Source organism: Anolis sagrei, chromosome 7 (assembly GCF_037176765.1).
Source record: "Anolis sagrei isolate rAnoSag1 chromosome 7, rAnoSag1.mat, whole genome shotgun sequence".
NCBI classification, from domain to species: Eukaryota; Metazoa; Chordata; class Lepidosauria; order Squamata; family Dactyloidae; genus Anolis; species Anolis sagrei.
The window spans coordinates 15,373,249-15,822,440 of NC_090027.1; the positions used below are offsets into that span (position 1 = coordinate 15,373,249).

The window sequence follows — 449,192 nt, forward strand, 5'->3', positions numbered from 1 at the left end:
GTTATTGCCTTTGTTTACTGATGTACCGTGGGCCTGGCCTCATGTAAGCCACACTGAGTACCTTCGGGAAATGGTGGCGGGGGAATAAATAAAGGTTATTATTATTAAGTGGCTGAGGGGGGAAAGTTAGTCTTTGTGGTGGCACAAGGCTGTTTGTGGTTTAAAGCTGGTATGGGCCAACTTGGGCCCTCCCTCCAGGTGTTTTGGACTTCAACTCCCACCATTCCTAACAGCCTCAGGCCCCTTCCTTTTCCCCCTCAGCCGCTTAAGCGGAAAAGGAAAGGGCCCGAGGCTGTTAGGAATGGTGGGAGTTGAAGTCCAAAACACCTGGAGGGAGGGCCCAAGTTGGCCCAGGCCTGATATGCAGCCTTAACTGCCATGTATGTGCTTTGAAGTGGTGCAGGGCCTTTTCGAGGCCTAACATCCGGGCCACTCCTTTGGCGTTTCCGGAGGGAAAAGGGTCCCTCCTCCCCTCACCGAATCCCATGTCGCTGTATGCACCTTACAGGACACCGAGGCCTTTTTCCCCGCCGCCATTCGGCCTCCTCCCTTTCTTCCCAAGGGAAACAGCCATTACAGACCTCTCCTTGCTTCCCGCCTCTTGTGGAGACAGCGCCCTGCTTTTCCTCAGGCGCGAATAGACTCTCCGCCTATGATTGGCTAGGTCGTCTATCACTCGCCGGCCGTCCCTCACCGCGATTGGAGGAAGCGTGCTCGGAGGCGGGGTCACCAGGGTGCTTTCCTCACAGAGGCCCGAGGCGCGAAGAATCAGCTCTCCACCTCTGATTGGTTGCAGGCCATTTCACTCACTGTGCATCCCTCGCTGCGATTGGTGAAACGGTGCTCAGAGGCGGGGTCACCGCCCTGCTTTTTTTCACAGAGGAACGAGGCGCGAAGAAGAGAGAGAAGGGAGAGCTCTCCACCTCTGATTGGCTGCGGCGCCTTTCACTCGCCGCCGTCCCTCGCTGCGATTGGCGGAAGCGTGCTCGGAGGCGGGGACACCACACTGCTTTTCCTCACAGAGGCGCGAAGGACAGACTCTCCGCCTCTGATTGGCTAGGTCCCCTTTCACTCGCCGGCTGTCCCTCACCGCGATTGGTGGAAGAGTGTTCAGAGGCGGGGTCACCGCCCTGCTTGCCCTCACAGAAAACGCTCCCTATTTCTGATTGGCTAAGTCACCTTTCACTCGCCGGCTGTCCCTGGCTGCGATTGGTGGAAGAGTGTTCGGAGGCGGGGTCACCGCCCTGCTTTTCCTCACAGAGGTGCGAGGCGCGAAGAAAACGCTCTCCACCTCTGATTGGCTAGATCCCCTTTCACTCGGAGGCGGGGGACACCGCCCTGCTTTTCCTCACAGAGGCGCGAGGCGCGAAGAAACCGCCCTCCACCTCTGATTGGCTAGGTCCCCTTTCACTCGCCGCGCTTTCCTAGCCGCGATTGGCGGAAGGGTGCGCGAAGGCGGGGACTCGTCTATATAAGGGCCGGCGAGCGCCCTCTTGCCTTTCTGCTGCGCCGCTCCCTCCGCAGGGCTGGTCGACGTTTCGAGTTCTCCCTTCTCTCTCTCTCTCTCTCTCTCTGCCTCTCCCTCTCTCTCTCTCTCTCCCCCGAGTCTTAACTTGAAGGCATTCCCATCATGGCGAACCCAGTGGTTTACTTTGATGTCGCTGCCGACGGCGAGCCGATGGGGCGCGTCACTTTCGAGGTGAGGAAAGCGGGAGCGACGGTTGAGGGGAGGGGGAAGGGGCCGCTGAGGAGGGAGGGGGAGAGAAAAGGCGCCTCTGCGTCGAGGAGGGAAAGAGAGGCCGCCATTTCCTTTCACGGAAGGAGGGAAGGAGCAGAGGGGCCATTTTGGGATTCCCCGATGGCATTGAGAGGGAAACAGGCGCGCGGCCTTCTCGGGGGGGGGGGCGGGGGGCGGGAGAGGAGGAGGGGGAAGGTGCGCGCGCACGCGCCTCACTGCGGCTCGGAAGGGGAAGGTGCGCGCGCAGCTTTCTCCTCCACGTGGCCCGCCCTCGAGCGGGGAGGGAAAGCGAGGCCCAAGCCTGCCCACCCGCCTCGCCTTCTCTTTCCTCCTGCTTCCTTTGTCTCCAGCCTGCGCCCTTCCCCGGTTTTTTCCCCAGGGCAGGAAGCAGCCAAGCTTTGAAGCTGCAAGGCTATTCAGCGCTAATTCAAGGCGGCCAATTGCAACATTCACACTTGCCTCCAACAGACAAGAGTTCTTTCTCCCACCCTGGACATTATTCCATAGATATGTAAACCCCATTTTCCTAGTTTCCAATAGACCTCGCAACTTCTCAGGATGCCTGCTATAGATGGATTCCCCAGGGCAGGAAGCAGCCAAGCTTTGAAGCTGCAAGGCTATTCAGTGCTAATTCAAGGCGGACGGTTGCCACATTCACACTTGCTTCAAACAGACAGGAAATCGTTCTCCCACCCTGGATATTATTCCACAGATATGTAAACCCAATTTTCCTAGTTTCCAACAGACCTCACGACCTCTGAGGATGCCTGCCATAGGTGCAGGCGAAATGTCAGGATAGAATGCTTCTAGAACATGGCCAGACAGCCCGGAAAACTCCCAGCAACCCAGTGATTACATCAGAGCCCCTCCCCCCAGTAACAATATAATCTATATTAAAAAATGTAATGTTCGTTTGTGGGTTTATCATAACTCAAAAACCACAGGACGAATTGACAACAAATTTGGACACAACACACCTATCAGGCCAATGAGTGACCATCACTCATAAAAACACAGCAGAAGAGACGTAAAAAGCAAAAAAAAAAACCCCGCAAAATACATTACAACACAAGCACAAAACCGCATATATATAGGCATTCACACATATATACACACAAAGCACATACACAGAGAATGGGCCCCAGCAACACGTGGCAGGGGACAGCTATTACATAATACTAATATGAATGATGTATTAATACTTTGCTAATAATATAGTATGTTGTATGTACATATGACTTGTAAGCCGCTCTGAGTACTCTTCAGGGTAAGAAGGGCAGCATATAAATGGTGTAAATAAATAAATTACAGCCACGAAATTGTACACCTGGGGGCAGATGGAGCCTCTCTTTGAGTGTCTTTGTGGCTGGAGAAGGGGGTAGAAGAAGGCCCCTCTGTTGACGCAGCGGGTTGAACTGCTGAACTTGTGAGTAGATCAATAGATACCACTTCTGTGGGAAGGTAATGGCACTCCAGTCAGTCATGCTGGCCACATGACTTAGGAGTTGTCTACAGACAACGCCGGCTCTTCGGCTTAGAAATGGAGATGAGCACCAACCCTCATAGTCAGACTAAACTAGACTTAATGGCAAGATGAAAGCATTACTAAGGGGGTAGAACATACCTAGATCAGGAATGGACAAACTCGGGCCCTCCCTCCAGGTGTTTTGGGCTCCAACTCCCACAATTCCTAACACCCTCAGGTCCCTTCTTTTTCCCTCTCAGCTGCTGAAGTTGCCTACTAGCTGAGAAAGGCTGTATACAAATACAGTAAATAAATAAGCATGCAAAGATACGTTGGAATGGAAGATGTAGACAAAAATGCACATACGACAAAAAAAATCATAAAGGATATAAATACTCTAAATAGATCAAAAAGATTTATAAGCGTTATATTTTGAAAACAGCTCACAAAATAAACTTTATACCCTGCCGCCATCTCCTTGAAGGGACTCTGGGCAGCTTACAAAAGCACTCAATGGTGCAAAGAAATGTGCATGTCATAAAACGGAGTACAAAAAGTTAGAAATGAGCACAAAACAAACATCATTTTAAAAACAAAGAAATTCCAGAGGTTGAAGGAAAGTAAAACTGCGATGGAAAATTCTCAGCCACATTTACATAAGATTTTAAAAACGAGAACAAACAGAAATGGCCAGTTCTTGCAGGGGTGCCGTTTGTGCTGGCGCAATCCACCAGGGAATAATGTTGACTTTTTATGGGCAGGGCAGCCATGATTCAGGCTCGATCTACACTGTCATGTAATGTGGTTCAAAGCAGAGACTCTGGATTTGGAAACTGGATTATATGGCAGTGTAGATGGAGACAGACAGAGTGAAGAAGCTGAGTAGTCAGCCAGGGGTCACAATCATGGCAATGGAGCCAGCATGATGACTGTGGAGTGGTTAGAGACATGTCATTCTAGTTACAGATATGTAAATATAGTCCAGGAGGCCAGCCTATGTTATTGCATTGTGATGGAATGAAACTCAAATTGTTGTCAATCAAAATTCCAAGAAAAGAGAGTTCCTACAAGTGTTCTGGAAAATTCAGTAGGCTTGAACCCAACTCTGAGGTTTTCTCCACAGTTTTACTGCTGGTCATGTATGTTAGAAGGCCTTGAGAACAATATCACGTCATGTCACACTTCAAAGTGTTCCAGAAAATGCAGCCGGTAGACAGTCGCATCACATTACTGCCAAGGCATTCTTAAAAAAAATAGACATTCTGGAAGATGCATTTTACAGCAATTTGTGAGTGAATCTAACACAGGCATGGGCAAACTTTGACACTCCAGTTGTTTTGGACTTCAACTCCCACAATTCCTAACAACCTCAGGCTCAAGCAGCTAAGGGGGAAAAGGAAAGGGCCTGAGGCTGTTAGTTAATCTAGATTATGTTGATGATAGAAGAGGAGGCCCTCTGCTGTGGATTTGCCCTGCTGCATCCCCCCTATAGCCTTGTGCCTGACCATTCAATGCAGTTAGAGCTAGTTTCAGACTTTGAACAGACAAGCGACCAGCTCCTGCCAAAGCGCACAAAGGGAAACCCTTCTTGCCCCTCTGGGGTTTATGCAATGGCCATCCAGGCCTCAAAGTAGTTCCAGCTTTTCCTGTGGAGTTAATCCTCTGCACAACAAAAGCACTTAATGCAACACTGGTTTAAAAATGCATTAAATGGTTTATCTGAGTGAAAGTGGGGTGCAGAGCCCAAGAAAGTGCCCCTGTTTTGACCCACAGTGAGATCAGGAAACCACAAATGTGGGATTCTTTGGGGCCATTTTGACGGGTTGCCTGCTGCTGCATGTCGGGTGACGCATTTCAGGGCGCAGTACATGGTGGCGCTCCAGAGGCTGCTAACAAGCATTCTCAAATTGCACAAGAATCTGTGGCATCCAGTTGATGGGAATTAAATGGGGAAGATGAGGTTTGGGTGGCGTAGAATCACCCCTTCTATTCTTTCAGTTCTGCAACGGAGCCAGCATGGTGTTTTCAGATGGTTTTAAACAACTGATTTTAGTGTTTGTGTATATTTATAGTTATTTTATGTTCTGGCATGGAATGCTTGTCGTATATATTGTGCTCCACGCTGAGTCCCCTTTGGGGTGAGAAGGACAGAATACAAATGTTTCAAATAAATAAATAAACAACAAAAAGGCATAATGTGATACTATATAGTCTTTATCTACACAAGCCATTTAATGTAATTTGAAGCTAGCTTTGAACTATCGTAGTCAGGCAACAAACTCGCAAAAGAAAGCCCTTAATGTGGATCAATGCTTTATGGTTTGTACAATTGCCATCCGGGCCTCAAATTGGTTCCAGGATTTCCTGTGTAAGCACCTAACATAGCAAAACCACTTTCTTGAATACCAGTTTGAAATTGCATTCAATGGTCAGCTTTGACGGAGTCATGGTTGTTAAGGACTTTTAGATATGCAGAGTAGCATATTTTCGACCAAATGTCAGGTGGCTTTTAAGGTTTTCCTTATAATGGTGTGTTACTTAGAGAGTACCAGATTGGCCCTGACCCTGGATTCTAAGCAGGGTCGGACTTGGTTAGTATTTCAATGGCAGGCTACCATGGCATGCCAAACTCTGTTTCAAAAGAGGAATTGGCAAAACCACCTCTTTATTCCTTGCCTAAGGAAATCCTGTGAAGTTGAAGAAGTGGAGGGCTACTATAAAGTGACAGGCATCGCGAGGTGTGCATGCCTCATTCAAGGATCCTATTTACTTAGAGCTCCTTCTAGACTGTCTTCAGCCTGAAGCTGCAAGAGTATTGTGCCAGTTGTCTTTTGTACCTTAAATCCATTGAATAGATTGTAGCTTGTCTAAATATTAACACCCTCAGATATCTGTAAGTTTAGTAGAGTTGACTAAATGGACTTTGAGAGTTGTTAGTTGCTATGAACAGAATTGGGAAGGCTGAGGTTGGAATACAAATATTAATTGTATATAAGCTCTTAACAATTTGAATAGCTGTGTTTCGATGTAGCAAAATTCAGAAATTAATGAATATTGGAACAGGTATGTGGAAATTAGCACTCTCAAGTTGAATATGGCATTAACAAATGTCTCACTTTTTTTTTGCCTCACAGCTGTTTGCAGACAAGGTTCCCCAGACAGCAGGTTTGTAATTGACAGCCTTCTTTTGTTGCCATGCTAGCTTAAAACTTGAATTGTCTGCCACCTAAGCAAATGTCTTGACTTATGTCTGCCTTCGATTTCAGAAAATTTCCGTGCTTTGAGCACTGGGGAAAAAGGCTTTGGATACAAAGGCTCCTGCTTTCATAGAATCATTCCTGGATTTATGTGCCAGGTACGTAGTATATATTTATTTTCAGTAACTTGTGGAGAATAAATGTATTTTAGGCCCTCTATTTTCGTGAAGGCTTCTTGCAAGAGGGGAAATTGCCAATTAAACTGGTTGTTTTGGGGGTTTTTTAACTTGAGAAAACACCTCTGTCGGACTCCCTAGGTCTTCCAGTGTGATTCCATGGCCATCATCCAAAATTGACAGTTGAATCACACTCGACGAGACTATATTAATCTCTGTAAAATAAATCCTGCAAAAGTGAAGACTCCGAAGTGTAGAGGGCCAATTGTACACTAATTTTTATCTTCAACCTTGCTAGCATTGTATCGTGTAATAACTAGAGTTAAACAATTTTTAAAAACTTGATGTTAAATTTTAGTGATCAGTTAACCCACCATCTAGTTTCAGCAGTATATATCTTGTATTATTATTTTTTTTGACAGGGTGGTGACTTTACCCGCCATAATGGAACAGGGGGCAAATCCATTTATGGTGAGAAATTCGCTGATGAGAACTTCCTCCTCAAGCACACAGGCCCTGGCATCTTGTCTATGGCAAATGCTGGACCCAATACAAATGGGTCTCAGTTCTTCATCTGCACTGCCAAAACTGATTGGTGAGTATTTTTGGCTTGAGGATTCATTTGCAAAAGAGGATTTGATTATAGGTGGCTTTCAATTTAAGGATCATAATGTATAGGCCTGAAATACCATATTATTCTCTGACCTGAAGTTTAAACCTTTGGCCTTCCAAGTGTTTTGGACTTCAGCTCCCAGAATTCCTGATCATTGAACATACTGGGAAGGGCTTCTGGGAGGTGGGGGCACAAACACCTGGAGGGGGCCATATTATTGACACCTCTGTCATAGACTATCTGAATCTTACAAGGGCAATTAGGGCTTGTTGCATCTGAGTTTCCCAAAATAGAAGCCCTTGAAAGTGAGTGTGAAACAGCTTGATGGAATCACAAGCTATTGTAGATTAAAAGTGGTGTTTCCAGGTGCCCTAATTTATCTGTCTTCTTAGGTTGGATGGGAAACATGTGGTTTTTGGCCATGTGAAGGATGGGATGAATATTGTGGAAGCCATGGAGCGCTTTGGATCAAGAAATGGCAAGACAAGCAAGAAGATCACCATCTCTGACTGTGGGCAGCTGTCATAAAATTCCTTTTGTCTTAACAATCAACCATTCCTTCTGTATCCGGGGTTAGCCCCCCCTGTAATCCTTGTGCTCCTGGTTTACTGCTGGTTTTCTATTGGGTTTCAATTTCTGCTTCCTCACAAGTCCTAATGGACTGAAGACAACGTTGTTTGCAAAACAAAATAAAACAAGTTAAATCACACATGCTAGTTTGTTGTTTTCTTCCCTCTGGTGAAGATTTTCCATGCTGTAATAGTCAGTTGTGTTCTAATTCTAAATAATGTGTGGCCAAGTATTGGGAATACAGGTGGAGACTTTAATTTCCAGTAAAAACTTTATAGCAGGCCTCTTCAACCCGTGGCCCTCCGGGTGTTTTTGACTGAATTCTTGACCATTGAACAAGCTGACTAGGGCTTCTGGGAGGTCATAGGCATATTTACATGAAATGACACTGTTTGTAAATATAGGTAACCATATAGGAAAGAAACTTGCATCAGTTGAGCAAGAATTACCAGTTTGGGGGGCTTCTTGAAAAGAATTCCTAAGTCTTTCTTAAGACTAATATGTAAAGATTTAAAGATACAAGTACAAGATACAAAGTCAAAAGATTGTACTCGCATAGCGGAAACAGTTAAGAATAAAAGGTAATTGCGGTTAAGAATAAAAGGTAAATGAAAGAGGAAGTCAAAAGTGAAGGTGTTGAAAACAATTTACAAAAGCTTCATGTATGCAGTAGAACAGGCATGGGCAAACGTTGGCCCTCAAGGTGTTTTGAACTTCAACTTCCACAATTCCTAACAGCCTATCTTTTTTGGATTTATAATCAAACTCTTGGTATGTTAGGCTAGCACTGCAGTTCAGTTACTTTAATTGGCAAAATAAAATACTAATGGTTGTGCTAATTAATATTTGAGATTGCCAAACTCCTTATACGTCATGAGCTAACCCCGGCTGTTTTTCTTCCTACCATGCAGCTGTAAATTCCCAAGGATTATCCAGAATCTGAATCAACAAGTGTTCTCTCATTTGTTAAGGGACATGCTTTCTCTGGCTAGTTGTGAATGTTGTGTTGTTGTGTTTCTTGAGCTATCCTTGGTCTCTTATAAGAGTTCTTTGTTGTAAATTGACATATTCTGATGTTACTCATTATGAGCCCCTGGTGGCACAGCAGGTTAAACCGCAGAGCTGCTGAACTTGTCAACCGAAAGGTCACAGGTTCGAATTCGGGGGGTGGGGTGAGCTCTTGCTGTCAGCCCCGGCTTCTGCCAACCTAGCAGTTCAAAAACATGCAAATGTGAGTAGATCAATAGGTAAGGTAAGGGCGCTCCATGCAGGCTGGCCACATTGCCTTGGAGGTGTCTACGGACAACGCCGGCTCTTCGGCTTAGAAATGAAGATGAGCACCAGCCCCCAGAGTCGGACACGACTGGACTTAATGTCAGGAGAAAACCTTTACCTAATGTTACTCATTGACCACATGTGAATAACTGCTTAGTAGGTTATTTACCTGTGGTCTACAGAACAATAGAAGTTAATCTGGTTTCTCAACTCCCTTAAGAGACCCCCCCCCCCCAAAAAAAAACCCCAGTGATAAGGTTGTCTCAAGGCAGAAATGACCAGAAGGCCTGCAACATTAGCTAAGGGTGGTTTTGTCTATCCATCCTTCAGTGGAGCAAACTATTAATAATGAGATACCTTCCCAGCAGGGTTGCTACCAGTTGCTCACTATTACAGGAAATAGAATTCCAAATGTGCTTCTTTGATTACAGTAGTAATTGACTAATACGACAACAAAAGCGTTGGAATTTGCTAAATGACAGTATCTCAAATGCATGCGAGCCCCTCATACCGGTTTTGTGACAGCTGTTGTCATACAACAGCCCCGAATTACAGAGATGCCTTTTTGCCTTCCAGTGAAATAATCATCCTGTCTCTCTGTCAATACCTTGTAAACATTGAGAGGAGATCCATTTTCACTGCAGTAGACTTGCATTAAGGTCTTTTGTGAGTGGTTAATGCTGGCTGTATTTCCTCAAAGTGCAGTAGTTAACCATAAGGGACAGTATATCAACTGATGGCTTGTTATTTATTTATTTATTCACGACATTTATATGCCGCCCTTCTCACCCCAAAGGAGACTCGGAGCGGCTTACAAGATATATATACATACAATATATTATTACCATAGTACAATATCAGTTGGAGCCCCCGGTGGCGCAGTGGGTAAAAGCACTGAGCTGCTGAGCTTGTTGATCGAAAGGTCGCAGGTTCGATTCCGGGGAGCGGCGTGAGCTTCCGCTGTCAGCCCTAGCTTCTGCCAACCTAGCAGTTCGAAAACATGCAAATGTGAGTAGATCAATAGGTACCGCTCCGGCGGGAAGGTAACGGCGCTCCATGCAGTCATGCCGGCCACATGACCTTGGAGGTGTCTACGGACAACGCTGGCTCTTCGGCTTAGAAATGGAGATGAGCACCACACCCCAGAGTCAGACATGACTGGACTTAATGTCAGGGGACTACCTTGCCTACAATATCAGTATTAAATATTATTATATTGTACTATACCATTATATTGTAATGTATTGTCGAAGGCTTTCATGGCTGGAATCACTGGGTAGTTGTAGGTTTTTTGGGGCTATATGGCCATGTTCTAGAGGCATTATCTCCTGATGTTTCGCCTCTGAGAATGCTTGCCATAGATGCAGGTGAAACAAGAGGAGAGAATGCCTCTAGAGCATGGCCATATAGCCCGAAAAAACCTACAACAACCCATATTGTAATATTATTAGTAATATTACATGTTATATACATATATAATTATAATTTATTAGTATTATATTGCATTACATATAATATAAATATATGGATATACAATATATTATGTTATATATATTATGTTATTTCTTAAGTCTACACACCTGATTTAAAGTCCAGGGTTTGGTTTTTTTTTAGATATACCTTTGCCCTTGTTTTTCCACAGATATTCCACACTGTTTCAGATCGGCGATCTGCTTTTGATGCACTTTAAAGTACTCAAAACTTTGTAATTTCTATACTCGGGGGGGGGGGGGGGGGTTCAGGTATACGAACACTATCTTTAGAGGAATGTTGCAATGAATTGGTAAATACAAAGGGGGTTAATGCAGAATCTGGTACTACACTGATCTACCAAAGATGGTTTTTGAAAGTAAGAGAGTGAGTGTTGCATGTGCTGGAAGGACAATTCTCATGAGCTCCAACATACAGAAGGATAGGGATGATAAAGTAGCTCTGTTTGGAGAAAAGTTGGTTTGACACACCTTGGACGAAGGGCTGTCTCATTCCCCACATAGCGAAGCTGATGAAGAAACACAACTTACAAACTTATCTACAGAAAATCCAACAAATGCTACGTTTAGGAAAGGAAAGAGGGATCCTCTTATCTCTGCAGGAGTCTACCGTATACCATATAGTTATGGACAAGACTCCATAGGGAGCACCAAATGCAACATTGCCCAAACACAAATCAAGGAACATGAAAAGCGTTGCAGACTCATTCAACCAGAGAAATCAGCCATAGCAGAGGACTTCAGGAACCAACCTGGACACATCATATTATTTGAGAACACAGAAATACTGGATCACTAACTACCATGTCAGGCTACACACAGAAACCATTGAAATCCACAAGCATGTGGACAATTTCAATAGAAAGGAAACCATTAACATTAATAAAATCTGGCTACCAGTATTTAAAAAACTAAAATCAGCAATAAACAAAGAACAACACTCAAAAGGGGAATTCCAGACAATAAACGATCAGGGACAGCTAATTGCCTCCTAACAAAGACCCCCCAAGCAGGAAGCAGCCATGCCTTGAAGCTGCAAGGCTATTCAATTGTAATCAAGGTGGCTAATTGCAACGTTCACACTTGCCTCAAACAGGCGAGAGTTCTTTCTCCTACCCTGGACATTCCACAGATATATAAACCCCCTTGCCTGCCTGGTTTCCAAAAGACCTTATAATCTCTTTATTTACTGTCCTGATTTTAGAGTTTTGTTTAATGCTAGTAGCCAGATTTAATTCCAGGCAGGATTCAGCCAGTCTTTGAAGCCGCAAAGTCATTCAATACTAATCAAGGTGGCCAAGTGCAACATTCACACTTGCTTCAAGCAGACAAGAGTTCTTTCTCCCTCCCTGTAAATTCCAGATATACAAACTCAATTTTCCTAGTCTCTAAGAGATCTCACAACCTCTGAGTATGGCTGCCATAGATGTGGGCAAACATCAGGAGAGAATGCTTCTGGAACATGGCCAGCCCAGAAAACCCACACCAACCCAGTGATTCCAGCCATGAAAGTACAAATGAAAACATTGTCTCTTTTGTACTTCTGTGTTGCTGTAGGTTTTCGGGGCTGTAAGGCCATGTTCCAGAAGTATTCTCTCCTGATGTTTCAACCACATCTATGGCAGGCATCCTCAGAGGTTGTGAGGCCTGTTGGAAACTAGTAAATTGGAGTTTATATATCTAGAATGTCCAGGGTGGGAGAAAAAATTCTTGTCTGCTTGAAGCAAGTGTGAATGTTGCACTTAGCCACCTTGATTAGCATTGAATGGCTTTGCAGCTTCAAAGACTGGCTGAATCCTGCCTAGAATTAAATCTGGCTACCAGTATTTAAAAAAAAAAACCTCTAAAGTCAGGACGGTAAATAAAGAGGTTGTGAGGTCTGTTGGAAATTAGGCAAGTGGGGTTGCAATATCTAGAATGTCCAGGGTGGGAGAAAAAACTCTTGTCTGCTTGAAGCAAGTATGTATGCTGCACTTGGCCACCTTGATTAGCATTGAATGGCTTTGCAGTTTCAAAGACTGACTGAATCCTGCCTGGAAGTTGTGAAATATTAATAAAGAGAGGGAGCAAAAATTACACAGTGGTATTCCGATAACGTTTGTAACAATTGTTAAAAAATCTCATTCATCTGATAATTCATAATCCACGAGTTCCCTTAACTAGGATACTGGAATTGGAATACTGCGCTAATGTTAATATTCTAATTGGATTGGATACATTAATAGCTTCCAGTGTGAATAATCTACAATCTGATTTGGTATGATCCCATTAATCTCCCGATTGATCTGGTTTTGTTGCCTTCTGCAGCAATTTGATGAGAAACGGGTTGGCTGCTTGATAATTTTCAAAACGTCCATCCGATTAGGGCTGGTGCGTGACATCTCCAGAGGGATTGGGAGGAGGCATCTAATCACAACATTCACGTTGGTCATGCATTGGAGATTCCTGTCTCCTGCCCATTGAACCGAAGGGTGACGTCACCTGCTTAGGCCTCTCCTCTCTTGCTGCAGGAGCCGGGCTTGCAGAGGGAAACAAGCAGAGCGGCACCTTCACAAAAGGCACTTCCCGTTCTTGGCTTGGTGTCAAAACAGAGACAAAGTGTGCCATTGCCATTAGGCGATACCTCGTTGTCTTCCAAGATCGGTGTCCTGGCGGTGGGTCTGTAGGTGACTGTGGAGCCCTATTCTTGATCTGCATCTTCTCCTACAGTGAGGGCATCGATTTCCAGGTGGAAGGCGGTCCCGGTTGGGGTTGGCTTGACGCGCCTTCCTCTTGGCACATTTCTCTCTTTCGCCCTCCATTCGTGGCTTTTCAAATTCTACAGCTCTGCTGGTCACAGCTGACCTCCAACTGGAGTGCTCAAGGGCCAGGGCGTCCCAGTTCTCAGTCTCTATACCAGAGTTTTTAATGTTGGCTTTTAAATAACTTTTCCTGCCCACCAACATTCTGTTTTCCATTCTTTAGTTCGGAGTAGAGCAACTGCTTTGGGAGACGGTGGCCGGGCATCCGGACAATGTGGCCGGTCCAGCGGAGTTGATGGTGGAGGACGATTGCTTCAGTGCTGGTGGTCTTTGCTTCTTTCAGCACGCTGACATTTGTCCGCTTGTCTTCCCAAGAGATTTGCAGGATTTTCCGGAGGCAGTGCTGATAGAATCGTTCCAAGAGTTGCATGTGACGTCTGTAGACAGTCCACGTCTCGCAGGCGTATAGCAGTTTTGGGAGGACAATAGCTTTATAAACAAGCACCTTGGTATCCCTATGGATGTCCTGGTCCTCAAACACTCTCTGCTTCATTTGGAAATAATCTGCACTCGCAGAGCTCAGGCAGTGTTGTATTTCGGTGTCGATGTTGACTTTGGTGGAGAGGTGGATGCCAAGGGAGTGGAAATGGTCAACATTTTCTAATGTTACACCATTGAGCTTTATTTCTGGCATTGGAGAGGGATTGGCTGGTGTCTGCTGGAACAGCACTTTGGTTTTCTCGATGTTCAATGACAGGCCAAGTTTCTCCTATGCTTCTGCGAAGATGTTTAGAGTGGCTTGTAGGTCTTATTCTGAATGCGCACAGACAACGTTGCCATCAGCATATTGTAGTTCTATAACAGATGTTGGTTTTGGCTTTCAATCTGCTTAGGTTAATAGCTTGCCATCTGTTCGATAGATTATTTCTACTCTGGTGGGAAGCTTCCCATCAACAAGATTAAGTATCATAACAATGAAGACGGAAAATAAGGTTGGGCAATAACACATCCACAATTCCTAACAGCCTACAGAAGGGATAGTGTATTGTCGAAGGCTTTCATGGCCAGAATCATTGGGTTGCTGTGAGTTTTCTGGGATGTATATCTATGTTCCAGCAGCATTCTCTCCTGATGTTTCACCTGCATCTATGGCAGGCACCCTCAGAGGTTGTGAGGTCTGCTGGAAACAAGGCAAGTGAGGTTTATATGTATGTGAAATGTCCAGAGTGTGAGAGAATTGACCGTCTGCAAGGACGTTGCCCAGGGGACGCCCGGATATTTTGATGTTTTGTCATCTTTGTGGGAGGCTTCTCTCATATTCCCTCATGGGGAGCTGGAGCTAAGAGAGGGAGCTCATCCGCACTCTCACCAGATTCTGACGGTCTTCAGTCTTGCCAGCACAAGGGTTTAACCCACTGCGCCACCGGTTAGAAGGTAGTGAGCTGGCCCTGATTGTATCTTGTCTGGATTTCCCATTTTTGAGTTACTGTCCTGATTTTAGAGTTTTTTCAAATACTGCTAGCCAGATTTTGATCATTTTCATGGCTTTCTCCTTTTTGTTGACATTGAAACGTGTGAATGTTGGAATTTGTCATTTAATGGCCTAGCAGTTTCAATGCCTAGCTGGTTGCTGCCCAGGGGAATCCTTTGTTGGGAGATGTTAGCAGGCCCTGATTGAGACTAGGAAAATGAGATTTATATATGTCCAGAGTGGGAGAAAGAACTATTGATTGTTGGAGGCAAGTGTGAATGTTGCAATTGGGACAGTGTTTTGCATTCAATGAGTGACAACATCCTGATTGCAGGAGAGGTTTGTGCTCCTTCCTCTCCCCCCCCCCCCCCCCCCCCCCCCCGCTTTCTGCAATGATGTAGCTTTCAGCCTCTGCAATGCTACATGCAGAGCGGGCCAAGGCTTGTCCCAGAGCGGCGCCCAGATGCAGAGGCTGCAAAAAGCAGCAGGAAGCCTCCCCCACCCACCCCACCCCACGAGCCCCGCCCGCTCCACGCCAGTGGAAATGTACTGCTCCCTGCTTCCCCCCTCCCTCCCTTCCCCTTCCCGTGAGGCGTTTCCCTTGTGAGCGTTGGAATGAAGGCATGCTGTGGAACAGCGCCACCGCGCGGCCAATGCAGGAACTGAGAGGAAATCCTTCTCGAGGTTGATGTAGGTTTTTTCGGGCTATATGGCCATGTTCTAGAGGCATTTCTCCTAACGTTTCGCCTGCATCTATGGCAAGCATCCTCAGAGGTAGTGAGGTCTGTTGGAACTAGGAAAAAGGGTTTATATATCTGTGCAATGACCAGGGTGAGACAAAGGACTCTTGTCTGCTGGAGCTAGGTGTGAATGTTTCAACTGCCCACCTTAATTAGCATTTGATTGCCTGGCAGTGCCTGGAGCAATCTTTTGTTGAGAGGTGATTAGATGTCCTTGTTTGTTTCCTCTCTGTTGTTGTGCTGTTCTAATTGTAGAGTTTTTTAATACTTGTAGCCAGATTTTGTTCATTTTTTGAGGATGCTTGCCATAGATGCAGGCGAAACGTCAGGAGAGAATGCCTCTAGACCATGGCCACAACAACCCAGTGATTCCGGCCATGAAAGCCTTTGACAATAAATCCTTCTCGACTTGTCACCTTAAGGGAGCATCTCCACTGCATCAATAATGCAGTTCAATAACACTCTATGTGAACATCCTGCGGCTCTTCCATGATGACATGATGGCAACAGTCTTGAACAGCAATGGCTCCCAAAGTGACCCATTTAAGGTGGAATCAGGTGTCAACAGGAGTGTGTTATTATTACCCCAACCTTATTTTCCATCTTCATCACTATGATACTTCATCTTGTTGGTGGGAATCTTCCCACCGGAGTGGAAATCAACAGATGGCAAGCTGTTTAACCTCAGAAGACTGAAAGCCAAAACCAAGGTTACAACAACATCTGTTATAGATGCTGATGACAACGTTATCTGAACGTATCTCCTTCTACGTCCCACCTCGGAGCTTAAGATCCTCTGAGGATGCCCTGATCTCGGTCCCACCGTTGTCTCAAACACGTTTGGCACACGAGGGACAGGGTATTCTCGGTGGTAGCCCTCCGCCTGTGGAATACGCTTCTCAGGGAAATTAGATCATCATCATCCCTCCTCACCTTCAGAAGGAAGGTAAAATCATGGTTGTGGGACCAGGCCTTCGGGCAATCAGGTTAAAGGACAATGGATAATATTTGACTATGGCTTGGAAGTGGATTCGGATAAGTGAAGCGGAGTTATCATTAGTATATGGCTAGATAAATAGCCACCAGACTGGCAATAGCTAAATGGATCATAAGTATACTGTTTAATTTTTATTTTAATGTTCATGGTTTTAATTGTTATTTTTGCTATTGTATTTTATGACGGCATTGAATTGTTGCCAATTGTAAGCTGCCCTGAGTCCTCCTAGGGCAGTGGTTCTCAACCTGGGGTCCCCAAATGTTTTTGGCTTTCAACTCCCATAAATTCTAACAGCTGGTAAACTGGCTGGGATTTCTGGGAGTTATAGGCCAAAAACCTCTGGGGACCCCAGGTTGAGAACCACTGCCCTAGGGGTTGAGAAGGGTGGGGTAAAAATGTTCGAAATAAAATAAAATAAAAAATAATCTGTGCGCATTCAGAAGAAGACCTACAAGCTACTTTAAACACCTTCACAGATGCATATGAGAAGCTCCTCCTGTCATTAAACATGGAGAAAACCAAAGTGCTATTCCAGGAGTCACCAGCCAATCCCTCTCCAATGCCAGCGATACAGCTCAATGGTGTAACATTAGAAAATGTTGACCATTTCTGCTACCTTGGCAGCCACCTCTCCACCAAAGTCAACATCGACACCGAAATACAACACCGTCTTGAGCTCTGCAAGTGCAGCATTTTTTTGAATGAAGCAGAGAGTGTTTGAGGACCAGGACATCTGCAGAGATACCAAGGTGGTTGTTTATAAAGCTATATGCCTGCGAGACGTGGACTGTCTACAGACATCACATGCAACTCCTGGAATGATTCCATCAGCGCTGCCTCCGGAAAATCCTGCAAATCTCTTGGGAAGATAGGCGGACAAACGTCAGTGTGCTGGAAGAAGCAAAGACCACCAGCATTGAAGCAATCGTCCTCCACCATCAACTCCACTGGACCGGCCACGTTGTCCGGATGCCCGACCACCATCTCCCAAAGCAGTTGCTCTACTCCGAACTCAAGAACGGAAAACAGAATGTTGGTGGACAGGAAAAGAGATTTAAAGATGGGCTCAAAGCCAACCTTAAAAACTCTGGCATAGACACTGTGAACTGGGAAGTTCTGGCCCTTGAGCACTCTAGCTGGAGGTCAGCTGTGACCAGCAGTGCTACAGAATTTGCAGAGGCACGAATTGTGGGTGAAAGAGGGAAACGTGCCAAGAGGAAGGCGCATCAAGCCAACCCCGACTGGGACCGCCTTCTACCTGGAAACCAGTGCCCTCACTGCGGGAGATGATGCAGATCAAGAATAGGGCTCCACAATCACCTACGGACCCACCGCCAGGACGCTACACTTGGAGGACCATCATCCTCGGACTACGAGGGATCGCCTAAGGAAGTAAAAGTATTAACTCCCCACAGCACAAGGTTCATATGCCACAGTTTTCCCTCCTTTGTGTTCAGAATTAGGTGTGCAACAAGCAACAGCAGAGTGTGTTCAAGAACGCAAAAGCTTGGCTTGGCTTCAGCAGTGTGCTTTTGCCCTGACCTACTAGCAATGGCAAGATCTTTTAAAAGTGGAACTAAATTGGATTGCTGTGAGTTTTCCTGGCTGTATGGCCAAGTGTTTTGATACTTAATGGTCAATATTTTAATGAGCTCCCCCCGGTTCAGCACTGAGCTGCTGAACATGCAAACCGAAAGGTTGCAGGGTCAAATCTAGGGAGTGGCGTGAACTCCAGATGTTAGCCCCAGCTTCTGCCAACCTAATAATAGTAATAAATAATAAAACTTTATTTATATACCGCTCTATCTCCCCAAGAGGGACTCAGGGCGGTTTCCAAGCAACATCACCAAAACATACAGAGTAAACAGCATAACATAAAATTAACAAAACAACATAGGCATAAAAATTATCACAATAAAAATTGCCTATTTAGAGCTATTAAAAGGCTGGGCCAAGGCTAATGCAAACTCAAAATATGAGCGGACCGGGAATTAAGTACAGTTCTATAACAGCAATTGTAGGTATGAGTTTGTGGCTGCTCATTTCCAGGGCCTATTCAAGGGATGACCGGGGAAATACGTAGGTCACATAACTAGTTATGCGACCCCCGAGCGGTCAGCGTCACACGGGAATGGAACAATGGATGACGAATCTGGAACATGTTTTTGATTATGAGACGACAGTGAATGGGTATTGTAGTAACTGTTTATTAATTGTGTAATGTGTTAGGTTGTTAACTGTTTTTATACTATAGCACTGAATTTTTGCTGTTCGTATTTGTTGTGAACCGCTGTGAGTCGCCTTCGGGCTGAGAACAGTGGTATATAAGTATTGTAAATAAATAAATAAATAAGTATAAGGCCATATTCAACAATGTTTGGGGCTGGGCAAGAACTGGTCATTCTCAAAGGCTTGTTGAAACCACCAGGTCTTCAAGCTCATACGAAAGGAGGGGAGGGATGGGGGCTGTCTTATTTCCCTTGGAAGGGCGTTCCAAAGATGGGGGGCACCACCAAGAAGGCCCTCTCTCTCGTCCCCACCAACCGTACTTGTGACGATGGTGGGAGCGAGAGATGCCTCCCCGGAAGATCTTAGAGTTCATGCCAGTTCGAAAAGCAGTTCAAAAACACGCAAATCTGAGTAGATCAATAGGAAGGTAACAGCGCTCCATGAAGTCATACTAGCCACATGACCTTGGAGGTGTTTACGGACAATGCTGGCTCTTCGGCTTTGAAATGGAGATGAGCACCACCACCCCAGAGTCGGACACGACTGGACTTAATGTCAGGGGATAACCTTTACCTTACGTTTACCTATTAAAAATAGGACTAAATGTGCTGTCGCACACTGGGCCTGTGCATATGACTGTAGACAGGACATAAATTCTGTGTGCCCAACGGGACACCGGGGCTGCCTCAGATTAAAGGCCCTTGGACCTCCCCACAAACAAAGTTCTGTAGAGGCTTAAAGTAAGTCCAACAAAGTTCTTTATTGATGAAAACAAACAGGTACTTTCAAGCTTTCTTAACAGTCTATTGGCTCTCTCTCAATCTTGTCCACAGGGAACAGGCACTATCTTCTTAACTGTAATTAGCTAATGGGGAAATCCTTAACTTCTAATCTGGGCAGTCTGTACTTGCCTCTGTTGGTGTGGAGCCCCTGCACCCGGTACCAACTGCGTCTGGCTTCCGCGGGAGACCCTTACCAGGCAGAGCTTTGTAGACTTCCAGGGGAAAAGGAGTTCAGGTTTCTGTGATGGCTGACTGAAGTCCCTCAGCGAAGGAGCTGTAAGGCTGTATATCTCCCCGGCCAAGCCGTAGGGCTGTATAACCCCGGCCAAGCTGTAGAAAACGAAGCTTTCTACAGGAGCTCTTCGTTTTATGTCCTATGCGAAAGGCTTCTCTGTGAGAACTGACTCAAAAAAAGGCTCCTATTCCCTCCAAAACTCAAAAAGGGGCGGGACCAGGGAACCTAACTATAATTTACAGGTGGCTTGCCCTATGATTGCAAACTATAACAGGAAGCCACCCTGCTGCAAAATCCCAAGCCTGGGATTGCAAACAAACATTTAATTCAAAGCAAACAGAATTGGAGCACACTAAATAATCCTATACCCCAGGCATGGTCAAACTTGGGCCCTCCCTCCAGGTGTTTTGGACTTCAACTCCCACCATTCCTAACATCCCCAGGTCCTTTCCTTTTCCCCCTCAGCCACTTAAGAAAGAGCCTGAGGCTGTTAGGAATGGTGGGAGTTGAAGTTCAAAACACCTGGAGGACCCAGGTTTGACCATACCTGTTATATCCTATACCATACCATAAAACTCTAAACTAACTTGGTATTGATATTTAAATACTGTAATTAAAATCAAATGAAAACAAATCAAGACAAACTTAACTATGGAACACAGTACTAGTGTTTTATACATGTATTTTAATTTTTATTTAAATGTTATTTTTTATTTTTTGCCAGTTGCTAGAGCAGTGGTTCTCAACCTGGGGTCCCCAGATGTTTTTGGCCTTCAACTCCCAGAAATCCTAACAGCTGGTAAACTGGCTGGGATTTCTGGGAGTTGTAGGCCAAAAACATCTGGGGACCCCAGGTTGAGAACCACTGTGCTAGAGTCTACTGTGTATGGATTGAGCTCTGGTAAGATAATATTGATCTCTCTCGTTGATGTTCCCTTCACAGCGAGACCTTATGTTTGATGATGGTAACTTTCCGGAGCAGTGCTTTGAAGCCTGACATTTTCCAGGCGTCTTCTTTGTATCTTTGACCTTTGTGTCTATTTCTGCCAAAAAGAATGGTAGGCCCTTATCATCGATTGCGAAGGTGTAGTGAAAACTAAGAAAAGAATGCAGTTTGACAACAGAGAGGAATCCAAAGACAAAGCTTTGGATCAAGTTGTTTGAGGAAAGCAAAGGACCAAACCTCACGTTTCATTGGAAGATTAATCTTCAGAAAGAGAGAGAAACATCTTAAATGCAGCATGGGAGATAGTCTATGGGTTCCACAGTGTTATGAAGGGAAAACAATGCCCTTTGGATATGATTCCACTCGTATCTGTTGGGCCCTCCTCATAAATGCACAGCAGAGTAACATTAGCAGCAGCATGACCCAACACCAGTAGCCCAAAGTGATAAAAAGAACAAAAACACACAGACCAATGTTACATCTTCCTTCTTTGCTTCCACGCTAGGCTTCTTTCTCATGCAGATAAACAGCTTCGCTCTCACAGAGCCTCTTCTCACGCCAAACTTACACAGGAGCTTCACACAGTAGCTCTACACGCAAGGCGTTCAAACTGGGGCTTCCTCTCACTGAAGCTTCTCACACTAGGCCTACTCACACTGAGGCCTACCTCACACTGAGGTCATTTTCCCATTGAGGCCTTCTCACACTGAAGGTTCTCTCAGACTAAGGCCTCTCACTGTTGCACCTCAGAGTAGATTCACCTTGCTGAAATCACCAAACTGCACATGGAATGAAGTCTTTGTAGTTTATTGAAAAATAAGAGTTGAAAAGTTCTTAAAAGCAAAAAAGTAATGTTCCAAAAGATCAATATAACATAGCACTGTAAAGCAGGATTTCAAGAGGCACCAACAGAACAAAATCTCATGAGAGCATGACAAAATCCCTAGATAGTCCAGGCAAACGAGCACAAGCTGTTTGGTTGAGCGAAAAGTTGCTCTGACAAAGGTTTGTTTTCAAACACGCTGCTTTGCCTTTTGCAATACATGAAAGCATGTCTTTAGCCTCTGACCTTCTTCTTGTGAGCTAATCTCACTCTCCTTCGAACTCTGAAATCCAAACGGTCAGCCCAATCTAAGATTCCCGTTTCATCAAGGTCAGGCTGCTTGTTAGTGTCAGTTTGGTTGCCTTCCTGCCTACTAAACAGTGTAATTGAACATAGGAATGGAATAACGGATGATGAGACTGGATTCTGATTTTATTGTTGAGGCGCTAATGATTGTTATTCTGATGTTTAATGATTTGTGTTACAATTGTTTTTAATTGCCCTATACTTGTCTCGTGATGTTTTGTATCAATGTTGTTCACCACTTTGAGTCTCCTGAGGGCTGAGAAAAGTGGTATATAAATAAAGTAAGTAAGTAAGTAAGTAAATAAATAAATAAATAAATAAATACTATCAGGCTGAGAACTGTCCTCCTTTTCTGAGTCAATTTGCACCTGGTTAGTTTCAGTATCAAAAACATCATTCCCTGCTGTGGGAAACTGAACTTGCACACCTTGTTCCTCATTGTCTACAACAGGAACCTGATTGTGAACCTGAATCCCATCATCTTCATCAGAGTAACTCTGAGACCCCGTCTGAGTCACAACATTATCAGTCTGTGGTTCCAGCTGAGTCACAACACTCACATACTGAGGCCTCTCACATACTGAGGCATTCTAACACTGAGGCCTTCTCACACTGTGGCCTACCTCACACTGAGGTCATTTTCCCACTGAGGCCTTCTAATACTGAAGGTTCTCTCAGACTGAGGCCTCTCACATACTGAAGCATTCTAATACTGAGGCCTACCTCACACTGAAGCCTTCTCACACTGAGAGCTCTCACATACTGAGGCATTCTAACACTGAGACCTACCTCACACTGAAGCCTCTCATAGACTGAGGGCTACTAAGCTATACCTGCTTATATTGAACTGCAGCTTTTGCTGTGTCATTACATCCATTTAACGCTTTCAGTGCTTGACTCATATTTTTGTAATTAAAAATACCTAGCTAATTTTTAATATTTCTGACAAGAACATACATACAAATCAGTAAGCAAACTGAATAATAAATTAGCAAATTACTAGAGGAGGCTTGAAGAAGGTAGTAATTTCCAGCACGATATCCTTGAATTGTGGTGGCCTGAACTATACACGGTAGTTCAGGTGAGGCAAGTGACAGACCCACTCTATTCTTACCTGGAACAACACTGGATCCAGTTCTGAGCATTACAATTCAATGAAGGTATGGACAAGCTGGAAGGGTGACCAAAACGATCAAAGGTTTGGAAGCCAAGCCCTGAGTATGTTTAGCCTGGGAAAAGGCTGAGGGGACATGACAGCCATGTTTACATATTTTAAAGGATGTCACTTTTGGAGTGGGGAGCTTGTTTTTTGCTGCTCTGGAGACTAGGAGCAATGGATTCAAACTGCAAGAAAAGAGATTCGAACTAAAGATTCGGAAGAAAAGTAAGAGCTCTTCAGCAGTGTGGAATATGCTGCCTGGGAGTGTGGAAGATTCTCCTTCTCTGGAGGTTTCCTCCTGTCCACATTGTTCTATTTAGCAACAAGACTAAAGAACTCTGCTCAAACATGAAGCAGTTGCTTCATGGAGCACGACAGCTCCAGGAAAAATGCAGGGAACAAAATCAACCTCTGTAAATGGCATTCATTGACCTTGCAAAGATATTCGACACAGTGAATCGCAGTGCTCTCTGGACCATCCTCCAAAAAATCAGGTGCCCAAACAAATTTGTGAACATCCTGCGGCTCCTCCATGATGGCAACAGTCTTGGACAGCAATGGCTCCCAAAGTGACCCATTTAAGGTGGAATCAGGGGTCAAACAGGGATGTGTTATTGCCCCAACTTTATTCTCCATCTTCATCGCTATGATACTTCATCTTGTTGACGGGAAGCTTCCCACTGGAGTGGAAATCATCTATTGGACAGATGGCAAGCTATTTAACTTCAGCAGACTGAAAGCCAAAACCAATGTTACAACAACATCTGTTATAGAACTCCAGTATGCTGATGACAACGTCGTCTGTGCGCATTCAGAAGAAGACCTACAAACCACTCTAAACACCTTCGCAGAATCATACGAGAAGCTCAGTCTGTCATTGAACATCAAGAAAACCAAAGTGCTCTTCCAGGAGTCACCAACCAATCATCATCATCATCATCATCATCATCATCATCATCATCATCATCATCTTTATTTATACTCCACCACCATCTACCCAACAGGAACTTGGAGCTGCTTACATACAAAAAATACAAAATTGCAATAAAATAAACAACATAGCATTAAAAAAATCAAAGCATACAAACAATATACACAGAACATAAAAACCAAACATAAAGACAAAGATTGGGAAGCATGTACATAAAATGATTTAAAAACTCAGGGTGAGATAAAGGGGTAAAACTAGTTGTAGGGAGAATTCATGGAGAGACAGGATAATAAACAAACCTACATATGGGGGGCTGGGGGGTGGGGGGTGGGGAGAAACTCCTGGGACAAGAACGCTGAGGGAGCAATAGCATGTAATTGTGTGACTACAACTACACTCTCTCTCCAATGCCAGAGATACAGCTTAACGGTGTAACATTAGAAAATGTTGACCATTTCCGCTACCTTGGCAGCCACCTCTCCACCAAAGTCAGCATTGACACTGAAATATAACACCACTTGAGCTCTGCGAGTGCAGCATTTTTCCAAATGATGCAGAAAGTGTTTGAGGACTGGGACATCCGTAGAGATACCAAGGTGCTTGTTTATAAAGCTGTTGTCCTCCCAACCCTGCTATATGTTTGTGAGACGTGGACTGTCTACAGATGTCACATGCAACTCCTGGAAGGATTCCATCAGCGTTGCCTCCGAAAAATCCTGCAAATCTCTTGAGAAGACAAGAGATTTGTCTTCGGACAAATGTCATTGTGTTGGAAGAAGCAAAGACCACCAGCACTGAAGCAATGGTCCTCCGCTATCAACTCTACTAGATCGGCCACGTCTGGATGCCCGACCACCGTCTCCCAAAGCAGTTGCTGTACTCCAAATTCAAGAATGGAAAATAGAATGTTGGAGGACAGGAACAGAGATTTAAAGATGGGCTCAAAGCCAGCCTTAAAAACTCTGGCATAGACACTGAGAACTGGGAAGCCCTGGCCCTTGAGCGCTCCAGCTGGAGGTCAGCTGTGACCAGCAGTGCTGTAGAATTTGAAGAGGCACGAATGGAGGGTGAAAGAGAGAAACATGCCTCAGATAGTAGACATGGGAAGTTTGGAGGATGCCATAACTCCCACTTACTCCTCCTATGCCCATCTTCAGCCTCCTGATGTTGCCTTGGCTGAGATATATGGAGAACCATATATCTCTGGAACTGAAGTGAAATTCAGCTGCTATTCAAGTGGGCTTCTTTGGGCGAAACATAGGCAGGAATGCACCTAGCCTGTCACCTTAGATAGCAGAACGCCTTAGGCTGAAGTTACAGATAATGCGAAAGTTAGCCCAAATCTCTCTGCTCGTGTATAATGAGCCCTGCTCTAGTTTCCCACCATCACCTTTGCTCTAATCCTGCAAGGTAATGCAAATTTCTCTCTCCGTATTTGGAGAGCTGGTTGGACAAAGGCCGCCTAGTCAGTTCAAGGCAGAGGCAAGGTTTATTTTTGCCATGCTTTGGCAACAACAAAGCGGCCAGAGCTGTTTCTGTAAAGTCAATGTATCTAAACAACAGTTATGTGGCTAAATCAAATAAGCACAGTAGTATTATATCTTGAACATTTTACAGCTTAAAAGTGGAACATCTCAGAGTGTCGCTCAGTGTTTCTCAACCTTCCTAATGCTGCGACCCCTTAATACAGTTCCTCATGTTGTGCTGACCCTCCAACCATAACATTATTTTCGTTGCTACTTCATAACTGTAATTTAGCTACTGTTGCGAATCGTAATGCAAATCTATATAAATAAAAATGTAATGTTCGTTTGTGGGATTAACAGGTTACTCGTTGGCCTGAGAGGTGTATTGTGTCCAAATTTGGTGTCAATTCGTCCAGTGGATTTCAAGTTATGTTAATCCCACAAATGAACATTACATTTTTATTTGTATAGACTAGCCGTCCCCTGCCACGTGCTGCTGTGGCCCAGTCTGGTGATCTGGAAAATGAAGTAATTAGAAAGTGTTGATTTCTAATATATGTAATGTCTTGATGTTTGTGGGTAAACAGTATTTCTTGCTGTTTCATTGTCAGTGTTGATGTGGAGAGTGTCTGGTTTGCCCACTATGGAACATACAACATAGAATTGTCCTTCTTTAGGGGTCCCTTTCAAATCCATGATACTATATCTATGTGTGTGTGAATCGTATATATCTATCTATATCAGGGGTCCTCATACTAAGGCCCAGGGCCCGGATACGGCTCTCCAAGGTCATTTACCCAGCCCTCGCTCAGGTCTGAAATGACTTGAAAGCACAAAACAACAACAACAACAACAATCCTATCTCATCAGCCAAAAGCAGGTCCACACTTCCCATTGAAATACTAATAATTTATATTTGTTAAAATTGTTCATTTTAATTATTGTATTGTTTTAAAGTGGGTTTTTTTTTTTGCACTACAAATAAGATATGTGCAGTGTGTATAGGAATTCGTTCATTTTTTTTTCAAACTATAATGCGGCCCTCCAACAGTTTGAGGGACTGTGACTAGGCCCTCTGTTTAAAATGTTTGAGGACCCCTGATCTATATCTATGGCTGGATGGCTCTTTGTCAGGAGGGCTTTGATTACGTTTTCTTGCCCTGGTGAAGGGAGTTGGACTGGATGGCCTTAAGTATTTCCTGTTGGTCATGGGGGTTCTGTGTGGGAAGTTTGCCCCAATTCTGTCATTGGTGAGGTTCAGAATGCTCTTTGATTGTAGGTGAACTATAAATCCCAGTAACTACAACTTCCAAATGTCAATGTCAAACTCCATCTGTGTTCATATATGGGCATATTGAGCATTTGTTCCTAGTTTGATCCGGATCTATCATTCTTTGAGTCCACAGTGCTCTCTGGATGTAGGTGAACTACAACTCCCAAACTCAAGGTCAATGCCCACCAAACCCTCCTAGTGTTTTCTGTTGGTCATGGGAGTCCTGTGTGCCACATTTGCTTCAATTCTATCATTGGTGGAGTTCAGAATGCTCTTTGATTGTAGGTGAACTATAAATCCCAGCAACTACAACCCCCAATGACAAAATCAATTTTCTTTTGAGTGATGGGCACCTCTTGGGTTAGTAGGTGCCTTGTGGCCAAGTTCGGTGGCAATTTTTCCAGTGGTTTTTGAGTTCTGTTAATACCACAAACAAACATTGCATTTTTATTTATATAGATTATCTGGCAGTAGGGACTCATATAATCCAGTTTCAAACAGAACACCTGGGATCACATCCTGGGATATAGGGCCTGTTTGGAAGGGTCTTAAGAGTTGTCTCCTTCCCGCGCAATATTTTCCCCTTTAGACACCTGATTCATAACATTGCATTAAATAAGACGTGAGCATTGAAAACTACAGCCTAGGCAGCCAAAGTGATTGTGCAAAGCGCCTGGCTGTCCCTGGATCTTTGTGATGGAATCTGATGGAGAAGGCAATTTGCTTCCGAATCCCAAGTCCCATGACCCAGTTCTGCTGCTCATTTGCATGCTGCAATATGATTGGATTAAAAAGCCAGCAGCAGACAGGGCTGAGCCACGGAACGAATATTCTTATTTTTCTTCTTCTTTTGCAAATAAATATGGAATGAATTAATGGTTGGCAGCTCCCGTCATCTCATCCCCGGATAGAATTGATATTGAGTCCAATATTGAGAGGACTTCATCTTCTGCCTCATGAGCAAACCTGCCTAATGCTGACATGCGAATGTCACAATTGTTATGCTCCCTGAGCTCAAGCAAGCCAAATATAGTCACAAACTACCAACTGTGACTCAGATGTCTTAGCATAGTGATTAGCAACCTTTATTTACTTAAGTCACCTTTATGTACTCTCTCTCCATTTCTCTCTCTCTCTCTTTAATTTCTTTTTAAAATGTTTTCCAAGGGTATTAATTGAGTTTTGTGACTTCACCGTGGACCAGTCTTGTAAGAGAAGTGAGTGAGCTAGCTACTGTTTCGATTTCTGTAAACATTTTTTAGGTACGGTTCCATTATCCAGGCAGAGGCCACAAGGGGGTGCTAGAGAGAGAAGAATAGTCCATTTTACAGGGGTGTAAGGTGGGTTGAAGGAGGAAAAACATTATTTTTATTTATTTATTTCGTGCATTTCTATCCCGCCCTTCTCCCCATAAGGCAGTGTTTCTCAACCTGGGGGGGGGTTACGAGGGGGTGTCAGCGGGGTCACCAGAGACCTTCAAAAAATGCAGTATTTTCTGTTGGACATGGGAGTTCTGTGTGGGAAGCTTGGGCCAATTTTATCAGTGATGGTGTTCAGAATGCTCTTTGATTGTAGGTGAACTATAAATCCCAGCAACTACAACTCCCAAATGTCAAGGTCTATTTTCCCCAAACTCCACCAGTGTTCACAGTTGGGCATATTGAATATTTGTGCCAGGTTTGGTCCAGATCTATCATTGTTTGAGTCTACAGTGCTTTCTGGATGTAGGGGAACTAAAACTCCAAAATGCAAGGTCATTGCCCAACAAACCCTTCAAGTATTTTCTGTTGGTCATGGGAGTTCTGTGTGCCAAGGTTCAATTTCATCATTTGTGGAGTTCAGAATGCTCTTTGATTGTAGGTGAACTATAAATCCCAGAAACTACAACTCGTAAATGACAAAATCAACCTCCCCCCCCAAAAACCCCCCCACCAGTATTCAAATTTGGGCACATCGGATATTTGTGCCAGATTTGATCCAGTGAATGAAAATACATCCTGCATATCAGATATTTACATTGCAATTAATAACAGGAGCTTTTGCCAATAACAACGACCAGCAAAAAAAAAAATCAATTTATTTTATTTATTATTCATTTATCTACAACATTTCTACCCCACCCTTCTCAACCCCCAAAAGGGGTGGTGGTGTTCAGAGCGGCTAACACTGGCAACAATTTCATGCCGCAATATCACAATATAACACAATATAAAACCATAAATACATAAAAGATTAAAACAATAACATTAATTGTACAGCCATATAGCCGTTTCCATTATTGTGAAGTCGGATTTGGCCATGGTGGTCCATGCCTTAGTTACTTCTAGATTGGACTATTGCAATGCGCTGAACGTGGGGCTGCCCTTGAAGATGGCTCAGAAATTCCAACTGGTCCAACGAGCGACAGCCAGACTACTAACTGGTGTGAATTACAGGGAGCGGTCTACCCCCCTGTTTAAGGAGCTCCATAGGGTGCCATTTATTTTCTGGTCCCAATTCAAGATGCAGGTACTTACCTACAAAGCCCTGAACAGTTTGGGATCCGCCTACCTTCGTAACCGCATTTCTTTTTAGGAACCTACACTTCCATAGAGGCCCTTCTCGCGCCCCGCCTCCATTGCAAGTGTGACTTGTGGGGATGTGGGAGAGGGCCTTCTCTGTGGTCGCCCCTCAACTCTGTAATTCACTCCCCAGAGAAATTAGGCAAGCCCCCACTTTGGCAGTCTTTAGGAAGAGCTTAAAAACATGGCTGTTGCAGAGTGCCTTCACGGAATTCTTAACTGAACTATAACTTCTGACCTGACCAAACCCTGCAAAATAATGTCCTCGGAAGCACTTTATTTTCTACCTACTAGTGCAATTAAACCCTACTTACCTCTTATCCGCTGTCCAGATTCAATACATTGCCTTCTCACCCAGTGTTTTTAAACTTTTAATCCTTGTTATAGGCCCTGCACACTGTGATTAATTTTTTGTATTTAAATTATTGTGATTTTATATTGTTGATGTTTATTTATATTGTTTCTTATTATTAATTTTTAATTTTTATATTTTACTGTCATTGTATGTTGTTTATTTGCATTGCTGTATTGTTGGGCTTGACCTCATGTAAACCACCCCGAGTCCCCTTGGGAAGATGGTGGTGGGGTATAAATAAAGTTTAATAATAATAATAATAATAATAATAATAATAATAATAATATAGTCCAGTTCAATGTCCAAAGTGTCGTTGTGCCTGCTATAGCCAAAAGCCTGGTTCCAAAACCACATTTTTTTTTATTTAAAACATTTATATTCTGCCCTTCTCACCCCGAAGGGGACTCAGGGCAGAGCACAGCATATACACGGCAAACATTCAACACAAATTCACATACAATACATAAACATTAAAAAACATTTATCAAAGGGAGTTCCATAGCCGGGGAGCAATCACTGAGAAGGCCCAGTTTCTTATCCCCACCAATTGCGCCTGTGACAATGGTGGGATGAAGAGCAGGGCCTCCCCTGGAGGATCTTAATCTCCACAATGGTTCATAGGGGGAGATGCGTTCGGACAGGTAAATTGGGCCGGGACCGTTGAGGGATTTATAGGCTAAAGCCAGCACTTTGAATTGTGCCCGGTAGCAAACTGGCAGCCAGTTGAGCTGGCGTAACATGGGAGTTGTATGCTCTGTGTATGCCACCCCAGTTATAAACCTGGCTGCCTCTCGTTGGACTGTTTGAAGCTTCCGGGCAGTCTTCAAAGGCAACCCTACGTAGAGTGCGTTGCAGTAGTCTATCCTAGATGTAACGAGAGTGTGGACCACCGATTTCAGTTTTTTTCCTAAAGGAAAGGAGGGAGGATGCCGATCTAATCTCACTAGGGAGTGAATTCCACAAGCAGGGGTCACCACCGACAAGGCCCTGTCCCTTGTCCCCACCAGACGTGTTTGCGAGGCCGGTGGGACCTTGTTTTCCTATTATTCCCCCCACCCATGTCCCTGTCATGGAAACAACTCTAGTTTGTGACATGGGAAGGAGGGGAGAGGGAGAATAACCAGCGAAAATAGGAAATTGTTTCCCTCCTTCAACTCCCACCCTGTAAAAATGAAATGCAAAGATACAGAATGGGGAATGCCTGGCTCAACAGCAGAATGCGTGAAAAAGATCTTTGAGTCCTTGTGGACAAGTTAAACATGAGTAAACAATGTGATGCGACAGCTAAAAAAAGCCAATGGGATTCTGGCCTGCATAAATAGGAGTTTGGTACCTAGATCCAGGGAAGTCAGGCTACCCCTCTATTCTGCCTTGGACAGACCAAACCTGGAATCACACTGTGTCCAGTTCTGGGCACCATAGTTGAAGGGAGATGTTGATAAGCTGGAATGTGCCCATAGGAAGGTGACTAAAATGATCAAACTACAAGAAAGGAGATTCCATCTAAACATTTGAAGAACTTCCTGACTGTAAGAGCCGTTCAGTAGTGGAATTCTCTGCCTCGGAGTGTGGTGGAGGCTCCAGAGAAGGGCGACTAAAATGATAAAGGATTTGGAGAACAAGCCCTATGAGGACTGGCTTAAAGAGCTGGCCATGTTTTCCTTGCAGAAGAGAAGGCTGAGAGGAGACATGATCACGGTCATGCATCAAGAGGTCAGAAGAAGTCATAGGGAGGAGGGAGCAAGCTTGTTTTCTGCTGTCCTGGAAATTAGGACGCGGAACAATGGCTTCAAGCTACAAGAAAGGAGATTCCACCTGAACATGAGAAAGAACTTTCTGACTGTGAGAACTGTTCAGCAGTGGAACTATCTGCCCCAGGGTGTGGTGGAGGGTCCTTCTTTGGAGGTTTTTAAACAGAGGCTGGATGGCCATCTGTCAGGGATGCTTCAAATGCGATTTTCCTGCTTCTTGGCAGGGCGTTGGACTGGATGGCCAACGAGGTCTTTTCCAACTCTATGATTCCGGCACCCTCTTGTGGCATCCACTTGGGTAATGGAATAGCACGCATTTTTATTATTGTTATTTTGTGTAACGCTGAATTTTTAACATTCTCGATTGTTGAACCAAAAAGGATAGAGAATGAGTTGTCTTTCCTTTGTTGTTATGGCCAGTCCCCAAGATTAAGAAATATATTATGACTGATCATTTCAACATATTAAATGTTACATGAAATAGAACTCTTTATTTTATTTTTATATTTTAGTGTCGTTGTATGTTGTTCATTTGTATTGCTGTATTGTTGGTCTTGGCCTCATGTAAACCGCCCAGAGTCCCCTTGGGGCCTATAGCAATTGTCTTTTAAAACAGGTTGTGCTCTTTGTGCCCAGCGGGAAGCTGGGGTGCCTCGGCTGAGAGGCCCTATGGATTTTCCTAAACAAAGTCTTTAGAAACTTGGAAAGTTTAACAAAGTTCTTTATTATTGCTTAGATCTTCAACAAAACACACAAATTCTTCTTAACTTGCCCACAAAGGACAGGCAGCTTGCTTCGTGAACTATTTCTTTCTTTTACAAGGAAAACCAACTCCTCCCTGGGCAATCTGTCTTTAGGCTGGCTGGTGTGGGGCCTTACTCCCAGTTCCAATTTGCTTTTTGGGTACCCGAGTAAACCTTACCGGCCAAAACTTTAGAGATTTTCCAGCTGGAGACTTTTGGATCTGTAAAACTGTTTTCTTCAGAAGCTTTAGGGCTGTCTTCCCCAGAGGCTTGTAGAGCTGTGGGGCTGTAAGTTCCCCAGCCAGAGCTTTGAGAACTGTCTTCCCCAGAAGCTTTGGGACTATTCTCCCCAGAGCTTTGTAAGAAACGGAGCTTCTCTACAGGTGGGAAAAGCTCTCACATCCTGTAGCTGAGCTTCCAAACTGTAAGACTGAACTAAAATATCTTTTCCCTCCCAGAACCCTGGGGAAAGGGGCGGAACTAAAGAAGTTAACGATGATAGGCAGGTGGCTGGCCCTATGGCTGCAGCCTGGAAGGGAACCACTCAACTGCAAAATGCATGGCCAAAACAAACACATGCATAGAAAGGAAATTTAGGCTTCTGGTACAGCTGTACCAGCACAGCGGGGTATAAATAAAGTTTAATAATAATAATAATAATCATCATCATCATCATTCAATGTCCAAAGTGCCGTTGTGCCTGCTAGCCAAAAACCTGGTGCCAAAACCACGATTTCAGTTTTTTTCAGTTTTATCATACACAGTAGACACTTTTCCTTTTTATGCGTTTTTCTCATTTTTACTATTCTATTTTTTGGAATATATCCAACTTTCTTTTCTTTTCTCCCCGATTTTAATATTGTAACAAAAACAGTATCTTATTCTTACAATAACATTCGTTAAAAAATAATTTCAGGCAATATACAGAAGCAAGGGTTACAAAGACCATCTAAGAAATGTTTTTTCCTATTTAGATAAGATATAAAAAAGATATTTAGAATCTGTTTTTCTCACTTTTTATGCAATACTTAAGGGGAAGGAAGGAAGGAAAGAATCCATAGTCACCTTCAGTCGGTATTCAATAAAATCAATAAATCCAGATGGTTTAAACAGAACAAAAAGTAAACTTAATTCTGTTCAAAATTAAATTTCAGTGAAAAGGCAGCTGCTCTCTGACTTGAATTTGAAGTTGACAAGTTTGCAAAGATGGAGATGTTCCTGTCATCTGCGGAAACCAGTAAATACCGGTTCTTTGTTATGAGCGCAACGAATGCTCCAAGGTACGTGGTGTGACACAAAATCATGGGGTGCCGCACTTCATTCATATGCTTCCTAAATCCTATGTTAAGAGTCTGCAGATCACAGGCAAAATGATTCTGGGTTGCTGTGCATTTTCCAGGCTGTATGGCCATATTCCAGAAGCATTCTCTCCTGACGTTTCACCCACATCTATGGCAGGCATCCTCAGAGGTTGTGAGGTCTATTGGAAACTAGGCAAGTGGGGTTTACATATCTGTGGAATGTCCATAGTGGGTGAAAGAAATCTTGTCTGTTTGGGGCAAGTGTGAATGCTGCAATTGATCGCCTTGATTGGCATTGAATAGCCAAGGCTTGGCTGCTTCTGCCTAGGGGAATCCCTTGTTGGGAGGTGATTAGCTGGCCCCGATTGTTTCTTGTCCAGAATTCCCCTGTTTTTGAGTGCTGCTCTTTATTTACTGTCCTGATTTTAGAGTTTTTAAAATACTGGCATCTAGGTTTTGTTAATTTTCATGGTATCCTCCTTTCTGACTAACACAAAGTGATGCTGGTTTGAACATAATTTAGAAATCCATGGCACTATCATGACTTGAGAACAAAGTAGTGTATATACTCAAGTCTAAGCCTAGTTTTTCAGCCCTTTTTAAAGGCTGAAAACGTTCCTCTCGGCTGATACTCGGGTCAAGGTTATTTATTATTTTACTCTGTTATCATTATTTTTATTACATGCATTATTTTACTCTACTTATTACTATTGTTATTATTACATTTATAATTTTACTCTATTACTATTATTACGTTATTATTTTACATAATTATTGTTATTATTACATGTATTATTTTACACTTTTTACTCTATTTATTGTGGTTATTATTACATTTATTATTTTAATCAATGTATTATAGTTACTATTGCATTTATTATTTTACTCTAGTATTATTGTTATTATTACATTTCCATTATTTTACTCTATTATTATTATCATTTATTATGTTACTCTATTATTATTAGAAGGATACATAAGCACATTTACATTGAAGAAGGTAAGAGTCAGAATTGGACAGTCTTAGCTTAAACTAGCCGTCCCCTGCCACGCGTTGCTGTGGCCCAGTCTGTGTATATGTGTTTTGTGTGTATATATATGCATATATGTGTGTGCATATATTTGTGTATATGTGTGTGTTTGTGTATATATGGGGTTTTGTGTATATATGGGGTTTTACATGCGTTGTAATGTTTTTTTTTTTGTTTTTTTAAGTCCCTTCTGCTGTGTTTTTCACTGTTTTTATGAGTGATGGTCACTTGTTGGCCTGATAGGTGTCTTGTGTCCAAATTTGGTGTCAATTCGTCCAATGGTTTTTGAGTTCTGATAATCCCACAAACGAACATTACATTTTTATTTATATAGAAGATTACAGTGTTATGTAAATATTCAAAAACATTTAATCTTCTGATGCCTAAATTAATGTAATTTTATTGGTTATTATTTTGAAATTGACCAGTAGCTGCTGCATTTCCCATGTTCAGCTTAGACTCGAGTCAATACGTTTTCCCAGTTTTTGTGGTAAAATTAGGTGCCTTGGTTTATATTCGGGTCGGCTTATACTCAAGCATATACGGCATGTATTCCAATTAATCATTTTTAACGGAACCATGCTAGAGCTGGCCATGATTATTAAGGGAAATAATCATGTGTGCATTCAGAGGAACACCTGCAAGCCACTCTAAACACCTTTGCAGAATCATACAAGAAGCTCGGCCTGTCACTGAACATCGAGAAAACCGAAGTGCTGTTCCAGCAGACGCCAGCCATCCCCTCCCCAATGCCAGAGATACAGCTTAATAGTGTAACATTAGAAAATGTTGACCATTTCCGCTACCTTGGCAGCCACCTCTCCACCAAAGTCAACATTGACACTGAAATACAACACCGCCTGAGCTCTGTGAGTGCAGCTTTTTCCCCGAATGAAGCAGAGAGTGTTTGAGGACCGGGACATCCGTAGGGATACCACGGTGCTTGTTTATAAAGCTATTGTCCTCCCAACCCTGCTATATGCCTGCGAGACGTGGACTGTCTACAGACGTCACATGCAACTCCTGGAACGATTCCATCAGCCTCTGAAAAATCCTGCAAATCTCTTGGGAAGATAAGCGGACAAATGTCAGCGTGCTGGGATAAGCAAAGACCACCAGCATTGAAGCGATGGTCCTCCGCTATCAACTCTGCTGGAGCGGCCACGTTGTCCGGATGCCTGACCACCGTCTCCCAAAGCAGTTGCTCTACTCCGAACTCAAGAACGGAAAATGGAATGTTGGTGGACAGGAAAAGAGATTTAAAGATGGGCTCAAAGCCAACCTTAGAAACTCTGGCATAGTCATCGAGAACTAGGAAGCCCTGGCCCTTGAGCGCTCCAGCTGGAGGTCAGCTGTGACCAGCAGTGCTGTAGAATTTGAAGAGGCACGAATGGAGGGTGAAAGAGAGAAATGTGCCAAGAGGAAGGTGCGTCAAGCCAGCCCCAATCAGGACTGCCTTCCACCTGGAAACCGATGCCCTTACTGTGGGAGAAGATGCAGATCAAGAATAGGGCTCCACAGTCACCCATGGATCCACCCTGGAGGATTATCCTACTCGGACAATGAGGGATCGCCTAAGTAATTAAAGTATTGAAGGAAAGCAGGCTCATGGGACCTGATTTCCAGCCTTCCAAAGTCACCAAGGTGCAAAGAGCAATCAGAGGAGGAGGAGTCTGTTCAGCAAGCCCTGCCTGTTGGCATAGCTGTTTTTGACAACACACACACACACACACACACACACACACACACACAGAAGGGAAGACGTTAATCCTCTGGTGAGTAATAGGCATGTGTTTATGCAGAATGTTTTTTTTTTATGAATAACTTGCAATGATTTGTTTTCGTTAGTAGATAATGCGGACATGTTGGCCTTGATTGGATAGGACAGAACTTGTTCAAAGTTCAAATGAGGGCAAACAAAGCTTTCAGTTCAGGAGCAAAAAAAAAAAATTGTTCTTGTATCTTTTAGCAGAAGGAAAGATAAAACTACTCCCATCATTTTTCATAGCATATGGACCTAACAAACCAAATAGCGATTTCTATTATAAAAGGAAAGGAAAACAGATAGTGTTCCTTTGGAATGAATATAACCTCATCATAGAGTTGTTGTAGGTTTTTTCGGGCTATATGGCCATGTTTTAAAGACATTTTCTCCTGACGTTTCGATACAGGTGAAACATCAGGAGAAAATGCCTATAGAACATGGCCATATGGCCCGAAAAAACCTACAACAACCCAGTGATTCCGGCCATGAAAGCCTGCGACAATATATTGAACCTCATCATAGTTTCCTGGTAAAAGCATGTGGAATTGTGCCACCTTGTGGCCCATGGCTAAGTGCTCCGACTGTTGTGTGGTGTATATATTATGTGTGTGTTATTGCAAGCTTTACCTTTACTACAGGGATGGGAATTGTGTAGCTATCCAAATGTGCTTAAATTACAAGACCCAGAGTCCATAATGTGATGCGGCAACAATGTGATGCGGTGGCAAAAAAAGCCAATGGGATTTTGGCCTGCATCAATAGGAGTCTAGTGTCTAGATCAGGGGTCCCCAAACTTTTTAAACAGAGGGCCAGGTCACAGTCCCTCAAACTGTTGGAGGGCCGGGTTATAATTTGAAAAAAAGCATGAATTCCTATGCACGCTGCACATATCTTATTTGTAGTGTAAAAAACACTTCAAAACAATGCAATAATTAAAATGAGGAACAATGTTAACAAATATAAACTTATTAGTATTTCAATGGGAAATGTGGGCCTGCTTTTGGCTGATGAGATAGGATTGTTGTTGTTATGTACTTTCAAGTCATTTAAGACTTAGGTTGACCCTGAGCGAGGGCCGGGTAAATGACCTTGGAGGGCCGCATTCGGCCCCCGGACCTTAGTTTGAGGACCCCTGGTCTAGATCCAGAGAAGTCATGCTCCCCATGCTCTATTCTGCCTTGGTTAGACCACACATGGAATATTGTGTCCAATTCTAGGCACCACAATTGAAGAGAGATATTGACAAGTTGGGATGTGTCCAGAGGAGGGCGACTAAAATGATCAGGGGTCTGGAGAACAAGCCCCATGAGGAGCGGCTTAGGGAACTGGGCATGTTTAGCCTGAAGAAGAGAAGGCTGAGAGGAGATATGATAGCCATGTATACATATGTGAGAGGAAGCCACAGTGAGGAGGGAGCAAGCTTGTTTTCTGCTTCCTTGGAGACTAGGACATGGAACAATGGCTTCAAACTACAAGAAAGGAGATTCCATCTGAACATCAGGAAGAACTTCCTGACTGTGAGAGCCGTTCAGCAGTGGAACTCTCTGCCCCAGAGTGTGGTGGAGGCCCCTTCTTTGGAAACTTTTAAACAGAAGCTGGATGGCCATCTGTCAGGGGTGATTTGAATGCAATATTCCTGCTTCTTGGCAGGGGGTTGGACTGGATGGCCCATGAGGTCTCTTCCAACTCTTTGATTCTATGATTCTATTAATCTTCTTCTTCGTGTATTTTTTTTATTTTTTGCCTTTTTAAGTCCCTTCTGCTGTGTTTTCCAGTATTTTTATAAGTGATGGTCACTCGTTGGCCTGAGAGGTGTCTTGTGTCCAAATTTGGTGTTATGTTAATCCCACAAACAAACATTACATTTTTATTTATATAGATTAAATATTTACAAATTACAAGGTTAAAATTTTCAAAGGGGGAAAAGAGGGGGGGGGGAAAGCTGGGGAAGAGAGGGGGGCTTGACGGAGAGAGAGGGGAGGAATATATATATATATATATATATATAATAAAAAATAAAAAAGTAGAAAATACTGTGATGTTGTAGGTTTCTTCAGGCTATATGGCCATGTTCTAGAGGCATTCCCTCCTGACGTTTTGCCTGCATCTATGGCAAGCATCCTCAGAGCTTGTGAGGATGCTTGCCATAGATGCAGGCGAAACGTCAGGAGAGAATGCCTCTAGAACATGGCCATATCGCCCGAAAAAAACTACAACAACCCAGTGATTCCAGCCATGAAAGCTTTTGACAATACAGAAAATATTGTGTTTTCTGATGGTCTTTGGTGACCCCTCTAACACCCCCTCAAGACCCCCCCAAGGGTCCGGACCCCCAGTTTGAGAAACACTGCTCTAGAGTCTATAAAGAAGGTGACTGGTGAAGGATGCTTTCAATGGGGCCCCTTGTTCTTTGCTGCTTCAGTACCTGCTCACTTGGCTGCAGGCTTTGACAGGTGGCCAACAATGTCAATCCCAAATATATCGTTACAATTGCTTCGTTGCATTTCTTTATGTATTTAGAAGCGTTGCATAATCTCAGTGATGAGGAGGATGAGTGGCCATCGGGATGCCATTGGGCAGAAATTCCTGCCAGCCCTGAAATCCCAGCCAATGGAGAGGGATTATGTGAACTGTTCTTTCCCAATAATGGCACATTTCCCAACTCTTCTGCTTTGAGAGTTGAATGGCCGATAAGATACTGTCGTGCTCTCACCCTGTTCCAACTTTTGCATTTCTCTAGCCTGGTGGGTGAGGGCTTGGAAAAAGTTACCTTTCTGAACTACAACTCCGAGTAGCCATGCTGGCTGAGGGATGCTGGGAGTAATGGTCTGAAAGGTAATGCTTCCAGGCTACCATCCGTCCAAGAGACAAACTGCAACGGCGGTAGCATGGTAATCCATTCCAAGGCTTTGCTTCGAGCCTGGGGCGGCGTATTGCCCGGAAGGTAAGTTGGAGTTGAACAACGTTCCTTCCCTTTGAGAGAGACCAGAGTATCTCTGTTTCTCATCCAGGCTGCTCAGAGAAAAGGTCACAGCCTTTCCAGCTATTTCTGGACTAAATGGGAGGGGAAGCCTCTTCATTTCTATCATATGCAAAATGGGATTTCAGCCAGAGTGGAAGATGTATGATCTCACTCTCCATGAATGGCTATCTGCTGCTGTCAGTCTTCTCCCAAATGGAGTAGATTGGTCCCAAAGGGTGAAGGTGGGACACTAAGGAGAGAGGAGTATAAATGGTCTGGGTGGTTCAGGGCCAAGGTTGTCTGTCTCTGACCGTTGAGGTTGCCACAGTCTTCCTCTCTACTAGAAAAATGCCAACCCACCGGCTTGTGATTGTGAGGCATGGGGAGAGCACCTGGAACCAGGAGAACCGATTCTGTGGCTGGTTTGATGCTGAGCTGAGCGAGAAAGGGACGGAGGAAGCCAAGCGTGGAGCTCAAGCTGTCAAGGATGCCGGCTACGAGTTCGACATCTGCTACACATCCGTGCTGAAAAGGGCCATCCGCACACTGTGGCACATCATGGATGGCATCGACCAGATGTGGCTGCCCGTGGTGCGCACCTGGCGCCTCAACGAGCGCCACTACGGGGGCCTGACCGGACTCAACAAGGCCGAGACGGCAGCCAAGCACGGGGAAGAGCAGGTCAAGATCTGGAGGCGTTCCTATGACATCCCACCGCCCCCCATGGATGAAAACCACCCTTACTATCAAATCATCAGCAAGGTGAGTGCACAAACTTGTATACAGGGTTGTTGTAGGTTTTTTCGTGCTATATGGCCATGGTCTAGAGGCATTCTCTCCTGACGTTTCACCCGCATCTATGGCAAGCATCCTCAGAGGTAGTGAGGTCTGCTAGAACTAGGAAAGAGGGTTTATATATCTGTGGAATGACAAGGGTGGGACAAAGGACTCTTGTCCGCTGGAGCTAGGTGTGAATGTTTCAACTGACCACCTTGATTAGCATTTGATAGCCTGGCAGTGCCTGGAGTAATCTTTTGTTGAGAGGTGATTAGATGTCATTGTTTGTTTCCTCTCTGTTGTTAAAAAACTCTAAAATTACAACAGCACAATAACAGAGAGGAAACAAACAAGGACATCTAATAACCTCTCAACAAAAGTTTGCTCCAGGCACTGTCAGGCCATTATATACTAATCAAGGTGGTCAGTTGAAACATTCACACCTAGCTCCAGCAGACAAGAGTCCTTTGTCCCACCCTGCTCATTCCACAGATATATAAACCCTTTTTCCTAGTTCTAACAGACTTCACTACCTCTAAGGATGCTTGCCATAGATGCAGGCGAAACGTCAGGAGAGAATGCCTCTAGACCATGGCCATATAGCCCGAAAAAACCTACAACACCCAGTGATTCCGGCCATGAAAGCCTTTGAAAGCCTCTCCCCAAGGGGACTCGGGGCAGCTTACATGAGGCCAAGCCCAATAAAACAACAATGCAAATAAACAACATACAACGACAGTAAAATATATATATAAAAAAATAAAATACAAAAAACAATATAAACAAACATGGATGAAAACCACCCTTACTATCAAATAAACAAATAAGCAAATAAACAACATACAACAACTGTAAAATATAAAATAAAAATAAAATACAAAAAACAATATAAATAAACATGGATGAAAACCACCCTTACTATCAAATCATCAGCAAGGTCAGTGCACAAACCTGTATACGCTTTGCAACCAAGCCTGGCTCTCCAAAACCTCTCTATCTTAGTTAAGATTAATAATAATAATAATTAATAATAATAATAAACTTTATTTATACCCCACCAGCATCTTCCCCAAAGGGCCTCGGGGCAGCTTACATGAGGCCAAGCCCAACGATACAACAATGCAAATAAACAACATACAATGACAGTAAGATATAAAATAAAAATGCAAAGAACAATATAAATAAACATCTACAGTATAAAATCACAATAATTTAAACACAAGAAAATAAACCACAGTGGGCTGGCAAATGGCAAAACATTTTGGGATAGCCCTGTTCCCAACAGTGAGTTTTCCAGCTCTTGTTTTTTTCTTTCATGTCAGGAGCGACTTGAGAAACTGCAAGTTGCTTCTGATGTGAGTAAACTGGCCGTCTGCAAGGACGTTGCCCAAGGGACGCCCGGATGTTTTTGATGTTTTACCATCCTTGTGGGATGCCTGCCATAGATGCAGGCAAAACGTCAGGAGAGAATGCTTCTGGAACATGGCCATACAACCCAGTGATTCTGGCCATGAAAGCCTTCAACAACACAAAGCTAGGTATATTAGGACTACATAGCTTTGGTTGATCCATGGTACTCATTCATTTACTTAATGTAAAAAAAAAGTCTATCCATCTGTAATGCAGTCTATTTTAAATCAGATTCTGTATATTATGTTTATTTGTCACATGCAATAATATTATTATACACAATTCATATGCCTTTCATTATCCACCATTGACTACGGTGATTTATAATGTGGAGAATGGAAACTGTGTTGCACCTGAGAACTAATTGCACCAGACGATAACAAATAGAATCTGCTTTTTATAAAGCTGTTGGGTTTTAGTAAAGGTAAAGGTTAGATATTAAGTCTAGACATGTACGAATCTGGGGGGTGGTGCTCATCTCTATTTCTAAGCCAAAGAACCGGCGTTGTCCATAGACATCTCCAAGGTCACGTGGCCAGCATGACTGCATGGAGCGCCATTACCTTCCCGCAGAAGCAGTACCTATTGATCTACTCATAATATTGCAATATAATGGTATAGTACAATATAGTAATATATAATAATGTTTACTACTCATAATATTACAATATAATGGTATAGTACAATATAGTGCTATATAATACTTATATTGTACTATGCTAATAATATAATATATTGTATGTATATATATCTTGTAAGCCGCTCCGAGTCCCTTTTGGGGTGAGAACGGCAGCATGTAAATGTCGTAAATAAATAAATAAATAAATAATACTCATATTTTCATGTTTTTGAACTGCTTGGTTGGCAGAAGCTGGGGCTAATCACGGGAGCTCATCCATCCCACGGATTTGAACCGCCGACTTTCTAGTCAGCAAGTTCTGCAGTTTATAGATTAAACCCTCTGCCCTTCCTTTAATTTCCTAAAATTATAAAGAGGATTATTCTAGATTGGTAGGTTTGGACTCCTATCCATAAGCTCTCGTCCTGATTATATTACTGTCAACTTCCATGTTTTCCCATGCCAGTGTGAAACTGGAAAAGCGTGATCACTTCTGTGATTCGCAATATTTATTTAGTCCACTATCACCATCTACACTGCCATGGAAAATTCAGATTATCTGCTTTGAACTGGAATATATGGTAATATAGACTCTTATAATGTGGATTATCTGCTTTGATAATTTGTATTATATAGCAGTGTAGATCCAGCCTTAGAGGTCTGACATTTTTAGGGTTGCAATGAGTCAAAATTGACTCATATAGGCTATAATCTTACACTAATGGAAATATATTTATTCTTGTTTCCTGTCCCCTTCCATCTGAAACTGGTATTTCCAGCCTGAGTCCAGAAGAGGAATATAAATAAAGTATTATTATTATTATTACTATTACTAGTCGTCCCCTGCCACGCATTGCTGTGGCCCACATGGGAGTTCTGTATGCCATGTTTGGTTCAGTTCCATCATTGGTGAAGTTCAGAATGCTCTGTGATTGTAGGTGAACTATAAATCCCAGTAACTACAAATGTCAAGGTCTATTTCCCCCAAACTCGCTGTGTTCATATTTGGGCACATGGAATATTTGTGCCAAGTTTGGTCCAGATCTATCATTGTTTCAGTCCACAGTGCTCTCTGGATGTAGGTGAACTACAACTCCAAAACCAAAGGACACTGCCCACCAAATCCTTCCAGTATTTTCTGTTGTTCATGAGAGAACTGTGTGCCAAATTTGGTTCAATTCCATCGTTGGTGGGGTTCAGAATGCTCTTTGATTGTAGGTGAACTATAAATCCCAGCAACTACAACTCCCAAATGACAAAATCGTTTTTTTGAGTGAAGGACATACATTGGGTTGTAAGGTGTCTTGTGTCCAAATTTGGTGTCAATTCGTCCAGTGGTTTTTGAGTTCTGTTAATCCCACAAATGAACATTACATAGTTCCAACAGACCTCACTACCTCTGAGGATGCTTGCCAAAGTGCAGGCAAAACGTCAGGAGAGAATGCCTCTAGACCATGGCCATACAGCCCGAAAAAACCTACAACAACCCAGAACATTACATTTTTATTTATATAGATATTTATTATTTTATTCTCAGATCCAACATCATCTACAACAGGTATGGGCAAACTTGGGCCCTCCAGGGTGTTAGGAATTGTGGGAGTTGAAGTCCAAAACACCTGGAGGGCCCAAGTTTGCCCATGCCTGCTCCAGAAGATTTAACCATGCCCTCTTTTCCTTTGCACCATCCAGGCCCGGCGTTACGCTGCTTTGAAATCTGGAGAACTGCCTTCTTGTGAGAGCCTCAAGGATACCATTGCCCGCGCCTTGCCCTTCTGGAATGATGAGATTGCTCCTCAGATCAAAGCTGGCAAGAGAGTACTCATTGCTGCCCATGGCAATAGCCTTCGAGGGATAGTCAAGCACTTGGAAGGTAAGGGTCAACCTGTGCAGCACCTTGAACATACAGCACCAGTATTCATCCATCCCATCTGTATTGAAACCTTCAGGGAGAGAAGCCACCAAGGAGAGATGGGACTAGGTTGCTGTGAGTTTTCCGGGCTGTATGACCATGTTCCGGAAGCATTATTTCCTGACGTTATTCCCACATCTATGGCAGGCATCCTCAGAGGTTGTGAGGTCTGTTGAAAACTAGGCAAGTGGGGAAACTAGGCAAGTGGGATGTCCAGGATGGAAGAAATAACTCTTGTCTGCTTGAGGCAGGTGGGAATGTTGCAGTTGGCTATCTTGATTTGCATTGAATTAGCATTGAATTATTATAAAAATAATAATATAAATAATAATTATTTATATTATATTATAATAAAAATAATAATATAAATAATAATAATAAATATAAAAATAATATAAATAATAATTATAAATAATACAAATAATAAAATAAAATATATAATTATTATAAAATTAGCATTGAATCCTGCCTGGAATTAAATCTGGCTACCAGTATTTTAAAAAAACCCCTCTAAAGTCAGGACAGTAAATAAAGAGGTTGTGAGGTCTGTTGGAAATTAGGCAAGTGGGGTTGCAATTGGCCACCTTGCTTAGTATCGAATGCTCTTGCAGCTTCAAAGCCTGGCTGCTTCTTGCCTGGATGCATCCTTTGTTGGGAGGTGTTAGCTGGCCCTGATTGTTTCCTGTCTGGATTTCCCCCTTGTTTTTTTAGTGTTGTTCTTTATTTACTGTTTTGATTTTAGAGTTTTTTAATGTTGCAGTTGGCCACCTTGACTAGCATTGAATGGCTTTGCAGCTTCGAATCCTGTCTGAATCCTGTTTGGAATTAAATCTGAATACCAGTAGTAAAAAAACCTTATAAATTCAGGACAGTAAATAAAGAGGAACACTGAAACAACAGGGAAATTCCTGACATTAAACAATCAGGGCCAGCTAACACCTCCCAACAAAGGATTCCCCTGGGCAAGAATCAGCCAGGCTTTGAAGCTGCAAGGCAATTCAGTGCTAATCAAGGCAGCCAAAGTCAGGAGAGTAAATAAAGAGGAACACTCAAACAACAGGGGAATTCCTGACATGAAACAATCAGGGCCTGCTAACACGTCCCAGCAAAGGATTCCCCCGGGCAAGAATCAGCCAGGCTTTGAAGCTGCAAGGCCATTCAGTGCTAATCAAGGCGGCCAAAGTCAGGACAGTAAATAAAGAGGAACACTCAAACAACAAGGAAATGCTGCATTCCCAGAGCTCAAGTGGTGTTGTATTTCAGTGTCAATGTTGACTTTTGTGGAGAGGTGGCTGCCAGGGAGTAGAAATGGTCAAAAATCTTGCCCCATTACCAGTGTTGTAATGTGATTGAATTACCAACCTGATGGGTTCCAGGGTGTGAAACCATAAGATGAGCACACCTTCAAAGACTGGTTTAGTTGGAGATGCTTGCGGAGCGTCGCTGAGGCCAGGGTATCAGAAAAGACGGCTGTGCCCACCATCATGAAAAGCTATATCACTTACAGGTGACCTTTAGTTAGGCTGATGGCCAGGGCTGTGGCTTCCCAGTTAAGCACCCAGACTCATTTTCACTCGGACCTTTATGGCTTCTGTCTTGCTGCAGGAAACACTTCTGAATAGCATAGGGCCTCTTCCCCTATGGAAGGGAAAGGTAGTCATGCTGACCATCAGAATCCCCCCCCCCCCCTATAATCCCTATTTGTGTAAGGCCAACCACAAGCACACAAAAAATAGTGCATACATTTCAGATCTTTGGGATCGCCATTCTCAAAAATTATTTATTTATTCTTTATTTATTTACTGTATTTGTATTCCGCCCTTCTCATCCCTCAGGCAACTCAGGGCAGTTTACAATGGCAACGATTCGATGCCCAAAACACCATAAAACATTGTAAAACATTAGCATATAATATGTGCTACATGCACAATGGAGGACCTTCTTGCAGCAACACCAGAAGCACTCCAAGTGGTCAGATACTGGTCAAAGGACATTTAATCAACTACCAAGCTTGCAAACTCTGTGTCTTTTGTATGTTTGTTTGTTTGTTCTGTCAAAAATGTAATACAGCTGTTCGGTTGCCTGACACGATAAATAAAAATAAATCTATATAAATAAAAATGTAATGTTCGTTTGTGGGATTAACAGAACTCAAAAACCACTGGACGAATTGACACCAAATTTGGACACAAGACACCTAACAACCCATGTATGTCCTTCACTCAAAAAAATTGATTTTGTCATTTGGGAGTTGTAGTTGCTGGGATTTATATTTCACCTACAATCAAAGAGCATTCTGAACCCCACCAACGATGGAATTGAACCAAACGTGGCACACAGTTCTCCCATGACCAACAGAAAACACTGGAAGGGTTTGGTGGGCAGTGTTCTTTGGTTTTGGAGTTGTAGTTCACCTACATCCAGAGATCACTGTGGACTCAAACAATGATGGATCTGGACCAAACTCTACAGGAATACTCAATATGACCAAATGTGAACACTGGTGGAGTTTGGGGAAAATAGAATCTTGAAATTTGGGAGTTGTAGTTGCTGGGATTTATAGTTCACCTACTATCACAGAGCATTCTGAACCCCACCAACGATAGAATTGGACCAAACCTCCCACACAGAACCCCCCATGTGGGCCACAGCAACGCGTGGCAGGGGACGGCTAGTATAATATAAAACCATAATAAGAATATTAAAAGATAGATCCTTTGCATCTCTTAATAAAAAAACATTGTCCCATCTCGTCGTCCAGTCGTTCCAATTCCTATGTCTTTTACCTTGCAACAACAACCATTTTTTATTGATTAGCCAGTTGGCCTTATCAAAAACAGACAGTGCAGACACAACATACAACATACATCTAGTCATCTTAAAATAAAATACAAATATACAGGTAGCCATAGATATATGCATCAACTATCCCCGTCTCCCCTACACTGCACCCCAATCTGATCTATGTACTCCAATGTGAGGGCGTTCTGGCTGCGACATCTGTCACCCTGTTGATCTCCAGGGTTGATTCGGCTGATCTGGCTAGCTAGGTGGGTGTCCCCTTCCTCCCTCACCGCTCCATGTGCATCCCTCCCAAAGCTGTGTGCTTGGTGGAAGAGGACGATGTCCCAGGTATAGAAGGAGTGTACTGAGGTCTCCAGTCTTTTACCTTGCATTTTCAAATGCTTGCTCAAACAACCAAGTCTTGACTCGCTTCTGAAATGTTAAGAGGGAGGGGGCCGATCTAATGTCCCCAGGAAGGGCGTTCCATAACTGAGGGGCCACCACTGAGAAGGCCTTGTCTCTCATCCCCACCAAGCGTGTTTGTGTGGAGGCGGGATCGAGAGTAGAGCCTCCCCAGACAATCTTAAAGTCCTACCAGGTTCATAAGGGAAGATGCATTCAGACAGGCAAGTTGGGCCAGAACTAAAATAGTGTTTCTCAACCTGGGGGTCAGGATTCCTGGGGAGGGTCGTGAGGGGGTTTCAAAGGGGTTGCCAAAGACCACCAGACCCCCAGGTTGAGAAACACGGACCACTGATGGTCTTCATAATCCATTTGGCAAAAAAGGCTGAAGATCTCTCAACCTGTCCTTATCTTCCTTTTTGGAAACAGACAGCAAATCCTCCCACCAAAAGCCTCTCTCAGCCAAGGGGAGGGCTGTTTCTGAGATTCCAAGCAGGGAGGGGAGAGCAGGTGTGCTCAGCACATGGTAGAGTGGTGCACATGTGTGGGCGAGGGAGAGCATATGAGGCTGGAGGGAGGATCATGCCTTTCTATGTGGGAAGTTTAACCCAATTCTGTCATTGGTGGGGTTCAGAATGGTTTTTGATTATAGGTGAACTATAAATCCCAGCAACTACAAATCCCAAATGTCAAGGTCTATTTTTCCCAAACCTCACCAATGTTCACATTTGGGCATGCAGGAGAGTCTTACTTGTCCAACACAAATGAGCTGGCAGAACATTGGATAAGCAAAATGGTTGGATAATAAGGAAGGAAGGAAGGAAAAGCCTATTAAACGTCAAATTATATTATGATTTTACAAATTAAGCACCAAAACACCATGTTTTACAACCAATTGACAGAAAAAAGCAGTTCAGTACACTGTAACATTGTGTAGTTAATTACTGTATTTACAAATTTAGCGTTAAAACATCGCAATGTATTGAAACATTGGATCCGAAGCAGACTACATTAGATAATACAGAACATTGGATGAGTGAAGATTGGATAAATGAGACTCTACTGTATTGAGTATTTGTGCCAAGTTTGATTGAGATCTATGATGGTTTGAGACCACAGTGCTCTCTGGATTTAAGGGTTATCAGAGAGGTCGTCAAAGACCATCAGAAAATACAGTATTTTCTATTGGTCATGCGGGTTCTGTGTGGGAAGTTTGGCCCAATTCTATCATTGGTGGGGCTCAGAATGCTCTTTGATTGTAGGTGAACTATAAATCCCAGCAACTACAACTCCCAAATGTCAAGTCTATTTTCCCCAAACTCCACCAGTGTTCACATTTGAGCATATTGAATATTTGTGACAGGTTTGGTCCAGATCTATCATTGTTTGAGTCCAGAGTGCTTGCTGGATGTAGATGAACTACAACTCCAAAACTTAAGGTCAATATCCACCAAATTTCTCCAGTCTTTTCTGTTAGTCATGGGAGTACTGTGAGCCAAGTTTGGTTCAATTCCATCATTGGTTGAGTTCAGAATGCTCTTTGATTGTAGGCAAACTATAAATCCCAGCAACTACAACTCCCAAATGACAAAAATCAATCCCTCCCCCAACCTCACCAGTATTCAAATTCAGGCGTATTGGGTATTTGTGCCAAATTTGGTCCAGTGAATGAACATATATCCTCCATATCAGATATTTACATGACGATTCGTAACAGTAGCAAAATTACAGTTACGAAGTAGCAACGGAAATAATATTGTGGTTGGGGGTCAGCACAACATGAGGAACTGTATTAAGGGGTCATGGCTCTAGGAAGGTTTAGAAACACTGCACTAAAAACATGATGATGAAATTATAGTATTGCTAGATGTTTTAAGATGGAATTAAAGAAGGAGGGTCTGCTCACACTCAAATTAGGGAACCCTATATGCAAGAAGAGCTGGGGAGTATGTTCTTGCTTGTGAAAATATAAAAAGACTAGTTTACTAGTGAAAAATCAATGGCTATAAGCAGACAGTGAATTTACATGGAGTCAGCAGCAGTGCGACAGACGACATGGGGTGCTCTGTGTCAAAGCAAAATCCTGAGCAGCTGATAAAAGAGCCCAGTGCTCTTTGACACGCAGGCTGCTGAAGGTTGTGTTGCTATTTCCAGTCTGGAGTTGCATTACAAGATTTAAGGGTAGGACGGCAGGGGAGGTCTCCTTCTCAGGCTTGGCAACTGTCTTCTTATTCTCAGGCCCGGGCGGTAGTCTTTCTCCCGGCTGCCTCCACCCTGAGATTTTGTTTCCCTGACCTCTGTGGATGGGCCTGTCCTAAAAGGTCACAGCCATTCCAAGAAGGCTTGAGAGGAAGAAAAGGCAGCAAACGGTAGAGGTCAGGCAAGGTGACCCACTTCTGCTTGTCTTCAATTCCCATCATGTCCTAGCCTAATGGCTTCCTGCGAGACTTCATCTCCTCCCACCAAGTTTGCAATATGCATTTATTTATTTATTTAGTGTCAAAAGCATTGCTGACCAAAAGGTTGGGAGTTGAATCTGTGAAAGGGGTGAGCTCCTGTTGTTAGCCCCAGCTTTGGCCAACCTAGCAGGTTGAAAACATACAAATGGGAGATCAGTAGGTCACACTTCAGCAGGAAGGTTATTTATTTTATTTATTTATTGTGTCAGGAGCAAACCAAAACAGTTGTATTGCATTAAAAACAAACAAACAAACAAAACACAAAGTTTGCACACTTGGCATTATACTAAATTATCTTTGACCAGTAGCTGGCCACTTGGGAGTGCCTCTGGTGTTGCTGCAAGAAGGTCCTCCATTGTGCTCAAATTGCATTGCAGTAGGTAGTCTGTGGTTTGCTCTCCTCCACACTCGCATGTCGTGGATTCCACTTTGTAGCCCCATTTCTTAAGGTTGGCTATGCATCTCGTGGTGCAGGAAGGTAACGGTGCTCTATGCAGTCATGCTGGCCACATGACCTTGGAGGTGTCTACAGACAACAGGGGCTCTTCGGCTTAGAAATGGAGGTGAGCACCCCCCCCCCCCCCCCCCAGAGTTAGACACGACTAGACTTAATGTCAGGGGAAACCTTTACTTTTACCTAGCTTGGTCAATGGCAGGGCTTCAGCAGAAGCTGTGTGTAAAAATTAACTACTTCCTTTGGTTTAACACAGTGGTCCTCATCCTGTGGATCCCCAGCTGTTTTGGTCTGCAACTCCCAGAAATCCCAGCTAGTTTATCAGCTGTTAGGATTTCTTGGCGTTGAAGGCCAAAACATCTGGGGACCCACAGGTTTGAAACCACTGGTTTAACAGAAAGGACATAACAACAACAACACTTTATTTATATTCTGCCCTTCTCACCCCAAAGGGGACTCAGGGTGGATCACAGTACACATACGTGGCAAACATTCAATGCCGCTTTGTATAGACAATACACAGACAGACAGAATAGAAGGAGGTGCCATGGAAAGTTGGGCTTGAGTCCAGGGGGTGCTGTTCCTCTATCCTCTTATGCCGAAGAGCCGTCAGGACTTCCTCCTTCCTTTTGGTTGCCCAGCATTTTCTGATCTTTTTTTCTTTATGGTGTCGTAAAATACCTCCCCTGTTTTTAGTGGTACCTAATTTCTCTAATCACAGCTAAAGCTGTTTTCAAATTGTTTAGGTAAACAATGAGGTAGGCTAACTCAAAAAGGTTGAACTTATAACCTTTTGGTTGATAGATCTTATAATTGCTGATGATTTACCAGCTTTGCTAAACCTCCGGCCCCAATCTCATATCTTTAATATTTTTACAGTAGTTCTGAACCACTTCAGGTGTACGTACACTTCAGGCTTCCGGGATCTAATTTGTATTTCACAAAAAACTATCACTAATAAAAACAGTGCATGCTAGTCAATTTTGTGAGCTTATTGCAAAATCTGGTTTTGAGAGAGAACAGGTGGAGGTGCTCCTGCAGGGCATTGTTTGTTTGACGTGTCTTATCCCCACCCCTCCCTTCTCAGGGATGTCTGATGCAGCCATCATGGAACTCAACCTCCCGACTGGGATTCCCATTGTGTATGAATTGGATGACAACCTGAAACCTACAAAGCCTATGCAGTTCCTGGGTGATGAAGAGACCGTGAGGAAGGCCATGGAAGCTGTGGCAGCCCAGGGCAAGGTCAAGAAGTGAGAAGACAAGGCATTGGTGAAATAAAACATCTGAAAAACTGACTTGTGTGATTGAGATCTGTCCAGCCAAGGGAGAGGGGTGGCTGACATTTTGCTATGTTGATTATAGCATCATGCTATATGTACATTAGTGGGAAAGAAATAAGAATGTGTCTTAGCTGAGGAAACTGAGTTTGCACATGGCAAGAAACATCAATGGCATCCTTGCTTCATTTGAAACATGCATGGTTCGTCCTCAGTGCCCAAAGAACTGCCTTCAGTTTTATGGGGTAGTTCGGGGGCATTTTTATAAATTGCATTCAAAGTACAAATATACATTGAATAATAGAATGCACTGCAGAATTTAGAACTGCTCCTATATTCCCCATCTTTAGGAGTGCTCCTGCAGTCCCCATTTTTAAATATGACAAAAGCGGATGGGAGTTGTGATATAGCAACACCTGGAAGGCTATAGTTTATTCTATTTAATCGGGGAATGAGGTTTGAAAGTGGATGCAAGGCTTGGGGAAAGGACTCATTACCTTAAAATGTAATTTCAACTTTCCCAATCTCAGAGCCACAATGGCTGCGAGATTGCAATTCCCATTATCCCTAGTCAGCACGGCAAATAATCCAAAGCAATGGGAAGTGTCATTCAATAACACCTGTGGATCCAAATTGGGCAAAAGCTAAAGCGCACCAACCACAATGTATGTCCATAAAGGTGCTGTTCGATTATCCGGGCAGACTCCAAAAGGAGGCCTAGACCAGGCATGGGCAAACTTGGGCCCTCCAGGTGTTTTGGACTCCCAATGCCCACAATACCTAGCAGCCTCAGGCCCTTTCCTTTCCCCCCTCAGCCACTGAGTTGGAGTCCAAAACACCTGGAGGGCCCAAGTTTGCCCATACCTGATGTATATGTGTGCGTGTATATGTATATATGTTTGTCTGTATATATATATGTGTGTGTATACATGTATGTATGTGTATATGGTATATGTGTATATATATGTATGTGTTCGTGTGTATATATATATAGTGTATATAGGGTAAAAGGTAAAGGTTTTCTCCTGACATTAAGTCCAGTCGTGTCCGACTCTGGGGTGTGGTGCTCATCTCTATTTCTACACCGAAGATCCGGCGTTGTCCATATACATCTTCAAGGTCATGTGGCCGGCGTGATTGCATGGAACACTGTTACCTTCCCACCGGAGCGGTATCTATTGATCTACTCACATTTGCATGTTTTCGAACTGCTCATGCCGCTCCCCAGAATCAAACCTGCGACCTTTCAGTCAACAAGCTCAGCAGCTCAGCGTTTTAACCGACTGTGCCACCGGGGTGCCATATATATATATGTGTGTGTGTGTGTATGCATTTCTACCCTGCCCTTCCCCCCCCCCCCCGACCTCACTCAAGCATCATATAATGCTATCAGCATATAAACAATTAAAAATTACATTTAAAACATTAAGAATAATTAGAAACACATACAATTCATTAAACAATAAATTAAACATGCCAATTAAAAGTAAATCCAAGTAAGGAGGATGACATTGTACATGTACATGTTACAACGGCTGTGAAGGCAGAAGAAGGCTGCAAAAGATTGAGAAGCCACGGTCATGTTGGTAAACTATGCCACCCAAGGAACCTCACTCTGTGAAGACTATGTGTTGATCAGTGTGCAATGACCTCCACGCGTTAAAAAAATTCACGCATAGGCGTCTTCCAAGTAAGGGTAATAAAAACATACGTGTATGTGTGTGTATATATGTGTGTGTGTATATATATATGTACGTGTTAGTGTATATATAGTGTGTGTATATATGTGTGTGTATGAGATATATATATATATCTCACACATGTATGTATGTGTGTATATAAAACATACACAGTATATATATATATACAGTGCATATATATATATATATATATATATATATATATACTTTGCTTATATACCGCTGTTCTCAGCCCAGAGGCGACTCACAGGGGTGTACAACATAGGAACAACAAAATTCAAGACATAGTATAAAAACAATTCTGGCCCCAGAGTGGCCGTTGGTGCTGGGGGAGGGGCGCCGATGTCACAGGGGACAAGATGGCAACGTCCTCCTGGCTCTATATATATATAGTTGTTACTATATAGTTGTCCCTTTGTATCCAGGGATTCTCCCTCCATGAATTCAACGGCCCTTTGAAGGTAATCGTGAGGCTGATGGAGTCCTCGATGGAAATCAGCCTGACGCCCATGAGTTCAACCACTGCAACTCTACACTTTCCACTTTTCTTTGAGCGGAACCATTCCATCGGTTGGCTCGAGCGGAAGTCACTCCGGACGTCTTTTCCCAGCGGACGCGGGGCCGGAAGTGCTCCGTCGGCGCCGCAGAGCCGAGGTTACCGTGGCAGCGGGAGGGAGGAGGGGCGGGCGTGGGGCCTTCTTCCGGTGCAGAGGCCGGGGCTGTCCGGCGGGGAGCCTCGCCTTCTCCCGAGGGGGCCATGGAGCGCGCCGGCGCCATGACGGACATGTACGACCAGGCCTTGCTGGGCATCCTGCAGCACGTGGGCGACGTCCAGGGCTTCCTGAACATCCTCTTCGGCTTCTTGTACCGCAAGACGGACTTCTACCGCCTCCTCCGCCAGCCCGAGGACCGGCTGGGCTTCCCTCCCGGGGTGGCGAGGAGCATGGCCCTCCGGGTGAGTCTCCTTCGGCCCAAGGCCCTGCCAAACCCAGCCTTTGCTTATTTATCATATTTTACCAATCAAGCTGTCTGTCTGTCTATCTATCTATCTATCTATCTATCTATCTATCTATCTAAATGCTCTGTGCATAATGAGTACCTTAAAAACAAAAGAACCAATGAACGAAATCACACCACATTTGGCAACAAAACGTCTCAAAACACAAGGAGTGACCATCACTCAAAAAATCATGATTTTGTCCTTTGGGAGTTGCTCTTGCTGGGATTTTTAGTTCATCTACAATCAAAGAGCATTCTGAACTCCATCAACGATGGAATTGAACCAAGCTTGGCACACAAAACTCCCATGAGTAACAGAAAATACTGGAAGGGTTTGGTGGGCATTGACCTTGAGAGTTGTAGTTCACCTACATCCAGAGAGCATTGTGGACTCAAACAATGATGGATCTGAACCAAACTTGGCACAAGCACTCAATGCACCCAAATATGAACACAGATGGCGTTTGGGGGAAATAGACCTTGACATTGGGGGTTGTAGTTACTGGGATTTATAGTTCACCTACAATCAAAGAGCATTCTGAACCCCACTAATGACACAATCGGGGCAAACTTTGCACACCAAACCCCCATGACCAACAGAAAATACTTAGGGCTATACGGTGCAACTCAAGTAAAAGTAATCAAAACCCTCCTGACAAAGAACCATCCAGCCATAGATATAGATAGATAGATATGGTTCACACACAGAGAGATATAGTATCATAGATTTGAAAGGGACCCCTGAAGAAGGACAATGATACGTTGCATGTTCCAGAGTAGGCAAACCAGACACTCTCCGCATCAACACTGACAAAGAAACAGCAAAAAATACTGTTTACCCACAAGCATAAAGAAATTACATTTATTCGAAACCAACACTTCCTCATTACTTTATTTTCCGGATCGCCAGACTGGGCCACGACAACGCGTGGCAGGGGACAGCTAGTTTACTATATTTCTACTCTGTTTTTCTCACCCCGAAGGGGACTCAGAGCGGCATACAGTTTGGCCACTTCAGTGCCTCATTGCAAATACACAGTGTATAAATAGAATACAATACAAATCAAAGCACAATGGACATAAAATACAAGACCAAAACCACACAAGGCATAATAACATTCAGAAATAAATTATAATAAATATTAAGCATTAAAAATATTTAAAACCAATTACAAATATTTGCTAACTTCACTCATCAGTGATAAACATGAGCCAGTGAGAAAATTAAGAAAAGTCTCCATAAAATAAAATCTATATAAATAAAAATGTAATGTTCATTTGTGAGCTTAACATAACTCAAAAACCATTGGACAAATTGACATCAAATTTGGACACAATACACCTATCAGGCCAACAAGTGACCATCACTCATAAAAACACTGAAAAACACAGCGGAAGGGACTTTAAAAGGCCCAAAAACCAAAAAGATGCTATAGCGGTTGCACAAAAATGACTCCCCTGGCAAATAAAACACACAATAGCAAATCCACACTCTCTTCCAGACTACAGCTCCCAGCATCCCCTAGACCAGGCCCTTTAGGAGAAGAGGATGATCTAAATGTACTGCTTTCAAGCTGCAAGATTTATTCTCCTTTGAGATCTTTGAGAGCATCCCAATTGCTGCGTATTTCCAATTTCCTATTCCTGGACTGAAACTCCCAGATTAGATAGATTTATATAGGAAGGTAGGTAGATCGATCAGGAGGACTGCTGGGAGTTGCAGTCCAAGAATAGGTAGAGAAGGAAGAAAGGGGAGAAAGAGGAAGGGAAAGAAAAGGGGGGAAGGGAAGAGGAAGAGAATGAAGGAAGGAATGAAAGGTAAAAAGGGAAGGAAGGAAGGAAGGAGAGAGAAGAAAGTTGGCCACAGCAAGGCGTGGTGGGTACAGCTAGTAAATAAAATAAAATCTGAAAACAAAACAAAAACAAAAGTCCCCACTCAAGCCCAGGAGGAACAGAGTCGAAAGATGAGTGTAGGCAGAGAAGTCAGTGGCCTCAAACCAAGCCAAGCCCAGTTTCAGTACTAAGTTGATGGTCAAAGGGGGGCTGGTTGGTAAAATTCAGGCTATGGATAGCTAGTGGTAAGGCCACAGCATGGTAGCAGGAAAAGGTGGCAATGGTAAAGGAATATACTTAGGAATATACTTCTGGCATGTGCGAACTTCAGCCCTCCCTACCGCCAGGTGTTTTGGACTTCATCTCCCACAGTTTAGGAATGATGGGGCTTGAAGCCCAAAACACCTAGAGGACCCAAGTTTGCCCATACCTGATATAATTATTCCCCCTGTCAACGCTGTCAGGTAGTAAAAGCTGAGAAAATGGTCTTATTCCTGGATCACATTGTATTTCTTTTTGTTATTATTATCAACTTTGGCCCCCTTGTGGCGCAGCAAGTTAAACTGCTGAGCTGCTGAACTTGCTGACCAAAAGGTTGGCGGGTTGAATCCTGGGAGTGGGGTGAGCTCCTGCTGTTAGCTGTAATGTGTTTATTAATAACATGTATTGTTTATACACCCACTACCCTGTTAGCCCCAGCTTCTGCCAACAATTGTTTTTAGATTGTATGATAAATATCTTAACTGCCCATTTTTGAAGCCATTATGGAATAAAGGTGGATATGAATTAAATCAATTAGTACTTAGCTTTGAAAGCCACTCGTAATACAAGCGTTTGACCATGTTTAGGGATTATGAATCACTATACTTTTAAACTTAGTGAGTGATCATTGTTGCGCTTTATGAGAATGAATATTGCTCATAGCCTCTATTTTATATCTTGTTGGTTCTTTTAGTATTTTTAATTGATAGGGGTTTTATTGTTTTTTTAAATGTGTAATGGGGTTAATATTATTGTTATTAATTTAACTTTTTATATTTTGTTGTATGTTTATTTTGTGGCACTGAGTTCGTCCTGTGAACCGTGCCACAAAATAAACATACAACGAGATGGTGGGAGGAAACAAAGATGATGATGATTATTATTACAGGAAGTATTGTCCTCTTCCTGAATTGATTGATCTATTTGCCAGGTCTCCTATGATTATAGGTTAACAATTAGCTTCCAATTTGATTTATCTAACACTTTCAGGCTTTCAAAAACTTTGACCATCTCGCTCGTCAAGATGATGAAAGAAGACAGCAAGAGCTGGAGGAAAAATTAAAGAAAAGAGAGGAAGACATGGCAGCTGCAGGAGAGAGAATGAAGGTCCCTGCTGTAGTGGAGGAAGTTGAGCTCAGTTCATCAGGAGAACATGACTCTACACTGGATGGTGCAAAGGCTGTGGGATCACAGGATCCCATGCCCATAGAGGAGAAAGTTGAAACAGAAGCCACGGTTGCAGCAGTGGAGCCTCCATTGGCTGTTGCTGCTCCCATAGAAGCCAAGCCAGCAGAAGTGCCCAGGTGAGTTGCTGTGATGATGCTTCAGCTATGTTGAATGTTTTGCCTAAGCTAAGGAACTGCAAAGGTTTAACCCTCTAATCTATTTAAATGTATTTTGATTGTTTTTAATGTGTTTTATAATAATAATAAAAAAACTTTATTTATATACCTCTCCATCTCCCCGAGGGGACCCAGAGCGGTTCCCAAGTAATATCACAAAACATACAGAGTAAAAACAACATAACTATAAGATTAACAAACAAAATATAAACATAAAAATTGTCGCCATAACACACATATATTAAAAGTAATCCTGCCTGTTCAAGGCAATAAAAAATTTAAAAGGCCGGGCCAAGATTTGTGCAAGCCCAAAAATTCTAGGAGCCCCTGGAATTAAGTGCAGTGCTATGGCAGGCAACAATAATATTAGGTACAGATCTGTGGCTGTTCATTCTGGGGCTGATTAGAGGAAAGAATCTAGGTAACTGGTAGGAAGAATAAGGCCGTATGTGTGGGGCTGAGTTAAAACTGGTCATTTTCAAAGGCTTGTTGAAACCACCAGGTCTTCAAGCTCTTACGAAAGGAGGGGAGGGATGGGGCCTTTCTTATTTCCTTTGGAAGGGCATTCCAGAGAAGGGAGGTCACCACTGAGAAGGCCCTCTCTCTGGTCTCCCCAGAAGAACTTTTAACGTGTATATTATAAATAATTATTTGTAACATTATTTGTATTAGTAGTTTTTTTAAAAAAATACTTTGTTTTAAATGGTTTTGACTCTTTAACCCTGTGTTGAGATGAAGATGGGACAGTCTGTATGCATATTTATGTAGAAGTAAGCTCCTTTGAGTTTTGTTTCTTTAATGGAGCCAACTTCTTGCAGCAGTCCAGTTGTTTGTGGGCTCTGGATCTACAGATTCAAACACAACAGAAAAAATTATATTCAGTTTTTATTTCACCCCTGCACTACCCAGTGGCCTTGCAAAAGAACAGTGACAGGAGCCAAACTCTGGTGCTCCTGTGCTGAATGTGAAGAAAGCACATTCAGCACAGGACAGGACAGAAGGAGGGTAGGCTGAGGCAACTGATGCTGGTGTGCATGCAAGTGAGCCCCAGTCCCCCACCTCACCCCGATAACGCCACCTCTCTGTAATCCATGCATATGCTAAAAACAGTCACTGCTATTGTGAGGCAGGGAGTGGGAAACTGTGAATGTGTTTACTTCTGTCTACAAGTTTGGCAAGTGAGTGTGTGATTCTGTGAGTTTTGCAAAGACTGTGAATCATTTGTCTCTGCAAATCTTGCAGAAAGAGGCAAATGTATTCATAGTCTTTGCAAAGATAGGGTAAATGCATTTGCCTCTTTTTATAAGCTTGGAGGGCGCACACTTTCACTCTGTGAGGTTTACAGGGACGCATTTGCCTCTCTTGCAGGCCTGGTGACTGCTGTCTTGGCTTAAAAGAGTGTATTTATACACTACCTTGAGGGGGGAAGAGTTTGATACAGTTAATACAGCAGTATCAACTACTACTGCAATTGATATCTACAGTGTTTGCCACTGGGTGGTGCTCGCATCCATTGAATGGATAATATAGGCTCAAAAGTATAGTGAAGAACTGGTGATCTCTCTGAGGCTCAAGTTCTGTGCTGAAAGCCGGGCCAAGAAGATGCTATGAATAATGTACATTTTTGGCAACAAATGGGTGCAAATTGAGATTATGCAGCGAAATTTCCGTCTCTCTTTGCCTGGAGACAAAAGACTTGTTCGCCTGGCTAATGTCCTAGTTCTTCCAAGTTTCAGCTACAGGGTAATCTGTCATCTTATAAACATTATCAATAACACGAATATTTTCCTTTATACTTTACATAGTCAGTGTTTTTAAATTCCATGATGGTGTGCGTTCTTCAGATTTGGGGCATTTTAAAGAAGTACAATGAAATAGTTGACTGAAATATATATTTTTAGGAATAGAGTAGCCTATAGGAATGTTCTGTATATGTGTAGAAGTAGGACACCCAGGCTTAAGATTATAGAGGAATACACATGTTGAAACTTCTGAGTAAGTATGCATACAGTTAACCACCTTGTTGCGAGATGTGCTGCTTCGTGACGTGATTTATAGTTCCCAAATCATAGTCTCCCTGAACTGCTGCAAGCTGAATAGCAAGAAGCAAGCAAAAATACAGCAGAGTCCTTTCACAGCAAAACATGTGCTTCAGCCTGTCTATCAGCAGAGTCCAATTGCTAGCATCTGACCTTACTTACACACTATTCATTAAACTCACGGATTCTTGTTTTCATCCAAAATATCTAGAGACTTTAATCTTCACTGTTGCAATATATACAAATGTACAAACGGGACACAGATCCACTTTCCTTATACTTGCAAACAATCAGAGTCATCAGATAGTCGTATCTTTTTTATATATAAATTTTATTAACAATTTTTTAAAACGGAAATATACTTTAAAAAGAAAAACAAGGGGGAGCCTTTGGAAAGAAGGGGAGGAACGAGGGAGAGGAAGGAGAGGAAGAGGGAAAGAGGAAAGAGAAAGGAAGAAAAGAAAAGAAGAAAAAAACGGGGGGGGGGGGGGGGATAGGGAAGATATGGGGTATGGGAAAGTTAGGGAAACTCCGGGGGGGAATCTTGGCTTCCCAATCTTCTTATCTGATGTGGTGTGTGCAGGGGAAGGCATGTAATTTCGTTATGCAATGGTCCATTAACAAAACTATTCTACGATCTACAGATACTCACAACCGAGTCACACAGGAGAGAGAAAGATGGATTCTTTCATCCTCCTTATATAGCCATCTGCAGATAGGTCACCAGTAAGGGACATTGGCTGATGCAACCCCTTTGCAATAACCCTTGAATGGTCATGATCCTGCCATTATCACATCCCCTTAGGTCAGTGATTCTCAACCTGTGGGTCCCCAGATGTTTTGGCCTACACCTTCCAGAAATCCCAGTTAGTTTACCAGCTGTTAGGATTTCTGGGAGTGGAAGGCCAAAACATCTGGGGACCTACAGGTTGAGAACCACTGCCTTATGTATTGCATCATGACATTCACAGTCATTACCCAGGTGCTATCAGTCAACCACATGTTCATCAAAAAGTATTTTCTCAATGACTAGAAATACTGTGCAATTTCTATGTAACATACTTAACAAGTGAGCATGCAGTCCCACCATCACAGAAATGTAATGAACTATCAAGTGAGCATTTAGCCTGGCATATGCGAACTTCGGTCCTTCCTCCTGCCAGGTGTTTTGGACTTCGTCTCCCACAGTTTAAGAATGATGGGACTTGAAGCCTAAAATACCTAGAGGACCCAAGTTTGCCCATGCCTGATATAATTATTCTCCCCTGTCAATGCTGTCAGGTAGGAAAGGCTGAGAAAATGGTCTTATTCCTGGATCCCGTTGTATTTCTTTTTGTTATTATTATCAACTTTGGGCCCCCTTGTGGTGCAGCAAGTTAAACTGCTGAGCTGCTGAACTTGCTGACTGAAAGTTTGGCAGGTTAAATCCCGGGAGTGGGTGAGCTCCTGCTGTTAGCTGTAATGTGTGTATTAATAACATGTATTGTTTATACACCCCACTACCTGATAAAGACTCTTGTGAGTCAAAACTCCCAGGAAAACTCCCAGCAATATGTCCCTAAACGCATTTTATTAATGATCTAAGATTGTCTGCACATTTCTTCCCTCTCCAAAATGTCTATCCCAGTTACATGTCAACTTGTCATGCCCAGCATGATTTTTATTTTTTTTTAATTATTACATTTGGCCCAGCCATAGGCTTTTTAAACACGTTGTGTTATTGTTAATGTTTTGCTTATTTTTGCTTATGAGTTTTTTTATTGTTTTGTATTATTGTTGTTATTGTTTATTGTTGTATTGTGGGCTCAGCCTCATGTAAGCCGCACCGAGTCCCTTGGGGATATGGTAGCGGGGTACAAATAAAGATTATTATTATTATTATTATTATTATAACCAGTTAATGTTGGAGTCTACTCTTGTGTAATAAAAAATAGGACATTTGCTGTGTAAGGATTTGGAGTCTACTCATCTGTAGTAAAGACATAAGTACTATTTCCACTCTCGTGAAGAATAATTTTTTCATCTTTTGAGAAAATAACTATTTATGTTAAATGTGAATGTAACAATCCAGTAGTTTTACTGACATTTATTTATTTATTATTTATTTACTTTGCTTATATACCGCTGTATCTCAAGCCCGAAGGCGACTCAGGGCGGTTCACAAACAGTAAAAACAGTAGAAACAGCAGTGGTTCCATACAACATATAACAATTGACTTAACACATTATCCATAAATTACCAATAAGCCATTACAATGCACAATTATTACAAAAAACAACAACCGTACCCAATCTTCTCATCATCCAAGCGTAGTCCAGGTTCGTCGTCAATTGTTCCATTCCTATGTTCCATTAACAGATTGCACTAAATTACTCAAACGCCTGCACAAACATCCAGGTCTTCACCTTTTTGCGGAATACCATTAGAGATGGTGCTAGTCTAATGTCCGTAGGAAGGGCGTTCCACAGCCGAGGAGCCACCACCGAGAAGGCCCTATCTCTCGTCCCCGCCTGCCGAGCTTGAGAAGCAGGCGGGATCGAGAGCAGGGTCTCCCCGGAAGATCTCAAACTCCTGGTGGGTTCATAGGCAGAGATGCGGTCAGATAGGTAGCTTGGGCCGGAACCGTTTAGGGCTTTAAAGGCCAACGCCAGCACTTTGAATTCAGCCCGGTAGCAGATCGGTAGCCAGTGGAGTTGTCGCAACAGGGGGGTTGTATGCTCCCTGCGCTCCGCTCCTGTTAAAATCATGGCTGCCGAGCGTTGGACTAGTTGGAGCTTCCGAGCTGTCTTCAAAGGCAACCCCACGTAGAGAGCGTTGCAGTAGTCTAAACGGGATGTAACCAGAGCGTGGAGTACCGTGGCCAAGTCAGACTTCCCAAGGTATGGGCGCAGCTGGCGCACAAGCTTTAGCTGTGCAAATGCTCCCCTGGTCACCGCCGAAACCTGGGGTTCCAGGCTCAGCGATGAGTCCAGGGTCACACCCAAGCTGCGAACCTGCATCTTCAGGGGGAGTGCGGCCCCATCCAACACAGGCTGTAACCCTATGCCCTGTTCGGCCTTGCGACTGACCAGGAGTACCTCTGTCTTGTCTGGATTCAATTTCAATTTGTTCGCCCTCATCCAGACCGTCACAGCGGCCAGGCACCGGTTCAGGACCTGGACAGCCTCCTTAGTAGCAGGTGGAAAGGAGTGACAGAGTTGGACATCATCCGCGTACAGATGACACCGTACCCCGAAACTCCGGATGATCTCCCCCAGCAGCTTCATGTAGATGTTAAACAACATGGGAGACAATATTGAGCCCTGAGGAACCCCACAAGACAATGGTTGTGGGGTTGAACAGGTGTCCCCCAACAACACCTTCTGAGATCGACCCTCCAGGAATGACTGGAGCCACTGCAAAACAGTACCTCCAAGACCCATCCCTGCGAGGCATCCCAGAAGGATACCGTGGTCGACGGTATCGAAGGCCGCTGAGAGGTCAAGCAGCACCAACAGGGACACACTCCCCCTGTCGAGCTCCCGGCGCAGATCATCCACTAAGGCGACCAAGGCTGTCTCGGTACCATGTCCCGGCCTAAAGCCAGACTGTGCCGGGTCTAGATAATCCGTGTCTACCAAGAATACCTGGAGTTGTGAGGCCACCACACGTTCCAAGACTTTGCCCAAGAAGGGGAGATTGGAAACTGGCCGATAATTGTCGAATTTAGTGGGGTCCAGTGATGGTTTCTTCAACAGCGGTTTTATTATAGCTTGTTTTAAGCTTGCTGGAATCTTGCCTTCCCGAAGGGAAGCATTAACCACCACCTTAACCCACTCAGCCAATCCCCCTCTGGCCTCCTTTAGAAGCCAGGATGGGCAGGGGTCCAGGATGCATGTGGTTGGCCTCATTCCTCCAAGTATCTTGTCCACATCCTCGGGTTTCACCAATTGAAATGAATCCATCAAAACTGGACAAGCAGGTGCTCGTGTTACATCCTCAGAGACTGCCATTAACATGGTATCCAGGCCAGAACGGATCAAAGCGACTTTGTCTGTAAAGAACTGAGCAAAAGCTTCACAGCGAGAAGTCAAATCGTCAGGGTTCCCACCTTGAGTGGTGGGATTTAAAAGGCCTCTGACAATTCGGAACAGCTTAGCCGGACGGTTCTTTGCAGACGCAATAGTGGCCGCAAAGAAGGCCTTCTTTGCGGCTTTTATTGCCGCGGCATATGCCCTTAAAAAGGACACAAACCGTGTTCGATTTGGCTCACTCGGATCTGAACGCCACACACTCTCTAGTTCCCTCTTCCTTCGCTTCATCGCTGCCAGCTCCTCGGTGAACCAGGGAGCTGGTTTAGCTCGGCTACTTGAGAGGGGACGTTCCGGAGCGATCGTGTCAATTGCCCTAGTCATCTCCCCATTCCAGAGAGTGACCAGGGCCTCGACAGGATCACCTACCGAGGCGGCGGGAAACTCCCCAAGAGCCATCAGGAATCCATCCGGATCCATAAGCCTCCTGGGGCGGACCAACTTAATGGGTCCTCCACCTCTGCAGAGGTTAGGGGGCGCAGTGAGCCTAAATCTGACCAGGAAGTGGTCGGTCCATGGCAACGGAGAGATGGTCAGCTCCTCGACCCCACCACCTTCCTCCCATCCCTGGCAGAAAACCAAGTCCAATGTATGTCCTGCACTATGAGTGGGGCCAGATACTTGCTGGGACAGCCCCATGGTTGCCATGGCAGACATGAAGTCCTGAGCCGCTCCTGAAAGGGCCGCCTCGGCATGGACATTGAAGTCCCCCAGCACAAGGAGCCGCTGGGATTCCAATGCCAGGCCTGAGACCACCTCCGCTAGCTCAGGTAAGGAGACTGTAGTGCAGCGAGGTGGGCAGTACACTAACAGAATCCCTATTCTGTCCCGGTCACCCAACCTCAAGTGGACACATTCAAAATTTGTTGACTGCAGGATGGGGCCCCTGGTCAGAGGGATGGAATCTCTATAGACAACTGCGACCCCGCCTCCCCGCCCTCCGGATCTCGGCTGGTGCTGCACGGAAAAACCTGGTGGGCAAAGCTGGGTCAAATTCACGCCTCCCGCTTCGTCCAACCAGGTCTCCGTGATGCACGCCAGATCTGCCCGCTCATCCAGGAGTAAGTCTTGGATGAAAGTTGTTTTTCCATTGACAGATCTGGCGTTCAACAGCACCACCTTCAATCCAGAGGGACCGCCATCCTGGTTACACATTTGTATTTGTATGTATACCTTGAGCTTCAGTGTGTTTGGATACATTTAAGCATTTAGTCTATGTTTGATGGCACGATAGAGAAAACATAATTTTCAAAATGTCATTAGACTCTGATTCTCATTATCCTTTTAAACTTTTTGGCTAGGCCTACTTGGTATTCAAGTTTTGACATCATTTAGAGAGCGATATGTACCTTACCCTTTACTTAATATCTTACATTATCTGCATAATCTCCATGCAAGAAAGTATTTGTAAAATATTGCTCTCCTGGAAGGGAAGTAAATGTGTGTGATATGTCACAGGATACTGTTATAATGAGGGTAAGTCTGTAGTTGGTTTGTTGTGCATGTCTTGTAAGGAGAAGGCTTACCCAGGGGACTGACACAGTAGCTTTCAAATCAAAGACCATTTGCCTTCACTGGTCTTCTCCCTTGTGAACTTGGCAAGCCTGAAACAGAAGCATGAGTTCAATTATAGTCAATATTAGCAGATATTTCTTACTTTCCATGCCAGCAAGTGTACTATAACTTGGCGGCTGCACAATAGCATCTCATAAACACAGAATCGATATGGCACAGTCTTTTCTCTTTCTCCTCTTACAGTTCCAATTAGTTTTGTAAATCCTGGCCATGTTTGCTTAATGTAAGGAGAAGGTGCTTCAATGCCCTTGGTAATATTTTCCAAGGCTTTTAGGTTTGGCTTGTATTTATAAAAGATCACTTGCAGGACCTGATTGCTACTTGATGTCTCCCAATCCTGAAGGACTGGAATAGAGGGAAGAGCTTTATTTTGTTGCCATCTGGTTAGTGCAGGGCTGTGAATTCCACCTATTTGTACCCAGACGTTCCCATCTGCCTTGACAAGCAGTTCCCCTCATCGTTCTTGATATCTGAGCTCAGCCTTCTTTTTATTTTGAGTGCTTGCTTTCACACTTGGCCCACTTATAGATTTTACTCTGCATACATTTGCCTCTCTGTCTTTAAAATAGTGTTGCATGTGCCATAGAGCAGTCTTCTTGGTTCTATTTACATTGCTGGACTCTAAATTCTGCCTTCATTTTTATTCTTCTGTGCATAATTGAATTTTGTTGCTGTCCTTTTTTGTCTGATGTGACACCTGATCTTTGGGATTTAAGTTCTCACTCCTCATAGCATGATCTGGTATGGCAGAGATGGACACTGGAGAAACTGGGTTGTTGTAGATTTTTCAGTCTATATGGCCATGTTCTAGAAGCATTCTCTTGTGACATTTTGCCTGCATCTGTGGCAAGCATCCTCAGAAGTTGTGAGGTTTGTTGGAAACTAGAAAAATTGGGTTTATCTGTGGAATGATGTCAAGGGTAGGAGAAAGAACTCTTGTCTGTTGGAGCTAGGTGTGAATGTTTCATTTGGCCATCTTGATTAGCATTTGATGGCCTGACAGTGGACAATTTCAACAAAAATGAAGAAACAATGAAAATCTGGCTACCAGTACTAAAAAATTATAACAGTAAATAATAAACAAAACTCAAACACAGGGGAACTTCAGACAAGAAACAATCAGGAACACCTAATCACCTCTCAACAAAGGAATTTCCCAGGCAGTAACAAGCCACACCTAAAAACTGTCAGGCCATCAAATGCTAATCAAGGTGGCCAGTTGAAACATTCACACTTGCCTCCAACAGACAAGAGTTCTTTCTCCCACCCTGGACCTTCTACAGATATATAAACTCAATTTTTCTAGTTTCCAACAAACCTCACAACCTCTGAGGATGCCTGCCACAGATGCAGGCGAAACATAGGAGGGAATGCTTCTGGAACAGTGTTTCTCAACCTGGGGGTTGGGACTCCTGAGAGGGTCACAAGGGGGTGTCAGAGGGGTCACCAAAGACCATCAGAAAACACAGTATTTTCTGTTGGTCATCAGAGTTCTGTGTGAGAAGTTTGTCCCAATTCTCTTGTTTGTGGGGTTCAGAATGCTCTTTTATTGTAGGTGAACTATAAATCCCAGCAACTACAACTCCCTAATGTTAAGGCTTGTTTCCCCCAAACTCCACAAATGTTCATATTTGGGCATATTGAGTATTTGTGCCAAGTTTGGTCCATATCCATCATTGTTTGAGTCCACAGTGCACTCTGGATGTAGGTGAACTACAACAAAACTCAAGGTCAAGGCCCACCAAACCCTTCCAGTATTTTCTGTTGGTCATGGGAGTCCTGTGTGTCAAGTTTGGTTCAATTCCATCATTGGTGGAGTTCTGAATGCTCTTTGATTGTAGGTGAACTATAAATCCCTGCAACTACAAATCCTAAATGACAAAACCAACCCCACCAGTATTCAAATTTGGGTTTATCGGGTATTTGTGCCAAATTTGGTCCAGTGAATGAAAATACATCCTGCATATCAGATATTTACATTAGGATTCATAACAATGGCAAAATTACAGTTATGAAGTAGCAACGAATATAATGTTATGGTTGGGGGTCACCACAACATGTGGAACTGTATTAAGGGGTCACGGCATTAGGAAGGTTGCAAAACACTGATCTAGAACATGGCCATACAGCCCCCCCACCCAAAAAAAACCCAAAAAACTACAACAGCCTAGTGATTCCGACCATGAAAGCCTTCGACAATACAGTGGAGAAACTCATTGTTCACAGAAGGCAGTTAGGATAAAACTAGATTTCTGGGTTGTTGTAGGTTATTTCGGGCTATATGGCCATGTTCTAGAGGCATTTTCTCCTGACGTTTCGTCTGCATCTATGGCAAGCGTCCTCAGAGGTAGTGAGATGGTCCATGTTTTGCAGATGCCTCTAGAACATGGCCATATAACCCGGAAAAAACTACAACAACCCAGTGATTCCGGCCATGAAAGCCTTTGACAATAAACTAGATTTCCTTTAAAAATCAATATATGTTTTTATGTGTCTTCATATCATTTTCTAAAGCAAAGCTATTGCAGGGCTTTCATGGTAGAATATGTTCAAAAGTGGCTTGTTTTTACCTTTTTCTGAGTTTGAGAGAGTGTGACTTGGCCAAGGTCATCCAGTGATTGCTCATGGTCAAGCAGGGATTTGAATCCTGGTCTCCAGAGTCATAATCCAACACTCAAACTACAACATGCTATATAAAAGCAAAAAGGAAGAAGAATTGCCTAAAAGAGAAGAATAGTGGCTCAGGTTTCTGGCCCTACTCAGCTAGTAATATCTTACCAGTAGAATCCGAAGTCTCTTTGTCTGATAGTACATCTTTTCCCCAGTGTAAAAGCCAAGATGAATTTTAAAAAGATAGGTTAAAAACGAATCAAACCCTCAAGGACAGTTTAACTGCCCTCAATATTAAATCAGAACAGTTTTAAACAATTAAAAAACACAGTGGGAGGAAAGGTACCATCATCATGGGGTCTCACTTGTGGCCAAGTATGATTGTCTTCCAAGAGCAGGGTCTTGGCAGTGGGTCTATAAGTGACTGTAGGGACCTATTCTCGGACCACATGTTCTTTCACAGTGCAGACGTTTCCATTTGTACACCTGTCTTCCCAAGAGATTTGCAGGATTTTGGGGGGACAACGCTGATGGAATCATTCCAGAAGTTGAGTGTGACATCTGTAGATGAGCCATGTTTTGCAGATGTATAACAGAGTTAGGCGGACAGTAACCTTATAAACAAGCATGACTGTGGAGTCCTATTCAACGGCCCCAGCTCAAATTACCAGTCCAAATTACCAGTCCAAACGCATCTCCCCCTATTAATCATTGCAGAAATTAAGATCCTCCAGGGAGGTCCTGCTTTCCATCCCACCATTGTCACAGGCACGATGGATGGGGACGAGAGACAGGGCCTTCTCGGTGATTGCTCCCCGGCTATGGAACTCCCTTCCTGGTGAGATCAGGCCGGCCCCCTCCCTCCTGTCCTTTAGAAGGATGCTAAAAACTTGGCTGTGGGACCAAGCGTTTGAGACAGGGCAATAAAGCAGCAATAGGAAAGATGACCAGGCCAATTAGATTTGATTCAGATGGCTAGGACGGTTTTAAATGGTGTATTTCAATATTTTGATAAATGTTTTTTAATGTTTATGGATTGTAAGTGAATTTGTGTCCCAGTATTGAATGTTTGCCGTGTATATGCTGAGTCCCCTTCGGGGTGAGAAGGGCGGAATATAAATGTTTTAAATAAATAAATAAATAATATTCTTGATCCACATGTTCTCCTGCAATGAGGACATTGGTTTCCAGGTGGAAGGCGATCCTGGTCAGGATTGGCTTGACACGCCTTCCTCTTGGCACGTTTATCCCTTTCGCCCTGCATTAATGCCTCTTTGAGTTCTGCAGCACTGCTGGTCACAGCTGACCTCCAGTTAGAGTGCTCAAAGGCTTCCCAGTTCTCAGTGTCTATGCCACAGTTTTTAAGGTTATATTTAAGCCCATCTTTAAATCTCTTTTCATGTCCACCAACATTACATATACTACTAGTGCCTAACCAATCTACAATTCCTTAGATTCCATAGCACTGAGCCATGACAGTTAAGGTGGTGTCAAACCGCATTCATTCATTCTACAGTGTAGATCGCCCTAAGCAGAAACTATTGGGTAAAGGGGAAATATTCCCACTTCACCCTTTCACAAGATTGAAAATGACTGGTTACGTTGAAATAGATTAATCAGTAAAGCGGGCCCTTAACACACATGACCTTTGAAGGAGAAGTGTGCAGATGTGGAGGTTACCTTTTAATTTGCTAATGCATGACTTCATCTGGTTGTGTGACCTATGAATCCCCTTGGCTTCCTGCCATCGACAAGGCTCTTCTATAAAAACTAGAGTGCAAGTTGACAAGCAGACACCCTCATGTGTGTGTGTATTTATAGAGAGAAGAGAGTTGGCACATTTTGGTCAAGCAGTATAGTTTTTAAAACCCAGTAAGCCTCCTTCATGAGGACATACTTGGGGATTGGACCAGTGTTGGAACAATGACTCTCTTGGGAGTCAGATATGACATTCAGGTGTAAGGTCTTTTAGGAGAAAAGTGGTACAGCAGCAAAGTACCAGATGCCCCTGAAGGAAACAAGGGGTCACAAGAGCATTTGTAATTAAAGCTACAAGGGATCGCTTTCAAGTAGAGCTCATCTGCTGCTGTCTTGATAGCAGGAGACAATGGTAGGATCTGTATTATTGAGCTCAATTAGGTTACATTAGAATAGCAGAATTAAAGCAACTGTGAGACCCATTTTTACAGGTTTGCCCTCTTTCCAAGTGTCGGATGCCCAGGAGTTTTCTCTGACCTAGAACTGGAGCTATGTGATTGTCATTGGGCAACAGCTACCTAGCATCGTGAGAAGAAAGGAAAGCTTAGACAAGACAATGATGCTGGGGAAAATGGAAGGAAAAAGGAAGAGGGGCCGACCAAGGGCAAAATGAATGGATGGCATCCTTGAAGTGACTGGATTGACCTTGAAGGAGCTGGGGGTGGCGATGGCTGACAGGGAGCTCTGGCGTGGGCTGGTCCATGAGGTCACGAAGAGTCGTAAATGACTGAATGAATAAACAACAAACACCTAGCACTGCTGTTCGGTGACATGAGCATGGCAGCTGCATGCTGTTAATTTACAAAAATTTAAGACTTTTACAAAAAAAAGTCTTCCGTTGGGTTCCACAATAAGATGTCTTTCTGATTCAGAAGAACTTTCTGTCAGAAGGTTATAATATGGAAGACTTCTGCAGGCTGGTCTTCTCCCTCTGGGCATGGTGTGGTATATTATAACCCCATCATTTTCAAACAGCTATCTCTTCTAGATCTCTTGGGAGCTTTTTAAGGTATCTTGTTCATTTACCAAATAACAGACATCAGTGTAGAACAGTGGTTCACAATCTCTAGATCCCCAGACGTTTTGGTTTTCAACGCCCAGAAATCCTAACACAGTGGTTCTCAACCTGTGGTGTTTTGGCCTACAACTCCCAGAAATGCCAGCCAGTTTACCAGCTGTTAGGATTTCTGGGAGTTGAAGGCCAAAACATCTTTGGACCCACAGGTTGAGAACCGCTGTCCTAACAGCTAGTAGTAAACTGGCTGGAATTTCTGGGAATTGTAGGCCAAAACACCTGGGGATCCGCAGGTTAAGAACCACTGATGTAAACGTATGGTTGTTGTAGGTTTTTTTGGGCTATATGGCCATGTTCTAGAGGCATTCTCTCCTGATGTTTTGCCTGCATCTATGGCAAGCATCCTCAGAGGTAGTGAGCTCTGTTGGAACTAGGAAAATGGGTTTATATATCTGTGGAATAATGGGTGGGACAAAGAACTCTTGTCTGTTGGAGTTAGGTGTGTATGTTTCAACTGACCACCTTGATTAGCATTTGATGGCCTCGCAGTGCCTGGGGCAATCTTTTGTTGAGAGATGATTAGATGTGCCTGATTGTTTCCCCTCTATTGTTTTGCTATTGTAATTTTAGAGTTTTTTAATACTGGTAGCCAGATTTTGTTCATTTTCATGGTTTCCTCCTTTCTATTGAAATTGTCCATATGCTTGTGGATTTTAATGGCTTCGCTGTGTAGTCTAACATGGTGGTTGTTAGAGTGGTCCAGTATTTCTGTGCTCTCAAATAATATGCTGTGCCCAGGTTGGTTCATCAGGCGCTCTGCTATGGCTGACTTCTCTGGTTGAAGTAGTCTGCAGTGCCTTTCATGTTCCTTGATTCATGTTTGGGCAATGCTGCTGCGTTTGGTGATCCCTATGTAGACTTGTCCACAGCTGCATGGTATACGGTAGACTCCTGCAGAAGTGAGTGGATCCCTCTTGTCCTTTGCTGAACGTAGCATTTGTTGGATTTTCTTGGTGGGTCTGTAAGTGGTTTGTATGTTGTGTTTCCTCATCAGCTTCTCTATGCGGTCAGTGGTTCCCTTGATGTATGGCAAGAACACTTTTCCTCTGGGTGGATCTTTGTCTTGACTCTCGTGGCTTGTTCTCGGTCTTGCAGCTCTTCTGATGTCTGAGGTGGAGTCTCCATTGGCCTGTAGAGCCCAGTTGAGTTGGTTCAGTTCATCTTGGAGGTGGTGTAAAACAGATGTAAAAGTATATTACTATTAATTCTAGTGATGTAACTGTCTTCCAATAATGGATAGATGCCATTCCTGTAACAACAGGGTTTTTTTCTTGTTCAACTGCAATTACATGTTTTAGGCTGGGAACTGAGACAGTTTAACATATATTTTATGTTAAACTAAAATAAGTGCTTCTCAGCATCTCTTTTATTCACTCAAGAGTTTTCCTCCAGTAAAAGTTATATTGGGAGAGTATGTATATAGATCAGGTTTTTCCAATAAGCATTAAAATTTTACCTTTTCATGAAGGCAGGACAAATCTATGACAGTATTCTTATGAGATAAAGGAGAAATGATAGCCATGTATAAATATGTGAAAGGAAGCCACAGGGAGGAGGGAGCAAGCTTGTTTTCTGCTTCCTTGGAGACTAGGATGCGGAACAATGGCTTCAAACTACAAGAGAGGAGATTCCATCTGAACATGAGGAAGAACTTCCTGACTGTGAGAGCCGTTCAGCAGTGGAACTCTCTGCCCCGGAGTGTGGTGGAGGCTCCTTCTTTGGAAGCTTTTAAGCAGAGGCTGGATGGCCATCTGTCGGGGTGATTTGAATGCAATATTCCTGCTTCTTGGCAGGGGGTTGGACTGGATGGCCCATGAGGTCTCTTCCAACTCTTTGATTCTATGATTCTATGATTCTAAGATCGGTACCTCACCCTGATGGGGACACCCATAAGAGTGATTATGGACAGAAGGAGATGCGGGGGTGGGGGTGGGGAATATGAGCAACGTCAACACCCCAGGGATCATGGGAGATTTTTTGCTGTCCTGAGATTGTCCCCCATAGATAGTTTAGGTAACCAAGCTGGTGCCTCCCCCTCAACCGGGTTGAAAATGCTACTGCTAAACACCAGGTCTGTGAATGGAAAGACAATTATCATCCAGAACGAGCATGCAGACCTGGCTGGGTGAATGTGGGGAAGTTAATATTACCCAGCTTTTTCCACCAGGTTTCTCAGTGTAGCAACATGCTGGACCCAGAGGGTGTCTACCTCAGGGTGGGTGATTGGGACAGAACAGAAATACTTTAGGTGTGGAAATAATATATCGGACAGATGGCAAGCTATTTAACCTCAGCAGACTGAAAGCCAAAACCAAAGTTTACAACAACATCTGTTATAGAACTCCAGTATGCTGATGACAACATTGTCTGTGTGCATTCAGAAGAAGACCTACCAGCCACTCTAAACACCTTCGCAGAATCATACGAGAAGCTCAGCCTGTCATTAAACATCGAGAAAGCCAAAGTGCCTTTCCAGCAGTCACCAACCAATCCCTCTCCAAATGCCAGAAATACAACTTAATGGTGTAACATTAGAAAATATTTACCATTTCTGTTACCATTTGGCAGCCACCTCTCCACAAAAGTCAACATTGACACTGAAATTCTACACCGCCTGAGCTCTGCGAGTGCAGCATTTTTCCAAATGAAGCAGAGAGTGTTTGAGGACTAGGACATCCGTAGGGATACCAAGGTGCTTGTCTATAAAGCTATTGTCCTCCCAACCCTGCTATATGCCTGCGAGACATGGACTGTCTACAGATGTCACATGCAACTCCTGGAAGGATTCCATCAGCGCTGCCTCAGAAAAATCCTGCAAATCTCTTGGGAAGACAAGCGGGCAAATGTCAGCATGCTGGAAGAAGCAAAGACCACCAGCAATGAAGGGATGGTCCTCCGCCATCAACTCCGCTGGACGAGCCATGTTGTCCGGATGCCCGACCATCGTCTCCCAAAGCAGTTGCTCTACTCCGAACTCAAGAATGGAAAATGGAATGTTGGTGGGCAGGAAAACAAATTTAAAGATGGGCTCAAAGCCAACCTTAGAAACTCTGGCATAGACACTGGGAACTGAGAAGCCCTGGCCCTTGAGCGCTTCAGCTGGAGGTCAGCTGTGACCAGCAGTGCTGTAGAATTTGAAGAGGCACGAATGGGGGGTGAAAGAGAGAAATGTACCAAGAGGAAGGTGCATCAAGCCAACCCTGACCGGGACCGTCTTCCACCTGGAAACTGATGACCTTACTGTGGAAGAACATGCAGATCAAAAATAGGGCTTCACATTCACCTATGGACCCACCGCCAGAACACCGACATTGGAGGACCATCATCCTCGGACTACGAGGGATCACCTAAGTAAGTAAGTAAGTAACTTTAGGTGTACTGTTTATCCACTTAAGCGGAATTTAGTCTGGTCCAATGCAAAAGACATAATCACTTTGTACAAAAGCAGGAGAAAAAAACCTCAGAAAACTTTATTCTTGTCAGCAGAGTCAAAACATAAACTTGCAGTGTTGCAAACAAAATAAACAGTTCAACAAACTTACATAGTCCTTGTAAGAAATACAGAATGCAAAGAGCTTGGCTTCTTTATCTCACTTTTAATGAGTAGTGCAAATGGTCGAGCCAAATGCTGTGAGCAAAAGACTCCTCAGAGCAAATGCTTCTGAGCATAGAGCTGAACTGTATTCTAAGCCACATACAGTTATACCCCGCCGGGTATAACTGTATGTGACCTAGATTAGCAGCTGCATATGATAATTAACAGTATAAGGTTTTCTTTAACACACACATATACTTGGTGCTGATCCTTTTACAACTCACTGTAACAAATCTTACCCAGCTTTTTTCCACCAGGTTTCTCAGTGCAGCAACATGCTGGACCCAGAGGGTGGGGAGGTGGGACAAAACACATTCATTTGAATGTGTCTACCTCAGGATGGGTGACTGGGACAGAACAGAGATATTTCTGGTGTACTGTTTACCCCACTACTCTACAGTATATCTGCCTGAGCTAAATGGGGTGATCTTGGGTCTGGCATTGGCGCCCCAGCGGCTAATAGTGCTGGGGGACTTCAGTGTTCATGTGGAGACCAACCTGTTGGAAGTGGCTCAGGACTTCATGGCCACCATGACAACCATGGGGCTGTCCTAAGTCGTTTCTGGCCCCACCTATATTTCTGGCCCCACATTAAACCTGGTATTTTGTACAGGCATTGCATGGTGCCACCCCAAACGCTTCTGTCCACAGAAAAGTTTTTACCTGCTTTCAAAAGGATCAACAGGCTTGGAAGGGGGGAATCATCATGCTATCCAGCCATTATCCTTGCCACCAGAAAGGAAAGAAGCTGAAAATGGAATGTAAATTGCCCCCTCTCCAACCCTGAGGATTGGGAAAAAGAATCCAGAAGGAGACGTGTTATTTTCAAATACCAAGTTTCAAGGAACTTTGTGTTACGAAATGAAAAGTTTGTCCTTATCTTCGGAAGCACAGTTCTTTAAAAAAAGCTGATATATATATAGCCTTGAAACATTTGGTGTGCCAACTGTGTCTATACAAAATTTAGTCAGTTCAAGAGTTCCAATCAGTAGTAGTAATCAGAGAATCTTCCTGATCTCGACTTGTATATTTTGGTCATTAGCATGTATATTTTAGAAAGGTTTGTGGTTTCTAATAAGCATGTGTTTCTAATAGTAGCAGGTAAATTCTGGATGTGACTAACTTGTCATGTTTTTATGTCATACTGGATAAAAATATTCACACATTCTGATTTTCCTGTAATAACGTACTTGTTTTGTTTAAGGCGCTACATCATTTAGCACAGTGTCTATTGAGATACAAGGCCTCTTCCTCTCACAATACTTTTAGGTAGATGTAAATGGGGCAATCATTCCTGATAGAGTTTACTGAATTTGGCTTTCCAGTAGATTTACATTGTCACCTCTCACTGTGGGGACCAGCGAAGTATGTTGTTTCCATATATGATGAGATTTGTAGTTTTTCTATAGTGTCCTGGAGGCCCTTTTTATGCCAACTATGTCCAAACCTTTCATGATGGTCTTCTTCGGACTTTGCAGTCTACTTCCACCTTCCACCTTCTTCCAGCAGTCACCAGCCAATCCCTTTTCAATGCCAGAGATACAGCTGAATGGTGTAACATTAGAAAATGTTGACCATTTCTGCTACCTTGGCAGCCACCTCTCTACAAAATACACTTGCCTGAGCTATGTGAGTGCAGCATTTTTCTGAATGAAGCAGAGAGTGTTTGACATCCATAGGGATACCAAGGTGCTTGTTTATAAAGCTATTGTCCTCCCAACCCTGCTATACGCCTCCAGCTGGAGGTCAGCTGTGACCAGCAGTGCTGTAGAATTTGAAGAGGCACAAATGGAGGGCGAAAGAGAGAAACGTGCCAAGAGGAAGGCGCGTCAAGCCAACCCCTACTGAGACCGCCTTCCACCTGGAAACCAATGCCCTCACTGCGGGAGAAGATCAAGAATAGGACTGCACAGTCACCAACGGACCCACCAGAACACTGATCCTGGAAGACAATCCTACTCGGCCAACGAGGGATCGCCTAAGTAAGTAAGCAACAGCACCAATCTGGGCATGTTGCCTTTTTGTAAGCCTTTGCAGAACCCCTCCTGCAGTTTGTTGCTGCCGACTACAGATGTGTTGCAGACTCTGAGATAAACTAAAGCAGAGGAAGATGACATTGAGATAGCATAGACTGGAAGAAATAATCTTTAGCTTCAAGCTGCAAAGATTTTGATTGGATTCTGTGATGAATACAAGGGAATTTTGGAAAGACCTTGCAGGAAGAAATAAGAGGGGAGGTGACTGTGAATCAAGAACAGGACAACAAGTGGAGAGAAAAAACGATTTGGTGGGGTCAGGTGCTGAGGAAATGAATCTGTGGCCTCATGATGGGTTATTATGAAGACCTTACGTGAAATATAAATGGACTAAATGGCCCACAGAAGAAAAGCCCCCCCCCCACCTTTTTATTTATTTATTTACCATATTTATATACCCCGAGGCAACTCAGGGCGGTTTACAATTGGCAAAATTCAATGCCCCCAATAACATAAAATATAATTAAAACATCAACGTATAATATAAACCATATAAAAACAATAGAGACAATAAAAACAATAAAACATAAGTCCTCAACGTCTCATTACTAAGATCATTTGTTTTGTTTTGGCTAAACCTAAACAAGTGATTTGCTTTGGGATCTAGGTGGCTACCTTTGGAATTGAGGACATGAAGCTCAGTTTTATATAATCGGAACCTATATTTATATATGTTCTGTGGCTTCATTTGAACAAGAAGGAAACTCTTTGTGCTGCTTGCAAGAAGGCAGTATTATGACAGGGTTTAATAAAATCTGATCTCTTTGCTTAAAATCAGTGCACCCTAAAATAGAAAATGTTCGGTAAATTTGGTAAACTCCATTCTTGTCAGTGGAGCATTGTGCTTTCAAATCAGGGCTGGTAGAAAATAAATGGGTTCTTCTTAGTTCCTGAAATTGATTTTGATTCCAGTGTATTTTGTAGAGTCTTTAGAAAGAAATTCTATGTGTAAGTGTTGTATGAACAGTGGATATTCCCAGGAACCATTTGCTGAAATCAGGCAGGTTCTGCTGCCTTTGGCCCATATTTCTTAATTAGAATGTAGCCCAACTTCCTGATGGTGAGATGGTCTATCTTTGTGAGCTCTTTTATGTGCCAGAGGCTGCATTTTAACTAGTGTCCATAAAGTTGAATCCTTGCTACTGTGCCCTAAATAGGATGAAATTAGGCACCCCCCATTCATATGTCTCAAACTGTTGTGTAACTGAGAAGTCTTATCTTCTCACCAGAAATCATATATTTTTATATATACGGCGACTCAGGGCAGATTTCGAATTGGCAAATTTGATGGACTGTGGCACAGTTGGCTGGGAGTCAGCTGCATTAAGATCACTACTGACCAAAAGGTCATGAGTTTGAAGCCAGCCTGGGTCGAAGTGAGTGTCTGACCAATTTATGTAGCTTTGCAGCCTGAAAGACCTTTGCAGCCTGAAAGACAGTTGCATCTGTCAAGTAGGAAATTTAGTTATCGCCTATGCAGGGAGGCTAATTTAACTTATTTTACAATGCCATAAAAATCTCCAGCAAGCCTGCAAAGAATGAGGAAGTACTTCAGCAGTGTCACAAATGGACGGTGAAGCAACAGCTCCCCTGGTGGCCAGAATGCCCTCATGAAAAGTTGGAATGTTAAATTGCCTCTGTGTCTGTCTATATTTAACCCCCGGTGGCGCAGTGGGTTAAAGCACTGAGCTGCTGAGCTTGTTGATCGAAAGGTCGCAGGTTCGATCCCGGGGAGCGGCGTGAGCTTCCGCTGTCAGTCCTAGCTTCTGCCAACCTAGCAGTTCGAAAACATGCAAATGTGAGTAGATCAATAGGTACCGCTCCGGTGGGAAGGTAACAGCGCTCCATGCAGTCATGCCGGCCACATGACCTTGGAGGCTCTTCGGCTTAGAAATGGAGTCATGCCGGCCACATGACCTTGGAGGCTCTTCGGCTTAGAAATGGAGATGAGCACCACACCCCAGAGTCAGACATGACTGGACTTAATGTCAGGGGACTACCTTTACCTTTACCTGTCTCTATATGTTGTATGTTTATGGCATTGAATGTTTGCCATGTATATGTACATTGTAATCCGCCCTGAATCCCCTGCGGGGTGAGAAGGGCGGAATATAAATACTTTAAGTAAGTAAGTAAGTAAGTAAATAAATAAATAAATAAAAGTGTAATTAAAAACAGTCAACATAACAATATAAAAACATATATAAAAAAAACATAAAAACATGTAGACACCAATCTCATCTTGTTAAAAGTTTTTTCCAGTAACATCGTCTGGCCATTCCATGTTCATCATTCATAGCTTCGTGTTATCTATTCCGCTGCATTCTCAAAAGCTTGCTCAAAGAGCCAAGTTTTTACCTTTGTTTGGAAAGTCAGGAGGGAGGGGGCATTGGAGGACAGAAAGGATATATTTTATCAGAAGGGGAGATTGGGGTTTGCTGTGCAAGAGATCTGCTGCTACAGACTCAATTCGTATGTGCGCTGGTATGAATCAGCGCATAACTACTGACTTTTAATAAAAATAAAAATACATGATTGTAGAAATGAGGGGTAAATCTCTGAGGGAGGATCCGTTGTTGTGGGTTTACTGCGGGGTTGCGGAAGTCTTGCAGAAAATGGAAAACATTTCATTTCTGTTTTGGCTTTGATGTCTCGGTGAACTACAAATCATTGGGTGGGGGATGCTGTGTTTGACAACAAAGGGATCTATTAAACTAGTCACTCTGAAACATGGTGCTTTCAGGTTTCAAAAGATTTAAAAGAGAAAAGTTTGAAAGGAAGACGCACCTATGCCTGTAGCATTGCAAATTGAATTTGGTCTGTCTAACCTTTGTTGGAGTTATATCCCATTCTCCTCTAATTTCTGTCAGCGTAAGCATCCCCTATAAAACCTTGCACATTCTACTGGGTTTGTTCCCTCTTCGTATTTCTGATCTCAGTGTTAATAATTCTGATGGGCCTTTTCTTTTGCTTTAGCTTCTGTGAAAGGGATAATTTGAATGCCTGGCCATTGAAATAAATGCACGTCTGTTTTTGTGAGCAGGGTGCCTTTCTGAGAAATGCCATGCTTGCTACGTGCTGATTTGGTAAAGGCATATGAAAGGGCCATAGCTGAACCTCATGGGGTTTTCACATTAGCTTGAAACATTATTTCTTAGCACAGTCATTTTGCAGATAATGCAACTCCATGTATTCAGTTTTATTTATAAAGACGCTGTGAGTAAGGGAGCCCTTTTCTTTACAAAGGATGTTTGCAATGCATGCTTACTTACTCAGAACTAAGCTAAAACAGGGCTTTTCTCATTATGTGTTTTTCTCAGATTGCAGCTTTAATATTGGAGATGTACACTTCTTGTTATTGTTCAAAGAAGTTTGAATCTGGAGATGATAAATTAGAAAGGTTAGAGGTGCATATCTTAGCAGTTTAATGAGAGCAATGCTTTCCTTAAGGGACCCACCTAACTTTGCGACCGTATCTCTCTCCACGTACCAACCCCGGGTCTTCGGGGGAGGCCCTCCTTTTGCCCCTACCAATCTCACAAGTTCATCTTGTGGGCACAGGGGAGAGAGCCTTCTCGTCTGTGGCTCCCCAACTCTGGAACTCATTACCTGGAGAGATCAGGAAAGCCCCTTCACTAGAAACGTTCAAAAAGAACCTTAAAACCTGGCTCTTCCGCTGCGCCTTTGGCGAGTAGGTGCACAGCATGACACTATTGTTCCCCTCAACGCTTCTGCCACTGGAGTACACGCCCTCCAAATGGGAAGTTTAGTTCCACAACCCTCTGTGTTTTTATGAGATCCCTGCAAATAACCTGCTCCTATTTTTATCTCATTAGAGTCTTTTAATCATTTTATCCTGTACATGTGGCTGTTATCCTGATTGTGTTTATTGGAATGTTATTTTGTTTTTGTGTTTATACTTTTTTCCTATGTAATTTTGATGATGTTGTTCGTTGTTTATGTTGTGGTGTTATTTTGCTGTAACATGTTGTCTGGGCTTGGCCCCATGTAAGCCGCTCCGAGTCCCCATTGGGGAGATGGTGGCGGGGTATAAATAAAGATTATTATGATTATTATAGCCATAGCAGAGCACTTGATGAACTAAGAACACAGAAATGCTGGACCACGCTAACAACTACCATGTCAAACTACACAGAGAAGCCATTGAAATCCACAAATGTATGAACAATTTAATCAGAAAGGAGAAAACCATGGAAATGAACAAAATCTGGCTACCAGTATTTAAAAAACTCTAGAATCTGGACAGTAAATAAAGAGCAACACTCAAAAAATAAGGGAATTCCAGACAGGAAACAATCGAGGCGAGCTAACACCTCTCAACAAAGGATTCCCCTAAGCAGAATTCAGGCAGTCTTTGAAGCTGCAATGCTAATGCTTCAAATGCTAATCAAAGTGGCCAGTTGCAACATTCTCACTTGCCTCAAGCAGACAAAAGTTCTTTCTCTCACCTTGGACATTCCACAGATATATAAACCCCACTTGCCTAGTTTCCAACAGACCGTACAACCTCTGAGGATGCCTGCCATAGATGCAGGCAAAATGTCAGGAGAGAATGCTTCTGGAACATGGCCATACAACCCAGAAAACTCACAGCAACTCAGGCTACAGGTTATTTGAAAGTTTTACTAACGTGTGGACAGGAGGTGAGCCACTTGGTGTATATTTAGGATGGTTCCTTCTTGGGCTTTTCCATTTTGTTTGTTTGTTTTGTTGTTTATTATACCATTTTTCTCAAAGTGCATAACCCCCAGGGATTAAGCAGCATTAATTACAACAAATCTGTTTATAACATGGAAGAAAAATTAAAAGCAACTATCATACTAAAACCAAATACGGAATTCAAACGGTTTAAAGACAAATGAAAATATAACAGAAAATAGGTGGAAAATACAACACACCATTTAAGGACTCCTCTGCAAATAACAGCCCAAAGGTCTTTCCCTGGCAATGGAAAGAGAGCAGACAGGGGCCAACCTAGTCTCCTGTGGAAGGGAATTCTCTGGCCTGGGAGCATCCACCAAGAAGGCCCCCTGTCACGTTACAAAAATCCATGTGACAGTAGGGAGACAGAAAGAAAGTCTTTCCCCCGAAAGCTGGGCAGGCTAATGTGAGAAGTAGGATCTTTTGGATACACACGGGATTCCAGAACAACATTAAGACATTTAGACAGCTATTTGGTTGTTTGCCATAGGGACCATCTGTCAGGAGTGCTTAATGTTTTCCTGCATGGCAGGGGACTGAACTGGATGGCCGCTGTGGTCTCTTCCAAATCCATGATTTTATGATTCTGGTATGCTTGAGGAAACTTCTTGAGAGGTCAAGTGAATCTCTGTTGTACCCTCTCATTTCTTTGAATAACAACAACAACAACAACAACTTTATTTTTATACCCAGCCAGCATCTTCTCAAGGGGACTCGGGACGGCTTACAAGGGGACAAGCCCGAATACAGATAAAAACAAAACACAATCAAATGAAAACAAACACAATACAAAACATCATCATAAAACAATCTTATGGATGAGATAAGTCGAACACTGAATATTCAATATTCAATTAATAAGATGTGTCTTTCAGAGGTTCCCATTCTTTAAGTGTGGGAGAGGTGTGGCAGCATTGCGTTCACCATGTTAACATGCTAATTCATCTGTATTGAGATGGCAATGTGTGCTCTTGGGTATGGAGTGGGAGGAGGGACATAGAAAAGAGACAAAGTCTTTGTGTTTTGAAAAAGATTATTGCATTACTGTAGTTAGCCCAGTGCCTTTGGTTTAGTAATATTGGATGGCCTTCTTCAGAAGCTCTTAAAAGATAAACAACAGAAAAGGTGCAACATTAACATAAAAAATACAACTGGAGACAAGTATGAATAGTGTGGTTTAACAGTGATGATATTGGTTTTGATGTTTTGATATATTTTATAATCTTACTAGCTGTCCCCTGCCACACGTTGCTATGGCCCAGTCTGTGTATATGTGTTTTGTGTGTGTATATATGTGTATGTGTATATCTATTTGTGTATATGTGTATATATGTGCATTTGTGTATATATGTGGTTTTGCGCATGCCTTGTAAAGTATTTTTTTGGCTTTCAAAGTCTCTTCTGCTGTGTTTTTCAGTGTTTTTATGAGTGATGGTCACTCGTTAGCCTGATAGGTGTATTGTGTCCAAATTTATGTGTCAATTCATCCAATGGTTTTTGGGTTATGTTAATTCTACAAACAAACATTACATTTTTATTTATATAGATTTTAAATGTTTATTTTAATTTTATATTGCTTTTAATGGAATCGAATAGCTGCCTATGTTGTAAAGCCACCTTGAGTCCCCTCTGGGGTTGAGAAAGGCGGGATAGAAAGATCGTAAATAAGTAAGTAAGTTAAAGTGTGCAATATCAATTTTAGGTACGTATAGAGGTGGGAAGGCCTGGAAAAAAAGTTTTTTTTCCAATGCCATTTTTCCACAAAAATTGAAATGTGTATAGAATATGTTCTTTTCCAATGGTAAATAATATAACTATGACATGACATTCAAACTATTCAAACATGAAAACCTCAATGAAAAATTTCTGAGACTTTTTGTTTTTACACCTTTTTTCAATTGTCCAGAAAAAAATTGTTTTGGGGAAAAAACCTATTTTCTCCCAATTTTTCTGGGTTTTTTTCCAGGCCTCCCCATCTCTAGGTATGTACACACCAACCACCTGGTTCCTGCGTTAGTTTGTGGACTGGAACTTAGGACACCCGTCCTCTTTGATTTTTGAATCTTGGTTATGAGCCGAAGAAATGTTAAGTATTGAAAACGAGTTCATCTTCATAGGAATACACATCAGATTTGTGGCTGCTTAAGAGTTTTAAAGATTCTGCCACCCTTTGCTGCACTTCATGACACATTGAAATAAAAATAGAACAAGACAGAACACCAAGACCCACCCATCATCCCCACTGCCATCATTTAAGTCTTAGCAGTGCTGAAGCCATTATTTAAAAGCTTGCGTTTCCCCACCCTCCTCCCACAGTTTCAGAGCTGTTGAGTTTGCAGCCACTGCCTCAGATCTTTGATTTGATTTATCTGACCAATATGGTAGCTGGATAGAATTGCTGTGATTTTTCTTCCTAGGGTCTGGTGCAGGTGTACTGCTAGGTGCTGTTAACAGTGCCTGAGTGGTTTGAGATTGCCCAAAGCGGAAATTACAGGTGGCACTGAGAAGTAATTCAAGGAAAAAAACTCAGTGACTCTGCTTCTGTGTACAGTGTGGCATGGCTAGCCATTTTTGTTTTTGTTTTTTGTTTTGTCGTGTCAGGAGTGACCTGAGAAACTGCAAGTCGCTTCTGGTGTGAGAGAATTGGCCGTCTGCAAGGACGTTGCCCAGGGGATGCCCGGATGAATTGATGTTTTTATCATCCTTGTGGGAGGCCTCTCTCATGTCCCTACATGAGGAGCTGGAGCTGATAGAGGGAGCTCATCCGCCTCTCCCCTGATTCGAACCTGCAACCTGTTGGTCTTCAGTCCTGCCGGCACATGGGTTTAACCCACTGTGCCACCGGGGGCTCCATGGCTAGCCGTGATTTGTTTTGACAATAATTTCTTGCTTGCTTAAACCATAAATTATATGGAAGATGACCAAACAATCATCCCCATTGGGTTATTGTAAGTTTTTTTCGGGGTATATGGCCATGTTCTAGAGGCATTCTCTCCTGACGTTTCGCCTGCATCTTTGGCAAGCATCCTCAGAAGTTGTGAGGTCTCACAACCTCTGAGGATGCTTGCCATAGATGCAGGCGAAACTTCAGGAGAGAATGCCTATAGAACATGGCCATATAGCCCGAAAAAAACCTATAACAACCCAGCGATTCCACCATGAAAGCCTTCGACAATACAAGCATCCCCATTTCTGGATTGAGCCCCCGGTGGTGCAGTGGGTTAAACCCCTGTGCCGGCAGGACTGAAGACTGACAGGTCGCAGGTTCGAATCCAGTGAGAGGCGGATGAGCTCCCTCTATCAGCTCCAGCTCTTCATGCGGGGACATGAGAGAAGCCTCCCACAAGGATGATAAAAACATCAAATCATCCAGGCGTCCCCTGGGCAACGTACTTGCAGATGGCCAATTCTCTCACACCAGAGCGACTTGCTACTGACACGACCAAAAAATATAGATATTTCTGGTTTGTTTCTTTCCTGTCCTTTTTTTGAGTTCCAGTTTTAGCATGGACTCATTCTTGTTGTCTTGGGAGATGGGTAGTCATGATAAAACCCCACCAGAGCATCCCTTGAACTTTCACAGGATGCAAGCAGAAACACATTCTTCTAAGGCAGCCCTTTCCAAATGGTACCCTTCAGATGGGGTCATCTACTGTTATTATTTGCAGTAGATTGGGTAAAATTGTTGATTCCTAATTGTATGATGAGCTCCCTGGTGGCACAGCGGGTTAAACCACTGAGCTGCTGAACTTGCTGACCGAAAGGTTGGTGGTTCAAATCCAGGGAGCGGAGTGAGTTCCCACTGTTAGCCCCAGCTTCTGCCAACCTAGCAGTTCAAAAGCATGCAGATGTGGGTAGATCAATAGGTACTGCTCTGCTAAAACTGCTAAATCATTTTGAATGTATATTCATGAAAAAATAGAAAAGATAAAATTGGAATTAAAGCCAGAATATTTTCTATTAGGAATAACAGATTTTGAAATGGACCTAAACAAGGACAAACTTTTCAATTACCTAGTGACAGCGGCCAGAATAAATTATGGTAGATTATGGAGAACAAAAGAAATTCCATCTCAAGAACAATAGTTGGTGAAAATTCTAGACATTATGAATATGGATAAATTAACTCAATGGATGAGTACAAAGCAGAATATAAAAATACCCAGGTTAGACTGGACACCAATAAATAATTTTATGATGCAAGAAAACCTGAAATGGTTAATAGATATGTCGGAACCCAGACGCCTTAAAGAGCCAGACTCAGGAGTATGTCCAAAAGAATAGTTTATTACTACAAAGCAAAAGAGACTCAGAGACACTTGCTTCAGTGCCTCTGGTCAAAACTCAAAAGTAGCAGCAACCTGATTGCCAATCCCCTCCACCATAAAACCCTGCAAACATGTCTAGAGACGTTGGTTGAGTACACACATCCCAAACCTCTTGTACCTTGGCCCAATCCAGTAATTCATCCTCATCCCCATCACTCCCAGACCCATCATTCCCAGAAAAACCCATGAAATCCTCCTCTTCTGTGGGAGCAGTAAGTATATCCCGGATCTTCTTTCTCTGTCGCTCCTCATCCGATTTCTGCTCCCGAGTAATCCTCTTAGTACCCCTATTCCCATCCACTGTATCTCTTTCCTCCTCCTCACTCATTTCACTCTCAGAAAACCCTTCGAAGGAATCTTCATCAGTGGGTGACATAAGTATCTCCCGGATCCTCTTCCTCTGCTGTTCCTAATCTAACTCCTGAGCACTCCTTTTCACTTCTCCTCTGACACCCTTACTACCAGTTGCAGTGTTGCTAACAGACTCTACTACAACAAGATACAAGATAAATTTTAAAAAGAATTGCTCTTAGGAGAGACTATGGAAAGAAACTTACCAAACAATCATGAAAGATTAAATGTTTAAAAAATGAAGAAACATCCAAGGTGAAGAAGATTGTAAGTCGAACCAAATACCCCACCCAAACCACATCTTCAAACCCTGGAGGTGATGTTTTTCCTCCCCCCTTTTTTTCTCCCTCCCCCCTTATCACCTTTTTTTTACCTTCTTTCCTTTATTCTTATATTTTCCTACTTTCCTATACTAAATATATGTTCCCCCTCTTTTATTGTTATCTGAAAAACCGAATAAAATATATTTAAAAAAAATAGGTACCACTCTGGCGGGAATGTAGCGGCGCTCCATGCAGTCATGCTGTCCACATGACCTTGGAGGTGTCTATGGACAGCGCCGGCTCTTTGGCTTAGATGATGACAAGCACTACCCCCCAAGAGTCGGACACGACTAGACTTAATGTCAGGGGAAACCTTTACCTTTACTAATTGTATGATTGGAGCCTCAGCAAAATGCCACCCTCCCTCACAGCAGAAATGGAGAAACCTCAACTAGATTTTTGTGTGAAAAGGACACAGAGTTCTTTTCAGTTCTATCACCCAGAATCAAATTGTTTTCATTCTAAACATGTGAGTTTTGATTGGCTTGTGGTGGATGGATCTCAGAGTTTTAGGGGGGTAGTTCCTCCAAACCCAATCATGAAGTACACCATGATTAGAAAAGAAAACGCTGGACACAGACCTCTTTGCACATTGCTGAGATGTTGTTACTTTTCTGCTGGATGCCAAGAATGCAACGTGCAACCTGTTTTGAAAGCACAACATCTGCCTGTTCCAATTATACTGGAGGAACAAAATGACCTGAAGTTGAAACTAATTGGCTGTAGGTTTTCTCAGAGATCTGGTTTCAAAGTTACCTCACTTGCAGCTCCTATAACCATAAATAAAAAGAGAGTGTCTGAGTTAACTTAGAGACATCTGTGTACTTTCCCTAGGATATGGCCAGACCCTGAACATGGTTTAGTGTGCAAATTTTAACAAGCTGCTCCGCCTGCTGCTCTCTTATTGTAATTTGACAGTGATTGGTGAATGTGTTCTTTAATAACACTCAACTTCCTTTTGTTTAGGTTATACATACATGGCCATATCTGAGGATTATAGTTCTTGTGGTGATTGCAGTTTTAATTCTTGTGATGTGTTGAGGTCTGTAACAGAGGCAGATCAACATTCATATTTGAGCATTTCATTTTGTGTATGTCAGAAATCAACCGCGTCCTGAAGGAAGGGGAAATTGGGTTCTGCAGTGATTTGTCTACCATAAAATGTTTGAGTTGCTTTCTTTTCATTTTTGCTGTTGCTTGATCCCAGAGGTGATAGTTGTTAGGTTATAAAGCATATTAGCAAACATCTTCACCTTTTGAAAGAAGGATCTCTCATGATTTGAATTCTCAGCTGTCTTGTTCAAAGTAGAAATGGTTGTCATAAAACACCCATCTCCAGTTTTAATGCATTCTTTCCCTACAGAACACTTTTGAAGTGAGCTGGCTAATATCTTAAGACTTAGTACTTAGGTGATTCCTCATTGTCTGAGTAGGACAAGATCAGTGTACTGGAGGGTCCGTAGGTGACTGCGGTGCCCTATTCTTGATCTGCATCTTCTCCCGCATTGAAGGCATTGGTTTCCGGGTGGAAGGCGGTCCTGGTCGGGGTTGGCTTGATGCACCTTCCTTTGGCACGTTTCTCTCTTCCGACCTCCATTCGTGCCTCTTCAAATTCTACAGCACTGCTGGTCACAGCTGACCTCCAGCTGAAGCGCTCAAGGGCCAGGGCCTCCTAGTTCTCCATGTCTATGCCACAGCTTTTAAGGTTGGCTTTGAGCCCATCTTCAGATCTCTTTTCCTGCCCACCACCATTCCATTTTCTGTTCTTGAGTTTGGAATAGAGCAACTGCTTTGGGAGACGGTGGTCTGGCATCCAGACAGTGTGGCCAGTCCAGCGGAGTTGATGGCGGAGGACCATCGCTTCAGTGCTGGTGATCTTTGCTTCTTCCAACACGCTGACATTTGTCCGCTTGTCTTCCCAAGAGATTTGCAGGATTTTTCGGAGGCAGCGCTGATGGAATCCTTCCAGGAGTTGCATGTGACGTCTGTAGATAGTCCACATCTCGCAGGCGTATAGCAGGGTTGGGAGGACAATAGCTTTATAACAAGCACCTTGGTATCCTTACGGATGTCCCGGTCCTTAAACACTCTCTGCTTCATTCTGAAAAAGCTGCACTCGCAGAGCTCAGGTGGTGTTGTATTTCAGTGTCAATGTTGACTTTTGTGGAGAGGTGGCTGTCAAGGTAGCTATCTTCTTATTGGGGTTGCTGTGAGTTTTCTGGACTGTATGGCCATGTCCTAGCAGCATTCTCTTCTGACGTTTCGCCTGTGTCTATGGAAGTCATCCTCAGAGGTTGCAACCTCACAACCTTCGAGCATGCCTGCCATAGGTGCAGGTGAAACATCAAGAGAGAATGCTGCTGGAACATGGTCATACAGCCTGGAAAACTCACAACAACCCAGTTATTCCGGCCATGAAAGCCTTCAATGAGCTTCTTATCTTTCTACCAAATTTGTAAAGAACCTTTTTGAAACAACAATTCTTAATCCAACATGTTCCTAAAATTCACCATAGCAATGGGCTTCTAATGGTCTGCCAGGAGGAAATGGTTGTGTTCATCACAAACAAATGCTTCTTGACTTTGAATGTTAGCCAATTTCTCATCTTCAGATCCATTAGTTATTGCATGGTAGAGGGGAAAATATCGTAAATCCAATATCTTCCTGCTTTTTTTCTTGTTTTGTCCATTCTCCAGTCCTTTTGACTCCGAAGTTTCCAGGCATTTTGGGAAGCTGGAAGGTTTGTTCTCTGATGCCATAACAACAGTCTCCATGGAAATGGAACCTTTGCAAAATCAGTTTCTGCACAGCTTTAAACAAAAAAAAAACCTGAAATGTTGGCATCCAGTAGCAGAATTTCCAGTCCAAGTCTTCAAGTTCTCTCCTGTCTTGTCCTCTCACTGATATTGCGTTGGAGAAATCAGACTTGCAGCCACATACTGCAGTGTATTCCCAAGCTTAGATAGTATTCCTGTGAGCCAGGAAGACAGTGGGGGAATCTGCACAACTTGGCACCCAGCCTTGAATATCCTTGAAAGGAAGGGGATTGACTCTCTGTCAGTTTATTTGCCTGTTTTGCAGTTAGTTCCATTTTGTATGAATACATTTGTCTATATATGTATATTGCTGTATTTATTAGCAATATTAATTGCTAATAAATATTAGTATTAGCAGTATTGCTGCATTTATTAGCAGGTCTATATGTGGATGTTAGGATGAAAAACTAAAGAGATTTCCAGGGTTGATTTAAAGCTTTTTAGGATCACAGAAATCTCATTCCCTTATCAAAAAATACCAGGGAGGCTAGCTATTCCCTCCTTTCCTGTAGTGTTTTGAATCACCCCTAATGATCGTGTAGGTGAAATATTCTCCTGCCACTGGGGAATATTTCTGGCTACAGAGTACATAACTGTGACATCCAGTCAAAAGCAATGAGCTGCAGAGAGGATAGATAGGGAGGCTGTATCTCAAAAGAAGAATGTTTATAATGACATACTGAAACTATCCACAACTAAACTGTTAATTTTTAATTTTTGTATGGAGGTATTTTATCTTTTATAATTTAGCTGTAAATCGCCTAGAGCATTCTCGGATGGAGGGCGATTAATAAGTTATTAGATGATGATGATGATGATGATGATGATGATGAACATGAACAGAGGGCTCAAAGTGCCATTCTATTGCTGCTCAGTCTTAGACTGATTCGGCATTGTGTTTATTGTTCAAAGTAACTTCCTTCGCACTACTCATGGCTTCCTTCCTGCCAGTTTATTGGATGAAAGGAGCTCAGAGACAAAAATCAAGTTCCAGAGATGCACACTTTCTATGTGATGGTCTTTGAACTTTCCTTGTGTTTCAAAGACACACAATAACCTTGACCAAGCATGTTCTCATCTCAATGGTATGGCTGAAGAGATCTGGGCATTCGTATCTTTGGGTTCTGTCACTTTATCCCAGTGGTTCCCAACCTTTTTTTGACCAGGGACCACTTGAACAGGGACCACTTTGACCAGGGACCACTCTCCAACATTAGTACCAAAAATGTTACGAATCAGTTCTTGGCCAACTTTAGATTCGGTTTGGTTATTTGGAGTGCTGATGCAGAAAATTGCATTGGATAGACCACATCAGTTCCAGTAGTCGCCATCTACTCGCCCACAGAAAACCATATTTATTAATCTAGAGCAGGGGTCCTCAAACTAAGGCCAAAGGGCCGAATACGGCCCTCCAAGGTCATTTACCTGGCCCTCGCTCAGAGTCAACACAACAACAACAACCCTATCTCATCAGCCAAAAGCAGGCCCACACTTCACACCGAAATACTAATAAGTTTATATTTGTAAAAATTGTTTTTTGTTTTAATTATTGTATTGTTTTTAAGTGTTTTTAGCACTACAAATCAGATATGTGCAGGAATTCATTCATGCTTTTTTCAAATTATAATCCAGCCCTCCAACAGTTTGAGGGACTGTGACCTGGCCCTCTGTTAAAAAGTTTGAGGAGCCCTGATCTAGAGCTAATGTGGTAGCAGTAATCTTTCGTGGGTAGTCAGCCTCTCCCCTTCCAACTTCCCAGTTGCCTTGGCACTATAAGAAGGTTTTGTGAGACTAGTTGCTCTTGTTGCTGCGTGATTTCGAGGCAACAGTAAGACCACGGACCATATTTTTGTTCTTGTGGACCACTGGTGGTCCATGGATCACCGGTTGGGAACCACTGCTCTAAAGGGAAGGAACAGGGTAAGTTGGTGGGAAATGAGGTTTCAAAGAGAAAAACAAAGAAGAGGGAATGAGAAAAAAGCTGTTGTGCTCAGGAAGGTGAGCCATGAAATAGATGAAAGAAAGATCCAATTGTTTTAGAAGTTGCGGTATGGACCAACAGAATTATTTCTTACATGGAGAGCTCTGTTGAACAATTTCAGGAGCCAAAGGGATATAGTATGTGTAGAACCCTCATATTATTTCTCCCAGAGCATCCAGAGGGTTAGGCCTCTCCCCTTACACCATCCCAGTTGCCTTGGCACTATAAGAGGGTTTCGTGAGACCAGTTGCTCTCATTGCTGCATGGTTTCAAGTCAATGGTGTAGTAATGGTTCTTGCGGACCACTGGTGGTCCGTGGACCACAGGTTGGGAACCCCTGCATTATCCTAACACCTTTTCAGTGGAGAAAGGATACTTCAGTCTCTACTTCCATAGGGATCAGGGATAAAACTTTTGATAAAACTTTTGACAACTTAATTGGCAAGCATGTCTTCTTGGGCCACAGAATAATAATAATAATAATAATAATAATAATAATACTTTATTTATATACCGCTCTATCTCCCCAACTCAGAGCGGTTCCCAGATAACATCACAAAAATATAAAGTAAAAAAAAAACATAACCGTAAGATTAATAAAACAATATAAGCATAAAAATTGTCGGCATAACACATATATATTAAAGGTAATCCTTTGCATTGTATGTAGTTAGACAAACAGTTTTTTTTAACCTTTTCCATGATATTTGTAATCGCCCTTGTAGCTGCCAACGCTTGGGTGATGATATTAGCCTTTGGTTCTCCAGATATTTTTGCATGTCAACTTCTAGAAGCATTGACCAATTTGATCCATGGCCAAGGATTCTTCAAGTTGAGGTCTAGAGTATTTGGAGGAAATCCTGGTGTTGATTTAGAACAGTGGTTCTCAACCTGTGGATCCCCAGATGTTTTGTCCTACAACTCCCAGAAATCTCAGCTAGTTTACCAGCTGTTAGGGTTTCTGGGAGTTGAAGGCCAAAACATCTGGGGGCCCACAGGCTGAGAATCACTGATTTAGAATTTGTACAATGATCTGTCTTGAATGGACTTCAGTTCTCACTATTAGAAACTTGGTTTGCATCTGTGTATCAAATTCATTCTGATAAATCATGAATTATTTGTTTAACATATCTATATACATAATAAATATTTATATACATAATAAAAGTGGAAATACGTATGTATGTGTGTGGCTGTGGTGCCCACTTCCACAGACAGACTCCTGCTTCCACAACAACTTTAACCCACAGTGCTGAAGAGCCACCAACGCACTCTCTCCAATGACATTTCAGGTTATAGTGAGTGCCGTGAACATGTAGCCCAACCCCTGCCAATGTCCTCCCCAAACACCATACTATCCACCACCCAAGGAATGCTTTCATTCAACATATACAATCTTAGATTTTACATGTTTCCTCCACAGAGACATCCTAGTGTTTCTTACTCTCTCCATTGGTGTAGAATTTGCATGATCCCGCCCACTGTCTCTCCCATAACCCTTTCCTACTCTTTTCAACTCTGTCTGCACAAAAAACAGAGCAGAACTAATCAACAACTAAGGATACTGGAGGTGTTTGGAGGATTGACTCCACTTGATGAAAGTTGTAGTTCACATCGCATCAAGTCAGAGCACTGTGACTCCCACTGACAATGTACCTGGATCACATTTGGCATACAGAACCCCCATGATCAAAGAAAAATACTGGAAAGGTTTGGGGGCAGGAATTCACCTTTATGTATAGCTATTGCAAATACTGGGATTTATAGCTCATCTGCAATCAAAGAGCACTTTGAACCCCACCAATGATGGTCCTAGCACACAGGACCCCCATTACCCACAAAAAATACAGGAGGGCTTTGGGGAAGATTCACCTTGATTTATAGGATCACTTACATCCAGAAAGCACTGTGAACACAAACATCGATGATCTGCACCAAATTTGGCACACATACCCGATATGCCAAAATTTGAATACTGGTGGGTTAGGGGTGGAATTCACCTTGACATATTTCAGTTGCAATACTGGTATGTATAGTTCACCTGCAATCAAAGAGCACTCCGAACCCCACCGATTATGGACCTGCACCTGGACCTAACTTGGCACACAGAACCCCCATGGCCAACTGAACGTACTGGAGGGATTTGATGGGACTGACCCATCTTGGTAGGAATTGTAATTCCTCCTGCAGCTGGAGAGCATGCTGAACCGCACCAATGATGCATCCAGAACAAACTTGCCCAACATGACAAACTTTAAGTATTGATGGATTTTGGGGGAGTTAATCAGGCATGATGTCAGTTGTAATACACCCAAAATCTTACGCATTTTGTAAAATTAAAAAAATAACTTCTAATAATCCAGGCAACACCAGGTACCCAAGTTAGTATAATTATAAAATGCATCAGGAGTTCCATATTTGTTTAATGTTTAAATGGCCCTCCTCCAATTAAATATCATGGGAAGGAAAATGTTTTTGCTCCAAACCATTCAGAATTTCTAAAAAAAACTTGTTAGGTGCACCCCTCCTCCATTTAGCTCACTTTTCCTTAAACTAAAAGGCCCCAATCTCTTTAGACTTTCCTCATGGGAAAGATGATTCACTCGTGTGATAATTTTAGTTGCCCTTTTCAAGCTCCAGTACCTTTTTTGAGAGAAGGATATCCAGATTTGTACACAGTATTCCAAATGTGTAATGACAAGAAACTTGCTTGTATTTTTGCCTCTGCTTCTGATTATTTCTGATGATTCCCAAAACTGCTGTTTTTACTGGCAAAGCACAGTGGGTGACATTTTTAGTGGACTTGATGAGGAAAAACTTTCTTGGCTATTTAAGTAATGGCTGTATAGGCGTTTGTACTTTACCTTGACTTCAGTTTGCTGTTTTACTGTGAATTATTTGATCTGAAGAACTGCTTAATCTGCATTTGCATTGTCTGTCTTTTGTTCAAAGTTTCTCTATTCCTTCTGAACTCAGCTGCAAATCTAAACAATTGCCGGGGGGTGGGAAGCCATCCCCAGATAACAGTATATTGTTCATTTGTGGGATTAACATAACTCAAAAACCACTGAACAAATTGACACCAAATGTGGAAATTTGGACACAATACACCTATAATTAAGCCAACAAGTGGCCATCACTCATAAAAACACTGGAAAACACAGAAGAGACTTTAAAAGCCAAAAAACAAAAATTACATTACAACGCATATGCAAAACCACATATATACACAAGTATATATATACACACACACAAACATATATACACACACAAACACATATATACAGACTGGGCCACAACAACCGGTTGCAGGGAATGGCTAGTAAAATATAAAACCATACAAAACTAATCTTCTATATAAATAAAAATGTAATGTTCGTTTTTGGGATTAACATAACTCAAAAACCACTGGACGAATTGACATCAAATTTCGACACAATACACTTATCAGGCCAACAAGTGACCGTCACTCATAAAAACACTAAAAAACACAAAATACAACGCATGGGCAAAACCACATATATACACAAACACACATATATACACAAATAGACACACACATATACACACACAAAACACATATACACAGACTGAGCCACAGTAACGCGTGGCATGGGACTGCTAGTTCATTATAAAGTTAGCCAATGCTAAGCAGGTGCTCCCAATTTGATTTGTGCCTAGGTCAAAGTTCTTTTGGGAAACCTATAAACTCTGCTTTGAGTTCCATTGAAAAAGGCGGTAGATCAGCATTTCTCAACCTGGGGGTCAGAACCTGGGTGGGGGGGTCGTGAGGGGGGTGTCAGAGGGGTCACCAAAGATTATTAGAAAACACAGTATTTTCTGTTGATCATAGGAGTTCTGTGTGGGAAGTTTGGCTCAATTCTATAGTTGGTGAGGTTCAGAATGTTATTTGATTGTAGGTGAACTATAAATCCCAATAACTACAACTCCCAAATATCAAGGTCTATTTTCTCCAAACTACACCAGTGTTCACATTTGGTAGCCAGGTTAATAAGTGGGGCGGTCTCTAGGGAGCATACAACTCACATATTACGCCAGCCCCACTGGCTGCCAGTTTGCTACCGGGCACAATTCAAAGTGCTGGCTTTGGCCTATAACGGCCCCGGCCCAAATTACCTGTCCGAATGCATCTCCCCCTATGTACCATCGCGGATATTAAGATCCTCTGGGGAGGCCCTACTTTCCGTCCCGCCATTGTCACAGGCACGATTGATGGGGATGAGAGACAGGGCCTTCTCGGTGATTGCTCCCCGGCTATGGAACTCCCTTCCTGGTGAGATCAGGTCGGCCCCCTCCCTCCTGCCCTTTAGAAGGATGGTAAAAACTTGGCTGTGGGACCAAGCTTTTAGGACAGGGCAATAAAGCAGCAATAGGAAAGATGACCAGGCCAATTAGATTTGACGCGGATGACTAGGACGGTTTTAAATGGTGTATTTTAATATTTTGATAAATGTTTTTTAATGTTTATGTATTGTATGTGAATTTGTGTCCCGGCATTGAATGTTTGCCATATATATGCTGTGCTCCGCCCTGAGTCCCCTTCGGGGTGAGAAGGGCGGAATATAAATGTTTTAAATAAATAAATAAATAAATATTGCGTATTTGAGCCAAGTTTGGTCCAGATCCATCATTGTTTGAGTCCACAGCGCTCTTTGTATGTAGGTGAACTACAACTCCAAATCTCAAGCTCAATGCCCACCAAACCCTTCCAGTATTTTCTGTTGGTCATGGGAGTTCTGTGTGCCAAGTTTGGTTCAATTCCATCGTCGGTGTTCAGAATGCTTTTTGATTGTAGGTGAACTATAAATCCCAAATGACAAAATGAACTCCCCCAACCCCACCAGTATTCAAATTTGGATGTATTGGGTATATATGCCAAATTTGGTCTGGTGAATGAAAAAAAAAAACCCTGCATATCAGATATTTACATTACTATTTATTAAAATAGCAAAATTACAGTTATGAAGTAGCAACAAAAATAATGTTATGGTTGGGGGTCATCATGACATGAGAAACTGTATTAAGGGGTCGCGGCATTAGGAAAGTTGAGAACCATTGCGGTAGATGTACAAGCATGTTTTACTAAATCAGAGTTTTAGACCTGTCGTGTGAACACTAACCTCTATGTAGCTGTACAGGAAGAGAGAAGGAAAGCCCCTGCTTTAAACATCTTGTTCATGTGTAATTTATATAAGTGGCTTGTTTGCCTCTGAGGGTCAACACTCACAGCTCTTCTGAATTAGCTATGCTAAATTCTTTTTAAAAAGTAGGTTACATGTTCAGGACCAAAATACTCTAATGTGAGAAGTTGTCCTGCTTTGTTAGCGTTGACTATCTTTCTTTTTCAGTAGAATCACTATGCTAAGCTGCTGTTGAAAATAACTTGATGTTAAATGATGGTGGGAGAGGGTGGAATAAACCAGACTAAAATTTCACCTTCTGGTTTAATATTTTTCACAGTGGTCTCTTGCATAAAGTCATTTTCAGGTTACATATTTCCTTGTTGTCTGAAAAGCATTGGGTTGGGGGTGGGATGGCAGTGAGGTTTCTGCTATGGAAATTGATCTGTATTTTGTAATTGAGTGACACCAGGCCAAGGATATTTTATTTATCGTGTTAGGAGCGAACCAGACAGTTGTATTGCATTGAAAACAAACAAACAAAACACAAAGTTTGCAAGCTTGGTATTTTATTAAATGTCCTTTGACCAGTAGCTGGCCACTTGGAGTGCCTCTGGTGTTGCTATAAGAAGGTCCTCCATTGTGCATGTGGCAGGGCTCAGGTTGCATTGCAGCAGGTGGTCTGTAGTTTGCTCTTCTCCACACTCGCATGTCGTGGTTTCCACTTTGTAGCCCCATTTCTTAAGGTTGGCTCTGCCTCTCGTGGTGACAGAGCGCAGTCTGTTTAGCGCCTTCCAAGTCTCCCAGTTTTCTGTGTGCCCAGGAGGGAGTCTTTCATTTGGTATCAGCCACTGATTGAGGTTCTGGGTTTTAGCCTGCCACTTTTGGATGCTCGCTTGCTGAGGTGTTCCAGCTAGTGTCTCTATAGATCTTAGAAAACTATTTCTTGATTTAAGTCGTTGATGTGCTGGCTGATACCCAATCAGAGGATGGGCTGGAGATGTCACTGCCTTGGTCCTTTCAGTATTGGTTGCTACTTCTTGGCGGATGTCAGGTGGTGCAATACTGGCTAAACAGTGTAATTTCTCCAGTGGTGTAGGGCGCAGACACCCCATGATAATGCGGCATGTCTCATTAAGAGCCACATCTACTGTTTTAGTGTGGGCGTGCATACTCAGCAGCAGAGTAGCATAGCGCAAGGGCAGATGTATCTGGTTGTGATCCCCAGGTTGTGCCAGTTAGCTTTCTAGCATCCACTTTTTGCTTGATATTCAGGCAGTGCTTCTTGTAGGTCAGATCATGGTCCAGAGTGACTCCCAGGTATTTGGGTGCGCTACAATGCTCCAAGGCCAAGGATAACGTACATCTTATTTCCAATGGTTTGGAAAGGGGTCTCCCATTCTGTTCCAGTCTTCTGAAGCTATGGTCAAATGTCATCCTCGTCAACAAATTCAGATAGTAGATGTAAATCCAAGATGTAATTTTCAAAAAGAAAATAAAGTTATCTGATTAGTTTGCTTCATTTTTCTGGTTTCACTGTGCTCTCTTATCCTTTGTTGTTGTTCATTCATTCAGTCATTTCCGACTCTTCGTGACCTCATGAACCAGTCCATGCCAGAGCTCCCTGTCGGCCGTCGCCACCCCCAGCTCCTTCACCGTCAATCCAGTCATTTCAAGCATCCCATCCATCCATCTTGCCCTTGGTCGGCCCCTCTTCCCTTTTCTTTCCATTTTCCCCAGCATAATTGTCTTCTCTAAGCTTTCCTGTCTTCTCATGATGTGGCCAAAGTACTTCAACTTTGCCTCTACTATCCTGTCTTATCTTTATTTTAAGTGTTCATTTTTTCCTCAGTTTCCCAGGACAGACTACAACTAATATTTTTGCTTGATCTGGTTTTAATTGTTTATTTTGTCTGGAGACGACTCAAAGCTAGACAAAATTGTGGGTTATTGAATTAAATGATAAGACACAACAAACTGTATACAGCGACATCTTTCTGGTATGGGAGTCTTCTCTGTTTTGTTGATTTCAGTCAGGAAAAAACAGCCACCAGTTTCGTGTTTAAATCCTACATGGTCCATGTTATTATAAGTGTAAATAAATGTCCTGAGAGATGGGTACTTTAGTTTAAGCTTGGAAACTATGAGCCTCATGGTCTCAGGTAAGCATTCGAGGTGCGTTAGAGAGAGGGAAACTAAAATAGTTTCCATATAGAAATAAGTATTGTACCCTCGAAAGGAGACCAATGATACTCTAAAACAGGGGTCCTCAAACTTTTTAAACAGAGGGCCAGGTCACAGTCCCTCAAACTGTTGGAGGACCGGATTATAATGTGAAAAAAAAAAGCACGAATGAATTCCTATGCACACTGCACACATCTTATTTGTAGTGCAAAAACCACTTTAAAACAATACAATAATTAAAGTGAAGAACAATTTTAACAAATATAAACTTATTGGTATTTCAATGGAAAGTGTGGGCCTGCTTTTGGCTGATGAGATAGGATTGTTGTTGTTATTGTTGTGTGCTTCCAAGTTGTTTTAGACTTAAGTTGACCCTAAACAAGGGCTGGGTAAATGACCTTGGAGGGCTGTATCCGGCCCCTGGGCCTTTGTTTGAGGACCCTGCTCTAAAACTCTGATTCCCAACCTTTTTTTTGACCAGGGACCACTTGACCTGGGACCACTTTGATCAGGGACCACTCTCCAAAAATAGTACCAACAGGGTTACGAATCAGTTTTTGGTCAACTTTAGATTTGGTTTGGTTATTTGGGGTGCTGATTCAGAAAATTGCATTGGATAGACCACATCCGCTCTAGTTTTTGATACAGAACATATGCCATCCAGTATTTGCCATCTGCTTTCCCACAGAAAGCCATATTTAATAAGCCTTGGCATTATAAGAGGGTTTTGTGAGACCAGTAGCTCTTGTTGCAACGGTGTAGTAACGGTGAGGCCGCGGACCATATTTTAGTTCTTGCAGACCACTGGTGGTTCACAGACCACTGCTCTAGAAGTATGTTGTTGTTCATTCGTTCAGTCGTCTCCGACCCTTCGTGACTTCATGGACCAGTCCACGCCAGAGCTCCCTGTTGGCCGTCGCCACCCCCAGCTCCTTCAAGGTCAGTCCAGTCACTTCAGGGATGCCATCCATCCATCTTGTCCTTCATCGACCCCTCTTCCTTTTGCCTCCCACTTTCCCCAGCATAATTGTCTTCTCTAGGCTTTGCTGTCTCCTCATGATGTGGCCAAAGTACTTCAACTTTGTCTCTAGTATCCTTCCCTCCAGTGAGCAGCCGGGCTTTATTTCCTGGAGGATGGACTGGTTGGATCTTCTCGCAGTCCAAGGCACTCTCAGCACTTTCCTCCAGCACCACAGCTCAAAAGCATCGATCTTCCTTCGCTCAGCCTTCCCTAAGGTCCAGCTCTCACATCCGTAGGTGACTACAGGGAATACCATGGCTTTGACTAGGCGGATCTTTGTTGCCAGTCTGATGTCTCTACTCTTTATTATTTTATCGAGACTGGACATTGCTCTCCTCCCAAGAAGTAAGCGTCTTCTGATTTCCTGGCCACAGTCTGCATCTGCAGTAATCTTTGCGCCTAGAAATACAAAGTCTGTCATGGCCTCCACGTTTTCTCCCTCTATTTCCCAGTTGTCAATCATTCTTGTTACCATAATCTTGGTTTTTTTGATGTTTAGCTGCAACCCAGCTTTTGCGCTTTCTTCTTTCACCTTGATTAGATGAAATTAGATGCTCTAGAAGTATCTTCAGGTAAAATATCCTAAGCCAGACACTGTTTGGTATGTTAGCTATGCAACTTTTCTTAGTTGTTTCATTTTCTTGTTTTGTTTTGTTTTTGTCTTTTGCTCTTCTTAAGGTAAGCTATTTGATCCTCAGCCCCTTCTTTTCTTTTCCCAGGAAACAGGAGCAGTTCCAAGCAGATCCTGACAGTTACAATGGAGCCGTGAGAGAGAACTATACCTGGTCCCAAGACTACAGTGACCTAGAGATTAAAGTCATGGTGCCCAAGCACATCCTGAAAGGCCGACAGGTAAATGAGCACCTGGGTGGTTTCTGCCCCTTTGATCAGCACCCTTTGTACCCAAGTATTTTACCCGAGTAGTGGACTTTGGTACTCTGCTGTCACCTGCTCAGTTGCTTGAAGACATAATGCTCCTGGCCTACGATAACACAAACAAGTGAGTTTAGAGCAGGGGTATCAAACTCATTTTCATGGAGGGCCACCTCAACCTTATGGTCGCTCCCAGAGGGCCATTGAATTCATGGATGGAGAATTCCTGGATACAGAGAGCCATTTATATTTTTTTACATAGTAGTTAGTGATCTTTAGTTTTCATCCAGTTTGGGTCCCCAGATCTTACTGCATGACAACTACCATTTCTTTTGATTATTTGCCATGTGGGATGGGGATACAGCCCAACAGTACTTGTGGCTCTGAGGTTGGGGAAAAGGTGAAAGGACATTTTAAAGCCATATCCACATATCTAAATCCCAGTCTCACTTTCCTGACTGAACAGAGCAAACTGCAGCTTTCCAGATGTTACTGCATGACAGCTCCCATTGGCTCTAGTCATGTCTCATGTAATCCAGGATTCAGAGATCAACATAAAATGACATGGTGGATTGGATTCAAATCATAGGCTCTGAGTCTGACATGAGTGGTTTAGATCCCATCAAACTCATCTAAATAAATAGAAATGTAATATTTGCTTGTGGGATTAACTTAACTCAAAAACTACTGGCGAATTGACACCAAATTTGGACACAATACACCTATCAGGCCAATGAGTGACCATCACTCATAAAAACACAGAAAAACCACAGTGGAAGGGACTTAAAAAGCAAAAAAAAAAAAAAAAGGCAAAAAGATGCTACACGCGAGTGCAAAAACAACTTCCCCCGGCAAACAAAACACACAATAATAATATAATTATAATAAAATAACAATAAACTTTATTTATACCCCGCCACCATCTCCCCCAATGAGGACTCAGGGCGGCGTACATGAGGCCATGCCCAAACAACAAAATACAATAAAATAAGATACAAATTGCAAATAAATAAACAACATAGCATTAAAATGTATAAGTATATAAACAATATACACAATAGCATATCCAAACTCTCTTCCGGACTACAGCTCCCAGCATCCCCTAGACAAGGCCCTTTAGGAGAGGAGGATGATCCAAATGCACTGCTTCCAATCTGCAAGCTTTCTTCTCCTTGGATTTCTTTGAGAGCATCCCAATCCCTGCATATTTCCAAATTCATATTCCTGGACTGCAACTCCCAGCAATCCTCCAGATAGATAAGATAGATAGATTAGATAGAGATAAATAGATAGGTAGGTAGATAGATTGATCAGGAAGACTGCTGGGAGTTGCATTCCAAGAATAGGTAGAGAAGGAAGGGGAGAAAGAGGAAGGGAAAAAAGGGGAGGGAAGGAAGGGAAGAGGAAGAGAAGGAAGAAAGGAAGGAGAGAAAGAAAGGAGAAGAGAAAGAGGGAGGGAAGGTTGGCCACAGCAACACGTGGCGGGTACAGCTAGTGTGAAAATAAAAACTTTTAGTCTTAAGGGTGCTGCTATGTGTCTTTCCCCCCTTTCCTTTCCTCTTTTGTTAATGCTTCATAATGTAGTTGGTTCAGATTGTCCACCAGAGGGCCACCTGTATTACTGCTCAATTCCAACAGAGGGCAGGGAGGGATGGCGTCTTCCTAACACATTTCCCCAATTCCATCACCTTCAGACGGAACCCAAATGCACATGCACTGACATTTCTACTTTCCTGTATTTTTATACCAGTTCTCCAATTTGGAAACATTGAAGAATGTGTATTGCTTTTAAGGCAGGAGAGAAATAAGCAAACAAATAATAACACAGCCTAACATTTTTCCCCCCTGGTTTGTAGGTTTGTTCCTGGGGTTATTTGGGGCGCTGGTTCAGAAAACTGCATTGGATGGACTGTATCAAGTCTAGTTTCTTAGATATGGGTATCCTGATTTTCTATGGGTGGGCAGATGAAGACTGGTGTATGGCATATAATAATGATGGTGGTGGTGGTGGAGGAAATACAATCAAGGCTATCAACACCTGGGCCATCCCCTTCATTAGATACATGGCTGGAATTGTGAACTGGACACAAGCAGAACTGGATGATCTGGACAGAAAAACAAGAAAACTGATGACAATCCACTACTCGTTACACCTGTGTAGTGATGTCAACAGACATTACCTGCCCAGAAAATCAGGAGGCAGAAAGAAGTGAAAGTGAAACAAATGGTAGAAGAAGAGAAACATGCGCTGGCAGATTATGTGAAAGGCAGCCAAGAACCAACATTGAGGGAAGTCAATAGGAGTAAACTGCTTAAAGTGCAAAAGACAAAGAGTGAAAACTGTAAAACAACAATCCAGAGCAGAAGAGAAAACTGGCAAAAGAAGGCACTCCATGGACAGTTTCTGGCTGTCGCTGCACAAGGCTGAAGACCTTGTGGGTGCCTCATCAAACTACAAATCCCACTCTGGCACTTAGGCTTTGTGTAATAATAATAATAATAATACTACACCAGACATCACGATTGTGGAAAAGAAAAAAGTGGATTATTGATGTCGCGATACCGGGTGACAGTCACACATTGAGGAAAAACTGCTATCAAGACCTCAAAATCGAACTGCAAAGGCTCTGGCATAAACCAGTACAGGTGGTCCCAGTGGTCATTGGCGCACTGGGTGCTGTGCCAAAAGATCTCAACCGGCATTTGGAAACAATAAACATTGACAAAATCATGATCTGTCAACTGCAAAAGGCCACCTGACTTGGATCTGCGTGCATCATTCGAAAATACACCACACAGTCCTAGACACTTGGGAAGTGTTTGACTTTGTGATACGAAATACGGATTTTGTGATCCGAAATCCAGCATATAGATCTTGTTTGCTGTGACATACTGTGCTTTTGTGTAAATAATAATAATAATAATAACCCAAGAACAAGCCATTAGAACCAATGCCATCAAAGCCAGAATTGAAAAGTCGACAACAGATTCCAAATGTAGACTCTGCAAGGAAGCAGATGAAACAATAGATCACATCCTCAGCAGCTGCAAGAAGACTACAGACAGACTACAAGCAGAGACATAACACAGTTGCTCAGTTGATTCATTGGAATTTGTGCCACAAATACCATCTGCCTGCGACAAAGAACTGGTGGGATCACAAGCCAGAAAAAGTTACAGAGAATGAACACGCCAAACTCCTCTGGGACTTTCGAATACAGACAAACAGAGTTCTGGAGCACAACACTCCTGACCTCACAATCATGTTAAAAAACAAAGTATGGATCGTCGATGTCACAATCCCAGGTGACAACAGGATTGCAGAGAAACAACAGGAAAAGCTGACATGATATTAGGATTTAAAGATCGAACTGCAAAGACTCTGGCACAAGCCAGTCAAGATGGTCCCAGTGGTGATCAGCACACTGGATGCAGTGCCTAAAGACCTTGGCCTGCACTTAAACACAATCGGCGCTGACAAAATTACCATCTGCTAGCTGCAGAAAGCCATCTTACTGGGATCTGCATGCATCATTCCCTGATACATCACACAGTCCTAGACACTTGGGAAGTGTCCAACGTGTGATCCAATACAACAACCAGCAGAGTGATCTTGTCTGCTGTGGACTCATCTTGCTGTGTTTCAAATAATAATAATAATAATAATAATAATAATAACAACAACAACAACAACAACACTTCCACAAGCCAGTAAAGCTGATGCCAGTGGTGATTGGCACACTAGGTGCAGTGCCTAAGACATTGGCCTGCACTTAAAAACAATCATTACTGACAAAATTATCATCTGTCAGCTGCAAAAGGCACCCTACTTTGATGTGCACACATTATTCGCTGATACATTATACAGTCCTAGACACTTGGGAAGTGTTTGACATGTGATCAAATACAAAAGCCAACATAGTGATCTTGTTTGCTGTGTACTAACCTTGTTGTGTATCAAATATAATAGTAGCAACAACAACAACAACAACAATAATAATAATAACCTTTATTTATGTTCTGGCCTATCTCCCCGAGTGGATTCAGGGTGGATTCTGACAAACAAAAAAGGCAAACATTCAGTACTCTGAGAATAATTCACCAATAGTGTATTTGGTTGTTAATTTGTTCATGCAGATCCATATTGCATAAAATGAGTTGAAAGTCATTCTCAGGCCAATTCCTGATTTACTGGGTTTTTTTAAAAAAAAAAAACAAACAAACTCTGCAACATAAAAATGAATTTGTCTTTTCTCATTCAAAACCAAATGTTCATGCTTATGAATGATCCAAAACAATGTTCCTTTTCCAGTGATCATACTCTTAGAGGACACACTCTGAATCATGGTTGTGTTAAGAACCTTGGTGGTTTTGAGCTTGGTTTTCTTGTGGAGGGGAGGCATTTACCAAGCTTACCTTTCTACGTTGTGCCTTGGGAGCCTGTTTTGTGGAGTGTGACGTATGTTTGATTGTGGGCTCCGGGAAGATCTTCTACAAGCCAAGGTTGCATGTGGGGTTTATTGAAGTTTGGATGGAGCCTGTTGCTAAAGCATGTATCAACCGTGGGCATCCATTTTGCTCTACATTGCTTTCCTGGATCTGTGACTCATAAAGAAAAAAAAGCGATAGACTTTGGTGAAATCATAAGTCAAGTGTGCCTCGTCATCTAATTTCCTTTGACTTTAGCTGAGGTGGGGGAGGAGGGGGCAGCATTTAAACCTATGTGAAATTTGCTTGCTGTAGGGAAGCTTGCCGTGTTTATTTCAATGGATGCAATGAATGAAATATTCCTGCTTCTTGGCAGGGGGTTGGACTGGATGGCCCATGAGGTCTCCTCCAACTCTTTGATTCTATGATGGATGATGGACTCTAAGGAAGAGACTTTCTCTCCCCCTGCTTATATTTTTGATAATTTATGTTTATAAAGGTCTCCTAGATGATGCTGTTCTCCCCCTCTTGCTTGTTCTTTTCCCTCAATCTTTGGATCCTTGGACTCCCCCCCCCCCCCCCCGAATGATGGAAGAATGATGCAATTTCTTTTGTCAATCTGAGATAGGCAGATCTCTACTGAAGACCTAGTAATGAGATTGGTTGAGAGTGGTTGAGGAGACATTGCATTGACTTAAGTACAATGGACATTTGTTTTGTTTTACTTCCTGCTCCCAGAAAAGCTGTTAAATGGGGGATCATGCTCTTGGTCTCTCTCTCTCTTGCTTGCTCACTTGCTTTTCTATCTGGAAAATGTCTTGTTTTTCTTCCCCTCTGTGTGTTCAGGGCAGTTAAAATGAGCACACTTAAGTTTCATATATCAGCATCAACCTACACAGCTCTGTGTCATGTGAGAATAGCTGTGCTGCTGCAGGAGCATTAATTGACACCGACAGTACAGACCTAGGGGCAAGGGTTGATTAGAACAGTTATCAGAGGCTGTGGAGGCAACCGAGGAAATAGAAAACACATTGTGACTGAGGAAGGAGAAGGAACACATTGCAAAATGAAGACATGGTGCTTGAATGCTGAAGTATTGGGTTGCGGGCAGAGCGGGGAAAGCATACTATTTAATTCATTTTGTTTATATGCTGCCTTTCTTCTTGCCCAGGTCCCAAGTATATAGTGACCCATAGCATGGACCTTAGACCAAACTCCTTCTGTTTCTATCCATCACTGCCCCTTTTCTTAATCTCATTTCATCTGTATTTATTTTAAATACAGACCTAGTTCATTCAGAAATCTGGACCAGGGGTATAGCACTATTTGCAAGAATAGCAGGAAGCCTAGGTTTGCACAGTTCACCTTCCATGCCTTCACAGCTCAGGGATGGAGATTGAAAGCTTTTGCTTCTGTTTTCAGCCGTGGGTTTTTGTTTTAGTATATCCAGATCTGGCCAAATCATGGTTTAGAGCAGTGGTTCGCAACCTTTTTTTTGACCAGGGACTACTTGGAACAGGGACTACATTGACCAGGAACCACTCTCCAACATTAGTACCAAAAGGGGCACAAATCAGTTTTTGGTCAACTTTAGATTCGGTTTGGTTATTTGTGGTGCTGATTCGGAAAATTGCATTAGATAGACTACATCAGCTCTAGTTTCTGATACAGAGCACATGCCATCCGTAACAACTCTTTGTGTTTGCCAATGGGAGCTAACAACAACAACAACAACTTGGGGAGGGGGGGGGGCTAAACAGGGTCTTACAAAAGCCTGCTTTTTTATTACAATTCTTATGTTTAGCAATGGGAGCTAATCATCACCATCATCATCATCATCATGGTGGTCCCAGTGGTGATTGGCACACTGAGTGCAGTCCCTAAAGACCTTGGCCTACACTTAAACACAATCGGCGCTGACAAGATTACCATCTGCCACCCTACTGGGATCTGCACGCATTATTCGCCGATACATCACACAGTTCTAGACACTTGGGAAGTGTCCGACGTGTGATCCAATATAACAGCCAGTAGAGTGTCTGCTGTGGACTCATCTTATTGTGTTTCTAATAATAATAATAATAATAATAATAACAACAACAACAACAACAACAACAACAACAATAACAATAATTACTTTGGGGGACTAAATAGAGTCTTACAAAGGGCTGCTTTCCCATTACAACTTGGTGTTTGGCAATGGGAGCTAACAACATCAACAACTTTTGGGGATTCTTCTCTCTCTCGCTCTCCTCAAATGGTGCCAGGGAAGCCGCAAGTGGATGAGGGCAACGTCGCTTCCTTCTTTCCTTCCTTCCTTCCTTCCTTCCTTCCTTCCTTCCTTCCTTTGGATCAGCAGTAATCTAAACTTAACCATAGTTTTCAATTTTAACATAACAAGGAATCATAGTTAGAAGCAGAATTGAAAATTCTTGAGTTGTGGCTGATCTAGAGGAAGAGAAGGAATGGAATAGTGCAACTTCAACTCAGGCAACACACATGTAAATATTTAATCCCTATGAGAAATCGGGCATAAGCCTAGCCAAGGAGTTTGCCTTTGCTATGAACAGTCTGGACATCCAGGACAACTAGACTGATGACAAGGGGAGACATGCCCTAATATCTTTAGACATCAGTGAGGACTATAACAACATAGTAGATGGGTGTCCAAAACCAAAGACAACCCCAACAACAGAAGTCCATAAAAATTCATTTATCACAGCCAATTTAACTCATCAGATAGCAAACATGAATACAGACATCCAAGCTATTAAGTCATACCTTACAGAAATTAACGCCCTCCTAACTACAATCACACAACACATGGTGACACATGTGGCAAATAAGGATAAAACACTGCTAGTTGCAAGCTTTAACACAGAGAGTGACAACTCCAATGTAAAAGGGAACCTAGAAAACAAATATAGATATGAGGATAACACAGAAGAAGCCTCCAAATCTAGCAAACCTGATAGAAAGGCAAAGACCAAGGGCAAGAGATTGAGAAAAACCAAAGAAGAGAAAAAGATTGCCATCCCTGCAACCAAAAGATCCAACATGAACTACCAAAAGGTATTTAAACTTATGGTCAGAAAGAAAAAGCGAACTACTAGTGTGAAGCCAACTAAAGTCAGGAAAGTTAAACTCAATCTCAACCCTGAACCCAAGAAGGAAGAGTCGCTAACTCTGGTCAACCCGGGAACAGCTTCAGAAGTAAACCAACAAAACATACTTCTGTCAAATCAATCTGTCAAATCAATCGGGAGGACTAGAAGACGTACCAGAGATACAAGTCCCCAGGGGAAGTGCCTGGTCAAAGGAAAAGGAAAGTAATGGAAGGATAGATTGATGGAATGGGGCCCAAATGGAACAGAATATCAGTATCACATCGCAGAACTATGTGTTAGTATTGGATATTTATCCCTTTAATGGAGTATGGCCCACTTGGGACTCAGTATATACAGTCAATATCTATCTAAGACAGATCTTGAACTGCAGAAATTCAACACTGATAGCTGTTAGGACCCTGATGGAGACTTGGGACTTCACAAGGGTGTCCCTCTGCTTTAAGAACCCCTTTTATACCTGGTCAATTGTTGAGAAAGAGGACACTCTTTGGGAATTTTTCCGGCACACTTCTACAAAGATGTCTCCTGTAGACCGCTGCTTCCAAGAAATCAACCGAATGCTAACATGGCAGTAGAGATACTGACTAACCAGCTCCCCCCAGGAAAGCTGTTGAATTTAGCGCCCCAAAATCAGCCCAGTATAGAGATACCCTTTGGTGAGTTACACATTGGTGAGGAAGGGGACTTTCTGGAATCATTCCAATGCCTGCCACAAACAAGCCAGAGAGAGTTACAAAATTGATATTTCTGGACATACTTTCAGCAAGATCCAGTTAGAAGGACCAGTGGTCAGAAACTATGGATAATGGTAATGTAAAACCACTGAAGAGCATCAGATTTCTTTCACATATAGGTAAACTAGTTTATTTGTTCATGGCCAGCATCCTGTAGCCAAGTAATGAAGAAAGCACAACATTTTTCAACCAATACTGATAAAGCAAGACAATTGAAATGCAACTACAGCTCCTAAAATTCTTACATTGGTATAGCTAAACCCTCTGCTTGCTTGTTAATTTTGAGAGGAATCAAAATAAACTTTCTCAGCTCTGCATTGATGTATTCTTCATAACAAAGCCAGTGACCACCACTATTCTGTGTAGCAGAAAATTCCATCCAAAAATAGACCTTATATGAAGAAGTTGTTTTTTACACAGTTCAGGGGAAGCTAGGCAAATACAAACCAGGTTTAGTTAGCTCATCGAAAAGTGTCCAGGAATAAATTGTGAATGATCTGTGCTTTTCTTTTTTGCCCGTGCTTCATTTTTTTAATGAGCAACCCAGCAATGAGTCCTGTCCCTGAAAGCCACAGTTTAATGATTATGGCAGTCACTTCATGTTATTTTGTCACATTTTACTTTCTGTTGCCCTGAATATAAATCCATCTGCCTGAGAGCAGTCTGGTTTCACTGAAGGGAGAGCTGATCTTTGTGATCAGAAAACAGAATTATTATTATTATTATTATTATTATTATTATTATTATTAACTTTATTTGTACCCCGCTAACATCTCCCGAAGGACTCGATGTGGCTTACAAAGGCCAAGGCCTCAAAACACAACATAACAATACAACACCTAAAGCAAATTAAAAACAGTTAAAGCAATATTAAACAACAAGCAATAAACAATACATCAAGACATTATAAAACTGGGCCAGGCCAGGGTAATGGGTACAAGATTAAAAATGCTGATGTGACAGGTGATATGTAAGGATTATAGGGTAAGTGCAGTGTGCAGATTGCAGCAATCTTAGTTCTAATAAAGTGCTTCTGGGACTTGTTATTGGAGATTCCTATTCTGGAAAGGCACATCGGAACAGCCAGGTCTTCAAGTTCTTTCTAAAGACTGCCAATGTAGGGGCCTTTCTAAGATCTTTTGGGAGGGTGTTCCAGAGTCGGGGGGCCACCAAAGAAAAGGCCCTGTCTCGTGTCCCCACCAAGCGTGCCTGCGACGCAGGCGGAATCACGAGCAGGGCCTCTCTGGATGAACGAAGTGAGCGCGTGGGTTCATAAATGGAGATGCGGTCACGCAGGTAGGATGGTCCCAAACCGTTTAGGGCTTTGTAGGTAAGCACCTGCACCTTAAATTGGGCTCGGAAAATAAACGGCAGCCAGTGGAGCTCCTTGAACAAGAGGGTTGACCTCTCTCTGTAAGGAGCACCAGTTAACATCCTGGCTGCTGCCCGTTGGACCAGTTGGAATTTCCGAGCCATTTTCAAGGGCAGCCCCATGTAGAGCACATTACAGTAGTCCAATCTAGAGGTGACCAGGGCATGGACCACCCCGGCCAGATCCTTTATGTAGAGTTTGGAAATGGATGGTGCCCAAGCCAAATGGTTTGTCTTAATATTTTTGAGGGACGCATAGCTTTAGAAAAACAAAGCACAAGTGATCCTGAATCTTTAACATATTCTGGTTTACTTGTTTTAATGTAAAAAATATATCTCTTTGTAGCCTGAAAAAATACTTTTAGGTCTGATAGTTTTCAGTATTTCTACCAGCATAGCCACTGGTCATGCTGACTAGTGGACTCCGGGAGCTGTAGTTGTATCTTGCTCACAGCAGGACAGTGTTGGACCTAATTCCAAGCTGTCCAGATCTACTGGGATATTATCTGTTGAAACTTTGACATGCAATCTTATATTGTTCCAACCACACAGTTTAAAGAAATCCTCAAAGTTGTCTAACTAGGTTACAGCTCTAGCAAGATGTATTCTGAAACTAGAATCTGAAAGATTTAGATATTTTTTCCCTTCTGTTTGAAACACATAAGTGTTTCCTTTCCACTCCAGATGTGTGTCATGAATGACATTAATTTGTGAGGGGGCTTGAAGGGACTGTTATTATAGTCTCTTTCACCTTCACAAATGTTCTACTGTTGATCAGCTGTGACCTGTGTGTCAAAGCAGTTTGTTTGCCCGTTTCGTCCCCTCCAATCTCATCTAGGTTGATTTTGCTGGGGCTTTTTAGAACTGGTCCTATCTTTAGATAAAGCGAGAAAACTGGCACAGGTGCTGAGGGTCCATACCTGCATACGTGATACAACTTTCCTGTACTTTCAAAGCTCAGGGGATGGCTCATTTCAGGGGTAGGGGAAGACAATAACCCATTATCAGTGGTGAAGCTGCAACTCTGATTTATCTTGTACATGAAATGGAGTCTGTCTTGTAAATTACTTATGACCCTACTGCCTTGAATTCTGCATAATGTTAGTATACATTATTTATTTATTTATTTATTTATTTACTATTCTTGTATACCGCTGTATCTCAAGCCCGAGGGCGACTCACAGCGGTTTCCAGACAGCAAACAAGACAATAAAAACAGCAATAATTAATATACCATAATAGTTAAATTACACATTTCCATTACTAGCTAATAAACAAACATCAATACACAGTTATCACAAAACCCACCCCCGATCGCCTCATCATCCAAGCGTGATCCAAATTCGACGTCCATTGTTCCGTTCCTATGTTCAAATTACCAAAATTGCACTGAATTACTCAAACGCCTGCACGAACATCCAGGTCTTCAACTTTCTACGGAATGTCATGAGAGATGGTGCCAGCCTAACATCTACAGGAAGGGCGTTCCACAGCCGGGGAGCCACCACCGAGAAGGCCCTATCTCTCGTCCCCACCAACCGTGCTTGAGAGGCTGGCGGGATCGAGAGCAGGGCCTCCCCGGAAGATCTCAAAGTCCGGGTGGGTTCATAGGCCGAGATGCGGTCAGCTAGGTATCTTGGGCCGGAACCGTTTAGGGCTTTATAGGCCAGTACCAACACCTTGAATTGGGCCCGGTAGCAAATCGGCAGCCAGTGGAGCTGGTGCAACAGGGGGGTTGTGTGCTCCCTGCGCTCCGCTCCTGTTAGAATCATGGCTGCCGCGCGTTGGACTAGTTGCAGCTTCCAGGCCGTCTTCAGGGGCAGCCCCACGTAGAGAGCGTTGCAGTAGTCTAGGCGGGATGTGACAAGAGCGTGTACCACTGTGGCCAAGTCAGACTTCCCAAGATACGGGCGCAGCTGGCGCACGAGCCTGAGCTGTGCAAATGCTCCCCTGGTTACCGCCGAGACCTGGGGCTCCAGGCTCAGCGACGAATCCAGGGTCACACCCAAGCTGCGAACCTGTGTCTTCAGAGGGAGTGCGACCCCATCCAACACAGGCTGTAACCCTATACCCTGTTCAGCCTTGCGACTGACCAGGAGTACCTCTGTCTTGTCTGGATTCAACTTCAATTTGTTCGCCCTCATCCAGACCGTCACAGCAGCCAGGCACCGGTTCAGGACCTCGACAGCCTCCTTAGTAGCAGGTGGAAAGGAGTGACAGAGTTGGACATCATCTGCGTACAGATGACACCGTACCCCGAAACTCCGGATGATCTCACCCAGCGGCTTCATGTAGATGTTAAACAGCATGGGAGACAGAATAGAACCCTGAGGAACTCCACAAGACAATGGTTGTGGGGAAGAACAGGTGTCCCCCAGTAACACCTTCTGGGAACGACCCTCCAGAAATGACCGGAGCCACTGCAAAACAGTGCCTCCGAGACCCATTTCCGCAAGGCGCCCCAGAAGGGAAGATTGGAAACTGGCCGAAAGTTGTCAAATTTAGTGGGGTCCCGTGATGGTTTCTTCAACAGCGGTTTTATTATAGCTTGTTTTAAGCTCGCTGGAATTTTGCCTTCCCGAAGGGAGGCATTAACCACCACCTCCACCCACTCAGCCAATCCCCCTCTGGCCTCTTTTAGAAGCCAGGATGGGCAGGGGTCTAGGATGGATGTGGTCGGCCTCATTCCTCCAAGCATCTTGTCCACATCCTCGGGCTTCACCAATTGAAATGAATCCATCAAAATAGGACAAGCAGGTGCTCTTGTTACATCCACAGAGACTGCATTTAACATGGTGTCCAGACTAGAACGGATCAAAGCGACTTTGTCTGTGAAGAACCGAGCAAAAGCTTCACAGCGAGAGGTCGAGTTGTCAGGGCTCCCACCTTGGGTGGTGGGATTCAAAAAGCCTTGGACAATCCGAAACAACTCAGCCGGACGGTTCTTTGCAGACGCAATAGTGGCCGCAAAGAACGCCTTCTTTGCGGCTTTTATTGCCGCGGCATATGCCCTCAGAAAGGACACAAACCGTGTTCGATTTGGCTCGCTCGGGTCCGAACGCCACACACTCTCTAGTTCCCTCTTCCTTCGCTTCATCACTGCCAGCTCCTCAGTGAACCAAGGCGCTGGTTTAGCTCGGCTACTTGAGAGGGGACGTTCCGGAGCGATCGTGTCAATCGCCCTAGTCATCTCCCCATTCCAGAGAGCAACCAGGGCGTCGACAGGGTCACCTACCGAGGCGGCGGGAAACTCCCCAAGAGCCATCAGGAATCCATCCGGATCCATAAGCCTCCTGGGGCGGACCATCCTAATAGGTCCTCCACCTCTGCCGAGGTTAGGGGGTGCAGTGAGCCTAAATCTGACCAAGTAGTGGTCGGTCCATGGCAACTCCTCAACACCGCCACCTTCCTCCCATCCCTGGCAGAAAACTAAGTCCAATGTATGTCCTGCACTGTGAGTGGGGCCAGTTACTTGTTGGGACAGCCCCATGGTTGCCATGGCAGACATGAAGTCCTGAGCTGCTCCAGAAAGGGCCGTCTCGGCGTGGACATTGAAGTCCCCCAGCACAAGGAGCTGCCGGGACTCCAACGCCAGGCTCGAGACCACCCCCGCTAGCTCAGGTAGGGAGACTGTAGTGCAGCGAGGTGGACGGTACACTACCAGAATCCCTATTCTGTCCCGGTCACCCACTCTCAGGTAGACGCCTTCAAAATTTGTAGACTGTGGGATGGGGCCCCTGGTCAGAGGGATGGAATCTCTATAGACCACTGCAACCCCGCCTCCCCGCCCTCCGGATCTTGGTTGGTGCTGCACGGAGAAGCCTGGTGGGCAGAGCTGGGTGAGATTCACCCCCCCAGCTTCGTCCAACCAGGTCTCCGTGATGCACGCCAGATCTGCCCGCTCATCCAAAATTAGGTCTTGGATGAAGGTGGTTTTTCCGTTGACAGATCTGGCGTTCAACAGCACCACCTTCAATCCAGAGGGACCGCCAACCTGGTTACACCCATTTACCGTATAAGGAGACCGGTTTGGAATTACTAATGTTGGTGCACGATCCCTAGGCCGAATTGTTGGTGTCCTTGTTCCACATCTCCCCTTCCCCACCACCACTTCTATGGAGGCCCCTCGGCTGATGGAACACCCTCCCCCCTCCATGCCACATTCCATCCCTGTAATCTCAGTTTGCGTTTCATTGTTAGTTGTATAGCTTGTTGAGATCTTAACCCAATTCGCGTTTCCATTCCCTTTGTTTCCCTCCCCCGTCCCATTGTTTCCTCCAGTCTCCAGCCCGCTGCGTCCCCTGACCTCCCCACACAAGATTAACAGTACAGATAGAAGGTACCAAGGGATAGGGGAGCACATGGATAACAGTTATCAATACACTTATTAACGCTTCACGATCTCAATATGTAGCGGATACTCTCTCTAGGTTCTTAAAGTGCAGTGTGCAATGTGCTATTGATATCTAACCAGAACTTGTTAAAGTGCAGCATGGAGGTAAAGTGCTAAGATGGATCAATAGCAGCATACAGTATGGGATTAGATTAGCAGCAATAGGAATAGGGAGGTTGACAAAGTGCTATACTAAGCGAACTTGCAGGCTGTTAAAGTGCAATGGATAGTGCAAAAATACACACAGTTGTTATTAACGGCGTTGTTATAGCATACAGTATGGAATAATATGGAACAATGGATATTGGATGGGCGTCAATAGTTGGTTGGTGTTAATCTCCGGGTTCGAAATTGATGGCCGCAATGGAGGGCGGCTTATGTACGACAGCGGGCAGCACACCCCTCCCCCCTCACAAGGATGAAAACACTCCACTGAGTTCAGATGAAGAATCTCAATGGTCGGTCAGCACAAAATTCGTTGTAGGTGGTCCTCCGGTAGTGGCCTGACGGCACAAAAGCTGGAATATGCCGTCAGTCAGCCTAGATGGCAAACGGCGTACTCGGTCAACACAGCAGCGTACTCGGTCAACACAATGTACTCGGTCAACACAACATACTGGTCAACATAGCTCACTCGGTCAACACAAAGGCTCCAATTGGGAGCGTCGAAGATGGCAGAAGAGCATCAAGGGGACGTCCCGTCGATCTCAAGGCAGCTGGGACGAGCCGGGAGCTGGAGGGCCGGTCGGATGGCAGGGGGTCGGCGCGATGGAAGGCCAGTCCCCTACCGGGCTGCGGGACGCCGAGAGTGTGTCAGATGGAAACGCCAGCGAACGAGGCCCCAGGCGGGGAAGAGCAACCGCCCCAGCAGGGAGCAGCAGCAGCAGCGCGGTGACCAGGCGGCAGCGAAGGAGCAACGGCCCCCCGGCAGGGAGCAGCAGCCGCGCGGCAGTCAGGCCCGCGACAGCGCGGTGTTAGCACAGAGGCTAAAGAAGACAAGGCCGCAAGGCAGCAAGGTCCAAACCGCTGAAGATGGAACAGCAGCAACGGGCGGCTCCGACGAGTGGCTTGGCTGCTAAGAGGGAACGCTCCTGCAAGGCCGTAGCTGGAGGCGGCCTTGGCGCTCTACCTCTCCTCTCCGCGTCCCACCTTGCTTCTTCTCTCCCTCCCCCAGCGGGAGGGAGGAGCGCACGGCGATGGGGCCTAGCCGGCTCAATGGATCGCCGGCGGGTCTTGTCTCTTCTCTCCCTCCCCGGATCTGCGGGAGGGAGGCACCCAGCGGGAGGGAGGCACCCTAGCAGGCCCGATGCCGTTGCCGTAGCTGGATGGCGGTGGCCAGGCGCAATGCCAGCTGGCCCGTCCCGGAGCCAAGAGCCGGGCTCAGCACTGGAGCGGCACAGCACTGGGGCGGCGTCGCTGAAGCCAGCCCCAGCAGGGATGAATCCGGCGTCAGCGCCGGCAGCGAGGAGCGCTAGCAGACACCAACACACTCACCAAGGTGAATTTGCAGTCTTAAGGTTGAGGGAGCCTGCCGCGTTGTCCGGCGGCACTCCACCTCGTCTTCCTTCTTCTCCCGAATCCCAGGTTTCCCCAGGCCACTCGGGCTATTACCAGACCCTTGATGGTCTCCGGGTCACTCTCCTTAGTTTGGAGGATTCCGGAGGGGGGGGGATCACCCTGGATTCCCTCGGATTAGGCTTTCCAGCGGTCGCAGCTCTGAATCTTGCTGCTGACCGCCATACCGGAACCGGAAACTATAAGGCATGTCTACACCGCAAAAAAAAAAAAATCCTGAATCATACCACATTTTCCCATTCCCAAAATGGATGGGAAAATATGTGTGGGTGTACACACCCACCCACACACACATATATATGCTGTCCCTTGCCACACATTGATGTGGTCCAGTCTGGTAATCTGGAAAATAATGAGAAAGTGTTGGTTTCTAATATATGTGATTTCTTTATGCTTGTGGGTAAACAGTATTTCTTGTTTATTTGTCAGCGTTGATGTGGAGATGGTCTGATTTGCCTACTCTGGAACATGCAACATATAATTGTCCTTCTTTAGGGGTCACTTTCAAATCTATGATACTATATCTGTCATATACATATATATGTGTGTGCGAATCTTATATATCTATAAATTTATTTATTTATTTATTTGGGGTTCTTGTACCCCGCCCTTCTCACCCCGAAGGGGACCCAGGGCGGCTTACAGCTGCAAGGCGCACTTAGACGCCTGCTACACAAACAATCATCACAAAAAAATATAACAGTACAAATTCCCACAATTCAACATTACCCAATAAAATCAGTAAAATGATAAAATCAGTAAAAACAATACAAACCTGGATCTTCCTCCTACCCATCAGTGTACAATTAACTCAAAGATCTGTTTTGGTTCCATTTCGACAATCCTGCCGATCTTACACATCTGATTGTCTTATTTGGTTGTCATTGTCTAATTGCCTGGTTGCCCAAAGGCCTGGTTCCACAGCCATGTCTTCACCCTCCTCCTGAAGGAGAGGAGGGTTGGTGCTGTTCTGATTTCCCCCGGGAGTGAATTCCACAGGTGGGGGGCCACCACTGAGAAGGCTCTGCTTCTCGTCCCCACCAGCCTCACTTGTGAGAGTGGTGGGGTCGAGAGCAGGGCCTCCCCAGATGATCTCAAACTCCGAGGTGGGACGTAGAGGGAGATACGTTCGGACAGATACACTGGACCAGAACCGTATAGGGTTTTGTAGGTTAAGACCAGCACCTTGAATTGTGCTCGGAATTGAACCGGCAGCCAGTGGAGCTGGCACAACAGGGGGGTGGTATGCTCCCTGTATGTCGCTCCGGTGAGCAATCTGGCTGCCGCACGCTGGACTAGTTGGAGTTTCCGAACAGTCTTCAAGGGCAACCCCACGTAGAGCACGTTGCAGTAGTCTATCCGGGATGTAACAAGAGCGTGGACCACCGTGGCCAGATCAGACTTCCCAAGGTACGGGCGCAACTGGTGCACAAGTTTTAATTGCGCAAAAGCTCTCCCGGCCACCGCCGAGACCTGGGGTTCCAGGCTCAGCGGCGAGTCCAGGATCACTCCCAAGCTGCGAACCTGCGTCTTCAGGGGGAGTGTAACCCCATCCAGCACAGGCTGTAACCCTATACCCTGTTCGGCCTTCCGACTGACCAGTAGGACCTCTGTCTTGTCTGGATTCAATTTCAATTTGTTAGCTCTCATCCAGTCCGACACAGCAGCTAGACACCGATTCAAGGTCTGGACAGCCTCCTTGGTGACAGGCGGAAAGGAGTGACAGATCTGGACATCATCTGCATAGAGATAACACCGCAGTCCGAAACTCCGAATGATCTCCCCCAGCGGCTTCATGTAGATGTTAAACAACATTGGGGACAGAATAGATCCCTGAGGGACTCCACACGACAATGGTTGTGGAGCCGAACAGGTGTCACCCAGTAACACCTTCTGGGACCGTCCCTCAAGAAATGACCGGAGCCACTGCAAAGCAGTACCCCCAAGTCCCATTTCTGTGAGTCGTCCCAGAAGGATACCGTGATCGACGGTATCGAAGGCCGCTGAGAGGTCCAGGAGAACTAACAGGGACACACTCCCCCTGTCCAGTTCCCTGCGCAGATCATCTACCAAGGCGACCAAGGCTGTTTCCGTTCCATGTCCCGGTCTAAAGCCAGACTGTGCCGGATCAAGATAATCAGTGTCTACCAGAAATCTATGGCTGGATGGCTCTTTGTCAGGAGGGCTTTGATTATGTTTTTGTTGCCCTGGTAAAGGGAGTTGGACTGGATGGCCTTAAGGCAGCATTTCTCAACCTGGGGGTCGGGACCCCTGAGGAGGTTACGAGGGAGTGTCAGAATGGTTGCCAAAGACCACCAGAAAACACAGTATTTTCTGTGGGTCATGGGGGTTCTGTGTGGGAAGTTTGGCCCAATTCTATCGTTGGTGGGGTTCAGAATGCCTTTTGATTGTAGGTGAACTATAAATCCCAGTAACTACTGCTCCCAAATGACAAAAATCATTTTTTTTTTTGAGTGATGGTCACTCCTTGGGTTTATAGGTGTCTTGTGGCAATTTGTCCAATGGATTTTGAGTTATGATGTCACTCAAAACAAACAGAGCATAGATAGATAGATAGATAGATAGATAGATAGATAGACAGACACACATATATACACACACATATGCGCACATGCACACACTCACACACATATATGTCAAAGCTTGTCTGTTTTCTGTTGCTAGGTGAAGTGGCCCACTGTGATGTCGCTAGGAAAGATAAGTGATGTGTGAAAATTTTACCTTGGAGTGGGTGTAATTTCCCTTTCCCCTCACATTTCACCTTCCCATGTTACCCCACTTGTAAATAGTCAAAGAGTACAATACAAAACTCTCTTGTTACTTCACAACTTGATGTTTGTGTTTACTTTGATTAATACGTAACAGGTATGAATGAGAACAGAACAATATGTGGGCAAGGTAGGAACCAAAATTTGCCCATAACGCACAGTGGCACTTGGGAAGTCTTAGGGAAGTAAATAGAGTCCCTAAAACACAGTGGTTAAATTTTGCATATTGCCATCCAAAAAAGTCATGGATAATATCATGGATGTTTCAAATGAGATATTAAAAACCAGAATTTGTGAAAACACGTCTGCTTTTAAATACTTCTCTTTGTTATCTTGAGTTGGAAGACCAGATCTGAGAAAGGGTGGATGTTTCAGCAGAGTCGATCTTTCTTTCCCACAGCTCCAATTTTAGGAATGGGAAAAACCAAATGTGTAGTATCTCTGCGAGAGTCATCTGTTTCATGGAGGTGGCTTTTCCCTTGACTCCCAAAGCACCTGCACCACACATTTGACTATCTGACATATGGTTAGTGCTGCACTTGTCTGCTAGGAAGCCTGCCTTCCCACAGGCAGCGGAAACCCCCAACACCTCCAGGAGGTGAAGTATCAAATGATATATCTCTGTTGACTTGCCTTGATTTTCCACTTAATTAAATTGAGAGTTGGCTGTGCTGTCTGCACCTGCAAAAATGGGAACCCTACATAGTTCAAACATAATGTCATTGTGCACCTCACTGAAATGAAGTGTGTACTTTTACCCACCTTACAGAGAATGGTTTTAATTTTATGCTTCTGTTTGCGTATATTTTATTGCTGCCTCCAGCTGTTTGTTCTATATTGTGTTTAGTTTTTTTGGGGGTACGACTATAATTTAGTAAAAGTATACTTTTTTACTTTCAACGAAGATCTGCATAGTTAAAGCAATGGTATTCCCCATAGTCACCTACGGATGTGAGGGCTGGGCCATAAGGAAGGCTGAGCAAAGGAACTGTAATGTTAGAGGAAAATTCTGAGAGTGCCTTGGACAGCGAGAAGATCCAACCAGTCCATACTTCAGGAAATAAAGCCCAAATACTCATTGGAGGGAAGGATAGTAGAGGCCAAGATGAAGTACTTTGGCCACATCATGAGAAGAAAGGAAAGCTTAGAGAAGACAATTATGCTGGGGAAAATGGAAGGAAAAAAGAAAGAGGGGCCGACCAAGGGCAAGATGGATGGATGATACCACTGGCTACCGATCAGCTTCCAAGCACAATTCAAAGTGCTGGTTTTAAGCTTTAAAGCCCTAAACCTTTTTTTTTAAAATTGTTTTAGGTTTTATTCTGTGCTTGTAAGCCGCTCCGAGCCCTAGGGGAATAGCGGCATATAAGTTTGAATAATAAATAAATAAATAAATAAATAAACAAACCAGTGGTTCTCAACCTGGGGTCCCCAGATGTTTTTGGCCTACAATTCCCAGAAATCTCAGCTGGTTTACCAGCTGTTAGGATTTCTGGGACTTGTAGGTCAAAAACATCGGGACCCCAGGTTGAGAACCACTGCCCCAAACGGTTCTGGCCCAGGCTACCTGTCCAAACGTATCTCCTGCCACGAACCATCACAAAGTTTAAGATCTTAAGGGGAGGCCCTGCTCTCGATCCCACTACTATCGCAAACATGTTTGAGGGGGATGAGAGACAGGGCTGTCCTGAGTCCCCTTTCGGGGGGGGGGGAGAAGGGTGGGGTATACATATAGGAAATAAATAAATAATAAATATCCTTGAAGTGACTGGTTTGACCTTGAAGGAGTTGGGGGTGGTGACGGCCGACAGGGAGCTCTGGCATGGGCTGGTCCATGAGGTCACAAAGAGTCGGAAAAAACTGAACAACTGAATAACAGCAACAATAATTTTAAAGGGAATTTCTGTAAATAACCTAAACTTAGAGAAGACAATGTTGCTGGGGAAAATGGAAGGGAAAAGGAAGCGGGGCCGACCAAGGGCAAGATGGATGGATGGCATCCTTGAAGTGACTGGCTTGACTTTGAAGGAGCTGAGGGTGGTGATGACCGACAGGGAGCTCTGGCGTGGGCTAGTCCATGAGGTCACGAAGAGTCGGGAACAAATGAACAACAACAACCTAAACTATCTTCAAGACAGTTTATTGTCTTTAATTTTCTGCCACATAAAGTAGGAGGCTTTTGGGTGTTTTTGTTCATTGTCTTAAGGGCACATCTATCCTGACCACTTCAAGTGGATTGAAGGCAACTTGAAAATGCAGCGCTTAAATGATGCAGGGCTTTCAACTGGAATCAATAAAATTGGGGATACTCTGAAATTGAACCCGTAAAGTTCATCACCATGTGTAGATGTAAACCACATTGTATGGCTACAACTAAACAAGGGATGGGTGTGCCAATGATTCAAATGTACTCACTGGGGCAGAGGTAGAAAAAAAGCCAAATTCTCAATGACTATGAAGTTGAGGATCCTGGAATTGGATCAGAGCCAACCTCTCTGGTGCATATAAGCACTGCCCAGTTACCGACCTGGTTCCAGGCCTTGATGTGTGCTGGGCTCTACTTTCGAATTGCTTTCCCCATTGCCGATTTCATCCTTAAGTTTTCATATAGATGTCTCTCCAGACTATCTTTCCAAACAATTTTACTTAGTTCTAGATTCTTATCTTTTCAGCACTGCTAAATGCCTTTTAAATTGTAACCTGGTTATATCATGTAATATGTAGTCTATTTTTATATGCACCTAATTATGTTTCCTGCTAAAATTATTTATACAGTTGGCCTTCCACATTTGAAGGGTTGACTTTTGCAGATTTGATTACAGTGTTCTCTCTAGGAATCTGTAGGTCCTCCAGTGCAATTGAGATCAACTTTTGCCAGATGTTAATCATATGCTTGTGCCGAAGAACTTAGACATTCCTAGAGAGGTGTTCTCTCAGATTAGAAAATAACATTTTATAATATTTTCACTTTTGCAAGGATCCTATACCCTAAACCCAGTGAATGCACAGTGCTGACTCTACTATTGATTGTTTTCCAAACTTTTGATTTCAAGTCAGAAAAGAGTTGTGAGTGATGAAATAGCATTGCTAACTTGCTTCTCTTTCTTTTTTCCAGGTTTCTGTGGACATTGGCAGTAGTTCAATTCGCGTTACAGTGCTGGAGGAAAGTGGGCCTCGTGTGCTTATGGAGGGCACCCTTCTTCACAAGATCAACACAGAAAACTCTGTTTGGAGTCTGGAACCAGGAAAATGTGTCCTAGTTAGTACCATCTCATCTTTTCATGGTGTCTATACAATTACAACTTAATGCATGTAGTGTATGGCATATGTATTTTTGAAAGGTGCTTGAGCTTTAACTTCCTCTGTTTCAGTATCTTTCTTGAAGACTATATGGAAGCATTGTAAGCCACCTGCTTTTGTAGGTTTAGATTTGGGAAATTTGAATATTTGCGGATTATTTGCCGCTGCTGTTGCTACACCATTTATAATACAGACCGCAAGCCCTAGTAGATTGAGGGAGAACACAGAGGTGCACCAAGACTTGTATGTTCCTATTAAACTTATATGGCAGCAGAGATGAGTGGAACCTCTCTTACCTGGCTTTTCCTTTCTGCCCTTGCCCGCTAACTGGGATGCCAGGGTCTCTATTTTGCAGTTTTGATTTGTTTTTCATATCAGGAGCAACTTGAAAAACTGCAAATCACTTCTGCTATGAGAGAATTGGCATCTTCAAGGATGTTGCTCAGGGCATGCCTGGATGTTTTGATGTTTTACCATCTTTGTGGGAGGCTTCTCTCATGTCCCTGCATGGAGAGCTGGAGCTGACAGAGGGAGCTCATCCACGCTCTCCCCAGATTCAAACCTTTGACCTGTTGGTCTTCAGTCCTGCCGGCACAAGGGTTTAACCCATTGCGCAGAGAGTTGCCTGAATATGGCTTCCCTCTTTGTTACTGCTTCCTTGCCGTTCCCTGTCCTTTTCCTCCATAGCTTTATTATTTTACATTTGATATTTTGCTTACCATGGAGCTGAAGACATTGTGGCCAGAATCTTGTTGTAGTGATGCTAAAAGAGATAATGATTCAAATATTTAAAAGGCCTTGGATGCAGTGGTTGTGAAGGAAGGAAACACTGGAGAAAAAGGCTGCTCAGAGATTATCAAGTTTGTCTTCTTTCTCTGGTGACTCTGGAAAAAAGTGCAAAGACTCACCTAGCATACTTACAGGAGTCTGGATAAAGTATGGATTTTCATATGATCTCATTAAAACAGGGGCCCTCAAACTAAGGCCCAGGGGCTGGATACGGCCCTCCAAGGTGATTTACCTGGCCCTTGCTCAGGGTCAACCTAAGTCTCAAATGACTTGAAAGCACATAACAACAACAACAATCCTATCTCATCAACCAAAAGCAGGCCCACACTACCCATTGAATACTAATAAGTTTATATTTGTTAAAATTATTCTTCATTTTAATTATTGTATTGTTTTAAAGTGTTTTTTGCACAACAAATAAGATATGTGCAGTGTGCATAGGAATTTGTTCATATTTTTTAAATTATAATCCGGCCCTCCAACAGTTTGAGGGACTGTGACCTGGCCCTCTCTTTAAAAAGTTTGAGGATCCCTGCATTAAAATATTCATGGGACTACAGCACAGTTTAATTTCAGCAGAATGACAAAAGCATGTGACTGTAGATTTTGTTCTTCCTTATGACTTATTTCAGTATTTTTCTTGCTGCTTAGCATGCCATTATCTTCCAGTCTTATTGCTGTGAGTTCTCTTCTGTTCAGTGTTTTCTCATCTTCTAAGGTCTTGTTATTTTGGACAATTTCAAGTGTTTGCGTGAATGTGTGTGTATGAGAGAGAAAGAGAGCTTTTGTGTGTGTGTGTGTGTGTTCTATGCTGTTGTTGTACGTATGCAGGGAAGGGGAGCAAGCTTGTAGGAAGAGGCCTCTGTGTATCCGTTTCTGAGGAACATTAGATACCGAGTGCAATTGCACTCATATCCTGTTTGTTGGCTTCCCATATATCCATTATGTCTAGAGAGTACTGGGCTGAATGAGTCTTTGATCTGATCCATCAGACCAAATCATGAAGGATCAGATAGAAATACGGTACGCAAACAGTAAAATAAATGACTTGAAGGGTAGGGTGAAAGAGGCAAAGAGAGATGAAAGGAAAAAAGACTGTTCTTTCCAAGGGATAAAAAGACTTTCTGTTTGGGTTTATGTAAACAAGACCACAGGAATAAGCTTCCTTATGCAAAGTCAGACTTTTGGCCCATCTAACCCAGTGGTTCTTAACCTGTGGGCTGCGGGCCACCAGTGAGCCATGAGGACGAATATCTGGTACGTGAGCCTCCTTCCTCTTTATTTATTTCTTTTATTTCCGATCCTTTCAGGCCGCCTGCCTCTCCTTCCCTGTCGCTGACCATGGCATATGTTCTGTATCAGAAACTAGAGCTGATGTGGTCTGTGTTGTTGTTGTTCATTCGTTCAGTCGCCTCCGACTCTTCGTGACCTCATGGACCAGCCCACGCCAGAGCTCCCTGTCGGCCGTCACCACCCCCAGCTCCTTCAAGATCAGTCCAGTCACTTCAAGGATGCCATCCATCCATCTTGCCCTTGGTCGGCCCCTCTTCCTTTTGCCTTCCACTTTCCCCAGCATAATTGTCTTCTCTAGGCTTTGCTGTCTCCTCATGATGTGGCCAAAGTACTTCAACTTTGCCTCTAGTATCCTTCCCTCCAATGAGCAGTCGGGCTTTATTTCCTGGAGGATGGATTGGTTGGATCTTCTCGCAGTCCAAGGCACTCTCAGCACTTTCCTCCAACACCACAGCTCAAAAGCATCGATCTTCCTTCGCTCAGCCTTCCCTAAGGTCCAGCTCTCACATCCGTAGGTGACTACAGGGAATACCATGGCTTTGACTAGGCGGATCTTTGTTGCCAGTCTGATGTCTCTACTCTGATGTCTCTCTATTGCATTGGATGTGGTTTATCCAATGCAATTTTCTGAATCAGCACCCCAAACAAACCTAAAGTTGACCAAAAACTGATTCGTAACTCTTTAGGTTCTAATGTTAGAGAGTGGTTCCTGGTCAAGTAGTCCCTGGTCAAAGTGGTCCCTGGTCAAAAAAAGGTTGGGAACCACTGATCTAACCTAATTTTAACTTTCATGACTTTTGGTTTGCTTGCTGGAACTAATGGGAATTGTAAGCTAGCTCCATTTGGATGGACAGATTTGTACCAGTAGGTGATGGCTATCCTAGATTTCAGGCAGTGGTCTTTCTTAACTATGGCCAAAAGGGCTGGAGATTTAACATGGAATCTTTTGTAGGCAAAACTTGTACTCTACCACTGAGCTAAAACTATTTCCTCCCACGATTTTTGTTTTCATATATGTATCCTGACAAATAACAGTTTGACTGTTATTTGTTAAATAGTTTAACTAATAAATCATAACTGTGATTTATTTTCTGTGTTTAAATTACTGTGATTTTACATTGTTTATGTTTATTTATATTGTTTTCTGTATTTTATTTTTATATTTTACTCTTGTCGTATGTTGTTTATTTGCATTGCTGTACTGTTGGGCTTGCCTCATGTAAGCTGCCCCGAGTCCCCTTGGGGAGATGATGGCGGGGTATAAATAAAGTTATTATTATTATTATTATTATTATTATTATTAATCACTCTTGTTCTGTAGACAGATTTTATCCTATGGTTGTAACACTTACAGCAGGCCATTGGTTTCCAAATCACAGCCAAGGCACTGTGTGCACATCTATACAGGCAGTCTCCAAGTTACAAACATCTGACTTAAAAATGGCTCATAGTTAACAACAGGACTGAGGTAATAGGAAGTGAGAGAAATCTACCTCTTCAGAAAGGAACACTTATCCTGAAACAGTTTTAATGGGGAAAAGGTGGCTCGACTGAAGCCTTTTCACCAATCCTTGTTTGCACAACAAGTTTTTTTCATAGAGACAGATAGGAAGATGAAATCCTCTAAACGGGTATGTCAGCATTTCTCAACCTGGGGGTCAGGACCCCCAGAGGGGTCGTGAGGGGGTGTCAGAGGGGTTCTGTGTGGGAAGATTGGCCCAATTCTATCATTGGTGGGGTTCAGAATGCTCTTTGATTGTAGATGAATTATAAATTTCAGCACCTACAACTCCCAAATGCCAATGTCTATTTTCACCAAACTCCACTAGTGTTCACATTTGAGCATATTGAGTATTCATGCTAAGTTTGGTCAAATCCATCATTGGTTGAGTCCACAGTGCTCTCTGGAACTGCAAGTCCAAAACTCAAGGTCAATGCCCACCAAACCTTACCAGTACTTTTTGTTGGTCATGGTAGTTCTGTGTGCCAAGTTTGGTTCAATTCCGTCATTGGTGGAGTTCAGAATGCTCTTTGATTGTAGGTTAACTATAAATCCCAGCAACTATAACTCCCAAATGACAATATCAATCCCTTCCAACCCCACCAGTATTCAAATTTGGCTGTATAGAGTATTTGTGCCAAATTTGGTTCAGTGAATGAAAATACATCCTGCATATCAGATATTTACATTACGATCCAAAACAGTAGCAAAACTACAGTTGTGAAATAGCAACAAAAATAATTTTATGATTGGGGGGTCACCACAACATGAGGAACTGTATTAAGGGGCCACGGCATTAGGAAGGCTGAGAACCACTGCCCTATGTGATCCAAAGCTTGTGTGTATATGTTTCACTTAAAAATGTACCAGTTCAAATTCAACTTAAGAACAAAGCTACAGATTCTGCCTTGTTCGCAACTTGGGTACTACCTGTATAGCATCTCAACCAGAGGCTTCACAAAAACATGGATATATGGGAAGGAATCTGAAATGAGAGAGAAGCAGGTAGTAACATGAAGGTTTTCTAGAGTTGCAGTAGTAAGTGACTGTAGAGTTCTGTGGTCCCCCCGCCCCTGAGATTTCTTGCACAAAGTTTTATGTGTGCTCCTAAATAGCGGATGAAAAAAGACCTCTGAGGTTACTTAGACATGGAGGTCACTCATTGCAAATTTTGCTGATTAAGAAAGCTTGCAAGGCTCTGCTAATAAATGTGCATTTTAATGAGCAAGAATTGATATTAGTGGCAGGTGCCGTAGTGCTTCTGCTTGACTGCTCTGAGTTCGGTGTGTGTGTGTGTGTGTGTTGTGTATATGTTTCCTGAGTGATAATTAGACAACAGCTAAAGCTTTCACCAACTGGCACTTGATTCCACATGCTTTTCAAATGGAGGTCTTTAAATGTTATCAGATTTTCAGTGCGATGCAAATTTTATGAAGACCCACCTATTGGTCCCCAAAGGCTATATCCACTTGGCAGTTGTTTTCGTCAACATCTGGAGGTGTAGATTTATGCTGCCATGCAAGGAGAACAGTTTTTCCAATTAATTTTTCTTGTGAGCCTTCTTAACGCAAGAATCTTGAAGCAGGAATCAAGAAGGTTCGCCAAATGCCCGCATCATCATTTCCTCTTTCCTCTTACTTAAAGGGCTTTTCCAAGAAAGGAAGAGAACAATTATAGAAGTGAATACCTGACTTTGCAGACGGTTCTGCCAGGAACGATTTGGTTTCCTGGACATGCCCTCTAGACCAGGGTTTCTCACCCTCGGGGTCGGGACCCCTAGGGGAGTCGCAAGGGGGAGTCAGAGGAGTCGCCAAAGACCATCAGAAAACACAGTATTTTCTGTTGGTCATGGGGGTTCTATGTGGGAAGTTTGGCCCAATTCTGTCGCTGGTGGGATTCAGAATGCTCTTTGATTGTAGATGAACTATAAATCCCAGCAACTACAACTCTCAAATGTCAAGGCCTATTTTCCACAAACTCCACCAGTGTTCACATTTAGGCATATTGATTATTCATGCCAAGTTTGGTCTGCATCTGAGTCCACAGTGCTCTCTGGATGCAGGTGAACTACAATTCCCAAACTCAATTCCCACCAAACCCTTCCAGTATTTTCAGTTGGTCATGGGAGTTTTGTGTCCCAAGTTTGGTTCAATTCCATCATTGGTAGAGTTCAGAATGCTCTTTGATTGTAGGCTAACTATAAATCCCAGCAACTACAACTCCCAAATGGCATATCGGGTATTTGTGCCAAATTTAGTCCAATGAATGAAAATACATCCTGCATATCAGATATTTCTACACTTGATCTTAGCCAAAAGGCCAAGAAGCGATATTCTGACATCCCTCTTGCAAGGGCAGGAAAGATCCAACATAATCAGAGTAAGCCTTTTTATTCTGAAAGCTATTAAGAAAAGAGCAGATTTCCTGAAAGAAGAACCAGGAAAATAAGATTCTGACTATAAATAGAAGGTCAGCTACTGTCCTCACCTTTTTGCCTGGTTTTTTACTCGTGTTCTATTTTTAAATGGTCATATGACTGGTCAAATAAATACATATTATTATTATTATTATTATTATTATTATTATTACATGAGGATTCATAACACTAGCAAAATTACAGTTCTGAAGTAGCAACTAAAATAATTTATGGTTGGGGGTCACCACAACATGAGGAACTGTATTAAGGGCTCGCAGCATTAGGAAGATTGAGAAACACTGCTCTAGACTGCAAGAAAGCTGACCAGTAAATTTAGGGGAACACTGAGCATGGTCCCATGGACAGGAATACTAAAAGAGAAAGGAGTTCATAGTAGATGGGAGTTTCCAAAAAATGAGATATTGGAGGCATAGCTTCTGATAGTTCTAATGAGAAGGAAAAACAGCAAGAAGAAACCAGAATGGATGTCTAAGTAACCTTTTAGTGAGCTGAGATTTAAAAGAGATATGTACAAGAAATGGAATAAGGGAGAGATCACCAAAGAGGAATTCAAACAAATAGCCAGTTTGTAGGGAGAAATTTAGAAAAGCCAAAGCACAGAAGAAGCACATGCTTGCTAGAGAAGTTAAAAACAATACAAACAATGGGTTGGTGTGAGTTTTCAGGGATGTATGGCCATGTCCCAGAAGCATTCTCTCCCGATGTTTCACCTACATCTATGGCAGACATCCTCAGAGGTTGATGTGTCTATTGGGAACTAGGCAGGTGAGGTTTATACATTTGTGGAATGTCCATGGTGACAATGTCTGTAGCCAAAGGAAGAACAGGAAATGGTAGAGCCACTGTGTACAGGTGATGGCTAAATGTTAAAAGGGTACAGAGAAAAGGTACAACTACTCAACATCTTCTTCCACAAGCTAGTTGTTCACAATTGTCCAAGGTGTTTATGTTGGCCAACAATGATGTGGATACTAGAATAGCAATGCCCCCCATAGCTCGGCCTTTTGAACTAATGCCGGCTGGCATTCAGGTAATAAGAGACAAACCCATTTAGAGCAGTGTTTCTCAACCTGGGGGTCGGGACCCCTGGGGGGGGGGTCGTGAGGGGGTGTCAGAGGGGTCACCAAAGACCATCAGAAAACACAGTATTTTCTGTTGGTTCTGAGGGTTCTGTGTGGAAAGTTTGGCCCAATTCTGTCGCTGGTGGGATTCAGAATGCTCTTTGATTGTAGATGAACTATAAATCCCAGCAACTACAACTCTCAAATGTCAAGGCCTATTTTCCACAAACTCCACCAGTGTTCACATTTAGGCATATTGATTATTCATGCCAAGTTTGGTCTGCATCTGAGTCCACAGTGCTCTCTGGATGCAGGTGAACTACAACACCCAGACTCAAGGTCAGTGGCCACCAAACCCTTCCAGTATTTTCTGTTGGTCATGGGAGTTCTGTGTGCCAAGTTTGGTTCAATTCCATCATTGGTGGAGTTCAGAATGCTCTTTGATTGTAGGTGAACTATAAATCCAAGTAACTACAACTCCCAAGCGACAAAATCACCCCCAACCCCTCCAGTATTCAAATTTGAGTGTATCCGGTATTTGTGTCGAACAGTGAGTGAGAATACATCCCTATATATCAGATATTTACATGACGATTCAGAACAGTAGCAAAATTACAGTTGTGAAGTAGCAATGAAAATAATTGTATGGTTGGGGCTCACCACAACATAAGGAACTGGATTAAGGGGTCGTGACATTAGGAACTTTGAGAACCTCTGATTTAGAGTAATGTTATCCATGGCCCAAGTTTCCTACAGAAGGATCAGATCGAAGGTAGTGATATAATTACTAAGGTCGACCCACTTATTTGCCCAGCCTCCAATATTCCAGGAGATAGCCTTCTTGTATTTTTTCCCTTGTTTTTAGCCAACATGTATTTTAAACAACTTTTATTGTTTGCAAATTTTTATCCACTGGATATTCTTAATCTCATTACCTGTATAACGTGTATGCTACAGTGTAATGAGGGTCTCCGGATCATAATAAAATTTATCTATCTATCTAACATCTTCTTAGCCTCAGTCTTCTCCCAAAAGATTAACCATTTTCAACTTGGGGAAGAGAGAATGCGGTATAAAATGCAGCACAAAATAGGTAAAGAAGCAGTACAGGAATATCTGGCTAATCTCAATGTATTCAATCATCCATGGCCAGATCCAAGGGTAATACATGGCGAGGCAGCATAACTTCCTTTTTTCAAAATTTAATAAAACCCATTGTATAAATCAGAAATGTTTATTTTTTTATAATGTAGGCGCATACCCAAAGTTTTTTTTACGTAGTTTTGAAGATCAAATTAGGTAGGTGACGTCCCCCATTCTCCATACACTGAGTAAACCGATTTCCCGTGTTTGTCATGACTCTTGCCAGCATAGGCGTTACATTGGCAATTTCTTCCTGGATGTTGGTCTTCAAATCTTGTAGGGTCCTTGGATGGTTCACATAAACACGGGATTTCAAAAAACCCCATAGAAAAAAATCACAAGGGGCCAAATCTGGAGGGGGGCCGGCCACTCCAAATCCGCTCGAAAAGTAGGCCTCAACGGCAAAAGCATGCTCCTCACTGTTCCAACACATGATGGCGACTGAACTGTGTCAGGACAAAACTTTATACTCCTGCCTCTCGAACGGGACCACGAGCGCTCCGCTACGTCTTCAACCGACTGAATGGCGTGCATTTTAAAAAAGGAAGTTATGCTGCCTCACCCTGTAGAAGAATTGGCAAAAGTAATTTCAGAACTAGTGAGGTCATCTCACTACTTCACTACCTCAGAGGTAGTATGACTTAACTACCTCTGAGGATGCTTGCCATAGAGGATGCTTGCAGGCGAAACGTCAGGAGAGAATGCCTCTAGAACATGGCCATATAGCCTGAAAAAAACCTACAATAACCCAGTGATTCCAGCCATGAAAGCCTTCGACAATAATTTCAGAAGTGATTTTGTGTAGGACATGTAAAGATCCTCCTATATAAGGTGAAAGAACTCCAGCAGAATTTTTGTGTGTTTGTGAGTGTAGTATGTCTGTGTACGTGTGTGAAAGAGAAATAGAGAGAGAGGAATATACCATAATAAGCTTGCAGCAATAGCAGTGCTTTGGCAAGATGCATTCTGGTGTTGCAGTGATGTCATAGATTTATTATTGGCTGCTGTTCAGATATTCTTGCAGTATTGAGCTTTGCCACCAGTAAGAGTCTACCTACCTACACGTTTAATTTGCAAATACTACCTTGGGGAAAGAGAGCAAGGACCCAGGGGTTGGCTTTCAGCATTGACGCTCCTGCATTTTGTGTGAAGACTGAAAGCTTGGGATTATGATAAAACCTTTGCAATTGTCTCAAGGTACACCTATATCTTTGCACTTCTATTGAAGCCATTAATGTCTGATAGAAAGAAATGTCATAAAGATAATGTAGATCTGGAATGCATGCCATGACAAAATGTCACTGGCAAAATGTCAGCTTTGCAACAGACACTCTAAAACAAGCACTTGTTGCTTGCTAGTTTCTTTTGGAATGGTTGCTAATGTCAGTCTGATAGTTTCTAGGAGTTTTAGAGGTGCAATGCATTTTAGTGGATGCATCCTACAGAAATTGGAAAGGTCATTTTGTAAGACCACGTCTAGTACCGCTAGAAACAGCTCCAGCTGCTATGCTAATTTGGGAATTCTGGGAGCCGTAGTCTAAAATGGAACTGTGCCAAATTCTGCCTGTTGTTTTTATTATACCCCAGTGTGCTTTAATGTCCTTTAATCCGGCCCTAGGGTTGTCCACGTCTTGGTTACATCCAGATTGGACTATTGCAATGCACTCTATGTGGGGCTGCCCTTGAAGACGGCCCCGAAGATCCAACTGCTACAATGGGCGGCAGCCAGGCTCCTTACTGGAGCAAACTATAGGGAGCATACAACGCCCCTTTTAAAACAGCTTAACTGGCTGCCGATAAATTGCTGAGCCAAATTCAAGGTGCAGGTTATGACCTATAAAGCCCTAAACGGTTAGGGTTAGGGTTAAGATCTTCCGGGGAAATTTAAGATCTTCCGGGGAGGCCCTCCTTTTACTCCCACCACCGTCGCAAGAGCGATTGGTGGGGACAAGAGAGAGGGCCTTCTCGGTGGTGGCCCTTCACCTTTGGAACGCCCTTCCAAAGGAAATAAGACAGGCCCCATCCCTCCCTTCCTTTCGTAAGAGCCTGAAGACCTGGTGGTTTAAACAAACCTTTGACTAGTTCTAGCTCTGCCCCAGATACTGTTGAAATTGGACATATCTTTTTCTACCAATTACCCAGGTCCCTTTCTTCTATTAGGCCCTGGAAATGTGCAGCCATAGACTCCACCTAATTTCCCGAGCCCTCTAAAATCACATTAGCCCGGCCTTTTAAACTGCCTTGAACATGCAGGATTATTTTAAACATATATGTGCTATTGTGGTTTTTAATGCTTATATTGTATTGTTAATTTTATGTTTCTGCTGTTTTCTTTGTATGTATAGATTATGTTACTTGGAAATTGCTCTGAATCCCTTTGGGGAGATAGAGTGGTATATAAATAAAGTTTTGTTGTTGTAGTAGTTGTTTTAGTGGGCTTCCGTGGTTGAGGTTGAGTCATGGGTACCTTGTATTCATTTGTTCTACTATTAAATAACCCACAAATATAGCTGGGCAATTTACTGTCTTGAAGTGCTTCAAAAGCTGGGAACTCAGTCTTATTCTCATTTTAGTTTTAATTTTCTCTTGGCACTTCATGCACTTTCAGAAATTTCCTCTCTGGCTACTCAGTGTTCTAAACCTAATTGCTTTCTTTTAATATTTTTAATGACTGATTTATTTTTCCTTTTTGCCTAAAGTATTCATAGCTATTCTTGGTAATGACCCTCAAAAACCAGAATAAAAGGGAAATTACTTGCTTCCTTTCCTTTCTTTCTTTCTTTTTCTTTCTGCCCTTTCCTTTCTTCCCCCTTTCCTTTTTTACCTTCTTTTTTTCTCCCTCTTTTCCCCTCCTTCTCCCTCATACACATGTCATTTAACAACAGTCAATTCACTTCTCTCCCCTTATTTAGCAGCAATTGGAAAGACGACCTAGGCAACCCATGACAATGAATTGGTCCAAACTCGGATTTGGTTTTTAACTGGCGTGTTTAATCAATTGTTTTTAATTTATTGTTTTAATGTATTTAATGTATTTGCTGAATGTATTTTTGATTGTTTATGATGGTAATGCATCTTATGATGCTTGTTGTGAGGCCACCTTGAGTCCCCGTCCCCCCCCCCAGGGGTGGGGTGGGGTGAGAAGGGTAGGGTATAAATAAAAATATAATGTTCGTTTGTGGGATTAACATAACTCAAAAACCACTGGACGAATTGACACAAAATTTGGACACAATACACCTATCAGGCCAACGAGTGACCATCACACATAAAACACTGAAAAACACAGCAGAAAACACTTAAAAAGCCAAAAAAATTACATTGTAATGCATGCACAAAACCACATATATACACATATACACAAATATATATACACATATACACACACAAAACACATCTACACAGACTGGGTCACAGCAACGCGTGGCAGGGGACAGCTAGTAGTATCATAAATTTGAAAGGGTCCCCTAAAGAATGACAATTATATGTTGCATGTTCCAGGGTGGGCAAACCAGACAATCTCCACATCAACGCTGACAAAGAAACAGCAAGAAATACTGTTTACCTACAAGCACATATTAGAAACCAACACTTTCTAATTACTTTATTTTCCAGATCACCAGACTAGGCCACAGCAACGCGTGGCAAGGGAACGGCCAGTGGGAAATAAATAAAATAAATAAAATAAATATTTCCCAGACATATGCAAGGGCCACCTCACTTAGTCACAGCCTTTGTTTTCCTTTGCTCTGGGCCTGAAAAGGGTACTTCTTAAAAAATACAAACCCCTCAATTGTTTGAAATTGGGCATGTGTCACAACTTGCGTTCAGATCCTTAAATCCACGTCGAAGCCTTTGTGGGACAAACCAACATACAGACATACTTTGACTTTTATATATAGAGATAATGACAAGTGGCTGAAACTTGAGAACCAGAATGGACGTCTAAGTAACTTTGTTATGTTGCCACACCAAATGGGAACTTTCCTGTTTTTTCCTCTCTGGTTCTTCACGTGTCTGGTTGGCATCGAGGTTTTACTATCAGTTTACTATCAGGAGCACTGCCATTGATTTCAGTGGAATCAAACCCTTTCTCTCACTGACTTCACTGCCAATTTTAGAATTCTGGCACTAATAGCAGGAGATACCTAAAACTACTTGCTATACTTGTAACAAAGCTTACTTTTATAAAGGACCCAAGGGATTCTAAGTGCTGTTTTCTGATACATTGAAAATCCTGTTAGACAGTGGTAATAAAAACCAAAAAGAACTCCCAAGAGGAAGGTTTCCATTTGGAGATGTTTAGAGTAGCATGACTCTTTGGAAAAGTGAAAGCCAAAGGGGCATGAGGACTTCTCCCAGCTCTTCCCCCTGTATATAATATTTTTGTATGTGACCCTTCTCTATTACACTAGTTAGTGTGTCAAAGGGATTAAAATAGATGTCCAGGAGCTGATTTTAGAACACTGCCCTGAGTGCTGGGCAGAACACTTTGCTTTCCCTTTCCGAAGCCCAGTTTGGTTCAGCTGTGATTATGTTTAGTTAGTGTGTAGTCAGGGATTAATTATCTGCCCTCTAGAAAAGAGTGGTGCTGTCCTTTTCTTTAAAAAAAAATAACAGAATTCATTATTGCAATAAGAAAAATAGAAAGATTAAGATCAGGAATCATTAATATTTATATTATGTGATCTAAGGATTTATACAAATGGAACTGTCTAGACCAGGCATTCTCAAACTGTGCTCCGGCAAATCTTTGGGGCGTTCCGGGTGATAGTGAGGGACTCCGTGGTGCCATACTGTTTCCTGCCTCCTCTTATTTCCTCCTCCTGAGAAATGCAAGGAAATTAAAGTTTTGAGCTGCTGGAAACAACTACAGTCGCAGTGTCCACCCAAGGCACAGACACTTTCTTCTCCATCTCCCTCGAGTTTCTGTTGTTGTTGTTATTCTTATTACAAAGACCTGGATGACCATCTGCTAGGGGTTCTTTGATTGTGTTTTCCTGCATGGTAGAAGGGGGTTGAAGTGGATGGACCCTGGGGTTTCTACCATTATTATTATTATTATTATTATTATTATTATTATTATTATTATAAACACAACAAGATGAGTTCACAGCAGACACTCTGCTGGCTGTTGTATTGGATCACACGTCAGACACTTCCCAAGTGTCTAGGACTGTGTGACGTATCGGCGAATGATGCATGTAGATCCCAGTAAGGTGGCCTTCTGCAGCTGGCAGATGGTAATTTTGTCAGTGCCGATTGTGTTTAAGTGCAGGCCAAGGTCTTTAGGCACTGCACCCAGTGTGCCGATCACTACTGGGATCACCTTTACTGGCTTGTGCCAAAGTCTTTGCAGTTCGATCTTTAAATCCTCATATCTTGTAAGCTTTTCCAGTTGTTTCTCTGCAATCCTGCTGTCACCTGGGATTGCGACTTCGACAATTCATACTTTGTTTTTTAACACGATTGTGAGGTCAGGAGTATTATGCTCCAAACCTCTGTCTGTCTGAATCCGGAAGTCCCAGAGGAGTTTGGCATGTTCATTCTCTGTAACTCTTTCTGGCATGTGATCCCACCAGTTCTTTGTCGCAGGCAGATGGTATTTGTGGCACAAGTTCCAATGAATCATCTGACCAATGGTGTTATGCCTCTGCTTGTAGTCTGTCTGTGCGCTCTTCTTGCAGCAGCTGAGGATGAGTTTTGCTTCCAATTGCCCTACAAGCCCATGCCCTGGTTGCACAGCAATGGGTCCTGGCTACTGCAGCCCACTTGTCGACGGGTGCCCAGGAGAAGCACTCGCTGCAGTCCTTATTATCCTGGGTGACGTCCGAGCCAGTATAGACTTCTTTAGAGTTTGTTTTATTATTATTATTATAACAAATGCTGGGTGGCCATCTGTTGGGAGTGTTTTGATTGTGCTTTTCCTGCATGGCAGAAGGGGGTTAAGACTGGATGGCCCCTGGGTTTTTCCACTGAAATACTGTTAAGTTTATGTTAGTTAAAATTGTTCTTCATTTTAAATATTGTATTGTTTTTCCTTTCATTCCCTTTCCTTTTTTTGCCCTGTGTGAATAGGTTCACACAAGCACTCTGCATCCATCTACTACTGGCCCACCCCATGCCATCCCCATACACACACACACACACACACACACACACAGATATATAAATGTAATGCTCGTTTGTGGGATTAAAATAACTCAAAATGCATGGGATGAATTGACACCAAATTTGGACACAATACACGTATCAGGCCAATCACTCATAAAAACACTGAAAAAAGCAGTGAAAGAGATGTAAAAAGCCAAAAAAATCCATTACAACGCATACGCAAAACCACATATATACACAAAAACACATATACACAGACTGGGCCACAGCAATGAGTGGCACGGGATGGCTAGTGTGTGTGTGTATATGTATGTATGTATAAACATTTCTTGATGCTGCACCAGAAACTTTTGCTTCAAAAAGTTTGAGACTCCCTGGTCTAGACATATATTTACTTTTTCCTTACATCTTTTCTATATAGAAACTGCTTATACATTCTCCCAAAATTTCAGATAATACATTTCGAAGACTGATACAAATGAAAGGAACAAAATCTTCTCAGAATTATCTCTATATCTCCCCTTTCATATGTACAGGGTTAGTCAAAATGCATAGGCCAATAAGCCATTCAATTGAATGGCTTATTGGCCTATGCATTTTGACTAACCCTGTATTTTAGTTTCCTTCCAGTTTTTCTGCTGTAACAACATTCTATTTAGCCAGTCGCACTCAGTCAGGGCCTTTAGTTTTCCATCACTGATTAATTTTAGCCCTGGTTGCAGCAAGGAGAAACCTAATCAGGTCTGGCCAGAGTGGTCCATGCCTTAGTCACCTCCAGATTGGATTACTGTAATGCACTCTACGTGGGGCTGCCCTTGAAGACGACCCGGAAATTCCAATTGGTACAACAGGCGGCAGCCAGGTCACTAACTGGTGCGACTTACAGGGAGTGGTCAACCCACCTGTTTAAGGAGCTACATTGGCTGCCGTTCATTTTCTGGTCCCAATTCAAGGTGCAGGTTCTTACCTAGAAAGCCCTGAACGGTTTGGGACCCACCTATCTGCGTGACCGCATTTCTGTGTACAAACACACACGATCTCTTTGATCATCTGGAGAGGCCCCGCTCCGGCTCCCTCCTCCTTTGCAGGTGCGGTTGGTGGGGATGAGGAGAGGACCTTCTCGGTGGTGGGCCCCCGACTCTAGAACTCACTTCCCAGGGATATTAGGCATGCCCCAACATTGGCAGTCTTTAGGAGGAGCCTGAAAATGTGGCTGTTCCAGTGTGCCTTCCTGGTATAAGGAAATAATTCCCAGCAAAATGTCCTCAGAATGCACTTTAACTATTTGTTGGGTTGTGCTCCCCTCACTTCTTTTAAAACCCTCTTACCAGATATATCCTACCTTGTTCATTCCCAGTGTTTATTTTTAATTTTAAACTATTACATTTGGCTAGGCCATAGGTTTTTAAATCTTTGTGTGTTATTGTTTATATGTGATTTATACTAATTGTATTGTTTTTGTTTATTGCTTTCTTATTTTATTGATGTGTTGTTGGCTTGGCCTCATGTAAGCCGCTCCGAGTCCCTTGGGGAGATGGTAGCGGGGTATAAATAAAGTATTATTATTATTATTATTATTATTATTATTATCTTTAAGATTTTCATGCTATCTGAAAAATATAGAAAATAGCAATCATTCTCCCTGAGGATGTACATGTTTGCCATTGTTGTACATGAAAGGAAAGAAACAATTTTACTCCTGGGTACTCAAGCCACATTGTGTTTTCACCATGTCTTTTCCACTGCAGGCATATTTTTTAAATCAGGACACTAGCATATATAACTAGTCATGTAAGGTCTCTACTCATGCTACTCCTCAGTTTAAGTTCCACCTTCCAGGTATAGTAAAGTCTCTTCTTTCCCTTGTAAGATCTCATTGCTGAATGGAATTAAAATGGTTAATTGAATCAAACCATGTGAGAGAAGACATGAGGAAGGTTTACAAGCATAAGGCTTGTTTGCGTAATGCTGAGGAACACTAAGCCATCTTGTGCCACAGATGGGATGGTGTGTTAGCTTGGAAGGATGACAGCACTCTAACTTTTGCACAAAGTCTGCATTGCCAACTTTTGCTTCTAACAATCCTCTTGACATTATTTGTGGTTTTGGCCATGGAGATGATTGAGGCAAAGTGGCCCTATCTGGAAAAAAATTGAAAAATAATAATTCAATGGAAGTTGACAGAGCATCTTTTTGCTAGAACTCTTTGTTACTTTATTTTTAAAATTTATTTCCATACTGTTTTTCACTCAGAAATGCTCCCAGACCCGGTTAAAAAATCATTATTTGGACAGTTCCTATGGCATGACACACCATTTCTACCTCTTGCTCATGGGATATATCTTCAGGAGGAATCTGAAAACCTGGTTATTCCAATGTGCCTTCAGTGCTTGAATGTAAGATACTCCCTGGCCAAATTTTGCACAAATGACCTCAGAAGCACTTTATTTTATAGTTCGTGCAATTAATTCCTTCCTTCCTCAATTTGGATCTCCCTCCTCAACAATTTCCAATTTCCATTGCCCAGTCTCCCAGTGTTTTAAAAAAATTAAATTGTATTTTTAAATTTGGTCTTGCCCCATGCAATTTCTTTGTTTAATGTCCGATTTTATACTGTTGTTACGCTTATTATTTAGGTTTTGCATTTTATGCTTTCTAGTTCTGTTATGCCTTGTGTTATATTGTGTTATGCTTTTGTGTAATATTGTATTTACTGTATTGATGGGCGTGGCCTCATGTAAGCCGCCCCGATTCCCCCTGGGGGAGATGGAGTACAGTATAAATAATTATTATTGTTACTATTATTATCATCATCATCATCATCTTTCAATGCTCTGTAAAGGTAAAGGTTTTCCCTTGACATTAAGTCTAGTCTTGTTCTACTCTGGAAGGTGAAGCTCACATCCATTTTTAAATCAAAGAGCTGGCATTATCCGTATACACCTTCAAGGTCATATGGCGAGCATGACTGCATGGAGCGCCATTATTTTCCTGCCAGAGCAGTACCTATTCATCTACTCACATTTGCATGTTTTCAAACTGCTATGTTGGCAGAAGCTGGGGCTAACAGCGGGAGCTCACCCTGCACCCCATAACTTTTGGTTAGCAAGTTCAGCAGCTCAGTGGTTCTGGAGATATCTAAAGTCATTATCTTAATAGTCAGTTTAAGAGACAATTATGTATGTGTATATGGACATCAGTTACATTCTCCTTTAGGAATTTCGCCAGAGTATCGCTTACCACTTATTAATTTTTGTTATTTTTTCAATGTATGCTTCATTTCACCTCAAAAGATGGGGCTCAGGGTGTTTGTAGTGATATAAAACAAACTAGCTGTACCCTGCCATGCGTTGCTGTGGCCTATAGTAAATCTTTTCAAAGTAGAGATATCTGGAGTATTATGAAATAGAGGTACCTACTAGGCTTGGGCGGTTTCGTTCGTTAATTTTGTAATTTGTTATTCATTCATATTTAAATTAGCTTACGATCCAATATTGAGCCATGCAGGACTACTTTGAGGAGTAATTAAAAATCGAAACAATTTTTCCAATTTATTTCGTATTGTTTCGTAAATGTTTCGTAATTGGTTCAAAATTGTTTCGAAATTATTTCGTAATTATTTCCGTATGCGGGGTTAGATGAAGGAGGGGGAGGAGGGATGGTTTTGACAGGGCGGGTTTGGAAGCGGCGTGAGTGGGGTTAGATGAAGGAGGGGGAGGAGGGATGGTTTTGACAGGGCGGGAAGGGGTGCTGCGGGGCTTGGAGTGGGCGGGGCGGGGCTTGGAGGCGGTGTGGGCGGGGTAAGATGAAGGAGGGGGAGGAGGGCGGGGGGAGGGAGGGGCCGTGGTGTGGGGTGATCGCGCGGGCGAGGCGACGGAGGATGGGGGCATGGGTTGCGCGGAGGGAGCGTTGGCCGGCAGGCCATGTGCGCGCGCCAGGGAACTTGCGGCTGGGTGCCATTGCTCATGCTCAGTTGTTTTGTCATTTTGTGAGTGTGTTGTTGTGTTGTTTTTTTATTTTGATTCGATTTGTTTGTACCTTGTGGGTTGTGGTAGGTGCATGGGAATTTTGGTTAATTTTCGTTGGGGTTTTTTTGAGTTTTGCTGTCCTGTTGGATGCCCCTTACAGATTTATATATATAGATGGAATTAAAACATAAAAGCCATAAGTATGAAAGTTTCAAAACACAATTGAAAATACCACCAAGAGAAGAAAATAAGGCACTCTCTGCCTAAAAACTCCTTCTGCAGCAAGCAATTTTAAATTTTAATCTTCACAATTGGCCCTGCCCACTGTGATTAATTCTTGTGTTTTGATTTAATATTGTTGCTCTGTTTATTTTACTGTTTATTTATTTATTTATTTATTTTTCATATTTTTTGTTCTGTTTTGTGTTGTATTGTTTTACTGTATTGCTGGGCTTGGCCTCATGTAAGCCACCCCAAGTCCCCTTGGGGAGGTGGTGGTGGGGTATAAATAAATTATTATTATTATTATTATTATTATTATTATTATTATTATTATTTGAAACACAACAAGATGAGTCCACAGCAAACACTCTCTGCCGGCTGTTGAATTGGATCACACTTCCCAAGTGTCTAGGACTGTGTGATGTATTGGCGAATAATGCGTGCAGATCCCAGTAAGGTGGCCTTCTGCAGCTGGCAGATGGTAATTTTGTCAGCACCTATTGTGTTTAAGTGCAGGCCAAGGTCTTTAGGCACTGCACCCAGTGTGCCGATCACCACTGGGACCACCTTTACTGGTTTGTGCCAGAGTCTTTACAGTTTGATTTTTAAATCCTCATATCGTGTGAGCTTCTCCGGTTGTTTCTCTGCAATCCTGCTGTCACCTAGGATTGCGACGATCCATACTTTGTTTTTTAGCACAATCATGAGGTCAGGAGTATTGTTCTCCAAAACTCTGTCTGTCTGAATCCAAAAGTCCCAGAGGAGTTTGGTATGTTCATTCTCTGTAACTCTTTCTGGCATGTGATCCCACCAGTTCTTTGTCGCAAGCAGATGGTATTTGTGGCACAAGTTCCAATTAATCATCTGAGCAACGGTGTTGTGCCTCTGCTTGTAGTCTGTCTGCGTGATCTTGCAGCAGCTGATGATGTGATCTATTGTTTCATCTGCTTCCTTGCAGAGTCTACATTTGGGATCTGTTGTCGACTTTTCAATTCTGGCTTTGATGGCATTGGTTCTAATGGCTTGTTCTTGGGCTGCCAGAATTATGCTTACTAAACGTCCATCTGAATGAAAAGGTTTTATTTACTGTCAAAAAGACAACAAGGAAAGAGCCAAATTAGCTTCTCAGTAAGGTATTTCAGGGCTCTGGGAGCCTTGTTCAGACCCCCTTTTAAGCTTTCCGACACCTTCATTTTGAGTTTCAATAGTTGTGATACATTATCTTTCTTTTAAAGCAAATAAATTGTTTTATGGATGCAAATGTCTACACTTGCCTCTTAATTTTCACCTTCCTCTTGCAACATATGGAACCCATGACTTTTAGCTTTCTCCCCTGCAGTCTCCTAAAGATCAGCTTCAGTCTTCTTGCCAGACTACTACCTCCGAAGTGAGCTTCTTTGTCACGGAACAGATTCCCCATCTCTGGGGTCACATGGGCCATGCAGCCCCGTCAAACAGCACTAGCAGCTCGGTGTGTCACCCATTTTCAGCCTCCTACTCTTGGGTGCCTCAGATGAGTCTTGCAGGAGTTTAATAAAAGCTTCTTTGGGAGTTTAATGACAACCACTTTGATCTATTTTTTTTTCATTGGGGAGATCTTGCCTTGTATGCCCTGTTTCCATTTGTGTCAGGGCCATAGGTGGTGCTGGAAAAAATATTGTTTATGTTTTGTGGCTTGCAATTGTAAGCAAATGTATGGGGAATTAAAACTAGCGGTATCTGCCAAGGTCATTTCTTTGAAAAACCCAGTACAAGGGGAAGAAATGGGAAAACTGAATGTTTTTTGGTTGTTGGCTAATGAAATGAAAGGCCACGTAAATGTTTGAACTGCTTTAATGCTTTAAGTATGGTGTGTAACTGAAAGCCTTCAGTCCTGACAACAATCGTGTACATTTCTCAAGTCTGTTTACTAAATAAAGCTATCAGAATCTGCTGAAAACCCAAGTTTCTGAACAAGAGGAAGCTAGTATATTGCAGCTTATCACCAACAAAGCTTCCTCAAGACAAAACAAACTGTGTTCTGATTACAATTATGTTGGCCCAGACAGCCCTGGTTTACTCTGTTTCTTTATTTGCCTCAAGAGGTATCCCTATAGCTACCAAACTGTATAGGGGTATCTTTATAGCTACCGAACCTACCGAGGTAGTTAAAGATAACCATGGGATTGTTGCAAGGCCTGATTGTTTTATAGTTTTATAATTGTAATGGTTTTCATCTATTTTTATTGTTTATTTATTTATTTCCAGTATTTCTACCCCATCCAGTATCTCAACCCCGGAAAAGGTACTCAGGAGGGTTTACATTTGACAACATAACAATATAACAGCAATTAAAAGAATAAATAAACATTCATTAAAACCATAAAACAGTGTTAACAGTATTAGCAGCCGTTTCACCATTCTAGTCGAATTCCAAATCCATATCCAGAGTGCTATTTATGCCAGTTGTCCAAAAGCCTGGTCCCAGAACCACTACTTCAATTTCTTTTTAAAAGACAGGAGGGATGAAGCTGATCTTACCTCGTTGGGGAGTTCCACAGGCAGGGAGCCACAACTGAGAAGGCCCCATCTCTAGTCCTCTCCAAACGTATTTGCAATGCTGGTGGGAGCGAGAGCAGGGCCTCCCTGGATGATCTTAAAACTATGAGGTGGGATGTAGAAAGAGATGCATTCAGACAAGTAGGCTGGGCCAGAACCGTATAGGGCTTTATAGGCCAAAACCAGCACTTTGAATTTTGTTCAGAAGTGGACCGGCAGCCAGTGGAGCTGACACAACAAGAGGATGGTATGCTCCCTATATGTCGCTTCAGTTAGTAACCTGGCTGCGGCCCATTGGACTAATTGGAGTTTCCGAACTGTCTTCAAAGACAGACCCACATAGAGTTCATTGCAGTAGTCTATTAGAGAGGTAAAAAGAGCATGGACCACCGTAGCTAGATCAGACTTCCCAAGGTATGGGCACAACTGGTGCGCAGCTAATGCACAACAATGATCTATTGTCATTGTTGTTTTGATGTGTGAGTTTTGTCCATGTAAGGCACTGAATTTTGTCATTGGTTATGTTGGGAACTGCTTTGAGTCCCCCCAGGGGTGAGAAAAGTGGTATATAAGTGCAATAAATGAATAATTTACCTTCTGATTCTGTATGGAGGAAAAGTCAGGCATCCAGACATGGACATTCTCAACCCCATGGGAGGGAAGGAGATTCCTTAGCTGCTCTGCCAGATACTGTTAAGAACATTACCTCTGCAACACGTAGACCTTCGAAAAGGCACTCATATGTATTGTCAGACTTCTTAGCTGGGTGTCAAGAAGGCAGAGCACCTACATGGCCACAGACTTTAGCTTTCATACCTCATAACAGATCCCAGGCTGATTCCGCTTTTGGAAATTCTGTTCTGTATTCTTGGAAAATTCGTAAATATACTTAAGTAAACACAGTTTGCATATAGTAGAGCCCGCAGTGGCACAATGATTTAAACCCTTGTGTTGGCAGGATTGAAGACCGACAGGTCGGAGGTACCAATCTGGGGAGAGCGGGTTGAGCTCCCTCTGCCAGCTCTAGCTCCCCATGTGGAGACATGAGAGAAGCCTCCCACATGGACGGTAAAACATCACAAACATCTGGGCATCCCCTGAGCAACGTCCTTGCAGATGGCCAACTCTGTCACACCAGAAGCGACCTGTAGTATCTCAAGTTGCTCCTGACGCACACACACACAATAGAATCTGGGAAAGGGGAAAAATATATGGGGATTTTGGTTCCCCTGGCAGGACCAACTATATGATGTAATATAATGTATTGTATATACATATAATATTTATAATATTATAATGTAATGAAATATAATACTAATACTAATAATATATTATAATTATATATCTGTATTACATGTAATATTACTAATAATATCACAATATAATTGCATAATACAATATAGTAGTAATTAATACTGATTTTGTACTATGCTAATAATGTAATATATTGTATGTATATATATCTTGTAAGCCGCTCTGAGTCCCCTTTGGGGTGAGAAGGGCGGCATATAAATGTCACAAATAAATAAATAAATAAATAATATTGTTCTCTGACACAGGTGATTCTATTTTGGGGCTTGCACAAATCTTGGCCCAGCCTTTTAAATTTTTTAATTGCCTTGAACAGGCAGGATTACTTTTAATATATGTGTGTTATGGCAACAATATTTATGCTTATATTTTGTTTTGTCAATCTTATGGTTATGTTGTTTTTACTTTGTATATTTTGTGATGTTACCTGGGAACCGTCTTGAGTCCTCTCAGGAAAATGAATAAATAAATAAATAAATAAATAAAATAATAATAATTATTATTATTATTATTATGATATGCTTCTGAAATACATGTTACAGTGTTGGATTGAATCAGATCCTATTCCCATTCATTTTGAGTGTCCTAGCACTGAAACAGCTTCAGGGTCTTAGTTCTTTGTTTGGATTTTCCCTTTATAAAAGTCATACCCAGCCTGATACATTTTAAGTGTATTGGACTCTAGTTTGCTAAGCTGATGGGAATGCTGGAAGTCATAATCCAGCGCCTCCGGGAGTTACCAAGCTGAGAAAGGCTGCTTTAATTGTTTCTATGGAGACAGCCATGTCTCCCAGAAAATTGTTCTCTGGGTCAAGTCTGGTTGCTGTTCATTGTTTAACCATGTGCTAACAGCGCTTCTCTTTTCTTCCCAGATTAACCTCAGTAAGGTCGGTGAATACTGGTGGAGTGCCATTTTGGATGGGGAAGAGCAGATCGACATTGGCAAAATTAATAAGGAACGCTCAATGGCCACAGTAGATGAAGAAGAGCATGCTGTGCTGGACAGACTGTCTTTTGACTACCACCAGAAGCTGCAAGGCAAGCCACAGAGCCACGAGATGGTACGTTTGTTGGTACAGTCCTAGGAAATAGTTTGGCTTGCAGGTCATTTCTTAAAAGGCATTTCACTTCAAGCATTCCCAATCTGATGCTATTTTATGATTTGCTATATATGAGGAACACTTTGGTTGTACCCTTCCTCAGGGATAGTTGGTGGGCTTAAACAAAACTGAGTGTCCTTGGTTATTGGAGGCATTTCTGAATGTAATTCCAGACTTCTTATGAGGGAAACATGCAATGAATAGATAGACTCCTACTTGGAATGATATGTGGACTCCCAATTACTGTCTTCATGATTCATGTTCTGGAGATATCCGATCCAGCTCTAGGGGAAGTTTTATTAAGAACAGACAGCATGGCAAGCAGAGCCAAAGCCCTAAGTAAGACATGGCGCTATTCACATCAGAGGCGGGTGAACCTGTGCCTCCAAAATGTAGTTGGATTTCACAACCCAGCAGTACCAGCTATCCAAGGGAAAAATGAAAGGGATAGTAGTTTGTGAGCACCTGGAGGGCCACAGACTCTTCAACCCTTGATATCTCTTAGACTTTTAGTCAAACATACAAAAAAAGATATTACACACTTGCATAAAACAAAAAAAGAAAATATGAAATTAGAAGTAGCAAAAAGTGCAAAGTAAAAACCCACTACCATAAAAAAAGAAACCTAAACAATTTTCCATACATATAAAACTAAAGCTAAGCAGTTTTCCGAATGAAGAGCAGAGTGTTTGAGGACCAGGACATCTGTAGTGAGACCAAGGTGCTTTTTTATAAAGCTATTGTCCTCCCAACCCCGCTATACGCCTGCGAGACGTGGACTATCTACAGACATCACATGCAACTCCTGGAACGATTCCATCAGCGTTGTCTCCAAAAAATCCTGCAAATCTCTTGGGAAGACAAGCGGACAAATGTCAATGTGCTGGAAGAAGCAAAGACCACAAGCATTGAAGCGATGGTTCTCCGCCATCAACTCCTCTGGACCGGCTTCTCCAGGGAAGCAGAAAACAAGCTTGCTCCCTCCTCCCTGTGGCTTCCTCTCACATATTTATACATGGCTATCATATCTCCTCTCAGCCTTCTCTTCTTCAGGCTAAACATGCCCAGCTCCTTAAGCCACTCCTCATAGGGCTTGTTCCCCAGGCCCTTGATCATTTTAGTCTCCCTCCTCTGGACACATTCCAGCTTGTCAATATCTCTCTTCAATTGTGGTGCCCAGAATTGGACACAATATTCCAGGTGTGGTCTAACCAAAGCAGAATGGAGGGGTAGCATTACTTCCCTAGATCTAGACACTATGCTCCTATTGATGCAGGCCAAAATTCCATTGGCTTTTTTTGCCGCCACATCACATTGTTGGCTCATGTTTAACTTGTTGGCTCATGTTTAACTTGTCATTTTGTTAGTTTTGGCCAATCATCTCTCTAATCTGTCAAGATCATTTTGAATTCTGCTCCTGTCCTCTGGAGTATTGGCTATCCCTCCCAATTTGGTGTCGTCTGCAAACTTGATGATCCTGCCTTCTATCCCTTCATCTAAGTCATTAATAAAGATGTTGAACAGGACCGGGCCCAGAACGGAACCCTGCGGCACTCCGCTCGTCACTTCTTTCCAAGATGAAGAGGAAGCCTTGGTGAGCACCCTCTAAGTTCGTCCATTTAACCAATTACTGATCCACCTCACTGTAGTTTTGCCTAGCCCACATTGGACTAGTTTCCTTGCCAGAAGGTCGTGGGGGACCTTGTCGAAGGCTTTACTGAAATCCAGGTACGCTACATCCACGGCATTCCCTGCATCTATCCAGCTTGTAACTCTATCGAAAAAAGAGATCAGATTAGTCTGCCATGACTTGTTTTTGATAAATCCATGTTGACTATTAGGGTTGATCGCATTTGTTTCTAAGTGTTTGCAGACCACTTCCTTAACAATCTTTTCTAGAATCTTGCCTGGTATCGACGTGAGGCTGACCAGACGGTAATTGTTTGGGTCATCTTTTTTTCCCTTCTTGAAGATTGGGACCACATTGGCCCTCCTTCAGTCTGCTGGAACTTCTCCCGTTCTCCAAGAACTCTCAAAGATAATTGCCAATGGTTCCGAAATGACTTCCGCTAGTTCCTTCAGTACTCTGGGGTGTAGTTGATCTGGCCCTGGGGACTTGAACTCATTTAGAGCGGCCAGGAAGAGACCTCTTGGGCCATCCAGTCCAACCACCTGTCAAGAATGGCTTCAAACTACAGGAAATGAGATTTTAAATTGGCTTCCTGTCCCTTGTATCCTGTGGGACTTAGTGCAGAACATTAGGATCCCATGGAAAGAAGTGGTTTTAAATTGGCTCCCTGTCCTTTGTATCCTATGGAGCTTTGTATCCTATGGAGCAGAACATTAGGATCCCATGGAAAGAGGTTTTAAGCTGGATGGGGATGGGGGCATTGTCTCCTGTGAAGGGGGGCTCCTCTGACCCCTCCCCCTCCCCTCTTTTTCCAGAGACGCTCCCCTCTGCAGCCCCCCCCCCCCCCCCCCCCGGCGTCACTTGCATCTCTCACTTGCAGCAACTTCCTTTGCCCAATGGCCAGGAACCCCCCCCCCCCCACACACACACACACACACACGCACTTCATCCATTGTTTATTTCTCCTCTTCCCTTCTCTCGAGCCTGCCTGCCCAGCATTGGCGGAGGCGGCTGGGGGCAATTGGAAGGGGCCTCTGAAAAGTCGCCGGTCTCAGGGAGGAGGAGCTGGGAGGCCAGAAGGTAGGCCTGTCGCCACCTTCTCTCTACTGACTTCCTTGTGGGCCATGGCTGCTGCTGTTTTTGTGAGGCTCCAAGCTTCCTTTGACTGGAAGCTCTAAAAAACCTCAGAAAAGCCAGAAAGCCATGGGGGGAGGGCGCTGAAGGAGGAATCGGCGACCCCTCAGAAATGGCTGAATGACCCCCCTGGAGGTCGCGACCCCCAGGTTGAGAAACACTGCTCTAGATTTAAAGAGATGTCAAATTTATTTATTTATTTAAAACATTTATATTCCGCCCTTCTCACCCCGAAGGGGACTCAGGGCGGAGCACAGCATATGCACGGCAAAGATTCAATACCGGGACACAAATTCACATACAATACATAAACATTAAAAAACATTTATCAAAATATTAAAAATACACCATTAAAATCGTCCTAGTCATCCGCGTCAAATCAATTGGTTTGGTCATCTTTCCTATTGCCACTTTATTGCCCTGTCCCGAAAGCTTGGTCCCACAGCCAAGTCTTTACCATCATTCTAAAGGACAGGAGGGAGGGGGCCTCCCTCCTGTCACCAGGAAGGGAGTTCCATAGCCAAGGAGCAATCACCGAGAAGGCCCTGTCTCTCGTCCCCACCAATCGCACCTGTGACAATGGCGGGACGGAAAGCAGGGCCTCTCCGGAGGATCTTAATCTCCACGATGGTTCATAGGGGGAGATGCATTCGGACAGGTAATTTGGGCCGAGGCCGTTTAGGGCTTTATAGGCCAAAGTCAGCACTTTGAATTGTGCCCAGTAGCAAACTAGCAGCCAGTGGAGCTGGCGCAACATGGGAGTTGTATGCTCCCTGTATGCAGTGCTTTTTGCTGCCATCTTGAATTCCACTTGTGGCTAGCACTTTCTTGTGAACTGTATGAAAAGCATCTTGTTCCACATTTTCAAACCTTGATAATGCCATTAGTGGGAGCACAGCGAGTGTGTATGAGAATCCTGGAGTTTACCAATTCTGGTTGTCAGTGCTGGACGCAGGGCAGATGTGTTCCTCGCAACACTTGCATTCACAAGGACATTATTGCACACATTTAAAAATGTATCTTCTGTTTTGATTGAATTTGGGGGAAAAAAGAATGAGGATGAGGATGCTTGCCATAGATGCAGGCGAAACGTCAGGAGAAAAATTGCCTCCAGAACATGGCCATATAGCCCGGGAAAAACCTACAACAAACCAATGTAAAAAGTATTCTTAAAACCTGCAAGTATAAATTAAAACATTCAGGCACAAATGCAAAATAAAACAACAGCATTATAGCGATATTTGGATGACTGAACTCAGCCAAACATGATTCCATCTTATTTGAAATGTTGCTTGAAAGGAAACATCTTAATAACCTTGTTAAAAGCTAAGCTTCCAGATCCGCTTTTATATTCCATAAAGGCAAGTTGGCAATAAAAATGTTTTATTAATTGTGAAAGACAATCTGTCTTCCGAAGGAAGGAATATACATAAAAATGATTCAGTGACCTCCAGTAATATAGGAAGTCTATATAGGAAAGCGGTTCTTCCTGAGCACACATATGCATGTTTTCTTGCATAAAGAGTTGGTCTGCAACTCAAAAAACAAAGTCTTCTTCGTGTAATATACTCCAGCTCTCAGATTCTGTGTCACCTCTTCCAGGTGTCTCAGTACAAAACATCAGCGTTTATATGCAGTAATAATTTGCTGTTGTTTTTAATGCAATTCAGAATGTCACAAGAACTTTCTATTTGAGTCTTGAGGACATGCGTGAGAGGAAAGATTTGGTACAAATTGATTTTTTTTTAAAAAAACCCTTTTCTGGGCATTAAAATTGCTGAGGCTTCCCTAAGGTACACTGTAGGTTTATGATTCAATAGTTTATGATTCTGTAGTCTTTTTTTAAGGAGGCCCTGGTAGTGCAGTGGGTTAAACCGCTGAGCTGCTGAACTTGCTGACCGAAAGGTTGCCAGTTCAAATTCGGGGTGAGCTTCCGCTGTTAGCCCAGCTTCTGCCAACCTAGCAGTTTGAAAACATGCAAATGCAAGTAGATCAACATTTATTTATTTGTTTATTTGTTTGTTTATGATATTTCTATCCTGCCTTTCTCAGCCAGGGGCGATTCAAGGCGGCTTAACAGTTGGCAGCGATTCAGTGCCATAACAATCACAGTGTACAATTTAAAACATATTAATAAACATTATAAAATCCATACAAAACTATTAAAAACATAAAAATATCTGATGTCTTACTGTTAATCACATTTTCCAGTAGCATCGTCTAAGCCGTTCCGTGTTTCAAACTTACATATTTCCATATTTGTCTTATTGCCCTGCATTTCCAAAAGCCAGGTTTTTACTTTTTCCGGAAGGTCAGGAGGGTGGGGGCCGATCTAATACCCCAAGGGAGGGAGTTCCATAGCTGAGGGGCCACCAATAGGTACTGCTCCGGCGGAAAGGTAACGGTGCTCCATGCAGTCATGCTGGCCACATGACCTTGGAGGTGTCAATGAACAATGCTGGCTCTTCAGCTTTGAAATGGAGATGAGCATCAACCCCCAGAGTCGGACACAACTGGACTTAATGTCAGGGAAAACCTTTACCTCGTATTCTTTTTTAAAAAACCTCTTCTCGAGTTGGTCTTGTGTTTAAGACTTAGCTGTTTCCGAAATTGTGAAGCGTGCATACTAATGCAATTACTTTTGGGTTAACATCTCCAATATAAACAGGCCAGCAGAACGTTGGATAAGTGAAAATGTTGGATAATAAGGAGCGATAAAAGAAAAGCCTATTAAACGTCAAATTACATTATGAATTTACAAATTAAGCACCAAAACATCATATTTTACAACAAATTGACAGAAAAAGAAGATCAATACACAGTAATGTTATGTAGTAATTACTGTATTTACAAAATTAGCACCAAAACATCGCAGTGAATTGAAACCGCTATGGATGCGGGTGAGAACAAGACTGCGTTGGATAATACAAAATGTTGGATGAGTGAAGATTGGATAAGCGAGAATCTACTGTATGTTAAAAAGGGAAGCAAAGGTGGAGGAAAGGAGAATATAGGACCCAGACAATATGATTATTTCTGTTGTCATAAACCAAGGTGACATCCAAATGCAATCTCTGTGATTCTTTGCTTCATTGAATATTCAAACTAGTCCAGTGTTGGCTAGGCAAAACTACGGTTAGGTGGATCTGTAATTGGTTAAGTGGACGAATCCAGAGGGTGTTCACCAATGCTTCCTCTTCATCCTGGAAAGAAGTGACGAGCGGAGTGCCGCAAGGTTCTGTCCTGGGTCCAGTCCTGTTCAAATCTTTATTAATGATTTAGATGAAGGGTTAGAAGGCAGGATCATCAAGTTTGCAGACGACACCAAATTGGGAGGGATAGCCAGTACTCCAGAGGACAGGAGCAGGATTCAAAACGATCTTCACAAATTAGAGAGATGATTGGCCAAAACTAACAAAATGAAGCTCAATAGTGACAAATGCAAGATACTCAATGTAGGCAGAAAAAATGAAATGCATCGAGGAGTAGCATGAGTAGAGATCTTACATGACTAGTTATATATGCTAGTGTCCTGATTTAAAAAATATGTCTGCAGTGGAAAGACATGGTGAAAACACAATGTGGCTTGAGTACCCAGGAGTAAAATTGTTTCTTTCCTTTCATGTACAACAATGGCAAACATGTACATCCTCAGGGAGAATGATTGCTATTTTCTATATTTTCCAGATAGCATGAAAATCTTAAAGATAATAATAATAATAATAATAATAATACTTTATTTATACCCCGCTACCATCTCCCCAAGGGACTCGGAGCAGCTTACATGAGGCCAATCCCAACAACACATCAATAAAACAAGAAAGCAATAAACAAAAACAATACAATTAGTATAAATCACATATAAACAATAACACACAAAGATTTAAAAACCTATGGCCGGGACAAATGTAATAATTTAAAATTAAAAATAAATGCTGGGCATGAACAAGGTAGGATATATCATCATCATCATCACCATCATCATCATATTTAATTACTTATTAATCGCCTTCCATCCGAGAATGCTCTAGGCGATTTACAGCTAAATTGTAAAAGATAAAATACATACATACAGAATTAAAAAATTAACAGAGATTGAATGCTCTAGTAAAAAGCCAGGTATATCTGGTAGGAGGGTTTTAAAAGAAGTGAGGGGAGCGCAATCCAACAAATAGTTAAAGTGCATTCTGAGGACATTTTGCTAGGAATTATTTCCTTATTCCGGGAAGCTGAAATGTGTCCAGAGGAGGGCAACTAAAATAATCAAGGGTCTGGAGAACATGCCCTATGAGGAGCAACTTAAAGAGCTGGGCATGTTTAGCCTGAAGAAGAGAAGGCTGAGAGGAGACATGATAGCCATGTATAAATATGTGAGAGGAAGTCATAGGGAGGAGGGAGCAAGCTTGTTTTCTGCTGCCCTGGAGACTAGGACGCAATGGAACAATGGCTTCAAACTGCAAGAAAGGAGAACATTAGTAAGAACTTCCTGACTGTGAGAGCTGTTCAACAGTGGAACTCTCTGCCCTGGAGTGTGGTGGAGGCTTCTTCTTTGGAGGCTTTTAAATGGAGGCTGGATGACCATCTGTTGGGGATGCTTTGAATGCAATTTTCCTGCTTCTTGGCAGAAGGGGATTGGACTGAATGGCCCATAAGGTCTCTTCCAACTCTATGATTCTGATTTTGATTACACTTCGCTGCAGTGTTTAGAAGTATTTTGCTGGGGTTGGTTAACTGGCATGGCAGTCTTAGAACTAATCCATCTGCGGGCCCCTTAGTACCACAGGACCCTAACTTGACTGTTTTGTCCTTTCAGAAAGTCCACGAGATGCTCAAGAAGGGCTGGGATGCTGAGGGGTCTCCCTTCCGAGGCCAGAAATTCGATCCTTCCATGTTCAATATCTCTCCTGGGGCTGTGCACTTTTGACGATGGCCACGAAGAGGAGAGAATCACCTCCGTGTTTGGGAACCAGGGGCGAAATCAGTGCCACGGCACAACTCCTTCCTCTTTCTCCACGCCAAGGAGCCCCTTGGTCCCTGTGCGATGTTCTATGGGCTCGTTTTGTAAAAAATGAGAGACTGTTTAAATGGCCAGAGTGTGAGCTTTGTTGTTGTTTTTTTTTTCCTGAGAAGGGGAGACGTCATGCGAGTGGGGAGGGTGGGTCCATCCTTTCTTCCAGCACCAGCTTGGTGCATTTGATATGTATGTGGGGGAAACCTAGCGCAAGCAGCATTACGTACTGTGTCACCAAGGCAACCGGTGGCTGCTGGTAGTGTTTCCTCTTCTCTCTTGTTAATGGATTCAATTGCTGTTGCAGGGAGGTAGGTTGGAGGCAGCTTTTTCTTCCCTCGCCAGATTTCAGAAACAGATGCAGTTGGGTGAAAATGGTGGCAGCTTCATTTGCGTGTTCATTATGTGGTGGCATCGTTAGGGCAACTCTACCTTCTTTATACAACCACAATCTTCAATTGGTGTCATTTCAGCAACATTTAGATCAGGCATGGGCAAACTTTGGCTCTCCAGGAGTTTTGGGCTTCAACTCCTACAATTCCTGGTCTCAGGCCTTTTCGTTTCCCCCCTCAGCCGCTTAAGGGCCTGAGACCAGGAATTGTGGGAGTTGAAGTCCAAAACACCTGAGAAGGCTGATCTAGATTCTTAAATGTGATCCTTGAGGCTCCCAGAGCAAAAGATCAATGTTGCAGGCTCAAAGGAATAGTAGAACACAGAACAGAAGTGCCGCGGCACAACTCCACAGCACAATCAGTGCCATGGCACAACTCCTTCCTCTTTCTCCACGCCAAGGAGCTATAGTGTGTAAAGCACAAGCATAGGATTTTCTCCAGAGTTCTTTCTCCTGATTTCTGATGCTGGATGACTTACGGATCTAGACCTCTGTCCCAATCTCTACGGATTCTATCCAGCTCCACTGTCACAAAGCTGTTGAGGTTAGACATCTTTTTTCTCTCTCTCCCTATCACATGTGTTTCAAGTTTATCAGACTTTAATGGATGCCATCCAGATAATGGGTTACAGATGTGTAATGGGTTACACCTGCCCGTTCGGTGCTGTGCTCTCTCTCCTCCATTATCGGTTGTTTGCCCCAGAAGAAAAGCCGTTCATGGCAGTTACCATTTTCACTGGGTAGGGTGTTATGTCAGGCCTGATTGCCTTCCTCTTCTGTGGCTACACAAAGATAACACAAAAAGGCAGCAGGTAGGTAAAAAGTATTTGCACATTTCTTTGGAATATGGTTTGCCTCTGAAATGCATGTAGTAAATGTAGATTTGGGCAGCCAATTTATGGCAGTGATTGAGCTGAAGAATAATTTTCCTGCTATGAGGGCCTTTTCTTTTGTGTCATTGTGTCAGGAGACAAAGAGTGGGGTTTAAACCCTTTCACATAATCATGTTTTTCCCAAGAGGAAGGAAGGTCTAATCTTACTCTTTGTGTAAGTATTCAAATAAAACTAAGTTGTTGTGTGTTTTCCAGGCTGTACGACCATGTTCCAAAAGCATCCTGTCCTGATGTTTCGCCTGCATCTATGGCAGGCATCCTCAGAGGTTGTGAGGCCTCACAACCTCTGAGAATGCCTGCCATAGATGCAGGCAAAACAATAGGAGAGAATGCTTCTGGAACATGACAATACAGCCCTGAAAATACACAACAACCCAGTAATTCTGGCCATGAAAGCCTTCGACAAATGAAGTGTTACCATGCCAAAAATAAAAAAATCACCAGACAGTGTCTTCGGATGGTTGTCTTTTTCACCATTTGGTTTGTATAAAGCTATTTCTGCTCATTCTAACATCAGCAGACAACATCAAGTGGGTTAAAGCAAAATATGCTGGAAATATCAAGAGCAGTGGAGTTTTCAAGATCATTCTAGGGCAGGAAGGGCAGCACCTGACCCTCCAAGTGTTGGACTGAAATTCCCATCACCCACCCACCCCCATTCAACAACAACTCAGCTGCTATCAAGACCTCAAAATTGAACTGCAAAGGCTCTGGCATAAACCAGTACAGGTGGTCCCAGTGGTCATTGGTGCACTGGGTGCCGTGCCAAAATATCTCAGCTGGCTTTTGGAGACACTAAACATCGACAAAATCACGATCTGTCAACTGCAAAAGGCCACTTGACTTGGATCTGCGCACATCATTTGAAAATACATCACACAGTCCTAGATGCTTGGGAAGTGTTCGACTTGTGATTTTGTGATACGAAATCCAGCATATAGATCTCGTTTGCTGTGACATTCTGTGCTTTTGTGTCAATAATAATAACAATAATAATATCTTTATACCCTACCACCATCTTCCCAAGGGGACTTGGAGCGGCTTACATGAGGCCAGGCCCAACAATACAACAGTATAACCAGCTCAGCAATAAAGTAAAACAAAAAATAAAATACAATACAAAAACCATTATAAATAACATATCAGCAATAAAACACAACATTTAAAAACAAGGATCCAACACTGTGGGCAGGGCCAAATTCTAATAGAATTTGGGATTGTAGGCTCAAAAAATCTGATGAGCCACAAGTTGCCAACTGCTAGCCTATGGTATGTATATCTTTGATCTTTGTTAGTTCCATCATCAATCTCCTGGTATAAAGTATTTTAATGTGACTTGGTTGTGATTGACAAATAAGGAAAATAGTTGTGCCAAATTCAATACACATCTAATTGTCAGTAAAAACTGGAATTAAAATCAGATGTTCAAGAACAGCTTTGACACAGCTTGAGTTTAATTGAGGAGGCCTTTCGGTAGGTGTGCCTTTGCTGTCAGACATTTGTAATCAGTTGGATGTTTACATATTGCTGCATCAGCTGTTCAGTGCCAAAAATGGGGCACATTGTTGATAAATCCTTTTGACTTTTGAATAAGTAAATGTGGCAATCCTTGCATTTTCGGAGAAGTAGGAAACAAGCTCGACAATGGAAGGCTCAAAGAGGTTTTAGTCTGACGTCTCCTGTCACTGCGAGCTTTGAAGAAGAGGGAAGATGGCTTATATCTGACTGCCATTTTAAAAATGAAGGCAATAGAAATTATCAATTCGGTTCTACACTACTGGGAAGCTTGTTGCCTTTCAGCAAAAGTTAACTTAAAGGTGTCATCTGCACCTGGCCTGAGCCATTTGGAGTCAGAAATATTGGAATCAGATTCTGGCAGAAATAGTTATGCATCTCAATGGTGTTTGTATTTTTAGCTTTGACTGTTTTCATAGCAGGCTCATCCCTTCATCGTCTGCTTAGCTTCATTTTGGAGGCATATCGTTCATTTCTTTTTTACTCTTCCTTGAATACGTAAATAATGCAATACTGATATTGTATATACTTCATTAGATTGGCCAGGAGGTGAATTTTGAGAACGTGCTGTAAAATGCAAGTAACAGCCATTGTCTTGGAAGGAAGCAGCCGCTCTGTTTTGTGCTTTCTCGCATACTCCAACCCATGCTAGGGCCATATTGGCTGTTGGAAGGGCAGAGAGTTTTAGTGGATGCTTTTGTGTGTGTTTTTTTCTTTAGAAGTCAAAGTATGCAGAGAGAGAAGCACCTGACATCATTGCCAGTCCCTGCCAAGATTCTGTTGGTTTCTCATTGGTTCCGCATCATGACACTTTGTCTTTTGAACAGGTTATTTCATGCTTGCTGTAGCCCACGTCCCAAACATCACGTTTTGGACTGATCTACTTCCTCTTTACAACTTGACCCTAAACGAAACACACACCCAGCAAGCAGTGTTGCATTTTCCTGGTGTGTGAGAAGGAGAGGAAAGGCAGCTAATAGTTCTCCTCAAAAGAAGGCAAGCAGGGGGCAACAGGGTTGAGCTGCCGATCAGCATGCCTCCTTTTAAAATAATAATTTATTGTTTCTAAAGCACCTACAAATCAACTAGGCAAGGGTTGTCAGGTTTGTCTAAAGAACTGTGGGTGGTTCTCTAGCAGCTCACTTGCTGTGAGGAGTTCGAGTTGGACTTGGCAAGACTTTAGCTCCCCTTCGGCTTTGTAACGCATTTGTATGTCAGCCTCCCCTCAGCTTTCAGTTGTTAAATGTGACCCTACATCTTGGAAATATGTTTGTGAGTATCCAACTGCAGCCGACTGGGTTTTGGCTCCTGTAGGAATGGAGCACCCTGCAGCTCCCGTGGGCTCTGAGTATAGCTGGGAAGCTGCCTTTGAGAAATCTCCCAAGTAGGAAGACCCACGTGGAAGCCTTCCTATAGGCATTCCACCCTCAACTTTAGGAATGAAAGAGCACAGCTTCACTCTTGTCCCAACATTTTTCCAACATTTTCCCATTTTTGTAGAAAAGGCAAGGGAGGACAAGGTACATCAGATCCCTTTAGCAGTTGTGTCTAGCCCAGTGTTTCTCAACCTGGGGGTCGGGACCCCTGGGGGGGGGGTCGCGAGGGGGTGTCAGAGGGGTCACCAACTACCATCAGAAAACACAGTATTTTCTGTTGGTCATGGGGGTTTTGTGTGGGAAGTTTGGCCCAATTTTATCATTAGTGGGGTCCAGAATGCTCTTGGGTTGTGGGTGAACTATAAATCCCATAACTACAACTCCCAAATGTCAAGGTCTGTTTTCCCCAAACTCCACCAATGTTCACATTTGGGCATATTGAGTATTCTTGCCAAGTTTGGTCCAGACCCATCATTGTTTGAGTCCCCAGTGCTCTCTGGATGTAGGTGAACTGCAACTCCAAAACTCAAGGTCAATGCCCACCAAACCCTTCCAGTGTTTTCGGTTAGTCATGAGGGTTCTGTGTGCCAAGTTTGGTTTAATTCCATCACTGGTGGAGTTCATAATGCTCTTTGATTGTTAGGTGAACTATAAATCCCAGCAACTGCAACTCCCAAATCTCAAGGTCTATTTTCTCCAAACTCCACCAGTGTTTGCAGTTGTGCAGGTTGAGTATTCGTGCCAGGTTTGGCCCATATCCATCATTGGGTGACTCCACAGTGCTCTCTGGATGTAGGCGAACTACAACTCCAAAATTCAAGGTCCATGCCCACCAAACCCTTCCAGTATTTTCTGTTGGTCATGGGAATTCTGTATGTTAAGTTTGGTTCAATTCCATCATTGGTGGAGTTGAGAATGCTCTTTGATTGTAGGTTAACTACAAATCCCAGCAACTACAACTCCCAAATGACAAAAACAATCCCTCTCAACCCCATTTGGGTGAATTGGGCATTTGTGCCAAATTTGGTTCAGTGAATGAAAATACATCCTGCATATCTGATATTTACATTACGATTCATAACAATAGCAAAATTACAGTTACGAATTAGCAATTAAAATAATTTTATGTTTGGGGGTCACCACAACATGGGGAACTGTATTAAGGGGTCGCAGCATTCGGAAGGTTGAGAACCACTGGTCTAGCCGGTTTAAGCTGTGCTAGATCCTAGGAAAAAAAATGGCTGACGCTTTCCCTAGAATACCACCAGGAGCCATGCATTGTACCAAAGCAGAGGTGGGAAAGGATGTGCTGAAGAACCTCAGTGTCAATAGCTACTGAAATTTTTCTTGGGTGAAGCTAGCATGTTGCCTTTCCCCAAATTTAAGTTCAAAGAGTTCATCATTCTTGTCATTTTTTAAAACTTAAAACAACAAAACAAAAATGAAATGTGGACAATGTCTTGTCGAAGGCTTTCATGGCTGGAATCACTGGGTTGTAGGTTTTTTCAGGCTATATGGCCATGTTCTAGAGGCATTCTCTCCTGACGTTTCGCCTGCATCTATGGCTTCACAACCTCTGAAGATGCTTGCCATAGGTGCAGGCGAAACGTCAGGAGAGAATAATAATAATAAAAAAACTTTATTTATACCCCGTTCCATCTCCCCCAGGGGGACTCAGTGTGGCTTACATGAGGCCATGCCCATCAGTACAGTACATACATTGTAATACAAAAACATACAAATACCAAAAAATAAAATACATAAAATGCAAAGAAATATAATAACCGACACAAACAATATAAAACAAGCAATTAAAAACAAGATTTCACTGGGCAGGACCACATTCAAGGCTAACATTTAAAAAACACTGGGAGATAGGATGATGTACATTATCAGGATGAGGATCAGAGAAGGAGGGAGGATTCAATTGCACAAACCATAAATAAAGTGCTTCTAAGGACATTTGGTGCAAAGTTTGGTCAAGGAGTTTCTTGCACTCAATCACTGAAGGCACACTGGAATAGCCAAGTTTTCAGATTCCTCCTGAAGATTGCTAGCATAGGGGCTTGCCTAATATCTCTAGGGAGTGAGTTCCAGAACCGGGGGGCCACCACAGAGAAAGCCCTCTCTCATCCCCGCAAGTTGCACTTGAGATGCGGGCGGGAGCGAGAGAAGAGCCTCTCCGGAAGATTGAAGAGATCGCGTGGGTTCATAGAGGGAGATATGGTCGCGCAGGTAGGGCTTGGGCTTGACCTACAAGGCCCAAATTGTTCAGGACTTTGTTGGCCAAGACCTGCACCTTGAATTGGGCCCGTAAAACAAACAGCAGCCACTGTAGCTCCTTAAACAGGAGGGAATGCCTTTAGAACATGGCCATGAAGCCCGAAAAAACCTACAACAACCCAGAAATGTGGACAGTTAGACCTAGCAATTGAAATTACCCCACAGAAGTAATTACATATGGAAAGATGCAGCTTGCTTTCAGGGTGTGATGTCCAGGTCAACCACTGTGTTGAGCCATTTTGTCAAACCTTGTATTGATACAAAACTGTGGCATGCAGAAACTTGTTTTGTTTTGAGCAGACTGTTCCCAGAATCAATGTGCACCCAGCATGTGCCTTTTGCAGGTCCTGCTTGTCTTGTATCACTTCTTAGTTCAGTTTGCGACGCTGCTATGAACCATGTATGTCTGGACAAATCTGCTATATTTGTGAGTCTCCAAGCCAAACACTGCCCTTCAGTTTTATTTGGGAGTTATTTAGGGGCTTGATTAACCTAAATCTAAGTTGGGTGGATGTGGTGTGGGTTTGTTAAGTATTTTGTCGAGTCCGAGTAAGCCAGGAGTTGTATAGGCTTGGGCTAAGTACTTAATATTTCCTTCTCCACTCAGCTTCTCCTTTGTGAAATGGATGCTTTTCAGCTGTTATGACGAATGCTACGCTTGTTCCATTTTGGTTATCTATATAAATAAAAATGTAATGTACGTTTGTGGGATTAGCAGAACTCAAAAACCACTGGGCAAATTGACACCAAATTTGGACACAAGAAACGTCTTAGGTCTTATGTCACTCATAAAAACACTGAAAAACACAGCAGAAGGGACTTTAAAAACCAAAACCAAAAAAATACATTACAAAACACACACAAAACCACATATATTTACACAAGCACACACATATATGCATATACACACACAAAACACATACACAGGAGGAAGGAAGGAAGGAAGGAAGGAAGGAAGGAAGGAAGGAAGGAAGGAAGGAAGGAAGGAGAGAAGGAGAGAAGGAAAGATGGGTAGAGAAGGAAGGAGGGAGAGACCTTGAGTGAATAGAATAAGATAAAGAAACATCAATGCAACAAAACATCGAATAGGCTGAAGGGAGAGAACATCATTACAATAAATAATACCACAGCCTCAAGGCAGAGGGAAGATAGCAATACCTAATGGCGGTGGCAGCAGTGGGCTCTACGAGCCTGGGCTTGGGCCTGGGTGGCTTTCTGGCCAAAGAGGCCAAAGAGTACAAAGGCCTTCCACCGGATGACCACGAGAGCCTAGAAGCTGAGACTGGGCTAAACAACTCAGAAAGAAACGGACAAAGGAAAAGGAGCAGGAGTAGGAGCAGGAAAGAAGGAGATGTGGGATTAATACATTTCCTACTTATGGAGTATGATAGCTGGTGTGGCGCTTTGGATGTTTTGGAAACGGAAAAAGGACAAAGGAAAAGGAGTAGGAGCAGGAAAGAAGAAGGAGATGTGGGATTAATACATTTCCTACTTATGGAGTATGATCAGCTGGTGTGGTGCTTTGGACGTTTTGGCGAATTGCTGAGTCGGCTAAGCAGTCTGCCATTGCTGCACCCTGATTGGCTACAGGAGATGATCCCTAGAGACACCCCAGACCTTGGCCAAGAGTGCGTGTTTGGTGATTGTCCCTTCAGCTCTGACTTGGCTGGTCCTTGCCCATGGTCTGTGCGGAGGGGCGGTGGGACTGCGGTGTGCGGGATCGCGGTGTGTGTCGATGAGCCGGGTGGTGATGCCTCTCCTGAGAGGGAGGTGTTAGACATCTCGGAGATCTTGGGTGGACGTCTTGATCGGCCTGGAGTCTCCCATGGTGGAGAGGATCGTAGACGGCGGCAATGTTTGTCCCTTTCTGGCCGACGGGCATTGGAAGGTATGCCCAAGATGGTGGCTGGCCTTGGGGACACTGCCATGGAGCCAGCTCCTTCCTTGTTTTCCCCAAGCTTCGAAGGGTCTAGTGCACAAGCACAGGCGCTGACGTCACAGGAATAAGAGGCGGAAGCGGCATTCGGTCGCTTCCTCTCCCGTGGAGGACCCGGATGATGTCACACGACCAAAAGACGACACTGCCGCTCCAGGAGAAGGAATCCCCAGAAAGGCCCTGCAAAGTGAGACAGCTGCAGAGCGAAGGACTAAGACTGGAAAAGGGTGATTTTTTTTTTTTGGAAGAGACGGAGCTGGAGAAGGTTTAAGACCAGAACCTTCTGGGGGGTGGGTTTGGCTGTCAGTCAAAATCTGAGGCATCAACACTCCCGAAAAGGCTTAGTCCTGAAGCCAAAAGGAGACTATCTCTGGAGAACAGGTCAGAGAGTGTCGTCCCCGTCCCCCCCCCCCCCCCGGTCAAGGGAAGGTAGGAGCCTTGAGATATTCCTCACTAAAGACATGACACATTTTCCTGAGGAGCGTCTAGTGAGATGCCTTGGCGAAGCAACATTTACATCTGCTACGCGACTGCTTGAAGGCCTTGTGCATGAAGGTCTGGCTCTGACATCCTCTAGTTCATCCTCCCACCCAAAATACTGGCCAGGTGCTCTGGCTTTTACACCTGCTCCTCACCACGCTGAGGGCTCCATCTATGACCACTCGTCAATTGGCCATGCCCCATCTTTTTTTCAGATGGCCAGTCGAACACTGGGCACAGTTTGTGTTGCAGAGCTCCCAAGAGAAGTAGGTCTGTGTATGGGGATTCCTACGATCTCTGGGAGGGGGAGGTATGATGGTAGGCGCAGGTCAAACACTAGAGGGAGATTGAGTCGGTGGGAGACTCGGCCCCCCTCTGACCTGCGGTCTATCCCCAGGCACACCTGTGACAGGCGACCAGTTTCCTCCCCTCCTACTCTGGTGTTGGTGAATACTAGGTCCATAAGGAACAAAAGTGCTACTATCAGGGATTTTCTTAATGATCAGGGAGCTGACCTAGTGTGTATCACAGAAACTTGGATCCAAGAGAGGGATGAGATCCTACTCCAGGAAATAACATCAGGTTATGTAATCACTCACCAGATGCGGACTGGGAGGCAGGGGGGTTGGGGTGGCTATGCTCTCCCGAGAAAGCTTCTCTCTTAGGGCAGTTCCTGCGCTGAACATTTCTGGCATTGAAAGTATTGGCCTGGTGTGGGATTCCTCTGAGAGTATAGCCTTTATGCTGGTGTACCGTGCGCCTAGTGCACCAGCAGACAGTCTATCCCAGCTGCTGGAGACTGTGTCGGAATGGTCCTTGAGGTTCCCCAGACTTATTGTCTTGGGGGATTTCAACGTCCACGCTGATGCAGACTCTTGTTCATCAGCAGTTATGGACCTAGTGTCTACCATGGAGACACTAGGACTCTCGCTCTGTATTACTGGGCCCACACATCAGGCGAGACACACGCTAGATCTGATTTTCAGCGCAGGAATTCAAGTGACCCAAGCCTCTACTATAGAGGTTCCATAGTCGGATCACTGTGCTCTGAGAATCCGGTTGGAGCACGCCTACCCACCCTGCAAGGGTGCCGAGCCAATTTGGGCTATCCAATGCATTCGACGAGATCACCCCTAGACACCCTCTGTGACCCCGCCGAAATCGGTCTTCTTGGTTCACCAAGGAACTTCGATTGATGAAGCGGGAAAAGATATGGCTACAGGGTGTGTGGTGAGAACTCCGTGACGGAGCATCAAGATCAGCTTATGAGGCATTTAGTGAGTCCTATGAGCATGCTATCACCGAGGCAAAGCGAGTATATTATGCTTCTTTGATAGCGTCTGCTAGCTCACACCTGGCAAAATTGTTCAAAATAATTCGATCTCTAACAATGGTTCCTACCGTCCCAAAAAGCGGTGATCAGGCCCCTTCAGCCGAGGTTTTTCAGAGCTATTTTGCAGACAAGATCCCGCTACTTTGCCGTGACCTCCCTGCCACAATTGATACAGTGAGAGAACTTGAGACTCCATGGCCACTTGCTGGGCCCGTCCTCGACCGGTTCATCCCGCTGGACCCAGAGGTTGTCGATAGGCTCATAGCTGCAGCTAGACCAACCACTTGCTCCCTCAATCCGTGTCCCACTTGGTTGGTTAAATCCTGCTTGGAGGGATTACGTGACCCTCTGTTGAAAATCATAAACAGCTCCCTTGAGCAAGGAGTTTTTCCAGAGGATTTAAAAGAGGTGGTGGTCTCTCCCCTGTTGAAGAAACCAGATTTAGATCCCTCGGTTCCCTCCAGTTACCACCCAGTTTCAAATCTCTCATTCCTGGGCAAGGTGATTGAGAGGGTGGCAGCAGAGCAGTTGCAACAATTCCTAGACGACACAGCCGGACTAGATCCCTTCCAGTCCAACTTCCGTTCGGGGCATGGGACAGAGACTGTGCTGGTCTCCCATCATGGATCGCCTTTGATGCCAGCTTGACCAGGGCGGGTCGGCGCTGCTTGTGTTATTGGGTCTCACAGCAGTATTTGGCACAGTCGATCACAATCTTTTGACCCACCGCCTTGCTGCTGTTGGAATCAGGGGGACAGCTTTAAATTGACTGTCCTCCTTTCTTCATAACCGTGGACAGTGAGTGGAGAGGGGAGGCCTGGTCTCTGAGAGGTCCCCTCTATCTTATGGGGTTCCTCAGGGGGCCATTCTCTCCCCTCTGTTGTTTAACATCTATATGCGACCACTTGTTCAGCTGGTTCGAGGTTTTGGGCTTGAGTGTTACCAGTACGCTGATGACACTCAGATGGAAGGCCGACCGGACTCTGTACCCGATTGTTTCCATCAGTGCCTCAAGGCCGTTACTGGATGGCTGCATGCCAGCAGGTTGAGGGTGAATCCAGCAAAGACAGAGATCCTATGGCTGGGTCAACCAGGCAGGGTAGGCAGATGCCTACCCTGGATGGCGAGGCGCTACGCCCGTCATCATTGGTAAAAAGTCTGGGAGTCCTTTTGGACCCTCGGCTGATGATGGAGGCCCAGCTCTCCGCCGTCAGCAGAACCGCCTTTTTTCATCTGCGGCAGGCTAGACGGCTGGCCCCCTCCCTGTCCAGGGACGACCTAGCTACAGTGATCCAGGCTATGGTCATCTCGGGACTGGACTACTGTAACGCCCTCTACATTGGCCTTCCTCTGTCGGTGATCCGGAAGCTCAAGTTGGCACAAAATGCAGCTGCTCGGCTTCTTGTGGGAATTCCGATGAGATGCTACATAACACCAATCTTACTGCAGCTGCACTGGTTACCAATTGAGCACCGGATCACTTTCAAAGTAATGTTACTCACCTTTAAGGCCTTGCATGGTCTGGGGCCGATGTACCTGAGGAACCGCCTCACCCCCTACCAACCCCAGTGATCTCTTCGTTCTGAAGACCAAGATTTGTTGGAAATTCCCAGTGTCAAGTCCTTGCGTCTAACAGCAACCAGACGCAGAGCCTTTACAGCAGTGGCACCATCACTCCGGAATAGTCTGCCACCTGAAGTCCGTGCCTTGCGGGACTTATCAGCTTTCCGCAGGGCATGTAAGACATATCCTTTGATCTTTGATTGCTGTTTTTAAATTGTTTTAAATTGTTTTTAAATTGTGTTCAATTTTAGCCTGTTCTTGTAAGCCACTCCAAGCCCCAGGGGAGTGGCGGCATATAAGTTCAAATAACAAATAAATAAATAAAATAAAAAGAAGGAGAGAAGGAAAGAAATGTAGAGAAGGAAGGAAGGAAGGAGAGAAAGGGAAGGAGAAAAGGAAGGAAAGAAGGAAGGGGAGAGAAGGGGAGAGACGGAAGAAATGAAGGTGAGAAGGAGGGAAAGAAGGAAAGAAAGAAGGGGAGAGAAAGAAGGAAGGAGAGAAGGTGGGGAAGAAAGAGGGAAAGAAGGAGAGAGGGAAAGAAAGAAAGGTAAAGAAGGAAGGAAGGAGATAAAGAGGGAAAGAAGAAGGGAAGGAGAGAAAAGGAAAGAAAGAAGGGTAGAGAAGTAAGGAAGGAGAGAAGAAGGGAGAGGATGAAATAAAAAAAGTGAAAGGGAAGGAAGGAGAGAAGGAAAGAAAGAACAGTAAAGCAGGAAGGAAGGAGAGGAAGAGGGAATGAAGGAGGGAAGGATAGAAGGAAAGGATAGAGAAGGAAGGAAGGAGAGAAGAAGGGAGAGAGTGAAATAAAGTTAAAGAGGGAAGGAAGGAGAGAAGGAAAGAAAGAAGGAAGGAAGGAGGATGGAACAAATGAAATGAGAAAAGAAACAAGGAAGAAAGAAGAAGGAAAAGAAAAAGAGGGAAGGAAGGAAGGAGAGAAAAAAAGATTGAGAGAAAGAGGGAGGGAAGGTTGGCCACAGCAATGCGTGGCGGATACAGCTAGTTTACAATAATAGGCTGCACATTGCACTTGAAATAGGACAGGACTGAGGTTCTCAGAGAGCTAAAACAGTGCTCTAGAACGGGCATTGTATCTGCTTACAATGATAATAAAAAGATTTTGAATTGTTTGTATGTGTATATATATATGTGTGTGTGAGAGAGAGAGAGATGAGGAGCAACCTATAATTTTCAGCTCTGTAGTGATTCGGTTTAGTTCTTTTGCCTTGGCACTTTAAGAAAAAGTTGCATTCAGTCCTTTATTAAAAGGCCAGCATTTGTTCAGTTTAAGCAGGTTGTACAAGTTCAAAGTGATCTGTTGAACAGAGTGCCTCAGAAAGTTCAAAGATGAGGCAAGCCAGTTGAATTCCTCTGTTTCTTTCTCTTTCTTACTCTCATACACAAATTCTGCTTTGTGACAAGAGATCCCACCCTGGAGCCTTGAATATAAGAGCTGCTTTTACGCTGCTTCAGACATTTGCTTTTATCTACACTGCATATTGTCACTGACCAGCAGGAACTTTCCAAGGGGCTCTTGGAGAAGTCTTTATTGTCATGTCCTTTATTGTCCTTTTAAACCAGCGTTTCTCGGGGGTTGCAGCATTTGGAAGGTTGAGAACCACTGGTGTAGATGCACTCAGCACAGTGGTTCTCAACCTGTGGGTCCCCAGGTGTTTTGGCCTACAACTCCCAGAAATTCCAGCCAATTTACCAGCTGTTAGGATTTCTGGGAGTTTAAGGCCAAAACATCTGGGGACCCACAGGTTGAGAACCACTGCCAGCTTATTTGAACATGGCTGTTTACTCTAACTGGGACTTTCTTGTAGTGCAAACCAATCCACAGGTAGACTAAAGACCAAGGGCAAGGTGGATGGATGGTATCCTTGAAGTGACTGGATTGACCTTGAAGGAGCTGGGGGATGGTGACGACAGGGAGCTCTGGGATGGACCGGTCCATGAAGTCACGAAGAGTCGGAAATGACTGAATGAATGAACAACAATGGCCATGTTCCAGAAGCATTCTCTCCTGATGTTTCGCCCACATCTAAGGCAGGCATTCTCAGAGGTTGTGAGGTCTGTTGGAAACTATGCAAGTAAGTTTTATGTATCTGGAATAATGTCCAGGGTGGGAGAAAGAACTCTTGTCTGTATGAGGCAGGTGTGAATGTTGCAATTAGCCACCTTGATTAGCATCAACGACTTAAATCAAGAAATAGTTTTCTAAGATCTAAAGAGACACTCACTGGAACACTTCAGCAAGCAAGAGTCCAAACATGGCAGGCTCAAACCCAGAACCTCAATCAATGACTGATACCAAATGAGAGACTCCCCCCTGGGCACACCGAAAACTGGACGACTTGGGAGGTGCTGAACAGATTGCGCTCTGGCACCACGAGATGCAGAGCCACCCTTAAGAAATGGGGCTACAAAGTGGAATCCATGACATGCGAGTGTGGAGAAGAGCAAACTACAGACCATCTGCTGCGATGCAACCTGAGCCCTGCTACATGCACAATGGAGGACCTTCTTATAGTAACACCAGAGGCACTCCAAGTGGCCAACTGTCCACACCAGAGGCACTCCAAGTGGACAGTTGATTAAATGTCAAAGGACATTTAATCAGCTATTAAGCTTGCAAAATTTGTGTTTTGTTTGTTTGTTTAAAAATGCAGTACAACTGTTTGGCTTGCTCCTGACACCATAAATAAAAATAAAGCATGTAATGGTCTTGTAGCTTCAAAGCCTGGCTGATTGCTGCCTGGGGAAATTCAGACAGTCAGGGCCAGCTAACACCTCCCAACAAAGGATCACGTTTCTGGAGACCAACACACTACATTGCACAAAAGGGGCCCTGTCATTCCTGAAAGTAAACAGGTCTTGGTAGTAGGCGACTCCCTCCTTAGAGGAACGGAAGCTGTCATTTCCAGACCGGATGGGATGGCTCGAGAAATATGCTGCCTACCGGGGGCAAAAATACACCATATCACTCAGAGGCTCATCAGGCTCCTCAAGCCCTATCACCGTCCTCCCCTCATGTTGATTCATGTAGGAACCAATGATACTGCAAGGCATACGTTTCAAAAGATCACAAATTATTTTCGAGCTCTAGGAGCAAAGCTAAAAGAATGTAATGTACAGGTGGTCTTTTCATCCCTCCTCCCTGTTGTAAGACACGGACCCACAAGAGCCAGAAAAATAGTACAGGTCAATGACTGGCTTAGAAAATGGTGTCAGGAGGAACGCTTTGGCTTCCTCGACCATGGCCTGCTTTTCCAGGAGGATGGCCTACTGGCAAGGGATGGGGTGCATCTCACACAAGTAGGAAAACACCTTTTTGCTCACAGACTCGCAAACCTCATTAGACGCACTTTAAACTAGGTCCACCGGGGGAGGGGGACAACAGCCTTGCGAACACTACTTTACCCATAATGTCTGGGAATCGCCAGAAGGCTAAACAGAGGGCTGCACATACACAACAAGGACCAAGTACCAAAAGCACAACAATCCCAATTAAACAGCTCAAGGGAAGATCCCAGGGGCTCACATGTCTTTACACTAATGCACAGAGCATGGGAAATAAACAAGACGAACTCCAACTTTTAGCACAACACCACAAATATGATATCATAGGGATCACTGAAACCTGGTGGGATGACTCCTATCGCTGGAATGTAGATATCGAGGGGTATAACCTCTTTCACAGAAACCGAACAAAGGGGAGAGGAGGCGGAGTAGCCTTATATGTCAAAAGCTCTTATGCTGCAGAAGAGATTCAAGACAGCAATCTGGGAAACCAGCTTGAAATCATCTGGATAAGAATCAAGGGAACTGGGACTCAAAAAGATGTCGTTGTAGGCGTCTACTACAGACCCCCCAAGCCAGGAGGAAGAACTTGATGAAGTCTTCTGCCAACAGTTGACCAAACAGGCACAGAAAAGAGATGTAGTAGTCATGGGCGATTTCAACTATCCCGATATTTGCTGGAAAACAAACTCGGCCAAGAGTACAAGGTCCAACAAATTCCTCGCTTGCCTTGCAGACAATTTCATGGTCCAGAAGGTAGAAGAGGCAACAAGGGGATTGGCTACTCTTGATCTCATCCTAACAAATGCGGAGGACCTGATCGATGCGGTTGAAGTGGTAGGATCCTTAGGGGCAAGTGACCATGTGCTCCTGCAATTTGAGGTACAAAGGAAGGCCGAAAATAAGACAAGTCAAACCCGCATTTTGGACTTTAGGAGAGCTGATTTCCAAAAAATGAAGGAAACGCTGAGCGGCATTCCGTGGACACAGATACTAAAAGACAAGGGAGTTACGGATGGATGGGAATTTCTCAAGAGTGAAATACTCAAGACGCAATTGCAAACCGTGCCAACAAAGAGAAAAAATAGGACAAGTGCAAAGAAGCCAGAATGGATGTCCAAAGAACTTCTAACTGTGCTAAGACACAAAAGACACATGCACAAGAAGTGGAAAAAGGGAGAAATCACCAAAGAAGAATTCAAACAATTAGCCAACACCTGTAGGGAAAAGGTCCGCAAGGCTAAAGCACAAAATGAGCTCAGGCTTGCCAGGGACATTAAAAACAATAAAAAGGGCTTCTATTCTTATGTCAGTAGAAAAAGGAAAAACAAGGAGGCGATAGGACCTCTTCGCGGAGAAGATGGGGCAATGCTGACAGGGGATAGGGAAAAGGCAGAACTACTTAATGCCTTCTTTGCCTCGGTCTTCTCACAAAAAGAGAGTCTTCAACCTCAGCGAGATGGAGTGGATGAGGGATTGGAGGACATCCAACCCCAAATTGGGAAAGAAGTCGTCCAGGAATACCTGGCCGCTCTTAATGAGTTCAAGTCCCCAGGGCCAGATCAACTACACCCCAGAGTATTGAAGGAACTAGCGGAAGTCATTTCGGAACCATTGGCAACCATCTTTGAGAGTTCTTGGAGAACGGGAGAAGTTCCAGCAGATTGGAGGAGGGCCAATGTGGTCCCAATCTTCAAGAAGGGAAAAAAGGATGACCCAAACAACTACCGTCCGGTCAGCCTCACGTCGATACCGGGCAAGATTTTGGAAAAGATTGTTAAGGAAGCGGTCTGCAAACACTTAGAAACAAATGCAGTCATCGCTAATAGTCAACATGGATTTATCAAAAACAAGTCATGCCAGACTAATCTGATCTCTTTCTTCGATAGAGTTACAAGCTGGGTAGATGCGGGGAATGCCGTGGATGTAGCGTACCTGGATTTCAGTAAGGCCTTCGACAAGGTCCCCCATGACCTTCTGGCAAGGAAACTAGTCCAATGTGGGCTAGGCAAAACTACGGTGAGGTGGATCTGTAATTGGTTAAGTGGACGAACACAGAGAGTGCTCACTAATGCTTCCTCCTCATCTTGGAAAGAAGTGACAAGTGGAGTGCCGCAGGGTTCCGTCCTGGGCCCGGTCCTGTTCAACATCTTTATTAATGACTTAGATGAAGGGCTAGAAGGCATGATCATCAAGTTTGCAGACGACACCAAATTGGGAGGGATAGCCAATAGTCCAGAGGACAGGAGCAGAATTCAAAACAATCTTGACAGACTAGAGAGATGGGCCAAAACTAACAAAATGAAGTTCAACAGTGACAAATGCAAGATACTCCACTTTGGCAGAAAAAATGAAATGCAAAGATACAGAATGGGGGACGCCTGGCTCGAGAGCAGTACGTGTGAAAAAGATCTTGGAGTCCTCGTGGACAACAAGTTAAACATGAGCCGACAATGTGATGTGGCGGCAAAAAAAGCCAATGGGATTTTGGCCTGCATCAATAGGAGCATAGTGTCTAGATCTAAGGAAGTAATGCTACCCCTCTATTCTGCTTTAGTTAGACCACATCTGGAATATTGTGTCCAATTCTGGGCACCACAGTTCAAGAGAGATATTGACAAGCTGGAATGTGTCCAGAGGAGGGCGACTAAAATGATCAAGGGTCTGGAGAACAAGCCCTATGAGGAGCGGCTTGGGGAACTGGGCATGTTTAGCCTGAAGAAGAGAAGGCTGAGAGGAGATATGATAGCCATGTATAAATATGTGAGAGGAAGCCACAGGGAGGAGGGAGGAAGCTTGTTTTCTGCTTCCTTGGAGACTAGGACGCGGAACAATGGCTTCAAACTACAAGAAAGGAGATTCCATCTGAACATTAGGAAGAACTTCCTGACTGTGAGAGCCGTTCAGCAGTGGAACTCTCTGCCCCGGAGTGTGGTGGAGGCTCCTTCTTTGGAAGCTTTTAAACAGAGGCTGGATGGCCATCTGTCAGGGGTGATTTGAATGCAATATTCCTGCTTCTTGGCAGGGGGTTGGACTGGATGGCCCATGAGGTCTCTTCCAACTCTTTGATTCTATGATTCTATGATTGCCCCAGGCAGCAATCAGCCAGGTTTTGACACTACAAGGCCATTCAGCGATAAACAATTGCAACATTCACACTTGCCTCAAGCAGACAAAAACTTCTTTCTCCCACCCTGGACATTCCATATATATATAAACCTCACTTGCCTAGTTTCCAACAGACCTCATAACCTCTGAGGATGCTTGCCAAAGATGTGGGTGAAACATCGGGAAAGAATGCTTCTGGCACATGGTCATACAACCCAGAAAACTCACAGCAACCCGGTAATTTTGGCCATTAAAATTACATTAAAGAACAACACATTAAAGAAATATGCTTCAGGAGCCATTTGTGCAACATAGTCAATTTATGTGTTTTAAATAAATCCTGATGCATTTGAGCCTCAGAGAAACATTGGCAAATGGCCCTGCCATCGTTTTGGATATGACTTGAGCACCTAACATATATTTAGTTAGTGCCAGGTAGGATGAAGAAGCTAGGAAGGAAAGGAGCTACATAGTTGCCAAGGAAAAGGTTCTGGTGTCTGGTTTCTGCTGATGGGGGCCCTTGATGAGCAGCTGAGGTGACATTGTCTAAGAGGCAGAGGGGCATTAAATTGTGGGTGTAATGTCACTACGTTCAATTAAGCTGTCAAGGAATAGTCACTGGAGCCCTTGCCTTTGGACCTTTGATAAGCAGGAGAAGGCGAGATGGAGATAGAACGGAGCTCGGGGAGTCTCAGCATCCGCCCAAGACAACGGCACCCTCCAAACCAGAGCAAGCCGCGTTCCCTCCTGCTCCCCCTTAGCATCCCTGCCAATGGCTGCCGGGTACCGCTGTTGCCATGGGCACCGTGGGCGTTTGTGGGGGCTGCATGTTGCTGACAGATATTTTTGTTCTCACCAGAAAAGAACGATGATCACTTGGTTTCTGGGGAGGTAACAGTGCAGCTGGGTTTAGCCAGATTAGTGCAGAAGGAACAAAGGCATTACATGAGAAATAATGCACTCACCCCCCCCCCCAACCTATCCCACCCCACTTTTCCGAATAGAAATAGTCAACAGACAGGGAAAGAGATTCCACTGGAACGTTAGGAAGAACTTCCTGAAAGTAAGAGCTGTCCAACAGTGGAATGCGTTGCCTTACAGTGTGGAGGAGTCCCCTTCTTTGGAGATTTTTTGACCTGAGGCCAACTAGCCATTGGTTAAAAGTGCTTTGTGTATAAAGTTGGTCTGATCCAGGAAGGTTTTTCTTACCTACTGTTTGAAGAAGCACACATGGTTAATCTCTTTCTTCACATCATCAGTGGGGACCAAATATGGCCAATGATGATGGGATGCTTTTTTTTTTTTGTCGTGTCAGGAGTGACTTGAGAAACTGCAAGTTGCTTCTGGTGTGAGAGAATTGGCCATCTGCAAGATCGTTGCCCAGGGGACACCCAGATGTTTTATCATCCTTGTAGGAGACTTCTCTCATGTCCCTGCATGAGGAGCTGGAGCTGATAGAGGCAGCTCATCCAAACTCTCATAGAATCATAGAGTTGGAAGAGACCTCATGGGCCATCCAGTCCAACCCCCTGCCAAGAAGCAGGAATATTGCATTCAAAGCTCCCCCGACAGATGGCCATCCAGCCTGCTTAAAAGCTTCCAAAGAAGGAGCCTCCACCACACTCTGGGGTAGAGAGTTCCACTGCTGAACGTCTCTCACAGTCAGGAAGTTCTTCCTCATGTTCAGATGGAATCTCCTTTCTTGTAGTTTGAAGCCATTGTTTCGCATCCTAGTCTCCAGGGAAGCAGAAAACAAGCTTGCTCCCTCCTCCCTGTGGCTTCCTCTCACATATTTATACATGGCTATCATATCTCCTCTCAGCCTTCTCTTCTTCAGGCTAAACATGCCCAACTCTTTAAGTCGCTCCTCATAGGGCTTGTTCTCCAGACCCTTGATCATTTTAGTCACCCTCCTCTGGACACATTCCAGCTTGTCAATATCTCCCTTGAATTGTGGTGTCCAGAATTGGACACAATATTCCAGGTATGGTCTAACCAAGGCAGAATAGAGGGATAGCATTACTTCCCTTGATCTAGACACTAGGCTCCTATCGATGCAGGCCAAAATCCTGGTCTTTGGTGACCCAAATCATTTATTTCAGTCATTGACCAGCACAGGAAATAGTCACATTTTCATACAAACTTTGGTGACCCCTCTGAGACACCCTCGTGACACCTCCCCCAGGGGTCCCAACCCCCAGGTTGAGAAATGATGATCTACACTGTTTCAGTTAAAGTAGTTTGTGGATTTCGTAGCCACCATTCAATGCTATGGAATCCTGGGATTTGTAGGAACAGAGGATGACAACTAAAACAAAATATCTGAGAATCAAAGGAAAAATTTAAACCAGGAATTCGGTCTGCACCCAGGAGTTCGGTCTGCACTGACATTACATGTCCAAGGGCACATAAAAAGGCAATGGAAACCATATAAACCAATGGAAACCATCTATGCAGATGACACACAACTCTACTACTCTTTTCCACCTAACTCCAAGGAAGCCCCTCGGGTGCTGGACGAGTGCCTGGCCACTGTGGCTGTCTGGATAAGGATGAACAAGCTGAAGATTAATCCCGACAAGACAGAGGTCCTTCTGGTCGATCGTAAACCAAATCAGGGTATAGGGTGGCAACTTGTGCTAGACGGGGTTACACTCACCCTGAGGTCACAGGTTCGCAGTTTGGGTGTCCTCTTGGACTCATCACTTACGCTTGAGGCTCAGGCGTTGGCGGTGTCCGGGAGGGCTTTTGCACAATTGAGACTTGTGCGCCAACTGCGACCATACATTGTGAAGGCTGATCTGGCCAGGGTGGTCCATGCCTTGGTCACCTCCAGATTGGACTACTGCAATGCGCTCTACGTGGGGCTGCCCTTGAAAACGGGCCGGAAATTCCAACTGGTCCAACGGGCGGTGGCCAGGTTGTTAACTGGTGCTCCTTACAGAGAGAGGTCAACCCTCCTGTTTAAGGAGCTCCATTGGCTGCCGTTCATTTTCCGGTCCCAATTCAAGGTGCAGGTGCTTACCTACAAAGCCCTAAACGGTTTGAGACCCGCCTACCTGCGTGAGCTCATCTCCGTATATGAACCCACACGATCCCTCCGATCATCTGGAGAGGCCCTGCTCACGATCCCACCTGCGTCGCAAGCACGGTTGGTGGGGACGAGGGACAGGGCCTTCTCTGTGGTAGCCCTCTGATTCTGGAACTCTCTCCCCAAGGACATCAGACAAGCCCCAACGTTGGCAGTCTTTAGGAAGAGCTTGAAGACGTGGCTGTTCCAGTGTGCCTTTCCAGAATAGGAAACTCCTAGCATCATGTCCCAAATGCACTTTACTAGAGATTTAAGATTGTCTGCACACCGCACCTACCTCTAAAAACCTATACATTCCACCTGTCATGTCCAACACTTTTAAATTTTATTCATTACATTTGGCCCGGCCTTAGTTTTAAATGCGTCGTGGTGTTATTGTTCTAATGTTTATTGTTATTGCTTTAATCTTTATTGTTTTGCTTTATGAGTTTTATTGTTGTATTTGTTATGCTGTTGTTTTATTGGGGGCCTTGGCCTTTTGTAAGCCGCACCGAGTCCTTCGGGGGATGTTAGCGGGGTATAAATAAAGTTAAATAATAAATAAATAATAAATACTGAAGAACACCTCAGCAAGAAAATATATATCAGTGATTGGTTTGGGGTGGGGGGAGCACCAAAATACTGCTTACTGTTGAAAATTACCTAGGGCCACTTCTGAGGGTGGGGGTCATTTTTATTTCTTAAGAGAGGGAGTTCCAGAGGTGGGGAGCAATCACGGAGAAGGCTGAATGGAAGAAAACTCACTTGAAATGGGGTGCTAGGAACTAGGTCTGTGGATTCCATGGATTCCTAAATAGACAATTGATGATGATGATGATGATGATGATGATGATGGGTTGTTGTAGGTTTTTTCGGGCTATATGGCCATGGTCTAGAGGCATTCTCTCCTGACATTTCGCCTGCATGTGTGGCAAGCATCCTTAGAGGTAGTGAGGTCTGTTGGAACTAGCAAAAGGGTTTATATATCTGTGGAATGACCAGGGTGAGGCAAAGGACTCTTGTCTGCTGGAGCTAGGTGTGAATGTTTCAACTGACTACCTTGATTAGCATACAATTAAAAAACTCTAAAATTGCAACAGCACGACAACAGAGAGGAAGCAGGCAGGGACATCTAATCACCTCTCAACAAAAGTTTGCCCCAGGCACAGTCAGGCCATTGTATGCTACCCAAGGTGGTCAGTTGAAACATTCACACCTAGCTCCAGCAGACAAGAGTCCTTTGTCTCACCCTGGTCATTCCACAGATATATAAACCCTTTTGCCTAGTTCCAACAGACCTCACTACCTCTGAGGATGCTTGCCACAGATGCAGGTGAAACGTCAGGAGAGAATGCCTCTAGACCATGGCCATATAGCCCGAAAAAACCTACAACAATCCAGTGATTCCGGCCATGAAAGCCTTCGACAATACAATAATGTTGATGATATTTATTTAATACCCCACCACCATCTCCCCAATGGGGACTCAGGGCGGCTTACATGAGGCCAAGCCCAACAGCATATTACAATAAAATAAAACCAAAACACAATAACAAGTAAAATACATACAACATATAAGTGCAAAGATGATAAAGCAAAATCATACACAGTAAAATAAAATAACATAACAATAAGTGAACTGCATGTGCAAGATAAAAACTAAGATACTAAATATACTAAAATCAGGATGAGATAGGGATGGAGCAGATTGTTTGTGGAGGAGCCCAATCCAAATAAGATCTGAATTCCCCCTAGAAATCACAATGTTGTGTGGTTTCTGGGCTTTATTTATTTATTTAATAATAATAATAATAATAATAAACTTTATTTGTACCCCGCTACCATCTCCCCAAGGGACTCGGTGCGGCTTACATGAGGCCAAGCCTGTAGTACATCAATAAACGAAGGCAATAACAAATAATCAATACAAAACAGTTAAATCTCATAAACAAAAAATACACAATAAACAATAAACAATAACATAACAAGCATTTAAAACCTATGGCTGGACCAAATGTAATAATTAAAATTTAAAAATATTACATTTGGTCCGGCCATAGGTTTTAAATGCTTGTTATGTTATTGTTTATTGTTTATTTACAATATTTCTATCCTGCCTTTCTCAGCTCGAAGGTGACTCAAGACGGTTTACAAATTGGCAGTAATTCAATGCCATAACAGTTCATAGTATACAATTAAAATTGATTAAAACAACATTATAAAGTCCATACAAAACCATTACAAATATATAAAAACCTATGCCTTCCTGTTAATCTCATTTTCCAATAGCACTATCTAGGCCGTTCCATGTTTTATATGGTCTTATTCCTTCTGGTAGTAAAGCAAGTGGAGTATATTTACTTGAGGAATGTCCAGGGTGGGGATTTGCTTTTAACACCATCAGATAATCATATTAATCACCACAATTGAAGAGAGAGATTGTCCAGAGGAGGGCGACTCAAATGATCAAGGGTCTGGAGGAGAAGCCCTATGAGGAGTGGCTTAAAGAGCTGGGCATGTTTAGCCTGAAGAAGAGAAGGCTGAGAGGAGACATGATAGCCATGTATAAATACATGAGAGGAAGTCACAGGGAGAAGGGAGCTTCCCTCGAGACTAGGACGCGGAACAATGGCTTCAAACTACAAGAAAGGAGATTCCATCTGAACATGAGGAAGAACTTCCTGACTGTGAGAGCTGTTCAACAGTGGAACTCTCTGCCCAGAGTGTGGTGGAAGCTCCTTCTTTGGAGACCTTTAAACAGGCCATCTGTCAGGGGTGCTTTGAATGCAATTTTCCTGCTTCTTGGCAGGGGGTTGGACTGGATGGCTCATGAGGTCTCTTCTAAGCATTCTCTCCTTACAACCTCAGATGTTGAGAGATCAGTTGGAAACTAGGCAAACAAGGTTTACATATCTGTGAAATGTCCAGGGTGGGAAAAAAGAACTCTTGTCTGCTTGAGGCAAGGTGGATGTTGCAATTGCTTAGCATGGAATGGCCTTGTAGCGTCAAGGCCTAGCCGATTGCTGCCTGAGGCGATCCTTTGTTGGGAGGTGCTAGCTGGGCCTAATTGATTGTCTGGACCCACACACAGCAATCAGCCAGGCTTTGAAGCTACAAACCCATTCAGTGCTAATCAAAGTGGCTAATTGCAACATTTACACTTGCCTCAAACAGACAAGAGTTCTTTCTCCCACCTTGGACATTATTCCACAGCATTGTCTCCTGACATTTCACCCGCATCTATGACAGGCAACCTCAGAGGTTGTGATGTCTGTTGGAAACTAGGAAAGTGGGGTTTATGTATCTGTGGAATGACATCTAGGGTGGGATAAAGAACTCTTGTCTGCTTGAGGCAAGGTGAATGCGGCAATTAGCCACCTTCATTAGCACTGAATGGCCTTGTAGCTTCAAAGCCTGGCTGATTGCTGCCTGAGGGGATTCAGACAATCAATCAGGGCCAGCTAACACCTCCCAACAAAGGATTGTCCTAGGCAGCAATCAGCCAGGCTTTGACACTACAAGGCCTTTCAATGATAAGCAATTGCAACATTCACACTTGAGAAAGAACTCTTTCCTGTTGGAGGCAAAAGTGAATGTTGCCATTGGTCACCTTGATGAGCATTGAATAGCCTTGCAGCTTCAAGGCCTGGCTGCTTGCTTGCTGCCTGATGGAGGCAAGGGTGAATGTTGCCATTGGTCACCTTGATGAGCATTGAATAGCCTTGCAGCTTCAAGGCCTGGCTGCTTGCTTGCTGCCTGATGGAGGCAAGGGTGAATGTTGCCATTGGTCACCTTGATGAGCATTGAATAGCCTTGCAGCTTCAAGGCCTGGCTGCTTGCTTGCTGCCTGATGGAGGCAAGGGTAAATGTTGCCATTGGTCACCTTGATGAGCATTGAATAGCCTTGCAGCTTCAAGGCCTGGCTGCTTGCTTGCTGCCTGATGGAGGCAAGGGTAAATGTTGCCATTGGTCACCTTGATGAGCATTGAATAGCCTTGCAGCTTCAAGGCCTGGCTGCTTGCTTGCTGCCTGATGGAGGCAAGTGTGAATGTTGCCATTGGTCACCTTGATGAGCATTGAATAGCCTTGCAGCTTCAAGGCCTGGCTGCTTGCTTGCTGCCTGATGGAGGCAAGTGTGAATGTTGCCATTGGTCACCTTGATGAGCACTGAATAGCCTTGCAGCTTCAAGGCCTGGCTGCTTGCTTGCTGCCTGATGGAGGCAAGTGTGAATGTTGCCATTGGTCACCTTGATGAGCATTGAATAGCCTTGCAGCTTCAAGGCCTGGCTGCTTGCTTGCTGTCTGGGGGAACCCTGGGAGCTGTAGTTTAGGGAGGCAAAGAAGGGGAGAGAAGACAGGGTCCACGCTAGGCACAACGACCCGGAGAGGCAGGCTTGTCGAGGGAGGAGGAGGAAGGGGGGGGGGGCGAGGAAGAGGGGCGTGTCCGGCGGCGCTGATTGGACAGCCGGGGCGAGGAAGGCGGGGCCGGGCGTCGCACGTGGGGAGCGGCCCCTCCCGCGCTGGGAACGGAGTAAGGAAGGAAAGAGGGAAAGAAGGAAGGCAGAAAGGGAGGAAGGAGGGCCCGATCCCACCCCCGGGAGATCCCCGCCTCTGCAGAGAGCCGGAGGGAGTCCTTGCCTGCTTGCTTGCCCGTCTACCTGCCTGCCTGCCTGCGTGCCTCCCTCCCGCGGTGCCCGGGGGCTTTGGCAGCGCCTCGTCCTCCTCCTCCTCATCTTCCTCCTCCTCCTCCTCCTCCTCCTCCCGCCCCGCCTTCCGGAGCCGAGCCCCGGCGGCTCATTGCGGAGCGTTGCAGCCTCCGCCGCTGCTGCCGCGATGGCGACCACCGTGACCTGCACCCGCTTCACCGACGAGTACCAGCTGTACGAGGAAATTGGCAAGTAAGGAGCGGAGCCAGAGAAGGAGGGAGGGAAGGAGGAGGAGGAGGAAGGGGGCTTCCTCGGGGGAAGAAGAAGCCCAAGAAGAAGAAGAAGTTGGGGCTTGGGGGCCTTTGCGCTGGGGTGGGAGACGGGGCCCCCATTGCGCTGCGCAGGCATGACGCACGTTGCAGAGCCGCGGATGGGGAGGGAGGAAGGGAAGGAAGGAAGGGAGGAAGGGAAAGGGAGGAGGAAGGAGAGGAAAGGAAAGGAGGAAGGGAAGGGAATGGGAGGTCAGGAGGAAGAGAAGAGGAGGAAAGGGAAAGGAAGGAGGATAGGAAGGGAGGAGGAAGGGAAGAGGAGGAAAGGAGGAAGGGGAAAGGAGGAAAGGAGGAACAGAAGAGGAGGAAAGGAAGGAAGGGAAGGAGGATGGGAAGGGGAGGAGGAAGGGAAGAGGAGGAAAGGAGGAAGGGGAGGAAAGAAGGAAGAGAAGAGGAGGAAAGGAAGGAAGGGAAGGAGGATAGGAAGGGGAGGAGGAAGGGAAGAGGAGGAAAGGAGGAAGGGGAGGAAAGAAGGAAGAGAAGAGGAGGAAAGGAAGGAAGGGAAGGAGGATGGGAAGGGGAGGAGGAAGGGAAGAGGAGGAAAGGAGGAAGGGAAGGAAAGAAGGAAGAGAAGAGAAGGAAAGGAGGAAGGGAAGGGACCGGCCTTCTCTTCCTCCCTCCCTATTTCTCTTTCCCTCTCCTCCATCGGAGATTGATTTATGAAGCTCCTTCCTCCTCCTCTTCCTCCTCTGCAATCTCAGGGCGGCGGCACCCAAAGTGGGAGGAAGAGAGGGGGGCATGACATTCTCTTCCCCCTCTTTTTTGGGGGGGGGCATGACATGCCCTCCCCGCTTCCTTCTCTCGGCAAGCACAGCATCCTTGCGCAGACCTCTGTCTCTCTGTGCCTCTCTCTTTGAGGGGGGGTCTACTTGGCGGCACGTAGAAGGCAAGGGGGGGGGGAGAGAAAGAGAGAGGGAAGGAAGGAAGGAGAGCGGTTGCGTAACGCTGGGGAGGGGTCGGGAGCCACGCGGCGATTGGTGCAGTGCTTCCTCTTGCCTTTTAAAGGAGAAGAGCCCCCCCTCCCCATCCTCCTCTCGCTCCTCCCGCCCTCCGTCGGGGGCTGTCTGCACATGCTCAGGGGCGCTCTTTCTCTCTCTCTTTCGACATGGTAGGTAGGAAGGAAACTGGGTTGCTGTGAGTTTTTAGGGCTGTGTGGCCATGTCCCAGTAGCATTCTCTCCTGACATTTCGCCTATATCTTTGGCGCAACAAAAGAGGGTTGCGACTATTACTTGAGGAAAAATTGCCTTTGATTCTCTCATTTCTAAAGTGGCTAAGGGGGAAAAGGAAAGGATCTCAGGCCGTTAGGAATGGTGAGAGTTGAAGTCCAAAACACCTGGAGGGCCCAAGTTTGCCCATGCCCGGACTACTGGCATTTTCAGAGGTTCTGTTGTTAGTGAGGCAAGTGGACTATGTCTGTCTATCTATCTATCTATCTATCTATCTATGGAATGTCCAGGGTGGGAGAAACAACTCTTGTCTGTGAGTGTTGCAATTGGCTACCTTGATTAGCGTTGAATGGCCTTGCAGCTTCAAAGCCTGGCTACTTCTTGCCGGGGGGGGGGGTCCTTTGCAGCTGGAAAAACTACAGACCAAGAAAACACACCACTCAGAGGAATTCCAGACAGCAAACAACCAAGCGCCAGTTAACACAAGATGCTTCCAAGCACAACAGTCCAGCTACCTCTGTGCAAATACCCTTACTGATTGACTTTCTAGCTACAAAGGCTACTCGATGCTTCTCAAACTGGCTAATTGCAACACTCACACTGGCAGTTGCAACACTCGCAGTGGGTTAAACCCTTGTGCCGGCAGGACTGAAGACCGACAGGTTGCAGGTTCAAATCTGGGGAGAGCGTGGATGAGCTCCCTCTGTCAGCTCCAGCTTCTCATGCAGGGACATGAGAGAAGGATGGTACCACAAGGATGGTAAAACATCAGGGTGTCCCCTGGGCAACGTCCTTGCAGACGTCCAATTCTCTCACACCAGAAGCGACTTGTAGTTTCTCAAGTAGTTCCTAAAACGGAAAAAAAACAAAAACAAAACAAAAAAATGGCTTCAAACAGACAAGGGTCCTTTCTCCTACCCTGGGCATTCCTCTCTCTCTCTCTACACACACACATATAAATGTAATGTTCATTTGTGGGATTAACATAACTCCAAAACAACTGGATTCAATTGACACCAAATTTGGACACAAGACACCTATCAGGCCAACAAGTGACCATCACTCATAAAGACACTGAAAAACACAAAGGAAGGGACTTAAAAAGCCAAAAAAAGCAAAAAGACGCTACAGCGCATGCTGGCAAACGACTCCCCTGGCAAACAAAACACACAATAACATATCTATCCACACTCTTTTCCAGACTACAACTCCCAGTATCCCCTGGATCAGGCCCTTTAGGAGAGGAGGATGATCCAAATGCATTGCTTCCAAGCTGCAAGCTTTCTTCTCCTTGGATTGCTTTTGAGAGCATCCCAATCCCTGCATATTTCCCATTTCCTATTCCTGGACTGCAACTCCCAGCAATCCTTCAGATAGATAGAGATAGGTAGGTAGATCGATCAGGAGGACTGCTGGGAGTTGGAGTCCAAGAATAGGTAGAGAAGGAAGAATGGGAAGAAAGCGGAAGGGAAAGAAAAGGGGGGAAGGAAGGGAAGAGGAGAAGGAAGGAAGGAAGGAAGGAGAGAGAGAGAGAAAGAGGGAGGGAAGGTTGGCCACAACAATGCGTGGCGGGTACAACTAGTATATATATATATATATATATATATATACTCCACATGTCTCACTAGCAACCAAACCTCTGAAGATGCCATTAGCCACAAATGCAGGCAAAAGTCAGGAGGAAATTCTACTAGAGCATGGCCACAGATATATAAACGTCACTTAGTTTCCAACAGACCCCACAACCTCTGAGGATGCCTGCCATAGATGTGGGTGAAACGTCAGGAGAGAATGCTACTGAAACATGGCCATACAGCTCGGAAAACTCACAGCAACCCAGTGATTCCGGACATGAAAGCCTTTAACAACATAAGGAAGGAAAACCTCCTCCACAGGGCTCATGAAGGAGCGAATGGGCAAACCTCTCCGCTCCCTTTGGCTTCCCTCCCACCTGTGACCTCTCCTACATAGGTTCCCGTCCCCAGTAGCAATTGAACATCTCTCCAAACCAGTCTTGGGAAAGGCATACCGTGGTGAAGGCCCAGATGGGGAAGACGCAACCCAGAGGACCCCAAAGAGGGCATTGGGTGTGCCCGCTTTCCTGGAAATCCGCTGCGTGAGCCTCCTCTTGGCTCTTCCTCGAGCGATGCGGGTTGGCTGTAGGAACGGTCTTCTGCTTGGCAGGATCAAGGAGCAACCTTCTCTTGCGGCTGTTTCCTTCCAAGCCTGCCTCTTGGCCATCCTCAAAAGCAACATCATCACCATCCCTGGTGGCACAATGGGTTAACCCAGTGGTTCTCAACCTGGGGTTCCCAGATGTTTTTGAACTCCCAGAAATCCCAGCCAGTTTATCAGATGTTAGGATTTCTGGGAGTTGAAGGCCAAAAACATCTGGGGACCGCAGGTTGAGAACCACTGGGTTAAACCCTTGTGCTGGCAGGACTGATGACCGATAGGTCGGAGGTTCGAACCTGGGGAGAGCGTGGATGAGCTCCCTCTGTCAGCTCCAACTCCTCATGTGGGGACATGAGAGAAGTCTCCCACAAGGGTGGTAAAACATCAAAACATCTACGCATCCCCTGGGCAACATCCTTGCAGAGCACCAATTCTTTCACACCAGAAGCGACTTGCAGTTTCTCAAGGAAAAAAAATCACCATTCCAACAATTCGGCCTGATTTCTCTCTTTAAGTGCAATGCATTCCAGATGTTGAGCTTTGCTTGCAAGGATAGTGGAAGAGCCACTGGCTTGTTGGCATCTAGGAGGACGTGATTCCAAGTCCTAGAGAGGGTCAAATGCACTCTCTCAGCTTTGGGAGGAGGCGATGGCCAACTCCCTTGTCAAGACAATCCTGTGACAGAGGGCCAGATTAGAAATCCCTATAGTTCAAAAGCTACTGGTCCTCACGTGTTACATCAGACATGGGCAAACCTGGACCCTCCAGGTGTTTTGGACTCCAACTCCCACAATTCCTAACAGCCTCAGGCCCCTTCCTTTTCCCCCTCAGCCGCTTAAGAAATGGGAGAATCAAAGGCATTTTTTCCTCAAGTAATAGTCGCAACCCTCTTTTGTCAATTGAAAAAGTTGATAAAAAGTGTGACTATTATGCAATGAAATACAGTACTTCCTTGGGTCATAACTTCCAAAGCAACAATTCCTAATTCAGTTCAGTCAAACAGGGTCTCACATTGTCCAAAGAGTAATAGTCACAGCCCTCTTTTGTCAATTTAAAAAGTGGATTAAAAACTGTGACTATTATGCGATGAAATACAGTACTCCCTGGATCATAACTCCCAAAGGAACAACTCCCAATTCAGCTCAGACAAACGGGTTTTTGCACTGTCCAAAACTTAAGTGGCTGAGGGGGAAAAGGAAAGTGCCTGAGGCTGTTAGGGATTGTGGGAGTTGGAGTCCAAAACACCTGGAAGGCCCAAGTTTGCCCATGCCTCTTATAGAACAATACAGTCTTATCCAGAGCCTTGAAAGTCACTTTTTCCAGAAATTATTGTTACAGGATTCCATAAAATGCAAGTCTCTGTGCCCTTGTCTGCGATGAATGTGTTTCTGGCAGGGCTACAACTTGGAATGCATTAATTTCAAGCTTTGGTTCTCGAGAGTATTAGTATCATACTATGAATAGTATGGGCCTGTTGTGGATATGGTATGAGTAGGATTGTGTGTTCGTGCAGTTTTTAAGGATCAGATTAATTTTTTAAAATTATATTAATATTTTTATTAATGCATTTGCTTACTTTTAATGCAGTGTTTGTTGTTAGCTGCCTTGAGTTCCTATATTGGCAGAAAAATGAGATACATAGAATCATAGAGTTGGAAGAGACCTCATGGGCCATCCAGTCCAAGCCCCTATCAAGAAGCAGGAAAATTTCATTCAAAGCACCCTTGAGAGATGGCCACCCAGCCTCTGTTTAAAAGCTTCCAAAGAAGGAGCCTCTACCACACTCCGGGGCAGAGAGTTCCATTGCTGAACGGCTCTCACAGTCAGGAAGTTCTTCCTGATGTTCAGATGGAATCTCCTTTCTTGTGGTTTGAAACCATTGTTCTGTATCCTAGTCGCCAAGGAAGCAGAAAACAAGTTCGCTCCCTCCTCCCTATGATGTCCCCTCACATCTTTATACATGGCCATCATGTCTCCTCTCAGCCTTCTCTTCTTCAGGCTAAACATGCCCAGCTCTTTAAGCCACTCCTCATAGGGCTTGTTCTCCAGACCCTTGATCATTTTAGTCGCTCTTCTTTGGACACATTCCAGCTTGTCAATATCTCTCTTCAATTGTGGTGCCCAGGATTGGAGACAATATTCCAGGTTTCAATTCCTATCAATACAAATAAGCGATAGACATATCTTCTTTATTTATCAGTATTCTGGTATCTCGCTTTGCTCCCAGTTCTGAAGGGCTGACCATGTAAATGCTTTAAACTCAAAGTTTATTTATTTATCGTGTGAGAAGTGAATGGAAGGCACAGTTATAATGTATTTAAAAACACAAAGTTTTAAAACTTGGATTATGCTAAATGTCCTTTGACCAGAAGCTGGCCACTTGGAGCGCCTCTGGTGTCGCTGTGAGAAGGTCCTCCAGTGGGTATGTGACAGGGCTCAGGTTGCATTGTAATAAGTGGTCTGTGGGTTGCTCTTCTCCACACTCGCATGTTGTGAACTCTACTTTATAGCCCCATTTGCTAAGATTAGCTCTGCAACCCGTGGTGCAGTCTGTCCAGCACCTTACAAGTTGCCCAGTTTTCTGTGTTTCTAGAAGGGAGTTTCTCATCTGGTATCAGCCAATGATTGAGGTTCCAGGTTTTTGCCTGCCACTTTTGGACTCTTGCTTGCTGAGGTGTTCCTGTGAGTGTCTCTGTAGATCGGGGGTCCTCAAACTTTTTAAACAGAGGGCCAGGTCACAGTCCCTCAAACTGTTGGGAGGGTCGGATTATAATTTGGGAAAAAAATGAATGAATTCCTATGCACATTGCACATATTTTATTTGTAGTTCAAAAAAACACTTAGAAACAATACATTAATTAAAAAGAAGAACAATTTTAACAAATATAAACTTATTAGTATTTCAATGGGATATGTGGGCCTGCTTTTGGCTGATGAGATAAGATTGTTGTTGTTGTGTGCTTTCAGGTCGTTTCAGACTTAAGTTGACCTTGAGTGAAGGTTGGGTAAATGACCTTGGAGGGCCATATCCGGTCCCTGGACCTTAGTTTGAGGACCCCTGCTGTAGATCTTAGGAAGCTATTTCTTGATTAAAGTCATTGGCTTGCTGGCTGATATCTGAACAGAGGATGGGCCGGAGTTGTCAATGCCTTGGCCCTTTCCTTAAAGGCTGCTACTTCCCGATGGATGCTGGCTAAACAGTGTAATTTCTCCAGTGGTGTTGGGCGTTGACATCCTGTGATAATGTGGCAAGTCTAATTAAGAGCCACGTGCACTGTTTTAACGTGGTAAAATGTATTCCACACTGGCTATGTATACTCAGCAGCAGAGTAGCAAAGTGCAAAGGCGGATGTCTTAACTGTGTCTGTTTGTGATCCTTAGGTTGTTCTAGTCAGCTTTTGTACAATATTATTTCTAGCACCCACTTTTTGCTTGCTATCCAAGCAGCACTTCTTATAAGTCAGAGCACAGTCCACAGTAATTCCCAGGTATTTTGGTGTGCTGCAATGCCCCAGTGCAATTCCTTCCCAGATAATCCTTAGAGATCGAGATGGGTCTCCCCTTAAGGTGAACAGCACATGTCTGCATTTTAGATGGATTAGGATTCAACTGGTTTTCTCTGTAATAGGCAGTAAGAGCATCTAAAGCTTCTGTTCAACCATTTCAAAGCTCCCTGCTTGGGTGGTGATGGCACAATCATCAGCATAGATGAAACTCTCTGTCCCTTCTGGCAGTGGCTGGTCATTTGTGTAAATATTAAACATTGATGGAGCAAGCACATGCCCCTGAGGCAGGCCAGTTTTCTGTTTTTGCCATCTGCTTTTCTGGCCCTGGAACTCAACAAAAAAGCTCCTTTTTGTAGCAGATTTCCTATGAAGCGGGTGAAACCTTAAGTATCTTAGAGTAATAGATATGTGGTGGGACAAGCTCTGTTGGACTGATGCCTATTTTGTTGGATACATCCTGCCAACTTCCTCCTTATGCAGGTGTTTGAGTTATTTGAGTCTTCTCCTGTCTCTTAAATCAGTCTCTAACTCTCCCTGAATATTTGGCAATAATGATCTTTGGTTCCCAACCAGGTCTTGCTTCTCTCTCTCTGTCACATTTTTGTTTGTGGTTGTGGTGCTGTTTGGCTGCATCTGTTACAGAATGAAACATCTTTGGTGACTTCCTCCAGAGTTACCTACTTTTGTCTTTTTGGTTGCTGTAATTCTTTCAAGCTGTATGGCCATGTTCCAGAAGCATTCTCTCCTGACGTTTCACCCACATCTATGGCAGGCAATTGGAAACTTGGCAAGTGAGGTTTATATATCTGTGGAATAATGTCCAGGGTGGGAGAAAGAACTCTTGTCTGCTTGAGGCAAATGTGAATCTAGCAATTGGCCACCTTGATTAGCATTGAATGGCTGCTTCCTACTTTGGGGAATCCTTTGTTGGAAGGACAGTAAATAAAGAGAAACACTAAAAGAAAAGAAAAAAAACCCAGGATAATTCCTGACATGAAACAATCAGGGCCAATTAACATCTTCCAACAAAGGATTCCCCCAGCCAGGCTTTGAAACTGCAAGGCAATTCAGTGCTAATCAAGGTGGCCAATTGCAACATTCACACTTGCCTCAAGCAGACAAGCGTTTTTTTCTCCCACCCTGGATATCATTTCACAAATATATTAATCTTACTTGCCTAGTTTCCAACATACCTCACAACCTCTGAGGATGCCTGCCATAGATGTGGATGAAATTTCAGGAGTGAATGCTTCTGGAACAAGGCCATATAACCTGGAAAACTCACAGCAACCCAGTGATTCCGGCATTTTGTCTTTTTCTCTTCACCTGGAAGAACTTGAATTCACCTGGAAGGTCTTGAATTTTCTCCAGGCTTGCGTATTCCCATGAAACCAATACATACAGATTCTGAGTCACAGCAGGGCAAGCTAGAGGCATTTTAGACAGTGGCAGCAGGTGGCCCCAATGGCAGTAGTGTGAGGAATGTACTTTGGGTTTCAGCTCCTTTTAAGGATTGCTCACAGGTGCTGAATGTATTTGTGGACATGATTCAGCACCTTGGATAGTTCCTACAAAGTAAACGATTTCTGAATTAACTGTCCCCCAGATGTGGAGTCAGTTACTTAATTAAGAGAAACATGACATCTTCTCAACCAGTGGTTCTCAACCTGTTGGTCCCCAGTTGTTTTTCTCTACAATTCCCAGAAATCCCAGCCCGTCTACCAGCTGTTAGGATTTCTGGGAGTTGAAGGCCAAAACATCTGGAGACCCATAGGATGAGAACCACTGCCAACTGTCTGAATTTCATGGTGTTCTTAAGGCAGCATTTCTCAACCTGGGGGTCGGGACCCCTGGAGGGGTTGAGGGGGGATGTCAGAGGAGTTGCCAAAGGCCATCAGAAAACACAGAAGTTTTGCCCAGTTCTATCATTAGTGGGATTCAGAATGTTCTTTGATTGTAGGTGAACTATAAATCCCAGTGACTACAACTCCCAAATGTCAAAGTCTATTTTCCCCAAACTCCACTAGTGTTCACATTTGGGTGTATTGAGTATTCATGCCAAGTTTGGTTCATATCCATCATTGTTTGAGTCTACCGTGCTCTCTGGTTGTAGGTGAACTACAACTCCGAAACCCTTCCAGTATTTTCTGTTGGTCATTAGGTGTTCTGTGTGCCAAGTTTCGTTCAATTCCATTGTTGGTGGAGTTCAGAATATTGAGTATTTGTGCCAAATTTGGTCCAGTGAATGAAAATCCATCCTGCATATCAGATATTTACATTATGATTCATAACAGTAGCAAAATTACAGTTATGAAGTAACAACAAAAATAATGTTATGGTTGAGGGTCATCACAAGATGAGGAACTGTATTAAGAGGCCACGGCATTAGGAAGGTTGAGAAGCACTGCCTTAAGGTATACTGCCACATAGCTATTTATGGCTAGGATGGCCCATTTTCAGAGGTCAAGGAACTGTATGCAGCCCCTTGTAAGTCTGCTCCCATTTACTTCCCCTCCTCCAGCTTTAGAGCATTTGAAATTGATCAGTACTTTCGGATGGGCTGACAACCAGTGAATTTATTTTGAGATTTTGCAGCCGCGTAGTGGTCTCTGACCACCTTGTTCTATGCCCACCTCCACAACATCTGCTGGCTCAAGTGTTTCGCTCTACCTTGTGGAGAGGCTACATCTGAACAACTATATTATCTACTAGCCGTCCCCTGCCATGCGTTGCTGTGGCCCAGTCTGGTGATCTGGAAAATAAAATAATGAGAAAGTGTTGGTTTCTAAAATATATAATGTCTTTATGCTTGTGGGTAAATAGTATTTCTTGCTGTTTCTTTGTCAGTGTTGATATGGAGATTGTCTGGTTTACCTACTCTGGAACATGCAAAATATGTTGGTTCCTCTTTAGGAGTCCCTTTCAAATCTATGATACTATATCTATGTGTGTGTGAATCATTTATAATTATCTATCTATATCTATGGCTGGATGGCGCTTTGTCAGGAAGGCTTTGATTACGTTTTCTTGCCCTGGTGAAGGGACTTGGACTGGATGGCCTTAGGTATTTTCTGTTGGTCATGGGGGTTCTGTGTGGGAAGTTTGGCCCAATTCTGTCATTGGTGGGGTTCAGAATGCTCTTTGATTGTAGGTGAACTATAAATCCCAGTAACCACAAATCCCGAATGTCAAGGTCTAGTTCCCCCAAACTCCATCTGTGTTCATATATGGGCATATGGAGTATTTGTGCCAAGTTTGGTCCTGATCCATCATTGTTTGAGTCCACAGTGCTGTCTGGATGTAGGTGAACTACAACTCTCAAACTCAAGGTCAATGCCCGCCAAACCCTTCCGGTGTTTTATGTTGATCATGGGAGTCCTGTGTGCGACGTTTGGTTCAATTTCATCATTGGTGGAGTTCAGAATGCTCTTTGATTGTAGGTGAACTATAAATCCCAGCAACTACAACTCCCAAATGACAAAATCATTTTTTTTTGAGTGATGATCACTCCTTGGGATAGTAGGTGTCTTGTGGCAAAACTTGGCGGCAATTTATCCAGTGGTTTTTGAGTTATGTTAATCCCACAAACGAACATTACATTTTTATTTATATAATTTTTTCAGTAAGATATATTGCTTTCAGTGCTTGGAATCTATGCCTCAAAGGGAAGAATATCAGGCCACTTAGCAGTTCAGAAGTTTCTAATTTAGTATGTGAACAACATTTCTCTTTGCCTTTGCGATCTAGATATTTTTAAAAAATTTTGCACTCAGAGAACTATTTCATAACTACTAGGGTGGAGAGTGCTATAATGAGAGCATCCTTGATCAAGGTATGGCCTACAAGTAGCTGAAATGTGACCTTGAGTTAAGTTTACCTCATTATGATTGAAACACACAGTTTCTTCCTCGCCACGTTTTGTCCCCAATTCTCTTTGGTTTGCCAGGTCATAAAGCTACAGTGACAGTATTCGTTGTGGATATTTTTACTCCAGTTTTTCACTCCAGATACTGTACATAGTTTTATTTTTAAAGGAAACAAAAGCTGGAATTATACTGGCCCTGGGAATTAGCACAGCAGTACTGCAAATCAATATACAAGAGGAGGACTAGATAAAAGAAAGCGGGGAGCTTTAACACAGTGTTCCTCAACCTGGGGGTCATGAGAGGGGTGTCAAAAGGGGTCGCTAAAGACCATCAGAAAACGCAGTATTTTCTGGGTTGTTGTCGGTTTTTTTGGGCTATGTGGCCATGTTCTAGAGGCATTCTCTCCTGACGTTTCACCCGCATCTGTGGCAAGCATCCTCAGAGGTACTACCTCCGAGGATGCTTGCCATAGATGCGGGCGAAACGTCAGGAGAGAATGCCTCTAGAACATGGCCATGTAGCCCAAAAAAACCCACAACAACCCAGTGATTCTGGTCATGAAAGCCTTGGACAATACAATATTTTCTCCTGCTCATGGGGGTTCTGTGTGGGAAATTTGGCCCAATTCTTTCGTTGGTGGGGTTCAGAATGTTCTTTGATTGTATGTGAACTATAAATCCCAGCAACTACGACTCCCAAATGTAAAGGTCTGTTTTCCCCAAATTCCACCAGTGTCCACATTTTGACATATTGAGTATTCTTGCCACATTTGCTCCAGATCCATTATTGTTTGAGTCCACAGTGCTCTGGATGTAGGTAAACTACAACTTCCAAACTCAAGGTTTTTAAACTGTTTTAAATTGCTTTTAAATTTTGTTAGATTTTAGCCTTTCTTGTAAGCTGCTCCAAGCCCCAGGGGAGTGGTGGCATATAAGTCCAAATAATAAATAAATAAATGCCCACCAAACTCTTCCAGTTTTTTCTGTTTGTCATGGGAGTTCTGTCTGCCAAGTTTAGTTCAATTCCATCATTGGTGGAGTTCAGAATGCTCCTTGATTGTAGGTAAACTATAAATTCCAGCAACTACAACTCCCAAATGACAAAATCAATCCCTGCCCAACCCCACCAGCAGCCCAATGTAGGTGTTTAGGGTATTTGTGCTAAATTCGGTCCAGTGAATGAAAATATTTATTGCATATGAGATATTTACATTACAATTCATAACAGTAGCAAAAGTATGGTTATGAAGTAGCAACGAAAATAATGTTATTGTTGGGGGTCGCCACAACATGAGGAACTGTATTAAGTGGTTGCGGCCTTAGGAAGGTTGAGAACCACTGCTTTAACAGAAATGTCTGTAATTGAACTCAAGAGTCATCAGTGGCACAACTAATTTCTAGCAAGGAGTCTAAACTCTTGATGTTGCCAACAGATAAAGCCCTTTCCCTTAATTCAATGAGATGGAACATTCAGAACGGTCTCGACTGGAAGTTTGGACAGAGAACCTTGTAGTAGGAAATGATTCTCATAGATCCTGACTTTTAATTGCTTATGGCCCTTGAAAGTAATAACTGAATCTTATGATGCTCCTTCTAAAGTGTATGTAACATTCATGGGCAAACTTTGACCCTCCAGGTATTTTGGACTTCAACTCCCACAATTCCTACCTGCCTACCAGTTGTTAGGAATTGTAGTAGTTGGAGTCCAAAACATCTGGAGGACCAAAGTTTGCCCATGCCTGCTATACAAGTATCATTGTTTGCAAATGGTGAAGTTTATACAATGGTTGTACTGAAATTTATACTTATTGGATTGTAATCCCTTTATTTACAAAATGAGATGTTGCAGCTATATGTGTGTGTGTGTAAAATAACTCTGCTTACAACATGGTACATGTGCTCCTGGTGGCGTAGTAGGTTAAACCCCTGTGCCGGCAGGATTAAAGACGGACAGGTTGCAGGTTCGAATCCGGGGAGCGCACGGGTGAGCTCCCTCTATCAGCTCTAGCTCCTCATGTGGGGACATGAAAGAAGCCTCGTGCAAGGATGGTAAAAACATCAAAACATCCAGACATTAAATAATTAAATAAAGGAGGAGGAGGTTTGCGGACCAGATTTTTGTTTTTGCGGCCCATTGGTGGTTCTCGGCCCATAGGTTAAGAACCACTGTGTTAAATACATTTTGGGGGAAAAACTTTTGGGCATTCCTAGGTCTAGTATCTGATGGTATCTTCGACATCACTGAACTGCATTCAGTTGTTTCTTTGGTCTGTTTTTTATGAAAGGGTCCCCAGTTGTTTTGTTGTGTTTACACTGGTAATAAGACGTGGACACAACTGTATGGCTCTAAGGCAGGCATGGGCAAACTTGGTCCCTCTGGGTGTTTTGGACTTCAGCTCCCACAATGGCTAAAGCCTCAGGCCCTTTCCTTAAGTGGCTGAAGGGAGAAAAGGAAGGGGCCTGAGGATGTTAGAAATTGTGGGAGTTGAAGTCCAAAACACGTGGAGGGAGGGCCCAAATTTGCCCACTCCTGCTCTAAGGTTAAGAATCAGTCTATGGAGTGACAGCACTTCACCTCCTTCAGACCAAAGTATGTGGTAGACACAATTTTCCTACAGACCTTTATGTAGTTGCATGTGTCTCATGTTGTAAATAATGTAGTTATGACTAGATGGGCATTACTTTTATTTGACCGTTGTATAAGAATATGTAACTCTCTAAAATGGTCTGTAGTCAATTTAAAGCTGTTGAACTTCTGAATGCTCTTACAAGGCATGTTTTTGACTGAGTATGTTCCAGTAGTCTCCATAAGTACCAATTTTTTTTGTCAAGGTCATGGCCTACCAACCCGCTGTTCCCTTGTCTTCATAACCTTTCATCCTTTATTCTCATTCTATTGCCTTACTCTCATTTCTCACAAGCTTCCTTATGGGCACCTTGTGTTAATGTTTGGCCCGCTCCTGCTTCCTCCTTGATTTTTCCTTCTTTGAACTTCTTCTAAACCCAGTTGCTCTTCCCAGCTGGACCCTCAACTGAATCCACAGCTGAACTTACATAAATCCTGTTGATTCAGTGGATTGAGGCCAGCGTTTGGATTCTGCTTCTAACAACCTATTTATTATTCATAATCATTATTATATATTAAACAGCCTAAGTCTGCGTACAGAGAAACACCAGGGAAAGAAAAAGGAAATTGAGAATCAGGGGAATGGGTTTTCATACGTCTACAATACCTGAAGACTCTGTAGAAGGAGGCTGAGGCTGGATCTGGACTACCATAGTTTCAGAATATAATTTGACTGCATTGAACTAGATTATAGAGCAATGTATATAATCATAGAATCATAGAATCAAAGAGTTGGAAGAGACCTCATGGTCCATCCAGTCCAATTCCCTGCCAAGAAGCAGGAATATTGCATTCAAATCACCCTTGACAGATGGCCATCCAGCCTCTGCTTAAAAGCTTCCAAAGAAGGAGCCTCCACCACACTCCGGGGCAGAGAGTTCCACTGCTGAACAGCTCTCACAGTCAGGAAGTTAAACTGCATTATTTGGAGTCTAGATCAAGCCTGATTCATCTTCCAGTTGCAGAGAGCATTGATATCTAAAGACACAGGTGAAGTCAGTGGCCATGGAAAGTACTACATGCTTGCAGAAAAGTCATCATCATTTATTTAATATATTTGTATACCGCCCTTCTCAGCCCGCAGGCAACTCAGGGTGGTTTACAGAGGCAACAATTCAATGCCCAACAACACCAAAAACATTTTAAAACATTAACATATAATATAAAACCATAACAAGATCAACAAAACATAAATCATTTGCATCTCTTCATTAAAAACGTTGTCCAAACTCATCATCCAGTCTTTCCATATTCCTGTGTCTTGTTACACTTCATTTTCAAATGTTTGCTCAAACAGCCAAGCCTTAACTTTTTTCTGGAATGTTAAAAGGGAGGAGACCGATCTAATATCCCTAGGAAGGACATTCCACAGCTGAGGGGCCACCATTGAGAAGGCCCTGCCTCTCGTCCCCGCCAAACGTATTTGTGATGCAGGCGGGATCGAGAGCATGGCCTCCCCAGGCGATCTTAAAGTCCCAGCAGGTTCATAAGGGGAGGTAAGTTGAGCCAGAACTGTTTAGGGCTTTATAGGCTCAAGCCAGCACTTTGAATTGTGCCCGGTAGCAAACTGGCGGCCAATAGAGCTGGCCCAACAGAGGAGTTGTATGCTCTCTGAGCACTGCTTCTGTTAATGATATGGCTGCCATTCGTTGGACCATTTGAAGCTTCCAGACAGTCTTCAAGGGCAGCCCCATGTAGTAAAAGACTCTTTGTGAATAATTCCCTCTGCACAAAAAACAACTTTGCCTATATTGACCTGCAACTCTGCCCTCAGACTCTGAGGGGCCTTCCAGATAGGCCTTATATCCCTGGATCTGATCCCAGGTTTTCTGCTTTAAACTGGATTATATGAGTCCGCGCTGCCAGATTGTATTTTTCCGTGTCAGGAGTGACTTGAGAAACTGCAAGTGGCTTCTGGTGTGAAAGAATTGGCCGTCTGCAAGGACTTCGCCCAGAGGACACCCAAATATTTTGATGTTTTACCATCCTTGTGGCAGGCTTCTCACATGTCCATGAACGGGAAGTTGGAGCTGACAGAGGGAGCTCATCCATGCACACCCCAGATTCTAACCTCCGACCTGTCCTGCCAGGACAGGGTTTAACTCATTGCACCACTGGGGGCTCCGCACTGCCACATAATCTGGGATAAACAGAAAACTTGGAGTTATAGGACCTGTCTGGAAGGGCCCTGAGAGAGTTACAAGACTCAATCTTAGACAACTACTGGATGCAAAGTGTATCTGTTCTACATGCAGTGTACTTTGTCCCTATCTGTCTGCTTTCTCCTCTACTCTCAGGCTTTCAAGAATAGTATCTGCAGGTTTTGTGCTGCTTGCAGATTTTGGTCTTGAATTTGTCCTTGCCTAGATAACTACTCCCTCTTTGTGTGCTTTTGGCCTACATCTTTGGACTCCCCTGACAGAGCCCATCCATCTTGGACTTGCCAGAAATAGGCCACAGCCAGTACGACAGGCTTCGCGTTTGCAAACGTGATACATTTCTTATTCCCATGCCTCTTGCCCAGGGATCCTCTGTAGGCTGTACAAACTGTCCCAAATGCCAACAATTCCTAAAAATAACAGGACTTTTGACTTTGGTAAGTCACATTTTCTCAGCCTGAGATGAAAGGCATGAGCAAATCCCCTCTGAATAAATCTTGCAAAGGAAACCTTGTGGTACCTTTAGGGGTTCCATAAGTCAGAAACAACTTGACAATACACAATCAACTATGGTAGATAATCTTTCCTGTGAGCAACATAGTATATTCAAAACAGTGGCAATTTCAGGTGACTGATCTAGGCTTTCATAAAACAAGGCATGAAACAATCAAGGCCAATTAACACCTCCTAACAAAGGATTCCCCCAGGCAGGAAGCAGCCAGTCTTTGGAGGTGCAAGGCCATTCAATGCTAATCAATATGGCCAATTGCAACATTCCCACTTGCCTCGAACAGACAAGAGTTATTTCTCCCACCCTGGACATTATTCCACAGATATATAAACCTCACTTTCCTAGTTTCCAACAGACCTCACAACTTCTGAGGATGCCTGTCATAGATGTAGGCAAAATTTCAGGAGAGAATGCTTCTGAAACATGGCCATATAACCTGGAAAATTCACAGCAATCCAAACAAGGCATTGTTTTTGTATATTGGATTATACAGTATGAGTCATGCTGGGGCCCATCATATGTCTGAAACTGCATTATATGGCACTGTAGACAGGGTCATTAGCTAATCATTGTTAATTGTCTTAATTGTCTCAGAAGCTGGGTGTGGAGACAGAATTGTGTGTCTTGCCTGTTTAAGCTCCTAGGAGGAGAAGTGGGTTGTGAATATGACATTGTTTCCCTTTTTTGTAAAGTGCTATGTACAAATGTATTTCGTGGTCATTGTCGTACGGCAGGATTGGACTTCAGATATTTGGGACTTCACCTTCGAAGCTCCAACCAGCTTTGCTAATGGCAAAGGGCTATGGCAGGTGTAACTCTAAAACTTGGAGGGGCAAAAGTTTCACATACTTGATATGTGAAAAATAGCAGAGCAGCAGAGTTGTGGGAGTTGAGGATATGGAGTTTCTGGTGAACTACAACTCTAAAACTCAAGGTCAATGCCCACCAAACCCTTCCTGTATTTTCCGTTGGTCATGGGAGTTCTGTATACCAAGTTTAGTTCAATTCCATTTTTGGTGGAGTTCAAAATGCTCTTTGATTGTAGGTAAACTATAAATCCCAGCAACTACAACTTCCAAATGACAAATCACCCCACACAACCTCACCAGTATTAAAATGTGGGTGTATTGGGTATTTGTTACGGTTGGGGGTCACCACAATATGTGGAACTGTATTAAGCGGTAAGGTTGAGAAACACTGCAGTAAGTTGTAACAGGATCAAGTATGTGTGTGTGTTAAAGAAAATCTTATGCTGTTAATTATTATATGCAGCTGCTAATGTAGGTCAACTAGTAAGTTTGGACCATACCTGGTGTGGTATAACTGTATGGTTTTTAGAATACAGTTCAGCTTTTGCTCTGAGGAGCCTTTGCTCAGGCATTTTGCTCAACCATTTCTACTTCTCGCTCATTTGGATGAAGATGAGGAAGCCTTATTCTGTATTGCTTACAAAGACTATGTAAGTTTGTTGCACTGTTTGTAACATTGCAAGTTTATGTTTTAACCCTATTGATAAGAGCAAAGTTTTTCTGTGTTTTCCTCATGCCTGGGAGCAATGTTATTGTGTCTTCTGTATTGGACTTGCCTGAAACCCACTTGAGCGCAACAAGTCCCCCTTGTTGAGTCAGTCCCCCAAACCCTCCAGTATGTTCAGTTGCTGATTAATTCTGATCTGTAGGTTGTACCCCATAGAAAATAGTAGGGAATGGTTATGGAAGTGGGTGAGGTCATGCAAATTCTACACCAATGGGGAAGTCAGAAACACTGAGATGTCTGTGGTGGAGGAAAAGCATAAAATCTAGGATGAAATTGTCCCTGTATGAAAGCCTTCACTTGGGTGGTGGGCAGTATGATGTTCGTGAAGGACACTGGCAGGGGTTGTACATGTGAAAGTGGTAATCTCTCTATGTAACTGGACACTCAGGGAGCATACAACTCCTCTGTTGCGCCAGCTCCACTGATTGCCAGTTTGCTACCGGGCACAATTCAAAGTGCTGGCTTTAGCCTATAAAGCCCTAAATCAGTGGTTCTCAACCTTCCTAATGCCGTGATCCCTAAATATAGTTCCTCATGTTGTGCTGACGCCCAACCATGGATGGGGCCTCCCGCTCGCCTCTTGCGTCCCCCGAAGCCGGGGGGGGGCACAGGAGGCGAGCGGCAAAGGCCCCCTCCATGGCTGCAGCCATGGATGGGGCCTCCTGCTCGCCTCTCGTGTCCCCCGAAGCCGGGGGGTGCAGGAGGCGAGCGGCAAAGCCCCCCTCCATGGCTGCAGCCATGGATGGGGCCTCCCGCTCGCCTCTCGCGTCCTCTGAAGCCGGAGGGCGCAGGAGGCGAGCGGAGAAGGCCCCCTCCATGGCCGCGGCTGTTTGGCTCACACAGGAGCCGGCAGCCACTTTGCGGGAGCAGGGCCAACCGAGGCGGCTTCGCGACCCCCGGAAAATGGCCCAGCGACCCCCTTGGGGGTCGCGACCCCCAGGTTGAGAACCACTGCCCTAAATGGTTCTGGTCCAACTTACATGTTCAAACACATTTCCCCTTATGAACCATCTAGGACCTTAAGATCATCTGGGGAGGCCCTGCTCTCATTACCGCCTTCGTCACAAGTACGTTTAGCGGAGACGAGAGACAGGGCCTTCTTGGTGGTGGCCCTTCGGCTGTGGAACACCCTCCCTATAGATATTAGATCGGCCACCTCCCTTTTAACATTCCGGAAAAAAGTCAAGACGTGGCTTTTTGAACAAGTGTTTGCAAATGCAGAATAACTGACACAGGAAAATGGAACAACTAGACAATGAGTCCGGACAACATTTTTAACAAACAGACACTATGAATTTATATTTTATTGATTTGTTTAGTTTTTATTATATGTTATGTTTTTAATTGGCTTTATGACATTGTAAGCATTTAATTTTGCCCTGTTAACCGCCTTGAGTCACCTACGGACTGAGAAAGGCGGTATACAAATACTGTAAATAAATAAATAAATACACGTTTTCACTCCTATCATGTGTTTAGATTAGAGCTCAACACTAACCTCCCCACAAAAATACCTCAGCATTAGAAGAGAGAATTCAGGTCAGTGGTGGTGCCAGACACAACACTAGTAAAACCAACAGAAATGCTGAAAGACAGAATGAGTTTACAGTATTTTCATTCGCCTTGAAATAAAGTAAATTTATTTACCAATCCAAAAACAAACAGATTTTGATAATTTAAAAAGTGCACTTTGAAATGAACTTGGAAGCAAACTCACAAGAAGAGAGGAAAGAACACGTTGGTATGATAGGACGCGAGATGTTGGCTCTAGGCAAAACTCTGTTGGGTACATTTTGTAGCACTTGAAGCTTCCGAATTGTTTTAGGCAGTGTTATACAAAGTAAATTACCTAGTCTACATCAGCGTTTTTCATCTTTTTAAATTTCAATCCTCCCAATCATTCTGTCAAACGATCTAGGCCATTTTTTTTTTTAAAAAAGGACTTCTGTATATTTACAGATATTCGTGTTATACTTGTCATTCATGGGCCTAACATTGCCGGGGAAATGGACAAACAATAATAATAATGAGATGATGATGATACCATAAATTGTAATTATGCTACTGAACTGCTCAAGCAAGAGTAAAGCACAAGCATATAAATTATTAATGTTTTGAAAATATAAACAAAGGCACTGGTGGAAACAACTTTACTGCTATGAGCTGCATCCCATTTACACTCTTGCCGTGTCTTAACACTTGGTCGATGGGTTAATGATTGAGAGCAACTGAACCAGATAATTGAGGCCCAGACTGGATTCTCCAAAACTGGGTTCAGATGTTATAGAAAGGGAAGATGAACAATTGAGATGCTCTCCTGCCAACAACTGTTAATTTGGTTGCTGGCCACATTGGCAATTTTTATTAAAAGGTGGGATCTAAATATTTTGAATAAATAAAATTCAACAGTGTTGAAAAGTGCTTAGGCTCTTGTTGCCGCCTTTACTGCTGTGTTGATTTACTGATGTATGTATTGTTGGGCTTGGCCTCACGTAAACCACCCCGAGTTCCCTTGGGGAGATTGTGGCGGGGTATAAATAAATAAATAAATAATACTAATAATAATAATTAGTATTATTATTATTATTGGCACGGTGTGGCTTTCTAATGAGGAAGGTGCACTGTGTTGTCTGTGGATCCAGTGATCTGGGAACTATTATTGTGTTGTTATTACTTGTCTCTAGTGCAGCGTTTCTCAAGCTGGAGGTTGGGACCCCTGGGGGGATTGTGAGGGGGTGTCAGAGGGGTTGCCAAAGACCATCAGAAAACACAGTATTTTCTGTTGTTCATGGGGATTCTGTGTGAGAAATTTGGCCTGATTCTATCATTGGTGGGGTTCAGAATGCACTTTGATTGTAGATGAACTATAAATCCCAGCAACTACAATTCCCAAATGTCAAGGTCTATTTTCCCCAAACTCCACCAGTGTTCACATGTGAGCATATTGAGTATCTGTGCCAAGTTTGGTCCAGATCCATCATTGCTTGAGTCCACAGTGCTCTCTGGATGTAGGTGAACTACAACTCCAAAACTCGAGGTCAGTGCCCACCAAATCCTTCCAGTATTTTCTGTTGGTCATGGAAGTTCTGTGTGCCTAGTGTGGTTCAATTCCATTGTTGGTGGAGTTCAGAATGCTCTTTGGTTGTAGGCAAACTCTAAATCCCATCAACTACAACTCCCAGATGACAAAATCAACTTTGCCCCCAAGCACACCAGCATGCAAATTTGGGCGTATTGGGTATTTGTGCCAAATTTGGTCCAGTGAATGAAAATACATCCTGCATATAAGATATTGACATTATGATCCTTAACAGTAGCAAAATTACAGTTATGAAGTAGCAATGAAAATAATGTTATGGTTGTGGGTCGCCACAACATGAGGAACTGTATTAAAGGGTTGTGACATTAACAATGTGGAGAACCAGTGCTCTAGTACTTGTTGCACCTATCTTTCTTTTGCTGTTGCTTTTTCTGTGTTCAGTGGCCTGCCTTTGGCATGCTTTATGGTGTATAAGGCCAGTAATTTGAGCCAGTTCTCAGTGATTCACTCTTTATTCTTGGAAGGGGTCATTCTCTGGGGTGTGAAAGCCTTTTCCTTTGGTGCTACTCATAAGGGCTGAAATAGATATTTAATTGCTTATTTACTATATAGGATTGTTGTAGGTTTTTTGGGCTATATGGCCATGTTCTAGAAGCTTTCTCTCCTGATGTTTCACCTGAATCTAAGGCAAGCATCCTCAGAGGTTGTGAGGTCTTATTTACTATATTTTACCCCACTTGCTCTCACCATGTAGAGGACTCACAGCGGCTTCCAAAGAGAAGGCCCTGTCTCTTGTACCCACCAATTGTACCTGCCAGGGAGGTGGGACTGAGAGCTGGGTCTCGCCAGAAGATCTTAACTTCTGAGGTGGTTCACAGAGGGAGATGCATTAGGATAGGTAAGCTGGGCCAGAACTGTTTAGGGCTTTATAGGCTAAAGCCAGCACTTTGAATTGTGCTCAGTAGCAGACTGGAAACCAGTGGAGCTGGCGTAACAGGGGGGTTGTGTGCTCCCTGTATGCTGCTCAGGTGAGAAATCTGGCTGCTGCCCTTTGGACTACTTGAAGCTTCCAAACAGTCTTCAAAGGAGCGGTCTACCCCCATGTTTAAGGAGTTTCGTCGGCTGCCGTTTGTCTTCCAGTCCCAATTCAAGGTGCAGGTTATCGCCTATAAAGCCCTGAACATTTGGGACCTGCCTACCTTTGTGACCGCATCTCCTACCATAAACCTGTGTGATCTATTCGATCCTTCTTTCGCCCCTTCCTTTATCACAAGGACGACTTGTGGGAATGAGGGAGAGAGCCTTCTCCGCTGTGGCCCCTCAGCTTTGGAACTTGCTATCTGGTGAGATTAGGCAAGCCCCCAACTTGGCTCTTCCAATGTGCCTTTGGAGAGTGACCATATATCCCATCTCTGTCTGTTCCATCTAAAGTGTCATCCTCATGATACGCTTTCCCCCGTCCTTAATGAAGGCATAACCCCACTGTTGGTCCCCTATGAGCTTCTCTTTCACAAATTCACTTTTTTCCACTGCTATCTCATCCAGGATTTTATCATTTTATCTTGTGCATTTGGGCCGCTCATTGTGTTCGACTTTTATTATGTTATTTTGCACTGTTTATTTTATCTTGTTGCTTTATATATTTTATTGTGATGTAATTTTTCGTTGTTTTGTTTTTCATTTTGCTGTATTGCATTTTCGGACTTGGACTCATGTTAGCTGCCCTGAGTCCCCTTTGGGGAGATAGTAGCGGGGTATAAATAAAGATGATGATGATGATGATTATTATTATTTGAAACACCACAAGATGAATCCACAGCAGACACTCTGCTGGCTGTTGTATCGGATCACACCTCAGACACTTCCCAAGTGTCTAGGACTGTGTGATGTATCGGCGAATGATGCGTGCAGATTCCAGTAAGGCCTTCTACAGCTGGCAGATGATAATTTTGTCAGCACCAATTGTGTTTAAGGTCTTTAGGCACTGCACCCAGTGTGCCGAACACCACTGGGACCACCTTTACTGGCTTGTGCCAGAGTCTTTGTAATTCGATTTTTAAATCCTCATATAGTGTCAGCTTTTCAGTAGTTTCTCTTCAATCCTGCTGTCACCTGGGATTGCAACATCGACTTCATTTTTTAACACGATTGGGAGGTCAGGAGTATTGTGCTCCAAAACTCTGTCTGTCTGAATTTGGAAGTACCCAGCATAGCTTGAGGTGTTCATTCTCTGTAACGTTTTCCGGCTTGTGATCCCACCAGTTCTTTGTTGCAGGCAGATGGTATTTGTGGCACAGGTTCCAGTGGATCATCTGAGCAATGGTGTTATGCTTCTGCTTGTAGTCTGTCTGCGTGATCTTCTTGCAGCAGCTGAGAATGTAATTTATTGTTTCATCTGCTTCCTTGCAGAGTCTACATTTGGGATTTGTCATCAACTTTTCAATTCTGGCTTTGATTGCATTGGTTCTAATTATTATTATTATTATTATTATTATTATTATTATTATTATTATTATAGACAGCCCCATGCAGAGTGCATTGCAGTAGTCTATTCAAGATGTAACAAGAGTGTGGACCACGGTGGCCAAGCCTGGATTTTCAAGTTATGGGCACAACTGAAACACAAGTTTTAATTGTGCAAAATCTCTCCTGGCCATCACCGAGACCTGGGTTTCCAGGCTCAGTGATGAATCCAGGAGAATTCCCAAGCTGCAAACCTGTGCCAGATATTTATCAAATGAAGATGTTTTAGAAATTGACAGCATTTTGTATTTTATAGCAAAGTCCAGAGTTTCTGGGGATTTGGAATTCATGGTGCCATCTTGCATACCAGTACAGAACTCTAAGAAGTATTTTTTAAGAAAAGGGTTTGTGCTCATGATGACATCTGGAAAGTGCCAGTTTTGTGGCCTCTATAGAGGCTGTTAGTAGCCTCTTTGGCCTTGAAGATTTTTGATCCACACACCCATTGCTCATTTTGCTCTTTATACTTTGCTTTCATCTTTAGGATGTATTCTGTTTTACAGAAACAAACCCAGTCTTAAATTATTCAACCAATTCATGAAAATACATCAAGATAACATAACATTTTTCAGAAATGGAAAACCTTTCACCCCCTCTATATAATTTGGACTACAAATGTATATGAAAAAATGTGCTACATTGTTTCTTTTGTTTATAAGCAATTCCATAAACATTTTATTAACATCTGGATCAACATTTGGTAAGTCCAGATACAGATGGGAAGAAACCGTAACTCAATGGCAAAGCAAATGCTATGCACGCAAAAAGTCCAGTATCAAATATCTGGGTAGCAGTTTTTTTGTGTGTGTTTCAGGAGCGACTTGAGAAACTGCAAGTAGCTTCTGGTGTGAGAGTATTGGCCGTCTGCAGGGGCGTCGCCCGGGGATTCCCAGATGTTTTACCGTTCTGTGGGAGACTTCTCTCATGTCCCCGCATGGGAAACTGGAGCTGACAGATGGGGCTCACCCCACTCCCTGGATTTGAACTGCTGACCTTTCAGTCAGCAGTCCTGCCGGCACAAGGGTTTAACCCATTGCATCATTGGGGTCTGTACTGGGTAGCAGATGAATAGAAGTGTTTTTGCATGTGAGCCTGGAAAGGTACTGTTTGTCAGAGTAACATAATAATAATAATAATAATAATAATAATAATAATAATAATAGGTGGCTGTAGGTTTTAGCTAAGGCTTTTGCTGCCTTAGAACAAACTTGGTACTAATATCTGCCTTCACTTCTTGTGTGTTCTTCATGATATGTGTAGGACACAATTCCAACCCTTTTTTGGGTGGGATCGTACTTAATTCCTTGGGCTAACACTTTTAAGAAGGAGTGTGAATTCTGTGATCATTGCCATCCCTGGCTCTGTGGTGATGCTGCCCTCGCTCCAGTGCTAGTAGGACCTGCTGCCAGGTGCTCACCCTCCTCTGTCACTGTTTTATGGCAGATGGCTGCTCCGTTAATCTCCTCCCTCTGGATTTCCTTTGCTTCTCTCTGAAAGGGGGCAGCTGTTGAGCAGAATGCCATCCTTTCTGAAAAGGGATCCCTAGATGTTTCTGGATACCCATTTCAGTTGTTGTTGAGAGATGCCCTAACTCCGTCTGGGGGTCAGGATCACTGGGGGGGGGGGTCACGAGAGAGGTTTCAAAGGGGTCACCAAAGACCACCAGAAAACACATATTTCCGATGCTCTTAGGAAACCCTTTGGCAAAGAAGGCTGAAGATCTCTTTGCCTGTCCTTCTTGTCCTTTTTGGAAACAGACAGTGAATCCTCCCACCAAAAGCCCTTCTCCTGCTCTCTGGATGTAGGTGTATTACAACTACAACTCCAAAACTCTTCCAATATTTTCTGTTGGTCATGGGAAATAATAAAGGTTTATTATTATTATGAGTTTATTTATTGTTGTATTTGTTATGCTGTTGTTTTATTGATGTGTTGGGCCTCGGCCCCTTGTAAGCCACACCGAGTCCTTTGGGAGATGTTAGTGGGGTATAAATAAAGGTTTATTATTATTATTATTATTATTAGCGTGCAAAGTTTGATTCAATTCCCTTGTTGGTGGAGTTCAGAATGCTTTTTGATTGTAGGTGAACTATAAATCCCAGCAACTATAACTCTCAAATGTCAAGGTCTATTTTCCCCAAACTCCATCAGTGTTCACATTCGGGAATATTGAGTGCCAAGTTTGGTCCAGATGCATCATTGTTTGAGTCCAGAGCACTCTCTGGATGTAGGTGAACTACAACTCACAAACTCAATGTAAATGCCCATCAACTCCTTCCAGTGTTTTCTGTTAGTCATGGGAGTTCTGTATGTCAAGTTCGGTTCAATTTCCATGTTGGTGGAGTTCAGAATGCTCTTTGACTGTAGGTGAACTATAAATCCCAGCAACGACGACTCCCAAATGTCGAGGTCTATTTTTCCCAAACTCCATCAGTGTTCACATTCGGGCATATTGAGTATCCATGCCAAGTTTGGTCCAGATCCATCATCGTTTGAGTCCACAGTGATCTCTAGATGTAAGTGATCTACAACTTCCAAACTCAAGATCGATGCCCACTAACCCTTCTTGGATATTCTGTTGGTCATGGGAGTTCTGTGTGCCAATTCCATCATTGGTAGAGTTCAGAATGCTCTTTGATTGTAGGCAAACTATAAATCCCAGCAACTACAACTCCCAAATGACAAATCAATCCTCTCGAACCTCACCAGTTTGCAAATTCGGGTGTATTGGGTATTTGTGTCAAATTTGGTCCAGTGAATGAAAATACATTCTGCATATCAGATATTTACATGACGATTCATAACAGTAGCAAAATTAGAGTTATGAAGTAGCAACGAAAATAATGTTATGGTTGGGGGTCACCACAACAGGAGAAACTGTATCAAGTGGTCGTGGCATTAGGAAGGTTGAGAACCATTGTGGTGAGTGGATAGGATTCAATACTCCTGTTAATTCTTTGGAGGGGGATATTGTCCTCCTTTTCCTGACCTTTTAAATACTTCTGCATTTCGAAAGAAGACTTGTTTATACTTTTTGCTCACGAAGCATGAACAAAAGGACCCCAGAATCACCTCTTCTGAAGACAGAATAATTCTAAATGCTCTAGGCAGTCAAAGAAGATTGACTCTGGCTGTAAGATTTAGGGAGAATTTTAAAGGAAAAGGAGATGCAAAGGCAGTTGAAAGCTGGGGATGGTTTCCCAGCCACTAGCTGGATTTTCAATACTTAGCACAATTTTGCAAGGGAATATTTTGCTGCTGCAGCATGCCGAACCGAGCTGCATTCAGAGCAACCCACTTTGGAATCTACTGCAGCAGTCTCCTAGGCTTGATGCTTGGAATTAAATATTCAAGTTGGGCTTTTTTCCCATCAAAATTCAACTATGGTGCATTTTGAGGTGGGTTGCTGACTTTTAAATGAGCCTCTTTTGTCTGAGGGGAGAGGTGGAAAGCCGTTCCAAATCCTAATGTATATAAAGCTGGTTTCCAAGGTGCTGTCATGGTCTTGAATGCCCAGGAACTAGAGACATTAAAGTTGTATGCAGAATGGCACTGTTTTCAGTGTTCTGTTTTTCTAATGTCCTCCAGATGTAGAAGGTGCCGCCTGAGGAATAAGGATTCAAAATGAATACAGGGATGGTCATGATTGAGAAAGTTACTCTCCAATTTCCAAATGCACTTTTATTTGGATACTGTATTTATGGAAGCTTGCAATTTATATTTTCATGTTTTTCTTGGAGCCCCTGGTGGCGCAGTGGGTTAAACCCCTGTGCTGGCAGGACTGAAGGTTCGAATGCGGGGAGAGGCAGATGAGCACCCTCTATCAGCTCCAGCTCTCCATGCGGGGACATGAGAGAAGCCTCCCACAAGGATGATAAAAAACATCAAAATCATCCAGGTGTCCCCTGGGCAACGTCCTTGCAGATGGCCAATTCTCTCACACCAGGAGTCACTCCAGACACGACAAAAAAAAAAAAAAAAGCAGGATTGAAGAGAAACAACTGGAAAAGCTGACACCATATGGGTATTTAAAGATTGAACTGCAAAGACTCTGGCATAAGCCAGTTAAGGTGGTCCCAGTGGTGATTGGCACACTGGGTGCAGTGCCTAAAGACCTTGGCCTGCACTTAAACACAATTGACACTGACAAAATTACCATCTGCCAGCTGCAAAAGGCCACCTTACTGGGATCTGCATGCATTATTTGCCGATACATCACACAGTCCTTGACACTTGGGAAGTGTCCGATGTGTGATCCAATGCAATAGTTGCTGTGGACTCATCTTGTTGTGTTTTTAATGATGATGATGATGATGATGATGATGATGATGGCAGAAATCCCAGAGGAGGTGGGGCACCAGTGGAGCCCCTGAACAGTTCTTGCAGAGCCCCAAGGGCTCCCCAGAGCACAGTTTGAGAACCACTGGTCTAAGGTCTGGGTGCAAGACCATGACTGGAGAACTCAAAAGCTGGATACATCCTCCCCATCACTCCCTATGTGAGAGTCCTTGTGTTCACAATCAAAGTTGTATGCAACTTCTATTGTTGGTGAGTCTTTCTTTGTAGAATAAAGTGTTCCTTACCATTCCTTGGTTTTCATAGAATCATAGAGTCAAAGAGTTGGAAGAGACCTCATGGGCCATCCAGTCCAACCCCCTGCCAAGAAGCAGGAATATTGCATTCAAATCACCCCTGACAAATGGCCATCCAGCCTCTGCTTAAAAGCTTCCAAAGAAGGAGCCTCCACCACACTCCGGGGCAGAGAGTTCCACTGCTGAACAGCTCTCACAGTCAGGAAGTTCTTCCTAATGTTCAGATGGAATCTCCTCTCTTGTAGTTTGAAGCCATTGTTCCGCGTCCTAGTCTCCAAGGAAGCAGAAAACAAGCTTGCTCCCTCCTCCCTGTGACTTCCTCTCACATATTTATACATGGCTATCATATCTCCTCTCAGTCTTCTCTTCTTCAGGCTAAACATGCCCAGTTCCCTAAGCCGCTCCTCATAGGACTTGTTCTCCAGACCCTTGATCATTTTAGTCGCCCTCCTCTGGACACATTCCAGCTTGTCAATATCTCTCTTGAATTGTGGTGCCCAGAATTGGACACAATATTCCAGATGTGGTCTAACCAAAGCAGAATAGAGGGGTAGCATTACTTCCCTAGATCTAGACACTATGCTCCTATTGATGCAGGCCAAAATCCCATTGGCTTTTTTTGCCGCCACATCACATTGTTGGCTCATGTTTAACTTGTTGTCCACGAGGACTCCAAGATCTTTTTCACACGTACTGCTCTCGAGCCAGGCACCCCCCATTCTGTATCTTTGCATTTCATTTTTTCTGCCAAAGTGGAGTATCTTGCATTTGTCACTGTTGAACTTCATTTTGTTAGTTTTGGCCCATCTCTCTAATCTGTCAAGATCGTTTTGAATTCTGCTCCTGTCCTCTGGACTATTGGCTATCCCTCCCAATTTGGTGTCGTCTGCAAACTTGATGATCATGCCTTCTAGCCCTTCATCTAAGTCGTTAATAAAGATGTTGAACAGGACCGGGCCCAGGACGGAATCCTGCGGCACTCCACTTGTCACTTCTTTCCAAGATGAAGAGGAAGCATTAGTGAGCACTCTCTGTGTTCGTCCACTTAACCAATTACAGATCCACCTCACCGTAGTTTTGCCTAGCCCACATTTGACTAGTTTCCTTGCCAGAAGGTCATGGGGGACCTTGTCGAAGGCCTTACTGAAATCCATGGCATTCCCCACATCTACCCAGTGTGTAGCTCTATCGAAGAAAGAGATCAGATTAGTCTGGCATGACTTGTTTTTGATAAATCCATGTTGACTATTAGCGATGACTGCATTTGTTTCTAAGTGTTTGCAGACCGCTTCCTTAACAATCTTTTCCAGAATCTTGCCCGGTATCGACGTGAGGCTGACCGGACGGTAGTTGTTTGGGTCATCCTTTTTTCCCTTCTTGAAGATTGGGACCACATTGGCCCTCCTCCAATCTGCTGGAACTTCTCCCGTTCTCCAAGAACTCTCAAAGATGGTTGCCAATGGTTCCGAAATGACTTCCGCTAGTTCCTTCAATACTCTGGGGTGTAGTTGATCTGGTCCTGGGGACTTGAACTCATTTAGAGCGGCCAGGTAATCCTGGACGACTTCTTTCCCAATTTGGGGTTGGATGTCCTCCAATCCCTCATCAACTCCATCTTGCTGAGGTTGAAGACTCTCTTTTTGTGAGAAGACAGAGGCAAAGAAGGCATTAAGTAGTTCTGCCTTTTCCCTATCCCCTGTCAGCATTGCCCCATCTTCTCCTCGAAGAGGTCCTATCGCCTCCTTGTTTTTCCTTTTTCTACTGACATAAGAATAGAAGCCCTTTTTATTGTTTTTAATGTCCCTGGCAAGTCTGAGCTCGTTTTTTGCTTTAGCCTTGCGGACCTTTTCCCTACAGGTGTTGGCTATTTGTTTGAATTCTTCTTTGGTGATTTCTCCCTTTTTCCACTTCTTGTGCATGTCTCTTTTTTTCTTAGCACAGTTAGAAGTTCTTTGGACATCCATTCTGGCTTCTTTGCACTTGTCCTATTTTTTCTCTTTGTTGGCACGGTTTGCAATTGCGCCTTGAGTGTTTCACTCTTGAGAAATTCCCATCCATCCGTAACTCCCTTGTCTTTTAGTATCTGTGTCCACGGAATGCTGCTCAGCGTTTCCTTCATTTTTTGGAAATCAGCTCTCCTAAAGTCCAAAATGCGGGTTTGACTTGTCTTAGTTTCGGCCTTCCTTTGTACCTCAAATTGCAGGAGCACATGGTCACTTGCCCCTAAGGATCCTACCACTTCGACCGCATTGATCAGGTCCTCCGCATTTGTTAGGATGAGATCAAGAGTAGCCAATCCCCTTGTTGCCTCTTCTACCTTCTGGACCATGAAATTGTCTGCAAGGCAAGCGAGGAATTTGTTGGACCTTGTACTCTTGGCCGAGTTTGTTTTCCAGCAAATATCGGGATAGTTGAAATCGCCCATGACTACTACATCTCTTTTCTGTGCCTGTTTGGTCAACTGTTGGCAGAAGACTTCATCAAGTTCTTCCTCCTGGCTTGGGGGTCTGTAGTAGACGCCTACAATGACATCTTTTTGAGTCCCAGTTCCCTTGATTCTTATCCAGATGATTTCAAGCTGGTTTCCCAGATTGCTGTCTTGAATCTCTTCTGCAGCATAAGAGTTTTTGACATATAAGGCTACTCCGCCTCCTCTCCCCTTTGTTCGGTTTCTGTGAAAGAGGTTATACCCCTCGATATCTACATTCCAGCGATAGGAGTCATCCCACCAGGTTTCAGTGATGGCTATGATATCATATTTGTGGTGTTGTGCTAAAAGTTGGAGTTCGTCTTGTTTATTTCCCATGCTCTGTGCATTAGTGTAAAGACATGTGAGCCCCTGGGATCTTCCCTTGCGCTGTTTAATTGGGATTATTGTGCTTTTGGTACTTGGTCCTTGTTGTGTTTGTGCAGCTCTCCGTTTAGCCTTCTGGCGATTCCCAGACATTATGGGTAAAGTAGTGTTCGCAAGGCTGTTGTCCCCCTCCCCCGGTGGACCTAGTTTAAAGTGCGTCTAATGAGGTTTGCGAGTCTGTGAGCAAAAAGGTGTTTTCCTACTTGTGTGAGATGCACCCCATCCCTTGCCAGTAGACCATCCTCCTGGAAAAGCAGGCCATGGTCGAGGAAGCCAAAGCGTTCCTCCTGACACCATTTTCTAAGCCAGTCATTGACCTGTACTATTTTTCTGGCTCTTGTGGGTCCGTGTCTTACAACAGGGAGGAAGGATGAAAAGACCACCTGTACATTACATTCTTTTAGCTTTGCTCAGGAAGCCCCTCCTCTCAAACAAAGCAGTTAATTTTTAAACTCAGGAAGCCCCTCCTCTCAAACAAAGCAGTTAATTTTTAAACTCAGGAAGCCCCTCCTCTCAAACAAAGCAGTTAATTTTTAAACTCAGGAAGCCCCTCCTCTCAAACAAAGCAGTTAATTTTTAAACTCAGGAAGCCCCTCCTCTCAAACAAAGCAGTTAATTTTTAAACTCAGGAAGCCCCTCCTCTCAAACAAAGCAGTTAATTTTTAAACTCAGGAAGCCCCTCCTCTCAAACAAAGCAGTTAATTTTTAAACTCAGGAAGCCCCTCCTCTCAAACAAAGCAGTTAATTTTTAAACTCAGGAAGTCCCTCCTCTCAAACAAAGCAGTTAATTTTTAAACTCAGGAAGCCCCTCCTCTCAAACAAAGCAGTCAATTTTTAAACTCAGGAAGCCCCTCCTCTCAAACAAAGCAGTTAATTTTTAAACTCAGGAAGCCCCTCCTCTCAAACAAAGCAGTTAATTTTTAAACTCAGGAAGCCCCTCCTCTCAAACAAAGCAGTTAATTTTTAAACTCAGGAAGCCCCGCCTCTCAAACAAAGCAGCGCTGAAAGCAGTTAAATTTAAACAAAGCTTATCCTGAAGCAGAAGGAAACAAAATGGGTTCCTGCTTCCTCAACTTCTGTGGAAAGCCCAGCCATCTCTGTTTACTTTATAGTTCTTCTTGGAGTTGCCCTCCCCTGTGTTTCTCAGTATACCTTCCTGTGATTTCCTAGTTTTGTGCTGCTTCTATATGGGATGACAGGAATCCCCCAGAACTTCCTCTACGGCATGATAGCAAACCACAAATTGAACATCTTGCAATCTCCCTAACCTCAATGTAACCGCTTGGATGGGCTGTGCCTGAAGAATCAGCAATTTTGTTATTCCAATTGCCTAGTGGACAAAAGCCAGGAGGAGCCATTTTGAATGTCTTGGCTAGATCCCTTTCCTTGTGGTTTTGTGGGCTGGGCATTGTCTCCAGTTGCAGGAAATGTTTTGTCTCTGGACTTAAAGGCCATTTGTCATCTCAGCAGCACCCAGGCCATGAGGTGGGCTGAGACAGCGGTGGGCCAGGACCATAGGTCTCTCCCTTCTTGTCTGTTGGTTTTGTGCTCTCCAGGAATCTTCCTGGCATAGGTTCCAGCTGAACTGGCAACTCCGGAGTTGTGCATTATTTCCCTTTTCTGTGTCCTCTGGCAAAGCCTGCTCTACTGAGTGTGCTGCATGCTTAAGCAACAATTCCTAGATGACAGGCTGCCAGTTTCAGATGTCGGGCGATGGTTTGTTTGAGTGCCACCCAAAGAGCCTCCTCCTCCTCCTCCTCTTCGGTGTCTGCGGGGTTTATTCCATGCTCCATGTCCTCCTCTTGTTTATCCCCTTGTAGTTCTCTTGCTCGCAGCTGCTTTGTCCTTTGATCCTGCCTGGCAATAAGCCACCCCATTATCAGTCCGGGACACCTATTGTTTCCATGGCAACGGCCTGTGATGTCACATTCCAGGACCATGGCTTTCCCATGTGCTTCTGAAGGAGGACCCTTCGCTGGAGGGGAGGGACACTGGCTCTCCTTCTGCATCATGTTTATAGCCGTGCTTACCTGCAGGATTTTTGATAGCAATGTGTTCAAATGCATTGTTGTAGGTTTTTTGGGCTATATGGTCATGATCTAGAACAGTGTTTATCAACCTGGGGGTCGGGACCCCTAGAGAGGTCACGAGGGGGTGTCAGAGGGGTCACCAAAGACCATCAGAAAGCACAGTATTTTCTGTTGGTCATAGGGGTTCTCTGTGGGAAGTTTGGCCCAATTCTATCATTGGTGGGGTTCAAAATGCTCTTTGATTGTAGGTGAACTATAAATCCCAGCAACTACAACTCCCAAATATCAAGGTCTATTTCCCCCCAACTCCACCAGTGTTTACATTTGGGCATATTCAGTATTTGTGCCAAGTTTGGTCCTGATCCATCATTGTTTGAGTCCACAGCGCTCTCTGGATGTAGGTGAACTACAACTCCAAAACTCAAGATCATTGCCCACCAAACCCTTTCAGTATTTTCTGTTGGTCATGGGAGTTTTGTGTGCCAAGATCACTTCAATTTCATTGTTGATGGAGTCCGGAATGCTCTTTGATTGTAGGTGAACTATAAATCCCAGCAACTACAACACCCAAATGACAAAATCAACCCCCCAACCTCATCAGTATTCAAATTTGGGCATATTTGGTATTTGTGCCAAATTTGGTCCAGTGAATGAAAATGCATCCTGCATATCAGGTATTTACATTACAATTCGTAACAGTAGCAAAATGACAATTATGAGGTGGCAAGAAAAATAATTCTATGGTTGGGGGTCACCACAACATGAGGAACTGTATTAAGGGGTTGAGGCATTAGGAAGGTTGAGAAAAACTGTTCTAGAAGCATTCTCTCCCTGATTATTTGGCAATAATGATCTTTGATTCCCTGCCAGGTCTTGCTTCTGTCTGTCTGTCTGTCTGTCTGTCTGTCTCTCTCTCATTTATGATTGTGGTGCTGTTTGGCTGCATCTGTTACAGAATGCAACATCTCTGGTAGCTTCCTCCAGAGTTGCCTACCTTTTGGGGTGCTGTGAGTTTTCCAAGCTGTATTTCCATGTTCCAGAAGCATTCTTTCCTGACATTTCACCCACATCTATGGCATACAATTGGAAACTAGGTTATTGAGGTTGATATATCTGTGGAATATTGTCCAGGGTGGGAGAAAGAAATCTTGTCTGCTTGAGGCAAGTGTGAATGTAGCAATTGGCTACTTTGATTAGCATTGAATGGCTGCTTCCTACCTTGCGGAATCCTTTGTTGGAAGGACAGTAAATAAAGAGGAACAGTAAAAAAAAAACCCAGGAGAATTCCTGACATGAAACAATCAGGGCCAACTAACATCTTCCAACAAAGCATTCCATTAGCCAGGCTTTGAAACTGCAAGGAAATTCAGTGCTAGTCAAGGTGGTCAATTGCAATATTCACACCTGCGTCAAGCAGACAAGAGTCCTTTGTCCCACCCTGGACATTCCACAGATATATAAACTCCACTTGCCTTGTTTCCAACAAACCTTACAACCTCTGAGGATGCAGGCGAAACGTCAGGAGAGAATGCGTCTAGAACATGGTCATACAGCCCGAAAACCCTACAACAACCCAGTGATTTCAGGCATGAAAGCCTTCGACAATACAATATGTTAAAGGCTGGGAGATGCCTTGCTATTCCCAATGTCTTCGCCTACTGCATGATACTTCATTACAGCAGGAAGAGAAGAGTGGTGGAAATAAAAGTACAACTGCCTATGGTGGGAGCTACTCATAGGATCAATGTCCCATGTGCATTTCTCATTCAAGCCCTACTACAAAACATATTTGCACTCTTTTTCAGGACTTTGGACAGGTAATTCAAAGTGTTTTTGAAGGCTTTTGTGACCAGAATCACTAGATTGCTGTGAGTTTTCTGGGCTGTATAGCCATGTTCCAGAAGCATTCTGTTTGAAGCAAGTGTGAATGTTGCAATTGGCCACCTTGATTAGCATTGAATAACCTTGCAGCTTCGCTTCTGGTGTGAGAGAATTGGCCGTCTGCAAGGACGTTGCTCAAGGGACGCCCCGATGTTTTAATGTTTTATCATCCTTGTGGGAGGCTTCTCTCATGTCCCTGCATGAGGAGCTGAAGCTGAGATAGGGAGCTCATCCGTGCTCTCCCCGGATTTGAACCTGTGACCTGTCGGTCTTCAGTCCTGCCGGCACAGGGGTTTAACCCACTGCGCCACCAGGGGCTCCATAAGCGACTTGCAGTTTTTCAAGTAACTTCTGACAACAACAACAACAACAACAACAACCTTGCAGCTTCAAAGTCTGGCTGTTCCCTGCCTGGGGGAATCCTTTATTGGGAGTTGTGAGTTGGCCCTGGTTGTTTTGTGAATTCCACAAGCATGTGGACAATATCAACAGAAAGGAGGAAACCATGAAAATGAACAAAATCTGGCTACCAGTATTTTTTTTTTAAAAAAAAAACTAAAATCAGGACAGTACATAAAAAGGAATGCTCAAAAAGCAGGGGAATTCCAGACAAGAATCAATCAGGGACAGCTAACCCCTCCCAATAATAATAATAATAATAATAATAATTATTATTATTATTATTATTATTTATACCCCACCACCATCTCCCCAAAGGGGACTCAGGGCGGCTCACATGAGGACAAGCCCAAAAATACAAAACAACAGAAAAATCACATCAGAACAAAATACATAAAATCACAAAATAAAATAACCAGTGCAAAATAACATACTAAAAGACAAACAAATAGGGTAGACCGAATGCACAAGATAGAATAATAAAGCCCTGGACGAGATAGGAATAGACTTTGAGAGGGAAGAGGAAAGAGCCCAAAAAGGATTCCCCCAGGCAGCAACGAACCAGGCCTTGAAACTGCAAGGCCATTAAATGTTAATCAAGGTGGCAAATTGCAACACTCACACTTGCCTCAAACAGACAAGAGTTCTTTCTCCCACCCTGGACATTATTCCACAGATATATAAACCTCGCTTTCCTAGTTCCCAACAGACCTCACGACCTCTGAGGATACCTGCCATAAATGTAGGTGAAACGTCAGGAGAGAATGCTTCTGGAACATGACCAGACAGACCAAAAAACACTCAGCAACCCAATTTCATATAATCTTGTTTTATTTTGGGAGGTGTGGGGTAGATTTTTAAAACGATTCATCTGATGTCTGTTTGGCACAGCTGCTCCTGGTTTTTGTTCAGGACCATCACAAATCAGGGTCTCAAAATGTAATGTATCATCAAGGTCTCCCAGTGCTCTACTTTATAACAGATGCCTCTAATTTCTCAAGGTTAATAATAGTCACAGGTGCAGTTCTGTGTGCCACATTCCAATAAGTTCTGATCTAGTCAGGATGGTTTGTGTGAGCCGTGCGAACCTGTTACTCTTTAAATAATGTTGCAGAATTGCATTTCCAAGTGCTTTTCACTTTAGCCTTTGCTGGACATGAACTTCTGGGAGGTGATGTTCAAAAACATCCGTAAGATTGCACTTTGCTGATGCCAGCTTTTAAATATATAATCCACTAAATCTGACCCAGTCCTTTTTTGAGCTTTATATCCAAAGCAATCCAGCATAGTTACTGAATGTAGCCATTAATTAATCACTTTTGCATTTTGTGGTTGTGATTATCCGGTTTCCGGATTTATTAGTTGGCTTTCAAATTTGCTGCTGTTACAGTATAAGAGGAAATGTTACCAGTTTGCATATCCTTGCGTTAATCTATCAGACCTGGTAAATGAGAGGAATGTTAACTCCTTATTTAACACTAGCTGTCCCCTGCCAGGCATTGTTGTGGCCCAGTCTGGTAATCTGGAAAATGAAGTAATGAGAAAGTGTTGGTTTCTAATATATGTAACGTCTTTCTGCTTGTGGGTAAACAGTATTTCTTGCTGTTTCTTTGTCAGTGTTGATGTAGAGATTGTCTGTTTTGCCTACTCTGGAACATGCAACATATAATTGCCATTCTTCAGGGGTCCCTTTCAAATCTTGGATGCTATATCTGTGTGTGTGTGAATCATATCTATCTATCTATATCTATGGCTGGATGGCTCTTTGTCAAGAGGGCTTTGATTATGTTTTCTTGCCCTGGTGAAGGGAGTTGGACTGGATGGCTGTAAGTATTTTCTGTTGGTCATGGGGGTTCTGTGTGGGAAGTTCTCCCCCAATTCAGTCGTTGGTGGGGTTCAGAATGCTCTTTGATTGTAGGTGAACTATAAATCCCACTAACTACAACTCCCAAATGTCAAAGTCTATTTCCCTCAAACTCCATCTGTGTTCATATTTGGGCATGTGGAATATTCGTGCCAAGTTTGGTCCAGATCCATCATTGTTTGAGTCCACACACAGAGATATAGTATCTTAGATTTGAAAGGGACCCCTAAAGAAGGGCAATTATATGTTGCCTGTTCCAAAGTAGACAAACCAGAGAATCTCCACATCAACACTGACAAAGAAACAGCAAGAAATACTGTTTACCCACAAGCACAAAGAAATTACATAGATTAGAAACCAACGCTTTCTCATTACTTTATTTTCCAGATCACCAGACTGGGCCACAGCAACGCGTGGCAGGGGGCAGCTAGTGGTATAATACAATATAGTAATATATCCTAATACTATAATATATTGTATGTATATATATCTTGTAAGCCGCTCTGAGTCCCCTTTGGGGTGAGAAGGGCGGCATATACATGTCGTAAATAAATAAATAAACATGTCTGGTATCTGTCTAATACTTGGGTTGGTTCTAAATTATAATGAGTCTGAGCTCAGCGGTACATAAAATATATAGTTACCCCATACCTTCTGCAAGCCCCCTGGTAGCACAGCGGGTTAAACTACTGAGGTGCTGAACTTGCTGTCCAAAAGGTTTGTGGTTCGAACCCGGGGAGTGGGGTGAGCTTTCGCTGTTAGCCCCAACTTCTGCCAACCTAGCAGTTTGAAAACATGCAAATGTGAGTAGATCAATAGGTACTGCTTCTGCGGGAAGGTAACGGCACTCCATGCAGTCATGCTGGCCACATGACCTAGGAGGCGTCTACGGACAACTCCTGCTCTTTGGCTTGGAAATTGAGATGAGGACCAATCTCCAGAGTAGGACATGACTAGACTTCATGTCAAGGGGAAACCTTTACCTTTACCATACATTCTGAACTATACCATGTGCTAAGTGAACTTTCCTTCTAATACTGGAGGATGCTTTACAGACAGGCATCATCTTCACTTAAGCCAGTGGTTCTCAACCTGTGGGTCTCCAGGTATTTTGGCCTACAACTCTCAAAAATCCCAGCCAGTTTACCAGCTGTTAGGATTTCTGGGAGTTGAAGGCCAAAACATCTGGCTCTGATTGTGTTTAAGTGCAGGCCAAGGTCTTTAGGCACTGTACCCAGTGTGCCGATCAACACTGGGACCCCCTTGACTGGCTTGTGCCAGAGTCTTTGCAGTTTGATCTTTAAATCCTCATATTGTGTCAGTTTTCCAGTTGTTTCTCTGCAATCCTGCTGTCACCTGGAATTGCGACATCGACAATCCATACTTTGTTTTTTAACATGATTGTGAGGTTAGGGGTGTTGTGCTCCAGAACTCTGTCTGTCTGAATTCGGAAGTCCCAGAGGAGTTTGGCATGTTCATTCTCTGTAACTTTTTCCGGCTTGTGATCCCACCAGTTCTTTGTGACAGGCAGATGGTATTTGTGGCACAAGTTCCAATGAATCATCTGAGCAATGGTATTATGCCTCTGCTTGTAGTCTGTCTGCACAATCTTCTTGCAGCAGCTGAGGATGTGATCTATTGTTTCATCTGCTTCCTTGCAGAGTCTACATTTGGGATGTGTTGTCGACTTTTCAATTCTGGCTTTGATGGCATTGGTTCTAATGGCTTGTTCTTGGGCTGCCAGAATCAGGCCCTTACTATTATTATTATTATTATTATTATTATGGACTATTCTGGATCACAAACCAGAAGTCAGCAAATAGGAGTTAAATGAAAGGTGATTGATCACCTCTCTCCCTATTGACATTCCAAAAAATGTAAAAGCCTGGCTTTTTGAACAAGTCTTTGGAAACGCATTGTAATGGATGAATATGGAACTCAGGAAAGAATTAACATGGAACGGCTTGACAGTGTCTTTTGAAAATGAGCTAATAGGAAGTTTTTATATGTTTGTAATGCTTTTTACATGGTTTTTATAATGTGCGTTAAATTTTAATTTGTGGCATCGAATTTTGCCAGTGTAAGCATCCTTGAGTTGCCTCTGGGCTGAGAAAGGCGGCATAGAAATGCAGAAAACAAACAAACAAATAAATAAACAATCATTTCAAGGGAAAGTGGTCATTGGAAATTGAGTGCTGACAAGGTGGCTGTTCTGGGGGAGTCTTAGCCATCCAGGAATCCAGGGGTAACAGGGCATGGCAGATTACTTGGCAGAAAGAGGCACTGCATGCTTTTAGACAGCAGAGGCAAAGCTAAAACACCAGGGTTAGGCCAATTTGACTACAATAATCCCCTTGCCCCCTGAATAAGGCACAATGAAATCAACTTGGGAAGTCTGACTTGGCCACGGTGATCCACGCTTTGGTTACATCCCGTATCGACTACTGCAACACACTCTATGTGGGGTTGCCTTTGAAAACTGCTCGGAAGCTTCAAATGGTCCAGCGTGCGGCAGCCAGTTTATTAATGGGAGCAGCGCTCAGAGAGCATACAAGTCCTCTGTTGCGCCAGCTACACTGGCTGCCAGCTTGCTACCAGGCACAATTCAAAGTGCTGGCTTTAGCTTATAAAGCGCTAAACGGTTCTGGCCCAGCTTATCTATCTGAACGCATCTCTCCCTATGAACCCTCTAGGAGGTTGAGATCATCTGAGGAGGCCCTGTTCTCGATTCCGCCTCCCTCACAAGCGTGTCTGATGGGAACGAGAGACAGGGCCTTCTCTGTGGTGGCCCCTCAGCTGTGGAATTCCCTGCTTAGGGATGTTAGATTAGCCCCCTCCCTCCTGACTGTTCAGAAAAGAGTGAAAATTGGCTCTTTGAGTAAGCGTTTGGAACTTCAGCATGACCAGATAAACACAAATTGGAATATTAACAAGGAATGGCTATGACATAGGAAATGGTTGAGGAATTGAACAAGAAGACATAAAGGTAAAGGTAAAGGTTTTCTCCTGACATTAAGTCTAGTCGTGTCCGACTCTGGGGTGTGGTGCTCATCTCCCTTTCTAAGCCAGAGAGCCAGTGTTGTCCATAGACACATCCAAGGTCATGTGGCCAGCATGACTGCATGGAGCGCAATAGCTTTATAATTTTTGTTTTTATTGTTTTTATGGTTTTTCAATGTATTATGATGAGATTTTGCTTGCTTTTAACCAATGTTTGTATTTTTATATGGCATCTAATTGTTGCTGATTGTACTCCGCTCTGAGTTGCCTTCGGGCTGAAATGAGCAGGATAAAAGTGCTGTAAATAAATAAATAAACCAACTGCAAGATAGATGGGCCAACTTTCTGCAGCGATAGCTATAACTGTGCGACAGGGATCAACATGAGCCCACTTGTCTTGGGATGGAAGAACAAATCAACAGATGGGAAACTTGGTTGTGTTGGATCCTTATGTTTGTTCACTCCTGTGAATCAGTAGGTGTTAAGAGTTATAATAAGAATGATTCAGAGCTACCGTGACAAGACTTCCTGCCCAGATAGGAACTTTCTCTTTCATTCTTCCTTTTGCTTGTAGGAATGTGAATGAATGTTACTTGGCTTCCTATTTCTAACTAGCTGTATCCGCCACGCGTTGCTATGGCCAACATTCCCTCTCTCTCTCCTCCTTTCTTTCTCTCTTTCCTTCCTTCCTTCCTTTTTTTCTTTCCCTTTTCCTTTCTTCCTTCTCTACCTATTATTTGACTGCAACTCCCAGCATTCCTCCTGATCAGTCTGCCCACCTACCTATCTATCTCTATCTAATCTATCTATCTTATCTATCTGGAGGATTGCTGGGAGTTACAGTCCAAGAATAGGAAATTGGAAATATGTACGGATTGGGATGCTCTCAAAGAAATCCAAGGAGAAGAAAGCTTGCAGCTTGGAAGCAGTGCATTTGGATCATCCTCCTCTCCTAAAGGGCCCGGTCTAGAGGATCCTGGGAGCTGTAGTCCCGAAGAGAGTGTGGATAGGCTAATGTGTGTTTTGTTTGCCAGGAGGAGTTGTTTTTGCGCATTCGCTGTAGTGTCTTTTTGCTTTTTTGGCCTTTTAAGTCCCTTCTGCTGTATTTTTCAGTGTTTTTATGAGTGATGATCACTCTTTGGCCTGGATAGGTGTATTGTGTTCAAGTTTGGTGTCAATTCACCCAGTGGTTTTTGAGTTATGTTAATCCCACAAACTTAACATTACATTTTTATTTATATAGACAAGAATATTTCCTATTTTGCTCTTTAACCGGTCTAGTTGTTTCTTTCCTCATTCCCCACCAGTTTTGATGCTCAGGAAGGCAGACCTTTCACTGTGCTCAAACTTGCATCCCTTCCTTTCTTGGCCACCAAGAACTGGCAAGATGTGCAGTTAAGCCCCTCTCCTCTCCTCAGTTTGCGTTTTCGGTTTTACTCTGTTGTAATTTGTTGTTTGGGTTTGACCTCATGTAAGCCTCTCCGAGTCCCCATCGGGGAGATGGTGACGGGGTATAAATAAAGATTATTATTATTATTATTATTATTATTATTATTATGTCACCAAAGACTGGGAGCCCCCAGTGGCGCAGTGGGTTTAACTCCTTTGCTGGCAGGACTGAAGACTGACAGGTCGCAGGTTCGAATTCGGGGAGAGCACGGATGAGCTCCCTCTGTCAGCTTCAGCTCATCATGTGGGGACATGAGAAAAACCTCCCACAAGGATGATAAAACATCAAAACATCCAGGCGTCCCCTGGACAACGTCCTTGCAGACGGCCAATTCTCTCACACCAGAAGCAACTAGCAGTTTCTCAAGTCACTCCTGACATGACAAAAAAAAAACAAACAAACAAAAAAACAAAGAGAAAGATAAACAACCTTCCTTTTTACTATGATTATGGCTAATTCTTTTTGACTTCTTAAAAGAGACACTTTATAGCAGGCATGGGCAAACTTCAGCCCTCCAGGTGTTTTGGACTTCAGTTCCCACAATTCCCAACAACCGATGGTGCACCTCTTTTGTAGTTTGAAAATCAGAGTTAAAGTTCAGAAATTCATTGTACAGGCAGTCCCCAAGTTACGAACAAGATAGGTTCTGCACCTGAAACTGTAGTTCTTCAAGTGGTCATCTTCAAGTGTTTTCATACTGACCTGTCCCCTGCCCCATTCTGCTTTCTTTGGTTCTTTGGATGCTGCTGTTGTGACGTCCATGGAATTGCAGGTTTATATAGGAAGGGCTCTGTGTATTGCCTCTGAGAATGCGCAGAGTTGCTGCCAAAAGGCTTGCATAACACTTGTAGAAAGTTCCAAATCGTGCACTGGACAGGTGCAGTCCCCGTTTGTGTAACTTCACATATGACTACTTGAAGAACTACATTTCCAGGTATGTGGCCTGTCTTTCCCTCTTTTAGGATACAGCCATGTACCAATTTACAGTATATGTATATGATTGTGCTGCTTTTGCCTACACGCAGGCTTTGGCTCCATCTAATTCCTCCCCTTTCATTTTTTTTCTTGAGTTTGGTTTGTGGTCTCTAGAAATGGAGTTTGAGGCAACTGAAACGGAAGATGATACATTTACTTGAAAGGTGTTAATTAAAACAGTTTTGGGTTCCCATACTATTTTTCAGCACATCTTATGAAAATGTGATGATTTCTCAGGGTATTCTAAGCTGAAACTGGTGGCAATTCCCAGCTTTTCCAACACTTCATTTGGTTATAAAAATAACACACATCACGGCTTTCAGATGCGCTCTACTAGTGGCGAAAGATCTGCTCTTTCCAATTCTTTCACTGCTGATTTTAAGCATCCTATAGAAATATGGATGCAGCAGTTTAAACAGCTGAGCTGCTGAACTTGCTGACTGAAAAGTTGGCAGTTCGAATCCGGGGAGTGAGGTGAGCTCCCACCATTAGCCCCAGCTTCTACCAACCTAGCAGTTCCAAAATATGCAAATATGAATAGATCAAAGTAATGGTGCTCTGTGCAGTCATGCTGGCCACATGACCTTGGAGGTGTCTATGGAGAACTCCGGCACTTTAGCTTAGAAATGGAGATAAGCACCCCCCTACCCCCCGAGTCAGACACAACTAGACTTAATGTCAGGGGAAAGTTTTCCCTTCACTTATAGAAATGTGGTAGAGTCAGGCCTATAAACAACGTAAACAAGGTTCATTGAGGGTGCACACTGCCATTCACACAACACACATACCAGCAAGTTGATAAAAGGTAAGATCTACAAAATGTGTCAGTTAATTTATAAGGGTAAGTCCAGCTCAAAGTAGTTTGCTGTTTTAGAGCCAATGTAAATTTTGTCCTTGACCCATCTCATGTGCTGAACAAAATTATATTGATCACTGAGAATATCCTTGAGCAGAGTTTCTTAAACTGTGCTGCTCCGGGTGTTTTGGACTTTAGCTCTCACAATTCCGAACAGCTGGTGAGCTGGCTGGGATTTCTGGAAGATGAAACCTGAAATTTATTTTATTTATTTATTTATTTACTGTCTTTGTATACTGCCTTTCTCAGTCCATAGGCTACTCAAGGTGGTTAACAGGGTAAAATTCAATGCTTACAATATCATACATACAATTAAAAACATAACATATAATAAAAACTAAACATATCAATAAAAAATAAATTCATAGTGTCTCCTCGTTAAAAAGAGCATTCTGAACTCCTCCGATGATGGAATTGAACTAATTTTGGCACACAGAACTCCAGTAACAAACAGAGAATAGTGGAAGGGTTTGGTGGGCATTTACCTTGGCAGTTGGGAGTTGTAAAATAAAGTAATGGGAAATAAAATAATGAGAAAGTGTTGGTTTCTAATACATGTAATTTATTTATGCCTGTGCGTAAACAGTATTTTTTGCTGTTTCTTTGTTAGTGTTGATGTGGAGATCATTTGGTTTACCTACTCTGGAACATGCAACATATAATTGTCCTTCTTCAGGGATCCCTTTCAAATCTATGATACTATATCTCTCTGTGTGTGAATCATATCTACAGTATCTATTTATATCTATGGCTGGATGGCTCTTTGTCAGGAGGGCTTTGATTACGTTTTCTTGCCCTGGTGAAGGGAGTTGGACTGGATGGCCTCAAGTATTTTCTGTTGGTCATGGGGGTTCTGTGTGGGAAGTTTGCCCCAATTTTCTTGTTTGTGGGGTTCAGAATGCTCTTTGATTATAGGTGAACTATAAATCCCAGTAACTACAACTCCCAAATGTCAAGGTCTATTTTCCCCAAACTCCACCAGTGTTCACATTTGAGCATATGGAATATTTGTGCCAAGTTTGGTCCAGACCCATCATTGTTTGAGTCCATAGTGCTCTCTGGATGTAGGTGAACTACAACTCCCAAACTCAAGGTCAATGCCAACCAAACCCTTCTAGTGTTTTCTGTTGGCCATGGGAGTCCTGTGTGCTTATGTTTGGTTCAATTCCATCATTGGTGGAGTTCAGAATGCTCTTTGATTGTAGGTTAAATATAAATCCCAGCAACTACAACTCCCAAATGACAAAATCAATTTTTCTGGAGTGATGGTCACTCCTTGGGTTAGTAGGTGTCTTGTGTCCAAATGCTGTGTCAGTTTGTCCAGTGGTTTTTAAGTTATGTTAATCCCACATACGAACATTACATTTTTATTTATATAGAAGAAGAAGCATTGCATTACCCTTTGAGTATATACAAGCCTGTGACAGATATTCAAATTGTATTACATTGGAATTAAGCTCATGTTTTACACATGTCTTCTTAAATTGCTTCTGATGTTTTGTTGATTTTTTTATTTATAACTGAGAGCCATCATAGTGTAGTGGTTTGAACATTGGACTACAACTCTGGAGACCAGGGTTTAAATCCTCACTCAGTTATGGAAAGTCACTGGAAGACCTTGGGTAAATCACACTCTCTCAGCCTAGGAAGACAAAAGCAAATTCTTCTAAACAAATCTTTCTAATAAATCTCTATTATATGTTTCCCATTGGTCAATTACAACTTGAATGCACATAACAGTAACAAAGGTTTATAATTATGTGGTGGAGGTGCCTTATTTGGAGGCTTTTAAACAGAGCCTGGATGGCCATCTCTTGAGGGTGCTTTGAATGTGATTTTCCTGCTTCTTGGCATAGGGTTAGACTGGATGGCCCATGAGGTCTCTTCCAACTCTATGATTCTATTGATTTTTACTGTATTTTATTATTTATTATTTATTTACTTACTATATTTGTATACCGTCCCTCTCAGCCCACAGGCGACACGGGGCGGTTCACAGTTGGTACCAAGACCATAAAATACAATTAAAAATATTAAAATATTATAAAACCATAGCAAAGTCAATAACAAACATATATCATTAGCGTCTCCTCGCTGAAAACATTGGCCAATCCCATCGACTAATCGTCCCATTTTCCTAAGTCAGTTACACTGTACTTGCAAACGCTGACTCAAAAAGCCAAGTCTTGACTTTTCTCCAGAATGTTAAAAGGAAGGAGGGCAATTGGATATCCCTAGGGAAGGCGTTGGTATGATGTTACTTTAAATCAGGGGTCCTCAAACTACGGTCCGGGGGCCAAATATGGCCCCCCAAGGTCATTTACCTGGCCCTCGCTCAGGGTAAACCTACGTCTGAAACGACTTGAAATCACACAACAACAACAATCCTATCTCATCAGCCAAAAGCAGGCCCACACTTCCCAATGAAATACTAATAAGTTTATATTTGTTAAAATTGTTCTTCATTTTAATTATTGTATTGTTCTAAAGTGTTTTTTGCACTACAAGTAAGATATGTGCACTGTGCATTCATGGTTTTTTTCAAATTATAATCTGGCCCTCCAACAATTTGAAGGACTGTGACCTGGCCCTCTGTTTAAAAAGTTTGTGGACCCCTTCTTTAAATAGTTTAATGAAGGTAAAATTTTTCCCTTGACATTAAGCCTAGTTGTGTCTGACTCTGGGTGGTGGTGCTCATCTCCATTTCTAAGCCGAAGAACCAGCATTGTCTGTAGACACCTCCAAGGTCATGTGGCCAGCATGACTGCATGGAGCACCATTACCCTCCCGCAGAAGCGGTACCTATTGATCTACTCACATTTGCATGTTTTCAAACTGCTAGGTTGGCAGAAGCTGGGGCTAACAGTGGGAGCTCACCCTGCTCCCTAGATTTGAACTGCTGACCTTTCAGTCAGCAAGTTCAGCAGCTCGGTGATTTAACCCACTGCGCCACCGGGGGCTCATATAAGAATTATTGTTATTATAATTATAATTGTAATATTATTACCCACATCCCCTCCTGTCTTGAAGTAGGGTACAACCTCATTAAAACAGAAAGATAAAGCAGAATATAATTGAAATACATAATTATATTCTGTATTATTATAAATATTTAAGATCTTTGCTGTGTTTTTAGCAATGAAATAGGTTCAAGCTTATTAAATTTAATTTAAAGTACTTTTTTTGGACTTCTGGTGAACTCTACACATTTTCAGTGTAGATGGGGCCTTTGTTGTGATCAGAACTGGAACTTACAAGACTGCTTCCTGAGCTTTTTTTGTGCCTCTTCCATTGCCACCTCTTCTATGTCTTCAGTTTTAAACCTTTTTGCATAAAGAATGGGATAAGAATACATGAGAACATGTTACATGTATAGGGTTACAGCCTGTGCTGGATGGGGTCGCACTCCCCTTGAAGGCGCAGGTTCGCAGCTTGGGTGTGATCCTGGATTCATCGTTGAGCCTGGATCCCCAGGTTTCAGCGGTGACCAGGGGAGCATTTGCACAGCTTCGGCTTGTGCGCCAGCTGCGCCCGTACCTTGGGAAGTCTGACTTGGCCACGGTGGTACACGCTCTGGTCACATCCCGTCTTGACTACTGCAACGCTCTCTACGTGGGGCTGCCCTTAAAGACGGCCCGGAAGCTTCAGCTCGTCCAGCGCGCGGCAGCCATGTTGTTAACAGGAGCAGGACGCAGGGAGCACACAACGCCCTTGTTGTTCCAGCTCCACTGGCTGCCGATTTGCTACCAGGCCCAATTTAAGGTGCTGGTGTTATCCTACAAAGCCCTAAACGGTTCCGGCCCAAAATACCTTACGGACCGCATCTCGGCCTACGAGCCCATGAGGACCTTGAGATCATCTGGGGAGGCCCTTCTCTCGATCCCGCCTGCCTCACAGGCACGTCTGGCGGGGACGAGAGAGAGGGCCTTCTTGGTGGTGGCCCCCCGGCTGTGGAACTCCCTCCCTGCTGACATCAGACAGGCGCCCTCCCTCATGGCCTTTCGTAAGGGCCTGAAGACGTGGCTCTTCGAGCAGGCTTTCAACTGAGTGCTATGTTACTGGAAATGACAACCGGAATGAATTTACGACTACGAGATTGATTATGATTCCATAATATGACGCAGCGGATTTTTAGTGTAATTTAAATGTTGTGTATTAGTGATGTTAGTTTGTTGTCCTGATTGCTTTGTAAAGTGTCTTTTTTGTATTGTACACCGCCACGAGTCGCCCTAGGGCTGAGAGCGGCGGTTAATAAATGCAATAAATAAATAAATAAATAAATAAATATCGATAACACATTTTTGTATATCTGTAATTTGTAAAAAGATAAGTTGTACTGCTGTGCTTCTGTTAACCAGTTTTCCCCCAAGTGCAAACATTAATCTCTCCTTTCTCCTTTTCTCTTTCTGATGCCCTTTCTTCAGAGGGGCTTTTTCCGTTGTGCGACGCTGTGTCAAACTCTGCACTGGACATGAATATGCAGCCAAGATTATCAATACCAAGAAGCTCTCAGCAAGAGGTAGGCTCCATTTTCTCTGTGTAGTAGACGTTAACATCTTCTATTACAGGCTAGTTCTCTAATAGCAACCTACTTGCTTATGACAGCCACTTGTAGGATCTATCAAGAGAAAGACATGATGTTGCACCCTTCAAATATCAAGAAGTATGGGATAATAAGTAGAATAACTATGTAACAACATTTGAAACATTTCCTGTTCCTGATTTAAAAGTGTTATTCCTGTTTAATTGTGTGGTACTTATTGTAAAAATAAGGAGCTGCGGTGGTGCAATGGGTTAAACCCTTGTGCTGGTGGAACTACTGACCTGAAGGTCAGTGGTTCAAATCCATGAGACCAGGTGAGCTCCCATCTGTCAGCTCCAGCTTTCCATGTTGGGACATGAGAGAAGCCTCCCACAGGATGGTAACACATCCGGGCGTTCCCTGGACAACATCTCTGCAGGCAGCCAATTCTCTCACACCAGATGTGACTTGCAGTTTCTCAAGTCACTTCTGACATGATTTTTAAAAAAATTGAAAATAGTTGTTATATTCCAGAAACTTCATTGTTGTCGCTGCCACAAACTAAATCGAATTGGTTTTAGACTCTATCGGATATTCATTGATAAAGTATGGCAAAATGTGCTGCAGGATGTCCCTCAAAAACAAAGTTTTTGCAGTTTAATAAACCTTTTCCATGTTTTTATGATAGAACCCAATTAAGAAGTGGCATTTATAACCCAGTAACAAAAAATGTGTCACATAGGGATTTATTGCAAAGGACACTAGGCAGCTATAAATCATGAATGCAGTAATCTGATGTAAGTTTTGGGCTTTTTGCATTCTGTATTTTGCTGTGATGCATTGTATTTTTGGGGCTTGGACTCATGTTAGCTGCCCCGAGTCCCCATGGTGGCAGGGTATAAATAAAGATTATTATTATTATTATTATTATTATTATTATTATTGCAGATTGAAAAAAAGGCAATTGAAAGGCTCTCCCTTCATTTCTTTTAAAACCCTCCTACCAGATACGTCCCACCTCGGTTCATGCCCAGCGTTTATTTTTTAAATTTTAAACTATTACATTTGGCCCGTCCATAAGTTTTATAAATCCTTGTGTATTATTGTTTATGTGTGAGTTATATTAATTGTATTGTTTTATTTGCTTATTGTTTTTGTTCTATTGATGTGTTGTCGGGCTTGGCCTCATGTAAGCCACTCCAAGTCCCCTTGGAGAGATGGTGGCAGAGTATAAATAAAGTTATTATTATTATTATTATTATTATTATTATTATTATTATAAATGCTTTAAGCAATACAGTAAAGTCTTGCTTATCCGACATAAACAGGCCAGCAGAACGTTGAATAAATGAAAGTGTTGGATATTACGGAGTCTTCTACTGTTACCTGTCCGACACGGCACTAGACACTTAGAATACTAACAACAATAACTCAAAGGGTTAAGGCAAGGCAACACCTCAGGGCTAGAGCGGCCCAGCAGGAAGTGCCCAGATGCAGAAGAGGAGCGTGGAAATCACAGAGGGAAGGAGGGAGGATGCTTCCACTTCCGGTCCTGCCACTTTCCCCCCCTTTCTCTCTCCGCCTCCGCCGCGCCGCCGCCTCCTCCTCCTCCTCCTCCTCCTCCTCCTCCTCCTCCTCCTCCTCCTCCTCCTCCCTGTCTTGCCTTTTTCACTTATTGGGAATGGGAAGAGAGTTGGGGAGCACTCTTTTAATTGAAGGGGAAATGCTGGAGGAAAAGGGGAGCATTGGATAAGAGCATCGGATAAGACGGAATGTCGGATAAGTGAAAGTCGGATAAGTCGGATAAGTCTACTGCACTTGTATTGTCGAAGGCTTTCATGGCTGGAATCACTGGGTTGTTATAGTTTTTTTGGGCTATATGGCCATGTTCTAGAGGCATTCTCTCCTCACGTTTTGCCTGCATCTATGGCAAGCATCCTCAGACCTCACAACCTCTGAGGATGCTTGCCATAGATGCAGGTGAAACGTCAGGAGAGAATGCCTCTAGAACATGGCCATATAGCCCGAAGAAACCTACAACAACCCATCTACTGCACTTGTTTTTTCCTTCATTCGCATTTGTGAGATAAGCTTCAAAACTTTCCTTATTGTTTGCAGAAGGGATGGGAGTGTTTCATCACTTTCCTGATGCCGACCCTACCATTAGGTACCGCAAGATGGCAAATGCTTTGGGTGAAAGTGAAAACAATATCTCGCCAATTGTCATACGTTTTCCAGCAGTGTCACCACTTTAAAAGCTATAGCAGTTTGTCACCACTTTAAAAGCTATAGCTCAGTGCTATGGAATCCTGTAGTTTGGTGAGGCATTGGGACTCTTTGGCATAGAAGGCGTGTTAAACGAATTGTTTTTAAATTATTGTTTTAATATGTTTTTCATTAAATTTTTATTGAAAGGTATGCGGTTACAAAAAAAAGTGGGGGAACAATGTGTGTAGTGTAGAAAAGTAGGAAAAAGAGAAGGACAAAGTGAGAGATCAAAAATAGACCAAAAAAAGACGGGGGGGGGGGGGGGGGGAAGAGGGAGAGGGAGAGAGAAAACCCCACTGTTTCTTGACTTCCATCTGTTTTAATGGTTTTTAATGTATTTGCTGAATGTGTTTTTGATTGTTTTATGATGATGCATCTAATGACGCTTGTTGCGAGGCCGCCCTAAGTGCCCCCCGGGGTGGGGGTGGGGGGTGAGAAGGGCGAGGTATAAGCATAATAAATAAATAAATAAATAAACTAGGCTGGGTAGGTAAAGGTTTTCCACAACATGAGGGGTTGTTTTCATCTCCATTTGTAAACTGCCCCGAGTTGCCTTTGGGCTGAGAAAGGTGGTATATAAATATGGTTAATAAATAAATAAACAAACAAAGAAATAAAAAATTTTCGAACTGCTTTTATAAGGTCTTTAGAAGCTGAAAAGTACAACTCCCAGGATTCCGTAGCATTTGAGTCATGGCAGTTACAGTGGAGTCAAACTGCATTAGTTCTACAGTGTAGATGCGCATTTGGAGGATTTATGCCCCTGCTTCTGTTATAGTAGAGAACACTGTTTCATCACCAGTGTTAAATAAGATTATGGGAATGGGGCACCACCTTTGTCTCAGGTGCCCAATGGTCTTCGGCTGGCCTTGAATTTCTCTGGTATTGCTTTTGTCCTTGGAGTCTTGAAATTTATAAAATGAAAGGATAGGATATTCATACTTTATAGACTGGAACGAGCAGGGTGGCAATGGGGATTTATATATGGAAGGACACATAATGAAGGCAAAGTGAGAGAAATTGAGTTTGCTGAAGCAGCATAACTGTGAGCATTTAACCCAGGCCTTTTGTGATTGTGGAGTTGGGCAAGAGGTGAGGCCGGCACTCAGTAAGCTATGAAAGTCTCAATTTTAGAAAGCCTCTAAAGCAGGCATGGGCAAACTTCGGCCCTCCTGGTGTTTTGGACTTCAACTCCCACAATTTCTAACAGCCGGTAGGCTGTTAGGAATTGTGGGAGTTGAAGTCCAAAACACCTGGAGGGGCGAAGGTTGACCATGCCTGCTCTAAAGCAAAGTGAAGCACATCCCAGTGAACCATTAGTAAAGCTGGTATACATCCTGCTTAAATAGAAGTTTGGCTATGAAGACGTAGATATAGCCACTTATAACTAGTCGAGTTAAAGCTTGTTTTGTGTTTCATTTTTGTTTGTTTGTAAACTTATAAGACCTATTTTGTTCTGAGTCTGACTATTGATCAATGCAGCTCACACTTTCTAGACTGACAGAAAGCATCTCAGATTTCCAGTATTTCAAAAAAAGATCTAGCTAGAGATGCTGGGAAACTAGATTATTTTGTTCATAAAGTTTGTCCTGCACCCAGCCTGTTATATGTATTGTATAGTCATGTGTTTTAATATATGTGTTTTGTTGTATGTATTTTATGTTAATGTGTTTGTGCTTTGAGGAGAGGCGGATTATGAATAAATGTATTATTATTATTATTATTATTATTATTATTATTATTATTATTTGAAACACAACAAGATGAGTTCACAGCAGACACTCTGCTGGTTGTTGTATTGGATCACATGTCTGACACTTCCCAAGTGTCTAGGACTGTGTGATGTATCGGTGAGTGATGCGTGCAGATCCCAGTAAGGTGGCCTTCTGCAGCTGGCAGATGGTAATTTTGTCAGCGCTAATTGTGTTTAAGTGCAGGCCAAGGTCTTTAGGCACTGCACCCAGTGTGCCGATCACTACTGGGATCACCTTTACTGGCTTGTGCCAGAGTCTTTGCAGTTCGATCTTTAAATCCTCATATCTTGTAAGCTTTATTATTATTATTATTATTATTATTATTATTATTATTATTTGATGATGATGATGATGATGATGATGATAATAATAATACGAAGTTACAGCTTCAATTTTATACACAACTATGCAGTTCCATTTGGTACTATGCACCCACAAATCTGGGAGTTTTCAGTTCTTGCAACTATACAATTAATGTATTATTGAACGCTTTCATGGCCGGAATCACTGGGTTGCTGTGAGTTTTCCGGGCTGTCTGGCCATATTCCAGAAGCATTCTCTCTTGACGTTTCACCTGCATCTATGACAGGCATCCTCAGAGGTTGTGAAGTACCAATTAATTCCTTGATTCACAAGAAATTGTTAGTATCATAGACCTTAAGGTACTGTTTCATTATCCGGGTGGAGGTCACAAGGGGGGCACTAAAGAGAGAAGGATAGTCCATTTTACAGGCGGGGAGTTTATTTATTTATTTATTTATTTATTTATTACTTGCACTTATTGACCGCCACTCTCAGCCCTAGGGCGACTCGTGGCGGTGAACAACAACATAGAAAAGACAATATACAGCTAATCACGACAATACATACCAAACTACTACTACATAACATATACTAAAAATCCGCTTCGTCAAAATCCTGGGGTCATAGTCAATTTCATAGTCATAATCCATTGAAGGCAGAAAACCATTCCCCCTCTCCACTTCCCAAGTCATGAATAAGGGTTGTTTCCATGATGGGGACGTGGGTGGGGGGAATAACAGGAGGAAATGGTTTCCTCCTTCAACCCACCCTTCACCCATATAAAATGGACTATCCTTCTCTCTTTAGCGCCCCCTTGTGGCCTCCACCCAGATAATGGAACAAAACCGATCTTCTTTACTGTATAGCAGTGGTTCCCAACCTGTGGTCCATGGACTACCAGTGGTCTGTCAGAACAAAAATATGGTCCATGGTCTCAACATTACTATACCATTGCCTCGAAACCATGTGGCAACGAGAGCAACCGGTCTCCCAAAACCCTCTTATAGTGCTGAGGCAATGGGGATGTTGGGAGGGGAGAGGCTGACTACTCAGAAAAGATTACTACTACCACATCAGTTCTAGATCAAACTACAAGAGAGGAGATTCCATCTGAACACGAGGAAGAACTTCCTGACTGTGAGAGCTGTTCAGCAGTGGAACTCTCTGCCCCGGAGTGTGGTGGAGGCTCCTTCTTTGGAAGCTTTTAAACAGAGGCTGGATGGCCATCTGTCAGGGGTGATTTGAATGCAATATTCCTGCTTCTTGGCAGGGGGTTGGACTGGATGGCCCATGAGGTCTCTTCCAACTCTTTGATTCTTTGATTCTATGATTCTATGATTATTAAATATGGTTTTCTGTGGGTAAGCAGATGTCAACTATTGGATGGGATATGTTCTGGATCTGAAACTAGAGCTGATGTATTCTATCCAATGCAATTTTCTGAATCAGTACCCCAAACCAAATCTAAAGTTGACCAAAAACTTTGGTACAAAAGTTGGAGAGTGGAATTTGTTCAAGTGGTCCCTGGTCAAAAAAGGGTTGGCAACCACTGCTGTATAGGGTACAATTCTCGGGGGGGGGGGGGGGGGGGTTGGCGCATAATTACTTATGTTACTGTTTGGGGGCCAAAATACCTATTGGTTTGGCCATTTCATATTTTAACTTCATCTATTTACTTCTTCTTTTTGACAATCTTAAGGGCAAAGAAACAGTCTGAATATCTACATGGCCCAAATAGATTGGTTTTTAGTAACCAATCTATTTGGGCCATGTAGATAGATTGGTTACTGATTGGTTTTCAGAAAGAGTCAGAAACACTGGGATATCTGTGGTGGAGGGAAACACATAAAATCTAGGATGAATTGGTCCCTGTATGAAAGCCTTCACTTGGGTGGTGGGCAGAATGCGCTCTACGTGGGGCTGCCCTTGAAAACAGCTCGGAAATTCCAACTGGCCCAATGGGTGGCGTCCAGGTTGTTAACTGGTGCTCCTTACAGAGAGAGGTCAACCCTCCTGTTTAAGGAGCTCCATTGGCTGCCGTTCATCTTCCGGTCCCAATTCGAGGTGCAGGTGCTCACCTCCAAAGCCCTAAACGGTTTGGGACCCGCCTACCTGCGTGACCGCATCTCCGTATATGAAACCACACGATCCCTCCGATCATCTGGAGAGGCCCTGCTCACGATCCCACCTGCGTCGCAAGCACGGTTGGTGGGGACGAGGGACAGGGCCTTCTCTGTGGTAGCCTCCCGACTCTGAAATTCTCTCCCCAAGGACATCAGACAAGCCCCAACATTGGCAGTCTTTAGGAAGAGCTTGAAGACCTGGCTGTTCCTGTGTGCCTTTCCAGAATAGGAAACTCCTAGCATCATGTCCCAAATGCACTTTGTTAGAGATTTAAGATTGTCTGCACACCGCACCTACCTCTAAAAACCTATACATTCCACCTGTCATGTCCAGCACTTTTAAATTTTATTCATTACATTTGGCCTGGCCTTAGTTTTAAATGTGTCATGGTGTTATTGTTTTATTGTTTTACTGTTATTGCTTTAATGTTTATTGTTTTGCTTTATGAGTTTTATTGTTGTATTTGTTATACTGTTGTTTTATTGAGGGCCTTGGCCTTTGTAAGCTGCACCGAGTCCTTCAGGAGATGTTAGCGGGGTATAAATAAAGTTAAATAATAATAATAATAATAATAATAATAATTGGTGTCTCCTGAGTAGTGGGAACTAAAGCTGTTTGGGGAGGCAGGGGCTTGTCTGTGTAAGTGGACACTCCAGCCACTTACACACATACATATTTTCACTTTTATTATGTGTATAGATCAGATATGGGCAAACACAGGCCTGGGGGCTGGATGTTGTTATTCTATCCTTCCTTCTCTCTGTCCTTCTTCCCTCCCTCTTTCTCCTTCCCTTCTACACTTTTCTCCTTTCCCTCTCTCCCGCTTTCTCCTTTCTTTCCTTTTGTCTTTCCTTCCTTCTCTTTCCTCCTTCCCCTCTTTCTCCCTCCATTCCCATCCTTTTGCCTTTCCTTCCTTCTCTCTTTCATTCCTCCCTTCCTTCCCATTGTTTTGTCCTTCCCTCCCTTTTGCCTTTCCTTCCTTCTCTCTTTCCTTCTTCCCTCCCTCTTTCTCCTCCCTTCGACCCTTTCATCCTTCCTTCCCTCTCTTTCTCCTTCCTTCCTTTCTTCCCTTTTGTCTTTCTTTCCTTCTCTCTTTCCTCACTCCCCTCTTTCGTTCCTCCCTTCTTTCCTTCCTTCCTTCCATCCATCCATTCTGCCCTTCCACCCTTTCGTCCTTCCCTCCCATTTGTCCTTCCTTCCTTCTCTCTTTCCTTCTTCCATCCCTCTTTCTCCTTCCCTTATACCTTTTCATCCTTCCTTCCCTCTCTCCCTCTTTCTCCTTCCTTTCTTCCCTTTTGTCTTCCCTTCTTTCTGTCTTACTCCCTCTTCCCCATTCTCCTTCCTTTCCTTTTGTCTTTCCTTCCTTCTCTCTTTCCTCCTTCCCCTCTTTCTCGCTCCATTCCCACCCTTTTGTCTTTCCTTCCTTCTCTCTTTCGTTCCTCCCTCCCCTTCCTTTCCTTTCCCTTCTCTTCCCTTCCCTCCCACCTTTTTATCCTTCCCTCCCTTTTGTCTTTCCCTCCTTCTCTCTTTCCTTCATCCCTCTCTCTTTCTCCTTCCTTTTGACCCTTTCATCCTTCCTTCCTTCTCTCTTTCTCCTTCCTTTCTTCCCTTTTGTCTTTCTTTCCTTCTATCTTTCCTCCTTCCCCTCTTTCGTTCCTCCCTCCCTCCCTTCATTCCTTCCTTCCATCAATCCATCCATCTTGCCCTTCCACCCTTTCGTCCTTCCCTCCCTTTTGTCTTTCCTTCCTTCTCCCTTTCCTTCTTCCCTCCCTCTTTCTCCCTCCCTTATACCCTTTCATCCTTCCTTCCCTCTCTTTCTCCTTCCTTTCTTCCCATTTGTCTTTCCTTCTTTCTCTCTTTCCTCCCTCTGCTCTTTCTCCCTCCCTTTTGTCTTTCCTTCCTTCTCTCTTTTGTTTCTCCTCTCCTCTCCTCTCCTTCCTTCCTTCCTTCCTTCCTTCCTTCCTTCCTTCCTTCCTTCCTCCCTCCCTCCCTCCCTCCCTCCCTCCCTCCCTCCCTTCCTTCCATGCATCCTTCCCTTCCACCCTATTGTCCTTCTCTTCCTTTTGTCTTTCCTTCCTTCTCTCTTTCCTCCCTCCCCTCTCTCTTTCTCCCTCCCTCCCTCTATTCCCTTCTACCCTTCCTTCCTTCCTTCCTTCCTTCCTTCTATCTTTCCTTCCTTCTTCCTTTTCTTCCTTCCATCACTGGGCAGCCAATCCTCCTAGCAAGGAGTGTTAGTATGCAGCCCCCAAGTTTGAAAGTTTGCCCGTGCCTGATATAGATATACCTGGGATCACGTATGAATTTTTCAGGCAAAAAGGGGTCACGAGTTGAAAAAGTGGACTAAGCCGTGGCCTAGAGCAGAGTCCTGCTTCCCCTGTGGTCTTTGGGAAACTTACTTCACTTTTTCGAGGACAAAGGCTGGGAGATAAATAGTAGGCTATGCGACTATGCAGAGTAACCTAATTGCTGATTGGATTAATGGGGTTTAGATGCAGGGGAGAGATTGTGATTGAAATTACTGACTTTAAAGAGGAGACAATTAGAAAGTGACAGGGGCTGAAGCGTTTAAAAGGATCGCAAGGTTATTATTGGGCTAAACTCTGTGTGAGACCCCAGAGGCTGGCAGGGGTGAAGGCAATGAGGCATGCCCTGCTTCTAAGTAGCATTTAAAGAAAGGTATTATAGCACGAGGAGAGATTCGCTCTAATAGGCTGACAAGATAAGGTGCTGGAGTCAAATAGTGTCAGTGCACTTAAAGCTAAAATGGGACAAGCATATTGGCAGTGGAATCTGTAAATGTAGTCAGAGTCACACAGCTTTGTTCGGGATTGTCATTTCCTTTTCCCCATCCTCCCTCCCTCCTGTCCTTCTTTCCTTGCTGGGAATACAGAAATAGTAAATCAGCAGCACACTGTGGCCTTGGGTAGAGATCAGCCTCCCGACTGGAGTCTCTTGACTCTTGGGTCATAAGATACTACTATGCAGCAGGCCTTGCTTGGAGTTCCTTCCAGGGAATTAGGTGTTGTGACCTGTTGTGTAATGCTGTTTTAGGTTGGAGCAGCATTTCTCAATTTGGTGTTCAGGACTCCTGGAGAGGGGTCGCGAGGGGGTGTCAGAGGGGTCGCCAAAGACCATCAGAAAACACAATTATTTTCTGTTGGTCATGGAGTTTCCATATTTTTATTTATTTACTAGCTGTCCCCTGCCACGTGTTGCTGTGGCCCAGTCTGTGTATATGTGTTTTGTGTGTATATATGTGTATATGTTTATATATGTGGTTTTGTGCATGCACTATAAGTCCTCCTGATCAATCGACCTACCTATCTATCTATCTATCTATCTATCTCTAATCTATCTATCTGGAGGATCGCTGGGAGCTGCAGTCCAGGAATAGGACATTGGAAATATGCAGGGATTGGGATGCTCTCAAATAAATCCAAGGAGAAGAAAGCTTGCAGCTTGGAAGCAGTGCATTTGGATCATTCTCCTCTCCTAAAGGACCTGGTCTAGGGGATGATGGGAGCTGTAGTCCAGAAGAGAGTGTGGATGTGTTTTGTTTGCCGGGGGAGTCATTTTTGTGCATGCGCTGTAGCATCTTTTTGTTTTTTGGGCTTTAAGTCCCTTCTCCTGTGTTATGAGTGATGGTCACTTGTTGGCCTGATAGGCGTATTATGTCCAAATTTGGTGTCAATTTGTCCAGTGATTTTTGAGTTATGTTAATCCCACAAACAAACATTACATTTTTATTTATATAGATTTCAATTATTTGTACCCCGCGCTTCTCAGCCCCTGCAGGGGGACTCAGGGCGGCTTATAGCCGGCAACGATTTGATGTCCCCTTGACATAAAAAATACAATAATTACATATAAGTAAAAAACATTACATTAGTTAAAATTAAATCTATCTAAAATAGTACTGGCTGGTTAGCCTTATCTAGAACCGACATTCTGCAACCAGTGACACCATCAGAAGCCTGTCCATAGTCCATTTTCCATAGTGTTGTCATCATTGTCAGCCTGATACCCGAAGGCCTGGTCCCACAATCACATTTTCAACTTCCTCCTGAAGGAAAGGAGGGATGTAGTTGACCTAATTTCACTGGGGAGTGAGTTCCACATGGGAATGGGAAGTTTGGCCCAATTCTGTCATTGGTGGGGTTCAGAATTATCTTTGATTGTAGGTGAACTATTAATCCCAGCAACTACAACTCCCAGATGTCTAGGTCTGTTTCCCCCGAACTCCACCAGTGTTCACATTTGGGCATATTGAGTATTTGTGCCAAGTTTGGTCCAGATTCATCATTGTTTGAGGCCACAGTGCTCTTTGAATGTAAATGAACTACAACTTCAAAATCAAGGTCAATGCCCATCAAACCCAGTGTTTTCTGTTGGTCATGGGAGTTTTGTGAGCCAAGTTTGGTTCACAAGTTTGGTTCACAAGTTTGGTTCACAAGTTTGGTTGTGAGCCATTGTTGGTGTAATCCATCCCAACTACCTCTCTTTAGACTGTGTTCGGATGATCTTCTGGGTTGAGTTAGGTTTTAATAACTATTTGTATTGGTTTTTAGCTTAGATTTTAACATTTGTTGAAGCTTGAAGTGTATAACCCCTTGGGTTTGATGTGAATGTACGGGACTGGGTCCCCATGTTGTGATCTGGTCATCGACCACAATACACTTTACTTTACAGCAAATACAAAATCAAACCCACCCCCAACCCCACCAGTATTCAAATTTGGGCATATTGGGTATTTGTGCCAAATTTGATCCAGTGAATGAAAATACATCCTGCATATTAGATTTACAATTTACATTACGATTCATAACAGTAGCAAAATTACAGTTATGCATTAGCAGCGAAAATAATTTTATGGTTTGGGTCACATACAACATGTATGAAAGGGTTGTGGCATCAGGAAGGCTGAGAAACACTGTTATAGTGTGTCTGTGCTACACGGTTTTGGCAGTTATTTATTTTATTATTTATTTATTTATTTATTTGACTTGTATACCGCCACTCCCAATTTGGCTTGGAGCTGTAGATTAAAACAATACAACCCACTTTAAAATACAATAAAAACGCGAAACAGACATAGTCCCGAGTTATTCACCCATCGAAAGCTTGTCGGAAAAGAAAGGTTTTACAGGCTTTCCGAAAAGCAAGTAGCTCTCGGATGGTTCGGGTTTCAACTGGCAAGGCAGTTAGATACTATTTTCACTGTCTTAATCTCTATCCTACAAATTCCTGGGGTTTAGAGACACTTGGAGTTTTCTGCTTGAGCGAAACTTGAGAGTTTTCATACAATTCTTAGGAACTATATATAGTGTTACAGCTTTGTTATAGAGAATTCCAAGTACTTCGGCAAACTACAAATTCCAGAATTTTCTGGGATTTAAGGGAAATAAGTGTGTAGAACAGGCAGTCCTTGTGTAACTTGTTCATTGGTGGTTTATTTTTGGTTTTTTTCAATTAGGAGCAGAATGTTCCCTCTATTTCCCCCATAGCACGTCAGTGCAAATATGCTTATGTAACCCTTAAAAGAAACAAAAATGAAAATGGCATGAATAGGAAAAGTATCCCTTTCCCTGCATTAGCAGCTTGTAGAGCATTTACACTGGGGAAATAATGCTGAGAGAGTGAGAGCATTAAACACCTTCACACTTTTTTTTCGTGTTTCCAGGACTCATATTTAGGTCCAGTATTTAAATGAAAGAGCAAGGTCTGGTTACCTCCACAATGTTCTGGTGGTGGTTGCCAGGTGCTTCTCCTGTTCTGCTGGCTTTTTGGAAGCATTGAAGGCCCTTATGACGTGGCTTTGGGGCTTTTTAGTATGTCTGAAGGGGTATGTCTGAAGCTTTTTATGCCCAAAAGCTTTTGTTTTTATCATGTCAGAAGTGACTTGAGAAGATGCAAGTCACTTCTGGTGTAAGAGAATTGGCCATCTGCAGAGACGTTGTCCAGGGGACATCCGGATGTGCTACCTTCCTGTGGGAAGCTTCTCTCATGTCCCAACATAGGAAGCTGGAGCTGACAGATGGGAGCTCACCCCGTTTCATTTGAACCACTACCCCCAGGTCAGCAGTGCAGCCAGCACAAGGGTTGAACCCATTGTGTCAACCCATTCCTGCCCCAAAAGCTCATCTGCAGGCATAAGGGATGCTTGTGTATTCGGATGCCTCTTCCTGACTTCCAGCCTCGGAAGAGCAAGTGACACAAATACATAAGTGGTCAGTGCTAAACAAGTGCATGGTGTACCAAGGCTTTTCTAAGACAAAGACACAACAATAATGTTCCCCTTTTGAAAATATAGAAATATCAGCTTTTGCTAGAGGCAGATCCAAGCATTTTATGCATGGACACTGTTATCAACCACATACCTAGAGTTTTCCAATACGTATAGGTTTTTTTTTTTGGGACATTTAAGCCTCCAACTTGAAAAAGAGATCTAGTGAACTCTATCACTATGTCATAGTTTTGGGCCACTCCATAAAAGTAAAGGTAAAGGCTTCCTCTGACATTAAATTTAGTCGTGTCTGACTGGGGGGTGGTGCTCATCTCCATTTCTAAGCTGAAGAGTTGGCGTTGTCCATAGACATCTCCAAGGTCAAGGACAATCACCCCTAAATTGGTTAGGGGTGGGCTTCAGAATGCTCTCTGGATGCAGTATGACCCACCGGGGTGGGTCAGTCCCCCAAACCCCTTCAGTATGTTCTGTTGGTCATCAGAGTTCTGTGTGCCAAGTTTGGTCCAGGTCCATCATTGGTGGGGTTTAGAATGCCCTCTAGATGCAGGGTGAACTATAAATCCCACTCCCACTGCTTGTGTCAGCCCCCCCCCCCCCCAGTATGTCATGTTGGTCACCAGGGTTCTATGTGCCATGTTGTTGTAGTCTGGCAAGCATCAGAGGATTTTTCTGAATGTTCAGAGGATGAGTCAGCTGGGGATGATGGGTTTCTAACTGAAGATACAGTGCATGATCGGAGGGAATTGCAGGCAGACGAGGCTGATGTTTTGGATTCTTCAGCTCGTTCCCAAGCAACAGGGGAAAATGAAAGTGCCAGTTCAGTTGAGAAAAGGGAATGTTTGCCTTACATGTTGGAAACTGTCCTGAGTCCCCTTTGGGAGATAGGACAGTATACAAATAAAGTTGCTGTTGTTGTTAATATTATTATTAAAAGGCCTTGGGAGATGGGGAGTTTACAAGGGAGAATAGATTAGACCTGAGAATGCAGGGTGTAAAAAGCCGACAAACTAGATTTTCTCAGAGGCTTCGAGATAAGGCCCAAAGATCCAGGTGTGTGAGGCATGATGTCATGGGTACTGGGAGGGCTTAAATTAAGTGGCTTAATCTCCTGTTTATGATCTCAAGTTCCTGGTTCATGTATTGTCAAGATTCCTGTTTTATCTGTCTATGCCTGTGTTTCTTTGGAGGTTTTACCTTGGGAAAGTTCCTGTTTTCATGTTCATGGATATATTTTTGGATTACTTCTGTGATTTTGGATTCCTTGGCTTTGTGTTCCCTGGCATTTTTGTATTACTGCTATTGAACTCTGGCTTCTTTTGAGAATTGCATTTACCATTCCACCGAGCCTTTTTGATTTGCCCTTTTCCCTTTTATGTACTCTCTTTAATAAACATTATTTTATTGGATTACTGGACTGTGGTGTGGTGTTGGGTGAAATAGTTTTCCGGGGCTAGAGTGCAATACATGTTTCATCCAGATCCATCATTAGTGGGCTTCAGAATGCTTCCGGATGCAGGGTAAACTACAACTCCCACCTGGGTGTGTCAGTCCCCAAACCCCTCCAGAGTGTTCTGTTGGTCATCAGGGTTCTGTGTGCCAAGGTTGGTCCAGATCCATCATTGGTGGGCTTCAGAATGCTCTCTGGATGCAGGGTGAACTACAACTCCCACCTGGGTGTGTCAGTCTCCGAACCCCTCCAGTATATTCAGTTGGTAATAAGGGTTCTGTGTGCCAAGTTTGGTCCAGATGGGTCATTGGTAGAGTGCTGTGAATGTAGGGTGAACTACAACTCCCATGCGGGTGGGTCACCCCCCCCCCCCCCACCAAACCACTCCAGTATGTTCTGTTGGTCATGCGGGATCTGTGTTCTAAGTTTGCTCCAGGTCTGTCATTTTTGGGGGTCGCAGAGGTCTGTGGAAGTGGGAGCCAATTGGGAAGCTGAGAGAAACATCGCTGCACTGCCTGCTGACCACAAATATACATACATACAAACATTGAGATATAGATATAGATACAATGGTATTTTCCGTAGTCACCTATGGATATGAGAGCTGGAACATAAGGAAAGCTGAGTGAATGAAGATAGATGCTTTTGAATTGTGGTTTAGGAAGAAAGTTCTGAGAGTGCCTTGGACCGCGGGAAGATCCAACCATTCCATACTTCAGGAAATAAAGCCCGGCTGCTCATTGGAGGGAAGGAGATTAGAGGCAAAGATGAAGTATTTTGGCCACCTTATGAGATGACAGGAAAGCTTAGAGAAGACAATGATGCTGGGAGAAATGGAAGGAAAAGGGAAGAGGGGCCAACCAAAGTCAAGGTGGATGGATGGCATCCTTGAAGTGATTGGCTTGACCTTGAAGGAGCTGGGGATGGTGACGGCCGACAGGGAGCTCTGGCGTGGGCTGGTCCATGAGGTCACAAAGAGTCGGAAATGAATGAACAAATGAACAACAACTGAACTCAAGTTAGAAAATATATACATTCTTCCTATCCTGTTACCTCAAAAGTAATGGTTAACTTTACAGAATTTTGGGGGAAAACCTATTTCCAGTAAATTAAAGTAAAGGCAAAAATGTAGAAAACATCACAGGTATTTTTAATGCAAAATATGCTTTCAAATGTAATATTTATTAAGTTTATAGAGAAGCAAAATTTTCAGTAAATTTCCAAAGTGTACACCACTGGTTTTTGATCTTTTCTCTAGCATGGACCCATTTAAATAGCCTTTGGTACCTAGGATGCCGCAATGGGTTAAACCCTTGTGCTGGCAGGACTGCTGACTGACAGGTGGTTCAAATCCGGGGAGGGCAGGTTGAGCTCCCTCTGTCAGCTCCAGCTCCCCATGCGAGGACACGAGAGAAGCCTCTACAGGATGGTAACACGCCAGACATCCAGACGTCCCCTGGGCAATGTCCTCGCTGATGGCCAATTCTCTCACACCAGAAGCGACTTGCAGTTTCTCAAGTCGCTCCTGACACAGAAAAGGTGCTGAGGACCTCTAAGATGTAACTCAAGATCTATATCATTAAACAAGTTTGTGTGGTTACAAAGACAGAAGCCATAAAATGTAAGAGAATAATTTGTTTCTGTATTTCTCTTTTGTCAATCCCTCCCTTTCTTTCATATTTGTTCGCTCTCCCTTGACAGTTTGTGAATGCAGAAACAGAGACACTTTTACATTGGCAGCATGGTTCTCGAAGTTCAATCCTCAGTTTTTCTTCAAGAACCATTCCCTTTGCAAATTCAATAAGATCTCTAAATGAGTGTTTTGATTTCCTCTCTGTTCTTCTACTTGTCATAGAACTTTAACATGAAATGTCAGTCTTTTCTGGAACTAACAGTTCAGATTTTATTTATTTTGGGCATTTTGAGATATTTATAAATCGGTTGATCCCAGATTGACAGATCTATACCTGCAAGCTGTGCAAAATCAGACGTGAGCTTTAAGTTGCATCGGTTCTGCTCCACAGTCACACAAGGTGGAGGATTCTATGTGGGGTTGCCTTTGAAGACTGTCCGGAAGCTTCAAATGGTCCAATGTTTGGCAGCCAGGTTACTAACAGGGGCGGCGCTCAGGGAGCATACAACTCCTCCGCTGAGCCAGCTCCACTGGTTGCCAGTCTGCTACCGGGCACAATTAAAAGTGCTGGCTTTTGTCTATAAAGCCCTAAATGGTTCTGGCCCAACTTACCTGTGCGTACGCTTCTCCTCCTATGAACCAACTAGGACGTTAAGATCGTCTGGGGAGGCCCTGCTCTCAGTCCTGCCTGCATCACAAGTACAAGAGACAGGGCCTTCTCAGTGGTGGCCCCTCGGCCGTGGAATGCACTTCCTACAGAAATTAGATTGGCCCGCTCCCTGTTAGCATTTCGGAGGAAAGTGAAGACCTGGTTGTTCAAGCAGGCATTTGAATAGGCAGTGTAACGAATATAGGAATATGGAACAATTGGATGATGAGACTGGATCTTGATTTTAACTATAAGACGATAATGAGATGTTATATGATGTTTAATTGATTGTTTATCATGCTATTGTTTTAATTGTTTTTAACTGTTTTATGATGTTTTAAGCATTGAATTTTACTATTGTGAACCGCTCTGAGTCGCCCAAGGGCTGAGAAAAGCGGTATACAAATATAGTAAATAAATAAATAAATAAATTCTTTTTGGTAGTGCCATTTTGCCAGGTTGCCTTTTGATCTGCCAACTCCAATACTGAATATGTTCAGGGACTTCCAAGTTGCCCATTCTTGGTTTGCCTCTGGAAGCAGACCCTTATGGAAGGAGGGGGCGAGCATCCAATTGGGATTTCCTGATTTAGCTGCCAAGAGGGATACCTTTGCTGTTGCTGGGAGAACATTAAGAGGAGTGGTGGTTCTCATGAAGCTTTCCCTTGATTTGAGTCTACTGGGAGGAGGCTGATAGCCATGCAGTGGTTGGCTTTCACAGTGTTCAAGCGTATTTCTCTCACAGTTAGTATCTAGTGTATTTCTCACTGTATCTAGTGCAAGCAGGCCACTTTTCTGTATAGAGTTCACCGTCATGTCCTTAAACACAAATGTGTTAGTACATGGGGGAAAGGGGAGATACATAACTGATCCAATTAAGTAACTCATGCTGCCATTAACTCTCTATTGACACTCTGAGTAACTAGAGATTTTGAACGAATTTAAAAGGAAAATTGTCTGAGACGCAGAATTATGCTGTTCCATTAAAGGCAAACTAGATCCTTGTAATCTCTGGAGATTTTACTTCTTAATCATGACATTATACAAAGTTCTGTTTCACAATAGTAGGGTATCTTGATGGCACTGTTGATTTTATATATATATATATATATATATATATATATATATATATATCATTTCCTGTATAATGCACGATAAACAGACAGATTTGGTGCTTTTAGACAACATGAAACTTTTTATATCTAGTTTTATGTAAAATATTTTATATCCTTCCTTCTGATACATTTATTTACAACGTAGCTCACTCAAAAAGAAAAATGGCTACTTTAAAACTTACATAAAAACCTGCCTTCTCTCAGTAATAGAAGGTATTTTTTACAGACATTTCCAAGTTTATCTCTAGCTAACAGAGACAGGTAGCATGCAAGAAAGAAGTGGGAAACACTTTGGTCCTTATTATCTAGGAGACCTACAGCCAATTTCTTGTGTGTTTTCACATTTCCATCTTATGGCTTCCTTAAATGGACTCTATCCAATGGTTTCCTTGGCAAGATGTGTTCAGTGAAAGTTTGCCATTGCCTTCCTATCAGGCTGAGACTTTTGGGGAAAACCTGCATTCATAACCTTTTTGAAAAGGCAAATGTGAATCTCCATGAATATCTGGAGAACACCTTTTGAAAACCACTAGTCAAGGAAAGGCATGACCTTGTTAGAAGTCAATCCTTTGAAAAAGTGATGTTGACAAGCATTCATGCAGTGGCACACAAGTAACTCAGCTGTTAAACTGATAAACCATGTCTTTGAACTGCCAGGGACATTACCTGGAGAGATCAGGAAAACCCCTTCACTAGAAACCTTCAAAAAGAACCTTAAAACCTGGCTCTTCCGCTGTGCCTTTGGCGAGTAGGTGCACAGCATGACACTAATGTTCCCCTCAACGCTTCTGCCATTGGAGTACACGCCCTCCAAATGGGAAGTTTAGTTCCACAACCCTGTGTGTTTTTATGAGCTCTCTGCAAATAACCTGCTCCTATTTTTTATCTCATTAGAGTTTTTAAATCATTTTATCCTGTACATGTGGCCCGCCCACTGTTATTGTGATTGTGTTTATTGGAATGTTATTTTGTTACTGTGTTTATACTTTTTTTTCTTTTTTCTATGTAATTTTGTTGATGTTGCTTGTTCTTTATGTTCTGGTTATATTTTGCTGTAACATGTTGTCTGGGCTTGGCCCCAAGTAAGCCGCTCCGAGTCCCCATTGGGGAGATGGTGCCAGTGTATAAATAAAGATTATTATTATTATTATTTTCTCTTTTTTTCTTTATTTCCTCACTTTCCTATACTTTATTGTTCTCACTCTTTCGTTGTAATTTATATAAAAATTAATAAAATTCTAATAAAAAAATAAAAAAGATTATTATTATTATTATTATTATTATTATTATTAAGGCATGCCACTGCACAAAATAACATATATTAGGCTAGCAGAGTTTTTAAAATGCTTCTTGGAGTTGAAGTTGAAATTGCAGTTGCCCAAAATATATACCCTCCCTTGAAACCTCTTAGTTTAAAATATGCTCTGAGAGACAAAAAACAAAACTTTCTTTAAAAAGTATCTTGTTTCCTCACAAACATCTTGTATTAATTTGCCATACAGACATGTTTCTTATTAAAGTTCAGTTATAGATAGGATGTAGTTTCTCTGTGTTGAGAACACAGGGCATCATTCTTAATCAATAATCCATAGTCCGAAGTCTTAAAGTATAAGTAGTCACAAACGTATAGTAAACTGTAACTGCATAAGTCCAAATGACATCTGCTTCCATTGAAGTCCAAAACATACTGATAACAAAATGGAGTTTTGAGTCTGAACATGCACAGTACAATCACATGCCTGCAGCCCCACCCACACTAAAGAGGTCAGTCAAACTGGCAAGTTGATATATACATACAATACAGGTTAGCAAAATAGATATCTTAACAAACAAATAGTGAAAGCTTGCTATTTCCAGCAAAGACAAGGTTCTCGGTCAGCCATGAAGTGTGGAGCCCCTGGTGACGCAATGGGTTAAACCCATGTGCCGGCAGGACTGCTGACCAAAAGGTCGGCAGTTTGAATCCGAGAAGCGGAGGTGAGCTCCCATCTGTGAGCTACAGCTTCCCATGAGAGAAGCCTCCCCCAGGATGGTAAAACATTTGGGCATTGCCTAGGCAACGTCCTTGTAGATGGCCAATTCTCTCACACCAGAAGCGACTTGCAGTTTTTCAAGTTGCTCCTGATGTGGAAAAAAAAAAGCCATAATGTGGACTGGGTATTAATTGAATCAGGGAAGATCTGGAAAGTTCAGCATATCTCAAGTTGAATGAAATTGAGTGACATTGAATTTATTGACTTGATTCTCCTTCTTTCGCGATAGTTCTTTTAAAGAAATCACATTGTCTGCCGTTATTTTAAAAAAACAAACCTGTTAGGCTTAGTATTCTTTATGGAGATTTCTATATTTTTGGATGTGCCAAACGAGAGTTATTGCTGCAGTTGGTCACAATAAGGGTTGTTCACCTCAAGGCATCACCTCATCTGCCTCTTTGCTTCACCTCCCTGCATTAAGCAGCTGCCTCTGTTTGAATGTGTGAACTTCCACAGTGTGTTTCCATGGAGATTTGTTCTAGTTGACTATGTGACCATTTCCTGCTGCTTCCCCCCATTAAACTGCATGCCCCCCCTTTTTGGGATTACATTTCTTCTACAGTGCTGCATTCCTTTTCAGCCCCCTTTCCTTTGCTTCAGGGTTCAAGGCCTGGCTGCTATATACATCCATCCATCCATCCATCCATCTGGTGGAAGACCTAAGTCCCAATCAATAACACAATACGGAAACCTTTAGACATGTCTTTGTTTTAGCCAGCAGAAATCCAATATTTTCGATTATATTTTATAAAGATGAAAAATAATATTGCTGCTAAGGGTGGGGAAAGACGCATGAAGCAGCATGGAAATGAATTATTCATGTAGTTTACTTCACTTCTAATTGTATTCCCAAATGCAAGAATTGATTTATTTGAATCAGGGGTGGGCAGCTACAAGGGACCAGGTTGGCTTTTTTGACTATCTAGATCAGTGCTTCTCAACCTTCCTAATGCCGCGACCCTTTAATACAATTCCTCATGTTGTGGTGACCATAACATTATTTTCGCAGCTACTTCATAACTGTAATTTTGCTACTGTTATGAATCATAACATGATATGCAGGATGTATTTTCATTCACTGGACCAAATTTGGCACAAATATCTGATATGCCCAAATTGGAATACTGGTGGGGTGGGAGGGGGATTGATTTTGTCATTTGGACATTGTATAGTTGCTGGGAGTTATAGTTAACCTACAATCAAAGAGCATTCTGAACTCCACCAATTATGGAATCATACCAAACTTGGCACACAGAACTCCCATGGCCAACAGAAAATACTGGAAGGGTTTGGTGGACATTGATCTTGAGTTTTGGACTTGTAGTTCACTCATACAATGTTAGATCTGGACCAAACTTGGTACGAATACTCAATATCCCCAAATGTGAACACTGGTTGAGTTTGGGGGAAATAGATCTTGACATTTGGGAGTTATAGTTACTGGGATTTATAGTTCACCTACAATCAAAGAGCATTCTGAACCCCACCAACGATAGAATTGGGCCAAACTTTCCACATAGAAGCCCCATGCTTTGAAGGGACTCGGTTGTGTGAGCCTCCCTCCACCCTCACATGTTCTCCCTTGCCCGCATATGTGCACCACACTGCCATGTGCCGAGCATGTCTGCTCTCTCTTCCCTTCTTGGAGTCTCAGAAACAGTCCTCATCTTGGATGAATGGCTGGCCAATCACAGCGCACAAGAGCTTTTGGTGGGAGGATTTGGTGTCTGTTTCCAAAAAGGAAGAGAAGGACAGGTGGAGAGATATTCAGCCTTCTCTGCCAAGACCTAAGACCATCAGAAATATATGTTTTCTGATCATCTTTGGTGACCCCTCTGAAACCCCCTTGCTACCCCCTCCTCAGGTGTCTCACCCCCAAGTTGAGAAACTGTGCCGTTTGGTTTTCCCTGGAAGAGGCCTGAATTCAACAAGAAACTACCGTATTTACTTGGTTCTAATGCACCATCAAATCTAATGTGCACCTCAGTTTTCAAAATCCTGAAATCTAAAAAAGTATTTACCATATTATGAGAATCTAATGTGCACCCTAATTTTGGGAAGGTAATTTAGTCAAAAAAGGTGAGCATTAGAATTGAATAAATACGGTAATGGTGGGAGCGTGTTTGATATTTTTTGATGTTTTGAATGTGATGGCTTGGCGCTAGTGGTCCCTTTTCTATGGCAGTTGTAATTTTCAAAACTTTGGGGGAAACACCATCTGAAATGGGAGGCAGAGAGAAAAAGTAACAAGACAGCTAATATTTATCATCTCAGAGGCAGACACAAGGGAAAAAAAAGATACATAGAAGGGAGAGGAAAACAATTGCATTTGGGCATCAGCTTCCGAGTTTACATGGCATCTCAAATGGAAGCTGGTTAAGGAAAGAGTCCAAATTGCTCTGTTTTCTTGGACAAAGTGAATGGACGGACCCCTTCTTGATATCCCTCCCTTGCCTGCAGCCTGAGGGAACAGTAGCTACCAAATGATGGTTGATGGAGGCCAGAACTGATGGAATGGCACTGTTTTCCATCTTTCCCTAGATTCTGGGATCACATTACCAATTGGTTTTGTGAGAATTTCAATCAGCATTTCTCAGCCTGGTGGTCGGGACCCCTGGGGGGGTCACGAGGGGGTGTCAGATGGGTCACCAAGGAACATCAGAAAACACAGTATTTTCTCTCAGTTCTTGTGGGTTTTTTCGGGCTATATGGCCATGTTCTAGAGGCATTTTCTGTTGGCCATGGGAGTTCTGTGTGGGAAGTTTGGCCCAATTCTACCATTGGTGGAGTTCAGAATGTTCTTTGATTGTATGTGAACTATAAATCCCAGCAATTACAACTCCCAAATGTCAAGGTCTATTTTCCCCCAAATCCACCAGTGTTCACATTTGGGCATATTGAGTATTTGTGCCAAGTTTGGTCCGGATACATTTATTTCTTTATTTTATTTACTTTACTTATATACCGCTGTTCTCAGCCCGAAGGCGACTCACAGCGGTTCACAACAAATATTCAATGCTACAGTGTAAAAACAATTAACAACCTAACATATTACATAATTAATAAACAATTACTACAATAACCATTCACTATTCACTATTGTCTCATCATAAAAAACATGATCCAGATTGTCATCCATTATTCTGTTCCAATGTTCATTAACCAATCATTGCACTAATTATTCAAATGCCTGCTCAAACAGCCAGGTCTTCACTTTCCTGCGGAATACCATTAGAGATGGTGCTAGTCTAATGTCCGTAGGAAGGGCGTTCCACAGCCAAGGAGCCACCACCGAGAAGGCCCTATCTCTCATCCCCGCCAGCCGAGCTTGAGAAGCAGGCGGGATCGAGAGCAGGGTCTCCCCAGAAGATCTCAAAGTCCTGGTAGGTTCATAGGCAGAGATGCGATCGGATAGGTAGCTTGGGCCGGAACTGTTTAGGGCTTTAAAGGCCAACGCCAGCACTTTGAATTGTGCCCGGAAGCAAATCGGTAGCCAGTTTATTAAACACCTGAAGTTAATGGCGCAACAGGGGGGTTGTATGCTCCCTGCGCTCCGCTCCTGTTAAAATCATGGCTGCCGAGCGTTGGACTAGTTGGATCATTGTTTGAGTCCACAGTGCTCTCTGGATGTAGGTGAACTACAACTCCACAACTCAAGATCAATGCCCACCAAATCATTCTAGTATTTTCTGTTGGTCATGGGATTTTTGTATGCCAAGTTTGGTTCAATTCCATCATTGGTGGAGTTCAGAATGCTCTTTGATTGCAGGTGAATTCTAAATCCCAGCAACTACAACTCCTAAATGGTAAAATCAATCCCTCTAACCCATCAGTATTCAAATTTGGGCATATTGGGTATTTGTGCCAAATTTGGTCCAGTGAATTAAAATACATCCTACAGATCAGATATTTACATTACAGTTCATAGCGGTAGCAAACTTGCAGTTATGACGTAGCAACAAAAATAATTTTATGGTTGAGGGTCACCACAACACGTGGAACTGTAGTATGAGGTCACAACATTAGGAAGGTTGAGAACCACTGATTTAAATAGACATTCGTGCAACTTTCCCCCAGTGTGATTGGTTACCTCAGTGTTTGAAAAAGACTAGTGTTCCCATTCTCCCAGACTCAAAAGCTATACGATGCCTGCCTGTACAATGACAGCTCTGGCACTGTGTTTCCATGAGACGTTCCAGGGTTCATATTTGTCCTCTGATTGCTGCTGTTTGGCAGGCCCAGGCTCTCTCTGTGAATGTCCAAGGGAAATGCTCAGATTATTAGAAAGAAAAACAGAATAATACTAAGGCTGCATTTTGTTTTGATATGTCGTAATGGATACCTGATTGCCTTACCCCTCGCTCTTCCTTGTGTGCATTTGCCCTTTTCCCCCCACCCCTCCCTCTCTGGCATTCAAATCACACTGTTCTTCCCCTGTGCTAATAAGTGTCCTGTATAGCATGATGGGATTAGCATACAGCTGGGTTAATAGAGGACACTCTCAGCCACTGCAATGCAGGTAGATTGGAGCATGCTCAGTTGCAGCACTCCGCTCCTCAGCCAGCGAGAACACGGCTCGGCATGTTTGACTGACAGCCCTGAGCCTTGGAAGAGTCGTCTGCTTTTGGCCTATATTCAGCAGCAATTGGCTCCAAAACCTGCCTGTCAGCTATCCAGCCTGTGTTTCACTGGACGTTTAATTTATGTGAGCCACATAGGATTTCCCTGGACTAGGCTCTCTCTTCCAAGGAATGCCAGGCAGTGGCGGTGGTGGGACAACAGCACGGGATTTGGGGATTTCTCTTTGATCCTGTGCTGCTCACTAGCCTTCATGAGAAGAAAATGAGTGACTGTTCAGTTCAGTTTCTTCTGCCGTGAACAGAATAGTGTTTGTAAAGGGTAGCAAGAATACAATGCCTTGGCAAATATTGACAGTGCAGAACATAGAGATTATTCTTGCTTTGATGTCAAATTACTGATCCCACTTCCTGACTCAAGATCCAATGAGCCATTTTATGGATGCAGCATTTATACCAGAGCACAGGAGTTGTAGAGTTTGTAAAATCAAGAAGATGAAACATATGTTAATGCAAGACTCTCTCCCTTCTCTGGAGAAAGAACAGAGGATTTATTTATTTATCATATCAGAAACAAACCAAGGATAGAGTTGCAATGTATTTTTAAAAACACACAGAATTTAAAAATCTGACATTATATTAAATATCCTTTGACAAGTAGCTGGCCACTTGGGGAGCTTCTGGTGTCACTGTAAGAAGGTCCTCCATTGTGCATGTGGCAGGGCTCACACCGCTTTGTAATAGGTGGTCTGTGGTTTGCTCTTCTCCACACTCGAATGTCATGGACTCCACTTTGTGGGCCCATTTCTTAAGGTTGGCTCTGTATCTGGTGGTGCCAGTGCACAGTCTGTTCAGCACCTTCCAAGTTGCCCAGTCTTCTGTGTGCCTAGGGGGGAGTCTCTCATTTGATATCAACCATGGATTGAGGTTCTGGGTTTTAGCCTGCCACATTTGAACTCTTGCTTGCTGACGTGTTCCTGCGAGTATCTCTATATATCTTAGAAAACTATTTATTGATTTAAGGCCTTGGTGTGTTGGCTGATATCTGAACAGGGGATGATACTGCCTTGGTCCTTTCAGTATTGGTCACTACTTCCCGGCAGATGTCAGGTGGTACATTACCAGCTAAACAGTATAATTTCTCCAGTGATGTAGGGAGTAGACATCCTGTGATAATATGGCATGTTTCATTAAGAGCCACATCCACTATTTTATCTTGGTGAGATGTGTTCCATACTGTGCATGCATACTCAGCATCAGAGTAGCAAGGGCAGATGTCTTCATGGTATCTGGATGGTATCCCCAGGTTGTGCCAGTCAACTTTTGTATGATATTGTTTCTAGCACCAACTTTTTGCTTGATCTTCAAGCAGTACTTCTTGTAGGTCAGAGCATGGTCCAGGGTAACTCCCAGGTATTTGGGTGTCCTGCAATGCTCCAGTGGTTGTCTGTTCTTAAGATGAAAAGCACACATGTTTTAGATGGATTAGGAATCAGCTAGTTTTCCCTGTGATAGACAGTAAGAGCACTTAAAGCTTTGGAGAGCTTCTGTTCAACCATTGCAAAGCTCCCTGCTTGGGCAGCGATGGCACAATCATCAGCATAGATGAAACTCTCTGTCCCTTCCGATAGTGGCTGATCAGTTGTGTAAATGTTAAACACTGATGGAGCAAGCACACTTCTCTGAGGCAGGCCGTTCTTCTGTTCTTGCCATCTGCTTCTCTGGCCCTGGAATTCAACAAAAAAAGCTCCTGTTTTGTAGCAGATTTCCTATTAAGCAGGTGAAGTTGTAGTCCTTTGTGATATTATACGTTTTTCTCAGGATAAGGTGATGATTTACAGTGTCATAAGCTGCTGACAGGTCTATGGAGACAGCTCCTGTGATCTGCTGCCTTTCAAAACCATCTTCTATTTGCTGAGTCAGGTTCAACAATTGTGATGTGCAGCTTTTGCCTTTCCTGAAGCTTGCTGTGGAATCATACATAGATCTATTCTTCCATAATTCTATGCAAAATAAGTATTTACAGAACTTTGTAAAGACGGCACAACAAGGAGATTGGTCTATAGCTTTTTGGACCATTACAGTCTTTGCCTGATTTCAAGATGGCTATAACTCTTGCTTTCCTCCAGATTTTGGGGATCTGATAGGATGCAATGCAGTTGTTCATCTGCTTCAGCAGCCATCCCTTTGCTTTTTGCCCAAAGTTCTTAATATAACCCCCCTGTTTTGATAATCTATTTTCCAAGATTCTGGATTAAAGTTGCCTTTTCCTCTTTGCTTTAGGCCCTCGTTTCTTGTTCTCCAATTATCTCTACAATTTCTTTTTTTACAAATGGCTTCCTTGAAGATCCTTCTAAGCAGAGATCATATTGCTTAAGCTGTCTGTTTTCATATTTAATAGACAGGTTGACAGACAGGTAGGGAAGCAGCTACACAAACTCTCTAGGCTGCCCAGGGGAGATATTAGCCCCAGTTCTTTGTATTGCGTGTTCAGTCCTGGTTGAAGTGATGCTGAAGAGTTTTCGGTCACCGAGCATTTGTCTACACCAGTGTTTCTCAACCTTCCTAATGCCGCAACCTCTTAATATAGTTTCTCATGTTGTGAGAACCCCAAACCATAAAATTATTTTCATTGCTACTTCATACTGTAATTTTACTATTGTTATTAATCGCAATGTAAATATCTGATATGCAGGATGTATTTTAATTCATTGGACCAAATTTGGCACATGCCTGATGTGCACAAATTGTAATACTGGTGGGGTTGGGAGGGATTCATTTTGTCATTTGGGAGTTGTAGTTGCTAGAATTTATAGTTAACCTACAATCAAAGAGCATTCTGAACTCCACCAATGATGGAATTGAAGCAAACCTCCCACACAGAACTTCCATGACCAACAGAAAATACCAAGGTCAAATACATTGACCTTGGGTTTTTGAGTTGTAGTTCACTTACATACAGAGAGCACTGTGAACACAAACAATGATAGATCTGGACCAAACTTGGCACGAATACTCAGTATGCTCAAATGTGAATACTGATGGATTTTGGGGAAAATAGACCTTGACATTTGAGAGTTGTAGTTACTGGGATTTATAGTTCACCTAGAATCAAAGAACATTCTGAATTCCACCAATAATGGAATTGAACCAACCCCCCCCCCCCCCCATACACACAGAACTCTCATGACCAACAGAAAATACTGGAAGGGTTTGGTGGGCATTGACCTTGTGTTTGGGAGTTGTAGTTCACCTACATCCAGAGAGCACTGTGGACTCAAGCAAGGATGGATGAGGACCAAACTTGGCACGAATACTCAATATACCCAAATATGAACACTGGTGGAGTTTGGGAAAAAGAGACCTTTGCATTTGGGAGTTGTAGTTGCTGGGATTTGTAGTTCACCAACAATCAAAGAGCATTCTGAACCCCACCAATGATAGAGTTGGAACAAACTTCCCACACAGAACCCCCATGACCAACAGAAAATACTGTGTTTTCTGATTATCTTTGGTGACCCCTCTGACACCGTCTTGCGACCTCCACAGGGGCCCCGACCTCCAGGTTGAAAAATGCTGGTCTACACAAGAGCATTTGTCAAGACCTTTCTGGTTATGTAGATTTCTCCAGCTACTGTGACAACCTCTAATGACATAATCTTACAAAAAGAACAAATGTCAGTTGTTTGCACAATTTAGAGCGACTGCTTATTCCACTCCTTATAGTAGTCAGTATCAGTCTTTTCCCCATAACCTGCTTCTCCCTTCTTTTCATCCTAGTTTAAATTTCTCTAGGGATAGAGTTTTCCCTTGTATGCAATTGCATAGCCCTTCCTCTCCCTTTAGCCTACTTTTCTGATCTTTTTCCAGTTTCATCTAATTACTCCAAATCTCATCCTTTTCTGTTAACCTCAAAAGTGCTGTCTCTCCCCTATTTTCTCATGCTGTCTCCTGAAAGCGATTGACCCTCTTTATGCTCCTACTCAGCTTGTTCTTGTGCTGCATGTAGAACATGACCTCAAAATAACCTTCAGCGTTCCACTGAACATCCTTATAACGACGTCACTACTTGTACTGGACTATTCCTGATCCCCTATTGGAGGTTATAATTCATCTATGCTATTTGAAAATATTCTGCCACAATCTTTCTTTTGCTCAGTACAGTTGCATTTTCTGAATGTGGAAGTTGCCAGGTCACGCGGAAGACCTAAAACACACTGGCTCGACCGTTGGAAAAGCAACATGGCTGGAGCAAGACTCATGAGAGACGGAACCAATAGGAAAAAGTGGAGAACAAGAAGCAAACAAGCGGACCTTGTAAATTCCTGGAACAAACGCTAGGAAGAAGAGTGCAGTTGTATTTTTTTGTTCAAGATTTATAGGGAAATGATAATCATCATGCTCAAGGTGCCAGATCGTTTATTCTATGCCAAGAGTATGGGGAATCAACTCTAGGATTATTCCAGGCCTCAAAGGAAGTTTCGAGGGTTCTGAATCCAACTGGAACATAGATTTCAGCACCTTGGAGAGCTCCTTCAGAATTTGTGATGAATTCATGACACCTCTGTGGAAGCCACTGGCTATAGTAGGTTCTTCCCCTTAATTCTTGGGAAGTCAGACTTGGACACAGTAGTCCACGCTCTGGTTACAACCCATATAGACTACTGCAACATGCTCTACATGGGGTGGCCTTTGAAGACTGTTGGGAAGCTTCAGTTGGTCCAACGGGCAGCTGCCAGATTACTCACTAGAGCACGGGGTACAGGGAGAATACAACCCCCCTGTTACCTCAGCTCCGCTAGCTGCCAGTCTCCTACAAGCACAATTCAAAGTGCTGGCTTTAACCTATAAAGCCCTAAACGGTTCTGGCCCTGATTATTTGTCTGAATGTATTTCCCTCTATGAACCATTTCAGAGATTAAGATCGTCTGGGGAGGCACTGCTCTCAGTCGCACCTCCTTCCCAGGTGCAGTTGGTGGGGATGAGAGACAGGGCCTTCTCAGTGCTGGCCCCTTGGCTATGGAACTCCCTCTCCAGTGAAATCAAGCTGGACCCTTCTCTCCTGAAATTGAAGACATGACTCTGGGACCAAGCCTTTGGGTAGAAGTGCAGTGCAATAAGAGAAGATGGAATATGTGCAACTATGACTGGAATGGCCTTGACTATGATTTCTGACTGTGTGGTTGGACTACTGTTGTGCACTGAAAAGTGCTCGGAAATTTCAGTTGGTCTAAAGAGCATCAGCCAGACTGCTAACTGGGACAGGCTACAGGGAGCATACAACTCCTCTGTTGCAACAGCTCCACTGGCTGCCAAAACATTTCCGAGCACAATTCAGAGTGCTGGTTTTGACCTACAAAGTCTTATATGGCTCTGGTCCAGGTTCTCTGAAGGACCGCATCTCTTTCTATGAACCTGGGAGACATCTACTTACTTAGTCCTAATCTTTTTTATACTGGTTTTAAACCACTTTGGATGTGTTGCAATAGCAGATTCCCAGATTAGTTTAGTGTTTACACCTTATTTTATTTAATATTTAATGTTCATTTTACTTAAGTGATATTTGATATCACTTAAGTAAAATCATACTACATATTTTTGACATTAATATTGAAAGTTTTTACTTTGCTGAGAGAAGGGGAGGCCCTTGGGGTCTCTTCAAACTGTATAATTAAAAATATTTAAAAGCAATGTTTTTGGGTTGACTATAGAGCAGAACAGACAACTCTGCATCTGTATGCTTGTCCACTATGCCCTGCCTCATGTACAGAGGAAGAATTGTTGGAGGCTACAGACAATGTGGTTGCTGTTGCCTGTTTTTGGTCAAAAGATATTTAGCCGCCTGCACTCCTTCTATTTTTATTGGTTTTACTAGCCGTCCCCTGCCACACATTGCTGTGGGCCAGTCTGTGTATATGTGTTTTGTGTGTGTATATATGTGTGTATATATTTGTATATATGTGTCTATGTGTGGTTTTGCGCATGCGTTGTAATGTAGTTTTTATTTTTTGGCTTTTTAACTCTCTTCCGCTGTGTTTTTCAGTGTTTTAATGAGTGGTGGTCACTTGTTGGCCTGATAGGTGTATTGTGTCCAAATTTGGTGTCAATTGGCCTAGTGGTTTTTGAGTTCTGTTAATCCCACAAACAAACATTACATTTTTATTTATATAGATATTAATTTATGCAATGCTTTTGATACAAAATAAGTAAATAAAACTCTGTGATTCTAAGACTGAGCTGGAACTTCTGACAGATGATGCCCAAAACATCAGGAGAATAAGTCATTGAGAATTATAAACCTATGTAATTTTATCCTTGACTAGCCGTCCCCTGCCACACATGGGGGTTCTGTGTGGGAGGTTTGGCCCACATGGGGGTTCTGTGCGGGAGGTTTGGCCCAATTCTATCATTGGTGGTGTTCAGAATGCTCTATGATTGTAGGTGAACTATAAATCCCAGCAAGTACAACTCCCAAATGCCAAGTCTATTTTCCCCAAATTCCACCAGTGTTCACATTTGGGCACATTGAGTCTTTGTGTAGAGTTTGGTCCAGATCCATCATTGTTTGAGTCCACAGTGATCTCTGGATGTAGGTGAACTACAACTCCAAAACCAATGGACACTGCCCACCAAACCCTTCCAGTATTTTCTGTTGGTCATGGAAGAACTGTGTGCCAAGTTTGGTTCAATTCCATCATTGGTAGGGTTCACAAAGCTCTGATTGTAGGTCAATTGTAAATCCCAGCAACTACAATTCCCAAATGACAAAAACATTTTTTTAGTAAAGGACATACAATGTGTTGTTAGGTGTCTTGTGTCCAAATTTGGTGTCAATTCATCCAGTGGTTTTTGAGTTCTGTTAATCCCACAAACAAACATTACATTTTTATTTATGTAGATGTCAGTGCTTGGAGGCAAAATAGAAACCAGTAAAAGCTGAAAGAATTGGTATTCAAAGGCAGACTGTTAAATATCATTAAGGCACACGTTGTCTCCCCATCACCTCCAAAGGAGGGGGGGGGGGGAATAAAAAAACACTGGAAACCAAAATGCCATTCAATTATTATTCAATTTCTTAGAGATTCCAAGCTGCCGTTCTTGCTTTGAGCAACACACAGCTTTTCTCCGAGGGCTGATTCAAAGTCAGTGCCAAGGAGGGGACTCTTTCGTGACCCCTGAGTGTGGAAGAAAGGGCACCGTTTGCCGCCTGAAAGTGTGGCTTCCCGCAATGTCAGTATGGCACACCAGCAGGATCCGCCCCCAGTGTTCAAAGGCAACACTTGCTTCCATGAACGAACACTCTGTTCAGGAGGAGTTGTTGCTGTGGAAATGCTCTTGACGTGTTGGATTGAGGGGGATCCCTGAGCATCAACAGAGACAAGGCTGTCTGCCTGCAAATGCCCCTCATTAGTAGGTAGCACCAGATAGCTGCAGAGAGGTCTGGCAGCAGCATTTGGCGGATGCCCCGTCAGCAAGGGATGAGGCGATTGCATGGCTCTCACAGGGTTTTATATGAGCTAGCATCACATGAAACCTAAGGAAACAATTCCCATTAGTATTATTAGTGTTACTCTTGGGACATGTGACAGGTCTGTATTTTATCATTTCTGAACTATGGGAACCAAAAACTATTATTTTCTTATTTCTTGCGGAAATCCTAAATGCAACTTGAAATCCATGAAACAGGTCTGGGGAATATCTATTCCCTTATATTTTGTGAAATTCTTGTTCTGATTTACCCTAAATGTCTTAGCCAGAGTGAAGCATGATGGGTTTAGTATGTTATCAACATCACCAGTGCCAAGTGTTACTCACCCTTCTCATAGAGTCATTGAGTTTGACGAGAGCTCATGGGACATCCAGTCCAACCCCCTGCCAAGAAGCAGGAAAATCGCATTCAAAGCACCCCCGACACAGGCTAACCAGCCTCTGTTGAAAAGCCTCCAAAGAAGGAGCCTCCATCACACTCCGAGGCAGAGAGTTCCACCGCTGAACAGCTCTCACAGTTAGGAAGTTCTGAAGAGAGAGCGGGGCAGAAGACAGCTCCATCTTGTCTTCTGCCTGTATCACCAGTTGGAAGCCCCCCCCCCCCCCCCAAACCAACTGCTGCTCTGGCCAGAGTGAAAAGAGAAGGGGCTACAGTTGAAGACAGTTTCATCTTGTCTCCTGTGCTTTAAGGTAAAGGTAAAGGTAGTCCCCTGACATTAAATCCAGTCATGTCTGACTCTGGGGTGTGGTGCTCATCTCCATTTCTAAGCCGAAGAGCCAGCGTTGTCCGTAGACACCTCCAAGGTCATGTGGCTGGCATGACTGCATGAAGCGCCGTTACCTTCCCGCCGGAGCGGTACCTATTGATCTACTCACATTTGCATGTTTTCGAACTACTAGGTTGGCAGAAGCTAGGGCTGGCAGCAGAAGCTTACGCCGCTCTCCGGAATCGAACCTGCGACCTTTCGATCAACAAGCTCAGCAGCTCAGTGCTTTAACCTACTGTGCCACCGGGGGCTCTTCCTGTGCTTTACTAATAATATAATATAATATATTGTATATACCTATAATATTTATAATATTATAATGTAATACAATATACACCGGAGCCCCCGGTGGCGCAGTAGGTTAAAGCACTGAGCTGCTAAGTTTGTTGATCAAAAGGCTGCAGGTTTGATTCTGGGGAGCGGCATGAGCTTCTGCTGTAAACCCCAGCTTCTGCTAACCTAGCAGTTCGAAAACATGCAAATATGTGTAGATCAATAGGTACTGCTCTGGTGGGAAGGTAACAGTGCTCCATGCAGTCATGCTGGCCACGTGACCTTGGAGGTGCCTACAGACAACACCAGCTCTTTGGCTTAGAAATGGAGATGAGCACCACCCCCCAGAGTCAGACATGACTGGACTTCATGTCAGGGGAAAACCTTTCCCTTTCCCTTTATCTAATACAATATAATACTAATAATACAATATTATAATGATACATTTTATATTACATGTAATATTACTAACAATATTATAATATAATGGTGTAGTACAATATAGTAATATATAATACTGATATTGTACTATGCTAATAATTTAATATATTGTATGTATTTATATTTTGTAAGCCACTCTGAGTCCCCTTCGGGGTGAGAAGGGTGGCATATGAATGTTGAAAATAAATAAATAAATAATGTTCAGATGGAATCTCCTTTCCTGTAGTTTGAAGCCATTGTTCCACGTCCTAGTCTCCAGGGCAGCAGAAAACAAGCTTGCTCCCTTCTCCCTATGACTTCCTCTCACATCTTGATACATGGTCCTCATCATGTCTCCTCTCGGCTTTCTATTCTGCAGGCTAAACATGCTCAGCTCTTTAAGCCACGCCTCATTGGGCTTGTTCTACAGACCCACTGTTATTTTAGCCTCCCCCCTCTGGATAGCTTATCAACATCTCCCTTCAATTGTGGTGCCCAGAATTGGACACTGTGATTCCAGGTGTGGTCTGATCAAGGCAGAATAGAGCATGGGGGTCATGATTTCCCTGGATCTAGACACTAGACTCCTTTTTATGCAGGCCAGAATTCCATTGGCTTTTTTACCTGCTGCATGACATTCCTGGCTCATGTTTAACTTCCTGTCCACAAGGACTCCAAGATCTTTTTCACACATTCCCCCAGGCAGTAAGAAGCCACACCTTGAAATTGTCAGGCTATCAAATGCTAATCAAGGTGGGCAAATTGAAACAGTCACACCTACCTCCAACAGACAAGAGTTCTTTCTCCCACCTGGACATTCCACAGATATATAAACCCTTTTTCCTAGTTCCAACAGACCTCACAACCTCTGAGGATGCCTGCCATAGATGTAGGCGAAACGTCAGAAGAGAATGCCTCTACAACATGGCCATACAGCCCAGAAAACCTACAACAACCTACTGTTATATAAACCGATAACATAAATAGATGTGATATCTTCAGCTTTTTGTGGTTTGTTTCTCCCACCAAATAATATTAAGCAAAAAGTGGGCGCTAGAAACAATATCATACGAAAGTGGACTGGCACAACTGGGGGATCATAACCAGATATAGTGAAGACATCTGCCCTTGCACTTTGCTACTCTACTGCTGAATACACATGCCCAGTGTGGAACATATCTCACTATGCTAAAACAGTGGATGTGTCTCTTAATGAGATGTGCCGTATTATCATGGGGTGTCTGTTCCCTACACCACTAGAAAAATTACACTGTTTAAGCAGTATTGCACCACCTGTCATCCACCGGGAAGTAGCAACCAATAGTGAAAGGACCAAGGCAGTGACATCTTTGGCCCATTCCCTGTTCGGATATCAGCTAGCACACCAACAAGTTAAATCAATAAATAGTTTTCTAAGATCTACAAAGAGACTCACTGGAACACCTCAGCAACCAAGAGTCCAAAAGTGGCAGGCTCAAACCCAGAACCTCAATCAATGGCTGGTAACAAATGAGAGACTCGACTCTGGGCACACAGAAAACTGGGTGACTTGGAAGGCGCTGAACAGACTGTGCTCTGGAACCATGAGATGCAGATCCAATCTTAAGAAATGGGGCCACAAAGTCCACGACATGTGAGTGTGGAGAAGAGCAAACCACAGACCACATACTACAATGCAACCTGAGCCCTGCCACATGCACAATGGAGGACCTTCTTATAGCAACCCCAGAGGCACTCCAAGTGGCCAGATACTGTTCACGGGACATTAATAAAATGCCAAGTTTGTGAACTTTTTTTTAAAAAAAATACAATACAACTGTTCAGTTCACTCTTGATACAATAAATAAATACCTAGGAAGTACCCTGCCACATCAGAGCTAAAAATTGTCCCAATTAAGTTATTGCCTGATTGTTCATTTTGGATTTCTTTCGTAGGCCAAAGTAGTTTCCTTTGTCTTTTGGATCTAACGGTCAGCTGTATTGTTAATGAGTTAAAATTAATAGTTCTAGCCTCGTGCTGCAGAGAGTGTGGGTTGAAAGTCACAAACCCTCCTCGCTATAATATACAGACACACAGCCCAGAAATCTACGTCTGATTCAAGCCTCCTCCTGCAGAGAATACAATTATGAATTTGAGTAATGTGAATTGTAGGTTTTTGTTATGTTCTGCTACAATTCATTTCTTTGTTTCTCTGCCCCCAGTGCGGTGCCATACAGGAGATGGTGAAATGCCAAAAGGGGATAAAGCTCCCCAGGATTGGTCTCTAGGCAGCATTGAAGTGTAGGGCCATTATAAAGCCATCCCCTTATGTCCCTGTTAATGATGCATAGTTGCTTTTAGTAGTCAGCTAGGGCTGCTTAGCTGTGGGAAATTATAGTCTGAGTCTTTCTTTACCAAAATGCTTGGAATCAGAGTGGTCCCCCCCTCCCAATTTTGGTAGGTTTTGGAATAGCTGCAATAGCATGAAGAATGGAGGGAAAGGGGGGGGGGAGGCTAGTTACACAATCAAGGAGCTCTCCTCCCATTGCTCTAAGGCATTTGGTGCAAGGAAAGGGAGCAGGGAGGGCAATAGATCATTTGGATTGGCTTACACCAGCGTTTCTCCTCTGAGGATGTCCAGGGTGGGAGAAAAAATTCTCGTCTGTTGGATGCAAGTGTCAATGTTGCAATTGGCTACCTTGGTTACTATTTAATGGCTTTGAAAAACACAAACATGTGGACAATTTCAATAGAAAGGAGAAAACCATGAAAATGAACAAAATCCGGCTACTGGAATTAAAAAACTCTAAAATCAGTAAATAAAGAGCCACACTCAAATAACAGTGGAATTCCAGACAAGAATAAATCAGGGCCAGCTAAACCTCCTAACAAAGGATCTCCCCAGGCAGGAATCAGCTAGACTTTGAAGCAGCAAGTCCATTAAATTCTAATCGAGGTGGCCAATTGCAACATTCACACTTGCCTCAACTCGACAAGAGTTCTTTCTCCTACCCTGGACATTCCACAGATATATAAACCTCACAGTGAAATGCACTCTTAATTTCTAGCCTTATGCAGTTTGCTCTTGAATAAGAGGCCCAGGACAGCTAGGAACTTGGCCCAACACAAAATCATAAACTTACTTAAAACATTATGAGATTTTCTTTTTGTAACTCAGTTGTGTGGTTCTCAAGCTCAAATTTTGTAGTTGACAATGGAACAGAATATAACAATCTGAGTATGCTACATATTATCCATAATTTGCATTATAATTGCATACAGTTTCTGCCAGAACAAATGACAGGGGTACTTTGATTGTGCTTTTCCTGCATGGCAGGGGGTTGGACTCAATGGCCCATGTGGTCTTTTCCAACTTTATAAATGTATGATTCTATGAAATGAAAAACCGTTAAAATACAGTAAGAAAATAAAGAGCAAGAGCTTGTTTTCTGCTGCCCTGGAGACTAGGACGCGGAACAATGGCTTCAAACTACAGGAAAGGAGATTTCACCTGAACATTAGGAAGAACTTCCTGACTGTGAGAGCTGTTTAGCAGTGGAACTCTCTGCTCCGGAGTGTGGTGGAAGCTCCTTCTTTGGAGACTTCTAAGCAGAGGCTGGATGGCCATCTGTCAGGGGTGCTTTGAATGCAATTTTCCTGCTTCTTAGAAGGGGGTTGAGCCCCCGGTGGCACAGTGGGTTAAACCCCTGTGCCGGCAGGACTGAAGACCAACAGGTCGCAGGTTCGAATCCGGGGAGAGGCGGATAAGCTCCCTCTATCAGCTCCAGCTCCTCATGTGGGGACATGAGAGAAGCCTCCCACAAGGAATTTTTTTTGTCATGTCAGGAGCGACTTGAGAGACTGCAAGTTGCTTCTGGTGTGAGAGAATTGGCCGTCTACAAGGACGTTGCCCAGGGGACGGCCGGATGATTTGATGTTTTTATCATCCTTCTGGGAGGCTTCTCTCATGTCCCCATATGAGAAGCTGGAGCTGATAGAGGGAGCTCATCCGCCTCTCCCCGGATTTGAACCTGCGACCTGTCGGTCTTCAGTCCTGCCAACACAGGGGTTTAACCCACTGCGCCACCGGGGGCTCCTTCCCACAAGGATGATAAAACATCAAATCACCCAGGCGTCCCCTGGGCAACGTCCTTGCAGACGGCCAATTCTCTCACACCAGAAGCGACTTGCAGTTTCTCAAGTCACTCCTGACACGACAAAAAAACAAACAACCCCCCCCCCCAAAAAAAACCAAAACCAAGGGGGTTGGACTGGATGGCCCACGAGGTCTCTTCCAACTCTATGATTCTATGATTCTGTTGCAATATTGCATAAAATGTGTATTTTTTACAGTTAGTCCCAAAGTTATGAACAATATAGGTTCTGTAGGCTTGTTCTTAATTTGAATTTGTTTGTAAGTCAGAACAGGTACATTTTTAAAGTGTAACTCCAGCCATATATACATATATATTCTATCCACTACTTAAGTAAGTAATGTCTGCTGGTCCTACCTTTCCTTATCTGACAGAAACAAAATTTGATCACCAGCAGAAAGGACCTTCTTCGCCCCATACAACTGGTGCCTCTTAAAGTAAGTTGTCAAAGAGGTTTACTAGGTTCTTGTGGGTTTTTTCGGGCTATAGAGCCATGTTCTAGAGGCATTTCTCCTGACGTTTCGCCTGCATCTATGGCAAGCATCCTCAGAGGTATGAGGTCTGTTGGAATTAGGACAATGGGTTTATATATCTGTGGAATGGCTGGGGTGGGACAAGGAGCTTTTCTCTGCTGGAGCTAGGTGTGAATGTTTGGCTGATCACCTTCATTAGCATTTGAAGGTCTGCCTGAGCCTGGGAAAATCTGTTCCTGGGAGGTGTTAATCTGTGCCTGGTTTTTTCCTCTCTGTTGTTTAGCTGTTATAATTTTAGAGTTTTTTAATACTGGTAGCCAGATTTTGTTCATTTTCATGGTCTCTTCCTTTCTGTTGAAATTGTCCACATGCTTGTGGATTTCAATGGCTTCTCTGTGTAGTCTGACATGGTGGTTGTTGGTGTGGTCCAGCATTTCTGTGTTCTCAAATAATATGCTGTGTCCAGCATATTATTTGAGAAAGAGGTTTACAATTGGGGCAACAATGCCACAGCCATGGCTATGCAACAGTTGTGAATGTTGCTTTCGAATGAATAAATATAAGTAACTTTCTGTATTGCAAAGCAATTGTTTCAATGTTTACAAACCTCAGTTAGTATTAGACCTTTGATATGTTTTATATGTTTTAATTGTTTGAAAGACTATTTTAATTGATATGTATATATTTTTTACAGTTTATAATATTGTGTTTTGCTGATATTGTCTGAATCTGGCATTGAATTATTGCCGACTTGTGGGAATTATTGCCATCTGAAATGCTTGGGACCAGATTCATTTTGCTTTTTGAAATACTTGCATTTACATACACACATATATTGAGATAGAAGATAGCTTGAAGATGTAGCCTAATGTCAACATGAACTTCACTTGTGTTTCATATAAGTATGTACATAGCTTGAATAATAATAATAATAATAATAATAATAATAATAATAATCTTTATTTATGTACCACTCCATCTCCCCAAGGGGACTCAGAGCGGTTCCCAGGTAACATCACAAAACATACAAAGTAAAAACAACATAACCATAAGATAAACAAAATATAAGCATAGAAATTGTCGCCATAACACAGATATGTTAAAATTCCAAGAACCAGCATTTTGAGAAAGACAGGTACAAGTTCGGAAGGTAATTGTATACAACATTTTCAATAATTTTGTGTACAAAACAAAATTTGTGTACCATCAGAAAGCAAAGGTATTACTATCTCAACCACCAATGTGGACAATTTTGGAATATTTTGGAATTCTTGAAAAGGAATGCTGACTTGTACCTGTCTTTCTCAAAATGTCAGTTCTTGGAATTTTTGTGGCCTGCCCTCTGTACTGGATAGAGTGTATTTGTGGTATATCCAGATCTTGTTATATGAAAGTGTGAATTATGAGAATGAAACCGCTAAATCGAAGGTGCTCCTCTCGTGTTATTCTATTTGTGTTATGTGCAGGCATCGTGTCGCTCTTCAGGGAGTCATCGAAAGAATATTGGAAGCAGCCTTATGTTAGATCAGACTAGATGTCCACCCACTCCAGTGGCATGTAAGGTCTAGGGGATTTCAAGCAAGGTTCTTTCATGCCATGAAGTTCTTTCACGAACTTCTGAAGATACTTTCCAGGCTGGAGAAGAGCTTAGAAATAGCTGATAGGAAGTTCTGGGAGTTGTAGTAGAACATGTATTTTCTCAAGCTCTGCAAAGAATATGCAAGATGGTGAAGCCTTCCTTATCTGCCATACCTCGTGAAGTCTGACTTGACCACGGTGGTCCACGCCTTAGTTACCTCTAGACTGGACTATTGCAATGCACTCTACGTGGGGCTTCCCTTGAAGATGGCCCAGAAACTCCAATTGGTCCAACGTTCGGCAGCCAGACTACTAACTAGGGCAAATTACAGGGAGCAATTAACTCCCCTGTTTAAGGAGCTCCATTGGTTGCCGTTCATATTCCGGCCCAATTCAAGGTGCAGGTTATCACTTATAAAGCCCTGAGTTGTTTGGGACCCACCTACCTTTGTGACCACATCTCCTACCATAAACCTGCACGATCCCATCGATCCTCTGGGGAGGCCCTCCTTTTTCCTCTTCCTCCATCACAAGTACGACTTGTGGGAACGAGGGAGAGAGCCTTCTCTACTGTGGCCCCCGGCTTTGGAACTTGCTACCTGGTGAGAATAGGCAAGCGTCTATCCTAGCAGCCTTTAAGAAAGATCTAAAAACTTAGCTCTTCCGATGTGCCTTTGGAGAGTGAGCATATAACCTATTTCTGTCTGTTCCATCTACAGTGTCATCCTCATGATGCACTTTCCCCCGTCCTTAATGAAGGCCTAACCCCACTGTTCCTCCTTCTTGGGCTCCTCCCTCACAAATACACTTTTTCCACTCCTATCTCATCCAGGGTTTTATCATTTTATCTTGTGCATTTTGTCCACCCATTGTGTTTGACTTTTACTATGTTATTTTACACTGTTTATTTTATCTTGTATTTTGTTGTGACGTAATTTTTTGTTATTTTGTATTTTATTTTGCTGTATTGTATTTTCGGGCTTAGCTTCTTGTTAGACACCCCGAGTCCCCGCCACTGGGACCACCTCTGGTTTGTGCCAGAGTCTTTGTAGTTCGATCTTTAAATCCTCATATTGTGTCAGCTTTTCCATTTGTTTCTTTTCAATCCTGCTGTCACCTGGGATTGCAACATCGACAATCCACACTCTATTTTTTAACACGATTGTGAGATCAGGAGTATAGTGCTCCAAAACAGTCTGAATTCGGAAGTCCCAGAGTAGTTTGATGCATTTTCTGTAACTTTTTCCAGCTTGTGATCCCACCAGTTCTTTGTCACAGGCAGATGGTATTTGTGGCACAAGTTCCAATGAATCATCTGAGCAACTGTGTTATGCCTCTGCTTATAGTCTGTCTGCGCAATCTTCTTGTAGCAGCCGAGGATATGATGTATTATTATTATTATTATTATTATTATTATTATTATTTGAGTTATAGTAGCATGTGGGGTCTAAAACTCCAATCTTCATAGTAAGCATAGAATACAAAACAGAGAACAATCTGGGGTCCGAACTCCTTTAACATCACACATAGCACCACTTGTCTGCAACAGGGGCAGATGAGACGTATTGTTTTCTGTGGAAATACCAGAGTGGAAGAGTGGATTGCTGTTGGACAGAGTGCATGGACTAAGAGTTTGAAGGCAGAAATTTTACATAATCTACTAACAGCCCTCTGCTAAGCACTCAGTTGGTCTCTCCATTTCCTTCAAAGCCTGGTAGTTTTCGCTTAAGCTCTGACTCAGAATGGAGGTCTGGCTTGTAAACAGTGTTAACGGCACTGATTGTACTTTTCATCAAGGAAGCTCAAATGCCCTGCTTGGAATAAATTATGCAAATGGACAAATCAACTCAAGTATTGCACTCATAATTGCGGAGGTTATCATAAAAATTTGGATGAATTTGGTGATTGGAGTTTAGCAGAGGAAACAGTAAGTAGGAATGTAAAGTTAGGAACAAAATACTCCCTGAGGGAGGCAGCCATGGAGTGTGTGATAGTTGCAATACACAGGTAGTTGTCCAGAGGTTTGTAGTAGCAATCTAAGAATGAACTGAAATTGTTCTGAAAGAGGGCACTTCCAGATAGCACCAAATTGTGGGTTTTTCATGAACAGCAAAAATTCCAGGACCTGAGAATGGACCCTTTGGTCCCAGGAATTCTGCCTGTGATGTCCAGACTTGCTGCTTCGTAATAATAATAATAATAATAATAATAATAATAATAATAATTTCTACCCTGCCAACATCTCCCCAAAGGGGACTCGGAGCGGCTTACATGAGGCCAAGCCCAGCAAAAAAGTACAACATAAAATATAAACAACAAAATAACATCACAGTATAAATATACCAATCAAATAAAATAAATAATACAATATAACATAATAGAAAATCAAACACAATAGAAAATCGAAGCCCGCAAGATGGCAACCACAGGACGTTCGTTGGAAATTTTAGCTTTTTAAAAACTCTAAATGCGCAGGTATGAATATGTGCATTGTTTGTACGAGTTTTGTTCCTGGGTCATACATATCTGTTCCCCATTGTTTTTGTCCTGCGAAGATGGCGAAAGTTGGCTAGAAGGCAAAAACTTTGTCCTCCCAAAAGAAACTTCATCCTCCACATGTTTAATGAAGTTTGTGGCACACAAACAAAGTTTGTGGTGTAGGACCACTACTTTCAAAGTCAGGACTACACTAAGAAACAGGAACGGACACTTTGAAGCCAGGAACAGAACTTCATCATCATCATCATCATCATCATCATCATCATCATCATTATTATAATTCAGAGGCTCAATGGCCATCTGTCCAGACAGGTTTGGTTGTATACTTGTGCCTGGGAACAACAGGCTGATGTTCCTGGGTTATACATGTCAGTTCCTCATTTCTTTTATCATAAAAACATGGGGAAAGTTGATTACATGGCAAACCCTTTGTTTGTATGTCACAGACTTCATTAAACGTGTGGAGGATAAAAAGACATTTAAAAAATTTATCTATACGGGTTAAAGAAAATTATTATAAGCTAATATGGAAGTGGTATCTGACACCAGTAAGAATAGCATATATGAATAAAAATAATTCAAAAAATTGTTGGAGAGGGTGTCAAGAACCGGGAACATATATACATATGTGGTGGCAATGTAAATATGTAAATAATTTTTGGGAGAAAGTATTTAGAGAAATAGAAGATATAATGAATATGAAAATTGTGAAAAGTCCTAGTATAGCCTTATTATCACTATATAATAACAAACAATTGAAAAAGGAGGATAAAGAAGCGATAACAAACTTATTAACAATAGCAAGACTGCTCATAGCAAGGAACTGGAAAAAAGAAATAAATATACAAATAGAGGAGTGGTACAAGGAAGCATGGAAATTAGCAATAAATGATAAGCTGACATGTATATTAAAAGTTAAAAAAGGTATATGGAAACAAAGCGATTTTGATGCTGTATGGGGTAAATTTGTTGTAAATGGTTTAAAAAACAAAGAAGGAAAGTTACCGTCACAAGAAGAAATGAGATTTTGGACAGACAATATGTAAAAGTTGTGGCTTGAGACGGGGGGAGGGGAGCACAGTGGTGGGGAAAAAGGGGGGGAAATGCTTAAGCAGAATAATAAGACTATATGTTAAAGAGTGTGTTGAATAATATGTAACTGCTATAACAAATGTATAACAAATGTAGTAACTATGATAAAACAATAGAAACACTTTAAAAATGTGTGGAGGATGAAGTCTCTCTTGCCAGGATAAAGTTTTTGCCCTCTAGTAAACTGTTGCCATATTATTAGGATACAACCAATCAGGAACTGACATGTATAACCTGGGAACAAACCAACATTTAAAAATCCTATATTTTTGGAGTGTAGGGACGTACAGAGATCCGGATTACCGTGTTTCCTGGCCAGAACCTGGATAGTCCTGCAACTGAAAATCTCACGTTTTTAGTACTTTGTAGTGATTCTCCCCATGTTTTCAGGAGATGTTGTTTGGCCACCTGCCATTTTGAACCAGGAACTCCTGAGATAAGGGTACTGTTTGGATGAGCCCCAAGAGGCTTCTAAAATGTATAAAAGTAGATCCAGTAACTATTGGAAATGTAAGAAAAATGTTGGGACATGTATAAAGGTCCAGAAGTTTTGGACTCAAATATATATGATGCTAGAAGATATTGTAAAGCTTAAAATGGCAAGGAAACCAGAACTGTATTTGTTGGGGGGTGATGGGGGACCAGTAAAAAATAAACACACACAGAATATTGCTATTATTTATGAGAATAATCTATGTTCAGAGATGGAAAGAGTGATACAAGAAGATATGTGTGAATTGAAGACTGGGACATATTTATTAATTTGATACAGCATTGATGAGGACAAACTTCAATTACTGTTTTTTATATAGAGAGGAGGGTTATTGAAAGTAGAAGGGTAGAAATAAAGTGGTAGTTAACAATAAGAAGTTAAAATCAACATGCAAAGAGCAGGAGGCATGTAGATTAGTTTAGTAGGTGTTGTAGTTACTTTTATATACAATAAAATAATGGGTTGTTGTAGATTTTTTTCAGGCTATATGGCCATGGTCTAGAGGCATTCTCTCCTGATGTTTTGCCTGCATCTATGGCAAGCATCCTCAGAGGTAGTGAGGATAAATAATGTTTTTTTTTCTTTTATAGTGGTTTATACTTTGTTTCTTTTATATTCTTAAGTTTGTTTTGTCTTTTTGTTGTTATATTTTATTATGGGGGGAGAGATCCCTTTGCTGGAAGGAGGGAGCTCCCTTCCCGGCCTTCCTTTGGTCCTCAGACAGCATTTCCTCTTGGTTAGCGATTAAAAACGCATCCAGAATTGAAATGCCATATCTAACATCTTTTTAAAAACTTGTTTCTAATACCAGTAGATAGTGTAATCTACACCAGGCGTGGGCAAACTTGGACCCTCCCTCCGGCTGTTTTGGACTTCAACTCCCTAACTAGGAATGGTGGGAGTTGGGATCCGGGGCACATGGAGGGAGGGCCCAGGTTTGCCCATGCCTGATCTACACTATAGAATGAATGCAGTTTAGCTGCTGGGAAATCCTGGGAGTTGGGTTGCTGTGAGTTTTCCGGGCTATAAGGCCATATTCCAGAAGCATTCTCTCCTGATGTTTCGTTTGCATCTATGGCAGGCAACCTCAGAGGTTGTGAGGTCAGAAAATAGGACAGTTCCACCTTGTCTCTGCACTGTGCTAGTAATATAATATATTGTGTATACATATAATATTGATAATATTATAATGTGATACAATATAATATGATACGATATTATAATTATATATTTTATATTACATGTAATATTACTAATAATATTACAGTATAATGGTATAGTACAATATAGTAATATATAATACTAATATTATGCTAAGAACAGTCAACTAAAACAATCTAGAACACGCCAATTAAAATCCAAATCCAGGTCTGGGTCAATTCATTATCGCGAGTTGCTTAAATCTTCTTCTCACATTGCTGCTATTCAATGGTCAAACGCTTGGTCCCATAGCCAAGTCTTGAGTTTCCTTCTAAAAGACAGAAGGGAGGTGGCCAGTCTGATGTCCCTGGGGCGGGAATTCCACAGACGGGAAGGCCCTGTTCCTCGTCCCCACCAATTGCGTTTGTGATGATGGTGGGATCGAGAGCAGGGCCTTTCCAGATGATCTTAGACTTCGTGATGGTTTGTAACAGAAGATACGTTTGGACAGGTAAAGCTGCAGGAAAAATGTCATTCATTCTTGGAAGGAAATACCTCTGATTTCACCTTATCTGTAATACCTCTTTCTACAGAACGCTTAAGAGTATCTCATAAATGGGAAAACTGCAGAAAGAGGGTAATATTTTACATTTCCAAGGCTTTTCATAAGAAATAGAAGCAACCTAACTAGCAGAAAGTCTTGTTATTTTCTCATGCGGAGAGTGAATCTTGTATCGTCAGAACTCAGTGTGCACAGAGATGAAGCCATGTTCGTCCTGAGAGAATTGAAGAAAATCAAAACAAAGCACAGTGACTTATAAGTAGAGCTTACACACCCTTTGCTTTAAAACTGACAGCGTTTGCTAGCATTTATTAGAACAAATATTAAATACAAGCACACTTAAATATTAAATACAAGCACACTTAACAGTCCAGCAGCTAGTTTGGATACAGTTGTGAAACAATGTTTACTCAAACTGTGATGCTCCAGACTTTGCTGTCCTGGTGTGTTTTTTTCACAGTACATAGCACCAGATGATGGTTGTATATTAGAAAAAGGCCTCACGAGTAAAACAGTCATAGTAGCTCCATTCCTTCTGTATGTATTGATTCCCCTCTAGTATTGGATACCTACAATAACTACATACAGTATAAATGGTTTTTTTAAAAGCCCTAGCAAGTCCTGTGTGCTTTTAATCTCAATACTGGTCTGCAGAGATGATTATTGAGTCGCCTAAGGGCTGAGAACAGCGGTATACAAATAAAGTAAAGTAAAGTAAATAAATAAATAAATAAATATTGTAGACTATTATGTTTTCTCAGTTGGCAGAGTCCGGGAAGTCAGATTTCTACGTAGAAAGGTAATATTCATGTTTCTGCCACAGGGAAGGTAGTCATCATTGCAACAGTCTGTGGAAGGAATACGGTTGAATTTTATCTGGAGTGTGTCCAGAGGAGGGTGACTAAAATGATCAAGAGTCTGGAGAACAAGCCCTATGAGGAGCGGCTTAAAGAGCTGGGCATGTTTAGCCTGAAGAAGAGAAGGCTGAGAGGAGACGTGACAGCCATGTATAAATATGTGAGAGGAAGTCATAGGGAGGAGGGAGCAAGCTTGTTTTCTGCTGACCTGAAGACTAGGACGCGGCACAACGGCATCAAACTACAAGAAAGGAGATTCCATCTGAACATTAGGAAGAACTTCCTGACTATGAGAGCCATTCAGCAATGGAACTCTCTGCCCTGGAGTGTGGTGGAGGCTCCTTCTTTGGAAGCTTTTAAATAGAGGTTGGATGGCCATCTGTCAGGGGTGCTTTGAATATTCCTGCTTCTTGGCAGGGTTTTGGACTGGATGGCCCATGAGGTCACTTCCAACTCTATGAATCTATGATTCTAAGTACTAATTTCATCGCTGTAATGATCCAGAATTAAACGGGACAATAGTTTCAGGCCAGTTCCACTCAGTAGAAAAGTCCACTCCGACCTGGGTTTAAAAAACCTAGGTAAAAAGCCCGGGTTGGGATGACTTCTGTTCCCACACTTACTAGAAAAACCCACATTTTTGGCAGGGGTGTCACCTATATCCCCTCCCCAAAACCCCGTAAAAACAATTTCCCCCAAATAAAAAACCACTTACCTAGCTGCCATTTCCGTGCTGGCAGCCCTCCCATGGTGTGTAGAAATTGCATGCTAGGAGAAGGGAGGTGGGAAGATATTTTTTGGGGTGTTTAAGGGGTTTTGGATACTTTTTTGGAGTTTCCAGACTCCAGGAGCTCAGAAATCCCGAGACTGCTGTATACATTGGGCCTGGAAGTTGCACAACACGATTCCTGGTCCCAATCCACACAGCGCCCACACCTCGAAAGACACAGGTCTTCTGAAAAACCCAGGTTTTTCCAGGTGTCAAATTAATTCAGGACAAAGCAGGGTTTTCCTGCTTTGTCCTGAATTGATTCGCTTTTACCTGAGCCATCGTTTGTACACGTCAGGTAAAAGTACGCCTGTTTTAGGTGCTGTGTGGATGCACCCTCGATTGGCTTTCTCAACACTGTTCATAATGTTTAAGTCTCTATCTCTCTATCACATATCTTTACCTGTATGTGTGTATATATATTATGAATGAATATGGTCTTAATACCTTAATTTAGCATAAAACAGCTTAAAGTTACAGCAGAAGTAAAGCATCAGCAGAAAATGGGTGACCCTCAGCTGTTATTGCACTGTAGGAACGATGGAGGATTTATTTGAACAACACCCAGAGAGCCATGTTTCTATCAAAATATAAGAGAAGTTTTTATTGAGATTTAGATTTGTAAGTTGTTAGTAGCTGTGATTTATGTTGCCCCTTTATCTTAAAATAGACTACTATTTTAATGTGCCCCCTCCCTGCCTTCTCCCTCCTTCCCTATCTATCTATATCTGTCATGTTGAAGCAAAGTCAGTAGTTGAATTCACTCTTTATAACATTTACACTGGGCTGCTAGATAATAACCAGGACACTAGTAATAATTTAAAATCTGTTTTGCCGAAATCTATAAAGAAATGTGTTCATTATTTGAGACTATAAGGTTTCACAGAAACTGAAGCCTCGCCTAAATATAAACAATCGGGTGGTGAAGTGAAACATACAAATTCTGATTGCCAATCAGGAGAAAAAGTCAAAATATAAAGGTTCAATTTTGGTAATAAAATATTTATAATTTTACTTGGACTTACTTAGGTGATCTCTCGTTGTCCGAGTAGGATTGTCTTCCGAGATCAGTGTAGTGGCATTGGGTCCGTAGGTGACTGTGGAGCCCTATTCTTGATCTGCATCTTCTCCCGCAGTGAGGACATTGGTTTCCAGGTGGACGGCGGTCCCGGTCAGGGTTGGCTTGACGCACCTTCCTCTTGGCACATTTCTCTCTTTTGCCCTCCATTCGTGCCTCTTCAAATTCTACAGTACTGCTGGTCATAGCTGACCTCCAGCTGGAACGCTCAAGGGCCAGGGCTTCCCAGTTCTCAGTGTCTATGCCAGAGTTTTTAAGGTTGGCTTTGAGTCCATCTTTAAATCTCTTTTTCTGTCCTCCAACTTTCCGTTTTCTGTTCTTGAGTTGGGAGTAGAGCAACTGCTTTGGGAGACCGTGATCGGGCATCTGGACAATGTGGCCAGTCCAGTGGAGTTGATGGTAGAGGACCATTGCCAATGCTGGTGGTCTTTGCTTCTTCCAGCACGCTGACATTTGCTCGCCTGTCTTCCCAAGAGATTTGCAGGATTTTTCAGAGGCAACGCTGATGGAATCGTTCTAGGAGTTGCATGTGACGTCTGTAGACAGTCCATGTCTCGCAGGCATAGAGCAGGGTTGGGAGGACAATAGCTTTATAAACAAGCACCTTGGTATCTCTATGGATGTCCCGGTCCTCAAACTCTCTGCTTCATTCGGAAAAATACTGCCGCACTCGCAGAGCTCAGGCGGTGTTGTATTTCAGTGTCAATGTTGACTTTTGTGGAGAGGTGGCTGCCAAGATAGCAGAATGATCAACATATATACTGTATTGATGTGTACTGTATGTTGTATTTATATTGTCTGTTTTGATAAGGCCAATTGGTTGATCAATAAAATTGTTTACTGTAAGAAAATACACTTGCTGCAACAAATTCATCAGGAAAGGAGACTGGACTAAAATACTTTTCTCTAAATGTTATTTTTTTTTAAAGTTCACATCATTCAAAAACATTAATCTGAGCCTGTTCATTCTACAGATGCTACTATCATACCTTATTATCTTCTAGAACTACCACAGAAATTGTAACATGTACGTTTGAGGTTCTAGAAAATATGGTGTACTAAGGCAGGAATATTCAGAATGAATTGTCTTTCACATGCTAATGGGAACTTGCTCTTTATTTTGTCTCTAGATCACCAGAAATTGGAGCGAGAAGCTCGAATTTGCCGTCTCCTGAAGCATTCCAATATTGGTAAGTGACTTTGTGTTTAGAACTGCAATGAGGAAAGTCTGACTTCCTTTAAATGATGGTTTGGGAGTATATTGAGGATTCTTCCATGCTGTGTATATTTTTCTTCATTGATGAGAAGGATGAGGGTGTCCTTGTTCATTCATAAGAAGCAATATTTTGATTGCCAGGCAGGCTAAGACAGTCATTTTCACACATCTGTTCTAACTCTTTTTAGGCTGTAGCTGTTTTCTGAAATCCAGAATATTTAATTTTTGTAACTAAATTACAAGCAAATTTTGCAAGGGAGATGAATAGATTCTGAGATTGGAATTAGTCCCTGGTCGGCAACTAATGATTTTGATATAAGGCAGTACATGTGTTGTATTCTCATTTTTTCGAAGTTGTGAATATTTTTGTCAGCTGCAGAACAGTAAAGAAGAAAGGGCACGATACTTGAAAGATGGGCAGAATGTTACTGATCTAGTGATAGGCTTCATGCCAATGGCCATGATGGCTGGGGGATTTTGTGAGTTCCAGTCCAAAAAAAGGATAGCGTTCTGGTGGAGACATTGACCTAAGATTGCTTTACATGTCTGTGGATAGGTCATAGAAGTGTTATGAATATTTTTTCAATAACTTTAAAGCATAGGTTCTTCTTATTGCCATTTTCTAGTAAGAGAAAGGGTATCAGAACTTTAACATTTTTACACAAAGAACAACATTGGACATACAGACATACAGATTCTATGTAACTACATTGGATTCACAAATAACCTACAATTACATTGGCTAACAAACAGACAAAGCAGACAAAGGGGAATTGCATTTATTTATTAGTTTGTTTATTTACGACATTTATATGCCGCCCCTCTCACCCCGAAGGGGACTCAGAGCGGCTTACAAGGTATATATTACATACAATATATTATATTATTAGCATAGTACAATATCAGCACTGCACACTGCTATATTGCACCATACCACTATATCGTAATATTATTAGTAATATTACATGTAATATAAATATATTATTACTATATCATATTATTATTATTATTATTATTATTATTATTATTATTATTATATTGCATTCCATCATAATATTATAGATATTATATGTATATACAATATATCATATTATATATATTTTTATTCAAATTTTTTTATTCAACACTAGTTGTATCCACCACGTGTTGCTGTGGCCAACCTTCCCTCCCTCTTTCTCTCCTTCCCTCCTTACTTCCTTTCTTCTCTTCCTGTTCCCTTCTTTCCGCCCTTTTTCTTTTCCTTCCTCTTTCTCCCCTTTCTTTCTTCCCTACCTATTCTTGGACTGCAATTCCCAGCAGTCTTCTGATCAATCTACCTACCTACCTACCTATCTATATGTAATCTATCTATCTTATCTGTCTGGAGGATTGCTGGGAGTTGCAGTCTAGGAATAGGAAATTGGAAATATGCAGGAATTGGGATGCTCTCAAAGAAATCCAAGAAGAAGAAAACTTGCATCTTGAAAGAAGTGCATTTGGATCCTCCTCCTCTCCTAAAGAGCTTGTCTAGGGAATGCTGGGAGCTGTCATCTGGAAGAGAGTGTGAATATGTTTTGTGTGTTTTGTTTGCCAGGGGGAGTCATTTTACGCATGCACTGTAGCTTCTTTTTGGCTTTTTAAGTCCCTTCTGCTGTGTTTTTCAGTGTTTTTATGAGTGATGGTCACTCATTGGCCTGATAGGTATATTGTGTCCAAATTTTGTATCAATATGTCCAGCGGTTTTTGAATTATGTTAATCCCACAAACATTACATTTTTATTTATATAGATTCACACACATTCATCCATCCTCATTCATACATCACCATTTCACCATTCTTCCTTCGTAAAGAACATCTCTTAGGCCAGACTACTTCATTGCAAATCTGCCAACGCACAGTTCCAAAACTTGTAAACTTCAAAATGCCAAAATGAATCCCCTTTCTCTAAGAACAATGTCAAGGATCAGATCCCTGTTTTCCATACAGCGGAACCTGACTCCCCGCAAAATCCAAAACTCCAAAATCACACTCCTTTCTTTTCCCTTGAGAAAAGGAGCCCAAGTGACCAAACTTCTGCTTTCCATTGCAGATCTGACACTCCAAGGTACACTATCTCTCTCCTTCCCAAGGAACAAAGCATAATGGTTCAACAGTGCTGCTGTCTGTCACACTTTCTGGATTGTAATAAGGTCTTTTATATAGCAATTTTTTTTTACTGATGTTGTTTCACAGTTGTAAATAAATGACAGGTTGTTTTCCAGCCGGAAGCATGTTGATTCCATCAATTCTTAGCAGATGTTGATTTTGTGTAATTGATTTTCCTTCTCAAGGAGCTTTGTTTGCTTTGTTTGTGTTGTAAGAAACTTTGTAAACATTTCCTTAATTTAAAGAGCCATTGTCTCTGATAAACAGATGTAAAAACTTTCCCCCCAAAAAAGTTCAACAGTTAATCATTTGTCACAGTTCTTATCACTGTCAGGAGTTCAGCAACTTTTAATTACAGTTCAGCAAGCAGACAGGAATGCTGTCTCCAAAATTATTAGCTCTCATTCATTCATTCCTTTCATACAATTCCATTCAAACCATATATCATATTTCATCATGACAGAACTATGACATCTTGGGGCACATCTACATTAACCCCTTATTGTGACAGAGAGGAACGACGCACAGAGCTGATCTGGCTTAATCCAGACTTAACTGCAGTAACCAAAATTGCAAGTTGCTCTGAATTCTTCCTAGTTTCTGAGCAACATGGTTAATGTAGTTCCAGTCCCTTGTCATGGCGATGAATGAATATAAATTTTCCAACTGATTCTTTTACACTCGTCACCATTACCCCTTCTTTCATCTTGTAATTTAATCCCATTTTACCAAATTTATTTATTTATTATTGATCAAGTTTTATTGTGTTTTAAATAACTATTACAGGAGTTTTAGGGTAATGATGAGTGTCTATTTGTGTATTTTTGGGTTTTTGTGTTTTATTGTTGATACGGTCAGTGGACTAATCAATAAATAGATCTTTCTCTCTTTTCTGCATAGAATGGGATAATGGTGATTGTAGTGTGGAGAAACTCTCTGCAGATCCATTGGCATTTTGCTGATAAAAGTCACTCAGGTCCACTCCAACTTGGATGCTGCTGCTGTTACAGTTCCAGCAGATGTAACCTATACCCCCCCCCCACCCCATTTTGCAGTAACTCCACCTGCAGCCAGTTTATTTCTAGGAAAATTTCCTGTACTGCCAATAAAAAGTGGAGGCCCTTAAATAGATAAGATTTAAATGCATAAAAGATTAAGGATGGATAAGGAGGAAGGGTATGCTAGGCCATCTAGATCAGAGGTTCCCAACCTGTGGTCTGTGGACTACCAGTGGTCCGCAGGAATGAACACATGGTCTGCGGCCACACCATTACTACACCGTTGCCTTGAAACCACACTGCAATGAGAGCAACTGGTCTGGCTAAACCCTCTTATAGTCCCAAGGCAATAGGGATGTCGGATTATTAAATATGGTTTTCTGTGGGTGAGCAGGTGACAACTACCGGATTGCATGTGCTCTGTATTGGAAACTAGAGCTGATGTGGTCTATCCAATGCAATTGTCTGAATCAGCACCCCAAATAACCAAACCGAATCTAAAATTGACCCTTTTGGTACTAATGTTGGAGAGTTGTCCCTAGTTAAAGTGTTCCCTGGTCAAAAAAAGGTTGGGAACCACTGAGTTAGATTAAAAATGGAGAGTGCTCCTTGTGCAGGAGTGGGAACTTAAGCAGGTCTTGCTTATCCAGGCAACTAATGCCTACTGAAATTTCTGGTAGATATATATCTCTATCTATCTATCTATCTATCTATCTATCTATCAGTAATGCCTACTGAAATTTCTGATAGATATATATCTCTATCTGTCTATCTGTCTATCTATCTATCTATCTATCTAAATAAATAAATAAATAAATAAATAAATAAAATGTAATGTTAGTTTGTGGGATTAACATAACTCAAAAACCACTGAACTAATTGACACGAAATTTGGACACTACACCCCTAACAGAGCAACGAGTGACCATCACTCATAAACCCTTCCCAAAAAACAGTGGGAAGGACTTAAAAACCCCAAAAAGCTAAATGACAATATATCGCATGCGGGAAAACGACAGCTCCCAGCATCCCTTAGATCAGGTCCTTTAGGATCCTCCTCCAAATGCACTGCTTCCAAGATGCAAGTTTTCTTCTCCTTGGATTTCTTTGAGAGCATCCCAATCCATACATATTTCCTATTTTCTATTCCTGGACTGCAACTCCCAGCAGTCCAGGAATAGATTGACTTATTTACCAACTATCTACCTCTATCTAATCTATCTATCTTATCTATCTGCAACTCCAGATTGAGAAGATAGCTAGATTAGATGTAGATAGTTGGTAAATAAATCAGCTAGGAGGGCTGCTGGGAGTTACAGTCCAAGAAAAGGTAGAGAAGGAAGAAAGGAGAGAAAGAAAAAGGGAGGGGAAGGAAGGAAGGAAGGAGAGAAGGAAAGAAAAAAGGGAAGGGAGGAAGGAGAGAAAGAAAGAAGGAGAGGGAAGGTTGGCCACAGCAATGTGTACAGCTAGTATCTATATAAATAAAAATGTAATGTTCGTTTGTGGGATTAACAACTCAAAAACCACTGGACAAATTGACACAAAATTTGGACACAATACACCTATCAGCTCAACAAGTGACCATCACTCATAAAAACACTGAAAAATACAGCAGAAGAGACTTAAAAAGCAAAAAAAAAAATTACAACGCATGCGCAAAACCAACATATATAACACAAACACACATATATACACATATACAGAAATATATACACACATATATGCACACATATATGCACACACAAAACACATACACAGAAAGGGGGAAGGAAGGAAGGAAGGAAGGAAGGAAGGAGGGAGGGAGGGAGGGAGGGAAAGAGAGAAGGAGGGAGAGAAAGAGGGAAAGAAGGAGAGAAGGAAAGAAAGGTAAAGAAGAAAGGAAGGAGAGAAGGAAATAAAAATGTGAAGGAAGGAAGGAGAGAAGGAACAAAAGAGAGAAAGAGGGAGAAAAGGAAGGGAGGGAAGTGACAAGGAAGGATGGAACCAAAGAGCAAAGGAACCGAGAAAAGAAACAGGTAGAGATGGAAGAAAGAAGAAGGGAAAGAAAAAGAGGAAAGGAAGGAAAGAGGGAGGGAAGGAAGGATACAAAGAAAGGAGAGAAAGAGGGAGGGAAGGTTGGCCACAGCAACGCGTGGTGGGTACAGCTAGTGTATATCCATCAAAACTATAGGAGGCTTCTTCAGTTTTCACCCTTAAAGCCCACCTACAGCTTATTATGTCTTAATGTGGCCTCTCTAGTAGTTTAACCAACTTAATAAGATTATTATGAAGACTGAGATGTAGTTACTCTATTCATATATCAAGTATATATCAGGCAAATGCTGTGAATGTAGTATATCCTATTTTCATTAAGGCTTTTGACAAGGTCCGGCATCGTATTCTGACAACTTATGTTCTGCTGCTTCAGAGACTAGAGCACGAATCAATGAATTCAAATTACAGGAAAGGCAGCTCCACTTTTTTTGCCTCAAAGGGTGATGACCTCTTGATCTTTGGAGGTCTTTAAACAGAGGTAGGATGAGCATCTTTAAGGAGTGCTTTTGAACTGTTGCATCAGATAGCACTTCTGCCCCTCAGCTCTGTGATTTTGTAATGCTCGGAGTTCTTTTCAGAAAAAGCGGAGTATAAATGTGAAAAGCAGACGGTATGTGATATGTACTCTGCCTGTTTGAGTGGCAGGTTTCTGAAGTCTCCGCCTTGGCATATATACACATTGTGGAGCCTTACAAACCTGCTTGAGGCTCTAATCATAGGCAGGGTGGCGCAATGTGAATTTCTAGTAAGCATCACTTTAGACACGTCTTTCCTTTTCAGATATGTGTCCAATTAAAACCACATGACACTTCTCCTGTCCACTCCCACGTGCTCAGTCTGTGCCAGCTATTCCTTTTTTGAAATCCTTTTTAGTTTTCTGAGTTTTTTTCTGTTTTGAAGTACATTAGTTTCTATGGAAACTATGTCGTCATGGGTACCTTCTAGGTAGGTTTAGAAACAGCCACAAGTGCAATAAAAAAGAAGGGGGGGGGGGGAGAGAGAGAGAGAGAGAGAGAGAGAGAGAGAGAGAGAGAGAGAGAGAAAAGAAAATCACAGCATTATATAATGGAGTTAAAACAGATGTCATGGCTTTGGAAATCCTAGCTAGGGATATGGGAGGCACAGAGGCACTGTGAAGAAGGCTGTTTGTTAGAGGATGCACACTCATGCACACTCTCTGTCCAGTGCGAGATGTGGCACCCTTTGCCTTGAAGCTGAGATATTTATATATATCCCGATGGAGCAGTGGGTTAAACCGCTGAGCTGCTGAACTTGCGGAATGAAGGGTTGCAGGTTTGAATCCGGGGAGCGGGGTGAACTCCTGCTGTTAGCCCCAGCTTTCTGCCAACCTAGCAGTTGGAAGATAATGGTGCTCCATGTAGTCATGACCTTAGAGGTGTCTATGGACAACGCTGGCTCTTCAGCTTAGAAATGGAGATGAGCGCCAACCCCCAGAGTCAGATACGACTGGACTTGATGTCAAGAGAAAACCTTTACCTTTACCTTCTGTCCTGGTTAACAAAGACACTCATTTTACAAAGTCTCTTTAAGGTTGCCCAGCTTCTCCTTTCCTTCTGCTTTTGTGTCTAGTGGGAAGCATTATTAGTGGCATGGGTGATGGGAGGAAATTATTTATTATTATTTATTTATTTTGGATCATAGAATCATAGAATCAAAGAGTTGGAAGAGACCTCATGGGCCATCCAGTCCAACCCCCTGCCAAGAAGCAGGAATATTGCATTCAAATCACCCCTGACAGATGGCCATCCAGCCTCTGTTTAAAAGCTTCCAAAGAAGTAGCCTCCACCACACTCCGGGGCAGAGGGTTCCACTGCTGAACAGCTCTCACAGTCATGTTCAGATGGAATCTCCTTTCTTGTAGTTTGAAGCCATTGTTTCGTGTCCTAGTCTCCAGGGAAGCAGAAAACAAGCTTGCTCCCTCCTCCCTGTGGCTTCCTCTCACATATTTATACATGGCTATCATGTCTCCTCTCAGCCTTCTCTTCTTCAGGCTAAACATGCCCAGCTCCTTAAGCCGCTCCTCATAGGGCTTGTTCTCCAGACCCTTGATCATTTTAGTCACCCTCCTCTGGACACATTCCAGCTTGTCAATATCTCTCTTGAATTGTGGTGCCCAGAATTGGACACAATATTCCAGGTGTGGTCTAACCAAAGCAGAATAGAGGGGTAGCATGACTTCCCTAGATCTAGACACTATGCTCCTATTGATGCAGGCCAAAATCCCATTGGCTTTTTTGCTGCCACATCACATTGTTGGGTCATGTTTAACTTGTTGTCCATGAGGACTCCAAGATCTTTTTCACACGTACTGCTCTCAAGCGAGGCGTCCCCCATTTTGTATCTTTGCATTTCGTTTTTCATGCCAAAGTGGAGTATCTTGCATTTGTCACTATTTGTACCCCACCCTTCTCAACCCCCGGGGGGTGGGGACTCAGGGCGGCTTCCAGCTGGCCCATATTTGATGCCTACAAATAAACACAATAAATATATACCAAAACTAATAATTAAATCGTTAAAAACATTAAGTTAATACAATAAAATCTACAAAAATAAAACAACCTGGTGGCTATTGTCTAGCCGAATGCTGTAGATTGGAGAGTCCATCAAGCTTGCCCATAGTCCGTTTCCATAGCGATTGTCGTCATAGTCAAAGTCTGCATAGATTACCCAAAGGCCTGTCCCACATCCATGTTTTTAACTTCTTTCTGAAGGAGAGGAGGAATGAAGATGACCTAATTTCCCTGGGGAGTGAATTCTACAGGCAGGAGGCCACCACCACGAAGGCCATGTCCCTTGTCCCCGCCAAGTGTGTTAGTGACAGAGGCGGGGCCGAGTGCAGGGTGTAATGAATCCCTTACCTTGGCAAGCTAGTTTAGGTCTAAGGAAGTGGGCCTGGCGAAGCCACAGCATCCATTTTAGCAAAGGGAGACAGGGAGATGCCATCTTAGGTTAGGTTTGCTTTAAGGGGGCATGTTGTAGTCTTGGAGGGAAAATCAGAAGGCTAAGATTGGTTAAAAAGATGGGGGCGGGGCTTAAGTGATCTGAGGGGGGAAAAAGTGACTTTTAAACTGAGGCTTGAGTTCCCAGATTGCCAGTTGGGAGTTGGAGCTTGGATAGAGTGAAGACGTTGGGTGTTAGTGAGAGCAGTTTGGGGTTTTGAAGAAGAACTTTGGGTCAGTCTTTGGTTTAGTATTCAGGATAGCTATAGAGAAATATAGCTAGAATACTGTGGGGAGCAGCACCCTGGTAGTGGTCTGTTCTTTTCCTTAAGGAAGGCTAGTTCAGGTTTTGGCTAGATTCCTAAGGGGGATTTTTGTGGGAGTTACTTTCAGAGATTTATTTCCTGAAGTAATTTTCTGTGTGGAAACTTTAAGACTTGTAACCCAGAAGTTTTTAAGATCTCTTCTCAAGCATAACCACAAGCTTTGTATGCCTGATTTTTACTGAAACCATCAAGCATTTGTACCTGAAATATTCAAGCCTGTTCAATACAAATTCTTGTTATTTTTATCAACTAATACCAGTCTCTGTGTGAATACCTTTGTGGTAAAAGTGTTATTCGTCAGTTTTTTACCAGCCTCTAAGAAAACTAGACTAACACAGAGTGTGTTACTGAGCAACCTCTCAATAGTACCTCAGCCTGTTCATTGGTAATATGGTGGCAGCGGAAACCTTTTAAAGAATCATTTTAAGTCTCTCAGTTCCAGTGGTTCCCAGTTCCTAGCTTTTCAATAACCATACTGCCGCTATACTTTGGTGAAGTACTCTGTAGTTGTGGTGTCATTGTTATAATTTGGCAGGCTGCTCTGTGGTCGTTATAATTTTGATGAGCAGTGGTGTGATCGTTATACAGGGCCTCTCCAAAAGTTCTTAAACTCCTAGGTGGGACGTAAGGAGATATGTTCGGACAGGTACGCTGGGCCAGAACCGTATAGGGTTGAAGGAGGACTGAAGAAACACAGATATTCAGTGTTAGGCTTCAGCATCACATCTGCATTAAACAGATTCAGGTCAAGAATCAGATTTTACTCTAGCCAACCTTACTGTAGCTGTGTATGTTTGCCTACAGCAAACAAGGTGTTGAGCAGCTACCCCCAGGTTCCTTATGGAGCTCCCAGCAGCAGCTAAACACAGAAGAAAGGAGTGAGCAAAGTACATGATTAGCTTCCCAAAAACAGCTCTGTAAGTCTGGCTATAACAAGGTTATAAAAGAGCAGAATCTAAGGAAATAAGCTTTTTTGAGAAAAAACTTCCAGTAGAAGGTTCAACATTTATTTGTTTACTTATCTAAGGCTTGCTTGACCTGGTTGTTTCACCTATGCATAAAAACTTTAGCAAAAGATATCCAACTGCTCTTTCTTTTTTGTGGCATAAGAACCTATTGGATATATTTGTGTATAAGTCAACCTCATATATAAGTTTAGGGTAGGTTTTGGGACCCAAATTATGGATAATTTAGCTAACTTGAGGTTCATTCTCCCGAGAAGGGATGCTGAATTGAGGCCAACCATCCTGGGAGTTCCCCTATCCCAGACATTCAAAAAGACCAAAAGTAGAGCCATAATGGAGAGAGTGGAGAGGGTCAGTGTTTCTTTTAGGACTAAGCTCTTGCTTTCCACCATTCTGCTCAAAGAAGGGGATGGTACCTATATATATATATATATATATATATATGAATGATTAAATGTCCACCACAGAGAGGGCTACGGTGGCGCAGTGGGTTAAACTGCTGTGCTGCTGAAGTTGTTGACCAGAAGGCTCCCAACATGCAAATGTGAGTAGCTCAATAGGAACCACTCCAGCAAGAAGGTAACCTAGGAGGTGTCTATGGACAACACTGGCTCTTCGGCTTAGAAATGGAGATGAACACCAACCCCCAGAGTTAGACTTGACTAGACTTAATGTCAAGGGGAAACTTTTACCTTTACTAAAGTTCCAGCATTCATATTGTCTCATGAATAAGTCAGCCTAGGTCGAGACTGCTAAAAACCAGAAAACATAATCATCAGTTTCAAATAGCAAGTTAATTGTAATCAATTTCCCATTCCAGTAATAATGGTGTAACTTCATTGCATGTAACTTCATTGCATTACATTTTTTTTTTATCATGAGTAACTTCTTGTAGATATGGAGATGGAGTCTCACTTAGAGGTGGATGAGACATATCACACTCAGTTTAGGATCCCATACTCCAAATAGTAGGATGTCCTGGGATGCTTTGCACCCTTGATCAGGAGGCATTAAATTGGTATTTTAGTTGTTTATAAGGAATATAATAGTTGTTTATAAAGTGGTGCAATGGGTTAAACCACTTATTTGCTGAACTTGCTGACCAAAAGGTCGCCAGTTTGAATCCGGGGAGCGTGGTGAGCTCCTGCTGTTAGCCCCAGCTTCTGCCAACCTAGTAGTTTGAAAATGTGAGTAGATCAATAAGTTCTGTTCCAGTGGGAAGGTAACAGCGCTCCATGAAGTCATACCAGCCACATGACCTTGGTGGTGTCTATGGACAATGCCGGCTCTTCAGCTTAGAAATAGAGATGAGCACCACCCCCAAAGTCGGACACAACTAGACTTAACATCAGGGGAAACCTTTACCTTTAAGGAATAGAACAGCGAATGGTTATTTTAAAAATGCTGTGATTTTTGTTAGGGGCATTTAACTATAACTAACTAATTATTAAAACTAACTCTCCAAGCATTGCTAAGAATTTTGTGTTAAAGGTCTTGAACCTTTTCAAAAAGGAGGACTCCCAGGGGAAAATGAATGGCCGCTAAATGAATGTAAATCTGCAGCATAGATATGTTTCATATGCCAGTTGAGAAGTGGGTGTTCATTACCATTGTGGGCATTTGGTAGCCTTCCACACTCTCTAGGCCATGCTGACTACATATGGTGCAGCAATACTAATGGATCTGACCCTTGGAAGGGAGGCGTCATCAAGCCTTGATTTTAGCAACGAGCATAAGTCCTAGTCATATCTTTGGCAAAACATGCATCCTGTTTATGAGCACTGATCCTGTCTTTGTGCTTCTTGCTAGACAGTTTTTCCTCATTTCAGAGCTATTAGAAGCATAATAATGAATTTTCAATTAAGTACTTTCTTCACTCCTTCTGTTCAAATAATCTGAAGAAGAGCATAATATCTTGAAACATAGGAAACATTCCTGAATATTTTTTTGAGGAAGCTGACTTTCCTGACCTATTCATGGAGAGGAAACTATTTCTTTGAGACATAGATTTTTCCCTATCAGTTCCACTGGAAAATTAATTTTATTTTCTGATGGAATAGTCTAATATATTAGTTGAAACAAAACCAATCCCTTTTCAATGTACAGATGTGAACAGTACTAGTAGCTGAATTTTATTTTCATAACAGTGACTGGACAGTATTTTCCATTCCCAGAATGTACCTGCAAAAGCAGTTGTCTTTCTAATGGTAGGGTCCATTCTGTAGTTTTAGGAGAGATTAGCAGGTGCTCAGTAGCTGAAGCTGTCAAGTAGGCAGGGGAAAAAATTCGGAATAGTTGGAAATTGTAAAAAAAAAAATGGATATTTTCTATATCAGAAACCATTTCCGAGGTGTTTGCATGGCCCACATGCAATATTTTAGAATTGAAACTGACCCCATACTTTTTTAGTTTTGTAAATCTCAAAGTCAGTTTCATATGTAGCACAAGGAAGCTGTCGCACCTCACCTTGCTTAAGACACCAAACAGCACACAGGCAATAATCTTTATGGTTTATTAAAGTAAAAGATAAAAAGTTTTAAAAAGCAAAAGTATAGTTCTGAAGTTCAATTCAAAGTAACACCTGAAAACAGGATCCACGGAGACACCAGCAAGGCAAAGTCCCATGAGAACATGACAAAGTCCTGAAACCATGAACATGAAAACTATAAGATAAATCCCAAGCCCCTTGGCTGAAGTGAGAAGTTGCTCTGATACTGGGGTATTTTCAAACAGCCTGTTTAATACCCTTTGGAAAACATGAAGGCATTCTTCTAGCCCTTGACCTCCCTCTCTTTCTTGCTAGCAATTCTCACACTCCTTCGAACCTTAAATTCCAAGTGATCAGCTCGATCTAAAGCTCCGGCCTCATCAAGGTCAATCTGTTTGTTAGTGCTTTCTTGCTCATTATCTGGCTGAGAACAACTGTCCTCCCTTTCTGAATCAGAATGCACCTGTCTCTCGGTAGTTTCATTATCAACAGCTGTGGGAAACAACTGAACTTCTGTACGCTGTTCACCCTGTTCTTCTTCATCTATCACAGGGACATCTATCACAGGGACATCTGAATCCCATCATCCTCATCATCCTCATCATAATTATTGACACTATCACTCTGAGATTCCAGCTGAGTCACAACAGAAGCAAAGCCATTAAGCTAAAAAGGCTTCCTGCCTGGAATTGATGGAGTCTCGGCATTAGGAGCCATGAAAAGAATGAGCAATGCATTTTGGGAACAGCACAGAACTCTGGGAAATGTCGTTTGGGAAGGGAGGAGCCCTGTGCCAAGGAATTCAAAAGGCTCTGCCCTAAATTTCATTTCTCAGTATGCATTAACATCAGAAAGCCCCAATTAAGAGAGGAGATCGGTCTGTAGCCAGCCAATTAGGAGAGGAGATTAATCTGTAGCCAGCCAATAAAAAGGGGTTCTTTGCCTATGTCAGTAAGAAAAGGGAGAATAATGAAATGGTAGGGTCTTTGCTTGGAGAGGATGTGGAAAGGCTGACAGGGAATAGGGAAAAGACAGAGTTACTCAACACCTTCTTTGCCTCAGTCTTCTCCTAAAAGGAAATCAGTATTCAACTTGAACAGTAAGAGGCGGACAAGACAATAGAGGAAACGCAACCCAAAATAGATAAAGAAGTAGTCATGGAATACCTGGTTACACTAAACTAATTCAAGTCTCCAGGACCAGATGAACTACATCCAAGAATATTGAAAGAACCAGCAGAAGTCATTTCAGAATGACTGGCAATATTTGTTGAAAAGTCTACCTGGGCTAACACTTGGAGAAACGGATTCAGGAGCATTCCCAAGGTGCAAACACAGTCTTTCAGGGGGAGTGTGATCCCATCCAGAAATAGTTGACATACCTCCATCCTCTGATTAGGGCCCTTGATGGCAGGCACTTCTGTTTGGTCTGGATTCAGTTTCAGTTAGTTTTTCCTCATCCAGACCACTATTTAGGGCTTTTATGTCCTGTCCTTTCTCAACCTCCGCAGAGGGACTCAGGACGGCTAACAAAGTGGCACCGCATGGCGCCCACATTAAAACATAAATATACGATTAACAGCAATTTAATAACAAAAACAATATAAAACAATATAAAAACCGTATAAACAATATAAAAACAATATAAAAACAGACAACAAATAGGCAGTGGTCTCTGATTTAAATCATTATCCAAGGGCAGTCCATCAGTTCTAAATAAGTCAACACGTCTCCAAAGACCTGATCCCATAGCCAGGATTTTACTTGTTTCCGGAAGGTCAAGAGGTATGCAGCAGATCTAATTTCACTCGGGAGGGAGTTCCATAGCCGGGGGGCCACCACAGAAAAGGCTCTGTCCCTTGTCCCCGCCAGACACGATTGTGACAATGGGGGGACAATGAGCAGGGTTTCCTCAAATGATCTTAGGACCCTAGGGGGATCATAGCGGGAGATATGTTCGGACCACTACCTCCTCCAGGTATTCAGGAGCTTTCTTTAGTATATTCCTAAGAAACATTGCTGATATATTTGAATGTAGAACTGTAAGGATGAAGACTACTTTATCATAAATCAAGGGTTTAATTAATATAGGAGATTTATGGATCTTCTCCATTACTCAGACATACTTTAAAAGGCCTGTTTCGCAATGTCTCTGAAAGAAACCAAATAGCAAACACAAATTAAATTGCATTATTATACTGTTAAAACATGCATGAATAAATGTCAGAAACATACTTGCAGCTTGTTGAAATACATTGTTATTGTTTAGCAAAAACACAGCTGTTTTCTAGAGCAGTCTTGTGTGTCTAAGAAGATTGTTGAGCAACAAAGCTCTGCTCTTTGCAATAGCTGTGAACTATGTTTTTGCTTTATTTTAAAAATTGGGTTGAAGTCAGATGTCATGGAAGAAAGTTACTAACAAGTGCACTACAAACCAGAACTTAGAAAAAATGTTTTCTGGGCTGCAGCTCCCAGAAATGACTGGTCAGCAATCATGCAATCAGCTTTTCTCTACCTGGTGTTTGGGACCCATGGGAATCATGAGGGGGTTTCAGAGGGGTCGCCGAAGACAATCAGAAAACACATATTTCTGTGGTCTTAGGAACCCCTTTGGCAGAGAAGGCTGAAGATCTCTCTGCCTGTCCTTCTTTTCCTTTTTGGAAACAAAAGGCTCTCCTCCCACCAAAGGCCCTCCTCCGCTGCAATTGGCCACCTCTAAGCCAAGGAGAGGGCCGTTTCTGAGACTTCAAGTGGGGAGGGGAGAGCAAGTGTGCTTGGCGCATGACAGCGTGGTGCGTATGAGGCAGAGCATGTGAGACTGGAGGGGGGCTTGCGGCAGTGAGTCCCTACAAGGCATGCGGGTTCTGTGTGGGAAGTTTGGCCCAATTCTATCATTGGTGGGGTTCAGAATGCTCTTTGAGTGTAGGTAAACTATACATTCCATCAAATACAACTCCCAAATGTCAAAGTCTATTTTCCCCAAACTCCACCTGTGTTCACATTTGGGCACATTGAATATTTGTGCCTAGTTTAGTCCAGATCCATAATTGTTTAAGTCCACAGTTCTCACTGGATGTAGGTAACTACAACTCCAAAACCCAAGGTCAATGCCCACCAAACCCTTTCAGTATTTTCTGTTGGTCATGTGAGTTCTGTGTGCCAAGTTTGGTTCAATTCCATCATTGGCGGTGTTCAGAATGCTCTTTGATTGTAGATTAACTGTAAATCCCAGCAACTATAACTCCAAAATGACAAAATCAATCCCTCCCCAACCCCACCAGTATTCAAAATTGGTCCAATGAATGAAAATACATCCTTCATATCAGATATTTACATTATGATACGTAACAGGAGCAAAATTACAGTTTTGAGGTAGCAATGGTTGGAGGTCACCACAACATGAGGAACTGTATTAAAGGGTCACAGTATTAGGAAGGTTGAGAAACACTGATCTAGATGATTCTGGGAGTTGTAGCCCAAACTCTAGAGGTAAACTATATAGTTCAGCATTTCACTTCTGAGTGGCTGGTTTGAGAAATAGGATGCTGTACTAAGATAGGCATTTAATCTAATTCAGGAAGCCTCGTCTTGTCTTCTTGGTTTGTAACCTAATTTCCTCCCAGCTGTTTTACTAGAGTTTGGCTCAAGGGTGGATTTACAAGCAAGCAGATGCTCCCTATTGATCAAAAACTGCTTAAAGATCCATCCCTTTGGGATGTTAGGACAAAGTAATTATACAAAAGACAAGAGTCCAGCATGATCTATGATACTTTCCAGCTTCAGATCAATGAAAGATGATGTTCCATACTTGAAGCAAATTGAACTGAAAGTTGAAACCTCTTTCACTACTGGCTATGGAATAACACAGGCATGGGGAAACTTTGGCCCTCCAGGTGTTTTGGACCTCAACTCCCACAATTCCTAACAGCCTCAGGACCCTTCCTTTTCACCCTCAGCCACTTAAAAAATGAGAGAATCAAAGGCAATTTTTCCTCAAGTAATAGTCGCAACCCTATTTTGTCTATTGAAAAAAGTGGATAAAAAGTGTGATTATTATGTGATGAAATACAGTACTTCCTTGGATCATAACTTCCAAAGCAACAAACCCCAATTCAGCTCAGTCAAACAGGGTCTCACAATGTCCAAAGAGTAATAGTCACAGCCCTCTTTTATCAATTTAAAAAGTGGATTTAAAACTGCGACTATTATGCGATGAAATACAGTACTCCCCTGGATCATAACTCCCAAAGGAACAACTCCCAATTCAGCTCAGACAAATGGGTTTTTGCACCGTCCAAAACTTAAGCGGCTGAGGGGGGAAAGGAAAGGGCCACAGCAACACTTGGCAGGTGACAGCTAGTATAAATATATAGGGCTTGCAAATAATTGCAGGAGGGAAATCCACATATAGAGAGGAAGGATTTGCAAACGTTTCAAGGGGAAATGCATATGTTAAATGAATATATATAATTATAGATCTATATCTAGCTCTGCATTGTTTATAAAGGCATTGAATGTTTGCCTGTTACTATGTTGGAAGCTGGCCTTAGTTCCCGTGGGGAGATAGTGTGGGATACAAATGAAGTATTATTATTATTATTATTATTATTATTATTATTATTATTAGGAGCCCCCTAGTGGCGTAGTGGGTTAAACCCATGTGCTGGCAGGACTGAAGATCGACAGGTTGGAGGTTCGAATCCGGGGAGAGCATGGATGAGCTACCTCTGTCAGCTCCAGCTCCCCATGTGGTGACATGAGAGAAACCTCCCACAAGGATGATAAAACATCAAAACATCAGGGCAGTCCCTGGGCAACGTCCTTGCAGACGGCCAATTCTCTCACACCAGAAGCGACTTGCAGTTTCTCAAGTCACTCCTGACACACACACACACACAAATTATTATTATTAAATTGTTGTTGAGATCATATTGTTTTGCTGACCCTACTTTTCCATTTATAGAGCTAGTTTACTGTTTTTCTTTGCAATACGGTAAATATTCAAAAACATTTAACCTACTGATGTCTCAATTAATGTAATTTGATTGGTATCTATTTTTATTTTGAAATGTACCAGTAGCTGCTGCATTTCCCACCCTCGGCTTATACTAATGTCAATGAGTTTTCCCAGTTTTTTGTGGTAATATTAGGGGCCTCAGCTTATATTCGGGTCAGCTTATACTAGAGTGTATTTTTATCTGTGTTTTTTTCTGTTCCTTTACAGTTCGCCTCCATGACAGCATATCAGAGGAAGGCTTCCACTACCTCGTCTTTGATTTGTAAGTATATCAGTATATCCTCCAGGTTTTTGCACTTGATGCTGTTGTGCTGCAGGTCAAATTGGAAACTGGAACTCCCTGATTTTAAAATATGCTCCCAATCCGTTCTGGCCCAACTTACCTGTCCGAACGCATCATCTGTTAGGACCTGCTAGGACTTTAAGATCATCCGGGGAGGCCCTGTTCTCGATCCCGCTTGCGTCACATACGTTTGGTGGGGACGAGAGACAGGGCCTTCTCAGTGGTGGCCCTCGGCTATGGAACATCCTTCCCGAGGACATTAGATTGGCCCCCTCCCTCTTAACATTTTAGAAAAGAGTCAAGACTTGGTTGTTTGAACAAGCATTTGAAAATGCAAGGTAAAAGACATAGGAATTGGAACGACTGGACAACGTGATTGGACAACGTTTTTATTAGGAGACATAATTGATGTATGTAATGTTTGTTTGTGGGATTAACATAACTCAAAAACCACTGGGCAAATTGACACCAAATTTGGACATAATACACCTAACAGTCCAACAAGTGTCCATCACCCCTAAAAGCACATGCGCGCACACACACACACAAAACCCCAGCGAAGCAGACTTAAAAACCTCCAAAAAATACATCATATATACATATATACATAAACTCATATACATATAGACATGCACACATTCATACACACACATATATATATGCACAAACACACACAAATAAAATCATATATACACACATACATACACATACATACATATACATATACACATGCACACACAACTATACATATATGCACACATACATATATACATTTACACATACATACATACACATATATACACACAAATATGCATACAGACAAGCACACACATATACACAATATGCATGTACACATATAAACACACAAATACACAAATATATACACACACAAAACCCCAGCGGAGCAGACTTAAAAACCTCCAAAAAATACACCATATATACATATATACATACACTCATATACATATAGACATGCACACATTCATACACACGTATATATATGCACAAACACACACAAATAAAATCACACATACATACACATACACACGTATACATATACACATGCACACACAACTATACATATACACACATATGCATGCACACATACATATATACATTTACACATACATACATACACATATATACACACAAATATGCATACAGACAAGCACACACATATACACAATATGCATGTACACATATAAACACACAAATACACAAATATATACACACACATATATACACTTATATATATATATATGCAAACACACATATATACACAAATATATATGCACACAAAACACATACATATTCCCTGCCACAGCAACGTGTGGCAGGGAATAGCTAGTAAATAATAAATAAAGAAGCGCTTCTCTAGAAAGAGCACTGTATCTTGAAGAACTGGTTTTTATGTATTTTAGTCTATATGTATTTAAATTTATTGTTGATGTACGATGTTTTAGATCAGGGGTCTGCAAACTAAGACCCGGGGGCCGGATGTGGCCCTGCAAGGTCATTTACTTGGCCCTTGCTCAGGGTCAACCTAAGTCTGAAATGACTTGAAAGCACATAACAATAACAATAATCTTATCTCATCAGCCAAAAGCAGGCTCACTCTTCCCACTGTAATACTAATAATTTTATATTTGTTGAAATTGTTCTCCATTTTAATTATTGTGTTGTTTTTAAGTGTTATTTGCACTACAAATAAGATATGTGCAGTGTGCATAGGAATTCATTCATGTTTTTTTCAAATTATAATCCAGTCCTCTAACAGTTTGAGGGACTGTGACTTGACCCTCTGTTTAAAAAGTTTGAGGACCCCTGTTTTAGATTGTAGTGTTAGCATTGAATCCTTGCTGTTAGCCGGTTTGAGTCCCTCTACGGAGGTAGAGAAGATCGGGATACAAAAGTTTTAAATAAATAAATAAATAAATACAGCCTTTCTCTTGCCACCCTTTGGTTATTCTCTTCAAGCTCCCTGATGCGGAAATGTGGTGAATTGCCAGGACAGTTGAACAGGTGGTGGAATCCTTGTCAATCTGAGGGGAAGAAGGTTGCAGCAGCTGCTATTCCATTGGCATGAAGGGATGGGTAGGGAGGAGCAGGGGAAAGATAAAGATGGCAGTGACTCAGTGCCCCTGACATGTTATGTCCAGTGTTGCTGAACAGTTGTTGAGCCACCAATATGCCTGCTGTGAACCATGGAGGACTTCAAGCCTCAGTTGACTCAAGGGCTCCAGACAGGGATCCTACTTTGTCCCTCTCTCCTTTCCTTTGGTTGGGATGGCTGTAGGCCGTGCCTTGTGCCGACTGCCTTTTGCAAAGCGTCTGGGGGCTTGTGGAGACATTGTGTGCTTTGCTCGACTGCCTCTCACTTCATTCTACATATAGAAGCTGGTGATCTCATCTCTCCTCCTCTCTGACAGCTCCAGTTAAGCAGCGTGCTATATTTAGCTCTCCTCTGAGTCACTACAGCTCCTGCTTCACTTTTGCTGGAGTCACACAGACCTTGGCATGTCCCTAGTTTGCAGCAAGAAGATTGGGAGCAACATGCAGGGCTTTGCCTCCCCAGCCCAAATGGCAAAGGACTCCTGTGGTGCCAGCTGTGGATTGAGCCAACATACATGTTGCCATACCTTGGCACATGTAGATAGATAATGGTGGGGCAAGAATTGTATTTGCAAAACCACTGCAGCAAGAATTGTATTTGCTAGGAAGTGGCGATTGAAAGAAACACCCCATAAGGAAGAATGGCACAACAAAATTATGGAGATAATGAACATAGATGAACTGACATACTGGCTAACGCCGAACTGAGGATCACCAAAGAAACGTACAAACTGGGACCCGGTGGACTATTTTAGACAATGTAAAATATTTTTATTTATTTATTTACAGTATTTAAATTCCGCCCTTCTCACCCCGTTGGGGACTCAGGGCAGATTACAATGTACATATACATGGCAAACATTCAATGCCATAGACACACAACATATATAGACAGACACACAGAGGCTATTTAACATTTCAGCTTTCATGAGGGTATTCTGGCCACCAGAAGAGCTCTCCACCACCATTAGTGACAATGATTAAGTACTTCCTCATTCTTTTTGCATGGTTGCTAGAGATTTTTTATGGTGTCATAAATTAGCCTCTCCGCGTAAGCAGTACCTAAATTTCCTACTTGACAGATGCAACTGTCTTTCGGGCTGCAAAGGTTGACAGCAAGCTACATAATGGTCAGAAGCTCACTCCAACCCGGGCTGGCTTCGAACTCATGACCTTTTGGCCAGTAGTGATCATAATGGAGCTGACTCCCAGCCAGCTGCGCCACAGTCCCGTTCTTAGTAGGTATACCAAAGTACTTCCAAGGGCTTTGAATGGAGGACATCCCACTAGGTCAGAGACAGATTAGAAAGGCAATCGTTATCTGAAAAATAAACTACAACTAAGGAAGAAATAGTGAAGGAACAAATCATTTTTTCATAAATATAGACACAATATACTAAAGACCAACGAAGATTAGAGAGAAGTCAACAATTTTTTTTATTTTTTTATTTTTTCCTTTTTTTACATATTTTTTATTTTTTATTTTGAAAAAAATTAGGGACTTTCCTCCCCTTCCTATTACTTTCTTTTCTTTTCCTACTATTCTCTTAACTATAACAATAATGTTCTCCCACTTTTGATATAAAAATCATACTTTCTTTTTAATCTTATAAAACTATTGAATAAAAATATATATTTTTAAAAAGATAATGGTTGGGGGACTGATGCATGCTAAATGCACACCTATCTTCATTCTACAATCATTGTCTGGACAGTACATCAGCTGTCTTCCCTCTATCTTTTTTTCAATTCCATTTTTAATGGTCTTATGTGTCATACAATCATCCTTAAGTTCATCTTTAATTAATGAGATCCACATGAGGGTATTGTAGGAAAATTCATAATAAGTTATTAGATGACTGGTGTTTCCAACACTAGTTGGAAATGAAGCGCATGTTTAAGCTGACTGCTTTGCTTTGCTAGCTAGCCGAAATACAAAAATCCAACATATCTGTCAGAAAAAAATGAAATGCAAAGATACAGAATGGGAGAAGTCTGGCTCGATAGCAGTACGTGTGAGAAAGATCATGGAAGCACCCAAACACGAATCAAGGAACATGAAAGGCACTGCAGACTCATTCAACCAGAGAAGTCAGCCATAGCAGAGCACCTGAGGAACCAACCTGGACACAGCATTTTATTTGAGAACACAGAAATGCTGGACCACTCTCACAACCACCATGTCAGACTACACAGAGAAGCCATTGAAATCCACAAGAAGCATGTGGACAATTGCAACAGAAAGGAGGAAACCATGAAAATGAACAAAATCTGACTACCGGTATTTAAAAAGCAACACTCAAACACAGGGGAACTCCAGAGAGGAAACAATCAGGGACAGCTAATCACCTCTCAACAAAAGATTCCCCCAGGCACTAACAAGCCACACCAAAAAAACTGCCAGGCCATCAAATGCTAATCAAGGTGGCCAGTTGAAACATTCACACCTAGCGAAACGTCTCTAGAACATGGCCATATAGCCCAAAAAGCCTACAAAACCCAGATCTTGGAATCCTCGTGGACAGCAAGTTAAACCAGAGAAAACAATTTCATGCACTAGCTAAAAAAGCCAATAAAGCTTTCATAAACAGGAATATTGTATCTATATCCTGGGATGTCATACTCCCCATGCTCTATTCTGCCTTGATCAGACCACAGCTGGAATCCACACTGTGTCCAATTCTGGGCACCACAATTGAAGGGAGATGTTGACAAGCTGGAATGTGTCCAGAGAAGGGAGACTGAAATGATCAAGGGTCTGGAGAACAAGCCGTATGAGGAGTGGCTTAAAGAACTGGGCATATTTAGCTTGCAGAAGAGAAGTCTGAGACGAGACGTGATGGCCTCATATATTTATAAATATGAGGGGAAGTCATAGGGAGGCAGGAGCAGGCTTGTTTTCTGCTGCCCTGGAGATTAGGACGCGGGACAATGACTTCAAACTGCAAGAAAGGAGATTCCACCAGATCATTAGGAAAAACTTCCTAACTGTGAGAGCTGTTCAGCAGTAGAATTCTTTGCCCCAGAGTGTGGTGGAGGTGCCTTCTTTGGAGGCCTTTAAGCAGGGGTTGGATGGCCATCTCTCAGGGGTGCTTTGAATGCAATTTTCTTGCTTCTTGGCAGGGGGTTGGACTGGATGGCCCATGAGGTCTCTTCCAACTCTGATTCTATGATTCCGTGTTTCTATCTGTTTATTAATGTTAGATGGCTTCTCAAGTAATTATCACTTTCCTGCCAGTTGTAGCTGTGTCAAAATCCTAATATTGAAAAGGGTTCTATAAATGCACCTGCTTATGATAAACCGACGTTCATGCAGCAGTAACAGTGGGATCTTTTCCTTCCAAAGAGAAACCTTTCCCATAAGTCTCAAGAATAGTCTGTCACTCACTCTTCCCATGACTTAAAATCAGAATGGGGAGCATATCTTAATGCTTTTTTTCATTCAGATGTGCAGCATCAAAGTTAAACATAGAAAGTAAAAATTAAGAGAGAGGTGTTTCAATTAATTTCAGAGTTCTGTTTTGTAAACAAATCTCCGCACATATTTTTGGTGCAGGGGAAATGAAATGGAAAGAGATGACTGTCACAAAAGCAGCCGCAACAACATTTTCTCTGCAAATCCATGGAGTTGTTCTCTTTTGGATGTCACAAGGGAGGCCATGAAAGTGCTTCATAATCAGACCACCAAAGAGCAACTGGCTTGGATGGAAGAAGGCCTACAGTTGCAGGCATTCTAACTCTAGCCCTGTGTGAGCGGAAGGGAGAACACGAGATTGAGTGCTGCAGTAACAATGTGGAAAAGAAATGGGGAACGGCTTAGGGAAGGCAGGCAAAGCAATTTACCCTGTGATTTGGATCTCATGCTCTTTATTTGTTTCTGCCAGACTGGTGGCAGCTCGCTCAGTGTTTAATTTCTAAGATTTCTTATCCTACATTTATTTATTGGATGTATAACCCACCTAGGATTCCGTGATGTAGGTACTTGGCATGCTGCCCAGCTCTTGCTGTAACTGCATTTTCCCTTGCTACTTAGAATCATAGAATCGTAGAGTTGGAAGAGACCTCATGGGCCATCCAGTCCAAACCCCTGCCAAGAAGTAGAAAAATTGCATTCAAAGCACCCCCGACAAATGGCCATCCAGCCTTTGTTTAAAAGCTTCCAAAGAAGGAGTCTCTACCACTCTCCGGAGCAGAGAGTTCCACTGCTGAACAGCTCCCACAGTCAGGAAGTTCTTCCTAATGTTCAGATGGAATCTCCTTTCTTGTAGTTTGAAGCCATTGTTCATAGTCTCCAGGGCAGCAGAAAACATGTTTGCTCTCTCCTCCTTATGACTTCCTCTCACATATTTATACATGGCTCTCATCATGTCTCCTCTCAGCCTTCTCTTCTTCAGGATAAACATGCCCAGCTCTTTAAGCTGCTCCTCATAGGGCTTGTTCTCTAGACCCTTGATCATGTTAGTTGCCCTCCTCTTTTAAATGTTCACTTCCTAATAGTTGCCCAGCTTCTAATAAAGTGCTAATATAGGAGAAGAGCAGATCATAAAGTTCTTTCCAGAATGTTGTGAAGTTATGATTTTGGACTACAACTCTCAGAATTTCGCAAGGATCTTGGCCTTTTTTTGATAAGGGTTGGAAGGTCTGGTGCAAAACAGAAGTTTTCCCATTCTTGGTTTGGTGTCACTGATGACTATCCATGCTGAGACCCCCGTAGGCAAAATCGTCTCAGTGAGCCCATCTCTCACACTTTTTTGCATCCATTATTTTGCTACACAGCAATTCAGTTTTACTAGCAAAGCAGAAGTTAAACCCACCTCTTGTAAAAGATATGGTATGGGGATGCAACATATCATATATATATATATATATGGCTTCTTGCTTATTTCACATAGATTCAGAGATGTCTCATTATGTTCATGCGACACACATATACAAATGCATCGTGACACATAGGTTGCATTTTGTTACAGTAAGTTGTAGCAGGATCAAGTGTGTGTGTTGAAGAAAAACCTTATGATGGTAATTATTATGTGCAGCTGGTAATGTAGGTCAACCAGCAATCTTGGACCACACCCGATAGGGTATAACTATGCGTTTTTAGAATACAGTTCTGGAGAGCTTTTTCTCTGAGGAGATCTATGCTCAGAGGCTCTGCTCTAAGGAGCAGTTTGGAGAGAAGCCGTTATGCTGTAGAATAGCTGTTTGCTCAATGTTTATGTTTTGCTTTCTCATTTGACTTAAGATGACAATGCCTTATTTTACAAAGACTATGCAAGTTTCTTGCACTGTTTGTTTTTGTATGCAACATTGCAAGTTTGTGTTTCATCTCTGCTATTAAGATCCGCTTGCTGCGCAAGCCGTTTCAGGTCTATACTGGACCAGATCAAGAGTGCAAAATGAGTAGAGTCTGTTGTTCCATCTCTCCATTTTTGTAATTGCTTCCATATGAGGGAAACAAATAGTGGCAACAGAGAGAAGCAAAGCAGAGTATCAAGGAGACCTAGGCAGATGCCCAAGAAGAAAGGCAAGAAATTTGTATGTAAGATGGAACGGGCACATTTTTACGTGTAACTCTAAATAATAAGAATAAGAATAACAACAACAACAACAGCAACAACTTTATCTTTGCCTTTATTTCCCCGAAGTGACTCGGGTCGGCTTACATGGGGACAAGCCAGTTCAACACAGTTAAAATGTAACACATTAAAATGCATAACAACAGTATAAAACAAAATAAATCAACATTATAACAATATATAAAGCAGACATCAAAACCAACAATCAATAACAAAATTCAACTTATCTTCAATTCAACTCTCTCTCTCTAGCTCTTTAGATAGCATATGGAAGGGTTACCACCTCCGTGGTGTCTGTTTTGCTGTCTGTGCCCCTGTTCAGAAGATTTCATCTCATTTTCTATCCCTGTAATGATAACTGGATTTATTAAAAAATGGCTTGTTGTGGAAACAAGAATTAGAGATAAAGCTTCAATGGACACCCCTTTTCCCCATGATAATAATAACCCAGGAGTGAATTTTCCTTCCTGGGGTAGATCTCTCACAAACGATAGGTTCTGTAAGTTTGTTCTTATGTTGAATTTGTATGTAAGTTGGAATTGTGTATATATATACACACCCCAGTGGCACAGTGGGTTGAAGTGCTGAGCTGCTGAACTTGCTGACTGAAAGGTCGCCAGTTCAAATCCGGGGCGTAGTGTGAGTTCCTGCTGTTAGCCCCAGCTTCTGCCAACCTAGCAGTTCAAAAACATGAAATGTGAGTAGATCAATAGGTCTGGAGGGAAGGTAATGGCACTCCATGCAGTCATGCTGGCCACATGAGCTTGGAGGTGGCTACGGACAACACCAGCTCTTCAATTTAGAAATGGAGATGAGCATCAACTCCCAGAGTCGGACACGTCTGGACTTAATGCCAGGGGAAAACCTTTCCTTTTACCTTTAGATTGAGAGAGATTTATTTATTTATTTATTTATTTATTTATTTACTATATTTATATACCATCCCTCTCAGCCTGCAGGTGACTCAGGGCAGTTTACAACTGGTGCTAAGACCATAAAATACAATTTCAATACAATAAAAATAATCAAATAATAAAACCATAACGAAATAAAAAAAACACGTGAACGTTAGGGTCTTCCATTAAAAACATTGTCCAATCACATCGTCCAATATGCTTTGGATAGCATTTGGAAGGGTTACCACCTCTGTGGTGTTTGTTTTGCTGTCTGTGCCCCTATTTAGAAGATTTCACCTCACTTTCTGTCTCTGTGATAATTGGATTTTGAAAAAGCTTCAGGAAGTGAGACAGCTTCAGTGGAGACACCTTTTCCCCATGATGATAATAACTCTTCCAGGAGTGAATTTTCCTTCCTTGGGGGTAGATCTCTCACTTTCTGTTATCTTAACTTTAAGTCGGATGTTTGTACCTTGGGGACTGCCTGTACAAACATTACCCTTTGTGGAGAGGGATTGATGGTTAGAAGTGCATCTATTTTTGAAAATGGGATAGCAAAAAAGTAGGACTTTCCTGTTTCAGGAAGAGCTGGGCTGCAGCACCCTCAAGAGGACACTGTGGGCACATTTCAAACTTTTGTTGAACTCTGGACTGTATTGTGTTGCAGGGTCACAGGCGGTGAACTCTTTGAAGACATCGTTGCCAGAGAATACTACAGTGAAGCCGATGCAAGGTGAGTGGTGACTCCATCTCTATCTGACCTCTGCCATCCTTCTTCCTTCCCCTCCCCACCCCTTCTTTCTGTTCCCTGATCCCATGCCAGCTTGTACCTGTGCAACATTAACTCATCCATGACCAGGGGCAAAGGGTTGGACTCCAAAATATCACAAAGGCTTACAGTGACACGTGTAAGCCCTTTGGCACCAGTGGTTGCCACGATGTACCCCACTGCCACACGCAGTGCTGAAGGCCCTTTATAACGTTTCTCTCTGATTCTCAGATTGCTTCGGAGATTAGGGCTCATGTTCCTTTGGTAGCCACAATGAAGATGACATGTGGATGATAGCATCTCTTATCTCAGTGGTTCTCAACCTTCCTAATGCCGCGACCCCTTCATACAGTTCCTCATGTTATGGTGATCCATAAAATCATTTTTGTTGCTACCTCAGAACTGTCATTTTGCTCCTGTTATGAATTGTAAAGTAAATATCTGATAAGCAGGATTTATTTTCATTCACTGGACCAAATTTGGCACAAATACCCAATATGCCAAATTTGAATACTGGTGGAGTTTGGGGAAAATAGACCTTGACATTTGGGAATTGTAGTTGCTGGGATTTATAGTTCACCTACAATCAAAGACCATTCTGAACTCCACCAATGATAGAATTGAACCAAACCTGGCACACAGAACCCCCATGACCAATAGAAAATACTGGAAGGGTTTGGTGGGCATTGACCTTGAGTTTTGGAGTTGTAGTTCATCTACATCCAGAGAGCACTGTGGACTCAAACAATGATGAATCTGGACCAAACTTGGCACAAATACTCAATATGCCCAAATGTGAACACTGGTGGAGTTTGGGGAAAATAGACCTTGACATTTGGGAATTGTAGTTGCTGGGATTTATAGTTCACCTACAGTCAAAGAGCATTCTGAACCCCACCAACGATAAAATTGGGCCAAACTTCCTACACAGAACCCCCATGACCAACAGAAAATACTGTGTTTTCTAATAGTCTTTGGCGACTCCCCTGTCACCCCCTCATGACCCCCGCAGAGGTCCCGACCCCCAGGTTGAGAAACGCTGTCTTATCTCATTGTTTTGGAGAAGAGGTTGAAAAGATGCCCTCCCCACTGTACACAAGGGACATGAGCTCTATTCTCTTCCCGCATCTGGTTATCTGAAGCGAATCCCTTTCAAAATAGATGGCCATCGCAAGTCCTTTACATGTAGCAGGCAGGAGAGATTTGGTCAAGAGTTGGCTGACAGAAGCACACTTTTTTATCCTTGAGGTTGAGCAAGTTGATATTCAAAGGGGCTTTCATTCTTCAGCCCTTTGAATGTGATTCAGCTTCATGTAGATTTGGTTTACCTTGACTAGCTTATATGAACATGGATGCTTTTGTAGTTGGGACCAAATGTGAAAAGTGGGAGTTGGTGCAAGCAGTAGAAAATGGAGAGAATAGAGCTTCTGAATAAGAATGTGTGAATAGTTGGCGAGGAGAAGAGGGTTGCAGGGCTGACCTTGACAGAGTTGCAAGTTAAAGAGCAGAATATGCACTGTGTATATATATATATGGGAAGAATCCAAGAATGTAATATAGCAGCAGGTGATGTTCAGACCAGATAGCAGAAAAGGACCCAACCATTTGAATGGTGCAAAGGAGCAAGGGTTGTGTCTTGGAATCAAAAAGATACCTACCTTGGCTGCAAATCTAGAGGTGTCATGGCAAACCAGTAGAGTTGCAACTGCATTCGTCAAAAAAAGTACTCAGAGTACTTTTTGTGCTGATGAAGTAGTTGTCCATTATGTAGGTTTGCTTTCCACACTGCCTGAGGAGTGAAGGAACTCAAAGCAAGAAGTCTACTGGCATCAGAGGACATTTTGGGTGTCTACATAGTTCCCAGAATTGTGAGCAAAAGCCTTGGAGGAGTGACAGTAATATTCCTACAATATAAGACTCACTCCAGATTCTGATGCCGTAGGGCAGGTCCCCAAACCTTTTGAGCATTGATGGCACTATGTACGCAATAAATAAGAATAAAAATAATGGAATAATGTGTTTGATTACCTCTGAACTTGGTAGTGAACCAGGTATCCTCTAAATAAAATTAACTGTAAACTATATAGTCACACTCAGTGCAAAAGTGGCTCTGCTCCGAGTGTGCCTTTCATAGAATCATTGAGTTGGAAGAGACCCCATTCTGCCAAGAAACACCCCCAACAGATGGCCATCCAGCCTCTGTTTAAAAGCCTCCAAAGAAGGAGCCCCCAACACACTCCGGGGCAGAGAGTTCCACTGCTGAACAGCTCTCACAGTCAGGAAGTGAAACATGCAGAATAATCACAGGATGTCTTAAACCTACACTTATTCATAAACTCTACAACCTAGCTGGCATCCCCCCACCCCGATGTGCGACAGGAAGTTGCTGCTAAATGTGAGAGAAATAAGGTTGAACACTGTGAAAGCCACCCACTACATGGCTACCAGCCTCCTCCCTGTAGACTCAAATCAAGGAAAAGCTTCATGAGAACTACCACTCCTCTTGGCGTCCCCCCAGCAACAGCAAGAGTATCCTTCTGGGCAGCTAGACCAGGAAATCTCAACTGGATAGCTCCCCACGAGGGTCTTCCTCCAGAGGCAAACCAAGAATGGGCAACTTGGAAGTCCCTGAACAGATTCAGAAGTGGAGCGGGCAGATCAAAAGACAACCTGGCAAAATGACACTCCCTAAAAGAATCCCACACCTTGTGTGACTGTGGAGTATAACAGACAACTCCGCATCTGTATGCTTGTCCACTATGCCCTGGAATAATTGTTGGAGGCTACAGACAATGCCATTGCTGTTGTCCATTTTTAGTCAAAAGATATTTAGCCACCTGCGCTCCTATTTTTATCAGTTTTATACTAATTTATGCAATGGTTTTGATACGAAATAATAATAATAATAATAATAATAATAATAATAATAAAGTCAGGAAGTTCCTCCTAATGTTCAGGTGGAATCTCTTTTCCTGTAGTTTGAAGCCATTGCTCCGCGTCCTGCTGCCCTGGAGACTAAGATGCGGAAAGGAGATTCCACCTGAACATTAGGAAGAACTTACTAGCTGTGAGAGCTTTTCAGCAGTGGAACTTTCTGTTTCTTCTGCAATGAGTGTAGCTATGTAGTTTAGACTGGGGCTGAGAACTGGTTCCTTCAAAGAAAAAGAAAAAACAACTCATGAGACAAAGAGAGGCCTAGCTGACAAGAAAGCAATTATTTCATTTAGTAGAAGCAGAGAAAATATTGATGGGACAGACCGTGACTTCATTGAATGACTGGCGATCTCAGTGTCAAAAACAGAAGCCAAACACAGATTTACTTTGGTAATATGACCATGGCCACACTCAAATGTACAAAAAAAAAGCCATGTCCCGGTGTTGTAGAGCAGTGGTTCTCAACCTGTGGGTCCCCAGATGTTTTGGCCTTCAGCTCCCAGAAATCCTAACAGCTGTCGCTTCTGGTGTGAGAGAATTGGGCGTCTGCAAGGACATTGCCCAGGGGATGCCCGGATGATTTGATGTTTTTATCATCCTTGTGGGAGGCTTCTCTCATGTCCCCGCTTGGGGAGCTGGAGCTGACAGAGGGAGCTCATCCGCCTCTCCCCGGATTCGAACCTATGACCTGCCGGTCTTTAGTCCTGCTGGCACAGGGATTTAACCCACTGCGCCACCAGGGCTCCCTAACAGCTGGTAAACTGGCTGGAATGTGTCCAGGGGTGACGGGCGACTAAAATGATCAAGGGTCTGGAGAACAAGCTTAAAGCGGAGTGGCTTAAAGAGCTGGGCATGTTTAGCCTGAAGAAGAGAAGGCTGAGAGGAGACATGATAGCCATGTATAAATATGTGATTGAATGTATGATAATCCCTGACCAAACTCTGCATAAAATGCCCTCAGAAGCACTTTATTTTCTGGTTTGTGCAATTAAATCCTACCTTATCCCCCGGATCCCCTTCCCGATATTTTACACTGCCCTATTTAGCCTGTAGAAGAGAAGTCTGAGAGGAGACATGATAGCCATGTATAAATATGAGAGGGGAAGTCACAGGGAGGAGGGAGCACGGTTGTATCCTGCTGCCTTGGAGATTGGAGATTAGGACGCGGAACAATGATTTCAAACTACAAGAAAGGAGATTCCATCTGAACATTAGGAAGAACTTCCTGACTGCGAGGGCTGTTCAGCAGTGGAACTCTCTGCCCCGGAGTGTGGTGGAGGCTCCTTCTTTGGAAGCTTTTAAACAGAGGCTGGATGGGCATCTGTCAGGGCTGCTTTGAATGTAATTTTCCTACTTCTTGGCAGGGGGTCGGACTGGATGTCCCATGAGGTCTCTCCCAACTCTATGATTTCTGGGAATTGTAGGCCAAAACACCTGGGGACCCACAGGTTGAGAACCACTGTTGTAGAGGAACTTTGCCCATCAGATAGGGACTGTAATCCGTGCTTGTGCTTGTTGGACTGATATTTCAATTCTACCCTTAACCTTCAAGTTCCCTGTTGACCTATGGTGGACCCATACATTTCATAGGGTTTTCTTCTTTAACAAGAAGTTTTCTGTATAGACCGGATGTCTTCAAACGGAGCAGGGTGGGGGGATGCCAAGTTGTGGAGATGGGAGACTTATTCCAAAGGTTAAGGGCATAAAGGAAGAGGTTTGGCAGTGGACCATGGTAGAGTAGTGCAAGGACGGTTGCCTGGTTGCCACAAGGCTAAGAAAATACATTTGTCAATGAGGCTATTTCTCCCCAAATAATTTTACAAAGGCACTGCAGGAGGGCATAAACTTTATGCACTGGCTACAGAACTTATATCGGGGAAAGGATTTGCAATGAATCAAATATTATTTTTAAAAAACTACACTCACTAGATATTAGGACTGCAGGAGACCATGGTTTGGATTTTGCCTTGGTTTCTTGGGTTTCAATTTGCTTCTAGCCCACTGGTCGCACTGATGTGCCCCTGACCGTTTTGGGTGTTGCTTGGCTTCTTACTATCTATTATAAGTTTACATTTCTTCTTTAATTTATGAGATGAATGTTTGTCACAAGAAGAATAGAGAGAGCGTGTATGCTTTTCTTTGCCTCCCAGATTCAGATCAGCTCATCAAGCATCTACCGCTATGGATAAAATATTCCCTGTTTTTTGGATGCTTAGCTTCACATGCCTGGCACAGTAACATCCTCCTGCCCTCTCTCTTTTTTTTTGGTAGGATATTGGCCTACCTTTCCTATGCTGCTGTAGAAATACAGGTTCATATTCCTCTTTTTGTGCAATTTCATTGAAAACGCTTGGCTGGTGTGGCTTGGAACGGGGAAACCAAGAATAGTCAAAGTATTGGCTTACACTTCATCATACTAGGGAATGAATCCATTTTAAATCCAGTTTCTGCCTCCTGCAGAATTCTGGAGTTTGTAATTTACTGAGGCTGTTAAAAGCTCCTCCCTAAACTACAACCCCCAGAATTCTGCAGGAGGCAGAAACCAGATTTTAAGTGGATTCATTCTGTAGTGTGATTTTTTTTTGACGTGTCAGGGGTGACTTGAGAATCTGCTAGTCGCTTCTGGTGTGAGAATTGGCCGTCTGCAAAGAGGACGCCCGGATGTTTTGATGTTTCTACCATCCTTGTGAGAGGCTTCTCTCATGTCACCGCATGAGGAGCTGGAGCTGATAGAGGGAGCTCATCCATGCTCTCCATGGATTTGAAGCTGCGACCTGTCGGTCTTCAGTTCTGCCGGCACAGGGGTTTAACCCACTGCGCCACCAGGGGCTCCCTCTAGTGTGATGAGGTACCAAGATAATACGAGGGTAGAATGAAAAGTAATGCCTCCACCTTCCTAACTCCTCAACAGATGGCGGTACTGGCATGCGGCAGGTACTGGCTTGTTCAGTAGATTCTCCTCTACAAGCCTTAGCATTGAACGGTTGTGTTGTTAAAGTGCAAAGTATGGAACCCTGCGCAGACGGTCGGTCAATGCAACTTAAACAATGTGCAGTCATTTAATTCTTGACAGCAGAAGGTGTCACCCCAAAGGAGATTAATCAGAGAATGCAAGCTGTTTATGGTGATTGTGTTGATGTGAGTACTGTGCATCGTTGGGTGATTAAGTTTAAAGATGTTGAGGTGGGAACATCTGACTTGCGTGACAAACAAAGAGGTGGACGTCCTGTGACTTTTTTGCTTTGTGGTTTTCAGTCCAATCCTGACAATACAGTTATTTAGAAATATGGGCCTCTGATAAGACTAATCTCATGCAATTCTGCCTTGGATGTCAGAAGCAGAAAATCTAGACCAGTGGTTCTCAACCTGTGGGTCTCCAGGTGTTTTGGCCTACAACTGAGCCAACAATGTGATGCGGCGGCAAAAAAAAGCCAACGGGATTGTGGCCTGCATCAATAGGAGTCTAGTGTCTAGATCAGGGGTCCTCAAACTATGGCCCGGGGGCTGGATACAGCCCTCCAAGGTCATTTACCTGGCCCTCGCTCAGGGTCAACCTAAGTCTGAAATGACTTGAAAGTACACAACAACAACAACAACAACAACAACAACAATCCTATTTCATCACCCAAAAGCAGGCCCATACTTCCCATTGAAATACTAATACGTTTATACTTGTTAAAATTGTACTTCATTTTAATTATTGTATTGTTTTTAAGTGTGCATAGAAATTCATTCATGCTTTTTTCAAATTATAATCTGGCCCTCCAACAGTTTGAGGGACTGTGACCTGGCCCTCTGCTTAAAAAGTTTGTGGATCCCTGGTCTAGATCTAGGGAAGTCATTCTCCCCATGCTTGGTTCTGCCTTGGTTAGACCACACCTGGAATATTGTGTCCAATTCTGGGAGAGAGATATTAACAAGATGGAATGTGTCCAGAGGAGGGCGGCTAAAATGATCAAGGGTCTGGAGAACAAGCCCTATGAGGAGTGGCTTAAAGAGCTAGGCATGTTTATCCTGAAGAAGAGAAGGCTGAGAGGAGACATGATAGCCATGTATAAATATGTGAGAGGAAGTCACAGGGAGGAGGGAGCGAACTTGTTTTCTGCTTCCCTGGAGACTCGGACGCGGAACAATGGCTTAAAACTACAAGAAAGGAGATTCCATCTGAACATTAGGAAAAACTTCCTAACTGTGAGAGCTGTTCAGCAGTGGAACTCTCTGTCCTGCAGTGTGGTAGAGGCTCCTTCTTTGGAAGCTTTGAAACAGAGGCTGGATAACCATCTGTCAGGGGTGCTTTGAATGCAATTTCCCTGCTTCTTGTCAGGGGGTTGGACTTGATGGCCCATGAGGTCTCTTCCAACTCTTTGATTCTATGATTCCAACTCCCAAAAATCCCAGCCAGTTTACCAACTGTTAGGATATCTGGGAGTTGAAGGCCAAAACATCTGGGGGGACACAGGTTGAGAACCACTGATATAGATAAATATTTAATTATTAAATTCCATTATCTAGCTGAGTTTGCAGCAGCAGAAAATGGTCTCAAATATATAACTCAAGCAGGTAAGAAAGAGGAGGCCCGATCAACATAGCATTAATGCAGGGTTAGTTTAAAATGTTTAAAGGGGAGGTTCAGATGGGGTTTTTTTTTCAACCCCCACCTTCGACACAAAGTTCATGCAAGGCCCTCCTCCATCTTCCTAAACCTTTCTGTGAACCTTGGCTGCCAATTTCTGGCAATCAGTGGCAATCTTTCTCCATATTCTGAAATGTTCAAACCTTTCCTGAACAAAGTGAAGGGCATCTTTCTGACTATCAAATGCTTTCAAAAGATTCACTCAAGTGGTAAAGTGACCACTTGAGTTATAATTATCCAAAAAATAAAATATATCCCAAGTCTTTTTCTTTCTCATTTTGGATAACCAGCAAAGCAATTGTTAGGAATCTTAATTGCAGCTCAGCATTGATGCTGTCAGATCAAGAAAGGATCCCGTCCACTTTATTGATAGTTTCATAAGTAGAATCTCATTCTTTAAAATTCATGGAATGTGGTTTCCAAACGCAGCGCTTCCTATTTGTAATGCAGTGAATGGCTTGTGTGCAAAAAAATCAGGCTGCAGGATTATTAGACCCCCAAATGTGGTGAGTTTGCTCCAAAGCGGTTTTGGGGAAGAGAGTCATGATTTGTTCTTGTTAATATTAGCAGTTTGTGAAGTTTGGACCTAGTTCTGTATATCAGCATTGTTTGAAGTACTGCTTTCAAGTAGCTTCCTTATTTATTTATTTCGAGCATTTGTATCCTGTCCTTCTCACCCCTGGAGGGGGACTCAGGGTGGATTCACAACAGGCAACCAATAGATAAAAAGGTAAAGGTTGTCCCCTGACATTAAGTCCAGTCATGTCTGACTCAGGGGTGTGGTGCTCATCTCCATTTCTAAGCCGAAGAGCCGGCGTTGTCCATAGACACCTCCAAGGTCATGTGGCCAGCACGACTGCATGGAGCGCAGTCATTTAGATGCTAAATACAAAATTATAAGGTAAACAGTTACAGTTAACTGTTTAACAGTTACAATCCTTATTGGAGTGTCAGGGGAAACCTTTATCACACACACACACACACACACCTGTATAAATAAAAATGTAATGTTCGTTTGTGGGATTAACATAACTCAAAAAACACTGGATGAATTGACACAAAATTTGGACACAATACACCTAACAGTCCAATGAGTGTCCATCATCCCTAAACACACACACACACACACACACAAAACCCTAGCGGAACAGACTTAAAAACCCCAAAAATACACCATATATACACATACACTCATATACATATACACGTGCACACATTCATACACAAACATGCATATATATATATGCACAAACACACATAGATATACAAACACAGATATATACATATACACATACATACACACATATACACAATATGCATGTTCACATATAAACACACAAATACACAAATACACACACACACACATATATATATGCACACACATATATACACCCATATATATATACACACACACAAGCACACATATATAGACAAATAATATACACACGCATAAACACATATACACAGACTGGGCCACAGCAACGCATGACAGGGGATGGCTAGTGTGTGCGTGTATACATACATATATGCATATATGCATGCATGCATGCATGCATGCATGTATGTATGTATACACACACACATATATACCCTTGACAGGAAGGTAAAGGCGCTCCATGCAGTTACGGTGGCCACATGACCTTGGAGTCAAGGTTTCCCCTATAAAGGTTTTCCCTGACATTAAGTCTAGTCATGTCCGACTTTGATGGTGGTGCTCATCTCCATTTCTAAGCCAAAGAGCCAGTGTTGTCCCTAGACACCACCAAGGTCATGTGGGCAGCATGACTGCATGGAGCACCTTTATCTTCCTGTTAAGGGTACCTATTGATCTACTCACATCTGCATGTTTTTGAACTGCTAGGTTGGCAGAAGCTGGGGCTAACAGTGGGAGCTCATCTCGCTCCCTGGATTTGAACCGCCAACCTTTCAGTCAGCAAGTTCAGCAGCTAAGCGTTGTAACCCACTGTGCCACCAGGAGCCCAGCAGGTTAAAGACATGTAAGGATATATACTCAATTATTCTTACATCTCTTCTTCCATTATATTGAGGTATTTTCAAAAGATATTTTGAGAAATTGTTTTTTAACCAGATTACATACTCATTCACTGGTTGTACCCCCCCCCCCCCGGCTGCATTACATTTTTACCTCTGAATTCGCACCTAGTAGCCTCCCTCATAGAGGGAGATACATTTGGATAGGTAAGCTGTGCCTGTTGTTTGAAGTCCCCTGCATTTTAAATAGTTTTCATACCTCAGCGAAGTCCAGTGGCTTTTGAAAGGGAGCCATTCCAGGCAGTAAGCAAAGCGTGGGCAGGACCAACAGGTGGGGAAGGTACTTGGAGATTAGTTTGGTCCATCAAAATGATTCCTGGGCACAATATGCCCCACAATTGCTTGGAAGATGAAGCAGAATGAGCAGTAGGCAGAAACAGGGCCAGTACACTTTCATTGGGTTTGGTGATACTCCTGAAGCCATTTCATTGACTGTGCTCCACCAAACCATGACTCACAGACAAGCAAAGGAAGTTATACAGACCAACAGTGGAAAAATTGAATGATTACAATGGAGGTACACTTTAAAGCCAGTTTGTAGTGCCAAATTGATTTTTTTCATGTCAGGAGCGACTTGAGAACCTGCAAGTCGCTTCTGGTGTGAGATAATTGGCCGTCTGCAAGGATGTTGCCTAGGGAACGCCTGGATGTTTTTGATGTTTTACCATCCTTGTGGGAGGCTTCTCCCATGACTCCGCATTGGGAGCTGGAGCTGACAGAGGGAGCTCATCCGTACCCTCCCCGGATTCAAACCTCCGACATGTCGTTCTTCAGTCCTGCCGGCTCAAGGGTTTAACCTAGGGGTCCTCAAACTTTTTAAACAGAGGGCCAGGTCACAGTCCCTCAAACTGTTGGAGGGCCGGATTATAATTTGAAAAAAAAACATGAATGAATTCCTCTGCACACCGCACATATCTTATTGGTAGTGCAAAATCCACTTAAAAACAACACAATAATTAAAATGAAGAACAATTTAACAAATGTAAACTTATTAGTATTTCAATGGGAAGTGTGGGCCTGCTTTTGGCTGATGAGATATGATTGTTGTTGTTATTGTTTTGTGCTTTCAAGTCGTTTCAGACTTAGGTTGACCCTGAGCGAGGGCCGGGTAAATTACCTTGGAGGGCCGCATCCGGCCCCCGGGCCTTAGTTTGAGGACCTACCGGGGGGCTCCTCCAAATTGAATAAAATAGATGAAGATGATGGGCATCATCCAAGGGATAGATAAACAATAAAAGGAGCAGACAACCAAATGGAATTTTGAAGTGACTATGTTGTGCCTTGCACTTTTAGAGATGTGAAGTTCCCCTTAGGATAGTGCAATGACACCTTCTGCTGTCAAGAATTCAATGACTGCATGTTGCTTAAGTCACATTGACTGACCATCTGCGCAGGGTTCCATACTTTGCACTTTAACAACACAACCGTTCAATGCTAAGGCCACCCGCTAAAATGGAACTGTAGAGGAGAGTCTACTGAACAAACCAGTACCTGCCGCATGCCAGTACTGCCATCTGTTGAGGAGTTGCAAAGGTGGAGGCATTACTTTTCATTCTACCCTCGTATTATCTTGGTACCTCATCACACTAGAGGGAGCCCCCGGTGTGGGTTAAACTCTTGTGCCAGCAGGACTGAAGATCGACAGGTCGCAGGTTCGAATCCAGGGAGAGCACGGATGAGCTCCCTCTATCAGCTCTAGCTCCTCATGCAGAGAAGCCTCCCACAAGGATGATAAAACATCAAAATATCCAGGCGCCCCCTGGGCAACATCCTTGCAGATGGCTAATTCTCTCACACCAGAAGTGACTTGCAGTTTCTCAAGTTGCTCCTGATATGACAAATAAATAAATAAATAAATCTCTACTTAAATAAAGCTCAGGATTGGTTTGCAAGAATTTGAAGAGCAGACTTGGAAATTGTGTGAGGAAATTGAATGGAAAAAGGCTCAGCCAGAGCAGGCAGGTAAGGGTTTGTATGATTCTGAATAGATGCTTGGTCTAAGTTGCCGAACGGAGGGAATATATATTGAGCTATATGATGCTGGAAACTTACTTACTTACTTAGACGATCCCTCGTAGTCCGAGGATGATGGTCCTTCAAGGTTGGTGTTGTGGCGGTGGGTCAGTAGGTGCTGGAGATTAGAACAGTAAGGATTATATTGACAGAGGCCATGAATAGGATCCTGCTTTCATGAGTGGGATGGACTGAAGATACTTTAGGGTCATTACTATGTGGCAGTATTTTAGAAATGAGTTGTTTTCAGAAATTATTCTATCCACAGTGATTTATGCAGAGTGACCTCTCCCACGCTGGATCCCATGTCTAGCATGGGACAACCTTCAGTATGTACGTAGTTTCTACTAATGGTTTCCTCAGCTTAGTTTGAGGGTTGATGTCTTTTCCTTAAGATATATTCCCAAAGGTAAATATGCATGCTTTGTATTTACTAACAAGCCTGATTAAAGAAAATTGAAGAAATTACATGTTAGATAGCTGTCTATGTGCAAATGCTGCTCATGCATAATCCATATTTACAAATAGTCCTATCCTATTGTCAAATAGTGCCCATGTCGAATATCTGTACCTCCCATTTGGTTAAAAGGGGGTTTTCCCCTTTGCCACCTTTTAGCTGTTGTTGAGTTGTCCCTCAATACAGGTATCTGTTTCTCGTTCTCTCGTTCTCTTTTCCTGGCCTTAGGTAAAGGTAAAGGTTTCCCCCTGACATTAAGTCCAGTCGTGTCCGACTCTGGGGCGTGGTGCTCATCTCCATTTCTAAGAGCCGGCGTTGTCCGTAGACACCTCCAAGGTCATGTGGCCGGCATGACTGCAAGGAGCGCCGTTATTTACTCCAATTCGTTGTCCCCAAAGGGTGGGAGGGAGGGCCCCCATTCTCAGACCTTGAATGCACAGCGTCTGGTGCCATTAACAGCCATCTGCGCACACCTTTGTGATGTCCCCTTGTGGTCTCTGAGCTTTCACAACATTGTTTCTCTCCTTCTCTCGTCCTCCCATATCCACCCTGCCCCTTGTCCCTTCCTGTATGTCCATCTGTTTCTGTGGACCTCTCCCTTTCCCTTTTGAAATCTCTAAATTTTGTCTACTGCCATACATTATTTGGTTATTGTCTTTCTTTTCTTTTGTCCACCTTGTTCTATTATCTTCCCCATAATTTCTTCTTCCTCTGCCTCTTCTTCTTCCTATTTCGTTTCTCTCCTTTGTGTCTTTTTTTTTCATTTCCTGCCTCCCGATCCCCATTGTCTTACCCCACACCCCCGACCTGCCTTCTCTCTCCCCTTCTTCCGTTCCCGTTTTGTTTTGCAGTCACTGTATCCATCAGATATTAGAAAGCGTAACTTACATTCACCACTATGCCATTGTGCACAGGGACTTGAAGGTCAGTATATGTATGCCTTTCACCCTCTTAGACCGTCGGGTGGGGAGTGGCAGTCTGCCCTGCCAGGTTCCTTTTACATTTGGCATCTGGGGAGGGAAGTTACTTTCTTCCCAGTGTGAACTTGCATGGCACAATTCTTTTCCTCTGTGCAAAACTCCAGCAAGACCAGGTGGGATAGGCAGGTAGGAGACCTTGGCAGCTTCTACAGAAGGTGACACCGGGACCCAGATGACAATTGTTTACGTCCATATCGGGGCTGGGGGGAAGTACATCGGCTTGATTCTGGTAGCGTTCATCATTCCATCTCTTCAGCCCCTTCCCACTCGTGCTTGTGTGCACATTCTGTCTCTCTCTCTCTCTCTCCTCCCTTCTCTTTCTCCTTCTCCCTTTCTCTGTTTCCTGATCTGTGTCTTTCTTTGTTTACCATAATCTCCCCTTTCCCCACTTTTGCCCTGTTTCCTTTTGGGTCCAATGTATTTATTTGTGCTTTAAGAGTTAGGGGCCATACAGTCTAGGTGACAAACATAGTGCATGGCCAAATATACAGTGGACGCTGCTTGGGGCATTGAGCTAAGTCCTGGCGATGAAATAGTATCCAGATCAGCATTTCAAAAACAACTCAAAACTCCTCTGAATTTCTTCTACTTGATGGCAGTCATGGTGGTCATCTGGTCTTAGTTGGAGCCTATTTCAGTATTTTGGGAATGTGGCTGTCATTCTCATGAGATCTGGGTGCTGATGTCATGCGCTGGCTGAGATTGCTCCTTGCTACAGACTATATGCATGAGCATGAAGGTATTATTTTCTTTACTTAGTATTATTTACTTACTTACTTAGATGATCCCTCGTTGTCCAAGTAGGATAGTCTTCCAAGATCAGTGTACTGGTGGGTCCATTGGTGACTGTGGAGCCCGATTCTTGATCTGCATCTTCTCCCACAGTGAGGACATTGGTTTTCAGCTGGAAGGGGTCTCGGTCGGGGTTGACTTGATGCGCCTTTCTCTTGATACGTTTCTCTCTTTCACCCTCTATTAGTGCCTCTTCAAATTCTACAGCACTGCTGGTCACAGCTGACCTCCAGCTGGAGCGCTCAAGGGCCAGGGCTTCCCAGTTCTCAATGTCTATGCCAGAGTTTTTAAGGTTGGCTTTGAGCCCATCTTAAAATCTCTTTTCCTGCCCACCAAATTCTGTTTTTCATTCTTGAGTTCGGAGTCGAGCAACTGCTTTGGGAGACCGTGGTCGGGCATCTGGACAATGTGGCCGGTCCAGTGGAGTTGATGGTGGAGGACCATTGCCACAATGCTGGTGGTCTTTGCTTCTTCCAGCATGCTAACATTTATCCACTTGTCTTCCCAAGAGATTTGCAGGATTTTCTCGAGGTAGCACTGATGGAATCATTCTAGGAGTTGCATGTGACGTCTGTAGACAGTCCATGTCTCGCAAGCGTATAGCAGGGTTGGGAGGACAATAGCTTTATAAACAAGCACTTTGGTATCCCTACGGATGTCCCGGTCCTCAAACACTCTCTGCTTCTTTCGGAAAAAAGCTGCACTCTCAGAGCTCAGGCGGTGTTGTATTTCAGTGTCAATGTTGACTTTTGTGGAGAGGTGGCTGCCAAGGTAGCAGAAATGGTCAACATTTACATAGTATGCTCACAGTATTGCTATTGCATAAATATTTAGTGCCTCCCAATTCCTATCTCTATGAGCAAATCAGCTTGGTCCTTTACCCAATAGGTGTAGAACTGGACAGTCTAGAGCAGAGATGGGAAACCACAGTCCATCTGTTGTTGTTATTTTCAGGAGAGACATGTGGTCTTCCTAAAGGTTGTGGTTAATGATATTGGCATACTTGATTTGCTCTAGAAGACAAATTAGAGAAGCAGAGATAGCGATGGTGCTGCCTCAGGACTAATGTGAGTCGAAACCGTCTGAAGCGAGTGCATCGGGTTTGCAGGAGCTGACGTGGCTTAAGGCAGACTGTGCCCTACTTAATTGGTTTGGTTTTCATAACAGCGATCTAGAGCGGGGGACCTGTAGGGAATTCTGTGAGAGGATAAGAGGTAACTGTGGCTCTTTTGCAGAAGATGCTTCTGCTTGTGACAAGTACCAGTGTTTAGCAGCAGCTCCCCAGGTTTGGCAATATGGGGCAGTTTGGTTTGTGGTAGTGTCTGGAAGATTAGATGTTCTAGAGAGAGTCATGCGGCTGGAAATGTCACTCTGAGATCTTCCAACTCCTTCCCTTTTTCATTATTGTAAAGTCTGCAAGTCTGAAATATATAGAAAGCTGTGCTGGCTGTTCCTTTCTGCCCAGGGGTGGGCAGCACTGAGCAGAATACAAATATAATAATAATAATAATAATAATAATAATAATAATAATAATTTATTTATATACTGCTCTATCTCCCCGGGGGGACTCAGAGCGGTTTCCAAGTAACATCATCAACACATACAGAGTAAACAACATCACCATAAGATTAATAAAACAATATAAGCATAAAAATTGTTGCTATAACACATATATATTAAAAGGGGACAAGGAAAAACAAACCTCTTTAATCTACCTCTCTGCTTTGAAGTTTAAATACTTCTAAAGTTTTAGAGCAATAATATGCTATAAAGACATATGGGTTAAAGTTTTGAATTTTTTTCTGTCTCAGGAGTGACTTGAGAAACTGCAAGTCGCTTCTGGTGTGAGAGAATTGGTTGTCTGCAAGGATGTTGCCCAGGGGACGCCCAGGTGTTTTACCATCCTGTGGGAGGCTTCTTTCATGTCCCCGCATGAGGTGCTGGAGCTGATGAAGTGGTGCTGGAGGTGCTGGAGCTGCTCACCCTGATCTCCCCAGATTTGAACCACTGACCTTTCGGTCATTGTGCCACTAGGCATTCCAAAATTTTGAATTTCTAATTTCTGTAATTACACCTTGTTCCCTTCTCCTCATTCCTCTCCAATTATGCATTTTGGTTTGGAATAAGACCATAATATATCTAGGCAAGAATAGCCTCACATATGTGCCCTTGACATTCCCTAGTACACAGTTGGCACTAAATATGCAATTAATTAGAGGAGGAGAGAGTAATCATGAGACTCATTCTGATAGCTGCTCTATTGCATTGATACATGGACAGTGAGCTGCCTCAAATCTTATGCCAGTAGAAAAGAAGGATTTAATATTTTTTTCATGTCAAGAGTGAGTTGAGAAACTGCAAGTCGCTTCTGGCATGAGAGAATTGGCCATCTGCAGGGACATTGCCCAGGGGATGCCCAGATGTTTTACCATCCTTTTGAGAGGCTTCTCTCATGTCCCCGCATGAGGAGCTGGAGCTGACTAACAGGAGCTCACCCCTCTCCCCAGATTTGAACCGCCGACCTTTAGGTCAGCAGTCCTCTTGGAACAAGGATTCAACCCATTGTGCCACCGGGGGCTCCAAAGTTTTGAATATAAGCATTAGATTTATTTTCTAGTCTTAAATTAGACATTGTCCCCTTTTCCTCATTCCTCTCCAACGATGCATTTTGGTTTGGAATAAGACTGTAACATATTTAGGCAGGAACTGCGTCACATCTGTGCCCTTGACATTCCCTAATACAGGATTGGCACTAAATATGCAATTAACTGCTCTATTGCATGGACAATGAGCTACCTCAAATCTTATGCTGGTAGAAAGGAATGATATATATATCTATATAAATAAAAATGTAATGTTCGTTTGTGGGATTGAAATAAATCAAAAACCACTGGACAAATTGACACGAAATTTGGACACAAGACACCTCTCAGGCCAACGAGTGACCATCACTCATAAAAACACTGAAAAACACAATGGAAGAGACTTAAAAAGCCAAAAAACAAAAACAAAAAATACATTACAAAGCATGTGCAAAATCACATACGTACACCAAGACACATATATACACAAATATATACAGAAATATATACACGGAAGGAAGGAAGGAAGGAAGGAAGGGAGGGAGGGAGGGAGGGAGGGAGGGAGGGAGGGAGGGAGGAAGGAGAGAAGGAGGAAGAGGGAAAGAAGGAGGGAAGGAGAGAAGGAAAGAAATAAAGATAGAGAAGGAAGGAAGGAGAGAAGAAAATCAAAAAGTGAAAGAGGGAAGGAAGGAGAGAAGGAATGAAAGAAAGAAGGAGGGAGGGATGGAGAGAAGGAACGAAGGAGAGAAGGAGTGAGGGAAGGAGAGAAGGAAGGAAAGAAAGATAGAGAAGGAAGGAGAGAAGGAAATCAAAAAGTGAAAGAGGGAAGGAAGGAGAGAAGGAACAAAAGAGAAAAGGAGGGAGGGAAGGAGAGAAGGAACAAAAGAGAGAAGGAGGGAAGGGAGGAGAGAAGGAATGAAAGAGAGAAGGAGGGAAGGAAGGAAGGAGAGAGACAAAGAAGGATGTAACCAAAGAGCAAAGGAAGTGTGAAAAGAAACAGGTAGAGAAGGAAGAAAGAAGGAAATGAAAAAGAGGGAAGGAAGGAAAGGAGGGAGGGAAGGAAGGAGAGAAAGAAAGCATGAGAGAAAGAGGGAGGGAAGGTTGGCCACAGCAACGCGTGGTGGGTACAGCTAGTGTGTGTATGTATGTGTGTGTGTGTATATATATATGTATATGACACTATATATATAGTGTCAAGGAGCAACTTGAGAAACTGCAAGTCATTTCTGGTGTGAGATAATTGGCTGTCCACAAGGGGATGCCTGGATGTTTTACTGTCCCGTGGGAGGCTTCTCTCATGTCCCCACATGAGGGGCTGCAGCTGACAAATGTGAGCTCACCCTGCTCCCAGGATTCAAATCGCCAACCTTTCGGTCAGCAGTCCTGCCGGCACAAGGGTTTAACCCATTGTGCCACGGGGGGGGGGGGGGGGTCCTTCATAAATAAAATAAATAAGAGGGAGCCCGCAGATCTTTCTGGGAATTGTTTTGTGTAACCCCCTCATTATAAATTCCAAGCCAAGAGCCATTGATTGCCTTTGTCCCTCACCTGTTCGCTTCAAAATAGATTAAAGGACCAGATTTTTCAGACATAGAGGCTTTGACACAGTACTAGCTGTCTCTTGGCTTAATTAGAAAACAAGATTAGGATGTCGTCATCCAAGCAAAATAATAATTTGATGAATCAGGAGGAATAATAACATTTAAGTAACTGAAGCACTTCCAGTGGTGGATGTAAAGAAAGCTCCCTATGCTAGCAAGAGAAAGCACCCTGGAGCCACCAGCCACCTCTCTGGGAGAGATTATAATATACACTAGGCAAAAATCCAAAGTTCTTTTAGCACACTGAACTTGGCAACCTCTTCGCAGTGCACAAGTGACTGTTGCCAAGCCAGCCCTGGGAAAAGGACACGGCTATTTCTGGATTGTGGCCATACCATGCTCTAGTTTCTCAAAAGAGTGGGTTTCCTGTTCTGCAGAGATCTCAGGGTTCACAGTAAAAGACCTGGCTCTGCAGGAACTGGATGCCATTTCTAAGGAATGCAGTGTAGGTGGAAGCAAGTGCCGTTTCCATTGGCTTGTTGCCTCACCCGAGGGAGAATTCATTACTTAAACATGAAGACATTGGTTTCCAGGTGGAAGGCAGACTTGGCAGCTTTATGTTTAGATAGTCACATAAACTATTGTGCGGGATGAATGTGGTGATTATGGGTTGCTGTGAGTTTTCCAGGCTGTATGTCCGTGTTCCAGAGCATTCTTTCCTGACGTTTTGCCCACATCTATGGCAGGCATCCTCAGACATTGTGAGGTATATTGGAAACTAGGCAAGTGAGGTTTATATATCTGTGGAATAATGTCCAAGGTGGGAGAAAGAAACTAGTAAGGTTTATATATCCGTGGAATGTTCAGGGTGGGAGAAAAGAACTCTTGTCTGTTTGAGGCGGGTGTGAATGTTGCAATTGGCCACCTTGATTAGCATTGAATAGCCTTGTAGCTTCAAAGCCTGGCTGCTTCCTGCCTGGGGGAATTTATTTATTTATTTAGAACATTTGTATCCCGTCCTATACTTGGGACTCAGGGTGGCTTCCAACAACAAAACACCAATAATCCTTTGTTGGGAGGTGTTAGCTGGCCCTGATGGTTTCCTGTCTGAAATCATGTAGGAATACCCATGAGAAGACTAAGGCTAGCTGCTATTATAATTATATAAATAACCTGAAATATATTATATTATAATCTGTTTTCTGTCACACGCTGGCCTGTAGCAATTGTCTATTAACAGGACGTGATCTTTATGTGCCCAGCGGGACGCTGGGGTGCCTCAGCTGAGAGGCCCTATGAATTTCCCTATACAAAGTCTTTAGAAGCTTGGAAAGTTTAACAAAGTTCTTTATTGGTGCAACAAATCAGTCAAATACTTCTTAGATCTTCAACAAATCAACCAAATATTTCTTAACTTGTCCACAATGGACAGGCAACTTGCTTCATGAACTGTTTCTTTCTTTTATGAGGGAAATCCTTTTGACCCCTCTCTGGGCAATCTGTCTTTTAGGCTTAGCTGGCGTGGGGCCCTACTCCCGGTTCCAATTTGCTTTATGGGTACCTTACCGGCTAAAACTCTGAAGATTTTCCAGCTGGAGTCCTTTGGATTTTTTCCACGAATACTGTGGATCTGTTTCTTTAACCCCAACAAGGGCTGTGCTGTATTTATTAGTAAAGCTGTGAGAATTGTCTTACCCAGCCAAGCTTGTAAGAAACGAAGCTTTTCTACAGGAGGGAAAAACTCACACGTCCTGTAGTTGGGCTTCAAACTGTAAGACTGAACAAACTGTTCCCTTTTCCCCTCCTGAACCTGGGGAAAAGGGCAGTTCCAAAAGCCCCAACGATGATAAGCAGGCTGCTAGCCTGGGGAAAGTTGCTTAACTGCAAAATGCCTGGCTAACAGAAACACGTGCAAACTAACAATGCATAGAATAGAAAAAGAAAATTTAGCTTCTGGCACAGTTGTGCCAGCACAATCTGAAACAATTATATCTTTGTAAGCCGCTCTGAGTTCCCTTCGGGGTGAGAAGGGCGGCATATAAATGTAGTAAATAAATAAATAATATTACTTTTCAGATGGAAGTAAATCTGGTTTTGCTATTATTACATAATGTGTGGAATAGCACATGCAATGAAAACGGAGTTTGGCAAATGTAAGTCTATTGATTCGCATTTAGGCAAAGCCATTAGGTCAGCACCTGATTCCCAGGTGGGTGGCAAATGTGAGTTTTGCCCCCTCCTCAATAGGAATTGTGCTGTTCCCAATGGATTTTTCCTTTAGTTTCACTTGTCTTGCATGTGAGACTGTTTGGGCCTTCAACTCCCAGAATTCCTGACAATTGAAGAAGCTTGCTAGGGCTTCTGAGAGTTGGAGGCCCAAACAGCTGGAGGGCCGCAGTTTGCGGATGCCTGGCATAGAGGGACAAACTGGAAGTAGTCCATACTTAGAACTTTTTGTATTTGCTGTGTTCACATTGGCCAGCTTATTTACTTTATCTGTTCCATATCTGAATGCTCAGTTGGAGTTTTTGCAACGCTGGAAAATGTGAATACAACAATAAATGTTCATTTGGGAAACAAATTTCAATTTTGAGGGCAATGTCTTTTATACCCCACTGGAATCCAATACCTACCGTTTATACTCGAGTATAAGCTGACCCAAATATAAGCCGAGCCACCAAATTTTACCACAAAAAACTGGGAAGACGTATTGACTCGCGTATAAGCCAAGGGTGGGAAATGCAGCCAATACTGAAAAAATTCAAAATAAAAATAGATACCAATATAGTTACATTAATTGAGACATCAGCAGGCTAAATGTTTTTGAATATTAACATAAAACTGTAATTTAAGATAAGGCTGCCCAACTCTGATTAAACCATTATTCTAACCTTCAATGTAAATTTGCTTGCATATCCTTCTAATAAAAAGAAAGAAAGAAAGAAAGAAAGAGGAAAGTACAAGGTCATAGAAGAAAAGGAAGCGAAAGAAAATTTCCCAAATTTGTCATGGTTAAATTATAGACAATTGATAGAGTGTTATAAGAAAGACAAAGACTCAAATTTTGCAGACCAAGATGGTTTCTGGGATAATATCATGAAGACAAACAACAAGTTAATTACAAAAAATTTACAAAAAATTACTAGACTGGGCTACTGAAACTGAACAGATAAAAGAATCGATGATTAAATGGGCACAAAATATAGGACACCAAATAGAATTAAATACATGGGAGAAATTCTGGAATCAAAGAATAAAATACATTTATTCGTATGAGTGAAAAGGGAACCTCTTCAAAATGATTCATAGATGGTATTTAACACCCCCCTAAAAAAATTCAAAATGCTACAAGAATGCATCGAACAAATGCTGGAAATGTGATCAGCAGACTGGAACTTTCTTCCACATCTGGTGGACCTGCCCAAAAGCCAGAGAATTCTGGTGTAAAGGACATACAGGCATGTAGCCTGGGAGGTGGGGGCTTGAGGGGCTTCAGCCCCCCCCCCCCCCGAAATTCTCATGGTGGTTCACGAAAAGGCCTTACTGGTGCATTATTTAAACTGTTATGTTTATTCATATCATGATCTGATCACCATACTCACTATATCCCATATGCATGGGGGTATTGGGGTAACAATACAAAAGGTTTGCTAGGGTAGACCCTCTTTCATTCAGACTCAGCCCCCCCCCCAGCCCCCCCCCCCCGAAACAAGCTCAGCCCCTGGCTATGGGCCTGAGGACATACAAAAGATATTGAAAATACAAATAAAAAGAGAACCAGAGTTTTTTCCTGCTAGGAATGCTTGACCTTGGCGGAGAAAGAAATAAAGAAATATTACTACTTAACCATTGCAGCTTGAATTGTATTTGCGAAAAATTGGAGACAGAAAGAAATACCCCAGAGAGAAAATTGGCATAACAAAATTTTCGAGATCTTGAACATGGATGAACTAACCTATTGGATAACTCCAAACCAAGGTACCCCAAAGAAATCTACAAACTGGGACCCGGTAAAAAAATACTTAAGACAATGGAAATTAGATATCATTGACTAAAAGAGTAAATCCCAGCTAAGGAAAACAAATAAGAAAGAAATACTATAGAAAAATCTTTTAAAAAAAGGGACTCTAAAGATCTTCAAAGACTAGATGGAAGTAACCCTTTTTTTCTTTTTTTCCCCTCCCCTTTCCTCTTTTCCCCTCCCCCTTCCCTTCTTCTGACCCCACCCTATTTCCTCCTTTTCTATCTCCTTCACAAATATTCCCCCACTTTCCATGTAACCAAACCTATCTAATCACTTTTTAAGAAATACAATAAAAAATAATCATAAAAATAAAAATAGAGTAAAACAATAAATGTAATAATAATAACAGTAATAATAATAGAGTAAAAATGGAAATGTAATAATAACCGTAATAATAGAGGAAAATAATAAATGTAATAACAACAATAACAAATAGAGTGAAATAATATATATAATAATGATAAAAACAATAAAGTAAAATGATCAATGTAATAATATATATTTATTTTATTTATATATTTATTATGTATTTCTAACAGGATACAATAAGAAATAATGTTGACTCGAGTATAAGCCAAGGGGGACTTTTTTTAGACTTAAAAAAGGGCTGAAAAAGTAGGCTTATACCCAAGTATACACAGTAATTAAATGTTTAATACGGTATGTTTAGATCAATGGATGTGGTGCTAGATCAGGCATGGGCAAACTCCTGCCCTCCGGGTGTTTTGGACTTCAACTTCCACAATTCCTAACAGCCGGTAGGGCAGGAGTTTGCCCATGCCTGAACTATAGCGTTGGCCTTTCCAAGCCCTGGAACAGGCTCCAACATTGGCAGGCAGGGTGTTACTCATTTTACAGATGCTTGCAAGGAGAGGGCAAAATACATTCCTCATTTATTTTTCCCATTTATATTTAGAGTCTTATAAGCAGAGTGTGTTCTCAGAGGTTACCCTCCGTGTATTCAGTAGAGCCTAATGTTAAGTCAGTGTATATAGAACAGATTGCATCCAGCTTTTATTATTACAGGGAGGGAGGGCTCAATGACAATAGCTTTCTGAATATTTCTTAGTACTCGATTCAGTACACTTCCTGTTGATAATTCTTGCGGTAGCTCAGTTGCATAGGCTCCTTAAGTGGTATACTTTTGCCAGGTCATTTAAGCCTTGAAATGGGTGGCTGAGACCGTCTGCCACCTGTGGTCCATGTTACCTTTCCAGATGCATTGTTCTGACTCCTTAAACATCTTAACTGACCACTTGGCATCTCAAGTTCCTTCTCTGCTTGTACTAATGCCAGGAAAGGGAGTTAGAAAAAGTAATGAGGCCTTTTTTATTTTGGGGAGAGGCAGGTAATAATAATGATAATAATAATGATAATAATAATAATAATAATAGATTGATTTGCCTCCAAGAGTTAAGCGATCCCTAGTTGTCCAAATAGGATTGTCTTCCAAGGTCGGTGTTCTAGCGATTGTTCCGTAGGTGACTGTGGAGCCCTATTCTTGATTTGCATGTTCTCCTGCAGTAAGGGCATTGTTTTCCAGGTGGAAGGCGGTCCCTGTTGGGGTTGGCTTGACGCACCTTCCTCTTGGCACTTTTCTCTATTTCTCCCTCCATTCATGCCTCTTCAAATTCTACAGCACTGCTGGTCACAGCTGACCTCCAGCTGGAGCGCTCCAGGGCCAGGGCTTCCCAGTTCTCAGTGTCTATGCCAGAGTTTTTAAGGTTGGCTTTGAGCCCATCTTTAGATCTCTTTTCCTGTCCACCAACATTCCGCTTTCCATTCTTGAGTTCGAAGTAGAGCAACTGCTTTGGGAGACAGTGGGAGACAATGTGGCCGGTCCAACGGAGTTGATGGCGGAGGACCATCGCTTCAGTGCTGGTGGTCTTTGCTTCTTCCAGCACACTGACATTTTCCGCTTGTCTTCCCAAGAGTTTTGCAGGATTTTTCAGAAACAACACTGATGGGATCATTCCAGGAGTTGCATGTGACGTCTGTAGATAGTCCACGTCTTGCAGGTGTATAGCAGGGTTGGGAGGGCAATAGCTTTATAAACAAGCAACTTGGTATCCCTATGGATGTCTAGGTTCTCAAACACTCTCTGCTTCATTCAGAGAGCTCAGGCAGTGTTGTATTTTGTTGTCAATGTTGACTTTGGTGGAGAGGTGGCTGCCAAGGGAGCGGAAATGGTCAACATTTTCTAGTGTTACACCATTAAGCTGAATTTCTGGCATTGGAGAAGGATTGGCTGGTGACTGCTGGAAGAGCACTTTGGTTTTCTCGATGTTCAATGACAGGCTGAGCTTCTCGTATGCTTCTGTGAAGGTGTTTAGAGTGGCTTGTAGGTCTTCTTCTGAATACGCACAGACAACGTTGTCATCAGCATATTGGAGTTCTATAACCTTGGTTTTGGCTTTCAGTCTGCTGAGGTTAAATAGCTTGCCATCTGTCCGATAGATGATGATAATAATAATAATAATAATAATAATTGATACATGCGTAAATATGTTGTAACAGATAATGGTGATAGGCTGGGTTCCAGAACACTATCTAGCAATTCATAACTGAAAACCAGAACACATGCAGCCAGACAACTTTAGAATGTGGTCAAGATGGTCAGTGTTGGGTTGCTGTGAGTTTTCCGGGCTGTATGGCTATGTTCCACAAGCATTCTCTCCTGACATCTCACCCACATCTATGGCAGGCAGCCTCAGAGGTTGTGAGGTCTGTTGGAAACTAGGCAAGTGGTGTTTATATATCTGTGGAATAATGTCCAGGTTGGGAGAAAGAACACTTGTCTGCTGGAGGCAAGTGTGAATCTTGCAATTGGCCACTTTGATTAGAATTGAATGGTCTTGCAACTTCAAAGCCTGGCTGCTTCCTGCCTGGGGATCTTTGTTGTCAATGTTATTAATATGGAAGGATGCACAAGTTAGGAGGGGTTGTTGTGAGTTTTCCAGGCAGTACGGCCATGCTACCACCCAAATGGACTGCATAGGTTTGCCATCCTCAAAGAAAAGATGGGTTTTGTACTTTTGAGTGATAGTTGCAGAAACATTGCTGTCCATTAGCACTCTGGTGACTGAAGATATGAAGAGGCAATATGAGACCTTTTTGTTAGGTTGTTGTGTGTTTTCCAGGCTGTATAGCCATGTTTCAGAAGCATTCTTTCCTCACAACCTCTGAGGATGCCTGCTATAGTTGGAGGCGATACATCAGGAGAGAATGCTTCTGGAACATGGCTAAACAGCACGGAAAACTCACAGCAACCCAGTGATTCTGGCCATGAAAGCCTTCGACAACAGCATCAGTTTGCTTTTGTCTGTAAACAAGTTTCTCCTTCTCCTTCAGCTGAGTGAACTGAATACAGACTACGGAGAACAAAGTGTAGAAGCGAAGGAAGGAGATAGAAATATCAATATTTTAAAAGCAGCTGAAAAAAATGGAACAACAGAGAATTAACACTGGACAACACACATTTTGGTGCCTCAGAGATTAGCCCTCTATCTGGGTATACTTGACCTGCTGATTCAAAAAATGGCACCAGGTTTCTCCTACCAGCTCTAGGTTTTGAGATATAGAACATAAACCATCTCCCAGTCGCCATCTGCTCATCCATAATAACTGTATCTAAGAAACTAGAGCTGATATGGTCAGTTCCAAGCATGGGCAAATTTGATCCCTCCAGGTGTACTGCACTCCCACAATTCCTAACAGGCTCTGGCCCTTTCCTTTTCCCCCTCAGCCACTTAAGGAAAGGGCCTGAGGGTGTTAGGAATTGTGGAAGTTGGAGTCCAAAACAAGTAGTTGAGAGGGAAAAGGAAGAAGCCTGAGGGTGTTAGGAATTGTGGAAGTTGGAGTCCAGAACCAGCTGAGAGGGAAAAGGAAGGGGCCTGAGGGTGTTAGGAATTGGAAGTTGGAGTTCAGAACAAGTGGTTGAGAGGGAAAAGGAAGGGGCCTGAGGGTGTTAGGAATTGTGGGAGTTGGAGTCCAAAACACCTGAAGGGCCAAATTTTGCCTGGTCTATCCAATGCAGTCTGTTGAATCAGTGTCCCCAATATCCCCAGGAAGAGACCTAAAAGCCAAGACACCAAGACATTGGGGTGGGGAGACTGGTGTTGTGCAATTGATGTTGTGCAATTGATGTGCAAGTGGTGTTGTCCATCTCAAGTTGCAACAGTTGGGGTATGGCTTCAGTAGTTTTGCTCTTGTTCCATTCAGGTGAGCTTCTGAAGGCATAAAAATGGAAAATATACATTTGTTACCTAGACCAGTGGTTGTCAACCTGTGAGTGTTTTGGCCTACAACTCCCAGAAATCTCAGCCAGTTTACCAGCTGTTAGGATTTCTGGGAGTTGAAGGCCAAAACATCTGGGGACCCACAGGTTGAGAACCACTGACCTAGACATAAAGCTACCACTTCCTCAGCGAGGTGAAAACTATGTGCTTTCTTTTGTAAATGTCAGTACATTTGGTTATAGAATCAGAGCTGAAGGAAACCACAAGGACTAGCCAGTGAGATCCGCTGCCATCGGAGATGCACAATACGAAAACATTTAGCTCTGTCCATAGTTTAAAGATGTATATATATATATATTTAAAAAAAAGAGAACCAGTAAAGTTAATTAATTTGAGTCAAATGCTCTTGTACATCTTGCTCAACTTTCCCCTTCATTTTGTTGTTATCTTTTCCAAACTCTAGGGTGGGTTTGGGGGAAAGAAATGTCAAAACCTTCTGCAACAGTAGTTGTTATTCTTTTCCGACTCCTTTTCTTCAGCGCAGCCTTCACAGCTCTCTCCTTTGTGATGTGTCTCCTGGCTGCAGGAATTTTAGTCCATACCTTGGGTCCTTGCATCTTTCCTTTCCTGGGGGAGGCAACTCCCCTTTCTCCAGTCCTGCTCTCCCTTTCCCAGAATTTTATATCTGTAACTTGGGGTCTTTCTCATTTTGCAATTAGAGCCTGAAGCAGAGAGGGAGTCAGATTCCTTTATTTTCCATTTCCCTTTTCCTCCTTTCCCTTTTCCTTCTTCTCCTCTTCCGCTTCCCCTCTCCTGATTTTCCCCCCATTTCCCCCCACCCACCCACCCACCCCACCAGCCTGTGTGGTTGTTACCACTCACCGTGAACTAACACCCCCCCTGGTGTTTGCATGCAGTCATTGCATCCAGCAGATCCTGGAGGCTGTGCTCCATTGCCACCAAATGGGGGTCGTCCACAGAGACCTCAAGGTGAGTTTTCTACCCCACTGCTCTGTCCGTCTGTCCGTCTTTGTATCTCTTGCATGTCTTTTTTTAAAAGAAGCAAATCAGTCCTCAGGTCCAGAAAACCGTGTTGTAGGGCCCTCTTATCTTCAGCCCACTAGGAAACTGCATGTCGTCACTTGATCTTGGATTAGGATGACATCCCTGTTACAGCCCAATCAGAAATCAGCTTCATGATAGAAGCACATATGTGGTAGCTCGTGCTGTGATCTTTTTGCTGGCTTGGCTAATCATTAGGAATTTACATCCAGTGCCGTTGGTCAGATCCGCTGTCCAAACATGCTGTCTAGGAATTGACTATCTTTTCGACACTTCTTGTAGAGTTTTGAGAAGCATACACACAGTTTATATAGCTTGTTGCACAGTTGTAATGGTAAAGCTGGTGTTTAGTGTAATTTTGTAAAGTTAAACTTTGGGCATTTGGATAGGTGGGCAGAGGAGGGGTTTAGCTGGTGTTTGTTGCCACATAGTGGTAAAATCACAAACTACGGTCTGGAGTTAAAATTAAAAGGCAAGAACCATACTTGGGAGGATTTTACTTGGAAAATTCTAATTTGAGAAATTAAGAGAGTGGGCTTTGCAGCTCCAGTAGACTGTGCGTATAGCAGAGTTTTGCACTCCCTGCAGCCAATTCGTACCATTTGAAGTTTCCAAACACTCTTCAAAGGCAGCCCCAAGTGGAATGTGTTACTGTAATCCAAACAGAATGTCACTAAGGCATGTGACACATACGCCAGATCCAACTTTTCAAGGAATGGACACAATTGGTGCACAAGTTTTCAATGATCAAATGCTATTCTGGCCAGCATGGATACCTGGACCTCTAGGTTCAATGCTGAGTCCAGGAGAAGCCCCAAGCTATCAACTCATGTCTTCAGGAGGAGTGTAAACCCATCTAGAAAGGCTGAATCACTATTTCCTCATCTCCATTCTGACTGGCCAAGAAGACCTCTGTTTTAGGTTTGAGTTTGTTTGCCCTCATCTAGTCCGTAATTGGTGGTAGACAAGTTTATGCCCAGGACAGCTTCCTTGGTTTGGAAATGAGTAGTAGAGTTGGGTGCCATCCTTATAGAGATTGCACTACACTCCAAAATTCCATATGACCTCTCGTTGTGGTTTTATGAATATGTTAAACATCATGAGGGACAAAACAGAGCCTCACAGGCCCATGGCCTGGGGATCAAATAGAAATCTTCACCACCTTCTGAATTTGCCCTTCCAAGAAGAAAAAGAGCCACTGCAAAACATTGTCCAAGTCCCATCTCATCAATAGAAAAGAAAGTCCCCGAGAATCCAGTACATTTCCCCATATCCAGTTCTCTGCATAGGTCATCCACCCAAACTGTTTCCGTTCCATAACCAGGCCTGAAGCCAGATTGAAATGAGTCTAGCCCAGTGGTTCTCAACCTGTGGGTCCCCAGATGTTTTGACCTTCAACTTGCAGAAATCCTAATAGTTGGTAAACTGCCTGAGATTTCTGGGAGTTGTAGGCCAAAACACCTGGAGAGACACAGGTTGGGAACGACCAGTCTAGATAATCAATTTCATCCAAAAACGTCTGTAGTTAAGAGGCCACCACATACTCCAATTCCTTGCCTAAAATGGAAGGTTGGGCACATGATATTGTCCATTACTTATTTATTATTATTTATTTCATATATTTATATCCCGCCCTTCTCCCCACAAGAGGGACTCAGTGCGGCCTATACTATAGAGAGGTTCAGGGATGGTCTATTTCAGGGGTCCTCAAACTAAGGTCCGAGGGCCAGATACTGCCCTCCAAGGTCATTTACCTGGCCCTCGCTCAGGGTCAACCTAAGTCTGAAACGACTTAAAAGCACACAACAACAACATTCCTATCTCATCAGCCAAAAGCAGGCCCACACTTCCCATTGAAATACTAATAAGTTTATATTTGTTAAAATAGTTCTTCATTTTAATTATTGCATTGTTTTTAACTGTTTTTTGCACTACAAATAAGATATGTGCAGTGTGCATAGGAATTCATGTTTTTTTCTCTCCAAATTATAATCTGGCCTTCCAAACAGTTTGAGGGACTGTGACCTGGCCCTCTGTTTAAAAAGTTTGAGGACCCCTGGCCTATTTAATACAGGCCTCGCAGATCCTCACAGATCCCCCACAGGATCCTAGTACAGATCCTCTCCTAGGATCCTGTCCACATCCCCAGGCTGCACAAACTGTAAAATGTCCACAAACATTGGACAAGCAGGAGCCACGGTTTGATCCACTAGAAAAATGATATCTCATTCTGTCACTTCCAGGTCTTCCATAAGCCCAAGCTCATGCTACTGCTTGTAGGTTTTAGAGTGACTTTGTATTGTAAGACAGGCATCCAATTGTATACAGACATTTTGTTTTTGCATGTTGCATAGTGAAGTGCCATTTAGTGTCATTTGGACTGATCTGGGCTGATTTCTGGACAGCTGTCAGGTTGATAGTGGGAAGTGGGCTGTGTTGGTAGGGTCTAGGATGGCCAATTTACAATACTTCCAATGAATTACTCATTTGGTTCCCCAACTACTCCCTGCCTTTCTTTAAGTTCCTTTTAGCCACTCATCGCCCTCAATCATTTCTGATTTTTCCTCCTGGTGTGTTGGGTGTATGGGGACAGGATTTTGACAGAAGCAATGATGCCCGTAGATGAAACAGACGATCTCTTTCTCCAAATGTTTGCATGCATTATGTCTAGTTTAAATGTGTGCAAATTATTTGTTTCCCGTAACTTACTGTATTGGATCCTTGTTTTGTTTGTTTACTCCCTGTCTGGCCTCTTTATAACACTCTTTGGGTAGGCTTAGAATCGCGGAGTATTATAAAGAGAATATGTTTGCGTGTATGGACGGTTCAGAGGTAGCGAAGACTGTGTTTGTTAGAGGGGTCGTGGGATAAAGGGGCACTTTTACAATAACTGTGTGTGTATGTTCAAGATGTACCGAGAAATTCCTTTCTGAATCATTCTGTGGTGTATTTTAAGAGGTTCTGGGCTTCCCCTCTCACTCCTCCTTCACTGTATTTTTCATTTGGGCTTTGAGACAGGAGTTTCACCAAAAGTCAAACACTTTGAGGCTTCAAAGTACAACACACTTGGCTAATTGGACTGACTGCTTAACAAAGGGTCTTCTTTATGGATTTGGGCATCCGGCTAATGAGTTCATTTGCAGCCTAGAGAAAACCACACAAGTTCCAAAGATCTTGTTTGGGTCACTTGCACTGCTGTCTTCATTTGAGATGCCCTTGGCTTCAAATTGCATAATTACAAAATTACCTAAAATCTAACACAGGCAAGATTTATGTTTTGTTTTTTTTTTTTAAAAAGATTAAATTGAAAATGTCCCCAGAGCCCTTAGACAATGTTACCTAATAAGCAAGGACCATTACTGTGAATGCCATTGTTGATTTTTTTCAAAAAATGCTACTTTATGCAAGAGTCACTTGAATATGCTTGTAGTAACAGCATGGGTAATGTTGTGGCTCTGAATAATGTATGTATTTGTGTTGCTAATAAAATCCCTGACATATGTACATGGAATAGACCACTGGTTATTGTTTGGGACCCTTTCCCAGTTTTTGTGTATCGATGTACTATTTGAAACTGAGCTCCTTTCCCAAAGAATAGAGTCTTATATATAATACTTTTCTACAATACAGTGCTACTGATATATGTGTGTGTGTGTACACACACACACACACACACACATATATAAAATCCCGGTTCTTCTCAGGATTTAGGTCACACAGTGAGCCGACATCCTGGAAATTTTGTGAGGGTGTGACGTGTGTGGCTAGATGCTTGGTAAAGCATCTAGCTCAGGCGTGGGCAAACTTCGGCCCTCCAATTTATTTATTTATTTATTTACAGTATTGATCTTCCACCCTTCCCACCCCACAGGGGACTCAGAGAGGATTACAATATACATATACATGGCAAACATTCAGTGCCATAGACACACAACGTATATAGACAGACACTCAGAGGCTATTTAACATTCCAGCTTCTGGCCACCAGGGGAGCTGTCACTTCACCGTCTGTTTGTGACACTGATGAAATACTTACTCATTCTTTGCATACTTCCTGGAGATTTTTATGGCCTCGTAAATCAGTTAAATTAGCCTCCCCACATAAGTGGTACCTAATTTTCCTACTTCACAGATGCAACTTTCTTTTGGGCTGCAAAGGTCGACAACAAGCTACACAATTTTGGTCGGGACCTCTTGGGGAGATAGAGAGGAATATCACTTGGTCAGTAGTGATCTTAATGCAGCTGACTCCCAGCCAGCTGCGCCCGGTGCTTCAACCCACAATTCCTAATAGCCTACCAGCTGTTAGGAATTCTGGGAGTTGAAGTCCAAAACACCTGGAAGGTCGAAGTTTGCCCATGCTTGATCTAGCCATCCCCCAACCCCCCATTTCCCCCCTAAATGTTCCAGGGAGGCCTGCAAACAGTAGGTTTGGGGGGGCGGGTTGGGGAGCTGACAGGGGAAGGTGGCAATGTCATCCTGGGGCCCGAAAAACCAGGATGACAGTAGGGATTGACCGTCGGGATTGTTGAAGGTGACTCAATCCCCACAGGATCCACATCTGCAAAGATGTAGACTTTATTGAAAGGTCCAGATTTTTTTCAGGTGTTTTGGTTTTCGGGAATGCATTTTTTTAACAAAAAAAATTACTTCAATCACTCAGTGTTTTATTTCAGTTAATGGCAGCAAGAACTCTTTTAAAAAAATTAAGTGCAACACTTGTGTAATTAGGATCAAGTGAAACAGCTCATAGTAATGACCAAGATTTGGAACTCATTAGAATGCTTTTTTGTGTTAAAAAGGTAAAGGTAAAGGTAGTCCCCTGACATTAAGTCCAGTCATGTCTGACTCTGGGCTGTGGTGCTCATCTCCATTTCTAAGCCGAAGAGCCGGCGTTGTCCATAGACACCTCCAAGGTCATGTGGCCGGCATGACTGCAATAATAATAATAATAATAATAATAATAATAATAATAGTTATTATTATATTCCATTCTGTCTCCCCAAGAGAACTCAGAGCGGTTTACAGGTACACCTATGTGGCATTCAATGCCATTATACAACTGACAAAGACAGCCAGTACATAAAGAGAGGCAAGGCTTCCCTCTTTTCATCTCTGGCATCCGGCTGTGCTTGACTCGGCCATGTTGAGGTGCTGTTGTTTCATTTTCCACGCCAAGGAGCCTGTCATCCATGGACTCTTTTCCTGGTTGCATTTTTGCCAGCATGTTTTTCAGGGCATCTTTTACCTCTCTGCCAAATGTATCTATTTACATTGTTGTTTTCGAACTGCTAGGTGAGCAGAAGCTGGGCTGACGGCAGGAGCTCACCCTGACCCGGTTTGAACGGCCAACCTTCCAATCAGCAAGATCTTCTATAGCATGCGGTTTAACCCACTGTGATATGCAAAAACAGACATGTGCACCCCCAAAATAGAAAAAAAGATATATGTTAGGACAGTGATTCCCAGTCCTCCAGATATTTTTTACTTAAACTCCCACAAGCCTCAGTTTCTTTGACCCATGATTAGGGATTTTGGAAGCTGAAGTCTAAAACATCTGGGAGACCAGGGTTTGGGAAACACTGAATTAAATACAAGATTTAGTGAACATTATGGAAAAATCCAGTCTGCAGTCATGTCGCCTCTTTTTCATATTTATTCAGAGATCCCACCTACAAATTTTATTTTGTTAGAGCAAGAGTAAGGGTTTGTGGCCTTTGGATAGCATTAGAATGGGTCTTCTATGACCACTCACCATTGGTTCTCCTGTCCATGGCTAATCAGAATGACAATTTAGTGGCGACTAGATGACCACATGTTCCCTACTCCTGGAATGCTTTGTAAGAAATGTAGTTTAAAATTACGGCAGAAATAATGGATATTCTTTTGGAGAGATAAAGACAAGATTTAAGAAGTGCTTCTATAGGAGAATCCATGGGAGTGTTTACTAGCTCATATCAATATGGAATTACCCTGTAGTCTCTCCATCCTTACGTCAAACAGGAAGAATGTAGTTGGCAATATGTTCTTTTATTAGTGACATTCGATATTATAGATTGAGTATCCCTTATCTGAAATGCTTGGGAGCAAAAATGATATGGATTTCAGATTTAATTGTTTTTGTGATTTTGGGATACACGTATTTACTTGGCATGGTTAGGTTCGGCCTAACTTCATAATTCGGATTAAATTTGGAAATATTTCCTTATTGAAGCGATTGCAAAGCTTTTCCCGCCATTCCGAAGCTTTTCCCGCCATTTCTCTTAAGAATCAGTAAGTGAGTCAGAAATGATTCAGCTTTTCAAATTAGTGTGAATGGATTCCCTTCGTTTCCTTTCCTTCCCGCGTCAGTCTTGGGCAAGAGAAGCAGTTTAACCCAGTTTGGATGGACTCCCTTGGTTTCTTTTCCCTCCCATATCAGTCTTGGGCGAGAGAAGCGGTTTAACCCAGTTTGGATGGACTCCCTTGGTTTCTTTTCCCTCCCATATCAGTCTTGGGCGAGAGAAGCAGTTTAACCCAGTTTGGATGGATTCCCTTCGGTTTCCTTTAGATCCGAACCACCAGCGCCCCTACATCCGAAACGAGTTTTAAGCAATTTGTTTGGACCAAACAAGCCTAGTATTTACATGTATGTATGTAATTAGATATTTTAGAGATGGGAAGTGTTAACATAACATACATTTATGTTTCACATACCTTATGCACAACATTTTAATAATTTTGAGCATGAGTTTGTAAATAATGACCATAATTGATTATTATGGAGTATTTCAGATCTCAGAAGGTTATAAAGCCAATGTAGTATGTTTGGAATTGTAGACTATTTAAATTACACTGGATGAATGCGCTAATGTGTGTTTTTGAGGCTTTCTTAAAGAGATAATTAAATGAGAGAACACAGGCAAGGAATACCTGAATAAACCAGAAAAGTGGCCAAAGATGTTTGTGATTGCCAGCGTTCAGTCTGTAGTAGACCAAGTGTAGGTATTTTCAGAGAGCTGCACTTTGCATAGTTTATAATCTGGATTATAAAGTTCACTGGAGGTACTCTCTGGCAGACTTAGAGGTTTAAAAATGACATTTCCAAATACGTTAGACATAGACAGGGTAGATTTTTTTTTCATATCAGAAGCAACATGAGAAACTGCAAGTTGCTTCTGGTGTGAGAAAATTGACTGTCTGCAAGGACATTGCCTGGGGGATGCCCAGATGTTTTACCATCCTGTGGGAAGCTTCTCTCATGTGAAGCTGGAGCTGTCAGATGGGAGCTCACCCCACTCCCCCAGATTTGAATCACCGACCTTCAGGTCAGCAGTTCAGCCAGCACAAGGGTTTAATCCATTATGCCACCGCCGCTCTTTCAACACAGTAGAATCATGACATGCACCTTGTATAACTCTTGAAACAACATCCAAACCAGCCTTTCAGTACGAAAAAAATATTTTTTTTATGAGTGCTGGCTTTTAACGTGCATTGTAAATATAACAGATAATGGAAATGTTTTTATGGCAGGAAATGGTCTCTTCCCCATCTAATGCATTCCCAGCAGTACTTTATTTCTTATTATTGGATATCTGGTGCAGTTGCTTCCCTGAATTGTCTGCCTGCCTATCTCAACGCATAGGTTTCCTTTTTTTAAAAGTGGGGGACAAAAGAATGTAGTGTGGTATATGAAAGTATATAAGGTTAACTTAGTTGATAGGTTTATAGATTGCCGATTCAGTCCTATTTAGAGCAGACTCACTGAAATAATTTAGGAATCATCACCAACCAAGGCTTCACTGTCACAATCTATAGCAGTGGTTCTCAACCTCCCTAATGCTGCGACCCCTTAATATAGTTCCTCATGTTGTGGTGACCCCCAACCATAACATTATTTTCATTTCTACTTCATGACTGTAATTTTGCTACTGTTATGAATCATTATGTAAATATCCGATATGCAGGATGTATTTTCATTCACTGGACCAAATTTGGCACAAATACCCAATACACCCAAATTTGAATACTGGTGGAGATAGGGGCGGGTTGATTTTTGTCATTTGGGAGTTGTAGTTGCTGGGATTTATAGTCAACTTACAATCAAAGAACATTCTGAACTCCACCAAACTTGGCACACAGAACTCCCGTGACCAATAGAAAATACTGGAAGAGTTTGGTGGGCATTGACCGTATGTTTTGGAATTGTAGTTCACCTACATCTAGAGAGCACTGTGGATGCAAACAATTATTATTATTATTATTATTATTATTATTATTATTATTTCATGCATTTCTACCCCACCAAAGAGGGACTCAGGGCAGCCTCACACAAGCATCATGTGATGCTATCCGCATATAAACAACAAGAATTACAATTAAAACAGTAAAAATAATTAAAACACATTATACAAATTCATTAAACAAGTTCATTAAACAATACATCATCATCATTATTTAATAAGTTATTAATCGCCCTCCATCTGAGAATGCTCTAGGCGATTTACAACTAAATTATAAAAGATAAAATACATGCATACAAAAATTAAAAATTAACAGAGATCGAATGCTCTAGTAAAAAGCCAGGTCTTAAGTGTGAGAGTAAAAGGCCCCAAGTCACGCATGGCTCTCATGTAGGGCGGCAAGGAATTCCACAAGGCAGGGGCAGAAACAGAAAAAGCCCTGTTCATTAAACAATACAAAACATTAAACATGCCAATTAAAACCAAGATCAATGTTGCAGATGTCCTAAATTTTCTTTCCAATTGCTGCTGTCCACTAATCGAACACCTGGTCCCAGAGCCGAGTCTTCATTTGTCTTCTAAAGGACAGGAGGGAGGTGGCCAGCCTGATGTCCTTAGGGAGGGAGTTCCACAGATGGGGGGCCACTGCCAAGAACAACCGCGTTTGTGAAAGTGGTGGGATTGAGAGCAGGGCTCTCGTAACGATCTTAAGCTTCGTGATGGATCTGGACCAAACAAATGTGAACACTGGTGGAGTTTGAGGGAAATAGATCTTGACATTTGGGAGTTGTAGTTGCTGGGATTTATAGTTCACCTACAATCAAAGGGCATTCTGAACCCCACCAATGATAGAATTGGGCCAAACTACCCACACAGAACCCCCATGACGAATAGAAAATACTCCTCTGACACCCCCTCACGGCCCCCCAGGGGTCCTGACCCCCAGGTTGAGAAACACTGACTATAGCATAGTATGAATGTTTCGTATGCCATGAAGCTTGGTCTTCAATGTAGTAATATGGCTTTATGAGGCTATGGCAGATATAATATATACCATTCTGGAATAAGACAGTTGAGAAAAGGCAAATGGGAAGTTTTATTCACTGCATGTAATGAGAGTGAGATGACAACTGTATCTTTCTGTTGGAAATCTGTCCCTTCCCGATTCCCACAATTGTTCTAAAGGAGCTGCCATGTCCCAGTGACAGAATGGCTGGAACTGGACCTTTGGTGACGGCATATTGTGAGGGGGTGGGAACTAGAAGTCATAAACAGCTAGTGCTAGTGAGGAACTAGTTTTGAATAAGCAGATTTTGTTTTCAAGGGTACACAAGCAAGATGGAGTAAAACCGAGGCTACTTTTTGCTCTCTTTGAAACTCCATGGACTTTTTACCTCTAGATTCTTGTTCTTTGCGATTTGACTTCATCTTAAAGGATGGAGACAGAAAGTAGGGCGCTCTGGTAGAATTAATCTGTATGTATATATGTGGCATGGGTGTTCATTTACACAGACAGGGTCCTGCCTCCACAAACAACTACAACTCCCAGTGCTGAGGAGCCACCAATGAATCTTCCCTCCAAGGAACATTGCAGGTTACTGTGAGTGCCATGAGCATGTCAAAGAGCCCTGCCAATGTCCTTCTCAAATGCCATTCTGCCCACCACCCAAGTGAAGGCTTTCATATGGGGGCCATTTCATCCTAGATTTTCTGTTTTTCCTCCACCGCAGACACTTCCCAGGGTTCCTTTCTCTCTCCATTTGTGTGGAATTTGCATGACCCTGCCCACTACCTCTCCCTTAACCCTTTCCTATGGCACACAGCAATAGAGAGTGGAATTTATTAGCTACTTAACAACTAAACATACTGGAGGGGTTTGGGGAACTGTCTCCACATGGTGGAAGTTGTAGTTCATCCTGCATCAAGACACAGCAGTGCGACCCCCACCGACAACGGACCGGGACCACATTTGGCACACAGAACCCCCATGACGAACTGATCCCACTGGAGGGGTTTGAGGGGAACTGACCCATCAGGTGGGAGCTGTAGTTTAGCCTCCAGCCAGAGAGCACACTGAGCCCCACCGATGATGCATCTAGAGAGCAAACTTGCCCAATATGACAAACTTGAACCACTAATTGAGTTTCAGGGCATTACCCTGGCATGATGTGAGTTGTAGTTCACCCACAATTTTGTAAAATAAAAAACAGACTTTTGCAACTAATTCAGGCAACGCTGGGTCCCCAAGCTAGTATCGGATAAAAGAGATAAGAGGTCATGCAAAATAAGTTTAACACAATCCTGAGAGTGTCAGCTCCAACGGTGTTCATCAAGGCTTGCACTTTACTGCTGAGAAACTTCTTTACGTGGTGATTATTTTGATAGGGGACAAGTTGGGGAAATGTAGATGTCTTTCATCCTGCTGGGGCTTCTTCATTCTGGTGCGCTTCCTTGAGGCATTGAGAAGAAATGTGCACAGGGTACAGGGCATTACCTTTGCACAAAGATGTATGCCGATGTACTGGCAGCCACAGCGTGTCTCTAACTCGTTGCCAAGAGCTGGCGCACACTCCCTTCCTGTTTGTTTGTAACATTGCCAAAGTTTCTTTGGGGATATTTTAATCAGCAGCTGCTGATTCTTAGCAAATCTATCTGAAAGTCTCTCGATCACAAACATGGGGGCACAGCAGAGGAAATGTGACATAAACCATATCTTGTTAACCATAACGAATGCAGCAACAAGGTCCAAGCAAAGGACGGAATGGAGGGGAGCCCTTTCTCGTGCATGCTCAGTGGATAGTATGTTGTCTGTTGTGTTGTTGTCGGTTTACAAGCTGGAAACTGGAAACCTACAAGAGCAAAGTTCTGTGTTCCCTCTCCCTTTGACATGGCAGCCAGATATATCTTCCCTTCGCTTCAGTATTATAAAACTGTGATAATGCCAATTTATTAAGTATTGTAAGTATATCCCATTCCTCTACAATCATAATACAAATTGCTTCAAATAATATATTGGTCAGCTCCCCCCCCCCCCAAAAAAAAAGATGACCAAACCTAATCAATAGGTGCTCATAGATCAAGGGGTGTTTTCCAAACACAGTGTAACATAAGGAAAAGGTAGGTGCCATAACAATTACAAGACTTAAAAACAAAATGGCCCTATAAACTGCAAGGGAAAGTAAGCTTAACATTATTACCCAAGTTCACTTGACAATAAAAAATCCCTAATAATGCCAAAGTAAGAATATAATAATAATAATAATAATAATAGTAATAATAATAATAATAGTAAATGGCACAAACCAGTAAAGTTGGTCCCAGTGGTGTTCGGCACACTGGGTGCAGTGCCTAAAGACCTTGGCTTGCACTTAAACACAATCGGTGCTGAAAAGATTACCATCCGCCAGCTGCAAAAGGCCACCCTACTGAGTTCTGCACGCATTATTCGCCAATATATCACACAGTCCTAGACACTTGGGAAGTGTCCGACGTGTCATCTAATACAACAGCCAGCAGAGTGAGCTTGTTTGCTGTCGACTCATCTTGTTGGGTTTCAAATAATAATAATAATAATAATAATAATAATAATAATAATAATAGGAGCCCCAGTGGCGCAATCGGTTAAACTGCTGAGCTGCTGAACTTGCTGATTAAAAGGTCACCACTTCGAATCCAGGGAGCGGGGACAATGCCAGCTCTCCAGCTGAGAAACGGAGATGAGCACCAAGCCCCAGAGTTGGACACAACTAGGCTTAATGTCAGGGGAAAACTTCTACCTTCTACTATTACTACTACTACTACTACTACTAATAATAATAATAATAGTAATAATCCTTATTTCTATCATGCCCCATCTCCTCGAAAGGACTCAGGGCAGCCCACAGCATGAGTAAAACAAAATAATATACAAAGTGGGTTTTTTTCCATGTCAGGGATGACTTGAGAAACTGCAAGTCGCTTCTGGTGTGAGAGAATTGGCCACCTGCAAGGATGTTGCCCAGAGGATGCCCGGATGTTTGACGTTTTACCATCCTTGTGGGAGGCTACTCTCATGTCCCCACATGTGGGACTGGAGCTGACAGAGGGAGCTCATCTGCACTCTCCCCGGGTTCGAACCTCCAACTTGTCGGTCTTCAGTCCTGCTGGCACAAGAGTTTAACCCATTGCACCACTGGGGGCAAATAAATGACAAATTAATAAGGCAAACAAATAAAACACAATAGCAATTAGCAATAAACAGTAAAAGCATTAATTAAACCATGAGTAAAACTTTTCATTAGTTCTTCCCATGGCCAAAACCTAAGCAAGGGGATTTCTCACCTTAGGAAGTATATCTGTATCATAAAGGATGGAGTTCAGTTTTTAACACAACTACTTTCCCCCTTTTAATTCATTTATTAGTGCTTTGATGAGTCAAAAGCAAGGTATTTTTGGAGGTGTCAAATGTTACTAGCCAACTTAGTTCCAAAAGAATGAACATCACCACTGTAGTGTAAAGCTGGTTGCCCGTTTCTCTAATACAGGCTGTTGCTTCCCTGTGTTGGGATCGATTCCCAGGGCACTTCATGGAGCCATGGAAATGGAAGCATCCAACCTGTCTTTATTTACCTAAACCTATTAATGATATACTACTCATCTGGGTTCCTGTACTGAGACAGATTATCCTTGAGGATGATCAAAGGATCTAAACTTTTTTCTATATTCCCCTTTGAAATAGATTCCTGAATGTATTAGATATTTCCCCTTAATTCCTGGGAAGTGTCAACTGTAAAAGCAATAAGAATTGTGCGCTGATGTAGAGTGAAAGCAAGGGAAGATTTTTCAGTAACGGGGATAATTTTTGGGCCTGTTATTCTCAGTGTATAAGGCCTCATCTACACTGACCATTTGGTGCAGCTTCAATACAACTCGAAGTTATATATTTATTATTTATTTACAGTATCCGCCCTTCTCACCCCTCAGGGGACTCAGGGCAGATTACAATGTACATGGCAAACATTCAATGCCATAGACACACAACATATATACACAGACACAGAGGCAATTTAACATTCCAGCTTTTCTTGAGGGTATTCTGGCCACCAGGAGAGCTGTTGCTTCACCATCCATTTGTGACACTGATGAATTACTTCCTCGTTCTTTGCATGCTTGCTGGAGATTTTTATGACCTCGTAAATTAGTTAAATTTGCCTCCCCACATAAGCGGTACCTAAATTTCCTACTTGATAGACTCCACTGTCTTTCAGGCTGCAGAGGTCAACAGCAGCTTCAGTACAACTTGAAATGGTGGTAGTTACAAAATGCGTGCCACCACTGCATGCTGCAATGCAGATTAAAGGGGTTACAGTGCATTAAAGAAAGGCACAGGAAAGTATGGGATAAGCCCCTGAAAGTGTTGTGGCAGATCCCAGCATTTCCCAAATCACAGGGTCAAATTCCGAAGCACATTGTAGACACTAGCCTTCACTGAAGCGCTTTGGAGAATTTGAAATGCAGGAGGAGAGGGCTGCCAAAAAAATGTCCCATGGGCATGGCTGGCTAGTAGGGGGCTAATTTATTTATTTATTTACAACATTTCCACCCTGCCCTTCTCAACCCCCGAGGAGGGACTCAGAGCGGCTAACACTGGCAGCAATTCGATGCCGCAATATCACAATATTACAACAATATAAAACCATAAATACACAATAGATTAAAAACAATAACATATAGCCATTTCCATTATCATAACAATCATATGGTACCTTCCAGAACAGTTGGGCGACATCTCCCATTATCCCCAGTTACATGACCATTGGTCACTAGCCATGTGACTTGGGGATTATGGGGAGCTCAATCCAACGGGTAGATAAAAGTGCTTCACAGGACTTATAGCAAATAATTTGTCAGATCAGGGCACTGATTCCTTTATTCAGGGAAGGCACACTGGAACAGCCACGTTTTCAAGCTCCTCCTAAAGACTGCCAGTGTCAACCTAATCTCCCACACAGCAAAACCAGTTTCTGCCAAACCAGTTCCAAACCAGCTCTAGCAATCAGTGTAGATGTGGCCTAAGATAGAGCAGACTGGCTCATTAATTATCTGACTAAATCAGCCTCAGAACCAACAAGCAGGTTAACATTTTAGGTCCTCCATAATGGTGCACAGCCATAAAACATTCCCCGACATGTTCTGGCTATGGGACAGGGCTATTTCCAGATAATAGCATGTCTCTCTTCCTCTCTAACACACTTTTTTGCCAGTTTCTAACTGTTTTCTGCAAACTGTTGTTGCTGTTCTTTTCTTCTGTTTGTTTCTCTTCCCCCTCATTTTTTTTTTACTTTAAACAAAACCAAAAACACTACATGACCCTTATTAAAATGGTATCCTATGTTAAATTGGATCGTCACAACAGCCGGAGAACCTACTTTTGGCAAGCAAATGCAAAGGGGCAGCGGTCAAGTTGGCAGATTTTGGCTTGGCGATTGAAGTGCAAGGAGATCAACAAGCCTGGTTCGGTGAGTATTGGACAAAATGATCCCTCCTGCATTGCCTTTTCTCTGTTTTGATTTGCTAAGCCAGTCATTACACAAACATACATGCTGCCAATTTTGCTTCCCCGCAGGTTTTGCAGGCACCCCTGGTTACCTTTCTCCGGAAGTTCTACGCAAAGAGGCTTATGGCAAACCTGTGGATATCTGGGCATGTGGTACGACTAAGGAACCTGATATCAGGCAGCCTTCCTCTCATTTGATAGTAAAACATGAAGTTGCAATAGCGTCTTCTGATTTTTAAAGACTAGGACCTTCCACATACAGATGAACCAACTGAAGTGTGAAAAGCATGGTTCTCAGTGTGTTGTTGGATTTCAGTTATGTATAGTAATCATAGCTTAGTGGCAAATCACAATAAGAAGTGAAGGCCAACACCTTGATGGCCAGAGGCTACCTACCTGTGTGCTACATCATCTAAAAGTAATCCATTGCACAAAGTTGTTGCACAAAGAATATGTAGCTCTGAGTGTGAATTTTAAAGCCTATCATTTCTGTATGTGAAATAATAATATAATGATAAACTTTATTTACACTCGAGACGGCTAACAAGAATAATACAGCAAAGTTAAACACAAAATAACAGAAAAATTACATCACAACAAATTATTTATTTATTCTTTATTTACAGTATTTATATTCCGCCTTCTCACCCTGCAGGGGACTCAGGGCGGATTACAATGTACATATACATGGGAAACATTCAGTGCCGTAGACACACAGCACCGACCATTTGTGACACTGATGAAGTACTTCCTCATTCTTTGCATGCTTGCTGGAGATTTTTATGGCCTCATAAACTTCTCACCCCCTAGGGGTGAGAAAAGCGGTATATAAATGCTGTAAATAATAAATAAGTTAAATTTGCCTCCCCGCATAAGCAGTACCTAAATATCCTACTTGACAGATGCAACTGTCTTTCAGGCTGCAAAGGTCAACAGCAAGCTACACAAAATTGGTCGGAAGCTCAATCTGACTCGGGCTGGCTTTGAACTCATGACCTTCCGGTCAGTAGTGATCTTAATGCAGCTGACTCCTAGCCACAGTGCATGAAATAACAAAATAAAATAAACAGTGCAAAACAACATGATAAAACTCAAACTCATATATGTATTCATATATGTAGTAATGCTGCTGTATAGTTCTATTCCGATGTCTTTATCAAACTTCCAAAGTGGAAACATATTATAAAACTCCACTGGTTTATATGAATCTATGCTTCCATATACTCCAGTTCAGTCTGCATTATAATGGCAGTGTATATATGACCTTTTATTTCCATCGGCCAAGGCATAGAGAATTGGACTGACTATACTACATATGCCCTACGTTCTAAATGTGTTGCTGTCCTGTTGGTTTCCCTAGGTGTTATACTTTATATCTTACTGGTTGGGTATCCTCCTTTCTGGGATGAGGATCAGCACAAACTGTACCAACAAATTAAGGCTGGAGCCTATGATGTGAGTAATAGCTTATTGCAATTGCTTTCTTCTTGGTGTCTATTATGTTGAGGCAGAGGAGGAGCACCGGAGGCCCTTCTTCCTGTCCAGGCTGGTGAGAAGCGCTGTACTGGGGACTCATCTTAAACGGCGAATATATCCCCAATACTATATTTTGACTGCTGAAATTGGGGGGTCGTCTTATAGCCCCTGTCGTTTTATATACGGTACATCAAAGTGTGGGAAAAATATTCAGATAAGAAAGTGGGAGATAAAGAAGAAGAAATTAAAAAAAAAACCCTCAAAACCAGGAAGTTTTAGATTGACTTACTTCTATTCATTGGTGGTTGACAATAGTTTAGTTATTAATATGGCAAGAAATAGTTTTACTTCCCTGTGTTCCTTGTGGCATCTTGTGAGTGTCATATTTCAAATTATCAAATGGATCTTCAGTTGCTTAAAGTACCATATTTTCCGGCATATAAGACCACTGGGCGTATAAGACGACCCCCAACTTTTCCAGTTAAAATGTAAAGTTTGGGATATACTCACCGTATAAGACTACCCCTTTTCCAATGCACACCAAATAAAAAATTTAAAAGCATCAGATTTGATTTCAATATGGTAATCTTATTACTTTACCTCCTCTGCCTCTCAGATCTTGCACATGCGCACCTACACCACTTCACTGCAGTCTTCAGGAGTGTGATCTGAGAGGCAGAGGAGGAGGTACAGTAATAGGATACAAGGGCAGGCCAGACAGGTAAAAAAGGGGTGTTTTTCTGGGCCCAGAGCTACTCTATCTCTTTTTTCCATACTCGGGGCGCCCCAGACGCCTGCAGCTTGCTCCGCCCTTCACTTACACCTTCCCGGTGAGGCGCCCATTCACTTCACCATCGGGACCACATTAAGTCCACAAATCCTGATGAATGGATTTTATTCTACTGTACTTGTACAGCATCGCCCTTAATGCTTTCATACAGTCGCTGCATACGGCCGGAACGCAGCCACTGCCATTTTTTAGCTACCCCCACCCTATATGGCAACCACAGATTCTCCAATACGGATTGGAAGTTTCAGCACCTGCTCTATAAAACGACTCCTGGTGTGCAAGACAACTCCCAGCATATAAAACGACCCCTGACCTTTGAGAAGATTTTCGTGGGTTAAAAAGTAGTCATATGCCAGAAAATACGGTAGTTCTTTGCCAGGCTCCAATTCATTTGCTTCTTTGGAAGGCCTTGGTTTGGAGAAATCCAATGAGTTAGTTGGTCCATATTCATTACCTCTACGATTTCCTTTTGCCAGCGCTCTCTTTTTGGGATTTCTTTTCTTCTCCAAACTTTTGCAAACACTATTCTGGCTGCGATCACTAAATAGTTGAATAGAATTAAATAAATTTAAATATTTTTTGACCAAAGATGGGCAACAGCAACCGCATGGTCTGTAGCTTTAAACAATTCTTCCTCTGTGCATGAGGCAGGGCATTGTGGACAAGCAAACATATGCAGAGTTGTTTGTTCTGCTCCACAATCGCACAAGGTGTGGGATTCTTTATCGAACTTCCAAAGTGGAAACATATTATAAAACTACACTGATTTATATGAAGCTATGCTTCCATATACTCCAGTTCAGTCTGCATTATAATGGCAGTGTATATATGACCTTTTATTTCCAAGGCATAGAGAATTGGACTGACTATACTACATATGCACTACGTTCTAAATGTGTTGCTGTCCTGTTGGTTTCCCTAGGTGTTATTTTGCCAGGTTGTCTTTTGATCTGCCCACTCCACTTCTGAGTCTGTTCAGGGACTTCCAAGTTGCCCATTCTTGGTTTGACCGTGGAGAAAGACCCTCGTGGGGAGCCATCCAGTTGAAATTGCCTGGTTTAGCTGCCCAGAGGGCAGCTGTTGCTGGAGGAACATTAAGAGTGGTGGTTCTCATGAAGCTTTTCCTTGATTTGAGTCTACTAGGAGGAGGCTGGTAGCCATGTGGAGGATGGTTTTCACAGTGTTCAACCTTATTTTTCTCACAATTAGCAACAACTTTCCATCCCACATGGGGGGGGGGGGGGGGGCAATGCCAGCTAGCTAGTCTAGGGATTAAAAGGAAATATTGATCTGTTGCATGGAAATGATCTGTCTTCCTTCAACCCTGACCTGTTCTCAAAACATAACCTTCCTGTAACATCTCATCCTCAGTTTCCTTCTCCTGAGTGGGATACAGTCACTCCTGAAGCAAAAAACCTCATAAATCAAATGCTAACCATCAACCCAGCAAAGAGAATCACAGCTCATGAAGCTCTTAAACATCCATGGGTCTGTGTAAGTGTCATTATTCTTTCAGTGATATCAGTATCTGCTGTTTAATTGCTCCTAAAAGAGTTTCCAGATGTCCTTCTTCTATTTCCCGTGGAGCTCCCAAATGCTACTATGCTATGTGTCATGAATATTTGCATCATCTCTATAACACATATTAAGGTATTCCTGAGTACTTTTTAGATATTTATGAGAAATAATAATAATAATAATAATAATAAACTTTAATTATACCCCACCACCCCCACCCCAAAGGGGACTCAGGCAAGGCAAAGCCCAACAGCGTAATGCAACAAAATAAAACCAAAATAACAAAACAAACATCATAATTAAATAAATAAAAACACAAGAATGCAATAAAAATACAAAATAGTACAATGCAGAATGTAAAGTGGGAGACTAACAACAATGCCTTGTGCTATAGCAGGGCTGAAGACTCTTATCACCATTAGGTCTTGAGTTTTAAGTTTAGCTAGCCTGGCCAGTGGTAGGTAATAATTCATCAACTTGGTGGTCTGCATTCATCTAACCTGGTCTGCAGAAATCCTAAATGAGTAGCCTTCTCTAACAGAGGCTTTATGTTAGTCTTGTTTGTTACTGTCCATATTTGGAATTGGCCTTCTAAGCTAAATAGATCTACATAGGCTGATCTTAAGTGATATTGTGGAGCAACACATATTAAAGTTTTCCTGAGTACTCTTTAGATATTTATGAGAAATAAGAATAATGAAAATAACCATCATCATCATCTTTATTTATACCCCACCACCACCACCCCAAAGGGGACTCAGGGTGGCTTACATGAGGCCAAGCCCAACAGCGCAATACAACAAAATAAAACCAAAATAACAAAACAAACATCACAATTAAATAAATAAAAACATAAGAATGCCATAAAACAATACAAAATAGTACAATGCAGAATCAATCCCAAAAGGGCAGGCCAGATGCGCGAGATAAAATGATAAAATGCGGGATGAGATAGGGATGAAAGAAAAATATTTGTATAGGAGAAGCTCATAAGAGACAGAGTAGTGGAGACAGGCCTTCAAACGGGGGGGGGGGGGATTGCGATATGGGGATGAAACATTATGGTAGGAGCAACAAAAGGAATTATCTGATCACTCTCCAAAAGCGCAATGGAAAAGCCAGGTTTTGAAATTATGTCCAGAGTATTTATTTATTTATTACTGCGCTTGTATACCGCTGTTTCTCAGCCTACATTGGCGACTCAACGCGGTTTACAACACTACAATAATCAACAATATTCAGTTTAAAAAGCATAAAAACACATACATAAAACACAATATTGGGCCACCAATAACAAACCAATGCATCTCTTAACTAAAATCGCAATCCAATTTCCTCGTCTGTGATTACCAATCCTTGATCATCAGATTCATTGCATCGGATTAACCGAATGCTTGTTCGAACATCCATGTCTTCAGTCTTTTTCGAAACACCATCAGCGAGGGGGCTGATCTTACCTCTATGGGGAGGGCGTTCCAAAGCCGAGGGGCCACCACAGAAAAGGCCCTGTCTCTCGTCCCCGCCAGCCGCACCTGTGAAGCAGGCGGGATAGAGAGCAGGGCCTCCCCAGAAGATCTTAGGGTCCTGGTGGGCTGATAGGCCGAGATACGTTCGGATAGATAAGTTGGGCCAGAACCGTTTAGGTTTATTTATTTATTTATTTATTTATGACATTTATATGCTGCCCTTCTCAACACGAAGGGGACTCAGAACGGCTTTCTCTCTCTCTCCTCTCTCTCTCTCTCTCTCTCTCTATATATATATATATATATAATATTATTAGCATAGTACAATATCAGTATTATATATTACTATATTGTACTATTCCATTATATAGGACGACGATTTAATTCTGGCAATTGTTCTAGTGTTTTACTGTTTTTATGATGTTTTTATAATGTTTTATACTGTTTTTACCTAAGATATATATATCTATGCTTTTATTGTCAGCCGCCCTGAGGTCGAGATAGGACGGGATATAAATGTCTGAAATAAATAAATAAATAATATTATTAGTGATACTACATGCAAGATAAAATATATAATTATAATATCATATTATTATTAGTATTATATTGCATTACATTATAATATTATAAATATTATATGTATATACAGTATATTCCATTGCATTATTTTGTATTGTGTTGCATTTTATTGTATTATATTATATTATATTATATTATATTATATTATATTATATTATATGATTAGCATAGTACAGGAGACAAGGTGGAACTGTCCCCTGGGCCCCTCTCTCTTCACTCTGGCCCAGAATAAGCCTTAAAGTTCTCCACACCCACCCAACACATATGTAATTTTGCTGCATTTCTTCAACCTTCTTGGATTGGTTTTGGTATAAATTCGGGAAATTCTAACTTTGCTTTTTTGTTCTCTTTTTCAGCAACGTTCAACAGTGGCCTCCATGATGCACAGACAGGAGACAGTCGAGTGTCTGAAAAAATTCAATGCCAGAAGGAAGCTCAAGGTAACAGTAGCCATTTTTAGCGACTGTGGGGAAAACACAAGGGTGTAAATACCTAGGCATTTCCAGTGTCAATTTCCTTTTCTTTTTAAAATATGTCTTTATTGAAGTCTTTGCATACAGCTATTTAAAAACTAGGGGGGGGGGGGGAATGGGGGTAAAAATCAGGGGTGGATATATATGGAAGGAGGAAGGGGATGGGGATGGGGGGTCTAATGGATGGGAGAGGTTGGGAAAGGAATGGCTAGGAAAGAAGCGGGTAGGGGAAAGAAACAAGACGGGAAGAAAAAAGAAGTAAGGGAGAAAAGGAAAAAAAGAAAAAGAAGAAAAGAAGGGGGAAAGGAAAGCGAAGAAATGGAGGGATAGTCTTGACTTTCACATTTCCTTTTCTAAGACTTGTAAGCAAAATGTATTTGTTTATTTGTGGCTCTGTGTTTTTGTCACTCCATTCTTTTTCAAGTCAAGCAAATCAGTCTTACTGATCTTCCATCACTGAGTCATACTTTCCATGTTTTATCTAGCGTCTCTTGTTTTCCCCTGTCAATTACATTGTCATTACCAAAACAAGGACTGCCACAATAAATATCAATCAGAATTTCCCTGTGCTCTTTTCTAATTTACTTCTTCCCAGTCTGCTAATTTGAACTTGTTAAATTCCTTCTACCGGTAGTCCCACAGTTTCATTCAGTCCCATTGCTACATCATCTCCATCTGAATGTAGCCTTTTGTGTTCCACTAAAGCTGCTTTTGGATTTCTGGATCTTTGAAAATGAAAATGTTCCCTTCCACCTTCCCTTGAGTAGATCATTGTGTACCGCTTTGGTGGGAAGGTAATGGTGCTCCATTCAGTCATGCCGACCACATGACCTTGGAGATGTCTACGGACAACGCCAGCTCTTTGGCTTAGAAATGGAGATGAGGACCGTCCCCCAGTCGGACATGACTAGACTTACTGTTGCACTCCAGAACAGGAATAACTCTCTGATTTTAAAACACCATACATTGAGTAGAAAAACAATCCTTTTTATTGAATATAAGTAAAAGCAGCAAAGTGGAAAAACACTTTAAGGGAATAGGTAAGTCCAATTAGGTAAGAAGATAAGCAGGAACAAATTAGTCCAAGATATGGTTCAGAAGATAGAAATTGGTTTCGTTTTCCCTGAATGCCTCTCATCCCTATCTTTCGAAGCTTGGCAGTATGCTGAAGGCCTTGGTCGAGCTGTCTGTTTTGGCTAATTTCCACCTGCCTGTCTATATGCTCATTAGTTCCTGCAGGTGCCACATTGTTTTCAAGTCCCAAATTCTGGGAACTCTCTGGGAGCAATTCAGGGGAGTAAACTATCAAAGTGTGGTTTCCCATGAGAAGGTTCCTACCCTATACCTTGTAGGAACATTCTCACGGGAAACTACCCTTTCAACTGGCATCTCTGTGTCATTCTCTGCATTAATACCATTGCCATCTTGACCCTCATTGACATCATTCCTCACATCCAAAGCACCTTGATCTTGAAACACAATCACAGTCTGAACTCCAACACTTAATGTCAAGGGACAACCTTTACTTTTATATATAAATATAATACTATTTTTATTTTCTCTTCTAGGGTGCAATTCTTACTACTATGTTGGCAACAAGAAACTTTTCAGGTGAGAGCTTTGCTTTGCTTAATTAAGAAAAAGAAGAATGAAAAAAATAAAATAAACACTCTCTAATTTCCATCCTTTTTTTAGTAGAAGAAAAAAAAACCCACAGAAAACAAGAGGCAGTCTTTAAGTGAGGGGTTCACAAACACAACCACAGTCAAAGCTACTCCACTAATACAGATTGTATTAATTAGCCATAGGATACAGATTGTATTAGTCAGCCATCCTTGTTCATCTTATCCTGTTGTTCTCTGCCACAGGTAAAGTTATATACAAATGAATTTAGCCCTTCTCTGGATATTGAACCAGTAAGAGAGAAGCTGAGGATGCCTTGGAATGCTCTTCTGCCGACATCTGCCTCTGTACACAAGCACTCCTGCTTTCCTCTTCCTTTCCCTCCCTTACAGAAGTTTTGCCCTTTCAGACAAAGCAGTCGGATTCAACCTCTGATCTTCAGAAATAGTTGGTGATCAGATCTTTCTATCTCTTACCTACCAACCCAGTCCCTAGTATAACATATATACTCAAGTATAAGCTGAGTTTTTCAGCCCCTTTTTTAGGCTGAAGTAGCCCCCCTTGGCTTATAATCGAGTCAAAGTTATTTCTTATTTTGCTTTGTTGTTGTTGTTGTTGTTGTTGTTACATTTATCATTTTACTCTGTTATTATTGTTATTATTACATTTATATTCTTTTACTCTATTATTATAAATAATAAATCTTTCAGCCCCTTTTTTAGGCTGAAAAAGCCCCCCTCTGCTTATAATCAAGTCAAAGTTATTTCTTATTTTACTCTGTTATTATTATTATTATTACATGTATTATTTTGCTCTGTTATTACTGTTATTATTACATTTATATTATTTTACTCTATTATTATATTTATTATTTTATTCTATTTATTATTATTATTACATTTATTTTTACTCATACTTGTTATTAGTATTCCATTTATTCTTTTACTCTATTGTCACTGTTACTGTTACATTTCCATTATTATATTCTGTTATTATTATTATTATTATTACATATATTATTTTCCTCTCTTTAGTATTATTGGTAGGATACATTTATTCTTTTACTCTATTATTATTATTATTATTATTATTACATTTATTCTTTTATTCTTTATTATTCTTTATATGAATGGCCATCTGTTAGGGGTGATTTGAATGCAATATTCCTGCTTCTTGGCAGGGGGTTGGACTGAGGTCTCTTCCAACTCTTTGATTTGATTCTATGATTATATTACATTTATTTTTACTTTATTATTGTTATTATTACTTTTATCATTTTACTCTATTATTACTATTATTATTATTATATTTCCATTATTTTCCTCTATTACTTTTAATTTTATTACATTTATTATTTTACTCTATTATTATTGGAAGGATACATAAGCATATTTACATTGAAGAAGGTTAGAATAATGGTTTTACCAGAGTTGGAGAGTCTGATCTTAAATTCCAGTTTTATGTAAATATTCCAAAACATTTAACCTACTGATTACAATTAATGTAATTTTATCAGTATCTATTTTTATTTTGAAACAAGTAACTGCTGTAATTCCCACCCTCGACTTATACTCGAGTCAATACTTTTTCCAAGTTTTTTTGTGGTAAAATTAGGTGCCTCGACTTATATTTGGGTCGGCTTATACTTGAGTATATATATTATATTGTACTCAAGGCGCTATTGAGGAAGAAGAGCTATTCCTGATCCCATTTTCTGGATTACATGTATCGTTATCCCTCAAGCATACATTTCTCTAACTTGGTAGCAACTTGATTCTGGATATATCCAATAGAGTTTGGCTTAGTGTTAATCTTGTCCCTGGTGCCACTACATCCACCTCTTTCTCTTCCTTCCTTTTGCCTAAATGATGCTTCTACTATTTGTGTACCTTCTCAGTTTAATTAGATCATCTTATTTTGAAAAATCTTGCCAATATAATGTAATGTAATGTAATATTTTATCGGATCAAGAACACACATGTTGGGTTTGGGTGTATTATGCCTTCTGGTTGGGTTGACCTTGGAATGCAGAAGGACAGTGTGTCTTCTCCGCCACCCTCGGTGTTTCCTGTTCCATGCGCCATCATCATGGAGGCATTTAGTCTGCAAACGAATAAAGTCCTCTTATCATGGGGAGACAAGCGACTGCCTCGGACTAGAGAAGTGTCAGAAATGTTTTCAGTTTGATAGGTCAGGAAATGGTAAGATGGCTGAGTAGATTCCTCAAGTAAGAATCCACCCACTCACACTGTTTCTCTCTCCTCACTCTCCTATAGGACTTTCTTTTTCCATCATTATTCATGGGCCTCATCAAGGCGCCATGAATTTACAACGACACACAATCCATATCCTACATTCTGTAAGCAGGGAAAACAATTTTCCTGATACTGTATAAAATACATTGTGTCAACAGCAACAAAGTTGCATTCACAATGCAGAATTCACTATACTTTTGGTGGGTGGGAATGAAGAATCACTTGGAAGAAATTGGGTTTCATCTGAGAAACAGTCAAATTGGAAAGGGAAGCATTAGGCGATTCCTCGTAGCTCGAGAATGATTGTCTTCCAGTTGTGGTGTCTTGGCGGTGGGTCCGTAGGTGGCTGTGGAGTCCTATTCTTGATCCGTATGTTCTCCCGCAGTGCGGACATCAGTTTCCAGACGGAAGGTGGTCCAGGTCAGGGTTGGCTTGACGTACCTTCCTCTTGGTATGTTTCTCTCTTTCGCTCTCCATTCGTGCCTCTTCGAATTCTGCAGCACTGCTGGTCACAGATGGCCTCCAGTTAGAGTGCTCAAGTGCCAGGGTTTCCCAGTTCTCACTGTCTATGTCACAGTTTTTGAGGTTGGCTTTATTTCTTCCCTGATCTTGACAACTGCTGCAAAATAGGCAATGAATATTATGCACTTGTTTCTGAATCATTCCATAGCTGCCAAATTTTACAAACTTTTCTGCAGCCACAGAGTTACAGAGTAAGCAACATTTATTTATTTATGAAATTTATATGCTGCCCTTCTCACCCTGAGGGGGGACTCAGAGCAACTTACAGGTCATGTGTACATAAAACATACTATATAATTAGCATAGTAGTAATACATCATTCATAATATTAGTATTATATAATATTATATTGTTGCTGGGGGAGGGGCTCTGATGTTGCAAGAGACAAGATGGAACTGTCTTCTCGGCTCCCTTCTTTACTCTGGCCCCAGAGTGGCTGTTGTTTATTGTTATTATTGTTAATATCCCTAGTTATTGTCAAAGACTTTCATGGCTGGAATCACCAGATTGTTGTAGGTTTTTCGGCTATATGGCTATGTTCTAGAAGTATTCTCTCCTGACGTTTCACCTGCATCTATGGAAAGCATCCTCAGAGGTTGTGAAGTGAGGATGCTTGCTATAGATGCAGGCGAAACGACAGGAGAGAATGCTTCTAGAACATGGCCATATAGCCTGAAAAACCTACAATAACCCAACATCCCTAGTTAATTCAGAGGACTCCAAACTTGGTGTTTGCTGAGTAATTTCTCAGTCAAAGGCTTAACAGAATCATAGTTTTTTTTTAAAAAAAAAAAAGCAGAAGCAATACTAAATATTAATATATCATGTCACCATAGTTCTTAGTGCTCCAAATCACTTGGCAGAAATTGGATTTCATTTCAGAAACAATCAAATTGGAAAGGGAATCTTAAGGCGATCCCTCGTAGCTTGAGGATGATTGTTTTCCAGATGTGGTGTCTCTTGGGGAGACAAGTGGACAAACATTAGCGTGCGGAAGAAGCAAAGACCACCAGCATTGAAGCAATGGTCCTCCGCCATCAACTCCGCTGGACCGGCCACATTGTCCGGATGCCCGACCACCGTCTCCCAAAGCAGTTGCTCTACTCTGAACTCAACAGAATGTTGGTGGACAGGAAAAGAGATTTAAAGATGAGCTCAAAGCCAACCTTAAAAACTCTGGCATAGACACTGAGAACTAGGAAACCCTGACCCTTGAGCGCTCCAGCTGGAAGTCAGCTGTGACCAGCAGTGCTGTAGAATGTGAAGAGGCATTAATGGAGGGTGAAAGAGAGAAACATGCCAAGAGGAAGGCGCATCAAGCCAACCCTGGCTAAGACCACCTTCCACCTGGAAACCAATGCCCTCACTGCGGGAGAAGATGCAGATCTAGAATAGGGCTCCACAGTCACCTCCTGGAGGATTATCCTACTCGGACAATGAGGGATTGCCTGAGTAAGTAGTGCTCCAAAGAAGCTTTGAAGCTAACTTTTAAGATGGTGCATGGGCCACATACTTCTTTCAATGCATGGTGTTTTCCAGCTCTTAAATCTCAGATCCAGCAGGAACAATTACACCTATTACCATTCCTTGTACATTTCACAGCATTGGGTTAATTCTCATGGCATGACTACCCTTCCGCGCCTTTCCTCGGGATATAAAAATATCCTCTAGGGTCTCCTTTTGATCCTGTGACTAGGTTGCATTGTTTCCAGCCTGATATTGAACGGGTGAGTTGTCCAAAGCAGAGAAATCCTCTTTGATTGGATGCAAAAGAGCCACAGGTTGTGTCAATGTGAATGCACATTTGCTACCAATGGTCAGGTCTCTACATCTCAACTTTAACTCTAATCTTTTTTCTGCTTCCTTTGTCTCCTTTCTTTCCCTGTTTTTGCTTTCCCTCTGTCTTTCTCTTTCTCTCTGCTCTTCTCGAACTCTTCCCCGTCCTTCCCCCTGTTTTGCTGTCCTTTATTTCTGTTTCCCAACCTGGTGCTAACAGTGGGCAGACAGACCACCGCTCCTGCCACAATGTCTGCAGCAGCAGCAGCCTCCGGTGCCACCATGGGGTTGGTGGAGCAAGGTAGATGTGTCCCAAAGAGACCCTCCCCACTCACCCCTCCTCCTCACTTGGAAATGAGCGCATGTTGTGTCATTCACCACAAGCACTTCATTCCATCTTATTTGAGAGTTGAGGGATAGCAGCATTGAAAACCAGTCGCTAATACTAGTGTCAGGAGAACATCTGAAGTGTTTTGTCTGTCTGGGGTGACAATTCCTACTCACTGATATTTTCGAGTGATTGATGATAGTGGTCATACAAGAGCAGCTTTCACCTTTCTTGGAAAAGTTTTTAGTTTGGAAATTATTGCGGCATGTTTTCCAAATACATTATATACTATCAAGTCTTATAAGTGACTATTGATGAAAAAAATAGGCAAATGACTAAACAGAGGAACAGCATTTAAGAAAAAAAAATGTGTTTCTTCCATGAGACCCAGAGCTTTGGCTATCATGTCTCCTCTCAGCCTTCTCTTCTTCAGGCTAAACATGCCCAACTCTTTAAGCCGCTCCTCACAGGGCTTGTTCTCCAGACTCCTGATCGTTTTAGTCGCCCTCCTCTGGACACATTCCAACTTGTCAATATCTCTATGATTCAAAGACTGAGCTGGGACTTCTGACAGGTGATGCCCAAAACATCAAATGATCAAGGGTCTGGAGAACAAGCCCTACGAGGAGCAGCTTACATATAATATTTTGTTTTTCACAAGCAAATAACCCCTCCCTCTGTAGAGAACCTAAAATAAATACCAGCCCCTTCTACTTTAGCAGCCTTTGGCAATGCCTGAGTGAGGAAACTGTGATGCTGTGGGTCAGAAATGGCTGGCCCCTTGAAGCAATGCTAGTGCTTTTGCCTCTCCGCAGAATGGGTCCAAGGAGCCCTATACTGAGCCCAAAGTTTTATCCTTTACGTATCCTTGGGTCATGCCGAAACCCAAAATTCTGATCCTGACTTATACATGGTGCCCCCGGTGGCGCAGTGGGTTAAACCCTGTGCCAGCAGGACTGAAGACCAACAGGTCGTAGGTTCGAATCCGGGGAGAGCATGGATGAGCTCCCTCTGTCAGCTCCAGTTCCCCATGCGGGGACATGAGAGATGCCTCCCACAAGGATGGTAAAGCATCCTTGAGGCTGTTTGTCCTGTTCCGAAGGTTGTGGCTGGATCTTCTTAAGCATCCTTGAGGCTGTTAAGAAGATCCAGCCACAACCTTCGGAACAGGACAAATAAAATTACATGCTACCCTCTTAGTATACATGGGTGTAAACTCACATTAGGCTCTAAAAGCTTCTGAAATAACAGCAGCATGATGTCCAAAAAAAAAAAGGGCTGTGTGCTACTTTTGGCATCAGATACCCCATGATTCCTTCAGTCTTTTTTTTTTTTTACTGGATTAATGAAAGGCTTGGTCTGAAATTTTAAGATCCAGCCAAGATGGTTTCCAGTTCAAACAAAACTGCCAGGTTTTATCTGGGTATCTGCATGGAGAACAGATGGTGGAAAACTAATAAATACTACATTCAAAATTATTACCAAAAAAAGGATGGTAAAGCATCAAAACATCTGGGCATCCCCTGAGCAACTTTCTTTTCTTACACCAGAAGCAACTTGCAGTTTCTCAAGTTATTGTCGAAGGCTTTCATGGCCGGAATCACTGGGTTGTTGTAGGTTTTTTTTGGCTATATGGCCATGTTCTAGAGGCATTCTCTCCTGATGTTTCGCCTGCATCTATGGCAAGCATCCTCAGAGGTAGTGAGATCTCACTACCCCTGAGGATGCTTGCCATAGATGCAGGCGAAATGTCAGGAGAGAATGCCTCTAGAACATGGCCATATAGCCCAAAAAATCCTACAGCAACCCAGTTTCTCAAGTTGCTTCTGACACACAAACACACACACACACACACACACACACAAAATACATGAAGTCATTTTATGCATGCAAGTATATGGTACATTTTTACTCAAAAGATCCACCTGGCAGCTTTTGTCTGACTTGCTGAATGAAATCAGCTTTTCTGAAATGTCCAAATGCCATACCAGAAAGCACTGAACATGGCTTTTTACCTAACAGTTTGCCCTGGAAGTCTTTGTAGGAGGGCTGGGTTGCCTGAGATGACTTCATTTCCAATACTTTGGTTTGCTTTAATATAAATAATAGTAAAACTTCATTTCTAGACCATCCTCTCTCCCCGGAAGGTCCTAGGGTAGTTTACACATAAAAAGGCAAACATTCAATGCCTCGAAATGGGTACAAACACATCAAAACAATACAGGATAATGGATAGTAACAGGAGAAAACTTACAACGAAGGAATTAAGCGTCAAAATAAAATAAAAACAGGAACAATGTATGAAGGCATTAAAAATAAGTGAACATTTATGTGATGGTGGGCGAACTGAATGTCCACAACAAGGCTATCTCAGGGCAGAAGGAGTGAGATAGAGATGATGGAGATGAGATGGTAGAGAGAGGGGGATGGGATGGAGATGCTATCCCTGGAGCAGCTTTGTTCATAATCTGAACAGGTTCGCTAATGGTTTTGCATCTTTAAATACTCACAGAATAGCTATTTTCATTTGTCATGGCCAGAATAGCTATGCTGGAGTTCTTTAATTGGCAGCAGTGAAGCACAGTTACTGGCATTTAGTTCCATTTGTCATGGCAACACTTTGGGTGCCGCTTCATTAACAAGCACAGGCACATTGCCTTTGATCCTTTCACAGGAATTTCAGAATGTTTTGTACTTTGCTACCTGGCTATTCACGCTGCTTGGAAGCATGCACATTCACAATGCAGTAAGGATATATATATAAACACGCACAAATAACAAGGGCATCAAAATGTCATTTGCTTTGCCACTGCTTGCTGTAGCGATTGGAGAAAATTAGGTCCTTTCCTACATAGAACTCCTGTTCATTAAATATCGCCTTAGGTGTTATTCTCTTATACATATGGTATATTCTCATCTTCCTGAACTCAGCCATAAATGCATGCACTCTGGGCATCTTGACAAATTCAGTCTCTCTTTGGCTTTCTCTGAACTTCTATTTATGCATCAGGTAGAACAGGAATGAGCAAAGTTGGCCTGTTGCTATTTTATTTCCCCCCTTCAAATGACCCCAGATACTCTCTAAGGCAGTAGTTCTCAACCTGTGGGTCCCCAGGTGTTTTGGCCTATAACTGCCAGAAATCCCAGCCAGTTTACCAGGTGTTAGGATTTCTATAAGTTGAAATATAAGGGGCCTCCCTCCCACCCAGCACCAACTGCTGCTCTGGGCCAGCATGAAGAGAGAGGGGGCCAGGGGACAGTTCCACCTTGTCTTCTGTGCTATTCTAATAATACGATACAATACAATACAATACAATAATATAATATACAATATAATATAATACAATATAATATAATACAATAATATAATAGTATAATGTAAAATACCAGGACTGTGGTGCAGCTGGCTGGGATTCAGCTGCATTAAGATCACTACTGACCAAAAGGTCATGGGTTCAAAGCCAGCTGGGTCGGAGTGAACTCCTGACCAAAATTGTGTAGCTTGTTGTCAACCTTTGCAGCCTGAAAGACACTTGCATCGGTCAAGTAGGAAAATAAGGTACCACTTTGTGGGGTGGCTAATTTAACTGATTTACGAGGCAATAAAAATCTCCAGGAAGTATGCAAAGAATGAGGAAGTGACAGCTCCCCTGGTGGCCGGAACCTGGAATGTTAAATAGCCTCTGAGTGTCTTATATATGTTGTGTGTCTATGGCATTGAATGTTTGCCACGTATATGTACATTGTAATCCACCCCGAGTCCCCTGCGGGGTGAGAAGGGCGGAATATAAATACTGCAAATAAATAAATAAATAAATAAATAAATATTATAATTTAATGCAATATAATACTCCTAATTATATGATATTATAATTATATATTTATATTACATGTAATATTACTAATAATATTACAATATAATGGTATAGTACAATATAGTAATATTTAATACTGAATATTGTACTATGCTAATAATATAATATATTGTATGTATATATACCTTGTAAGCCATTCTGAGTCCCCTTCGGAGTGAGAAGGGTGGCATATAAATGTCGTAAATCTATATAAATAAAAATGTAATGTTCGTTTGTGGGATTAACATAACACAAAAACAATTGGGTGAATTGACACCAAATTTGGCCACAAGACACCTACTAAAACAAGGAGTGACCATCACTCAAAAATTGATTTTGTCATTTGGGAGTTGTAGTTGCTGGGATTTATAGTTCATCTACAATCAAAGAGCATTCTGAAGTCCACTAATGATGGAATTCAACGAAACGTGGCACATAGGTTTCCCACGACCAACAGAAATCACTAAAAGGGTTTGGTGGGCATTGACCTTGTATTTGGGAGTTGTAGTTCACCTATATCCAGAGAGTGCTGTGGATTCAAACAATGATGGATCTGGACCAAACTTGGCAGGAATACCCCATAAGCCCAAATATGAACACAGATGGAGTTTAGGGAAAATAAACCTTGACATTTGGGAGTTGTAGTTACTGGGATTTACAGTTCACCTACAAACAGAGAGCATTCTGAACCCCACGAACTGTTTACCCACAAGCATAGAGAAATTACATATATTGGAAACCAACACTTTCTCATTACTTTATTTTCTAGATCACCAGACAGGGCCACAGCAACGCGTGGCAGGGGATGGCTAGTAAATAAATAAATAAGTTGAAGGCCAAAACATCTGGGGGCCCACAGGTTGAGAACCACTGCTCTATGGCTTGTGAATAGGATATGATTTTGGAATCACTCTTCATTATTTAAAAAATACCTCTCCTGGACCTGAAATATGACAAAAAGATTCCCAGAGGGTATTTGGGAACCACATTTTTGTGGTAGGAGCTGTGGCATCCCCGCCTTCCAAGGACATCTGCCCACATTTGGGGTTGCCAGATTATGGGACAGGACTCCTGCAACTTCAGTCCTAAGAAGGCCACTGAGTAAGATGAATGTACCATACAGGTTCCACTACTTCCTTACCATCCAAGCCACACATTTCAGCTGCAGCTGCCCCAAGCACAACAATTTTCTCAATGTAGGGAAGGGGTACAGATGTACTGGTGACAGTAACGGAATGGGTTACTTCCCCCTGGCCTCCTTCTGCTGCTCTCCATTGGTGAGGCAATAGCTGTGTTCAGAGAGAGCAGCTGTGGCTCAAAGTTGGGTTTAGAAGGTCAGGATGGAGAGGAGCTTTGTCCAGCTTGCTGTGGCTTTGCAGTACCTCCATGATCTATTCAGACCTAAAATAGTCAATGTCTGCATTAAACAGACTGCCAGTTTAAGCATTCAATCTAATCTACTGTATTTTCTGGTGTATAAGATGACTGGGTGTATAAGAAGACCCCTAACTTTTCCAGTTAAAATATAGAGTTTGGAGTATATTCAACAGGAGCCCTGTTGCATATTCAACCTTGAAACCCTAAGGTTAAAAAAGTAATACTTTTATACAGTTGAGTTGAGACAGGACCCCACTAAGACCAGAGTTCTTGGTTGCGTATTTTGTTAGTGTGAAGGCGTTGTGGACTAATATTTTTCTCTGTCTTGTACGCTTATGTTGCCCTGATATTGTGCTCTACAGTTAATACATTTTAGTCCTGCAATGATCAGTTATGCTCGGCAGATATGATTCAGCACCTTCTTGATGATCTTAGGCTGTGTGATGGTTCATAGCAGGAGATACGATCAGACAGGGAGTTCCACAGACAGGGGCCACTGCTGAGAAGGCCCTGTCTCTCGTCCCCACCGACAGCGTTTGTGAGAGTGGTGGGATCGAGAGCAGGGCCTCTCTTAATGATCTTAAGCTGTTTGATGGTTCATAGCAGGAGATACGTTCCGACAGGGAGTTCCACAGACAGGGGCCACTGCTGAGAAGGCCTTGTCTCTCGTCCCCACTGTTTGTGAGAGTGGTGGGATCGAGAGCAGGGCCTCTCTTAACGATCTTAGGCTGTGTGATGGTTCATAGCAGGAGATACGTTCCGACAGGGAGTTCCACAGACAGGGGCCACTGCTGAGAAGGCCTTGTCTCTCGTCCCCACCAACCACGTTTGCGAGAGTGGTGGGATCAAGAGCAGGGCCTCTCCTGACGATCTTAGGCTGCGTGATGGTTCATAGCAGGAGATACGTTCGGACAGGTAAACTGGGCCAGAACTGTTTAGGGCTTTAAAGGTTAAAACCAGCACTTTGAATTGAGCCCGGAAGCTAATCGACAGTAAGAGACTCCATATTATCCAACATTTTCATTCTGCCTGCCTGTTTATGTCAGATAAGCGAAACTCTATGTCAATATGTGATTTTTACAATTGCAGATTTTAGTCCCAAAACCAATCTCCTGCATATTCAAAGGATATTGGGCTGTTTTTTATCATTTATTATATCATTATATCTCGATTTTCTTAATTCCTTTCGGTTAGGAGTCAGTTGGCAGCTCAGTCACTTAGACCTTAGACAATTATTATAGCCTCACCTAAGTGTCTTGTGTGTAAAATGGTTAAAAGAGGAAGTTGGAAGTGTTTCTACAAGGATGGATGAAATGATTTCTTCATGATTAAAATGTGCTTGTTGCCCATAGGCAGTGTGCAGAATATTTCTGAAAACGCAAAGTGGTTCAGGCTATAGTCAAAATATCCAGGGTTGGGTTTGGAAACTAGCCACAGAAGAAGTGTTTACTTGTGAGAAAGAACAGGTCCCTTCTGTATCCACTCAACAAAGACGGTTCTTGGGGTGTGCAGACAAGGGTGGTCCCCTTAATGCCCCTTTCATGCCAGTTTCCCAGTGAATGTGTGTCTTAGCCATTGCCCTGTCTGCACCCAGCTTGGCCTGCAGGTTGAATGTGGAAAATGGTGCATGACTACTGTGTAACTCAGGTGCATGCTCCAGGATCTTGGCCAGTCTGTTATTTCCTCTGATGGTGGGCGAGGGCTTCTGCTTATATCTGTGTTCATGTTGGTACTGCATGTGGGGAAAGGGATGTGCATGGCCGCAGCCGTATGGTCTAATCTAAACTAATCCAGCTAATACGTATTATTGGCACCCCGGAAACATTATTTAGGGTTGCAGTGTGAACGAAATAAAATGTAGAAGCCAATAAGAAATTTACGGCAACACAAAACAATACTTACACTAATTACTGTCTGTTTTTCAAAGTTTATATTTTGCCCACATAAGTTTATAAAATAGCAGGGGTGGGGGGGGGGGGTGGATTTGGCAAACAAAAGTTTGAAAGAGGCAAATCTGTCTGACTTGACTCCTTAAGTTGCAAAGGAGTCAATGCGGAAATAAAGGTATGTAGAATAGGATATAAAAATAGCTTCCAGATGAAAGGAAAGCTGAAAATAGATTTTGTTGATTGAGGATTCAGTAAAAGTGATAAATTTAGCCTATTGTTATCTGGAACTAGCACTGCTTTACCACTTTATATGCAATTCCTGTTTATAGCTCTGTGTTCAAAGTTTTGGTTTATTTTAATTTAATTTAATTTGAGACCTAATTACATCCTGCATTGACTATATCCTAGCACCCGCCTTGCTCAGACTGCAATCCTATATGCCAGCCTTCCTCAACCAGCTGCTTTCTGCAGATACAGAACTACAGTTCCTATCATTCTCCAACAGACAGGAAACAATCAGGGCCAGATAACACCTCCCAACAAAGGATTCCCCCAGGTAGGAAGCTGCCAGGCTTTGAAGATGCAAGGCCATTCAGTGCTAATCAAGGTGGCCAATTGCAACATCCACACTTGCTCCAAACAGACAAGAGTTCTTTCTCCCATCCTGGATATTCCACATATATAAAAAACTAGGCATGTGCAATCCATGGTTCTAAATGGTTCTAAAGTACTAAATGGTTCTAAAGTACTGGTGGTGAAAACTAGGGGGCGCTGGTGCTTTGCTTCTACATTGTTGCTAAAGTTCTGGTGGTGAAACTTTCAGAACACTTACACAACTTTCAAAATTTCATTATAAATGGCAGTTCCTAATAGGTTCTATCATAAAAATCACCAACAATGAAATAATAATGAAATTTTGAAAGTTTTGTTAGAGTTCTGAAATGTTCACCACCAAAACTTTAGCAACACTGTAGAAGCAAAGCACCAGCGCCCCCTAGTTTTCACCACCAGATCTTTAGTTTTGTAAGTACTTTAGAATCATTTAGAACCGTGGATTGCACATGCCTAATAAAAACCTCACTTTCCTAATTTCCAACCTCTGAGGATACCTGCCATAGATGTGGGTGAAATGTCAGGAGAGAATGCTTCTAGAACATGGGCATACAGCCTGGAAGACTCACAGCAACCCAGCATATCCATAGGCTGTGATAGTATTTGTCCTGCACTTCCAGGTTGTGGAAGGTAGCTTTGAACTGTAACTGCCATTTGACTCATTGGGCTTAGCTTTGAGTAGGCAAATCTGGGAATGCTTTTAAAATGTAGCCTGGTTTATATTCATATAAGTGATAAGTGATAAGGAAAGTTTTATAAGTAGAAGATCTTTGATTCTAGGTTTTGAAACTTGAAGAGAAAAAAGCTCATGGCATCATTGTTTGTCTGAAAGCTCATGATGCAGCAACTTCATTGAAGTCAGATCTGGAGTTGATCAGTAGATTGCTTTGAAAACAAATATATACCATGTTATGTTCCACCCAATAGCCAAATTTCCCTATGTATATAGATACAATATAAATCAATTTACATTGTTCCCAACCTGTTCCCAACCTGTGGTCCGTGGACCACCAATGGACCGCAAGAACAAAAATATGGTCTATTACTACACTGTTGCCTCGAAACCACGTGACAACAAGCACGACCGGTCTGAAACCCTCTTGTATGCCAAGGCAACGGGAATGTCAGAAAGGGAGAGGCTGAGTACCCACAAAATATTGGTACTACCACATCAGCTCTAGATGGTTAAATATGGTTTTCTGTGGGCAAATGGATGGTGACTACTGGAGGGCATATCTGTATCAAATCAAATCAAATCATTCTTTTTGGTCATAGACCAGCACAGGCAATATCTTGGTACGTTTAGTACATTTAAAATCTACATAAATAAAAATGTAATGTTCGTTTGTGGGATTAACATAACTCAAAAACCACTAGACAAATTGACACCAAATTTGGACACAATACACGTATCAGGCCAACGAGTAACTCATAAAACACTGAAAAACTCATAAAACACTGAAAAACACAGCAGAAGAGACTGAAAAAGCCAAAAAACAAAAAATACATTACAACACATTTAATTTTTTTATTTATTTACAGTATTTATATTCTGCCCTTCTCACCCCGCAGGGGACTCAGGGCAGATTACAATGTACACATATATGGCTAACATTCAATACCAAAGACACACGACATAGACAGACAGTCAGAGGCTATTTAACTTTTCTGGCCACCAGGGGAGCTGTCGCTTTCATCATCCATCTTCGACATTGATGAAGTACTTCCGCATTCCCTGCATGCTTTTGCTGGAGTGCTTTGCTGGAGTCTTTTTATGGCCTTGTAAATTAGTTAAATTAGCCTCCACACACATAGATGGTACCTAATTTTCCTACTTGACAAATGCAACTGTCTTTCAAGTTGCAAAGGTCGACAACAAGCTACACAATTGGTCGGACACTCACTCCGACCCGGGCTGGCTTCGAACTCATGACCTTTTGGTCAGAAGTGATCTTAATGCAACTGACACTCAGCCAGCTGTGCCACAATCACGGTGCAAAACATGTGCAAAACCATACATATAGGCAAACATACATACACGCAAATATATACACACATATATACACATACACAACACATATACACAGACTGGGCCACAGCAATGCATGGTGCGGAAAACCACACACATATATATGCAAACTCACATATACACATATACACAGATTGAGCTACAGCAACACATGGCAGAGGATGGCTAGTAGACTAGGAAGAAATTAAATAAGAAACAAAACCTGATAACATTAAGATGCAGCATACGATAAAGCCAGAAGACCTAACAGCAGGGCTAAAGCAGTGCAGAGAATGAAACACAATTCACAAAATGGCACAAAAATAAAAAAGGGTGTCATGTAGTACTGAAAAGATTTTAATGTAACTCCCAAGTGATTCTCTCCGGAGAAAGCATTCCCACACACCATACCACCATTTCAAAGGCCTCTGTATGTGCGAAGAGGGGAGTTTCAATTTTATCCAAATCCTTTTTTAATTATCTAAATGTGCATTCAGGTGAGGTCATGGCATAGATGTTTTGGAGTGTAAGATCTAGAAAAGGAAGGATCAGTCAAAAGGGGAGTACACATGGTTCCTATATACATGACTTCTAAAACATCCATATCTTCCCCTCTGTAAGCTTGGATCCACTCAAGTCGTGCTCAGACTGAATTCAGATTGCATTGGAGTAAAGCAAAGAGACACTGTACCTATACATTTAATGGCTAGAAAAAAATAGAAAAGAAATACAGTAACAAATATAAATGCAAACAGTTTTTACACCCCTTCAATTGAATGGAGATGCAGATCCATGTGCAACGGATCCCCAGACATGTAGAGGAGTGGTTCTCAACCTGTGAGTCCCCAGGTGTTTTGGCCTACCACTCTCAGAAATCCAGCCAGTTTACCAGTTATTAGGATTTCTGGGAGTTGAAAGCCAAAGCATCTGGGTACCCGCAGATTGAGAACCACTGATGTAGAGCATTCAAGACAAAAATAAATGGGAAAAGAAGTATATGAAGAACATCTTAGGTGAAAAAAAATCTTACATATCCTTTAATAACATTTTTCTAAAATGAAAATCTCATATTCCTTTGGAGTCTCACATAGTTCATGGATTTTGTCAAGATACCAGTAAATGTAATCTTGTAGGCTACCATGGGAAGAGAGGCAAAAATGCTCTGAAGAGTCTTAAGGTGAGAGACATAAAAGTGTCCACGTGTTGAAGAAAATGTGACGCATTTTGACTATGTAATGACGTGTCATCTTACAAATCCCCCCCCCCCTTTTTTTTTTTACTGCAGCAACCCCATAGGCTACCATCTTTCCATTAACCGGTGGTTGTATGGCCCATTTCCTCCCTGTGTGTGTGTGAGCAAAATCCTCTGTAGTGCTGCTTTTGTGGTGCTGGTGCTGCTGCTGCTTCACTCCCCTTAGTGTCAGATGAGGCCTTGGCCCTCGATGACTTGCTTTCTGTCTCAATACTTTTCTTCTCTCTTTCTCCCCGTCTCTTCTCCAACCCTTCTTCTTACCTGCCTGTCTTTCTCGCCTTTCCTCTTCTGTAAATTTCTGTAAGGTAAGCAAACTTTTTGTTGGGTTCTGCCCTGTGGTGGTGATTGAATTTGATGTGGGGGAAAGTTGTTTTAAGAGGTCCAGAAATGGAGTTGTCTTGCTTTGCAGATGGTGTTGGTACTCACACCGATGTGTCTTCACAAAGATCCAAGAAGAGGCTGCTGTAACTTGGAGGGCTTTTTAAAAATTTACGTGTTGCAGCTTCTAAGCATAATACAAGAAACTCTACTTTGTTCTTCTAGACACTGTTCTCTCTATAGAACCCAAGTGTTGTACCCTCTGGAGGCCAGTCCCAGCTTCCTCACAGATCCAGATGATGGGCACCCATGGTGTTTTGAGTCCCAGCCTTACCAGATATGACCTGAGCATACTTCCTGGTCCCTCTCAACCTTGCCATACATTTCATTTTCGTCCCTCCAGCTTTTCTGCCATACCATTCTTGGGTCTCTCCTCAGCCAAACAACAGCAACAAACAAACAAAACAAGACTGGAAAACAAAATAGACCAGGCTGAATGAATGCTATTATCTAACTGGATTTTGTGTTCTTCTATACCGTACTGTAATTATCCAATTAGTAATTGATCCATGATCCCAGTGTCTGATGAGCCATTTCCACAAATGAGTGTGTGTTTTGCTATGACTTGTTTCAAATGGAAATTCTACATTACGGAATCACCAAGGGAAAGGATGCATAATGAGACATGGTAGCTTCACAGAGCAGAAATTGTGAAACTAGGAAAGAAGAGTAATTTTAGAGAAGTTTTCTCGCAATATGAAGAGAGTAATGCGGTAGCGTCACGGCATTGTCAGGTGACCATCTTCTACTACTTGATTTCTATCAAAGTATCCTCCCAGGAAGCCTGTGAACCTTTGAACTAGAGGACAAACCACTTACAGTGGAGTATCGCTTATCCAATGTTCACTTATCCAACGTTCTATATTATCCGATGCCTTCTGCCTCCCGCCCGGATCCACAGCTGTTTCTCTATGCAGTAATGTGCAGCGGGCCTCTCCGTGTGCTGGCGCATGCCGGGAATAACAAGACGCGGCCAGCTCAGACTATTCCCATTGGGCACAGTGTCAGGCCTGTACAGCTGCATCTCACCTTTCTCGATTTGTTGTAAAACATGAGGTTTTGGTGCTTAATTTGTAAAATCATAACGTAATTTGACATTTAATAGGTTTTGCCTCAATCCCTCCTTATTATTCGCTTATCCAAAGTTCTTCCGGTCCGTTTACGTTGGATAAGCGAGACTCTACTGTACTAGAAGATAAGGGTTCCACAGATGACTCCTTGAAATAAGCTTATACTGCAAGTTACTTTGTAAAGAATTGGGAACTGTTAGTACCAAAGGATTGGTTGTGACCATTCCGGAAGATGCTTAAATTTGGTGACTAGGGTGACAGAGGGGAATATCTTGTTAATCTATTGCAGGAAGAAGAAAGAAACCAAGCTCAGAAGTCCCTCATTTATTTACTTACAGTATTTATATTCCACCCTTCTCACCCCAAGGGAGACTCAGGGCGGATCACAATACAAACATTCAAAGCCGTTTTCGACATACAAGACATTCAGACAGATAGAGGCCATTCAGCAATTCTTCCACCGGATCCTGGAGGTTGCTCAATTCAGCCACAGGAGAAGCCACTATGACGCCGAGCCTTTTTTGATCGTAGGATTTCCTCCTTGCTTTCCGGCATTTTTAAGGTGTCATAAACTAGTCTCTCTGCTTTAAGTGGTCCCTAATTTCTCTACTCACAGCTGTTTTTGAACTGCTTAGGTCAACAGTGAGCGGGGCAATTTTTTTTAACAGCTATTAACAGTCGGATGCTCAACCCCGACTCGGGCTTTAAACTTGCCACCTTTCAGTCAGCAGTGATTTATTGCAGCTGATTAACCAGTTGTGCTACCAGCCCAGCCCAAAGACAAATAAGGTTTATTTATCATAATCATTTTTCCATTGATGAAAAAGACCTACAACTTAATTCTATCCCCAAAAGCTTGTCAGACAAAACCAGTTAGTCTTTGCAGTGGCACAAGGCTGTTTATAGTTTACAGCAGATATGGGCGAACTTGGGACTGTGGCACAGCTGGCTGGGAGTCAGCTGCATTAAGATCACTACTGACCGGAAGGTCATGAGTTCGAAGCCAGCCTGGGTCAAAGAGAGCGTCTGACCAATTTGTGTAGCTTGCTGTCGACCTTTGCAGCCTGAAAAACAGTTGCATTTGTTAAGTTGGAAATTTAGGTACCGCTTATGTGGGGAGGCAAATTTAACTAATTTACGAGGCCATGAAAATCTCCAGCAAGCATGCAAAGAATGAGGAAATACTTCATCAGTGTCACAAATGGTCGGTGAAGGAATAGCTCCTCTGGTGGCCAAAATACCACTCAAGAAAAGCTGGAATATTAAATTGCCTCTTTATCTGTCTATATATATGTTGTGTGTCTATGGCATTGAGTGTTTGCCATGTAAATGTACATTGTAATCTTCTCTGAGTCCCCTGCGGGGTGAGAAGGGTGGAATATAAATACTGTAAATAAATAAATAAAATAGATTGGGCTTAAGTGGCTGAGGGGGAAAAGGAAAGGGCCTGAGGCTGTTAGGAATTGTGGGAGTTGAAGTCCAAAACACCTGGAGGGCCCAAAGGTATTCAGTACTTGTTAAGGAAAACTGGAATACGCACATTATATTCTCAATGTAGAGTGTTTACACCAAATTGACTAACGTAAAGCTGATATTTATAAATGTAGATGGGCTGAATGAAAGCAAAAACTGATAATGGTTGGAGTGGGAATGCATTTGCTATACGGAACCAATAAAGTCACATCTGGAGGTTGTTTTCCCCAAGCCTTGCTGATGAGATCTTTTGAGAGCCTATCCAACAGAAGGACACTGCCCCACTTTTATGCAGAATGCCACTTTGTTCAGCTGAACACTGTGTCCTGCAAACACTCACTATTTGGACGGTGCATAGTTGGGACAAACCAAGTTGGACCTTAGCCAGTGGCGATTTGAGACACCGCAACAATCCAAGTAACATCATGTGAGACTTCCGTTGTACAGAAAGCATTGAAATCCTGCAATTGGTTGCCCTGGATTTGGGAAGTTGCCTGTTTGTGGCCATCCATACCTCTCCTTTTTGGCATTGGGGTATATTGAGGCTCTGCCCACTTCCTTAGAACTTGGGATTTCTCCTTTGTTTTCAACTCCTCTTTTTAACAGTTTGATGAGGAAACGGCATTTTTGCAGCTTGTGTGATCCTTTTTGGCTACTTGAACAGCACAGAATATGTCTCAGGACACCAAAAGAGTTACCACTAAAATCTCTTCTTTCCCTCCTTATGCAGCAGCTAAAAGTTTACTGAATAAGAAAGCTGACGGAGTGAAGGTAGGTATCCTTCTGGGGCTTTCCCTAATATATAATGTTGGGGAACAATAGGAAGCTAGGCTTTGTGCCATATTATCATTTTATTCATACAGCATTCCTGTTGCTCAAGTCATAAGCAAGAATAGTCAGATATCATAGGGGGAAGAGTTGTTACCTTTCACTACAGGATTACTTATCTCTCAACTTGGTAGTTAGTTTATCTGCTGGAAAATATAGTTTGGGGATAAGGGACCTTCTTTTTCCTTGAAAAGTACAATATGAATGGATTCCTTGCTATTTTGTTGAGCCCATTATATACAAAATAGAAAATAAATAGGTACAGCAAATAATATGACTGTTGCAACTTATTATGCAGTACTTCTTTTACTACCATTTAATTAATATGTAATTATCATATAGAATATGATCCAACATGATTTCTTCTATGACAGTGTTTCTCAACCTTCCTAATCCCGTGACCCCTTGATACAGTTCCTCATGTTGTGTTGACCCCCAACCATAACATTATTTTTGTTGCTACTTCATAACTCTCATTTTGCTACTGTTATGAATTGTAATGTAAATATCTGATAAGCAGGATTTTTTTATTCACTAGTCTAAATTTGGCACAAATACCCAATACGCTCAAATTTGAATACTGGTGGGGTTCAGGGGGGTTGATTTTGTCATTTGGGAGTTGTAGTTGCTGGGATTTACAGTTCGCCTACAATCAAAAAGCATTCGGAACTCCACCAACGATGGAATTGAACCAAACTTGGCACGGAAAACTCCCATGAACAACAGAAAATACTGGAAGGGTTAGGTAGGCATTGACCTTGAGTTGTAGTTATACTACATGCAGAGAGCACTGTGAAATCAAACAATGATGGATCTGGACCAAACTTGGCACATGTTGTGGTGACCCCCAACCATGAAATTATTTTCGTTGCTACTTCATAACTCTAATTTTGCTACTGTTATGAATCATTATGTAAATATTTGATATGCAGGATGTATTTTAATTCACTGGACCAAATTTGGCAAAAAAATCAAAAACCCATATACTCAAATTTGAATACTGGTGCAGTTGGGAGGGATACTGGTGGGGTTGGTTGTTTGGTTAACCTACAATCAAAGAACATTCTGAACTCCACCAATGATGGAATTGAACCAAACTTGGCACACAGAATTCCCATGACCAACAGAAAATACTGGAAGGTTTTGGTGGGCATTGAGCTTGAGTTTTGGAGTTATAGTTCACCTACATCCAGAGAGCACTGTGGACTCAAACAACTATAGATCTGGACCAAACCTGGCATGAATTCTCAATATGCCCAAATATGAACAGTGGTGGATTTTGAGGAAAATAGACCTTGACATTTGGGAGATGTAGTTCTTGGGATTTATAGTTCACTTACAATCAAAGAACATTCCAAACCCTACCAGTGATACAATTGGGCCAAATTTCCTACACAGAACCTCCATGGTGAAAATACTGTGTTCTCTGATGGTCTTTGATGACCCCTCTGACACCCCCCTCGCAACCACCCCCAGGGATCCCGACCCCCAGGTTGAGAAATGCTGTTCTATGAAATTTGAGTAATGTGAGAGTGGATTATCAGTTGGGAACTGCTTTGGGTTGGCTTCCGTTTCCAAAGTGTCTCTTTTGTGTGTTTGTGTGCTTCTCTTCCTCAGCCTCAGACAAACAGCACCAAAGGCAGTGCCGGAGTTACCAGCCCCAAAGGGACTCTTCCTCCTGCCGCACTGGTACGGCTTTCTAGTACTTTTCATCCCTTGTGGTAAAAATTGTGGGATCATTGAGATGCATACTAGTTTGATAAAATCGTTTTGTACTTAAGATTTGCAGTTGATCTATATGTGATTTAGAATAATACCTGTTCTGTATTGTCTGGCTCTGACATGTTTGGTACTCATTGTGGCTCCCATATTTTGTGGTATTTGCTGCAAGAGAGAAGAGGGGAGGAATCACTGATCTTGAACTCATGACACAACTAGAGTCTTTGTCGTTAGTGTAGTTAGTATCACCAACTTATAACCAGCTCAGCCTTAAATGTCTCTAAATGATTGCACTGTAAGCACTCATATATTGCTGAATATAGTGCATTGCCCTGATCCTAAGTGCCAATTTGGGATCTGCTTAAAGCCAGAGGAAAGAAGTAAGGGCAAAGATTCTTACTGTTTGTGACCACAAACAACAAAAAAAAGAGTATTGTTGAAGGCTTTCGTGGCCAGAATCACCATGCAGCTCAGAAAACACACAACAACCCAACAAAAAAGAGGTCTCATATTGCTTCTTCATATTATTAAATATGGTTTTCTGTGGGTGAGCAGATGGGAACCAATGGATGGCATATGTTCTGTATTAGAAACTAGAGCTGATGTGGTCTATCCAATGCAGTTTCTGCAACTGTGACTCAAAAGTACAAAACTCACCTTTCCTTTAGGGCTGGCAAAGTATTCAATCCATAGGATCATTTGGGTGGTAGTTAGCCAGGTATTAGGAATGTTGTGAAATGTGACATTGACATTTGGTTAGACCACACCTGGAATATTGTGTCCAATTCTGGGCACCACAATTGAAAAGAGATATTGACAAGCTGGAAAGTGTCCAGAGGAGGGTGACTAAAATGATCAAGGGTCTGGAGAACAAGCCCTATGAGGAGCGGCTTAAGGAGCTGGGCATGTTTAGCCTGAAGAAGAGAAGGCTGAGAGGAGATATGATAGCCATGTATAAATATGTGAGAGGAAGCCACAGGGAGGAGGGAGCAAGCTTGTTTACTGCTTCCTTGGAGACTAGGACGCAGAACAATGGCTTCAAACTACAAGAGAGGAGATTCTATCTGAACACGAGGAAGAACTTCCTGACTGTGAGAGCTGTTCAACAATGGAACTCTCTGCCCCGGAGTGTGGTGGAGGCTCCTTCTTTGGAAGCTTTTAAACAGAGGCTAGAAGGCCATCTGTCAGGGGTGATTTGAATGCAATATTCCTGCTTCTTGGCAGGGGGTTGGACTGGATGCCCCATGAGGTCTCTTCCAACTCTTTGATTCTATGATTCTATGACAGTATGCCCAATCAACAGTTGTTGACATTATAGTATCTACTGAAGAAATAAACAAAATAATATATTTTTCCCCAACAAGCAGCTTACTTTAAAGAAAATATTGTGCACAATAGTCCAATCTTGTTTTGCCGCTGAGCCAATTCATAGAGAGAAAGATGGATATGGATGCATTAGTTACAGATTTTGTTTGCAATGTCAGTAAGGCTGAAGCTAGTAAAGAAAATGCCAGCAAAACTGGGTCCAGTAAATTGTAAAAACTGACTAAAGCAGGCATGAGCAAACTTCAGCTCCCCAGGTGTTTTAAACTTCAACTCTCACAATTCCTAACAACCAGCAGGCTGTTAGTAATTATGGGAATTAAAGTCCAAAACACCTGGAGAACTGAAGTTTGCCCATGCCTGGACTAAAGTCATGGTTTATTGGACCAAGAAGGCAAGTGTTTCCATTTTTCTTTTCTCCCTCCATTATTTTATATGTAATACCAGAAACTGCACGTGGTTCAGCTATAACAGGAAATTGTGATGTACCACATTAACAAAGTATTATAGAATGTGAAAGAATGGAAGAGGAAAGAGAAAGAGGGGCAGCACAGTGCTTGTTCTTATCATTGTGTCCAAATCTGACCAATATAAAAATAACGCAGATCTAAGTCAGAAGATTGTGTTTTATAGGGTCAAATCAACATAGATATAGTTCCATATTAAATAGTGGCACAGTAAGTTAAACCCTTGGGCTGGCGGGACTGCTGACCGAAAGGTTGACTGTTCGAATCCGGAGAGTGGAGTGAGCTCCCATCTGTCAGCTCCAGCTTCTCATGCAGGGATATGAGAGAAGCTGCCCACTGGATGGTAAAACATCCCAGTGTCTCTTGAGCAACATCCTTGCAGACAGCCAATTATCTCTTGAAGTTTCTCGTCGCTCCTGACACATGCACACACACCCCAAAATTAAATAGTTCCACTGCTTTGGTAATGACACTCTTAGGCAGGTAACCAAGTGAATATTGAGCTGACTGCTCCTTGAACAAAATATATAAGTAAGGGGACTTCTTATATGCAACGTACCTCCCCAGTCTTTCCCAGAATGGGTGCCACCAAGAAGACAAATTATCTGTTTACTTCCATGGACAGAGTTATTTAGTCCACAAACCAACTGTTTTGTGACTTGCTTCACTTGCAAATCTCTTAATTTGTTAGATAACAAAGCCTAGGTTGGTAGGTTTTCTATGCTCTAGAACAGTGGTTCCCAACCTGTGGTCCATGGACCATCAGTGGTCCCCCAGAATGAAAATATGGTCCACGATCTGACCATTGCTACACCATTGCCTCGAAACCTCTTGGCAACAAAAGTGACTGTTCTCGCAAAACCCTCTTATAGTGTCAAGGCAACATGGATGTCAGGAAGAGAGAGGCTGACTATCCATAAAAGATTACTACTACTACATCAGCACTAGATTATTAAATATGGTTTTCTGTGGGTGAGCAGATGGCAACCACTGGATGGCATATGTTCTGTATTAGAAACTAGAGCTGATGTGGTCTATCCAATGCAGTTTTCTGAATCAGCACCCCAAATAACCAAACCGAATTTAAAGTTGATCAAAAACCAATTTGTAACCCTTTTGGTACTAATGTTGGAGAGTGGTCCCTGGTCAAAGTGGTCCCTGGTCAAGTAATCCCTGGTCAAAGTGGTCCCTGGTCAAAATGGTCCCTAATCAAGTGGTCCCTGGTCAAAGTGGTCCCTGGTCAAGTAATCCCCGGGTAAAGTGGTCCCTGGTCAAGTGGTCCCTGGTCAAAATGGTCCCTAATCAAGTGGTCCCTGATTAAAGTGGTCCCTGGTCAAAGTGATCCCTTGTCAAAGTGGACCCTGGTCTAGTGGCCCCTTGTCAAAGTGGTCCCTGGTCAAAGTGGTCCCTGGTCAAAGTGGTCCCTGGTCAAATGCTCCCTGGTCAAAAAAGGTTGGGAACCACTGCTCAAGAATTATCAGAGTCCTAAAAGTAGGAGTCACATAGTGATGTATGTCATAGTCTCTGACATATCCAGTTGTTTACCATATGTGCCCATACATAACTCCTTCTGACAGCCCATTAAGGAGTAGCCCAGTTGTTTTTGTCTCTGAAGAATGAACTGGAATTCTTCTAATGCTTATGTCTTAATTTATAAAGCAAGCACTACATAAGGTGACACCAACCTTTTAAGATTAAGAATTGTTGGAAGGCAGGAGTAGAGGATTTCCCCAGAGAACATCTATTTCTAAGTGTTCTTCTTGAGTGGGATGTGTTGAGCTGGTATCGCTCGTCGCTTGCCGAACACAAGCATAAGGTCACTGTGACAATTAAATAATGTGCTTTTAGAAGGAAGCAGGATTTGAAGTGCTGCTCTGATAGATCAACTTTAATAGTTGCCCTAGTTTCTTGTTCACACATAGACTCAACGGAGGTGGGGGGAAACTCCAATTAGGCATTTCTGCCGTTCTGCACGTCACAAGAAGCGAGGGCAGCCATCTCGTCTTAGAACTTCATCCTGTCAGTCCTTGTTTACTTTAATGTGGGTCATAAACACAGCCATCTGGGTAGATGCGAAGCATTCCAGTCGGTGACATTTTGTTTCTGAACTAATGCTGCATGAGAAAACATAGATATCTGTCGTAGTCTTAACAAGCTTGAGTTCACATTGTTGATTTTTTTTCCAGTGAGAGCTGTCATTTTCCATGACTATTAGATGTGCATGTGGATGTGATCAGTCACATTTGGGAATCAGTGGTCAGCATGCTCTCCTTAGAAGGTTGTTTGGCTCGAGTGCCACCCAAAATAGGTTTTATCGATGAATTTTTGGAAACAAATCAGATTTTCATTATATTTTATGTTGTATCGTCTTTCACTATCTTCATGCTGTACAACGTGGCCAGTTTCTGATATTGTCCTACTGCAAATTTGACTTGGTTGGTTCCTTTGATCGCTATTGTTTGTTTCAAAAGCATGTTGTGTTAGTCTAGAGCAGGCATGGGCCAACTCTGGCCCTCCAGGTGTTTTGAACTTCAACTCCCACAATTCCTAATAGCCTACCGGCTGTTAGGAATTGTGGGAGTTGAAGTTCAAAACACCTGGAGGGCCAGAGTTGGCCCATGCCTGCTCTAGACACTTATAAATCATGTTTACTCCTTCAATATGCAAAAACTTGCAATAGTAACAAATGTTTTATAAGTGATTTGATTTGTTTTGGATCTAAGTCAACCTGATAGCCATCCAACAAGGTTGCTACAACCCAACCTTTCTCTCATTTGTGGTAAAGGACTGTATAATCATCACAAATGATTTGAATTTATGTTACTATAAACACTGACAATGTTGCCTTAGTAGACTAGAATGATTCCTCTGTTGCATTCTTATCCAAGTTCCAGATAACAGGTAAGTTGCACAGTTAATTTTTCTAATCACCTCTTACATAGTTATAGGAAAGCACTGGGAAGCTGGAGCTGACAGAGGGAGCTCATACACACTCTCCCCAGATTCCAACCATCGATCTGTCGGTCTTTGGTCCTGCCGACACAACAGATTAAACCACTGGTTCTCAAACTATGGGTCCCCAGATATTTTGACCTTCAACTCCCAGAAATCCTAACAGCTCGTAAACCAGCTGGGATTTCTGGAAGTTGTAGACCAAAAAACCTGAGGGGCCACAGGTTGAGAACCAGTGGATTAAACCCTTATGGCAGCAGGACTGAAGACTGACAGGTCAGAGGTTTGAATCCGGGGAGAGTGTGGATAAGCTCCCTCTGTCAGCTCCAGCTCCCCATGCGGGGACATGAGAGAAGACTCCCACAAGGATGGTAAAACATCAAAACATCCAGGCAGATGGCCAATTATCTCAAACCAGAAGTGACTTGCAGTTTCGCAAGTCGCTCCTGGCACACATACACACAAACAAACTGCAAATTGAGTACTTCTAGTTCCAAATACTTCCTACAATTTCAACTCTCGTATTTTGTCACAAGTGAATTAAGTATGATCCAAAGGGATTAGAACTGCAGGAAGAGTTTTCAAACTTTTAGCAGGCAACATCGAACACCTTATAAAGAACCTCATGCTTTCTGCATTAGCGGAATGAGATGTGCATGAGGCTAGCGTTCGTTTTCTCCTTGCCCAAAGTTAATCCATTTTTATATGACATATAAGATGGAGTCTATCCCATTTCATTGCTTTACCATTCCTACAATGGTACTTAGTAGCAGGTAAAAAAATTTTTTGTGTGTGTCAGGAGCGACTTGAGAAACTGGAAGTCATTTCTGGTGTGAGAGAATTGACTGCCTGCAAGGACGTTGCCTAGGGGATGCCCGGATGTTTTGATGTTTACCATCCTGTGGGAGGCTTCTCTCATGTCCCTGCATGAGAAGCTGCAGCTGACAGATGGGAGCTCATCCTACTCCCTGGATTTGAATCGCCAACGGTCGGCAGTCCTGCCAGCACAAGGGTTTAACCCATTAACCTTTTGATCGGCAGGATTTTTCTGCAGCACAGCGATTTACCCTGCTGTGTTAAGCCCGACCCCATGTGGAACAGCATTTGGGACAAAAAAGAGCACTAATGGACCCCCCTCATAGTACTCCCCCAGCACCACTTTCTGAGGCCCCTTCTGCACTGCTGTACAAAATCTAGCTTATCTGCTTTTCTGGATTATGTGGTAGTGAAGACTCATATCATCCAGTTCAAAGCAGATAATAGATAGATAATTTATTGATTAGTCCTCTAACCATATCAGCAGTAAAAGATAGACAAGTATACAATAATGTGGATTATCTGCTGTGATGGTCTAGATCAGTGTTTCTCAACCTTCCTAATGCCGCAACCCCTTAATACAGTTCTTCATGTTGTGGTGACCCCCAACCATAAAATTATTTTCGTGGCTACTTCATAACTGTAATTTTGCTACCGTTATCAATCATAATGTAAATATCTGATATGCTGGATACATTTTCATTCACTGGACCAAATTTGGCACAAATACCCGATATGCCCAAATTTGAATACCCCTGGGGTTGGGGGGGGGGATTGATTTTGTCATTTGGGAGTTGTAGTTGCTGGGATTTATAGTTCACCTACAATCAAAGAACTCCACCAATGATGGAATTGAACCAAACTTGGTGCACAGAACTCCCATGACCAACAGAAAATACTGGAAGGGTTTGATGGGCATTGACCTTGGGTTTTGGAGTTGTAGTTCATCAACATCTAGAGAGGACTGTGGACTCAAACAATGATGGCTCTGGACCAAACTTGGCACGAATACGCAATATGCCCAAATGTGTACACTGGTGGAGTTTGGAGAAAATAGACCTTGACATTTGGGAGTTGTAATTGCTGCGATTTCTAATTCACCTACAATCAAAGAGCTTTATGAACGCCACTAACAATAGAATTGAGGCAAACTTCCCACACAGAACCCCCATGACCAACAGAAAATACTGTTTTTTATGGTCTTTGGCGATCCCTTTGACAACCCATTGCGACCCCTCCAGGGGTCCCAACCCCCAAGTTGAGAAACACTGATCTAGATTATGTGGCAGTGACAGTGTAGAAGAGGCCTGGGTTTGCTGCCCCCCCCCCAACCCAGAAGGAACCCATCTACTGAGGTAAAGTGCCATCTCAACAAGGTGACCCAGAAAGGTTGGATGATATCAAAAGCCACCAACAAGTTCAGGAGATATTTCCCCTCCCATCCCATTCTCTGCATATGTCATCCACCAAGGCAAACAAAGCTGTCTCTGCCCCATAACCAGGCCTTAAAACAGATGGAAACGTGTCTCAATAATCCATTTTATCCAAAAATCCCTGCAGTTGAGAGGCCACCCCATGCTCCAATATTCAAAATGAGTGCTTGAATCCTCGTAGGACTCTTTGGGCATTCTTTTTCCTAGCATGTTAATGTCCCAGAAAGAAATAGGGGTTTGGAAAGATCGACAAGTAGTTTAAATTACTGACTACAATAATAGTGCCAAGAGAATAAATAATTGTTCCTCTAGAGAAATGGGGCTGAAAACTGTTTTTGACGGCACAAAACGAATGCCCTTTTCAGTCCAATTCACTACATGTCAATTGAGAGAAATCTTGGCTTCGTCGAAGTCCTACAAGCCAATCTTTCCGTGACTTCAATAGCTAAGCCCTCTTTGGCACATTAAATACTAGGAAGTAGTGAGTGAATGCAACAACTCAAATTAGTTCTATAAATAAGAAAAGCAATTGTAGAGTTTGAAATATGGGACTTCCATGGCTTCTATAGTTTTGGTATTGGCTTTGTTGGCCAATATCAAAACTACGAGGGTTATTCAGAAAGTAAGGTTACAAGGCACGTAGCTCTCACAGGGAATTTTATTGGAGGAAGTTGGTAGCACTACCGTGTAGCAGGAAACTAGCAGAAGTGACGAGCAGTGCCAGTCGTCAGTAGCTCATCAACTGGCATTATAGTGAAGCATTCTCATTCCATATTCTGCTAAGTTGAAAGTTTGCGCTGTATGAGGGATATCCGGAAAGTAAGGTTACATTTAAAAAACAACAACAACAAAGAATGAATATCTATATAAATAAAAATGTAATGTTAGTTTGTGGGATTAGCATAACTCAAAAACCACTGGACGAATTGACACCAAATTTGGACACAACGTACCTAACAACCCAATGTATGTCCTTCACTCAAAAAAATTGATTTTGTAATTTGGGAGTTGTCATTGCTGGGATTTATAGTACATCCACAATCAAAGAGCATTCTGAACTCCACCAGTGATGGAATTGAACCCATCTTGGGACACAGAAAATACTAGGAGGGTTTGGTGAGCATTGACCTTGAGTTGTAGTTCACCTACCTCCAGAGAGCACTGTTGTATGTTTGCCATGTATATGTACATTGTAATCCGCCCTGAGTCCCCTGCGGGGTGAGAAGGGTGGAATATAAATACTGTAAATAAATAATAATAAATAAATAGTCTTTATATGCATAACCCAGTGGGAAGTTCATCATAGTGTGTTTTCTTGGGCAGACCCTTGTCTTTGAGGTAAGTACATCCTTTGAAAATCTTTTGAAAGTATGACAAGTGTTTATGCCACCGTATGGATGCACAAAGGTAAGACTTGTCTGTACTAAAGAGGCAAATGAGGTAGGCAACGGAGCACCATGGATCAGGGTCTTCTCAGCAGTCATGTGACCCGATCCGGCAGAACCAGGGGAAGCAACCAAAAGGCCTTCTGCTTTTTCCTTCTTCCCTTTGATACCAGGTTGAACCCATATTCAGATGACGATAACCCGGGTACCGATTGGTCACACCTCCTTGGGGAATTAATCCTTGGCATTTTCTCTTCCCTAGCACTCTACCATTCTCCCAATGGCAGTAATAATGATGATGATGATGATGATGATGATGATGATGATGATAATAATAATAATAATAATAATATTTTAGGGTTGAATGTAGACCTCAGCTTGCGCTCTCCATTTCCAAGGAGCTCACTGCAATCTCGTCATGGGTTGAATATGATTTTTTGGTTTCATTCATGGAAAATCTAGTTTTGATTCTTCTCTTCCTGATTTACTCTGCCACTTTCTGTTTGTTAATCATTTGCCTTTTGCTGAACTAATTGCCTTTTGCTTTTTTCCCCTTCCATTCTGTTGCCCCTTCCCTGCTCTTATGTGGGTCTTGGTCTTTCTTCACCATCTTCTCCTTTTTTTTCACATTTTTATCGCCATTTTCTGCTCCATTCTCCCCTCCTATTCTAACTGCCACCTCTTTATTTTCTTTTCCCTCACCATTTCTTTCTCTTTTTCGTTTTGTTGTTCCTTGGTTCATCCTTCCTTCCTCTGTAGGAACCTCAAACCACCGTTATCCATAACCCAGTGGACGGCATTAAGGTACTGCTGCCTGTCTTTCCTTCTCCTCAGTTTGCCCTTTTGTGATCTGGGATAAAAATTGACTTTTCTGCTCCTTGCATTGCTGTGTAATTTCACCTCTGGGGACAGACTGTAGGCTCAGGTTTTGCACCCCTCCCCTTTACGTCCACCTGAAATCCTGTACAGCTGAATCCAGACCATTTGCCTACAGTTATACATATTTTGGGAAGTGTACTTCAAAGAACCCTGACTTTCCATGGGCAAAAGGCCACTATACACCAAAAAGTGATACAATTATATAATAATAAGACTGAATATTGTATCTATGCTATAGTACTACAATATGCAAAGTATTAACACCTTGTACAAAGTATACTTAACCTCGATTCACAATGCAAATCTCTAAACCAAAACAAATCCCTATAAACAACTAATTCCAGCAGCAAAAATGCACAAGTTTGTGAGTCCTTTTTGAAAATCAAAAATTTAAAGTTTGTAATCCTTTTTTGCAAGTCTCTTCATCACAAACTTCTTGATATGAGCTAAACAGCTGATTCCTACAGCAGAATGCACGGGTTTGTACGTTCTTTTTTTATCCAAAGTTTGTCAACAACCAATCTGAGTATGTTAGTCCTTTTTTGGAATCCACAGTTTAAACCACAACTGATTTCAACTACATTGAGTCTTCCTCAGGTGGTAGTTGATGCGTATGTGTTCCCTGTAGGTCCACGTCACAGTAGAGAGTTCTTCGAGAACAGTAGAGAGTTCTTCGAGTAGAGATAATATACTCAACAATGTAGAGATAATATATACATGTTGGCATGTATATATTATCTCTACTCAAAGAACTCTCTACTGTGCAAAACTGATTATTTGAGGATTTCTACATTTCCATCTACTACCATCTGAGGAAGACTCAACATAGTCGAAACCGTTTGTGGTTCATAAACTGTGGACATACTCGGATTGGTTGTTGACAAACTTTGGTTAAAAAAAGGACTTACAAACTTGTGCATTCTGCTGTTCCTACAGATCCTACAGGTCAGATCCTACAGATCAGTTGTTTATCTTATATCAAGAAGTTTGTGATGAAAAGACTTGCAAAAAAAGACTTACAAACTTTGCTTTGTCATAGATAAATGTTTGGTTTTCAAAAAGGACTCACAAACTTGTGCATGTTGCTGCTGGAATTAGTTTTTATCCCATATAGGGATTTTTTTGGGTTAGAGATTTGCATTGGGAATCAAATTATACTTTGTGCAAGCTGCTAGTACATTGCATGTTGTAGTACTATAGCATAGATACGATATTCATTCTTACGATTATATAATTGTATCACTTTTTGGTGTATAGTGGCCTCTTTCCCTTGTACTTTGGGGACTCCTTTCTCTCTATTGTCTTCCTGGACCGGTGGTTCCCAACCTGTGGTCCGTGGACCACCAGTGGTCCGTAAGAACTAAAATATGGGCTGCGGCCTCACCATTACCACACCATTGCAATGAGGGCGACTGGTCTTGAAAAACGCTCTTATAGTGCCGAGGCTTATTAAATATGGTTTTCTGTGGGCAAGCAGATGGTGACTACGAAGTGGCATAGGTTCTGTATCAGAAACTAGAGCCGATGTGGTCTATCCAATGCAATTTTCTCAATCAGCACCCCAAATAACCAAACCGAATCTAAAGTTGAACAAAAACTGATTTTTTTTTTGGTACTAATGTTGGAAAGCGGTCCCTGGTCAAAAAAAAAGTTTGGGAACCACGGTCCTAGACAAGCAATGTATGTTAAAGGACATAGAGTTGGTTCTCTGGGAGGCAGGTCATTTCCTTTCTCTCCTCATCTTTTCACTTTGGCTGGATCTACACAACTAAACAATTTAACCACATTGAACTGGATTACATGAGTCTACACTGTCACATAATCCAGTTCAATTCAGTTAAACTCCATTATATGGCAGTGTAGCTCCAGCCTTTCATTAGTTTTAGTCACTCAGTGTCACAAGAGTCAGCATTCTTGGGAGAACCAGAGTTTAAACCAGGGGTCCTTAAACTAAGGCCTGGGGGCTGGATACAGCCGGATACGGCCCTCCAAGGTCATTTATCCAGCCCTCACTCAGGGTCAGCCTAAGTCTGAAACAAATTGAAAGCACACAACAACAACAACAACAACAACAATTCTATCTCCTCATCCAAAAGCAGGCCCACACTTCCCATTGAAATACTAATAAGTTTATATTTGTTAAAATTGTTCTTCATTTTAATTATTGTGTTGTTTTTAAGTGGTTTTTTGCACTACAAATAAGATATGTGCAGTGTGTATATCATTCATGCTTTTTTCATATTATTTTCCAGCCCTCCAACAGTTTGAGGGACTGTGACCTGGCCCTCTATTTAAAAAGTTTGAGGACCCTTCGTTTAAACTCTCTCCATCTGTTATGGATGGGAGATGAAGAGTGTTGTGACTCCTCTCCTTGAAGGGTTTTGCACTAATCATTCTCAGGCTGATTGACACGAGACAAAGAGTGCAAATGGTGATCTCGACTCATAACTGGCATTATACTTGCTGTGAAAGTGTGAGGAAGTCCTTAGCGCCTGGGCCTTTGGCTCTGGGTGACCGGGTGCAGATGGGAGCCCCTACTCTGGCCCCAGAGGAGCGAACCAGAGAGCAGCGGTATTGAGCTCCTTCATTCTGAAGTGAAAGAACGCAGCCAAGGCAGACCAAAGAGCCCAATCCAAGAAGTCGGATTGGCTGAGGATTGACAGATTGACTCCATGCCACAATCATTCATTGCTCGGACACAGCCCTTTCCTCCACCCAAACCTGCATTTTCTTACCCATTCTCTGCTACAGGGATTTAATTTTTGTTACCATTGTTTTTATGCTTCCTCTTCAAGCCCATTCTCTCAGTGCATCCAGCATAGCTTTTAAATGGAGCTTGGGGAAGATAAGCAGTCACAAAAAAAGTTTGGTATGAAAACACTAATCACGAGGTAGAGACCAGGCAAAAAATAACAACACCTGCATCACCAATGATGCCTTCTTTCTGTCTTTCTTTCTGTCTTTCTTTCTGTCTTTCTTTCTGTCTTTCTTTCTTTCTTTCTTTCTTTTACCACCATCTGGATAGAATATTTTCTGCTTTAGATGAATAAAGAAAATAGATATTAGTATAATTTTACATATATTTTGAAAAAAAATTAAATGGTATCTTGTGAATCAATATCAAAGTTGTTATATTTGGTTCAAAAACATGGCCATAATCTGGATAGAATATTTATTATTTTGGGTGAATAAAGAAAACAGATATATTAGCATAATTTTACATATATTTTGAAAAAAATTAAATGTTATCTTGTGCATCAGTATCAAAGTTTTTATATTTGGTTCAAGAATGTTTGGATCTTATGTTAAGCTAAAACATGGTAAATTTCATGGTGTTTCCTTATCAGTACAACATATGATATGAATACCGTCTTTAAACACAAGTTCATATAGTAAGTATTATTAGCACTGTGTGAAAGTAGCATAGTCCTGCAGTCTTTTTTCTAGATGGACATAGAGAGGACATTACAAAAATTATCTTCTGTTGATACTAACCGTTCTGGTCTACGAAAAGCTTGTCATTCTGCTTTGTATACTCTTTTGTGCTTGAGCTGTTGACATTATTTTACCCTTCAGCTGGATAATAAAACACGAATAGGCGAATTTCAGAAGAACAAAGGTGACTTTTGCTTTGCATGGTTAAAGCAAAAGAGAAAGAGAAGCCCACTAATACCAGTGCAAGTCCTTCATCATCCCTTCCTGCAAAATAAAGGGACAGAGTCATGATCATCCTGCAGATAATGGACTTCATGCAAGGCACCCAAAGGAGTTGCTTACGGTCAACTCTCTGCTTTTCTTGCCTCTCAAAAGTAACAATTCTTAATTGCTATTTACAGGAGGCATGACACAAGTTGCTTTATTGCAAGACCACATGGTGGTCTTAATTGCTATTTACAGGAGGCATGACACAAGTTGCTTTATTGCAAGACCACATGGTGTAGCATGAAGGTTACACCACAAAAGGAGGGGTGTTATCTTCCATTGAGTTACGATTCTAAAATATTGACATTTCTCATAACCTCAGGTATGAAACTTTAGTGTGGAGCGTGGGGTCAGCTAGTTTTAGTTGCTGTATTATTATCTTTACAAATTGTATAATAACACATATTGCTGGAAAAAATAAATATACCGTAGAGTCCCGCTTATCCAACATAAACAGGCCAGCAGAACATTGGATAATCCATGACCTGACCAAACCCGGCATAAAATGCCCTTGGAAGCACTTTATCTTACCTGCTAGTGCAATTAAACCCTACTTTTGGTTCTCTGATCCCCTGTCCAGATACATTACATTGCTCTCTCACCCAGGGTTTTTAATCTTTTAATCTTTGCTGCTGGCCCTGCCAAGTGTAATCATTTTTTCCCTTTATGTTCAGTTACTGTGTTTTTATATTGCTTGATGTGTTATTTATATTGTTTCTTTTATTTATTTTATTTCTTTATATTTTTCTGCTGTGTTCTTATGTTGTATATCTGCATTGCTGTATTGTTGGGCTTGGCCTCATGTAAGCTGCCCTAAGTCCCCTTGGGGAGATGATGGCAGGGTATAAATAAAGTTTTTTAAATTATTATTATTATTATTGGATAAGCAAAAATGTTGGATAATAAGGAGGGATTAAGGAAAAGCCTAAATCACATTTTGATTTTACAAATTAAGCACCAAAACATCATGCTTTACAACAAATCAACAGAAAAAGCAGTTCAATACATGATGTAGTATTTATTTATGTAGTATTTATTTGATGTAGTATGATGTAGTATTTATTTATTTATTTGTTTGTTTGTTTGTTTGTTTGTTTGTTTAGAGCATTTATATCCTGTCCTTCTCATCCCCAAAGAAGGACTCTGGGCAGCTTACAACAAGCAACTATTAGATGCCAAACAGTACATTAAAATACACAGTTACATTTAGAACAGCAATTAACAACAATTGTAAAGATTCAGTTTAAAATAGTCCCCTGGTTCAAAGTCATAGTCCAGGTCAATTCATTGTGGTCACTTAAAACGTTCTCTTCCTGGTTGCTACATCTACTACTCAAATGCTTGATTCCACAGCCAGGTTTTAAGTTTTTTACAAAAGGCCAAGAGAGTAGGGGCAAATGAATTTCATTGGGGGGGGGGGGAGTGCCACAGCCAAGGCACCACCACGGGGAAGGCTCTGTCTCTCGTCCCCACCAGTCACACCTGCGAAGGTGGTGGGACAAAGATCTTAACATCCCTGGTGGTTCATAGAGGGAGATATGTTCGGACAGGTAAACTGGGCTGGAACTTTTAAGGGCTTTATAGGCTAAAGCCAGCACTTTGAATTGTGCTTGGTAGCAGACAGGCAGCCAGTGGAGCTGGTGTGGAAGTGGGGGTTATACGCTTCCTGTACACCGCAACCTGGCCGCCATCCGTTAGACTAACTGGAGCTTCCAAGCAGTCTTCAAAGGCAACCCCCATAGAGTGCATTGCAGTAATGGGCTCTGGGCTCCGGAAACTGGATCCTGACAGTAATCTATTTGGGATGTAACAAGAGCATGGACCACCGTGGAGCCCCCGGTGGCACAGTGGGTTAAACCCTTGTGCCGGCAGGACTGAAGACCAACAAGTCGCAGGTCCAAATTCGAGGAGAGGTGGATGAGCTCCCTCTATCAGCTCCAGTTCCTCATGCGGAACATGAGAGAAGCCTCCTACAAGGATGATAAAAACATCAAATCATCCAGGCGTCCTCTGGGCAATGTCCTTGCAGACGGCCAATTCTCTCACACCAGAAGCGACTTGCAGTTTCTCAAGTCGCTCCTGACACGACAAAAAAAATGGACCACCGTGACCAAGTCAGACTACCCAAGATACAGGGGCAGCTGGCGCACAAGTTTTAATTGTGCAAAAACTCCACTGGCAACTGCCAAGACCTGGGATTCCAAGCTCAACGATGAGTCCTGGATCAGTAGTAATTACTGTATTTACCAATCTAGCACCGAAACATCACAATGTATTGAAACAGCTGTGGATCAGCACAGGAGGCAGACTTCATTGGATAATACAGAAGGTTGGATGAGCGAAGGTTGAATAAGCGAGACTCTACTGTATAAATAAAATTAATCTTGAGGAGATAGGGTGGAAATAATTAAATTATTATTATTATTATTATTATTATTATATTAACCTTAGTTATTAAGCAACAGGATTACTTTTGCCCAACTAGTTACTTCCAAGCTCTGTTTATTTTGGAGTTTTCTCTGTCTGGATATAACATCTATTTAAATGTCTGATTAATTGGGAAGGTGCACATCTGCTATTCTGTATAAACTAGAAGTGTGTGAATCTGTTCTGTTTTCATCCCCCCCCCCCCCCGAAAACAGAAGTGGGAGCACCCAAAAACAGAATGGATTCTGAGCCCCTTCACACACCCCTAGTAGAAACTCACTCAGTAATTCCCAATTCTTTTTCTTTAGAGGTTTAATTTGGTACAATTCAATAAATAGAGTGAAATTTAGTGGAATCCACAATGCATGGATGACAGTTGGTTTTATGAAACCCATGGGTAAGCATCAAGACCAGGCACTTTTGCGTTTGTTCGTGAGCTGATGCCAAGTCTCCTTTTCCAAATGATTGAGGGGATGAAGAAGTGTCCAAATGGAAGAGTATTTGGAGAGTGCCTGACCCTGACCTTTGTCATCAATAGCATCATAATCAAATTGAGTGGGGTTTCTGAAAACTTTTAAGGTTTTACATCCCAGCCATTTTGAGTACAAATGAGATAATTCATTTATTTATTTATTATTCAAATTTATATGCTGCTACTCCCCTGGGGCTCGGAGCGGCTTACAAGAACAGGCTAAAATCTAACACAATTTTAAAACAATTTAAAAACAGCAATATCAAAAAAAAATCAAAGGCCTGTTGAAACAGATATGTCTTACATGCCCTGCGGAAAGCTGATAAGCTTAAGGAAAGCTTAAGGAAAATGGTCACAGAAACATGGGGTTTACTTTCTGCTGTATTTCTCAGCACTGTAGTTCAGATCATTTCTTAACTTTATGATCATTGGAAGCCTTTACCGACACATAAATATATTGTCAGCACAGAACTGGACATTCTTGGGAGTAAGAGGAGTTTTAATGATACATCGCCGGGGAAGAAGAAATGTATTGCTATTATAAGCTATGATATTTCAGTCTGTAAAGTAGAATGTTGGATTGTGTTATTGTAGGTTTCAAATGAGTAGCCCAATGTCTACTTCAGCTAGCTCAAGCATGGGCAAGCTTAAGCGGCTGAGGGGGGAAAGGAAAGGGCCTGAAGCTGTTAGGAATTATGAGAGTTGGGGTCCAAAACACCTGGAGGGCCCAAGTTTACCCATGCCTGAGCTAGAAGATAACCACATCTGAGCAGGCATGGGCAAACTTTCTAACTTACGGACCGCACACTAGCATTTCCTGCTAAGAGGACTGGCTGCCCAGTGGTGGAAGGAAGGAAGGAAGGGAAGGAGGAAGGAATGAAGGAGGGATGAAAGATGGAAGGAGAAAGAGGGCGAGAGGGAGGGAGGGAAGAGGAAAGGAAGAACCAAAGGGGGGGAGGAAGAAAGGGAAGGAGGGAGGAAAGTGGTAAGGAAGGGTGGAAGGGTGGAAGGGAAGAATGGAAGGAGAAAGAGGGAGGGAAAGAAGGGAGGGAAGAAGGAAGGAAGGAAGGAAGGAAGGAAGGAAGGAAGGAAGGACGAAAGGGAGGAAGGGAAGGATGGGAGGAGAAAGGGGTGAGAGGGAGAGAAGAGGTAAAGAAGAACAAAAGGGTGGAAGGAAGGAAGAGAAAGCGGGAATGAAGGGAGGGAGGAGAAAGGGAGGTAAGGAAGGGAGGTAGGGAAGGAGTAAGGGAAGAGAGAAGGTAGGGAAAGAGGAAGGAAAAAGGAAAGGGAGGGAGGGAGGGAGAAAGAGAAATATGAAGGAAGGGATGGAGGAAGAAAGGAAAGAGAAGTAATGAAGGATTGAAGGGTGGAAGGGAATGGAGGGAAGAAAGAAAGAGAAGGATGGAAATACAAAAGGGAAGGAAGGGAGGTGAAAGGGAGGGAGGAAAGAGGGAAGGAAAAAAGGAAGGATGAAAGGGTGGGAAGGAAGGAGGGAGAGAGAAAGGGGGAGGCCAGGAAAGGAGGGAAGGAAAGAGAGGAAGGAAGGTTAGAATGGGGAGAGATAGGAGGGCCTGAGAAAAGAGCCCAAGGGACCACATCCAGCCCTTGGGCCTGGGTTTCCCCATTAGTAGTCTAGGTGGTCCTAAAAAGCTAAGCACTGGTACATAAAGAGTAGCAAAACGTTTTTTCCTTTACCTACTACATCATTTGTGGTGCCATTTGTGAGATTTGGGCCCTTTAGAGCAGTGTTTCTCAAACTCTGTTCCTCCAGGTGTTTTGGACTTCAGCTCCCAGAAATCCCAGCCATCTTACTAGCTGTTAGGAATTGTGGGAGCTGAAGTCCAAAAGTTCTAGAACAGGGATCTTAGACAATTTAACAGAGGAGATGCACATATTTTCAGTTTCAGAAGCAAGGAAAACAAATGGGTGAGCCAACCAGATTTCTACATCCCACCTTTATGTAGTAGTAAACGAGAACTAAATTCCCCATACTTTGTTTCATTTATAAAGAGAAACACACACTCTTTCACGGGGAATTTCTAGATGTTCCTTCAAATGAGAAAACATATTAAGTGTGGTTCAAAAGAAGAGTTATGAAGTTGTGATATTTTATTAAAAGATAAAGATTTGAGGCCATACTGACATCTCAAAGTGAATGTCCTCTCTTTAGTAGAATGTCTTTTATAGCTTTGACATTACCTGGCTTCAGAAATGCCACTCTTAGAAATGAAAAGGCCTGATGAAGAGTGACTTCTTTGTTAGATGCAGGTCTTTTGAAATTAAGTTGAACCTTCCCTCTTTTGATTTCGACCCTCTTTCTGCAACTTCAGCCTCTCCTCAAGCCGTCATTTCCAGAAAGAGCCACTAACATTTTGGTCTTCTCCCCCCCTCCTTCTTCCCCTGTGTCTTTCTACAGGAATCATCCGACAGCACAAACACCACCATAGAGGATGAGGACACAAAAGGTAATGGTCTCAAGTGGATATCCAGAAAATCAAACTATTGTGAGATTAAAAGCTGTTAACAGAAAGCAACTTGCACTATTTTGGAAACTAAGTAGGGTCAGCCCAGTTAGGACTTGGATCATTGCGGATGTACAGAGTGCAAACTGCATCAAGTGGAAAGCGAGCAGGCAGCTGCTATTGATAAGGTTGTTGGCTGGCACAAAGCTTGCCTACAGTCACTGCCGTTGCTCAGCCCCATATGGCACAATATCACCTCTATCCACATCAGGCGGAGCTCCTGGAGCAGCAGCGGAAGTGGAATGGCTCAGCCCTGTTCTCTTTTCTTCTGCAGCCTCTGGCTGTGGCAGCTTGAGCTGCTCAGCTATGTTTGCGACATAGGGTTCAGAACTTAGCTGGCTGTGTTCGCACCGAAGAGTCAGACTGGTATGAAGAATAACAACAAGGCAGGGGCAGAAGAGGGAAGGGAAAGAGGATAGAAAGAAAGATGTTGGGAACTCTGAGCAGCATACTCATAGATACTGTGTGTGTGTCCGTGTGCATGATGTAAAAGGCATAAGATAGTCCTCATAGGACTGGTGAGTGATCATGGGGATGGCATCTTGAGCTACCACAATGTGTAACACCAGCCTGTCACTGGATGGGAAACTTCCAACAAACACCAGATACTTATTTGTATTTATTTCATATCAAAAGCATTGCATAAATTAGTATAAAACTGATAAAAATAGAAGGCTCGCAAGCGGCTAAATATCTTTTGACCAAAAACGGGCAACAGCATTGTCTGCAGCCTCCAACAATTCCTCCTCTGTACATGAGGCAGGCATGGCGGACAAGCATACAGGTGCAGAGTTGTCTGTACATGAGGCAGGGCATAGTGGACAAACATACAGATGCGGAGTTGTCTGTACATGAGGCAGGGCACAGTGGACAAGCATACAGATGCGGTGTTGTCTGTACATGAGGCAGGGCATAGTGGACAAGCATACAGGTGCAGAGTTGTCTGTACATGAGGCAGGGCATGGTGGACAAGCATACAGGTGCAGAGTTGTCTGTACATGAGGCAGGGCATAGTGGACAAGCATACAGATGCAGAGTTGTCTGTACATGAGGCAGGGCATAGTGGACAAGCATACAGGTGCAGAGGTGTCTGTACATGAGGCAGGGCATAGTGGACAAACATACAGATGCGGAGTTGTCTGTACATGAGGCAGGGCATAGTGGACAAACATACAGGTGCAGAGTTGTCTGTACATGAGGCAGGGCATAGTGGACAAGCATACAGATGCAGAGTTGTCTGTACATGAGGCAGGGCATAGTGGACAAGCATACACGTGCGGAGGTGTCTGTACATGAGGCAGGGCATGGTGGACAAGCATACAGGTGCAGAGTTGTCTGTACATGAGGCAGGGCATAGTGGACAAGCATACAGATGCAGAGGTGTCTGTACATGAGGCAGGGCATAGTGGACAAACATACAGATGCGGAGTTGTCTGTACATGAGGCAGGGCATAGTGGACAAGCCCTGTTGTCTGTTCTGCTCCACAGTCACACAAGGTTTGGGATTCTTTTAGGTAGTGCCATTTTGCCAGGTTGTCTTTTGATCTGCCCACTCTGCTTCTGAGTCTATTCAGGGACTTCCAAATTGCCCATTCTTGGTTTGCCCCTGAAGGAAGACCCAAAAGCATTGCTTTTTAAAAAACCAGATGATGTAAGCTATATTTCAGATGATGGAACTGTGAGTATTTGTTGCCTAAGATAAATTTATGGGATTGCCACATGTCGACAGGTGACTTGAAGGCACACACATTCACAACATTTCCAAACTGGGGACAAAGAGGAGCTAACCCATTGAGTAATCTCAGGAACCAGGTTTCTGTGTGTGTGTGTGCGTGTGTGTGTGTGTGGTATATTAATCTAAACCTTCTAGATCAGTGGTTCTCAACCTGTGGGTCCCCAGGTGATTGGGGCTACATCTCCCAGAAATCCCAGTCAGTTTACCAGCTGGTAGGATTTCTGGGAGTTGAAGGCCAAAACATCTGGGAACCTACAGGTTGAGAACCACTGGTCTAGATCCTGACCCATCTTTAGAGATCAGTGTTTAAAGTATTGCGAAACCTCTTCAAGCTATATAGCAGGCATGAGCAAACTTCATCCCTCCAGGTGTTTTGGACTTCAACTCCCACAATTCCACCAGCCCCCCCCCCTCCCCGACACCAACTGCTGCTCTGGCCAGAGTGAAGACAAGTTCCATCTTGTCTCCTGTGCTTTACATATTATATTATATTATATTATATTATATTATATTATATTATATTATATTATATTATACAATATAATATACTGCATATACATATAATATTATAACTTAATACAATTTAATACTACTACTAATAATACAATATTATAATTATATATTTTATATTACATGTAATATTACTAGTCATATTACAATATAATGGTGTAGTACAATATAGTGAAAAGGGTGGCATATAAATGTCGTAAATGAATAAATAAATAAATTCCTGGCCTCAGACTCTTTCCTTTTCCCCCTCAGCTACCTAAGTGGCTGGGGGGGGGGGGGGGCAGGAAGGGCCTGGAGCAGTTAGGAATTGTGGGGGTTGAAGTCCAAAACACCTGGAGGGCCCTAGTTTGCTCATGTCTGGTGTAGGTGCACCCATAGTCTCCATTGGCACTGGGTCTCTAGCTAATAAAAGATAAAGCATCCCTGATAATCTGGCCATGGGAGCAAAAGAAAAGTCATGGAAAGAACGGAGGGGATGCCGACTCCAGTTTGGTGTATGTCAGGTCAATAGTATTTTCAGTAGGAAATAAACTGCAAAGGGACGAGACAACCAGAAGCAGCACTATGCTTGGCACCAAGGAAGCAGGAGGCAAAGACTCGATTGCCACGTGATCCTAGTCTTTCTAGACTCTAGAGAAAGTAAACTGAGAAACAACAAAAGCATTCCAAGATGTAGCTCATTATTAATTCTGTTAGTAAACGATACGTCAGAATTGAGTCTGGTTAAGTTACGGTGTGAGCACGGTGTCCTAAATTGGTCTGTGGCATTGTTCTGATATTGGCCTATTTATATTTTATAATCACACTTTAGAGGTGTTCCGTTACTCCTTCTCCTCTTCCAATTCTAAAGCATTCAGAGCAAACATACATTGAAGCAGTTCTGTAGCCTAGTGGAGAAGTTATGGAATTGCAAGTATCTTGAACATCAGTGTAATTATTACGGTAATAGTGAGTTGTTGTGAATTTTCCAGGCTGTTTTAGAAGCATTCTCTCCTGATGTTTCGCCCAGGCATCCTCAGAGGTTGTGAGGTCTGCTGGAAACTAGGAAAATTGGTTTTATTTATCTGTGGAATGTCCATGGTGGGAGAAAAAACTCTTGCCTGCTTGAAACAAGTGTGAATGTTGCAATTGGCCACCTTGAGTAGCATTTCTCAAGGTCTGGTTGCTTCCTGCCTGGGGGAATCCTTTGTTGAGTATGGTAATCATTGAGCTTGGAAAAGTTATGTTTTTGGACTGCAGATCTTAAGTTAAGATGGTCAGAATTGTACTACTAGGGTTGAATAAAAAGTAATGCCTCCACCTTCATAACTCCTCAACAGATGGCAGTACGGGTATGCGGCAGGTACTGGCTTGTTCAGTAGACTTTTCTCTACAGTTCCATTTTGGTGGGAAGCCTTAGCATTGAACGGTTGTGTTGTTAAAGTGTGAAGTATGGAACCCTGCCCAGACGGTCGGTCAATGCGACTTAAGCAACGTGCAATCATTGAATTCTTGACAGCAGAAGGTGTCACCCCAAAGGAGATTCATCAGAGAATGCAAGCTGTTTATGGTGATTGTGTTGATGTGAGTACTGCGCATCGTTGAGCGGGTTAGTTTAAAGATGTTGAGGTGAGAACATCTGACTTGTGTGACAAAGAGTTGGACGTCCTGTGACAGCAACCACTGAGTTTCACAAGCAAAGGTTGACAGATTGATTCAGAACGATTGTTGTATCACTCAGAGAGAAATTTCAAGCATAATCGGCATTTCACAGGAACATGTGGGTTACATTATTGCTTTGCTTGGCTATTGGAAGATCTGTGCACGATAGGTTGCAGAAACAGAGTGTCGACTTCTTCTGTGATGGCTTCAGAAAACTTGATCATCATTGGTAGAAATGTATCCAATTGTCTGGTGATTATGTGGAAAAGTGAGTAATGGTAGTTAAAGAGCACATTCTAAGGATTATTTCTGTGTTTGACTTATTAAAATATTCCCATCCAAACCCAAGTAATAAAGGTGGAGGCATTACTTTTCATTCAACTCTCGTAGAAATGAAAAGTATGATTTATATGCCGTGGTCTCAACTTAGTTCCTAAGTTGTTGGATGAGCTGTGCATATCTCTTCATCTTGGTACTTCCCTCTCCCCCTTAATTTGTAATACGGGTTGATAATACGTAACTTATCAGAATAATAGTATGTAAACAAACATCTTTGAGCAATGTGATTTGTTCTGCAATGTGATTTGTTCTTTTTCTCAGGCTAACCCTCTAGTTAGCTGTCCTCTTGCTGCCTTTTTCATGTCTCCATCCTTTTTTCTTTCCTCGTTAATGTATATTCTGCTTTCCTGTCCTCAGTTTCCCTTTTTCTCACACTCAAGTTGCCTTTTAAATAATGTTTTACTTTCTTTACATGTTTTTATTTTCTTTCTTTCCTTTTTCCATCCATTCTCACCTATTCTTCCCAGTTAAGAGCACTGATAATGAGGTTGTAAAAAGCCATGTGAATTTAGGATCTGCCCCTGAACTTCCTCCAAATCCGCAGACATCTTTGATGCCCTCTGCTGCCGCTGCTGCTATTGCTGCTGCCTGTAAGTCACAAGGTCCCTATATTACCCATTTCTGCTTTCCCTCAGTGTGGATGATACCTGGCAATGAATAAGCCTGGAACCAAATACAGATGCAAGAAAAAAAAATCCATACTTCCATCCTACACAACCACACATGCATCCAGACTTAAGGATGTCCCTACCACTCCTTTTCTTTTTTATGTAGCAGAGGAGGGGATCAAAATCAGCAACTTCAGAATTTTTTAATGTATGTGTCAGGAGTGACTTGAGAAACTACAAGTCACTTTTGGCATGAGAGAATTGGCCCAGGGCACTGCTGGATTATTTATTTATTTATTTATTTATTTATTTACTGCATTCCTATGCCGCCTTTCTCTGCCCGAAGGCAACTCAAGGTGGCTTACGCTGGCACAATTTGATGCCACAATGAACATAAACAAAATTAAAACAAAATTAATGTTGCACTCCAGGACAGGAAAAACCCTCTGACTTTAAAACACCACACATTGAATAGGGAAAGCAATCCTTTTATTGAAGATAAGTAAAAACAGCAAAGTTAAAAAAACACTTTAAAGGAATAGGCAAATCCAATTAGGTAAAAAGATAAGCAGGAACAAATTAGTCCAAGGTAGAGTTCAGCAATGTCCAAAAACAAAGTTCACAACTCTCCAACACAGTGCTTCTCAACCTTGGGTCCCCAGATGTTTTTGGCCTACAACTCCCAGAAATCCCAGCGAGTTTACCAGCTTTTAGGATTTCTGGGAATTGTAGGCCAAAAACATCTGGGGACCCCAAGTTGATAACCACTGCAAGAACCAGGAAACGTTGATCTAGGCATGAGCAGGTAATCACAAGAAACAAAAAACCAAACCATAAAACAAGAAATCCTTAAAAATGAATCTTCCAAGCAAGAACTTAGCAGGATTCTAAACGATGCTTCATCTGGCTATATTTTCCATGCTTTGAACTTTTAAGCCTTTCCAAGCACTCAGGAACTGCTTTCGCTTTCCTTAAGTGGCCCTTATCTTTTTCTGGTGGAGCCTGGCAGAACGACGAAGGCATTGCTCGGCCTGTCTGTTTTGACTAATTTCCGTCTGCCTATCTATATGCTCATTAGTTTCTGCAGGTGCCGAGTTGTTTTCAAGCCCCAAATCCTGGGAACTCTGAGAGCAATTCCGGTAGTAAATGTTCATTCTTTCCTGGGTTCCATATGCATTCATTACACTGTGTTTTCAAAGGCCTCTCCAGACTATCTTAATCTCTGAGATAGTTCATAAAGGGAGATACTGTCAGACAAGTAAGCTGGGACAGAACTGTTCAGGGCTTTATAGGGTAAAGACAGCACTTTGAATTGTCCTCAGTAGCAGACTGGCAGCCAGTGGAGCTGATGCAACAAGGGGGTTGTATGCTCCCTGTCTGCCACTCCAGTGAGCAACCTGTCTGCCACCTATTGGACCACAGTCTTCAAAGGCAACCCCACGTAGAGCACATTACAGTAGTCTATTTTGGATGTAACAAGAGTGTGGATCAGCTAAATTGGTCTGGATCCAGAAAACAGTCTTTGGTAACCATAAATACATAATTAAGAGTGCAATTCATGGTTTCATCCTTTGGTGGAGAAATTTTTGATGGAGCTGAATGGGCACTTTTATCATATCTCATATCCTTGTTTCTTAATCCACCTTTTCAGTTTTTTCCATTCCTCTGTTATTTTCCCATTGTCTTTGCTCTCTCTCCTTTCTCCTTGTCTTTCCTCGTCTCTCCTGGCTCAGCCACCAAACTGTGTGATGTATTAGGCATGGTGCAAAGAGGACCTGGGCCTTTAGAAGGTGAAGTGTCAGCAGCACCGGTCTCTCCATCTCCAGCTGTTGTAAACTCTCTGTCTCCTCAGTGTAAGTAGTAGAATGATTGCTAGGTTTGCAACACTGGACATCACATACAAGAGGGTCTGGCGAAATGTTTTAAAAGGCCTTTTTATTTTATTATTTTCACTTCCGAAAGAAAATATTTTGTGTTTCTTCTGCACCAGAAAGTAAACAATGCTTATTATGCATGGAAATCATTTTTATTTTAAAAGCAAGCTGGAAGCCAGTCTTCGTGCAGTTGCAGCACAGGTCTGGAAAAGCTAAAGAAGTTTGTTGTGAGAAGGGAATAAAAATTTGGAGGAGCTTTTCAAAAACAGGGATCTAGGGGAATATTGAGAACACTGGCCAAGAACGTAGATTGCCTCCATAGTTACTGAGACACATCTCCTATCCTGTTGTTCCCCCGGACCTATTTTAACAGGCAGCCTGTCCCCTTCGTAATGTGACATACTTTCAGATGTTTAAACATGGCTCTCCTGTTGTCTCTTGGCCTTCTTTTCTCCAAGCTGAACAGGCCCAGCTTCATAAGCTGTTCCTTGTGGGTTTTGGCTTCCAACACTCAAAACAGCTACTGGTTGTTAACGTCAAGTTGGGGAAGTGGAATTTAAGACCATGGCAATAGTGTCAAGTTTATGATATTATTTAATACTTCTAAATTCCTAATCCTTGACTCGAGGCACAATTTTACACTGGGAATTCTGTCATTCCATTTTTTGTTTCCATTTTCTAGCATTTCTTCCTCTCCTGCCCTACATCTCATTGCCTTTCCTCCTGTTTTACTTGGTTTCTTTTCTCTCCCTCCTCTCACCCCAGCTGCCAAACTGTCTGATGTATTAGGCATGGTGAAAAGGGGTTCTGGGGCCCCCAGTGCTGAAGAGCCAAAGCCTTGCAGCCCCTTGCTCAGTCTAGCCTCAGGGGTTGCAAATCCAGTTCCTTTCCAGTGTAAGTAATCGGGATCACTTGCGTCTAGGTGGAGTGCCACAAATATTATACAGAATCCAGAGAAGTCTAACTCCTTTGATTGATACATAACTACAGATTAAGAAAGACAAATTAGTCTATGGAGGCAGATAATCCCAATTGTTGTCCCTAATTTAGAGGAATGTATTTATTTATTTATTTACAGTATTTATATTCCGCCCTTCTCACCCTGCAGGGGATTAGGGGTGGATTACAACGTACATATACATGGCAAACATTCGATGCCATAGACACACAACATATATAGACAGACACACAGAGGTTATTAAACATTCCAGCTTGTTCATGAGGGTTTTCTGGCCACCAGGGGAGTTGTCGCTTCACCATCCATTGGTGACACTGATGAAGTACTTTCTCATTCTTTGCATGCTTGCTGGAGATTTTTATGGCATTGTAAATTAGCCTCCCCGCATAAGCGGTACCCAAATTTCCTACTTGATAGATGCAACTGTCTTTCGGGCTGCAAAGGCTGACAGCAAGCTATACAAATTAGTCGGAAGCTCAGTCCGACCTGGGCTGACTTCGAACGCATGACCTTTTGGTCAGTAGTGATCTTAATGCAGCTGACTCCCAGCTAGCTCCGCCATAGTCCCGGTATTTCAAATAAAAGCTCTATAATGTTGAAGGCTGTCATGGCTGGAATCACTAGGTTGTTGTAAGTTTTGGGTTGTATGATCATGTTCCAGAAGCATTCTCTCCTGACATTTCATCTGCACCTATGGCAGGCATCCCTAGAGGTTGCGAGGTCAGGAGAGAATGTTTCTAGAACATGGCCATACAGCCCAAAAAGCTTACACAACAACCCAAAAGCTCTGTAACTTTAATCCTCAGCATATTGGATTTGCTAATATTTTGTTATTTGACTTGTCCATGTTTGGCATGTTGAAAGACTGCTCTAGACCACTGCTTCTTAAATTGAGGCTCCCAATCCTAAATGGGATCCCCTTCATTGAGTGTTAGAGGCCCTAAAAATTTGCAACACTTAAATGTTTCTGAACACCATCTAGGCATTTACACGAATCTGTTGTGTAGTGTTTACAGTGGACTGACTCTGCAGAAGATGCTTCAGCTGTACTTCAAAAAAAGGGAAATCATGCCCTGTTGCCCCTAAATTATCCTGATACATTATCTCTTTTCCTTATTGCTAATTTTATATCCACTCAGTTTCAAAACGTAAGCATTTATTTCAGTTGCAAACTAGGATATAATCTATCAAAAGAGGCCCAGATTTTTACCCATTGTTTCCTACGCCTTGCACTTTTTTCATGTCAGGAGCAACTTGAGAAACTGCAAGTCGCTTCTGGTGTGAGAAAATTGGCCGTCTGCAGGAACATTGTCCAGGGAACGCCTGGATGTTTTACCATCCTGTGGGAGGCTTCTCTCATGTCCCCACAAGGGAAGCTGGAGCTGACAGATGGAAGCTCACCCTGTCTTGTGGATTCAAACTGGCAACCTTCAGCTGGCACTAGAGTTTAACCCATGTTCACCGCAGCTCCATGTCTCGCACTGATTCATTCTTTTAGCCTTTCCTCATTTCCTTTTTGCCATTTCTTTTCTTTTTCATATATTTCTCTTCTCTCATTTGTCTGACCCCAGCTGCCAAATTCTCTGATGTATTAGGCATGATGAAAAAGGGTTCTGGGACACCAGAGAGTGAAGAACCAAAGTCCTCAGTCCCCAATCCATGCTTTCCTTCCAACATTGCCAGCATTTTTCCTCCCCAAAGTGAGTAATTTGGGGTTCACTGAGGTTCATCTTTGCAATTGCCAGCCTGGTATTGAAACCTTTGGATGTTTGGGCAACTTGAGGAGATGATCTTCCATTGTCATCCCCTCAAGAAAGATTAATATAGTGAGAATGTTGCATAGAAAATCATCCAAACATGGCCTCAGGAACTTTTCTATGGTTTTTTAAATTTATTTATGACATTTATATGCTGCCCTTTTCAACCTGAAGGGGACTCAGAGTGGCTTACAAATTATATGTAAATAAATACAATATATTATATTGTATTGTCAAAGGCTTTAATGGCTGAAATCACTGGGTTGTTGTAGGTTTTTTGGGCTATATGGCCATGTTCTAGAAGCATTCTCTCCTGACGTTTTGCCTGCATCTGTTGAGACCTCACAACCTCTAAGGCGAAACGTCAGGAGAGAATGCTTCTAGAACATGGCCATATAGCCCGAAAAACCTACAACAACCTAATATATTATATTAATAGCATAGTACAATATTAGTACAATACATTCCCATATTTACTACACCACTTATTAGTAATATTACAAGTAATATGAAATATATAATTATTATATTGTATTATTATATTGTTTTACATTATAATATTATTATCAATATTATATGTGTATACAATATATTATCAGCACAGCACAATATTAGTATTATATATTACTATATTGTACTATACCACTATACTGTAATATTATTAGTAATATTACATGCAATATGAAATATATAACTATTATATTGCATTATTATTATTATAGTATTACATTATAATATTATTATCGATATTATATTTGTATACAATATATTATCTGCACAGCACAATATTAGTCTTTTATATTACTATATTGTACTATAGCACTATACTGTAATATTATTAGTAATATTACATGTAACATTGAATATATAACTTTTATATTGTATTATTTTTATTATTATATTATATTACATATATATTATATTGTATTACATTTTAAGCCACATGAATCTATTTCAGCTACTTTTCCCAAACTTCCTAGGCATGGGTGGGCACTGGAAGAAACAAAAAGAAGAGAAAGGTTTCAGAATGTTACCCGACCGTCATTGTTCATTCTGAGAAGAATGCTCATTCCAGTCCAACCAAAGATCTCTCTTACACTAGTATAATATAGAACTTTACTTATTTTAATTAAAGCATGTCTCACCTTTCGATTCACAAGGACTTTTGAGACGATGCACAATTGTTGGTTCATCAGTGAGAGATTGACTTTTGGTTTTCTCAGTCCCCTTCCTTGGCCTGCGCCCCTTTTCTCCCTGTGTTTCTAATCCCCTCCACAGTTTTGTTGTTCTGTTACTAGTCTCTCTCTGCCTTCTTTCATCTGTTTTACACCAGCTACCAACTTGTCCGATGTCCTAAGCTTGGTGAAAAGGGGCTCTGGAGCCCCAGAAGCTGGGGGGCCACAGCCTGCTCTCACCCCGCTTTTCCCACTTCCACTCATCACAAACCCTCTGCCTTCAGATCGTGAGTAGCCTGTTCTCGGGTGGATTGCAATTGAGCCCCACTTGTTCAAACCCGATGCTCTTGCCTACATTGTAGATGTCGAATAACCGAGTGCCTAACAGTGTTGCTGCATGGTTTTACATCCTAATCCATTAATCCCACGAGGGTAATAGGTATGCGGGCTAGCAGTGTGCATTAGCAGTACGACACAACTTGATAATCTATTCTGTTCCTAAAGTTCATCTATTTATTTACGACATTTATATGCCACTGGGGTGAGAAGGGTTTTGAAGTAGCAACAAAAATAATTTTATGGTTGGGGTTCACCACAACATGAGGAACTGTATTAAGGGGTCACAGCATTAGAAAGGTTGAGAACCACTGCTTTACAGGATGAGGAATCATAAGGTCATAGTATCTCTCTCTCTGCCCTGAGCTACCTTTCCCTTGCTGAGAAAGTGGGAGTCCCTTGTAGTGGTGTTCGTTTACAGAGATGGATGACAGTTTGGCACATTTACAGCGGAAGGGAGACACTGGCGAGGATGAACTGAGATGCCTTGCAAAGAGTGCTAGAGCAGGACTTAGTTCAAAGTGGAAGGAAGCATGCCAGCAGGGAAGCTCACAGGTAAGGACTGGCTTTCCCAAAAGGCTAGAGAAAGAGCTTTCATTTCTTTCCTTTTCATCTTCTAAAAGAAAAAGGCAGCTATGTAAAGTCAGAAGAGTGCCTTTCTTCACTGGTCACTGCTTTTTCCAAGACCAAATATGATGAAGTTAATTCTTCACAAGCTCTAACTGTACTTTTATCTATAAGTAGGCTAGGTAAAGGCCAGCACTCTCCGACTCTTTCGTACAGCAGTCTTGTGCATGTTTACTTAGATGCAAGTCCCATTGTATTAAGTGGACTTTGTTAAAGGTTTTCCCCTGACGTGACTGACTCTGGGGATTGGTGCTCATCTCCATTTCTAACCGAAGAGCTGGCGTTGTCTATAGACATCTCCAAGGTCATGTGGCCAGCATTACTGCATGGAGCACTCTCAGTGAGAGAGTGATGAATGCCACAAAGCAACCAGATGGTAAAGGTTTTCCCTTGACATTAAGTCTAGTTGTGTCCGACTCTGGGAATTGTGCTCATCTCCATTTCTAAGCTGAAGAGCTGGTGTTGTCTGTAGACATCTCCAAGGTCATGTGGCCGGCATTACTGCATGGAGCACTCTCAGTGAGAGAGTGCTGAATGCCACAAAACAGCCAGATAGTAGGTGGATAGGTAAAGTAAAGGTTTCCCCTTGACATTAAGTCTAGTCGTGTCTGACTCTAGGGATTGTGCTCATCTCCATTTCTAAGCCAAAGAGCTGGCGTTGTCCATAGACATCTCCAAGGTCATGTGGCCGGCATGACTGCATGGACCACTGTTACCTTACCGCTAATAGTGGAAGTTCACCCTGCTCCCCAATTCGAATCACCGACCTTTCAGTCAGCAAGTTCAGCAGCTCAGTGGTTTAACCCTCAGCAGCCCCGGGGGCTCCAAATAAATATACATAGAATTGTATCCTATTTTTCCAAGTTCCTTACATGGACAAAATAGGATGAGGTATTACAGGGAAGGAGCCTCACTTTACACTCACACCTCACATGAGATACAGAGACATAGAAACCAAGGGAAAGAGTGGTTGTGAAGTTACTAAAAGAGAAGCAGCCTATTATTGTCAGTTACCTCTCCCCTTTTCCCTTTGCAATCCCAGACATGCTGCTACAAAACTAAAATTTTCAGTCCATTTGTAATGACTACTGAACTGCATTCAAGTTGGATAGTTACTTTTAGTAGCTGTGCTCTGGGGTACTATGGGATCCTGGTTAATATTGCCCCTTTGCTTGCCTTCTTGCTTGTTTGAAGAGTTTGCTTGTTGTCTCTCAGCTGCCAAAGCTTCCGTGAAAATGCATGAGTCAGCTTTACTAGGCCTCAATTGGTGCTGTACGGAGTAGCCTGGTGGGCAAAGCTGGGAGAGATTGAACCCCCCCCCCCCCTCATCCAACCAGGTCTCCGTTATACACGGAACCGTGTGTAACTCTTTCCTCAAGTACAGAGGATGGACTAACCCAATTTCTCTTGATTTTGTATCCCTTGGACTCTCATCTCAACTAATATTAAATGGAACTTCCCAATTTACCAGCCATGTTTGAGGCTCTCCAGCCTTTTTGATCATCCAATGGTTTCTGATAATCTCAGATTCCTATAATGTTGGGATCCAAACCCTGTTGGTAAAGAGGCCTCTTGATGGGGGATTGGATCTATCCAGGGTACAGTAGGTATGAAATGGATTCTCCAAACCCAATCAGGGCATAAGTTTCCAAAGGAGATGACCTTGCCAAGGATGCTGACGCCATGTCTGCCACTTGAGTGCTGCATTATTCATCGTGTTTGCTCTAACTGGGTCACTTGCAAATTCATGTATCTTCTCAGATCTTCTTGGCATGTTGGCCACAGACGTATGGAGTGATTCAGGACACATCATCTGGGGAAGCAATGGGCAGCCCCAGGACAGAAGGGAAGCTGTGCCTTTTCTCTGGAGTGTGCTTGTAGCGTGTGGAGAATCAGATATGAGTCTGGTGAAAGCTTCTGGCTTTTTGGCTTCGTAAAGTGTGAGCTTGGAAAAACACTTTGATGGATTATAAATCTTAAAAACAACAACAATAATAATTATACTTTATTTATATTCTGCCCTCCCTGAGGGGACTCAGAGTGGATTACAGCATATAAACAGACACAGGCAAACATTCAATGCCTTGTTGCAATGAAATATAATGAGACACAAATACACAGACAAAGGCAAAGACTTCTCCTTTCATTTCTGACTCTGGAGGTGGTGCTCATGCCTGGCTCTGGGGGAGGTGTGCTTGAAGTGTGTGGAGAATTAGATATGAATCTGATGAAAGCTTCTGACTTTTTGGCTTTGTAAAGTGTGAGCTTGGAAAAACAGTTTGATGGATTTTAAATCCTAAAAACAACAACAATAATGATACTTTATTTATATTCCGCCCTCCTCGAGGAGACTCAGAGCAGATTACAGCATATAAACAGACACAGGCAAACATTCAGTGCCTTGTTACAATGAAATACAAGAGACAAAGGCAAAGGCAAAGGCTTCTCCTTTCATTTCCAGCTCTGGAAGCGGCACTTATCTCCAGCTCTGGGGGAGGTGCTCTTCTCCATTTCCAAGCCAAGCTTGGAAATGTGTCCATAGACACTTCCTGGTCGTGTGGCCACCATAACTGCTTGAAGAGTCTTTTTGCCTTTTCTTGCCAAAGCAATGCTTATTGATCTACTCATATTTGCATGTTTTTGTCAGGAGCTAGGGCTAACAGCAGAATATTACAGTATGCAGCAATACCTCGGCAATTCCTATATCATTACATAGAATCAAAATCCATGATGGTCCAAAACTCCAAGCAGAACACTCGATTATCATGCACCTATTTAACAAACTCTTGCTGAAGAGTGGGAAATGCAAGGATAATCAAAGCATTTTATTTTCTACAAAGGCTTTAGGGCACATGGTTCACCAACTGTGTCTTATTCCGCCTCTCTTTTTCTCTCTCTTTTTCCGCCTCCTTCTCGTGGCTCCATCTGCAGCACGCAAGCAAGAAATCATCAAGATCACAGAGCAGCTGATAGAAGCTGTGAATAATGGGGACTTCGAGGCCTATGCGTGAGTAGGCTGTACATGAGATCTCATTGAAATACTTGGCTCCAAACCAAATATTTCATGTAATCCCATTGATTGATGCTTGTAATGCCTTTTGTCAGGAGAAGACAAATCAGGTCACTATGCTACTTGCTTTAAGCCAGTGATGTTGCTTTAAGCCAGTGATGTTGCATATCTACAATATGCTGTAGATATGATTGATATTATGTCATAACAATAGGAAAGATATGTGACAGCATTGCTCTTGATCTGGAAAAATGGTGATTGGGATTGTGCTGGTAAGATGCTATTAGCAAGTGTAATTTGCAATTATTTACCTAGGCTTGTCATCCAAAATTAGTATTGTCCTTAGTGCAGTGTTTCTCAACTTGGGGGTCGTGATGTGGTTTCAGAGGGGTCACCAAAGACCAAAAGAAAACATATATTTTTGATGGTCTTAGGAACCCCTTTGGCAGAGAAGACTGACTTCTTTTGTCCTTCTCTTCCTTTTTGGAAACAGACAGCGAATCCTCCCACGAAAAGCCCTTTTCCATTGTGATTGGCTGACGTCTCAGCCAAGAAAAGGCTGTTTCTGAGACTCCAAGTGGGAAGAGCAGACGTGTTTGGCACAAGGCAGTATGGTGCGCATATGTGGGCAAGGGAGAGTGTGCGAGGCTGGAGGGAGGCATAGGCCAGCGACTCCCTTCAAGGCATGGGGGTTCTGTGTGGGAAGTTTGGTCCAATTCTATCATTGGTGGGGTTCAGAATGCTCTTTGATTGTAGGTTAACTATAAATCCCATCAACTACAACTCCCAAATGTCAAGGTCTATTTTCCCCAAAATCCACCAGTGTTCATATTTGGGCATATTGAGGATTCATGCCAAAATTGCTCTCAATCCATCATTGTTGTGAGTCCACAGTACTCTCTAGATGTAGGTGAACTACAACTCCAAAACTCAAGGTCAGTGCCCACCAAATCCTTCCAGTATTTTCTGTTGGTAATGTGTGCCAAGTTTGGTTCAACTCCATTGTTGGTGGAGTTCAGAATGCTCTTTGATTGTAGGTGAACTATAAATCGCAACAACTACAACTCCCAAATGACAAAAATCAACCCCCTTCCCAACCCCACCTGGACTCAAATTTGGGCATATTTATAACACTAGCAAAATTACAGATATAAAGTAGCAAGAAAAATAATGTTATGTTTGGGAGTCACCACATGAGGAACTGGATTAAGGGGGCATGGCATTAGGAAGGCTAAGAAACACTGCCTTAGTGAATTGTGTCAACTAGCAATAAGAAAAAATATAGAGTCAAAAGACCTCCCCATCAAGTTCCCGAATCACAATCCTCCTGATAAAATAGCAACTCAACTCCAGCATTTTGACATCCTCAATCTTTATCTTGAAGTGATACATCTCAGCAGATTGTTGGGTCATACTGGTCACTCACTTCTCTGTTAGATTGATATTGTTTCTTCTTGATACATCTCTATTGTGAAAAATAATACCTCAGATTTCTTGGGGCTAGCAGAAGAGAAAGCACAAGTCTCTCCTTATAGATCCACCTTCAAAACAAAACCCTTACAGACATCATCTGAAGGGACCCCTGATAGGTTCACCTGATTGGTTTGCCTGAAGGTCCCCCTGAACATCCTACCTCCCAAGTGAGAGGAGGAGGACACAAGCAAAGAGTAGAAATGCAAGGGAGATGCTGGGGAGAAAGAAAGAGAAGGTTTCCATACCTCCTCAGCTTCACAGGAAAGAACCCCTGATAGATTCTCCTGATGAATTTACCTGAAGATCTCCCTGAACAACTCACCACCAAAGTGAGAGGAGGACGAGGCACACAAAGGGTGAGAAGGCAACAGTTAGAAGATAGGAAGAAGGATTGGCTGTTCCATGTCTCCTCAGCTTCACCTGAAGGTCTCCCTGATTGGCTCACCTGGCAAATATACCTGAAGGTCCCTCTGAATATTTATTTATTATTTATTATTTACAATATTTATATACCGCTTTTCTCACCCCTGGAGGGACTCAAAGCGGTTTACACAGAAATAGTGGCAAAATTCAACATCTCACTGATTTTGTGAGAAAGGGGAGGTGCATAAAGGGTGGGAAGGCCAAGAGAAGCTGGGAAGAAAGAAATAGGGGGTCTTCATGCCTCCTCAGCTTCACAGGAAGGGCCCCCTGGTAGGTTCACCTGACTGGTTTACCTGAACGTCCCCTTGAACAATGCACCATCAAAGTGAGAGGAGGCCAGCAGAGAGCAGTGACCAAGGAGAATAGATCTCCTTCACCCCTTCAGAAAGATCCCTCATATCTCCATCTGTGTTTTTTGCCTGTATAGAAAAATCTGTGATCCAGGCCTAACATCATTTGAACCTGAAGCGCTGGGCAACCTTGTTGAAGGAATGGACTTCCACAGATTTTACTTTGAAAACTGTGAGTACATCTTGTCCTGTAAGAGATGGGAAGGGGGAAAGCCCTTTTGTTAATGAGCAGCACCCCAATTCTCTTTACACAAAAGCCAACTTTCATGAGAAGCAACATCTGGTGCTTAAGATGATCACTTTCTGGTTCTTCTGCACAACCTTGCCAACATATTTATTGGCTGTGGGAGACAGGAGACAACTTATGTCTTCTCTGGAATTGCCACTGTCTCCCTAGGGAGGCTTTAGCTGAGGCAGAAAGGTCCTGTCTAGAGGACTTCAATGTGACAGGCTCTTGCCAGCCGATGCACATCTGGAACCATCTCTACATACTCTGAACATACTCTGTTATCCAAAAAATACGGAGTATATCATAATAAAAACCCCTCAAAGGTAATAAGAATTAGTTGTATGTACATCCAGTATTGGAATACTTCCATTACTAAAGAAAGACAGCATGGTGTAGTGACTTGAGTATTGGACAATGACTCAGGGGGTTCAATTCTCCACTTGGCCATGGAAAAACCACTGAGTTTATTTATTTATTTCATATCAAAAGCATTGCATAAATTAGTATAAAACTGATAAAAATAGAAGGAGCGCAAGCAGCTAAGTATATTTTGACCAAAAACGGGCAACCGCAATGGCAGCCTCCAACAATTCTTCTCTGTACATGAGGCATGCAGAGTTGTCTGTTCTCCTCCACAGTCACACAAGGTGTGGGATTCTTTTTGGTAGTGCCATTTTGCTAGGTTGTCTTTTGGTCTGCCTACTCCACTTCTGAGTCTGTTCGGGGACTTCCAAGTTGCCCATTCTTGGTTTGCCCCTGGAGGGAGACCCTCGTGGGGGCCATCCAGTTCGGATTTCCTGGTTTAGCTGCTCAGAGAGATACCCTTGCTGTTCCTGGGGGGACATCAAGAGAAGAGGTAGTTCTTATAAAGCTTTTCCTTGATTGGAGTCTACTGGGAGGAGGCTGGGAGCCATGTAGTGGGTGTTTCACAGTGTTCAACCTTATTTCTCTCACAGTTAGCAGCAACTTCCCATCGCACATTGGGGGTGGGGGGGTGGGGGTGGCAATGCCAGCTAGCCTGTAGAGTTTATCAACAGGTGTAGGTTTAAGACATCCTGTGATTATTCTGTATGTTTCATTCAATGCTATGTCCACCTGCTTTGCATGGGCAGATCTATGCCAAACAGGGCAGGCATACTCGGCAGTTGAGTAAGACAAGGCCAGGGCTGATGTTCTTACTAATTTTGGTTCTGCACCCCAGGTGCCAGTAAGTTTCCATAGAATGTGATTATGTGCAGTTATTTTGTGCTTGGTGTTCAAGCAGTGTTTCCTATATGCTAGTGTTCGATCCAAGGTGACACCGAGATATTTAGGATGGAAACAATGTTCAAGCTCTTGATCTTCCCAGGTGACTTTCAATTTCCTGTTGGCTTCATGGTTGCGTAGGTAGAAAGCACACACTTGTGTCTTGGCACTGGGTGACCTTGGGCAAATCATACACACGCAGTCCCAGAAAATCTATAGGATTGTTTACTCTTTTTTATGTCAGGAACAACTGAGAAACTGCAAGTCGCTTCTGGTGTAAGAGAATTGGCTGTCTGCAAGGAGGTTGCCCAGGGGACACCTGGATGTTTGATGTTTTACAATCCTGTGGGAGGCTTCTCTCATGTCCCTGCATGGGGAGCTGCAGCTGACAGAGGGAGCTCATCTACGCTCTCCCCTGATTTGAACCTCTGACCTGTCAGTCATCAGGCCTGCTGGCACAACCCATTGCATCACCAGAGGCTCTAATGGCTAACTGAGGAACACCATTATGTCAGAAATTACTTCAAGGCACACAACAAGCACACTACTCAACATTCTGTATGTTGAAAACTAGAGCATGGACACACAAAGAGAGACACTGTCTTACATTCTGTATATTCATATCTTTCATTTCTTTGATTTTTTCACTTTGGAAAGATTACTGTCCAATGCTAGTATTTTATAAGGGACGGCACCCAAACCCCCATACTACTTTCATCAAACATTTCCCTCCTTCTCCTCCTTAAAATGGCTGCTTTAACTGCCAAAAGGACAACCGACGACTTAGAGCCATGCAGAAGAACATTTGTTTACCTATAGTTATATTAATAAGATGTTTTTCATGGAGAGAGAATCCCAAAGGCAATAAATGGTTCCCTCCCCATCACTACTACAGTTGCTTATCCCATTCTGCACTCATAACTTTCCACTTCATTCGAACCAGCTTTTCTTCCAGAACTCACTCTACTTTCTTGCTTCTGTCAATCCAGTGTTATCTAAGAACAACAAGCCCATCCACACAACTATCCTGAACCCTCATGTGCATGTAATTGGGGAAGACGCCGCCTGCATTGCCTACATCCGCCTGACACAGTATATTGATGGGCAGGGCCGTCCTCGCACATGCCAGTCTGAAGAGACCCGCGTCTGGCACCGCCGTGATGGCAAGTGGCAGAATGTCCACTTCCACTGCTCAGGAGCACCAGTGGCACCACTCCAGTGAAGGTAAGATGAGGCCACAAAATAGCAGAGCTTTCCCGATTCCGAGAGAGGATGGGCTGAGAATAAAGATTTTTTAAAAAATTCATGTCAGGAGCGACTTGAGAAACTGCATAAACCAAACTAGGAGGGGAGGGGGAGTAGGGGGAAGCAGATTGGCTTCCAGCGTCCCAGCTTAAGGTATAGATGTCTCCTAGACCTACTTCCTCTATTATAATCCATGTTACTTTTATAATTGTTAAATTGGATAAGTTAACTTCTACTTAACATGATTTCTATTTTTCTTTAAACACTATAACTGAAGATCTGCTTCATTTGTCTCTCAAAATATGTCAAAACAGTTGCTAGTCTTGCTTATATTCTCCTGGATTAAATTTTTCAGTCTGCCCGTACAACTTGAACAAAAACACAATTTTCTGTTTATGGGATCTCCTCAGTTTTCCACTATTGTGGAAATACAAGCATCGCACAACTTCGCAGTTCACTTCAACGTATGTCGGTTTTCCTTGAACAAAAATCCTTGAGTTGTAAGGTGAAAGCCTTACAACTTATTTTTCCATTTTGTGTGCAGGTTAAGAGGGATGGATGGATGAGTGGTAAGAATATTTTGGGGTAATTTTGTTTAGCTAGTCTTGCTCAAAGTTGTTTCATAGAATTATAGAATCCTAGAGTTGGAAGAGACTGTGGGCAATCCAGTCCAACCCCCTGTCAAGAAACAGGAAAATCACATTCAAAGCACCTCTGACAGATGGCCATCCAGCCTCTGCTTAAAAGCCTCCAAAGGAGCCTCCACTCACTCCAGGGCAGAGGCCCACTGCTGAACAGCTCTCACAGTTAGAAAGTTCTTCTTAATGTTCAGATGGAATCTCCTTTCCAGTAGTTTGAAGCCACTGTTCTGTGTCCTAGTCTCAAGGGCAGGAACAAGCTTGTTTCCTCCTCCCTATGACTTCCCCTCACATATTTATAAATGGCCCTCATGTCTCCTCTCAGCCTTCTCTTCTGCAGGCTAAACATGTCCAGTTCTTTAAGCCTCTCCTCATACAGCTTGTTCTCCAGACCCTTGATCAGTTTAGTCATCCTTCTATGGACACATTCCAGCTTGTCAACATCTCCCTTCAATTGTGGTGCCCATAATTGGCTTCACTTCACTTTATTTCTTAATTAGTTGCTCTCCACCAAGGTGCTCCGAGCGACTTACAATCTAAAATAGCATTTACACAATATAAAAACATACAGTATAAAAGCATTCAACAGTGACTATTTGGATCGAGGTGACCACTGATGGAGAAAAGGAATGAGGCGGTCCCTAAGATATAAAGGTCCTTGGCCATTTTGAGCTCTAAATGTCAGGATCAGTATCTTGTAAGAGATCCGATGTTCTATTGGTAGCCCAATGCAGTTGTTGCAGAATTGGTGTGATATGGGATCTTATAGATGATCTCACTAGCAGCCTGGCCGCTGCATTTTGGACCATCCGAATCTTCTGGGTTGTTAACTTCGGAAGGCCGGCATATAAGGCGTTGCAATAGTTCAACCTCGTGGTGACTGTTGCGTGGATTACTGTTGCCAATGCTTCTACCAAAAGGTAGGATGCCAATTTCCTTGCCTGGCATTGTCTGACCAAGGCAAAATAGAGGGGAAGCATGACTTTCCTCTATATAGACACTATACTCCTATTTATGCAGGCCAAAATCCCATTGGCTTTTAAAGCTGCCGCATCACATTGTTGGCTCATGTTCACCTTCCCATCCACGAGGACTCCAAGATCTTTTTTACATATACTGTTGTCGAGCTAGAACCCCCCCCCCCCCCCATTCTGTGTCTTTGCACTTTATTTTTTCTGCCTAAGTGGAATATCTTGCATTTCTCCCTGTTGAGGGACAAATGTCGTCTTTGAGCTGTAAGGTGGAAGCCATTTTTTCTGTTTTGTGTGCAAGTTAAGAGGGATGGATGGAAGAGTGGTTAGAATAGTATGAGGTACTTTTATTTAGTTTTGCTCATAGTTGTTTCGTTTAGTGTCATTTGATTGTTGTACTTGTTTAAAAATAAAGACAATTTAAAAACCTGAAGAACATAAGTCAGCTTAGAGCGGCACCAGTGCTGTTTTTGATACCAGGGTTGTTTTTGCCTTTTTAGCAATGCGAAAATCATTTGGGACTTCTGTATGAATAGTTTCCCTTGTCCACAGGAAAAGCCCAGGATGAGCTCCAGTTTTCCCAGGTGATCAATCACCGCATTCCCCTTCCTTCTTGTGTCTTTCAGAACTCATGCTGGCTGTTCTGGCTTCTTACCGAAGGAGACGGTGATTTGAGCGGAGCCGCTAGCCAGGAGCCGCGGTGACAAGCACGTGCCCGCATGCTCGTGTCCCCCCTTCCCATCTCCCCCCGTTTCATTTCCAGTGCCTGTGTTTGCAAAAAGAAAAAGAAAAAAACACATAAGACAAAAAAAAAATCCAACCAGACTCAATTCTAAAAAAAAATAAACAAAAATAAAAAAACAAATCAGCAAACCCAGCCAAACCAACCCAGCTGTCCAATTCGCAGCGTGGCCGCACTACGCCTCCCATCCCCACCAATCTCCATTTCTTTGTGTCCGTCCGTCTGGCTGTTCAGGTGACCAGGTGTTGCAATGAAAATGTCTCAACTTCAAACAAACAAACAAACAAGCAAAGGCTCCACCTTCCTGTGTCGACCCCAGTGTTGAACGGTGTTAGTTTGTTAGGTGAAAAATGCATATATATATACATATATATATATATAAAATATAAAAACAAAACAAAAAAACCCCACAAAAAACTTTTACAGTATTTGCATTCTCTGCCAAAGCATGGGCCTTCTCCAGTGGTTGTGTTCGCGCTTGGAAGTCTGTGACCTGTGTTACTCTTTGTTTTTCTTTTTTCTTTTTGTGGAGGATGCTCTTCCTGAGCTCTCGGGCTGATCATTTCTTCTCTCCTCTAGCTGTGGTTGTGGATTATGATGATTACAATTATTCAGACTCTTTTTATGTTTGTTCTTCTTCTTTTTTTTTTTTGGATGGGAGATTACCCTTTTTCTGGAGGAGAGGCCCCTGCTTTCTGGGCCTCTCCCATGCTAACCCACTGCCGGTAGTTTCCCGGTGAGCTCTCGGCCATGGCCAGACTGACGGGTTCTTACATGAAGGGTAGCATATAGCCTTAGAGATCAAATTAGATCTCACGACAGGTTTTTTGAATTTCTGGATTCTCATTGACGCTCACATTTTCCAAGCATCTCAACCCTGACTTCATGTCAAGGGCTTTCCAAGAGCAGTGTTGTCATGCCTGGGCTCCTGCCATTGTTTTCTGATCACCGTGGGTGGAGTGGGCAACCTCTGTTGAATTGGGTTGGCTTGGGGAGTCTTGACAGTTGGGTGAGGAGGCCTGACTTTGCTAAGCCATGTCCTCTCTGATGCCTCCTGAGTCAGAAAGGAGCTGAGGGCGCCTCGTCCTTAGGGATCCTGTCTTCATCTGTCCCTTGGTCCTCCAAACCCAGCTCAACTTTATTCTAGGCTTTCTCCTTAAGCCGAAATGATGTTACTGTAAAAGAGGAAAGGGAGCCAGGGAAAAAGTCAGTGTTACTTTCCACTGGAAGGAGGGCTGGGCAGTTGTGCTTGTGCTTGCCATTCTCCTCTCTCTTTCTCTCTCTCTCTTTCTCATGGGTTCACTTTCATTGAGAGGGAGTTGACTGGCAAAGGCTCTGTTGAAATTCCTCTTGATAGAGTGGAAACCGTTTCAGGTAGCTGCAGCTTTGTGAATTGACTCTTCAGGCAGCTCTAAATATGCTAGGCTAAAAGTAGCCATTCTCCTCCTTTAAGGGAAAGAGATGCTAGAGGTTCTTCCCTTGTTTCCGTCATTGCCTTGTGCAGAAGCAGTGTGAACTTCCCCCGTTACCACCCACAGCTCTACCAGCTCCCAAAGGAAGGCAAGTATTAGCCACTGTTTCTTGCATAAGAGGCAGCTGACATTTCCTAAGAAAGCTTCAAAATCGTTATCGCAGGAGGTCCCTCCTTTCCCCTCTTCAGATTTATTTACAAAGGAGGCCCCTTGCCATCTGCTTAGCAACTCATTGCCTCAAGTTCTACTGTCTAGATGGAAGCTTGGGGTGTTTTAAGTCAGTATCCTTGACCCATAATCAGCAAGGAAGTTTAATTTTTCTGTCAGGAGCAAATTGAGAAACTGCATGTCGCTTCTGGGGTGAGAAAATTGGCCATCTGAAAGGACGTTGCCCAGGGGACACCTGGTTGTTTGATATTTTACCATCTTTGTGGGAGGCTTCTCTCATGTTCCTGCATAGGGAGCTGGAGCTGATAGAGGGAGCTCAACCCGCTCTCCACAGATTCGAACTGCTGATCTATCAGTCAGCAGTCCTGCCGGCACAAGGGTTTAACCCATTGCACCACTGCAGGCTCCTAAAGTTCAGTTCATTGTAGCCCATATATTTCTTCTCTTATCCCCAGGTAGTATGGCATCAGCTTATTTCTTTGATCAATGCAGCAACATCAAACAAGCTAATGGTCCATTCTGTGAATTCTGATCATTGTAAAACAATTCTGTCATTGTAAAAGGAAAGATGACAAAAACATAGGCAACTTTATGTTGCCATCCTATACCAATGACATGGGAGTATTGAACTTAGCAAATCTGACTTCTGGGCTGTTAAGCAACAGAAAAGAAAAGCAGCGGGATGGTATGTGTTTAGAGTTAGGCAATGTTCCGAGGTTTTAATGCCATGCCTTCCCTCACACCATACAAAACATATCATCGGGCAAGCTGTGTTGCCTCTGCTTGGATAAAAGGTCACAGTGCAATCTGTTTGAGTTTTTGAACAGAAGCTGATAGAAAAGGGATCCTTTTAGATGGTATTGCAGCAAGCTAAACTGAAAAGGGGTCTTCCATACTATTTGCGATCTGTGTCACTTCCCACCTTGCTTCACTTTGACACATTTGGTTGTCTCCACATCTACAGTTAAGTAGACTCCCTCAAACTGTCCAGATGAAACTTAGAAGTTTTGCAGGTAAGATAAGAATTTTTTTTCTAATCACCCCTACTCCATCTCCAAGATGGTTCTTTAAAGATCTAAAGAGTTCTCACCTTATGATAATACTGCCTCCACTTCAAGGCTCATAAAATGACATTATTATTATTATTATTATTATTATTATTATTATTATTATCATAATAATTGAAACACAACAAGATGAGTCCACAGCAGACACTCTGCTGGCTGTTGTATTGGATCACAGGTCGGACACTTCCCAAGTCTATTATTATTATTATTATTATTATTATTATTATTATTATTATTATATTTTATATTTTGTTCATTTATATCCCACCTTTCTCTCAGTAATGGTACTCAAAGCAGCTAACAGCATATTTTAAAAAATCAAGTTAAAAAAATGCTAAAATCAGAATAAACCTATAAATGTACAATTTAAAACAGTTTTCAATTTAAACATTTAAAAATATGTGTTAAAAATGACATTAAAACTTCTAAAAATAATCCAAAAGCTCTGTACAGCTCAACGTCCATCAGTTTGGAAATACCTGGTGGAACAAATGTTTTACCTGCTGCTGAAAAGAAAGCAAGGTTGGGGCCATTCTAGCTTCCAAGTCTGGGAGGAGTAATTGAGAAAGAAGGCCCTTTCCCCAAGAAAGGGACAGAGAGAGAGGACTTTCCAGACAATCTTAGTGCCCTAATTGGCTTATAAAGAAGTAAGTGTGTTTAATTAGACTTCCATGTATATATGAAGGCAGGAGCAATATCTTTGGCACACAAGGATCTGTATTGTGAACTTGTATATCTCTTGTCTCTAGAGATCACTGATTGCTTGAGATAAACTTATCTCAAAACCAGAGACATTCCTGCTTCTGGGGTGGAGGTGGGGGGCAGAGGCAGTATGTGGTGAAATGTATTGCAGGATTGATTCTATTATTATTAGTCTATGAACAGAAAAATGTCCATGTGAATTTTCCTGCATAGACAATTGAAATATGACCATCCTTATGGTCTTTGTGATTTTTTCCTAAGGTGTTTGCATCACACACATTTTGCATTATTGCAGTTCACTTGCCAAGAGGGATGGAGATTAGCATGACGATTAGAAATGTGGTAGAGAGAACAAGTACCAGCATACTCTTGGCCCATGCTTGCTTTTACTATTTCTGCAAATAGTTGTTGCCGAATTAAAATATCAGACTGCCACATATCATACATTCCAAGGAAGAAGATGACAGGATCAGTATAGGAGGCAGGGTTCTTGCATGCATGTCTACCAGAAGAGGTGCATTTTTAAGGAGGTACATGTGGTTGCACTTCCTGTTTGCTTACCGCCTTGGTGGTAAGCAAACAGGAAGTGCAACCAGAAGTACCTCCTTAAAAATGCACCTCTTCTGGTAGACATGCATGCATGCAACCCCACTGAAAAAGAATGGCCATCTATTGCTCTTTGTCACCACTCATGTCATGTCAATATGATAGGATTGTAGAACCAACCTTCACTTTAAATATCCATTCTTGCCATCATTGTATCTCTATCAGTTTCAATTTAAAGGAAATGGGAGTTTCATGTTTGTCTGAGTACATGACAGATTTACTGTTCATATGGAGCAAAGTGCAACAGAATACATTGCCAAAGCATGTTATGTGTTTCCTTCTTCAAGTCTGGCTTTGGTGAAAGTTCATTGCTTTAGCTGCAGAGCTTCTAGATTCACGTAATCTTGAATATTGTGTCACTCCACCCTACAAGTTTCAATGTGTCTAAGAGTGTGAAAGAAGCTTTAGTGGACTCTTTAATAGGTGAACCTAGTTGGCAGTTCCAACAATAGATTTTGGATTGAGTCACATACTACTAAGCAGTCTTCCATTGTTATTATTATGACCACCCTTTGGCAAACCATTCTGATTTTCAAGATAATCTTTACACCATTTTATTGTGGAGTAGCTTCCACACCACATGCTTTTTGATGTCATAACATAGTTTCTTGTTTTGCTTGGAACCAGAACCAGCGATAGACGGACTGCGTATATAGTCTCTTCCAGGGAGTAGTATACATTTAAAGAATACGTATGTCCGAACATATAGTCCTACTACAGTTGCAAGATTGACAATGGATGAGCTAAGCCCCTCAAGCAAAGGAGCCATTTATTTATTATTATTTATTTCATACAAAGGCGGACTCATTTCCTGCCAAAAGGGCAACACATGTTTAAACCCAGTTGGGTCACTGCTGATATTTCTCTGCATTGAGAATTGCCAATCCAGTGCCACAATAGAGGTAACAAAACCATAAAGATCAGGCATATTCAGTTGACCCTCTGTCCAAGTAAATAATCATAGTTCAGTAATGCAAGACTGAGTATGTCCAAGGAATGTCCTCTTTAATTCCATTTGAGTGTCATGTTTTATTTAGGGCTTTAAATTTTGCCATACATGACATTTATATAGATATTGTTATCTGCAGACATTTCCAATACAAATGTGATATCTCTCCGTTCTAGTTCGCCCTAAAAACATGTGTCCAAAAGAGAAGAGAGTCTCTGCGCCGATTTAATAAAGATTGAATTTATAGTGCTGATTTTAAAAAGATTCAGGTGAACAGCATAGTCAAGCAAAGAGACTGAAAGGACCCACTTCTTTGCAGTCACTGCAGGCCACAGTTTCAACTAAACTTGGGGAAACTGCAACTTGTTCTAATTATGGTGAGTTCAAACAAACTACTATCCATAGTTAGAAGAAGTTTCTTAAGCAGGAATGGAAGAGGCTCATTGCGGTTTCCTGGTTCATCTGAAGCAGGCCCTTTTTTTCATTGGTTAGGGCTTTAATCACTTGGTTCTGTTGGGAAGCCTTGGTTGTTCTGTGCATCTTGTCAACCTTAGTTGAAAGAGGTCACTTTGACAGCAGACTAGGATGATGGATGTTGTGTGCTACCATACATGAAAGCATGCAAAATGGGCAAGGGGCTGGCTGGATTGCTGATATTAAAAAAAAAACTACATGGATTCTAATCGTTTAAAGCTTTGGATACTTGTACTTGTCAAGTTGCAAAATTAGGCAAGCATCTGTTTGACTATGCTCAGAACTAAGAATGTGCCTCCCCAGGAGTAACGCTGTAAATAAGCCAATAGAATGATCAGATTTTAATGCTTATGCCAATAAAAGAAAATGAAAATGGAGCAGGTTGTCCCACAGCATTTGTACCAGCTTTAGAAATCATTGTCTATATTGCTTTTGAACCTTCGTCATCCAAATGATTCCAAGATTTCACCCAGGTTGCTTGACGTATGCCATGGTTGGGGGAATTTAATAAAAAGTAAGACAGTGATATTTTAGAGAATTGCTAAGAGCGGTATCACGGATCACAACGGAGGATACTGGGCCTAACCAACAATTCCTTTCTGTGCAGCTAGCTATAAAAAGCACAGGAGCTTATATCTGCCTTTGATAAGCAAAGGTTAATGGGACAATACTTTACTGCAGTTTCTGTGCCTCTTAAACATACATACATTTAACAGGTGACTCATGTGTAGGATGCAGTCTATAAGTGCATTTCTGTGGATCTACAATTGAGCATACAGATGCCAGATTTATCTCTCCTAGCTTTTGTCTAGCTGAGAGCATACTAGTATATTTTGGATATCTGATAATAGTTACTGGAAAAGGTGATCACTTGTATACATTTGAGCATGTATACATTTGTGTGGGAAACTAGGCTAATACGCCAGAATCTAAGAGAAGGAATGTGCACTCCCATTGATTCCCAATAAAATAAATGTCAGCCTAAGCAGAAATCCCCATTCATGTGAGCTGGACTCACAGTGGATCAAACTGGGCAAATTTGCACGTATTGTATACAGTCATTCGATTGTATACATTTTAGGATGCAAGGCCCAAATGACTTTGCTCTGCATTGCAAATGTGCAGATGCAGGTTACGGTGTGGAAGCATGAGACTTCCAAAATAGGTTTGTGGGGAAGCTGTGAGGCTGATAAAAGAATTCATGTAGCAATGAGATATTGGGATCTGTTACAATAAGGAAGATAGATGGGTGCCTTCAGTAAATTGGAAATTTTTTAGACAAAGAAAAAGGGTCTTTTGGGTGCAAAAGACCCTTTTGGGCCCTGAAAACAGAAGCTGAGATTTGAGATACTGGAGAAAAAATGCTAGCAAAGCTAAGATGGTGTGGTCCTTTGGCACACTTCTAGTTCTAGTGAGGGCAACTGTTGTGGGTCCAATATTCTGGTCCTGTGAATCTCTGGGAGACCTGTGGATTGTCACAAATGCAAGAAAATACTGGAAGTATTCTGAAGTTCACTACTGTTGTTTTGTGTTATATATATATATATTTAAATATTAACCGGAATGGATGGTTACTACAACTTATTTGAAAGTGAAATGCTGCTCCTGGAGGCTCCCCCTTCCCCAATTTGCACCCACAAGGATTCCCCAAAGAGCTGTTGTTAGACCTTGCTACGTATAATCATTGAGCCAATGGAATTTAAGTATGTGACAGCTCGAGATTCAGCAGTTGACTGAATGAGGTAATACTAACTGGGCCTAACAAACCCAATGTCCACCAGTGTTTTGCAATTTATTCTAAAATGACAAGTCAACCACTGTATAAAAGCAGTCTGTGTCATGTGCAAAACCTTCTAAAATCCTCCTGTGAAACAAGCTAAGGATAGTACTAGAGTCTGATTGCCCGCAATGCCATATTAACTCATATCCATGCTTGGACTTTTTTCAGTGATCCAAGTACTGTAGAGCAGTGCGGAATATGTGTCCCTTTGTCGCTTTTGGACTATAATTCACGCTTTGGCACCAATTTTCCTTTTTGGTAGAATAAGATTCATTCTTCATTCTGTTCACAAATCTAATAAATCAGTAATCTGCTTTCTAAAATAAGATGAGGGATTTGTGGAAGATGGTTTCTCCGTAGATTTGCAGGCAAAGCAACTGTAAATATATGTCTGATTTCAGGCATTCTAGGATGTCATAGCCCATATGGCATGCAAGTCATATGCAGACTAGAGAAATCCACAACAAACATTACATTAAAATATTAAGTTTCTCAAAAGGAAATAAAATCAGGAAGAACAGGCAGGTTACCACACTCACTGATGAAATCTCATTTGGCCTGGTAGGATCTAGATCAGGCATGGGCAAACTTTGGTCCTCCAGGTGTTTTGGACTTCAATTCCCACAATTCCTAACAGCTGGTAGGAATTGTGGAAGTTGAAGTCCAAAACACCTGGAGGGCCAAAGTTTGCCCATGCCTGATCTAAATCCTAGGGTTTTCTAATAAACAGCTGCAAGTTTCAATGCTGAGGAAGCATTTAAATGTGAGGTGGGAGATGTACAAAGTCTATATGTGCCTTGGGGCTAGGCCATGGTTCAATGGTTATCATGCAAACCTTTATGTATAAGAGAATGTATTTGCACTTTAATTCCCTCATCACCTAAAGCAGGGGTGGACATTGTACCACCCTCTCTAGATGTTGAACTGCAACCCCCAACAGCCCAGTCACCTTTGCTAATGGTGCAGAGTGCTGGGAATTGCAGCCCATCAACATCTGTTAAGCCACTGCTCAAGAGCAATACACACAATCCTATTATCATTACTGAGGGCCTTGGCTGCCCTGTGCAAACCGATAGAGAATTAGGGGTCTTCCAGAATATCTCTACTATGACATTTAATTATGGAGGTGAGACTGGGCTCATCTGTTCATTCCATTGTTGAAAGGTAGAAACAAGGGACAAACTCCTCTCCTACAAAACATGGGGTGTTCTTGTGACCCCAGCGGGTGGATTCCATTGAGAAGCTGAGTGGCTTCTGCATGCCGTCTTTGTCCAGGCCATGGCCATCACCTCATTCTGCATTTTCACATGCCTAATGAATGTAAGGGCGGTTTGGACTACGCTAGCATCACCGGGCAGGGGGTGGGCGAGGGGGGAGGGAGAAGAGGGAGTGGGCTCTGGTGTGGGGAGGGATGGAGCGCCCCACCAGCACTGACACAACATTGAAAGCACTTTATCTTAAGAGATTAGATCTCACTCCTACCAGTCCCAGGACCGGGCTTTGCACTACACTGCCGTAAGTAAGCGCCGGAGAAAGGTTCAGAGGAGGGCAGGAAGAATTGAACAATACTCTTCTTTCTAGATGAAGCTTCGGCAAGGATCTTTCCCTGCTCTGACCCAATTGCGTCCTTTGCACAGAGAAAGGGGTGTGCTAAGGAGACCAGAATGCAGACTGGTGAGGTTTAGGTCAAAACTTTCTCTCTCTTTCAAGCAAGCAACCTAACCAACACTTCTCTCGCACCCCTTTCTGCACACCCACCAAAGGGAGGAGAGTGCTTCCAAGCCAGGATCATACAATGCACAGCAGGGAGGAGATGCCATTCAGAGCCGTCACATCCTCGCTGGCTTGCCTTTTGCTCAGAGAACCTTTTATTTCTGCATTTCCTTTCCAGGGGAGGGGTTGGAAGCAAGGGAGGTGGGTATCCGATTAAACGTGCAAAGAGTGAGAATTCACGTATGGGGGCATAATATAATATGCTTGTATGGTTTCTGTGGAAGACAGACTTGAGAAGTGTCTCTACGTCCATGTATATGAAAAAAAAATTACAAGCCGCATGTTGAAACAGGTGTTTCATTATTAAACATTAATGTACCGGGGCCTCCTCCCCTTTGATGTTCACCTTGTTTACTATGGAACTAAGTGCGTCGCTGGGGGTATTTTTGGAATGGGGAGGGGGTTGTATTTTCTTTTGCATGACCTTTAAAGAGAAAAAAATCTATCTATATATATATATCTATGAGAACTAAAAGCAAAGCTGAGCTGTTAGTCTGTCCCATGAATGCTGGTGGATCTTTTCCTCTTTCTGACTTAACTCTCCCTTTCTTTTTCTTGCCATTTCACTGTCTTTTTTTTCTGAGCCTTGTAAGTGTAAGAATGATTCTGACTTTGTTTTTGTCTCGGAAAACTGCAAATAAAAAAACACAAAAATGGGGCAAGAGTTTGGCTGGAGCTTCCTTTTGGCTGTATTCCTGAGCTTTTAGAGTTTGAACATCTCACCAGGAGCATTTTTAAAACTGCCTTGAGGGAAAGCGAGGTACTTACTTTGTATTCTGTGCAGAACCCAAGAGAGGCCGTTTACATTTCAAAGGGACACATTAAGTCAAAGAGGAGACTTAACTGGATTCTGTATGCCAAGGATTTAGGCAGGGGCCCTCAAACATTTAAAGCCGGATCCCTCAGACTGTTAGGGGTCCGGATTAGAGTTTGAAAAAAAAACCACAAACTAATTCCAATGCACACTGCACATATCTTATTTGTAGTACAATAACATTTAAGAACAATACAATATTTAAAACAAAGAACAATTTAAACCAACACAACTTACCAATATTTCAGTGGGAAGTGTGGGCCTGCTTTTGGCTGAAGAGATAGTCAGGTTAATTAGGATTGTTGTTGTTGTGTACCTTCAAATTGCTTCAGACTTAGGACAACCGTAAGGCAACCCTATCACAGAGTTTTTTGGTCAAGATTTATTCAAAGGGGATTTCCCTTTGTCTTCAGCTGAGGCTGAGAGAGTGTGACTTGGCTAAAGTCACTCGGTGGGTTCAAAGCAACACTTCGCCACACTTTCTGAATGCTGAATTCCTTCCCTCTCTGTTTCCTACCTTTCTCTCTTTCTTACCTTTTCTTCCTTCCCACTCTTTATCTTTCTCATTTTTCTTTCTTTCCTTCCTTCCCACCTTTTCCCTTTTTTCCTCCCCCACCTCCTTCCCTTCAATTTCCTTCCCTTCTTCCCCTTTTCCTTTCCTTTCTTCCTCCCTTCTATCCTTCCTTCCCTTTTTTCTCCTTCCATTTCCTCGTTTCTTTCCTTATTCCCTTTCCTTTCTTTTTTCCCTATGAACTGTCTTCTCCTTTCCTTTCTTCCCTCCTCCCTTCCTTCCCTCTTAGAATCATAAAGTTGGAAGAGACCTCGTAGGCCATCCAGTCCAACCCCCTGCCAAGAAGCAAGAAAATCATATTCAAAGCACCCCTGAAAGATGGCCTTCCTCCCTTCTTCTTTTCCTCCCTTTTATCTTTCCTTCCCTCCCTTCCTTTTCTCTATGAATGGCAGAGGCGTGAGTGGGGTGCAGAAGCAAATGGCAGCAGTGGGGCGGGGGTTGGGAAAAGAACCTTGGTGGGCTGGATTCAGCCCACGGGCTGAAATTTGAGGACCCCTGGTTTAAGGCTATAACATAAAACATCTTATTTATATAAAACAACCCACAGCCATTTCTGAATGCTCAAATGATAACTTTATCCACATAGGTATAATCCAGTACATAGAGAAATTAAGCAATATTTATTAAAATACAATCTTTAGTAAAAGCTTCCACGTTAGAAAGAAGGAAGAAAGTAAAGAACCAATGGGTGCACGTGAGCCTAACCAGCTTGCTCTCCACTGTTTTGGGCAAGTCCATCTTCATTTGAAAAATGACCAAATTGAGTAACAGTTTTGGCCTAAAGTATGTAACAAGGGAACTCACTGCAGCTTTCTACCCATCCTCTCTTATTAGGAGAGCTACTTAGGATCAAAGCAACTGCCCACAGAAGAAACCGACTGCAAAAGATATGGACTTTACAGGAAACCCAACTGCCCTAGGGTACATCTGAAGCAGAGGTTGTAGGAGGAAGGAAAAATTAAGGCTGGTGATTGCTGGCACCTAGAAGGGCGCTGCATTGGCTCTGCCAATACAGTCACTGCATAACGTTGATTCAAGTTTGCACTCAGCCAAGTGTGCACTTCGGCCAAGGGAGCAAGGAAGTGCAGCAAAGCTATCAAGTCCCATGCTGCATCAATATTCATATAATGGGTCAACAGAAACATCTTAAACATTGAGGTTCTCAGTTGCCCAAATTCCTTCCTTTAGTCCCAGGGTTAATGTCTGTTTATAAACTACAAGAGGCTTACAATTTAGTAGTTGCTGGCTGCTCAAGAGATTATTGGAACTGAGAGTGAAACACCACTAAACAAAATAAATAGGAATGGACAGAGTAAGTGAATGAAGAATTGCACTCAACAAGTCTCAGGTCTGGCCAGGCCATTTTTAGAAACCTAGGTTTAGTATATACTGCTTGTTACACAATAGTTGCAACTGGGAAAATAAGGTAACAGCCAAATGGCTGCTTTCTCCACAATCTTACTAATGTACAAAAGCACTGTGTGACATTTCATTTCACTTGGCTACAAGAACTGCTTCACTCCGGCCCCCTTGTCAAATACATGCTCTTTTAAAGCATCAATATGCAGATCAATCCACCGCAGGAGCAGTAAGGAAAGGTAAGATGGGAAAGCGGCCGTAAACCAGCATCCCCTGCCTTCCAGGACAGAACGTGCCTCGAATATCAGGCACTAGAGAGAGAAAAGCACTGTAAGAACATTTTCTACACTTACACAAAACTAGCCAGCAAGGTCAAACTTTCCAGGGCAGGGGATGGGACAAAATACCCAGCCAAGAACATCACAAGACAACACCAAGATGTACAATGTTAGCAGCTAACATACTTATGCTCCATCTAGGACAAGCCACGCTCCACGAAACTGGTACAGCTGAGTGTAAAACAGCAGGTGGCATTTTTCGGCAACGACACAATGCTATCAGTGAATGGCAACTTGTTAATACTATGGCAGAGGTTCTGCCTAACAGCAGCCATAACACAAAGTTGCCAGTGAAGAGGGATTGTCAGACTGTGAAAGTGCTCTTCCACATATCCAGAAAAGAATAACAAAAGCACAAGCCACCTACAAAATAATCTGACCAGGCCATGGATAAGCTCTCCTTCAATCAATGCAAAATATATAAGATTTCCCACAGATGGGGCCACATGCCTACTTAAATAAAACCAGGCTTAGGGGCAGAGCTGGTTGTGAAAATTAGCTCTCAAAAGCTACTCGTTTCCTGCAGAGATCTACCACCAAGATGGGAAATTTTCCAGCTTTGAATCAGAATTTTAACCATCCAAGAAATCCCTTTCCATGGAGCACTTCAATTATAAAGCAGAACAGTTCTTCCCACCTTGTGTGTCCACAAATAGTACCTGGAAAAGTCAGAAGGGGTTGGGAGTGTCTAGATTGCTTCTACCATCCTTCCGTGACTAAAATGGGGAAATACAGTACACAAGGAAATTCATGACTATCCTTTGATGACACACCAAGACTGGTCTCAATACCAGCTTGCAACCTTCAGATGGGCAAACCGTTTAGTCTCACATGAGAAAAATAGCGGCAAATGCAGTCTCAGTCCAGGTCTGTTTTCAGGTTTTAGAAAGAATAAAAAAAGCCCCATAAAGTCCAACAAAGTAGGAATCAGCCCAACTGGTAGAACAAGGGCCTCTTTGATAGCAGTGGGGGAAAGTCAGTGTATTCTCACCACTATACAATGCAAGCACCTTGTCCAAGATGACTTCTTTCCAAGAGAAGGAAATTTTAAAAGATTGCTTTAAATTCATGAACCGCAATATCATATCCCAATCTATGCACCCAGTCTGGCTGAGGTGGTTAAAAATCTAGAAATATGGGCTGCCACTGTAGGTAGTGTTGGGACTCATCTTCTTACTGTCTTGTCCTCGGAGTCCTGAATGCAAATGAAAGCCTGATAGTCCAGAGTACGTTGTGGGTCACAGCCAACCAGGGTCACATGATCTTGCAGCAGGAGTTTTGCTTGCGGGCCTGAAAGATCAAGCACAGGAAGATATGTTCTTATTTATAAGCTTGCAGTTGAAACTGTCAGAGGTCTCCTTACTTAGAAGTTACTTTTGTGGCATGGAAACCCCAGAAGCGAAGTACAATCATTCACTGCTCATGTAACTCTAAGCCATAGGCCACAAAGAAGAAACTCACAAGAGATTGAAAAACTGCCGGTGATACTCTAACACAGTGTTTCTCAACCTTCCAAACCCCTTAACACAGTTCCTCATGTTGTTCTGACCCTCAAACATAAAATTATTTCTATTGCTGCTTCATAACTGCAATTTTGCTACTGTTATGAATCATTATGTAAAAATCCGATATGCAGGATGTATTTTCAATCACTGGACCATTTTTGGCACAAATATCCAATATGCCCAAATTTTAATACTGCTGGGGTTCGGGGGGGGGGGGGAGGGGGAGAGGAATCGATTTTGTCATTTGGGAGTTGTAATTGCTGGGATTTATAGTTCACCTACAATCAAAGAGCATTCTGAACTCCACCAACGATGAATTGAACCAGTCTTGGCACAGAGAATTCCCACGACCAAGACAAAATACTGGAAGGGTTTGGTGGGCATTGACCTTGAGTTTGGGAGTTGTAGTTCACCTACATCCAGAGAGCACTGTGGACTCAAACAATGATAGATCTGGACTAAACTTGGCACGAATAATAATATGCCCAAATGTGAACACTGGTGGAATTTGGGGAAAATAGATTTCTTATTTGGGAGTTGTAGTTGCTGGGATTTATAGTTCACCTACAATCAAAGAACATTCTGAACCCTACTAACGGTAGAATTGAGCCAAACTTCCCGCACAGAATCCCCATGATCATAGAAAATACTGTTTTCTGATAGTCTTTGGGGTCAGAGGTCCCGACCCCCAGGTTGAGAAACCCTGCTCTACCAACATGCATACTATTAAAATCCCCTAAAATCACTGAATACTATAAGTGCTTGCCCCCACCACCACCTCCAACTGGTCACACAAAAGTCTCCCTGTGCTCACAAAATCCATAGATACTGTCCCTATGACTAGAATGTACTTACAGTTTTATAGAAGGCTTTTGACTGAGTTCCAAGAACTTCTGATTTAGATACTAAGTCGTCCAGTTTCTCTCCTCGTTCTAACAAGGATTCCATTGTATTGTGCTGAGTGGAAAAGGACAAAGATGAATGAGGGAGACCGGGGGTTGTAATCCTTCTAAACCCAGCTGCACAGAACACTGCGGACAGGGAGAGCATGATCCATACGTCTATGATCACAGTCGCTTCTAGAGTCTCACTTGCATGTTTCCCACATCCTACCCAATTTTTGAACTGTTCTTATGATCAGGTCAAGAAGATGCTTTACCTATCCCGTGTTTTTACTAAAATAAACTAGTTTTGGACTTCAGTTCTTGAAGCATTTGCTCTTTGGTATCCACTGCCAATTTTATCACTGGGCTCATCTTAAAGTTTATACTAGCCATGGGATGGTTGAAAACTCTAGATACATAATCTGTAGATATTGTTGGGTGTGTGGGCTTATTAACAAAAGACCCTCCCCATGAATGTATGACAGAGTAACAGCGGCGTGACCCAGTACCAGTAGCCCAAAGTGATAAAAAGAACAAAAACACAAAATGTTATATCTTCCATATGAGGCTTTTCTTTGTAGTAAAATAATGTGGTTGCACTATTTACAAGAACAAGGTTCCCATAACACAAATAAAGTTCTTTATACTTCCTTCTTTGTTTCCACACTGGGTTTCTTTCTCGCACAGATAAACAGCTTTGCTCTCAAAGAGATTCCCTTCACACCGAACTTACACAGGAGCTTCACACAGTAGTTTTTCACACACAGCAGCCATCACACACTATGGCCTTCAGCCTGAGGCTTCTCTAACATTGAGGCCTTCTCATACTGAGGCTGTTAATTCCACTGAGGACTTCTCACACTGAGGGCTCTCTCAGACTGATGCTTCTCTCACTGAGGTGAACTAACACTGAGGTATTCTAAGCAAAAGGCACACTGCTTATAATTAACTGCAGCTTTCAGTGCTTGTATCACATTTTTGTAATTAAAAATACCTAGTTAATTTTTAATATTTCTGACAGATATGGAGGACCAATTGTATATTTTTCTGGCCTCTGAAGTATGTACACAGTGCACACAGAGCAATAAGAAGTTAAAACTAAGCAATCAGTGCTTCAAAAGATATTAAATCCTGGATCAAGACAGCAGTGTGCAGCCAAACGGGCCTCTGAATACTAGTGTTCCCAACCTGCTTGAGATGCACTCTGCTGTGGGGATCTAGAAATAATGCAGCCTATACTTTTGCCATGCATACACTTTTTTGAAATGGTTACAACAAAGTTTTCCCAAGCCAGCCCGCCTTTTCAATGTGTTTAAAACAGCAGCTCACTTACTAGAATGACTTTGGTCTCATCCAGTTCTGCTTGCACTTTTGTCATTGCATCTGCCTCACGAGGGTTCTTAAAAAGTAATAGATTTTTTTATTTCAGCAGGCTGCACCCAAACAAAATTAGAGTTTTACTTCTACATTTTAGAAGTGTCAGGATTATGCCAAATGACACAAATCACATCTCAACCTTTAGACAATGGTAATATCCAATGAAAGTAGTTCTCCCATCTGCTCAAATATAACTGGTTATTTCTCACAGAGCTGCCATTTACGAAGTCCAGAAAGAATTTGATGAAGTGATGGATGTAGGACTGAAATTACTATCACAGCAACACCTTCAATGATTGTGTGCCAAGCATGCAATCAATGAAAAAGGCTGGATAAATAATACTCAAACATACAGTGAAAAGTGCGAAGACAAACCCAATATCATGTATATTTTTACCACAGTGTACTATAAACTATTTAAACAACGTTTATTGACAACAGATTCTTTAGTGATTGAATGTATATTCTGCCTTTATATCAAAGAGCGGTTAGCCAGCTGAAAAGTACATAAAATACACTGGATCAAGATAATCAAGATATCAAATAATCAAATATTACACTCCCTTGGAGCTTCTTCACTTCAAACATCTATTTCAGTCCAACCATACCTGATATTTACTAAGGTAGCCGTCCAATGCTGTGTAGTTTATTGTTGTTGGGTTTCCAGAAGGCCAGTCTGTCCTACTGACTTGCCTGGAGAATTCATCCAGCACCTTGAATGCAAAGTAAAAAGAAGATGTCACCTGGTTTTTCATTCTTATGGACTTCAGGGTGAAAGCCAAGTATTTAATTCTATGAAGTCCACAGATGAAATATCACACCAGGAAAGGTATTTTCATTAATGAATGATCAAAGCTTGCTTTGAAACCTACTTCAAACAATGGTACGATGCAATCTATATAAATAAAAATGTTCTGTTCATTTGTGGGATTAACATAACTCAAAAACCACTGGACGAATTTACACCAAATTTGGACACAAGACACCTATCAGGCCAATGAGTGACCATCAATCATAAAAACATTGAAAAACATAGCAGAAGGGACTTAAAAGCCAAAAAACAAAAATGCATTACAACGCATGTGGAAAACCACATATATACACAAACACACACACACATATATATATACACATATACAGAAATATATACACACATATATGCACACATAGAAAAGGCCAAGCAAGCAAGGAAGGAAGGAGAGAAGGAGGGAGAGAAAGAGGGAAAGAAGGAGAAAAGGAAATAAAAAAGTAAAAGAAGGAAGGAAAGAGAGAGGAGAGGAAGGAAGGAGAGAAGGAATGAGAGAAAGAGGGAGGGAAGGAAGGAGACAAGGAAGGATGGAACCAAAGAGCAAAGGAAGCAAGGAAAGAAACAGTAGAGAAGGAAGAAAGAAGAAGGGAAAGAAAAAGAGGGAAGTAAGGAAAGAGGGAAAGAAGGAAGGAAGGAGAGAAAGAGGGAGGGAAGATTGGCCACAGCAACACATCAGGTACAGCTAGTGGCAAATAAATATATTTATAGCTACAATGCCATGCTCAGTAACAGGTGTACTCTGTGACAAGTTGTCCCATCACCTAAAATCAAAAATCTATCAAACTGTAGTAAGGCCTGCTGCAATATATGGAGCCTAATCTTGGCCAGAAACAAAGGAAGCAGAATGCCATCTTGGTGTTATAGTGATGGTTTTCCAGAGGTGTTTGCTATGGAGTAGAAACCAAATAGTTGGCTAGAATTGATGTGTCAGGGTGAAAAGCACACCAGCTCTAAAGAGGACTGGAATGCCGAACCATAGCTTCAATAGGTCAGGGGTGCAAGTTTTGGGCTGAAGAAGAGTGCTGGGGCAAGGGGAGGAATCTACCTTTTTGTTGCCAACCCTGTGCCATTTTCAAATGGCAAAATACAGGAAATCAACAATGTCACTAGTTAAAGCATAAGCACATATTGCCTTTCTTAACTGGAAGAGGGAATGATGGTAGCCAGCACTACTGCTGCTGCCATACAGCCTGTTAATTTCCCACAAAAACTGTCAGACATGCTGACCTCGACTCCATGCTTGTCAATGTCATTTTGGCTCAGCATTAGACTTGGATTCTCAAAACCAAACACGGTCATCCCAAGATGAGTCATGGTTTTATCCATAATTCTGACTGACTTTTAGCTTTTGAAGGCACACTAGAAATTCTACTGTATGTACTGCAGTGGCTCATCCACAGAGATAGGAATCATCCCAGTGCAAGCTTACCTTATCCAACAATGTAAAACAGACCCGGGGTGGATACTCATTGTCTGCTATCACTACTGCAGCCAACCCATCATTCCTCACATAGACATGACAGAGGTATTCTGTAGCAATGAGAAGGCAGAAAAATATTACGTTTCGCCTTACACCAAATATTTGCAAAAAAGTCAGTAAAAGATAACAGGTCTGTCTAGAGCTCATCTCAGCATGCACATCCTTAACCCTTTACTAGGAAGGCTGGGGATGATGGGAGTTGCAGCCCAACAAGAAGATCAAGTCAGTTGACTGGTTAGGAGAGCCATGTGTTGCAGCCCAGCCATGTAGTTTTAAAGTGTTGTAAACTTTAATATTTTAATATTAATATTAAATATATGTTTTAATATTAAATGTTTTATATAAGTAAACATTTGGCATGTTTGGTTCCTGGACACTTCAAGAAAACCAAAATCCAGAGAGACTCAAGTCCCAATATACACAATGATTGCTCTTATATAATAATAATAATAATAATAATAATAATAATAATAGTAATAATACAACTTTATTTATACCCTACTCCATCTCCCCCAGGGGGACGCAGTGCAGCTTACATGAGGCCACGCCCATCAGTACAATACACATAATATAACACACAAGCATCTGTGCTGGTCAATGACCGAAATAAATGTTTTGATTTGAACACAAAAGCATAACAAACCAGAAAATAAAATACATAAAATAGAAAACCAATATAAAATTGCAAGATCCAAGTTTGCTTTTTGAATTCTCAAAATAAATAAATAAATAAAATCCAAGCCATGGGATGGTTGAAAACTCTGGGTACAGAATCTGTGGATCTGGAGAGCCAATTATATACTTTTCTTGCCTCTTTAAATTATGTTATTGATTAAATTTATTGTTAAGCAAATCATATGATACATGGTGAGACATAAAGAAATAAAGTGATCTCTTTCTTTCTTTATGCTAGAAAACCAGCTGTCATGTTAAAGGTAGAAGTGTACTAAGAATCACCTCCAAGCTCTTTGTCAGGGAATGTTTGCAAATGTACATTTGTATTTAATTGTACTCTTACCTTGTTCCTTCACAGAAGCTCTACTACCAGGCTCCGAACGCTCTACTATCAGCTGACTTGTGAAGGTCATGAATTCCTGAACACTAGGGGATGGGAGGGAGTGGGAAGAGGACATTTCCAAGTTAGTTCCCAAAGTTTCCTGCACCCACCAAATAGAGATTGCTGAGCCACAAAAGCTAGAGAGAGGAAAGCTATTTTGCAAAAAACAGAACTGTAAAAATTTCACTGCAAAACAACACTAAGATATCCTTTAGAAAGGAGACTTATTTCTTCAGAGGCAGCCCTTTCTGCAGCTCTTCAGAAGCATGCAATATTTGTTCAAACTGACAACTAGGTGCAGTTTATACCACATAACTGTAGCCTACTGTGTGTGATAGCAAACATGATTGAAGAAATAAATTAGCTGAGAAAAATTGATTTTGAGAGACCATAGTTTTCCTTTCATACTCTAAATTAGAAGCATACGATTCTCAGAACTTTGGATGGGACACTTTCCTCTCACAATCTCAGAAGGCCGCATATACCCTTCCAACTGACTGCAGTCCACCATTAACACTCAGTTTTCTGCTCAACAGTCCTTTATCTCTTCTACAGAGAAGAACTGGCAATTGTAAACTGCTCTTCTCCCTACCCGATAAACCATTTTCCATTGTAGTTACTTTTAATTTGAAAAAATGCAAACTCTTCTGTATCTAAAACAGGAAGGTATTTTATACCCCACCTTACTCCCCATGTGGACTCAAAGTGGCTAACAACCACACAATCTTGTCACCATTTAAAACAAAGGAAATAGGAAAAAAAAATAATTATATAGTACTATGTGGATTTAGGTTAAAATACAGTTAAAATATAGTAAATACAATTAAAATTAATTTTTACACTCACAATCCTTCCCCCCAGAGTCCCTCCCACAACCTCCCCAGCAGAGTGTCCCTCCTCCTTCCCCAAAGAAATGTCTTTACCTGCTTGCGGAAGGCAAGCAGGGGTGGGGCCATGCTGGTCCCTCTTGGGAGTGAGATTTCTTATATCCTGAAATTATGACTTGCAGGAATATACTGAAATTTATGTTATCATTCAAAGAAACTACACAGAAATCAACACAGGGATGCATACAAACAGGAGTGATTAAACTGTAGTCTTATCAATTATGGCACAAAATATGAAGCTCAACTGGGGCATGAAGCATATATTCAGAAGGCTGTAAATGCCACAGGCTATATTCTCTTCAATCCACCTAGTGGGCATTCTATTTTAAAACATAATTTTGTGGCAAAATGGCTTTAGTATTTATGGGACAATTGTAAACTACCACAATTATCTGGAAACACCGTGTTTGACTGAATCGATGGCACGCCTTTAAGGGGCTTCACCTTAGAGAATCATCATCATCATCATCTTTATTTATACCCCGCCACCATCTCCCCAACGGGGACTCGGAGCGGCTTACATAGGGCCAAGCCCGAACAACAAACTACAATATAACAGTACAAATTGCAATAAAATAAACAACATAACATTAAAATGTAAAACATCAAAACATATAAAACAAAATATACAGAACATAGGAACCAAACAGAATGACAGAGAGGGGGCCGCCTGTACATAAAATGATTTAAAAACTCCGGGTGAGATAAGGGGGCAGAACTAATTGTAAGGGAGAACTCATAGAGAGATAGGAAAATAAACAAACCTTCGTACATGGGGGGAGGGGGAACTCCTGGGACAAGAACATTGAGGGAGCACTAGCATAAGGTTATGTGGCTACTCTCTGAAAGCGCAACAGCAGAGCCGAGTCTTAAAACTCTTTTTAAAGGTTTCTAATGTAGGGGCTTTCCTAATCTCTCCGGGTAATGAATTCCAGATTCGGGGGGCCACAGAGAAGGCTCTCTCCCTTGTACCCACAAGGAAAGTCTGAGAGACTGGCAAGGGCAAAAGGAGGGCCTTGCCCGAAGATCGAAGGTTTCGGGCTGGTTTATGGAGAGAGATACGGTCACGAAGGTAGGTGGGTCCCAAACTGTTTAGGGCTTTATAGGTAAGAACCTGTACCTTGAATTGGGACCGGAAGATAAACAGAAGCCAATGGAGCTCCTTAAACAGGGGGGTTGACCGCTCCCTGTAAGAGGCCCGAGTTATTAATCTGGCTGCCGACCATTGGACAAGTTGTAATTTCTGGGCCGTCTTCAATGGTAGCACCACGTAGAGAGCATTGCAGTAGTCCAATCTAGAGGTAACTAAGGCATGGACCACCATGGTCAAGATACAGTGAAGCATGGTATTTAACAACAGACTAAATTAGTAGGATATATGAGTACACCAATGGACATATACAAAGCTACTTAATATTCTGCTTGCAAATGTGATGGGGACACACAAACCATTTTGCAAATAAAGCACATCCGTTAAGACTGGGACAAGAATCTAAATATTTTGAGAATTCATATTGAAAAGGCACATTCTTTAAAGCAAGAACATAGTTGCTGACTCTATTAAACCTTTGCTAAGGCCACAATATAAACAGCTTGAAGGCTCTGAACAGACATAGGAATGCATCAGAGAAATGTGCTGAAACAGCCAGAATTAACAATAAGAACATACCTGGATCTCTGGAAAAAGCTAAATGATGACACATCATAAGCAGCTTTCAGTAAATGTACTTTTGGGTCTCCTTTGAAAAGGACACTTAAACTATAAAGCTTCATCCTTCTATTTACTTGAACTTCTTTAATTCTGGGCAAAGGAAGAAACAAAAACAAATACATGAAAATGAGTAAACTTTAAAATGTATAAAAATCAGAGATAAGAATCCTATGTACACTTGGAAGGGATCTTACCACTTTTAATGAAGCTTATCCAGACTTAAGAGTGAAAAGCTTGACAAAATCTTCCTCAGCAATCAATGTTCAATGCTCTACAATTTAAAAGACAAACATAGTATAGTACAACACGCTTTTCCAAAGAAAGGTTCAAAAGTATGGATATAAAATGAAGTAGTCATCAAAAGGTGGTATCATAAACATCCTTCTCATTTTAAAGAACAACAATCCACCTCCACACTACTGCAAATTAACTTGTTTTTCTGACTGGACAAGCTATAAAGACAACATCCATGAATAATAATAATAATAATAATAATAATAATAATAATAATAATAATTTGAAATTATATTATTATTATTATTATTTCAAATATTTGTACCACACCTTTCTCTACCCCCGAAGGGAGGCTTACAGCTGGCAAGAATTTGATACCTCCCATATACAAACAGATAAAATAGCAATTACAAAATAGATAAAACATCAATATAAATTAAAAACCATTTAAAATACTGCAAAATCAATTCGATAGCCAAATCTAAAAGACTGCAGAAACTAAAAGTACATTTCAGAAATTTCAGAAGTTTACAATAATTAAGCCTTCTAGAATATTATTTATTCAGCTACCATATTTCATCAATTCAAAGATGCAGCCCTTTTTGAGCCTCTCAGAAAGAGTGAAATATGATATTTAGTTTTTATTCTACATAACCCTAAAGGTTATAATCTTCAGCTCAACCACAACTTTTCGGGGGGGTGGGGGGGTCTCCTGTGTAGTTTTAATGAGGCATTTTATTCTGAATTTATAAAAACAGAAAAGGTTAGGGTGAAAAAAATGAATATTTTTAGAAATTCCAACAAGAGTTCTAAACACACATATTTAGAATTAATCCCTAAAATACACTGTGTCTTGTTTTAGAAACTGTTTCCAATTGTATAACTTCTGCAAAGACATGGGATGCAAACAATCATCCCATCACAGAATAGAGCCTATTTCATCAAATTCATGCAACAGTATTCTGGATTGTGGATGGACTAAATGAAACAGTCAACACTGGAGCCAAAATGACACAAAATGTAACAAGTACAAACTATACATCAAACAAATGCAGCAACCACTATAGGTATGTCACGTATGTCTTTGAGAAACATCTACCTCTGCAAATCTAGATCTGCAGATCTACATTAAATTTCCTGCAGCTCTTCTTCGGTTTTTGACACTGCTTTCCCTAAACACATCTGTATTTGTGTCTTTGTACAGCAACTGCCCCAATAGAAAAATGATTTTTCCCACACTCTTCTTTGGAACCTTCTAACTTTAGAAAGTAGGGACCTATACAACATTTTCTATTTCTAAGTTTAAAGAGGCTTCGTGTGGGTGTGCAAGTAGTTAAGATTGGCAAGTGAAAATGAAAGTGTTAAGTGATTAAAAAACAAAAACCTCTCCCATGTCTGGACTTGGGCTACTCAATTATTAACTTTAAGGTCTGTCCTTCCACACAGCTATATAACCCAGAATATTAATGCAGAAAATCCCACAGTATCTCTTTTGAACTGGGTTATCTGAGTTCACACTGTCATATATTTCACTTCAAAGCAGAAAATGTGGGATTTTATTCAGCTGTGTGGAAGGGGCCTTAGTATTCTCCAAAATATCTGTATCAATCACTTGCGTCTTCTAACCTTGCCTTCCTGCAATTCCGCTGACCACACTCATTGTGTAAGAAGTCTGGGCGCATACATTCAGATACTGCTTTGTATCTAATAACACAACATATGACTCATAAATGCAAACAGAGATATGGACTCCAATCTGTACAGCCATTCAGTTTATTGTCCCACAATCCCACACAGGCCTGCAACATGCATTACATCTCCACCACTGAGGGTTCCTGGGTGGCCCACATTAGAGGCCAGAAAGCTTGTCCTTCAGAGGGATGTCAGGGGTCCTATAATGTTTCTTTTTAAATTATGGCTCCTGACCCCAAATGCCTCCCCCTCCACCAACTTTATGTGGAATCACAAAAAATCTGACAGCAGTTTCTGAACACCACCCATTTACATTAATCTGTTAGCAACAATATGCAGTATTTACAGTGGACTCTCCAGAAAATGCTTCAGGTGTACTTCATAAAAGAAGAAATCAACTTCTTTAGCCAGCCTTGCAAATGTTGATTCATTATCAGTAAGGGCCCTTCCAGACAGGTCCTATATTCCAGGATCTGATCCCAGGTTTTCTGCTTTAAATTGGATTATACGAGTCCACACTGCCAGAAAAATCTGGGATAAACAGAAAACCTGGGATAAACAGAAAACCTGGGATCAGATCCTGGGATAAAGGGCCTGTCTGGAAGGCCCCTTCTACACTGCCATAGAAAACCCATGATTACCTGCTTTGGACTGGATTATATGGCAGTGGAGAAGGGGCCTAAATATTTGTGTTGTCAAAGGTTTTCATGGCCAGAATAACTGGGTTGCTGTGAATTTTCCGGGCTGTATGGCCATGTTCCATTAGCATTATCTCCTGATGTTTTGCCTGCATCTATGGCATACATCCTCAGAGGTTGTGAGGTATGTTGGAAACAATGCAAGTGGGGTTTATATATCTGTGGAATGTTCAGGTTCAGAGGAAGAAGAAAAAAAGAGGTTGTTAGGTATGTTGGAAACAATGCAAGTAGGGTTTACATATCTGTGGAATGTTCCGGGTAGGAGAAAGAACTCTTGATCTGATTTTTAAGCCCATTGTATATATGGATATATCTGGGGTCATGTAAAAAAAACAAAAACAAAAGGGATTATGAGTGGAAAAAAAGTTTAAGAAGCCTTATCCTAAGTATTGTTAATATTACTATTACTATTATTATTATTTGGAGCCCCTGGTGGTCAGTGGGTTAAACCACTGTTGAACTTGCTGACTGAAAGGTCACAGGTTCAAATCCGGGGCGTTATGCTAGCTGTGCAATGTGGGTCAGAATTAATGAAGGGAAGACGTGTGCAAGACAACAGAGCGAGTGAGAGACACAGCTACGACAGGACAGCAGTGAAGTAATTTAATTCAGGTGGGAGAGGATAAGGGTGAAGTAATGTAAGACTTATTTAATATTAAATGATAAACAAAGGCTTACAAAGACAGTAAACAGGATAGAAATGTTCCTGCTCCCCCTTTCTGGTGAACAATTTTGCCATGACTCTGCGTCTCTCACTCGCTGCGCTGTCTCGCGTACATGTTCCCTTCATTAATTCAGACCCGCATTGCGCAACCAGCGTAGGGTCCCAGCTATCATACTTTTGCCAAATCCGGGTAGCAGAGTGAGCTCCCGCTGTAAGGCCCAGCTTCTGCCAACCTAGCAGTTCGAAAACATGCAAAAGTGAGTAGATCAATAGGTTACCTTCTGGCGGAAAGGTAACGGCACTCCATGCAGTCATGCCAGCCACATGACCTTGGAGGTGTCTATGGACAACACTGGCTCTTCAGCTTAGAAATGGAGATGAGCACCACCCCCCAAAGTCGGACATGACTGGACTTAAAGTCAGGGGAAAACCTTTACCTATTATTTTATTTCTGCTCAAGGCAGGTTGCAACAATAAGGCTACAAAAAGTAACTAACATAGGAAAATTGAACGACTAGACCAGGGGTCCTCAAACTTTTTAAACAGAGGGCCAGGTCATAGTCCCCAAAACTGTTGGGAGAGCCAGATTATAATTTGAAAAAAACATGAATTCCTATGCACATTGCACATACCTTATTTGTAGTGCAAAAATGACTTTAAAACAATACACTAATTAAAATGAAGAACAATTTTTAATAAAAATAAACTTATTAGCATTTCAGTAGGATGTGTGGGCCTGCTTTTGGCTGATGAGATAGGATTGTTGTTGTTGTTGTTGTGTGCTTTCAAGTAGTTTCAGACTTAGGTTGACCCTGAGCGAGGGCCGGGTAAATTACCTTGGAGGGCCGCATCCAGCCCCCGGGCCTTAGTTTGAGGACCCCTGCCCTGAACGGTTTGGGACCATCCTACCTGCGTGACTGCATCTCCGTTTATGAACCCATGCGTTCACTTCATTCATCCGGAGAGGCCCTGCTCGTGATTCTGCCCGCGTCGCAAGCGTGTTTGGTGGGGACACGTGACAGGGCCTTTTCTGTGGTGGCCCCCTGACTCTGGAACACCCTCCCCAAAGATCTTAGACAGGCCCCTACATTGGCAGTCTTCAGAAAGAACGTGAAGACCTGGCTGTTCCGATGTGCCTTTCCAGAATAGGAAAACTCCAATAACAAGTCCCAGAAGCACTTTATTAGAATTAAGATTGCCGCACACCGCACACTGCACTTACCCTATAATCCTTACATATCACCTGTCACATCAGCACTTTTAATTCTGTACCCATTACTCTGGCCCGGCCCAGTTTTATTGTGTCTTGGTGTATCGTTTATTGCATGTTGTTTATATCGCTTTAATTGTTTTTAATTTGTTTTAGGTGTTGTATTGTTATGTTGTGTTTTGAGGCCTTGGCCTTTGTAAGCCGCATCGAGTCCTTCGGGAGATGCTAGCGGGGTACAAAATAAAGTTAATAATAATAATAATAATAATAACCCTAGGCCCTGTTCGGCCTTTCGACTGACACAGGGAGGCAGATGTGGCATTCCAGGTGTTGGAAGCTTGGCTTGTTCATTTCACATTTGTATTGTACTATTGTAATTTGTGTTGTCGAAGGCTTTTATGGCCAGAATCACTGGGTTGTTGTGAGTTTTCCTTTATTAGCATTTGATGACCAAGGTCTTGATGACCAAGCAGTTCCAAGGTCTGACTTCTTACTGCCTGGGGGAGCCGAGCTTACTGTCGTGTTTATCTGTCATGTGGACTAGGGATGGTGGGAATTACAGGTGGGGAAAGGTTAGAGGCCATTGTAAAAAAGGCATATGCAAACTTGGGGGCCTTCAGGTGTTTTGGATTGCAACTCCCACCATTCCTAACAGCCTCAGGCCCCTTCCTTTTCCCCCTCAGCCGCTTAAGCGGCTGAGGGGGAAAGGGAAAGGGCCTGAAGCTGTTAGGAATGGTGGGAGTTGGAGAGTTGGCGACTAGGCCACGCTAAGGGAGGCCTTCCTCCCTTCCCTTCCCTTCCCTCCCGCTTTCCTTCTTTCCCAGGCTCACCTCTCCGGAGCCCACAGCACCAAGCAGAGGCAGAAGGCGCCCCGAGCTGAGAAGCAAAGCGGAAGCCGGCAGGGCCTTTCCCCTGGATGTAGAGAGCCTCCTTCCGGAAGTACTGCCGAGTCAACGTCTGGAGTAGTTGACTTAGCTTGAGGCGAGTGCGTCTGCGCGAGAGAGGGAGGAAGGCCCAGGCGCGTCGTAGTGACGTCAGCAGGAAGTTGCGTCATGCGGAAGTAGAAGACGAAAGAGCGACAGAATCCTGTGGGGAGAAGTTGGGGGAAGGATGAGAGGAGGCTGGTCTTCTTTAGGGAGTCGGTCTGCACCAGAGGCCGTTAGGAATTGTGGGAAGTGAAGTCCAAAACATCAAGAGGGCCGAAGTGTGCCCAGGCCTGATCATCAAGTTTGCAGACGACACTAAATTGGGAGGGATAGCCAATACTCCAGAGGACAGGAGCAGGATTCAAAACGATCTTGACAGATTTCAGTAAGGCCTTCGACAAGGTCCCCCATGACCTTCTGGCAAGGAAACTAGTCCAGTGTGGGCTAGGCAAAACTACGGTGAGGTGGATCTGTAATTGGTTAAGTGGACAAACACAGAGAGTGCTCACTAATGCTTCCTCTTCATCTTGGAAAGAAGTGACGAGCGGAGTGCCGCAGGGTTCCGTCCTGGGCCCGGTCCTGTTCAACATCTTTATTAATGACTTAGATGAAGGGCTAGAAGGCAGGATCATCAAGTTTGCAGACAACACCAAATTGGGAGGGATAGCCAATAGTCCAGAGGACAGGAGCAGAATTCAAAACGATCTTGACAGATTAGAGAGATGGGCCAAAACTAACAAAATGAAGTTCAACAGGGACAAATGCAAGAGACTCCACTTTGGCAGGAAAAACAAAATGCAACAATACTAAATGGGGGACAATGCCTGGCTCGAGAGCAGGACGTTTGAAAAAGATCTTGGAGTCCCCGTGGACAGCAAGTTAAACATGAGCCAACAATGTGATGTGGTGGCAAAAAAAGCCAATGGGATTTTGGCCTGCATCAATAGGAGCATAGTGTCTAGATCTAGGGAAGTCATGCTACCCCTCCATTCTGCTTTGGTTAGATCACACCTGGAATATTGTGTCCAATTCTAGGCACCACAATTCAAGGGAGATATTGACAAGCTGGAATGTGTCCAGAGGAGGGCGACTAAAATGATCAAGGTTCTGGAGAACAAGCCTTATGAGGAGCGGCTTAAGAAGCTGGGCATGTTTAGCCTGAAGAAGAGAAGGCTGAGAGGAGACATGATAGCCATGTATAAATATGTGAGAGGAAGCCACAGGGAGGAGGGAGCAAGCTTGTTTTCTGCTTCCTTGGAGACTAGGACGCGGAACAATGGCTTCAAACTACAAGAGAGGAGATTCCATCTGAACACGAGGAAGAACTTCCTGACTGTGAGAGCCGTTCAGCAGTGGAACTCTTTGTCCCGGAGTGTGGTGGAGGCTCCTTCTTTGGAAGCATTTAAACGGAGGCTGGATGGCCATCTGTCAGGGGTGATTTGAATGCAGTATTCCTGCTTCTTGGCAGGGGGTTGGACTGGATGGCCCATGAGGTCTCTTCCAACTCTTTGATTCTATGATTCTATGTTGTTGTTGTTTATTCATTCAGTTGCTTCCAAATCTTTGTGACCTCCTGGACTAACCCACCCCAGAGCTCCCTGTTGGCCGTCACCACACCCAGCTCCTTCAAGGTCGTTTTGAGGCTTTTAGAAGAATCTAGGCTCTTTTGAATGATGAGGTGTGGAAATCTGGAATGGCTTCCTTTTGTTGTTCATTCGTTCAGTCGTTTCTGACTCTTCGTGATCTCCTGGACTAACCCACCCCAGAGCTCCCTGTCGTCCGTCGCCACCCCCAGCTCCTTCAAGGTCGTTTTGAGGCTTTTAGAAGAATCTGGGCTCTTATGAATGATGAGGTGTAGAAATCTGGAATGGCTTCCTTTTGTTGTTCGTTCGTTCAGTCGTTTCCGACTCTTTGTGACCTCATGGTCTAACTCCTCCGTTGCCCACCTTCGATGGTGCCACCCTATCTCCATCGACCACTGTTAAGAGCTTAGGTGTCGTCCTGGATTCACAGCTGACAATGGAAGCTCAGGTCACTGCTGCCAGCAAACAGGCCTTTTTCCATCTACGACAAGCAAGGCAACTGGCACCCTACCTATCTGACGAGGCTCTGGCAACTGTCATCCATGCCACGGTCACGTCGAGGCTAGACTATTGCAACGCCCTGTATGTGGGCCTTCCGATGTCTATGACCCGAAAGCTTCGTATTGTTCAGAATGCGGCAGCCAGGTTACTCACAAGAACGACCATGAAATGACATATAACACCAGTGCTGCAACATTTACATTGGCTTCCAACTGAGTACCGTGGCCTGTATAAGATGTTAGTTCTGACCTTTAAAACTCTTTACAGCCAGGGTCCATCATACCTTAGGGACCGCCTCTCCTCCCATCATCGGAGGTCGCAACAACCAGCCCAATGTGACTTACTCCATATACCGGATCCTAGAGAAGGACCAGACGCAGGGCTTTTTCTATTTCTGCCCCTGTCTTGTGGAATTCCTTGCCGCCCTATATGAGAGCCATGCGTGACTTAGGGCCTGTTACTCTCACACTTAACACCTGGCTTTTTACTAGAACTTTTGATCTATGTTAATTTTTAATTTTTGTATGTATGTATTTTATCCTTTATAAATTAGCTGTAAATCGCCTAGAGCATTCTCGGATGGAGGGCAATTAATAAGTTATTAAATGATGATGATGATGATGATGATGATGATGGACCAGCCCACACCAGAGCTCCCTGTTGACCGTCACCACCCCCAGCTCCTTCAAGGTCAATCCAGTCTCTTCAAGGATACCATCCATCCATCTTGCCCTTGGTCAGCCCCTCTTCCTTTTTCCTTCCATTTTCCCAAGCATTATTGTCTTCTCTAAGCTTTCCTTTCTTCTCATGATGTGGCCAAAATACTTCATCTTTGCCTCTCATATCCTTCACTCCAATGAGCACTCGGGTTTTATTTCCTGAAGCATGGACTGGTTGGATCTTCTTGCGGTCCAAGGCACTCTCAGAATTTTCCTCCAACACCACAGTCCAGAACTGGGCACAGTGTGATTCCAGGTGAGATCAACCAAGCCTACTAAACAAGTCCTCCTATTAATAATAATAGTGGCTGGAAGGGCCTTTGCACAATTAAAACTCGTGCCCCAGCTGCAACCATACCTCGCGAAGCCTGATCTGACCACAGTAGTCCATGCCTTAGTTGCCTCTAGATTGGACTATTGCAATGCACTCTACGTGGGGCTTCCCTTGAAAAAACTTCAATTGGTCCAACGCTTGGCAGCCAGACTTCTAACCGGAGCGAATTACAGGGAGCGGTCAACACCCCTGTTTAAGGAGCTCCATTGGCTGCCATTCATTTTCTGGTCCCAATTCAAGGTGCAGGTTCTTACCTACAAAGCCCTGAATGGTTTGGGACCCGCCTACCTTTGCGACCGCATCTCCTACCACAAACCTGCACGAACCCGTCGATCCTCTGGAGAGGCCCTTCTCTCGCCACTTCCTCTATCACAGGCTCGACTTGTGGGAACGAGAGAGAGGGCCTAATGCTTTTGGAACTCGCTGCCTAGGGAGATCAGGCAGCTGCTTTTAAGAAAGATCTGAAAACTTGACTCTTCTTATGTGCCTTTGGAGAGTGACCACTCAACTCATTTGGTTGTTTTAACTTACAGCTGCCCTTAGAATAAAGCACCTTCCTCTGTCCCCTAAAAATTCCAAATCTCATTGCTCTTCCCTGTCTGTCTCCTCTCTTATAAATGCACGTTTTATCCCTAGCTCACCAGGGTTTTAACTTTTTAACATTTTACCTCATACATTTGGCCCGCCCTTGTTAGATGTGTGTGATTTCTTCTGTACATAGTTATGTTTGTTATTTTTGTAGCTTGTAGAAAGTAACTAAATAAAATGTGCCACTTCAAGGCTTTGAAGTTGATTGAAGACTGCACACTTTGTTTTCATTGAGTGCCTCATGCAGTTGCTCTGAGGCCGAATTTTATTGACAATTTTTACACTGTAGATGCACCCTAGAAAAGAGGAAGACATCTAGAGTTGAAAGAAACACTGTGGCCCATCTAGTCCAACCCACTGCCATGCAGGAAAAGCACAATCAAAGCACCCCTTAGATGCCCATCCATCTTCTGCTTGAAAGCTTCCAAAGAAGGAGCTCAGACTCTGAGGCACAGAGTTCCACTATTGAACAACTCTTCCTACAGTCAGGCAGTTCTTCCTAATGTTCAGTTGGAATCTCCTCCTGTAATTTCAACCCATTGCTCTGAGTCCTAGTTTCCAGGGCAGCAGAAAACAAGCCTGCTCCCTCTTCCTTTTGACATCCTTTCACATATTTATACATGGCTGCCATGTCTCCTCTCAACCTCCTCTTCTGCAGGCTAAACATGCCCATACTCCTCAAAGGGATTCGTGGTCTCCAGCCCTTTGATCACCTTCCAGCTTAAAGTAAATCTCTCTCTCTCTCTCTCTCTCTCTCTCTCTCTCTCTTTCTTTTTTTTTCCTGTGGGGCCCAGAATTGGACACAGTGATATTCCAGGTGTGGTCTAACCAAAGCAGAATAGAGGCACCATTATGTCACTTGAGATAGACACTACTCCTTTTGATACAGCCCAAAATCCCATTGGCTTTTTAAGCTGCTGCATCACACTGGTGGTTCATGTTCAAGCTTGATGGGCTCTGAAAACTCTTTGAGGCAGCAGCAGAGTGAGAAGACAGAAAATGAGTAGTCTGTGCATTGCCTTGGCCAACATACCTTTTGGTGCTTCAAAGGCTAGACCTGATTCTGGAAATATTTCAGCTGCTGGTTCAAAAAAAACGGGACCAGCTTTTCCCTCTCCGCTCTGGATTTTGCCATTGAACATACTGCAGAAATGTCATGAGACTGGCAATGCTCTGCGCAAACCGCCAATGCAGATGATTGAAGGGGTTGTGCAGGTACATGGACGGAAATGCGGTCCTGAAGGTAGGCGGGTCCCAAACTGTTCAGGGCTTTGTAGGACCGGAAAATGAACGGCAGCCAGTGGAGCTCCTTAAACCGGGGGGGAGGGGGGGGGGGTAGACCGCTCCCTGTAATTCGCTCCAGTTAGAAGTCTGGCAGCCAAACACTGGACCAATTGAATTTTCCGGGCTGTCTTCAAGGGCAGCCCCACGTAGAGTGCATTGCAATAGTCCAATCTAGAGGTAACTAAGGCATGGACCACTGTGGCCAGATCAATTTTAGCAAGCCTGCAGTTGTAGGGTGAATAGCATGTTTTCTCTTCCTTCCAGATAACAGGTAACAAGAAATGCTAGTTTCATGGTCCTGTTTCATGTGAAATACAGAACATCAAAAGTAGTTCGTAATGCTGTGTAACACTAAACAGTTGTCTACGGTTGCCATCTGATTTATCACAGACCTCTAATGTCTAGAATTCAAGCTAAGAGTTGGAACTGGGGTTAATTTGCCACCATCCAAGGGTTGTAGAAAAGGACAATTTACTAATATTTCTCTTACAGTGAACTGAGAGAGATCTAGATAAAGTCAGGGTTTTCATTTGGTATTTCAGAGTTACATTACTTCCTCCTAGCTTTGATGTACTGAATGTTTGGGTCTTAAATGAACTCGCATGTACTGTATTTTCAAATGTTTGTATGGCCACTAGGGAATATCATCTTCAATTTCATTTATTTTTCTCTCATCTTTTCACTCTTCTACTTTGACAGCTCAAAATGTCATCCCATCCTCTTCAACTAATCTAAGAGATGAAAATTGTCCCATAATTACTGGCCTGTATTTCCTGTGCTTTTATTTATGTTGTAATCACTTTGTGGCTGTCTAATTATAATGCCAAGGTAGGTGTCTTAATCTGTTTCACTAAAAACAAGTGCCTTGTGATGTCCTAAAGAGGCGTACATCATTTCTTCACAAAAGTTTGTGGCACTAAAATCCTCTTTAAGATACTATGAGGCTTTTGCTATAGAACCATCAGTCTTTGGCAGAGAAGACTAAAGACGTCCTAAATAATAAATAATACTAATACCACCACCACCACCACCAATAATAATAATAATAATAATAACAACAACAACAACAATTTTTATTTATTACCCCACTCCTTTTTGCTTGAGGCAGAGCACAACATAGATATATTTATTAAAGCACATATTAAAACAGTTAAAGTATAACCATGAAAGCATATATTAAAATGCCCAAGACAAACATTTAAACACAATAAGCAAGAGAAGAGGTGAAGTGATTCCATAGCACCGACCCACAGCAGTTCAAGTGGTCTCAAACTGCATTAATTGTACAGTATAGATGCAACTCTTGTCTAGAATCACTGGGTATCGTTCTAGAATTGAATCAGTCTAGACTAACTAAAGAGGATCTTATCACTATTACACTATTCAGTCACTTGTGATGCAGGAATACTGAAGAATATCCATGACAACATTTGAAACAATTGAATGCTTCTGAAAGAGGTGAGAGGTCAGTATGATTGAGATCAAACCCCGTGGGATCAGGCAGCAATGTCAAAGACTAGGGGGTAATTCCAGGCTATTGTGCAATTGCCTTACCTTATGCATACATTTTACAGGACCTCTTGGCTTTTTGCACATTTTCTCCCACAAAAGTGAAGTCCAGTAAGGAGAGAACTATGTTAAAACTGGACAGTGTCTCTATCTATCTATCTATCTATCTATCTATCTATCTCATCAGTGGCACCAGGAGGAGCCTTCCATGTGGAAGCATCCATAGAAATGTGTTTGTTACACAAACCTAAGCTTTATTTTTAAACAGTGCTAACACTTCCAAGTTGGCAAGTTCTTGGTGGTATGGGCATACCAAATCACATTGTCTCTCTCCTGAGGAATCTGCATAAGGACCAAGTAGCAACAGTAAGAAAGAAGAGAAGGCTGAGAGGAGATATGATAGCCATGTATAAATATGTGAGAGGAAGCCACAGGGAGGAGGGAGCAAGCTTGTTTTCTGCTTCCTTGGAGACTAGGACGTGGAACAATGGCTTCAAACTACAAGAGAGGAGATTCCATCTGAACATTAGGAAGAACTTCCTGACTGTGAGAGCCGTTCAGCAGTGGAACTCTCTGCCCCGGAGTGTGGTGGAGGCTCCTTCTTTGGAAGCTTTTAAGCAGAGGCTGGATGGCCATTTGTCAGGGGTGATTTGAATGCAATATTCCTGCTTCTTGGCAGGGGGTTGGACTGGATGGCCCATGAGGTCTCTTCCAACTCTGATTTTATGATTCTATGATTCTATGAAATGACCATGGAACAACAGACTGGTTCAAGATTGGGAAAGACGTATGGTAGGGTTGTATACTCTCACCCAACCTATTCAGCTTGTATGCAGAACACATCATGTGATGTGCGGGGCTTGACAAATGCAAGGCTGGGGTAAAAATTGCTGGAAGAAACATTAACAACCTTAGATATGCAGGTGATGGCCGAAAGCGAGGAGGAGCTGAGGAGCCTTCTAATCAAGGTAAAAGAAGAAAGCGCAAAAGCTGGGTTGCAGTTAAACATTAAAAAAAACAAGATTATGGCAACAAGAATTATTGATAACTGGCAAATAGAGGGAGACAACGTGGAGGCAGTGACAGATTTTGTATTTCTAGGTGCAAAGATTACTGCAGATGCAGATTTCAGCCAGGAAATCAGAAGACGCTTACTTCTTGGGAGGGGAGCAGTGGCCAATCTTGATAAAATAGTGAAGAGTAAAGACATCACACTGGCAACGAAGATCCACATAGTTAAAGCAATGGTATTCCCCATAGTAACCTACAGATGTAAGAGCTGGACCATAAGGAAGGCTGTGCAAAGGAAGATAGATGCTTTTCAACTGTTTTGCTGGAGGAAAGTTCTGAGAGTGCCTTGGACTGCAAGAAGATCCAACCAGTCCATACTTCAGGAAATAAAGCCCGACTGCTCATTGGAGGGAAGGATATTAGAGGCAAAGATGAAATATTTTGGCCACATAATGAGAAGACAGGAAAGCTTAGAGAAGACAATTATGCCGGGGAAAATGGAAAGAAAAAGGAAGAGGGGCCGACCAAGGGCAAGATGGATGGATGGCATCCTTGAAGTGACTGGCTTGACCCTGAAGGAGCTGGGGGTGGTGACGGCTGACAGGGAGCTCTAGCATGGGCTGGTCTATGAGGTCACGAAGAGTCAGAAGCCACTAAACAAATGAACAACAACAAATATATATATACACACACACACATATATACCTAGTAACTATATGAATAAGCTTACTGGTAAATGATGCTTTTGAGTCTCGGTACCAATCTCAATAAAGAATTCAGAG

General features: G+C 42.6%; 5 protein-coding genes and 1 long non-coding RNA gene across 19 annotated transcripts; 4 read left to right on the forward strand and 2 right to left on the reverse strand.

Moving 5' to 3' along the window:
- The first annotated feature begins 1,482 nt into the window (after positions 1-1,482).
- On the forward strand, positions 1,483-7,898 carry PPIA (peptidylprolyl isomerase A). The gene is made up of 5 exons (XM_060786938.2): positions 1,483-1,699; positions 6,338-6,368; positions 6,470-6,558; positions 6,999-7,171; positions 7,582-7,898. Exons 1-5 carry the CDS (start codon positions 1,631-1,633, stop codon positions 7,715-7,717), a joined length of 498 nt encoding a protein of 165 aa, XP_060642921.1. The 5' UTR covers positions 1,483-1,630; the 3' UTR covers positions 7,718-7,898.
- Positions 7,899-36,048: 28,150 nt separating this feature from the next.
- Positions 36,049-51,207, forward strand: PGAM2 (phosphoglycerate mutase 2). 5 transcript variants are annotated; one of them, XM_060787249.2, is made up of 5 exons: positions 36,049-36,140; positions 38,871-39,074; positions 39,437-39,854; positions 43,591-43,771; positions 50,997-51,207. In XM_060787249.2, exons 2-5 carry the CDS (start codon positions 39,019-39,021, stop codon positions 51,164-51,166), a joined length of 825 nt encoding a protein of 274 aa, XP_060643232.1. In that variant the 5' UTR covers positions 36,049-36,140; positions 38,871-39,018; the 3' UTR covers positions 51,167-51,207. The 5 variants fall into 5 exon arrangements, with proteins under 5 accessions (XP_060643232.1, XP_060643235.1, XP_060643234.1 ...); XM_060787252.2 differs by lacking the exon at positions 38,871-39,074 and having other exon boundaries at positions 36,066-36,140; XM_060787251.2 differs by lacking the exon at positions 36,049-36,140 and having other exon boundaries at positions 38,824-39,074; positions 39,421-39,854.
- Positions 51,208-53,515: 2,308 nt separating this feature from the next.
- Positions 53,516-154,525, forward strand: NUDCD3 (NudC domain containing 3). The gene is made up of 6 exons (XM_060787650.2): positions 53,516-53,844; positions 56,973-57,286; positions 99,671-99,803; positions 121,358-121,501; positions 144,792-144,980; positions 152,597-154,525. Exons 1-6 carry the CDS (start codon positions 53,647-53,649, stop codon positions 152,705-152,707), a joined length of 1,089 nt encoding a protein of 362 aa, XP_060643633.2. The 5' UTR covers positions 53,516-53,646; the 3' UTR covers positions 152,708-154,525.
- A 24,020-nt stretch (positions 154,526-178,545) lies between these two features.
- On the forward strand, positions 178,546-419,490 carry CAMK2B (calcium/calmodulin dependent protein kinase II beta). Of its 10 annotated transcripts, XM_060787518.2 has the most exons (26): positions 178,546-178,934; positions 226,446-226,540; positions 275,443-275,502; positions 292,648-292,702; positions 301,975-302,040; positions 329,241-329,313; positions 344,002-344,104; positions 344,212-344,295; positions 345,503-345,597; positions 347,780-347,902; positions 350,331-350,414; positions 352,016-352,058; positions 356,844-356,924; positions 371,598-371,635; positions 373,310-373,381; positions 382,547-382,591; positions 391,684-391,732; positions 396,482-396,604; positions 398,356-398,475; positions 399,262-399,390; positions 401,026-401,154; positions 402,545-402,673; positions 406,281-406,356; positions 408,683-408,777; positions 411,069-411,303; positions 413,560-419,490. In XM_060787518.2, the coding sequence occupies exons 1-25, from the start codon at positions 178,870-178,872 to the stop codon at positions 411,299-411,301; spliced, it is 2,265 nt and encodes a 754-aa protein (XP_060643501.2). In that variant the 5' UTR covers positions 178,546-178,869; the 3' UTR covers positions 411,302-411,303; positions 413,560-419,490. The 10 variants fall into 10 exon arrangements, with proteins under 10 accessions (XP_060643501.2, XP_060643503.2, XP_060643504.2 ...); XM_060787520.2 differs by lacking the exon at positions 382,547-382,591; XM_060787521.2 differs by lacking the exon at positions 356,844-356,924 and having other exon boundaries at positions 371,595-371,635.
- A 1,144-nt stretch (positions 419,491-420,634) lies between these two features.
- LOC137097510 (uncharacterized) lies at positions 420,635-422,884 on the reverse strand. Its single transcript, XR_010910240.1, has 2 exons — positions 421,591-422,884; positions 420,635-421,451 (listed from the first exon to the last, which is right to left on the reverse strand). It is a non-coding gene; the product is annotated as an uncharacterized lncRNA (long non-coding RNA).
- Positions 422,885-424,601: 1,717 nt separating this feature from the next.
- On the reverse strand, positions 424,602-440,962 carry YKT6 (YKT6 v-SNARE homolog). The gene is made up of 9 exons (XM_060787537.2): positions 440,786-440,962; positions 435,652-435,728; positions 435,416-435,547; positions 432,821-432,903; positions 431,752-431,852; positions 430,123-430,227; positions 429,471-429,536; positions 428,109-428,210; positions 424,602-427,038 (listed from the first exon to the last, which is right to left on the reverse strand). The coding sequence occupies exons 3-9, from the start codon at positions 435,517-435,519 to the stop codon at positions 427,003-427,005; spliced, it is 597 nt and encodes a 198-aa protein (XP_060643520.1). The 5' UTR covers positions 435,520-435,547; positions 435,652-435,728; positions 440,786-440,962; the 3' UTR covers positions 424,602-427,002.
- Positions 440,963-449,192: the final 8,230 nt, after the last annotated feature.

Excerpts from the sequence above, each read along its gene's own strand:
- CAMK2B (XM_060787518.2), top strand. The coding sequence starts at position 178,870 with ATGGCGACCACCGTGACCTGCACCCGCTTCACCGACGAGTACCAGCTG. Across the intron at positions 292,703-301,974 it reads CACTACCTCGTCTTTGATTT|GGTCACAGGCGGTGAACTCT; the intron begins GTAAGTATATCA and ends ATTGTGTTGCAG. Across the intron at positions 408,778-411,068 it reads CAGATTTTACTTTGAAAACT|TGTTATCTAAGAACAACAAG; the intron begins GTGAGTACATCT and ends CTGTCAATCCAG.
- YKT6 (XM_060787537.2), bottom strand. The coding sequence starts at position 435,519 with ATGAAGCTTTATAGTTTAAGTGTCCTTTTCAAAGGAGACCCAAAAGTA. Across the intron at positions 432,904-435,415 it reads AGCTTTTTCCAGAGATCCAG|TGTTCAGGAATTCATGACCT; the intron begins GTATGTTCTTAT and ends CCCATCCCCTAG. Across the intron at positions 429,537-430,122 it reads GCTACCTTAGTAAATATCAG|AACCCTCGTGAGGCAGATGC; the intron begins GTATGGTTGGAC and ends TTACTTTTTAAG.
- PGAM2 (XM_060787248.2), top strand. The coding sequence starts at position 39,363 with ATGGTCTGGGTGGTTCAGGGCCAAGGTTGTCTGTCTCTGACCGTTGAG. Across the intron at positions 39,855-43,590 it reads ACTATCAAATCATCAGCAAG|GCCCGGCGTTACGCTGCTTT; the intron begins GTGAGTGCACAA and ends TGCACCATCCAG. Across the intron at positions 43,772-50,996 it reads GATAGTCAAGCACTTGGAAG|GGATGTCTGATGCAGCCATC; the intron begins GTAAGGGTCAAC and ends CTCCCTTCTCAG.
- PPIA (XM_060786938.2), top strand. The coding sequence starts at position 1,631 with ATGGCGAACCCAGTGGTTTACTTTGATGTCGCTGCCGACGGCGAGCCG. Across the intron at positions 1,700-6,337 it reads TGGGGCGCGTCACTTTCGAG|CTGTTTGCAGACAAGGTTCC; the intron begins GTGAGGAAAGCG and ends TTTGCCTCACAG. Across the intron at positions 7,172-7,581 it reads TGCACTGCCAAAACTGATTG|GTTGGATGGGAAACATGTGG; the intron begins GTGAGTATTTTT and ends CTGTCTTCTTAG.
- NUDCD3 (XM_060787650.2), top strand. The coding sequence starts at position 53,647 with ATGGAGCGCGCCGGCGCCATGACGGACATGTACGACCAGGCCTTGCTG. Across the intron at positions 53,845-56,972 it reads CGAGGAGCATGGCCCTCCGG|GCTTTCAAAAACTTTGACCA; the intron begins GTGAGTCTCCTT and ends TAACACTTTCAG. Across the intron at positions 99,804-121,357 it reads ACATCCTGAAAGGCCGACAG|GTTTCTGTGGACATTGGCAG; the intron begins GTAAATGAGCAC and ends TCTTTTTTCCAG.